We start from the raw sequence: 526,163 nt of genomic DNA, 5'->3' as shown, positions 1-526,163 counted from the left end.
TTTAACTCCAATGTGCCAATAAGAGCAGGAAACTTCTAGAAGTAACTGCAGTTTGCAAATTTTTCCAGTCTGTTTCTGGCAGTTATCGCAAGACCATTTGGCACAGTCTGTGGAGGAATGTGATCTATATCTAAGCACAGTGAAAAGTCATGTGAGATTTTTCTTGAGCTACTGAACAAAGTACTTTTTTTAAAAAAAATTCTTGCCTTCACCTTCACTCCCCACCCCCCCCCCCCCCAGAGGAACCAGTAATTTGCAAATTTTCAGTGTACTTTTCTCCATATTTCTACTTAATGGATCTTTTATTGAAGGAGAATTCAGTGTAGTGAAATGTAGTCTGTTTTATTTGTTATTTTTATAACTTCCTATGAACTGTAAAAAGACATGAAAATTGTACCTGATTCCCCCAACAACAGATAGGATAGTGGTGATTATAAACCAGGACGCCGATTTGTAGTATCTTTTTGTTGGTGCAAATTTCTAGTGTCTGATGTATAATAATCCCAGCAATTACCCATTATAAAACCAGCTACTCACTTTGTATTTGCTATGGAATCTGTGTTCTTTCAGCAACACTGTTGTTCTAATATTGTACTAATCTGCATGGTTGTTCCAGCTTTTTATTCTTTCTTCATCAAAAATAGTTGACAAGTTTTTTTTTTAATTTGGATGAAGAATGTGCCTGATTATCTGCCTTCTCCCTTGATATGGATTACCATGCTTTGGATGGTACCAGGAGTTCAACAGATCACAAGAGATTTTGCAAGAGCCTGGACAATATCAATTGGAATATGACTTTTGCCACCTTTTAAAACTAAGAATCATCTTTTTAAAACACAACTTGATTGTCCATGAATATAGTTGTGACCATCTCCCAGAGGCAGTGAATCAGGTGAAACACTACCTGGAATTCTGAACAGATCATCCCCCACCACTCAATGAGCTACTGCACTACTGCAACTAAAATTGTAGATGCATCTAAACGCACTTGATCTACCCCTTCCCACCCCTGAACCCTATCTTAACAATTTGAGGTATTCTATGCCTAGGAAAAGCTTCCAGGATTGATTTACTGGCCTCTTATGCTGAGGCAAACCAGAGCAGGAAAAATGCACACAAAATATTTTGCTGATCCTCCACTTAGAGGGGGTTTTTGTCCACAAAGGTGGAGCTACCTTATTTAGTTCCAATCCTAGGTATCCTAAGATATCAAAGAAACAAACCAGTGGGAGGTAGCACAGTGCTTAAATGCTTCAATGATAAACTTATGTTTTCTGCAACTTGAGCTGCCAGAAACAACAGCACAGAACTTGCATCATTGAAGATGGGATTTCAAAATTAATAATAGAACTTGAATACATTTTTCTAACCTAGCTTCCGTATCATTCAGCTCAAATATTGGTGAGCAATCCCTTTTTGTCCTGATTGGTTCTCAAGTGATTCTTGACATTTAGTAGGGGATAACCTCATTACAGAAAATGCTGCTGTGCTTTGGGCTGCAATCTGCATTGGAATCTGATGTTTTACTGTGGGGAAAACACAGCTGATTCCAATACCAAAATGTTCTGTGAAACTGACAATAGTCTAGTCCAGCTTCAGTTATTACATTCTCTGCCTTTGCTTTAAAACCTTCTTTAAAATAATTTTAAATTTATTTGAAATGTATGTCTCCATTTTCATAGATCAACAGAAATAACCAATTCAAGGTGCTGTACTTGAGGCTGACATTATCCTCAATACACAGAAAAGAATATGTCCACGTGAATGATTGGGACATTTCAAAAGCCAGGCTGAGCAGTGTATTATTGTGGCTCATGGGAGCCTCAAATCCCTTGCATCTTTCACTGATTCTTATATATGCATAATTTACAGCTCACCAACCTGGTTTTTCTAATTTTTTTTAATAGTTCATAACAAGGAAAAAAAAACTTACTTAAGCTTTCTTCCTGCCCTCCTAATAGTCTTATAGTTCACTTTCTCCATGTGTTTAGCTGTGTAAAATGAAACAGACTTTAGGCACAGCTGTGCTGCTGTTGCTACCTAAATAATGTTGAGGCCAAAAGCAATGTAACACAGTCCAATTATAGGTGTCAAGTTGTGAAAAAAAGTAGGCTTCAGTCTTGTATGTAAATATACTATTAAAGTTCCTGATGCTTCAAAATAATTTAATAAACAGTTGAATAAATCTATTATAAGTCTGTTGTATGATTTCAATAAAACAGTAAAAATAAAACATTGATGCACTGGAAGGGGCACTTCACTCAAGGAGTGCAGAGCCTGCAGTTTAAGAATACACCAGGTTTAGTGGCCCAGCTGACCTCCTCTCCTTCTGTGCTTCCTTGTACCTCAGATCAACAAGGGTCTGCTGAACAACTATTGAAGGACAATATTAGCTGAAACATTAAGCACTAAATCATATTTTTCAGCTGCTGTTTCATTTAGAATGCACAAAACCTCTAAGTAACTTCTATTAAATTATTTGTTCAGATTTAATTTGAAAGTAGTTGTTTACCAAGATTTATTGCAACTCAAACCCATTAGACTAAAGCTTGTATGCTGCAGCTGCAATGTGAGGTGTCCAGGAGGTAAAATACAAGAATGCAAAGGCATGGACTGAGAAAGGTTATTCAGCACAGATAGGCCATCCTTCTATCAAATACAAGTAGACAAACTTATCATGGCTCCTATTCAATTTCGTGTGGGGTTATAATGCATATACTCTGATCTCAAACGAATAATGTAAACCCATATTAATGATCATGTGCACAATTCATTTTCAGACAGCTATGCATCATAAACAATCTCAACAGCACAAGAAATACCATCTTCTGGAATATTTATTCTCAGTCTGTAATTATCCTTTTATAATCCCCAATCTTTTTAAGTAAAGTGCTTTCCCACTCTAACAAGATTAATCAATGCAGTAGTATTATCAGTTTACAGAGGTTTTACTTCAGCAGAGTGATTAAAGCCTGGAACACAGACAAGGGAAGGAAAGAGGAAATATTTACAGACATTTCAAGAATGAAACAAGCCTGTGATTTGTGGTTGCAATGATGATGAAACTGTCAGCATTTACCGTCATTAATCTGTGAAATTACCGGCAACATCTGGCATCCCCACATGCAGAGTTAAACATGGAAATTCATAAGCCTGCTCCACAGAGTGTGTTGTTGGAGTCTCTGTAAAGGCAATCAGCACAGAGTCACTAATTTGACACAAACTTAAATGTTTTATGCAGTATTCAAGTTGTAAAAAACACTCAAAATGTTACACTTTGTCAAATGAGATTTAACTGATTTTAATGGCATATTAAAGTATAATTACTACTGAACAACCTCTCTGGCCCTGAAAATATATCTGGAGACTAATTGCTTCATAATTGTTTGAAAATGCAATGCTTTTCCAAATATTTTTTCAGTTTGATATTTTCTCTTCCACTTTAATCTTGCAATTTTGTGGGTATATCCAAATCCATGTTTTCCGGAGATATAAAAGTTACGACTTGATAAGGTGTTTATCAGAACTTTTCATATATTTGAAATGTTGTCACTAAAATATTTCTTTGGCTGAGAAGTGTTAGGATGACCTGAGATGTAAAAGGGGCCATGTACCTATATTTTTGCTCCCTTTTTTCATGACCTCCCACTCCTAACTTCCATGCACTGACTCCTGTTGGGAAATGCAGGTAAGTACATTGGTGAAAAAAAAATTTGCCACGTGAGGCTTCCACTAACAAATGGAGAGTACCCATAGGGACAAAGTACTGGAGGGATTAATGATACCTACTATATCATGGAAGTCATTGCCTTTAACTGAGGAAGAGAATGTTTTTTCAATTGGGGAAGAGGGGATAAATCAATTTAAAATAATTGTACAAATGGTTGAGGGAAAAGAGTACATAATATCCCTTTTAGAAAAGACACCTGAAATTTAAAGAGCTTTGTATGTATGAGTTGCAGATGCATAATTTGATTTTTCCCACCTATAAAATTTTACACGATGAAATGGAAACTTGTTGAAAAATACTCCATAAAATGTGAGTATTATAATAATACATGCTGACGATGTCCAACAATTCCAAGGGGAGCACTTATTATTTCCAAGAGGCATGCCTGGGACTTGTGCAGACCCAGTATAAATCTAGGACCTACTGAGTGACAGATGGTGCTGCATCTTTCACCATGAGCTGCCACTGAACACCATGTGGAGCCCAGTCTTATTCAGATTGCCTCTCCAATCTTGTACACATTCAGACCTTCCATGAGATCAGACATCCCAATTATTTCAAAGGTGATTCTCAGTGTGGGGATGAGGAGGACAAAGGTAAGTTTTTAATTATTTTGCTTTAGTTTTAATCAACTTTAATTGTTAATTTCTAAATATTTTAATAAACTTTATTTTTAATTTAATTACTTACATCATATGAACAAATGAATTATGAGCAGGAGTGAGGATTCAGCCACTGGAACCTCTTCTAGACTCAGAATCATAAAGTTGTACTACACAGAAGCAGGTCCAACACCTCAGCTAGATTTATTAAATTAGCACAGATTAATTACTGAGTGGTCTAACCAGTGTCAAAAGTTGCAACATAACAGCCTAACTCTTTTATTCTATGCCCTGACCAATGAAGGCAAGCATGCCATGTGCCTTCTTCATCACCCAATCTACCTGTGTTGCACTTTAAGGGAACTATGGACTTGAAGCCCAATGTCCCTTCATTCATCGACATTCCTTAGTGCCCTACCAGTTACTGTATGCCCTGCCACTACGCGACTTCTCAAAATGCATCATCCTATACTCATTGGGATTAAATTCAAACTGCTAATGCTCCACTCAACTTTCCATCTGATCTATAACCTTCCTCACTGTCCACAAATTTACCAATCATATCTCCTACGTTCGCATCCAAATCATTTATATATAATCGCAAGCAACAAATATCCGAGCACCAATTGCTGTAGCACACCACTGGTCACAGACATCCAATCAGAAAAGCACCCTGCCATCTCCACCTTCTGTCTCCTATCATAAAGCTAATTTTGCATCCAATTAGCCAGCTCTCCCTGGATCCCATTTGCTTTAAACTTCTGGACCAGCCCATCATGTAGGACCTTGTCAAATGTCATAGATAACATCTATCATCCTGTCTTCATCAATCATCTCAGTTACCTCCTCAAAATAGTGAGGCAGGATACCGCACCCCCCCCCCCCCCCGCCTACAAAGCCATGCTGACTATCCCTGATCAGCCCCTGCCTTTCCAAATGCACGTAAACACTATTCTTTAGAATTCTCTCCAATAGTTTCCCCATCATTGATGTAAGGCTCACCCGCTTCTGTCACTCAATGATCACAGCTAAACTGATTGTAACCTCAATTTTGCATTCACATGTACTGCAGTAACCTCTCACTCCCTTGTTTGTAATGTGTTTAACTCTGCCTTAAAGATATTCAAAGACTACTCTTCCACAGCCCGTTGAGGAAGGGCTAGCACTTGATACAAAAGGCACACCAATTCTCTCATATGCCATGGATAACCAACAACCAAACTGGCCAATTCCAACACAAACAGTGAAAGGCAGTTAAGTGAAGTTGTTGAATTAACTATCATATTGGGATGTTGCAACGTGTCCAGATGGAAGGCAAGGTGCTGGTCCTTGAGCTGACGTTGGGCCTCATTAGAGCAGTGCAGGAGGCCACTGACAGGATAGGTCAGGATATGAATGCAATGGAGAATAAAGATGACAGACAGCTGGAAGCTCAGAGACACCTCGCGGGCTGAACACAGGTGCTCCACAATATGGTTACCCAATCTATGTTTGATTTCGCCAGCGCTGAGCCCACATTGTGAGCACCCAAAGTGAAAGTGTGATGGAATTGACTGTATGTGGCATATGAGAAAATTGGTGTGCCTGTTGTACTAGAATCCTCAAAATCTTGCTGAAAGATCGAAAGAAAAAGATGTATGGATTCTACAACCAACCACAGATTCCCTAGACTGTTGAGATGAGGATAATCACCAACGACTTTCTATGTTTGTTTAGTTGTTAATATTAAGTAAGAGATAAAACAAAACACCTTGGGTGACCAGGTAGGTGACTTTTCTTAATCTTTCCCTTGATGAGTTTGTGACTCCCCTTTGCACGCTTTCACAAAATCCTATGATATAAATAAGGCCGGGGATGGCCATAAGGCCATTCAAAGCTTCTTTTCCACTTAATAAACTTGATCTATAACCCTAACTTCAGTATCCCATTTAACCATTAAATCGTCTGATTTTCTTTGAGTCTTGATTATACTTTGTAACTGAACATTCATCATCCTAAAATAGAGAATTCCCAAAATATATCACCCTTGTTCTAGACTCTCCAGCTAAAGAAGACAACCTTTTGACATTTTCTGTTTTGTACATCGAAATGAGAGATCACCTCTTATTCTTCTAAACTCTGGTGTGTATAGGCCAACATTAAGAACAGAAAATGCTGGAAAGGGTTTTTGAGTTGAAACGTTAAGTCTGTTTCTCTTTCCACAGATGCTGCCTGATGAGTGTTTTCAGAATTTAATTTCGTATTTCCAGCATCTACAGTTTTATTTGATTTTCAAACTTAAGCTCCCTTCAGATGAAAGTCAAGCAGTGGAGGAGATCTGACATTTCACAGTCTTAAAATAGTTTCTCCTTTTGTTTTCCTGCTGCAACGATCCAAGATAAAACCAGCAATTTGGATTCTCTTGCATTTTAAATGGGAGGTGAGATCCCATCTTATCCCAGACCATAGATCAGGGTGAAGTGCAGATATCCAGCCACAGACAGAAGTGTGGTCAGCTGTACCATTACATTTTGCAACTAATGTTCAAATATCAAGTTACAGGATTTTCAACATTGCAAAATATTCTGTCATCTACGTTTCTGATTGGGCAGTGCTTATTTCCTTTCCAAGTGTCTGCTCTAATTAGAATTAATATAATTATCATGGAGCAGAATTGCAGCTATGTGTTTTCCAGACGCTTGTTCGGAACCATAATTAAAACCTGGGATAGGAAGTTCTGTTATGATTGAATTACTGGGAAACAAATCTTGCAAAGCAGTCATTGGTAATTTGGTATTCAGATGCAATCAGATCACAAACCATCTGTTTAACTATTTTGAGAAGATGTTGTTTCTCCAGTCTGTTTGGTTTTCTTAAAATTTCATCAGATCATTTTGTATTTCATGGACAATTTATGTCAGTGTATTTTATGGCAAAAGTCCTGGTTATAGTAATGAAAATTATTGCACTTTTTAAAAAAAATTCCAACTAGGAGGCACATTTAGGAAGATTTATGTAATAAATATGACACAATGTGACAGAATTAATAATGTATCTTTAAGAAAATAAAATGGCCTGAAGCATGTTATGTTTGTTTCATTTGCATATATCAATAAATTATGCATGAAATGAAATGGAATTTGTAATCATAATCCAAAAGACGTCAGGGAAAATAAATTGTTTAACAGTTGCTGCCTGTTTCATACACATGCTTCTGCTGCAATTTGACAAATATCTTTTGCTCTTCTACCTTGTAAACTGAAAAGTACATTTTGTTTCTGATTAATGTTTATGTAACTGAGATCAAATAATCACATAGATGTAAAATATTTCTTAACTGATTAAATTCTGGTTTTGTCCTCTTTAGAGTAGGAATATCTATAAATACATTTGTTGATTTACAATTATAATCCCTTTTTATAAAAATAAATCTTTTGTCCTTAGGTATTTTCTTTAGCCCAGCAAAGGTGGAGGCAAGCCACAGAACACTTAGAAAATTAAAAAAAATATATATACTCCTGGGGCTAGAAAACCGAAAAAAAAAGTTCTGCAAATGCTCAGCAGTTCAGATAACATCTGTGAAGACAGAAACAGAAGTAACGTGGCAGGTCAATGAATCTTCAGCAGAACTACCCCTCAGCTGAAAGGTTATTGATCTGAAACATTAACTTTCTTTCTCTCTCCAGAACACTAAGGCTGGTTGCAGGGAGGGGAAAGTGGTAGGTTAATGAGCGTAAAATCATACATTTAATTTGAAATGAGGTTTTGTCGGATTATTAGCAAAAATCTTTACATTGACAAATCCAAAACAAATGTTTGCTCCATTTGTCAAGCCTTCATTATATAATATCTTTTCAAAAGTGTTTTTTTGCTGAAAATGGCCACATTGAGGCAGGATAGTGTAGGATCACAAGTACAGCAAAGGAATTCAGGTACCTCTTTATATCATTTCTATTCTGGACATTCAGGAGTCAATTTTGGAAATGACTAGAAACAGTTATTAAAGATTGTCTACAGTCCAATTTTCCTGCCTGTACCTCTGCTTTCTCCTTTTCTTCCTTGGGTATTATTGTACTAAGGGCCTATTTCTCATGTTGCTACATGTTTGTTTTGGACACCTTGTTGAATTTAAAGGAACACTGCCTGAGAAATGATTACATTAAGAAATCACATGAACTACCTGTGGGGGGGGGGGGGGGGGGAGGGAACTCGTGCATTGAAGTTGAGAGTAAGTATTTAGTTTTGGGTATTAAAAAGATTGGGAACATTAGCTGAAAAGGGAGCAGGAAAGAGATGGCTTCTTTGGAGCTGGAGAAAAGTACTATTTACTGAATCTTAGCAGCAACATTCTTGTTGTTTTCTGTCTAAATGGAGGAGAGTGATTGTAGTAGTCCAGACCTGGGAGCAACATTCGGCATTTAGATACTGTGCAGAACTTTGCATAATGGTAAAATGAGAAAATGAGGGGAAACAAGTATTTGGCTCAAAATAAGAAAGAAAACTTATCATTAGCAAGAAACGTAGATCACAGGAAATAATGCAATCAAGGATGTACAAGAATTTAAAAATTAATAATTGAATACTAACTGGTGCCTATCCCATCTCCCAATAAAAACAATAACTGAATATCAAAAAACTGCACTTACTTGAAGTCTGAAATAAAAACAGAAAACGCTGGAAACACTTAGATCAGGCAGCATCTGTGGAAAGAGAAACAGAGTTAATGTGACCCTTCATCAGAATAGGTTATTTTTCAGTAGTAGAGAAAGTGGGGAAAGAATGGGTAGAACAAAGGGAATGTCTTTCATAGGATGAGACCAAATAACTTAATGTAACAGTTAGAGTAGCAGTTGAATTAATACTTCTTTGTCTGTGAAATTTATTAATAGCAAGGCTATGGGACACTCCCAGCAGACTAGACTATACTAGAAGAAACAGATAAACTAAGCCAAAATGATGACTAGGGGAAATGGCCAGTTCTGATACAGATATAATGAAAGAGCGAGTTATCTAAAGTTGCAGAGTTCAATATCGAGTCCAGAAGGCTGCAATGTGTCCTGATCGATGAGGTGTTGTTCCTTAAGCTTGTATGAGGCTTGTGTAACAGTGCAGGAGGCCACAGTGGAAATCCGAGGGGGATTGGGATGGGGAATTAAAGTGACACGCAACTGGAAGCTCAGAGTCACTCCTGCATGCTGAACAGACCTGAATTAATAAAAATGGTACTTTGGTAACTTGGTAAATAAAACCCAAGGTATTAACAATGTATAGATTTAAAGCACTTCTATGTGGTTTAGACACCATAGAATGTACTATAATACAACATAACTGAGCAGCCGACAATTATGGTGAAATTCACTCCAATTTTACAATTGTATATTATAATGTTGGCTGCTATATTAGTTAATTTAACTCTTGAGACGTAGAGTATCTTCTGGCAAGTAATATATTGGCCAGCTGTTGCCTTACTTGACTGTCTCATAACTAATTCTTCATTAGGAATAGTTTGTACATTAAGGCAAGAAAAAAATCCTATCGATCTTTTACAATGTGTTCTGTGAACGGCTCTGGCTAAGAACAGCTATAATAGCAGTTCACTGACAGTAAAGGAGTTTATTGCCTCAAATCTTGCCAAAAGTTGCTTTATGCCATTGATGCTTTCAATAGAATTAATGAGATAAAAAGACACCAACTTCCTGCAGATCTTAGATTTTTTTCAGAGAATACATTGGCACTGCAGGTAGAGCAGAAGTTAGTCCATCTGACTCACAGATGGAGAGCCCTGGGATTCATTCTGGCCTCTGGTGCTGTCTATGTGAAGTTTGCACTTTCTCCTTGTGAATGTGTGGATTTCCCCGGTCTTGATGATTTGCTGCAATTCACATTTCTAACTTCAAGAAAATGGAAATAAATGACTCTTGGATTTGTCCACTTTTTACAAACCAAGATGCTCTTTTGCCTTGAACCCTTCTATCCCAACTCAGAGATGTGGGATGTTCTGCCCTGTTAGAACTTGAAGCCAGGACCAACAGAGAGAAAGTCATAAATGTAGGGTGCAATTTCTGCCAAGGTCTAATGGAACCGCAATTTAGCTGTTACAGTGTCAAGATACAGGTAATTGCTAAACTATGAAGACATAGTGATGAGCTATGATGCACCAGTTTCATCAAACCCTTTACAAGGCCAAGCAGAAAGATTGGTAGGGAGATGGAAAATACACGTTTCTATATAACTGGCAATATCACTGAAGTAGGTGGATATTTATCTGTATAACATTCCGTAGCAGTGTTCTGCATAAGCTTTGAAAACTTAGTAGCAGCAACTAACTTTTCTTTGCTTATTTGCCTGTATTTGTATAAAACCATTAGAGAGAAAAAAAAGAGGAATAAAGTTATTTAGTCCCATGCCTGCTCTGCCATTCATCAAGATCGTGGCTGACCTTTTACCCAAGCAGCACTTTCCCTACACAAAACACTTATTTCTCAATTTCCCCTAACATCTAAAAATCTATCTACCCGTGTCTTGATTACATCCAGCAAATGTTCCACCTCAGGCCTCATGGCTGGAGAGCAGAGAATTCCAAAGAATCACTACCTTCAGGGTGAAGAAATTATCTCAGCTGCTAATGGCAACCCTTTATTCTGAGACCATGACCCCTGCTTCTAGATATCCAAGCCAGGGGAAAACATCATCCCTATATTTATTCTGTTAAACCCCAAAAGAACTTTGTATGTTTCAATGAGATTACCTCTCTTTCTTCTAAACTCATGAATATGATCTCTCAGAACAACCTCTCCCCCAGGAATTAATCAGGTGAACTTTTTTCACCCTATCTAATACAAGTAGAGCCTAAGTATATTGTATGTCGCCTTACTGGCCCATGATAAATTGGGGGAAATCCAACACCGCCCCCCTCCCCCCCCCCTTGATAAGGATGCTCAGCTCTGTAAGGATGCCATGGTTACTTCACAAATTCAACTACCTTACTGCAGTCATAGAAGAAACACTAATACGTTAAGTAAAAATCATAAGCATTTTGTGCCCATTAGACATTGAAAGGCAAAGGACAATAGCTGTTAACTGAAATATTTAGTTTTAAAAAAATTAAATCTTTATGGTTACTGGCATGCCAAAACAGTTGATTGTTGTGTGATTGAATGAAATCATCTATATCAGACAAGCAGAATAATTTGTCTTTAGTATTTATCATTCATTTGAATAGCGACTAACAGGCAGGCATGGATACCATTCAAAGAAAGAAAATCTAATTACCCTGATTGTTCAGTTTGCTTTAAAAGCAATTACATGAGATATTAGGAACAAAAAGGTTCCAAGTTTGATCTTGTGTTTCAGCCAAATGACCCAAGTTTGGACAGGGTTGTTGACGGGACTCTGCAAAAAGGATCAAATGCCCTTGGGCTAAGGCAGGGGGAAAAAACTGCCTTGGTTTCTACTCAGCTGGGGTTGTAAAAGCTGTAAACAGAAGCTGGAGTTGAGAAGGTGGGAAGGTTCCTTGACACAATGAGGAAAGCAGTTAGAGAAGGGTTAAATGTAGGATAAACTATTACTGAACTGTGCCTTTGAAATAATATTTCTTTTACTGGAAATTGGAGTATATGTATCATATGAAGCAAGAATTTTTGGGTGAAATGATCCAAAAACAATATACTTCAAAAGGCCATGAGAAATGATGGGATGAATGTGAAGTTAATCTGTTTTATCATAATCAACGAGTTGAATATTGACTTTGGCACTGGAACTCTCCCTGCTCATTTTCAAATAGGGTTGAGTAATCTTTAGTACCTAGTATGCGAGTTTAATGCCTAATCCAAAGCATAGCCAACAATGCAAAATGGGAAGTCAATCTACAGTTTGTACTTCTAGGTGCAGGTTTTAATGTCCTTTCAATAATGAGCAAATTTTACTTCTAACTATTGTTTAATCACTGCCATGAACAAATTTACAATCTTGTTTTGTTTTAATAATTAAACCCATAATTATATATCCAAATAGATGGTTCAATTACTCGTTATGCCACAGTCCATTCAGGCCATCAAGTCTACACTAGGTCCCAGCTGAACCATCCCGTCAGTCCCATTTGCCATCTCCTTATTTCCCTAGGGCCCTAAACTTATTCTCTTTCACACAGCCAAAGAATCAAAGGGGAATTGATGGTTATTTACCCATACAAAGGGATAATTTATAGTTGCCAATTAACTTACCAGCATATCTTCAGGACTTCTATGGCTATTAACTTACTTTATTTTCATTTTTATATTCCCATTTCTATTTCTCCTCCTCTTTCACACGTGGTCATTAGTCAGAGAAGGTTAAAAGATGAACAAGTACATTTCCACAATGTATTCCCTCTGAGAAATGCCCGATACCAAGAACTCAAGATAAAATCATTAAAATATCCTGGGTTCAAACCATTATGCTATATTTTAAAAATGAGTCAAACATCACTTCAACGTACTACCTCACAAACAAAAGTTTTGGGCAGGAAGGATGGTCTAATTTTCTTTATTTTTTTACAGCTCAGTTAGTTCTCAATGCAAGTGGAGATACGAGAATTCAATATAATGCAGACCAATATCCATGCAAGCATTCAATTTTTAAACAGATTTTTGTTAACCAAGAGTATCAAGGCATATGGGGCAAAGCAAATATTTGGAGTTGGATCATGGATCAACCATGATGTTACTGTAAGGTAGAACAGGATTGAGGGAATACGTAGCCTACTCTTGTTGCAATGGTTCTATAAAACAGAAAATAATTGTTACCTGATAAACATGTGATAGTCAAAAAAATTAGAAATGTTACTGACACATAAAAACATTGTGTTACATAAATCTTCAAAACCAACCATCCTTAAAAGAGGATTGAAACATCTCTGGGAAAACATTTTATTCATGCAAATACTTACTGATTTACATTTTTATTTTCAAGTGTTTAAACCTGGTTTTTATTTGATATCCTGCAACAAGACAATTCACTTTAAAATATAGTTTATTAGCTGTTCATGGAAAGCACACTTAATGAGAGCTTGCAGCTTTCACAAAGTCAGGGAACATTAATAAACCATATGCCCACATGTTCTGAGGACAGTAGTGTATTAATATTCTTTGTTCAAATAATATTCAAACGTTTGCTCCCAGTCAAAATTTCTTCAGAGTGGGGCACTGGTAAAAGGTGCATTTACCAAATAAAACTATAACCACCTTGTTAAACAATAATTAAATTAAGACACAGCACTTAGTCCTTAAATTAATTCAAAATAAAATTAAAATTGCCCCTCACCAAAGTATGCATTTCCTTACATTAAATAAACATATATCAGATAGAGAAAGGAATATTTAAAAACTAAATCTTCACAAGTTTTACAACAAAGGCATTTAGATACTGAGCAACAAGATTCTTTTTTTAAAAAAATGTAAAATGGTTAAAACATCACATTAATGATTCCAAAATCAAGACAAAAGGATCCTTTTTATTAAGCAATACAGGATAGAATACACAGAAAAATTTAGAATCTTTAGAAAGATAACCGCATACCAACAAAAAATTCAAGACAATTGTGTCTCAAAGTCATTTATTTTGTAATCTGAAAATGTAATATAAAACAAATATTTATCAATTCAGATTACATTTATATGAATTACGATGCTGGAAACCAAACATGATCTGTGTCTTTTCAAACCGAGGCATTTATTGCAGAGTTAGAATAAAAGTACTTCACCTTCTGTAATATTGAGAAGCTTTCAACTATGCCATTTGACAAAAAGTGTCACCACTTTTACTGTACACAGTACCCAGAACGCTTGCAATGGATAAATTTCATCAATTTCTTAGTCATACTGCTCACTTAAGCATCCTTATCGCATATTTTTTATATCATTAAATGGCCCCTTAATTATATCCTTGCCTTTCTTCCCCTTATTACTGAATCCCAAATTTAGCAGCACAAATCTGCTATTCAACACAAATTGGAATGTCAAAGTGAAAAATCCCTAAAATGTACATCTTAGAGAAAAAACTAATCATGGTGAACATGCATCTGTATTTTACTTTGCAATATGCTAATAAATTGCTTTCTTTCTCACTTTCAGTTTGAATTATGGATGCTTTCAATGCATTTCCTAATCAATGACTGACAAATGTGTATATTTATACTGGAAGCAGATTTGTACAAGGGAGGAAACCAAATTAGAATCACCTGTGAAAGCAAGAACAAATTAAAAAGTCCATTTCTACACATAGCTAGGACTTTAAAGAAGACTCTTCTGCTTTTAAATTTAAATTACTTCTGAAGCTGGATCAAAAGCAACTATGATAAAATAAACTGGGAACACATTTTATGTTTGAAAGCTTCATTGTGGAAGGAAGCAGAGTTTTGGTTGACAACTCTTGCACATTTAAAAACCTATCATAGTCACATCCCTAAGCTCATCAGGCACCGTGAATAGGAGACCTATCAATTTGCCTACTTTTTTGAATGGTACTAACTGATCTAAATGTTTTCTAATTGTCCAGTTAGCCCATAATAGATATGAATAGTGGTAGATGCTTCTAACCTCCGAGAAGTCAATCAGAAGTCTGTCATGTTTAGTTTTTTTCAAATAAAAATGTGATTACATTAGCTACATTAAGCAGGAAGAGAGTCCAATACTATTGCTGATCCGATAAATTCACAGAAACAAGTCAAAAAACATCAACCAAAACCAGCAGCAATTTTGGAAATAGAAGTCAAAATAATTCACATTATCGTTATTTCCAAATATTCTATAGAACACACCATTTGGATACAAGGCAGAAAATGCCGGCAATAGCCAGACAGACAGCATCTATATAGAGAATAAATAATTACCCTTCTAGGTTGATCTTTCATTGTAATTGTGAAAAGTTCCCCCTTTCTCAGAACCAGTGGGACACAACTTTTTCAGGAATGGCTACACTGAAAATCTGGAACACTTCATGTGATTATAAAGATCCAAAATTCCCAGGTGGTCTGTGCTGCTGTCATTACAATATTGGGCACCCCATAGAGTTCAACGGTAGAGTGCTAACTTCTTTAAGCATTAGGTAGTCCCGAAGTCAGCCTGCTGAATTTGTACCTGGTTACAACTTGCACAGCTCAGCCACTCCATTTATTTCAATGAGGACAAAATAGCTCTTAGGAAGGTGGGTATGTTTCAGGTGACAAATTAATTAAGTTGAAGTTTATTTTTAAAGCTGTAATTATTTGTGAACTATCAAAATTAATATCATTCAAAATTTAAAAATGTCTCAGAAATATTCATCAAAATTCACCTTTGACAGTCAACAAGACTGAGACCTCATCTTAACTGGCTGTCAAAGCTCTGGAGGGCTTCAGTTTTGTGGAACATGTTGTCACTGCAAACATCCTTGGGAAGGAAGGGAAAAATTATTGAAGGGGGATAAACAGAAAAAAAAATCAAACGAGACTTGGCAGAGTTCTCTCCTCAAGATCAATAATTGGTTTCATAAGAGAAACAATTGCAAAATATGCAAGATCATCCATAACCTGTATCAACAAAAGAACAATGATACAGCTGATTGAGGGCACTAGGTTCAGGAAACAGGTTTAAATCCAACTGAGATGAGCATTTCTTCTTTCTGCTGGCTGGGAGATCTGTGGGTAACACAGATATGGGGAGGTTCAACTTAAAAGGCAGAATGCAACTTTTAACCTACATCTGTGACTGGTGAAGTGTGCACCAGCAGCTTGTTGTTCAGAGATGGTCCAGATACAACTGTCTCATGGGCAGTACTGGCTCACAAGCTGCATGTCCTGCACTAGAGCTGTACATCTCAAAACCTATTAATCTGTAACTTTTTCCAGAACTGTTGCAAGGTCATCAATATAATACATTAACACAATTTCTTTCTCCACAGATCCTGTCTCACCCATTGCATATTTCTGGCCTTTTCTGTTTTAATTTCAGATTTCTAGTAATCACATTATTGAATTTTTGAATTAATTAGTTTCTGCTTCATGGGATTGCTTGACTTTTGGCTTAAGATGCAAATACTTTCCAAAAGTCATTTTGCTGTAACAATTACCCTAGCAACATTCATAAATAATAAAAGTGACTTGCTTCAAGGCTGCATACATGGAAACAATAAGTTTTTACTAAACCTTAACATGGAAAGCTGTTAAAAAAAACCCAGTGTCAAAACAAATCTTTTCTATTAGAACATACAAATTCTCAATCTGATTCAAAATTGTTTATGTCGGAGGATGATTCACTACAACTTGCATTTTTATTTTGCACAAAGTAGTATTGGCAATTCAGAAATAAATTCAGAAGTTGCCCATCACAGGTTACAAGCAGTTTTACTTCAAGCTTTTAAAATAACGTAGTCAGCAGGTAAAGATGGCAAGGTCCTTCATGTGGAAGGCTCCAAGGTGTTGAGAATTTTCCCATACGTGAGAACCCATATTTTATTAAACCAGATCACATGCGATTATACAGTTGTGGGCCTTCAACAAACTGGTAAACTGAATAACTAGTCACAAAATAGCATAGCAATATTTTAAAAATTCCTGCATGTCTGTAAGATAAAGATGTAGCCAATGCCATCAATTTAAAAAAAAAAGTCGTTAGGAATCTCCAGGATTCTGCAAATGAATGGATAATATTGCAAAAATAAAGAGTTATAATCTTTCCCAAGCCAATATAACTCAAAAAAAAAGTTTAACACTTTCACTGGTAAACTGCATTTGTAAGAATTATTTTTAAAATAACTATATGGCAGGATTTCAGCAAACAGTATTTTACCAAAATTAGTTCAAACAAAAGCCATCTTTTAGATCCATTTAATGATGTCAATGGATTGGTTTATACACAATCAACAGCTCTATGCTGGTGTTTATTGCCTCACGAGTCTCCTCCCACCCTTCTTCAGATAACTGTCAATATATCAATCAATTCCTTTTTTTCCTTGTGCTTATGCATCTTCTGCTTAAATTTCACTATGCTACTCAATTACTCCTCTCTGTAAAGCATTCCACTTTCTACCCACTTCCTCTAGTTGCAGACTCATCAATTGGTAATATTTTCTCTATGAGCACCCATTAAATCATTACATAATGATATATAAAAAAAATCACAATTAGGTGATCTCCTTTCTTTCTTTCCCAGAGAAAATAGCACCCACCCCCCACCATGACTCTGTTATAATAAGTACATCCACTCACTTTTGATATCATCCTTGTGCATTTTTTACCACGTCTCCAGTCCGCCTATAAAACATGGATTTCCAAATTTGGCCTGCAGGAACTCTTGGCTCGGCCCTTCTAATGACTCCGAGATCCCAAATGGAAAGTGATGCCAAATGATCAAAATAATGTCCTGTTGTTTGATATCACTGGGCATGTTAACTGGCCAATGTCAAGCTCAGCATTAACGTCTGTGGTTCAAATATGCAATGTTTATATGGATTGATGTCTGATCAATAACAGATTTGTGCACTGAGTTTGTAAGCTTTCTAATTATTTTATACATCACTTTAAAAACATTTTAAAATTCATCATTTAAAAACGTTACTAAGACCATGACAAAGCTCTCAAGCTTGATTTATCCTAGGAATATTTAAAATTGATGCTTATTTTCCATCTCTTGAAGGATTCCCTGATCAGTACAATCATCCAAAATGCAGCTCAGCTTTGATATTTGGGATTCAAGAACTATAATTGTTCTTATTGGTTATATCTGCTTATTTAAATACAATTCAAATTTAACTGCTACGAACCAATTTCTAAAGCGGTCCCACTGATATATCTCTTCAACAACTGCCTATCACTGGCTTTCAAGACCCATAAACCCCAAAACATACAGACTGTTTGCCTTAAAAGTTCAGATAAATATGCTCTCCAAAAGATCTCCAAACAAAATAGCTTTGCATTACAGGACACATATAATGAGGAAAAATGAAAATCTGTAAAATATGTCAAATTAGCTTGTCTTGTACAATATATTTTGTTGAAACAGGTAATGTTCAACCATGGAGATTGGTTTATGATATCAGGTTATCTTCAAGAGAGTTTCTGTAATAGGAAAGTATGGCATGAAACCATGGCTTTGGCCAAATTTACCACACCAATCTGAGATGCATTCGTATATGGTCTAACAATACTTTTCTTGCAGCAAATTAAATTTATCAGATTATGCATAAATTAAGAATCAAGCTCAACAAATCAACAGACAATGTTGTTTTTATTACAATTTTATGATATGAAATGAAAATTGTGTGGCTTACAAGTCGTTAAAATGGACAGCTACAAGAAAATTTAGGGGAAACAGCAAGAATCCAACATTTATTTATTCACCAGTTCCATTCACCGGTTATGTCCTAATTTCACTTCATTGTACTTGCAGAATCTTTTCAATCCACTAATTGCTGTTTGATTTTACTTTAGTTGTTTTTTCTTTACCCCTTCCCTGCTCACTTCAGTTTCCAAGCTCTCTTAGGCTTATCATTTTACCTTATTCTAATATTCGATGCGAATCTCACGTGCTTTCTCACTGGTAAACAGGGATACTCAACTGGTTTTTTTGGAAATGAAGTGGGGGCAAAAGTAAATTTCTACAATAGTCCAATTAGAGATGTTTAAAACATTATTCCTGTTGCTTGCATTATGATCTACACTAGAAACCAGAAGAAAGTGGAATAGAAAGTTTGAATGTAAGCAGAATAATTCCAACCCTCTAGGTTAGCACACAGATTTTTTCATGACATGGGTTGTCAGGTTATTAAACATACTGGCCCCATTTATCAAACTTGTGGTCTAAATGATTTATCTATGCTGCTAAAAATCAGGTCAGGCCACAATTGTACACAGAAAATAACTTCAGTACATGTAAAAAGGACAATACCTAGGGATGTCCCTATCAGAATGAAAGCACTCAAGTGCAATCTGCCTAACCATTATAATTTCCTCAACCAGAAACATTTTATTTTAAAAATAATTGAGAATTAAAGACCGTAGCAGCAACTTGGCAAAACTTGTTTACACTATCAGATAGAGCACCTATTACACTTGATGTGCAGCCTTTTTCTCAGTAATAATTTTGTGAAGCTCGTCCGCATCCTGAGTAGTTTTCACACGGATCAAAATTGGCATAGCAGTATCAGGATTTTTCTCATCAATGGGAGGATTGGGAACACAGACGAGAAGAATGTTGTTTTTTCCTGTTCTTGTACAAGGCAGTGATGGATGAAGCATAATGTTCAGTAAAATATTACCTGGTCAAGAAAACAAAAGTTGGAAGCCTTTAAACTCTTGCAATTTCCCATAATCCTATTCTCATGTACAAGGACATTTTCAAGATGCATCTCCTCTTGAAAATAAATTAGAGATTCTCCTTCCATTAAATTTTATTCAATGCCATCTTTTTAATGACTTATCAACTGATGGAAATAGTTTTCCACCATCTGTATTCATAGATTACTCTTAATTTAAAAGGCAACTTACTTACTCAAACTCAGTAAAAAATCTTTCAGCTGAAACAAAGCATTAGATTTATAAATGGACCACAGGTTCTCTTGGTTTACTCCCTTAAATAGTTTGTATTTTATGCTGGACAAGATATATTCTATTGCCAATTTTCAGTTAATAAATCTATGTATAATATCAATTACAGAATAATGCATAAAAGGAGGCCAATCAGCCAAATGACCCCTGAATGGCTTTTCCAAAAAGCAATCCACCTAGTAATATGTAACTATTGCTAATGAAATATATTGAATCTCATCTTAAATTGTTTAGATTTCCTCCCTCCCTCATATGATTTCCAAAGGCTTTTAAGCATTGTACCAAGGTAACTTTTTAATCATACATGAGTAAGGTGTTCCTCGGCTGGTTCTGGGTCCTCCCTATAAAATCCTCATGCACAGCCAAGAGTGTCAAACCCACAGTATGCTGCCTGCAAGGTGGCCTGGTGTGGATGAGACCATCACACATCTTCTGGAGTGTGCGTTTGCCAAGAAGATTTGGGAAGGGAAGCAGTGGTCTTTGTGCTGTTTTTTTTCTGATCAGTTGCATAACACAGGACAAAATGCTCATTGGGCCGTTCCAGGGACATATATTGAGACAAACATCAAGTGCTGCTGGAATATCATTTGACTCAATAAAAGATGTACTTGGGTCTGTCTGAAAGCTGCTGGTCTTCTAGTGCAAGGAGCAATCCAAAATTGAATGCTGCAGACTAGAACATTCCAGACTGCAGGACTATGTGCTGAGGGACAAACTGAAGCTTCCATAGCAGAGAGCCCTCATGTCACTGGGCCCTTCATAAAATCCTCTCAAACCTATTGCTGATGGAAAGTTTGGGAAAGAATAATTGATACCATATTGACCTGATGTAAATAAAAGTAAATGTAATAATATGCTCAGAACACTGAATAGTCCCATAAAGGAATGTCCTGCATTATATAAATAGAAGTATATTTTTGAAAATAAATTGAAACATAGAGGTTTTAGAGAACAGACGAGTTAAGATGCAGCAACTCCATAAAATACAATGAATTCATGCTAGTGGACATCAAGCAGCACCCAAAGGGCCTTGTATTGCTAACACGAGAACTACAGTGGAATTTGCTGGTTTTCCAATTTGGTTTACAAGTGAAGGGTGGTGGGGAAAAGCAAAGGGATTTTATTCTTTTGCTCATGGGACCTGGGCATCACTGTCATTGCTAATTGTTCTCGAGATGATAGTGCCATGTTGACACCCGAACCTTCTATAGCTTGTCTGTTAAAGACACTGCCACAAACCTGTTAGGGAAGAGAACTCTAAGATTTTGACCCAGCAAGTGAAGGGCTTGTGACACATCTGCAGATTGGGATGGCTGGCAACTTGGCCTTTTAAGTAGTACAGAAAAGTTTGGGAGATGCTGTCAAAGGTTTGGAGAGTTGCAGCAGTACATCTCGTACATCTCTAGTGAAGGCAGTAAAGTTTTAACATGGTGCCAATCATGTGGGCTCATCTGCTCTGATGGCATTGACCTTTATTGTTGTTGGTAAGTGCACAGTATTCCATTACTCCGTTGACTGCTGCCTTATTTGAGTTGGAAAACCTTTGGTGAATCAGAAGATGAGACACTCAATGCAGTCAAGCTATTTATATGACTGGTCAAGTTAAGATAGGTCAATGGAGTTCCACAAGATGCTGATTTTGGGAAGTCCCCTATGTCAAAAACATTGAAAGGAGATGGTTAGTTATTGTCTTAGACGGCTATACCTGGCATTTGATTATCACGTTTAAGATGCAAAATCTTCCATTGCTGGAGCTGCCTACTAGATTTTGTATAAAGTATTACTGCTACATAATTAATTTATTGATGTGAATCATAGATGCTAATTAACTCACCTAGATTAGTATCTGCTCGTACCAACAACTGAAATTTTTGATCTGCCACAGGTTTTAAATGGATTGTACCAATTCCTTTATCTTTGAAATCCCCATCCTTCTTGTAGAACATTTTACACCTGGAAAAGCAAAATTTAATATTTCAGCTTAATAATATTGAGCACAATCCTACAAGATACACTCATTCTGAGCTTCACAATTTAAGACTGAAATTCTATTTTCAGACACGCAAGAACTTTATAAAATTCCCATATTCATTCCCAGATTTTTGAATGACACCCATTTTATATTCCCATTTAAAATGGGTGTCTTTCAAAAATTTGCTTCAGGACATGTGCATTGTGAGTAAGACCTGTATTTATTATGATATCGATGGTCTCCCCAAGAAGGTACTGGTGGGTGCTCCTCTTAAACTGTTTGTAGCTGTCTAATACAAACTAACAGCTTGTTGGATCAATTCAGAGAATACCCCAGTGCTCAAAAGCTGGGTTTGAGACCCAGAAGAATTTGTTTTGACAATTAATAATCAATTCAGAAGTCCACTATTAGTTCCAAAGAGTTTCGGATGCCCTATGATTGTGAAAAGTAACATTTAAATGAACGTTTTTTCTTCAAGGGGGGTGAAAAATATTGCAAAGAAAAACAGCACAGACAGTGAAATATTTTTTCAAAATAAATTTAAAGTGAAAATTGACCTGGAATGTCAAAGTAAAAAGAATTGTCAACGTGTAGGCAACGATTAAGTATTTTTGATAGCTTTTGAGAGTCAAAGAATTATACTTCCGCCCATCAAATCAGGGTGAACTATTTTGCCCACCTACCCTCATTAAGACCATATCCCTATGCCTTGCCTATTTAAGTACCTGTCTAAATGCCTCCTAAACGTAGTAATTGTATCTGATTCCACCAACTCCTTTGGCAGTGTGTTCCAATGTCAACCATTCCCTATGTTAAAAAAAACTTGCCACTCTGATCCCCTTTAAATATCCTACCTCTCGCCTAAGCCTATGTCCTCTCGTTTTTGATACCCCCACCATGGGGTTAAGAGATTTTGACCATCTATCCTATCTATGCCTCTTATAATCTTAGATACTTCTATCAGGTCACCCCTCAGCTTCCTTTGCTGCAGGGTAAATAAGCCCACCCTATCCACTCTCTCCCCATAATGAAAGTCTCCAATCCAGGCAACATCCTAGTGAATCTTCTCTGCACTCTCTCCAGCGCAATCACAACTTTCCTATAGTATGGCAACCAGAACTGCAATCCAAGTGTGGCCTGATCAGCATTTTGTAAAACTGCAACATCATGTCTCAATTCTTATATTCTATGGCACAACCTATGAGGCAAGCATGCCAAATGCTTCCTTCACCACTCCATCAACCCATGTTGCCACATTTAGGGAACTACGGACTTGGACCCCCGAGTCTCTCTGTTCGTCAACCTTCCTTAATGCCCTACCATTTACTGTCCCATCCCTATTTGATTTCCCAAAATATATCACCTACACTTATTGGGATTAAATTCCATCTGCCAACACGCTGCTCTACTGTAGTCCTTGACAATGTTTCTTGCTATCCACAACACCACCATTTTTTATGTTGTCTGCAAACTTGTCAATTATTCTTCTTCATTAGTTCACATCCAAGTTGTTAATATGAGTCACAAACTGTCAAAGTCCCAGTCCCTGTGGTATGTACCACTAATCCAGACTTCCAATCAGAAAGACTTCCACCATTATCCTAAGGCACTTATCCCCAAGCCAATTTTGGATCCCATGTGCCTTAACATTTGGACCAGCCCACTAGGCAGGGAAAGAGATTGGAAAGGAATGCAAGTGATGAAATACTTGAGAATGAGTTGAGTTACATTATGAATAATTTTTTTGTACACTGGTTAGTTCAGCTAAAGGAATATTAATTGTGAGAATCTTACAAAACACATCCTAGGAGCCAAAGGGAGATCAGGAGGAAATTGCAGAGCCCTCTGAATATTTCAGGGCCTTACTGTAATTGTGTGTCAAAGGTCTGGAAAGTGGACATTGAAGCATCCATTCTTATAAAGGGGGAAAGAGTAATCACGCCTCAATTAGCTTAACATTCATGGTTGAGGAAATTTCAGTGTCTTCAATTAAGGGTGAAATTATCACATATTTAAATAAAGAGAAAATGGTGAGAATTAATCTACACCAAAAGGACAATTCTCTTTATAAATAGTGAAGAATTCTGAGAAAAACTTGTAAGATGGGATAAAGGTAGTGGATGTATTGTGCATGGACCTGCAGAAAATTTTTGACAAATTCCAATACATGAGATTATCACAGGGAAATTTGTAAGCAGGTGAGCGTGACAGAAACAGAAAATGCTAGAACACAGCAGGTCAGGCAACATCTATGGAAAGAGAAACAGTTAATATTTCAGTTCATGAGTTTAATAAGGCATCAATAAAAGCTACAGCAGTACAATGGCATTGCAGTTAATGCTACTACCTCACAGCTCTAACAGCCTTGGTTTGATCCCGACCTCCAGCAGTCTGTGTGGTGTTTGCAGGTTCTCCACATGACTCTGTGGGTTTCCCCTGGGTGTCTGATTTTCTCCCATTCCAAAGATGTGCTGGCAGGTTAATTGGCCACTATTAATTACCCCTAGTGTAGGACAGTGGCAAAAGAGTCAAAGGAGAGTTGGTGGGCAAGTGAGAGAAAGTTGCAGGGCTGGAAGGAAACGAGACAACAGAAAATGGGATTGATGGGATTGCACTGCTGAGAGCTGCATGAATCAGATGGGCCAAATGATCTTCATTTGTGTTGTAAAAAGAATTTTAAGCTTTACATCAACAAAGTAATAGAATATAGAGAGCAACAAGGGGAACATGCCTTTGCAAAAACTTGACCAGAGTATGCTGTTCTTTGATTAAAACCGTGCAAATTATGAACTAATATTACGAAGGCAGATAGAGGCTGACCATTTCCAGTAGGGTTCAAATACAATACTTAAAGATTTAGAACAGAGACCAGGAGGTTCAGGAGAACAGAGGAGATACAGGAGCCCAAAGACCCATACTCAACAATTCAGGAACAGCTCTGCCATCAGATTTCTGAACAGTCCATAAACCCATGAACACAACCTCGTTATTCCTTTTTTTTGCACTATTTATTTTCTTAATTTATAGATTTTTATGTCTTTGCACTGCACTGTTGCAGCAAAACAACAAGTTTCACGTCATACAGTGGCATGCAAAAGTTTGGGCACCCCTGGTCAAAATCTGTGTTACTGTGAATAGCTAAACGAGTAAAAGATGACCTGATTTCCAAAAGGCATAAAGTTAAATATTTTAAGCAAGATTACTTTTTTATTTCCGTCTTTTACAGTTTCAAAATAACAAAAAAGGAAAAGGGCCCGAAACAAAAGTTTGGACACCCTGCATGGTCAGTACTTAGTAACACCCCCTTTGGCAAGTATCACAGCTTGTAAATGCTTTCTGTAGCCAGCTGAGAGTCTTTCAATTCTTGTTTGGGGGATTTTTGCCCATTCTTCCTTGCAAAAGGCTTCTCATTCTGTGAGATTCTTGGGCCATCTTGCATGCACTGCTCTTTTGAGGTCTATCCACAGATTTTCGATGATGTTTAGGTCAGGGGACTGTGAGGGCCATGGCATAACCTTCAGCTTGTGCCTCTTGAGGTAGTCCATTGTGGATTTTGAGGTGTGTTTAGGATCGTTATCCTGTTGTAGAAGCCATCCTGTTTTCATCTTCAGTATTTTTTTTAAACAGATGGTGTGATGTTTGCTTCCAGAATTTGCTGGTATTTAATTGAATTCATTCTTCCCTCTACCAGTGAAATGTTCCCTGTGCCACTGGCTGCGACACAAGCCCAAAGCATGATCGATCCACCTCCGTGCTTAACAGTGGGAGAGGTGTTCTTTTCATGAAATTCTGCACCCTTTTTTCTCCAAACATACCTTTGCTCATTGCGGCCAAAAAGTTCTATTTTAACTTCATCGGTCCACAGGACTTGTTTCCAAAATGCATCAGGCTTGTTTAGATGTTCCTTTGCAAACTTCTGACGTTGAATTTTGTGGTGAGGACGCAGTAAAGGTTTTCTTCTGATGACTCTTCCATGAAGGTCATATTTGTGCAGGTATCACTGCACAGTAGAGCAGTGCACCACCACTCAAGAGTCTGCTAAATCTTCCCGAAGGTCTTTTGCAGTCAAACAGGGGTTTTGATTTGCCTTTCTAACAATCCTACGAGCAGTTCTCTCGGAAAGTTTTCTTGCTCTACCAGACCTCAACTTGACCTCCACCATTCCTGTTAACTGCCATTCCTTAATTACATTATGAACTGAGGAAACAGCTACCTGAAAATGCTTTGCTATCTTCTTATAGCCTTCTCCTGCTTTGTGGGAATCTTTTATTTTAATTTTCAGAGTGCTAGGCAGCTGCTTAGAGGATCCCATGGCTGCTGATTGTTGGGACAAGGTTTGAGGAGTCAGGGTATTTATAAAGCTTTGAAATTTGCATCACCTGGCCTTTCTTAACGATGACTGTGAACAAGCCATAGCCCTAACAAGCTAATGAAGGTCTGAGACCGTGGTAAAAGTTATCTGAGAGCTCAAATCTCTTGGAGTGCCCAAACTTTTGCATGGTGCTCCTTTCCTTTTTTCACTCTAAAATTGTACAAAATAAAAATAATACACTAATCTTGCTTAAAATGTTGAAAAGAATGTTTCATCTTTAATTTTATGACTTTTGGAGATCAGTTCATCTTCTACTCACTTAACTATTCACAGTAACAGAAATTTTGACCAGGGGTGCTCAAACTTATGCATACCACCATATATCAGTGATAATAGATCTGATTCTGATACACCATTTTGTACATAGTTCTATGGAAGTGGAATTTATTTCCAGGAATAGCAAGACAGAATCCATCATGATAGGCAGGTGGATCAAAGAAAAGGGGTTAAACTGATCAAGGATAAATGCTTGCATGCAGGACAAATGCAAACATATTTAAAATGGTTTCCCACTATAGACCCCAAATCCATTTAAAAATACTCAAGCTCCAAAAGATAATCAAAACCAGATATGTTACTTTATTACCTAGGGCATAGATCTAAATCAAGTAGGTACCATTCACAAAAACAATTATGACATACTTCAAATAACTTTACATACTTCTTTGAAAAGATTGCATCTTCTTCCTTGATTTCATTTACAACTGGTTTAGGAGGCTCTTCACTCTCTTCTTCATTTTCATCTACAAATTGGAATAAGCAGCAAGGTCTTAAAAATGTGACAACAATGGATACAAAAACTAAGAAAAATGACTAAGTCAATAAGCATGAGCAAAATGGACAAAATAACCTTCTCCTTGCTACAAGAAAAATGTGCAAAATTGGGCTGTATTACAATATTATTAATGGTGAAACACACTTATATGAATTTTTAATCACTCTATTGTAAACAATTAGCACATTTACGATCCTCTATGCATTTTGCTTTTAAGATCATAATTTAAAATTATATATTTAAAAATGGACTACCAGTGCCAATTTCAAAAGTGGAGTACGCCTGGGTTCTTGTACATTCATGCAATGTGGGTGTTCCCAGCAAATCCATCAGTTATTCCCACCCCATAAAATCTGTGAATTAATAACATTTAAATCTAAAACTTCATTATTCTTAATAACAATCTGAAATGAAATAACAATAAATACAATCTTCCTTTTCCTTGTAGTGCAGAAAAGGGATCCAAGGTAGGGTTCTGAACCCCTGGAATGCTCTTCCTTAGAGGGTTATGTAGGCTGGATCATTGGGGGCATTTAAAGGAGGACACAAGTACATCTTTGAAAGATCAGAGTAATGAGGGCAATAGGAAACAGGCACAAATGAGGCCTGGGGAAGATCATATTGAATGGTGGGGCATGCTTGAGGGATTGAGTGGTATATTCCTGCTCCTGTTTCTTATGTTCATGGATAATAAGCAGATAAAAGCTGAAGCCAACAAGGATACAGGCTGGTGAAGTGGGTAACATGTGGTTGATGGGACAAGTAAAACATTAGGACAGAACACCAGGCTCGAGTGTGTGGCCAGAATAAGCACTTGCACAGAGTACAAGGAACAAATGAGGGATCTGCAGGTACAAATTCAGTTTGGTAGTCATGCAAGATAGTAAGTTCTGGGAACAAAATAAACCTGGTTACAATTCAGCAGCAAAGATAAGGATGTAGCCCTAATGATAAATAATAAAATCACTTTAATGGCAAGAGATGATATAACTGGGAGCATACAGGAATTGGCAACTTTAAAGGAAAGAACAAAAAAGTTAAGAGTGGTTGTTGTGTATTGGGTTCCTGATGGCAACTGCATAGTGGCAGAATGCATTAATACGGAAAGTAGATCATATAGCAAAATGCATGATGATTTTCATGGGGTATTTTATCTTACACATTGATTGGCAAAAGCAGACAAGCTTATGTCTGGAAAAACTGAACTGCCATGGCACAATTAGGATAGCTTTTCTTGCAGCAGCAGACGACCATTATTAGCTATAATAACAGACAGATGTAGCGAGCCTAAATGAGTGAACCTTTATCATTGATCAAGTTTACCAGGTAATATTATTAGGGCAGATTGAAGCACACCATCTCTCCAATAGTTGAAAGATCCAGATTATAATAATTTAAGGTTTTGAACAGAGGCCTGAAAACATCTTTCTGTACAAAAATTGTATGGAAGTGGAATTTATTTCCACGGTTAGCAGATCAGAAAGGTAGTAAGGTAACAAGATTAGGCAGGTGGATGAATAAAGTTGAGTTGATATGGGATCATAGGTAAATGCTTGGATGATGGACAAAAGCAGATATTGACATCTATTCATTTCCAGTTCTAGGGAAAAAGTAGCAAAAATGACTCTCAGGGAGATTAAAAATGACAAGAATGGCAGAAATGTATTTACATTTATAATAATGGGCCAGATTTAGTTAACTGAACCATGTATAAAGCTTCATTTAACAAGGATATAATCAATTTGAAAGGGAGAAATGAGAAAACAGCTACTAAGAATTTAGATTTGAGCACAGCTGACTCTCACATAATGGAATAGTGATTATTTGAAGTAAACTGGGCACACGTGTGAATAAGCCAAGAGGGATTTTAGGGCAGCTGATTTAATTCCCCACACAGAAAGGCTCATGTTTGCCAAAACAAAAAGCCATGCACAACACAAGAGGTTAACAAAACGTTAAACTAAAAGAAGTAGAATACGAAAAAGGTAAAAAAAAATGCAGATTTAAGCAAACGGAAAAGATACAAGGTGACTAAACAGATACAGCAACAAAAAGTATGAAATAAAACTGGCAAAGGATTTCAAAATCAAACACATTTTTAAAATAAATCCAGGGAAAAAGAAAATGATTGAGAGTGAAGTGAGAGAATCAAAACTGGATAAATGGCAATACTGTAAATAAAAATAAGGAAGTGACAGACATGGTGAATAATTGCTTTGTATTAAAGGGGACAGCAACAGAAAGTTCCTGGGTACATTGATAAAAACATGGACTGGGTCTTGCCAAAATTAAAACAAGACAAGTAAACATAATGAAGCAAATAATGGCATTAAGGAATGACAAATCTAAAGGACCTTCTACTTTTCATCCCTGATCTTGAAGTAGGTGAGATTCTTAGAAGATTATATAGTTAAGGTAGTTGCAAAGTTTTATACAGGAACTATCCACTCAGCTGGGAAAACTCCACATTACAATCCAATAAGGAAAAAAGTAGACCAGGGAATTAAAAATCAGAAAGTGTAACAGTGGTTTCCCCATGCAATTGCAGGAAATACAAAGCCTGTCTTGTTCACTTCCTGTTGTTCAGAGCCTCAAACACTCTTCAAGCAAAGCAACAATTTACTTGCTGCACTTCCACTGCAGATATTAGGGAAATTACTCAAGTTTATAACTACCTTGAAATCTACCTTGAGCACCTTGAAAATGTTCAGTTGATCAGTGGGCCAGCATGGGCTATGTAAGAGGTATGACAAAATTGAACTTTTTTGAAGAACTATTAAAAAATAACTAACAGGAAATATCTTTGGATATTTATATAGATCAAGAAGAGATTTGACAGAACCCCTTCTAAGCAACTTTAGCTAAAGTTTAAGGAACAAGGGCAAATTATTTTGAAGAAAGTGCATAACAAGGGACCAAAAATTATGCTATTGCTTTAAAAAAGCCTGGAGGAATTCTAGAGTGCACACATTACAAGGCATGCTTTAGCCTTGGGATCAAGTGAATGTTAAGTAGATTTACAAGAATCAAAAGGTATATGGAATAGAGGAAGAGCAGGCCATATTGCACTTTAGCCTGTTTAATTAGTTAACTATCTTACATGGTCAACCAACACCAATAAAAAAACTGACCACATTTTCAATCCCAGCATGCCATTAGAAATCAAGGGACTTTAAAACATGTTTAAACCAGACTGCAAGCTGAGGAATCTACAAAAGGACTCGATCATATACAAAGACCAACCCAAGGGTACAATATACTTGTTTTCTCAAAAGCAGTTTTTTTGTGTTACTATTGCCCTACAGAAATTTCAAGAGCTTAAGGTGATGATAACCTCAGGAGTTCTTCCTCGTCAAAATAACTTTTGTGTGAAAAATGATGACATACCAATTATATCAAACAGTGCATGGATTTGGAGAAAAGACTGAATACAGATCGTACAACCATGACGGAGGGATTTACCAAATGTCAGCGGTAGAATTTTTGTATTATGAGAGAAGCTGCTTGGAAGCAAGCTTTGGGCACCTTGCAAGAGACTGAGACAGAATTGATTGTCAGTAAAGGTGGTAGTAGGCTCCAGCAACCATCATTGATGTTGTATTCAAAAAACAGAGGGTTATACGCTAGCTGAAGACAATTGCATTTAAGAGTTAAAGTAGTGCAAGGTTATTGGAGTGCAAAGATCATATTAGCATTCCCTATTTTGTAGTAATTTCTAATTAAATAATTTCTTTGTAGTTTCTTGCAATATTTTATATTTATAGTACTACATACATTATATTAGTTGTGGTATTTAATCAGTTATAATTTAAAACAAAAAGAGCTCTGGATTGTGCTGCCGAGTCTCAACTTGTTTTATCCCTACCCAGATTGGTTTAAAAACTCAATGGCTGAACTGATCATTGGCTTTAACTTCACTTTCCTGCAGATCACGATAATACTTGTTTAACCTGTAGCTCAAAATTCTCTCAGATTTGATTATACTTAATGACTCAGCATAATCTTTTCTTTTTCTCTCTTAGGCAATCCCAAGGGATTCAGATGATTTTCTTCTACTTCATTTGTAGGATCTGTGGGGCTGATAAGGCAAAAGTGATCCTTGATATCCACAGCTCTCTTGTGTACAGAATTCCAATGAATCACAACCCTCAGAAGAAATTACTTCTCATCTCAGTCTTAAATGGGCATCCCTGTCTCAGATTATGTTCTTTGGTTCTTAATTCCCCATCAGGGAAACACCCTCACAGCATTTACCTTATCAAACCCATTCACCACATTTTCCACATGAATCAATTCAGTAAAACTTCACTGCACTGCTGTCCACTGCCTCTAAGGCAAGTATATCCTCACATAAATAAGGAGTCTTAAAACTGCATATGCTAATCCATGTGCGGTCATAAGACTCCCTTACTCTTTTACTCTGTCCTTTGTGCAATAATCAGCATTCCATTTGCATTGCACAAGATTTGCTGGACTATACGTGCACAATAATTTTGTTTTCTGTACAAGTGTCACACTATTTAAATAGTATGCTGTTTTCCTGTTCCTCCCACCAAAATGGATAACTGCACATTTCCCCACATTACAGATCGCCTGCCATAATTTTGCCCACTCACTGAACCTGCATATATTGCTTTGCAAGTTTGTGCCCACCTCGCAACTTGCTTTCTCACTGGCGTTGTTAGCAAACTCGTATTCAATAAACTCAATCCCTTCATCAAAAATCCCCAGATTCCAGCATCTGCAGTCTCGTGTCCCCAGCACTGATCGGTATGACACACCACTAATTCCAGCCTAAAAATGACCTAGTTATCGTAACTGTTTTCTTTACCACATTATTACCCTCATGCCATGAGACCTTATTTTGCAGTAATTTTTATCATCTACCACTTTAGTGAATCTCTTTTGGAAATTCAAATACACAATACCCTTTGCTTACTTGCTGGTTATATGTTCAAAGATTTCAAATAAATTTATTAAGCATCTTTTCCATTTCACAAATCAATGACTGGTATTATGCAAACCAGCCTATAATTCCCTGCCTTCTCTCTCTCTTTTCTTGAACAGAGATGTTGGATTTGTGGTTTTTCAATCCACTGGGACCTTTCCAGGATCACTCCCTCTGTAGCCACTCCTTTTTGGCCTGCATCCTAGAGTTCATCAATTCCAAGGGATCTGTCAGTTTTCAGTACTGTTAGTTTATCCAATACTTTTTCTCCAAATTTCTCTCTTCTTTGGCCCTGTATTTTCCCCCTATTTTTAGTACAATACCTAGACTTCAAGAGTAAAATTATCAGGCGAGTACACAGAAGAGGGTGGTTTTTCCTGAAAATTAGATGGTAATGGAGTGAGGGGAACCAATGAAGTAGGTGGAAGAAACAATGGAATAGATGGCTGAGCAATTTAGAAGACAGGAGCAGAGTTCAAACATTAAAAGCCAAGCCACTCATGTGTGAAGTTGGCAAGGACTTCTACACAGTGGTGCAAATTTGGAAGTCTTTGCATCAAATGACAACTGATATTAGATTAATTATTAATAGTAAAATCAAAACTGGCTTTTGATTTTTAATTCTATTTCTGTACTCTAACCTAATTCTCTACCTTTAATTCTTTTTTGCTTGAAAGAACTATTTCCTTAACCTTTGTTGTTATTTTAGTGATGTCTATTCATACTTCCAAAACCCTCTCCCTTTACCCCATTTATATTCTTATTGACTTTCGCATTCTGCTATTAAAATGAATCACCTCAACCAGATCTGTTTGGAGGCTCATTTGTGAATTAAAAATACACGAGATAGTGTCATCCGGTATTGTTGTAGTTCTCCTTTCCACTCACTATATTACATCCCTCACACCACAGATCCTAGTGAAACTGGTAAATTAAATTGGAAAATTGCTTTATTATTGTCACATGTACCAAGGTACAGTGAAAAACTGTTTTGCAGGCCATCCATACAGATCATTTCATTACAACAGTGCATTGAGGTAGTACAAGGGAAAGCAACAACAGAATGCAGAATAAAGTGTTACAGTTACAGAGAAAATGCAGTGCAGGCAGACAATAAGGTGCAAGGCCATAATGAGGCAGATTGTGAGGTCAAGAGTCCATTTTATCGTACTAGGGGACCGTTCAATGGTCTTATAACAGCGGGATAGAAGCTGTCCTTGAGCCTGGTGGTTCATATTTTCAGGCTTTTTTCATCTTCTGCCCAATGGGTACTTATACTGTTTATAGCCAGTTTCTATGATTTCAGTATGTTCCTACCTTAGTCACAGTTCTGATTAAGCATAGCATTATGCTTGACTGGAGTAGAAAATTTAGAGCAAATTTCAAAGCACTTAGTATAAATAATCTGTGAAACCTATTGGTGTTTTATCAAGCAGTGAACTACATCAAGACCAGAATATTCAAAATATTCAGGAAGTTATAGACATATTTAAATTTCTGGCTATATTTGTCACATTCTTTAGTACAGAATTGTCCATTCTTTTTTGTACCTGATTAATCCACTTACTAGGATGCAGTTTTTTTCCCGTAAAAATTATATAATAGACATACATATGTATCATATTTTCCATTACAAAAATAGCCTGATGCCTGGATATGACATTTTCAAAATCTTTGGTTCTACCTTTTGATAGCAAATTTTTTGGCTCCATACCAGAATTGCAAAACATAGGGAATTAGAAAATTATAAACCTTGGCTACCAAAATGTGTGAATACTAAGTGTGAATACAATTCTTAAAAAAAAGACAAATCCTCACAAGAATTTCAGTTATGTTTATACCAAAATCTCTTCAAAGATAACAAAATGGCAAAATTCAGGCTTCCAAAACCTTAATCTTTTACAGAACATTCAGTGTATTTATTTGGACATTAAAAATTGCCCCTTAAAATTGATAATTGGCTTCATTTACCATGATGAGTCACCAAAGAACCTGGTTGGCCAGTCTCAGTATATCTTCCAAAAGCAGGAGGAAATGGTGTCTTCTTTGAAAAATGTATAAAACAATGGAAACCAGATACCATCTTAATGGTGTGCTCATGAAAATACTACACCTTTCAAACCTCACTTTAAAACAATGTTTTCAGTAAGCATCCATTTCTAGTGAGTTGCTGCAGGAAATCTATTATGCATTTTCTTTCATCATCTCATTAACTTTTAAGAAAATACGAAAGCAAGGAAAAGATGAGGGCTGTAAAGAGATAGGTCTATAAGAGATGTAACAAAAGTGACATTGGTGCAAAGAAAAATAGCAATAACGAGTTGTTTAAAAAAACTAAATATTTGGGAAAATGGTTACAACAACAAGGAAAAGATGGAATTTGTCTAATTCCCATACAGGCAGTTAGTCAATCATCTAACTGCACTTGCTGTTGTTTCAGGTCAGAAAGTGGGAAAATTGGAGGGGTCTTTTAGGAATCACTGAACCACTGATTTCTAACCACCAATTCACCAGGGAAGTAGGTCATCTGTCATCAGTGCCTTGCTATGTTGCTGGGAGACAAATCTCTCAGACCTTGCATTGTTGCATGGTCACCTCTCACAGCAATCCAGACTCCGCTAAAAATTTTCAGCATACCTGAACCACTGAATGGTAAGAGGCATCAGGAAAGATCAAGGTCTCTGAATCAGTCTGGGATGGCAGGGCATGGAGAAAAAGAGGATAGAAGAAAAAGAAGGAACTTTGACAAAACAAGGATATCAAAAGGTGGATAGGAGTTGGTGGTTGAGCAATGAAGTTTGGAGCTATAGCTCTGAATTCCTCAGTGGAAACTTTTATCCATGGACAGAAAACAAATGGAATTGAGGTTGGAAAACAAACGAACAAACAAGGAAAGGTCACTTAACACAATTTGTTTTTAAAAGATAATTGATTTCTTTTATCATTAAAATGAATTTACAAGTTGAATGTACAACCGCTTAATGGAAAACTGTACAAATCATATTTTCAGATAAATATTCTTCATTTGCATGCCCAAAAACAAGGGACAAACTTTCGCTTTTGCAAAAAAATCATGGACCCCAGTTTCAGATCAATGTACCAATGTAGAATTAAAAGACACAAGAGATTGCAGATGCTGAATCTGGAGCAAAAAACTAAAATCAATTCCTCCAGCAGTTTGTTTTTTGCTCCAATTGCAGAATCATGCTGATTGCAACATCAAATACGTATATAATTGAGAACCGATGCCATGACTTCAACCTGGTGAGCTAAAACCAGGAGTGCAGTATACCATAAAGCCAAAGCAGAAACTTTAAATCATAATTGCCATGAGACTGCAAAGACAAATGGAGCAGCTGAAGGAGATTTGATGTAAATCCTGATAAGATATTGCCAAATTCTAAGTAGTCTTCAAAGAGACAAATTTGTTCGAACAAACATGAGGTAAAATTTACCACAAAATTTTAAACTCTGTTTCTTTGTCCTGATGCTCTCTGGTCTGCTATTTTCAGCTCATTGATTTCTTTTGACACAAGAGCAACTTTGCTGTCTGATGAGCACATATAAAACTGGATTTAAGCCGAAATCTCAAGGTGTCAAAAAAATCTGCGAACAGGAAGGAAGAGTACAAGGAAGAGTCTAGTGTTTTTGGATAAATGCCACTGGATCAATTTTTACCACCTCATAATGCAAGCAGATTCTTCCAATGAAGAACATCAGTTTAATTATTCTAAACTAATTGCAAATTGGGTAACCAATCTACACAGAGTTTCTGAAAATAATTGGAATGAGTTGCCCTTGGATTAGTGAAATAAGGCAGGCAATTCAAGGTCCAAGAACCATAATTTAGGAATTTAGCATGAGTGCATCAGAATCAGCTTTCCACTACTATCTTCTTAATCTTGGAAATCAGGGAAATTAAAGAAAGAACTGTACAACTGAGAAACTGCCAGTCCCATCAGCAAAAGGGCTAATAATCATTCATTTATGAAAGGAAATTCTATTAGATAACCCTGTAAACAGGATACTTCTGCACCCATGAATTCTCAAGTGATTGAAAACTGTTCAACTTGCCTTGGATCAAACTTTCAATGTGGAGCTTAAAGCAATTTGTGCAAGGCAGACTTGATTGTAAGTCATTAATTTATGAACATGTACTTCCCTATAGGAACTTTTCAGCTGCATCCAAAAGCCAAGTTATCAATATCAGTTTAGTAGGAAGCTACACCAAAATCTTTAAACTATACTGAAATCTTGGCACCAAAACTTTGTTCTCAGTAAAAAAATCCTCTCTGGGAATCCTGATTAGCATAAGCAAAGTAGACACCTCTTTCATAGCAGAAACATTGCAACATGGAACGATCTCTCTTTTGTACTTGACTAAATGCATTAAAGATGATATCAAACTTAAAGAAAATGCATATAATTGTGCAAAGATAGATGAGAGTTTAGAAGATTAGGCAGAATATATGACAGCAAAAATGACTAAGAGATTATAAGGAAGGAAAAGTTAAAATATGAGACAAAGCTAGCTATAAAATTTAAAAAAAATATTAAGTTTCTGTAGATATCTAACAAGAGCTAACAAAATGAGACTGGAGAAATAAGGAAATGGCAGATAAAAATCAATCAGGTACTTTGCATCAGTCTTTGCTACAAAAAATAGCTGTAAACTGGGTTTTAGAAGGAAAGAAGGAAAACTACAATTGCCAGGGAAGTAATATTAGCCAAAAGTTGGGGCTGCAGGCTGATAAGTCCTCTGGTTCTGATGCAGTTCATCCTGGGTCCTAAAAGAAGTGGCTGGTGAGATTGTTGATGTGTTGGTTTTGATTTTCCAGAATTCCCTAGATTTGGGAAGGCTCCATTAGATCGTAAAATAACAAATGTAACTCCTTTATTTGCAAAGGGAGTGAGACAGAAAACAGGAAACTACAGGCCAATTAGCTTACCATCTGTCACGGAAAAACACTAGAGGCTATCATTAAAGATATTCTATAAGGTCACTTAGAAAAATTCACGATAATCAAGCAGCATTAACATGGTTTTAAGAAAAAGTCGTCATGTTTTATCAACTTATGAGAGTTTTTCAATAAAGTAATGTTTGCCATGGATAAAAGGGAACAATGAATGTACCACGATTCCCAGAACCATTTTGACAAGGTGCCGCATCAAAGGTTATTGTGGAAAATAAAAGTTCACAGTATAGGAGGTAACATATTAGTGGAACAGAAATAGAGTATGCATTAATTTTTTCTGTTTGGCAATGTGTAATAAATGACTGGGACAAAGACACCAAAAGTCGGTTGCTAAATTTTCCAATGAAATAAAATCGATAGTATGTGAAAAGGTCATAGAGGTCACAAAGAGATATAGGCAGATTAAGTGGGCAAAGATCTGGCACATGAACTATAATGATGAAAATATGAAGATTTTAGTAGGAAAAATAAAACAAAACTAGTGAGAGTGCAGAACTCTGAAATGCAGAGGGAACTCTGCATGATGCAAGAAAGCTAGAATGTAGATCCAGCAAATAATCAGGGATGCAAAGAGAAATGAATACAGAAGTTGGGAGGTTATGCTTCAATCGGCTACTGGTGAGACAACATCTAGAGGACTGTATACAATATTGATCTCCTTATTTAAAGGCTGCAAATGCATTCAGAGGAGGTTTACCAAACTTTTATTTGGAATTGAGGGTTGTCTTGTGGGGGAAAGCTTGGATAGATTTGGCTTCTATCTGCTGAGAGAGGACCTGATTGAAACACTAGATCCTGAAGGGTCTTGACAGGGTGGACTTGGAGAGGATGTTTCCTCTTGTGGGACACTTTTGAACTGGGGATCACTGTTTAAAAAATAAGGGGTCACCTATTTAGAGTTAAAGTGAATTTTCTTTTCTCATAGGATCATGGGTCTTTGGACTCTCTTCCTCAAAGATGGGTGAAAGCAAAGTCTTTGAGGGAGATCAATTCTTGATAAGCAAGGCAATGAAATGTTACCTGGGGTAATTAGGAACACAGGTGCAGAGGTTACAGTCAGACCATGGTGGAGCAGGCTAGAGGAGCCAAGTGGCCTAACCCTGCTCCTAATTAGTATGCTGAAATGTATAAAAACTAAATATAAGAGCAGGTTCAACTAAAGGAATCCCCTGATCTGTCAGATTCTTTTGTATGACAAAAATGGTACTGCCATCACTGAACTTTCAGGTGGCATTATTTCATGATCTTTGATGGCTGTTCAACATACAAAGAGCTAAGGTAAGCATGGGCAAGTTTTTTTGTGTTTAGAAGAGAATACATTAAAAAAAACCATACTTTAGTTTTAAAAGATATTTTGCCTGGGTGACAATGCAACAGTGTCTCTAAAATTATTTAAGATGACTACTCAATTAGCTTTTTGACAGAAGTGTCTGTCAGTGCTTTGCACTAAGATCTGACTTGGCCTATGATCACAAGGTCATATAAAAATCCCAGAGTGAAAGTCACGCTGAGTAGATAGGTCCTATTGAGGTAGCATTGAGGTTTAGGTGGTAGATTAAAAAGCAGTACCTTAACATTAATAAATCACCATCGGAACTAACAACCAACTGGCACAGAACCAAAAGACGAAGAGAATTAATATATGGCTGAAGACTAGGAAGGGAATGATGAGCTCTTTCTTGTGGGGTAGAACGGAGCTGGACCGATGGGATGGGCTCTAGCTGAACTGAAATAGAAAGGGTTAATTGGGAGATGACGAAGGTTTTAAACTGCTAAGAAAGTTTGGGGAAAACTAAGAAATGAAAAAAGCCTAAATATAAATAAAACTGTGTAAAAAACATAACCACCTAAACTGAGGGAGGACATAAAATAGCAAGAAACAGAGTTATAGGACAGGAGAATGAGATGTTAGAATTCATCTGAGAGGAACTGCTATTAAAAATGAGATGAACTGTCTGTAAAGCAATATATAGTGTCTGTAATAAAACAGGGCAATTACAGCAATGACATGTAGTGAGGAAGTAGATAGAAGAGATCAGCTCAGCACAGGAACAGGCCTTTCAGCCCACTATGTTGTGCGGAACTAATTAAAAGCCTAACTGTACTAGTCCCTTCTGCCCACACAAGCCCACATCCCTCTATTCCCTGCATATTTATCTGCCTATTTAAGAGCTTCTTAAACACCTCTATCGTTTTTGTCTCCATTACCACCCCGGCAACACATTCCATGCACCCACCAATCTGTAAAAAAAAAACTTGCCCTGCATATCTCCTTTGAACTTACCCCCTCTCACCTTAAATGCATGCCCTCTAGTTTTAGACATTTTGACCCTGCGAAAAAGATACTGGCTGTCTACTGTATCTATGCCCCTCATAGCTTTATACAGATCAGATTAATGAGACTTGGCTGCAAGAAAATCAGGACTGGAATATAAATATTGCAGTTTCATGTAAAGAAAAATGTGGAAGTGGATTTCAAGATAACACTGTAAAACAAACTATCCCAAAATTATTTGGCCAGAAGTGCTAGGGAATGGGTAAACGGAAATGGAGCATGTCTCCTTTTTAACCCAGTATGTCAGTATGGAGACAAGAGAAAATGTGCTACTCAATGGAACAGAGCAGACCAGAGAAGTACCTTAGACAATATTAATCATAACACAATAGACTTTAAGATAATAATTGAGAATAACACAAGTTTGATGAAGATTAGGATTAAAGAATGGAGAAAATTTAATTGAGATGCTGGAACAACTGGGAAAATAAAATTCGACAACAATTTTGGCAAAATATTATGATAAGCACCAGGGTACATCTTAATCAACGTTCAATAGAATCCACAAACATGCTTTCTGCTTTAAAAACTAAAAATAACCACTGATGTGACATCATGGATGGATAAAAAGGTCCAAGAGAAAAAAAAATGAGGATAAGAGGCAGACGTTAAGTACTTGGGAGCAACTAAAGAGCACACCAGGGCAAATATAGAGATAATAAGAAATTTCAACTTAAAAAAAAGAGAAAGAAGAGCAACTGTTAAGTTATCTAGCCCATTAAAAATAGACCACTAGCACACAAGTGAAAATGGAAATCTGAAACAGTCAATAGGGATGGACAGGATAAAAATCACAAACAAGCAAATCACGTCCCAAACATCACAAGAGAATAATATTCATAACAAACTAATGAGTGAAAATGAAAACATCTGCCATATGATAGGAAAAGCTAAACAACAATTTTACAACATTATATTCTGTACAACAGATGCGAGGACATCAGATTATATATTGTGCTTTTTAGGATAGCAAAACTTCCATTAAATGAACACCAATATCAATCAGAATTTTTCTGGACTACTAGCTCCTGTGAAGTTTTACCACTGTGCCACTTCTTTCTGAGGAGCTCCTGACTTGACATATACCATCCTCAGAGCCCAGGAAAATTATGTTCAAAACTGTATCTTTACCTTTCTATGCCCACTGTGATGTAGAAACGTATCAGGATATTAAATTTTGAAAACTTAAAATCTATTAATTTCCATGGGAAACTGGGAGGAAAGTGTTGAGTCTTAGGGCTGGTAGCAAAGATTCTATTGTACACCAATATTTTAGGACCTTAAACTTAAATTTAAAACATATTTAATGTAATTATTCAATACCCGTACCTTTATGCTCACTACCTTTCACTTCTTCTGTTTTTTCTACAGATGCTGTGAAGGAAAAAGTTGGAGCAACAGTCTTCTCCTGGTTCAGATCTTTTCCAAATAATGAGCCTGAAGTTCCACCACCGAAAGAAAAGCCAGCTAAAGGAGAGCTTTCCATTTTTTTCCCAAAGAGCAAGTTGATATTCCCACTATTTCCTATTGCAGTCTCAGAATTTTTTTCTGAAGTGAATGGAATAATATCCTTGTTTTTGACAGATGAGAATAAAGATGATGGGGTTGCTCCCTGTGGTGTTTTGCAAACACCAAATGTGTTAACAGATTGCATTTCTGGCCTCTTGCTGCTTGTGTCACTCTCTGAGCCACTGTCAGAGCTGCTACCATATTTCTGTTCAATGCTTGTCAAATGCTTCTCGTAGTCTCTGAAGATTGGGGTCAAATCACAGAGTGGGTTCTCATTGACATGTTTGGTGATCCAGTCTCGGACCGAACAATTCAGTGCTGCTAGTTGTCTGTTGTACTCACTGGAGCCCACTTTATCCCCCGAGTTAATCTGATTAACACCATTTGTTTTCGTACCTATTTCACCTTTTGCCAAGGGGTTTGGTGGAGGGCCATTAGATAGAAAAGAACCTATGAAATGGAACAAGTTAAATGTTTAATTAAGTTCAGTGAAACAAAACCTATTAAATTGTTTGGAGTTCTCAGCAGTCTTCAAAGACAGATGAGGAATTCCTCTGACAGCAGGAGCCCATCTAAAAATACAGATGGGACACAGTTTCCGTCATACACAATAAATATAGCAGTATAAAATTTGTTTAAACAAGCACAAAATACCTCACATATACCAGATCAATTCAAACTGTACTTTTGCATTTTCCACTCTTCAAAATACATGGCATGAAACAATGAAAGATTCCAGAATTATTGAGCTATATTCAGAAGACTGCATCCTTTACCATTAATCGTCTTACTGTATTCAAATAATGCCGTAAATAATGATATGAAAAGAATTTAACCATTTAAAAGGAATCCAGGCACAATGTGGTTTACATTAGAAGACATTACAGGCATTGCATAAAATCAATAATTTATGTACAGGCCTCAAGTGTGCCAAAATTTGAATAAGATTCCAAAATAGCATTACCTCCTATCTTTTCGAAATAAAAGACAACCAGAGAGATGGTAAAATGGGGAAAACAGACTAATAGTTAACAGATTGAATTTAACATCAGTGTATGAGGTTAAAAAAAACAAATATGAACATTAATATTCTGAATAGCTTCAATAACAGAGAGCACATAACATTTGCAGCACCTCAGGTTGATATAGCCATTTTTAAAAATAAAACACTAATATCATTGTAGATGTTTACTCAAAAAAGGTATAGAATGATGAACCTGTGCTATATCTGAAATGGTGGGAAGTACAAGGACTTTCTGCAGTGTAGTGTTCAACACTCCAGTAAGGGCATTGAAATTTTCAAGAGGGTACAATGCAGATTCATCAGGATGCTGCACATGTATATAAAACTTTAAAAACTGGGTCTTTCCACAAATCATATTATAGAAGAGTCTAAAAATTAAAGATTTGAGAGCTGATAGTTACTACAATGAATTTAAGGGGTTAAAAATAGAAAACCTTTTGACATGGGACTGTGTGGATATAGATTTCAGTTCCAAACTTAGCAACTGAGGTGGAAACAACATTATTGTTGCTGATTGGACTTCACAGCAAACAAATAGAAAGGGGTTGAAATGATAAGAGAGTATAGTAGATACTGTATCTGAACCATATGCTTACATTAGACCTGTTCATAAACCAATTAAGTCAATGGTCAGCTTTCATGTGGTAGATTTGCTCAATTTGTCCAAAGTACACGAATTAAGTGGAAACAGAAATGTTAAAACATTTGAGCATCATATAATAATCCTCAACTTTTCAAATCTGTTCAGCCCAAAAACTGGCCATCTCTGAATCAGCTGTCAAACATCTTGTGCTGCGATTGTGACTATACTTCAAAGCACTTTGCTGACAAAAGCCACGGGATGGCCTAAGATCAGGAAAGGTGTATTATGACAAGTATGTACCTTCAGTAGAGAGAACAGTGTAGTTAGAATCATTCCTCTTAAAAGAAAACAAAGGTGAGATTTAATAAAAGTTTCCAAGTTTATGAAAGGTTATAACAGGAAGAAACAATTTATACTGGTAGAAGTGCTGGTAATTAGAAAACATTGAGTTAAGAGTATAGAAAACTATGCAATGAGTGATTATGATCTAGAATACATTGCCTGAAAAGGTGGTAGAATCACATTCAATATGAACTTTCAAAAGGAAACTGGATAAATAGTTAAAAGTTTGAATTTTCAGGGCCAAGAGGTGTAGTAAGTGCAAAAATGGCTTTAATTTTGTTGTTCAAGGACCTGGCACAGCTGCAATGGGCTGAATAACATTCTTCTGTGTACAAGATCCTATCACCGCTCTAGGAGTCCAATTGGTTAAGAAACTAACTAAAGATCTCCATTGTGGTGGGAGGGCAGGAGGGAGAATAAAAACACTGTACGTTGAGAACACTTTAAAATTAATAGATGTAGCAGTTACGATATTTTATTCTACTTACCCAAAGGATTATTTACATCTGTAGCACTATTATGGGATGGCTTTGAAGAAGACGATGAATTATTTCCATTGGACAGCCCGTGTAAAGGCTTGAAACCAGAACCATTGCCAAATGCTCCAAACCCAGTATTTCCAGTTGATGATACGAGACCAGAAAACCCTTTGAAAATTCCTCCACCTTCAGGCTGGAAAATTTTGAAAACAAAATTGGTTAGTATACTTTTTAAATAAGAATACAAGATTCAAAAGCAACTTCTATTTATGTCCATATTTTACATGTGGAATGACTTAAAAGCCTCCTAATGCATTAAAATCAGTACCAAAATATTAGAATCATACAGCACAGAAACAGGCCTTATCAGCTACCAAGTCTGTGCTGACCATCAAGCACCTGCATATACCAAGCCCACTTTATTCAACCTGAATGTCATCAAATCTCCCCAGATTTTATCATTCATCTGCACAATTTACATGGCCAACCAACCTACCAACCAGCAAGAGGGAACCCAGATGCTGAAATGAAGAACGTGCAAACTCCAAGGTTAGAGTTGAACTTGGGTCACTGGAGCTGTGAGGCAGCTGCATCACCATCCTACTTGCAGTAGGATGAAATCACTTATTTATTCCTTGTTGTTCTCATTATTCTTAATCAAACTATTTATGGCCTTAAAGTATGCAGCTAATTAAAGCTACAAAAATATTTGAGTAGTCATAAAATAATGAAATTGCAAGAAATTTCAGTAAGTTTTTTTTTAAAGTATTACATACATACAAGTTATTGAACAACAAAGTTCCAATTTACAATACTTTAGATGGTGAATCTCAAGTAGTCCATAGGGAAAACAGATGCCAGGGGTGGAAATTAGGATAAAAACTAATACAAACTGAAAAAGTGCAAAATTGGAAAAATCCAAAACAGATCCTGCAGCTCAAAACTGGACACCTATGAGATACTCTGGGCCAGCAGTGGCAGCAACAGAATTATATTACACCATTAGCTGTATTCCCATGGCCTGATACATCCCATCATTACAATGCAATCCAGGGGTCAATTTTGATTCAGTGACAGAAGCAGCACCAGACTCAACTAATTAATGAAGAGGATATCAAGCAAAACTACAAAGGACTCTAATCATGCTAAACAACAAGAACCGCAGACTGTGAACAGAGATAAGCAATTCCATAATCAACAGATCAAAGCTCTGCACACATTATTCCATTGTGAATGATGGTGGACAATTAAACTGGGTAGGGAGGCTCCACAAAACCCATCCTCAGTGATAGCAAATCCTATTGTTAGTGGAAAAGACAAAGGCAAATCATTTGCAGTCATCTTCAGCCACAAATGACAAGTGGTTGATCTATCTCAGCAGCCTGCTATGAACACGCTAACACAGAAGCCAGTTTTTGGTCAATTTGATTCATTCCACATGCATCAATTATAGTAAAAGGAATGGGCCCTGACCACATGCTAGCTAATGGCCATGAAGGCTTCTGCTCCAAAACAAGAAATCTGATCCACCTCAGCTACAAAAGCAGCCACCTGACAAAGTGGAAAATTACCCAAGTTTGTCTTGTCCACAAACAGTGGAACAAATCCAATTCATTAATTTCTAGTCCATCATTTACTGCCCCATTAATCTTTTTTCATCCACAAAGTGATGGAAAGGTCTGTCAACAGCACTGTAGCAACAATTACTCACCAATAACTCACTCATCAATGCTCAGTGTAGACAGGGATACATAGTTCTAGAATTTATTTGGGTCTTGATCCAAACAACCAAGAACTGAATTTCAGGGTTGTGGCGAGAATACTATTGTTGAAATCATTCTAATTGTGGCATCAAACTGCAAAACCCACCGAAGCCTTGAGTTATAACTGGCACATAACAAGATGATTAGCCTTCAACAACCATAGCCATCTCAGTCTTAGGCCAAGATCCTCAAGGCAGCATCTTAAGTTGCTTCCTCCCCAAACTAGAGATGGCAATGTTTGGTAGTATTTGCAGCTTTTAAGATAGTGCAATTATGGCATTATCCCAGCAGGATTTGGACAATATTTAAGCTTGGACTGATGGTCCAATAATGAGACAAAGATCATCTCTTACTTATAAAAACTGAAGCAAAAACACATCAAGGATGAAGATAACAAAGGAATTAAGCAATTCAAGACTCTATAATATCATGGCTGTTTCTCACCATTGGTCTCGAGGAAAAGGTGAAAATCCATTCCTCAATTTTGCAAAACTGTTAAATGACTTGACAATTGAGTTTCATAATGCCAGTTAGAATTTGTTCATACAAAATTTCTTCTTTTCTACATCCACTGTCATCTTGCTTTCAAAATTAACTCTAAATCCATTCATAATTTGAAGTTTTAAGTTTCAACTATCAAGAGATCCTTTAGAGCTACAACAAGGGCACAAAATCATTAACAGTTTGACCACTATATCTTTGTAGAAATTAACCAGTGTGAAATAGACTGGTTTGAAAATTAATCCTTCTTCCTCTGCAACCTGCTTACTTAATTACATACAGGTCTGTGCTGTGGAATCACACACCATTCAGAACAGCTGACATTCAAATTTAAAAATCTGAATTAAATCCCATATTAAACAATTAAATAGAAACACCAAGTTCAAAACTATATTTGCATAATACTACATGAAAAAATCTAACAGCTGCATAACCATTCAAATGAATATTGTGGCATCTGATTCATCATGGCCCAGATTTTTTAGTCCCTGGCAAACAGATGAGGCTTGTATTTATCTTGCTGCTGGGTGCTCACAAAAGTTTTGTGTGGCTTAAGTAACTTATGATCTGATCCAACATTCTGCATTCTACAGGGCAAATAAGAACATAACAAAAAATAGCAAGGATGTTCAATCAGATTGAATAATCCCTGTTGAGACATGCAGTGTCTGTAACTGGAAACATTACATAGGAACTAAAAATTAGATTTTAAATCATGTCCTGAAGAATTTTAAAGCAAAATCTGGACTTTTGCATTAACGAAGAAATGAAATGCCACACTTGCAAAATTTATTTTTCAGCACCAGACAGGATGGTTGGCATTAATTAGTCTCATCATTGCTTCAATTACAAAATCACGTCAATGATTTGAATTACAATGTGACTCATACACGCCACAGATTTTTTTATAAACACAGAGTGCTTGGAATGCACTGCTGGAGACGTGGTGGAAGCAGCTATGATGGCAATGTTTAAGGGGCATTTAGAAAGGCACATGAACAGGCTGGGAATGGAGGGATGCAGACCATGTGCAGGCAGACGGGATTAGTTTAATCTGGCATCATGGTCAGCACCGATATCATGGGCCAAAAGGCCTGTTCCGCGCTCTACTGTATCACATACTATGTAAAATCTTTTCCAACTAGAAATCCAAACAAAGAAAACTATGGAAGTATTTAATCCATCATAAAAAATAACTGCAAACCTACCTTCAAAAGAATTAATGACACTTTGTTTAAATATCAAATAAACCTAAAACAATCCATATGTTTAAATATCTGTGCACTGTTATTGTTTTTGTAATTTGACTTCCTGCTGTTATGTTTATGTTAGCCTCCCCCACCCATTATTAGTTCACATGAATTCACTCATTTGTTCACATTTATAATGGCTTCACTCATTACTGGGCAATCTGGCTACTGAGATTTCACAAATCAATTAATTGTTTTTTTTTCCCTACACCAATTTTCACCTCTGGCAATTCGAATTTTCAAACAAAAAGTAAGCAATATTTAAAAATTCATGATGCATTAACATGACTGAAATGTATCCATTCAGTTTTTGTTTGTACCTTGCAATAACTTAATTTTTACTTGCAGATCCCAGTTTTTTTCTTAAAATCTGAGCTGTGAAATGTTTGCATTATTCGATGAATCTGAACTATGCTTCCAAACAAATATGCTACACCTGGTTTCCGGAGATGCATCAGCTTCATTGAAATAGCCATATGGATAGATATTTTTCTGTACTTCCTAATATACTTTTGTCAGTAAAGTTTATTCAAAGGGTGATTTTGAAAAATAAATGTCAAATTTTAATAAGAAAGATGTTGTCCGTTTAAAAGTATGGAAAAGAGATTTAAAATGAGCAACATTTTTAATATTGCACCAATTTTCAATATAATACATACTAGCTGATATTTGAAGCAGGCCAAATATCCATTTGTGTTTTACTCACAGAAAAATTCAACAGCTATCACACTAACCTTGAAGATTCCAATTCCTATCAAGGTCTCTCTCTCTCTCTCCCCCCCCCCCCCCCCCCATTGACAGAATACATTCTTTTTCTTAAAGCAAACAAAGTCTCTGAAGGATGCAAGGAAGAAACTACTTGAGAGCAAGCTAACACTTGTCATTAAGAACATGTACGGCAAGGTTAGGAAATATGTTGAGCAGATTGTGGACAAAGGGGAGATGATGGCATTAACACATTTGTTTAATTACAGAGTGTTAGGGTGATCGTTCAATGAAATGAAAGAATTGGAGTAAGTGTGTGTACAGCAATATGATAGGGGTAGTCATAGAAAACAGATGTTTCCGACTTATGGAGATAGTGGCTTACAGACAGTTCTCAGGAATGGAACCCTTACGGAACCTGGGGACTGTCTATACCTTCACCAGGACTGGAGTGGTTTTTGAGGAGGTGGCTCACCACCACTTTCCTAATAGCAAGTTGCCAGAGATGCCAACGTCCAAAAAGTGAATAAGTTATAAATAACACTGCCTTTGGGCTCATGCAATACAGTAGTGCAAGCATGCTCACTTGAAGATAATTTCAATGTCAACTACATAGTAAATACATAAGAAATTTAAATCTTACAAGCTAGCACAAAAAGATAAAGTGCATTACTGATCCCTACCAAGGCCCACTGGAGAATGTACAGATTTAAACACTTGGGACATGAGGAATAAAGTGTAGATAGTTTATTCAATTAAATATTGGAACTTTCATTAAGCACTGCTACAACCTAGCAAATTGTCACATCATACAGTCCTTAAAAGGCTGCAGCCTTATTTATCACTGATTACAACCAGTATTTCACATACTACATAAAATTCATAATCTGTAAAATGAGGGCATGCAGATAATGAAAAAAGTGCAGGAGATTCAAAGTTAGATTGAGGTGGAGGAAGTGAAACAGTCTATTATCTCTCAATGTGGAAATTAAAAACATGTGTCTGCAAAAATGAAAGGAACATTAATGAAGTGTTGGGCCAGAGCTGATGCACAACAGCTAGTTATGTACAAAAAATTAAGTAGTGCAGATGTCAGAGGCAGCTAAAACAATCTGGGTCAGATTGCCACATCTATGACCTAAAAAATATTACATGGCAGCAGGTAAGAGACTCACTCCTTGCAAAATCAAAATATTATAACTTAATATACATAACTTAAAAAGATTGCATCAAATATGATGTGTATATTTCAGCATCTCACCCAATCACTTTTCAGTAGATTGCTATCCTTTAGAACTGAACAATATGCCCATGTACAAGTTTCAGCCAAAACACAAGATCATTGAGTCAAAGGACAAATTTACAACAAACTGAAAATTAGATCCTGTGCATTTCTTAAAATATAATACAAGATATCTTTATTAGTCACATGTACATTGAAACACACAGTGAAATACATTGTTTGCGTCGGGTGTTCTGGGGGCAGCCCGCAAGTGTCGCCACTCTTCCATCGCCAACGTAGCATGCCCACAACTTCCTAACCCATACATCTATGGAATGTGGGAGGAAACCGAAGCACTTGGAGGAAACCCACGCAGACACAGGGAAAACATACAAACTCCTTACAGACAGTGGCCAGAATTGAACCCAGGTCGCTGGCGCTGTAATAGCATTACGCTAACTGCTACAGCTACACTATATCTCAAGCCTCACAAGATGTGAAGGTTCATTTCCATGTGATGTGTGAGGAAAACTTCTGAGATGATGATGAAAGTTGGCTTCAATTGTACTTGTACTGCCATGCAAAATGCATTTTTTGCAGTGAGGCACAATTTCTTGCTCATATAAAAAAATGAACACCATAATGTTTTGAAATTCTGAAAGATAAACCCAAATTCTCAGGACCACACGCCTTGGAACAAACCTATCAATCCATCACCATCAAAACAATTAAAATGCTAACTGCATTGAATAATCAATGTTGTGCTGCAAATGGCAGAAGTAAACAAATAGTACCCAGTGAAAGCTTTTAATGACTAGCAAATACATCATCTGACCAAATAACATTCAATTTATTTTAAAAATCAATGCAGTCATAGTCTTCTGACATAGTTTCCATTTTCTTCTCATTTGATGTACAAGTAGAGAAAACGTGCAGGTACCATGCTGGTAGTTTCCATCACACTTATTCATGCTGAAACAAGCCCTGAACACGTGCACGCACATACAATGAAAATTGAAATGTCAGGACTTGCTGTCAGATTTGGAGGGCCCACTCTGTTAGTTTTCCACTCCCACATCAGTGTTGCTTGGATGCCTTGGCATTACAGTGGAGAAACAGCCATTCAGATCTAGTGTCAGACCTGACTTTAATGGGGCTTCAAGAGCACAGCAAGGCACTTTTGCTTTAGTTTTATTATTTCTAAATATTTTCCTGTTTTTTCCCCCAGCTTATTATTTATTTAATTAATTCAAATATTTTAACAATTATTTTAATTTCTGACAAATGTAACTCCATTGCAGTTATACACTGATAATCCACTGGCTGATCATTTGGAAATGTCAATTGTTCGGCATCTGGTTCACAAGATAATGTTTTCCGCACTCCCTATTCATTTGCCGAGGCCCCTGTCCCCACACTCCCTACTTTCTGAGGACCTAGTTTCTGCACTCCCTTTAAACTCACATAGTTCTGTTGGCTGCATTCCCTTCTGGTCACCCTGCTATAGGAAAGATGCCATTAAGCTGGAAAGAGTGCAGAGGAGATTCATAAGGATGTTGCCAGGACTCGAGGGACTGAGTTACGGAGAGCAGTTGAGTAGGCTGGGACTTTATTCATTGGAGTGCAGGAGAATGAGGGGTGGTCTTATAGAGGTGTATAAAATCGTGAGGGGCACAGATAGGGTGAATGCATACAGTCTTTTTCTCAGGGTTGGGAAATCAAGAACTAGATAGCATAGGTTGAAGGTGAGAGGGGAAAGATTTAATAGGAACCTTGAGGGGCAACTTTTTCACCCAGAGGGTGGGCAGTATATGGAATGAGCTGCTAGAGGAAGTGCTTGAGGCAGGTACATTAACAACATTTAAAAGGTACTTGGAGAGGTATATGAATAGGAAAGCTTTAGATGGATATGGGCCAAACACAGGCAAATGGGACGAGCTCAGATGGGAATCTTGGTCAGCATGGACCAGATGGGCCAAAAGTTCTCTCCCTTAATAACACTTTATGAATAATGAAATAAAAGTGTATTGGGATATTAATAAAATAACATCTGGAATAACATCTGGAAAATCTGCTAGTCCAGCACCAAAGTCTCGAGCAAATGGATTAATGGAGGTTTGCTTTATTCAAAAAGCAACAGAAACCAGGAAACTATAGGCTAGTAAGCTTAATACCTGTCATGGGGAAATTGTCAACAGAATTTTGTAAAAGAGAAATCATCTTTGATCAATATAGTTCTTTTAAGAAGTAACATGGAATTCAGATCAAGGTGAACCAAGATTTCTAGAAGCCAGTTGATAAGGCAGTGCAAAGAACGTTATTGAACAAAATAAAAGCTCACAGCCTGGTCTTATTAGGTAGCCAAGAGTCTGTACTGGGTGTCCAATCTAAAAAGAAGGGATGTGAAATCTGCTGCCAGTCTAAATCAGATCTTGTGCTGAATAATGTAATTCTTTCAGGAAAATGGGTTGAGTGTTGTTGTCCATTGGGCTCGGCTTGTGTTTTAATTTTATACCTTTGCAGTCCTGTCAACTTTTTGTATGACCAGTTAGGCGTCCAGATCAAGGACACTCCAAAATCAAGCTTGGCTATCTCATATGGACACCCTACTGAATAACAATGGAAGTCAATTGTGCAAAGATGAGCACCATCTTATGATCTCTACAACAAATCCAATGTTAATCTCCTAATAATACAGTACATAAATCTTTTCATGCTTAAATAAACCCAATGCATCTAATTAGAAGATTTCCGGTCAAAATAAATAATTGGGAGCTCAAAATGGCTTTGAGAAAAAGATAATTTGAACAGAACAATGATTGCCACATGACAACCACATGTGGACTTGCAATTAAAAGATTTATATAAAAATAACTTCCAAATTAAATATCCGTCAACTTCTGTAACACTGATCAAAACATTTTCCCAAACTGCAGATTCTTGGTTCCCAGGATTCAGAGAGAAGTTCAGCAAGTCCCCATCTCTATGGATCAGACAAAAAACAAAGTGCTAGAAAGTAGCCTTAATTCATTTCACTAATTAAAGCTGGATGAATCAGGTGTCACTCATTTTCAGATGTCAATGATGCAAGTTAAGTTGTATGGAGGTAAGAGAGATGGAAAATGGAGAATGAAATGACATGCTACTGCTGAAAGCCATTATTACAGAAAATTGTAATATGCATCAACTTTTGAAAGTTACACATGCAAGTCCTATTATTCTGTATTTTAGGGTACTAAATTAGTTCCTTATATTGTCATAAAATCATGAATTATTAAATTGAAGATCAGTTTTCAAGTTTACAGATTTATCATTCTAATCACTAAAACTATAACCACAGGTTATCCATAAAATTCCAAAACAGTTTTAGCTGGGGATATCCACACATACTGATGGAATCAGAGATTAATTTTCAGTTTATGCTTGTCTGTCTGATCCGTGAACAATGGGATTTTCTCAAATTTCCCTCTGAATTCTTGGAGTAAGTCCTAGCTGCCAGTGTTGCAATGACATTTAATAAGTGTCTGGAAGGACAAAGCACCACACAACACACCAAAAAATGTAATTAAAAATTTGATTGTATGACTTACCTCAGAGACTATGTTCCTGCGTTTTGCTTTTTTGATAGCTCTGTTTTTCAGCACATCTTCGCTTGCAACCGAGAAAGTTCCTGCCTAAAAAGCAAAGTACTCCATGGTAAAACAACGATAACAAGTAATTCAATACCCTGCTTTTCCTGGAAAAGTTTAATATTAAAGTTGCAATAAAACATCAATGCAACTCATTGCACTTTCACACTGGAGCCAGTAAATCAGGCAAACACAAGAGACATCCAAAGGAAATTTTCTGTCCTTTTTCTCCCCCAAGACACCACCTCCTCCAAAAGTTGGGTGATGATCATGGTATCATCTCATCTATTATTTGTAAGATATTTCTATACCTTATTTACCTGTTGCAGTTGCGCACAACGGTGAATATACTAAATACATTTCACAGAGATGATCAAAGGATATGCTATAAATTAACTCCTGTCAGACTTCAGATTATTGTAAGTCACAGCAAAGAGATCTGCTAATTACATTAGGCAAATCCAAATGTTATTTCTACTTCATCTGAGGATGTTACCGAGATACATAATGCAATTACTGCAAAACCATCTTCCATTGTGCCTCATGAGTATTGTGGTTGTTGGTGTGCTAGATCTAACACTGTGAACATGATAGCTGACAAAAACTCAACGCAAGGCAAAAAACTACAGATTTGAGAACGTAATCCAGTTGAGTATTTTACATGAGCTTTCAACAATATTCTGGCCAATACTCCTTCCTCAAAAGATATTACTGAAGCAGATTATTAAGCTAATATTACATTGCTAATTTGGGAACTTGCTGTGTGAAAATTGGCTGCTTCATTAATACAAACTAGAGAAGAAGTATTTCATTGATTAAAGAATTTTGGGATATCCCAAAGGTATACAAGACTTGCAGTGGTTAAAGTTGAGATTGCATCCCAAGGTTTAAAGTGGGTCTGCAGAAATAGTGAACATATTAAATATCTTCTAGCATGTCCTAGATTCCTGGAGTAGTCCCAGCAAATCGAAGGTAGCAAACGTAACATCGCAATTTAAAAAGGAGGTAACAACTATAGACCAATTAGCTAGCAAAATTCTGTATACCCTGATTAAGAGCATGATAACAGAGCAGAGTCAACAGTTTTATAAAGCGAAAGTCATGCTTGACAAATCCAGTAAGAGTTCCTTTTTAAGGATACAACTAGAAGGGGAGACAAGGGTTTGGGGTGGTGTGGGAAATATGGTATTTCTGGACTTCCAAAATTCATTTTATAAGGTAATATAAAATGTGAGCTCTTGGGATATTGCATATTTAGCTTTTAACCAACTTTCTATTCACAATCTTTTCGAAGATTTTATTTGAGAAATCATTTAAGATAAGATTTCTTTATTAGTCACATATACATCGAAACACACAGTGAAATGCATCTTTTGCGTAGAGTGTTCTGGGGGTAGCCCGCAAGTGTCACCATGCTTCCGGCGCCAACATAGCATGCCCACAATTTCCTAACCCGTACATCTTTGGAACGTGGGAGGAAACCGGAGCACCTGGAGGAAACCCACGCAGACACAGGAAGAACATACAAACTCCTTACAGACAGCAGTCGGAATTGAACCCGGGTCGCTGGTGCTGTAATAGCATTACGCTAACCGCTATACTACCGTGCCTGCCAACTGTTTTAATGTGTTTTAGAAATAACAGTTTATTAAACGTAAATGTAATTTTAACATTAATTTAGTTTTTCCAATGTCTCTAAATGCCAACCATTTAAAATATAAAGTATTCCACAGCTTTGACAGAACCCAGTCTTCTGCCCCCACCTTTGTCTTTTGTCAGACTGTAGGAGCATTCCAGGTATAGGCAGGGCCTCATCAATAAGCCACTCAATTTCTACTTGTCTAGACCCCACTTCCTGATTCTAAGCTTGGGGTGGAGGAGGGAGGGTCAGCAAGATTGGTCCTCTGCATCCAATCCACCTCCATGTGGGCAAGCTGCAACTCTGGATGATGGGCTGGGTCCAGTCTATTGAGAGACAAGATTTTGAAAGGGATGCCAAGAAGCTGTAAATTTGGATGAAGGGCCAGCCATCTAAAGACAGAGATGAGAAACTGCTCAACAAAGCTAGTTGTAAGTATTTGAAATTCTCTCCCTCAGACGGAAGTAAATGTTCAGATGTTAAATATATGCATGACTGATCTTGAAGGTCAGGGAACAAGACAATAAAGTGGATAAATAAAAGCAATAAAGTATATAATCAGCCTTTCAAATGACTGAACTTGCTTGGACAATATTGTCTACTCCTATTTGTATTTTTTGTTACCAGCAAAATGGTGACACAAATCAATGCAGGATGGCAATTAGTGCTAGCAAGGCCATTCATTGAACTCTACATTTCAGGCAACTTCTTACCTTAATCTTGCATAGCTGAACATGACAGTAAAAGGAATGAAAACTTGCAAATACTTATGATCCTTTTTGAATAACACTGAACTATGTACTAGTTACTGACTTACTGTTTCTAACTACAAATGAAATTGTATGTATATATTTTTGGAGCTTTCTTTACTTGGATAAATATGAATAGCCAAAATAAGTTGTCTGAATGTTGCTGTTTTTTTCATCATTTAAAAATCTCCTGAAACAGGTAGCTTCCAGAAAGGGTAGGCCCAGTTAAACTTCTTTGAACTAAAGATAACAGGACGAATGGGCGAGAAAGAAATAGAAGGGTATGGTGGTGGGTTTAAAGGTTAGGAAGAGGATTGTATGGAGAACACAACATTGGTTGAATATCCCATTTCTGTGTTGTAAATATCATGCAATACCATGCAGTCGCTGCAACCAAAATGTTTTTGAAGAATAATAATCCAATTAAAGCAAGACTGGATAAAAGTTAAAAATATCCTTCAAAATTTAGAGTCAATAAAGCTATTACTCAAAATATATTGCTCAGATTATTTCAACTCTCCAAAAACAATTAAGATGATCAAAGCAATTTGAGCCAATTATTCTTGAAAATATTACAATTATATCTTGATGACATTGCATTTTACAGGGGGAGAGAAAAGAGACGACAGCTTGAATATTAAATTCACGTTTTTTTTTCTTTAGAGCAGTGGCCTCAAGAACTTATTGGATGCCAAATAATTTTTGCAACTGAGCAAGAGTTACAACCTCATGCATCTAGTTCATATCTTTAAGCAGTACTACAAAGGCAATTGACATTTAGCACAAATTTATTCAGTGAGTAACTGATTCCCATAAACCATGAATTTTCTAGGTTTAATCCACAGTCTCTACTGTTTGTCAACATTACAGGTACTGAACATGGGTTTAAAAGCCTCACCAGGAGGAAAGAAAATTGAAGAATTCCATATCATGATCTAACAATTTTCACTTTAAGATGTCAGCTATAAATCAGTACAAATTGTGATTGTCACTCTACGCACTTGAGCACATCTAGAATTACATTCTAGAATGGTACTGAAGGAGCACTGTACCAGAGTTGGTGGATTTTAAATGGACATTAAATTAATGTCCTCAAAAAGATCTAATAACTTTATTTCAAAGTGCAGTCAAGTTCTCCCGTTATGATCAATATTTATTCCTCAGCTGACAGATAAACAGCAACAGTTTATCCGGTTTAGTCACAAAAATAAATTGAAAAGCAGTTTGGGACATTTGAGATCATGAAAGGTGCTACATAAATGCAAGTTCTTACATGTGGAGCAGGGATGGTGACCCATGATCAAAGAACTTCTGACATTCAATGTTCTTGTAAGAATTATTAATAGGCCAAGAACAACTAGCCTGAAGAACCACACACCTACCAGCAGTCAATTACCTCTAGAAAGGATAAAGCCAGTGAAAAGAAATAATTTAGGAGGCTAAAGATGTGTCACCGTAAGCCTTTTGGGTTGTTTTTGTGGCTACTAAGATATTAGGTATCGAAAGATTATATTTAAGTTAGAGGTATGGAATGATCAATACTTTTACAACAAAATGACTGAATCAAAAGGTAACAGTGCACTCCTCAGGAAACATAGTAACACACATAGTATGATTCTCACATCTGATATAATTTTAAGTCACAAATGGCAACAACTTAGTTTTCAATTTTTAAAATTGGGACATCTGTTTGTTCATTGAATGTTAACACATAACGATATTAGCAATCAAAACTATGGTATTCAGTCTAATGTAGCTTAATGCAAACTCTGAGGACATTTAAAAAGTATGGAAGAGCAGCAGGAGTGGACTCCTTAATATCCTGGTATTTTAATTGGTTTTATTCCACATAACATTATCTCCTGCTCAAGCAACCCATTTCTGTGATATTCCCTCCACATCATAAAGTACACTATAGATAAATCCCAATCTTTACCCCTTACCTCACAACTGCAACATAGCATTTAGTTTGGGGTATGTTTGTCTAAATCTATGCCATTTCTTTGCACTTTTTGTTTATATCTCACTGTATTATGCACTATGTCCCTAACTAAATTACCACGCTACAAGAGCTTTTACATACGTTTTATTGAATTTAGATTGTATTAGTCACTATATAGTTATGTGTGAGCACTTGAGCTTTAAGAGCAAGTGTACCATTCCACTAAATGGACTTTATGCAGCTATGTCCCAACCGTGGTTTAAAAGTTTGTAGAACTGATACCAGAAGCTGTAAAAAGATGATCTGTTGCAGAACTGAAGAGCTGAGTATGAAAATTTCATTATTTAATATTCCTTTCAGCATTTAAAAAGTTCTACTGCACAACAGTTCAACTGCACAACAGTTCAACAACACAATGTATGTCAACCATTCATTACTCATCTTTCAGCACAGATTAGGTTCAGTGATAAAAAATGGAAATAGCAGCTTCCTCGCTGTTGTTTTCCCTAAACCAAATTCACTAGATATACACCTGGCAATCAGCTTAAAGACTTAGGTTCATTTTGTTTTCCTACCAACATCGCCCATTGACATTTAACATTTTACAGTACTGCAAAGAATTGCTATTACTTTCTTTATCCCCATGCCTCACCCTGAAAAGCTGCACTTTATATTAGAAATGAAAGTTGTCAATCTCATAAAATGTTTGTGCGCACACACCTCTTCAGATTCTTCTTCCTGATCCCAATTTCGGTCAGTTAGTTCCTTGTCTGCAGTCCTCTTTGCCATTATGTTGTTACTAAAACAAAATAGACAAGATTATTCTCTTGTTATAACTGGATGAAACGCCTAGAACTAAAAAGAAAAATAGTATGAGACTACTCTAAACACAAAAACAAAAAACATCAAAATTTGCTTTGGCATCTTTTACTTTGTTAGAGGTCATCTTTGGTTTAAAAACAAATATAAACTTTGAAAGATTAATTTATGAGGCAAAGAGCCATCGAAGACAGATGAAAGAATGAAAAATGATGAAATAGTGTGGAAAAGAAGAACAACAGAGTAAACCACACAATGTATTTACAAACAGGAGAGGAGGGCAGGTTGGATAAGTGTATGTTAAAGGCTTGAGAATGAGAGGGCAAACCATATTAAACTTTTCACACAAACGTGACAATTGCTCTGTATAACCAGACTTCAGTCACCATTATTAAGATACTAAAATCTAATTTAAGTAACAAATTGCCACACAAGAAAAATAATTAATGACAAGTTAATTTTTGTGTTGTAGCTGGTTGAGGGAAAAGTAGTGGTCAGGACATTACAGGAACCTACAGTGTTTCTAATCGCGTTAAGGGAATTTGTCTCAGCAGACAAATAAGACAATCTCACAGAGCACCTGAAAGAGAGCATCATCAACAATGGGCCAAATAAAGCAAGACTGTCCCACTGCTCACCCTTAGTTGGTCGGATGTGGATAAAAATTATGAAAGGATTTAAAATTAAAAATTATTTCAAAACATTAAACATATCAAGAAATAATTAAAAACATTAAGATAAAAATAATAAAATCAAATAATTTGCCCTCTTCCTCCTAATTTCCAGAATGCGAACCCCAAATTGAATTGAACAGGGTCTCTGATCCTCTGTTACATCTCACTGACATAGGAAAAGAGGCAGATTACCCAGCATTATGCTGCCAATGAACTGTGCAGAGTCCAGTGACAGGGCAGACTGACTTATTTATTTCAGAGAGGCTGAATGCTGACCACATGCACCCAATAGTTAAAGTGAGATGTAAAGTCAGACTTAAAATCAAGTCCATAACTGGGCTTTAACCTTAAATATTCTGATTCCAAAGTGAGTGCTATCAACTGAACAAAGAATTATATTTCATCCCTTCAGATGAATATCTTGCCAATAATCTGGACAACATATTAATAATGGTGAAAACAACCCATCACTCCCAGATGAGCTCATGGCCTTTTATGCATGCTTTGATAGGGAGAACTATGATATACCCACACGAGCCACCACATCTCTAGATGACCCTGTAATTTCAGTCTCTGAGGCCGACTTCCGGGCATCTTTCAAGAGGGTGAATCCATAAAGGGCATCTGGTCCAGACTACTATCTGGCCGAGTACTAAAGATCTGTGCACCAACCAATTTGCCTACCACCACAAAAGGTCAACAGAAGATGCGATTTCTCTGGCTCTTCATTCTGTTCATATGGACAACAAGAGTTCATCCGACTACAGCTCAGCATTCAACACAATCATCCCATCCAAGCTCATCATCAAGCTTCAAGACCTGGGCCTCTGAACCTCCCTCTGCAACTGAATACACAACTTCCTCATCGGCAGACCTCAGTGAGGATTGGTAACAACATCTCCTCTTCAATGATGATCAACCCAGGTGCACCTCAAAGCTGCATACTTAGCCCCCTGCTCTAGTCTCTATACACACGACTGTGTGGCTAAGCACAGCTCCAATGCCATCTTCAAATTTGCCGACAACACTACTGTTGTTGGACGAATCACAGGTGGCAACGAGTCAGCTTACCAGAGCACGATAGGACACCAGGTTGAGTGGTGCCGCAACAACAACCTCTCGGTCAACATGAGCAGAACTATAGAGTTGATTGTAGACTTCAAGAAGGGGAGGAGGGCGAACATGTCCAGTCTACATTGGGGGGGAAAATCGGCGGTGGGAAGAGTCAGCAGCTTTAAATTCTTGGGTGTTAACATATCAGATGACCTGTCCTGGGACCAGTACATAGATCATAAGGAAAACGCACCAGAATCTTTACTTTCTTAGGAGGTTCGTCTTGTCACTGAACACTAACAAACTTCTGTACATGTACTGTTGAAAGTATCTTGACTGGTTTGGCTTGTCATCGAACACTCCAACAAACTTCTATAGATGTACTGTTGAAAGTATCCTGACTGGTTGCAACATAGTCTGGTACAGCAATTCGAATGCACAGGAACGCAAGAAGCTACAAAAAGTAGTGGATTCTGCCCAATACATCACGAGCACATCCCTACCCACCATCAGTAGTATCTATGGGAGGCACTGTTTCAAGAAGGCAACATCGATCAAAAATCCCCACCATCTGGGCCATACCACCTTTTCACAGCTACCACTGGGCAGGAGGTACAGAAGCCTTAAGTCCCACACCACGAGGTTCAAGAACAGTTACTTCCCTTCAACCATTTGGTTCTTGATCCAACTGGCAGAACTCTAATCACCACTACAATTTAGCAACACTATGACCACTCTGATCAGCTTGACTAAAATGGACTTGGTTTTTTTTTGTTCTAATTGTGTTTTTTTCTTGTAAAAATTGTGTATAATTTATGTGTACTTTATGTTTTACTTGTGAATGTTGCTTACATCATGCTATGTGCCTGTGATGCTGGTGCAAGTAAGCTTTTCATTGTACCTGTGCATACATGTACTTGTGCATATGAAAGTAAACTCAACTTTGACTTTGATTGTTTGTACACTGTGATAATTGAAAGGACAAAAAATATTTGACCAAGCACACAAGAGGAGATTTTCATCTTCGCAATCTTGGCTGAATTTTAATTCTGGTTCTGAATATAAGATATCTGTGTCTAAACCACAGTGCAAGCCAATCTTTCCCAAAAATGTTATTAACAGTGGAATTATAAATACTACCTATTAGGTCATAATAGCTTTTGTAATACAAAGAACAATTCCTCACCCTATTAAATCCCATAGGAAGTTAGGCTGTTAATAACTGCATTAAGTCCTTATAAGAAGCAAATCTGACCATATTACACAAAATAAGAGTTTAAATTCAGCACTCACCTTCTTAAGGAAATACTAAGAACATGAAGGAGCCAATCTAAAGGATAAAGGAAAAAAGAATATTGGCTTGGTAATTCCTTCACCAAGATGGGTCCTCCAGACAGTTTTCACCAGATGTACAAAAGCTAAATTTCAGAAAATCAAGTTTACAAAACACCTAAATATTTGGGTTGATTAACTCCTCTCAGAGAGCTGGCCATCTCCCCTTTCAGTCCTGATGTAGGTTTCAGATGCATGACAGCTGTGGCAGGGTTTGCATGCCATTGCCGCCTATAAGGTGAAACGTAACGGCATAAATGGCAAATGATGCTTCGCTCCCCAGACAGCCCAATGCCTTTTATGCACACTTTGAAAGAGAGAATAACACTACACCTGTGTGAATCCTCACAGCATCTAGTGACCCTGTGATCTCTATCTCTGAGGCCGAAGTCAGAACATCCTTCAAGAGGTTGAACCTTCACAAGGCATCAGGCCCCGGCGGTATACTTGGACGGGTTCTGAAAACCTGTGCCAACCAACTGACTGGAGTGTTCAAGGACATCTTCAACCTCTCACTGCTGTGGTCTGAGGTTCCCACCTGTTTCAAAAGAGCAGCAATCATACCTGTGCCTAAAATGAGCAGGGTGTCTCAACGACTATCACCCGGTAGCACTCACATACACTGTAATGAAGTGCTTCGAGAGGTTGGTTATGGCTCAAATTAATTCCTGCCTGAGCAAGGACCTGACCCACTTCAATTTGCCTCCTGCCACAACAGGTCTACAGCAGACACAACCTCACTGGCTCTCCACTCTACTTTGGAGCACCTTGACAACTGCAAAACATATGTCAGGCTGCTGTTTATTGATTACAGCTCGGGTTCAAAACAATTACCACTAATCACCAAGCTTCAAAACCTGGGCCTCTGTACCTCTCTCTGCAACTGGATGGATCCTCAACTTCTTCATCAGGAGACCATAGTCAGTGTGGATTGGTAATTAACATCTCCTGACTGATGATCAACATACACGCACCTCAAGGATGCATGCTTAGCCCACTGCTCTACTCTCTGCACTCAAGACTGTCTGGCTCAGCACAGCTCAAATGTCATGTATAAATTCGATGACACCATTATTGTTGGTAGAATCTCAGTTGGCGACAAGGTGGTGGACAGGAATGAGACAGATCAGCTGGTTGAGTAGTGTCACAACAACAATCTTGCACTCAACATCAGCAAAACCAAGGAATTGATTGTGGACTTCAGGAAGGGGAAGTCGGGAGAACATACACCAGTCCTCATTGAAGGGTCAGCAGTGGAAAGGGTGAGCAGCTTCAAGTTCCCGAGTGTCAACATCTTGGAGGATCTATCCTGGGCCCCAACACATTGATGCAATCATGAAGAAGGCGCGCCAGCGGCTCTACTTTGTTACTAGCTTGAGGAGATTCAATGTGTCACCAAAGACTCTTACAAATTTCTATAGATGTACGGTGGAGAGCATTCTGACTGGTTGCATCACAGCCTGGTCTTAGCTACTGAGGGCATCTTTAAGTGGCAGTGCCAGAAGAAGGTGGCATGCATCACTAAAAATCCTCACCATCCGGGACATGCCCTCTTCTCATTACTAGGAGGGACAGAAGCCTGAAGCCCACACTCAATGATTCAGAAACAGCTTAGATTTCTGAACGGTTCATGAATACTACATTGTTATTCCTTTTTCTTTGCAATGTATAGTAATTTTATGTCTTTGCACTGCACTGCTGCCACAGAACAACAACTTTCATGTAATCTAAGTCAGTGATAATAAATCGATTCTAATTCCGATTCAAATCATCAACAATCCCCCCCTCCTCCCCATCCACCCCACAGATGCTGCTCAACCTGCTAAGTTCCTCCAGCAGATTGTTTGTTGCTCCAAGTCCATTCATTTGATTCTCAACCTACAGGTCCTCAAACAGCATACATGAGGAGCCCAAATGCTTCTCAGTGTTGAAGCTTTGGACTACTTGGAGGATGATCAGAATGCAACAAACAAGAAAAGCTCATTCAGTGGAATCTACCTTCAGGTAACAGTTTCAAACAAAAGATATAAAATAATTTAAGTTTTCTTCTTGGAATTTTTAACATTATTGTTGAAGAGATTATTGGCTCAATCATTTGAAATGCATTATTTTCTGCACCCTTTCACTTTTCTACAATAATCATAAAGTTATAATGCATTATTTTAATTAATACATGCAGGAATTATAAATTATAATTTACTATATTAAATAAAGAACGGGATTGGAATAAGAATGCTTTCTGAAATAATTTTATCAGAGAATCAATGACTGTTGGTGAATCACACAAGCTTTGCTTGCAAAACCTAACACTATATGATAACTTCAATTTGTTACTAATTTATAATGCAATTCATGATGTCTTGGTTATTATCATTCATACAAAACCTAGTGAATTAATTTATCCTGTTTAACTCCTTAGCACCCAAACCCATTTTCAAAAAAACTTAATTTTAAACCCGTGACAAATAATTTACATTATACAATTATACTTTACAAAATGTAATGAATATTAAAAAAACTCGTGTTTGTGATAAAATATTTACAACACAGATTAACTTTAGCAACGAAATGCTGGTAATCGCAGAACAGAATCCATATTAATTAAAGGGGAAATGTAAATGAAAACGAAACTTGATCAGATCGATCCTGAAAGTCACTAAACAGTTCCAAACAGCAAAGTGATTTGGTCAATTGTATCAGAAAGTACAAGCAGTGACCTTCTCTACTTCCGTATTAATTTATCAGGGAATCAAACGTAACCCAAATTAAAAGTGGCACAAATACAAGTAATTGTACAGGACTCTAATCCGACCAACTCCACGTGTTTCGTGTCAAGTAATTACATACTCCCAGTAGGGGTCGCTGGGCAGCGATAAGGACCAACCCGTTTTTTTTATTCTTAATTACTCGTAATATGACATCTTAACTCAGATCTATACGTCTGTCAGAGATCAGAAATCAAACCTGCAATCTCCATGGTCTGTACAATTCACTGATCTATAAAGGTCAGATTATATTATGAAAAACAATATTATGAAAAAACAGCTTGGAAATATTTGGGATCCAATGTAAACTCGCCAATGTACCTGCTTAAACAACTGCTTTACTGATCATTTTCACCATTCCTAACCTGGTTAGTTGTCTTCAGGAAGAATGATATTTCCTCCACAAGCTGAAGAAATTTTAACTTCGTCTTTTTAAAGAAAGACTTTCAAATAGAGGTTTTTTTTTCAGCAATGATCGATTTCTTTCATCACGGCAATACCTCCCAAGACACAGTCCTCCCAGGGCAAGTCGCATGTGGGCAAAGCTGACAGCAACCTAACTTTACGTTGACAGCCGGCTCTGATCGACAGCCCAGCTAACCAATCAGATTGCGGGCTTGAGCCAGCGCCATCCACGATGGGGGGGGAGGGGGCAAGGGGGGGAAGGACCGGAGTCATCAAGTTGGGCTGACTCACACTCACATAAAATGAACGTGCGTTTTGAAAGAAAACAACGAGCGGCCAATAACTGCCGTAACTACCGTCCGGTGGCTCCGTCAATTTTACAAATGTCAGAGACAGCAGTAAGCGGTGTTGGGTGAAAGAGGCGGTGGAAGTCATCCTGGGACAGGGTCAGGGCTGAGGCCTACATGCTCTTCGGCGAAAGGCCGTTCACCTTTTTATTTTAAATACGCCCCCCCAAAGCTATCTGTGTCTATGAAAGCGGGGCGATTGTGAAATACAGTCGTGTTGTGTCTCCAGACAGGGCAATGCATCCAGCAACGTTGTACGTCCGCGGCTTTTGTGCTGAGGCGGCGCAAACGACGGTTATTATTTGAATTACTGCGTGCGAGGCAGGACTAGGATAGGAAACCTTGGCTCACCTGCGATAGGTGATTCTGTGTTTGTCCGAACGCTCTGCCCCGGTAAGGCCTTTGACAAGTAATGATGTTAATGTTCGCCCTACCCTGTGTTAACACTGTATTCGGTTGTTCGGCACTCTTTCCCCTGAAACCCTCTCCCGACTGTTCAGTTATGTGGGAAGGCCGCCATTTTGTCGTGAAGAGGCGGGCCCCGCGCATGCTCCCCGGGCGGAGCTTTTATAATTCGGTGCGGAGACCAAACTCTCCCAATACAAAACTTATCAATGGAACCAAAGTTAGAGCCGAATGGCAAGTGATATTTGAGCATAGAACAGTACAGCACGGAACAGGTCCCTCGGCCCACAATGTTGTGCGGATCTAATTAAATTAGTAATCAAATGCCCAACTAAACTAATCCCTTCTGCCTAAATATCCATATTCTTACATTTCCCACACATTCCTGTGTCTAACAAAGAGCCTCTTGAATACCCCTATTATATTTGCTTCCGCCGCCACCCCAGGCAGCGCATTCCAGGCACCCACGACTCTCTGTAAAAAAAAAAACTTGACCTGCACATCTCCTTTGAACGTACCCCCTCTCACCTTAAATGCATGCCCTCTGGTATTAGACATTTCAACCCTGGGAAAAAGATACTGGTTGTCTACTCTGTCTATGCCTCTCATAATCTTATAAACCTCTATCAGATCTCCTCTCAGCCTCCGCCGCTGCAGAGAAAACAACCCAAGTTTGTCCAACCTCTCCTTATAGCACATGCCCTCTCATCCAGGCAGCATGCTGGTAAACCTCTTCTGCACCCTCTCCAAAGCCTCGACATCCTTCCTATAATGGGATGACCAGAACTGAATGCAATACTCCAGATGCGGCCTAACCAGAGTTTTATAAAGCTGCAGCATAACTTCCTGACTCCTGAACTCAGTGCCTCAATTAACGAAGGCAAGCATGCCATATTGCCTCCTTTACCACCCTGTCAACCTGTTGTAGCCACCTTCAGGGAGCTATGAACGTGGACCCGAAGATCGCTCTGCTCATCTACACTGTTAAGGGTCTTGCCATTTACAGTGTACTGTTTCTTTACATCTGATCTCCCAAAGTGCAGCACTTCGCATTTGGCTGAGTTAAACTCCATCTGTCATTTCTCTGCCCATATCTGCAACTGATCTATATCCCGCTGTATCCTTTGCCAGTCTTCTATTGCTACCCACAACACCACCAATCTTCATATCATCTGCAATCTTACTAACTCACCCATGTATATTTTCATCCAGGTCATTTATATACATCACAAACAGCAGAGGTCCCAGAACGGATCTCTGCGGAACACCACTAGTCACAGACCTACAGTTAGAATAAGTCCCATTGACCACTACCCTCTGTCTTCTATGGGAAAGCCAATTCTGAATCCAATGTCCAACTCACCATGGATCCCATGCATCTTAATCTTCTGGATGAGCCTCCCATGGAGGACGTTGTCAAACGCCTTACTAAAATCCATGTAGATAACAGCCACAGCTCTACCTTCATCAATCACCCTCGTCACCTCCTCAAAAAACTCAATCAAGTTAGTAAGACACGACTTGCCCCATACAAAGCCATGCTGACTGTTCCTAATTAGGCCATGGTTTTCCAAATGCTCATAAATCCTATACCAAAGAATCCTCTCCAGTAACTTCCCTATCACTGATATGAGACTCACTGGTCTAAAGTTTCCAGATTACCCTGTTTCCCTTCTTGAATAATGGGACAACATTAGCTACTCACCAGTCCCCTGGGACCTCTCCTGTGGCTAGAAAGGACACGAAGATCTTGGTCAAGGCCCCAGCAATTTCATCTCTTGCCTCTCTTAATAACCTGGAGTATATCCCATCAGGCCCTGGGGACTTATCCACCTTAATGCTCTTTAAGAGACCCAACACTACCTCCTCCTTTATCTCGAAATGCCCTAGCATATAAGCATGCTCCACACTGATCTCCCTATCCTCCACGTCGTTCTCCTTGGTAAATACTTGAAAGTATAAAAATTCACCAGATTATAATTGTAGAACGACATCGAAGTACAAATGACTGGTGTCAAAGCAGCTGGGAAACCCTCACCAGCACCTTTCCCAGAAAAGTCATTCATACTAATTTTGTTTTCTTAAGAGATTTTGGTATAATGTTCTGACGGATGAAGTATTTATATGTCAGATGTTACATTTAATAGTGATTGCGTTTCGATAACCTTGTAAGCAACACGTTGTCTAACTGCATTCTACCTAATGTGCCCCAAAATCAAATAAACCTGTCAACACAATTTCTGCTGCACAGTGCTGCATATTTAAAGGAATATGGATATCTTGGAAAATATTTTCTTTACTCTGTTCCAAAACATGCCATTTATCATGTCCATGCACTGTGCCTGCCAACCCCATCCAACATCCAACCAAAGAAACAAGGTCAATTGTGGCACAATATTTCTCATCCAATTTCCAATAACCACATCCAACCAGTATGCAATTACATAGTGCCTTCACTTATGCTGAATGATTCCCCACCAATACTGCCTGACCTGCTGAGTTTCCAACATTTTTGGCTCTTTGGTTTTTTGTTTCAATGCATATAACAGGTAGAGCTAACAGAACATCTTTTACTGAAGGTAATAACCTCTTGATTATGGCAGTAATTATACAACAATGTATCAGAAATCATGTACATTGTTATTAAAGGCACACCTTACTTCCAAATGTTACACTGTTTTCCATTTTAAAACATTAACCGTTATAAACTATCAACTATTTACATATATAGTATTATAGAGTCAGTTAACTATTAATATCAAAAAAAATCTATTGGTCTATGGACAGCAGTGATCCCAATATTCCATATGCTTCTGGGATATGGACCATCTATATCAAAGCACTGGACAGGTTGAAGCAATCCTCATCAGCTCCACTGCAATGCTGCTGAGGCATCATGAGCCATACCTTGAACACCACACCCACTCTCGGAGAGAGAGCTGCCTATATTTACTGCAAATTTACAGTATGTTAGTTTTCTTATCCTGTCGGTGGATTTAGATCATTTTGGGATTTTGCAGTGAAAACATTGATGGTACCTCTCCAGTGCTTTGAGATCCCTTCTGTGGGTCATTCATGTTTATAAAATCATGCGGGGTATAGATAAGGTGAATAGCCACAGTCTTTTCCCCAGGGTGGTGGAGTCCAAAATTAGAGGGCATAGGTTTAAAATGAGAGGTGAAGGATTTATAAGGGACCTGAGGGGCAACTTTTTCATACAGAGAGTGGTGCGTATATGGAACGAGCTGCCAGAGGAAGTGATAGAGGCAGGTACAATTACGACAGTTAAAAGCCATTTGGACAGGTACATGAGCTGAAAAGTTAAGAGAGATATGGGCCAAATGCAGTCAACTTAGTTGGCATGAACGAGTTGGGCCAAAGAGCCTGCTTTTCATGCTGTTTTGCTCTATGACTCAGAAACATACAGGAGAGTGGAGATCACTACTGCCCAGTGAACCATGAGCATTGTGCTGGGTTTGAGATCTTGATCTTCAAACATTATTTTCCTTAGACAGCCAAAGTCTCTGATGATGCACTGAAGGTGATGGTGAATTTTATCATCAATCTGTCTTCTTGGAGAGGTGGCTCCCGAGGTATGGAAAGTAGTCCATGTTTTCTAGGGTCACATTGAGGACATTTACTACAGGAGAATCGTGTTGTGTAGCATGGTTTGCAGAGGACCTTTGGTTTGCAGATGACCTTTGGTTTGCAGACATTTAGGGTAAGGATCATTCTCTTGTATATTTTGGTGAATAAGTTGGCGATGACTTGCAGTTCTGTCTCCAAATATATGTATACGCACTTGTCATCTGCAGACTGCAGCTCAATGACAAATTAAGTGGCTATGTAGTAGCCAACAAACTATTGTTTTCTATAATTAGTTAATTGGAGCTGACCCTGAAACCCTTGGCTTCTAATGCCTTTGAGCTGAAGACATTTTAGTACTTCTCAGGCTCACGCAGTGATCTGATTGTAAAGGCCGATACACCATAAAATATGATTGTCTCCCAGACCCTTTTGCTGTCCAATGCTATAATCCTTTAAAAAACATAATCTCTCAATCTGTGACTTAATCTAATCTGTGCTCAAAATCACTAGTGCATGCCCATGGCCTCCAAATATGAGAGGGAATTGGACACAATTGTCTTCACTGGCAACCCAACAGTTCACCTCCCTCATAACTTGAACTGTCCATCTTCTATATGTTTTGCACCATCTTTGTGTTCCACAGTTTTGCATCATCTCAGCGAAAAGTGGTTGATGTATTTCACATACACATCTTGGCTTACGATAGACTGACTTGCGACAATATTGATGCGCAACTTATTCTTACCTCTTCAATCAAAAAGATGGCCTTAAATGTGCTGATCTTCCTATCCTCCTCAGGTATCCAATAGCTATTCAAACTCATGTTCCGATTCTATCATCTATACAGTATGCCAGCAGGAAATGTTTATGCCAAACAGAGACTACCATCTTTGGTGGCAATTAGTTTCCATAGGGATTAGCACACTCGTGCAGTATGCCCCAGCTGGTGAAAATTACAGAACTCGGACAACCTGAATGGGTATTCCGAGGTCAGGTGGCTCCCAGAAAATCAAGGTAACCCTCTCAGTTTCTGCACCAACATGATTTGTAGCCTTCCTGTCCTTTGGCATCTTGTGAGCTATTGGTTTCCCAAAGATCCCACTTGTAGTGCCATGTGACATGACTGTGAAAATGAGGACCATGCAACCATGGCCATTTCTTTTGGCTTGTCTTCTTTTTGAACCTTGGTATCAGGCTCTGAGCAAAAATGTCTCAGTTTTTTATGTGTTGTGTCCATACAGAAATCTAAATGGGATACTCCCTCTTACATCCCATCAATCCTCTCATTTGCCAGTTTGTGCTTTGAGTGATCTCACAATATGAGATATAAAAAGTTCTGAAAATTGCCCTTCATCAGATTGGCCACTTACTTATCAATTATTTCCTCTGATTTCTAGTTATATATACTCAAATTTTAGCTCCAGGAATTCTCTGATTCTGCCAGATTAAAATATCCTTTTAAGACTTTTACCACATACTAAACTTAGTCTTTACTTCATGATGCTAGCAGACTCACTGATGCTCCTTCATTTTGCTCTGGTCCTACCACTAGCAACAATGGTCTACTTCTTGCATATCATTATGTTTCTGTTCTATGTTCCTCCCTGGACCTCAATTATATTGTTCATCATTAGCAATATTTCCAATTTTCCTGATATTGAGCAACTGCTAAGTCAGTTCATATTTAAAGAGAGCACTGAGATGTTCACTGTGTGCCATCATCACACAGTGAACATGTCAGTGCACCCACTGAATATGAACTGACTTAGCAGTTAATGGGTGATGAGAAAGGAAAGCAGAGTTTTAGAGGAGCTCAAGTTTACATAGGATGCAAGTTTGGAACCTAATTATAACAGTGAAGTACCAAAGGCATGGATGAAGGTTTCAGTAGAAGATAACCTGAGGCAGAGGCAGCAACAGGGACAGGCATAACTTTGTGCAAAACTTTCCTCAGCTCATCACTTCCCATCCAAATGACTAACTTCAAATTGACTCCCCATCCTACCATTCACGATGAACATAATTTAACAAATCTGAATCTCGTCTTTTCTCATCTTTCTCCCCTTCCTTGCCTACACAACACTTTGGCTATTTGGGTGCAATAGTCAACACTGGTCTTTTCCCCTATATTCAGTTCCCATACTACTGAGCAGCATCTTTTTAAACCTTTTCCAGTGTTCATCCTTCACTCAAAAATGTTTTCTGCTTGCCTTTTCTGTGTCCATTTTATTGCTCCTGCTCTCTTTATCCTATCCTCCTTTTCCATATTCTGCACCCTTACACCACCTACACTCTACAGCCTTATTCTTCCCTTTGTACCATCCTTCAATGTATCTATAACTCTCTGTCCTCCATTCTTCTCCTTTCCCTGGCCACTGCCTAATTTCCTTCCCTATATTTGAAAAAAAAATCACTACGCACAAGATGTATTTCACTGTGTGTTTTGATGTACATGTGACTAATAAAGATCTTATCTTGAACTTCAGCACTCATGATTTACAGACAAGAGATTATTAGTAATGTGCTAAAAATGGTGAATAGTCTCACCCATTGTATCCTGCTCTTACATCTTGCCTGTATCACACCTGTGCTGGAAGTGGTTCTCTGAATTGCCTAAGCTGTCTTAGAGCTTGTTTGAGGCAAATTGCAAGTCAGCTGATTTTGCCACATGACATTTTCCACATCATTGATCTACAGGTCATTTCCAATCTTTGAATCTCCAGTTTATTAAAACAAATGTAATAATTATCCTTTCTACATCTGTGCTTATATGCACAATATACTTTATAGTCATAAACATAGAAACATGGGAAATAGGAGTAGACCATTCAGCCCCTTATGCCTGGTCCACCATTCAGTACAATCAATGCTGATCATCTATCTTAGTACCATAATCCCAATTGGTCCACATGTCCAATCATGTCTTTGGTGTCAAGAAATTTATCTGTCTCATTCTTAAAAATATTCGGCAACTTGGTCTCTACAGCCTCTGTAATAGTAAACTCCTCAAGTTCCCCTGAGTGAAGAAATTTCTCCTCATCTCAGTCCTAAATCTTGAGTGCTGTAACCTGAGACTGTGATGCCCCATTCTGGATACTCCAACCAAGGGAAACAGTTCTCCACATCAAGTCTGCCTAATCCTGTTGGAATTTTGCAAAATTCAATTAGATCCCCTCTCATTTTTCTAAGCTCTAGTGAATATGAACTTAGTTGATTTAATCTCTCCTCAAGCTGCAGTCCTGCCATCTCAGGAATCAGTCTGAACCTTCACAGCACTCCCTCTATAGCAAGTATTATCCTTTCTTAGGTAAGAAGACAAAAACTGTATGCAGTACTACAGGTGTGGTTTCCACAAAGGACCCATATAATTACAGTAAAACGTCCCTGCTCCTGTACTCAAATTCTCCTGCCATGAAGACCAACATACCACTTGCCTTCTTAATTGCTTGCTGCACCTATATGTTTGCTTTCAGTGACTGGTGTAAAGGGACACACAGATCTCTTTGTACATCAACATTTTCCAATCTAACACCACTTATGTAATACACTGGCACATGTGTCTACATTATACTGCATCTGTTATGTTATTGCCCACCAGCTCAGTCTAAGTCACCATGAAACCTCTTTGCACCTTCCTCGCAATTCATAATTCCACTGTTTATTGTCATTGTCAGACTTCAAAATATTACATTTGGTTTCTCAACAAATCATTGAAATACAATATGAATAGCTGAGGCTAAAGAACCAATCCCGCTGGTACTACACTTGTTACTATCTGTCACCCCAAGAAAGACTCATTTATTCCTACTGTTTCCTGTGAGCCAATTTTCAATTCATGCTTGTAAATTACCCCTAATTCCATGTAATTAATTTTGCACACTGACTTTTCATGTGGAATTTCATCAAAAACTTCCTGAAAGTCCAAGGACACCCCTTTTACTGGTTCTTCCTTATCTGTTCTACCAATTATATGCTCAAAATCTAGTGCTTGTCAAACATGGTTTCCCTTTCAGAAATCCAGATGGACTTTATCTAATCCTGTTGTTTTTTTCTAAATTTCCTGCTAATCTTTACAAAGGGAATGAAGCATATATCCTTGCTTTAATAAGGAGACCAAAATTGCACTCATTACCACCAGTGTGGTCTCACCAAGCACCTGTATAATTGCAGCAAGGTATCACTGCTCCTTTACTCAAATCCTCTGGCTATGAAGGTGAGCATATTATTTCCCTTTTTAACTGCTTTATAACCTTTGTAATAACCTCCAGCACTTTCCCCACTGATGTTAGGCTAACCAGTCTGTAATTTCCTGTTTTCTCTCCCCATCTCTTTTTTTAATAGTGGGATTACATTTACCACCTCTAATCTGCAGTAACTATTCCATAATCTATAGAATTCTGGAAAATGATAATCAGTGCCTATAATAAGCCAATAAAGTATATTTGGCTTATTGTATCCTGGAGGAAAGAGTAATATTTATCCATATTTTACTTGGAATATATTTATGTAATCATTGTCTTTGTGTGGAGGATAATTTAGTATTTTTATGTTAATGCATTTATGTAGGAGTAGTACATTTATCCTTTTATGATATTCATGATACTTTATGATATGAATGATACTTGAACATTTTGTTATTGGCTCCTGTACTTATCACCTTCACACCTTGAGACTACACTAGATCTTAAGCAACAAACAATCTGCTGGAGGAACTCAGGGGGTTGAGCAGCATCTGTGGGAGGAAAGAAATTGTCAACATTTCGGGTCGAAACCCTGCATCAGGACTGAGAGTGGAGAGGCGAGATGGCCAACATAGTGAGGAGAAGGGGAGTGGCGGCATTACCTGCCTGTCATCTTACACCCCTCCTCAGTCCACCAATCACCTCGGAATCCTTTCTTGCCACTCCCCGTCTCCTCTCGATGCTAGCCATCTCGCCTCTCCACTCTCAGTCCTGATACAGGGCTTTGACCTGAAATGTCAACAATTTTTTTTCTTCCACAGATGCTGCTCGACCTGCGGAGTTCCTCCAGCAATTGTTTGTTGCTCCAGATTCCAGCATCTGCAGTCTCTTGTGTTGACACTAGATCTTAGCTCCCCGTGTGCACATGTGCGCCAGCATGAGATTGACAGGTGTATATATAATCCAAAGTGAACTTATTTCTCAATATTTTAACCCATTTTTAAATTGAATTTTCTTGTGTGCATTTACATTATACAAAGCTTTTTATTTTCATTGATGTTAACATTGGAAAAATAATAGTAATCTGACACCTCACATCCAAAAATGCAGCATTTCTAAACCGTGAGTAAAATATTTAGTGTTCTTTGTCAATGGAGCTGATTTTGGTTCCCTGTAACTGGAAAAAGCATGTGTTTGTGGGGCAGGTGGTGCAATGTAAGAGAGGACAGTGGGGAATAGGAAGGGTTGTCCCACAGAATATTTGGGTGTCCCATTCCATTTTCTTGGCCTTCTAATGTGGATTTGATGAACAAGCTGTCAGCACATAACAGATTTTCCTTATGAGCTTGCTTATTAGAAGCTGAGGAAACAGCTTCCTATGCAGGTTCTGAAGGCCTTTAGAGTATCTTAAAAGGAAGACCAACTTGCCAAACAAAATGGGCACACTGCGACCGAAAGGTATCTGGGCTAGATGAGTTCCTGATCAACAGTTCAGATAAAGGGGCTTTGACCTGAAATGTTTCTCCTTCCTCAGATTCATTTTCTATTTTTATTTCAGATTTCTAGTAACTGCAGTTTTTTTATTTTCATTTACCTCTAGAATATGTTAAAATGTGAGAAAATAATGAGGAGAGCGAAAGAAGTGAACAGGTTTCGGAGTTATTCGTGGTAGCAAGATGTATATAAAGCCAGAAATGCCTTGGGTGAAGTTATTGTTCCGTGTTCCCCCTTGCTACATGAATAGAGCATTATTGATTAGTGCTCGATGGATTGGAAGATTAGTGAGAATTTTAAAATTTAATTACGAACAATTAAGGGTAGAGTAATGTAATCATTGAATCATAAGTGAGAAATCAGAAAGAGGTTTCTTTATCTTTAAGTATTCAAAAATGCCCAAGTTGTGAATATGTAGTTGTGCAGGATTAGAATTTGGTTTTATCTCTTATGATTAAGGGTTTTGCAATTTTTGTGTTACTTAAAAGTTGTTGTATTCTGGGATGCTTTAGAGCTTGATGTGTCAGGAGATGATTTTGCTGATATTATGGTTTGGTGTTTGCTGAGCCAACAGGAATCGTGCATTTTGTTTTACAATGCAAACCTCTTAGCTGGATAATGGTAAGACAGGATGAAAAACATGTTACATTTGTTGTTTGGAATAAAATTGAGATGCTGTATATAATATCATTATACACCATCAGACATGTTTTTGTAATAAAGAGTGTAAAAATCAAACTCCTCTGACACTGTTCTCCAATCTGACAGTACATCTTGGCCCTCGGTCCTATCTCCCTCCTAACTGTGTTTGAGAAATTCCCCTGTACATCAAATAATCTTTTCGTCATGTAATGGATCTCACCCAGATAAACCTAAGGTTGATCTCATTGAAATAACATGCCCTTCTTTACTGCCTCTTTGTAACTCTTTGAAAGGATATGGTGTAGCAGCCCGGACCTGCAAGACTTGAACCGTCATCGGCGGCCGCGGGTGCATGCGCGGGAGCGCGGCGCGGACTAATCACGGGGTGGGCCTTCCGGCGGGGACCGCACGTCACATCCGCCGGAGAGGCTCTCAGTTACTTCAGCGAGCGCGCGCGCGCCTTGTTCGAGTCAATAAAGTGTGCTCCAGTCCAGCCGCCGTGTCTCTGCATTTCCTTTCCCGCCACGCGCTGCGTTCGGCTACATTTGGTGACCTTGACGCTCCCAGACAGCATCTGGAACCCGCGACATGAATCCCAACGACTCGCACAACGCAGTCTCACTCAAGCTCCTGACTTTCTGGGCTGCTCAGCCCCACGTTTGGTTCGAGCAGGCTGAGGCCCAGTTCAGCATCAGAGGCATTACAGCCAATGCCACGCGGTACTACTACGTGGTCAGCGCGCTCGACCAGGACGTGGCAGCGTGGATCATCGACTTCCTGCACCATCCACCTACGGAGGATAGGTACATTAAAATCAAGGCACTCCTCCTCTGCACTTTTGGACTCTCCTGCCGCGAGCGAGCCACGTGGCTCCTGCGCATGGACGGCCTGGGCGACCGCAAGCCATCCAAGCTGATGGATGACATGCTGGCACTCATGGATGGCCATAAACCCTGCCTCCTTTTCGAGCAGCTGTTCCTCGAGCAACTGCCAGAAGACATTCGCCTCCTCCTCGCGGGTGAAGGTTTCAGCGACCCGTGCAGCCTTGCAGCCAGGGCGGACATTTTGTGGCAGAGTAAGCAGCGGGGAGCTGCTTCCGTCTGCCTAACCACGACCACGCAGCCTAAGGCCAAGACCCCACAACTGAAACCGCCGAGACCCACGGGGGACAAAGATGAGGGTTCGGACCAATGGTGTTTTTACCATCAGAGGTGGGGGTCAAACGCGTGCCGCTGCCATCCACTGTGTGCCTTCCCAGGAAACGCCGGGGCCGGCCGTCGCTAGTGGCTTCGACGGCTGGCCATCGCGACAGCCTCCTGTTCCTCTGGGACCGACACTCCGGGCGGCGTTTCCTGGTGGACACTGGGGCCGAGATCAGCGTCCTTCCCCCCTCAAACATGGACACCCGTACCGCGGCCCCAGGCCCCAACCTCACTGTCGCAAACAGCACCACCATCCGGACGTACGGCTCGTGTACCATCCCGCTGTGTTTCGGCTCCAGCTGTTTTACCTGGACCTTCGCGGTAGCAGCGGTGTCGCGGCCATTACTAGGGGCGGATTTCCTACTGGCTAACCGCTTTCTGGTCAACCTGAAAGGCCGGCGTTTGGTCCACGCCGAGACGTTCCAAACCTTCCAGCTCGGGGAAGCCCAGTTCCCGGCCCTAGACTCCGTCACGCTCTCGGGTGACGAGTTCACCAGGGTGCTGGCGGATTTCCCCTGCATCATCACCCCACAGTTCTCCACTACTGGCCCCAGGCACGGCGTACAGCACCACATTCCCACACAAGGACCACTGCTGCACGCCCGGGCCTGTAGGCTGCCACCCGACAAGCTTCGGCTCGCCAAGGAGGAGTTCTGTAAAATGGAGGAGATGGGGATCATCCACCGCTCGGTCAGTCCTTGGGCATTGCCGCTGCACATGTTGCCCAAGTCCGCAGGAGGTTGGAGGCCCTGTGGGGACTACAGGAGACTTAACAATGCCACAACCACCGACAGATATCCGGTGCCCCACATCCAGGACTTCACGGCCAACCTCCACGGGGTGACCATCTTTTCAAAAATCGACCTGGTCCGAGGTTATCATCAGGTCCTCATGCACCCCGACGATGCGCCCAAGACAGCTCTCATCACCCCTTTTGGGCTGTTTGAATTCCTAAGGATGCCTTTCGGCCTCAAGAATGCCGCTCAGACTTTCCAGAGGCTAAAGGACTTGATTGGGCGAGGCCTGGATTTCGTTTTCATCTACCCTGACGACATCCTGGTGGCCAGCAAGTCACGCAAGGAGCATGTGGCACATTTGCGCCAGCTCTGCCAGCGCCTGAGCGACCACGGACTGGCAATCAACCCAGCGAAGTGCCAGTTCGGGCTGCCGGAAATCGACTTCTTGGGCCACAGGGTCAACCAGCATGGCGCCGCCCCTCTGCTGGACAAAATTCAGGCCATCCACCAGTTTCCCAAACCCAGCACGGTCAAGGGCCTGCAAGAGTTCGTGGGGATGGTGAATTTCTACCACCGGTTCGTGCCGGCGGCAGCGCACATCATGAAACCCCTGTTCGGTCTGATGGCTGGCAAGGCCAAGGAGGTGGAATGGGACGCGGAATCCACGGAAGCCTTCGAGCAGACCAAAGAGGCGTTGGCGAAGGTGGCCCTCCTAGTACACCCGAGAGTTGATGTACCCACGGCGCTCGCAGTCAACGCTTCCAACATGGTGGTCAGCGGAGTCCTGGAGCAGCTCGTCGAGGGCCAGTGGTGACCGCTTGCCTTTTTCAGCCGACACCTGTGACCGCCGGAGGTAAAGTACAGTGCTTTCGACAGGGAGTTGCTAGCTCTCTACCTAGCCATCCGGCACTTCCGGTATTTCCTCGAAGGACGGGATTTCACTGCGTATACAGACCACAAGCCCCTCACCTTCGCCCTCGCAAAGGTACCGGACCCATGGTCGGCTCGGCAGCAGAGGCATCTCTCATTTATCTTGGAGTTTACCACCGACATTCGCCACATCATGGGGAAGAACAACGTGGTCGCCGACACGCTGTCTCGTCCCCACATCTACTCAGTGACCACCTCAGCCCCAGGGGTTGACTACACAGCTCTGGCGCAGGCACAACAAGCGGACACCGAGATCCCGGCCTATCGCACCGCCGTTTCAGGACTCTGGCTGGAGGATGTCCCCGTTGGCCCTACAGCGGTTCGGCTCCTGTGCGACACGTCGACTGGCAGACCTCGGCCCGTGTTACCAACAACATGGAGGCGTCGGGTATTCGACACGCTACACGGCCTGGCCCACCCGTCCATCTGGGCATCCATCAAATTGGTCTCAGACAAATTCGTCTGGCACGGTCTGCGCAAGCAGGTCGGACACTGGGCCAGGATCTGCGTACACTACCAGACCGCCAAAGTCCAGCGGCACGTGAAGGCTCCCCTCCAACAGTTCCAACTGATGCTCGGCAGGTTTCAGCACATCCACGTGGACATCGTTGGCCCCCTGCCCGTCTCCCGGGGCGCCAGGTGTATCTTCACCATGGTTGACAGGTTCACTAGATGGCCGGAGGCCATGCCGCTAGTGGACACATCCACGGAGTCCTGCTCCAGGACGCTCATCGCGAACTGGATCGCCAGGTTCGGACTTCCAGCGGACATCACCTCCGACAGAGGGGCACAGTTCACATCAGGGTTGTGGACAGCACTGGCACAGCTCCTGGGCACCCGTTTACACCACACCACGGCGTACCACCCACAGGCCAACGGTTTGGTTGAGCGTTTCCACAGGCACCTCAAGTCAGCCCTGATGGCGCGCCTCAGAGGGCCCAACTGGGCAGATGAACTTCCCTGGGTTCTACTGGGCATCCGCACGGCTCCCAAGGAGGACCTGGGCACCTCCTCGGTGGAGTTGGTTTACGGCACCCCCCTGACGGTCCCAGGCGAGGTCGTGCCAGAGGCCCAAGTTCCAGCAGGACGCCGGTGGAAGTGCTGACGAAGCTGCGGAACAAGGTGGGGAGCCTGGCACCAGTTCCAACCTCCAGACGTGGCACTACACCGACTTTTGTTCCTAGGGATCTCAGGGACTGTGAGTACGTTATCATTCGCAGGGGCATGCACAAGTCCCCTCTGCAGAGGCCGTACGAAGGACCCTTCAAGGTGATCCGGCACAACGGATCTACGTGTGTCGTGGAGGTGGAGGGCTGCCAAGAGACCTTCACAGTGGACCGCCTCAAATCGGCGCATTTGGACATCGGACAGCCCATGAAGGTGCCCTCACTGTGCCGGCGGGGCAGGCCACCCAAGGCGGACACACAGACTGGGGATCCCACGCCCCCGATGGGCGATTCTGGGGGGTGATGGTGTAGCGGCCCAGACCCGCAAGACTCGAACCGCCATCGGCGGGCGCATGCGCGGGAGCGCGATGTGGACTGACTGCAACGCGGACTAACCACAGGGCCGGCCTTCCAGCGGGGACTGCACATCACATCCGCCAGAGAGGCTCTCGGTTACTTTAGCGAGCGCGCGCGCTTTGTTTGAGTCAGTAAAATGTGCTCCAATCCAGCCTTCGTGTTTCTGCGTTTTCTTTCCTGCCACGCGCTGCGTTCGGCTACAATGGTATCTTTTGAAAGTAACGCATAATTGCATTCAAGCCTTCCGCCACTGCCATCTGTCAGTTAACTAATGCTCCAAATACTGCTTTTTCCAGACACTTCTGGCTTTTTACAGACAAATCTACCAATTTAAGTAGTCTTAGTTCTCTCCTTGCCCATCTCATTACGGAATCATCAGTTGATATTAAAACAAACTCACCTCACAAATTATTAGGGGTTAAATTATGGACCATGTTGGTAACTGTAAATCCCAGCACAGGCACAATCACAAGATTAATTCCCTTTAAAAATCAGGGACATGATTCTTTCCTGATCATTACTGATATTGCATGCACTGTTTGTTTTATCATTTACTAACTGCTTAGTAAATCAAAAGCTATCTTCATTCGCTTGTTAGGTTTGTAGATTTCTTTACTGTTTTTCCTTCTAGTGTCTGTATTAAAATATTTCTGTGGCACTTCCCCTCATTTTCTCTATAGTCTTTGCTGCTCACTTCAAAATTTGTTTTTAAATGTTATGGTTTTCACTTTATTAAAAATGTTTATTAAACTATTAAGAGATGAACATATGAAGACAATTTACTGTCTTGCTCTTGTTACACTCATGTCTATCAATAAGCAGCACTGAATCACTCAGAATACTATATTTCACACAGCACCTGTCCCTCTTGTAAGTAATTGCATGCTAAGGGCTTAATATAAACCACTTGCTATGTTATGTCACAGATTAACTCCATTAAGAATCAGTGTTTGGTTTGTGTCTGTCTGCAGTTTCATGATGTAGGCCACTGGAAAACACTTTAGAGTACGAGTTTAAGGTTCTAAGGCCTTTTCAGCACTAATTCATGGTGGTTTCCTGACATTGCAGCTTTTCTTTTTAACTTAAATTAAAATACAGGGTTAAAACTTTTTTTCTTTTTAAAAAAATGACACGTTTCCCTTCAAATTTAACTTAACAATTTCTGTGATTATCCTGCAGATCCTGTCATCCATGCATCTAGTGTGCAATCACGAATTCCTGCTCCCATCATTTATTGTGTCAGTGGATACCTGGGCCTCTCCATGTAGCTGTATCTGTTAATGGCTTCTCAAGTTCTTTAGCAGCTTAAAACAACCTATCTTTCAGGTAGTCTTTTTTGTTCTGCTTCTCTGTTGCCACATAGCCAGTCTTCCTGATTTTGTTTTTCTACTCCTCTGCATGTTTACTCTTTCAATCATCCTTACTAAAAAGCTTTGATGGAATAAAATAGAGTAAAAATTCTCTCTCTTCATCTTTTCCTCTCTTTCATCTGCCCAAATCCCTGTCTCCCATCTTTTCCATCTTCCCCTGCCTCCATTGCTTCTCAACCTTCATCTGTTTCACATCTCCCTCCATATTTCACCTTTCACTGGCCCCTTTCTTTCTTCTTCTACCCTTCTTCTCTTGCCTCTTCTTGTCTCTCTCAAACTTTCTGTTCTCTCTCTCTCCCTGTCTGTTTGCTTCACTGTGCCCTTTCTGAGTCCATTAGACTTATGGACTGTAGCTTATTTTTACTTGTTGGTGTTGAAACACCAACTATGGTTGCTGGGAACCACTTTTGTGCAGAATTACAATGGTCAGTGATCTCAAACAGCTCTGGTTCATGTAGCAGAACACCATCAATGTTACTTCTGAAAGATCATTATTCTACTTTCCATTTTATATCTAATAATAGGCTTGTTGCTTCTATTTTTCTGGCTGCTTTGCATTTGGAGGGATCATTATTGTACAGATAATAAAATTAAAGAAAACTTAAACCCAAAAGATGCCTTTCTGCTGTTGTAAAATAAAAGCAGCATAATAACGTGAGTTAGTTATGAAAGTCTGCTAATGCTCTCTCTAAAGCTTAGAAATAAGAAAGGGGCAAACTCTTTGATGGGGTTGTACTATAGATCCCTAGTCAGTGGAAGTTAGAAGACCAGATATGCAAGCAAATCGCAGTAGGGTATAAAAACAATAGAGCTGTGGTAATGGGGGATTTTAACTTTCTCAATGGTGACTGGGATTACCTTAGTGTCAGGGGTTAGATGGGGTGGAATTTGTAAAATGCATTCATGAGGCTTCCTACGAGGGAAGGGACTATACTCAATCTTAGACTTATAGTCAAACAATCATACAGCATGGAAACAGGCAATATCTTAGGAATGAGAATGGACAAGTGGTGGAAATTTCTGTGGAGGAACCATTTTGAAACAGTAACCATGCAGTAAGTTTCAAGGTAGTCATGGAAAAAGATAAGATTGGTCCCTGAGTTAAGAGCTCAAATTGGAGGCAGGCTGGCAAAAGCAGATTGAGAGCAGCCGCTAGAAAAACAACCTCTGATAAGTGGGGGATGTTTAAAGGCAGGGTAGTAAGAGCTCAGAGTCAGCAGTAAGAATAAGAAGCAAAGATGGTACAATGGGGGAACCTTGATTTATAAGTGAATTTGAAAGTTTGATCAGAAGTAAGAAGAAAGCATATCTCAGGTATAGGCATTTAGTTTGAGTGAACGCTTTGAGGTTTATAGGGACGTAGGAGTAAACTTAAGAAAGAAATTAGGAGGGCAAAATAGAGGACATTAGGAAGAGAAATTAGAAAGACAAAGAAGTTACCTTGGCAAGCAGGATTAAGGACAATCCCAGAACATTTTCGAATAATATTAGAAGCTAGAGGGTAGCTAGGGAAAGAGTAGGTCCCCTCATGGACCAAAGTAAATCTATGTGTGGAACCAAGGGATATGAGCAGGATCCTAAATGAATACTTCCTTGTGAATGCTGAGGAGAAGAAGAATGTGGAAGATGGAGAGTTAGGGGAGGGGTACACTGATATTCTGACAACACAGGTAGATAGGGTGCTGAAGAAGTTGTGTGGTATACAGTACTTGCCTTCATCATTCGGGGTGTTGAGTATAAAAGTTGGGAAGTCATGTTCAGGTTGTATAAAACTTTGGTTAGATCACATTTGGAGTATTGTGTGCCATTCTCATCGCATTACAGGAAGGATGTGGAGGCTTTGGAGAGGGTGCTGAAGAGGTTCACTAGGATGTTGCCTGAATTAGAGAGTTTTAACTATAAGGAGAGGTTGGACAAACTTGGATAGTTTTCTCTGGAGCATCAAAGGCTGAGGGGGTGACCTGGTAGAAGTATATAAAATTATGAGTGGCATAGATAGGGTAGATAGTCTTTTTCACAATGTCAAATACTAGAGGGCATTGCTTTAAGGTGAGATGGGGAAACTTTAAAGGAGATTTACAAGGTAAGTCTTTTACACAGAGAGTGGTAGCTGCCTGGAATATGCTGCCAGGGGAAATGGTGGAAGCAGATACAGTAGCAACATTTAAGAGGCATTTAGTTAGGCACATGAACAGGCAGGAAATGGAGGGATGAAGACCATGTGCAAGCAAGTGGGATTAGTTTTGATGGGCATCATGGTCGGCACAGACATCATCAGCTAAAGGGCCTATTCCTGTGCTGAGCTGTTCTATGTCCTATGTCTGTGTCAGAAAAGAGAACATATTAGAGACAGTGGCATACATTAAGGTGGATAAATCCCCAGGGCCTGATGGGATCTATCCCAGGATGCTATGGGAAGCAAGAGATAAGATAGCTGGGGCTCCAGTGGAGATTTTTGAATCTTTGTCAGCCACAGGTGAAGTAAGAGAAGATTGGAGGATATCTGATGTTCGCAGCAAACAATCTACTGGAGGAACTCAGGGGGTCGAGCAGCATCTGTCGGAGGAAAGGAATTGTCAACGTTTCGGGTTGAAACCCTGCATCAAGACCCAGGTGAGTCTGCGTTAAGAAAGTTTTAAAAATAAATTGATGCTAGGAATCCTGTAAACTGGAGCATTCTTGTGCATTGCACAGGAGCTATTTAGAAATGTTGGACCTCACATGAAGATATCTGTCCGTCTTTAAACGATCACCTTTTAACAATATTGCTAGGTAACTAAATGTGACAAAACCTTTACTGCATTATGATCATATTTTTAGCAACAACACACATTCAAATATTCTTTATTTTAAAAAAATACACACAGGCAGGTAATATATATCCTTGAGAAATTTAGGAAGCAACTAATGCATTCTCATTTGTTCCTACTTGCCTCACTGAGTGACAATTCGAATTTTTATTACAGATAGGTCCAAATAATGCAATGCTACATAAATGCTAATCATCCCTACACAAATGCCACCATCCCAGTTGAAGAAGTAAATGTAATTAACAAATGTGTTGAAATTTTACTTTCACTTATAATGTATATAGATAGCCCAGATGGCCATTTTAAGTAATATGGCAGTTATTTCTGTGTGATTCCCGGTGAGAGGAAAGCTAGTAACAAATGCAGTGTGGCAATGAAGGTTTTTCAAACAATATATTATAACAATAGATTTATTGTAAAGTTATTTTCAAATTTTAATTTTTTAAAATATTTTAAAGCATTACCATGTTGACACAAACACTGGAAATATAGACAAGACTGTATTTTCTTAATATTCATCTTTCTTTACTGATTTTGACTATGATCCTGCCCGCTGCTTCTAGTCTCAGAATTACCAAAGGAGACACAATGATCTAAATTACGTTAATCAGGTACAACATCTGATCTAAATTGTGTTCACCAGGCAGAATATCCAGATAATTAAATATACTTTCTTTTTCGATGTGCTTTCTGAAATTTATGGAACACAAGCAAAACTGGAACAGGTATATCATCAGTATACTGTCAGTTGTCTCCACAGGCTCACAGAAAAATGTCTATTTAAGAAAAGTACACTCAATATAAACTTTACTTGCAAAAGCTTTGGAAACTTGTCCAACATTTCTTCAAATAATTTGGAAATATAACTCATATGATAAATGTTTTTGATTTGGAACATTTTTGTCTCTTTAAAAATGGACACCTTTAATTTTGTTTTTTTTGGTAACAAGAGAGTTGGGGAAGGGTCTCATCCAAATTGGCGGATGGAAAGACTAAAAATTGCTATAACTAAAGTAAAATATTTTACTAATCCAACTGACTGAACATTGCTGATGTATCCTTGGAAAATATCATAAATCTGGGTAACAATAACAATAAGTTCAAATCCAATTTTTCAGGTGTAAAAACTATAATGCACGAAAAGCATATAGATCAGTAAAGAGATTTGGCATTTGTCGATACCTATTTTCAAGTTAACTTATGGACATGAACAAATTAATAACAGCAGTACCCAATGATCAGATTGTGGTATTACAAAATGAGCTTACACAGGTGTTTTCCATTAATAACACAAACAAATAAATTGATAATGGTATAAGTTGACCATTATGATTAAAAATGACAACCATACGTAACGTTGTGCAAGTAGAAAATCTGGAGAACTGCAATATTTTAATTAAAATATTATCTATCTCATCAAATCTGCAGACCATGCTCCATTAGCCCTACCCTCCAACCCTGTTTCATCTGTACTGCTTGTGTACAATACCAAGTACTATAATATAATTCATACTTACATCACGCACTTCCTTTGTCCGTCCTTGTTCATGTGTGATGATGTTTGAATAATATTTTCACACCAACATTAATACAGCGGAAATCTCTTAACGGCACACCTGATATCAACATTTGCCTTTCACAAAGCACTGATAGGCTCTGGAAATGTTATGCTGTTGCATCCAGCTGTTAGGTGCCCCAAGTTCTTCCTTAGCAGATCTTAGAACCTAACGCCACCAATGTCTGAGGAATCTAAAACAATACACATCCTTTTTTGTTAGATGGATTGATTTATTTGAATTTTTTTACTTTAGTGGATCTTGTACAAAATAAGCATACTCTCCTGCCTACTCGGGCCCTGGCCCGAGCTGACCAACATGTTGCACTTTGATCCCTTGCCTAATGCCTGACTACCATGCTCCCCATTTGGACCAAAACGCTCTCTGAAATTTCCCACTGACCATCTCTAGTTTAAATCAGATCACTTTCCAATTTTAAGGTGCTATTAAAATTCTCACATATGGTGCATATTTCCAACTTACATTAAACTAACTTTGGATGTCTTTATTAGGCTAACAATTTTATTGGGAGGCTTTCAGTGTTTAATTGTGTTTTAGGCACAATTATACAAACTCTTGCTTCAAGAATTGTCCTCTTGGATTTGAAAATTGATAATGCCATGCAACCATTTCCAAAGTGTGAAGGAGAGAAACCAATTTATTCTAACATCTAATTTGGGGTTGCATCATTAGGGACACAGTGACATGAGCATGAACAAATATAAACTGATCAGAGAGAGCCAGCGTGGACTTTTATAATGGCTGCAGTTTTTGAGTAGCTCACTACATGATGTCTCTGAAACTTATTTATATGGACTGGAAGATATTTAGGAGCATCTATTTTAAAGTGCTGACATGATAAGATAACATAGTAAATAGTGTTATATGGGAACAAAAAGTTGCAAAAATTTATTGAAGTTTAGATTTTGTAAACAGGCCAAACTGTGGCAGTTGAAATTTTGGTGGGGGTATCATCCATTACGTATTGAACAGTATGGCGTTGATCTACTGAATTTACTTCAATCCTTTCTAATATTTTACATTTTTACTTAAGTCTCGCATACCCAGAGCCAAGGCAATAACCAGATATTTTTCTCTCAAATATACCAGAAGTTGTAATCGTACTTTTACAGGCACCCAGTAATTGGAGTAGACCCTGATATCTGAAAGTGCATTGTAGTTTCACATGCATGGCCTGTCCCCAAAGTCCTCTGATATTTTTCAACCTGCCCCTTTGTCCCTTTTAAAATCTAATTATTTTCACCCGTGTTTTTGGTTGAATATTCTACGACCTAGTAACCAGCTGTGTTTTTATTTTCAAACTCTCTAATCTCTCGTTTTGTTCTCAGTTAATGGCTTTTGGTTATCAACTTCTCAAATAATGGCTGCCAGTTACCAACTCAATCAGTGGAAGTGCTTTTTTATCAAAGCCTCTCAACCGCATCTTTAAATTTTGAGTGTTACAATATGCAATACTTTCAGTGTGCATCAATTGGTTTCTATGTGATCCATTGTAAAAGATTTCAAAAATATGTTTCAACACACCCCATTAAACCACCTAATTCCTGTTGAAAATTCAGTCTTAAATTCATCCCAATGTTAAGTCTGGCATCTCCTTTTCCCAGACTAAAGAACTGTCCTTTTGCCTTCCCACATCAACCTTCATCCCCCTCCCACACCCACCACCACAGTTCAATCGGTCCTTTTACGATCACCTTGAACTGTTCCCATTATCTTTAGCATTTCCAATTTTGGACCTAGTGTTATCCCGCAAGGTCAACAATTTTTGGCAATGTAGATGAAGCCAATGGGCCAATGGATGTTACAGGCAAGATGACATTCAATAAAGCAAGTTAAGGCAATGGCACCCAACCTAGATCAATCCCAGTTGTGCTATATCCTAGGCCATTTCCAAATACTGGCAAACCCTCAGCAATGTCCACCACATACACTTTGCCCTCACCCCAAGTATATCCACCAAAAGTTTCCATATCCAGGAGTCCCATACTTAGAATGATGATGTAACAGGCGCAGTAGTGTAGCTGTTAGCATAATGCTATTACAGCGCCAGTGACCCGGGTTCAATTCCGGCTGCTGTCTGTAAGGAGTTTGTATGTTCTCCCCATGTATCTGCGTGGGTTTCCTCCGGGTGCTCCAGTTGCCTCCCACATTCTAAAGACGTATTGGTTAGTAGTTGTGGGCATGCTATGTTGGCACCGGAAGCATGGCGACACTTGCGGGCTGCCCCCAGAACATTCTACACAAAATATGTATTTCACTGTGTGTTTCGACGTACATGTGACTAATAGAGATATCTTATTTTAAAATGTACCTTGCCTGTAGGATAAAGAAGAAAGTTTTTAATATAGCACCTTTCACCTCCTGTCTGTGCAAAAAAGCTTAGAAATCTAAGACTATTAACTGTGAAGTTGGCAAAAAGATTCCCACAATAGAAATAAAATGAAAGATCAGTGTATTGTGAAGGGTCATGGCTGTCACGTGACACCATTGACCACCTGGTCGAAAGTCACATCACTGTTAATCAAGGTCTGGCTCCACCCATCCATTAGTCCACACTGACCATTGGCCTCTGTAAACACCTTTGTACCTGGCCCTGAGCCATTGGCTTGTTTGAATTACCTGGGCTGGACCACCCAGGCCTCCAGCACTATAAAGAATGCCACACATGCGTAACTTGCTCTCTTTTGATTGCTCCAGGAATCGTGAAACAATGCTGAAGAGACCATTGGTAAGAGTGTGCACTTCCACAAGTGTTAGGAGCGTCCTAAGTAGATTCCCGGGAGCGTAGAGCCGATGCTTGCACTGTGTCAAGGGGTGGCAGGCACCGTATTGTTCCTTCCTTGACTTGTTTGTACCCAGTTTAGTGTGTGTGTGTGTGTGTGTGTGTGTGTGTGTGTGTGTGTGCATCTCACCCTTGTTGCAATTTCCCCCACGTTCGCGATCACCCGTGTGCGTGTGTGTAAGTGTGCGTTTCTTCCTGTTCATCTTGTCCCGCGTTTGTCTTTGTGAATAAATAATTTTAACTCCAAAGACTGTGTCCAGAGTCCTTGCCCTTTGAGACCTTACGAATTTGTCTTACAACATTTGGCGTTGCGTGCAGGGTCTTGAAGGTCTTGGCTGGACACAGACACAGGGAAGGATGTTTTGGAACAGGGGAAGAAGGCCAGTGCAGGCACTGAGGATAGGATTCCCGGGTGGATCGATGAGAGTGAGGGATTTGGGAGCTTTGCCAGCATGCTGGCAGACCACGGAAGCCAGTGGACTGGGCTGAGCAGTTGGACCCCCGTGGTGAGAAACTGGGGCACCACGTGGTCGCCCTCCTCCAGAAGTCAGGATTTTCCAGGGCCAAAGGGAGTCAAAGGGGTGCTTTCTGGCTACTTGTGTCCCTCCTGAGACGCCAGGTTGGGATTACTAGCCAGTTGCAGAATACATGTCTCCAGAAGGAAAGGGAGATAGAGTTGCTCCAGCAGCAGTGCTGTACGCTGCAGGAGGCAGCTCAGACTGCACAGACCCGACCCAACAACCTCGAGGCCAGGGGTACTGAGGTGCCAGCAAGCACAGGCAGCCCACTGGTCTGGCTGGCAGCCAGACCCTTTCAAAATCCAAGCCTTGGTCTGGCACGGTGACAAGCTGGACGCATGGCTGGAGGATAGGGACATTTGGATGGATAATGATGAGCAGGGGGTACCCAAAGAGCCTGAGTCTCCTCACACCTGCCCTCCCCCCTATGCACCTGAACTCCTGCATGCTTGACCCATCGTCATGCGGTCCCAGGTCCGCCACAGAAGGGAGGGGAGTCAGGAAGGGGCCTCCACAGGGGAAAGTGCCTGTGGTCCCTCCAAGACCACAGAGGCCCAGGATTTCTCCGTCAAGGAGCTTACCCAGTTGGCAGATTGGTACTGCCAGCGGTCAGGCGAACAGCTGGCCACCTGGCTGCTCCGATTGCAGGATGAGGGGGCCCCCAATGTGAGCCTCTCACCAGGAATCGAGTGCCCTAGGGAGCTTGTCTGATCAACAGAGCATTAATAACGCCCTGCGGGCGCCACCAGGAGGGATCGGGGACACCGGTATCCTGTGGGATCGGGTAGTGACCGCCGTGAGGGTCCAGTACCCTACCCTCCTCAAGTGGGATTTATATGGGCGACCACAGTGGAGCACGGTCAGTGAGGGCACCAGTGTCATCAGGGAATGGGCGCTGGTGATCAGCATTTATGAGGGGACCGGCGACCTCAAGCTTTTGGAGAACACCAGGGCGACCAGCATGCTAGCGGGATATCTGGTCACCACCGCGCGCCCCAACTTGAGGCCAGTGGTCCTGCCTCTCATGGGATCGGCTAGTGGGAAGACCATACGGGAAGCCATCACTTTCCTGGAAGGGCTAGAGTACATGCAATGGGGGGTGGGGGCACCCACCCAGGTCCGTAGAGCGGAGATGAGGGCTGGAGACACGACCCCTTGTCTCACGCGCAAACAGTTATACCTGGACCTGTTGCGCGCAGGGGTGGACCGCGCCAGCATAGACGGCGTCCTGACCTCCGCCCTCTACGTGCAGTGGAAAGAGCTCTGCGGGGGGAAGTCTGGCTGGGGGAAGATCCACAGCCACCCCCAGGACCAAGCCCGACACGGGGCGCCCCCAACCGCTGGACCACGTGGGCTGCCCCTGCAGACAATGATAATACCTCTTCCCCTCCCCCACTTGAAACAGTCTCCCCTGTCCTCAGGGCTCAGCTCCAGGACCTGCTGTGACAGGAAATGTCCCATTTCCGCCAGCAGGAACCCTCACCCACGGGGTGGCAGACCTCCACCCCCCTCCCATGGAATGAAGGCCAGGGTCCCTAGCGCGTTTGCTCCGTCACCCTCCCACGCCCAGGGGAGCTGAGGCCACGTATACCCGTAGTGGTACATTGGGGAAAGGGGAATGTGCAGAGCTGGATGGCACTTGTCGACATGGGTGCCTAACACACCATTGTCCCGGGGAACCCTGCTGCGTGGAAGGGGGCACAGATGCAGATAGAGGGGTTCCCTTTTGCCCATGAGGGAAGTCAAGGTCCACATGGCCATCGGGAACCGTCGAACTGTAACTGTTTTAATAGCAGCCTCGCCTGAGTGCATAGGGGGGATCAATGTCTTAAAGGGACAGTCCCTACACACCAACTGGGGCAAATTCACTTTTGGAGTTGCCCGGGCTATGTGGTAGTTGGGGCAGCCAAGTGGGAACCGGTTATTGTTCCCGCCCCCCCCCCCCCCCAAGGTCGTCTGCAGTTGACAGTACAGGGTGCCAGGGGGACACCAAGACATCACTGAGGCCGTCCAAGTCCTGCTGCGGGAGGGAGTCATCCAACCCGCAGCCTCCCCCTTCAATAGCCCCGTCTGACCCGTCCGCAAAAAGAATGGGACGTGGCGCATGACGGTGGACTACAGACACCTTAACAAGGCTGCCACCCCCCCCTCGCTGCCGCCATACCTGACATAGTCACCCTGGTCGAGGATATTTCAGGGCACCCAGACAAACCATGGTATGCCGTTGTGGATTTGGCCAATGCATTATTTTCCATCCCCTTCCATCACACCTCCTAGGGCCAATTTGCATTCACCTGGGATGGGAGACAATATACCTTCCAACGTCTACCACAAGGATACATTCATAATCCAACAATATGCCATGGGTTAATCTCTCGAGATTAATTTCCCCCAGGGGTGTCAACCGCCCATTACATTGACGACATCCTCATACAAGGGCCATCTGAGGCCATTGTCTCAGAGGCTCTTGATATGCTAATTTCCTCCCTTAGAGAACGGGGCTGGGTCATTAACATGGAAAAGGTGCAAGGTCCAGCCCAGAATGTATTGCTTCTCAGGATCCAGTGGCATGCAGGCAAACGAGATATTCCCGAAACGGCCTGAAACAAGATTTTAAATTTTGCCGTCCCCTCCAACAAAACTGACACCCAGAGGTTCGTGGGTCTCCTCAGCTATTGGTTGCAGCATATACCTCACCTCACCATGCTCCTGAGACCCCTCTATAGGGTCTGTCGAAAGAAGGCCACCTTTTCCCGGGGACCTGAACAGCAGGCTGCCTTTGAGGCAGCGAAGCAAGCTGTGGAGCAAGCCCTGCCACTTGCCCCCTGCCAGGAAGGGGTGCCCTTCGAGTCACAGGTCTCCGCTAGTGAGTCGGTTGCTGAACGGAGCCTCTGGCGGAAGGTCCAGGGGCACAGAGTCCCACTCGGCTTCTGGACCAAATCATTGCCTGAGGCTGCCACTTGCTACAGCCCTTTCGAGTGCCAGCTGCTTGCCTGCTACCTAGCGCTCCTCGCCACCGAGCACCAAACCGGCACCGACCCTGTGGTCCTTTGCCCCCACCTGCTCATAATGCGTTGCGTCAAGTGCCCTGACTCCACACACAAAGAGGGCCGAGCCCAGAGGTCCTCAATAGTGAAGTGGATGTGGTACATCTCGGACCGGAAGGGGTCAGCCGCCTCCACAAACAGGTCATATCCTTCCCCCAGTCCCAGGACCCACCCCCAGGCATACCTGAGATCCTGCCCTCCCCCATGTCCTGGGCTCACCCTTCGACTCCCTCGAGCTGAACAAAAACTGCACGCCTTGTTCACAGACGGCTCCAGCCGCTGGAAAAGGGGGAAACAATATTGGAAGGCGGCGGCACTTCATCCTGCCACCGGTAAAAATTGACCAAAGAGGGAGCAGGTGGATCTAGCCAAGTGGCCGAACTGGTGGCAGTAGCACTCACCCTACAGAACACCACTGGGCCGGTCCACATCTATACCGACTCTTGGGCAGTGGCCAAGGGTATGGCTGTGTGGATGGCACAGTGGCTCGAAACGGGGTGGGAAATTCATGGATCAGGCTGCCCAAAGACAGATTTCGGTCCACCACGTGGATGCTCATACCCACAGAAATACACAGGAGGCCATACATAATGCTGCTGTGGACCAGGCTGCCCAGATATGCTGTGCTACTGCCTCCCCAGAAGAACCTGACCTCAGCGCTTTAGCTGCATGGGCACACCGCAAGAGCAGTCACCTAGGCACCAATGGCACATGGCGTTGGGCAGAGCAGTTTGGGGTCGCCCTCACAGTGGATCAGTGCAAGACCACTGTCGTTAACTGTCTCATCTGCCAACAAGTGAAACCACAAGGCTGGCTGGCAGGGCCACCGGGTCACATTTGCCACGGCACGGGAGCGGGTCGCATATGGCAGATAGGCTATATCGGACCGCTCCCATGCCACAATAAAAAGCAATAGGCCCTGATGATGGTGGACAGGTGTCCTGGTGGTGGTGCCCTGTGAGAGGGCCGACCAGAATAGCACCATCAAAGGATTGCAGTACCGCTCCTCCATCTATTGAGTCCCATGGGAGGTACAATGCGATTAGGGCTCACAATTTGCGGGGGCTAAAGTCTAGAAATGGGCAGCTGAGGCGGGGATCTCGTGGCTGTTCCATATCCCCTACCATCCACAGGCATCGGGCCTGATAGAAAGAATTAATGGCCTACTGAAAGAAACAATATAAACGCTAACACCTTCCTGCACACTGCAGGGGTGGTCGAGCGTGCTACAGCGGGCCGTCAACCAGCTGAATACACGGCCCACTGGCCAAGGGGGGGGGGGTCCCCATTATTCTGCCATCTGGCACACTCCCCACCTCCCGACTTGCAAGACTCCGATCCCCCCGAGACCAAAGACTGAGGGAGAGTGTGGGTCTGACAGCCACAGGGACCCCCTCAGAAGGGAGAGGTCATTGCACGTGGTCCCGGGGACACCCATTGGTTTGCGATTCCGGGTCACACTAACCTATCCTGTCTTCATACCCAACACCTGACCCGCTGAAAATGAGTCTGTTCCTCAACCCCAACCTCTACAGGATAAATGCACTACCCCAGTCACTCCTTCTGCTCACTGCGATGATCGGCATTGGAACGTCTGCTAACACCTTCCTCAGAATCGCCTACGAATTCGCCAACACCTCCAACAAATCAAACTGCTGGATTTGCATCTGAACCCCAGCACACGCCGGTGAAGCTCTACCACTTATAGCGATCCCCCGGATGATCTTCAAATTAACTGCTTACATAGACTGTTCGCACCTGTCAGGTTTGGTATGTCTGTTTTGGTGGGGGGGGGGGGTGGCCAGATGGCTGTTCCCCACCACTCCCCTCACCACTACAGGACATCCCTTCCAGCAATTCCCGTGTTTCAGGAACTGGTATTTTCCTCCCTACAATTTGACCTCCACCCGAGTCCTGACCCTCCGAGTCATTCCACAGCCACTGACCAAGCCTGGGGAATGCTGGTGCAGACTCCCGAAGGAGCACAGTTCCACCCTTTCAGTTGGCCACAGTGACTGCGAGCGAAACTGGTATTCAGGTGCATCAGTGACCACTGCTGATGGTGCTGTTAAGCTGAGGGCTCCCTGGACTTTGAATGGGACACACTGGATTTGTGGCCACTGTGCCTACCTGTGGCTCCCCACAAGCTGGTACGGTTGCTGCTTTCCAGCATTTGTGGTGCCCTATATCCACGTTCTCGATGACCTTGGGGAGCACCTGGCAAGAGGGCTATCACGGAGGCGGAGAGGTTCTTAATGATAGCCTTTCTCACATATGGCCCAGCCCGACTGTCCCATGAGGTCATCCAGATGACCAGCGTGCTCCAGACACTAGCTAACGAAACGACAGTGGCACTGCAACACACCGAGGATGCCCTGGCAAGGACGGCAGCTGAGTTGACTGCCGTCAGGATGGTAGCCCTGCAAAATCGAATGGCCCTGGATTACCTACTCGCTGCGGATAGTGGAACCTGTGCAGTGATTGGTAAGGAGTGCTGCACCTTTATCCCTGATGAGTCCAACAACATCACCAACCTGGCTGCTCACATTCGGGACTCAATGGCCAAAATTCAAAATGCAAGGGACAAGCTCCTCCAGCACAACACCTCATGGGGAAACTGGTGGCCGTTTGGGTCTCTGGGGGGGGGATGGTGGGCAACTGTTGTCCACTGGGCCACCGCCCTCATTCTAATTGTCGTAGCTATCTGTATCTTGTGCTGTGCTTGTCAGATTATTAGGACCACTTCTCCCTTTCTTTAATACTGCACACTGACGCATATTTCTAAGCTTAGTGATAGTTATCCCCATGATTGGCGAGTGGTGTGACTTTCGAGGGGTGGATTGTATTGTGAAGGCTGTCATATGACACCATTGACCACCTGGTCGAAAATCACATCACTGTCAATCAAGGTTTGGCTCCACCCACCCATTAGTCCACACTTGACCATTGGCCTCTGTAAACACCTTTGTACCTGGCCCTGAGCCATTGGCTTGTTTCAATTACCTGGGCTGGACCACCCAGCCCTCCAGCACTATAAAGAATGCCACATGTGCATGGTTCGCTCTCTTTTGATTGCTCTAGGAATTGTGAAACAATGCTGAAGAGACCATTGGTAAGAGTGTGCACTTCCACAAGGGTTAGGAGCATCCTAACTAGATTCCCGGGAGCGCAGAGCCGATGCTTGCACTGAGTCAAGGGGTGGCAGGCACTGTATTGTTCCTTCCTTGACTTGCTTGTACCTAGTTTGTTTTGTGTGTGTGTGTGCGCGTGTGCGCACGCGTGCATCTCACCCTTGTTGTGATTTCCCCCAAGTTCGCAATCACCTGTGTGCGTGTAAGTGTGCGTTCCTTCCCGTTCATCCTGTCCCATGTTTGTCTTTGTGAATAAATCATTTTAACTCCAAAGACCGTGTCCGGAGTCCTTGTCCTTTGAGACCTTACGAACTTGTCTTACAACAATCAGTTTATTTGTTTTGGTATTAATGGTTGAGGTATAAACATTATTGGTAGAATTGGAAGGATTCCCTGCTTCTTATGCTAACAGGTATGGCTTGCTAATAGCTTAATATCCATTGAGAGAGACATCTGATGGTGGGCATGAGCGCACCACTTACCACTGCCAATTATCATAAAACCTATAAAACTCCACTGTGTGCGGGACTAAATTTCCTTCTGGCTGGTGTAAAGATAATTATGGCAACAGAAGGAAGAAAGGAGGCTTCACAATGTGGCTTGTCAAACTGCTTAGTCTCAAAGCTTGAAATTTAGATAACTGTAGATGCTAGTAATCTGAAATTAACTCAGAAAATGCTGGAAACACTTAGCAGGTCAAGCAGCATCAGTGGAAAGAAAAACAACATTAACTTTGCCTTTTTCAAGTCTTTGACCTGAAATGTTAACTCTTTTTCTCTTTCCACAGAACTTGCCTGACCAGCTAAGTGATCCCAGCATCTTCTGTTTTTAAATCCACCTCAGAATCCTTCATCAACAGTGTGGTCACCAAAGGAAGAGTGCAGTGGAACAAGAAGAAACACTTTTTTGTTTCTGACACACAAGCAATGGAAATAGATTTTACCCACTTCATATCAAAAAGTCGTAGCTCTAGTGGACTTCCTGTCAACAAGGGGCAAAAAATTACCTGGGGTAGCTGAGAATATGGTGTTGAATTACAATCAGACCAGCCATGATTTTATTGAATGGCAGAGTAAACTCAAGTGGCCAATTGTCCTCTTCATACTCCTTCTTCACACATATGTTTGTGTTCTTTGTTTTAACAAGAATAAATTATTTTTCTCTTCTCATAAGTAAATCTTGTCAACTTTTGTATCATCTTAGTGAATTTCTTCTGTATCTGTTTCATGATCTTTAATATTCTGTAAGCCTACCAATTATTTCTGAAGTTTAACATTATTTGTTTTTATACTGTAATTTATAGAATATAGGATCCTTTTAAGTTTTCCTTTATCATAAAACAACCTTTGTTAATTTTTAAAGACATGTCTATCCTTCTTAAACTTTCATTATGTCACGTAAATATTTTCTCCTCACTGTTTCTAAGATGCATCGTCTCGCCTCAATTTGCACCACGTTTAATTTTATCAGACATCTATTCATGTCAGTTTCCGTTTTCCTACAATCACTTACATTCTTCACAGTTACCAAAGCTTCCAAGTTGTGTGCAGATATTGATATTTTGGCCTGTGGATCCAAGCCTATATCAAAATAGATTGAAAATGGAGGCAGCCAGTTTCAAAAAACAACCATTAATTATGTTTCCTGCCCTTCTTACCTAAGTTGGCATTGTACTTCAAATATTAGACATTTTAATTGTCAACAATCTTACTCTGTGATACCACATCAAATATTTTTCTCAAATCCACACACACATATCATTTACTTTGTCAAGACACAATTACTTCCTTTTAAAAAAAAACTAATTTTTTTCTATATTATGGCTTCTTTTCATTGATTTGTTAATTAAAATGTGAAATGACCCTGGGCAAGTCCATCTCTTTGTCCTACCACACAATAATACAGACCAGCAACTGAGTGTTTTGGTCTCTAAGGAATGTGATGTGATCTCAGCCAGGATAGGACCTGGTACATTACTGCCGGACTTATCACAGATTGCTTGCAGTCACTTTGCTGGAAAATGCTAACATTTGCATATCAAGAACTAGGCAACATGAGTAGGCCATTTAGCATTTAAAGCAAATTTCCACATTCAGCGTCATGACTTATTAGTACCTTAATTCCTCTTATCCTTAACTTTCCTTCACATGCCTTGCCTGAAAAAAAAACATTAACATTTTGAAATCTTTCTGTTGAGCTACCTTTAACATCACTTTGGGGAACAGTTTTCAATGTTCTACAATCTTCTTGGTTGAGAACAGGTTCAAATTTACCCTGTTGTGAAGAAAGCCCACCGAGATTAGGTCTCAGCTCAAACATTAAAAATGAGGTACTGAAGGCTGCTGGCATTTGTGAAATCTTGCCCAAGTATGAAGTCACATCCCTGGGGGAGGAGAGGACAAAACTGGGGTCGGAAATGACAGATGATCTAAAATATCAACAAAATACAAGGCACGTAGAAAGGTCAAGTAGCAGATCTGAAGAGAGAAATAGAGTTAATGTTTCAACAGAATTGGAAACAATGTTAGGATGCTGAGAAAGTGGGGATGGAAGGATATAACAAATGTAATGTCCATAATAGGATGGAAGACAGGAAAGATAAATGACAGAGGTTTTTATGGTAATGTGACAAGTAAAGAAATAAATGATGAGACCAGAAGAGATAAAAACAGGAATAGTAGAATGTTTATCTAAAACTGTTGAACTCAGTGTTGAGTCTAGAGTGCTGAATGTATCTTGTCAAAAACTAAAGTATGTTCCTAGAGAGTTCACACTGCACTTTATTGGAACAGCATGGGAGGCCAAAGACAGAGGCAGTGAGGCAGAGAATTAAAGTGACAGGTGACTGGATGCTCAGGCTCATGGTTATGGATTGAACAGAGGCAATACATAAACTGATCACCTCATCTATCTTTGTTTTTCCTAATACAAGGGACAGTGTAGTGAATAATGAACGTAGTATGTCAAATTAAAATTAGTACAATTAACTTGCTCTTTCATCTGGAAATTATGTTAGGTCATTGAGGAGGGAGGAGGTTAAAGAGCAAGCATTTCAACTGCGCTTGCATGGGAAGTGTGGAAAGGGGATGGAGTGAAGATTGAACTATTGAAGAGTGAAGTATTGTTGGAAGGGACCCTTCTGAATGTGGAAGGGAAGGGGAAGATATGTTTGGTGGTAGCATCACGCCAGAACTGCTGGAAATAGTGGGGGATGATCCACTGAATGTATAGAGTAAGGCAAACAGAAAGGAAACCAGTCATGGATTTGGGATGGGTGGTAAAAGGGTTAAATCAGCAGAGCAGGGAATAGAATGGACACAGTAAGAGGGCCTGAGGAGTACAGAGGAAGGGATTTCTTGTTTTTTTGGAAGAAGTAAGATATGTTGGAAGTACTGGCATGGAAGGCATTATCATCAGAATGTGTGCAATGGAGAAATTGGGAGAATAGAATGGTGTCTTGCAGGAAGCAGGCTGGGAGAAACTAAAATCAAGATAGCTGCAGGCTTCTTCAGAAGGTCAGAGGCCAAGGGATCCAAGGAAGCTTGGCTGTGTAGATTAGGAATAGGCTTGCATGTAGAAAGCAGAGGGTTGTGGTGGAAGGAGTGCCCTCAGATTGGAAGGCAGTGACTAGTGGTGTCCCGCAGGGATCGTTTCTGGGACCTCTACTTTTTGTGATATTTATAGATGACTTAGATGAGGGGGTGGAGGGCTGGGTTAGTAAGTTTGCGGACAACACTAAGATAGGCGGTGTTGTGGATAGTGTGGAGGGCTGTCGGAGCTTACAGAGGGATATTGATAGGATGCAGAGCTGGGCTGACAAGTGGCAGATGGAGTTCAATCCGGAGAAGTGTGAGGTGGTACACTTTGGAAGGACAAACTCCAGGGCAGAGTACTGGGTGAATGGCAAGGTACTTGGCAGTGTAGAGGAGCAGAGGGATCTGGGGGTTCATATTTACAGTTCATTGAAAGTTGCCTCACAGGTGGAAAGAGCAGTTAAGAAGGCCAATGGGATGTTGGCTTTCATAAGTCGCGGGATTGAGTTTAAGAGCCGCGAGGTGATGATGCAGCTTTACAAAACTCTAGTTAGGCCACACTTAGAGTACTGTGTTCAGTTCTGGTCGCCTCATTATAGGAAGGATGTGGAGGCATTGGAGAGGGTGCAGAGGAGATTTACCAGGATGCTGCCTGGATTGGAGAGTATTGAATATGAGGAGAGGCTTAAGGTGCTAGGGCTTTATTCACTGGAAAGGAGGAGGATGAGAGGAGACATGACAGAGGTATATAAAATATTGAGAGGAATAGATAGAGTAGACAGTCAGCGCCTCCTTCCCAGGGCACCAACGAGAGGTCATGGCTTTAAGGTTATGGGTGGGAGGTTCAGGGGAGATGTCAGAGGGAGGTTTTTCACCCAGAGAGTGGTTGGTGCATGGAATGCACTGCCTGGGGTGGTGGTGGAGGCAGATACATTGAACAGGTTCAAGAGCTTGTTGGATAGGCATATGGAGGAATGTGAGATAGAGGGATATGCGGGAGGAAGGGGTTAGGTAGTGTGAGGGTGGTCTGATGGACGGCACAACATGGTGGGCCGAAGGGCCTGTTTTGTGCTCTATGGTTCTATGTTGTTCACTAGCCTGTCTTGAGAAATTGTGATTTCTTTTCAATTATAACAAATTTATTTGTGATTTCAATTATCATGCAGGGCTTATGACCCCAGACTACAAAGAGGTTCTCTTAAATGTCTTCTGAAATAGCCCAGCAAATCCCAGTCACACAGCTGTTGTGACAATTAATTTCAGCTTTAACATTGAAGACACATCCCATTGTATTATGTGGTACTACTACTTTGTTAAGTGCAACAGTCTTAAAACAGATCTAGTATCCATGAAGTGTTTGGTCCACTAGCAACAGCAGAGTTCTATTCCATCACAATCTATAACCTTCTCCCTTGGCATATTAATCAGTCTACCATCACTGTTAAGACAGGAAAGCAAGTCTGATTCACTGAGGAATGTAAAAGAGCATGCCACGACCAGCATTAAAAAGCTGCCATCCTAGTAAAGCTACAGCACAGGACAGCGTGTAAGCAGTATGTTATCCACAAAGTGATTCCCCCAACCATTTTAGGTAATTAGCATTCAATTAGTCTATTCTCAATCATCAGAAAAGTGGTAGAAGTGGTTGTGCTATCAAATGCCATTTACTCACCAATGTTTTGCTAATATATTTTGAAAAGCAAGAATGATCCTTCAAAGCAAAGCATGATCCTTCATCAGAATGAAACATTAATTATGTTCCACTCTTCACTGATGCTGCCTGACCTGCTGAGTATACCCAGCATTTTCTGTTTTTGTTGCCTACTTATTTATATTCAGTTTGAGTTCTGTGAAGCTATGGACCAAAAATAGGCAAAAGAATTGCATTCCAAAGTCAGATGAGAATGATTGCATTGGAAATTAAAGTAGCAATTCATAGTGTGTGGCATCACAATATATGAATAAAGTTGAAATCAATGGGAATCAGGGACAACGTTTTCTACTGGCTGGATTTTTATATGGTATTAAGGATGATGGTTTTGTCATTGGAAGTTAATTATCTCAGCTCCAATAGATCAAAATAATAATTCCTTATATTGTTTCATAGGACCAAACATCTTTAGTTTAATCAACGACTCTTCCTCTATCATGAAGTTAGGTGGGGGTGTCTGATGATGACAGCACACTGTTCAATTTCATTTGCAATAAATCAGATAACAAAATGAACTATGCCTACCTTCATCAAGCTCTGGATGACATTCATGCTTGAGTTGAAAATTGGCAAGAGATTTTGTCCTCACATGAGCCAGGCAATGAACAGCTGCAACAATGGAAAGGCTAACAACTTGCTCTGGATGTTCAACAGCATCACCATCCTCAAATTCCCCCACTATTAACATTCTGGAGGTCATCATTGACCACAAACATTTCTGAAGAAAGCAATTAAGTAGGTAAATGGCATTTTGGCCATTTGAAGGAAATCAGTACCGGAGTAAAGATCACTAACTGCATATATGTGGCCTTAGTGAGACCACACCTGGAGATTTGTGCATAGTTTTGGCCTCATTACCCAAAAAAATTATATACCGCCACAAAGGGCACGTATTCACCAAACAGGTTGCTGGAATAGCAAGAGAGATTAAGCAGACCATGTATTATCTGGAGTTTAGAAGAATGAAGGGTGGAGGTCATAGTATTAGAAGATGGGGTAGGCTATTTACGTTTGTGGTGAAGAGAAATGTCTTCGCTCAGAGGGTGCTGAATCTTTGGAATTCTCTACCCTGGATTGCTGATTGCATTCAAAACAGAGATCAATAGATTTCTAGATTGTCAAGCTATGGAGACGGGGTAGGAAAATGGCATCGAAGATCAGTCATGACTTTGTTGAATGGCAAAATGGCAGAGGTGGCTATTTCTGTTTTTCAATTTTTTGTTTTTGTTATAGGAAACATTCCCCCTCTCTGTGACAAGCACAATATGGCTACAGGACATATATCTACACCATGCACTGCAGCAACTCACTTCATTAACAGCACTTCCCAGCCCTATGTTCTTTACCATCTGGAAGGACAAGAGCAACAGAGGCGTGGAGGTGCCAGCACCTGGAAGTCTGCCTCCAAATTATCCTGACTTGTAGATATGTTGATGTTCCTTCACTGTCAGTAAATATAGGTACTCCTCGTCTAATAGCTGCATGACATGGAATGCAGAAGGTGACTCATTTTAGAAGCAAGTGGGGAAGGGGCATTAAATGCCAGTGTTGCCATGGTGCTCATATTGCAAAGAGAACAGAAGAAAAAAAATCACTTGTACATTTAATTTATCCCAGTCAAACTGACTGGAAATAAATAAAAATGAATGGCCAGGATAGATGCATAGAAACTGGACATGGAGCTTTAAGTCTTGGTGATTAGATCTCTGGACTAATAAAAGTAAAATTTATCATCCACGTTAGATCAGGCAAAAGGTCAGTTAAATAAGAGATCTTTATCATAAATTATTACAGTAGGACAGAAGATTCCCTAGCTTTACTGTGATCACAGACTTAATTGTTTCACCTTTGACTGATTAGTAACTAGGGACAAGCCCCTGGCATAAACTGGGAGAGAAAAAAATCCATAAGAGGGAGAAATTGATATTGTTAACCTGGAACACTCAAGAGGTTTGTTATATTTAGTTTCAAATTTAACCAAGTTTAAATGTAAAAAGTGGAATATTTGTGAATAGTAGTGTTGTTCTTCTTGGGCAATTCCTTGGTGTTGGGGATGACATGCTTTTACTCTAGTCCTGTGGATTCTGAGAATGCTGATGGGACCAATGTTGGATTCACAGGTGGGGCAGGAGGTGCTTGATATAGTTTGATGGCAGGTGGTGCACACTTTCTGCATTTTCGCATGGCTTCCATGTGCTACAGGGGAGATTAACTTCTCAGCACCATCCTAGATGTGTTTTCTCCAGTTTGATCAGTCATGCACCAAGGATTCCCATGAGTTGGTGAGGATGTTACATTTTTTCACTACTTGAAAACGTCTTTGAAGTGTTTCCTGTTTAGGGAGTCTGATGTGAAACATGCAAATGATATGGCTTCTCATTGGAGTTGGCTAAGTGTAATTAGAGTCTTCACACTGGCTTAGAGAGGACACTGGCAGTGTTTTGTTTATCCTGCCAGTGGATCTGGAGGGTTTTAGGAAGGTACCATTGCTTTGAGGTTTCTGCTGCTGGTAGTCAGCATCTCTTAAATGTGCAGGAGAGATGAGGATTGGTGGACCACAAGTTTTGTGTTGGGTTTAAACAACGGAAGGGAATATCATCTCAGGGACCCATATGAGTCCCTGGCAGGGGACCATAGGTGACCAGGAGGTCCGATACTTTTAAGGATCATTTCTATAATTTGTGACTAGAGAGCTTAACCTGCTGATCTAGGGGTAGATCCTACTGCTGATTTGGAAACTAATCTAACACGCTTTTCCAGCAAATTACCTGCTATCAGCTCCATCAGGATGGCTGCAGCGATGAGTGCCTCGGGAGGAGGACATGGGACCTGAAACACTGTCAGCATGGCAGTGAAAGATATCAGCAAGGGAAATCCTTTCACCAGGGACCTCTTCATCAAGAAAGTCCTACTGGAGTGCTGCAAGTTCAAGGAGAAGGACACCTACTGCCTCCAGGACTTCCCAGGTAACGGGTACTTTGACGTTCCTTCAAGTACCCGGTGGGATGGCAGAAGATGCTACAGGACTTTCGGGAGAGGGGGAATGCAGCTCCGCTGTCATTGCTGAAGGAATGAGAGATAACAGTGCACATGTTCAATCCACGTGTGCCCGTTGTGGATGTTCTCACCTTCCTGGCCCATTACATCAAAGGAGCAGGAAGCAACATGGATATTAAAAACCTGTTTGGGATCTGGACCAGCAAGCACCAGGTGAAGGTCAAGCTAAGGGTGGATGCTAATGGTGCTATCATCCACCCTCCCTCAGTGTTTGCTATTTGAGGAAACTGCGGTTACATGGTAGATGCAGGACAACCCAGACTGTTGTAACTGTAACAAGTCTGGACTTGTGGCAGCCCAGTGCAGTGATCTGCAAGAACTGCAAGCAGGAAGACCACCAGACCAAGGAATGCAGAGAAAGTTAAAGTAGCAACCTGTGTGGGGAGGCAGGCAGTGCACAGGCAATAAGAGGGGGAGCTGGCACCAACAACCCCCGGAGGAATGCTGACACCCCCCACTATCAGTGCAGAAGCCCCAGCAAAGACTGAGACCAGGGTTGAGGAAAAGCCAACTGGCTTGAGCTCCAAACTCCAGCCACAAACCTCCAGGCTCCTCCCCAAGAGGAGGAGTCAATGGAAGAGGGGAGGGCAGAGGGACAAGAAGGGGAATAGCAGTGGTGAAAAGAAAAAAATTCCCAGAAGATACCACCCAAGAGACAACGGGCTGCAGAAAGTAAAAGTAATGGGAAGAAAAGGTCAATGCAACCGACAGATGCCAGCAACCTCTCCTCATCGGAGGATGAAGCAAATATGGGAAATCGTCGACGCAGGCAGAGGGAGCACCAAAATGGACGGGACAAGGAGGAGGGGAGTCCACAGACAAATAAGGCTGAGGAAGAAATTCAGCCTGCTACACCCCAACTCTAGAAGACCGGGAGCAGCACAGTGTCCAGTGCACCCCAGCTCTGGGAGACCGGGAGTTGCACAGAGGCCAATGGCCCCCAGCTCCGGGAGACTGGGAGCAGCACAGAAACCGTCAGCCCCCAGCTCCGGGAGACCGGGAGCAGCATGACGTCCGGTGCATCCCAGCTCCGAGAGATGGAGGGTACAGAACAAACAGAGCCAGAGGGCAAAACAGGAACAGAGACTAATCTCCTCCCAGTGATTAGTTCCACCAGCATTGCCACACCCTGGGGAGGACCATTCCCAGTACCTGAGCCCAAAAACAGTGCTGCAGTTCACCAAGGCTGTCAGCATGAGGGCTCAGGCTGATTGACAATGGTCAGTATTTGTGATCCCCGAACTCAAGTAACTATAGAAATAAAACTGGCATCTCTAAACATACACAGTGTTAAGAGCACTGTGTGATGTGTGAACACCTTGGCAAGGTCAAGGCTGATGTAACCTTTTTACAGGAGTGTGGGCTGCCACACCTCTGGAACTATCAGAGGTGGTCGCGATGGTGGTCCCAGGGATTGTCTATATGGTCAGGGGGGAATGATAGTTGCGCATCCGGCTTGGGGATTCTCTATCACTGAAGTCAAAGAGGTGGTGGGGGTGGTGGGGGGGGTGGTGGCTCCTTGTGGCTGATGTAAAGTACCATAACAATCTGCTCTGGCTAATCAATGTTTACACCACGCCCGTGTTGAGTGAGCGGCTAGCTGTCCTCAAGCAGCTCCCACTGCTGCTGGCAATGTCCCTACCAGTCGTTCTGACCAGTGACTTCAACTGCATCATTGACGCAGCTGGACATTCCGGCAGTGCTGACAGGAGACTGGACAGCTGCTCCAGACTCCTGATGGGAACAGTTAAAGATGCAAAGTCAAGCAACGCCTTCAGCACCCCTGCAGGTAGAGCACAGCCACAATACACTTGGACCGTTTCGGATAGCTCATTACGGTCCAGGATAGACTTCCTCTTCACATTGAAGGCAGTCATGGTCGGATCCACTGACGTCACGCCGGTGTTCTTCCCTGACCACTGCCTCCTTCGAGCCTTCTGTCTCCTACAAGAGGACCTGAAGGCAGGCAAGGGGATGTGGAAGTTGAATGTCAAGCTGCTGACCCCAAAGAACATTGAGGGACTAAAGGAGGATTACACAGGTTGGAGAGCCATGAAGCGTCTCTTTGACTCCCTGATTCACTTGTGGGAAGTAACCAAGGAAAACATCAAGTGGTTCTTCATCCTCAAAGATGTTCAGAAAGCTAGACAGAGTCAGAGGGAACTGCGCCAACTCCAGATAGACTTGCAGCAACTTCTCCTTCTGCAGTCGATGGAGGGGTGGATGTGAGAGAGAAACTACGAGAAGTGAAGAGTCGGCAGGCTGTGCTCTTTGCCTCTGAATCCTCAAAGATCATCTTCAGCTCCAGAGTCCGCTTTGTGGAACAGCATGAGACGTGCTCACGCTTCTTCTTCCGAAAGGTTCACAGGGGGAGCTTTGTGATCCACAGCCTTAAGGAAGAGGATGGCTCAGTAACATCCTCACAGAGAGACACGCTGAGGATCTGCAGATCCTTCTATGCCAGTCTGTATGACAGTAAGTAAGACCACAGATAGCACAGCCTCCCAAAATTTCCTGTCCTCTGTCACAGAGGTGCTAGACAACAGCACGTGTGAGGGTCAGGATCAGCCATTCTCTCTGGAGAAGCTGACTGGCTCCATCCATTCCCTTGGCATGAATAAAACTCCTAGAAGCGACGGCTTACTGGCAGAGTGGTACTTGGCTCTGTGGGACTGGATGGGCCCGGACCTGCTGGAAGTGTACAACGCTATGCTTCTGGCTGGCAGCATGTCAGACTCCATGAGGAAGGGCACCATTACCCTCATTACAAGCAGAAGGGGGAGACGGAGGACATCAGGAATTGGAGACCCATTTCACTGTTGAATGTGGATTATAAGATCCTGTCCAAGGCCTTCGGCAACTAGGTTGTCTGCTCTGGGATGGGTGATCCACCCAGACCAAACCTGTGCTGTACCTGGCAGGAAAATCTCTGATAGCCTTGTGCTGCTCAGGGATACCATCGCCTACGTGCAGGACAGAGGGGTGGATGCCTGCTTGGTCAACTTAGACCAGGAGAAGGCCTTTGACAGGATATCACACATGTAAATGTTGGACATGCTCTCCAAAATAGGTTTTGGGGAGGGAATCAGAAATTGGATCCAACTGCTCTACACAGATATCCGTAGTACAGTTCAAATCAAATGGCAGGAGACAGATAGTTTCCCCATCAAGTCTGGAGTAAGGCAGGGTTGTCCACTCTCCCCTATCCTGTTTGTGTGTTGCATAGAATCCTTTGTCAAATCCATCAGGAAAGATGAGAGCATAAGAGGGGTGATGTTGCCAGGCAGTGGAGGTACACAAGTCAAAACCTTCCTGTACATGGACGATGTCGCCGTCTTCTGCTCAGATTCACGGTCAGTTCGCAGATTGATTAGCATCTGCGACCAGTTTGAGTTGACATCGGGGGCCAGAGTCAACCGCAGGAAGAGCAAGGCCATGCTCTTCGTCAACTGGCCTGACCAATCCAATGTCCCCTTCACCGTCAGGTCTGACTACCTGAAGGTGCTGGGGCTCTGGTTCGGAGGGGGTGAGGCGTGTAACAAGAATTGGCTGGAGTGGATTGGGAGGGTCAAACAAAAATTGGGATTGTGGAAAAGGCGTTCTCTGTCAATAACTTGGAAGAACTTGGTCTTCAGGTGCGATATGCTTTCAGGGCTGCTGTACTTGGTGCAGGTGTAGCCTGTTCCTCGCTCCTTTGCCTCAGCGTTCACCTGAGACATCTTCCAGTTTATCTGGGGGTCCAAGATGGAGCGAGTCCAACGGGTCTCGCTGCACGTCCCCTCAGAATGGGGGCAAAAGTGTACCCGATGTTGCCCTCATCCTGATGACCACCTTCGTGTGTGGCTGTTGTCACGAACCAGCAACAAAAGAAACACACTGAGCATGATTCAGTGTTAAAAACTATTTTATTAATCACTACTATTGATAATATGTAAAATAAAAGTAAAAATGTTAGTATGTTAGAATTCAAAAATGTTAAACCTCGAACGTTAACCCCAAAACTAAACTCGTCGTGTGTGTGTGTGACAAAGTCCAAAACTCCCAGTTCCGGAATGGTTCTTAAAGTTCAGTTCCGCAAGCCATAAGGTGAAACATGAGCAAGGGCTTCTTCAACAACCACCATTGTCTGAAGATAAGATGTAGATGTAGAAAAACAGAGAGAGAGTAAATACGAAATCCAAATGTTCCACGATGGAACCCAAACGACACTTCAGTGTTTACTCGGTAGTGACTTCCTCACCCCGAAAAGCATCCGAACCGTGGTCGTCCACACACAAATACCTGTTTCCTTCTACAGGTCAGCAACAAAGTGAACTCCACCGGATTACTTCCAACTTCCATACATGGATTTCAGTGGCAAACACAGTTATTGTTTCTCATCCCTCGATAGAGAAAACAAGCAGGCTGGTGTCTCTCTCCCTTCTCTCTCTCTCTTTCTTCTAACCTCTTCAACAACGTCATTACGTCCTTTATCTTCTATTGACGTAAGCACGCCCCACACACACATACACACACACTCTCTATCTTAAAGGGACTTTCACTGAGTCCGTAACACCTCCCACCTAAAAAAAAATTTTCCCAAGAAAATTTTAACCGCGCATACAGTTAGTAATGTTAATAATTATCATGCTACACAACTACAGACTATCAGATTAGTACAGATACATGTTTCCCATTTAACATCGGGAAAGACAATCAGCAATCACATTATCTTTGCCTTTAATGTGAGTTATCATGAGATCAAACTCTTGCAAAATTAAACTCCAGTTTAACAGCCTTCTGTTCTTGTTTTTGACTCGGCTCAGAAACACCAATGGGTTATGATCTGTATACACAGTCAATGGTTTCTGAGCGGTGCAAACATATACACTGAAATGTTGCAAGGCTAAAACAAGCGACAGTAATTCTTTCTCTATGGTGGAATAATTCTTTTGATGCTCATTAAATTTCTTTGAAAAGTAAGCTACAGGATGGTCAATATCATCAAGGTCACCCTTCTGCAACAACACAGCTCCTGCAGCTTCATCACTGGCATCTACTGCTAATGAAAATGGCTTTTCAAAGTCAGGTGTTCTGAGCACAGGATGGTAGCATAAAATGGCTTTCAGCTTCTCAAATGCTTCTTGACAAGAATCTGTCCAAACAAACTTTACTCCCTTCTTCTGAAGATTAGTTAGGGGAAGAGCAATATCAGCAAAATTTTTACAAAATTTTCGGTAATATCCAACCATTCCCAAAAATCTTCTAACAGTCCTCGTACCTGTGGGAATAGGGAACTCAGATATTGCTTGAACTTTTGCCTGAACAGGAGCTTGCTTGCCTTGACCTACAACATAACCAAGATACGTCACAGTGGCATGGCCAAATTCACTTTTAGCCAAGTTAACTGTAAGGTTAGCCTTGGAAAGTCTTTCAAACAACCTTTCTAACGCAGAGATGTGATCTTCCCAAGTATCATTCCCAGTCACTAAGTCGTCAATGTAGGCATCTGTATGTTTTAACCCATGAATCACTGAATTAATCATTCTTTGAAATGTTGCCGGAGCATTTTTCATTCCAAATGGCAAAACATTGTATTCATACAATCCAGAAGGGGTTACAAAGGCTGAAATTTCCCTTCCTCTTTCTGTTAATGGAACACACCAGTACCCTTTTAATAGGTCAATCTTTGTAAGAAATTTTGCCTTTCCCACTCTGTCTATGCAATCATCCACTCTAGGAATAGGGTAAGCATCTGACTTTGTTACAGCATTCACTTTCCTGTAATCTGTGCAAAATCTAACAGTTCCATCAGGTTTAGGTACAATAACACAGGGCGAACTCCAATTTGAAGTAGAATGTCTAATAATATCATTTTCCAACATGTATTTTATTTCCTGATCAACAAGTTTACTTTTTTCCACATTCATTCGATATGGGTGTTGTTTGATTGGTTTTGCATCCCCAACATCAACATCATGGGTAATTATCGATGTTCTGTTTGGAACATCTGGGAACAGATTTTTAAATTTTAAAATTAATTCTCTCATCTGTTGTTTTTGTGAAACTTGTAAATGGTCCAACTTCGTTTCAAGGTTCTCCAGGATATTTTGGTTTTTTAGTTTCGATGGAACAATATTTGGTCTAAATTGGCCTTCCTCAACATCAACATCAGGCATTCTAGAAACAACCTTTTCACCATCCACCAAGGCCACAACTGAATCCCTCTCATAATAAGGTTTTAGCATGTTTACATGACAGAGTTGTGTTTTCTTGCGTCTATCTGGTGTTTTGATTATATATGTTAGATCAGTCACTCGAGATTCAATAACATAGGGTCCAGAAAAACGAGCTTGCAAGGGATTATTTTGGCTAGGGAAAAACACCAACACCTTTTGCCCCACTGCGAATGTCCTAGGCCGAGCACGTCTATCAAAATATGTCTTCATTCTTATCTGGCTGGTTTTCAAATTCTCTCTCGCTAGCTGGCAGACTCTCTCCAACCGAGTTTTAAATTTTTAGACATAGTCCAACAGACTCAAGTGAACTTCCTCATTAACCCATTGCTCTCTTAACAACTCCATTTTTGACATAATATCCAATTGGCACTTTTTCAATCTCCTCACATGAGAGAGCTTTTTCTTTCAATTCTGTCAACTCAGGGTCCTTTGTCTGTTCCACCATAAAATCCTTCCTCGACAAAGACAAATCTTTAAATTCAGGCTCACTGTAAGGATGTTGATCCTCCAGTGAAGACAGAAAAGTCTCAGATAAGGCATCAAAATTTTCTTCCTGTTTAGGACTGTCACAAGGAACCACATCAGACTGCACCGGACTGTCTGTCTTGGCTAATTCTTTAGCTCTAGCTCGAGTCACCGCACATGATGGGTAAACATCTGGATCATCCTCAGACTCATCAATCCTTGGTTTGGTTGTTAACCGTACCACAGGATCACTTTCTCCATTTGCAAGGTCATTTCCCAATAACAAAGAAACTCCTTCCACTGGCAAACTAGGTCTTATCCCTATCTCGACTGGTCCTTCTACGAACTTTGACTTTAAAATCACCCTGTGAAAAGGGACAGACATGGTCTCACCTGTAACGCCTCGTACTAGATTTACTTCACCAGTGTCACTTTCTTCACCAAAATTTAAAACACTGTCCAGCAAGAGAGATTGACTAGCCCCAGTATCTCTAAGAATTTTCACTGGCACCTGGGGTGACTCATCATTCAGTGAAACAAAACCCTCTGATACATACGAACGGAATTCTTTTCTCACCTCCTCCAACTTTTCCGCTTTTCCCTCTTGCAAGGACTGATCTTTAACAGCATCTCCTAAACCTTTTTGATTTTTAATTGCCTGAAAGCAAGCATTGGGCCCAGCTTCCTTCTTTTTCTTCAAAAGGGCACAATTAGATATCACGTGGCCAGGTTTCCTACAGTAATAACAAGTACGCTCAACAGGTTTCTCCAGCCCTGGCTTCTTTTCATCTTTTCCTTTTTGATTACCTCCCAATTTAATCTCCGGTTTACCTGGATTGTCTTTGTAACTCTTTTGAAAGGTTTTAGGTTGTCCCCATTTGGATTTATGGGTTAAAGCATAATCATCTGCCAACCTAGCAGTTTCTTGTAAAGTTTCCACTGCCTTTTCATTTAAATATGTTGTTAATTCAGCTGGAACACATCTTTTAAAGTCTTCCACCAGTATCAATTCTGTCAATTTATCATAATCCCCATCTACATTTTTAGCCAGGCACCATCGTTCAAAACATATTCCCTTTCCATTGGCAAATTCCATATAAGTCTGATCTGCAGATTTCCTCAAGTCTCTGAATTTTTGTCTATAAGCCTCAGGGACCAATTCATAGGCCTTCAAAATAGCTTGTTTTACCTTGGTATAATCAGCTGCATCCTCAACAGACAAAGCAGAATAAGCTTTTTGAGCTTTACCTTTAATCACACTCTGTACCATAAGAGCCCATCCTTTCCTTGGCCAGTTTGAACTCACAGCAACCTTTTCAAAATGTTGGAAATACTGATCAACCTGATCTTCTTCAAACGGAGGGACTAATCGAACCTCCCTGCTGGCTGAAAAACCATCATCAGAATCAGATTCCGAACTCCTACGCTTCATTTGTAACTCATGCTGCCTCTTTTTCTCCTCGTTATCCAGCTCCATCTTCTTCAATTCCATCTGCTTCATTGCTAGATCAGCCTCTATCTTCATCTGAGTTAGCTTTTGTTCAGTCTCTAATTTCTTTTGTTCGGCCTCTAATCTCTTTTGCTCTCGTTCAGCTTCTATCTTTAACTGGGTTTGCTCGCGTTCAGCTTCTATCTTTAACTGGGTTTGCTCTCGTTCAGCCTCTATCTTTGCCAGCTGCACCTGTGCCTCAGAAATTGCTATTTCACTGCCAGGAAACTGTTTTAACACTTCCTTCTCAAACACCTTCTTTTCCACATAATGGCCAGCTATCAATCTCTGAATATCTGCCTTTCTCATAGACTGCTTTACTTCTGTAAGGTTTTGCCTTGTAGCAATCTTTATCAAATCATCCTTTTTCGCCACCTCCAATCCCTTTTGGGTTGGTGACTCCAAAAATGCCTTAATATCCATTGCTGCTGGTTTCCACACACACAAGCCAATTAAAAAGAATTTATCAGACCTCCCTCAAAAATCTTTGGATTGAATCTCGAACAAATCTCGTCAATCTGGGGTACAATCCCAGACGACACTCGTTAACCTTGGGAACTATCCCGGACGAGCCCCCAATTTTGTCACGAACCAGCAACAAAAGAAACACACTGAGCATGATTCAGTGTTAAAAACTATTTTATTAATCACTACTATTGATAATATGTAAAATAAAAGTAAAAATGTTAGTATGTTAGAATTCAAAAATGTTAAACCTCGAACGTTAACCCCAAAACTAAACTCGTCGTGTGTGTGTGTGACAAAGTCCAAAACTCCCAGTTCCGGAATGGTTCTTAAAGTTCAGTTCCGCAAGCCATAAGGTGAAACATGAGCAAGGGCTTCTTCAACAACCACCATTGTCTGAAGATAAGATGTAGATGTAGAAAAACAGAGAGAGAGTAAATACGAAATCCAAATGTTCCACGATGGAACCCAAACGACACTTCAGTGTTTACTCGGTAGTGACTTCCTCACCCCGAAAAGCATCCGAACCGTGGTCGTCCACACACAAATACCTGTTTCCTTCTACAGGTCAGCAACAAAGTGAACTCCACCGGATTACTTCCAACTTCCATACATGGATTTCAGTGGCAAACACAGTTATTGTTTCTCATCCCTCAATAGAGAAAACAAGCAGGCTGGTGTCTCTCTCCCTTCCTCTATCTCTCTTTCTTCTAACCTCTTCAACAACGTCATTACGTCCTTTATCTTCTATTGACGTAAGCACGCCCCACACACACATACACACACACTCTCTATCTTAAAGGGACTTTCACTGAGTCCGTAACACTGTATCAGTTGGTATGTGGACCCCAAGTATGTGGGCACCAAGTGTCACTATGTGTTGAGGTGCTACCTGTCCTTGGTGTTGTGGAAGATAGGCCTGGCCCCTCTGCCGCGCAACGCCCCAATCAGCTGGATGTTACCGCACTACCTGTCCTTTGTGGAAGAGTTCTTCCAAGTAAACACCTTTGATCACAAGTCCATCAGGCAGTGGTCAGCACGGAATGTACTGCAGACACTGCAGGATGGGGACATTATCGATTCTGTGGGTTTGTTCCTGGTACAAACGGTCCAAACCATACGGCTGCAGTGAGGAAGAAACGGTCACCCACCTTTTTGCAGACTGTGGATTTGCTAAGAGGGTGTCGAGACGATGCAAGGGTCTGTGTCCCGGTTCTCCCTCAGCAGCTGTGTAACAAAGGACTCTCTGATCTACAGGCTGTTCCTGGGTCACACACTGAGACAGACATCAAGTGCTGCTGGAAAGTCATCAACTTGGTGAAGAATGCCCTTTGGTCTGCCCGAAACTTGTTGGTCTTCCAGCACAGTGAGATGTCTGTAAGGGAATGCTGCAGACTAGCACAGTCCACGCTGCAAGAGTACATGCTGAGGGACGCACTGAAGCTCGGTGCAGCCAATGCTAAGGCTCTGTGGAGAAGGACCACAGTCTTGGCTCCTCCCGCTACCGCACATGGAGGGGGAGAGTTGGGTGGGGAAGCCCCTTGAACAATGAAAGGGGTATCACCTCAGGGAGCCACATAAGTGGCAACGGTGCTATGTTTATTTGGTTTCTTTTCTTTACACTACTGAATGTAACAACCGTGAATGTTAGATTTTTGTATTTTGCACTGCTCTTCCTTTGTATATATTTTTCATTATGAATAAAGTTTATCTTTGAAATAAAAAAATGAGTAGCAATGGTGCTATGTAAAAAAAATAGTGCTAACACTAAATGTGTTGACCAAATGACACTAAGAATATAAAAAGCTTTGCATTGTGTTTATTCTTTTGTATGTATTTTTTAGTATGAATAAAATTTATTTTTGAAATAAAAAAAGTCTTAAACATCAGCAACTTGGTGGAAGACACACTTTGGTCTACCCAAATTTTGTTGGTCTTCCACTTTAAGGAGAAAGATGTCCACAAGTGAATGCTGCTGACTACACATTCCAAGGTATAGAGTATGTGTAGAGCAATGCACTGAAGCTCAGTGCAGCCACCACAAAGGCTTTGTGGAGAAGGACCACAGTCTTGGATCCTGCTGCCTCTGGGTCCTATGTAACAGTCTGTCAAACACTTCACGAGTACTTTGGTTAACGAGGAAATGTGAGTGGTGTTGACCTATTGTAAGAGGTGTATAAAATTGATGGTAAAATGAATGTAGAGAAGGGCATCTATTGATTGATTTATTGTGTATATATGATGAATAAAGTATATTTTGTTGTGACTGACTAAACTGAGCCTCACGGAAGCTGTAACTGGGAGCTATAGAAGTCTTTATTTAACGCAGCATATCTTCTGGAGAGAATCTCGTTCTTCTCTCCCAACATAATGTTTTATACATTTTGAACACAAATAGAACAATAAATGATTAACTACAGTTTCAATGGCTATAATCACCTACCAAAGTTTAACATTTGGAGTACAGACAGGTAATTTTGCAGAATTACATATTTACAATGGTAACACATCCCAACTAGCAGAACTCCTTTGAATATTCAATACTGGTGGCTGGTCTGAGAGCTTCTGATCACAAACTCCAGACTCCCAAAACATACCTCTTTTATTACAGCATTAAGGGATGGCTCCCTGAATATACAACTGGCCAGGATATTAGCTGACAAAACAGACCTGTCCTGAACTTTGCATTGTAGCAGGGATATAGAACATAGAACATTACAGCACGATACAGGCCCTTCGGCCCACAATATTGTGCAGTAATGTACCTGGAGCACCCCGGCATTTGGAGGCCGAGAGCACTGACAAAGACAAGAAGCAGATGGAGGCAACAACAGTGATGCAGAACCAGGCTGGTCTTCCCCAGCAACATCATCAGTTTCACCATAGTGGAACCCACCCCTGGAGGAGATAAGAACCTATATCTCAGCCTGGAACAAGTGATAAAGTTTCTGCAAGCCTTGGGCATGCTGGCTCAGAGCAAATGACTTTGGTAATGTGACTTTGGACTTTAATTCTAAAAAATTATGTGCGTAAAAATTTCATCAATCAACATGTTCAACATGAAAAGTGCTACATGATGTGGTTATCACCTTAGGATACCTTGTCCAGGTCAAGGCCACTCTGCTGTTTCTGCAGGTATGGCCTACTGCACTTCTCCAACGATTGGCAGTGATCACAGTGGTGGTCACATGGGCCAGCAGTGTGGTTGTGGGGTCAACAACTGTTGCTCCTCTGGCCTAGGTGTCCTGCTGCAGGAAGGCAACTTCCCTATCACTGAAGTCAGAGAGGTGGTTGCTGGTTGCCTCTTCATGGCAGATGCAACCTACAGAACACTCCACTCCATCTAATCATTGAGATGTGCTCATGTTACTTCTTCCAAAAGGTTCAGGGAGAGCTCTGTGATCTATATTCTTGGGGAGGAGAATGTCTCAGTAACATCCTCTCAGCTGGACATATTGAGAATCCTACTGTATGATGGAAAGGCCACAAAGAGCACATCCTTCCCGAACTTTCTGTCCTGTGTCTCAGAGGATTTAGACAACAGCAAGCAGAGTCTGGACCAGCCAGTAGTCCTAGAGGAGCGGAAGCGACAGTTTACAAGCTGAGTTGTACTTAGATTTGTGGGACTGGAGGGGCCCAGATCCACTTGAGACGTACAACATTATGCTTCTAGCTGGTAGCATATCAGATCCATGAGGAAATGAATCATCACCCTCATCTACAAGCAGAAGGGGGAGAGGGAGGACATCAGGAATTGGAGACACATATCACTGTTGAACGTGGATTACAAGATTCTGTCAAAGGCCATTGCCAATCGAGTAAAGTTTGCTCTAGGGCAGGTGATGATGATAATATCTTTATTTGTCACATGTACATCGAAACACACAGTGAAATGCATCTTTGCATAGAATGTTCTGGGGGCAGCCCACAAGTGTTGTCACGTTTCCGACACCAACATAGCATGCCCACAACTTCTAACCCGTACGTCTTTGGAATGTGGGAGGAAACTGGAGCACCAGGAGGAAACCCACGCAGACACACAGGGAGGACGTACAAACTCCTCACAGACAGCGGCCAGAATTTAACCTGGATCACTGGTGCTGTAATAGCATTGCGCTAATTGCTACACTACCGTGCCTGCCTGTGATGTCACCTGTGATGCTGCTGCAAGTAAGTTTTTCATAACACTTGTGCATACATGTACTTGTACGTATGACAATAAACTCCACTTTGACTTTGATGTATGCACATAGATAAGCAGCATCAGATAAGCAGCATTCACAAGAAAAACATAAATTAGACACTATTTTTACAAGAAAGAAAACAATGTCTTGATCTCCAAACATTTCCTCAGATGCCTAGAAGCTGTGTTTGCACACTGGAAATGGTGGTGAATTTCATCATCACTATCTGCCTCCACAGAGAAGTATCTCCCAATAGGTCAGAAGTGATTTTCATTTTTGTGGGGTGTTAGTATTGGTATCGGTACTGGTTTATTATTGTCACTTGTACCGAGGTACAGTGAAAAGCTTGTCTTACAAACCGATCAAACAGGTCAATTCATTACACAGTGCAGTTACATTGAATTAGTACAAAGTGCATTGATGTAGTACGGGTAAAAACAGTAACAGTACAGGTAATATGTCACAGCTACAGAGAAAGTGCAGTGCAATAAGGTGCAAGGTCACAACAAGGTAGATCGTGAGGTCATAGTCAATCTCATTGTATAAGGGAACTGTTCAATAGTCTTATCACTGTGGGGTAGAAGCTGTCCTTAAGTCTGGTGGTACGTGCCCTCAGGCACCTGTATCTTCTACCCAATGGAAGAGAAGAGAGAATGTCCCGGGTGGGTGGGGTCTTTGATTATGCTGGCTGCTACACCAAGACAACGAGAGGTAAAGACAGAGTACAAGAAGGGGAGGCTAGTGACCATGATGCGCTGGGCCATGTCCACAACTCTCTGCAGTTTCTTGCGGTCCTGGGCAGAGCAGTTGCCGTACCAAGCCGTGATACATCCAGATAGGATGCTTTCTATGGTGCATCGGTAAAAGTTGGTGAGAGTCAAAGGGGACAAACCAAATTTCTTTAGCCTCCTGAGGAAGTAGAGGCGCTGGTGAGCTTTCTTGGCCATGGCATCTATGTGATTTGACCAGGACAGGCTGTTGGTGATGTTCACTCCCAGGAACTTGAAGCTCTCAACCCTCTCGACCTCAGCACCATTGACGTAGACAGGTGCATGTACACAGCCCCCTTTCCTGAAGTCAATGACCAGCTCTTTTGTTTTGTTGACATTGAGGGAAAGGTTGTTGTCATGACACCAATCCACTAAGCTCTCTATCTCCTTCCTGTACTCTGACTCATCACTGTTTGAGATATGGCCTACAACGGTGGTATCATCTGCAAACTTGTAGATGGAGTTAGAGCAGAATCTGGCCACACAGTCATATATCTTGATTATTGTGGGTGTTGTTGTGCACTTTTGCGGATTCTACCACCAATTTCAGGAAAATCAATCGGAAGAATGCCACTAACGAATGTGTGCAGCCTGGCTTTGTGGTACCATGGTTGCCTGTCAGTCGAATGGGCATTGTTCTAGGCCAATTTCTCATTGCAATACTGAAGGAGCACACTATCACAGGCACTGCCTTTTAGATTAAACATTAAGCTAAAACGATGCCTTTTCTGTAAGATGCATGCAAAAGATCCCATGGCACTATTTGAAGAACAGAGGAATTATTCTCAGTGACCTAGTTAATATTTATACTGTAGTCAACATAACTAAAAGCATGTTCTGATGAGAGGCCATTGACCTGCAACATTTATTCAGTATCTCTCTGTCGCTGCTGACTAACCAGCTGAGTACTGCCAATACTTTCTGTGTTTGTTATCACCAGAAGCAAGTAACACTTGTTAGTGGGACACAACACTGTCTGCCAAATTTCCAACAATAGTGCTCATATTTAAGTAGCTGAAAACATGTTAGGAGGTTGTGAAAGGAAGACATAAGGAGGTTGTGAAAGGAGCTATAACACTGGAAGATATTCTTTTCTTTTTTCTTTGACCAGGGCTACATTGTGATTGTTAATTGGAACATAAGACATTTTGAATAATGATGTGCTGTAATTACCGGTTAATAACTTTAACGTCCAGAACAGCTTTCTCTATGAAAAATACTTATTAATGTTATCAATAACTAGTAAAGATTGGCAATTGGGAATATTCTACACAGATCTGGAATTTGATTAATTTTTTTAGCCTCACTCTTGCTTGTAAAACAATTTATAGATATTACAATACATATCTGAAAACCCAGTTCTCCAAACCTAGCATTATTGATATGGCTGGAACAAAGCCAAAAACAAAATCAACAGATGTTAAAGTAGTTTGAGCAGCTAAAGATCATCAGAGAGGATATGAATGGCTTAAAATATTCTATTATATTTGAAATGTCAATGAACTTGGAATCATGCCAATTTCTAAAAAATATTCATTGACCCCCCAAATTTCAATGAAGAAAACAATTAAATATGCTGCTTTACTCAAGTTCAAAATGTGATCCATATCAGATGCAGCTTTCTGTCACCTGACTGCAGCACTTTGATGAGTGGAGACAACAAAATAAGAATAGCCAAAAAGATAATATTCCACGAGGAAATGTAATATTGGCATGAAGATCAGTGTTAAATGTGTGAACTTTAGGTCCAAGAAAAACAATTCTGATAATTTTATTGGTATCAGTATTGGTTTATTATTGTCACTTGTACCGAGGTACAGTGAAAAACTTGTCTTGCATACCGTTCGTACAGATCAATTCATTACACAGTGCATGGAGGTAGTACGGGGTAAAAACAATAACAGAATACAGGACAAAGTGTCACAGCTACAGAGAAGGTGCAGTGCAGGTGGACAATAAGGTGCAAGGTCATAACAAGGTAGATTATGAGGTCAAGAGTCCATCTCATCATATAAGGGAACTGTTCAATAGTCTTATTACCATGGGATAGAAGCTGTCCTTGATCCTGGTGGTATGAGCCCTCAGGCTCCTGTAACTTCTGCCTGATGGGAGAGGGGAGAAGAGAGAATGACCCGGGTGGGTGGGGTCTTTGATTATGCTGGCTGCTTCACCAAGGCAGCGTCCATAGAGAGGAGGCTGGTTTCCGTGATGTGCTGGGCCATGTCCACAACTCTCTGCAGTTTCTTGCAGTCCCAGGCAGAGCAGTTGTCATACCAAGCCATGATGTATCCAGATAGGATGCTTTCTGTTGTGCATCGATAAAAGTTGGTGAGTGGCAGAGGGGACATGCCAAATTTCTTTAGCCTCCTGAGGAAGTAGAGGCGCTGGTGAGCTTTCTTGGCTGTGGCATCTACGTGGTTGGACCAGGACAGACTACTGGTGATGTTCACTCCGAGGAACTTGAAGCTCTGAACCCTCCCGACCTGAGCACCATTGATGTGGACAGGTGCATGTATACTGCCCCCTTTCCTGAAGTCAACGACCAGCTCTCTTGTTTTGCTGACTTTGAGGGAAAGGTTGTTATCCTGACACCACATCACTAAGCTCTCTATCTCCTTTCTGTACTCCGACTCATCGTTATTTGAGATACGGCCTACTACAGTGGTATCACCTGCAAACTTGGAGATGGAGTTAGAGCAGAATCTGGCCACACAGTCATGAGTGTGTAGAGAGTAGAATAGATTTTATAATGATGCAGGACTGGAAACTTTGCAAGAGTAAAAGATTTTGAGTACTTAGTGATACAGATCCCTAAAATCTAATTCATACTTTAAAGAGGTTATCACAAAAGTGGACTATTGTATTTTTTTCCCCAGGGGGTGTTGGGGGGTGGGGGGGAAGAATATGACTCAGTTTGACAATCTTTATAGGCCATTTGTAGTGCTATATTCAGTTTTCAGCTGAATATCTCAGCAAAAGGGAAGAAAAGAGGAGGAAAGAGTTATTGAGTGACAGTGGGGAATCATTTAAAGAAGCATCTAGCAAAAAGTTTGAGAGCAGCACTGGTTGGTACCGAGCCCCTCCCACCCAACATTCCCCATCTCGAGGTTATACCCACTGTACCTTTAACAAACCAATCAAACCACACCTTTGCCTAACAAAATACATAGAGATCATTACACAAAACATAAGAGGATAGAAAAGAAATCAGAAAAGACAGACTTAAGCAAAGTAATGCTGGGTTACAAACCAAAAACAATACAAAGTCAGAAAAAGAAACAGCAACATTGGTATTGGTATTGGTTTATTATTGTCACTTGTACTGAACCTGTCTTGCATACCATTCCCACAGATCAATTCATTACACAGTGCATTGAGGTAGTACAGGGTAAAACCAATAACAGTGCAGAGCGAAGTGTCACAGCTACAGAGGAAGTGCAGTGCATGAATGAAGTACAAGATAATGAAGGAACACATTTTGAGACTTGGGGAACATGTCATGAGAGCCACTAAGATATTTTAATGGAAATACTAACAAAGGGAGGTGTTTATACCAATAATGCACAACGTTGAAGTGCAACTGTGTCCTCCCTGTGTACAGAGAATGATCTGAGATTTCATTTATTAAACAATCACTACAAGTCACCTACATAATAAGTGACTGCACTTACAAAAATAATTTATTGGTTTGAAGGCACTGAGGCATCCTGAAAATGCTGTAAGGCATGATATATATTCACTTCATTTTTATGTCAACTTTAGGCTACAGCTGAAGAGCACTGCAAGATTTTTTCCACACTATAACAAAGTCTGATACCCATATATGAACTTTTAAATTGCCATTATATTGTTGGAATAATGGCTTTTTATAATCATTCCCCCCCCCCGCAACGTTTTAGGTGCAGCTTTGAAAACTGATTTTAAATGTGGTCCTAATTTGGTTTGCATATGCAGAAAGATCTGGTATCTATTCCCAACTTGTGAATCTCAACACTGTAGCAGAAAGCATCATAGTTTACAAACAAATGAGAGAAGATTTTTAGACCAGATAAACTGCAGAAAAGTAATTATTTTCTGCTCAGTTTCTAGTTTTGCAACGGATGAAAATTTGCCACAAATGCATTGACATCTCGAACAATCTCCTGATGGTCAATCAGTATAAACTGATGAATGTAAACTAAATATTAAAATACTGAAATAAGCCTTTTGTAGTACTTAAGTGTTGTAGGGTACTAAAATATATACAGTCTCCTTTTGAATTAGAAATACTATTTTGAGTGCAAATTGAGGTATTTGTATTTAGTTCACCACAAAGCCCTTTTGGAGAGGGGGAGGGGATGGCGTTCTCCCTTCAAGTTAGGTTTGATACTACCCTTTATGTGCATGTAATGGCGTTTACTTACGCAACCAGACAGAGACAATAAAAAAGCCTGCAATATTGACTTTGCCGTTTAAATGTGCTGAAAGTCGATGGAGTTCAAAGGTAAAAGTAAAATGGGCGTTAAAGCGAGGAGCTCCAGAGTTTCACCATCTAGCCATACAATGAAAAGTAACAGTAACTGAACAAGAACAGAAGCACTGTCGATCCAAGGTTAGGTGGGGGATGGGAGATGAAATCATATTCATTTCCATGTGCCATGAATAATTCCATAAACCTTTAAAATTGATTCAAAATGTTTTAGCATTTTAACAAAGGATCTGCACCACGTTACTTTTAAGGTAATCAACACGTCATTTAACAGACTGTACGTAGATTCTAAATCTATATTCGTGTTGTATCTTTCCACGCCCTCAACATTAATATGCTTTAGACTTAGAGATCCAATAACTACTAAAGGTAGACAATTTTTATAACGACAGTTACGTCAGCTCGTTTTAAGTAAGGGAATCATCCTTCGTGCGGATTTTCAAACACATTTTTACTTGTGTGAGACTACGTGGCTTTCTAAATCGAGCTGTTGCACCTTTTAGTTAGGTTGCTAACGCGCCAGCACTTCCATCAAATTGTACGATGTTGGAGAGTAAGATTCATTTGTGCTGAAAAGTGAAATAGCTTCTTTTCCCCTCATCAGAAATGTTCGGTCTTGCATTAGTAATTGGGGAATGCAAGTTTCTTATCATCAGTATAACCATTTTTATGGTTTGGCTCATTTCCATCGAATAAGCAGAGAGCTGGAAAAGCAATCGCTTTCGTACATAATTTCTCTTTCTCGCAACTCTGTACTTTACTTAACGCCAAGTCCCGCCTTCGCGCCGCGTTGATTGGCGCAGTGACGTCACACAACACTCCATTTCTGAACGTTCCCGAGCTGCGGCGCAACTTGTGATTGGCTGCGAGCGGTGCCCTTGCTCAGCCCTCACTCACTCTCTGTCATTCTAATTATTTTTTTGTTCTTTAACTGCAACCTACCTCTTCGTTAAACTGCAACTAATGAATCAAACTTGAAAGACAGACCAAAAATGCCAAAGCGTTGGCAATCTAGTCACAAGAATTCTTGTCTGCAAACTAAACATTGAAACACTACAACTTGTTCTTTATTTTCGTTCTTTATTGAAAAAAATGGGTGCGTAACAATGTAATTAAAAGGGACGCGCTTGCGCACACCCGCGATTCAATCAGCCGAAAGAACAGTCACCCGCCTTCAGAAGACGCTGGCGGATTCTGATTGAACAGACGAGCTGTCCATCAAGCGTAGGACGAGATTAAAATACTGAAGTGTTAATTAAGTTGTCTTTATGCAAATTCTCCAGTTCTGCTCTATAAATTTAAATGAGTAAGAATAGATGACGTAATAAATCTGGAAAAACTCATTTCATTTCTCACAGTTTGCTCTCTAAAATATAGTCCATTCACTCCCTCCTCTCCAGTCCGTTGAAAATTCTCCACCATTGTACAACAAAATTCTGTAGGTCAATTTACAAGAAGAATGAAAAGTGCAGTGGATAAACAACACCTCCCTGAACTAGTTACATTGCCTGCATGCTTACCTGCTGGTTAAAACTTTGAAACATTTGAATCAAATTTACACCACAAAGGATTTACTGCATTAAGACTATGAAATACACTTTTGGCACAAATTACAGCCTAATGTGAATAAAGCAAAGAGCTATTACCTTCGGATTATTTGTAAGCACAATTACCAAATTTAAAATAAAACTTTTAAAACGGTCTGAGGGAAAGTACACATTTAGACTCTTAAACACAGAGAATGTCGGGCCAGAAGCAACGTCTAAAGTTAGTTCTAATTTTGTGCAGCTGGTGTAGGATGGTGGCAGTGCGCCTGCGCGGCGCCGTTCCCTGGCAGGGTTCCATTGTTCCATCCGGGTCCTCGGTATTAGCATCGGCAGCCGAGGCACAACTTTTCCTCGAGGCAAAGTGAAATCCAGGCGCGCTCTCGCACCCGCGCAATATAGTCCCCGGCTCTCGCCGTCCGCCCGTTAACGGGGAATTGGCGGCGCCCACGGCGGCGGCTCGGTCGTCGGAGGTCGGGCAGCCCGGTGCTCGGCGCCACGGGCGCGCTCGGCCGTTGGGCTCTTTCCCCCTTCTCTGGGAGAGTTTTGTAAAAAATGGCGTAAAGTGAGTGATGAGTCCTGTGTCCGTACTAGCAAGAGAGGCGAGAACTTGCTTTGCAGACTGTGTATACTTGTTCTTTCGATTGTTTATTGCTGGCTTATTTATTTTTTATATACAGAAATCTGTTTGAGTTTTTAATTATCGCAGACGCGCTCATTCCCTTTCACGCCGACACACGCACACACACACACACAAACAACTAACTTCATTTCGTTTGGATTCAAAGTGTCTGAAAAAGTGCTTTTGAAGTACAGCCATGGAGATGCAAAGCCTTCAAGAGGCACTGAAAGTAGAAATCCAGTGTCACCAGGTAAAAAAAAATCTTTTTACCCTTTATGGTCTTGTGTGTGTGTGTGAGAGAGAGAGGGGGGAGAGAGCGAATCAAACCCGTAGAAAGCTGTGCATTTCTTAACGGTGCTTTGGATTTGAGGGTCAAGCAATGGCAATAACTGCCTTCCGATGTTGTTTGCGTCCAAGATCTTTAACTTTGGGGCGAGTTTTTGGTGGTGGTCGAGTTCAGAGCAACAAGGATTTGGAGTAATATTGCGGTTGGGTTGTGTGTGTGTGTGTGTGTTGAGGAGATTAGTACGAGACTTGAATATTTATGAGATGCTCGAACTGACTCAGTGTTTGCGTGCCTCTTTGTTCCTCCCAATCATGACAACTTGTATTGCTCTTTGACCTTTTTATATTTAGTAAAAAATCATCATAAACATTCTTTCTTTTATCAGAAACTAGTTGCACAGATGAAGCAAGATCCACAGGTAAAATATCAAAATCCTTAAATAATTCTTGTACAATGTGTTCGGGAAGACGATCAGAAACTTTATCAGTGTAGATCTCATTTGGTAGTCAGCATAACTGTAGTGTGTTCTGCATTGTTCAGTAACTGTAAGACTTCATCATGCTAAAACGAGCATTATACTAATTATTTTAGCTTGTATTTACTAATAACATACGCCAATATTTAAAATAAATTATATTTTTCCAGAACGGAGAACTTAAGAAACAGCTGCACGAAAGACAATCCCGAATAACATCTCTTAGTGAGAAACAAGTAAGAAATTGGTTCAGTTCTTGCCCGCTCATTAACGTGTATAGTCATTTAAAATTTGCCGTGACTTTCACTTAAAGTAATCGTGGGGGAAGGGAGGATAGATGGGGCGGGGGGTGTTAACAATGAATATGTAATCTTTCAAGGTAAAACGATTGAATGCCGAAAGCTATATGTATAAAGAATAACTACTTAAGTTAAAATGTTGTTTGGTATGCTGAAATGAGTTTGCTTCTAAATGAAGTTAAGTTGTGGCGTGCGTTTAAGTTGGCAAATTCTGAGGCGTCCATTTTGGATAGGTCGACATATTTTCCAAGTCTAGAAAGAGAAGGGAGATCTGGCAACTATATTGAACATTGTTTACAGCGCCGATTTTTAACGTCAAGTTGCTTATTCAATTCTTGTTGGAACGCTAAAATAATTTGTTTTTGAATTGATATGCTCTTGTTCTGATTGATGTGTGAACGGTCAATTTGGGGCCAGCATCACTTTCATTTTTCTAATCTGTGAATTTAATGAGGGAGGTATTTGCTCGGACTGATTATTTTGGGAGGGATTTAAAAATACCGTAGTGCGTGAATATTGGTATTCGCGAAGGCCGACTTTGTATACTTGGAGTAGTTGATGGAGCTTGGCTTCTAGCGGAGAACCTTGATTATTACAATAGAGAAAAAAATTTCAGCACCACGAACAGATGCCATTGAATGCACAGCTTGCTATGGTTCTGTTCAGCACTCAACTTCTCTGCTTTTTTCTGTATTTTTGCAATAAGATTTTTAAATTCTTCGTTATTGGCCAAAAAACAAACTTTAATTGTCATGAAGAATTTAAAAATATGGACTCTTACTGAGTTTTTGTGAACTCCATTGATTTTGTTTCTTTTGGCATGCAGCATCAAGTTAACACTGCATCTTTAATGTTATTAGAGATCGAGGGGTGCTATATACGGACCATTGGTAGTCCTGTCCGTCGGTTTATTGATTGCTAATTTCAAGTACGACTTTTTTTGTGCCGGGGGGGGGGGGAATGGGTGGTCAGTGGGCAGAGATGAAGCTGGTATATGTGACCCCAGCCATTTATTTATTTATTTATTTATTTTGCCGGTACATTCAATTTCTTAGTGGAAGCTTCCATTTTGTAAGTAAGGGGTGTTGTGTGTTTTCCTAACATGGAGAAAACTATGCAAAGAAGAAATCGCAGTCTGTAGTGGGAGGGGGAAGGGGGACTCATTCATGCTGAACATTCCCATTTTGATCGCTTTGATATTTTGTGGAAGTGGGGGCGAGGGCGGAGGGAGCGTTTAGACTACTGTTTATAATCACCATGTGTGTCAAATCAGTCGTTTGAATTTGCCAAAAATGTCTCCCTCCCCCCAATGGTGAAGGAAGGTATTTTTGTTTTTGATCACTCAGCATTTTTCATGCTGTGGTTAAAATAAGGTATCAAAAGCTCCGTTGTTTCTCCTTTATTCACCACATCATCAAACTTTTTTGTCTAGGTGGAAAGTGTTGAATTATTTGACCAAATACTTATGCTCGTATTTGGAGTTAACTATTTGGATAATAAAAGTGTATGTTGTCACAATAAAATTTATAGTTAACTGTTAAGCACTTTTTGGCACTTAAAACTACTTTTGATGAAGGTGCTAATGATCTCATCGTTTTCTTCACATTGAATCCTGATAAGTATTTGGAAGCTTGGAAAAAGCAAGTCCTAGTAAAGCTTCAGAATTATGATTCATTCAGTTTAAGTTGTTTTTCTGCGCACTGAACATTATTCTGACATTTTGATACCTTGTCTTAAGACTCAGTAAATACACATTTTCATGTATCTCTGTGCTAGAGATTTTACTTAGTTTTAAATATTATAGATCTATTACAAACTAATTTAACACTTGAGTTTCAAGTTTCAGATTTGGTTTAATTGGCTATTTAAAATGTGGCTATCATATTGTTACGAAAAGGCTTATTATGGTTTTTTTCATTTCCCTTTTTTTGAATACATAGAGGTGAAAGATTTTGTGATTTGAATATGATCGGATTTAATTTTAAATTGTGGTGACAGCTTATTGTAATCAAGTATGATAAATTTTGATGCATATGAAAGTGTAGTCAAATGAGAAAGAAAATAGATTTTGATTTAAGGTACAGAAGATAAATAACTGATCAGTTTTTTGCATATGAATATGACTGATGTGAGATGAAATTCTCTCACTTGCTCTCTTGCCCTGCAATCCAGTATTGTAATACAATAGAAATGTAATGGTACATAGTCTGTTGTATTGAATAAAATCAGCTTTTGAATATGTAGAGATCTAGTGTCAGGGTTGTGGTAGGAATGACTATTACAGTAGGCAGAATGTTTGTTTTGGTTAAAATGTAACTTTAACTTGTAGGATTTCTTACACAGCTGCGTGTACAAACAACCTAAGCCATGAAGATCAATGGTGTGCAAAACTGAACAAAATTGAAATTGGGGGACTACAAAATGGGGGTTTGAAGCAGTCAACAAAGTGTAGTTAGCCAAGTTATCACAGTTATACATTTATCTTGCCAGAAAATTAGTGATAATGCAGTCACTGATTTATCACTGTGGACCTAATGGGTTTAAAATAATTTAGTATGTGATTTCCAATCAACACCTGGTCACTGAAATCCTGGGCCTGTATATAATGGTTTAATATAATGAAGCAGCATGATAATGCTGCTTGGTGTCACTGGACTGAGTAGAACATTATTCTTTACGTTGCCTGTTCAGAGCCTGTGTGTGTCTATGTATATAAAAGTAAAATTACTTGTGTTGCACTAGCCTTTGGGACGTATACTGAAGAATGTGATATTTCAACTTTTATAAATATTAGATTTCACATGCAATGAAATGCTGCCAATGTTTCAGTTTTTTCATGACTGCATTTAAGCCACAAGGCTGTTGTAACCTTTCTAGCTGAAAATATTTGCATAATTCTGTGGGTTCACCTACTCCTATTTGGATGAGTATTTGATTTCTATCTTGTATGAAACATTTTTAAAAACCATTTAAAAAAAAATGTTGGTTTAAGCAATATAAATATTTATATTGCTTAAACAAACAAGTGTTAGTAATAATTGACTTCAGTTGACTTAAAATTGCTTTCCAAACTAGAATGGTATAATGTCATTTATTGTACATTTCTTGCCGTAAAAGTATCTTGGCAAGGAGTGCAGTGAAAGCCAAAAGGTGGGGTAACTGCTTTTCCTTGGTCTTTTTCTTGGCAAAATTTCTTAATTGGGTACCTTTCAAGTGCCTGTGGCCAACCTACTATAATTGCCCTTCATTTGTGTGGCTCTTGTTGGGAATTGTCAGGAGGATACACAATGGTCGAGTCTGAAAGTTTTTTTCTAATTGATGTCTGTGTGTTCACTTTCCAGCAGGGGTCACTGGAAAGCAGTTGGAATTGCAACCAACAGAAGTTTCTGTTTTGTTTGCTCAGATGCTGTGTTCAATTTTAATATGGTTAATATTATCTTGTAACAACCATCCGATTTTGCATCGATCAGGCATTTACAAGCAACACTATTTTTCTGCTGAACTAGGATTAGGGATCATCTTAGACCATGAGCACTTTCAGCATTTTATTTAGTTTCGAGCTTGTCTTTTGCTTTAATCAAATGGCAGGAACAGGGATTATTACTCGCAAGTTAAAAGATACTGAAAAGCTTTTCAGGTGATGAAATCTGACCATCCTTTGCTGACTTCTGTATCAGCTGCTTACTTTTGTAAAATAGTAATTTCTAGTATGTTGTATAAAACTGCTGAGGCAGTATAGTTCTGACTGTAACCTTTGACAGCAGCAATGTGAAGAAATATGGTATAAAGCATGCTTTTGTTTAGGTTATATGAAAATATTATGCTAATGAGTGGCATCGGGTTCCCAATGAAATATTTGGTAATTACAGTAAAACAATTTTAGAAAATTATGTAAGTATATGTGTGACTACTGAGCGATACCAATAGATTTTCCCTAATTATTTTCTCAATTAATGGAAAGCTGATAAAATTTAACTATTTTATATGGCTATTTTATTTTCTACCTGTTATTGGGGGGAAAAGTGGCAAATCTAAGTCCAACAAACTTGAATCGTTTTCATTTCTAACAAATATCCTGAACTGCAGAACTTGAATATTATTTATATCCTTAATTACACATGATTATATAACTTAAAAGACCACTTGTACCTGTTGTGAAATAATTCAATTGTGGTCATGTGAACTTTGCGTTTTGGTTAAGGATGCTAAGAATGAAGACTAAGAGGGTTAAGAATGATGAAGAATTAATATTTTTTTAGTAAGTACTTTTCAAAAGTATGTTTCTGATATAGCCTTGCAACTGTCTCTCCTTTCCTTTCATACCCATCCCCAACAAATCTGAGTGCTCAACAGCCAGATGGCAGTTAAGTATATTTTTTTGTTTTTGTCTGCTAGTGCATATGTGTGCTTTATAGTTTCATTTTACAGATAAATTTTTAATTGATTTGAAGACCATGTTTCATTATCCCCATTAAATATAAAAATCACTGAAAGATGAATGATACTTCCACTGGCACTGCAGTGACTAACCAAGTTTTGACAGCACCTCAAATGCACTATGTCTACCACCAAGAAAGGTAAGGGCAGCTGGTACTTGGGAGCATTACTGTTTGCAGTTTCCCCTTAAAGATGCACACCATCCTGAGTTGGAAATATATTGTTATTTTTTCATTGTCATTTGGTCTCTATCCTGGAACTTACTACACATCAAGACTGAGTACATTCTACAGTACCTTGAGAGCAGGGAGCTTGTAGAGGAAATGATGAGAGAGGATTGCAGATAGAAGTGGGAGAAAACTTGGCAGAGTTGGAGAGAGTGGGAGATTTGAGGCTGATAAAATGGGTAATAGGTTGTACTTGGGACCAAACTACAGAATGGGGCATTGTAAGATGGTAATCTCTGGGTTTTTTCCTCAGCAACGTGTATGGTGGCATGGGATATGCAGATTGGGGAGTTGAACATGTGGCTGAAGCAACAATGTGTTTCTATTTTCTGTGACATTTGCTCTTTAAATTTTTTTGTGAAGAAGCTGCCCCATTGGGATAGTCAACATGAACATGGCTGGGACTAGTGTTCTAGTAGAAAGGATAAATTTTGCAGTTGTGAAGGCAAGTAATGAGGGAGTGGGAGTGTGGTGCTTGGGTGAAGAAGCATTTGTAATGAGAGATTTAAATGTGTTTGCTCTAATAGCCATTATAGAGATGTGCTGCAAGATTAACCAAGACTGGTAACTTTATATTCCAGGGTAACTTGGTGGTGTAGAAAGGTAGAAAATGAAACATCTTGGGTGGAGATTAGAAAGCACGATGCAGGGAAATCATTGATGCACCTATAAGTGGCTCTAGGTTTGATAGCATATCAAGAAATGAAGATATGTACCAAAGGTAATGCAGTAGTCATGGGTTCTTAAATATCCACAAATTAGCTAACTCACATTACCAAATATAGTTCTGATGACTGCTTTCAAGACAGACAGTTTCTCAGAATGATATCAAAGGGACATGTTATTTAGATCTGGTCATGTATGATAAAATGGGATTATTTTGTATTTTCAATTGTAAAGGGATCCATTGGGTAAGAATGACTATAACATGATAGAATTTTCCTGTTTTGTTTGAGAGTGACAAACCAAGTATGAAACTAGGATTTTACACTTAAAGGCAGTTATGCAGTCTAATGGGAGAATTGGTTGAGATAGATCAGAAAATTGGGTTAAAGGAAATGATGGTAAATAGTGTCAGATATTGGAAGAATTCTTTCATTATTCTGAACAAAGATTCCACTGTCATAATAAAAAGGCTCCATGGGTAAGGGAATTCATTTGCAGTTAGAGATGTTTCTAAAAAGACTGCCATTAGGCACAAAGAGAAGGCTTGTAAAGTTGTGAAGAATGGTAGACCTGAGGATTTGGAGAATTTTAGAAACAAACCAAGGATGACTAAAATAATTGAGGAAGAATACAGAATATAAGTGTAAAGTCGCAAGAAATAAAAAAACATTGTATGAGCTACAAGTTTGTGAAAAGAAACAATAGCAAAACTAAAGTTTGGTCACTCAGCTGAATTGGAGGAATTAATAATGGGACAAGAAAATAGTGGTTAAACAAATATTTTGCGTCTTACTACACAAAGGAAGCCATTAAAAGTATACAAAAAGTAATAGAGAATGATAGGGAAAAAGGGAGGAACTTAAAAACCATTGTCACTGGAGAAAATACTACTGGCTAAATCTAATTAATGGGGGGAAAGACTGACAAATCCTCTGGATCTTTATGGCTTGAATCCTTTTGGTTCTGAAAGAAGATGCATTGGTTCCGATCTTCCAAGATTCTCCTGTTTAGGAAGTGTCCTGGCAGATTGAAAAATGGCAAATGTAATATCACCATTTTAAAGAAAAGAGAAAATGGGGAAATACAGAGCAGTAAACCACTATTTTCTTATTCCCATTACCAGAATCATTTATTATCACTTGTCATGAAATTTGTTGTTTTGCCGTAGCAGTCCAGTGCAAGCCATTAAAAAAACCAAGTTTAAAAAAAAAAGTGCAAAGGAGAAACAACCAGTTAGAGTTCATGCAGCGTTCAGAAGTCTGATGATGGAGGGGAAGAAGCTGTTTTTAAAATGTTGAGTATGGGTCTTCAGGCTCCTGTACCTCCTCCCCAATGGTAGTAATAAGAAGAGGGCATGTCCCAGATGGTGAAGGTCCTTAATGATGGATGCTGGCTTCTTTAGGCATCACTTCTTGAAGATGTTCTCGATGGGGAGGGTTGTTCCCGTGATGGAGCTGGCTCAATCTACAACCCTCTTTCGATCCTGCACATTGGAGCCTCCATACCAGGTGGCGTTGCAACCAGTCAGAATGCTCTCCACTGTACACCTGTAGAAATTTGTAAGAGTCTTTGGTGACGTACCAAATCTCCTCAAACTCCTAATGAAGTAGAGCCGCATTAATGTCAACAACAATAGATCCTTTGAGATGTTGACACCCAGGAACTTGAATCTTCTCACCCTTTCCACTGCTGACCCCTCAATGAGGAATGGTGTGTGTTCTCCCGACTTCCCCTTTCTGAAGTCCACAATCAATTCCTTGGTCTTGCTGACATTGAGTGCAAGGTTGTTGTTGTGACACCACTCAACCAACTGATCTATCTCACTCCTGTACGTTTCCTCGTTGCCTCCTGAGATTCTGCCAACAACAGTGGTGTCATTGGTGAATTTATAGATCGCATTTGAGCTGTGCCTAGTCACAGTCATGAGTGTAGCGGGAGTAGAGCAGTGGACTAAACATGCATCCTTGAGGTGTGACTGTGTTGATTGTCAGTGACAAGAAGATGTTATTACCAATCTGCACTGACTGGTCTCCTGATAAGGAAGTCAAGGATCCAGTTGCAGAGGGAGGTACGGAGGCCCAGGTTTTGAAGTTTGTTGATTAGTACTGAGGGGATGATGGTGTTGAATGCTGAGCTGTAATCGATAAACAGCAGCCTGATGTATGTTTTTCTGTCGTCTAGGTGCTCTAAAGCCAAGTGGAGAGCCAGTGAGATTGCATCCGCTGTAGACCTGCTGTGGCAGTAGGCAAATTGCAGTGGATCTAGGTCCTTGCTCAGGCAGGAGTTAATTCTAGCCATGACCAATCTCTCAAAGCACTTTGTCACAGTAGATGTGAGTGCTACTGGGTGATAGTCGTTGAGGCAGCTCACCCTACTCTTCTTGGGCACTGGTATGATTTTGAAGCAGGTGGGAACCTCTGACTGCAGCAGTGACAGGTTGAGGATGTCCTTGAACATTCCAGCCAGTTGGTCGGCACTGATTTTCAGTACCTGGCCAGGTACATCATCAGGGCCTGATGCCCTGCAAGGGTTCACCCTCTTGATTTACTAACTTGATTGGTGTGATTTGTTTTGAATTTTCTGAGGAGGTAATCAAGGTTATTGAGGGTAGAGCTATGGATGTTGTCTGTATGGATTTTACTAAGGTGTTATACAAGGTCCCGCATGGTAGGCTCATCCAGAAGATTGAGCTGCATGGGATCCATGGTCACTTGACCGTTTGGTTCTGAATTGGCTAGCCCATAGTAGATAGAGGGCAGAGGTTGCTGGGACTTATTGTGGCTGGAGGTCCATGACTAGTGGTGTTCTGCAGGGATCCATACTGAGACCTCGGCTGTTTGTAATATATATAAAATGTATATTATACATATGACTTGAATGAAAATGTGGATGGGTGGGTTAGTAAGTTTGCAGATGATACAAAAATTGATGGCATTGTAGATATGGGTAGAGAAATGGCAGATGGAGTTTAATCCAGTCAAGTATGAGGTGTTAGACTTTAGGAGATCCAGTTTAAAGGGACAGGTCACAGTTAATGGCAGGACCCTTAAGTGTTTTTGTGGAGAGGGATCTGGGGTACAAGTCCATAGCTCCCTGAAAGTGGCTGCATAATTTGATAGGGTAGTAAAGAAGGCATATGGCATGCTTGCCTTTATTAGTTGAGGCATTGAGTTCAAGAGTCAGGAAGCTATGCTGCAGCTTTATAAAACTCTGGTTAGGCTGCATCAGGAATATTGCATTCATTTCTGGTTGCTCCATTATAGGAAGGATGTGGAGGCTTTGGAGACGGTGTAGAAGAGGTTTGCTGAGATGCTGTCTGGACTAGAGGGCATGTGCTATGAGGAGAGGTTGGACAAACTTGGGTTGTTTTCTCTGGAGTGGCGATGGCTGAGGGGAGACCTGATCAAAGTTTATAAGGTTGAGGGGCATAGAGAGTCCCATACTAGAGGGCATATATTTAAAGTGTGAGGGGATAAGTTCAAAGGAGATGTGCAGGGTAAGTTTTTTTTACACAGTGGTGGGTACCTGGAATGTGCTGCCAGGAGTGGTAGTGGAGGCAAAAATGATAGAGGTTTTTAAGAGACTCTTAAATAGGCAGATAAATATGCAGAGAATAGAGGGATTATGGGCTTGTGTGGGCACAAGGAACTAGTACAGTTAGGCTTTTAATTAGTTCAGCAGAACATTGTGGGCTGAAGGGCCTGTTCCTCTACTGTTCTGTCCCATATAAATGTAATGTCTTATTGGCAAAATGCTGGGGTGTTTTATTAAGAAGGAACAGTACTTAAAATCACAATATAGTAGTGCAGAGTCAAAGTGGTTTTATGAAAGGGCAGTAGTGTTTGACAAACTTAGTAGCGTTCTTTAAGATGTAATTAGCAGGGCGGATAAAGCGGAACCAGTAGGTGTAGTGTATTGGATTTCCAAAACACATTTGATAAGGTGTCCATAAAAGTTTACTCCACAAAATAAAGGCATGTGTACTTGAGGCTAATATTTTAGCATGCATAGATGATTGGATGACTGATAAAAGAGAATTGCAATATATGGGTCATTTTCAGGTTGGCATACTGTTACTAGTGGGTTGCCTCAGTGCTAAGGTGTATTCCACTTACAATTCATATTAATGATTTTAGTGAAAAGGTTTAGTATAATTATCCGTGTTTGCTGACAAATCAATGATAGATGGCTAATTTGAGCAGTGAGGAGAACGGAGGCCATTGGTAGAGAGAGATGTTGAAGAAAGACGTCATATTGAGAATGAGATTTTTTTTGAGTGGAAGAGAAAAATGGGGTGAAACTAATGAGTGCTGATGTTGCGAGATCTGTGTGAACTCAGAAGAAACTTACTGTGCAGGTACGTCAAGTAATTAGGAAGGTGAATTGAATGCTTACTTTTTTGGAAGGGGAATGGAGTATGAAAGTAGGTAAGTCTTGCTTTGACTGTTCTGCACTTTGAGACAACACCTGGAGTAATGTATACAATTTTGCATTTTCTATTTAAAGATGGGTTTACTTGGAGACTGCAGAGAAAGTTTGCTGGATTGATTCCTTGTATGCTAAGTTGTCTTATTAGGAAAGATAGGAGTTTGGAGGATGAGATTTTCTTATTGAAACGTTCAAGATTTTGAAGGGACTCAACAGGGTAAGTACTGTGAAGATTCCCTTCAAGGTGGTGGGGGGGGGGTGTAAAGGGGAAGGAAAATCCAGAATTAAGAGCTGAGTTCAAGGACAGTTTGCCCATTTAACGTGAGAAGAGGAGTTTCTTTAGAGAATGTGAATGTTTGAAATTCAGTATCCCAGAAGACGCTGAATGCTGAATTAATATGTATTCGAGGCAAAGAAAGATTTCTTTGACTATCGAAAATCATGGATTATGGGGATTGGGCATGAAAATGGAGTTGAAGCCAACAAGAGATCAAACGTGATCTTAATCTCAAACTCTGATATTTTAGCTTGTATTTTAAGAAAGGTTCTGATATATTTACTCTTCTCAATTGTCAAAATTTGTTTTGCAGTTTGTCCTTTGAAATTTGGTTGGATATGATTTGTTTCTCTCTGTTCTTTCCCAACTCTTATTCGTAAAAGCATTTATGAAGTTGTCCTGTTTCTCTGTTATGGTATTGTTAACTTACCAGTCAACTTCCCATTCAACCTGCATTTTATCAATATCCTTTATTAAAAGATGAGTGCAAAAGCATTCTTCCATCTGCGATCTTCTGAGGTTTCATTGCAACATTTTGACTTTTTCTGTTCTTTTCCTACACAACGCTATGTTCGTCAGATTTATGGCCTTGTCCACTTGCTGTGTTGCTTTTCATACAAACCTGAACTCTTCAAGCCCCTTCCAGCTCCATTCCTAAGGATCTCATCATCATGCAATCTCTTTTTTTTTCTCCTCCAAACCAATCAATAGAAGCAGCGGGAGGCCATATGAATATTGAGCCTGCTGCATCATTCAGTGGTATTCCTACCTGGTCCTGCTGAGTCCCCTTATCCTCCAATTCCCATAATGTTCAACAAAAATATTACCAGTGTCAGCCTTGAATATACTTGGATAAGCAACCAATGCCCTCTGAGGTAGAAAATTCCAAAGCTCTACAACCCTCTGAGTCAAGATGTTATTCATCTCATTTTTAAATGGCTGACTCCTTGTGCATTGACTATGCCCATAAGTTTTATACTCAGCAACTAGAGGAGATATCCTCTCGGCACCTACCCTATTCTTTCCTCTCATGGTCTTGCAGGATTCAATGATGTATACTCTTGGTCTTCTAAACTCCAGTCAGTGTAGGCCAGTCTTACTCAATCTCTCTTTATTGGACAAGCCATTCATTCACCGAATCAATCTAATGAACCTACGCTGTTTTGGTTTCTAACAATTTAAAATTTTCTATTTTTTCTGTGATATCAACTCGCTCACCTATCTATATCCCTTTTTGTAGATTTTTTTTTTGTTTTGTTCTCACAAGCTTGCTTTCCCACCGAAGCCTTGTATCGTTACCACACTTTATTGTAGGAATTCTATTACCACAGGGATGTCTATGGCTCAAGATCTTCAAAAGTAATTAGTGAAGGACAACAAATGTTGGCCTTGCCAGTGACATATTGTAAATGAACAAAATAACTGTATCCATGATGGCATTAGTTAAATTTATTCACGAACAGTAGATAGGGAATTAATTGCAATCTTTTGTAGTTTCTATTTGAATTTAGGCTTTTGCTTTTTGAGTGTTTCAGAAACAACAAATGTCCACATTGAGACATGTCGAATCTTAAATTAAATGAGTTATCCCCATTTGGAAGTGATTTTGTTTGAAATTCAGTTTTATCTCCATTACAAGCCATTTATTGTAAGGATGGTATAAAACATCCTGACAGAAAATTGTACATGGTCAGTATTGCTAAATGCACAACAGTACCATTTTGTATTTCTGCATTTTGGAAATTTGCTTACACTTAAAGTCAATCGTATTGAATTTTGGGAGTATTTTCTGCCACTTGAGCACACATGAGCAGGAAAAAAATTAACCCTCTTTGTTTTGCCATCAAACTACAAATCTCAGATAATTATTTGGTGCTATTTATTTGCTTTGGAAAAAGTTAGTCTTGTGAGTGTTTTTGCTCAGTAGTTTGTTTATTGGAGTTGATAAGAACTTCAGACATTCAATGGATTTGAAATATGAATAGAAATAAAAATAGGCAGTTTTGTTTAATCCCTGTTAATGAACTACTTTAGCAGTTTGTATCAAAGTAACACATTTTAATGACATTGTAGGAGGTTCAGTTTTAAAGAGAACTCTGAAGTCTCTTGTTTTCCTCTTTTTCCTATCATTGCATGTTTTAGCAACTCGAGAATACACTAACTACTTGGACATTTTACCAATAAATCCTGATTTTGTTAAAATGGAGCTCATTGATATAAAAAAAACAATGTAAAGTTAAAACTCTCTTGGCTTGAATCATGAAAATTGCACTAAGAACTTATCATCTTCTTCCTTTGTTTTTCATATGTTAAAATACAACAGGAATTTATGTTTGTAAGCTTAAAAATTTAACAAGGAGATTGTTTTTGGGGGAAAAATAATTTGCTTTCTGATTTTGCATACATTAAAAAAAAAATTGGTAGTCTTGTTTGAAAAATCTGGTTTAGGAAGTGGTGTTAGGTTCATGCCTTTTGAGAATGGGCATTTAACTTACCCTATGGTATAATCAAAAGAATATATCTGTACTGGGACCTCTGCTGTTTGTGATGTATATAAATGACCTGGATGAAAATGTACCTGGATGGTTTAGTAAGTTTGCAGATGATACGAAGATTGGTGTGGATAGCGTAGAAGACTAGCAAAGGATACAGCAGGATGTAGGTCTGTTGCAGATATAGGTGGAGAAATGACAGATGGAGTTCAACCTGGCCAAATGTGAAGTGTTGCACCTTGGGAGATGAAATGTAAAGAGACAGTACACAGTTAATGGCAAGACCCTTAACAGTGTTGATGAGCAGAGGGATCTTGGGGTCCCAAGTTCATAGCTCTCTGAAAGTGGCTACACAGATTGATAGGGCGGATTAGAGGGCATGCGCTATGAGGATAGATTGGACAAACTTGGGTTGTTCTCTCTGGAGCAGTGGAGGCTGAGGGGAGATCTGACTGAGATTTATAAGATTGAGAGGCATAGAGTAGACAGCCAGTATCTTTTTCCCAGGGTTGAAATGTCCAATACCAGAGGGCATGCATTTAAGGAGTAAGTTCAAAGGAGATGTGCGGGGCAAGTTTTTATTTTACACAGGATGGTGGTGGGTGCCTGGAATGCACTGCCTGGGGTAGTGGTGGAGGTAAATACAATGGGGGTGTTTAAGAAGTTCTTAGTAGGATATGGACATTGTGTAGGCAGAAGGGATTAGTTTAGTTGGGCATTTTATTACTAATGTAATTGGTTCGGCACAATGTTGTGGGCCGAAGGGCCTTTTCCTGTGCTGTACTGTTCAATACAGTGTATATGTTCTATACAGTGTTCACAAAAAATGCATGTTATTCAAACAAATGTGGAAGCAAATGTGAAAAATCTGTAATGCTCTAATCTATATCTATCCTGTCAACTGGAAAGTTCAGGCATCGGCAGCTTAAACCTAAGGAAAACAAAACATTGAAATGGGGATAGAGGTTGAAGAAATAATTAATTCAAATCATGCAATCAAATTAAAAAGTAAAAAACATTAACATATTATAAATACTTTGAATAAATACTTATGAAGGGTCAATAATACCAATACCATGTTCCACCCAAATTGACAAAGTTTTTTTAACGTGGTCATTCTACTTTGCTTATTGTAATAGGATGTAACTGGTTCAATTATTGATTCTATGTTTTGTAATCTTGTGTGGGATAATAGGCCATCCATGGGGGGAAAAAAACAATAAGTGAAATAATGCAGAAGCTACAAGTTTGATAGCAAAGTGAATGCAGGAAGCAGTTATTTTGCAAGGCCAAGTCTATCTGCTGTTGGGAAAAGTTGAGTGTTGCATAATGCAAGTTGTTGATAAAACTAGTTGTCTGTTCCTTTATGTACATGCATGTTCCATTCCGGGCTGATTGCTCAATGAAGGATTCTAGGAGCTTAGCAGGTTTGTGGACTTTTCCCTCTTAAGATGATATTTGGCTCTTCCAGTATTTTTACAATATACTGAGTGTGTCATAAAACTGTAAGATTCTACTTTTGATCCTCAGTATCTTGTATGGGCTGAATCTTACTGACCTGAACCCACTTTGAAGCTTTACTTCCTGCAGTTTCCTCATGTTACTGTACCTTGTTTAGAGGGCCTATCTTGCCAGCCAAAAACATTCTTGTTGTCAGTGCATGGTCTAAGCAGTTTCAGGGCTTCATCTGCTACACTGAGTAAGTCCTTCCCCTGAAATACCATGAAAGCTTTGACAGTTGGCAAATCCCTGCCATTGGGTTTACAAGTGGCCAAAACAAGAATTTTTAATGGTTCCATAAATGCATCAAAAATTCAGATGTTTAAAAACTATTAAAATTGAACAATTATATTCTAAAATTATTTTTTATAAAATGCACCAAGAACAATAAAAAATATTGAAGAGAATAAAGGAACTTGCCTTCCCCTTTGTTTTATAATTTTAGCTGTTGAGCGATTAAAATGGGTCAGATATGAGGAAGGATTCCCCATGTTTTTGAAATACTGCCATAGGATCTGTGAACTGCAACCCTGTAATAGCCATTGATATTTATTGGGTCTTGGCAATTCCATTAGCATTGATGCTGGAGAATCTCATCAAGAACAGGGATCTGCTGTTGGACACTTTGTGGAGGCCAGTGAAAGTATATTGATAGATGTGGCGCCATCTATTGTTCAATAATTCTAGGGCACAGAGTCCCAGACTGGCTGCCATTTAAAGGGGCTAAATGTCAACTGTTCTGTTTGGAACTGCCAGCATTTGTTGGCCCTTTGAGGGGTGTTTAAAATTACATTTGCGTTTCATTTAAAGAAAAATTAAACTCATCTTATTTTCTAGCTATTGCTCCTAAGCTTTGTATTTTCATATCTCAATTCTTAGCCATTTTGTTTCTTAAAAGATGCTGTGATGACTGCTTTAATTTAAATACTGTGACAAAGCAATTCATGCTCCATGTAAGTAGATCTTTTTTTGTAACTGATCCTCTATTGTAGTAGCAACATTTTTGAAATAGCTTCATAAAGCTTATTTAATTTCTCTTTGGATTTCCGTTCTAATGGTTTTGTGTCTCATAACACTAAAAAATGGGAAACAATATTTGTTCTGGTGAATCAAATTTTACATTCTCAATGGCTTTGTCCTTCCAATAATGACTAAGTAATATTTTACATAACTCTCTGAACTATAACATAATCAATGTCTTGTATTACTACTTTATGGCTTGCATTTAGGAACTTAAAACAAATTACTATTTGTACATTCAAACGATAAACCCTATCCTTCATCATTTTCCATAGAGGCTCTTCCCAAGAGGCTCTTCCCAAAATGACAACCTAAAACATCAAATTTTTCAGCATTAAGTACTATTTATCAACTGTTTACCAGCTCTGACCTCTGATCTACTTTGCAGTTTACAAAAACTCCCACTTTTGTTCAGATTGTGTTTCGGATAGTCAAATTCAAATAATTACTATGGATTAAATTGGATCTGACATTAGATCTTGGATTGGATCTTAGTATGTTCTGAATAATGCGCGATATTTCCGATTTGTAGAATTTTCTCTTGTACGTGAAGCTTTCTAGCAAGCACTTTGTGAAACACCTTTTGATATAGAGTCTTTAAAATAAACTTGCCAAATAAGAGTAATTATTAAGATATTTCTAAATTTTCACATTCTATTTCAAATTTTCCATTTTTGTATTGCATGAGGACCCCTTTCATTAAACCCACTGTAGCTGAAGCCTTTTGAATTTTCACCAATTTTTGAATGCACCAATTCTCATTCTGTCCCTAAGACTTTATTTTACCAATGTCTTCATTGCATATTCTGTAATTGCCTATTCTAATTTTTGCCTGTTCCAAAATGCCAAATCTTTTGGAAAAAATGACTTGTTTGAGTTGGCTAGTTTTAAATTTTCAGCTCCTCTATATTGCAAAGTGCAAACAGTTACAGGAAAAATTACTGAAATGTTAATAGGCTTGATTATTGTAATTTCAAAAATACCATTTTAATTGCGCCATAGATTTGCGGTATTTAACATTTAAGTCATTATCAGGATTAGATGTCACTGGCAAGGACAACATTTATTGCCCTTGAGAGTAGTGGTGAGCAATTGCTTTGAACACTGTAGTTCTTCTGGAGAAGGTACTCCCACAGTTCTGTTCAGTAGAGAGCTCCAGGATTTAGATACACCAATAATGAGGGGGCAGTGATATATTTCCTTGTTATAATGGTGTGAGACTTGGAGGGGAACCTGAAAGGGGTAGTGTTCCCTTGTGTCTCCTACCCTTGTCCTTGGTGATAATGGGTTTGGGAGGTGCTTTTGAAATAGCCTAGGCAAATAACTTAATTTTATGGATGGTGCATACTGCAGCCACTGCTGGCGGACGAAATGAATAGTTAGAATCGTTGATGGCGTGGCAGTCAAATAAGGTGCTTAGTCCTGGATGGCACTGGGCTTGAGAATCGTTGGAGCTGCACTCATCCAGACAAATGGAGGGCATTCCATCATGGTCCAGACTCGTGCTCTGTAGATGGTGGCAAGGCTTTGGAGTGTCTGTAGTGAGTCGCTGTTGGATAAGTGGCCTCTGTTGTTTTTCTAGCTATGGTATTTATGTTATAGGTCATGGTGATCCCAAGGTTGTTGATGCTAGGGGTCTTGGAGGTGGTAATGCCATATAAGTTCTTAGATGGTAAGATTCTCTTGTTGACTGGCACTTTTGTGGCATGTATATTACTTATCACTTATTGGCACATGACTGAATGTTGTCTACGTCTTGCTGTATGCAGGCATTGAATTGCTTCATTTTCTGAGAATTGAACATTGTGCAAAAGAATTGCACAATGTTCAATTCCATTGTGCAGTCATCATTGAGTAACAACACTTCTAACTGATGGATGGAAGGACCTTTGAAGCAGCTGAAGATGGTTAGGCTTGGGACACTGCCTTGAAGAACTCTTGCAATGATATCCTGGAGCTGAATGGTTGACCTCCAACAACCATAACAATTTTCCTTTGTGTAAGGTTTTCCTTTTGATGCCTATTGGCTTTAGTTTTACCTGGAATTCTTGATGCCACACTGGTCAGTTTATCCGATCTATTTTCTGCATCTGATTTTAATACAGTGTTACTTTTTTTTGTGCTGCTTGGATTTCATCCCCCACTTTGGAGGTGTAAAACTACTGTGCTCAACCAAAACAAAGCTTTGAGGATGCTGTAAGTCTGTCAGAAAGCATCAGTGTTTTACATGGTAGTATCAGCCATATCCAATAGTCTTAAAGTGAAGAACTGCTCGCAAACTAGCTGTTCTTGGAGGGGAAAGTATGTGCACAATGAAGGATCTTTCTGAGGACCACTTTGCATTTTATGAAATTGCTGCATTGGTTCTGATACTTAAAAGTTGCATCTTTATTACTTCACATTTGAATTGTATTATGTTCTTGTTTTCCCAAGCACTTAATTGTTAAGCTGCTCTCCAGTTAGTTCTTGCGGTTATTTTAAGTAAACACAATGGATCAATAGGCTCTTTTGGGAATTGTACCTCAATGTTAGTCCCAAGTGTCGCTCAAAAATAACAAGGTTATGTTAGGAGCGCCTTCCACCGTGCATCACCAAGAAGAAAAAATGGTATAAATGTTGTGTGAACTTTATCTCCATGTCCCACACCATCTTGAGAAGGGTTTGCATTGTTTTTCCTTCCACCTTGTGAGATCAATAATCTGATATTCACTACCTAACACTTATGGGAGCAGGATAACCACATGCAGACTACAGGCGATTCAAGAAAGCAGTCCACTATCATCATTTTAGGGCAATGAAAGGTAGACAATTAGTAGTAGTTTTGTTATGTAGTTTTCTATAATGAAATATTTAACATAACATTACCTCAAAGTGTATTCAAATAGTTATCAGCTTTCCGGTTGATTACTTAAAAATTTTAAAAGTTCAACTATCATAAATTTGTTGTAAAGTTTTTGAAATTTAGCTCGGTAACGTGACTGATTCTTGCTGCCCTAGAAGAACTGATGAAGTTGAATATCTTACTTGAGAAGAGACACTACAAATGTGGACCCTTCAACAGAGGTGTATAATATTTGAAGAGTTAAGAGAAAATAAACTTAGCATAGCACTTTAATAGAACAGAACAAGAAGGATGAATGGGATATGTGGGAGTACAAGGATGGTCAAAAAAGTTGAATGACAGAACAATGAGATGTGACAGTAAGGGATGCTTTTATTGCTGATATTCTTCAAAGCCATTTTTTTATCTGCTTTGTTTTCAAAATTTTTTAATTATTTGTTTTTCAGGTATGGATGTCACACATGAAACTTTTATTTCGCAAAATCCTGAATGCATCTGAGTCCAGCCAAGTGTATGCATTCTCCTATGGCAAGGCAAAATATAGTCGCTTGACTATATTCTGTTCCCGTGTAGGATGAGATGGATTATGACCTCACGATCTACCTTGTTGTGACCTTGCACCTTATTGCACCGCACTTTTTCTCTGTAGCTGTGACACTTTACTCTGTACTGTTAATGTTTTTACCTGTACTACATCAATGTACTCTGTACTAACCCAATGTAACTGCACTGTGTAATGAATTGACCTGTACGATTGGTATGCAAGACAAGTTTTTCCACTGTACCTTGGTACAAGTGACAATAATAAACCAATACCAAGAAGGTGCCAATTAAGTACAAACAATGACAGAAATGTCAAGTGACTATACTTTGACTTGCCATAGAAGATGCATACACTTGGCTGGATTCAGATACATTCAGGATTTTGCAAAATAAAAGTTTCATGTGTGACATCCATACCTGAAAAACAAATAATTAAAAAAAATTGAAAACATAAAGCAGATTTTAAAAAAAAGATGGCTTTGAAGAATATCAGCAATAAAAGCATCCCTTACTGTCACACCCCATTGTTCTGTCATTCAGCTTTTTTGACCATCCTTGTACTCCCACATATCCCATTCATTCTTGTGGACGAGATGAATGTCAAATGTTCCCTGCAATAGATCCTAAATTTAATGCATTTAATGATCAGGCATGCTTTAAAAATTATAATGGTAACTTCAGTCCAAAGTCTGTGGTTTCCTATTCCCTCACCAATTCACTGTAACTTATTCTCCCATCAGCTCACTTTCTCATCAGCTTCACCGCCCCCCCACCCCCCCCAAGATTTTACCATTTTCCTATACTCTGGAGATGATTTAGAGTAGCCAGCTAACCTACGAACTTGCACTTATTTGGGATGTGGGAGGAAACCCTAGCGGCCACAGGGAGAACGGGCAAACTCCACACAGACAGCATAAGAGGTCAAAATTGAACCTTGACCACTAGCAGTGTGAGACAGCTGCTTGTGTAGCTGTGCTGCCTTGAGGTATTAACAAGTTGGCATAAATTTAAAATGATTAAAGGTGAGGTTAAAAATATACTTGTAAATCATATTAATATGAAATTTTCTGCCATCTAATGTTTTTGAAAATACATTCTTTGAAAAAAAATCCGGTAAATACTTGAAAATGATAAATATTGAGGGCTGCATTATTCCAAGTGACTTGCTTCAAGTTTTTTTTTCCCCCAGACTAAACAAAGCTAGTGTGTGACCAACTATTATCTACATAATGGCATGGCCTTTGGAGCACCATTCCTGTACAACTAAGGCTCTATTTATTGCATTACACCAATCTCCCTTAATTGAGTTTTCTCTGCTGAAACCAAATTTAACCAGTGTTCCACTGGATAAACTGAAATTGTTTGAGATGTTTAGTAACTGTAAGCTGTTTCTTTTTTGTGTGTTTCCTTTAATGGCAGGCAATTTTTGAGAGCATTCCAATCAATTATTGATTAAACAATTTTAAAAGACTTGTAAACTACAAGCCACGATCCTTGGAAGAACTTTGCAGAACACATTAATGATCAAGTTAATACTCCTTGGAATGTTGTATAATGTGCTTTAGATTGACTAGATGGAATTATTTTCAGTTTATTTATGTCTATTTTAGTAATAGTGTTAGTATTTTAGGAAACAATGTACAATTTCATGCTGACATTATACAGCTAAGAAATTATGCAAATATGGAATATATGGTCAGTTCATAACTTTAATCTTGCTTTAAGAAGTGAAAATCTGTCATGATACTTTACTGTTGTGCTTAATATCTTAAAATTAATGCTAAACTATCCAGATATGAAATTGGGAGGAGCAATTTGTACACAAACTAGTGAAAATATGGAATTCTCTCTCTCCTATTCTTCCCTCCTATTACAACCTATGATTACTGGGTCAGTTGAAGTTTTCAAGGATGAGATTGAGATTGACTTTCTTTTAACCAGACGAGAGTAATAGCAATAGATTAAAGTAATTAAAGCTGAGGTACTGATCAGCCCATATGTTATTGGATGGTGACTTAGGTTAGGGAGCTGAGAGGCTGGCTCATACACCTATCTTCCTATTAATGAAGAGTAAGCTAACTAATGTTGAAGGTGATGGTTCAGTTTAGGGAGAAGTGTGGTTTTTAATGTGTGCAAGTGTTTGTTTTGAGGAGAGAAATAATATGCAAGTAATAGGTGTTGTGACTGGATTTCTCCTAAAATCTGCTGCATCTATACTTGAACAAGGTCACTATGAATGTGAAAAATTACTTTGCTGTTCTAATTTTTCTTTTAAAAAAAAGCAGTCCAACTAGTTAACAAGATCAAGCAATTAAAAAAAATGTGTAAAGATATTGCTAGTCCAAAGTACAGGAATTTAATTGTCAATCTATTTTTACATCGATAAAATAGAATATCTGACACATGTTAAACTGATGTAAAAATCTACACTTCCCTGAAATTTCATTGCTGCATGGTCATTGCATAGTGAAATCCAGGACCTACTACTGGCATCATAAGTCTGTAGCTATGAGCAAATAAAGACAGGAATAAACTGGGATCTCATTATTCCCATACCTATCAGTTTTGGAGATACTGTAAGTATATCCACTTGTGGAATGTAGATAATGAAGCCTTAAAGTTATTGCAAAACTATAAATGAAGCACTTGATTTGTAATACTGCAACTATGAAATGCCAGTAGATGGCATTGTTTGTACAGGTTTAGATTAAATATGTCGGGTATAATTGTGCTTCGGATATAACTGCTTTGAAATGGTTTTCCTGAGTACCAGTGGTTTGTGTTTGATATAAGGAAAAGAAACTTGCATGGATAACTTTGTATCTTGGGGATGTTATGTAGAGAAATTAAATTAAAAAGGCCTTGGGTGGCATCAGTCGTAGTTATGAGACAATTTCTGGTATTGGAATTCAATTGAAGAAGAATGGAAAGTAGCCTCTTGGTTACTTTTGACCTTTCAACATTTTGTTACAACTTCTAATGGTGAGTTTGTGTACATTGCTTACTACATAAGCATTCAGTTTTATATTGTTGCATGTCAAAACATGAGATTACATTCTTTTTCTGTTAATACACTGCACAGATTCTAAAGGTAGTTTGATTTTTATACAGCTGAGTTGTGTATCCTGATTGATTAACAGTATGGTAGTGGTGCTTATTAAAGTCATAAATATTGCCAAAATATTTTTATTGCTTGAGTGTCTATCTATAATGGATGTTTTGCTGCTACAAATAATGCATTAAAGTCATGCAGGCTAAAGAGATTAATGTGTATCAACATGAACTATTTTAAATGTGTTTTCTGACAATATTTTTCTGTTTGTAATGTTAGTTACTGTAAATTTTTCAGTAATTTTAATGTGGGATTTCTCCCAAAATTGGTAACTTTACAAGTGTTTGTATGTGTGAACCAACTTGGACCTGCAGTCACCATTCTTTGCTTCTTGCAAACGTGCCTGATGACATAAAAATTGGTATCGGTTTATTGTCATATGTACCGAGAGTGAAAAGCTTTCAGTTGCTTACCGTCCAGTCAAATCATGGATCTTTTCCTTCAAGGAAGCAGGATTAATGTGATTGTCAATTTGCTGAACAATTTGTAGATGTTCTTGTATTTGATGACTAATTTGTCAGTATATTGAATATTAGTCTACCAAATTGTCCCATAATTGGAGCTTTCACCTAGTCTTTTTTTAAATGTACTTGAGCCTTTGGTTGCCAGTCAAGGTTAAACAGAAGTTATTTTGTGGATCTACTTGATAGTTAGCAGGTTAAGAGGTCAAAAAGCCAAGCCACATGTACTAGAAGGTTATCTAAGTTGGCTTTGCGTTTATGGAAACTGGAATTTGATTAGTGAAGAAAAATCATGCACTTTTTTTAATAATATGCTGTCATATTTCAAAATGTAATTTGAGTTCAGGTGTTGAATCGGATGCAATTTAGAAATAAGAATGTATTGTTAAAAATAAGGTTCATTTTGATTTATGGCTAGCTTCAAGTATAAACTATAAAATTGCAACATGACCAAATAATTAAGAGGACATTGGATTACATCTCACTGTAGGGTATCTCACTGCTACCTTACCGAAAGGATAGAAGTGATCTTGGAACCACTCCCAGATTTTTTTTCTGTGGAGGATTAATTGAAGCTTCTCACCTTGGTGTAAACTTGCCCTTGTACTCTTTTTTTTAAATCATCACATACCAGCTCTGGCTCAACCTCTTCCGAGACCTCACGTGAATTTTCTAACATTTCTGTCATCTTTTTGATACTGGTGGTGTTGATGTAATACTCTAGTGTCTTTTGCAATTAATATTGGAAAGCATAAACTGTCATAGAGCCAGAGTAGTTAATCTTTTCATCTAATTAAACGGTGATTCTCTTAACTTGTGCAAAATTACTTTGATCTAACTTCATAGAACTCACTTGCAGAATGCCCACTTGAATGTATAATTTCCTTGCTGAGGCAACGGTGTTAGTTTGTTTACTGTGGGGCCAACCTTCCTTGTAATTCCTTTTAATACTTGTTACAGAGGGTTGTAAAGGAGGGGAGTATCCTAGTTGTAAAAAGTTGATAACTTTATGCTGAGTACCATATTTAAAGGAAAATCTCAGTACTATGGAGAGAGGGCTGGGAGTGGGAAGAACCGATTGCTCTTGCAAAGAACTGGCAATGGCTGGGTTGAGTGGTCTCCTACACTAACTTATCTGTGATAAATAATCAGTCAAAGACATTTTTTTTATAATGTTGGAACTTTAATGTAAAACATATCCCCATCAAATTATTTCACATGAATTTTAACATTATGGAGTTTCAACCTGAGCTTATTTTTAAAAGCTGTCAAAAGGCCTTTGCATATTTTGGAAAGATTCAGGATCTGCCATCTGAGGCCGAGTCATAGCAGGTAAACTCTTGAGTGTCAATATATTGTTGAGTCAGGTTAGTGTGGCTTGGTAATGTGGGTGGCGAGTTCAGGCAGCAGCCTAGATCATACATGATCTGGCTGTTTATTTCTAAATTGTTATCTTTTACTGAGTGAGCAAAGGCAAATGGAAGTACAGTATCCATTTTACAGGTTGAACTGCAAATACTTGAGCTACCTATACTGTACATACTGGAATAGTATTCATCATAAAAAATTTAAAAGTCTGGTTTGAACATTAGGAATCAGTAACAAAATGGCAAAAATTTATAAATATGGGTAGTGCTACTGACAATTGGGTTGACATTTAATCTACGTATTTGCCCACTTCAACCAACACTGTTTATATCATGCTGCAATATTTCACTGTCCTCTTCACAGTTAACAATATTGCCAAGTTTGTGTCATCTGCAAATCTGGAAACTTTGGCTTACCAACCCCCAGGTCAAGGTCATTAATGTATATCAGTGAAAGAAGTGCTCCAACACTGAACCCTGGCAGACACCATTCATGTTCTTTCAGTCCAATTTAAAGAAAAAACAGCCCTTCACCATGACTATTTGGCGAGGCTACAGATCTAGTTGGGCTACATGTGTCAACCAAGGGAAAGAGAATTTTCTTTTGCTAAATATTTAGATTTACTGCATTGTGCAGTTATAAAATTTCATAGTCTGGGTATTGTTCTGCTCAAGTTTTGAGAAATCTTAATTCTAGTTTGGGATCTGAAGTTTGAACTTACTTAAAGTTTGTACTTCAGTATTTAGAGTTCTGTCAATCTTAATATTGAAAGATCAGTTTGATATAGATTAGTAAGAGCAGAGAATGTTACTAAACTAAATTCTAAAAATACAGCAGTATTTGTTTTTTATTGCAAATGTACTTTGTGCCAATCAATTAAAATTCTATTAAATGCCCCAAAACACTAATTAGTGTTGTGTGCATTAGAATTTATAGAATCTAATTTTAAAAAGTTATGATAAAGTTAATGTACGTGCGCCATTTTGGGGAAAATGCCAAGAAATGATCCACAACAAAAAAAAACACATTTAATAAAAGTTATAAATATGTGTCTTTTCACATTTCCAAAGCATTTTAGTACCCTACAGCTGATTAATTACTTTTAAAATTATAGTCACAATGTTGCCAGATTCAGGAATCAAATAGAATACAAATAGACAAATTAGGTGTGGAAGCAGGAGTTGGCCACTCAGCCCACTGAACCTTCTCTGCCATTTAGTAAGATTGATTGATCATTACCCCAGAAATGGCAAGAAGATATCTAGCCAAAAGACGGATTAATTGAAGGTCAGCATATCATCACCACTAAAAACACACTGATTCTCAATTCAGTTTTGAAGTTCCAGATCCCATTTTATACAATACATTTGGAGTTCAAAATTGCTGCAGCTGTAACTCTCAGAAACCACTTTATATCTTAAGCATCACTTTTAAGCCTTGCTGTGCTATTTTCTTGCAGATCTGGTCTGCAAGGTTAGTATATGTCTAGTTGACTGTTTCTGGCAACTATCAGACTGAACATCCAAGCAAGTGTATTGATTCTATTAATCCCATTCTTTGTCCAGAAAAACTTGAGCTTCCAGTGGAATGTTTGATATTGATTTGTATCTCAAAAGCTTGTACGGTTATACGAGTTTATAAAAATGTAAAATGCAGTTAAAGCTTGAAATGCTTCCAGGTGTGCTTTTCTTCAATTTTGTGTATTTCTCTGGTTACTTTAATCATTTGCTCTGCAACTTATCCATTGGACAACAAGAATTTTCATGTCAGGTTACTGTTCACCGACTACAGCTCAGTGTTCAACAGTCACCCCATCCAAACTCATTATCAAGCTTCAAGACCTGGGGCTCTGTACCTCCCTCTGCAACTAGATTCTTGACTTCCTGATTGGCAGACCTCAATCAGTGAAGATTGGTAACAACATCTCCTTGCTGACCATCAACACAGGTGCACCTCAAGGCTGCATGCTTAGTTTCCTGCTCTACTCTCTATTCGCACATGACTGTGTGGCTAAGCACGGCTCCAATGCCACCTTCAAATTTGCCGATCATAGCACAGTTGTTGGATGAATCACAGGTTATGATAAGTCACAGTACAGGAGCGAGAGTACTGGTTGAGTGCTGTAGAAACAACCTCTCACTCAACGTCAGTTAACCGAAAGAGCTGATTGTTGACTTCAGGAAGAGGAAGGAGGGCGAACATGCGCCAGTCTACATTGGGGGAATCAGCGGTGGACCGAGTCGGCAGCTTTAAATTCCTGCCTGTTAACGTATCAGATGACATGTCCTGAGCCGAGCACATAAATGCAATCACGAGGAAGGCGTGCTAGCATCTTTATTATTATCAGAAGGTTAAGCAGGTTCAGCATGTTACTGAACACTAACCTACTTCTACAGATGTACTGTTGAAAGTATCCTGACTCGTTGCATCCTGGTCTGGTACAGCAATTCGAATGTGCAGGAATGTAAGAAGCTGCAGAGAGTAGTGGATTCAGCCCAATACATCACGGGCACATCCCTCCCAACCATTGGTAGTATTTACATCAAACATTGCCTCCAGAAGGCAACATCTATCATCAAAGACCCCTACCATATAGGCCATGCATCTTCTCACAGCTACCACAGGGCAGAAGGTACAAACCCTGAAGTCTCTCATCACCAGATTCAAGAACAGCTACTTACTTTTAACCATTTGATTCTTGAACCAACCAGCACAACCCCAATCACTACAGTACAGCAACTCGATGACCACTTTGCTCTGCAATGGAGTTTTTTTTGTTCTAATTGTGCTTTTTGTAAAAATGTGTATTAACTAATTTGTTTTTCTTGTGAATAGTTCTTGTCTAATGCTATGTGGTTGTGATACTGCTGCAAGTAAGTTTTTCATTGCAGCTGTACATGCACGTACTCATGTATATGACAATAAACTCAACTTCAATTTATCTAAGGTACTTTAACCACACTGCCTTTGTCTAAAGAATTTTTGTACAGTACCATTTTGTTTACTCTTGCAGAATAATCCTTTTACAGCAAGTTGAAAAGGATAATTTTGGTAATGGCCTGCACCATTTTTAAAAAAAAATTTATGGCTGTGACTATCACTGGTAAAGCCAACCCGAATTGTAAAGCTTGGTATATGCTGTCTAGAATCCTCCCAATCCTGGTGCTGCAACTAGATTTTGACCCACAACCTTAAGGGCTGGCAATAGACGAGTCAATTAATAGATGTTAACAAGATCTCAAAGTGAAGAGCAAAAAAAACAGATGCTGGAAATCCAAAATAAAAACAGAAAATGCTGAAAATATTCTGCTGGTCAGGCCACATCTGTGGGAAGAGAAACCAGATCAGTGCTTTGGATCGGAGACACTGTGTCAGAACTTCATGAGTCTCTCAGCCTCGGATATTGAACATTCACGCTAAGCCCCCAGTTTGCCCAAGTTCCTACTTCTGGACTCCTGACCCCAAGATAGCTTGTGTTCTCTTGGATGTGTTTGAAGACACATCCTGTCATTGAACAGCAGGGTTGAGTTTGCTGTTTGCAGCCTGGGCACGGCAACTCTCTGACTCCCTGCTACTCATTCTCCTCGTCATTGATTCGTCCAGCTCTCTGGCTCACACTTTACCTCTCCTGAACTCCATTTTTCTTTTACTTTGCTATTTCTGACCTCCCTTTTGACCACCCTGCCAACTCAATTTCTGTGATGTAATTTTGTTGGATGCAAATGCTATCTTCATACAGTCACGGGCATTTTACACCAACAGTAAGAACATAAGAAATAAAAGTAGGAGTAGGCCTTTTGGCCCCTCATGCATGTTCTACCATTCCATAAGGTCATGGTCTTGGTGCCAATTTCCTGCACTAACCTTTTATTCTTTTCGTATCTGATAATCTATTGACCTCTATCTTGATGTAGTCCACAGCCTTCATGAGCAGTGAATCGCACAGTGCAACATTTTTTCTTATCTCTGATCTGAATGGCTGAACCCTTTTATTTTGAGCTTGTGACTTCTGAAAACTGAATTGGGTTTGTCAAGGTTTTTCCAAAAGCTACTAAAAATGTTGTTGAAACTGGTAACACCTGCCAGATTTCTACCTGCCAAAGATCCTAGGAATCTTTGAACCAAAAGTGAAGAGTTCTCCACGCATGCTGGTCAAAATGGCATTTTAACCATTCATCTGATCTGCTTTTTGTGATATTTTGGGTTGGAAATAATTGGTACATTTGCCCACAATGTAGCAGTTTGAGGAGTTGTTAATGTGATATGCTAAATGAATCTTTTTCTTTGCTTCCGGACAGTTATTCATTAGCTGCTGAACACTAACTTACTGTGGCCTACTTGGTGACAATTGCTGCTTAGTTAATCCTGGAAAAAAAAGTATTTTCTATTGCAGTGTTTTCTCCATTGTCCCAGGACCAGTTTACTACTGGGTTTAATGCTTTTCCCATGTGCTCATTGAAGAATACTCTTACCTGCAGAATTATAACAAACTGCATCACTCTGGTAACACCTTTTCAATTATTCCATGGTACATGAATATTAGTGTTTATTACTGCAATTAAATAATATGTCATGCCATTAGCTTTTTAACTATTCATGTTTAGGATGCTGCATTTCTTGGCTTAAAGAAATGTATATCCATTGCTCATCTGTGTACAGGATATGGCAATATTAAATAATTTACCTGGGGTATATTGTCTGATGTGTGAACATGCTTATAAAATGGAACTAAAGTAAATCATTCCTGCCACATCTTTATTTCTAGTCTTTAAATGATTTATAGCAGGACAGATTTGTTAGCCTTTGGGTGAAAATAGATCCTTTGAACTTTTGTTTAAGGCTTGACTAGAACAGCAAAGAGCCTAAAATGTCAGAATAAACTGGCAATGTATTGCATATATTTATTTCCTGCAATGTTACTTAAATGATCATTCTGCTGCTTTGAATGTGCTGCTCAACTTCCCATGGAGGGACTTGCTAATCAGAAATTCTGTAGTTAAGTACCAGACTGCCACTCTAATTCATACTCAGAATAACTTGACACAAAATAGTGTTCCTTTTGAGTTGAATTACCTAAAACAGTTAACATTTCAGGTCAATTGCTCATGAAAAGTCATTGTCCTGAAACATTGATTCTGCTCCATGGCTTTTGTTTGTGTGTGTGTGTGTGTGTATCATCTGCCTTGATTATCTTTTTGGTCTGTCAGACTTTGTTTGATTATGTCTCTGTCAAATACCATGGCACATTTTGCTAACTATATAGTTAGTGGTGGAATAAATTTAGGTATGGATTTATTCATTTGTATTGGGAACAAGGCATAAATGGGTTGTTTACTGTTTGGCACGATGCAGCAAGTGGTATGCCATAAGTATTGATGTTAGGGCCTCAAATTTTCACCATTTGTATAAAATTATCTGGATGAAGGCACAGGCAGTATGTTTGCACAATATGCTAATGACATAAAGATAGGAAAGTAAGTTGCCACAAAGGGACATAAATAGTGTGTAAAGATCTGGCAAATGAAGTGGACTGTGGAAAGCCTTTTAAAAAAAGATCTGGCTATCCTCATAAATGATTTGCAAAAGCCTGTTATGCAGGTACAGCAAGTAATTAGGAAAGTTAACAGAATATTGAAAGAGTTGTACAGTGCAGAAATGGGCCGTTGAGCCCCAACGTCAGTGTCGACCTTTTTGCCCATTTACACTAATGCCAAATGCACACATTAGGATCATACCCTTCAATGCCTTGCTTATTTAAGTGTCAGTGTAACTGCCCTTTGAACACAGTTATTGGATCTGATTCCACCACCTCTGGCAGCAAATTCCAGATATCAACCAGTCTTAGTGTAAGGGGGAAAAAAAAACCTTGCCCCTCAGATCCCCTCTTGTAATGATATATTCTATTAGGTCACTCTTCAGCCTCTTCTCTCCAGGGAAAACGAGCCCAGCCTATCCAATCCCTCCCCATAACTAAAGTGCTCCAATCCAGACAACATCCTGCTGAATCTCCGCTGCACTTTGTCCACTGCAATCTCATCCTTCCTATAATGTTGTGACCAGAACTGCACACAGTACTCCAAGTGCAGCCTAAACAATGTTTTGTAAAGTTGTGTCATGTCATCCCAATTCTTATATGGCTTGACCTGTTTAGGCAAACATGCCATATGCTTTTTTTCACAACCATATTAACCTGTGTTGCCACTTTTGGGGAACTATGGACTTGGATCCATAGGTATCTCTATTCATCAACATTTTTTAGTGCATACTGTATATGTCTTACTCCATTTGACTTCCCAAAATACATCACCTTGCACTTATTGGGATTAAATTCCATCTGCCAATGCTCCACCCAATTTTCCATCTGATATTATTGATTATTGTGAGGGTATTTCAATATGTAAGCAGTAAGGTTATGTCAGTTATATAGGGAACTGTATGTACTATTAGTCTCCTGATTTAAGGATATAAAGGTATTGGAAACAGTTCATAGAAGGTTTACTAGGTAAATACCTGGAATGGGCAGATTGATGAGTAAGGAAAGTTTGGACGGGCTAGATTTGTCTGCCAAAGTTTAGAAAGGTGAGAGGGGGCATGATTGAGGTATACATAATTCTGTACGGTCTAGATAGAATGAATGTGGGGAGGAAGTTTCCTCTTGTTAGAGAATCCAGAACTAAGGATTGCTGTTTTAAAGCTAAATGGTCAGCTGTTTAAGATAGGTGAGATAGTTTTTTGAGGGTTATGTGTCTTCCTCAAAGTGCAAGTCTTTGATTATTGTTATGGGGGTGGGAAATAGTTGATAAGCAAAAGGATGAAAGATTACTTGGGTGGGGGGCGAGGAGGTAAAGGTAGACAGGAATGCAGAGCTGAGATTGCAATTAGAACAGCCATGATCTTGTTGAACAGCAAAGTAGGCTTGAAGGGTTGAGTGGCTTACTCCTTGTTTGTGTTTATTGATTTGTTTAACTGCACCGAACGGCTCTGTTGGTGGCAAGCACAAATTCCCATGGATTCCAGAGTAGAGGGAAAAACACCCTAATGGTAATCAAAATATTGTTGAGCCTTGAGACAAATGTACAGGATTGAAGGAGATGTTGCTACTTTTTTGCACTGAAGGGAATTTGAGCATTCAATGCTTATGAAATCCAAATGTGGAAACTCCTTGTCCAGAGTTTGTGAGTGATTTGGTGGTACAGGTTAGCAGTCTAGACATTCTAAGTACAGAAATACTTCAGCTTGAAATTGTTTCATAACATTGAGGTAATGAAGATATTTCCAGGATGATACACATTTCCCAGCAAAGTTGCACGTTTTTTCCAGAAATGTCTTTTTTATTCTCCAGTATTTCCAAAATTCTGTTTGCTAAGTTAACGTGGGTGAAGAACGCAATCTAACTTTGTGAGATGAGTTATGACTTCATTCCCAAAAAAGCAGTGCTTTGCCATTTTAACAGTATGATTGTGATACTCCTCAAAACCAGCAGTAAAAGTCTTAGCTCTTCAGAAACATATTGTTTATAAATTTGTTTTTACTTTAAATGAATTTATACTTGATGAAGAAGACTTGTGTGGTGTCAATTTTCAGTGTCATACAATTATATAGAAGAAAATAATTTTAAAATGTCTTCACTTATATAGATGTACTGAAATTTTGCATGCTGTTTTTAGAACAGCCAAGTGTCAAAGGACAACTTGGGAGCATCCTTGTGGACCCCTTCGGTGACCCTATTGCAACCAGCATTTTTAGTCTGGTGTACACTCTCCTAAGGTTTTACAGTTATGTTCTAGTTTCTAATTATGGACCAATCTATATAATTCTGATTCAGCAGTCACTCAAGCTCTTAGATAAGGCTGTCCTCGTTAAAAATAGGAGCCATTCTGAATTTGGCTCAATCCTCTCAATCTCTTGCTTCATATCAATGCAACTTAAAATTTCAGGTGAATGACTTAATAACAAATTGATTTATGCAGCATTCTCTGTGCATTTTTGGTGATTCTTAATGTATAAAATGGGTAAAGAAAGCATTTTATAAATAAAGGAACCAATTGGATATGAGAGGCAGGAGATTTTGAGAAGATCTGTTAAAAGAACAAGGATCAGTTTGTTTAGGATTTGACTTTCAGTGAATCTGGGGTAGTGATTGTATGTCAAAATTAATAGATGAAATTAAAGTGAATTGTATATAATTTTAATGCAAGCTATAAAACTGTGTCTGTGTGGAGAATGGTCTAATGAGAAAGGAAAACTATAGTACTCCTCTTTTGTTTGAAGTTAAATATCTTCACATTAATGAGCATCATATGAGAGTTGAAAGGTTTGTTTCTACGCCAGCCTGTCAGAGTATTTGATGTTGAATAACAGTTGCAGTAAAAGTAATTAATGCTATAGTAATTATTAGTGATACACTGATTGGAAATGAATGAAAATAATTATAGCTAGGATGACCATTTAACATATTTATTTCTCCATTCCAGCATACATTTGTTTCTACATTGACTACAGTGTTTTCACTTCCAAAGTGTCTCAGTCTATTTTGTGCATTGATCATTTAATTTAAAGTAAGGTTTAAAGGAAACTGGGCCCTTTATTAAAAATTTGATTCCTTGAGCCTATTCTCTAATTTTCACTTAATTAAGTGGAAAAGATAAGCTTTTATTATCTTTTCATTTTAGAAAGGTCAAAAAGATGACCTATAAATGCCACCTTACTGGCACGAGCTGATCAAGTTTTTCGAGTTTCTAATGAACTCAGACCTCAATACAAGAGTGGAGTGCTTGTTTTTCCTCAAAGCCACATTTCCTCACATTGAACTCCATTTGTTTTTCTCTGATCTATCAGAGTTCCCAAGTAAATTCCTGCTCCCATTGATTTCATTTATAAACTAGGTATGACAACTCTGGTTTCTTTTGCTGGTACAGTCAGAAAGTAGTGCATACTGTGGTATGTGAATTGGTGTAAAATAGAAACGGCATCCTTGCCTAATAACAAATAGGTGCTTTATTTGCAAAATGTATTTTGAATATTTCTTTTGAATGGTTAGGAAAGTAATAATGGAAAAGCAAAGGGATTGGAATGTTGCTAAACACAAATCACTAAAAACCAATGCAAATCATATTAAGCACAAAACAAGGTTATATATTAAGATTTTTTTTTCTTAGCAAGTCCTTAACGTGTGGGAATATTTATGATTCCAGCAGATTGCAGATTCACTGCAAGCACAAGTATCTTCAACCAGGTTGGATATGACTTTTCCAAAAGCAACTTTTATGCTAATAGCAAAAAAAAACAAACTGCTGGAGGGACTCAGTGGGTCGAGCAGCATCTGTGTCTAACTTGCAGCCCACTGTCAAATTAATTTGGGCTATTTCTGACGCCCCTCTCCACTTTCTTGATCTCTGTCTCCATCTCAGGAGACAAACCATCCAATGACATTTACTAAAGACCCACTGACTCCCATAGCTACCTAGACGACACCCTGTCTCTTGTAAGGATGCCATTCTGGGCTCTCAGTTTCTCCATGTCTGCCGCATCTGTTATTAAGATGAGGCTTTCTGTTTTAGGACGTCTGAAATGTCCTCCTTTTTCAGGAAACCTAGCTTTCCCTCTTCTGTGGTTGGTGGAGCCCTTGCCTGCATCTTTTCCATTTCCTGAACTTCTACTCTCACCCCACCTACGCCCAGCAGAACAGAGGTAGAATCCCTTGGACCTTACCTTTCACCCTGCCAGCCTGATTTGATTGATTGCAAGTCTGAAATTCTCGAGTTCGAACTGTCTAGTCCCTAACCCCCTTTTTCCCTATTGACACATTTGTTCTTAATATGTGACTTTCTGACAAATTATAGGAATAGGCATATTAAATGGCAGAGCAGACTTGAAGCTGTATATCCTACTAGTGCTTCTATTTCCATGGTTTTTATTATGAAGGTAAGGTATCTAAACTTGGTTTGTATTCCTTTTAGTTTGGAAAACTGAGGGGTGATTTATGAAGGTATTTAAAATATAGAATATATTTAGAGAGACCATTCCCTCTGGTTGCCATCCAAATCAAGAGACCCAATCTTAAAATTACAGCTAAACCATGTTGGAATGATATTAGAAACCATTTGTTCTCATAAAGGATGAGGAATTTTTTTTGTGCTTTCTCCCAAAAGGTAGTCTCAATTGAAAATTTAAGACTGAACATAATTCTCTTTATCTTGAGTGTGTATGGAGGAATGTAGAGGACATGCCAATTAAACAACTTTGAAGTACAGATTATTCATGACCTAACAGAATGGCAGAACAGTCTCTGGGACTGGCCGGGTCTGGGTTTTATTCCTATGGATACTTCATTTTAATATACTTCTATTTAATGGCTTTGTATTTCAGTGGATTTGTCAAGTGATTACTTTTAATTTAAACCTACATTAAGTAAGTTTATCCACATACTTAACAATGATTTTCTATACTTGAACAACATATAGTCAAAATTCATAGAATATCAGCCTCAACATGATACCCAACTCAATCAAGTAAAATGAAAAATATTTTCACTCATCTGCTGGAATGATTAAGAATTTTATTTGGGGTGAGGGGTGAGAGATGCTTTGCAGGGAGTTTGTATGCTAAAAGAAAAATTTATATTTGTTGCTAAATTCAAATTTAAAATTGAACTGATTGCAAAGCAATAAGAATTAATCCATTTTTCAAATAAAAGCACACTATAAACTATATTTTAAAATATAATTTTTTGAAAATTCATGGGAAGTTTCCTTGATTTGTATTTTTAAAAAAACTGATTTCATTAAATGAATTGGTAAAGCATACTAATCAGAAGCTTTAGTCTTTCCTAAAGAACAAGAGACTTTGTTCTTTGCTAAAGAACTAGCATGTATACATTGCTCTATTCCTGTAATATTATGTGTTGAAAATGAAACTTGCTTTCTTTTCAGAGGGACCTGGTTCCATGAGGGGCAGCTTAAGTTGTGTTATAGATAGAAACAAAGGCTGCTAATTGATGTTCTTTAATGTGTTTCTGCAATTTAACTTCCCCACAGCCTTGCCAAGGTGTTTGAGAGGGGGGAAAAAACTTTTTATTCTGAAAACTTAAAATTGCTATCAAATCACCCTAACTTTCCATATTGCAAAGAATAGACAAGTATTGAAGCCTCTAACATTGTAATCACTGGAGCCACAGTAACATTCTGGGGCATTTGCATTGCATTCCTTACAAGGTGAAATGTTTTCTTTCTTGGGTGCAGTGCTCAGCTTTATTGCAAAGTCTGACCAGGACTTTCTATATTTATTGTTCAACTTCCTTTTAGATTCTAGTCCTTCTGTTAAACAAGCTAGGAGGTTGGTTAATCATTTTAATTTTTGTTTGAATCACTGCTGCATATTATAATCTGTTTTCATATATTTTATTCTCCTATTTCCATATGACATAGGAAGCCTTTTGATCCAATGAGTCTGTGGTGGCTCTGAGCATTCCCATCAGCCCCATTCTCCCACTAATTTCCTATCAATGTGTTTTTTCCCATTGTATGCCTCTCAAATCCCTCCGATTCTTCTATCATCCACCTACACTAGGAGCAATTTACAGTAGTCTTTTAACTTACCAGTTTATCTTTGGGGAATATGAGGAGAAAGCCAGAGTATCCAGATGAATCCCATGTGATCATGGGGGACATGCAAGCTCTACAAGGATTTCACCGGAGGTCAGGATCAAGTGCTAGTCACTGTGCCACCTGTATATCATTTGGACCTCTATTAATGTCAAGTACTGTCTGTTATTATATTTTTCATTTTCTATCCCTATAGCTGAGTGAAGACTGATTGGGCTCTAAATGTGTCCCTTTATTTTGGTGGCATTAAGTTAACTGTATTGTCTTGGTCAAATTTCTGCAATAAGTCTTCTTTAAAAAAAAAGTTCTATTGTTCCTTTTATTTGGCTGTAATAAATCCAGAAGAGAGATTTTGTGTAACCTTAGTAAAATTCATGTAAACTAATGTAAACGTTTTTCCTTTATTTTCATTTGTTGAATGTACATAATTGAATTTTAAAAAAACTGAAACTTTGTTCTTTTTCAGAAGCTTGCAGTGAGAAGTTGTTCTGTTGGGAGTACCAAACCTATTTCACTCATTAAGGCACCTAACCAGAGCATAGCAATTTCAGTGGTGCCATCGAAGAATCCCATCACCATGGTTACTGCACACATTAATGGACAGAAGACAGCTAGTACAGATCCTCCACAGATGGCCCCTATCAACCTCCAAACAACAAGTAAACTGGCAGGGAGCAATTTGAATTCCACTGGAAGGAGGGTTCCAGAAACATCAAACTCACAGGTAGATGCTGATAGGCACTGAACAGTTAAATGTGTGCTCAAAATACTTGTGCAGAAGTAGTGCAAGATATCTAGGTTGGTTGTAAAAGTGATGATTTAAAGCATCAGGTCAATTTTTATAAAGATATAGTTTGTGATACACAGATAAATCGATTCTATGTTTAAAAACTTTTAATTCTCTATAGTCTTCTGTGTCTTATGAAAGTTTTTCCATTACACATTCAGAAGGGCTATACAATTTTTAATGAAGCCTTTTTTCTTAAATAAGATGTCATGTATAAGAAACTTGGGTAGTGCCTTGTAAACTATTCCATTTAATCCTCTCAGCACAGTCTTGAAGCATTTTTAAAAAAAATCTTTGTTAAACAGCTGTTTCATCCCATTTTCAAGTCTTGTTTGTGCTGGATTTGCGCTTTATGAAACGGGATACGTAGATTATATTTTGACTTTATGTAGAAGATAAAACAAAATGTGAGGCAAGTTTTTTTTTACACAGAGAATGATAGGTGCCTGTAATATGTTGTTGGGGTGGTGGTAGAATTGGATACAATAGCAATGTTTAAGAGTGTGGCGACTCACCGTCTAGTCGGGCGAACCGGCGTCGGAGCGACGAGGCCCAAGATGGCGGCGGGCCTCGTCTTTCCGAGCGACGGGGAGAACCCGCGCGCGGGAAAGTCCTGATGACGTAGGACTTATGTCATTGCCGGTTTTTTGGGCGGGAGTTTTCTCCCTTAAAGGGCCCGCGCAAGGCGGGGAAAAAAACCAGTTCTGTTTGGCAATCCTCCGAGTGAGTCTTGTTTTATTCCGCGGTAGCAACCGCTACATTGGTGACCCCGACGGTCCAAACGGCTTTTGGACCTGCGAAATGGACGACAGCGCAGCAGCCAACGCAGTGGCCCTCAAGCTGCCCACCTTTTGGACACTTCGGCCCAGCGTCTGGTTTGACCAGGCCGAAGCGCAATTCCACCTTCGGCAGATCACCTCCGACTCCACGAAGTACTACCATGTGGTTAGCTCTCTGGACCAGGAGACAGCCGCCCAGGTTGGAGACTTCATTCAGTCGCCTCCGGAGGAAGATAAGTACCCGGCTTTCAAAGACCTTTTGATCCGGACCTTCGGCCTCTCCCGTCGTGAGCGCGCCGCCCGCCTGCTTCATCTGGATGGCCTGGGGGACAGATCCCCATCCGCCCTAATGAATGAGATGCTGGCATTGGCCGAGGGACACAAGCCATGCCTGATGTTCGAACAGGCCTTCCTCGAACAGCTCCCCGATGACATCCACTTGTTGTTAGCTGACGCCGACTTCAGCAACCCCCGTGAGGTGGCCGCCCGGGCAGATGTCCTGTGGAGGGCCAAGCGCGAGAGCGGTTCGTCCGTCAGTCAAATCACCAGGCCGCGAGCCCAACGCTCGCCTCGCCCAGCCCCAGCAACGGAGCAGCCACGCCCCAGGAACGCAGACGACGACACGGGTGACTAGCTGTGCTTCTACCATCAGAGGTGGGGTGCGGAGGCCCGTCGATGCCGCCCACCCTGCAAGTTTCAGGGAAACGCCAGGGCCAGCCGCCGCTGATGGCTACGGCGGCTGGCCGCCGACAGAGCCTCCTCTTCGTTCAGGACAAGAAATCTGGACAGCATTTCCTCGTTGATACTGGAGCGGAGGTCAGTATTTTGCCCCCGACAGGCCGCGACACTCGTGACAGGCCACCAGGTCCTCTACTCAATGCCGCCAACGGTACAACGATACGGTCTTTTGGCACCCGTACCCTTCAATTACACTTTGGCGGCAGCCGTTTTACCTGGACCTTTACCCTTGCCACCGTCGCCCGACCACTCCTAGGAGCCGATTTCCTTCGGGCCCACAACCTGTTAGTCGACCTGCGAAGGAAGCGGTTAGTTCACTCTAGCACTCTCCGGACCTATCCCCTGGGAGAAATCAGCCCCGCGCCTGGACTCCATTTCCCTTTCTGGCGACGATTTCACCAAGCTCCTAGCCGAATTCCCATCGATTTTGGCACCTTTGTTTACAAATTCTAGGCCCACACATGGGGTACGACACCACATCATTACCACAGGGCCACCCCTTCATGCCCGAGCACGGCGATTACCTCCAGACAAGCTCTGCCTGGCAAAGGAAGAGTTCCGTCACATGGAGGAGCTGGGGATTGTTCGCAGGTCAGACAGCCCCTGGGCCTCCCCCCTGCACATGGTCCCCAAAGCCACCGGAGGGTGGAGGCCCTGCGGCGACTACCGCAGGCTGAATGACGCCACCACCCCGGACCGCTATCCCATCCCTCACATCCAGGACTTCGCAGCGAACTTACACGGGGCCCGCATCTTTTCCAAAGTGGACCTCGTTAGGGGATACAACCAAATCCCGGTCCATCCGGATGACGTCCCCAAAACTGCGATTATCACCCCATTCGGCCTGTTCGAATTCCTTCGGATGCCGTTCGGCCTTAAGAACGCCGCGCAGACCTTCCAGCGGCTGATGGACGCGGTAGGCCGAGACCTGGACTTCGTGTTCATTTACTTGGACGACATACTGATCGCCAGCCGTAACCGCCAGGAACACCTTTCCCACCTCCGCCAGCTGTATTCCCGCCTCTGCGATTTCGGCCTCACGATTAACCCGTCCAAGTGCCAATTCGGACTTGACTCTATCAATTTCCTTGGCCACAAAATCACCAGCGACGGGGCAACACCCCTACCCGCCAAGGTGGATGCTATCCGCCATTTTGCCCGCCCCAACACAGTCAAAGGCCTACAGGAATTCCTTGGGATGGTCAACTTTTACCATCGTTTCATCCCTGCAGCAGCCCGTATCATGCGCCCTCTGTTCTCGCTGCTGGCTGGTAAGGGCAAGGACATCATCTGGACTGACGAGGCTGCGGCTGCTTTCGTTAAGGCCAAAGACGCCCTGGCAGACGCCACGATGCTGGTACACCCCAGGACTGACGTCCTGACTGCCCTCACGGTAGACACGTCCAACACCGCGGTGGGTGGAGTACTGGAACAGCTACTCGAAGGCCACTGGCAACCCTTGGCATTTTTCAGCAAACACCTTAGACCGCCCGAACTGAAGTACAGCGCTTTTGATCGGGAACTTCTAGCGCTGTATCTGGCGGTCCGGCATTTCCGATACTTTCTAGAAGGCAGGCCTTTCACCGCTTTCACCGATCATAAGCCTCTGTCCTTTGCCTTCTCCAAAGTCTCCGATCCCTGGTCAGCTCGTCAGCAGAGACAATTATCCTACATTTCCGAGTTCACAACTGACATCCAACATGTCTCCGGAAAGGATAATGTTGATGCTGATGCACTTTCCAGACCAACCATCCACAACCTATCCTTGGGTGTCGACTACACGGCCCTGGCTGACGCACAGCAAGCCGACGACGAACTGCCCAGCTACAGAACCGCAGTCTCGGGTCTACAGCTCCGAGATTTCTTGGTTGGTCCAGGTCAGCGGACCCTACTTTGCGACGTTGCGACTGGTCAGCCCCGCCCTATAGTCCCTGCAGCCTGGCGGAGACGCGTTTTTGACTCGGTACATGGGTTGGCGCACCCGTCCATCAGATCTACTGTCCGACTGGTCGCCAGCAAGTTTGTCTGGCATGGCCTACGCAAACAGGTCAGTGAGTGGGCCAGGACTTGTCCGCACTGCCAGATGTCAAAAATCCAGCGACACACCAAGGTCCCACCACAGCAGTTCGAGCCTACCCGTAGGAGGTTCGACCACATACACGTCGACCTCGTGGGCCCTCTGCCGGTTTCAAGAGGAGCCCGGTATCTCCTTACTATCGTGGACCGGTTCACGAGGTGGCCTGAGGCAACCCCCCGACTGACATCACAACTGATTCCTGCGCCCGAGCCCTGCTCACAACTTGGGTCTCACGTTTTGGCGTTCCGGCCCACATCACTTCAGACAGAGGCACCCAATTCACTTCCAGTCTCTGGGCTGCATTAGCGAACCTGCTAGGGACGCAGCTGCACACCACCACGGCCTACCATTCTCAATCAAACGGGTTGGTGGAACGTTTTCACCGCCATCTAAAATCGGCCTTGATGGCCCGCCTGAAGGGTCCTAACTGGGTTGACGAGCTGCCTTGGGTCCTGCTCGGCATACGCACTGCCCCCAAAGAAGGCTCCGGCAGTCGGGTCGCGCGGTGGCGGAGCGACGAGGCCCAAGATGGCGGCGGGCCTCGTCTTTCCGAGCGACGGGGAGAACCCGCGCGCGGGAAAGTCCTGATGACGTAGGACTTACGTCATTGCCGGTTTTTTGGGCGGGAGTTTTCTCCCTTAAAGGGCCCGCGCAAGGCGGGAAAAAAAACCAGTTCTGTTTGGCAATCCTCCGAGTAGAGTCTTGTTTTATTCCGCGGTAGCAACCGCTACAAGAGGCATTTAAACGGATACATGAACAGCAGGAAATGGAGCGATACACACCATGTGCTGGCCAATGGGATTACTTTAGATTGGCTTCATGGTCGGTGCAGGAATGGCGTGCCAAAGGGTCTGATCCTTTGTATTGTTCTCTGTTCTGTTCAGACAAACTTTGTATCTGAAAGAGTCACTATTACCAATGAGATATTGTTGCTGCAATGAAGTCACTTGTTTTAGCAAGAGAATGAAGTATATTACATTATTCCAAAGGTAAAACAATGTGTTGATTCATAAAAACGAGTGAGGGGGAGGAGTAGACCAGTGTATTATTTGTTTTTATCTTTCTTATTTTAAAACTTAGGAAGTGATTGTCCAAGAAATAACAGTTGTAGCTTGTATTCAGAGGCACTTTTTAATTATAGGAAAACAGAAACTTCAAAATGAAGAGGGATAGAACACACCAAGATCAGATGAGAAAGATTTATTTTATCCACTTTTTAGAATGTGGATGCTGCTGGCAAAGCCCATCCCCACTTTCCCATGACGAGGTGGTGATAGTGGTGGTGAGCCTTCACTTTGAACTGCTTCAGTTATTTTGGTGAAGGTACTTGCCCGGTGCTGTTAGAGGAAGTTCCAAAATTTAGACTCTATCAATGAAGGAGTGGTGTATGACTTGGAGGGAAAAGTGTAAGGTGATGGGGGTGGGGTGGGAAGAGGGGTGCTGGTTATGTAGACTGCATTGTCTTGGGTATTGTCAAGCTTGTTGATAGAGTTGCACTTGTCGCAGCAAGTGGAGAATATTTCATCAGACTCCTGATGTGTAGATGGAGAAACAGCTTTGGTGTGTCAGGAAGCGAGTTACTTGCTGTGGAATACCTAGCCTATGACCTGCTTTAATATCTATGGTATTATGTGTCCTTGAAGTCCAACTTGGCTGATACCTGTAAGAGACTCTTGTCAAGAAGAACCAGGACAGATTTAATAGAATGTCCAATGGATCAAGGATATAATCAATCACAAGCATATTGGATTGGAAACTCCAGCTTTCCTCAAGGGAAAAGAAACAGCTTTAGAGGCACCTTCAGGCAGAGGTCCAATGGAAGATCTGGAATTAAAGAGCTGATGTTGGATTGAAAGAGCACAAGAGGATCAGCAACTTGCTGTCAGCCATGGGTTATTAAGTGCTACGAAAACCATTTTGGCTCAAGACTGCATTTGACTGAGACCCAGGAATGGGAGTGAATTCATTAAGGGCACAGGCGCCCAACGCCTGCTGGAAGGAATACTCCAAAGACCTCTTCAACTATGACTATTACTAGTTAAGAGCACTTTTTGTTTCTTTTATATTTTTTAAAAAAAAGGCAAATAAGGGAATTAGGTAAATAAGTTGCGTTCTATGCACACGGGAAAGATAGCATCACCTGTGAAGTGCTTGGGTGGGGATCGAGCTAAAGTCAGTTTTGCAGAAGTGATGTGCACAGGTTACAAATGAAGCTATTGGAGAGTAATCAGATAAAAAAACTTTGGAAAGATGTGTAGATTAAGAAGAGTTTGGGAAATAACAGAGAGGAATGGAATGGCAGATAGCTGGCAAGATAATTTCAATAGTCAGGGAATCCATGAAAGAAAGTTGTTGGGGTAAAAAGGATTCCTACTGCTGTTAGTTTTCAGCTGATAATGTCCCATTGATGCAGTGTTGTTCTGAAAATCAGAAATGCTTTTCTGTGCCTGGGGATTCTATCCTCAACATGCTATTAAGAGTATGAATTTGGAGCATGGAGATGGCCTCTGCAAATAGAAATGCAGAGACTTTACTTTTCTCAGTCGCAAGGGCTGGCATAAAGGAATTGAAGTAGGTGGACAAGAGGCCAAAGAATGTCCAAAATCAGAATTGGGTAGCTAACCCCAGCAATAATTGAAGGCTGTACAAGTTAATGTATAGGATTCTTTTTCAAAAACTTGAATGGAGTAGTTTCAAAGTTATATATTGATTGAAAATGCTACCAGAAATCATGCCAATCGGAAATATCACTTGTGATCGAATGTGTGTGAATAGTTGAGATCTTTTTAATGAGTGAATATGTATTTATGGGTTGACGTTTCCATCAGTTTTGCTGGTTTAAGTTAAAAGTATGTATCAGTCTACAATTTTTTTTCAAAAGAATAGCTTTAAGTTCAAGAATGGGTTATTTGAAATTCACCTTTTGGTGTGTCGTAGAGTTGTACAGCATAGAGACATGGCCTTCGGCTCACTGTCTATTCTGACCATCATTTTATCTATACTAATCCCACTTGCCTACATTAATTCTATATCTCTCTATGCCTTGCTTATTCAGGTATCTGTCCAGATGCCTCTTAAATGTGGTTACTGTTTTTGCCTCCACCACCTCCTCTGCCAGGTCATTCCAGATAACAACTACTCAGTGTGAAAAATTTACCCCTCAGATTCAATTTAAACCTCCTCTTCACCTTAAACCTATGCCCTCTAATTTTAGAAACCCCTACCATGGGAAACAGACTCTAGCTACCTACCTTATGCCCCTCAGTTTTATATTTCTCTATCATGTGATCTCTGAGCCGCCTTTGCTCTAGCCTATCCATTCTCTCCTTTAACTCGAGCCCTCCAGTCCAGGCAACATCCTCTTGAATCTCTTTTGCACTCTTCCTAGCGCTACCACACTTTTTCTATAGTAAGTAGCAACTGTAACTGCACACAATATTCCAAGCAGGGCCTAACCAATTCTTTGTACAACTGTAACAAAGTCCCAACTCTTGTAGTCTGTCAGAAATTATTCAGTGAAGCCAGATGACAGTGATTGGGTCTATGCTCTCTGGACACTTTCTGCTTTTATCAGATTTCCAGCATTCATGATTTTCATTTGCTATAGTGTGTGCTGGAATTTAGGAGAAAGAGAAGGGACTTGAGTGAAACATCAAAGATTCCGGGGGGGTTCTCCACAGGGTGAATGTGAAGAGGAGATTTGTTCTTTTGGGAGTATCTAGGAAAATAAAAAGTCACCCTTGAAACTATCTTCCTCCAAAGAGTGGTGAAAGCAGCCTTTAAAAAGGTTTACGGCCGAGGTTGTTAGTTAGTTGATGATGTAGTGGAGTGAAATTTTACAGTGGGAAGATGGTAATGCTGAGTCAGATCAGCTAGTGGTCTATTCCTGCTTCTAATTTGTATGTTAAATATCCCCAAAGTATGAGCCTCCACGGTTCTCTTGGGTAGAGAATTCTCAAGGTTCACTTCACTCTGCGTGAGGTAATTACTTGTTGCCTCACTCCTGAATGGTCTCCCTTTTAATTTTGAGACTGTAACCCCTGGTTTGAGGCATCCTGGTCAAGTTAAACCTTGTCCCTACCTCTACATGGTCAAGGCCATAAGAATTTTGGGTTTTAATAACATCATCACTTATTCTTTTAAACTCTAAAGAGCATGGACTCAGTCACTTCATCTGGCCTTATTGAGTAATTCACCCCCATCCCAGGAACCATTCTGGTTAATCTACTTTGCACTCCTATTGCAAGCATGTCATTCTGTGGGAAGGGAGACTAGAAGTGCGCAATATTCTAAGGGCCCTTTATACTTTCAATAAGATGTTTTTATTCTTTGTGCTTAAAACCCTCTAGTCATAAAGGCCAGCATACCACTTGCAATCCTAACCATTGCTGATAACTTGAATTCCTCATGACTTGTGGCATTATGGCCCCTCTGAATGTGAACACCTCTCAATCTCTCGTTTGAGAAAAAACCTCATTTTCTATTTTTTCCAGCGAAGTATCCAACTAAACTTTTTTTTGCATTATATTCCACATTGTTGTCATCCATCCATGTCCTCCTGCAAACTGTTTGCTGTATCCTCACGGCGAGCACTGCCACCCAGCTTTGTATCATCAGCAAAATTGGATTTATTACTCTTGGTCCCCTCATCCAAATCATTGATTGTGATTAGCTGGGGCTCCAGCACTTACCCTTGCAGCAATCTACTAATCACAGCCTCTCAACCAAAAAGACGACCTTATTCTTACATTCTGTCTGTTGTCTGATAACCAATCCTCAATCCATGTCAGTGTTTTATCCCCAATCACATGTGCTCTATTTTTGTTTAACAGCCTCTTGTATGGCACATTTTATTGAAAGCCTTCTGACAATTGAAATAAATCACATCCATTAGTTCCTCCTTACCTATTCTGATAGTTAACATCCCATCTGTGGTTATCATTATGGGATTTTGGAATTTGAGGACTGTCCCCATTTTATATTTAATTTACTTTTGGATTTCCAGAGTTGTCAGTGTTTTGCTTGTATATCATCAGAATAATACCTTTAATAAATTCTAAGAAAAAATCATTCAAGCAAGGATGACGTTACCTGGGTTTTGAAGGATTGAGAGTTGATTTGATTGAAGTTTGCAAGAAAATGGCTTCTTTCCACCTATCCTAGATCAACTGCTTGGGGACTCTCAGGGCTGACTATTAGAGCCAAACCTTTTTGAAATGAGATTAGGAAACACTTCAACATACTCAGAGCAAGTAGTGATTACTGCTGGTTAGTTGTTGTTTTGGTATTTGGAAATACTTTTTTGTTAACCAGAGAGAGTGACTAGATTTTGTTTACAATGACATCAGAGTCGTTGGCATTTGCTGTCATAATTCCATGAAAAGATACAATTTTCAAGATTTTTGCTGGTATGCAGTGCAACAAGAAATTCTCAGTTTCTTAGTTCCCTTAGTTCCCCTTTAATCCCACATGCTCTCATTTTCTGAATGTACTTATGGTATTTTTTAATCAGAATGCCTTTTGGATGTTCATATAAACAAATCTCAAATAGCATCACAATCCTGTTACTCTTGTAAATACCTCAGTCACATTATTTGGGTATTGTTTTCCTTCAAAAGAACTATGCTGACTAGAACAGAACCGTACAGCACAGGAGGAGGCCTTTTGGCCCAAGATGTGCCGAACTAATTAAACTAGATGCCAAACTAAACTATTCTTTTCTGCCTACACGATATCCAAAATCCTCCATTCTTTGCATATTCATGTGCTTATTTAAGAGCCTCTTAAACATCTCAATTGCACTTGTCTCCACTACACCCCCTGGCAGCACATTCCAGGCACCCACCACGCTTTGTGTATCTAAAGAAACTTGCCCCCCACAGCTCCTTTGAACTTACCCCTCTGAACTTAAATGCATGCCCTCTAGTATTTGACATTTCAACCCAAGGAAAAAGATACTGGCTGTCTATCTATGCCTCTCAATCTTATAAACTTCTATCAGGTCTCCCCTCAGCTTTAGCTGGTTCAGAGAAAATAACCCAAGTTTGTCCAACCTCCTTATAGCACATGCCCTCCAATCCAGGCAGCATCCTGGTAAACCTCTTCTGCACCCTCTCCAAAGCCTCCACATCCTTCCAATAATGGGGCAACCAGAATTGAATGCAATAGTCCAGATGTGGCCTAACCAGAGTTTTATAAAGCTGCAACACAACTTCCTGACTCTTGAACTCATTGTCTTGACTTAAAACAAAAGGCAAGCATGCCAGTGCTGCCTTTACCACCCTATCAACCTGTGCAGCCAGTTTCAGGGAGCTATGGACTTGGACCCCAAGATCCCTCTGCTCATCAACACTGTTAAGGGTCATGCCATTAACTGTGTATTTTCCCTTTTACATTTGATCTCCCAAAGTGCAACACCCCTCACACCTGGTTGAATTAAACTCCATCTGCCATTTCTCTGCCCATATCTGCAGCTGATCTATATCCCACTGTGTCCTTTGGCAATCTTCTACACTATTCACAATGCCACCAATTTTTGTATCACCTGCAAACATTAACCCAACCATCCATGTTTTCATCCAAATCATATATCACAAACAGCAGAGGTCCCAGTATGGATTCCTGCAGAACCTCACTACTCATGGACCTCTAGCCAGAATAAGTCCCATCGAACACTACTCTCTGCCTTCTATGGGCCAATTCTGAATCCAAGCATCCAAGTCACTGTGGATCCCATGTATCTCAATCTTCTGGTTGAACATACTATGAGGGACCTTGTCAACTGCTTTACTAAAATCCATGTAGACAACATCACAGCTGTACCTTCATCGATCACCTCACAAAACTTGATCTATTCCTCACAAGTCAAGTTACTCGAGCAGGGAATAAATTTGATGCTCACTTGCTTCATTGGGGGGGGGAGGGGTGGGTAGTGAATAAAGCTGGTAACAAGTTGGCAATAAAGGCATTTGTCCTTTAGCTTCTGGTACTGAAGGGTTGTTTCAGAGCTTCTGCTGTTGTTATCCTTGTCTCCTTCAGGATGGTGGGCTAAATCATATCTGCTGCAGTATGATTATGTGAATTTCCACTATAAATTGTGGGAGGAATTGTTGCAATATTGGATTCCCTTACTGTATTTGAGCAGTCCAATATTAGAGTGCAGTCAGGAAGCTAACTATAAACAGCTGGATGCAACTTTGGGATTTCGATGCACATGTGCATAAATGGCATTGCAGAAGTGCCTCTTAGAGTAATATCAATGAATACCAGCAGTTTTACATGAGACTTTGGAAAATTCTGGACTGCTATAACTGTAGTATGGCATCTACAGACCCTGCAGGAATTAAAAGCATAATGGAACTTGGTTTGTGAGGTTTCTGAAGCAGCAGAATGCTTTGGAGCAGGAGTCACGGAAAAGCTATTGAAACCTGCTCACTGCAGTGATGCAACATGAGTAACTGCTTGCTCACTACTAGTTTTAAACAACATTGATTGTAGAGTTTAAGGAATATTTATTTTCAGAATGCAGTTACTTACAGTACCTAGATCATGCAGTTCATAGATGACTCAGTTCCTTGTAGTGACACCTGTACATTTAAAGAAAAATAAATGGATCATGATCCACCAAATTATTCTGAAAAGATGGTTACACAACTACTTTCCTCTTATTAACAAATAATCCAAATTGGCCTTGCCATTCCTTTCCTTGGCTCTTTACTAGTTTATGAAAGAATTTTGTTTCCTCTTGCTACCTCCTAATCTTTTCTCGTACTGTCATTCTCTTACAGTTCAAGAAACCTGGTGAAAATATATTATACCTGACAATTGTGAGGCACCCTTTTGAGTTTACTGTTAATTTCTCTCTTAACCTCTGTTGGTCAGCCATGAAGGTCTTAAGATTCCCAGTCTGGATCTAGGAATGCTGCTTGCCTCTGAAGAAAGTCTTTCTGTAGGCATTTTAGGAATTCTTTACCCTTGCTCATTCTTTTAACTCTGCCATCTTAGAGTAACTGATGTCTTCTACTATCATTCTATTTTTTATTTCTTGAAATTTCTCCTCCACTTTGAACCACTAGCTCCTTTTGTCCTTTTAACAGCTCAATTTACTATCCTTAAATCAAGCAATATCACAGTTTAGTTTGGGCCTTTATGGCAGATTTGGGTTAAATATTGTCACATCTTTAGCAGATTTGAAGAGCATAATAATTCTTGCTGAAGTATTCTTTCCTGAAAAACTAGATTTGAATTTTGTGTAAAATTGCCTGTGATTTGTAAAACATTTGAATTGTTTAAAGTATCCCTCAGTGAATTATGCATTGCTATAAAAATCTGCTTCATCCTGAAAATATTCTGTACATTTCTGTTGCGTGTGCTTTTGTGCATCATTGGTTTGAGCCCTGACCACATTAACAAGAAATTTCAAACCCCATTCTTGCATGAATTGGCTTAACTCAAAAGGAATTTGGTTGTTTGATTCCAGCTGCCAGACTCTTCATTCTGCATCCTCAGATATGGTTTTTCACATCACCAGTTTACGCTTTCCACAAACTAATGAATTTGATCCATCATTATACTGAAATCTATCGCAATTTATATTTTATACCAAGAAGGATTCTAGCAATGTATTTTTTCCTCATCCATTGAACTTCATGGTGAATAAACTGTAAATGATGATCAGTCAGTTTGGAAGTGAAACCATGTGATGCAAATGATGTATTTAAATTCCACAAGATGCAATAAGTTCCAGCTCCCATCAGCGAGCATTAGCCCAATCACTTTGAGCAAAATACCTTTATTTTTGCTGGGACCTTTTCTGTAGACGAGAACACAGTTGCCTCCAGTCAAAGTGCTGCCCTGCTGCTGGAGGAAGGGTTCTTCTGTCTGTCTGGGCAGCTGTACCTGTGGATGGATTAGATGGCGGAGGAGTTGGCTTGATGACACCAAGACTTGTGTGCGTTCTGACGGCACGTCCCAAACTACCAAGAAGGACAAGAGCTTCAGGCACATGGGAACACCATAACCGCAAGTTCTCCACATTGCACACCATTTTTGGATGTGTATCCTTCATTCTTGCTGGGTTTAAATCCTGGAACTCCATCTCTGACAGTACTGTGAGAGTACCTTTGCGAGAAGGATTACAGTAGTGCGAGAAGGATTACAGTAGTTCAAGAAAGTGGCTCAGCGTCATGCAACGTAGACCCTGATTCCCTGATCACTTTTTTAACTAGCTACACTCAGTCCTTCCCATAGCTCCAGTTCTCTGCCACTTACTTCTCTACCTTGACATGTAGATTCCTGAAAGTGAATAAATAAAAAGAAACTTGCTTCAGTAATATGGGGGAAATGTAAAACTTTCTTGGACCTATGTCATTGCAATTAAGATGCAGTGAAAATTATTAAAAACCTGAGGGTATTACACCATTTGGAGTTTTCACATTTGAAGGGAATCGATATAGTAGATTCAAAGTGCCTGTAAACTAGGTCATTCTCAAGGTCAGACACTAAGTTGAAGGGAACCTGTCATTCCATTAAATAAGTGTTTTCCCAAGGTTAACAGAAAAGTCCAGAATAAATGTAACTTTAGAAGACTGCAGTTATGAAGCAAACAGTTTGGAAATTGAGCTAATTTTTTTTTAGTGCACAATTTCATTTTCCCTAGCACTATTATTAATAATGCTAGGGAAAATGACTAATGATAAATTGACATGGATTTTTCTTTCTTTTATTGCGACATGTTATAAAACAAATTTTGAAATTTATTAAAATCTTGTTCTGCTTTGGTTCCAGTTTTGGTCCAGAGATAATCACTGACCAATGCTGTAAGGAAGAAGATGTTTGAGGATAGAGATAAAAGTAGTCTGGGACTGGGGTTATTTGAAAGGGAGGTGAGGGGATAGAAATGTTAGAGTCGGGCTGGATTGGAGGCGTAGGATAGAGTGGGACAATGCCAGGAATGTTAAGGGTTGGGACTCGGGCCTTTTGTCATTTGGCAGCAGGATCACGGTGCCGGGGCTGTACTGAAGTGGTGAGTTGTTTATAAGGGTCTCTATCCAATCCGTTTTTGTGTAGGGGTTGTTACAGGAGTGTCCAATCTGGGACAACTTTGCCTAATTTCTTTCTTTGCCCGCATAAATACATTGAGTCATAATTGCAGGGGTGGAGCAGGCTTGAAGAGACGAATGGTTTACCCTTTTTCTAAGTTTCTAAAGGAGTGTTGTACTTGATTATCTAGGAAATTATGCCAACATGAAATGGTGAATCACTTCAGGAAGTTCCTAGTCCAGGTTGTAAAATGTTGAGATCTGGAAATCTTCTTACAGTCATATAGCACAGAATCAGCCCTTTCATACCACCACGTCCATGCTGACCGTCAAGTACCTATTTATACTAATTCCATTTACCAGGATTTAGTCTATCTTTCTGGAGGTGTGTCAAAAACGGGTTGATAGAAAGAGTTAATGATATTCAAACAACCACAGTGCTGCGACTGGAGCAACTGATTAAAACTGAACATCTTAACCCAGTGGTGCAATTGCAAACTTGCTGATTCAGGGTGGGAATTGATATAAAGAGACATGCTGCACAAGCAGTATTTCTGCACACACTGTAGCAACTGAATGGGAGAACAGTCTGTCTGTCACAGTTCACAATCCTATCCCATGGAAGTTCCCAACGTCAGTCAGCACTATCCCTGAGAGCAGCACAACTGGCAAAGCCATGTCTGGCTAGTCAGGGATCTGTTGTAATTGTTAAGGTTTGGGTATATGGAAAGAAAGGTTTGAGGGAATGTTTGGTCAGAATCTTAATTTTGCCTTCACACTCGCAGTTTTCCATTGTTATGTTAATCTGCTGAGGCTCCAAACAGCTTATTTGATCAATGAACAGCACTAAAATATCTTTGCTGTCTTGGCGAAGGGATAGGTATCTTCCTCTACCTGTGGCAATCTATTCCTGCAGTTAAATTACTGTTGACCTTTACTTGAGCATGATCAATTTGCAGTTTGCCAAAGAAGAGTTGTGCGTGATTGAATTTATAGATTATTGTTATTTGCTATCCATGATAGTAAAAATGAGTGCAGTAGCTGGAATAAGAGGAAAAAAAACCTTTTTATATTAAATTGTGCAAAGCTGTGGCTAGATGATTGGATGTTTTTCCACTTAGAACCGAACAGTACAGCCAGGAGCAGGCCCTTTGGCCCGTGATATCTGTGCTGACCATGATGCCAATTGAAACTAGCCCATCTGCCTGCACAGGATTGATATCCTTCCATTCCCTTCATGTTCATGTGTTTGTCTAAATGCCTCTTAAATGCTATTATTGTATCTGCTTCCACCACCATTCCTGGCTGTCCATTCCAGGCACCTACCACTCTCTATGTGTGGGGGAAAAAAACTTGCCCCGCACATCTCCCTCCACATTTCTACCCTGAGAGAGACTCTGACTATCTACTCTATCTATGCCTCTCATAATATTATAAACTTCTATCAGGTCTCTCCTCGGCCTCTGATAATCCAGAGAAGAAAAAACCCAAGTCTGTCCAACCTCTTCTTAAAGCTCATACTTTAATGTAGGCAGCATCCCAGTGAATGTCCTGTACTCTTAGACGAGCTTTTTCATATGTTGTTATAAGTTTTTAGGTTGATATACAATGAAGATTATATATTTCATGATCTGATACAAATAAAATTCTTTTTTAAGTCATTATCATTGTAATTTAGGAAGCATACAGCTGCAAGGAACTTTGGTAATATATTTTTTAATGACGTTACTTGAAGGTAAATGACTACAATGGCAGTAACTCTGCTGTTTAAAGTATTGTGGAATTTTTTTTGATGTCCACTTGAGTTTTTGTTTTGCATCGTGTTGTGAAAATATCACCTTATGTCTAGCATACCTTGAATGCTGTACTGAAGGGACAGAGTAAATTGCTTGTATGTCTTAGGAGGGGTCAAACTAACAGCTTTCTGGCCCTGAGGTCAGAGTGCTAGCACTGAGTCAAGACTGTCTTTACCTTTCGTTGTCTTGGTGAAGTAGCCAGCATAATCAAAGACCCCACCCACCCGGGACATTCTCTCTTCTCTCCCCTTCCATCGGGTAGAAGATACAGGAGCCTGAAGGCACGTACCACCAGAGTTAAGGACAGCTTCTATCCCACTGTGATAAGACTATTGAACGGTTCCCTTGTACAATGAGATGGACTATGACCTCACGATCTACCTTGTTGTGACCTTGCACCTTATTGCACTGCACTTTCTCTGTAGCTGTGACACTTTACTCTACTGTTATTGTTTTTACCTGTACTACATCAATGCACTCTGTACTAACTCAATGTAACTGCACTGTGTAATGAATTGACCTGTATGATCGGTTTGTGAGACAAGCTTTTCATTGTACCTCGGTACAAGTGATAATAATAAACCAATGCCGATACCAAGACTGATGTCAAGGTTAATGAAAGATACATTCCCAATTTGAATCAGATTTGCAGAAAGGTTCAAATTTGGCAGAGGACAAAGGTGACTTGTTGCTTTGAAGTGCTGTTCAACTTCTGATGATAGAGATCATGGCTATCACTTTAGCATTCATTGATGAAATATTTAAATAAATTGGATACTGCGTAAACTTTTTATTCCACCTTGTTCAAAATGCTCTTATGTCAAGTACACTTACTGTACCAGCCATTTTTTTTCTTGCTGATATGAATGAAAATACCATCTGGCAGTGAATTAGATTTATGGCTATTCAAATTACCAATTAGTGCTAACTTCAGAACAGATCTTACAGATAAGTGGGAGCCTTGGAAATGCGGGATACCAACTAATCCTCCTGAATTAACTGTCCATTTAATCCATGTTGACAAATAACTACAATGTACATTTTGCAATATCTAAGGATGAATATATTTAAAGCTTTTTGGCAGTGAAAATTCCTGTGGAATGAAATATTCATATTTTGTGTTTTTTTTAAATGTAATATTTCCCTTTGTTTCTTGAATAAGATTTATTTTCCCCCATGTAAGATCATTAATGGTTGAATTGTTGATGTACCATGTTTTATTGTGTCGTAATTCAGATTCTGTCAAAATTTGTTTTGCATATTTGGAAGGCAACCTGCAAACAAATACTGATCTTAAGGAGAAGTTATATTATGATTTTTTTTTCCTTCTACAGACACTGGGAACTATTACTGCAGTGCCCATCAAGGTCCCCCAGGTCAGCTCATTGCAGAGGTTGGCAGGCCAAGGACCAGCAGTGCTACCTCAGGTAAATAGTGTAATATTTTTGAATGCTGAATGATAATTCCCTTTTTGCTGATACCGTCAGTGTTCTTGGGTGTTCCTTGGGGATCAAGGATGACTTGCTTCCACTTTAGTTTTATGGGTCCCTACGTCTGTCATAGGTGAGCCAGGAGATGCTTGAAGGCTAGGTAGATGACATTTATTCAGTTTTCTGAATCTGGATGTTATTGGCAAGGTCAGCATTAATTACCTATCCCTAATTGCACTTAAGAAGGTGGTGGTGAGCCACTACCTTGAACCACTGGTGAAAGTTCTCCCACATTGCGGTTGGGTAAGGAGTTCCAGGATGTGGATCTAGTGATATATTTCCAAATCAGGATGAATTATATTCAAGGAGTTACTTAATCCTGGATGACATTGAGCTGCTTGAGTTGTTGCAGCAACATTCATCCAGAATGTTGGAGAGTATTCAGTCATGCTTGTGATTTGTGCATTGTAGATGGTGGAAAGGCTTTGGGATGTCAGGAGATGAGTTACTTGCATTCCCACCCCGTCACTTGTAAGGATGCTATTCCCTTCTTGGTTCCTCTGCCTCCACTGCATCTGCTCTCACGATGAGGCTTTCCATTCCAGGATATCTGAGATGTCCTTTTTTTTTCAGTAAACGGGGTTTCCCTTCCACTTTCAAAGCAGCCCTCAACCTCATCTCCTCCATTTCCCGTACATCTGTGCGGTCAGTGCAGCCTCCTACATTGGTGGTCCCGACGCAGATTGTATGACCACTTTGTCAAGCACCTTTGCTCCATCCGCTGCAACAGTCAGGATCTCCCGGTGGCCAGCCACTTCAATTCCACTTTCCATTCCCATGCTGACATGTCTATCCATAGCTTCCTCTACTGCCACTTTGAGGCCACACGCAGGTTGGAGGAGCAATACCTCATGTTCTGTCTCGGTAGTCTTCAACCTGACAGCATCAATACCGATTTTTCTCTAACTTCTGGTAACCGCTCCCTTCTGTTTTTCTCCCCATCCTTTTTAACACTACTTTGTTTTCCCTCATTCCTGTGGCCTCTTCACACCTTCTCTTTCCCCCTCCCTCTCCTTAACGACCTGCCCATCACCTCTGTCTGGTTCCCCACCTCCTTCCCTTTTATTCCATGGTCTACTGTCTTCTCTTATTCGATTCCTTCTTTGGCTCTTCACATATCACCTCCTAGCTTCTCACATCATTCTCTTTCATCTTCCCCTTCTCACCTGGACTCGCCCATCACCTGCCAGCTTGTGCTCCTCCCTCTCCCCACACTTTTTTATTCTGGCTTCTGCCCTCTTCCTTTCTAGTCCTGACGAAGGGTCTCAACCCAAAACATCAGTTATTTATTTCCCTCCTTAGATGCTGCTTAACCTTCTGAGTTCCTCCAGCATTTTGTGTGAGTTACTTGCATTTGTGTTTCTGGTCAGTGGAGATCCTGAGGATTTTGATGATGGGGGACTTAGTACTGGTAATATCATTGAATGACAAAGTAGGTGGTTGCACTCTCTTGTTGGTGATTTGTCATTGCCTGCCACTCTTTTAGTGCAAATGCTACTTGTCAGGTATTACCCATGCTTCAGTGTTCAATACATCTTCATGCATGCAGGTATGGAGTGCTTCATTTGCTGAGGAATTCAATGGAACTGAACATTGTGCAATCACTGAATATCCCTTCTTCTGACCTTACAATGGAAGAAAGGTCGTTGGTAAAGCAGCTGGAGATGGTTGGGCTTAGGACGGTGCCTTGATGAGCTCCTGAAGTAATAGCCAGGGGCTGAGATGATTGACCTTCAGCAACAGCAAAAATCTTTGGGTGTGGTATTACTCTAGTCACGAGTGTTTTTCCTCTTTATGACCATGAATTAAACTTATACCAGGGCTTCTTGATGCCATACTCAGACAAATGTTGTCTTGATGTCAAGAGCAGTCAGTTGCTCTTCCCTCTGGAATTCAGCACGTCCATGTTTTGGCCAGGGGTGTGAGTTCTGGAGCCAAGTGTCCCGATGAAACTTGAACTGTGCATTGGTGAGCAAGTTATAGGTGAGCATGTGCCACTTGGTAGCACTGTTGATGACACCTTTCATCACATGCTGATTGAGAGTAGACTGATTAGGGTGGCAGTTTGCCATCTTAGTTTTCTTTTGCTCTTTGTGGACATGACGTATGTGGGAAATTTTTCACAATGTTGTGAAGGTGCTAGTGTTGTAATCATATAGGAACAGCTTGGCTAGAGTTGTAACTGGTTCTGGAGCTCAGGTCTTCAGTACCAAGCTAGGGCATTTTCTGGTCTCAGGGCCTATACTGTGTCCAGCTGTTTCTCAGCTTTGTGTGAAGTGAATCAAGTTGGCTGGAAACTGATTTTCAATGATAGCGTGGATCTCAAGGAACATGAAATGGATCATCTATTCAACATTTACGGCTTTTTTTTAGCCTGCATGTAACTCTGAGTTGCACCTTATATTTTGGTATGCCTTCAGTACGTATTGAAGCAAGGTTGATCCCCTGGCTTGATAGTGATGGGTGAAGAATATTTTAGTTCATGAGGTTACATATGCATATTTTTACTGCCAAATCCTTTTGAGTTTATCCCATTTAACACAATTGCAGTGCTAAATAAGACAGTGGAGGATGTCATCATTGTGAAGATACGATTTTTTATCTGCAAGAACTGTGTGGTGGTCACGTGTCATTGCTACCATGTCAAGGTACATCAACTATTTGCGTGTGAAACCCTTTCAATGCAAATAAGTTGGTGGTGACTTAAACTGTGACCTTTGCAGGTGCATGTACTCTGGTACTGCAACTTGATGATTGAGGTTGGAGTTGATCTAAGTTCTGGATTGGAGGCAATATGAGTTGAATGATTTCTAATTTCTCCCGTAAACAGCACAACTCCTGCAGGAAAACTATTGGAAGTGAGGTGCAGCAATGCGACAAGAAAGATTGAGAAAGTGCTTGGGCTGATGATGCAGCCTTGCGTGACATTACACTGCCCTGATTTTGGGTCTGTTGTGGACCTGTTAGTTAGGGTCACGCTTTCATGTCATCAGGTAGCAGATGTAAGATGGAGACACATTTCTGCAGACACAACCATTTTCGAGAAGGATACTCCACAGTCCCTTTTTGACAGTCGAAGGCTTTTTTGAAGTAAAGAAGGCCAAGTACAGTAGATGATGGAGTTCCTTGAATTTCTTTCGGAGTTGTTACATGGTGAAGATCATGTGCATGGTACCTCTAGATAGACAGAATTCAGACTACATTTCAGGAATTCTCTGCTTTCATTTTAGATTTATAGCATTTACATTTTTTTTGACTTTCATTTAGGAAGACCTCAATGTAGTATATGCATTTGGATTTGTCTTCTTTCTTGAAGATGCTCATGATAATGGAGTCTCTGAGGTCCCCTGGCAAGTCCTCCTCTTCCCATTTGTAGCAGTTTTGTGACTGACGTTGGGCTCCACCTAGTTTTAGAACATTTTCTGGTACACAATCTGCTCCTGAGGCCTTGTGATTTTTCAGCTGGCATATGGCCTTTTTGATGACTTGTTGGTGAGAGAAGACATCGAGACTGGACCAGATAGTTTTCTCCAGGATGGAATTAAGGGGACTCATGTCAAGGACAGAATCACAGTTGAGTTCTTCGAAGTGCTCCTGTGAGCAGGTGCCAACTGTATCTCTGTCTTTAAGTTCACCGAATGTTTCTGGCTCTTAGCTGGGTGGGCCCCTGGGTGTTTGGGCTTGCCAATGATGAAGAATCCACACAAGCCTTGATTGTCTGCAGGTGATTTTTGATTATGAGCTATCTTTGCCACAAGAGAATCAGTTTTGAAGAACCTGCAAAGTTTCTGGGGCTAGACTGATGGAGACACCACAGTCAGTGATACCTATTATAGTTGATGTAGACATCATTGCAGTGTCGCACTTGATTATTGGCATAACATAAGAGATTGTCTTGTGCTTGTTCCTTTGACAAAACTGTGATTATCTTTTCAGATGATGGTCTTTTCTGACCCTGGCATTGAAGTCACCCAGGATGATCAGTTTGTCTCTTTCTGGGAGGCAGACTGGATTTTATTCCAGAGTAGAAATGTGCCTTGGCCTCAAAGTTAGGCATGTGCACTGATGATCTCGGTGCTAGTTCAGTGTTGTTTTGAGTTGGAGGGTCATGAGGTGTTCATTTATCCTGTGGGCTGAACTGCTGATATGACAAAGCTCATTCTTGACAACAAAACCCACCCATGGAAACAGTATTCCTCTTGAGGATCTTGCCTTTCCAGGAGAAGGTATACGTACTTCATAATTCATGGAAATGGCCATCTCCTTGTCATGTCTCACTTAATGTTAATGACAAAATGTCTGAAATTCTAGGCTGTGATGCCGGAGTGACATTCAGCTCCAGCACTGCTGGGGGTGTCCATGAATGTCCTGACAGTTCAATTTTTGAACTTTATATTGAGCAGTACACGTTCTTATGTGCATGATATCTTTTAATATGGTATTATCAATGCACACTAGCTACTACGTTGGCTTGAAAGAGTGTCTTTTATCTTGGTCCAGTTGCAAGTAGGTACAAGACAACTAGAGACTCTTCTTTCTCTACCCCCCCCCCCCCCCCACCGATATTATTCTTGAATTGGTGTAAACTCCGTCTTTCTGAGAGGGCAGAAGCCAGAATAAGAAGGTGGGGGGAAAGCCACACACAGGTGATAGGTGAGTTCAGGTGATCAAAAGCTCTGGAACCTGACAGTATCTCTGCTGTTATGCTGAATGAAGATGTGCTCCAGAACTAGCCATGTGTTCAGCCAGGCAATCTATGTGACATACTCCATAAACTCAAGGCATTTTAGGCACTTCACTAATGTGCAACTTCAATTAAAGGGGTGAAGGTAACAATGCTTTCTCTTGCAAGTTCCATTTCAGGTTTTACATTATCCAGGCAGAGTTGTAGTATAGTTCCTTCACAGTTGCTGAACCTAAATCTTTGATATTTCTATCTAATAGTAATGGGAGTTCCTTTACCAGAATGACCTTAGCAATTTCAGAAGACAGCTTGCCGCCACCTTCTGAAGGCCATTAGGGATGGCATTAGATGCATGCCTTGCCATCAATATTCACATCCTATATAAAATAAATAAAAAGGATTCAATATTCATTTAGGAAGCTTAACTGTCGGAATGTTCATATAAATTTCCTGAGTAAATTATGTGCAGGCAATGTAGCTGTCAATGTTCTTTTTTGAAACTCCAGTTGGCTCTGTAAGGGTTCTTTAATTTGATTGATTGAACAGATGTTATTATTTGCCCTCTTCGTGCAGAGCTGGTCTCGGATTGCTTTTCAAAGTTCTGATCATACACTGCCTCACTAACTCATGACAAGTTGGTAGATATAAGCATAATGAAAGGGGCATGTGTCTATTTGACACAATAGAATCTTGGCCAATATTTTCTTATTGTTTGCTGACTTGTTTCGTTTTGTTAATGTTGCAGCATATAATACATCCACAATTTGTTCATCTCCCAACCACAGATTCTGTGTACTATTGAATGAATAATAGATTCATGTGCATGTCACACTGATGCAGAAAATTATAGTCAGCAGCTGCAGTTTCAAGTACCAACGTTTTAAATCGACCAAATGTAAGGCAATATTAAATCACATGGCGGAGCTGTGCTAGTGAAATGAAAGGAAGAAAGTATTAGTCCAAGAATGTAAACCTTGATTTGTCAAGTTATAACAACTATGTTTTGCTCATATTTTTGATTTGACACCTTTAAGGCTAGATGCAGACACATAAGAGGATTAGAGACACTTTTCAGAAACTGCTGAATGAGAGCAATAACTTGGTTACACATCAAAACTACCTAATGGTAGAGCGAGAATCATTCCTTGATTGCTGTGTGCTCAAGTTGATTGTCCTGCACAGATCCAGTTTCCATATGTGTAGTAGCTTACATATGTCACAGGGTGGCACATGAGACAAAATTTACTTACTTAAATCCAGTGGCAAACGAGTCTTTTACTGATCCTCTTATCCAGTTAATCACTCAAAGTAGTTAATTTTCTTTTATCTAACTTAATAAATGTAGGTCTACATTATTGCAATGGAGTAACTATAGGCATTTGGTAAGGTTTCTGTTGATATTTCCACATAAAATATGACTATGGATAAGACATAAAGACCTAATGGCGTAATTCTTTCCCCCTCCTGAATGCTACCAAACCTTAAGGCCTCCAGTAAATAGGACATCACTAAAATCATGCTAATTCTGAACATCAATAAATTTGTCTCAATTCCCATCCAATTTGTGCAACCAGATCTAAAGCTCTGGCCCTCCCCCATGCTGGCTAACTCAGAACTATCCTCAGTTCCTACAATTGCTCTCCAAACTTAATAGTGCTGTATCTTGGTGCCCTTTTATCAGATGAATTTCAGCATTTTCCCAGCAACTAATGTCAGGTTAATTAGTCAATTATTCCCTACGTGTTCCCTCTTATTCTTGAATAATGGTATAAAATTTCCTAAATTCCAATTTGCTGCATCTGCTCTAGAATTAAGGGAATTTTGTTAGATCAGCACTGCTATATCTGCTGTCTTTACAACTATCTTTTGGAAACTTGGGGTGCAGGCTTTTATGTTTAGGGGATTTATCAAATTTTAGTCTAAATTTCTCCAGTACTTTATGTTTAGTAACTTCAATTGTGTTAAGTATCTCACCATTAGTTGAGCCTTGAACCCCACAATTTCTGGTATGCTTATTGCATGATCATGACGAAGAAAAATATCTTTTTAATTTCTCCACAACTTCTGAATTCCTCTCATTTCCTCTAAGGGAATTGCACCTTTGTTGCTCTTTTTTTTACATTGCAAAAGAAACTTCGTTTTTTTAAAAAAATTTCTTGCTAATTTACTTTGTATTCTATCTTCTCCCTCATTATCAATTTTTGCCCATCCATATCTGGTTGTTGGAAAGGACTTCTAATCCTTTAGTTTGATATTGTTCTCTAGCATTATAAGCTCTTTAAATCTAATAGTATGCATAACCCCCTCTAGTTAGTCACAGATGAATTACTGTTCTTGTGAAGTTTTTGTTTCCCGTAATGGAAAGTTGAGAATTATGAAATATTTCTTGAAGTATTTGCATTGATTATCCACTGGCAGATCTTTTGATGTAATTTTCCATGAACCTTGACCAATATGCTCCTCACACCTATGTAATTGGCTATATTTAAGTTTAAGACTGGTTTTTGATTGAATTGTGTTCTTCTCGAGCTGAATATAAAATAGTATATGTAGCGACTCACCGTCCGAGCAAGCGAACCGGCTCGGCGGTCGGGTCGCGCGTCGTTGAAGTGGCGAGGCCCAAGATGGCGGTGGGCCTTCGTCTTCCCCGAGCGACAGGGAGAACCTGCGCACGGGAAGGGTTTGATGACGTGGCGTATACGTCATTGCCATTTTGAGTGGACGGGAACAGGCTCTCTTAAAAGGCCCGCGCAAGGCGGGAAAATAAACAGTTCTGTTCTGAAACTCTACGACTAGTGTCTTGTGTTCATTCCGCGGTAGCAACTGCTACACATATCAATTTTCTCTAGAAAATCCTTTAAAATAAGATTACTAATTAACCCTATTGAACAGGACAAGGAAATCCCATTATGATTAGCCTTCTGTGGCTGATTGTGGTAATGTATGAGCCTCTGTAACAGCACTGCATTATCCATCTTGTTATCCTTCTCCAGCTTCTCGAGTATTTGACATGGTTTACTGTACCATCCTTTTATGACATATTTTTCTGCCACTTCCCAGTTCAGCACCATTCTTCTCACTTGATTCCATTCTTAAGCTGAAATCAGATACATACTTCCAGCTATTGATCTACTTCCTGCCTGTAGGCAGTAATATTAGAATTATCATTGAATTCTTCCATTTTCTCATATATATTCTGCTTATTTGGTGACACTGCACAATTAATCAGCCTTCACACTTAATTTGACAACACCCAGCTCCACATGAAGGATAATTTTTCTCCATTTAAAATGTGGGAAGACAAACCACATTTGAATCTGATAATCAGTTTGATTTTTGGATAATGATGGGCTGGTCCATGCTAAGTGACTTTATATTCGCTCCATTATACTGTTTGATATAATCAACAATTGAAAAAGCAACATATATTTGCATTGCCTGTAGCCTGAAATGGAACTAAAACAAATCTATGATTGATCACTAGGCATATAAATCACTTGAATAGAAAATGTCCATTTTTTAAGTTCATGATGAAATTCTAAACACATCTGCTAACAACAAATGTAGAATTACGTATAGGTAATGTGCGTCAAATTTCATCGTAGGTACTTTCTTGAGCCTGATACATTTTGGAGTTCTAGATTTAGTCAGTATATAAAATTGCCAGGACATTACCAATGATTTTAATGTCTTTTGAGCTGAGACAGATTAAATAACCTAGAGTTCCTACTCCTGATCTTTACGTATTGAACACCTTGCTAGAATGTCTTTGTTTGTATTCAGCTATGATATCTTCTACTTTAAAGCTACTTGTTAGTATTCTTGTGAAAGTTCATTCACAGTCAAACACTAACTTGTGTTTGTAACACACAAATACAAACAGCATGGATGTGGTGGGCTGAAGGGTCTGTTTCTGTGCTTTGGTGAATTCCCTAACTACAGATTTACTACTTGACTACTCATCCAAAAATGTGGGCACTTACTGGAAGCATTGGTTATGCTGCTGAGTACTCATTTAGAATAGATAATCCTTTAGTAAAGCTTAGTGAAATATCTAAACACCTGATCAAAGATATTTGTTTAAAATCTCATGTAAAAAATTTTATGGTATACTTGCTTCTTCAGGTTAGGCCAAAGACCCTAGTTCCAGACAGCCTCTCAGTCACTCTGTGTCGTGACCAGACTTCCAGTCAGTCTCAGTCTCTTCAAAAAAGCACCATCGTCAGCATCAAGAACCCAAGTCCTGCTCTTCCTACTGCCAACAACACCGTCAATCATGTGCAGACATCGACTAGCCAAACACAAAACTTTGCAGAATCGCCATTGGTTACCACACCAATTAGCAGTGCTGGCGTGGCTTTTGCTATCATCTCTGCTTCCCCCAACAATGGCAGTTCCATGAGCAGCAGTACAGTCTCCCTGACCAGTGACACCATCAGCGTCCAACCTCTTCTGCTCAGCACAGATAAGGTAAAGAAAATTTGAAGAAAATGTTTGATAAGGTAAACAAAACATAATTATAATATAGTTTATTTTAACACTGCGACAGATGAAACCAGTTCTTGTATAATGAATCATTACATTCCCCTGTTTATTTTGAGTCAGCCACATTGTTTCCTAGTGCCAATCAGACAAAAATTTTAAATCCTGATACATTTCCAAATGCAGAAGCATTATCTTTATTTTGGTGATAATACTCTATTAGAAGTTTTCCATGACAGTAAAAACATCACTTTAAATGCAGTAGAAGTTCCCAAGATACTTTGAAGCATTATTAAAGACAATGGGATTGATCCCTTTAAGCTTCAGATGATGAAAAGCTTATTCAAGGACATACGCTTTAGTGAGCATTATAAACTATGATAGATAAGCGGAGAGGTCGAAGGTGGGAATTCTAGAGCTGTGACAAGTAGGCAGTTACTGTAGCACTGAAAATTAACAACATGCGAGAGACCAGGTTTAGAAGAGTGTAGGGATTTCAAAGGGGTTTGGAACTGGGGTAAGTTTGAGATGTTTTTGGGGTGGGGGGGGGTGGATGTGGAAATGAGACACAAGAAGGATTTGAAAATTAGAACAAAAGTTTTAAAATTGAGTTGTTGCTAGTCTAGGAATCAATGAAGATTAATGCACACATGACTGATAAAAAGTTTGAGGCATGTCAGCAGCAGAGTTTTGGTTATCTCAAGTTTATGAATGGCCCAATGTATAAATTTAGCAGTAGTAAAACAGCAAGTTTCCAAAAACAGATTTGTATTGGTATGTTATTCTCACATGTACTGAGATACAGTGAAAAGCTTTGTTTTGCGTGCCATCCAGACAGGTCATACCATACATAATTGCTTCGAGGTAGTAAAAAGAAAACAGATTGCAGAATGTAGTATTATAGTTATAGAGAAAGTTCATTGCAGGTTGACAAATAAAATGCAAGGGCTGTGACAAGGTAAATTGGGAGATCAAGAGTTCATCTTTTAGCCCATGAGGGCCAGATGAGCCAAAGTAGGGGCAGGAATGGGGGAAAGTGAGAGTGAGCAGGCTTCGGAATAGAGTGGACACAGGCTGGAAACTCATTTTAGAGTAATTTATGACATCGGGATTATGGATGGTCTGGAGCAACAAAAGTCTGCTGGAGGAACTCAGTGGGTTGAGCAGCATCTTTGGGAAGAAAGGAATTGTTGACATTTTGGGTTGAAACCCTGCATCAGTACCATATGGTGTGGTTCAGCTTCAGATATTATCCACGGAGAGGGATGATCAGTGGCTATGGAACTGAAGATGGTGGCTGCAGTTTTTTCCCAGTATTTTGATGGAGAAAACATTTTAGGATGATTCATAAGCTGTGCATCTCATTCCATCTGTGGTGCTGCTTTCCCTAAAATCTGTAATGGTGTTCATTTAGACTCATGGCTACAATGATGTGAGAGTTTTTTTAATGATGTGAGAGTCTGCCCTAGCACATCTTAAAGTCAAAAGGAGGATAGACCAAGGCTATGATGACTAATTGTGGACAATGTTTTCAGTGGTGAAATTTGATTTGGAAGTTTACTCCTTGGTATCCAGGCGCTCTAGAAATACTTTGGGAGTCAAATTAGGTAACTGAAATCAAAAAAAAAATGTTTACAGTGAAAGTCCGATAATCTGTTACCTTTGGCACTTTGGTGCTGGACTGGCAGATTTCCTGGACTTGTTGGATGCTGTCACTATTAATACAACCACAAAACTTTAATTTATCCTTTTTCCAGTGAACCAGGTGAGTTTAAAGGGAGCGTGGAAAACTGAGTTCCGGTGAGTTTAAAAGAGCAGGAACAGGCACAGGTGGTTTTAAAGGGACACAGGAATGGTGCCCTGGTGAGTTTGAAGGGAATACAGGAATGAGACTTCAGTGAGTATAAGGAGGGTGGGGAATGGGACCCCAGTGAGTTTAAAGGGAGTGTGGGAACAGAGTCTGGATGAGTTTTAAAGGGAGCCATGGAAGGAGACCCCTGTGACTATAAAGGGAGTATGGGAAGGAGGCCTCAATTTAAAAGAAGGGTACACAATAGGAACCAGATAAGTTTAAAAGGAGCATGAGAATGTAGCTCGGGAGCTTCAATGGAGCGTGGGAACAGGGCACCAGTGAGTTTAAAAGGAGCGCAGGAATGGAACCTGGTGAGTTTAAAAGTAGTGTAGAAACGGGCTGGGTGGCTTTAAAAGGAGCATGGGAATGGAGTTTAATGGGAGTGAATGGAAAGCTGCAGGGAAATGATGGACACTGAGGGAATAGGTAAATAACAGTGAGTGTCGGAATGGGAATAAGTAATGGAAGGGAATAAGCATTCAGAGTGCAAATAATAAAAAGTGAAGTCAAAAGGTACTGTAAGAGAACAAAAGGGCATGAGTGCTTGAAGGTGTTGGAGAAATTGTTTAAACTGAGATGGGTGGTGAGAGGACATTGGAGAGAGTATCAAGTGGCAATGCTATTTGGTTGGGAAACTCAGTTATTTGTGGATGTGTTAAGATTAATTCAGCCTTAAGTAGTAAATTAGCAATAACGTATCTCAATGTTCTGGAAGATGTTTCTACATGTTAATATTCCACACCCTTGGCTGAAGAAGCAAAGATGGTAAGATTAGGAAACCTTGATTAATAAAGGAAATTGAGGATTTGATCAGGAAAAAGAAGGAAGCGTATGGCAGCTATAGGAAATTGTCATCAAGTGAGTCATTTGAAGTTTATGGAGGATATTGAAAAGATCTTAAAGCACTTAGAAGGACAAGAAGGGGAAATGAAATGGGCCTGGCCAACAGAATTAAAGAGAATTCCAAAACTGTGTGTGTATATGGAAGGTTAAGGGAGGTGCACGCTGACGGTCTAGAACATCTTCATATCGGGAAAAGTGTTTCAGATTTTGTCGCTCATTAAGGTGGGCAAATCCACAGGGCCTGATATAATCTACCCCAGGGTTTAATGGGAAGCAAAGGAGGAGTTTGCTGGGGCTATGACAGAGAATTTTGCATCATCTTTAGGCACAGATGAGGTACTAGAAGACTAGAGGATAGCTCATGTTGGTCCAATATTCAAGAAGAGCAGTTGGGATAAGGCAGGAAACTACATGCTTGTGAGTCTTGTGTCAGTAGTAGGGAAACTATTAGAAAAAGTTCTTGGGGATAAGATTTATGATTACTTGGAAAGCCAGGGACTGATTGGGGGAGTCAGCATGGTTTTGTTTGTGGGAAATGCTGAGCTTTTGAAAAGGTTACTAAGAAAATTGAAGGCAAGAAGGTGGACATGGTATACATGGACTTTAGCAAAGCTTTTGATAAGTTCCTGCATGGTAGGCTAATGCAGAAAGTTAGGGCATATGGGATCCAAGGTGCTTTGGCAAACGATCTAAAATTGGCTTGGTAATAGGAGGCAGAAGCTAGCGAATGAGGGTGGTTTTTCTGACCAGAACTGCAGGGATTAGTGCTGAGACCTATAAAATATCTTTGGTCTGATATGCAAGTTTGCTGCTTTCACAAAAATTGGTGGAGTTGTAGGTAGTGAACATAGTTTTCTAAGGATACAGAATACAGCAGGACATAAATCAGCTGATAAGATGGGCGGAGCAGTGGCAGATGGAATTTAATTTGGATAAGTGTCTAGTACTGGCTGGACATGTACAGTAAATGGCAGGGACTTTGGAAGTGTTGATGTACAGAGAAACCTTGAGGTGCAAGTTCGTAACTCCCTGAAAAAGGGCGACACAGGTGAATAGGGTAGTGAAGAAGGTGTTTAACTTGCCTTCAAATGCAGGGATATTGAATATATGCGTTGGGACTTCATGTTGCAGCTATACAACACATTGGTTAGGCCACACTTTGGAATCTTGTTTGCAGTTCTGGTCACCACACTATAGAAAAAATGTGGTAGCGCTACAAAGAATGCAGAAGTGATTTGCCAGGATGTTGCCTGGAATGGAGGGCTTTGGTTACAAAGAGTGGTTAGGCTGGGATTGTTCTCAGTGGAGCATTGGAGGCTAAGGGATGACTTTCTAGAGGTTTATAAAACTGAGGGGTATAGATAGGTTAGATAGTCTTTTTCCATGGGTTGGGGAGTCTGAAACTAGAAGACATAGATTTAAGGTGAGGGGAAATATTTAGCAGAAGTTTGAGTGGCAAGTTGGGCATCTTGGTAGGCATGGACGAGTTTGGCCAAAGAGCCTATTTCCGTGCTCTGTGACTCTACAATCTCCCCTTACCCCTCCCACCACCAGATGCAGTTTTCATGACTTCTTCCCTACTTAAGAGTATTATTTTGTCTAAGTTAAAAAGGAATTTTGTCACTCATTTAATATTTTATTTTAGGTATTAATCATTCAACCACAAAGTCAGACGCAAACAGAACATCTGACAGAAAAAAGAAAAACTTCAGTAGAACAACCACAGGGCCATCTTTTGGCAAAGTCAAAGAGAGAAGAAAATCCTGAGGTAAAGTATGCTGCTAAGGTTAAATAAAAATGAAAACCACCAAGGTACTTAAAAGATTAGCAGCACTCAAAAGTAGAATAGTGGTCCAATCCAAATGGCACAGATCCCAGATTTTTGATCAAACTGAAGGTGGGATTTGCAGAAGCTCTAACCACATTCTTATAACGAGATATAGAAATGTTTCAAGAAGACTGGAGGATTTCAAATGTCACACCCCTGTTCAAAAGAGAAGGATAAACATAGTACCCGCAGGCCAGTGATCGAAGCATAGTCCTGGTCAAAGTTAATTCACTCTTATCAATAAATGAAAAGCAGTATAGATTTATTAAAGGCAAGTCATGTTCTATCAACTTGCTTAAGTTCTTAAATTATATAATGTTGAGGATTGCTGAGGGTAAGAGCCACATAGTAGAACTTGTTATCAAAATTGTCCATGCCATTAATGGAGCAGTGGTAGTGTGGATACGAAATTGTCCACTAAATGAAAATCAGATTTAATGTGAACAGTTGATTTTCAGGTAAGAGGTAGGTATGCAGTGGTGTTTCCTAAAGGCTGATTTTGTTACCTCTCCCCATTTAATGTATATTAATGATCTGGTCTTGGGCAGAATTTCAAAGTTTGTAGGTGATATGAAAGCCAAATGTATAAATAAAAAAATGAGCAATGGAGCAGACCCAAGGAAGTCAGACATTGTTCCAGTAATGCTCAAAAAAAAGGATAAATATGGTTATTGTCACCTGAAATTTAGCATTTCTTGAAGGTGGTTCAGTGTGATAGATATTTGAATGAAGAGCACATAAATGATACAATTTTGAAGATTTGAGTGGTGGAGCTGAAGGAACAGGAAGACCCTGGGATATATTTGCAAAAACCTTTTAAAAGTGACTGGACAAGTTAAGACTTAAGTTATCTCAATTGTATTTGTCTTGGATAGTGATGACAAAATGGGCCAAGTAAGCACTTTCTGGTCTGTATCATTCACTGATATCTTCTGGGGAAAAGTGAAACACCTGAAAAATTCCATACCAGCCTGTTAGACCATCAGCAAGACTCTATTGGCAATAATTTGCCAGAAACCAGCTAGACTCTCTTTTCAGCACTCACTGTGTTAGCCAGGAACTAAGGCTAATTTGTCCAAATCACTTCTTTTGATATGGATTATGTTAATTGAAATATACTTGCCACAAATATATTTGTGTTGGGAGAAATGTATGTTTCTATAGCTTAAAAGTCAAAAAGCAAAATAATGCAACAGCTAGAAATTTGAAATGAAAACATAATGCCAGACAACTCTATAGGTCAGACAGCATCTGTAAAAAGAGAAACAGTTGATGTTTTAGGTCGATGACCTCTCCTCAAAACTCCAAGAAAGTTAGAAGGTTTAAGGAAAGTTTCAAGGCATATTGAAAGGGAGAGGGACAGGAAGAACATAAGGTCTGTGATAGGGTGGAGATCAGTAGAGATTGAATAACACAAGTGATGATGGTGCTATCTGCTGAAAAAGGACAGTAAAGGCTAATGAGGAATGTGTGGAATGTGTAAATGTCCACCTTGGATAATATTGTGACCTCTCACCTTTTTATTTCGGTGATCTAGACCATAGATATATAGGCCATAATTTTAATGTTTGCAAGTGACATGAATGAGAATAAAAATAACTTTGTTTCTGTCTTTAGTGCTGTTTACTACACTTGATTTTCATGTCATCTGGTAAATGAATTCTGAAATTACTAAATGATGAATGAGAATAAAAACTCAGCATTGAAAATTGAGATAGAAGTTTGGAATAGCTAATTACTTGAAGAAGAATCCAACTTTGATTCCAGAAGTCAGTAATGTGTCTAGTGGGAAGATGTGCTGTACCTCAGGCTTACATTGAGCTTTGTTGGAACAATGTAGGAAACCAAAGACATGGGCCAGAGTGGGATGGAGAATTAATGACAGGAAACTGGCAGCTTGGTGATTATCCTTGTGAACTGAACAGAGTTGTTCAACAAAGTGGTCACTTTGTCTGCCTTTAGTTTCCACTGTGTAGGGGAGACCACATCATAAGCATCAAATGCAGAGCAAGATAATTTCAGCTCTTGGAACTGAAAATGGGTAAAGTAAAATATTTTCCCAGTTCTGATGAGAGTCTCATTATTAATTGCTAAGAACACAGTTAACTAGAAAGAAGCCTCTGTGTACCGACAACTGCAACTGGTGAGAGTTGGGGAATGGTAAATGGTATTCCATGTTTGTGGGGCAAGTCATATTTTATTAACGTGATTGAGTTTTTTGAGGGGGTAATGAAGGTGATTCATGAGGGTAGAGCTCTGGATATTGTCTATGTGGATTTTAGTAAGGCATTTCACAAGGTCCCACATGGTAGGCTTATCCAGAAGATTGAAATACATGGGATCCACGGTGACTTGGCCACTTGGATTTGGAATTGGCTTGCACATAGAAGATAGAGGATAATAGTCGATGGGACTTATTCTGGCTGAAGGTCCATGACTACTGGTGCTCTGCAGGGACCTGTTCTGGGACCTCTGCTGTTTGTGATATATATAAATGACTTGTATGAAAACGTAGATGGGTTAGTAAGTTTGCAGACGATACAAAGATTGGTGGCACTGTGGATAGTGTAGAAGATTGCCAAAGGATACAGTGGGATCTAGATCAGTTGCAGATATGTGTGGAGAAATGGCAGATGGAATTTAATTTGGCCAAATGTGAGGTGTTGCACTTTGAGAGATCAAATGTAAAGGGACGGTACGCAGTTAATGGTAGGACCTTTAACATTGTTGATGTACAGAGGGATATTGGGGTCCAAGTCCATAGCTCCCTGAAAGTGGCTGCACCAGTTGATAGGGTGTTAAAGAAAGCATATGGTATGCTTGCCTTTATTAGTTGAGGCATAGAGTTCAAGAGTCAGGAAGTTATGTTGCAGCTTTATAAAACTCTGGTTAGGCTGCATCTGGACTATTACATTCATTTGTGGTTACCCCATTATTAGAAGGATATGGAGGCTTTGGTGCAGAAGAGGTTTGCTAGGATGCCTGTGCTATAAGGAGAGGTTGGACAAATTTGGGTTGTTTTTTCTGGAGCAGCAGCAGGCTGAGGGGAGACCTGATAGAAGTTTTAAAGATTGAGGGGCATAGAGTGGACAGCTGGCATCTTTTTCCCAGGGTTGAAATGTCAAATACTAGAGGGCATGCATTTAAGGTGGGAGGGAGTAAGTTCAAAGGAGATGTTTGGGGCAAGTTTCTTTACTCAAAGTGGTGGGTGCCTGGAATGCGCTGCCAGCGGTAGTGGAGGAGGCAAATACGATAGAGACATTTAAGAGGCTCTTAGATAGGCACATGAATATGCAGAAAATAAAGGGTTATGGACTTATGTAGGCAGAAGCGACTCGCTTAGTAGGTCTTTAATTACTAGTTTAATTAGTTCAGCACAACATTGTAGGCTGAAGGGCCTGTTCCTGTGCTGTGCTATACTGTTCTGTGCTTAACTTGTTGAGTCAACTGTGTGAGAAACCTGCAAAATGTACATGCGGGTGACATGGGAAGGAATGACTTCTAAAGCTGGGACTTGACATAGAAGAAACCTGCATGTCAAAAACGTGTCATCAGTAAAATGGGAGGTAGTAGCCATATTGAAAAGGTGAAATCAGATGAAGGGGACAGTGAGAAAGGTTGTCATATGATTATAGCAGGATATAGATCAGCTGGAAATTTGGGCAGAGAAATGGTTGATGGGTTTTAGTCCAGACAAAGATAAAATGTTGCATTTTGGGAGGTCAAATGCAAGAGGAAAAGGTTATAAAAAGGGAAACTGGAAGATGTAATATATTTGAATTTCCTGAAAGCATTTGGTAAGGTGTCATGTAACAGGATGCTGCACAAGGAAGGAACTCATGGTAGTGATGGTAATATATTGGCATGGATAGAGGATTTTCTAACAAAAGAAAAGTCAGGGTGGATGAATCACTTTTAAGTTGGCAACCTGTAATTAGTGTGGTGCCAAAAGGAGTCGGTGCTAGTGCCTCAACCATTTGCTGTCTATATTAGATGAAGACATTGAGTGTACTGTAGCCATTTTTGTTGACAATATAAAAGTAGTTGGGAATGCAAGTTGTGGGAGGATGCATCGAGTCTGCAAAGATACATAAATGAGTTAAGTCAATGGACAATAGAATCTAAATTGTGGAAATGTGAGGTTTTCAATTCAGTAGGAAGAATAGAAAAATGGTATTTAAATGGAGAAAGACTATGGATGCCATGGTGCAACAGGATTTGGGTGGCTTTGTATATGAAATACAGGAAGTTGGCTTGGAAGTAAATGGAATGTTTGCTTTTATTATAAACAAAATGGAAAAAGTAAGGAACTTAATACATAGGGCATTGGAAACAGCATACTCAGGGTACTTGAGGAGAGCAGTACTTTGGAGGCAGTTCAACGAAGGTTCATTAGGTTGATTCCTGAGACAGAGAGGCTGGCTTATGAGGAAAGTTTGAGCCCTTGGCCTGGTTACTACTGAACATTCTTATTGAGAAACAAGAGATGGGATCTTATTGAAATTTTTATTATCTTGAACGAGCTTATTAATGGAAATGCTGAAAGAATATTTGGTCTTTTTGGGGAAATCTGGAACTCTGATACATAGTTTAAGAATAAGAGGTTGCCTGATTGAAAAATGAGAAAACTAGTGTGTTTTAAGTTGCAGAAGAGCGGTGGGGACCATGGTTATCTGAATGACCCAATGCTTCCAGAAGTGGTTAATAGATGAATGGGGTCAGTTAGAGAATAAAAAGTGTGCTGGAAATAAGAGAGGCACGACATAGCAGCTGCTGGAAATGTCACAGATAAGGCAGCATCTGTGGTAAGAGAAAAAAAAAATTAAGGGCATCACTTTCATCAGAACTAGGCACGAGGAGGCTTGAGCAGCCATACACCATTCTGCTGCTCCTGTTTCTTATGTTCTTACATTATGTTTGTTTAGAATTATCAACGCTTGGTGATACTGGCTTCATGGAGACTGCCTATAACCTATACTCTTAAATTTTGCAGAAACTTGCCTTTATGGTGTCCCTTGGCCTGGTTACTACTGAGCATTTGGAAGGTAAGTCAAATATGAAATTCTTGAATCAGTGTTTTTTTAAGTAGAAGTTAGCAGGTAATGGATGAGTGAGGGCATTTAAAGAGAGAATTTAAAAAAAACAAAAGAACACAGTTGAACTATAGAAGGCAGAAATTTTGGCATTTATACACCAAGTATTTCTGATCTTTTAAACAGAACAAGTTAAATTTTCAAATGTTGATCATTTTGATCTATATATTTTTTTGGTTCAAAGGTTCAAAATTTCACCTTTTTTCTGATATGAATCAATTTCATGTAAAATGAAACGGGAAAGCCATTAGCTATTAATGTACTGCTTTGTTCTTTCCTAGTTAAGTCAACAAATTATTTTTAAGTTGTCAGTGGTTTTTTATGGTGATATTAATATTTGCCAAATAGTCAAGAAACTCAAGAGTTCAATAAAGTCTTAGAATGAAATGTTGGGGCAGGTGGGTTCCACTGGATGCACATCCTCTATCATGTGCAAACTGCAGAATACTGTGTGTGATCTGGAAAAGTACATATGCAGGAAGTGCCACTAACTGTGTAAGTTCAGAGTTTTGAAACTTGAGGCACAGCTGGATAACAATACATATGCAAAGTTAGGAGTAGTAGGAGGGACATTTTAAGAGATGCCTATCCCACCACATACAAAAAGAGCTCAGGAAGTGAGCAAGTGGGTGACCTCCAGGCAGAATTGGAGGAGCCAGCAGAGAGACCCATATTCCCCTGAGAGTGTGGCACTCAAAGTGTATTCATTGTTGAATTCCATAGAGGAGATGACAGCAGCAAATCCATGGGACCATGTGAGACTTGGCTGTACATGAAATTGCATGAAAAACTATAAAAGTGGAGTTGTTGCAGGAAAGAGAATTAATAGCTTATGCAAATGCTGATTATGACACTAAATGAAGTTTCTCCCCCTGTGGTGTCAGTGTAAAAGATATCACATATGAGTCAGAAGGTTGAAGAGGAGCAGCCGGAAAATGTGGTCTACTTTATAAGCAATGGCATAGTTTGGAAAACATTGACTATCTTCAGAGCTTCAGGAAAATTATCCAAGAAAAAGGCATCAAAGGTGGTAATATCTAGATTACTTCCATTGTCCAGAGGGAGCAATAACGAGATGATAGTGCATGACCAGGCAAGTGGTGCAGGAGGATCAACTTCAATTCATGGGACATTGGGAACAGTTCTTGGACAATGGGGAATGCAACTTATAGCAGAAAAGGGAGAACCAATGGGTGTTGAATATGTGGATTTTTGAAAGATATGGTGCCACAAAGTTGTTACACAGAGAGGTTTATGGGGTTGTGATAATTGATGGATTATATTGTAACCATGGGGCCATTCGTCTTTAGAAAGATAAATGGCTTGTTTTCTTTTATTCAAACATTAATCTTAATTAGAATGTTTATTAGTCAATCTAATTTATTTTTTAACCTTAAATTTCTTTCAGCTACTTATAAATGTTTGATCATCACAAACATTTGGAAATGGTCAAGGTTCCTTTTGATAACATGAGCTGTCAGAAAGCCGCCAGGGTGATGTGTGCGTAGTGCCTCTTTTGACTTGCTCAAGACCAAGGCTCAGCTCCTAACGCCCATGCTTTGTGAGCGAAAGCAGTGGTGGGGCCTTGCCACTGGCAACCATTCACCCACAGGTGGTGAGTTTGGCTGCAGGAGGTGACCATGAATTGCAAGCCAGGTGCAGTGTGATCCAGCCTAATATGTTAACGGAAGGCAACATCATATTAAGCAGGATGTCATAAAGATCAAGCTCAGAGCTTTAGCATTTATACAACCTGTATTCATGGCTTTGTTGAAGGGCAGAGTACACTGTATCTGGTTTAGTTACAATACAATGCTATGTGAGAAATTAAACTGAGTAGAGGACACAGAGCCTGCAAGGATTTGTAGTCAGTTTAAATAAGACTGCATCAAAGTGCAGGTTGGATATATTCTAGGGGAAGTGCACATTTTGGAATAAAAGTGTAAGGAAGTCTTCCTGGAATTGAACAAGAATGTAGAATCATGGGAAAAGATTTGGGGAACCTTAATCAGAATATAATTAGGTTTACTTACAGGAAAGGGCAAAGAGAAAACAATGGTAAAACACTCAAGTGGAATTTTAAGTAACTTCAGAAAGGATCTAGCATATGTGGGCTAGAAAAAGGTTCGGCAGAGAAATAGCTGACTAATTGCAGCCCTTCAAGGCAGACCCTCATTCTTTGGATGTGGACACTACTGGCCATCAATTAGGGCCCATTGCTAATTGGCTGTGAATGCTGTTGAGCTCCTGCCTTCAACTCCTGCAGCCTGTAGGATTAGGTTATTCCTACACTGCTGATAAGGAGTTCCAGGTTTAGTCCAGCAAGAACGGCACTATATTTCTAAAGTTGGTTACAAACTTGCAGGTAGTGGCATTTTTATGTACCGGTCGCAATTTGAAGCAGGCTTGGAGAGTGCCGCACTCATTCGGGCAAATGGAGAGTTTTTATTACATTGTGCATGTTGTGAACACTTTGCGTGTTCAGACAGGAGTCATTTATAATCGAACACCAAACCTGCTCTCATACCCACACTTCTCACAGAGTTGCTCCAGTTAAATTTTTGATCATTGGTGATGGTGAATTAATTAAAGATTCAGATTAAATGTTTTTTTTAAATTATGAAAAATGGTAAGTATAGAACCCTGTGAAAAATCATGTCCTATTCCTGGCTGCACTCTGGTTTCATGCTTGGCACTGCTCCTGGCCGTACCTAGAGATTTAGGCGTGTTGTACCCAACTGTTTGCTGAGACACAATTCAGAGAAGCAGATGATCAAGACTGGATAGCAATGGTAATTTTTCCACCAGTGTCCCCGCTGAAGTTCTAAATCTTGCCAGTGAGCGACTTCAAATATTTAGCATCTACATTTGATTTGCGGGAAAAGTGAAACAATGCACATGGGGAGTAATAAATAACATTGGGAGGTAGTATAATCCAAATGCTGCTATCTGGAGGGGAATGCAAGAGGCAGAGACCTAAGGGTGTACATTCACCCATCTTTAAAGTTGATTAGGCAGTTGGAAAAATGTATGAAATATTTGGCTTTCTAATAGAAGTAATAGCTACCAAAAAAGATGTACTAAATTTTACAGTTCTTTGGTTAGTTCTCCACTAGAATGTAATGCACTATTAGAGAAGCTTACATTGTTCTCCTTAAGGCAGAGGCAGTAAAGTTGTAATAGAGATATTCAGGATTGTGACAAGTTTTGTAAGATCCAGTAGGATGAAATTGTTTCTTCTGACAAGTGAATTGGTACTAAATTTTAACTAATTGGTAAAAGAGTAAGAGGAGAAATTATTTCACTAAGATGTTACGAGATTAAGAGTTGTTAGGAGTTGTCTTAAGATGTTAAGAGTCTCTTCAGAGATCAGATTTCAGAGGAGCTTTCAAAAGGCAATGAATCATGTCTTTGGAAAATATTAATATGCAGGGTTATTTAGAAAAGGGCAGGGGGGAGGTGGGGGGTGTGAGATCAACTGTTGAACTCTTTTAAAGAGCTGGCACCAGCATAACCGGCTGGATAGGTCACGCTTGAGCTGTCGGGTCTGTCATTTTATAATCCAACAGACTGCAAATCACAATGGCCTTAAATCTGGAACTAGTTTGGGGCATCTTTATAACAGGATGATAATTCCCCTCATCTCTGGATACTTGCTAGTGTAAAGTCAAATGTTTACATCTCTAAATGATTTTTTCACTGGCTTTTGAAGAAAATTTGCTGAGATGGATCTATTAACTTTTTATTTGTCCCTTGGGAGCCTGCATTGTTCAACTTGAAAATTATCTGCAAACTGCATACTCTTAATTTATAATTTCACCCACACGTCTTGCTTATTGTGCTTTTCTTGGAACTCTTTATGGCTGTGTAGGTATACGTCAAATTTAATTGGGGCTATTCATTATTTTCTTGCATTATTCCCAGTTAGAAATGTGATTTTCTTTTTCTCTCTGTCCAAATTATTTCTGCTGTCCTGCTTACTAATTTTTTTATATAAGAACCATAAATAAAACCAATTATGCTTTCTTTTGGAGATCCAGCCTGTCCACATTACATGCTTTTTAAAATGAAGCAAATCTTCCACTTGTGTATATTATAGTTATTGTGAATTGATTGCTGATAACATTAAAATATTTTGCATGCTACTGTAGCTAACCATAATAAGAACTGCCCAAAAAGAGTGAATATAGCATTTAGAGTAACTTTTATTTAGTTTCAGTTTAAAGCCAAAAACTTGGTAATAATGGAAATGCTCTCATGGTTACAGAAATCCAAAGCAGACGCCAGGAAAGAAAGAGAAGAAGCACAGCCAATCCGACGTACAGCGGATTGTTTGAACCAGAGGTAAATGTTATCTGTGTATTTGGATAACATGATACTTCTCTGAATCAGTTGAGTGCTATTGGCTAAACATGGGCCCAGCGCCCCTTTGTAAAGATGTATTCGGAAGTTAATTCTTCTTTGCGATCCTAATGCTTACACTGAATAATATGTACATTTACCACAGATCGCAAGTTATTTTTGTTTTCTGTAGGTTACTACCATGATTACTATTTTACCTGTTAAGTTGTATCAGTAGTTGATTTTAAAGAAGTAACTGTTTTAACAGTGGTTTGAACAAACTTTTAAGTTAAGCTATCCTGTGATTGTTTTGTTTTGGTAGTTTAAACTTGCTGCTTTATTTTGTATTTGGGTTTTAACATTGAGATCCAGCATCAGTTATGTAAAATCTTGGTATATAACCAATCATTAAGGAAAGTATTCCCAGAAAAAGCACCGACTGAATTTGTATTGAAGTTACACCTGAGAGTCCTCTTAAATTATAGAGATTTAATTCAGGTAAATTGGCTATTCACAATGGCATCAGAATAGCAACTTCTTTCCTAAAAATCTCAGAACTACTGCTTCGTGCTCCAATCTTAACCTTGCAGTTCTTTGAGCAGTTGTTCTATTGGGGACAGAATAGTTATATTTGTTAATTTTGAATGATAAACCCAATGATTAGTGCATTAAGTTTGATTGCGATTGACCCTATATATTATATCAGTAAACTGTAGTCTACAGAGTACAGCAAAGCGGGAACAATCAACAGGTAGCATCTGTTGTTCTCTCCAGACAGACCTGTTGAGCATTTTCAGCATCCTTGTGTATAATGAAACTTTTTGTTTGTCATTCAATTCGTTACATCAGGAAAGCAAACATTTCCAGTAGACATAAAAGAGCTTAGTGCTGAATAATCATTTTTCAGTATTCCTTTACAAGCCATTTTGACCCCTCATCCACTTCGTTAACATCACAGAATGAAGTCTTTAGCTCAGTGTGTTCTTGGCTAGATATCCAATATTAATGTCAACACCTTGCACGCTTGTAGCCTATCAGTCTTGAAATATTTCCAACTATTCCTTTTTTAAAAAAAAAATCTTTCTTGCTACTCGCTTCTGTAAAATATTGCATACCATGATAATCTCAAAGAAATTTCTCCTGACGTCTCAACACTCTGAGAAATAAAACGTAATATTATACAAGGTTGGATGGTATTTTCGGTTAGACAAAGGCCTTTCACCTCTGACCTGAATTAAAGTAGGATGAAACATTGAAAAAAGGGAAGACAAATGGAAGGTCAAGGACGTTTAAATGTAAAGGATTAAGGTATGAGACTTGTTTTAGGATAAATTAAGTCCTTTGAGATAACTGAAATGCAGATTGTTTTTTTGGTATGCTGTAATAATGTTTAGATATTTCTCAAAAAATCTACCCCTTTTGACCAAGTAGGTAACTAATTTTTCTTTCAAGTTATGGATAACTCTAACTCAGAATGGGAAAACTGAAGCCATTATCATTTGTCCCTACCAGTGTCGTCTTATTCATTGAGACCGTTCTCTAAAAGTAGGATGTACAGCTGCTGCAGTTATGCCACCTGGATTTTTGTTTTCAGCCTTTTAAGTCCTCTACATTTTTTTTAGAAAAAGTCTTTTTCAGAAGTCACCTTAAAGTTTTGTACCTCATCTAACCTCTTGGAATTGGAAGCTGTAAAATACTTTACATTGAAAAGGTTATGTTACATAGAAAATGTATGACCGGATTAGCCTCTAATACACTGTATGTATTATGATAAAAGTATTTGATTACATGTGGCAGATGAGCAAAAGTGCCTGATTCAGTTGGTAGCATTCTTGCTCTTTGCCCCACACCAGACGCTTTCACACATAATAGATTGACATTGTAGTCCATTACTGTGAGATTGCACTTGTAAAATGAGTCATTCAGTAAAGATCTGATCACGTCAAGGTTCAGAGGAGTGAGGATATTGTCCAAGTGACTTACAAAAATTGTTCCCATTTGGACCACTTTAAAACTGATCTAGTGAAAAGAGGAGCCTCCTGGATCTGAATGGTTATCATTTTGCCAACTTAAAGGCACTTTAAAATATTTGTCACAATGTAGCATGCAAATGCAAAAGTTTTTATTCATTACCAAAGCTAGTGTTTATTTTAAAAACATCTTGTCTTAATGGTCTCTTTTTGGTTAATATTTCCCCCAGCGTAAACGAATTGCAACAAGCTACCTAAATGGCTCTTTGTATATTTCAACAAGAGGTATGTATTTCTAAGTTCATCCAATCCTTCCATTTAATAGTTTCATGTAATAATGCAGATGAATAGTATAATGGGAAGAGTGTGAATATAAGGTGCAGGGAATTGAACAGTGATTTTATTTTTAGGCAAGCATTTAATAAAAACTTACTACTTGCATTTTAAGATATTAAGTCATGTCAAAACATACTTGTATATCTGGCACTGTAATTACTACTACTGCCACACAGGTCCAAGGACCCAGATTCAGTCCTCGTATTGAGAGCAGTCTGTGCGGAGTTTGCACATTCTCTCTCTAACCATGTGGGTCTCCTCTGGATACTCTGGATTCCTCCCACATCACAAAGGAATATCCTTAGGTTAATTGACAACTACGAATTGCCCTTATTTTAGGTTAATGGTGACGGGAGCCAAATAAGGAGTTGATGAGCAGGAGTGGAAGTGAATAAGTTGCAGGGGTACAGGGAAAAAAGATGAAGAGAATGGTACTAATGGAATTACTCCCCTAGGAGTCGCTGTGGACCTGAAGAGCTACTATGTTATTAACATGCTACTATTACAAGTATAGAGTGTTGAGAGAAGTATATAATATTCTAATCACTACAGTTGTGAGGCTAGCTTTGTTGATCTGTCTTAATCTACATTAATAGGCTGGCATGGTATTATGCCTTCACAGGTTGAGAATCTGCAGGTATGTATTCCTTATATGATATGCAGGTCTTAATATGATTGCTATTTTCCCTCAGCTAACACTAGGTTTAGTTGGGTCTGGATTTTGATGAAATTTTTTCTTATGACATAAGAAATAGTACAGGAGCCATTTGGTCCCATTATTCTGCTCCACTGTACAAAAATAACAGGTTTGATTCTGTACCTTTAGTCTACTCTTCTGACCAAACCACTTGTGTCCTGAATGAAGTCAATATCAATCTTGAACGTCCTTAACGACTGAGCATCCACAGCCTTCCATGATAGAGAGCTCCAAAAATTTATAGTTTTTTGAGTAAAAGAAACTTCTCCTTGTCTCGGTTCTGAATGAACACCCTTACTAGAGTGGCAACACAGTGGTATACAGACAGCAAGGAATTGCCCTTGAAATCTTATGCATCAGGTCATGACATCAGATCCACCCTCCTCCAGATTACCAAACGACTGTGGACTAAAAAGAATCAATGCTCCTTCATATTGCACATCGCTTTGAAGAAGTAAGGGCACAGAATGTTCTTTAAGTGGGGAAGTCCAGTATTCATTACCAAGAGTGGCTTTGTAGCAGCAATATTGATTAAGCTGGCTGAATCCTGAAGGACACAGCTGCCAAATTGGGTCTGCAGCAAGTAGTAGATAAACCAACATGAGGGATAAACCTACCTAATCTCATCCTGCCAGTTTACCTGTGTGGGATGCATCTGTCCATAACAGCATTGGCATCTGTTTTTGGCAAACTATCTAGTTCAAAAATGTTAAACTCTTTAGTAGTTCCCCTTTCACTCTTGTTTAACCTATCCAATGTTTCGTACTCATCCATTTTAACTAACGTAGCATTTGTAGCAATAACATTCCTTGATAAATAACAAGTATAACTGTCATTGAAAAACAAAAAAAACCTTAATTTTGAAAACCTAAAATAAGAACACAATGCTGGAGATGGTAAGCAAGTCAGGCACCATCTGTAGAGGGAGAAGCTGTTAATATTTCAGGTCAATGACCTTTCATCAGATAACATTTCAGATGCTGCCTGAAATGCTGAATATCTCCAGCACTTTTAATTTTGAAAAAGCTTCATTTTTAAATGTAGAGTACTAGGTCAAAATACAAGAGATTAGAATATCCATGCTAATGTAGAATATAATGTAGCATAAAGCAAGATCATTCAATCCAGTTAATCTATGCCAATCTTTATGCTCTGTAAGCATCTTCATAACTCTTTTTGTCTAACCCTGATGGCATATTTTTCTGTCTCTTTCCTTTTGTTTGCCTAACTTTCCCTTTTAAAGCTCCTATGCTGTTCATGTCACTAAAACACCTATTTGCTATTTCAGTCACCTCTTCAAAATAAATTCAGTTAGGTTACTTGGGTTTGTCTTGCATTGGCAACTTGCCTTCCTTGAAGGACGTCAGCAAAGTATAGTAGTTGGATTTTAAAATTGGCAGGTTCTGTGATTATTTTCTGGTGCTTGTCTGTCATGATGACCTGATTTTTCTCATGCATTTTCAAAATATGGTTTATTTGAAATAGTGCCATTAAATCCAGCACTCGACAACAAAATAGTTCCCCTAACTTTTACTTCCCATCCAAGATATTTTCGGTGGAGCAAATGGCCTGTTCCATGCAGCATATTTCCTCTTCTTTGGTTTAAGGTATCCCATGTAATTTCTATCTCGTAAGTGAGCAACAGGAAAGTAAACTGACTTGTTTCTATTGCTGGCCGGTAATTCCGATGCTTTGTAGTGGGAAATGCATGGGAAAGTGATGCTGACATGAAATAACATTTGATTGCTAAACAGCAGAAAGAAAGCACATGTTGGGCGCCTCATCCCTTTAATAATAGGTTTAAAGCTTCAGACCCGAATGAAAGTTAATATGAAACCTTTACCATAAATGTACGCAAATTCTGCAACATATGCTGCGTAGCCAGAAGGTTTCCAGCTTTCACCATCTTTCATCTATTTTTGAGTCTGGGGTCGTTCACTATGTGAGTAACTGTTATTTATAGTTGTTAGTACCTTTTGACAACATCTTCCTGGTTAGATTAGTTGCTTAAGAAAAAGAAAGAAGATAAGTACATAAGAAATTTAAACAGGAGTCTGCTACTTGACTCCTTGTGCCTGTTCCACCATTCACTAAGATCATTGCTGATATTTTACCTCTGCACCATTTCCCTCCAGTAATTTCATATTCCCCTGATTCCCTTAATAGCCATAAATCTATTAATCTGTGTCTTGAATATGGTGAGTGACTGAAGTTCCACAGCCTTCCAAAGATCCTCTACCCTCTGGGTGATAAGATTTCCTCTCATTTCAGTCCCAAATAGCCAGCCCCATATTTTAGGGCTGTAACTCCTGATTCTAGATACTCTAGCCAGGGGAAATGGGGTAGATGATAAGGGCATCTACCCCATCAAAACCCCCCCTCAAAAATTGTTAAACCAATAAGGTTACAGCTCATTCTTCTAAACATAGGCACAGAATACTTGATCACTCCAAAGAGATCAGTCTCCCCGTACTCAGGATGAATATGGAGACTTTGTTGCACTCCCTCTACAGAAGTATATGGGAGACCAGACCTGCACACAGTATTCCAGGTATAGTCTTGCCAGGGCCCTTTTGCATTAGGGTTTGTTTGTCTTCCTAATTGCTTGATCTACCTGCATTTATCTTTTTGTGATTTGTATTCTAGGTCCCACCTTTCTCTCACCATTTAAAACAAAATAACTTGTTTTTAATAAAGTGAATGACATCCCATATTATGTTTCTTTTTTACATGTCACAGTCAGCCCAAGGGGTCCATGTTGGCTCCTTGCGGAGAAATCCCATCGGCTCCATTTCCCCTCCTATTTCCCTGAATCCCTGCAACTTATACTCTCTGTCATATCATGCCATGTCCTTGCCCATTAATTTAGCCTGTATCTATTCCTCTGAAGCTTCTCACAGTCACTCAACTTTGTATCCTCAGTAAACGAATATAATATGCTTGGTCCCCTCATTCACATCATGAACAGCTGGGGCCACACTTCCACACCTTGAAGCACCGCACTCATCACAGCCTTCCAATCCATAATAATGCATTTATTCCTACTGTTTTCTGTCTGTTGTCTAATTTCAGTCCATGACGGTATCTTATCCCTAGTCTTGTGCTCTTACTATATTTAATAATCTCTTCGGCAGCAGCTTTTGAAGACCTTTAGAAAGTCCAGGTACACATCTACTAGTGACAAACTCAAAAAAAAATCCAACATTTACAAATTATGATTTTTTTCATAAATCCACACCTTCTCTGCTCCTTCCTATTAATTACCAAGTGCCCTGTTGTATATTAATGGATTCTAGCATTTTCCTAACCACTGATGTCAGGTTTGCAAGTCTATGGTTCTTGAATACCTTCCATTCTTTGGTAACTAGAACTTTGAATTTTGGAAGATGACAACTGGTGTTTCCACTTTCTCCATATCCACCACCTTCAAAAACTTGGTATATAGATCATCAGATCTTTGGGATTGAGCTGGTTTCAGTCCCACTAATTTCTCCAATACTTATTTTTAAATTTGTCCTAACTTATTATAGCTCCTCATTTTAGACCCATTGTTCACAATTTTGGGAAGCTTTGTGTGTCTTCTGTGATGGACTCTAAATATTTGTATAATTTCTTTATCCTTTGCATATTTCTCAGTATAATTTCTCCTGTATCAATCTGTAAGGGCCTACATTAAATTTTCCTGTTTTTTTTTGTTTTTGTTTTTTACATACTCCTTCTGTTTTCCCTTTCCCTATCAATGTCTTAGTTTTCCTTTGCTGAATTTGGAAATCTTCCTAATCCCCAGGCTTGCTGATCATTTTGGTGGTAAGGGAAAGAAAGGGAATGGAGAAAAGGAAAGCTAGGATATCATTCAATTTCATCACTGTAGTTTTAAATATTACTGAATAATTCATCCTAACAGGTATTTCAATTTTGTTCCAATGCAAAACAAGCCATTTGGATGCATTTGTATTTTCTATATACTGTAACTTGGGCAGAGAAAATGCTTTGCAGATTGACCTGTGTTACATAATTTTGTATCTGTTCTTATATTATTTGGTGCAGATTTTAAGAGAATTTGCCTATTTTTAATTTTACCCATGTGTGAAGGTCTCTTTATTAAATTTTAGTTGTGGGTCACTTTTGTTTTTTTCCCACTTGCCCATTGATTCCACAGTTCAGTGGCACCTCTCAATCAATGTCCTGGCTTAATCCATTCATTTGAATTTTGGATGGTATCTTTTATCAGAGTATCACAGGCTACAGCGTGGAAGGAGGCCATTCGGTCCATCAAGCACCATCTCTATCCAGGAGCAATCCAACTCTTCCTACTTCCTGGCCATTTTTTCAAAGCCCTGGAAATGTTTTTCCTTTTGGGTGCTCAACCAGATTTCTTTTGAATATGATTGAATCTCCTTCCCTATCTGATTTTTCAAATAATGAATTCCAGAGCCTACCCACTAGCTGCATATAAAGTGTAGTATGTAAGGAATCGGCATGATGTGGCTGATAGTCCTTCCAGTTTTGGCTTGCTACACATTCCATCCAAAGTGTTCATGACAACAAGAGAATGTTCAGAATGTATATGGCTAATTGCTACCACATATGTTTTTCTGCTCTATTTGTCTGGCATTTCAATACAATTTTTTTAAAAAAAAGGCAAAGAAGTAACTGAGAAATTGTTAGGTAACCAACATGTGATGCACTTAATGATAATCAAAGCAGTTTTATTAAGGAAAAATATATCCAGTTTTTGACTTGTATATTTCTATGTTCAATTTTTCACCTACTTTGTGAAGCTAAATATTTAGATCAGTGAGTTAGGGAATTTTAATTGTTTGAAACTGGTGCATCCGTAGATGAAGCACCAGCTACTTTTTTCTAGCAAATAAGTAAGTTTTATCTCCTCCTCTTCCATTTATCCCAGCCTATGAAGGTATTAATCTATGGGGCTCCTGTAGTGTGATGTGATTTGATTGTTCAAGGTGGCTCCAACCACTAATGGTAGAAAACAATGTCAATTGAGTTATTTTAAAACGAGTTTTTAAGACTAGGAAGTATTGATGTTCAAAGGTAACTGGGGTGTCCTTGAACACTAGTCACTGAAAGCCAACTTGCAGGTACAGCAGGCAGTTAGGTAGGCAAGTGGGGTGTTGGCCTTCATTGCTGGAGGATTTGAGTACAAGAATACTTATTACAATTCTATAAGAACTATAAGACCACATCTGGAATATTGTTTAAAATTTACAAAGAATGGATATATTTGTGATAGAGGGACTGCAGCAAAGATTCACCAGAAGAAACTTGTGCTCATTTCAGTCCTTAATGGATTACTCCTTATTTTGGAAATGTGATCGAGCCAGGGAAGCATCATTACCGTATCTGCCTCGTCATAATGAGAATCTCAGGTTCGTGCAATGGGGGTGGAGGTTGTGTCATAAAAGGAGAGATTGAGTACACTAGATCTTTATTTTCCAGAGTGTAGAAGAACAAGAGATGACCTTATTGAAATGTACAAAATTAGAGACAGAGTTATACAGCATGGAAACAGGCCCTTCAGCCCAACTGGTCCATGCTGATCAAGATGCCCCACCCAAGCTAGTCCTGTTTGCCAGTCCACAGCCTTCTAAACCTTTCCAATCCATGTATCTGTCCAACTGTCTTTTAAAAGTTGTTATTGTACCTGTCTCAACTACTTCCCCTGGCTGCTGATTCCACATAGATACCACCCTTTGTATAGATAAAAAAAAGATGTTGCCCCTCAAATTCCTCTTAAATCTTTCGCCTCTCACCTTAAACCTATGCCCTCTAATTCTTAGAGCATTCAACCAGGAGAAAATGGGGGTGATGTTTTCCTGACTTGGGAGTCCAGAACTGGGAGTCACATTCTCAAAATAAGGAGTAGATCATTTAGGACTGAAATAATAAGAAATTTCTTCAGTCAGTAATGAATCTTTGGAATTCTCATTGATTGGATTTATAACTGAAATTGATTATTTTTTAGCTAGGTGAATCAAGGGATATGGGGAAAGGACAAGAAATGGTGCTGAGGTACCTTGTTAAATAGCAGAGAAGGCTCAAAAGAGGCCCAATTGTCAAGTCATGCTCTCATTTCTTATGTTCTTCTGTTACTTAGTCTAATCTCTAAATCTGTGCTACTGATCTGGTTTATATTCTGTAAACCAGCTCTTTCTAACGTGTTTTCACCTTTTTCCTTGACACGCAAGCCAATGAGGAACTTTGTTGGAAGGTATGTCGTCTCCATTCTGTGGTGTTTTTATCTGTGTAAATCTCTTGATGTTCAAAGCAAAGAGATTTTTATTATGCCCAATATGAGAAGTACAGTACCAATCCTGTCAATTTATCTAAGGATGACTGCGTTTTATTTTTTTTAAAAAGTTGTTGCTTGTAAGATGTTACCCATATTAGTGATGCGATCCATTTGGGGCAATGTCCAAGTGAGATTGCAGCTACCTGAATGGAGCAGTAAATTATTAGAGAATCATATCTTTTCTGAAGAGCATATTTTGAAATGTGGATGTGAAGATGTAAAACTTGAAATGGTTGCTATAATTGACAGTATTGAGCTCCAGCGTTATTTAATTTTATAATTTGAAGAAGAAGCTGTGCCTTTTTGTAGCTTTTTTAATCTAGGAATTATCAAAGAGGAATTCAGTTGTACAGCCCAGAAACAGGCCCCTCAGCACACTGCATCCATTCTGATCTTTTTGCCCATCTACACTAATCTCGTTTGGCCAAATTAGATTCTTCTATGCTGTGCCCATTCAAGTGTCTGAGTGTTACTTAAATGTAGTGATTGTATCCTATTCCTCCTCCACCTCTGGCAGTGAGTTCCAGATATCAACCACTCGTGTGTGTGTGTGTGTGTGTGTGTGTGTGTATACACATTTTAAAAAAAAACTTTCCCTCAAATCCCTTTTAAAACTGCTTTGTCTCACCTCAAACCTATATCTGGTCACCTCTCAGCCTCCTTCGCTCCAGGGAAATCAAGTGCAGCTTATCCAATCTCTTCCCATAATTAATGTCTACCATTCCAGGCAACGTCCTGGCGAATGTCTTCAGCACTGTCTCCAGTGCAGCTACATCCTACCAAAAGTGTGGTGAACCGGAACTGCACACGATACTCCAAGTACAGTCTAACCTGTCTTTTGTAAAGTTGCAGTGTACCGTCCCAACTCTTATATTCTATGCCCCGACTTATGAAAGCAAGCATGCTATATGCCTTCTTCGCCACCCTATGCACCCGTGTTGCCACTTTCAGAAAACAATGGACTTGAACCCCAAGGTCCCTCTGTCCACTAACATTCCTTAGTGCCCTACCATTCGCTGTACCTGTCCTATTCCAAAATGCATCACCTTGCACTCGTAGGGATTAAATTCCATCTGACAACTCTCCACCCAACTTGTCATCTGATCTATATCCTGCTGTATTCTTAGACAACCTTCCTTGCTATCTCTCAGACTGTCTACATTCACAACTGAGTAATTAAAATATATCATAAACAACAAGGGTCCCAGCACCGAGCCCCGTGGTACACCACTGTCATAGACATCTAATCAGAAAAGCATCTTTCAACCACTACTCTCTGCCTCCTACCACCAAGCCAATTTTGGATCTAATTAGCTGGCTCACTGTTGATCCTGTATGCCTGAATCTTCTGGATCAGCCTACCATGCAGGACCTTTTCAAATTTCTTATTAGACAACTGCCTTTCGTCAACCTTCTTAATTACATCCTCAAAAAAAAACTTGATCAAATTAGTGAGGCAGGATTCCCCTTGCACCATGCTGTTCCTCATCAGCTCCTGTCTTTCCAAATGTACGTAAATCCTAATCCTTAGGGAAATTATTGGAGAAAATCCTATCACTCCTGTAAGGCTCACTGGACTGTAGTTACCTGGCTTATCCTTGTTGACCTCCTTCAATAAAGGAACAGCATTAGCTGTCCTCTAGTCTTCTGGCACCTCACTTGTGGCTAACAATGCTACATATATCTCCCTCAGGGCCCCAGTTATCTCCTCCCATACTTCCCATAGTTACCTGGGATAGATCTTGCTGGGGATTTATCAACCTTATGCATACCATGACATCTAATACCGCAACCTTCTAAATTCTTACCTGCTCCAGATTATCCACGTAGCCTGTTGTGAACACACTATCTTCCACATCCTTATCTTTGGTGAATACAAATGAGAAGCATCTGCATTGCTGTGATTGAGAAGTGTCTGTGTCTATGTTGTGTTTGAACATGAATATGTTGAGTACTAAAGAAGGCTTTTTTCCCTCCCTAAACTTTAATTTGTCCAAACTATTTAACAAATGGCTGTTTTAACATAATTGAAACTGGTTATTCATTAGAATATTTTCAGTCATTTGTATTGTGCCTTTCAAACATTTATAATTGTGGGGAATCGTATGTCCTAATTCTGATACTGGGAAATGTACATTTAGACATTAGGTAATTTTGTCATGGGTTTAATATTAACCTAATGCAGTTTAATTTGACCTGCAACTGAAATTATTAAAATATAACCAGTTACTACTTTATGATCACTGATTCTGGTTAGTTGCTTATTTGGTTAAGACTTAATGGCTGGAAAATTCAGTGGAGGCATATAAATGGATTTTCTTGTTATAGTTGCATCAAAATAATACCATAGAAGTGGGTACTGTTCCATTGATATTCCAGTCCTATAAAATAGGCCTATATATCATGCAGCGCCAGGTTTTGATTTCCAGCTTATTTTTTAATAGAAAAAAATGGAAATGCACAGTAGGCCATGCAGCAGTTTGTCAGAGCTGTAAAATATTATTGACATTTCAAAAACATGCAAAGATGGGCAGTAAAGGAAAAAAACAAAAGGGTTGGTCTTTCATAGTATTGAAGGTAGGTGTGATTGAATCATGAAAAGGGTGATGATACAAAACATACCCAGCTACATATGTTTTTGGGAATCAGAACATGAAAGGGAAGAAGACTTAAATGATGTAGTGTCTTTCATGGCTTCAGGTTGTACTGAAGAATTTTACAACCAGAAGTACTTTCTGAAGTTTAGTCACTGTCATAATGTACAAAACCTAATAGCTAATTTACCTGTAACAAACTTCCAGCGCATTGATGTGATTCTGACCGTATCTGTTTTTGTTGATTAAGGATTAAATATTGGTCTAATCTGGCTGCTGAGAGTAACTACCTTTCTATTCAAAATGGTGTCATGGGACCTTTTATGTCCATTTATGAAAGCAGACAGGGTTTCAATTTAGCATCTCATGAGAAAGATGGCATTCTGATACTGCAGTGAAGTATCAGCCTAGAATTTTGTGCTGTAGCCTCGTGGCTGAGAGTAGTTCTAAATGGCCATAGAAGAACCTTTATTACCATCCACTGTTCTTTTTAAAAAAAAGAGAGTAGTCGTTATGAACTAAAATAATTAAATTCTGCTGAGGCTGGAGGGTGGTAAAGTGTCTAACCTTGAACCTCTGTCCTCCAGTTTTAGACTCTTCTACCCCTTGGAAAAAGACTATCTACCCTATCTATGCCCCTCACAATGTTATAAATCTCTGCAGGTCACCTCTTGGCCTTCTGCACTCCATTGAGAACAATCCTAGCCTATCCAATCTTTCCTTGTAACTAAAGCACTCCATTCTAGGCAACACCCTGGTGAATCTCATGCATTTTTTTCTAGCACTACATATCCTTTCTATTAGTGTGGTGACCAAAACTGCACATAGTATTCCAAGTGTGGCCTAACCAATGCCTTCTACAGCTGCAGTGTGATGTCCCAACTTATTTAATTGATCACCCTGTTTATGAAGGCAAGCACACTAAGCACCTTCACTATCCTATCCATGTGTGTTGCCATTTTCAGGGAGCTGTGAGCTTGCAAGATCTCTCTGTTCATCAATGCTTCTTAGGATGTCATTTTGTCATGCCACTGGAAACCTTGTAGTTTTGGTATGGAGCAGAAGAGTTGAAGGTAGAAGTAGGGCTATGCTTGATGTCTTTATCAATCATGGTGAAGAGCAATCTTGTTTGAAGGAAAATAAATAGCAATCCCAGTCATGGAAGGTGGCATTGCCACAATGTATGTGGTTGGGTTGGAGAATCTGGGAGAATAGAATGGAGAACTGGTAGAGAGTTGGGTGGAAGAAAGTGTGATCACATTTGTGAGAGTCCAGTAGCTAAAAGTAATCTAGGTGGACAGTCCATCTCAGGTGAAGATGAACCATGTGAAGGCAAGGCATGTGATGACTTGGAAGTAAATGTGATAAGTTTCCAATTTGGTGCAAGTGCAGGGAGTGGCATGAATACAATCATTAATTCACCAGTAAACAATGGTGAGACAGGGTTAATCTAGAATAAAAATTGTCCTTTACCACCACCTTTTCACTATGGACTCCCATTTCCTGATGCATCCTCCACCAGGATGCTTGTGCACCCTTTGAATGGAGGGCTCATCCACTCCAGAGGGCAGTGGCTGCTCAGTTGTTGAATGTATTCTGAGATGAATAGTTATTTTGAATCATTGGGAATCCAAAGGATTTTGTTGTTGATTGGGCATGAAAATATGATGAAAGATCACCTGTGAACTTGGCTGATTGTAGTTCAGGCATTAAAGGCCATATGGTGCTTCTGCCTTTTTCTTGTGTTCTTTTGTAATCAGCACTCCTCTCTATTCCTTCATGTAAAGACGTTATGAGAACCTATATTGGTCCTGATTGTGTCGACTGTTGCAAGAAAAGAGGAAAAGCTTCTCTGAGCCAACTTTGCTCCCTTTATTTCTATCTCTGTATTAGCTTAAAACCTATTATTCCTGTAACATTTTCCTGTTCTGATGAAAGATTTTTGAATTGAAACCTAATTCTGTTTTTCTCTAGGAATGCTACCTCATCTGTGTATTTACAACACTTTCTGTTGGGATTTCAGATGTCCATCATTTATATTACATTTCTGTTTCAATCTGATGCTGCATTAGAAACATTACAGTTGATCCAGGCTAAGGAGGGGAGCTGGGAGTAATGTTCAAACAGGTTTCCCTCTCCTGATTGCTGTTCCTCTACTGCTCCCTTGTAGAAGGTGGTTTTGGATGAGAGGAATTGAATTCATTTCCAGTGTACTATATGGTTGCCTCCAGTCTTGAAAGTATGAATGTTTTCCTATTTGGAATCTTGTTGCTTTTGAATGAAAGGCTCGGGGAGTAGCTGCAGCTGTGATTTAGATATTTGCAGCAGCTTAAAGAGCAGGTAGCTTTCATGATAGTCACTTCTGCCTACTAATAAAATCAAAAACAAACTGCAGACATTGGAAATCTGAGGTGTGGCATTACGTGTCAACTTTTTCTTTTTGATTTGACTATTTCACTCCTCAGAGTGGAAGTTGAAGCATTTTGTGATCCTGCAGCATTACCAAAGCGCTAATGATCAAAGCAGAAGCCCACAATATATGACAATTATTAAACATTACTGCACTAAAGAAACTTTAAAAATAAGTTCTAAAATTAAAAATCCAGGCCTAAATGGATGGTCACCAAGTCTTAGTGGAATGCATCTCAAGTTGTTGAATGAAGTCAGCAAAGAGAGAGATTAGTTCCAATGGTGAATCTAATATAGGTTCAAAAGGGAGAGGACAACAAGCTAGATAACGGTAAACAAGGTGATGTAGTGTCACATCTGGACAGACTTTCAGAATCCATAATTTGAGTTTAATTTAGTGAGTATTTATAAATAATTGAAGTAAACCAGCATGGTTCAAGACAAGTTCGGCTTGATTAAATGTAACTTCGTTAGAAGTGTTCAAGTTGTCTGCAAAGGGGATAAAAAGGTAATGTATATAGATATTTTAAAGAAGTTTGATTAAGATATCACATGAGTCAGTGACTAAAATTTAGGCTTATAGTATGAGATAATGCAGCAATTTGTTTTACTTGCTGCAAAGTGTCAGGTTACAAATACATACTGTAAAATGATGTGGTTCCTAAGTTGTCATTACAAGAACAGGAATAATTAGTCCAAAGTACTGGTTAAGACTTTAGTCATACTGTTGTGCACAGTTTTAGACATTTTCTTTATCAAAGAGGCTTTTAAGTTAAAGGATATGTACAGAATAGAATCAGGGATAATGCTTCTAGACATGAGGGAGTTGACGTTTCAGAATTATTTTAGCAGGATTGGAGAGGACAGTTGGGGTTCTAATTTGGGTTGCCCTTGATTGGACTGCTTACCTGGGTTGGTGTCAACAGGTCACCATTTCAAAATCTCACTAAGTTAGGGGAAATTCAATTTGTCAGGGTAGTAACTGAAGTGAAAACCATTGCCTTTTAAAGAAAAAAAAATAGAACATGTGAAATTGAGAAAGATACAATTTTGGGGAGAGGGCAGGGCAGCCAAATTAGTTTGGGATTATTTCAGCAGAGAGTTGGCATTGACGGGAGATGAATGGCCTCCTTTATTCCACGGTTCTATTGTCTTGTTCTATAATAGCCAACATTATAAAGTGACATCCAACAGAAGATGTGACATGAGCAAAAATGGGCAGGAATGCATTATAACTCTGATCCCTATCCAGTGTTCTTCAGCTGTGCACCTTGGTAAAGAATGAGGGTCTTTCTTTAAATTCATTTGATGTATGTGGATGTCTGGCAAGACCAGCATTTTTCATCCAAACTTGAGAACGTAGTAATACTAGCTGCAATTTGAACAGCAGCAGTCCATCTGATGAAGATACTCCACTGTACTGCTGGGTAGGAAACCTCAGGACTTGGATGCAGTGATGATGAAGTGCCACAAATATATTTCTAAGTCAGAATGGTGTATGGCTTGGAAGGGAAGTTGCAGGTGGTGCCATTCTCTTGCACTTGTTCTCCACATTCTTAGAGATGGTAATAGTCATAGGTCTGTGTTCAGCGGAAAAAGAAAAAGGGAAGATTATTTAATTGGTTGCAGTTTTTGTTTATACTGCAGTTGAAGTGCAGAGTTCAATTTCAGTTCAATGTAAGTTCAACCAATTGTATTAATTAACCAGAAAACAATTCTTAAATTGACACTCTAGGTTATGTCACTTTAAATACACTAGATATGTACTCTATGTTGAAATTAAGGGCAGGTGAAGTAGGATTGCAAGGGCATGAGTTGTTTGACAATATGTTAATGTGTTGTGAAGGGATTTAAATTTTACGTGCATCTTTCCTCGAAGTATTTAACATTTCTTTGGCCCATGCCACTTGTGATATTTGTTAAAACTTAAACTAATCTGGATTTGCCTTTGCTTTATATTATAGGATGACATTCATGAAGATTACTGTACAGTGTGCAAACGTAGTGGTCAACTACTTTTATGTGACACTTGTTCTCGCGTTTATCATCTGGAATGCTTGGAACCTCCCCTTAAGACAATTCCCAAGGGGGTATGGGTCTGCCCCAGATGCCAAGAAAAGGTACAGGTCCCATCTTTTCTAATTCAGCAGATTTGTTTGCACCATTAAAAGTGTAATATTTTGTAAAGAAAATAAAGCCATTATGCTGAGCTGATCATAAAATAATCTCAGGTATGCAAACTTAGATGGTATGGGAATTAATTTATGTTGAGTTAGCTGATCTTAGCTGAAATATCATTATCAGTCTTAGACCTATTTTAGTGAGGACTGACCAGATTGACTTCCCAGATTTAGGAATATCATCTCAGCAATCTTTTCCATTTAGGTAACTTTATAATCCTTTCCAAAACATTTTTCAAACATCCAAAATTATGTTATTCCTCATCCTATCCTGTTCTGTCCTTGCTGCCAATCCTGAAGTACCTTAAATTTAAAATTCTTAATGTCATTGACTTTGTAGTTCAATTAGTTCATCCTTCTGTTAACTCCTTTTCTTCATTTATGCTTAAAACCATGATCTTTGACTTAGGTTCTTATTTGGTTGTGCTCCTTTGACACAATTTATTTTGATATACCTCTGGACCTTCTGTGCATTTAAAACACCTTAGCAAGTTGTGCTTAAAAAAAACATTTAAACCTACATATCACCCCCCAATGCTCCTTTTAACTTGGATCCTATTTCAAATCTTCTGCTGATTTACTCCACACTGGCAGCTATCCTTCATTGCAAACCTGCAAAATGTGTCTGTAGTATTGTTTACCAGTCATCAGTACAAAAGATTTTTTTTATTTCCCAGTTGACCGTATCAACTAGTTCAGAACTATACACCCATTAGCAGTCCTAGAAACCACCTGAACCAATTTTGAGCAATATAGAGCCATGTATTTCTATAAAATCAAAAATGAGAGTATCCACTTAATGACAATTTAGATTCCATTTATAAGAAAATCTTGATCTATGATAATCGAAAGGAGGCCAGATTAACGTGGGAGATACCAGGTTTGTATCTAGCAGTACAGCTGAATATTGGAGACTTCAACCATTTGCTTATTTATTTATTTATCCATCCATCCATCCATCCATCCATCCATCCAAGTTTTTCTTAAATTTAGAACAAAAACAGAAAATGATGATAACACAACAGGCCAGTTAGCATTTATAGAGAGCAGAACAAGCTGGTGCTTTCAGTGTGATCCTCCATCAGAGGCGGAAAAATTAAAAAGCAATGAAACAGATTTATGAGTGCTTGGTGGAAAAATAACACGTTAAAGGCATAGTTGGATATTTCCACCAGTTGATGGGAAGAAGTGTGTAACACATTGAGAAATAATGTGTGAAAAGATGAGCAATGGGAACTAAAAGGTGAGTAAACAAGTGAAGCTGAGATGGTTCTTTACTCATTTTTTGATATATGGGTGTTGCTGGCCAAGGTCTTGAATAGCTGCTGTACCTCTAGGGAAGGTACTCCCATGGTGCCGATGGAGAAAAGATTCCAGGATTTGGATGCAGAGATGATGAAGAAACTGAAAGATATTTCCAAGTCAGGATGCTGTGTGACTTGGAGAAGAACATTCAGATAATGGTGTTCCCATAAACCAGAAGCCTTTTGTCCCCCTTGGTGGCAGAGGTTACAGGTTTAGGAGGTACTGTTAGAGTAGCCTAGGCGAGTAACTACAGCGCATTTTGTAGGTGGTACACTCTGCAGGCACTGCACTAACGGTGGAAGAAATGAATGTTTATGGTTGTTAATGGAGTTCTAATCAAGTGGGCTGCATTGACCTAGATGGTGTGAAGCTGCTTCAAAGTTGTTGTTATTGGAGCTGCACTTATCCAGGCAAGTGGACTCTCCAGTGTGGAAAGTTAAGTAGAAAAAGTTCAGATGAATTATTACCTTGTTGAAAAAAGTGTTTTGGCTTCTGGATAATGATAAAGCAGGAGGAGAAAGAGGAGGTTAATGGATAGATGTCACATCTGCTCTACTGCTTCATACATTATAGGCCATGCGTCAAACACTTCTGGAGAGAGAAATTTACATGAGTTGCATTTTCTGCTCTCAGTTCCAACTATCAAAGTGTAAAATGAAATGTAGAGAAATCACTCAACAAGCTGTCACATCTGACCTGACACAAAACCTCAATATGGCTAAAATAGCTGGATTTCTTCTGAAGTACAACCTGTCATCTATATTTAAACCTTAAGGTGCCAGTGAAGGACCTCCCTTTTGAAATCTTGTTTAAAAATGGTTAAGGCATTGTGGGGGAAACCATTGCAAGAAATCCATGTACTGAATTAATCAAGAAAAACTTTTCAAGTCTGATGTTGATTTCTGCTCTGGCTAACACTTCCCACGGAGCTTATACAATGGGAATTGAAAGAATCAAGGCCTCATAACAATGGTTCATTATGTGAATCTCCTCAAAGATTCTTCTTATGTCCTGACTACCATGTTTCTCTCTCATTGAACATCATTGAAATTAAATAGCTAAGTTCTTTGACTCCACCACAAGAATCAATACTTACTGTAATGTTTTTGACAGATTTAAAAAATGCACTATAAAAGTCATTTTCTTTTATTTAAACGTGTATAACTATTACAGTTTAGGGCCAACTGAATAAATTTTTTAATTCAATCAGTAATCCCAGAGCCACTATTTAAGAGAGATTAGTGAATATTTTTTCTCTGGTAAATGTCTTTTTTTTTGCCTGTACAGGTATTAAAGAAAGAAGATAATGTATCATGGCCTGGGACTCTGGCTATTGTCCATTCCTATCTTGCACATAAAGCAGGTATGAAAATGTAGTGTATGTTGGATGGTGACTGTAGCAAGTAGCACAGGACAATTGCAGGTTCAAATTCAGGATCTTACTGATATTTACACTGTCCTTCCAGGGAGTGTGTGTAGATTTCAGTTTGTAACTGAAGCTTAAAACTCAAAACATTGGTAACTCTTATAGTTACCCCATTTCTATTTAAATTTTTGCAAGCATTTCTTTAACGTACCAATCCTGAACAATAGCTTTACAACAGTAAGAATTTCTGTTCATGTAGAACTTTTAGCATAGCAAAACACAAGGCACTATGTAGAATCTGACATAGGGTGATATTAGGCCAAATGATCAAAGACTTGGTTAAAGAGGTAGATCTTAGGGGGCATTTTAGAGAAGGAGAGAGAGTTAGAAAGACAGAATCAGGGAGTGAATTACAGAATTTTGTGTCTTGGCAGCTGAAGGCACAGCTGCCAGTCATGAAATAATTATGTTCATGAATGTGCAAAAGGTCGTAATTACAGGAACGCAAATGCCTCTGAGAATGAAAGGTTGGAGGATATGACTGAGATTAGAGAGATTTGAAAGATTGCTTGAGAGTTTTAATATCTCAGCATTGCTTAACCAGGTGTTACTGTAGGTTGGCAAGGAGAAGGGTGAAATGTAAATAGGACAAGGTGTGAGTTAGGATGTGGTCAGAAGAGTTTCAGCTGGCCTGAAGTTTACGATGGATATTAAAAGAAGGCTAAGGCTGGACAGGAGAAACTTGGAACAGTCAATTGTGATGATGACAAAGACAGTGAGGTTTTCAGTGGCAGATAAACTGAGGCAGGATTAAAGTTGGGCACTATTACAGAGGAACTAGGTGGTCTTAGTAATACTGTTAGGTGATATGAATTTCATCTTGGAATCAATTTGACATCAAGGGTGGATGGAAACAGTCAGATTCAGAGAGGGGTGAAGTTGCGGCTAAATGGAATTTGTGGAAGGGACAAAATTTTAATCAAAGTTTCTGTTCACCCAGTACTGGATGTCGCACTTTAACAATTTAGAGACATTGGAAGGGTCAGAGATATGGTGCTAAATTGCGGTATATGTGGAATCTAGTGCTGTCATTCCTCTGCAGAATGTTGAAAACATGTAAAGTGTTGTTTCTCACGCTTCGGAAAGGACAGTTTTGGTAGCATACGAAAACCTGTGAGGAATCTTTTCCCATTAGAAGATTTCACATCTAAGTAATCTGGCTGTATTATGAATGAGGACATCACAGTAATCAGAGGAACCCTGGGTGAAACGGCAAGGGTGAAGCGAAACGAGGAGAGAAACGACACAAACTTGCAGAAGCATTTTGATAGAAGAAATTGACCAGTGGTTGGATTTTCATCCATTGTGTATCTTTTACTGTTTCCTTTTATCATTACTTCCAGAAAAACTGATCAATCTAGGCTGTGTCTAGCTTCATAATCTCATTTATTGTCATTTTATATTGGGAAATATCTATGAATGCTGATATTTCATTTCAGTTCCTTCTTGGAGTAATAAGTCCACTGTCTCATGATGCTGTCTTGCAGAAAAGTAAGATCTGTTAAACAGAAGGCAAATCAGCTTGAATATCTGTAGATATGGAATATGAATTTGGGTGGAAGCTGCCTAGAGTAGGTTCTGAACTTGTGGGTATAAAGGAGTTTAATTAATATATACACCTGAAATCAGGACAGTGTGGGCTTAATTAACCTCTGCTGTTTTAATACAAGTTGGCTTCTTCCCACAGTTAAGTCTGGATAAATCCCTCAGGTTAGGGCCTCAATAATGTAATCGCTATTCACTTTTAATCAAACATTTGCAAACATTAATAGAAATATGTGGAATAACAATATAATGCTTATAATTTTTGTTATTGCTTTTTAATGTAAATGAGATGCTCTTGGTTATTCAGAATCTCTGAATTTTGACATACTGATTAAAGATAAAGTAATTCAGCTGAGAAATCAAAATTGTTAAGAACAAAACCACTTTGTAAGACTTTCATTTGATTGTTCTGTAGATTTCTGTGTGCCACTCCAGAGAGAACAGCAGTAAAGTAAATGCTTGTAATTGCATGTGCCTGCTGTGAAATACACACAGGTGTTAAAATGATTAGGTTTAGAAACCAATATTATTTTATAAGTAATTGTTATTTCAACAGTGAAGGAAGAAGAGAAAAGGAAACTGTTAAAGCGAGGTACCGAGTTAAAGAGTGAACATGAACAGCTGGAGGAGAAGGACAGATTGCTCAGTAATGCTGTCACGGTGAGATTGTATACCTCTGACAGTCTTAGTTACTGGTTGGGGTCAAATGACTAAAATCTATTATGAACCTTTATTCCCTTTCCACTTCATTTATGTGCACAAATCTTATCGGTTACTGCATAAAGTAAGAAGTGTGTATTTGTATTATGGGATGCCAGCTGTATTTCCTTTTTACTTCAGACTCCTAGTTAAAAAAAAGTACAAGTGGCATCCCAATATACAAATACACACTTTGCTTTTGCATGCAGTCACCTAGAAGTGCAGTAGCATCATGCTTATAGTCTGTAACAGTTGGAAGTTCAGACTGACTTATTGGATCTTGAACATGGTTTTTTATAACACTAATCAACTTGGGGTTTTTATTATTCATGGATGGCAAACTTTGAAAAATTAATACAACAGGGCTGAATTAGTTTATTCGCTTGCATGAGCTGAATTTTCACTACGTGCACACGTGCGGTTCCAGACCAGATGCTGAGTAAAAGAAACTTGTATATTGCAACATATTTTCTTTAACAAATAATGTGATTGTGTTCTTTAATATTCTAATTACAAAGATTTTGAATGTGTCTCTGCCCAGTTTGTATTCCATTGGGATGAGTTACTGTGAAGGTTAGGTGTGGAGCAAACTAATTTTTAAAAATTGCTGGTTATGTTGCCTAAATAATTCCAAATATGGCATAAATTTTAAGTACAAACCAAAGATTTCATAAAATTAAAACATTTTTTTAAAATACAGAAATAACAAAACAAAATGTAATTTGGGCAGCAGCTGCAAAGAGAGTAATGGGGTTCAGGTTGATGACCTTTCATCAAAACTCTTTCTTTCGCTAGAGATATTGCCTGACCTGCTAAGTATTTCCAACAGTTTTGTTTTTGTTTCAGATTTCCATTTGCAGTATTTTGTAGACCTATTTCTGTCTTCCAAATATGTGTAATAGAAGACAATAACAGTAGAGTACTGATTTGAGGGTTATAATACTGACTGAAAGCATGTTTAAATAATATTGGTGCATAACAAAAGCATTTTGAGACACAATACATATGCTACAGATCAATAGTGTGGAATATCCATTAAATCATGGCAGCATACAGTCCTGTCTATAACACTTGCATATTCCCACATTATTTTGTTATACTCTTCTGTACATAAAATGTAAATTCCCTTTACCATAATTTCCATTCAATTTTAACTATTAGCTTTTGCCATTAAGATCTGATGATCATGCAAAATAATTTAAAAATTACTTCACAGTAAAACCTTTCAAATTCATTTTATTTTATACTGTTACCAAAGGTTTAGTCATCCTAATGAAATTGGATCTTGAGTTTTATTTTGGTGGGGGCATGTGGGCAAAAATGTAAAATCAATGAAGTAATGTTTACAAGATATTTGCAGTTGGAATGCTGGGTGCAATTATTTGTTGTAAAGAAAAATATTAACATCATAGAAAGGAAATAGTAAATAGATTATCAACCATGTATGAGAGACCTTGTACTTCAGGAAAGTCTTGGAATTTTTTAGTTTTGAGTGTTGTGAGTGAGCTAAGTAGTGAAATATTAGTCTTGACATTTGGCAAGTTAGGAAGAAGGAGAGCCTAAACTCAGGATCACCACTGGGGAAATGAAGGGTAGTGTTAAAATAATTTCATTTGCAATGAAGGACCGGACATGCTTTACCAGGAGTAACTATTGAGACAAAGATCACAGTTTGATTTAAAAGGAAATTGGATGGGTTTTCAAAAGAATAGAGTAGGGGAGGTGGGGGTGTGTGATTGTATTTTGAGTAGTCACTTGATTAGATGTGATGGATTGAACAGCCTTATTCTATAATTAGATTAAAATGTCTAGGTGAGAATACAGACTCAAGCAGTGATTTGTTCAGGTTCTGTACAGCTCACCATCAATCACTCAGATATGCCAACTGAAGAACTTAAGTTGTCTAACCTTTTATTTATTTAACAGAAATGTCTAGAATTGAAAACAAGTCTCATAGCTAAACAGAAAGGAACTCGGGCCTCCCTGGAACGTGTGAAAACTCTGATTAGACTGATGCAGAGTGAACAAGTGATCCAGGTTACAATGATGACAACCACAGCCACCTCTCGAGCATCCCCATTGGTTTCTCTCCCCTGGATCAAGCCTTCAGCTGCGGCAGGGACCCCTCCAGCCCCCTTGAAGCAGCAGTCACAAGGAAAGAACTAAAGGAACTGGGCAAATCCAGATTTAATTATTGTTGTTTGGGAATATTTACACATTTTTATGTGCAGAAACTGAGGGGTGTGATAACTGATCAATGCAGTACACTATGCAGACAATGTTGGAGCAGACATGCACCATGCAGGTAGTTTGTACTGTGATTGCAGTCCTTTAAGCCACTACTTTGGAAGCTAAAGAGATTTTAATTTTTTTATTTTTTTATGTTGGCCTTAACTTAGATTCTGGAACCAGAAAATGGCCGATTTTAAAAAAAAAAACCACACACAAAACATTTTTTCACTTCTCCACAGCAGGTGTTTTGAACACTAGTTTGCCTCATGGGAGAGGGAAGGAAACAAAACCATAAGCATTGGAATGCACTGCAGTAGACTGACAATTACCGCAACAAAGCTGTAACATATAAAGCATTTTCCAGTGAAATGGGAACCTGTTTTTAGGACTGTACATTACTGTAACTAAGTTCAAACATGCAAATACTCGGTTAAGACAATGTCTGACATATTTATTCAGGTGACGCGCAAAAAACGGTTTTATTGTGTATGTATGGGTCTTCAGAGCATTCAAACAAAGTTTAATTTTTTCAGTATTAATATAGGTAAGAAACATATAAAATAAAGTATGAGGTTAGTATTTAAAGTGGGACAATAAGTACAGTATTTTCCTGCTGATGCCTATGAAACATGTTTATCAAGTATTTAAAGGGTACAACTGCAAAACTTATTTTGCAACTTATCTTACTGTTGACATTTTTGTGCAGACCAATCTTTAAAAAGTATAGTGGGTATTTTAGGAACGCTGTGTTTTCTTTCTTTGCTTTTTTTTTTGAAGTACTGTATTTGTTTGCCAGATTTATATTTAAAAATAATGCCAAAAATGTGTTTCCTCCTCCAGTACTGTATTTGTATCACAGAAAAGTGACAATTTAAAGAAAGCCTGGGATAGTGATAAAGTTGAGGGGTGTTGGGGAAGGAGGGGAAATATCTGCTTCTTGGTACATGTAACTGCCTCAGACTCGTAACAAGTAATTGGCACTGAAAATGTTGATGCTGGAGTCAAGTATCACAAATTATAAAAAGGTTTACCACTTTTTGTAGACCTCCTGAACTATTTATTAAATAATACTCCAAGAGCATTGACTAATTTAGACAGCTACTTGATTCACTAGCTAGTCTTCCTGATATTTAAAAAAAAGGGTCTGCACCTTGGGAGGCCGCAGCAGTTTGGCATGGGAAGCTTTAGGCCTGCTCTGGCAGTGCATGGTCCCTTCAACCATTTTCACAATTCCGGGAAAAACTGTGCAGTACAATGCAAATCTATTTTATTACAGTCAACACTTCAATGAACAAGATTTTATATTCTTTTACTGGTGAACAAAAAAGAAAACCACAAAATGCTACTGGTGTAATGCCAATGTGCATTTTGATGTGGCTTGCAATGTAAATGTTTCAGGTTAAATGTTTTTTGATGACTAAAGAGAAAAACAATTCGTTCAGTTATAAAATATTAAGCAGTTGAATTTTTTTTTTGAAGGGTGGAATGGTGGTTGGTGAAGAAGTCTTGGCCTGCTAGTTTAGTTCAAAAAGACTGTCCAGTGGATAGTGTGCATCAAAGTGAATTAATCTTAATTCTGCCAATGTAGTTCTTTTTTAAAAAAAATTAAAACTGAATTGTGAAATCTGCTTGTACATGCTTTATGAAACCATTTTCTATCAAGTAACCACATCCCATACTTCAGTAAAAGGGATGTGTTAACTTTCACAATGTGGCTTCAAAGCATATCTAATCAATCAGTCACTTAACATTCTTTTTGCATATCCTGATTTTCTGAATCTGCTTTCTAATTATTCATTGTAGTATTACACAAAAGGTGTACACTTGAACATAAAATATTAAGTATCTATAAAGGAAGAAACTTAAAAAAAAAACTTCCTCTGCTGACTCCTTTAACACTGTATGGAATCTGCAAATAAAATGTTTGGTGTGCTATCTCTACTTATGGAAAGCTTCATGTTGTCCCAAATGAAGGCAAAATAAAATGTGTGGTTGTAGGACAAATTAACCCCATGTAGAATTCTTTTGGCCCCAATAAATTGACACTTGGAAATCACACATTGCTTTTTAGTGTGTTTTAGGTGTGAACCACAGCAAGAATTTCTTTTCATCATTCTGAGAATTCAAGATTTTGGATCCACCTCAATAATTATACAGAAATCTTATTAAAATATAAATAGTAAAGCTGCATTATTTTCAGAGTGAAGTGCAAACAGGGACCATGGGGACAAAGTGTCTCTTCTGTGGGTTAGATTTTTAATCCTCTCTTTTTGGAATATCTGACCACAAGTGGAAAAGCCAAAAATTATTCAACTTGCTCACTTCTTAAAAATCTGGATATCTTCTGCATTGGAGGGCCATGCCCATGTCCTCTTGTTTTAGAAATCAGAAACATTTCTCAGGTAGAGGCGAACCAAAACACATGATCGGAGTGCATGGTTGGTTTAGGCCCCAACGCTAATGTGGAGTTGTACTTTTTAAAACAAAAAAAATGTAGTATTCCTTTTTATGACTATTTCAAGGAAAACTTTAAAGGAACAGTAAGTGTAATTGTATTCCAAACAGTTGTGATTTGACAGTAGCTCTCTAGCAAGTGCCACTTTAATTTTATTAGTTTTACTGTATAGCTTTTATTTTTAAGTGGATGTCTACTATGGAGGAACTGGGTGGAAAAGTAGATTTGTGATTTTTTTTTATTATTATGTGCAGAAATCTGATGCACAAGTAATGTGATTGGATTCTAAATTATCACAGGGTGTGGTTGAGTGGATAATTGAAATGCTTAAGTGTAGTTAAGGTTTTGAAGTCTTTAATTTTTAGAATGTTCCTTAAGGAAGATTTGCTAAGATAATAAATCAATTACAGATATAAAGTAGAAAAAAAAGGAATTCTGTTGCATGATTTTTCTAACATGGTGCAAGCATGCACAAAAAAAACACTCAGGCTTCTCAAAAGCACATTGCGTTCAGTGCAAAGGTTTTGACAGCATTCCAAATGTGTTGTAGTGTATTGAATGCGTGATCTGTTACCACAGCAGTGGAATAATCTTGCACTAACTATCCTTAGGTGCCATACATATAAGAGCCTTAAGTAACAAATTTATTTTGCAGTTATTTTAAAATCTCATTACTTATTCATGTATATTCATGAACGATGGGCAAGGATATCATCTGAAATATTATTTTATTCATGCTTTCTATTATGTTGCTAAACAAAAAGACTATACAGAGAAATACACTGGAAGGAACAATTTGTATTCATCGTTCATTTATTGTCTTCATGGTATATTCACTCTTCTGCCACAAATACTATTTCGTAGTATATAATCTGGTTTTGTTTCATGGATAAGTGATTTACTTGAGTAAGTAATCCACAACTTATGCAGATATTATATATGGACAACAGATTTATTTTGAGATGCAAAATAATAAACTGTATTTCATTTGTGTTGTAGATATATTTGTTGTTTTTTCCCTTCTACATGGGCCTTTTTAAATCCCTTAGCCAACAAGCATGCAGAGTGCCTTTAAAGGCAGAATTTTAAAAAGGGGAAAAAGCACAGCCAAATCACCTCTACTATCTTTCAATTTTTACTTAATATCAAATCATTGTGCATTGTAAATACACCTACAAATACATGGTAGAATTTGTGATAACATTACACTGGAATGGGTGACTAGGTTAATTGGTGTACAATCGAGAGTAGGGTGCCTGCTCTTCAAATTTAAGAAGCTTCACTTGCCAGAGCAGAATTGAGCAGATTAAAATGGAATTGAGAAATGTTGTCGCAATTGTTTGTGTAAAAGATGTTTTAAACACTAAAAGAAAAAAAAATTAAAAAGTGTTGTATCATTGTACAATTGGTCTTTTTATTTAATCTATTTTCACTGAGTTTCTTCAAACATTTGTTGGATGAGTTTTATTCTGGTAGTTCAAGGTACTAGAAGTTCTAACCTGGGCAACATATTGTATCCCTTTATAGTTTTATGCAGATTTCTAATACCATCCTCCTCTCAATCCTCTATATTGTACAAACAGCCTGAAGATAACTTAAGTCCAAGATAACATACTTTACCACCATTTTCTAGCACCCTCTCAAATAATAATCATTTTGAGCCAGGCTGTGACACCTTTGTGGTTTTGCTTGTTTTTTTTGTTTATTTGTTTCGGTCTGTTCTAACTACCCAAAATGGAAGTTCAGCTATGAAAATTTTGCTTGTTGCTTGTATGTGTGGAAGATTTAGATGGTTGTTGTGCTTTACTTTTTCCTCTAGAAAATACAACATGGTTGCACACTAATCACTGGATGGGTGATTTAGTTAAAGCAAAAAGTTTTCAAAATCTAGATTTCAGTAATCACTATTGAATGAATATACAGTTAGATATTTGTAAGAAAATTAATCAGTATTATGCTGTTCTTCTACTTTGATATTTATGTGGCTCTGCCCATGGTATGTGGAAGGTAAAAGTACAAATATGTCAAATGGATTTGTGAGCATTTTGTTATAAGATATGGTACCGCAAGCAATAAAAAAATTAAAAAAAAACATTTTTTAAAAAGCCTACCACCAGATGCAGAAAGTGTTCAGATGACAGATTTGTAAATAAATTACATTTCTTATTGCAACATCCATGTATTTATAAATGCTTCATGTTATGGCAAAAATATTCAAATGAAAAATATGCTGTTTGTTGACATTGGTGCTTTTTTTCCCCTCTTCTGATTTATTTCTTTTAGCCTATCACCCAAAGCTTCATGTTTATTATACAGGTATTTCTGGCCTATTATCATTGTACAATATAATTCATCCTATCCCTTCTTCCAATTGTTTTTCTCTTCTCTACTGGTACTACTTCCCCCTGCCTCTCCCCCACCTTCAATTTGTTGCTTGTTACCTATTGCCCATTCTCTTAACCTGTAGTGCAGATGTTTTTGCTTGTGGAATTTGGTTTGCCAGTCACCAGCATCCACACTTCCTACTGGACCTATTTTGCACAATGTCTGCATTCTCATTTTCCCAATCAAGAGTGCCTCTCTTGGATCATTATTTGACACTTATAATAAGCACTGAGTAAGAGCAATCTGCATATCACCTGTCAAGTCAATGAACAACTAGAGTGTAGTTATGGATGTTTAGCAGATAGAACAACCATTCTGCACCAGCAATATCCCACAGAAGAAATAATACCATTGTGTTTTGGTAATGTTTGAGGGCAGAATCCATGCTCTTCATCCACTGTTAATGTGCATAGCTTGGTTGAAAATCTTAACTGAAGGAAGATGCCTATGAAATTGCAATGCCACTCCAGGACTGTTTGAACATAAGTTTAGATTGTAACATCCTAATGCAGGGGGAAGCTTGATATTTCATGTCCAGAAAAGAGCAGCCTAATCCCAGGACTTCTCTCATATCCTGGTTGGGAGTCGTTAATATTAATTGTTTGAATTATAGGATTACCATATCCCATATCATAATTTAGCAAAAAGTCTGAATTTGTCTTTCTTAGCATGTCATTCACTTTAATAAAAATTATTTAATTTCAAAACCCAGTCTGATGTGTAGTTTTTGTCTCTATGTATAGGAGTCCAAGTTAATTTTGTCTTTCATATTTCCCTGTAGCCTAGTCCCTCGTGCCCATGAACTTCTCTTATTACCTACATGTGTAGCTAATTAACCAGACAACCAGCATGTTTTTGGGATGTGGGAGAAAACTGGACCATGTGGGGGAAGCTCACATGGTCACGGAGAATATACAATCTCCACACATACACACCACTGGAGGTCAGAATCAACCATGGTAGCTGGAGCTGTGAGACAGCTGCACTATCTATAGTGCCACTGTGCCACCCTGTGGATCAAATATATTCAATGTTATAAAGCAGTGGTATCTAATATTTATGATCTTTCCTGGGCCACTTGTGAAATGGAAATATTTTACAGGTTGGATGCTCCTATAACTGTTACCATAATTGTACCAGCTGCTTGGTTAATCAAATACTGGGAAAGAGTTTTGCCACATCTACCTGACTGCTCTACATCCAGCCAGAACCAAATCGCCAGTCTCTGCTTGATGGGACTGTCTGGTATGTGAATCAAACTTGTACCTTTTGATTGCGAGGCAGAGCTGAAACCAAAGGTTTACTCCTTGATGAAGCATGGGATTTAAAATTGGTCCTACTGCAAGTGGTTATACAATGTACATTATGATTTAACTTATTTGTGCAAAGAAACTCCACATGTGTACCCTAATGATGATTGGAACTACTTGGCCTATTGCTTCCGTGGAACAACTGTGGGAGTAAATGCAAAAATATTTGGAAAGTTAAGCAATCCCTTAGTGAAGGCCAACATCAGCTGTCCAGCACAAATCCAGATTGTGTAAGGACTGCACTTTCAAAAACCCAGTGCCAGTTGAACAGTATTTTTCTCCCAATGTTGGAGGGAGTACCAAGTAGACTTGCAGCTCAAGGGTGATTCTAAGAGTCCATGGCTGGAAAATTTGTGAATGGTAGTTGTACAGTTGCCATGCAAGAGGTGTTTGATAACATGCATGGGTCTTCAGTAGCAGAAGCCTTGATCAGATTTTGAACACTATTTTGAATACTGGAATGGTAGCTTCAGAAGCATGCTTATTCCCCATTATGCTGTCTTTTTATGTCTCAGCATACTTGGAGGAGCTGGACTTTAGCCAGAGGTTTACTTCCTACACAGTTGCATGACTATTGATAGAGTGGCTAAGAGCAAGTTTGATCAAATGAGGCAGCTGACATAGTAATAAGATGTCTTTACACATTCCCAGATATTTCAATGGGTAAGCATTTTGACAACAGTGATCACATTTCCTGAAGTTTTAAGATAGTTATGGATAAGGACAAGACTAGTTCTCAGGTGCTAAATTGGGGGAAGGTTAAATTACAACACTGTTAGGCAGGAACTGGGGAAAGTCGATGGAGAGTGGCTGATTGGGGGTAAATCCAAATGACATGTCAGAGTCCTTTAAGGGCCAGCTGATTAAAGTTCAGGACCTGCACATTTCTGCAAGAATGAAAGATGAGGATGGCAAGGTTTGGGAATCCTGGATGACAAGTGATATTGTAAATATAGTCAAAGGAAAAGGAAGCATATGTAAGGTTTAGTAAACTGAAATTAGACAAGGCCCTTGAGAAATACAATGGAAGTGGGAATCTTAAACAAGGAATTAGGAAGGTTTAAAGGGGCCATTAAATGATTTGGCAAGTAGGATTAAGGAGAATCCCAGGCATTTTAGATATACAGGAGGAGCAAGTGGGTAGCCAGGGAAAGGATAGGTCCACTCAAGGATGAAGGGGATTTATGCCTGGAGCCAGAGAAAGTGGGCAAGATCCTTAATGAATACTTCACATCAGTATTCATCAAGGAGATGGACATGAGATCAGGGGGTTGACGTTCTAGGGCACATCAATATTAGGAAGGAGGTGTTGGGTCTCTTGTATATAAAAAAAATTAAGGTGGATAAATCCTGAGCCTGATGGGATCTATCCCAAGATACTGAGAAAGGCAAGGGAGGAGATTGCTGGAGCCTTGACCAAGCATGTAAAATTGTTAAATTTCATCATCAGCAAACAAAAGCTTTTGCTTCAAGGAATTCACTGATTAATGTCGGGACTTTTTATTGAGGCCCATAGCTGATGGGGAAAGAGTCCAAGGATGAGCAACATTTACAACAGCTTCTGTCACGAGATACCATGGAGAAAGATGAGATGTGGTGACTAAATGAGAAGCAACTCCAAATATTTAGAATGTATGATCTCTTACCCACCATATTCAGCAATGTACTTCTGCCCAGATTTGAAAAGAACTTCCTTGTTTCATAATTTACACATGAACCAAGTTCCTTATTAGAGGAAAAACAAAATCACCCAGTTTTGTAACTTACAGTTTAAATTGTGAATCAGTTTATTGAGAGTATAGAAAACACTAAGACAGTAGTAGAGACCAGTCAAGCAGACTGAACTTCATTACAGAACCTCATCGAATACAAAGAATGACATGCTCATAAACATTAACATGGAGCTTTAAAAAGATAGTAAACTACAGAATCCATGAGCTTAGTAATCATTTAAACATCTTAAATATAAATAGAGAAAATCAAAATTCCTTTTAGGATTTGGCACGTTTCTTTTTTTCCCAATGACAAAAAGCCTCATGTCACTTGGTGTTAGTTTATACAGCATTTAATTCTTTCCAAATATGAGCCACATGCTCATTAAATTTAACATGGAAATAATGTCATGAGGATTTTAGTTATACATTGGACATCAGCCACTAGTTCAAGTTATCTTTGTCACTGCAATCTAACATTTATCTGCTCTCCTGGGGAAAAGGGACTTGAAGACCTCCTTGACAGTATCTTGGCTAGCTATCATAATTTTTTTTCATCTTGTGATGGTGCAAATTGTATTTTAAACAATAATGCTAAATAACATAAGTATAAATTGCTACTGTTTGTAACGGCAGCAAAATGAACTCAGCATGTCCCAACCAGAAAAACATCCAAAGCATCTATATTTATTTTCTTGAATAAAATAATTGTTTGTTGAAATTCAGAAAACCAGGCATGCCTTAGTTTAAAGTAGTATATGCCATATTTTGTTTTTTAAAAGATGGATGAAAAATACAAAACTCCTTTCCCTATTATTACACACAAATTGCAAAATTTATGATTCAAGTTGGCTGGTTTCCCTTCACCACTAGCACTTAAAATTGAACCAAGCCCAGTATGTTGAATTGAAAGTCTTCCCTCTGACACCTGCAATAATCCAAAGTGAAAGAAAAATGGGTAATCCCACCAAATGCCAATGATTCTAGGATCATAAAATTAAATCTTTCAGTATTGATGGCAGAAAGCCCAAAAGCAGACTATGTGCAAAATATAACACAAAACAGTGGAGGAGGAAGTTTGATTGCTTTAAGTTATTCAGAAAATTGGAAGATTTTTTTTACTGAATTTACAAGAAGTATTATCATTGCTCATCCAAAATTCAAAGTATTTCCATTAGACACCCTTAGTAACAAGTGACTTGCACTTGGGGCTTCTTAATTCCGATCGGCTCTCCCTCTCTCAGTGGCTAAAGAAACATCATACTCATACAATTAAGACATCCCACAGCATCATTGTACAAAAACAAAAAAGTAAGATACAACTACAACATAATCCTGATACCATGATACCAGTATCCATAATCCTAAAATACTATGTGCACCATAAACCAAATAAATTGACCTTGAGGATTTTTCATTGTGGTACCAAATTTTTAAGTAATCATTTTCTTATTTTTCAGTCTTTTTACCATATGCACCAAATGGTGCTGGAGGAAAACCAGTCCGATCTTCAGTTTGTACCTCTCCTATTACATCATCAGAACCAGAACTTGGCAAATAAGAAGCAGGCATCTTATAGTCTGATCTTTCTATTCAATGCCACCAACGTTGTAAAATCAAATAATGTCTTTCTGCAACAGATTCCTTGTTTTATAAGTGTGAAGTATGAGGAGGAATTAGGTTACATTTAAATACTTGATTAAAACTGATCCCTTTCTCATCATCTGCTCCACCTTTGCATCAGCAAGTGACAAGTGAAGTTCAACGCTATGAGAGATATCCATTCAAAAGGTATTTGGACTAAAAGTAGTACAAAACCACCCATGGATTTAGTTTTTCTAACAGTACTTTATACCTGTACATAGTTCAGTTCACTTACCAAAGTTATTTGCAGTTTTTGAAGTGCATTTATGGTAACACCTCATTGGGCAGAATCCTGGAGCTGAAAACTTGGCCATAGTACTCAATAAGTAGCTCAGTAAACATGTTTATTGGGGGAAGGGCATGCAGTGTTGCAGGTCCTTTTGGGGGCCAGATAAGGTTCACTCCAAAGACACATGCCAGGTTTGAGGGGTTCATTTTATTAAAAATGCTCTCTTGGGATACCTAACAGAAAATAAACACAAATTAGATTTTAACAATATGCAAAACATGTTAGGTTATCAGTCAAATTAAAAAAAGAGTTGACTATCTAGAGCAAGTTAAAAGTTTCCATCTCCAAGTTAATCTGGTCATCACACTGATGTGGAACACAGACTAAAGACCATCACTGAGCTCAATGTACGTTAACCTTGGTCAGACTTTCAATCCAGTTTGGGACTCAGCCCATCGCTTATCCTAGTGAAATGGCACTCTTGCCTGGGAGTGGAATTCAGCACTTTTTTTTTTAAAAAGAAAATTCCAAACACACATACAAAGTTTCATTTTCATTCAGTGATCTGAACTGTACTAGATACTTATTCCTGTTATGCACATGTTTATGGTGGCATCTAAATGCCCATAACATAATCATCCTGAGGTATAAAAGTTTTCTACAACTAAAATTGTAATTATTTTTATTTTACAAATAAAGCACAGGGAAATAAGGTTATTAAATCATATTGACACTTCTCTGTGATTACTTGCAGTAAGTGAACATCATCTTCCAATGATTTGTAAAAGGCCCCACCAATAGTCCGCTCATTACATCTGGCCAACCAGAAAAAGATCTATTTATGCCTGCTTTTATTTCCTGTTAGTCAGCCAACATTTAACCATGCCAACTCTTTCTACACCAAGCTTTTATTTTCCATAATAACTTTTGAGGTAGCTCCCTATCAAATCCAAGTACAGTACAGCCACTAGTTCCACCTTATCCACACTACATTTCTTCAAAGTGTACTTTCCAATCTTCAAGGAACGTTCTTTGAATCTTGGGAATTTTGGAAAATTAAAATCAATGCATAAACTATCACTTCTTTTAGGGCCCTACAATAAGTCCACCAGACCCTAAGATTTGTCAGCTCGCACCTTCAACACTATTTAGACTATGCCTGAATGTTGCCTAGATCTTATTGCATGTAGGCGTGGACTGCTTCTTTATCTAAGGGGTTGCGTACAGAATAAAAACCTGTGCAATCACTAGCAAAGTCCAAACTTCTGACCTTGTGGTGGAAGGAAGGTGCTGAAGATGGTTGGGCCTCAGACATTGTGTGAGGTACTGTGGCCCAGAACATTACCTCCTTATGGTAGAATGTTTCTGTTTTACATCTTTTCCCCCCATTAGATTTCTGTTTATAAAACAAAAGCCTGTCACCACAATTATGAATCTTTGCTAAAATGAGAATTAATTAATTCCTTCTGGGCTTTTTTGTGCAGAACTAATAATCATCTCCAGTGAGTATTCTAGTTCAGTGAACTACTGACCATTAACATTAGGGAACTAATTAATCTACGGTGGATATTCCATTATCTACATTGCACATCAGCCTCTCACATTTACTATCAGATTTCTGTGGGACCAAACCTCGGTATAAACACATTACTTTGCCATGTGGCCTATTAGTATCTTGTATGTGTGATCAGAATTCATCTGCCTTTCTTGAATAAAGCTATATAATGGTCCTGTTATTTTTTATTCCCTCCAGTAGGCTATTAAATTTATCCATAAATTTCTCTTGTCCATCGTAATGGGATAGAAAAAAATAGGAATAAACATTCTTCCGTTATAGTTGAAACAGTGATTATTTGGTACTATCTTCTTGGAGGAGATAACGAACATCTTGATGAGAAGTTTAAAAAATAGGGAATTATTAGTCCATTTACCATTAATTCAAGTTATTATATTCACTTAACTTCCTCTGTGTACATCATAATCCCATATATTATGAGATCAGTGGCATAATAGTATTTATAATAATTTCAACTCGATTCTCAGTTTCAAATGTTATTAATATCAAATAAATTTCAGTATAGAACCAACCCAAAGATTCCAAGTTCGATCGCTAATTGTGCTGAATTTACATCTGCCTATTAGAATAGATCAGACATTTCCATGGTGGGGAGGAAAGAATGCAGTCACGACACAGTCTTCTAGTCATCATCTTGTGACCTCTGCTGGGATCTCCAGAGTGGAGACGCGTCTGTGATTCCCTCAATGTTTGAATGGTCACTGACGTCCATCATCCAGGTCTATTTGGACAAGGGCCGAGAGTCACCAATTTCACAGGAACTACAGTGGGGAAAAGGAAGCTCCTCCAGGACAGGAATCTTGAATTAATAAAGGGCAATTAATCTGTCCTTTTCTTCCAACAGATTCCAGTGCATTTACAAAACACATACATGTAACTGACAATATATTGCACTCCGTAAATACAAAGCTTAACCAAAATCCTTCTTCAAAACTCACCATGTTAAGAAAGCACATCAAGTACTTCACAACAATGTAGTTATGTTCTGGAAGTTTCTGCATTATTTGCTTGCAGCGAGTTACACGCAGACTGCTTTCAACAGCTATGAGTAAAAGTACATATCTGTCAGATTTTACTTAAATCCATTATTTTTTTGTCAGGTAGTTTAAGATGAAAACCACTTCTTTCTCACTTACTTCAACACTGATGAAAAAAAATGGCTATTTATAACTTGTTTTCTCCCTGCCTGCATTAGGAGTCTAAAAGCTCTTCAGTGAAGAACTATCAACATTATTTCTTTAGAAAGTTGATTCCATTATCCTAGATCACTCACCCTATTTGGCATGCGGAACCTGGCATTCTCAGGTATACTATCTTTGATTTCTTATCTCTCTGCACAGCAAAGCTCTTCTTTAACATCTCTAGATATTCTCCTCAGAAATATTTTTGGCAAACACACTTGTTATTGAAATGTAACATCATTTCATTCTCACCAGCACAGAGCTCTCTCCCTGCATTTGCCACATTCACAATATGATGAAATATTTCTGGACAGTATGCAATTTTGAATGATGCAAAGCAACCTTACGGACCCATCTCCTTAGCAAGACACTGAATTTATATAACACAATTCAGGACCTCAGAATAATCCTTCCAGCCAATGATGTAACGTTGCAATGTAGGAAATGTGATAATCAAATTGTTAGGAGCAATCTCCTATAGACAGCAAAGTGATAATGACTAGGTTTTTAGTTTTCCTCTATTGACTGGAGATAAGTACAGGCCAAGGCACAAGAGAGAACTGCCTTTCTTTCCTTTGAAGTAGCCCCAGCTGAGAGGAAATGTGGCCTCAATTTGAGCTACCACTTTTCCGTTGGACCTCAGACTCATTCAGTGCTGCATCAAAATGCCATCCTAGGTTTATAGCTCGTCTTATAACAGGCCATTCAACATAAAGCTAATCTTGTAGATGGAAACCAAATGAACATTATCTTACAAACGTCTGGGCACTTAGTGTTTAAATTAAAAAGAAATTGCCATAACAAGTCTCCGACTTTGTTTTATTCCCCTGGGTCTGTAGTTTCATTATAGAGCAATTTTGCTGGAGATGTATTGCAGATTGTTTAATAAAAATCTGAATAGAGAAGGGGGTGCAGAAAATGGATCTTTGAATCAAAGCATTTTATCCTCTCTCAGAGTTTCTGCAGATCACATCGTCTAGCCTTTTTTTAAAAAATAATTTTCAAAAACTTAAAACATTTTAAAGCTTTAATTTTGTCTGTTGAAGCTTTTTTTTCCTCCACTTTATTTACTCCCTCTCCTTGTAAGCAACAGTAAATTTAAGTTTCTCACTTGGATACCCATCCTGGATGGCTGAGCTGAGAGTGAACTATGTCTAACAAGGATCACTGAATACAATTACAGAAAGCAACTTCATCCTTCTGAACTCGAGTTCAAATGTTATTATGTTACCATTGTCCTAGATGAAGTATCAAACCTAGCTGCCTTAACATGTTGAAATAACAGAGTTTTAAACAAGTTTCTGGTAAATTCTTGGAAGAATCAACCCCAGACAAAATCCACTGCAGAATAAAATAAAATAAAACTTAAATCCAAAACTGCCCTGAGTAACCCAAGGGCGAATGTACAGGGAATTTCAGGGTATTATGGGTGAGGACCACCATGGTTTTCTCATTCAAAAATATCAAAGTACACTTTTTAAAGACATATCTCTTTATATGCAATTATATGGAAGTGCTTGCATTAAAGATTTCTAAATATATGCTGCTAATGTACTTTTCCTAGAATTCTGTAGAAAGCTAATGTTTACACAAGTGCACATAGCAAGTGCAACATGCTACAAGCAAAATGCAAATGTTCACTGGCTTACGGAATCAGTTACGTTTCCAGGGCTGGGAGATGATCCATAATTTCATCGATGCCAGGAAAACGAGAGAAAAAAAAGCTAAAGGTTAAATTGCTTTTTTTTGGACAGACCTCATCTCCTGATCCTCCATCTGTTAGCAGAAGCTGGAGTACCACTCCAGACAATGATTAACTGGAAGATCAGGCATGCCAACAATAACCTTCAAACATTTTAATTTAGAAACACACTAGGCTCATTTCTTGGATTACATCACAGCAGAGTGAATCTGTTCTGCTTTCTGTGGCTAGGGTGAAAGGCAATCTTCTCCATCCTTTCGTCATAAAAAAAAGTCATGCAACAACCATACACTTTCAGGATCTCACTGTGGATCTATGGATAAAAGCACACACATTCCAGGAGGCAACAGTGTGGGGAAAAATACTGTTAATTCTTGTGTCCCAATTCATACCACCTCTCCTGACGGCAATGCCTCCAGATGGATACAGATCCACAACCATCTTCAGGCTCTCACTGTTCCTCCAAATAAACACATTGCCTGCTAATCAGAATGAAGGGCAATCGTTCAACACCGGAAAATTAACATGTGGAAAGTGGGGTAGCATGCAGTTGTCATGGGTCCTGCAGGAATTATGACACAAGTTTATGCTAAGGGAAATTGCAGAATGAGAGTACAAGTTAAAATAGGGACCTCAGACGGAAATCATCTCTGGATATCTACCTGCCCCACAGAACAATTGACAAAAGGATACAAAAAATTAGTTGAGACAAAATAAAAATGCTGATGTGTGACTCAAAGAATGGTGTGCAAGCCATGCCTTGCAACCCATGGGTCGCCGGCAAGATTACAGGAAACAACTGGAGTTGTTCCATTGGGTGCGACTCCAGTTCAGCTGAGACCAACATCCTGGTGAATCAAATAATTAAGACTGTGCAGGACTTTAAACAACGAGACAGTTCAGTTACGGGTAATCATATAAGTTTGAAAGATTAGTCATAGAACAGAGAACCAATTTGAAAAAAATAAAAGAGATTTTGTCAGGAATAGACAGCAAGTTTAATAATGGTATGAGGGCATTAGGGACCAAGGACCCATCAGGGGAGGAAAAAAAGTAAAAGGTTAAAATAAAAGCCACTGTCCAGATGCACAAAGAAATACAATAAGACAGATGAATTAACAGAAAATGGTTTAATATATTGGCCTTTCCCCAGATACAGATGCAGGAATGCAAGGTTGGGAACTTATTAACACAGAGTGCTTGGAAAAAGGAAAACAGCTGTGAATTTGCAGTTAAAACTATGAGATTAGATAGGAGGGGGTTAAAAAAAAAGCATCATAATCCAGAAAAAGCACAATGCAGAATCAGCATGAGTTGGGTACAGAAATCACAAAATGGCTGAAACCACCAGAGGGACCAACTCTCGGTATGCTGACATCAAGCTCAGTGTTGGAGTAGACAGCAGAAAACTGTAGAAGCTTGTTTCAAAGATACTTCAGTGATAAGTGTGAGCTTATATTACTCTAGACTGGGAAAGTCAAATAGGCAATAATAAAATAAAGAACTGCGTTTAGATTGCATCTTTCAAAACATCAGGACATCCAAAATTACTGAAACCACTGAAACACCCACTTGAAGTGTAATCACTGTTGTAATCTAAAAAACGTGGCAACCAACCTGTATTCAGCAAGTTCCCACAAATAACAATTGGACAATGATCAAATAATTTCTTTTTACTGCTGCCTATTGGGCAGGACACCAAGCTTCACTCCCCTGCTCTACTTGAAGACAGGGCCATGTTTTTGTTTATCTTGAAGTCAGGAGGGCAGGAAGGGCCTTAGTTTAATGTCTCAACCAAATGACAGCACTTCCTCAGCACTGCACCTGAGTTTTTGTTTCCAGGACTCTGGAGTAGGACTTGAACACATACTTGCTGGCAGTGTCATGTATGAATCAGATAATTAAGCCACAGCTGAAACACTTGAGGACAAGTTTAATGGAATTCAATCAGGGCAGTTTTATTGAATAATGTGTCAAAAACACAACACAAGAATAAGCTACTTTAGGAGCTAGTATTGTACAAGACAGGGTTAGTTAGACATTTTATAGAAAAATATTTGGAAAAATAATCATAATATGATAGAAGTTCATACATGAGAATAATGTTTAAATTTAAGGCTCAAGACTTAGGCAACCACAAAGAAAATTACAAGGGTATGAGGGGCGAATTGGTAAACAGATTAGAAAATTAGATTAAAAGATGACCACAGTAAGTAAGTAAATAGTTCATTATTCACATATTTCTCATGGAAAAAAATAACTTGACCAAAAACATTGCCCAGCTGTGGCTAACAACAGAAGATTGGTATTAAAGGCAGAAATGTTCCTCCCCTCCAAAAAAAAGGATAATCTTAAGAACTGGAAGGGTTTATAAATGAGGGATACAACAGATTGTAAGTAAACTTGCAAAAAATGTAAAATTACACATTTATTTTTGATAAGTATGAAAATTGGATAATAAAAGCAAAAGCAAATATGCAGAAGAAATTATAGTAAGAAAAAGAAAAATATTTTATATTTGTTTTCACAGTAAAGAGACAAAAGACCCAATGCTGCAATGAGAGTGAAGAACTTAAAGTAGTTAATAATAAAAAGTATTGGAGAACAGCAAGTGTAAAAGCCAATAAATAGCCTGGATCTGATGGCCTACAACCTGTGCTTTGAAGAGGTGGTGCAGAAATAGTGGATGCATTTCACCATCCCTGGATAGTAGAAAGGTCCCCATAGATTAGAAGGTAATGTAATCCAGAGTATTTAAAACAAAAGAGAGAAAATAAAGGCCTGGCATCAATAGGGAAATTGCTGAAATGACTATGATTTTGTGAACAGGGCACTTGTGGGGGAAAAAACAAATCACAATACGATTAGGCATTCAATACAGTTTTATGAAAGGGAAATAATGTTTGACAGATTTATTAAGAGTTCTTTACATTGTGGTGATAAGGCACGTGGAATTAGCCATTACATATTAGCAAAGAATGAGCTTTGTTTAACAGATTAGGAATAAATGGGTCAGTTGAGGATGGAAGGTTGAAGTGCCACTGTGCTTGAGCTATAGTATTTACGATGTCATTGACTTGTATGAAGGAGCAATATATCCGAGTCTGTTGTGGATACAGGTAGGAGGGAAAATAAGCTGCAAAGATGATGCCAACTGGCTATAAACAGGCCAGTTAAGTGAATGGAAAAGAAAAAGAACGGGTGGCACATATTAGGAAGAAGTGGGAAATTAGCCACCAGTAGGAAGAATGGAAAAGGAGATTAAAAAAATAGAGCAAGAACCTGGATGGTATTGGTACACAGAGGGATTGAAGGTTTTTGTTCACAAATCAAAGAAACAGAACATACAGGCAAGGCAAGTAATCAGACAGACAAATGAGAGTTTAGCCTTTATTGTAAAGGTGCTGTAATCCAAGAAAGTATATCATTGACTTGAAGGGGGTGAACAAAGGTTCATGAGATTGATTCTTCGGATAGGAGTCTTCACAGAGAAGAAATCCATCCTTTTTTCACGATTTACAGTCGTAGAGTCATACAACACTAGACAGCGCAATACTGGATCTCCTCTGAGGGAACGAGATGGCAGATGACAGAAGTGTGCGTAGGGGAACACTTTGGATCTAGTGATCATAATTCCATTCGTTTCAAGATAATTGTGGAGAAGGATAGGACTGGTCCTTGGGTTGAGATTCTAAATTTAAGTAAGGCCAATTTTGGTGGCATCAGAAGGGATCTGGTAGGCGTGAATTGGGATAGGCTATATTTGCTTGGTAAGTGGAAGGCTTTCAGAAGTGAAATATTGAGAGTACAGAATCTGTATGTTCCTGTTAATAAAAAGGCAAAGCTAACAAGTTTAGGGAACCTTGGCTATTGAGGGATATTGAGGCCCTGGTAAAGAGAAAGAAGGCGGCGCATACCAGGTATAGGCAGTTAGGATCAAATGAGGTGCTTGAGGTGCAAGAAATGCAAGAGAGCACTTGAGAGAGAAACCAGGAGGGCAGAAAGAGGACACGAGGTTGCTCTGGCAGACAGGGTGAAAGAGAATCCCAAGGGTTTCTATAGCTATATTAAGAGCAAAAGGGTAGCAAGGGACAAAATTGGTCCTCTTGAAGATCAGTGCAGTCATCCATCCATGGAGCCGAAAGAGATGGGGGAGATCTTAATTAAATTTCTTGCATCCGTATTTACTCTGGAGATAGACACAGAGACTATAGAAATGAGGCAAAAAGAGTAATGAGGTCATGGTCCATATCCAGATTACGGAAGAGGAGGTGCTGGCTATCTCGAGGTGAATGAATTTGATAAGTCCCCAGACACAGGCGACGTGTCCCCTCAGACCTTGTGAGAGGCTAGTGCAGACATTGCAGGGGCCCTGGCAGAGATATTTAAAATGTCCTTAGCCACGGGTGAGGTGCTGGAGGACTGGAGGATACCTAATGTTGTTCCATTGTTCAAGATTGTTCTAAGAATAAGCCAGGAAGTTATAGGCTGGTGAGCTTGACGTCAGTCGTGGGTAAATTATTGGAAGGTATTCAAAGGGACAGGATATACAAGTATTTGGATAGACAGGGCCTAGTTAGGGATAGTCAACATGGCTTTGTGCATGGTAGGTCATGTCTAATCGATCTTATAGAGTTTTTTTGAGGAGGTTTCCAAGAAAGTCGATGAAGGAAAAGTGGTGGACATTGTAGTCCATGTAGACAAAGTCCCGCATGGGAGGCTGCTCCAGAAGGTTGAGTCGCTTGGCACTCAGGATGAAGTAGCCAACTGGATTCAACATTGGCTTAGCCGGAGAAGCCAGAGAGTGATAGTAGATGGTTCTCTCTCTGACTGGAGGCCTGTGACTAGTGGTGTGGTGCAAGGATCAGTGCTGGGTCCACTGTTGTTTATCATCTATATTAACGATTTAGATGATAATGTGGTAAACTGGATCAGCAAATTTGTGGATGACACCAAGATTGGTGGCATAGTGGACAGTGAGAAAGGCTATCAAAGCTTGCAGCGTGATCTTGAGCAGCTAGGTAAATGGGTTGAAAAAATGGCAGATGGAATTTAATACAGACAAGTGTGAGGTGTTGCACTTTGGGAGGACAAACCAGGGTAAGACTTGCACAGTGAATGGCAGGGCTCTGAGGTGTGCGATAGAACGAAGGGACCTGGGAATACAGATCCATAGTTCCTTGAAAGTGGCGTCACAGGTAGATTGGGTTGTAAAGAGAGCTTTTTGCACTATGGCCTTCATAAATCAGGGCATTGAGTACAGGAGTTGGGATGTTATGTTGAAGTTTAACAAGACACGTAGATGCCACAGCCGAGAAAGCTCACCAGTGCCTCTACTTCCTCAGGAGGCCAAAGGAATTTGGTTTGTCCCCTTTGACTCTCACCAACTTTTACCGATACACCATAGAAAGCATCCTATCTGGATGTATCACGGCTTGGTACGGCAACTGCTCTGCCCAGGACCACAAGAAACTGCAGAGAGTTGTGGACACAGCCCAGCGCAGCACAGACACCAGCCTCCCCTCCTTGGACTCTGTCTTTACCTCTCGTTGTCTTGGTGAAGCAGCCAGCATAATCAAAGACCCCACCCACCCGGGACATTCTCTCTTCTCTCCTCTTCCATCAGGTAGAAGATACAGGAGCCTGAGGGCACGTACCATTAGACTTAAGGACAGCTTCTACCCCACTGTGATAAGACTATTGAATGGTTTCCTTATACAATGAGATGGACTATGACCTCACGATCTACCTTGCTGTGACCTTGCACCTTATTGTACTGCACTTTCTCTGTAGCTGTGACACTTTACTCTGTACTGTTATTGCTTTTACCTGTACTACATCAATGCACTCTGTACTAACTCTATGTAACTGCACCGTGTAATGAATTGACCTGTATGATCAGTTTGTAAGACAAGCTTTTCACTGTACCTCGGTACAAGTGACAATAATAAACCAATACATCGGTGAGGCCGAATTTAGAGTATTGTGTGCAATTCTGGTCACCTACCTACAGGAAAGATATCAATAAGCTTGAAAGAAAGCAGAGAAAATTTACAAGGATGTTGCCGGGACTTGAGAACCTGAGTTATAGGGCAAGGTTGAATAGGTTAGGACTTTATTCCCTGGAGCAGAGGAGAATGAGGGGAGATCTTATAGAGGTATACAAAATTACGAGGGGTATAGATAGGGGAAAAAGCATGTATACATTCACCTTAAGGTTGGGTGAGACTAGAACTAGAGGACATAAGTTTAGGGTGAAATATACAAGAGGAACCTGAGGGGAAACTTCTTCACTCAGAGGGCGGTGCGAGTGTGGAATTAGCTATCAGTGGAAGTGGTTCAATTGTAACACTTAAGAGAAGTTTGGATAGATACATGGATGGGAGGGGTTTGGAGGGATACGGTCCGGGTGCAGGTAGATGGGACTAGCCAGAAGATCAGTTCGGCATAGACTAGATAGGACAAAGGGAGTGTTTCTGTGTTGTGGTACTATGTGACTCTAATAATTAAACATACAGAATGATAACATGATTCAGGGCAGCAGAGTAGCAAAGCTGGTAGAGCTACTGCCTCACAGCTCCAGTAACTCTGGTTGAATCCTCACCTCTGGCATTGTCTGTGTGGAGTACGTGTTCTCCCTGTAACTGCTTGGTTTCCTCATATGCCCCAAAGATGTGGTGGTTGGTAGGTTAAATGAACACTGTAAATTGCTAGTAGTGTCGGTGAGTGGTAGAATCCGAGGGGAGCTGATGGGAATGTGGGCAGAATGGGACTGGTGTAGGATTAGTAAAAATATTTGATGGTCGGCATGGATTCTGTGGGCCATAGGGCCTGTTTACATCCAGCACCACCTTCCACCACTCCACCATAATCACCTTGCACTGAAGCCAAGCAACCATTCTCCATTTGGTGACAGAAGAGACTATAGATGCTGGAAATCTGAAGCAACACACTCAAAATGCTGGAGGAACTCAGCAGGTCAGGCAGCATCCATGGAGGGAAATGGACAGTAGACATTTCGGGCAGAGACCCTTCATCAGGACTGGAAAGAAAGAGGGCAGAAGCCAGAATAAAAAGTGGGGGGGGGGTGGAAAAGATGGGGAGGAGCACAGGCTGGCGGGTGATGGGTAAATCCAGGTGAAAGGGGGAAGGAAGGTAGGTGGGGAGGGGTGGAAGTGGGAGGTGAGGAGCTTCGTCAAGCACCTTCGCTCCATCCACCAATGACAGCCAGGATCTCCCGGTGGCCAGCCATTTTAGTTCCACTTCCGGTTCCCACACTGACATTTCTGTCCATGGCCTCCTCTACTGCCAAGTTGAGGCTAGACGCAGATTAGAGGAACAGCACCTCATATTCTGCCTTGGTAGTCTCCAACCTGACAGCGTCGACATAGATTTCTCCAGCTTCTAGTACTGCTCTCCTCTGTTCCCCCCACCCTTTGTTTTCCCTTATCCCTCTGGCTCCATTATCCCTTCTCTCTTTCTCCTCCCCCTACCCTCACGACCTGCCCATCACCCACACTTTCCTCCCTCTGGTTTCCCACCTCTGGATTCCATGGTCCACTGTCCTCTCCTATCAGATTTCATCTTGTTCAGCCCTTTGCCTCTTCCACCTATCACCTCCCAGCTTCTCACATCATTCCCACTTCTCGCCCTCCCCCACCCCTCTGGATTCACCCATCACCTGCCACCCTGTGCTCCTCCCCCTCCCCCATCCTTTTATTCTGGCTTCTTCCCTCTTTCTTTCCAGTCCTGATGAAGGGTCTCGGCCCAAAATCTTGACTGTCCATTTCCCTCCATAGATGCTGCCTGACCTGCTGAGTTCCTCCAGCAATTTTTGTGGATTCTCCATTTGGTACACAATTTCAATTGAGCCAGGGATTCCACTGATCTGTACAGCTCAGCTGTTCACTGCCTTAATTACGTGGGTTACTAGGGAAACCATTTGCTTGGAGGTAAACTGAAGCAACAAAACCTGTGCCAGAAATGTTTTATCTTCCTGGCCTGAAGCAGACTAAGATGATATTCTTGTCCCACCTCAACTTAGTTGGCTAGGTTGTAGCCATTCTAAACCTTCGAACTGGTACATATCTGAAAAACACAAAGCATGCCCATTCATTCATATCAATGCTCCACAGCTCAGGAAGAAATTGAGGCATTAATGTATGTTATAAGATGGTGCTGAAATTCACAGCCCTGTGATGCATAGGTAGGTTTTGGTTTATTAATCAGATATGGTCGGGAAATAATGGAGATTAGAACATCACAGGGTGCATAGGTTCCTCGGTTTTAATGCTTACTTGGCATCATACTGAAGGAGGCAACAATAGGAGATCTCAGATGGTGAACCACATCCTTGCTCTTACATCTCCACAGTTCCAATCAATTGCATCAACATCTGTAGTCACTGGTGCTTTGTACATACGACGTATTACATAGATTGTATTAGAACACACTACAAATGAATTGACTTGACAACACTATGAATGTATAAACTGGATGACACTATGAATGTAAAGAAAGCCATGTGCTGTTTTGCATTTCTTATATATATTTTTTATGAATAAACATCTGCAGTCATTCAATAGATGGAGAAAACACAGCATTCCCTTCTCCAGTTTGCACACTTGCATTAGGGCACAAGCAGTGTTAGAGGGGCGGGGATGTAGAAAAAAAAGGAAATAAAACTTTTACTCACTTGCAATGCTTTGGACCTGATCATAAATCTGAGCGGTTAGAAGTGGCTGTGGAAGCTCCCGGAGGAAAGTTTTTAAGATAACAGCAGGAATGTGCTCATCGCCATATTCTTCAAATGTGATGGGTTTTCCTAAATTTGGAGTTAAAGATATTATTACTCTCCACAGGATATATCAAAATTCTTGTATATGAAACATACATTCTGCTGCAAATATAGTCCCATATAATCACACCAGCAGCAAATGCCCTGATCTTCCCTACAGGTGTTAAATAATTTCAGGATTTTGCAACAAGCACTGCCACTTACTCTTGCTCTCTTTTCTACTGCACGGTCCCAGCCCATGACTTTCAACATGACCTGCCACAATTGGCCCATTCTCAATAAAAAAAAACTTCAACACTGCTTTTCCCAATAGAAACACACTCATCTTCAAAGGCTCCCACACAATGCTACTCAACTCAGATACTCCTCAATCTATATCCCAACACCCTCTTCCTGTCTTACCAGAGTATACTTACATTCCTCATAATACTCCCAAACATCGGAATCATCTTTCCAGATCCTAGTGCTGGCACGGGCTCAATGGGCAGATTTCCTAGCCTCAGAGCTGGGAAGTCTGTGGAAGTTTGCTCAGCCCATTGGACTCAGTAGCAAGTCAACTGGTGCAGTATGGGGGCAGCCAGCAGGACTGGAACCAGAGTGGAAATGTCACTGCTAGCTTAAGTCAGTGCCATCACCACACAACAGACCTTCACAGAGAATTGTGAGCATTGGCACCTGCATCGAAGATGTGCCCCATTACAAAATCCTTTTTTCACCAACATCAACAGCTCAAATACAAAATGAACTGAAATATTACTGGACTGCAATTTATCACCAGCACTGGTTAATTATCAATGCGTCTGGCACCTAAAGAAAAGGCTCATCACAGAATGCAGGATACCAATTATTGTTTATTTCTTTATTACCACATGATAACCAAGTGGTTTGATGACTAAATTGGTCAGGCAGACACTTACCCAGATTATATTGTTTCTGGATTTCCTTTATGATCTGAACGTTTGCTGATCGTCTAAATATTCCTTCAGTTTGAAGTGCTGTAAACAAAAGAACATTTAAAGTTTCAGCAAGCTGTTCTCACTTACAATGACGTCATGCCTCTGCTGTGCTCTGAAACTGCTAAATGGAAGTCAAGGTATCTTAACCAACAGGACAATCTTGGAAGAGCCCACAAACAAGGATCTCTTGATTGCACACCACAACTTTTCATCCATTCATCTTAAGAGACTTTTTTTTGTTCTAATTGTTCTTTCTTGTAAAAATTGTGTACAATTTATGTTTAATTCATGGTTTTCTAGTGAATGCTGCTAATATGATGCTATGTGCCTGTGATGTTGCTGCAAGCAAGTTCTTCATTACACCCGTGTACACATGTACTTGTGCATATGACAATAAACTTGACTTTGACTTTAGAGTTAGAAAATCATGGATAACAGATACTCAGTTTTCTAATACCATAAACTTAAAACATTATACTCGACATTTCATGCTTGGCAGCAAGTTCAAAAGCCTAGGGACTGAAATCACAGATTGTTAGACATTTACTGGATGATACATTTTAATGACACAGGATTCATTGTGCCAACAACAGAGTATAAGTGCTTAACAAAATACTTTTTGTTAAAGCCAGTACTCTTTCAAAAAAGAACAATGGATACAAGAGAAAAATAAAAATCACAAAGAAAAAATATCAACCATGACAGACTTAAAATGCTGAAAAAATGTCATCTGATTTTAAAAATTTGGAGAGATTATATCGCTGAAAACATTGAGAGCAGCACTTCTCTGTACAGTTCACTGTATGAACTTGCAGGCATAGCGAGTGAGTTTGTGAACACAGGACTAGAAATTCATCTTTGGTTACTAGAGCCAAATACAATAATAGCAGCTTGCCATTGTAATCCCCTTAAATATATGGTTCCACTGAAATTGATGGAATCGTGTTCTGGAATGGGGGTACAATGGGCCTTATAGAACTCCAGTAAAGATCAATATCTACCCTGGTATCTTTATACGAACTACGAGGGGCAGGGGGTAAGCTACTTTGTCCCTGAAGCCTGCTTTGCCAGTTAATAGCATCATGGTTGACCGGAATGTAATCTCAACCTCAAGTTCCTGTCTACCCATGGCAAGATTTCACTTCATTGCTCATTAAGAATCCATCAACCCACTTTTCCATCGCACTTTGAGGAAGAAAGTTCCAAAGACACATGATTTTCAGAAAAATGCCCAATGTCTGTTTTATATGGGTGACCTTTTAGTTTTAAACAGTGACCCAGAGTTTGGATTCTCCAACAAGAGGAAACATAACATCCACACGGTTAAGATACCTCAGGATCCTGTAGCTTTTAATCAAACTTCCTCTACTGGTGGATACAAGCCTAGCCTGTCCAACCATTCCTCACAGGATAACCTCTCATTCAAGCTATTAGAAATTGGATAGGAAGAGTTGTACAGCACAGCTGTTCTGATGAAGTTTAAACAATTTGCTCCAATTGTTTAAACTTCAAACCTGTGATGAACACAAAGCCAACAACAAAGTCATCAACAAGAATCCAAAGTAATATGAAGAAAGAATAGAAGGAAGAAAAGATTTAAGGGGGGTAAGAAGCTTCACACATTTGAGGTGTTAGAACAGAAAATTAAGCCATGAAACCTGTGTTCAATAAAATAATTGAGAGAGGAACAAGACTACTTTATTTGGTGTAGAAGAAACAACAGATCAAGGTACAGAGGTACAACACCCACTGTGTTGTCAATAAACCTGAGAAAAGGATGGCAACTAGGTGCAAGAGAGACAACTACCCATCAGATGATGAGCTTTCTTCTGCAATACATTTATCAATGTTGCAACCTCCCCAGATGTAGGTATATGCATGTGCTTACTTTTTACTGAAGATATACTGAGGTTAAGGAAACCAAGGTTCATAGCTGGAGTAAAGGAGAATATACAAATTCCATGTGAGACCAGGGGAGATAAGGTCAAGAAAATTTATGAATCAAGGATAAAATATGGGGCCAATGAGCTGGAAGCTATTGTTCAGAATCAGAAAAGCACTAAGTAGATTTTTTCAATCAGAAGCCAATATTCTTAACGCAAAAAGAATAATACAACATACCATTTTGTTTCAGGAACTGCACTGTCTGCCTCATTACCAGAGGAATAAGTTCTCCATTTCCTTTGTCTCGGAGACTAGTATTTAAAAAAAAATACATTTAGACAAATCAGGAGCTTTCATGCACAGAAATCACTTTTATGAAAATATTAAGTAAAAGCCACATCATCTTTCATTTTGTAAAATATCCCAAGGTACTTTGCAAGAGTGTTTTCAAGCACTGACATCAAACCAACAAGCAGATATTTGATGAACAAAATATTTGTCAAAGGAGTAGGCAGGTTTTAAAATGCTGTTAATAACAAGAGAATGAGATGGAGGGGTTTTGGGAGGTGAATTTTATTTTAGTTCATGCACGAGTGTGTTGCTGGCAAGTCCAACAATTACTGTCTATTCCTTAAAGGTGTCAGCAATGAGAATCTACCTTAAACCACTGGAATTAGTGCAGAGATAGAGGAAAGTTTGGCTTATCTGCAGCTGGATGTTAAACAAGTCTGGCAACATAGCAGGGGAGTCAGGAGAGGTGGCGAGATAGAACTGGGTACCTCTCTGACTAATCGTAAAATCCTCTTTGTCATAAAGGACAACATGTAAATGAGAAATGAGGCCAGAATCTTGGAGCAGGATACGAGAAAGGAGGAATGGGATCAAAAGCCATTCAAAGATACAGTGGCCCTGCCTTAAAGTGAAACAGGATCTTTTATGGGTTTTCTTTTCTTAAAAGAATATTTCAGTATCTGTAGAGCTATTGAAATAATGGCTCCAATGTGACAGGCACTCATTTGCCTAAGAGTTCTGTCAGCTTTAAAACTTACACATCAACCACATTCTGAAAGCAGGTAAACTTTCTGCTATTAAGGGTTATTACACTGCATTGAATGTACATGGAGTGCTGAAAAATAAAACATATTTTCATGGAATAAAATTCCAAAAGAGGAATCTTTTGCTGAAATGCCTTTGAATTTGAAGCAACCAAAAGAGATGCAGGCATACACAGAAACAAGAACAACACAGAAACAGTAATGCATCATAGAGAACTGCTGCCTCACACCTCTGAGTTCAGTCCTGACGTCTAGAGCTCTCTGTATGGAGTCTGCACATTCTCTGCTTGACTGCATGGGTTTCCTTCCACATCCCAAGGAGAGGCTGGCAGGTTAATAGGATTTTGAAAAGCGTGCGTAGTGTACGTGGGAGATTGGGGAACCAGGGAGAAGTTAGTGGACGTTTAAAATAAAATAGATTATAGGGAAATAGGTGCGGGGGGGGTGGTGGGGGAGCGGGATAGATGGGATTGCTCAGAGAGAGCTGGCATGGGCCAAGTTGTAAGGAAATGTGAGAAATACAAGGAACAAATCATCATGGTATTGACCACATTGTCATTTCACAAGTGTGTTGATGGGAGGGTTGCAGTTCAGGATTACTGGTCATGGTAATTCATGTGCATTAGTTAATTGTCATTTCTGTACCCTACATAACAACGTTCCTTTAAACAACCATTCCAAAAGGACAAAAATGATATTGTGCGCCCTTTTGGAACTGAAGAAGTTATCAAATAATCCAACCATCAGTCTCAGATCTGTACTGAAGTAGCCAATTAAGGAGATATAAATATACTATGCACCTTGCATTAGAGAGAATCATGGCCAGCTACCACATCCCCAAGCAAATTAGTGACCAATGATACATTTGAGAGGAGAATGGGATCGTGGTCCATTTACACTCAATATACAAGAACTTGAATATACAAGAACAAGAATGATCATCCATGGAACTAAAGCTGGGAAAGGGTATACCTCTGTATTGAATTCTCAAAGGTCAAAGAGTTAAAATATGAAATCATAGAGTGATAGAGTTGTTGAATTGTACAAACAGAGCAACAGGCCCTTGGGCTCACCACATGTATGCTAACCATCATGTCTATTGATACCAATCCCACTTGCCTGCAGTAGTTCCCATAATCCTTTATGCCTTGCTCATTGAGGTACCACTCAAAGTACTTTTTAAAAATGTTGTTACTGCCTCCACCACCTCATTCCAGATACCAACTGAAAAAATTTACCCCTCAGATCCCCTTTAAACCTTTCATCTTAAACCTATGCCCTCAAGTTTTAGACACCCCTACCATGGGAAACAAACATTGGCCATCTACCCTATCTATGCCTCCCATAATTTTAAATACCTCCATCATGTCACCTTTTAGCCTCCTTTGCTCCAGGGTAAACAGACCCAGCCTATCCAATCTCTCCTGATAACTCAACCCTCCAATCCAGGCAACATCCTTGTGAATCTATTCTGCATCCTCTCTTGCATAATCACGACCTTTCTAAAGTGTGATGACCAGAACTGCACTCAATACTCCAAGTGTGGCCTAACCAATGCTTTGTACAGCTGTAACATGATGTCCCAACTCTTATGCTCAATGCCTCAGCCAATGAGGCCAAGCATACCATACGCCTTTCCTGCCAACCTGTCTACCTGTGCTTCCATTTTCTTGGACTATGTACTAGTACCCTCAATGTCTCCCTGTTCAGGAATACTCCCCAGGGCCCTGCCATTCACTGTGTATGTCCTGCTTTGCTTAAACTTCTGGAAAAGCACCACTTCGCACTTGTCCAAGTTAAATTACATCTGCCGCTTCTTTGCCCACTTTCCCAATATCCTGCTGTAACCTTAGACAACATTCTTCACTGTCCAGTATAGCACCAAATTTGGTGTCAACTGCAAAATTATAGCTGAACTCCAAGGTGGCATGCACATGGCTACTGTCACTTTTACGGCAGGTAACAGAGGAACTGAGTGTTTCAATACAGGACACTTATTAACCTATACAAACACTCACAGGTGCAGTTGGGCTAACTTGAAATTCTTAATTGGGCTAGCTTAAACAAAAATCAACTCAGAAATTTATCCAAGCTACTTCTTGTTTAGATTCATAATTTATTTTAAAATACAAGATTACAAAAAAGTAAATCATAATAAATTTAGGATGAAACCCATAAATACTTACTACTGCAGACTAACTCCAAACTGCTGCTGCGGAAGGGGAGGTCGGGGTGGGGGAGTCCTTGTTGGTTGGGGCACTCCTCCCTTTTGGGAAGCTCTCAATTTTTCATCATATCTGAGGGAAAGATACAGGATGTAATTATCACATTAAGACAGTGTGAAATATGCTGTCTATCCTCTCTTCAAGTTCCCAAAGTCCCATACTTAGTAGAGGCAGGCACCATATTTCACACTATGCCACTCTATCAATGCATGCCCTCAAAGAACAGTGTGTCCCTATGGTCAATGGGCTTCTATGGTGATGGAGAGCACCAATCTGCTACCATGAAACCATCATCTATAGCTTTAAAATTATAGAAGTGTTCATCGCATTGGTTCTGCGTTCAAATAAAGTCAGCATTGGGATTTAAAAAATAAATCACAATGTCAGAACAAGCCTGCAGAATATTTCATGTGTAGAATTTAATCTAAATTTTTTTCCAATGAACTGTATTCTCGAAAAGTGAATAAAATGCATAAAGAAGGCAACATTCTGGGAACTGCTAAGCAATGTAATATACAAAAATAACAGATTGTGAGCACAGACCTGTAGCCTTAGGAAGCATTGCAAAGCACAGTGGCTACACTAAATACAGTAAATTATTCTCCTATTGCACAGCTGTGGGAAAAGAAATAGTGCTGGAAGACAAAAAGGCATATGATATGACAGGACTTCATTCTCTGGAATGGATTTTCATTTTGCTTTTGTTTAAAGTGGTAGGAAATTGCTAGAATCATAAAGCTCATCATGCTTGTGGCAATGCTAACTCAACTGGAGCAATTTAACAGGGTGGCTATTAACAACTTGAATGATTATTTAGAGGCAAGCCAGGCTTAGAGAAAAGAGTCGATTGTATACCAAACAAAGTCAATTTACTCAGAAAAGAATATTCAGAGGAAACAGAACTACAGTAAAAAATAACTGCAACGTCTCTAAATAAAAGCAATCCACTTTTAGCAGAAAACCACTGTAAATGGAGAATAGTTGCAGACAAACTATGTGCATAAATCTAAACCCAGTTGCCAGAACAATGCAAAATTATTCAATCATCCCTACCCTTTGAGAACAACCTTTTACTGTATCCAGCCTCGCACTCATTCTATTGTCCTATCCATGTTTCTTTGTATTCTTTCTAAATGGAAATAGGTACACACTTGAAATGTTATAATGTCTGCTTGAACTTATAGTAAAGTATTTCATGTTCAATGTACCGTGTGTGATGGGGGAAGCTCTGCTGACTTCCTGCTGGATTTTTCAAGTGATACCTATGTTTTAATAATTTTCTTTAGTCTACACTTTCATACAAGGATTGGCCAACCAGTGGAAATGATTGTTTTTAACACTTTCTCCCTGATCTCCTCTGCTTCAGTGGAAAAAAAGTAGATTATTTCAAATTTCCTTGTAACTATAAGGGCCCATTTCTATGCTGTATCACTCTGTGATTCTATAAGCCCTCCTTCCCTGCAAATTTTTCCTGCATTGCTTCCACAGCACCAGTAACATTCCTGCTGGGTGCCCAGGACCTTTCCCAGTTCTCCAAACCTGTCTATTAATGCTTTGTACAAATTGAATATCGCCACCCTTGTATTTAAGGCCTCCTTGTATGGAATCTACTTTGCCTTTTTAATCATCCCCTGAACATATAATCTTATCGTTAACACATCTATATATTTGTATTTCTGAACTTTTGCTCTTGTACTCTTTGAATCTTCAATTCTCTTCCTCTCTCAAAAGGTGCACATCTCTGCATTGCCACAATCACCCACCACGCACCCACCGTCTACCCTCCAATTTTGCTATAATCTTAATGGCTTGTTTCACATCTATTGCTCACTGATTGGGTAACAGTCAGTGAGTAGTGTGCTGTTGGCAGCATCCAAAACAGTAAAAAGTTCAAAATGTTGTAAATGAGAGAGATCTTCACAGATGAAGGAGGAAACAGAACCGCTCTCTACCACATTTCCAACTCTCACATGGCCTCAGAACAAGAACCATGCAAAGAAAATTAGACGTCAAAGCCAGCAGGATTATTTTATGTGCATACCTCCTTCCTGAATAGTTAAAATATAAAATTCTATCCAACAGGCACTAAAACTGATGCATTCCCAAGCAATGCTTTATTTAATAAAAGCATCAAACCAAAGAACAATACCACAGCCATGTGTTAAAGCTGTATTTTGACTATACAGATGGTAGCTTCGACAACCATCTCCAAAAGCACTCTAATTTTAAAATGTGGGCATGTATTTCAACAGCAGTCCCATCGAGAACTGTGATCAGAAGTAATTTGTGTAATGTGACCATGTGGCTCCTCTACATTAATGGTTATGGAATTAAAGATTAAGACTTCATTATTCCAAAATTCAGTACCATCAAGAGCAACCATCGTTTCTATTTGTGCATAAAATATATTATTGCCTTTTGCTCCTTATTTCACAAGTAGAAGCAATAAAATTCAATGCAAGTTTGGTAGATATATTTTGTTAGCGCTTGTCATCTCCCATAATAAAAGTCATCAATTCAAAGTGTTTCCACATTGTTTGGAAATGTTTATCGTTATGTATGCCAGTTCCTGCTGCACCTATTACTTTATACAAGGTTCAGATAGTTTCAGGAAGAGCACACAGAAGCAAATTTAAATCAAAATATTATATTCAATCACTTTTCAATAGTCTGAACATTTACAAGACAGTGTACGTCACAGACTCGTCCAGCAGAAGAGATGGCCATTTAGTTTATTGTGCTTAGGCTGCTCTATGAATGAGAGATACAATTAGTTCCACTCATCTGTTGTTTGCACTAAGCCCTGGACTTTTTTTCCCCTTTGCAAGTGTTTATCCAATTCATTTTCAAAAGTTACTTCCACCTCTCCTTCGGGCAGTACATACCAGTCATAATTTGCTAGTTAGAGAAAGAAATGTTCTCATCAGCTCTTTACTTTCTTTTGCCAATCAATTAAATTTATGTGATCCTATTACTGACCCTTCAACCATTCTATCAAAACCTTCATAATTTTGAACATGTCATTAAAAGTTCCTTTAACCTTATTTATTTAACTCTAAAGATAACGATCTCAGTTTTCCCTAATCTGTCCAAATAACTCAAGTTGCCAATACTTGGTACTATTATAGACAATACTTCAAGCAGAAGCCTAATTTATAAAGATTTGGCATACATCTTTTGCATGAAATGCCTTGTTTACAAAGCCAAGACATAGGCAGGAAGAGAGAGGAGGTCCTGCAAAGTAAATATAGGGAGTTAGACAGAAGATTAACAAGAGGGTCCTGTGTCTTGGGCTAGAAGGGTTAGGAATAGGAGGCTAAGGCAAATTAATATCTGGCTGAAGAGTAGGTGCAGGCAGGAGGACTTCAGTCACTGGGCCTGAAGCGACCTGTATAAGAGGGATCTCTTTCGGGCCAGAGGCGACCTTTACAAGAGGGACAGGTTGCATCTAAACCGGTTGCGGGGGGAGGGGGGCACGCGGGGGAGTGCTAATATCCTTGCAGAGATGTTTTCTGGTGCTACACAGGAGGGTTAAAACTAGTTGGCACGGAATGGGACCCAAAGTGATAGTGCATCAGATGAGAAAGATGAAGCAAATATAGAGGCTAAAGCAAGCGAGTCCTGTAGGCAGGTCCGGGAGGAGCAGGAAAGGCACCATGGAAGGTCTGATAGGCTGAACTATATTTAATTTGAGAAGCCTCACAGGTCAGGCTGATGAACTCAGACCATGGACTGGCACATGGGATTGTTAGTTATTACGGAAACGTGATTGGAGGGTTGAGCAGGACTGGCAGCACAATGTTCTGGGGTACTGATGCTTCCAGCATGACAGAGGTGGAGGTAAGAGAGGAGGGGAGCTGTACTATTGACTAGCAAGAATACCACAGTAGTAGTTACAGAGGATGTCCTGGGGGGATCATCCAGCGAGGCCGTATGAGTAGAACTTAGAAATAAAAAGGGTGGGATCACTTTGGTGGAATTATACTGTAGGCCTCCCAACAGTCACAAGGAATTAGAGTATGTACATAAGGAAATCAATGATAGATATCGGAATAATAGGGTTGTAATAGTAAATGATTTTAATTGCCCTAATTTGACTGGGACTGCCTTTGTGTGAAGGGCTTAGGTGGGACAGAATTTGTTTGGTGTGTGCAGGAAATTTTTTTGCCTTACTGGAGAAGGGGGTAACACTCGACCTTCGCTTAGGAAATGAGGCTGAGTGTGCTGATGGGGGAGCACTTTGGGACCAATGATTATAATCCTATTAGTTTCAAGATATTCATCCAAAAAAAAAGGACTGGTCCTCAGGCTAATTTCAATGGCATTAGAGAAGAACTCTCAAAAGTTGATTGGAAGAGGCTGTTTGTAGGTAAAGGGATGTCAAGCAAGTGGAAGCTTTTAAAAAGGGAGATCAGAAGAGTTCAGGGCCAAATGTTCCTGTTAGAGTGAAGGGCAAGGCTGGTAAGATTAGGGAAAGTTGGTTTGACAAGGGATATGGAGGATCAGGTCAGGAAAAAGAAGGCATATGTCAGGTATAGGCAGCTGGGATCAATTGAGTCCCTTCAAGAGTACAGGGGATGTAGGAGCATACTTAAGAAGGAAATTAGGAGGGCAAAAAAAGGGGCCAGGAAAGATCTTTAGTAGATGAGATGAAGGAAAATCTTAAAAGATTCTAGAAGTACATTACAGTAAGTCATTTATTGAGCAGAAGGACTTGGAAGCTAGTGAGTTCAGGGGAGGGGATGGTGATATTCTGGAGCACATCAACATTACAAAGAAGGTGATATTGCAGGTCCCGAAAAGCATAAAGCCTCTGGGGTCTGACCGGTGTATGCTAGTGTGTTTATAGGAAGCAAGGGAAGATATTGCTAGGACCCCAGCAGAGATTTTTGAAACTTCATCAGCCACAGATGAGGTACCAGAAGACTGGAGGAGAGCTACACAAGGAGTAGTTGGTGTCTGGAATGAGCTGCTAGAGGAGGTAGAACAGTAACAACATTTAAGAGGCACCTTGACAGCTACTTGAATGAGTAAGGCATAGAGGGATATGGAATTAAGGCAGCCAAATAGCATTAGTATAGACAGGTGTGATGGTCAGTATAGAATCAGTGGGTTGAAGGGCCGGTTTCTATGCTATACAACTTTATAACTCTAAGAGTTACAAATGCATGGGATCCTTGTGAGAGGTGCAGTGGGGGGGGGGGGGGAGGGGGGGGCAGGAAGAGGGTTAAGGGCCACGTGCTGTTGCAAGATTGAGAACATTAAGAATCTGCAATTATCTCACCACATTATAGTTAATCACAGGATAAATAAGGGTGTTTCAGATGACCTGAAGCAGTGACCTGGACAATACAGTCTGCTTGAAGGGGAATGAAAACACTATGAAGGAAAGGTCATAGAAATTAAAGTGTACAGGAATTAGTTTACTATTGGAGAGCTCTGAAGAAGTGACCTGGACAATATAGTGAGCTTCAAGAGAAATACGGAAACAATGAAGGAAAGGCCATGGTAATTAAATATGTACAGGAATTAGTTTACCATTAGGGAACATTGATGGCGCACTGGTGCAGCTAGTAGAGACTCAGGCTCAATTCTGACCACAGATGCTGTCTGTGTGAAGTTTGCACATTATCCCTGTGACTGTGTGCGTTTCCTCCAGCTGCTCCCGTTTCCTCCCACATGCCAAAGATGTGCAGGTCAGTAGGTTAATTGGCTGCTGTAAATTGTCCCTAGTGTGCAGGTGAGGGGAAGAAGTTAGTGTGTGTGGGTGTGGGGTGGGAGTTGATAGAATGTAGGAAGAATGGGATTAATATACGATTAGTGTAAATGGGTGGTTCATGATCAGCACGCATTTGGTGGACCAAAGAACCTGTTATCGTGCTGCATTCTTCTATGATTCTAGAAGAAAATTGCTAGAATGATGTTGTTTTACTGCATTTCATTATGTAATAAGTTTGCACATCAGTGAGCCAGTTGCTCCAGGAAGCAGTGCAGGTTGAGAAGCTCATCACTTTGAATGCAGCCACCTAAGACTTCAGTTCAACATTAACCAAATTGCCCCCAGCAACTGAATGCTTCACTTCCAATGAACAGGTGACAGCAGCGTGGAGAAGTCTATGATTAAACCCTTCCTTCAATAGAGTTTCTGACTGCCTAACATGCAACTACCATGACAAAAAGCTCATTATGCCACATAAGATATACAAGAGAAAAAACTAAAAGACTCCTGCAATACAGTAAAAGAAAATAATGAATAGTTAAAAATAATTTCAAAACATACCTGATCACTTCTGGGGCAATGATGAGTTGATCATAATTGAGATGTTCTCTTAGTTCACTTAAGTAATTTACATAAATAACCTTCTTTCCAAATTTATGGCTGAAAGAAAATTCAACAATGGATAAGTTTAAAAAAGCCCTTTTGGCAAGATTACAGATTATTTCCAAATCAATAAAACATACTTATTTCCAATGATCAACTCTGGGAAGAAGGCTTTTATTGATAGGGGTCATCTTACTCTTAAGAAAAACACAAGTGCCAATTTTTGCAGCGAATACACTTCAGAATTGGCTGGGACATGGAACCAATGTGCCAAATAAGGAAGGGATATATTTAAAAAAGCAAAAATAGTCAGAATTGGGAAGGAAAAAGAGACAAATGCTTTCAAAACCACAAAGGGGCTTAGGAGGTACAGGGAACATCCAGAAATCAGGAATAGGGCATTAGAGAAAAATGAAACATCTCAAAAATAAGTTGTAACAAAACTAATGGGGAGAGCTATCCGTACCAGTGCAATTGGATGATTCTGTTATTGTTGATCACTCTGAGCAAATCCAGAATGTTTGTGCTATTTCTCCTGCTACCAAGAACTCTTATTAATAACTAACTTACTGTTAAAGACAAACCTGTATCAACAATGCAGCTACTTAAAATCTTCCATTTATTTTTCCAACCACAACTGCTGCGTGATCCCATTCCAAAAATGACTGAGAGAAGCACAAGACAGTATTTATAGCAGTGATCAATAGAAGGGATCAATTTGCTTCAATAATCTAAAGCAAGTAGACACCTGCCATTTCCTTGGATGGAAGGGAGTGCACATCCTTGAGTGGTAGTGGTCAAGATTTCTAAACCAAATTAAATCACTGTTTTCTTCCACATTTTGCTCTTATGACTTTGATCAATGTAATTACAAGCCATTTCACAAAACTTACCTTATAAGTGGCTTAAAAATATTCCAGAGAACTCGGATAAAGTTTGTTGGATGTACAACATAAAGAGCTTTGAGATTTTTCTTGTACCTAGGAATAAAAAACATTTTTGAAGCAAAGATGTTGAAAATCCCCATTGTAGTTCAACTTACAAATTGCTTCTTATAGAACACACTTTCCAGGTAATGCAGTGATTTACTTGTACTTCTTTAAACTTAGTGTACTGCATTTGCAATTTACAGTGTGGCCTCCTCAGCAACAGGGAAACCAAATGCAGACCGAGGCACACTATGGGCCACAGACAACACAATCTTATGCACACCCTTTTCTGTTGCCCATTTTCTTGAACCACCACCTTGATCACCTCCCTTCTTCAGTTCCCTTTCCTCTAAATGCCTCCCTCATTCTCCCTCTCCATTCCCCATTCACTTTCTTTCCCCCTCAATCCACCTGCTCTCTCCTTCTCTCCAAGAGTGAAGTCACCCACCAAACGCTGTTGTGCAGCCTCTTCAGGGTTACCCCCCAGTTGCTGATCACCATTCTCCACACCAGTCCCAGCAGCCCAAAGCCAATGGTTGAGCCCAGAAACTCCAGGAAAGCAGGAGAATCTTCAGGCACCAGCTTGTGGATTTTGGTCTCTGTGCTCTTGTTAATGGGCCCCAGTTTGTGAATTCCTGGCTGAGAGAGGCAGATTCATCCTGTGGGAGTGGGAGTCTTTCACTTGGCCACTGTTATCATTTAGAACATAAAATGATCCTAAATTCAGGGACCTCCATTGCCCAAGATGCCGCTAAACTCTTAGGGCTTCTGTCTCCCAAGCACTGCGATTCAACTATGACATTGCTATGTTGACAGACTACATGGAAACAGAACAGTGTTTCAGTACAGTCAGGAACTGACCACTGAAGTGCTCATTCACCTGGTTACACATTTTAAAACAGCCTTGAAGTGAATCTATAAACATTGCTATAAGCCCACTTAAACTGAGCGTAATGCCCGAAAACTTGGTACGAAATCTAGATGAGGCCTGTCACCATTCAGCTGACAATTACTGGTGACTGGATTCCTCCACGATTGCAGGTTGTAATTGTTTGAAATACCAGACTCCAGACGAGAAAGGGAAAATTAAGCACTCAACGCAGCACATTTCTGCTTTCTGAAACAGTAACAAAGCCAAGCATGTACCCTGGAGGCCCAGTGCTGATAAATGAACCCCAGATTAAATTAACATTTCTGAATCAAATATGGGAATATTTACTGAAGTGTTAACTTTTGGGTTCATCAGGTAAGGAAAATTAATATTTTGGGTTGAGGATGCTCATTTTAAATGTTCCAAGTTAAAGTTTGGCTTTGTAACGGGACATCTGCACAAACCAAAAGGTTTGGCATTTAAAAACTTATTCCAGAAACCAAGGACATATCCTAGGCTGCCATTTCTTGCTGTAAGAAGACTGTGCTAGACCTGAATACACATAGTCAGGTTGTTACTTCTAGCAGATGCAGTCATTTGTGTTGGAACTGCTGACCTTCAGGTGAAACATTAAACGCATGTCCTATCTGACTACCCCAGGCTGTCAGGATAATCCTACTCAAGGGAGGGCGCAAGAGTTCCCTCACCATTTATTCCCCAGTCAACACCCCCAAAAATGGATGAGTCATTTAATGTAGATTGCAGGATCCTGTCCAAGCAAACCGTCTGCCTGCAAAATAACAGTCCCTTGAAGCAAAAGCATTTCTGATGGAAGGTCATCAACCCAAAACATTATTTCTCTTTTCACAGATCCTGCCTGACCTGCTGAATCTTTCCTGCATTTACTCTTTTCATTTGAGATGTCTTGGTAATGAGAATGAATATATACACATGCTTATTCCATTTCATTTTTCTCTTTAATGATATTGATCAAAGCGTTTTAAAATGCAGTTTAATCAACACTAATGGCTTGGGATATTTGTATAATCAGTAAGATACTATTACTCTGTAAATGCAGCCACCAACAAAAGTGTTTCCACTGACTGTATTTGTTAAAAATAATATCCTAACCCACCTGTTCCAAAAACCATGAAAATTGCATTTCCGTCCCCCCCCCCACAAGCCTTGTGATCTGCAATGACTTTGTTTCACAACTGAAACTATCACACAAGTTTAATGTGACAATGTGCTTGTGTTGACAAAGCAGCATTCCTACATCAATGTACTCAACTATGGCAGTATTAATTTCTAAGAAAAATCCAGCAAAAGAGGTTAAAACCCACTACTGAAATGCTCACCAACAGCCTCATACTGAGACTAAAATGAGCCAAGAATATGAACATGGGAGAAAGTTGCCAAGTGCTTGCTCTCTCAAAATATCCAGTCATCCTCTTCATCAGAGCAAATGGTGTATATTTCGAATGTACAGAAAAATAAATTGGATCCTTAACACCGAGGCACCTGCTAGTGAGCATAGGTTGAGCAACTTGGAAGGAACAGTCTTACTTTCTGTCAAATTCCTTGTAGGCATTCTGCAACCAGCTTAAAGATGGCTTGTTGCTGCTTTTCAGGCCATAGTGAAAGTAAACTAGAATGTAATCACTCTCAACATACTGATCCAGTGTGTACTTCAGGTATCTAGACAGGGCAGAGAAAGCAAAGTAAATTACTTTAAAAGTACTTACTGCAATGCTGGCTAATTACTGAAACACAAGTTTATCCTGTCTAAGCCTATTATGACCAGTGCCAGAAACAGATATTAATCATTTCAGCAGACATTAACAAAGATTAACCTCAATAACATATGGCAGCTTTCTGAGAGTCAACTTAGAAGAAATTCACCTATGGAAGTGTGGGTTGGGGGTGGGGGGTGGGAGGAACTGGTAAGGTTTCAATCACAGTTGGATAAACTGGGAATAGTTAAGCAGTGAGAGGGCCCAACCTAAACACATCGCACGAACCTCTGATACTTATTGTTGGCAATAATCTTACAGAACTCCAATTTCTTTTCTCTCCTGACTGTGATGACAGATGTTGGGGGATACAGTTTTTAGTCCTAAACCTTGAGCCTAAACACCAAGTCTTTAAGCAGATGTTTGCCTGCAAGGAGCAAGGTGAAGCAGGTTTATTGCTGCCCTAAAGCTTCTCTTCATTCAATAGCTGCAGATCATTAAAGATCACCCAAAAATTGCTGAGGTGCACAGCCTGGCCAGCTTCTACCCCACCCACTCCAAACACCTCCATCTGCCAATTTTAACAAAAAGCCATAGAGAATCACTGAATGAAGTTTCAAATAATGCATACGTCAAGACCTTCGATTTAAAAGCAAAATCTGTAAAATGCCGCTGATTTCCCCCAGTGCTATATGTGGCAAAGCTGGAAGATGTTCTACATGAACAAATGCAGGGAACCCACTTTTGAGCCAAGTTAATCGATCTCTGGAAGTAAACTGTAGTGATCTATTGATTGAACATGCAAGCCACAATTAAGTCTGAGGGAAAAAGAATTGTACCTTAGGCAGAGTTATTATTTCTGTGAAGCATTTATAATACAGATCACCCAATAAGAAGGCACATGGAAATTTATTTTCCTTGCACAACAAACAAGTAACCGTAGCCACACAAAGTCTGAGTGAAACAACAACCTATACACCAAAATGTGCACTGACTACAGAGGATGGTTGAGTTAAGTTGAGAAAAAATATACTACATAGTGGATAAAAGAAAACTATCCCATATGTTACATACCACAAGATGGCGCTGCCAGACCAGTCTTTAACCTCAGTAACCAATGAGAACTTGCATTTGGAGGAACCCAATTTGTCAATTCACCCATGGTTGCCACAAAGTAATAATCACGTGCATCAGTGCACTTGTGTGTTCAAGACTGTGTAGGAATTTAAATTTGACAGCTTTTGCAGGTGTGCACATGCACTTTTAATGTTATGGAGTGAACATGTGCAGACACATCCATAACTTCACCATATTTTTTTTGAATGATTATTTTGAGAGAGGGGAGGAGAAAGGAGGAATTGGAGCATACAGAGTGAATGGCTTCTCCATGTAGCTCATATTCCTGTTTTATAGCAGGTTCTACCTTGGCTGGGGTTGTTTTAGTTTAAGCAAGTACAAATTATTTAACACATTTATTTCACAAAATTATTATTCTTTAAGTTTATTTCAGAAACATTTCATATTTTATCAAATATGCATAACATCTTTTCTTTGATCTTATGTGAAATTAATTGTAGAAGGTTAAAATGTCATGTTTCAATTCAGAGTAAACAAATTCTCTCAACAAGACTGAGTGTTACCAGGAATGGGACAGAATAGGGAGGAGGGTGCAGAAATGTCATCGTGATTCTTGCAATAGCCTATGAAAAATATTGTTAAAGAAAATGAACTTACTCTAGCAACTTCCGGTGGTTGAGTTGATGGGAAGGAGGCATTCGACAGCAGCTAAAAATAACAAGTTTCCTTCCATAATTATCATCACCTGATTGGAAAGATAAAACTTAATTTTCATGTTAAAAATAAACGGAAGATATACACCCTAACAAGTACCATGAAGGTGGATATCTAGCTCACATACATACGGTCATCAGGATACAGCCATTAAAATTCCTGAGCTGAAAAGAACTTTGCCCTAACAATGTTGAGGATGGAAACATGGAACAAATGATTTGGTGCTGTGACATGTAGGCACTTGGCAGGGTCAAGTTGAAATTGCAACACTGGGAAGCAAGTACAAGTAAAAGTCATAGTTTCTGAATAATAAATAAATTGATTGTTTTACTGACCATCAACAGATCCTGGTCTCAACGACAAACAAAAACAAAATTTTAATGCAATTAATTAGACAGGTACTTCTGTGGTAGTGATGGTCGTGGTAGTAGCAGCTATAAATAGAAAAGGAATGATGCTCCTGGTAGTCTTTGTGCTTTATGATGACTGTCAAAATGTACAAAAAAAACCACACTTACGTCCAGCATGGGGTGAAATGAGGAAGAATTCCCACTATAAACATCCAATCAAAAACCCTAAAATCACACACCCCATTCTCCAGTACACTAAACCGATAATTGATAAGGGCGCTCTTCGGCCTTTCATTACCACATTTCGTTCACGTAGCTTAAAACAAAATAAATGACTCACTGATACAAGAGACAGGAGTATAAATTCCTAATTTCAATGCTGCCAATTTTAATAGAATAAAGCAAAGGCGTGTAACCACCACATAATGAAATGTTCTTGCTCTTCAGGAGGCTTCAAAAGTAAAACATATCCAGACTTTCTAAACCGATTAGCACAGAAAACAGAGAAACTTCCAATAAGCAGCGCTCGGCAGGCAAGTTCCTTATAGTATTATTCCAAGAGCAATCACGATAATCATATCCTCTTAGAAAAGTTTCTCGTCAGAAGTTCCTATCCTTGGGCTTCAGTCAATTCCACAGGGGAAATCAGATCCCAAAAGAGGGAATGACTGCACATTTAAATGAATATAAAAATCTGAATAATTAAAAAATAAAAACCTGAAAACTTGGCTTCAGTCATTATCTGTGCTGCATGCTGTGCGCGTTCTGGAGCTACTCTAAATGTCCTTGCACCACCTGTTAGGTCAGCATTGACCAAAATGTTTCTCTTACATTAGTATTAAGCAATGGAAGGCTGGATGTGGATTGTGTGTGACCGCTCCATAAATATGTATTTAGTGCCCAGTCAGACAAAAGGACAGCTAATTATTAATCATTTTCTCTATATGTTAATTGAGGGATAAATATTGGAATAACACAGCTCCCCAGTTCTTTTCAACGTGATGCCATAAGATCTATTACCTCCATTTGACAGAGTAGATTGGTTTAATGTCTGATCTAAAGGCTGGCATCTCAAGTAGCGTAGCACTTCCTCAGTACTGCAACAAAGTGCCAGTCTAAAGTTCTGTGCTCAAGTCTGTGGAGGAAGCCTTGAACCCAAGAACTTCCAATCCCAAGACAAGGCAATAACCTGAACCATGGCAGATATACATGACAACAGTAAATACATTTGACGCTAAAGCATTTTGTGACAACTGAAGTTATTGAAAAGCTCCACAGAATTTCAATTCTTCCTTCAATTTTAATTATTAATTTCTCTTCACCGGTATGGTTTAAGAATGGATAAGAATCCAAGAACCCAATTGCTATTCAATCATTTAACTTTATGTATTAAGATAAACGGGCAATAGAATAATTTCAGCTGATATCTACAATGGTAGAACAATTTGTTTCAGGTAAAAAAAAATTAAGCAACTCACATAAATGGTCTCAATTAAAACATTTTTCTGCAGATCATAAAAGTGCAAAGAATTTTTGATTGTAAATATAAATAGATCTAAAGTTAACTGCACCATCACAATACAAAAATATAAGATCAAGCATCAGTGATATTTTAATAATGGAAATATGGCTTCTCCACAATTTTCAAACATTTGTTTGAACCCAATACTTTGGTGGATCTACCTTTGACAAGACTGAGTGAAGATTGTTGGATTGGGCATCTGTATCCCTTTCAGGATCCAAAGTTCTTTGGTTGAGTAGTCACTGCTACGTTCTAAGCAACACAGCAACCAATTTGTAAGCAGCAAGTGCACCTACACAGCACTATGACCTTCGTAGTTAAGAGGCAAATGTCTCTTTTGATTTGGCATCACAACACAAGGGAGGCTTGGTCTTTTGGTAGAATTTTCCTTCTCTCACATTTCCAACTCTCCATTATAACTCATTCCAAATATTCATCTATCTACTAGTTCAAGAAACAGAAATTAACCACATGGAATGCATGTGCAAGTGTTCCCATGTGGTCTACAGTCTTACGAATTTCTTGGAATGTTGCACTGTGACATAGGAAACTTTAGTGATATGTCTCTGCTGGTTTAAATTCCTTTACAATTTAAATTCAATTACTAGCTGACATTACATATACAGCATCAAGTGTAGCTTTTAGAGGATGGAGGTTAGTTGAACTAGACAACTCGGAACTAATTCAATCACTGACCCAAAAAACTGCCACAAAAATAACAGTAAGGTTAATAGCATTATTATTCATGTACAAATGCTGATGAGCAAGACACAGAGCCTGGGTGACACTACAGTCTAATTCTGAGGAATTTAAGATGAGATTCTGAATCAAGACCTTGCCTGTTCTTCCAGGTGGGTATAGCAGGTTCCGCGGCATTATTCAGTAGAAGAGATGTATCCCAGATGTCTTGCCCAATACTCATCTTCCAACCAATTTCAAAACAGACTATATATGATATGATCATTTATATTGCTGTCTGCTGATGCTTGCAGTGCACAAGCAAGCTGTTGCTTTTTTCTACAATGCAAAATTGGCTTCAGTTCAGAAGTACTTCATTAGCTGTAAAGCGCTTCAGGATATCCTGAAAAGGGATGTAATTGCACTTTACAAGTGTTCCTTCTTTTCTTCTATCCTCAATGTTGAAGCTCAAAATTTGCTGTCAGGAATCTGCCACTCTGCTGTTCGCTGTGCAAAAATATCATCTCACTGTCTAGCTCCAAATGCTTTGACCAATGTGGTTACTAGTTTCTGTCTTCAGCACAAATAAAGTTGCCACGCAAGTCATAGAATCATAAAATTGTACAGCCCAGAAACAGGCCCTTTCAGCCCACCATGTCCATGCCAACCATGATGCCTATCTACGCTAATCCCATTTGCCCACATTAGGTCCATATCCTTTTACTCAAAGGCAATGCCTATTATAAATATTAACGAGGAATTCATAATGGATGAAGCTGACAGGAAATGCTCAAAGATACACAAGTTAACATGTTATATTCCGCAGTGAAGTAATCAAAACCAAGGGAAAGTTTTGGGTCAAAATAGTGGATATAGACATAGTTGGACCAAGATGAAAGAGCAGAGAGAAGGGAGGGCAAGAGCAGAGCCAATAGGATATCATATCATCAGCTTATGTTTTATTAACCACCAAAATGAGCTGATAACTTGTCACCTTTGAGATTATTTTTACTTATAGTGAGAGGACCAACTATTTGCCCATGGTCCGGGTCATGTGATAGAGTGAGGCTTTATGTTCTCCAAACTGTTTCAATTCAACTGGCTGGTTCAACAGCAGACAAGCAGTTTGTGGTGGCCTCTTTTTTTTAAATATAAAGAGTTAATTGAGCTCCAGCTCCCATGAGAAGCTTTACAGGTTGCTCTTTAATAAGTCTTTTGACTTTTTTCAAGATCATGCATCACGCTGATTTTTAATCAGGAAACACTTGTACATCTTTTCTTAAACAAAAAATCGAATTTGTTGGGGACTTTTTTCACTTATTTAAAGGAATGGTGTTCATTAGCTAATTCCCCTCATGAGATTCTAAAGATCAGTTCATTATTTTTTAATTTGTTGTGGATGTTACTACAAAGTATTGCAATTTGTCTCAGTCACCTACAAATGTAACGATGGCAGTGAAACTGGCTGCATTTGCTGTCATTACCCTGAAAAACTGGCAGCAACACTTGTGCATGTGTTCACCAACAAGTCCAGAAGTTGCCCTTAGCGATTCATTGCCTAGTAGCAGGCTCACTGGTCACCTCAAAGTGTGCTTTTTTGCAAGGTATTTCTCATGTTATCCAACTGTTAGCTTACAGCACAGCACAGGAACAGGCCTTTGGCCCACAATGTCTGCACCAAACATGATGCCAAATTAAATTAATGCTCTTCTGCCTGCATATGATCCATATCCCTCCATTCCCTGCACATTCATGTGTCTAACAGCCTCTTAAACAGCACTGTTGTATCTGCTTCCACCACCACCCCTGGCAGCCTGTTCCAGGCACTGACCACTCTCTGTGTAAAAACTTGCCCCACACATCTCCTTTAAACTTTCTCCCTCTCACTTTAAATGCATGTCCTCTAGTACTTGACATTTCTACCCTGGGAAAAAGATTCTGACTGTCTATCTATTCCTCTTATAATTTTATAAACTTCTATTAGGTCTCCCATCAGCCTCTGAAGCTCCAGAGGAACACAACCTAAGTTTGTCCAACCTCTCCTTACAGATCATACCCTCTAATCCAGACAGCATCCTGGTAAACCTCTTCTGTACCCTCTCCAAAGCCTCCACATCCTCCCTGTAATTGGGTGACCAGAATTGCACACAATACTCCAAATGCTGCCTAACCAAAGTCTTTTTTATAGCTGCAGCAAGACTTCCTGACTGTTCGACTCAATGCCCCAACCAATGAAAGCAAGCATGCCATGCACCTTTTCCACCCTATCTACTGGAGTGGTCACTTTCAAGGAGCTATGGACTTGGGCCCCAGGGTCCCTCTGTACATCAATGCTGTTAAAGGTCCTGCCATTAAACTGTATACTTTCCACTTAAATTTGATCTCCCAAAGTTCAACACCTCAAATTTGCCCGGATTAAGTTCCATCTGTCATTTCTCCACCCATATCTGTAACTGATCTATATCCTTCTGTATCCTTTGACAGCCCTCTACACAGTCCACAACTCCACCAATCTTTGTGTCATCTGCAAACTTACAAACCCACCCACCTACATCCAAGTCATTTGTATATATCACAAACAACAGAGTCCCTGGCACTGATCCCTGCGGAACACCACTGGTCATGGATCTCCAGCCAGAATAACACCCTTCCAGTACTACCTTCTATGGGCAAAACAATTCTGAATCCAAACCACCAAGTCACCATGGATCTTAATCTTCCAAGTACCATAAGGGACCTTGGCAAACGCCTCACTAAAATCCACGTAGACAACATCCATTGCCCTACCCTCATTAATCACCTTCGTCACTTCCTCAAATAACTCGATAAAGTTAGTGAGACATGACCTGCCCTATACAAAGCTATACTGACTGTCCCTAATCAGGCCATGTCTTTCCAAATCCACTTAAATTCTCTCCAATAGCTTCCCTACCCCTACCACTGATGCCAGGCTCACTGACCTATAATTTCCTGGATTATCCCCATTTCTCATCTTGAAAAAAGGAACAACATTGGCTACGCTCCAGTCCTCCAGGACCTCACCTGTTGCTAGTGAGGATACAAAGATTTTCATCAAAGTCCCAGCAATCTCCTCTCTTGCCTCTTTCAATAACCTGGGATATATCGCATCAGGCCGTGGGGACTTATCCACGTTGATGTTCAAAAGACCCAGCGCCATCTCCTTCTTGATCTTGAAGTGTCCTAGCCCATTAGCATGCCCCACACTAATCTCATTATCCTCCAGGTCCTTGGTAAAGTATTCATTTAGTACTTCACCCACATCCTCTGTCTCCAAGCATAGATTCCTCCTTTATCCTTGAGTGGTCCTACCCTCTCCCTAGTTATCCTCTTATTCTTAATGCGAATATAAAATGCCTTGCAATTCTCTTTAACCCTACTTACCAAGGACATTTCATGGCTCCCTTTGGTCTTTCTAATCCCCTATTTGAGCTCTTTCCAGCTATTGTTATATTCCTCAAGGGCCCTGTCTGAGTTTAGGTTCCTAAACTCTCATCAACCAAGATTCCCTTACCTTGCCATCCTTGTCCTTCCTCCTTACTGGAACATACCTGTCCTGAGCTCTGATCAGCTGGTCTTTAAACAACTCCCACATGTCAGATGAGGACTTCCCCGATAACAGCTGCTCCCAATTAACTCCACCAGCTCCTATCTAATAATGTCATAATTTGCCCTCCCCACAATTTAGTACTTTCCCTCAAGTTCCAGACTTATCTTTATTCATAACTATCTTAAAACTTAAGGAGTTGTGATCACAGTTTCCAAAATGCTCTCCCACTGAAAGGCCATTCACCTGGCCAGGCTCATTTCCCAAAACAAGGTCCAGTATGGTCCTTCCTCTAGTTGGACTATCCACGTACTGTTTCAAAAAACCCTCTTGAATGCACTGGAAAAAATTCTGCCCCATCTAAGCCTCTTGAATTAAGGAAGTCCCAGTCAATATTGGGGAAGTTAAAGTCACCCACTACGACAACACTGTTGCTTTTACATCTTTCCATAATCTGTCTACATTTCTGTTCCTCTATCTCCCGGTGGCTATTAGGTTATACTATAGGCCTCCCAATCAGAGCAATCGCACTTTTCTTATTTTTGAGCTTTACACATATCGTCTCAGTAGATGAGCCCTCCAGAATGTCCTCTGAGTGTAGTTGTGATATTGTCCATGATTAGAAATGCAACTCCTCCATCTCTTTTACCTCCTTTATCTCATCTATAACATCAGAATCCAGGAATTTTGAGCTTCCAGTCCTGTCCCTCTCACAACCAAGTCTCCGTAACGGCCACAACATCATAGCTCCATCTACTGATCCAGGATCTAAGTTCATCCACTTTACCTGTAATACTCCTTGCATTAAAATAAACATACTTCAGCCCATCAGTCCCACTGTGTTCATTAACCTGTCCCTGGCTGTTCTTCCTTTCAGACTTGCCTTCTCCTCAACCCTCCACTTGCTGCCCTTGCTCCCACTTCCTTGCCACTCTGGTTTAAATCCTCCCAAGTAGTACTAGCGAACCTCCCTGCAAGGATATTGGTTCCCCTCCAGTTCAGGTACAATCCGTCCCTCTTGTACAAGTCCCACCTGCCCTGGAAGAGAGCCCAGTGACCCATATATCTGCAGACCTCCCCCCAGCACCAGCTCCTTAGCCACATATTGAACTGTACTCTCTTCCAATTTCTTGCTTCACTAGCATGTGGCAAAGGTAGCAATCCTAAGATTACAACCCTGGAAGTCCTGCTTTTTAACTTACTACCTAGCTCCCTAAAATCATCATGCAGGACCTCATCTCCCTTCCTGCCCACGTCAACGATACCAATATGGACCAAGACCTCTGGCTGCTCACATTCCCTTCTCAGAAACATCCTTGACCCTGGCACCAGGGAGGCAACACACAATGCTGGAGTCTCACTTGAGGACACAGAAACACATACTGGTACCCCTAACTATTGAGTCTCCCATCACTATCACTCTGCTTGACTTCACCCTTCCCTACTGAGCCTCAGAGCTGGTCATGGTGCCACTGACCTGGCTGCTGCTGCTACCTTCTGAAAGGTCACCCTCCTCAACAGTATCCAAAGAGGTGCAGAGGGGAATGGCCACAGGGGAACCCTGCACTGTTTGCCTACTCCCTTTACCCTTCCTGGTGGTTTCTGAACTACCTACAGCCTTAGGCGTGACCACCTCATTAAAACTCTTATCTATGATGCTCTCAGCAACTCAGATGGTCCTGAGTGCGTCCAGCTCCAGCTCCAGCTGGTCATGGTGCCACTGACCTGGCTGCTGCTGCTACCTTCTGAAAGGTCACCCTCCTCAACAGTATCCAAAGAGGTGCAGAGGGGAATGGCCACAGGGGAACCCTGCACTGTTTGCCTACTCCCTTTACCCTTCCTGGTGGTTTCTGAACTACCTACAGCCTTAGGCGTGACCACCTCATTAAAACTCTTATCTATGATGCTCTCAGCAACTCAGATGGTCCTGAGTGCGTCCAGCTCCAGCTCCAGCTCCCAGACACGGTCAGCCAGGAGCTGCAGCTGGGCTCACTTCCCATAGGCGCAGTCATCAGGGACACTGGAAGTACAAGGATGAAAAGATCTTTCCTGTACCTCTGCTCTGCCTCTTCACCGAAGTTTCACGAGCCAAAGCCTTAGCACTTGCCCTCAAACACAGCCACTCCCAAAAACAGCTGCTCCACTAGTGGTTTCCTCCTTTTTATTTGCTGGTTTGCCTCACAATTAGCCAGTCAGAATTTCTTCCATGGCCCTGGTTCTAACAAAAAAAAATGGCTCTGCTCCTCCTGCTGGCTGTAAACACAGCAGTCAGCTGTTCCTACTGCTCTTTTTTAATATACATATGCATGTTCAAGAAAGATTAAGAGGAGTCTGCAATGGTCATTTCTAGAAAACAATGTGAATAAAGGAGTAGGGACAGTTAACTTTTATTTTCTCACCTGCTACCACAGTTAACTTTTATTTTCTCACCTGCTACCTGGACTATTCCATGTCTTGCCACATCATAAAATGGGTGATTGAGATCCAGAGGAGCTTCTCCAGCTAATGGAGCAAACACAAAGACAGAACTTACATCATTCAAAATCCTCTCTCTCTTTCCTCACACTTACAGCACATACGGCACAGGCTTTCCAGGGAATATGGCAACAGTTTTCTTCTCCTTTAATCCCACGCACACTCCACACTTTTTCTGCTTTTGAAAAGTTTCTGCTGCAACTCCCAGTCTATCAGAATGATAAAACTTTATATTTTAAAAGTGCACTAGCATGTTATTTCTGTTGCTACACAGTAGCACACATTTACTTCAAAGACAGAACCATTTCACTTATGGAAATTAGGACAGGAGACCAAGAATTTTTTTTCTCCCAAACTGAAACTAAATTTATAAAATTAGTAAACCTAATATATAGATATGCATCAGAACAACAATTTAAGGCACCTAGATTTAAGGTGTTTAAATAAAAGATTTAAGTTAACAACAATTTAAGGCAAATGCTTCCATCCTATAGCACTGAGCTTTCTCTTACATCATTTACGGGTTGGATGGTGGGGGAGTGGAAACAATTAAGTTAAATGAGTAAATTCATCTTGTGCACAGCCTTGTACCTCTTAGTCTGACATTAACAGAATCCCAGGGAAGAGGACTTAATACTTCAGTGAAAAGGACTGCATTATTTTATAAAATATATTATAAACAGTCAGCTTATTCAGGAGGCTCTGTCATTCATTACCCAATGTTAACTTCTGGCAAAATTGCTAGTTCCCAACATGTTTAACTGTTTCACAACTTTCACATTTACAGGAAAATTTTCTCACATTCCTGTCAAATTCCAACAACTGAACTCGATCACAGTTGGACACTGGTCTCAAAATGTACATTTTTATAAATTTCAAAAATAAACTTTATTCATTATATATATTACATAAAAATGAAAATGCATTGCAAAAACATTTTACATTCTCAGTGTCATTTGATCAATACATTCAGTTGTTTGAACACTTTTATTTTAAAAAACATAGCACCTCAAAATGTACATTTACCTTGCTCAGCTAACTGCTCTAAGTTCATGTCGTCTCCTTGGAACCACACTTTTGGCTAAATTAGAATCTGAAACAAAATATAATTTTTCTTAATTAGTATCAGCAGTGATTTTCCACCTCACCGACAATACAAGCCATCCCCAGGTAATGAACAGGTTCCATTTTTATAGACGTTAAGTCAATTTTGTACGTAAATTGGAAAATAGGAATTATACCTCCACAGGATTGTAATGAATGAGATTACAAACACACAAGACCTATAAGAACAATGACTAAAAGTGGAAAGAGGGGACGCTTGTGCTGTTTGTAGGAACAAATGTATGTATGTATGTCAGAGTTTTGAATAATAATATTATGGGATCTCATTCATATGTATGGGTGTCTGTAAGTTGGGTGTTCATTACCCGGGGATGGCTTGTAGACCCATGCTGAGTCACAATTCATGCGAGCTTGACTCACAAATAAGTTAGTGAGTCATTTGCAACAAACTCATTTAGTTTCATCATTGATTCCTTTTTCACCTTGGTCCTGTTCATAACATAAAACACAAGAAAATAGGAGTACAAGTTGCTCCCATGGGAAGCAATGGAGGAAACTGCTGGGGCCCTGACAGATTTTTTTTAAAAACAGGCAAGGTGCCACATGACCAGAGGACAACAAATATGGTACTTTTATTCAAGAAAGGCAGCATGGATAAACCAGGTAATTATTGGTCCGCAAGTCTAATATCAGTGGTAAGGAGGTTACTGGAAAAAATGCTGAAATTTGGGGTTAATCTACACTTGGAAAGGCAGGGATTAATCAAGATCAGTCAACATGGTTTTATTAGGGGAAAATTCTGTCTGACCAATGTGGCTGAATGTTTTGAAAAGCTAATGGATTATATTGGTAAGGGCAGTGTGGTTGACGTAGCTTACGCAGACTTCAGTAAGGCCTTTGACAAGGTCACACACGGAAACCCTTTTGGACCAGTTAGAGGCTATGGGATCCAAGGCAACTTGGATTCAAAATTGTCTCAATAATTGGAGGCAGAGAGTCATGGTGGAGGGTTGTTTGTTTGATTATAATCTTGTGATCAGTGGTGTACCACAGGGATTGGTGCTGGAACCCTCAGTGTTACCTACATTAATGACTCAGGTGTAAATGTAGGAAGTACAGTTAGTATGAAGATGACATAAAAATTGGTAGTGTTGCCAATTGTAAGGATAAAAGTAGGCTAAAAATAACATTGATTAGCTGGTAACATGGGCAGAAAAATAGCAGATGGAATTAATCCTGGTAAGTGTGAGGGGATGTACTTGAGGGGAGGACTAACAAGGCTAGGAGCACAGGTAGATAAGGTAGTGAAGAAGGCCTATAGAATGCTTGTCTTCATTAGCCAGGGCATAAAATATAAGAGCAGGGAGGTTAAGGAATAACTTTTTAAAACATTGGTTAGGCCAAAGCTAGAGAGTTGTTTACAGTTTTGGTCACCTCACTATAGAAAGCACGTGATTACACTGGAGATGGTGCAGAGGAGAATCATCAGGATGTTGCCTGGGATGGAACGTAGCACTATGAGCAGAGACTAGATAGGGTGGGTTTATTTTCCATGGAACTAGAGGAGACTGAGAGGGGACCCAATAAATGATTATCAAATTATGAGGGACATAAAAAGGGTAGATAGCAGGAAACTTTTCCCAACAGCAGACTGTCTAAAACTAGAGGGTTAGAAGATTCTTCTCATCTCATTCCTGAATGACACACAATGTCTGTAGTTTAGACCCCAGTTTAACAGACGAGAAAAATTTCAAGACTCAGAATTTGTAACGATGTGTTTCCTTGGTGTCTCCACAAATTCCCTTACACTGCAATTATAACCTGCCAGATGCATCATGCCATAAGAAACACAAATAGACAAGTTTTAAGATTTGAGATTGCCAATCCTTCAAAGTATTTTAGCAGCTCACTTTAACATTGATTTTAGTCCACGATGGCTCTGGTGAAGAGGCCATTTATGGTCCTGCTGCTTTCTATAGGCAAAATAATACTGGCAATATCTCATTGGTACACTCAAAGTTCAGCAAAATATTTGCTACTTGTTTTAGTCATCCTTATTTTAACTACTGCTTTGCACTGGAGGAATCATCCATGCACGAATCCTCTTTTGGTCTCTTAAATGCAGTAGAAACCAACTGGATTATCATCGGCTCCATTTTCCTACAGATTATAGCCAGTGAAGAAATCAAATGCATCTCACTCACATATCCCATCAATATGCATGGAAAATACCTTCACTGCCTGCACATAAGATTTCTGCTATCTGTTCATAGCTCTTTGGAAAAATGGAGCTTTGAGATCTAGACGTCCAAGTTCTTCAACCAAAGCCAGATATTTCTCTACCCTCTGTGGATGGAATGGTGTTCTCCATCTCTACCACTCTGTGTACCTCTTGCTCACCACCACTTTGTGTGTCTCGTTCAATGAGAATCTTTCTGACACAGATCTTATCTGTTTCTTCCTGTCTTTGTGCAGGTATTGCACAGGTCTGAAAATGACAAAATTGCAGAAGCAGGAATTTTGGATATGGTGGCATATTCTCCATTATAAGTGTTTGTGAGCTCATGTCTATGATCAGCATAATCCTGCAAAGTTATTGTTATGGTACAAAATACAGACATTCCCCCTTGGGAAAGTGCAATTGGAATCACTTCTGGTGAGAAGTTCATGGAGGTTACTAAACTCTTTCTGCCACCCTTCCTTCCACAAGCCATTTTCTGTCTGCTCCAACTTTAGCCCCATTGGTACTCACAACCCTTAGCACCACTATTCCTCCTCAGGCTGCATTTTTGTAATGCTGGTTCTAGACGACTTTTCATTGGGGAAGAAATCAATACTCATGGCAGGAGATGGGCACAAACCCCCCCCCCCCTTCCTCTGTACCCCCTCCCCCACTCCAGTCAACCCCACCACACCATTCTTCTCTTGAAATCAAAAACACTTGAACACCAGCAGTAGCTCTGTCCCAGGTAATGAGAGTTGTTCAGTTCCTTTAAGCAGAGAAGTTGTTTAAATATTTGCTGAAGTTGTCTCTTTCATAAGTGATTTCCCACACACCCAGATACTGAATGTAAAAAATATGAAAGAAGAGCAACCATCTGAAGACTCATTAAGCAATAGGGAATGTTTACTGGCAACAGTCCCTTGACATATCTGGAGCATTCTTGTGGATTACTCAACCTGCTCTTGCACAATGGCTGGAAAGTATAGGTTGCACCGTTTGCTCATTCCAAACAGGTTGCACTGCCCAGTGCCCATCAACCTGCATTTTGAGAGCCTTGTTTCAGTAATTCATCAAAAAGCCACTTAAAATATTTTCTTTCCCATTCTTACTCAGTCAAGATTGCCTTTAATTCTCTCCTGCCTCTGAACAGCAGCCCTAACCTCCTAACTCAAGGATAATCTTATGAAGAACATACAACCGCAAAGTGACTACCTGGATGTCAGTAGTGCAGTGGCAGAATTATTTAGGCAATATTCCAGCTCCAAAACAACAGACCACTGGGAGGAAAACCGAGCTCTCTGACTGCAACTAGTTCAACTACATTACTACAGTGACTACACTTCAAAGAAAAACCATATAATTGGCTGTAAATAATAATAGTAAAGGTAACAATGAACTCTGATATCAACCCTTGATATTGGGCAAGTAATAAAAATAATCAAAATAGCAGCAAGTTTATTATAGAATCCCCATGATTTGACAGAACAAAAGAAAACATGGTCTGGTATGTGAGACATGTAAAACAATATTAAAAATATCCAGTAAGTTGAAGCCCGGAGAATATTTTACCCCAACAGACATGGAGAATTGATTGCCTTTCAGAATTTTCTGTTACTTGGTGATAATGCTACATTTCACTTATGATATACGTACCAGATCATAAGCCTTTCATTAAATTATCTTGCCTGAACAGAATGAAAATGAAATGTACTGCACAGTGTGTCTTCTTCCACAGCACTGAGCCTCTTTTGATATTTAAATTGAAGGATTTCTTTTAAAACTCTGTTGCCAGAGAGATAAAATGTAGTTAGCTTGCAATTTGATTGCTCCCTAAATGAATTTTATGAAACACAATAGAAGATAAATAAATTGCCTACCACTAAATATGGGGGAAAAAAAAACAAGCATTAATATTTCAATGGCAAATCATAAAGTAGTACTCAACTGTCTGGCATAAAGTAAGTGCACTGGAAATAAATTTGCAATTTTTTAAAACAATTTTTACAACTATGCGACTACTCAATTTTTGTTAACAATACAGAATGCAGAGTAAAGTGTCAGTGCTAGTAGACAATAAAGGTGCAAAATCATAATGAGGTAGATTCTGAGGTCAAGAGTCCATCTTATCGTACTAGGGAACCATTCAAGTGTCTTATAACAGCAGGATAGAAACTGTCCTTGAGCCTGGTGGTACGTGCTTTCAGGCTTTTGTATCTTCTGCCCAATGGTAGAGGGGAGAAGAGAGAATGTCCCAGGTGGGTGGGGTCTTTGATTGTGCTGACTGCTTTACCGAGGCAATGAGAAGTATAGACAGAGTCTATGGAGTTTGCATTATTTACAATAAAAACCCATGAAAAAACATAAAAATCAGTGGTAATTGGCTCAAAATTGGCCATCAGATGCAATTCTCCTCTTCCTGTCCTACCTGAATCATTTCAAAAAATATTATTTCAAACTTGGTCTTCCTTTAAACTTGAAGATTTTATTATTCCAGCAGCTGTATATACATACAGTATTGACTAAAGTGTAAAACCACAGATTTCTACCAACTTATGTAATAGCGAACCCCAGAAGGAAGCTTCCAGAAATCAGTGGCTCATGGTGTGTATCATCTATGAATGGTCACTGATTTCAAACATTATTTCTGTTTCCCTCTGCATAGTTGTTGCCTGACACAAGTATTTCCAGCGTATCTTGATTTTATAACACCTGCCCTACAAATGTTCACTCACTCTTTTGCCCTGCTAAAATACAGACATTTCATTTTGTAAAACCTGCCCTATAAGAGAGCTTTCTGCTCTTATTGTGCCTTGTGACTTCTGTCAAATTCTTATTTTTTATTGAACCTACAGTTCACTGTAAGAATGAGAGTGATGCGTCACAAACAGTCCCTGGAAGGTTGGACACTACAGCTCAATTTCATGCACTTCATAACTCCACTGATATTCTGATCTAATCAGCCATGCCCATAAATCTACCAGCTTCATTTTACCCATTTCATAACAAGTAAAAGCTTTTACATATTCAAAAAATGAGGCATCATTCAAGTCCTGCCATTTATTTTTTTTAAGATATGAGCAATGTTACTAATTCCCAGATATTACAATGGTATCATTCAATGAAACATTGAGCAGAAATGACTTGAAACACAGAACAATCATCGTGAGGTCAATAGCCATAAGGAGCAGCCACCTGTGTCAGACTTGGTACCACACCAGATGGACTTTAATGCAGGCATCCCACTTCTCCAAAGCTCCACCAGACATATTGTGTCAACAAGAATGGTCACTCAGGTCAAGGCCAGGACCCCAGCTCACTCTTCTGAACTCCAGCAGATGCAAACCCAGCCTGTCTGACATTTCCTCAAAAGGCAATCCACCCATTCCAGGTATTAGTCTAGTAAACTTCTGCAAATTGTTTCCATTAAGGCTATGAAAAAGGAGACCAATTCTGGACACAGTATTCAAAATGAAGACTCTTCAATGCCCTATATTTGTAGCAGAATCTCGCTCTGTTATAGTCAATTCCCCTAGCAACAGACAATAACATTGTTAGCTTTTTTTAAAATTACTTGCTGTATCTGCATTCTAGACTTTTGTGAACCATGCAATAGAACAGCATGATTGCTCTGCATTTTAGAGTTCTCATTTATTTGCAATCTCTATTTAAATATATTTTAAAAATTGTGCAAGGTCATCATGTTGGTTCTAGATCCTGTTTACCACAGCGGATGAGAGAAAACCAAAAGTGGACGTTTCTGCACAACTAACAGCAACAGAAAATGTACTTAAATCTAACACAGTTGAGACTAGGAACATTGCCACACCAGCAAAGCTGCCAACAACTGTCTGAAGTCCTAGTCAAGATACAGCAAAAGGAGCACAAACACTTGCACTGAGTACTGTCACTTTCACAAAAGAAAAGCACCCCAACCTGCAACACAAGGAACCAGGATGAATGAGATCTGACCAGATGACAAAAGGATTGGTTGTAATGGCCAAATGAGCAACATTTTAAAGAGGTAATTTCTTAATTACTTTGACTGTAACTTCAGCAAATATAGTGGCTATTTATATTCAATGATCATCATCAATGGGAGAATTCAACTATTTGCTTCGACGCTCATCATTTACACCAACATAAAAACAGTGCCACTCTGAAACCAACTTTTTAAAACCAGTACAACTTTCCCATATACAGCTCCTTAGCACAATATTGGGAGTCATCGTTGATCAGAACTGCACCAGCTATATAAAATCTGTGGCAACCCAAGATCAGAGATTGTCTATTCAGTACGGAGAGACTCTCCTTGCGACCTCCCAAAGCTTTTCCACCACTTCTAAGGCACAAATCAGGAATGTACTGAAATACTCTCCATTTGTTTGTACAAGTACATCCGATAAAATTCCAGGAAGTTAATTTCATCCAAGAGAAATCAGCCCCCTTGATATGTAGCCTTCACCCTTCTTCAACATTCACTCTCACTGCACTGCAGCAACTCTTCCAGACACCACCTCGCAAACCCTGTGACCTCCTCTATCTGGAAAGATCAAGTGCAAGGGAACATTACCAAGTTCAAGTCACACACTGTTCTAACCTGGCAAATTGGTGCCTCTTCATTGTTGTTATGTTAACATCCTGGCAGTTCCTAACAGCACTGTGCAAGTTACTACTTAGATTGCAAAAGTTCATGAAAATAACACAACACCATTTTCTCATTTAAACACCAGCCTCAGCAGCAAAAGCTTACATCCCATGAGTGAATGAAGGAAAACAAAATGATCAAATGGATGCAACATGAAAGATCAGTCAATCAGATGCAACGGCTGACTGAGGAATGTTAGCAGACAGAATCTTGGCTTTTGATCACTGGATCAAAGTTCCTGAAGACAACTGGCACCCATAAAACTATAATATCCTTACTAAGACAAGGCAGTTGCCCCACGCGCAATAATGAAATGCAATCTAAGAAACTCACATTGGGCAGGCACGGTAGTGTAGTGGTTAGCGTAACGCTATTACAACACCAGTGACCCAGGTTCAATTCTGTCTGCTGTTTGTAAGTTCTCCCCGTGACTGCATGGGTTTCCTCCCACATTCCAAAGATATATGGGTTAGGAAGTTGTGGGCATGCTATGTTGGCACCGGAAGCATGGCGACACTTGCGGGCTGCCCCAGAACACTCTACCCAAAAGGTGCATTTCACTGTGTGTTTCGATGCATAAAGATATCCTAAAACAAGTATTGCCAGACTATCACCAACCATCCTGAAGACTGAGACATAGCAAAAGCAGCTCAGTTGATTATTCCTCTATATATTAGCATGGGAACACTTGCACAAGAATGATTAAACTAAACTGAACACAGTTACTGGGTTTTACTGAGGGGTGGAGGTGTGGGGGAAGGGATGATTAGTAATTCTAAACAATATGTTTGCTCCTAGGCAACACATACACTGAACTAGATCAGTCAGAGCACTGCAAAAACGGGAAACTGGGACACCTACAATTTAGAATAATTATGATTTTGTGGCAATAATGGGAGTGTGGTGATGCAGGGGATAGATTTTAGACAGCTAGCCAAAGCTAAACATCTAGATGGCTTTATGCTGTAGCATATATGACACCATCTATACCTTGCCTCATTTATGTAAAATAGCAAATGGGTCAACGTATCACCTTTAACACATCAAGATGTCCCACAGTACTTCACAAGTTGGATATTTAAAAAAAATTGACACAGACACACCAGGAAAAACTTGGGGCAAGGGAGGGTGACAGAGTTTAGTCAAAGAGATAGACATCACAGATAGTAAGGCAGAGAAGTTCAGAGGGAGAACTCCAGTGCTCTCACCATTAGCAGCTGAAGGCGAGGCCTCCAATAACAGGGCAATTAAATTCGGGAATGATCAGAGGTCAGAACTGGTTGAGTCTGATGACATGCAAGGTGGCATAGCCAGAAGAGACTACAGAAACAGGAGGTGGGAGGCCATGGAGAAATTTGGAGATGAGCATGAACATTTTGAAACCAAGGTGCTGCTTAAAGGAGAGCCAATGTTGGTCAGCAAAGGAGTGAGGGAAGTGTTGTGAAATGCAAGTTACAATACGGGCAGCAGACTTCTGGATCATACATCCATAATGGTAGAACGAGAGGCCAGCTACAAGTGCACTTGAATAATCAAGCCATGGTGAAACAAGTGCACAGATGAGAATTTAAATAGATGAACTGAAGCAGGAACAGCGTAAGTAATGTTACAAGATCACAAAGTCATACAGAATAGAAACAGGTTCTTCGGTACCAAGCCAGTGCCAACCATCAAACACTCATTTACACTAATCCATTATTTCTATTAATCTCCCCACATTCCCATCAACTCCCCAGATTCTACCACTCAATTCTCAACGGCCAGTTAGCCTACCGACCCACACACCTTTGGATCTGGGTGGGAACCAGAGCACCGGGGGACACAAGGAGAACGTGCAAACTCCACACAACACCCAAGGTCAGGCTTGAACCTGGGTCACTGGAGCTGTGCCATTGTGTCACACCCACCCCCAAGTTACTTAGTGACGATCCATATGCATATTATTGTTATGCATATACATGTTATTGTTTTTACCTGCACTACATCAATGCACTCTGTACTAACTCAATGTAACTGCACTGTGTAATGAATTGACCTGTACGATCGGTTTGTAAGACAAGCTTTTCACTGTACCTCGGTACAAGTGACAATAATAAACCAATACAAATATGGTCCAAATACAACATTAGGCTGGTTCCATGGCTGAGGAATAAAGCTTCATGACAGGGACCAAAGTCACGTCAGTCATCCCAATATTCAATTGGAGGAAAGTTCTGCTCATCCAGTGCTGTACATTGGACAAGCACTGGGCAGTTCAGAGGTTCAAGGAAGATGGTGGTTAGGTAAAGTTGGGTGCCTTTAACGTATCTGTGGAAAAAGACAACATGTTTCCGCATAACGTTGGATCAAGGATATATTAGTGGGGGTGTGGGGTGGGATGGGAGAAGGGGGGGGGCATCAGAGCAATTTGTGTAGGCACAGAAAGCAAAAGCACTGGCTATGTCTGGATAGATATGAATGGAACCATATCAACTGGAGGATTCCCACCCTTCCAACTATGCCATCCTATGAGATAAGAGAGCACATCAAAAGCCGCAGACAGGTCGAGAGGTACAAGAAGAAACAGAATACCTTCATCACAATCATAATGAATGTTAATGGAGATTCTGATAATCGTTTCAGGACTGGAGCAGGGCCAAGAATCCGACAGGAGGGATTGAATGGAGTTCTGGGAAAGTTGAAGAAAATCTTGGGAGGTTGCAGCAAGTGCAAGGACCCTAGAGAGGGAGGCTGAAGATGGGGGAGATGTTTGCAAAGATGGAGAGTCAAGGGTTGTTTTTCCAGGAGGGGTGGTGATGGCAGATTTGTAGCAGAGCAGAGGAAAGAACTATTAACAGTATTACAGGGCCAGGAAGGGAAGGAGGAGCTGAGTTATACATACAAAATGAGTGTGAGGACAGTGGAAAAGTAGAGATAAATGAGAGTTTAGAGCAAAAACAGGGGGGGGGGGGGCGGAGCAAGTATTATGAAGTCACACAGCACAGAAATAGGCCATTTGGCCCAATATTCCTGTGACCATCCTAATCCCATACTAATCCAATTTATCAGCTGCAGCTTTCTATGCCATGGCAATTCTAGTGCTCATTAAGATATTTTTAAATATTGTGAAAGTACCTGCTTCCACCACGTTCTCAGGCAGTGTGTTCTGGATTACATCCATCCTCTGAGTGAAAGATTTCTTCCTCAAATTTCCTGTGAAATCTTTCACTCAGAGGATGGGGAGTTGGGGGGGGGGGGTGGTCCAGTTGCTGCTTCCTCCCTTTCCCTATCCTATTTGACCAAATTGCTAAAGAATAGGGCAAGGGAAAGCAGCTTACAGGGAATGGTTTTGTAGACAATAAAGACCATGAGCTCCTCGCACTTGTTGCTGGAGGTTAGGAGGAGAGAAGGGCTTGGTTTCTTTGTTATCCACAAACTTGTTGGAACTTGCAATGCCTCTACCAACCAACAACATTAATTAAATCTGGCAAAATGATGTCATTGCCATCTAATTTTTATTTTCAAAACATTTTAATGATAGCAGTGTCACCAATATCATCCTGACTAATGGAAATCATTTAGCCATTGCAAAAATTTACTTGAAAATTATTACCAACTCTGCTTCCACAAATTACCATAAAAAATACATGCTTGTTCCTATACACTAGAAAATGCAAACATTGGTAGGGCTGCAATTTCCCATCAGTCATTTTGGCTGCTGTCACTCACTGCAAGTATCTTCTGCACAGAAGAGGAAGGAAGGATATTCCTACTGCACAATAAGCACCAACTCTTAATTCTAGAAGAGAATCATAGATTAAAACCTAGCATTTCAAAACATAATACACATCCTATCAAGGTACTGATAATTTGCTTTATCACCTTATTAGTGGGATCCAAATCCCATCACACCCATTGTAGAATTATTTTACTGAAAAATAGTTCACAAACTTTATTTTCCATAAATGGATTTAAAATGTCAAATGTTTTTGAAGATATTGGTGGGGCTGGGGAGTGTAGAATAATATCTTTCCTTGTTCAATTTAAATAACTTCACCAGTCTGAACAAAATGTCTAGACAGATAGTAGTATACAGACTGCCAGTGACAGAGTAGATCAGGTGCAGGATACTGATCACCATGCATCTCAGAAATTCCACAGATATGTGTCACCAGACTGGTTTAGCACAGACTTTTCACATGGAGTACCAAGTTGAATCCACGTCATTGTCACTGAACCTCACCCTCCTCTCAACCGAGATCCACACAGGCACTTAACAGCAATACACACTACACAGTAATCACTGCAGGAACCTGCTGACATCAGAGACATCGACAGCAACCAGAACCTCCCCAACCTGTACGAAACCACACAAGGTTTATCCACTGCACCACAGACCTCCACAACTATTCCATTTTCGTAATGTTAATATTTTGTGCCTGACTTTCAAAGTTTTCCTGTAATCAGAAATAAACCTGCCATGCTTACCATTAAAGTATAATTCTGTTTGAAGACTTTGTTTCAAAGTCTGCAATTGATTTCACTAATTCCATTTTAAGTCAATACATTGGCTGGGGAATAGCCCAGGGAGATCGGAGAGAGGACGTGAAGTGGGATCACAATTCATCAACTACTGAGTTACCTAGAGGTCGTTACACAAGTGATGGAAATTTACGACATAGAATGTGGTCAGAAGGCCACTTAGAATAATTACTATTTCCCAGATCTTAAGTCTACAACCACGTAGGGTTCAGGGGTTCATCCGGATGCTTTTGGAACATGTGCCGAGGGTTCTCCAATGCATCAGCCTGCCCATCCAGACACATCCCAGCACCCTCGAAGGGCGGAAACAAAATCTCTGTTTAGTCTGTGACTGCAAAATTGTGCCCCAGAATTGTAACCACGTCTGTTGGGGCAAACAGACAATCCCTCCCCGCCCCCTCCGGGCCTCTCACCGTTCGAATGCTGGAAACCCGAAATAAAAGAAAATGCTGGAACGTCCAGCAAGTCCGACAGCACCTGTGGAGGGAGGGAGGGTGAGAGACCGAGGGAACATTTCAAATCGATGACCTTTCGTCAGTACGCCCCTCAATCCAAGTTCCTGCTTTGATACTGCCCTTTACCAGCAACGGCAGAGACCTCGACACCCTGAACTTGCTGCAAACAACCCGAGTTCAGGTCACTTTAACCATTCCAAGAAACCTCCTCCGACTTCCCGACAAAGAGTACCTTTCCTTACCCTCTGTAAAGAAGGGGACTCTGCTCTTGGAACCGGTCAGGCGTTAGGAAGTACTTCCATTCCTTATCCGGATTCTCTCTCCAGGTGACTTTCCTTCCCAAGCTCGACACAAACTTCTGATAAAAGGAGTTCCTTGGACAACGCATGCGCGTTGTTTTTCTTTCAGATTGTTTTTGGCTTCACGAATGAACTTATTCAGCACAATGTCTAGTTAAATGAAGGCACTCTCCGAGGAAAGCGAGTAAACTGAGCCGCAGCAAGTGCAGCGGGTCAGAAGGCGGCCCGGGAGCTCCTTCCGTCGGCAAGGAAACTGCTCGCGAGCTGATCCAACTTTTGAGGCGCAAAACGACAACTTCGCCCAGACCACAAACCGGCTCTGTCCACGAGAGTTTTCCTCACTCCAGCAGTACTGAGCTGACCGCCTTCTTGTGCAGTTCCCACCCCTACTGCAAAACAAAATCCCCCAACTTTCCTTCAGGGAAGATTCTTTTTGTCCGACTTGAAGTACTTTTCCACTCAGGTAAGTATATCGAGGGGGAGAGGGAACTTTACTGATTTACTGCCTTTTCAGTATCAAATTATAAATAAGAAACTCAGCACCTTTCAGAGTTTTCTCCCCCCCGGACCACCATGCATAAAAGTCATAAACAATTGAGCAAAGTACCAGTTTAAAAACTAAATAATGGATAAATGAGCAATAAAGGTTACTTATTTCTATTACGTATTAAGCAGTATGAACTCGTCATTAAAAACGATGAAGCGTATTGCTTTTGCCTGTCGACGTGTAACAAAGTTAATTATTCTGAAGTGGATTTTTACACAGTTTCTTATGACATTATTACTGATGTTTTAAAAAAAAGATTTTGTGATGCAGATTTGGTGGATGGAAATAATAGACCAGCATGTGTACAAGTAATTAAGTTCCTATTTCTGTCTTTTATTTCTACACTAAAGTATTAGATACAACTATGCAGAATCAACTTGGGAAGTAGAATTAGCTGGCACATACGAATTTCTCTGAAATACAAGCTGAAGGTACAAAACAGTCATGAATATTTTGCACTTGAACACCATAAAATACAAACCTAGTTAAATAAGAGGCCATTTTGACATCTCATCTGGTACACAAAATATCATTTTAGTCTATTAATGAGTTTAATAATTTTATTTTTAAAAATACTGAATTAAGTATTGAACTGGTTCTTAATTAATTTTAATTTTGCTCTTCAATGTGTGTGAGATTAGAGAATATATGTGGATTATTGTGAATTATCTGCCTGTGGAGCGGTTATGTCTCCAGCTGGCTTGGAAATTGAATCTTTAATTCCATGCAAACCATGTCAGGAAGGTGAAACACGGGCAATCTCAGGGCCAGTTTGCCTCACTATTGCCTTTGCATGAGGAAGTGTGTGTGTGTCTAAATCCCACTCCATGGTTTGTAATCCAGGATAATAAACCTGAGTAGACAACAAGTGCTGTACCTTGCTTCAGTTGTTAAATTGAATTCCCACAAGTGGTTGCTAAATATTCTATGCTGCTCTTGAAAGGTGACTCTGGTGTATGTGTACACATCGGTCACTTAACCTATTGGATATTCATGCAGCCAGAGCCAGGGGTTGGGAGCATCGGTTGTGCGTGGCTAGAGCTGGGGATTGGGAATGTGAGTTGAGTGGGCAGCAGGTGTGGGAAGGTCAGGAACGTGAGTAGGTTTGCAGCCACGAATGGGGCTGGCTATGTGGCTGGGACCTAGTGATTGAGATGGGAGGAGGCGGCAGTGGGCAAAGGCTGCTCTGCCGGAGCCCATGTGCGTGCGTACGTGGGTCGGTGCTCGCTTTGCCCTTACAACCACTAAATATCACAACCCCTTAAATATTTTAAATACGGGATTGGGGTCGCCCCCACGAGTGGCATCGGTGCTGTGTTTTTTATATTAAAAGGTAACACTAATGATGGATCCATGCACGAATGCAAAGGTTTGCACTGTTTTATTGTTGTATATAGTTTGTTTTTATAATGAATAAAGATTATTTTGGAATAAAAAAAACCCTCCTTTATGTGTGAGCCAGTCTTCAGTTGCCTTGAACCCCTTGCCACTGGATCAAGACCTTGCTCTGTGACTGTGAAGCCCCTGTGGCAGTTGATGTGCAACAACCACCCAACATTGAAAGAAACTCACAACTTCTCCTCGATATGAAGATTGGGATCTGAATGTCATGAGAGCCCTAAATGCTGCTCCACTGTCATAGCTTGGGACCTTGGATACTGTGTGATCAATGTGGCCGCAGTGAGTGAGACACATAGAGCAGGAGAGATCTGGAAGAGAAATTGTCACCTTCATAGTGTGAACTTTGCCATCAAGTCTGAGCTAGTCTAGTGTCTCAGTGACCTTCCCTGTGGAATTAACAAATGCTTGTGATCCCTCTGCTCATTCTGATGTGGAAACAATACTCTATGGTCAACAGTGCATACAGCTCAAATGAGAACAGGAAGGACTTCTGCTCTGACACTAGAAAAAATACTGGTCTGAATCCCAGAGGGAGATGAATTGATCCTCCTGGGAACTTCAACATTAGGATGGGATGGGAAGGGAGACAACCCTTTGGCAAATTGTGATTGACAAGGAAGGAGAAGGTGAACTCCAGTGGTGTCCTTCTCTTGACAAAATACTTAGAGAATGGTCTCATCATAATGAATATCTTGTTTCATCAGAGGGACAAGTACAATGCATCATGACAATACCCCTGGTCCTAGTACCAGCACAAAGGAAATGTCTGTGATAGGGTGGAGCTCAGGAGAGGCTGAGGGACACTAGTGCTGGTTGAGAGAGGGTGGTGAAGGCCTGTTAATTACAGCTGTCTGCCTAGAAGGAGAATGAAAAGAGGACCATTTTCCATATCTCAGGAGCCACTTTTATGCAAAGGCAGACATTAATGATGAAATTTACCATCAGCTTTAGTGTGTGACGAAAACAGTATTCAAGACCAAGGTTTTGGAACCAAACATCATATGGCACAAAACTCATGGTCTTCCATGCAGCACTGATCACAATTTGGGGAGCCCCTTTCTGGCTGCACAATCCTAAAACAGACATTTAGATTGTCCTTTCAATGAACACCATCTCGATAGCTGACACCACAGCAGTCTAGCACCTTCCTTGCCACAGCAATCTTCTTGACTCCAAGAAAAGAATTAAAGCAAATACCAAATTAAGAATCCAAACCAGCCATGATTTTGCTCTTGTGAATTCTTACGGTATCTACCTTCTGCATGCCTTTGCCCCTCTTATTCTTCCTGCACAATGTTCCACCAGTGGCTACAGTGTCTGCAGGAAGGCTGCTGACTGTCAATGTGAAACAAGCTCAGGAAGTTCTGGGACGAGAAGCCCTGGCTTTGGACACATTTTGTGGGTATGAATGGCAGCAGTCCTGGTTAGCAGGTGTGAGAGGGCAGCAGATTCATTCGGTACAAGAGGCAGTGCCAGTATTTCTGGGCTGGCCTCTCAACAATCATAGTAATCATTGGAGTGCATTCTACTGGAGTAGCATAACACTGTGCAAGTCCCTGTGAGAACAGATATCCAGAGCCGTGGTGGTAGCAGTTGGAGCTTGCTTGACGATAAAGCTAATTTTACATGGCTTCAAGCTGAATTTGCGTGAGAGAAGTTTGACTACCTCTGTATTCTTCAGGCCCTTGTGCTGTAAAGGAAACCGACAGATCAGTCATGAGATGCTACATAACATTTAAATCTGTCAGTGGACTAAATGGAATTGGCCATCAATTCCCTGCTGAAAAGGATGATTGTCAAACTCTGTGCAAATTCTAATGTAAGGCTATTGCTTGGCTTTCCCTTGTTGCTTGCTGTTGCACATGTGCTTTCTGACAACATGAAAAGAATTTCATTGTGCATTCCCATCAGCTTTCTCATGTAACAGCTTACAAATTCAGTGGTCTCAGCTCTGCCTCTACCCAGTGGTCAGAGACACTATTGGTCATTTCAGTTATGGCCAGCTTCCTTTCCACTGGGAGCGAAGGGGTAAAGATGCTGCAGGCACCTATTTTCTTTTGGTTCATTGCCTCCAGAGCTGAATCTGCCCTGTTCTGAGAACAAAAGGAGAGAACAAAGTGTGTCATTGAGTATTATGCAATATGCATGATGTGACTGCCTTGGCTGATCGGTTGGTTATGTGAGCAAGCAAGATGCAAGTAATGATAGTGCTGAAAGTGCCATGGGCAAAATGAAAGTTGTGTCCCTGTCCTGATTGATACTGATTGTTAGTAACTGAGCAATAGTACGGTGTCCTGAGCACAGTGTGAAGCCAGTAACAGCTGGAGATGGTTGTGGTTTTTAGAGATAGGAGAGCCATTGATTAATGTTTCAGGGAAGAACTAATCCTACCCTAGCCCATTTTATTCTTCCCACACTCCCATCAACTCCCTTCAGATTCTATCACTCACCAACACACTAGGGGAAATTTACACTGGCCAATTAATCTGACAACCTGATCTAACAATCTTTGTGTGAGGAAACTAGAGTACTCTATGGAAGACCCACACAACCACAGGGAGAACATGCAAACTCCACACAGACAGCACCCAAGGTCAGGATCGAACCCAGGCTGCTGGAGCTGAGACAGCGACTCTACCAACTGCACCACTGTTCTGCTCCTGGTCCCCCTTTGGGGAGAGGTTCTGCAAAGTGGTCTCCCAATGTGTGATGTACTGGAAGCCACATTATGAGTACCCAATGCAGTGCAATAAATTGGAAAGACAAATGAATTGGTGTTTCATTCAGAAGGTCTTTGGACCCCTGGATGAAGGGAAGGGAAGAAGTAAGACAAAAGGTGTTGCCTCTCTTATGGGAGTTGCTGTGAGAAGAGGAATGTGTATCTGTGGGAGATCGTTGTGTTAAGCTTAATTCCATTTGTGAACTAGGTTAGAAAATGGACAGTAGGGAATGGAGACACAAGAGACTGCATGTGCTGGAATCTGGAGCAAAAAACAAACTGCTGGAGGAACTCAGTGGGTTGAGCAGCATCTGGTGGGGCAGGTGGGAGGAATTGACGATGTTTCTGGTCAATATCCGCACTGATGGGTAAAGCAAATTAGTATTGCTTCTTTGAGAGGCTGATGGGGCAAGAAAAGTTGTTATTTGGTGGTGTTTTTAAACTTGGCACAACAATGTGTTCCAACCTGCTTCTGTCTCTTCTCCCTATATCTACAAGACTAAGTCTGCCTTTAAAAGTGATGTCAGAACATTCCAAAGTGCTGTACTCAGTGAAATGCTTTTGTTTAGAAGTGTATTGCCAATGGAATGCAGTAGACACTGCATTCAGTTTACACACAGGAAAACCCACAAATAGTGATGTGATAATACCCAAATAATTTCTTTTACCGATGTTCATTGAGGGATAGATATTTGACAGGACACTGAGGTTAACTCCTTGCTCCTCCTGTCTTTTACAGCCACCTTAGAAAACAGAGAGCTCCTTTTAAACTCTCATTCAAGGGGTAGCAGCATCAACAAATGGTAAAGAAGGCATTCAGCATACTTGACTTCATCGGTCGGGGTGTTGAGTATAAGAGTCGTGAAGTCATATTACAGCTGTGTATGTGTGTGTATATATTGTATAAGAAAACAGTTTGGTCAGGCCACATTTGGAATATTGTTTGCCGCATTTTGGAGAGGGTACAGAAGAAGTTCACCAGGATGTTGTGTGATTTAGAGAGTATTAGCTATAAGGAAAGGTTGGACAAACTTGGATTGTCTTCTCTGGAGCGTCGGATGCTGAGGGGCGACCTGATTGAAGTATATAAAATAGTGAAAGGCATAAACGGGAGAAAGAGTCTTTTTCCAAGAATGGAAATCTCAATACCATTTACCTGCTAGACTGGACTCAGAAAGTGATGGGCTGTTGCTCCTGGTATAAGTGCTGGGATGTACACATGCTGATTGCTTGTGACAATACTAACAAAGTCTGTTGACTTAGTCAGGGTGGGCATTGATGTATAGTGCATGACTGCTACAACATCAATGGTGCTGGGTTCTGACTAGAAGTGCTCAGCCCCTCCCTATGAAGGCTGCCTTTATAAGGACCAAATGCATCCATCCAAAGGACCCTGGGTCACAACTGAACACCAAGTCATGGGTGCTGATATCACTGAATGAAACCACACCTCTACCACTGGGAAAACAGTCACGCACAGGAAATGTTACTTCCCTTGAGTAAATATAAACTCCAACATATGATGTCTGGAAAGTTAATGGGTTTGTAATAGGTTTCCCACCATTTACTTCATTGGTTGCTGGTTCTTTTCTGATCATAGAAGAAAGGGTTTTTAATTTGTTAAGCAAGGAAATGACTTTGGCCTAAATCAAAATATTGTTTTTATCCTTGATTTGTTTTTCCTTAAAGGCTGTAATTCCTGCTGGAGAAGATGTGGACTCTCATTAATCTTTTCATCTGAGCCTGGGACTTGATTGTGGAAGAGCCATGGAAATCCTGCTTTTAAAATAAAGGTGAAGGAAGCATTTACACTATTGAGTTTGGTAACCTCTTGCAACCAATGTATCCTTATAATGCTGTTGCTTTTGGAAGCATTTTAATTGCACATTGGAATTAAGGGAGTTGCTGGAAGCAGAAATTCTCCTTTGTATTAAAGGGGAAAGATCTCACTTAATGTAATATGCAAAATACTTGTTGATGTAGGAAATATACTGTAGCCTTCCTTGGAAATGAAAGGACAGGCTCATTGCTTGTCAAAATTAATCACAATCACAACTATTTTATTTCTAGCACTGGGAATATACTGTAGTTTAATATTCTCCTAGTCCAGATCATTTGATTATTGCAGTGTAATTCATTCCATACACTTTGGGGGAAACAATCAGGTTAGAGCAAATTTTCCTTCAGGCTACATCAGAGCAAATATTTACAAACTGCTTTTAGACCACTGTTAATGTTATTTTGTTTGGAGCAACTGCAAATGATGCAATTTTAATTACCGTATTTACGCAGGCAAAACTTTGAGTTTCACTGGATGCAAAACCTGTTTTAAAAAAAATATTTGATCTACCTTTTGTGATGTAATTCAAAAAACAGACTTGAGCCTCATTTTAAAATTCTAAATTGTGGTTTACAGGTATGGCTATTGGAGTTAGGCCAATTGTGGTAACTACAGAGGGGTCTTCCTACTGCTCAACCACCTCTTCCTAGCGGCTGGAGAGCTGCTCTCTGTGTATTCTTTCCATCCTGGAGGCACGGTGGATGTAATCTTCACTGTGCAATAAACTCCATGAAAAAGGCAGGGAGCAATGTGACCCACTATACCTGTCGTTCAACCTCATTAAAGCCTATGACTTCATCTTCAGGAGGGACTGTGGAACATCCTCCATAACTTCAGATGCCCACAGAAATTCATCTCCATGTTATGTTTGCTTCATTTTGGCACGCAAGTCACAAGTAGTAAACAACAGGTCGACAAGAGAATGAATCTCATTGAAGACTACTGTCAAACAAGGCTGCTTCATTGCTCCAGCCCATATCACAATCTTTCGTGCCGCAATGTTGCACCTCACCTCCTACAAACATCCTGTGGGAGTGGAGCTAAGCTTCAGAACTAATGGAAATCTGTTCATAGTGACTATGCTCCAGAACCAAGGTCAAATTGAGTTACAGTATGCAGACAATGTTTGTGTTTGAACATGCCAAGTTCCAAGACGTTGTTGACTTGTTCAATGAAGTACACAAGAGAATGTGCCTTGCTCTCAACATCCACAAGGCAAAGGTCCTCTCCCAACCTTCCCATCCCCTGCACCACACTGACCTTCAGTGATAAAGGTTCATGCTGAAACTTTGAAAAAATGTGGGCCACTTTCCATTATCTCAGGGGCCACCTCTTGGTGAAGAGAGACATCAGTGTTGATATTTACCACCACCTTCAATGTGCCAGCACAGCCTTTGATCAATTGAAGAGAAGGTTATTTGAAGGTCAAGACCAGCGACCTGGCAGTGGTGATCCCTTCCCACCTACATGCATCTGAGACCTGGGCTACTACAATGGGTATCTCAATGCATGAGAAAAAAACCACCAATATTGTCTCCACTAGATCCTCCGAGTTCACCAATGTCAGTGTCTTTTCCCAAATGAAAATCCCCTTTGGGGACGTAGTTATTCTCAGACCGTGTGAGGCAGGCCATGTCATTTGCATGCGTGACGCTAGACACCTAAAACCGACACTCTATTCCAAGCCCTGACGTGGCTGAAGGTTACCAAGTGGAGAGAAGAAGAAATCAAATATATGATCATGGTTTCCCTAAAGGAGTGTAATATCCCCATTGATTGTTGGAAAGCCCTAGCCCTTGACCATTTAAAGTGGAGAAGGAGCGTTTGGGATGGTATTGAGAACCTTGGGCCAAACATTGAGAATACAGAAGCCCTGGGTGAGCAGCGGATGGAGTGTATCATCTTACAAGCTACCTACGCACCCACCCACCCACCGTGTCAACCACCTTCTGCCCCATCACACCTCAGAACCTGGAAAACCAGAGTGGAAGCAATCGCAATCCTCCATCCCAAGGGAATGATGAAGAAGAAGGCAATTCTAATATGAAAAAAGTTGAAACCATCATGGTGGACAACTGCTGAATGTACAGAAAAGTATACAAAGGTGGGTAAAACACTATTGGAACTTAACAGTATCAGAATAAAACAAATCTGAATAAATGGATAGAGGGAGAGAGTTCCACTCTCCAAAGCTTTAGAAGTATCATAAATAAGAAACATCAGATTGGTTAAGATAGTGAATGATAATTGAAAGAGTAATTAAATGGATGATCAATAACTTCAGCAAAGAAATGGGACAGAAACAATAGAAATACATCTAAGCGGAGAGCACACATGAAGAGTCATTGTTTAACAGGGAGCATTAGAGAGAAGCTAAATCCAAAAGGAGAACTTGAGAGAAATATGTGATCAAAGAGGACAGTCCAAGGTAAGACAAAGTTAAGGGGGAAAAAAAGCTCTGGAGAGAAATAAAACAAAATATGGAGAACATCAGATTTTTTTTTAAAGTTAGACTATTAAAGGCAATAGAGAAGACTGAAAGGAAAAAGTAGAGGTATAATGATGGATGCTGTAAGGTGTGTTGACCATAGGATGTTTGCAAATAAGCATAATTGGGTATAATGGATAGTGAAGAGAAATAATAAAAAGAAATGTTCTGATCAGTCTGAAGTGGGACTTGTGGATTTACAGTACAATAGTACAGACACCTAAAAGTTCAAACAAAGGGAAGAAACATCACTGGCAAATGGATAGAGAAGTGAGTCATTGTCAGTCAGTAAAGTTGTCTGGCTAATGCTTTATCTGGAATCATCAAAGTACGTTCAGATCATTACTGAACGTCATTAATGCCATTCCATAGCCCCAAACCACAGGATGTTTATCTTAAAGCTGCCAAACTCCAGGTCACCTGTCAATCCTGGTAAAAATCCAGGATGGTTCTATAGCAACACTTTATCTGCTAATGAAAAATAAAAAGTGAAGTGTCTGATTTTGCAGTGAGCAGTGAATGAAATGCATTGGCCATGCACTATAGTTATTTGCCCAAAGACTTTCTGGGGCCTTAATTAACTTTAGTCTCACTGATCAATTAGACTGATGAATAATCTGTTCAAAGTCTGAACCAGGGACTGTTAGAATATTTAATTCAATTGTCAAATCATGTACAGAAAGCAAAATCCAGAGTCAAAGGAGGAATGGACAAAGAGATTAAAAAAGACAAATACAATGTTTTCTTTTATATCTTCACTAATAATCAGAAGGAATGAGACTTCACAGCTGTTAAATTAAATTTTCATTACTAAATAGGTTGCTTGGTGATGATTAAGAATTATCACACCCTTAAAAGTGTATTTTCACTAAAATGGCAAGCCCCAATTTTTTTTTGTGCAGGCATAAGCAGACATGCTGATCAACAGAAGATGTCCTCTAAACCAAGTGAGGCAAAATTTGATGCTAGAAATCTTGTAAGTGCCTATAGTGGCTGACTTGCACCAGTGTTACAAAAAGATATAAATGCAGAAAAAAATAGATGTTGCTTCAAAAATTATTTCACAAGTGTAATTGATATTCAACGGGAGTGCCACTTATTTTTGGAAATGTGAAACTAGGATTTTTACGTTATCAGTGGATTTAGAATGAAGATTAGTAAGGATTAGAGGAGACATGAAGAAATACATTTTCACCCAGTGGGTGGTGAGAGCTTGGAACTTGCTGCCTGAGAGGTGCTTGAGGCAAAAACTCTCATCGTGTTTAAAATGTGCTTGGTTGTGTAGTTGAAGACCTGTGATTAGCTAAGCTACAGACCTCATGCTGGATGGTGGGGTTAGGTTGGATAGCTCCCCCCCCCCCCCCCCCCCCAAACTAACACTGACATGCAAATTGGCTGAATAGTTTCCTCCTTTTGGTTCTATGATTCTGCAGTTGAGATAAAGATCTGACTGAATGGTGAAACAAGTTCAAGGGGCCGTATGATCCGCTCCTGAAGCCATTTTATGAGCATTTCTTGAAGGCCAGGGAAAATTTTCTTCAGAGGACACGCATGACAATTGTTCTGTCACGCTGGCTGATGTCAAACCAGTCTCTCTAGGTCTGTACCCAGAGAATGGTATATTGAACAGTACCGCACAGGAACAGGCCCTCTGGCCAACAATGTCTGTGCCGAACACGATGCCAAATGAAAGTAATTCTCTTCTGCCTGTACGTAATCTGTATCCCTCCATTCCCTGTGTATTCATGTGTCTTTCCAACAGCCTCTAAAACATCACTATTGTGTCTGCTTCCACCACTCCCCCTGCAGTCCATTCCAGGCACCTACCACTCTGTGTAAAAAGAAACTTGGCCCGCACATCTCCTTTAAACATTCCCCCTCTCACCTTAAATACATGTCCCCTGGAAAAAAGGTTCTGACTATCTATCCTATCTTTGCCTCTCATAATCTTATAAACTTCTATCACGTCTCCCCTCAGCCTCTGATGGTCCAGAGAAAACAACCCGACTCCCTTTCTAAAGTATCCACATCTTTCTTGTAGTGCCGTGACTAGGATTTCACACAATACTCAAAGTGTGGCCTAACCAGAGTTTAATATAGCTGCAACATGACTTCCTAACTCTTATACTCAATGCCCTTACCAATGAAGGCAAGCATGCCATATGCCTTCTTTACCATCCTATCTACTTGCCACCTTCAGGGAGCTATGGACTTGTATCCCAAGACGTTTATTTACTCTCAATGTCATCAAATGACTAACTTTTTGTGGTTAAACAATGTAGATTTTTCACTTTTCAAAATTAGGCTTAAGCTGTTACACACAGGAAATGTTTATTGAGTTATTCTCTAGGTCCAATAAAAAGTCCAGAAATTGTTGTTTAACAGCATGCAGAAAGCCAATATTTATTTAGCTGGATTATCAAAGCTAGCCAAAGAAAACAATCATTTTAACATGAACAGAACCTAACACTTAAAACATTTAATTGTTTATGCTGCTCTAAATTTCCTGATTAGATTTCCTGATCATTTTTATACATCAAGTCGGCACCAGATTTTTTTTTAAAAAAAGGGAGAATATATGATACCAAATTTCTTTCTACTTCAAATTGCATTATCCAATCATTTGGTCTAGCTTTGTTTTGATATGGAAACAAGGCTTGGAAACTGTTATTAAATTTCCTTAGTTTCTGCCAACACAACGTTCAATTTTCTACCTTCACATGTAAACTGGCTGCTATTGATTTGCGTCCTCTTTCCACTTAGTTGTTTGGGAACTGTTGTACCAAGTGTTTTGGCATTTCTGTTATTTGATACATCTGTGAAATTTGGAAAAGGGGTTTCCCAATGGCAATCACAATTTACTCATGTATTCTGGAGAAAGGAGAGGGGTCATGGCTGGCGGATCAGGCTAGACTGCACTAATGAATATCCTCCCACCATTATTTGTGGGTAGGAATGTGCTTCCCTGCCTTGGTTGGTGAGATGCAGAGCTACGGCATTTGGTACAAGAATGCCAGCAGCTAACTTGCAGCAGCAGCAATAACAGCCAGTTCTCTCTCATCCACTGTCCGGAGTCCTGGAGCAACAGTGAGGGAAAACCATCTCAAGTTGGAGCCCTGGTAATACTGCTTCTGGAATATTGTGTATTAACAAAGGCTCACCAGACTGATTCCTGGGATGGTAAGTTTGTTGAAAGAGGAGAGATTATGCAGACTGGGCTTACACTCAAACACAGAATGCTGGGAACACTCAGCAGACCGGGCAGCATCAGTGGAAAGAAAAACGAGGTTGATGTTTCAGGACTGAGATCCTTTGTCAGATTTGGAAAATTTAAGAAAACAAGTTAGTTTTAAATTAAAGGGGGGTTAGGGGAGGAATCATAAGGAAAAGGGTTGGGTGGGGGGCGGTGGGGGGTTGGGGAGTGAGGCCAGGGTTACTGTGGTGATAAACTGGTTGCCTGGTTGATGGAAAAATGAGGGCAGTTAAAGAGAACATAAAGGAACATGTATAAGCTCTGAATGCAGGTCAGAACTGGAGGAAATACCCAACTGATTAGGCAGTATTAGTGGAAAGACAAAAACAGTTAATATTGAAAATGGAAAAACCTACAGCAGAACTGACCACTTCTGAAACAGAATGTGAGTAACCTGAATTTGTTGGATTTGGTACTAACTTCAGATGGCTGTAATTTGGGATGAAGTGCTGTTCCTCAGGCTGCGTTGGGTCTTGTTATTGCAGTGCAAAAGGCCACAGATAGATCAAAGTGGTAGTGGGATGGAAAATTACCTCAGGGGTTGCTCTTGCAGACTGAATGCGGATGCTCTACAAAGATGTCATCTAATCTGTGGCTCCTTCAGTGTAGAGGAGACCGTATTGAGAACAGCTAATGAAATACACTAGATTTGAAGAGGTGCAAGTGAATCATTGCTTCACTTGGGCCTATTTTCTCTTGTGTTTAAAAGAGTGAGAGGTGACGTCATTGAAACAAAGTTTTTACAGGGCTTAACAGAGTAGACGTAGAAATGATGTTTCATTTGGCTGGCAATTTAGAACCAGTGGTCACTGTCTTAGAAGAAGAGGTCAGCTGTTCAGGACAGGGGTGAAAAGAAATTTCTTCACTCAGAGGCTAGTACGTTTTTTGAATTCTCTACCCAAGAGGAGGCTCAGTCGCTGAATATACTTAAGACATGGATTGATAGATTTTAAAATATTAAATATATCAGGGGATACTGCCAAACCTGACGGGGGCCAATATCCTTGCAGCCAGGTTTGCTAGGGTGGTTCGGGAGGGTTTAAACTAGTTTGCGAGGAGGATGGGAACCGGAGGAGTAGGTAAGAGGAGGAACGGAATGAGGAAAAGTCAGATCTAACAGGTAGAGAGGAAGGAGAAGCAGAGTCAGGCTATAAAAGTAGTAAGGCAGATGGGCTAAAGTGCATTTATTTAAATGCAAGAAGCATCAGGAATAAGGGAGATGAACTGAGAGCTTGGATAAGTACATGGGACTACGATATTGTGGCTATCACAGAGACATGGCTGACATCAGGGCAGGAATGGATATTGAATATTCCTGGTTTTCAGTGTTATAAAAGGGATAGGGAGGGGGGGGAGAAGAGGAGGAGGGGTGGCGATACTGGTCAGGGACACTATTACAGCTGCAGAAAGGGTGGATAATGTAGAAGGATCCTCTCTAGAGTCAGTATGGGTGGAAGCTAGGAACAAGAAAGAAGCAGTTACTCTATTGGGAGTATTCTATAGGCCCCCCAGTAGCAGCAGGGATACTGAGGAGCAGATTGGGAGGCAGATTTTAGAAAGGTGCAAAAATAACAGGGTTATTATAGTAGGAGACTTCAACTTTCCAAATATTGATTGGCACCTCCTTGGTGCCAAAGGTTTAGACGGGGCGGAGTTTGTTAAGTGTGTGCAGGACTGATTCCTGTCACAGTATGTTGACAGGCCGACTAGAGGAAATACCATATTAGATCTAGTTTTAGGTAATGAACCGGGTCAGGTGACAGATCTATCGGTGGGTGAGCATTTGGGGGACAGTGACCACTGCTCCATAACCTTTAGGATTGTCATGGACAGGGATAGGAGCAAAGAGGACAGGAAGATATTTAATTGGGGAAAGGCAAATTATGAGGCTATAAGGCGAGAACTTGAGAGTGTAAATTGGGATGACATTTTTGAAGGGAAATGTACTATAGAGATGCGGTCGATGTTCAGGGATCTCTTGCAGGATGTTAGGGATAAATTTGTCCCGGTGAGGCAGAGAAGGAATGGCAGGGTGAAGGAACCGTGGGTGACGAGAGGTGGAAAAACTGGTTGGGAAGAAGAAGGCAGCTTACATAAGGTGTAAGCAGCAAGGATCAGACAGTGCTCTTGAAGGATACAGAGTAGCAAAGAGGGAACTTAAGAAGGGGCTGAGGAGAGCGAGAAGGGGACATGAAAAGGCTTTGGCGAGTAGGGTTAAGGAGAATCCCAAGGCTTTTTACTCGTACGTGAAGAGCAGAAGGATGGCTAGAGTAAAGGTAGGTCCGATTAAAGACAAAGGTGGGAAGCTGTGGAAGTGGGTGAGGTTCTCAATGAATACTCCTACACTTTATTGTATAATGGGAATAAATAGATTTTACAGCACAGAAACAGCCACTCGATGGCAGAATTTATGGTCTATGAGCTTCATCTGTTTTGGGACCCCTGCTCTTTGTGATTTTTATAAATGACTTAGATGAGGGTGTGGAAGGATGGGTTAGTAACTTTGCTGATGACATGAGGATTGGTGGTGTTGTGGATAGTGTAGAAGGTTGCTGTAGGTTACAACAGGACGTTGATAGGATGCAGAGCTGGGCTGAGAAGTGGCAGATGGAGTTCAACCCAGAAAAGTGTGAAGTGATACACTTTGGAAGATCGAATTTGAAGGCACAATACAAGGTTAATGGCAGGACTCTTAGCAGCATGGAGGAACAGAGGGATCTTGAGGGTCTAAGAGGGATCTTAGACGAGCTTTTCACTGTACCTCGATACGTGACAATAATAAACCAATACCAATGCCACAGATCCCTCAAGGTTGCCGCACAGGTTGATAGGGTTGTTAAGAAGGCGACTGGTGTGTTAGGCTTCGTAAGTCAGGGTATTGAGTTCAAGAGCCGCGAGGTAATGTTGCAGCTCTATAGAACTCTGGTTAGACCACACTTGGGGTATTGTGTTCAGTTCTGCTCGCCTCATTGTGGAAGGATGTGGAAGCTTTAGAGAGGGTGCAGAGGAGATTTGCCAGGATGCTGCTTGGATTGGAGAGCTGAGCTAGGGCTTTTCTCTTTGGAGAGAAGGAGGATGAGAGGTGACTTGATAGAGGTGTACAAGATGCTAAGAGGCATAGATCAAGTAGACAGAGACTTTGTCCCAGATGAAAATGGCTAACATGGGGGGCATAATTTTAAGGTGATTGGAGGAAGGTATAGGGGGGATGACAGAGGTAAGTTTTTTACACAGAGAGTGGTGGGTGCGCGGAACGCACTGCTGGCAGAGGTTGTGGGGGCAGATACATTAGAGACATTTAAGAGACTCTTAGCCACATGAATGGTAGAAAAATGGAGGGCTATGTGGGAGCGAACGGTTAGATAGAGCAGGATAAAATGTCGGCACAACATCGTGGGCTGAAGGGCCTGTACTGTGCTGTAATGTTCTAAGAATACTTCTCTTCAGTATTCACCAAGGAGCGGGGTCTTGATGATGCTGAGGACAATGTTGGTAAGGGTAATGTTCTAGAGTATGTAGCTATCAAGAGAGAGGATGTGTTGGAGCTGTTAGAAAATATTAGGACAGACAAGTCCCCGGGGCCTGACGGAATATTCCCCAAGCTGCTTCGTGAGGCTAGGGATGAGATTGCTGAACCGTTGGCTAGGATATTTGAGTCCTCGTTGTCCACGGAGATGGTACCGGAGGATTGGAGGGTGGCGAATGTTGTCCCCTTATTCAAAAAAGGTAGTAGGGATGGTCCAGGGAATTACAGACCCGTGAGCCTTATGACTGTGGTGGGTAAACTGCTAGAAAGGATTCTAAGAGGTAGGATCTATGATCATTTAGAGAATCATGGACTGATTAGGGACAGCCAGCATGGATTTGTGAAGGGAAGATCCTGCCTCACTAGCCTGATAGGGTTCTTTGAGGAGGTGAACATGGATTTTAGTAAGGCATTTGACAAGGTTCCGCATGGTAGGCTTCTTCAGAAGGTCAGAGGACAAGGGATCCAGGGAGGCTTGGCCGTGTGGATTCAGAATTAGCTTGCCTGTAGAAAGCAGAGGGTTGTGGTGGAGGGAGTGCATTCGGATTGGAGGGCTGTGACTAGTGGTGTCCCACAAGGATTGGTTCTGGGACCTTTACTTTTTGTGATATTTATTAATGTCTTAGATGAGGGGGTGGAAGGGTGGGTTAGCAAGTTTGCTGATGACACAAAGATCGTTGGTGTTGTGGATAGTGTGGAGGGCTGTCGAAGCTTACAGAGGGATATTGATAGGATGCAGAGCTGGGCTGACAAGTGGCAGATGGAGTTCAATCTGGAGAAGTGTGAAGTGGTACACTTTGGAAGGACAAACTCCAAGGCGGAATACAAGGTAAATGGCAGGATTCTGGGCAGTGTAGAGGAGCAGAGGGATCTGGGGGTTCATATCCACAGATCACTGAAAGTTGCCACACAGGTGGATAGGGTAGTTAAGAAAGCTTATGGGATGTTAGCTTTCATAAGTCGTGGGATCGAGTTTAAGAGCCGCGAAGTAATGATGCAGCTTTACGAAACTCTGGTTAGACCACACTTAGAGTACTGTGTCCAGTTCTGGTCGTCTCATTATAGGAAGGATGTGGAGGCATTGGAAAGGGTGCAGAGGAGATTTACCAGGATGCTGCCTGGATTAGAGAGTATGGATTATGAGGAGAGACTAAGGGAGCTAGGGCTTTACACATTGGAGAGAGGGAGGATGAGGGGAGACATGATAGAGGTGTGCAAAATATTAAGAGGAATAGATAGAGTGGACAGCCAGTGCCTCTTTCCCAGGGCACCAATGTTCAATACAAGAGGGCATGGCTTTAAAGTAATGGGTGGGAAGTTCAAGGGAGATGTCAGAGGGAGGTTTCTCACCCAGAGAGTGGTTGGTGCATGGAATGCGCTGCCTGGGGTGGTGGTGGAGGCTGATATGTTGGTCAAGTTCAAGAGATTGTTAGATAAGCATATGGAGGAATTTGAGACAGAGGGATATATGGGAGGAAGGGGTTAGATAGTCTTACGAGTGGTTTGAAGGGCGGCACAACATGGTGGGCCGAAGGGCCTGTATTGTGCTGTGCATCTAAATATGAGTCAGTGACTTGAAGTGATGCTGAGGCGAAAGATCAGCCATGATCTTACTGAATGTGCCAAAATCCACGATGTGCCAAAATACCTACTCTTGCTTTTAGTTCTTGTGTCTTGATGTAGCAGTGGAATGAATTGGTATGCAATGCACAGTGGTGTTGCTACTGCAATGCAGGAGCAAGGTTCAATGACTGGGCAACAATATTGTGCCTGTTGTATTCTGCCTCTTCAAATTCCTTCCATTGAGAGCACTGGTATCAATTCATGGTAGTGATATGCATGAAGAAATGTTCAGTTCTGGCTCCATATTAAGTTATTTCTAACAAAAGTTAATTTCTGAAAAAAACTGCTGGCAATGCTTAGTTTGGACTGTAGGAAGAACTGATTAAACCCCAGAGCCGGCCAATTTCCCAAAAGTTGGCTTCTTCCGGAAAATTAGCACCTCTGGGTGGGCCAGTCAGCATTTGCTTAGTAAGGTTGGTCCACAGGTAGGAAAATCTTTCTGGGACCGGATGTCCTGGAACAGAAGCATCCTGGGTTATTTTTGTGGATTCTTGAGAAGCCCAGCCCTAGAAATAATTACCACGTAGTCTACTCTTCAGTTGAATGGCCAGTCGATGCTCCATCTGGATGTGGTCCAAGCTGGGAATTAGAGGACCCGATTGCATGTTAAAATGTTTTTTACGGTTGGTGATGGGTGCTCTGACTGCCCAGCAGTAAGACATTGGGAAGATGGATTTGCTAGATTATTGGTGGGAAAGCAGAAATCTCCCCTTGTACTTCTGACAGCCCACCACCACGTTACATTGGGCAGAGACATCAAAGCTGCCTTTAGAATGTAGGCCCTGAAACTCTGCAAGCATCTTAGCTGAGAAATATGAACAACCATTTGGAGAATACCATAACTTTTGATTAAAACCTCACTGTTAAGTAGCTTTTAATCTTTTTTTGTTTATGGTTTCTCCCCTTCTTTCCCAAAGATGCCAACTCTGGCTCACTGAAGTGGTCATCCGACAGCTATCAAACGTGGTGAGAGTTGGTAGCATTTTCAGTTCTGGCTGAGCAAACAGTCCTTCCAGATACACTCATCCTTACGCAGCCTCCAGCTCTGGACACCAGGGATCCAAGCAAGAAAGTGAGCCCTAACTGAGCATAGTTAAATGGTACAAGGCAGCACAGTGGCACAGTTAGTGGAGCTGCAGCCTCACAGATCCAGTGACCCAGGTTTAGTCCTGACCTTTGCTCTCGGTGTGGAATTTGCACAATCTCCCTGTGACCACATAGGTTTCCACCAGCTATTCCAATTGCATCCCGCATTCCAAAGTTGTGTGGGTTGGTAGGTTAATTTGCCACTGTAAATTCACACTAGTGTGCAGGTGAGTGTTAGAATCTGGAGGGAGTTGTGGGGAGAAGAGATTGCAGGAAAAATTAGTGGGGAATGGAACTGCTCTGTGAGCAGCATAGCCTGGATGGACTGAAGTGGCTTCTACCTTGTAAGTGAATATGATTTCCCCCTTTACCAGTCCGAAGGGACTGAGGACATTTTCATAAACTGAAATTTTACCCCAGTTAAAATCAGCAACCAAGCCTTGCTTTAAAAATTAGTCCTGGGAATTTATGGTCCACGGACTTATCCACTCACCAAGCGAGGTACCAAATCAACTTGAGATGTATCACGGCCCGTAGGTGAAAGTCTCAAGTTACTTGAAGTCAATGTCTGGGAGAATCTTAGTTTTATTCAAAGCAAATTTTGTTTATTGTTTAGCTCCTGCGCTGCAGGAAGTGTAGAGTCAAGCAGTGCACATGCCCATCAAGCATCTTTTTATTTGTAGAAACATTAAGACAATTTTAATGATGTCTAGAAACATTCTGATTAAGTATTCATGGAGTAAAATATTTGAGCAGTTAGCTATTGGCGCACTTCCCAGAATGTAATTGCAGTCCCAGTTACGCATTCATTTTAACTCATGGTCTGTTACATTGCAACGCTGACTCAAGTTAGTGTGTATTTATCAGGCATCGTAATGAGATGCCATAAATATGTTCTTTTGTTTTGTGTGCAAAGTAATGCACACTGCTTCTTGCCTTGGGAACAAGTCTCTTAAAAAATAAATAGTTTACGACAAGAGTAGACTTCAATTTGGAAGTGCTTAAAACATGAGCATTCTTTTTATTCTTCCCAATTTTCTCCTCCTCTGTCAGGAAATCACAGCTGGGGGTATGGTTTCCATGGGCACCAGCAGGCAAGTTGTTATTCTTCCCGTTGAAGTTCAGACAGTCAGCATCTGCAGGCTGCAATTTATGACCAAAACCTAATCTTGTCTTTCGTCCATTTCCCTGACCTCAGCACATCATTTTTCAGCACAGCAATCAGAAACAGAAACACTGGCAGATTGATTTTTCCACTCCTTGAACCTGGAGCCCCACTGTAACCCCAGCTACAAACCGGGAAAGAAGCCTGGAACCTCTGTGTTCACAGTATCCTCTCCAGCCCTACACACCCCCATCTTCATTAAACATTGTTTCCGAACACACAGGATGAACAAACTGCCTCTGAGTCTTTACCATTTCTGATCCGTAAATGTAGCTGCAGAATGTGATTCCAGCTCAGCAGGCTGGACCCTGGCTTTTTGTGCTGGATGTGACCTACATTTGAAATGCAAGAGAGTGCCATTCATTTGACTGGGAATAATTTCCAACTGATTGAAAATCAGAACCATTCATCTCTAAGGCATCTTCTTGCCTCTAAAGAGCCATTCTACCTGTTAACCACAACAGTGAGCTAAAGCCTGAGCCCTCTTGGGATTTTGGATTGATGATTTTCATTCTGTTTATGGAACTGCTTATAAAAGGAGCATGATTTTATTTCAAACATTCATATTTTATTTGATATTTAAACATCTCGCTCTCTCTCTTTTCCCTCCCTCCCTCCTGCTCCCACCCCCAAGAACTGGCATTTGCATCTGTTACCCCATGATAGGATAAGGAAATGAAGTTCTTTCCCTTATTAATAGCATTCAGCTTTCTTCAAATGTGAGTACAGTGTGCTGCTGAGCTAGAATCACAGAACATCATGGGGTGTGAGATTATATACTGTATAGGCTCAGATGATCATGATTTGGATTTGTTTAACATAATCCTGTGTGTTGAGTTTTAATCTGGTGTTAAATTACTAGTCACAATGTGCTTGATGTCGTTAAATTATTTGGTTCATAATGCTTTGTAATTGAAGTTCCTCACTCAGATTAGGTAGAAATAAGAAAAGTGATAGCAATTGATGTGATTGTAATACAGTTCAGTAGTCAGAGTGCATGAGTATTAATCAAGCGCAGCGTATAAAGCATCATAAAAGTGGATTTTGTTCTAAGTGAAATCATCCATTTCAACATATTGCATATTTATATAGAATTCACAGCACAAAATAGGCCATCCAGTTTGTAATTTATTCTGATGTTAATATTCCATAAAAACCACTTCACACTAATTACCTTTAGCTTTGTTTCCCATTAAATGTGCCAGTACTTTTCCCTTCAACCACACTAGAAGATGGTGATAATGGTGAGTGTGTGAACTCACGACAGTTCTGAGAAAAGTTTCTTACAGAGTTCTTTATTTGATCTATCATTGGCTTGTTTGTATTTATTGTTCTGGACTTGGCCTCTATTTCTCCAAATCTGCCTTTAATAATTTTAAAAATGTTTCCTTTTGTAGAGGGTAAAACACAGCCTGCTCATTACTTCTCTTCGGTTCCAGTGCCTTTGTAAATCTTTTCCATGCTTTCTCCAGTACTTTGTAGTATAGATACCAAGGCTTAGAAAATTTTCAATAAAAATAGAAAATGCTGGTAACACTAAGCAGGCCAGAATTAACACTTAAGGTCAAAGACTCTGTCAGAATTGAGAGGAAAAAGAAAGCAGATTTCTGGTATCTGCATTTTGATTTTCATCCACCTTCAGAAATCCTTTAATGCTCTACAAGGCACATTAGTTGAGCGAGTGTTGGGTCATTGAAGGTTGGAGTACTGAGGGAAGAGGCTTCATGGGTCGGGGCATTTGGAGTAAGGACACAGTCGAGTGGTTGTGGGGTAGATGTTGTCAGAGGCACAATCAGGCTTGGGCAGTGGTGGGGGGAAAATTGCATGGACAAAGTGGTTGGGGAAGGGCATGAATAATTTCAGCAATGATTTGTGTTTGAGTTCTTTAGCATAGCATGATTTTGAACACTAGATAATTTCTGCTCCTAGAGTCATACACTTCACTTCAACCTGTAGTCAGTTCCTTCACTAAAGCACATTTTTAACTTGTTACACTGCACTCTTTTTATTTGATGTTAGCACAGCTGGCAGGATTCTTCACTAACATTAATATTGGAACAAGATTTAGGTGGGTGTGAGTGAACTCCTGTTTATTCTTTCCAATAAATATTGTACTGGGAAGAAGACCATGTGGGAGTTATCAGAGTAACTATGATATCTGCTTGCAAACTCAGTCTGTAGCCAGAGCTCAGTTTCTAGCATTAAACAGGAGCATTCTGTCTATGGAAGATAATTAAATTCAAAATAACCTCTTGCATCAAAATTTCAAACAAATCTTTGGCTTCAGTCAATTTTTTGTTTTATGAAACAGTATCTTGCTAACTCATTCATTTCAAACTCACTTACTATAAACCTCGACTAGATAGGAAGTCCATTTCACTATAAACAGTGTAACTCCCTTTTAACGCTTGTTCTTGCTGATCAAAGAATAACAGATAGTGATACATAGATTGAAGGTTTGAATATGTTCAGAATATTCAAAGTCACTCTGATATTAGCAATCCCCATGTGTATTTCTGGCAGTCATTTACTTGACAATGATGAATAATCACAGTTGTTGGAAAATAGGTACTTGTGTTGCAGTGATCTCAGACTGTGGTTTTACCCGGTTCCTCCTCGGACAGCAAGGTCAACTAAAAATTAGTGGGTGCTCTTAAGGATGCATCAGTTAGATGGTTCTTGTGGCCCAGTGAGGATTTTCTTCAAGAGGGGTGGCACAGCTAGTGAGTTGCTGTCTCACAGCTCTAGAGACCCAGCTTCAATCCTGACCTCCAGTGCTGTCTGTTTAGGGTTTATGTGTTCTCCCTGTGATGACATGTGTTTCCATTTCCTCCCACATCCCAACAATTTCAAGTTGGTAGGTTAACTGACCACTTGGTATATAGGTGCATGGTAGAATCTAGGGGGAATTGATGGGAATGTGGGAAGAATAAAATGGGATTAGTGTAAATGCATGCTTGATGATTGGTGTGGACTGTTGATTTGTTTCTGTGCTCGATGGCTCTTTGACTGTGTGGCCTGATGCTGGAAGATTCATCAGCTCCAAGGTGTTGTGAACAAATCTGGCACACTCCAGTCCTATCCTTCACGTTTTCCACTAATGTGGGAGCTAGGTAATCCTGGGGCTGGAGAAGGGCCAGAGTGTTACAAGCTGGAGAGACCTAGGAGTCAGTGGGGTTTGGGGTGGATTGATGGGCCAGGGTGAGGACTAGTTGGAATTGGCTCACCTTGGTATTGGGGGCAGACAAAATTTGTAATTGGGATTAGACTTCATAATAGATGAGTATGCTAAGGAGCTGGGGAAGAGATTGGTGGGTGCTAAGAACACAGATAATGACTTTGTATAACTCCTTCCATCCCCGATTTCCAATCATGATTATCTGCCATTGAAATTGGATTGAGTTACCTCACTAAATCTGTATCAGAGGACAGATAGAGGGCTGGTGGGCTTCAAATAGAAAAAGGCTGCAATGAAATTGAGCTTTTCTTGCTCTTTCAAAGCACTTTACAGACATCAGTAACTTCTGAAATGGACCCATTGTTGGGAGTGTCAGAAACTCAGCAGCCAGTTTGTGGACAATGAGCTCTTGCAAACAGGATGAGATGAGGCTAGATAATCTGTCTCTTTGGTGACATGATTGCCAGATGAGTTTTGGCTGGGATGTGCTGCTCTTTTGAAAAGTGGTATAAGGCCTGTAACACCCGAGAAACCAGATGGGTATTGGCTTAATGCCTCATCAGAGAGAAGGCATGTCCAATGGTGGTATTAACCCCCCAGTAAGTACTGAAATGTTAAGTCCAGGTCCTTTCTTCGAGGTTACAGTGCTACCAACTGAGCCACAAGTGATGGTGGCAGCAGGATGTAATGTCTTATACAGTCATTGAGCAACACAGCAGGGATGCAGGCCCTTTGGCCTAATCAGTCCATGCTGACCATGGTGCCCACCCAGCTAGTCCTAATTTCCTGCATTCAGCCCATATCCCTCCTAAGCCCCCCCCTCTCTATGTACCTATCCAAGTGCTTCTTAAATTATACAATGATATCTGCCTCAACCACTTCCTCTGGCAGCTCACTCCATATATTAAACTACCTTGTCGGTTTAGGAGGAGTACACTTACTATGATTGTCCTGTAAAGTGAATACTGAAAGCTCTGCTTTTATTGTGAGCACCTTCTTTTTAAAGGTCATTGATTAATCTTTGGTACCTAAGGTCTGTATTCGGGATCATACAACTGGTGCAGTTTGTATCTTCAATAGACATTAAATATTTCAGACAGGAGTTAGAGGCGACTAAAGTCAATGTGGTGTCTAGACCACTCCTAACACAGGAAGTGAAATTGAGCAGTCTTTGCCAGTTCTATATAGGGAGAGACAGCCATGATTTGAATGTCTCATCAATAAAACCAGTAAGGTTTAAACTGGAAATTGTTGTACCTTGATACTTTGGAGTAGTTTTATCATGCCAGAACAGAGGGACTGTGTTGGGGCTGGACAGGTGAAGGTTGAATTTTTAAAGATTGTAAGTTGACCACTAGCTTGTGCATTTCTCATTTACCTGGCCCAGGTTTGTGGTCAGCCAAGTAACGTTGCTCAAGAGGTGGTTTAGTGGTTATAATATTTAAATAAGACTCAATGGCTTCGGAACCAGTTTAGGCAACCCAGCATGTAAAGGAAGGCAGGAGCTGCCAGAGGCAGCAGGTACTTGCCTTTCGGCACTGCTGGAGGGTAGGCGGATCAGGGTGATCTCCCACCTGACTCTTGGAACAAGCCTGTGCTCAGCTGACTGTCCTGCTGCCTTGGCCAGCTTCCTTCTATGATTCCCAGAAACCAAAATCCTGAGTTCTCCACACCCTCCTCCCGAATTTCCCTTGCCTCCCTCCTTGTGCGTAGGCCAATCAAGCCTGCTTTGCCATTCAATAAGATCATGGCTAATCTGATCTTGACCTCAACACCCACTTTCCAGTGGGCTGCTTTAACATGTTTAATGGAGGATTCTGGTGCCATATGACTCTGTTGTAGTTTAAGTATCTATCAACTGCTGGCTTTAATGTATCCAATGACTCCACAGTTCCCTGACGTGGAGAATTCCAAAGATTCATTACATTCTGAGGAAAGAAATTCCTTCCCACCCCCATCTAAAATGGGTGACCCTTTATTCTGAAACTTTGCCCTTTGGTTCCACTTACCCTACTAGGGGAAACATTCTCCTAGCACCCACCCTGTCTACCCCCTTCAGAATCTTGTGTGTGTTTCAATTAGATCATAACTCATTCTTCTAAACTCCGAGTATAGGTCCAATCATGTCAACTCTTCATTTGTCAACCCCTTCATTCTGAGAATCAACCTTTTGAATGTTCTCTGCATAGCCTCCAATGCAGGTCTATCCTTCCCTAAATATAGAGACCAAAACTGTGTGTGTGTTCCTCACCTACACCCTATAATTTTGCATCAAAACTTCCCTACTTTCATATTGTTTACCAGCCGTAATAAAGGCCAATGTTCCACTTGCTTTCCTAGTTACTTGCTACCTGACTGCTAACTTGTTGTGTTTCATGCACTAGGAGCCTTGAACCCATTGTACGAGAAAGTTTGCAGTCTCTGCCCTCCCTGCATGGGATCCAATCTCCATCACTTTCCACCATGGTCCTTGCTCATTGCCCTGCCCAATAGCTCCACCCTACCACCCCAAAACCTCTTGATGACTGGGACATCCTCATTGACCCCCCAGTGGCTGCTTTGTACCACTGTTTTTTCTACGCACAAGTCAGACAGCCTTCAATCTGGTTACCCACCGGGCAGGAAGCAGAATGCAAATATTATGATGAGGTCCTGCCATTTAGTTCAGCAAGCCCTCTGTGTTCCCAACACTCTGGGTTTCCCAACACCTGACAGCATCCATGCTCACATCCGCCTTCCCGCAAAATCAGGGTCATTAGAAATGTCCTCATAATACCAGTAATATACAATCAGAGCAAGGTCTCTTTAATATCGATACATTAAACAACCAAAAAGGTTCATTTTCTTAAAATCATTGCTCTAATTCCCAAAATAAAGATCAGAAATCAGATACTGTAACGAAAGATTTTAGCAAATGCAACTAGCCTGGCTACAAGTCTTAAATATCTCTTTCTGCGGCCACTTATAGACCAGTGCACATCTATAACATAAAGCTGGCAGGAATCAGCTTCAAGCTCTCAGTCTAGTAATCAAGAGGGAGTATTACTAGGTCGCTGGTAGGTCATGCATTAATGATTAACAATTCTACAAATGCAACCTTTGCAATGACATCAGTGCTGTGTAAGTTGCTGAGAAAGAATGGGAAATGTTGGGAAAACATTCCAATATTTCATGTCATTAATTATCTTTAATGTCAATGTTTTACAAATATTAATTATCAAAAATTGTAGCTGAAGATGAAGTAGCTTTCAAAAATCCAATGGGCTGCTTTAACATGTTTAATATAGAATTATGGTACCATGTGATCTTAGATCTACTCTGGCTATCATGAAACAAATTCTGTACTTCATTATATTCAAAGTATTTATTCTTGATCTGTACCTTCCACTGAAGCTCCCTCCTTCTCTTTTAATAGCCAAAACATTCCAACTGCTAATAAATTAAAATAACTTCTACCTTGGTTGATTGATGTACAGTTGAGTGAGCAGCCAAAAGTACCATGTCTTCATTGGTTGAGCATCATGTGGATGAGTGCTGTTCTCCACTGTTTCTCTTAGTGCAAGGTCCAATATCAGTCTCTTCACTTCCTGATTCAGTGATATGGGATTCTTGATGCAGCAAGCTTTTAAGAACTGCTTTACTGGTCAAAGTACAACTTAATTTTATGGAGAACAGTTCTTTTATAACTCAATTAGACAAATTTCAATTGATGTTTTCTCCTTTCACACGCTATTTATTCTTTTGCTATTTGATCAATACTAATTATTTCCCAGGTTATGTTACAAGTAGATTCTGCAAAGAGTACGGATATTTTATCACAGTTCCATTGCATTCACAAATTAGTTGGACTTACTACAATGTTTGTTTAACTTTAAAGTGTATTTGGATCAACAGCATCTATTTCTGATTTAAAGTCTAAGTTTTCTTATGCATTGATTACCAATATGAATATTTTCTACAAGCATCAAATTAAATGTTTGTCTAATTTGTATACTGATTTTTCAAAGGTCCTGGGAATCTGATGTTATGAGTTGTCCATTTTTACAGATTGCACATACTTATATTTTTGAAATATCTTTTGTAGTTATGTTCACCTCTCTGAGATATGGTGGAATATTTCCCAGATGGCCTGCCTGATTTGGTCCTAAGTCTATGGAATATTGTCTTATATCACAAACAAAATAAAGTTAGTACATCGGTTCCATGCCTGATGGCTTTCTGACAGCATTGTTGTAAATAATTCTAGCAAACCAAAAATATTTAATTATAACAAACAACCTGCTGGAAGAACTTGGCAGGTTGAGCAGCATCGAGTTGGGGGGAGGGGAGGAATTGTCAACTTTCTGGGTCGAAATCTTGCATCAGGACCAAGTGGAGAGGTGAGATGGCCAGTATAATGAGGAGAGGGGGAGCGGTGAGATGGCCAGTATAATGAGGAGAGGGAGAGCGGTGAGATGGCCAGTATAATGAGGAGAGGGGGAGCGGTGAGATGGCCAGTATAATGAGGAGAGGGGGAGCGGTGAGATGGCCAGTATAATGAGGAGAGGGGGAGCGGTGAGATGGCCAGTATAATGAGGAGAGGGGGAGCGGTGAGATGGCCAGTATAATGAGGAGAGGGGGAGCGGTGAGATGGCCAGTATAATGAGGAGAGGGGGAGCGGTGAGACAGAAACCCGAGGTGATTGGTGGACTGGGGGTGAAAGCTGATGGGCAGGTTGCACCAGGTAGGGGAGGGGAGAGGGGAGACAGGGATAGGTTGATGATAGATGGAGGCAGACAAAGAAGGGAAAAATGGGAGGCAGATGGTGGGGGGGGGGAGTGTGAAGGTTGGAGACAACTGCTGGAGGGTGATAAGCAGGAATACAAAGGGTGACCAGTGCTGAAATCTGATGATGAGGTGGTAACGGGAACCATTAGGGGAGAGGTGAACAACAGATAGTACCAGAACCAGATGAGGTGTGGGGGAGGGGGTGAACTGTGGGGGTGGGAAAAGAGACGTTGCATGCCCTTTCAAGTTCTTCTCATTCCCACACTGACCTGCCTATCCTTGGCCTTCTCCGCCGCCAGGGTGAGGCCCAAAGCAAACTAGTGGAACAGAACCTCGCATTCCACCTGGGTAGTCCCCCTTCCCCCTCCCCCCCCCCCACTCATCCCATTTTTCTCCCTTTTCCCATTTCCCCCCCCACCCCTCCCCACTGGTTCCACTCACCCAAAACACACACAATTCACCCACATGCCCCCCCCCCACACCAAAATCTTGCTCTAGTTACATTTGTTGTTCACCTCTCCCCTAATGGTTCCTGTTATCACCTCTTTTACTTATCAGATTCCAGTACTGGTTGCCCTTTGTGTTCCTGCTCATCACCGTCCAGCAGCTGTTTCCAAAGTTCACCCTCCCCACCCCAATCTCGCTCTCGTTCTTTTTTCCTCTGTCTGCCTCCCATCTATCATCCACCTGCCACTATCTCCCCACTCCACCTCCCCTCCTCTCCCTTACCTGGTGCAACCTGCCCATCATCTTTCACTCCAGTCCACTGATCACCTCGGGCTCCTGTCTCATCACTTCCCTTCTCTGTACTGGCCATCTCTGCTCTCCACTCTCAGTCCTGATGCAGGGTTTCAACCCGAACTGTCGAGAGTTCCTTCCCCCGCCCCACAGATGCTGCTCGACCTGCTGAGCTCTTCCAGCAGATTGTTTGTTGCTCCAGATTCCAGCATCTGTAGTCTCTTGTATCTCTAATGATTAATTATAGTCTGCTGTGTCATCAGGATTTGGTGAACAGAACAGCAAATAACAGAACAGTACCTTTCACGTGGATGAATGTGACTTGTGTTTCTCTCAGTTGGTCTAGAAATGCAGTTTCCTCTACTATTCAAAGCACTGTTCCTTATTACATTTTCTAAGACTAAATCTGCTTTCACATTCTCTGTGTTCTCAACCTTTCAAGTCCTGACATGAGTAAAAGTTGCCAAGTTTTGGAATGCTGTGCAGTTGTTAGCGATAGATGGTAAAATGGGAAGATGTTAAATCACTGTCCAAAAACAAAAAAAAATTACAGATGCTGGAGATCTGAAGTAAAAATGGAAAATACTGGAGATACCCAGCAGTCCAGGCAGTCTCTGTGAAGAGAGAAACAGAGTTGACAAGTTGATGACCTTCCATTTGATGAAAGATCATTGGCCTAAAACATTAATTTGGTTATTTGTTATCCATTCACTATTCTGGACAGAGAATCAAGTCGTAAGGCCTTTGAACAAAGTTCTATTGAAAGAATCTAGCCTGTTGCAAACCTCCTTCATACACAAGTCCCTTTTAATTTTAACACTTGGGTACAAATAATTCACAGATGTCAAAGATTAACTGGAATCAGTTGAAGCATCCAGAATATTTCAATTCAGAGTAAGGGTATAGTATGCCTTTGGAGTGCATTATATACCTCTGCGACCATAATTATTTATCTCTAGTGGAATTCCCATTGTAGAACCTGATGCAGTTATGGGAGAAATGTAGTCAAATAAAAAGCACAATCTTTAATGTAATTACAAAACTGGGCACAAACACTATAATGGGTGAGCCTCGTGTCATTAACTGTTCTAAATGACATTAACGTTTGAACACCAGCCTTCGACTATACAAGTAAGCTACTGAGTGAATGACTTAACAGTTTCTCTTCCAAAGTCATTGAAGAGGAAATGAGAGCTTGAAATCCTGAATTAACCTTTCTGCTTTCACTAAATTTCTTCTTCCTTCAGCAAGCTAACATTCTCAACCTAGCCCTGAATTTACATCATTCTCTGCACTTTCATCAGTCTCCCTCATTCACACCAATTGTATCCATGAGACCCTATTTTTTTTACAAAGCTAATGATCACTCAGCTTCCGTTCCTGGCCCCATGATGATACTGTGAATGGGTCCACCTGTCCTTCTCAGGTCCAATCCACCTCTTGTTCAAGTCTGCTGTCATCACACCATCCTCACAAAGAAAAAGTTACTTTGATGCCTTTGCCCTTGCAATGTACAGGCTTTCTCCAGCTTCCCTTTCCAATTATGTGGAAGGTTTGTCCCTTCCCAGATCTGTGCCCATGTTTCTTGTACCTGCACATTTCAACCTCTCCTGTCTGATTTACAGACTTTCTTTACCATCAGAACAGATCTAATCAAAACCACAATGATCTCCTCGGTGATAGGTGCATGTGTTGCTTCTAGTCCTTTCAAATGCTTTCCATCTTGATTGATGTGATATTGTCTTTCTCCAGCATCTATTTTCCTTTGTCCATCTGAATGGGATTTCCACTGGTTGGAGTCCCCCAAGGATTTATCCTTTTCTTCCTCTTATTTCTCATTTACATGTTTATTTTTGGTGGCATTATTCAAAAAGACAGTGCTAAGATGTTAGTGCGCACTATGACACATGGCTTTATCTCCCCTACCACCTCATTCATTGCCTTAGTCATTGTCAGAATAATTTGTCTGAGATCCAATTATGGAAGAGCATTCAGTGTTTAATCTTTCCATTAAACACTGGGTGGTCTGAACCCATTGATTTTGGCCTCTCTCGCAATATCTGTTCCATCATCACTGCTGCATCCTCTGTCCTGGTCACCTTTTTAAGATGACCAGTATTCCTGTACTTTTAGACCTGAACTGAGCTTTTTGACCTTACAAAAAAATCTACTTCCACCTCCATAAAATTCTGTCTCTCTGTCCCAGTTCTACTGCTGAAGAAACCATCACCCATACTTTAGTCAGCTTCAGATTTGACTATTACAGTTGCTCTCCATCTTTGATCTTTCATAAATCTGAGCTCATCTAAAATTTGTTTCCTGTACTCTAATCTGCACTAATTCGGCATGCCTATCAATTGTGCACCCTAACTTCCTTTAGCTCCCAAACCATCAATTTTCATTTTATTAGGGAGGCTTGGATTTTTTTAGATTCTAATAGGCTTTATCTGGAGGTGTGGCAAACTTAATTTTCTCATCCTTGGGTTCAAATCCCTCCAGTGTACTCGCTCTGTACTTCAGTTACCTTCTCCAGCTCTATAATATTCCAAAAATTCTGTAGTGCTCCAGCTCCAGTCTCTTGCACATCCACCACTTGTCTGCCATTGATGGCCATGTCTTCAGCCTTATAGGCCCAAACATTGGATTCTCTCCCTCGATCTCTCCACCTCTCTTCCTCCCTCCCTTTCTTCTTTTAAGGTCTGCCTTGAAACTCACCATTTTGATGAAGTGTTTAAAGTCCATCTTTCTTTGCTCATAGGCAAATTGTGTCTATTATAGTGAATCTCCTTGGGGACCATTTTCTGCATTAAAGCCACATAATTGGAATCTGTTCCTTATTAGCATATTTAGGATAAACTTATTACCTTGTTAATATTAATCTGTAAGAATACTTGTGACACAGGTAGACGTTATTAAAATAATATCTAAATCTGTATGATCAATTCAATTGTATCATAACCACAGCTAAGGTCTACTTTATGTGACATGTCTCATCTGTCAACAAGATCAATCTTGTTGACAGATGAGACATGTCACATAAAGTAGACCTTAGAATAAGCTCTACAAATCAGCCAACCAATATGTTAATTCTGGGTAGTTCAATTCATTACTGATTAACTCACTTTAGCAAAGGTGGCAAAAGTGGGGTTGACAATTTTGCTTCATAAGGAGATGTTTACATCTGCTTCCAGTGAATTTCCTTCTGTCACCGTAAGAAATCCTTCAGTACTTAGTCTTTTGTGGCTGTGCAAACTTAGCTCTGTACTCAAAAATGTAGTTTTGATGAGCTGAATTATCTCTGGTTACTGATATCTGTAAGTCTCTGAACTCCTTTAGCCTCTGTTGTCTGGAAATTCATCCCCAGTTGGCTGTGTTAAATGTGCTTTACAAGTAGAGGCAGTGGAATGAATTTTAAAGGCAGAGTACAGTGTGATGCCTTCAGCCTTTTAGGCCAATATGATTATGTATCATGTTTTGGATTAGCAACTGGAGATGAATTTTTAAGGATATCTTACTCAAATGCTTTCTATTCATCTTCTCCCAGGATTCAACATCTACAGTAGCATTAAAAACATTGGCATGCACTTTGCTGCGGCAGTAAAGACATAGGTGCAACACCTGCCCCTACATCACCTCCATCCAGGGATCCAAACAGTCCTTTCAGGTGAGACAGAGATTCACCTGCAGCTCCCTTAATATCATCTGCTGCATTTGGTGCTCCAAGTGTGGCCTCCTCTACATTGGTGAGACCAAACGCAGACTAGGTGACTGTTTCGCACAACACCTGCGCTCTGTCCGTAACTGTGATCTGCATCTCCCCGTTGCCAGTCACTTCAACTCCCCCTCCCACACTCTCACTGATATGTCAGTCCTCAGCCTCCTCCACTGCCAGGAGAATTCCAAGTGCAAACTGGAGGAACAGCACCTCATTTTCTGTCTTGGAACCTTGCAGCCTAACGGCATGAACATTGAATTCTTCCACTTGAAGTAATCCCTATACCCCACCACCCCCCCCCCCTCACAACACCCTCCCTCCCACCGCACCATGCTTCTCTTCTTTCCTAGCCTCCCTCTCTCTTTTTTATTCTCCTCTCTCCCCTTACCTTTGACTTATCCCCCGGTGGATCTGCTCTCCCCTCCTCCCCTGCACCTGCCTATCACTATCTCTTACCTGCATCTACCTATCACCACCCTGTGCCCACCTGACCTCCCCTCTTTTGTCCACCTATCACTGCTCTGCTTTTCCCTCCAAAATATTGGGCTTCCCCTTTTCCTATCTGCAGTCCTGAAGAAGGGTCCTGACCTGAAACGTTGACCGCCTGCTTTTCTCCATGGATGCTGCCTGGCCTCCAGCATCATAGTGTTTTTCATCTAGATTCCAGCATCTGCAGTCCTTTGTTTCTCAAGGTATAGTGTTCACTGCTCACCCTATCCATGAGGTCAATTGATCTCTCTGGTGTGAATACCCATTTCTGATGGCGGTGGTTGTTGGGTGCCAGTTTAAAAGGGCTCCTGATATCCATCAGGTGTGATGTTCTCAATCTGTCTCATGAATCCAGTCACAATGAAGAATTGTCATAGACAGCAAGCCAGAAAGGAAATTTCCAACATTTTTTTTAGCAAGTGTGAAATGGAGACATAGGCATCGCTTGTTAAAAGCTGAATAGATTTTAAAACATTTTAATAATTTTATTTTGAAATATTTCTGATTAAAATACATAAAATTCACTTTTAGGACCAGAATATTTGCTGTAGTTATGCCTTATTCCACCATGAAAGATGCAAGCAGGCCTTGGATGACAAAATGTAATAGTTTCAATAGAGTTTTAGAGTGAGAGTAATTTGCAAATACATCAAGTTTATGTCAGTTCAAGTGTTTTCTCTAGATTCCTTCGGGGAAGGCAGCAAACAGTGCAGTCTGTGGAGGTGTGCTGAATCTCTGACAGCAGCCTTGAGATTTGAGAATTAAACTAATGCCACAGTGTGTTGGAGGTCTGGAACTCATTCCAGAGACACAACCCCTCATCACACTCACTTGGTCTGCTGCAGTCTACAAGGATATGGATTGAAAGCTGGAAAGTAGGATTAGTTACTTGCTGTACAAACTTGATTGAGTTTTTTTGAGGAGGTGACAAAGGTGCTTGATGAGAGTAAGGCAGTGGACATTATCTACATGGACTAGGTAAGGCATTTGATAAAGTCCCTCATGGTAGGTTGATTCAGAAGATAAAGATGCATGGGATCCAGGGTGAATTGCAGGTTTGGATTCAGAACTGACTTGCCCATAGAAGACAGAGAGTAGGGGTGAAAGGCTGTTATTCTGGCTGGAGGTCCATGACTAGTGGTGTTCCACAAGGATCGGTGTTGGGACCTCTGTTGTTTGTAATATATATCAATGGTTTGGATGAAAGTGTAGATGGGTGGATTAGCAAGTTTGCAGATGACACGAAGGTTGGTGGAGTTGTGGACAGTGTAAAGGACTATCGAAGAATACAGCAGGATATAGATCAGTTACAGATGTGGGCAGAGAGGTGGTAGATGGAGTTTAATCTGGGCAAGTGTAAGGTGTGCACTTTGGGAGGTCAAATGAAAGGAGAAAGTTATACAGTTAATGGTAGGTCCCTTAATAGCACTGAGGTACAGAGGGATCTTGGGGTCCAGGTCCATAGTTCACTGAAAGTGGCTATATAAGTAGATAAAGTAGTAAAGAAGGCGTATGGATTGTTTGCCTTCATTGGTAGGGGTGTTGCGGATAAGAGTAAGGAAGTGGTGCTGCAGCTATATAAAACCTTAGTCAGAGTGCACTTGGAGTAGTGTGCAGTTCTGGTCTCCCCATTATAGGAAGGATATGGAGATTGTGGAAAGGATGCAGAAGAGGTTTACCAGGATGCAGAAGAGGTTTACCAGGATGCTGCTTGGATTAGAGAGTATAAACTATAAAGAGAGGTTGGACAAACTTGGGTTGTTCTCCTCAGAGCGTTGGAGGATGAAGGGAGACCTGATGGATGTTTTAAAAATTATGAGTGGGTAGACAGTCAGAGTCTTTCCCCAGGGTAGAAATGTCAAGAGGACATGCTTTTAAGGTTGGTGGGGGGGGGGGGGGGGGGAGTTTAAAGGTGATGTCAGAGGCCTGTTTTTTTTACGCAGAGAGAGGTAGGTGCCTGGAATGGGTTACCGGGACAATAGTGGAAGCAGGCAGTCTGGTGGAGTTTAAGAGGCTTTTAGAAAGACAGATGAATATGAAGGGATTGGAGGGATATTGGTAAAGGTTATGAGAATTCTTATTTTCCCAAAGATGTAAATCGTTGTCCCAGATAGTTGGACCATTGTGAGTACTTCTTGATTAATAAAACATTAAACCACCTTTGAACCTTGATCAGTCTTTAATGGAGAGTATTTGCCAAATCATATTTTCTGGAAGTATTGCTTAGAAATTCGTAATTTTTTTTCTCTGCAGGCCCCGCTATTCCTGCCCACAGAGTTCAGCTGTATTTCTGAAAGCAGTCTAAACCCAGCTTTTGATCAGCGTGGGACCACATGACTGCCAATCCTTTAACATTAAATTAGCTGTTTAATTCAGTCTATCCAAAAAGTTATTGTGAAAAATGATCAAAAGAGAGTTGGTTAAAATCCAGAGTTGAGCAGAGCAGTGAATCTATATATGCTGCTCTTATACCAACATGATGTGAAAAATTGGTGCTGGCAACTGATGACAACAACAAATATTTTCACTCTCTTGGAAGAAAGCCTTTCCCACAAAAAATAAATCAAAGTTGGTGTTGCAGGAGGCCAGAAGAATTATAGGTCCCAAAGTCCTCCAATTCATGAATGCTGTTAATAGCTTAGCTTCTACTAACAATTGCAAACCTTTTGTAACCAGTGCTTGATGGAAATGCTTTGTCTTGTACAGGCTTGCCAATTTAATCATTTTCAAGTTTTATACCTCCAACTGATGTTACCATTATTCTTTGCTAAATTGTCTAATTACATAGTACAAAAAGCCCATAGGGGAATACATTGGAAACTAAGTGCATCCAATAACGATAGCTTCATCATCGAATTCCAACCTGGCGGATTTCATTTAATTGCAGACACTGGCTCTCGTGAAAATGATCTCCCTTCTGTAAAAGCAATTGTAGAAGACAGTAAACTCTTCCACTCGCTATTCTGGCAGTTGTCATTGAATAAGAAGCACAGTGGTCTCCCACAGAATGCATTGTCAGCTATCTTTCACAGTACCCCAGATTTCCTCGACATAATCCTTACTTTCAACCAAATTTAAAGAGAGTCCAAAATCTCAGCAGCATAATCTTCCTGCAACCAAACCCTTGATTTTCCTTTTTTTTGTCTTTGTAAAACGAAATCCCTCCTATCTCAGGTGTTTGAGGTTTTGAGGAAAATAAAGTGAATATTGGATGCTTCTGCTTGTTCCAGTTTAAAAATTATTTTATGCTGTGCTCCATTGCTAAGCAAACAAAGTGGAGCCAGAACCTGCTTCTGGGTCTGTGCCTATGGCAATGTTCTTTGAGTGACTACCACTGAGTGTAAAATCATCTTGGACTTGTTTCCCACAATCTGCTAGTGGATGGCTGCAAGGGCAATTTTTCTGGATTTCCTCCCCACCCTTGGGGAAAGTGGCTCTGTACAAGTGACTGGACTTGGGACTTTCTGTGTGTGGTGTTAAGGGAACATGAGCTTCTTGAACCACTTCCATTAAATCATAGCTGATCTGCATCTCCACACTACATACCAGCCCTAGTTCCACACTCCTTAACACCCTGTATAATTACACTTAGCTCTCTCCACAGATGCTGCCTTTTCTGTTTTATTTCAGATTTCTGGCAACAGCAGTATTTTGCTTTTGAATAACCTAACAATCTCTACTTTGTATTTGTTAAATGATCTCGCTTCAACTATTTTTTTGGCAGAGGGAGACCTATGTTTCTATCACTCTTTGAGAAAAGTACTTCCTGATATCAGCGTGAATAACCTACTCTATTTTTTAGCTTATTCTCATATCCAAGGCTCCTCCATCAATGGAAATAGTTATTCTCTCTTTATCCTATCAAATTATTTTATAACCTTGAGCACTTATAAGTAAGTCCCATTACTGTTGCTGTATTCTGGTGAATTCCCACTGCATCCTCACCAAGGCCAGTGTTTGGTGCAGTATCCAGAGCTGATTGCAACAATGCAAATGTGGCCAAACCCGACCTTTATTCAAGTGTGGTTAAACCTCTAGTCCCGTTGTTATGAGGGCAAACATTCCACTGGTTCCCCTAAGTTATATTTTGTACTTGATCAATAACTTTGAATGATGGACAATGTCCTCAAATCCTCCTCACCATTCCTGGCTTCTATTGAAAGTCATAAACGTCACACTTCCTTGCACTGAATTCCATCTGTTGCAGTGTCATTCACTCACAATCAAAGCAACTTTGCACTTTTCTACATTACTTAATGTGACAACTAACTTTCTGTCATCAGCAACCCTGGATATACAGTGATTCCTTATTGACAAACATGATCATACAGTTCCCTAGGAGACACCACCAGATATGATCCCTATTCTTTTCTAACTTCCCAATCAATTTCTATACGTATCCAATATTAATGATTGTTTACTTCACCTGTGGTGGTAGCATGCACATTATAATTGGGTCAGGCTAATAGAGAGAAAAGAAAGCGGCCAGGGTATGTAAAATGCACACCTGTGGATAACACGTCAGTGTACGTAGATCAGCATGGACATGGCGCTGATGTCCTTCCCGTTGAATTGGCTGCCAACACTAATGATGAAGGTTGACACATGACTAATGAGTGTTTCAGTAAGGTGCCAGAGGATGTCCAAAGAGCACGGAACACTCATTGTGCGACTGATGACTTTGAGGCAGAGGTGGGAAGCAGAATGGCGAAGGCTTAGTGGAGAAGTAATAATTCTTTTTCAAAATAGGATCTTTTCCATTGAACTCAGATGACAACACTAATGTTGAACACTAGGTGTCAGACCTTGCCATCATTTATTTTGTCATGTTGTGGTGGAAATGAATTTGATCAGCGCTAGATGGCCTTCAAAGCCTAAACATCCTCCAGCCCATGGAGAAACTCACGCTGACAGTGGCAATTACACATCTCATGCACCTACTTGAATATTATTATTTTTGGAACCAACAGAGTACAGAATTAGAGCAAGATGATGCATTTCTTATTTCAATGAAGCCTATTTTTTAATTATGTTTGTGCATTAATAAGGATCAGACCAGCCTTGGGTGTGATGTAGGACTTGGTCTTTGATGTATCCCCTTAAAGAATTTGCCGATCCTCATAGTGGAGGATCAGTGAAAGGAACTGAGCTGGGAGATGTACTGGGAGCTATCATGTGGTTGGGATTGTATTTTATCACGAATTAGTGGACTGAGAACTGCAAGGGGGAGAGTTTAAGAGCACACACTGAATACAAAGCTCAGAAACTGGTAGCTTAAATTGAATTGGTGAAGTTGGGCTCTTACAAAAAGCAATGATTGTGGTTTCCTGCAGTAAGCTGAGAATAATGATAATGACATTAAGACTTGAGGTTTATAGATATAATCTGCATTTTAAGCATAGGGGAATTCAACATCTTGCAAATACTTTTAAGTTTGTAGATGTGGTGTTATGAGTTTGTTAACCCCTATCTTCCCAGTTGGCAGTTTCAGAAGTTTCCAGGGGTTTTGCATTAAGTGTGTAAATGACTATGTGATTGGGATTCCAACATCTGTTGGATGTAGTGGAAGGATGATTATATTTGATACCAAAAACAGCAATGTAGGAATGATGCTGGATCTTGACCCAAAACGTCAACTTGCATCCTTATCTCCACAGATGCTGGTTAACCTGCTGATTCTTCCAGCATTTTCTTTTTTGTTTGATTCCAGCATCTGTAGTCTCTTTTGTCTTCGGTCTGTGGGAGACGCTGGCAGTCTCCTCAACTAAACCCAGGCAATGCTGCACAATATGGCCCTCCACAGCTATTTTTCATGTTTGGAGTTTTAGTGTTATAGAGGTTGGAAAGATCTACTCTTGGTGCTATTGCCTCATCGATAAATTAAGATATAAAGATCTGTTAAATATCGGCACTAAGATTTTTTTTGTAGATTTCAGGATCCATATGTTGGTTTGCAAAAATAAATACACGTATATTGTGCAATGGTTATAGGCAGCAGTTACAAGACTGGAATGTGACTGGGGATTTGGATGATTCTGAATATGTCATTGGCCTGACTTGCTAACTTTGTTTCTGTCACTGCAGCTGTTGCATGAATTTCCACCGTTTTCTGATGGTTGGTACATTTAATTGCTGTGTTCATGGTGAACGCTTGTTTTCAGAGGAGGGCTTCTTAACTCCTTTTTCTTTTGTGCGCTTCACTTTAAATTTTGTTCCATTACCACTCTTTATGGTCCTTCCAGTTACTTTCAACTGCTCCAACTGCCTTCTGTCTCAACCAATTACAACTGCTCCTCTGATTCCCTCTCAATTTGCGTCCAGCATTAAGACCCTCCTGAATGGACCATCCTATCCACTTGTTCCAATCTCTGCATCACTCCCAAGGTTATGGCTGCTGGTTTTTCCAGAGCAGTAGTTCACATGAGAGATTCTGCAGATGCTGGAATCTGGAGCAACACACACAAAATGCTGCAGGAACTCAGCAGATCAGGCAGCATCTATGGAGGGAAATAAACAGACGACATTTTAGCCTGAGACCCTTTGTCAGGACTGGAAAGGAAGAGGGCAGAAGCCAGAATAAGAAGGTGGGGGGGAGGGAGAGGAGCACAAGCTGGTAGGTGATAGGTGAGGGGGGAAGGTGGGTGGGGGAGGGGGGATGAAAGGGAGTGATGTGAGAAACTGGGCTGTGATAGGTGGAAGAAGCACTAACAAGGAATCTGATGGGAGAGGAGAGTAGACCAATGGAATAGAGGTGGGGAACCAGAGGGAGGTGAAGGGCTGGTCATGAGGGTGGAGGAGGGGAAAGAGAAGGGGTGAGGGGGCCACGAGAATGAGGGAAAACAAAGGGGGGGGGGAGGAGGGGGCGAAAGGGAAAACACAGGAGGATTTACCGGAAGTTAGAGAAATCGATGTTGAGGCTGTCAAGTTGGAGACTTCCGAGGCGGAATATGAGGTGTTGTTCCTCCAACCTGCACCTGGCCTCAAAGTGGCACTAGAGCAGGCCGTGGACAGACACGTCAGTATGGGAATGGGAAATGGAATTGAAGTGGGTGGCCTCCAGGAGGTTCTGGCTGTTGCAGCGGATGGAGCGAAGCTGCTCAACAAAGTGGTCACCCAATCTGCACCGGGCCTCACCGGATGCAATAAATGACACCCTCGGATTCACAGGTGAAGCGCTGCCTCATCTGGAAGGACTGTCTAAGGCCCTGAATGGTGGTGAGGGAGGTGTAGGGGCAGGTGTAACACAGTGGTTGCAGGGATAAGTGCCAGGAGGGTCATCAGTGGGGAGGGAAGAGTAGATAAGGGAGTCACGGAGACAGCTATCCCTACAGAAAGCGGTGGGGGAGGGAGGAAGGGGAAGATGTACCTGGTGGTGGGATTCCGTTGGAGGTGGCGGAAGTTGCGGAGAATGATGTGTCAGATGTGGAGCCTCCTGGGGTGTTAGGTGAGGACAAGGAGAACCCGTCTCTGTTAAGTCAGGGGGTGGGGGGATGGGGTGAGGGCAGATGTATGAGAAATGGAGGAGATGCTGGTGAGGGCTGCATTGATAGTAGTGGAAGGGAAACCCTGGAATGGAAAGCCTCATCATGGGAAGAAATGAGGCAGAGGAATTGGGAGAAGGGAATAGCATCCTTACAAGTGACAGGGTGGGAAGAGGTGTAGTCAAGGTAACTGTGGGAGTCAGTGGGTCTGTAAAAGATGACGGTGGATAATACATCTCCAGAGATGGAAACCGAGAGATGAAGAAAGGGGAGAGTGGTGTTGGAAATGGGCCAAGTGAATTTAAGGGCAGGGTAGAAGTTGGGGGCAAAGTTGATGAAATTGAGGAGTTTAGCACGGGTGCAGGAAGTGGCCCCAATGCAGTCGTCAACGTAGCGGAGAAAGAGTTGGGGACCATTACCGGTGTAGGCTTGGAACATGGACTGTTCCACGTAGCTGACGGAAAGGCGGGCATAGCTGGAGTCACGGCTGCACTTTTAGTTTGGAGAAAGTGGGAGGAATCTTGCACTCCTTTTGAATCATTTCTGCCAGTCTTCCAAAATGTTCATAACTGCTTCTTGTCTGTCAAAACATTTGCTTCCTTTTGTAAACAAATGATGGCACTTAAACCAAATTAAGTAATATCCTGGCCTGAAATTCAGCTCACTGATGGTAAGACTATCTGACAAGTCATTTAATCCTGTCATTTGCCTCTCTGGCATTGAGAGTGGCAAGGCCCTGATGCCAGAAGGGCAAGCAGGGGTTATGGGTTTGGAGTTATAAAAGGGGAAAATGTTGAATAGTCTGAATTAGTTAAATCAAATAAAATGAGAGCAGGTTGTCTCCATTAGCTAGATAACAATTCTTTATTTTCTAGGGATTCTGCTTAGCATCTAGATTTACAAACTTCATTGGTTTATGTTGTGCCTGTGCAAAATGCAGCTTTGAAACATTGGGAAGTCTAAAACATCTGGGAAATTAGACTTGAAAATTTGCCCAATCTGTTCCCCGTTTTCATGATATAGTGCTCAGGCTTTCTAAACATCACTTTGGAACAGGTCCATATTTAAAATGGGTCTGGATCAGGACCTAGGGAAAGCAACAAACTCAAGTATAAAAAATGTACGTTCTTAACACATTTAACAATCATTCATATACATTAGCTATAGCATGATTAAGAACCTACAGTCAGTGAAATAGAAAATAAAGTACAGCTGCAGGTAAGGATGATTTTTTAAAAATCAAGTTTCCATACCCAACTCTACCTCCTAGACCTAAATTGTATATATCAGCCAATTTAAAATAATTTAATGCTCATTAGAAGAACTACGGTATTTCTTGTACAGTATATACAGTATAGACTTGTGATTAAACTATGCAATTGGACTGTATGATATAGTGCACTGCTGTCTGTTTTGCCCAACCACAATTTATTTTTCATTAATATCACTTTGCTTGTGACGGTGGAAATTTGTTTGGTATGTCGTGAAGCAGGCCATGTAACAGCCGCATGCAGAGATGAGTCTTTGTAGCAACTTCAATATTATGAATGATTTTGATGGAGTGAGAAATTATTTGAATTGTCAGGAGAGGTGGTAACTAGAGGACCCAGATTAAGGTGAAACAGATTCAACGATAACTTTCAGAATGGAGTTACATAATGAAAAGGAACATGTTACAATCTTGTAGGAAAACAGCAGCGGAAGGGAACTAATCTGATTGTTCTTTCAAGAGGTGACACATGCACAGTGCACCAAATGACCTGCTCCTATGGTGTAAGATGCATCATTTTATTCCAAGAAATTAGTGTTAATAGGTGAGTTTTCAAAGTGATGCAAACTGAAAGTTAGATCAAGAGGAACTACAGCAGAATTCAGAGTTGGATTGGTAGTCAGGAGTGCGAGGTTCGTAGTTCAGGGGATATTGAGGTTGGTCATTCGAACTAGTTTGGTGGGGTTGGCCAAGGTCCTGAGAGCCAACACTGTCAATTTCCATTTTTTTAGAATACACCCCACACCTCAGGGTTGGGGAGTGCGGACTGCATTCCAAGAAAATGCGAAACCTGTAAAAAGCTAGTGAACTGCCAATCTTAAGGGGACTTGCCTAAGCTAGTGAGGAAATACCCAATACAATGCAGCATTCCTGGGTGCAATGGGAATTATCAGAGTGACATCCATAGAACAATACAGCACAATACAGGCCATTCGGCCCACCATGCTGTGCCGCCCTTCAAACCACACCTAAGACTATCTAACCCCGTCCTCCCACATATCCCTCTATCTTAAATTCCTCCATATGCTTATCTAACAATCTCTTGAACTTGTCTAATGTATCAGCATCCTCCACCACCCCAGGCAGTGCATTCGATTGAAGCCTGCATTGTGTATCGCTGACATCACTGAGCATGTCTAGGTCTTCAATGCATTCATCCCTCAGATGCAAGGTGGATGCAGAAGGGAAGTCTCAAACTTTGGGCAACTTGCATTAATTCCCTAACTTTTCATTTAAGTACTATATACTGTACTATATGGTCAAAGCATTTCAATAGTGTTTTAATAATAGATGGTCTTTTAACTGATTAACTGCTCCCCCCTATAATCACATTTTCCAGGCTATTCATCAATATTCACTAAATTAAAAATTGAAATCAACAAAACATATATTAAGTGGGAGAAGTTACCAAGAATTCTTGGAGTGTTTAATTAACACCTTCTCTGTCATACTGATGCATTAATTGATTCCAGTTCCCTTGAGCTCAGGAGAGAAATGTTCAGACTGTTTCCACTCCTCATTGCTATGTTGTTTGTCTATACCTATTGTGTTTCCATTGGTTGGGCAGGTTAGGACCAGCACAGTCTTTAAAAAATTAGAACCAGGCCTTTCAGAGGTGAAGTTAAGAAATAATTCCTAATGTAAAGTGTGGTAAATTTTGAAACACTCTTCTGCAAGTAGTAAAATGATACCAGATCAAGTAGTAACTGTCAATTATGATGTGTAAATTATAAATTGAATGTTAGGTCATTGCATAGATTTGAGAATGAAATTGATGAATTGTTTGGACTCCAGGCCCGTTGAGTGTATGAGGACTGAACATCAAAGTGACATTGTGGAAGATCAGCCTTGATCTTGTCAAATGGAACTGTGAGGGCACGGGTCCTTCTATTATTACTTGTTATTGTTATTGCCGTACAAGAACCAATGCAGGAAATTCTGCGCAAGCATTAGGATTCACTTAATGTAAAACTGCACAATCCTCTGAAGAATTATCATTTAAATAAATGGCAGAGTAACAGTTGCCCACAGAAATGTACACTGTAACATGAACCACGACAAAGAGGATAAAAATTGACATGACAACAGTAAATTAGTACAGTGATCAGTGCAGGCATTGTTAAATAAAAAAAATCATGAACTGGAACAACCCTAAACAAGCTTTCATTCTTGCTTGATGAAATATAAATAATGCAGGTAGATTTCCATTGCAAGTTTGTGATCATTTTTTTTAAACAATGCATTTAATCAACTAGACAATTCTTAAATGAATGCCATTAAGCTTTACTGTTCATTAATTTTCACTAGTCATATGTGGTACCAATTTTGCAGAATAGTTTACAATTGTAAATAGATGTCAGTCACATAAGAGTACATTCATAGTAAGGAAAGCAGACACACCGCAGACCCCAGGATTCTATTAAGCAAATAGTGTAGCCTGTAATGTAACGTGTATAGTTCTTCTTTAAACTAAGTGTCTGCTGACTCATCTCTACTCCCTTTATTTATTGCAATATATTTCAACCGTACTTGGCACATGATAGGTCATGCATCTTTAATGCAGTAGTACAAAATGTTGACAATTTAAAAAAAAAGTCACAGCATCCAAGTGTACACTCGTACAATTTGTGCTCAACAGTGACGTCAATGTTTTGTGGCCAGCTTCACCTATGGGAAGTTCAGCCAGTCAGCAGCTGAACCATACACATTTGTCTCGGGTTTGAACTCAACTGCACTGTGTTAATCAAAGCTATGGTGAGGTTACTATAATTGGGTTTAGCAGCTCTAGCATCTGATTGCCACCGATTCCTGGGAAAGGTATCGTTGGAGTTGGTAGGAATGTCTCTGTAGTCAAATGGCCTAAAATGAATTAGTTGTCTGAGATGCTTGGTACTTTGATCAACACCTTCACAGAGGGCAGCACAAAAGAGATGAACATAGAATAAAACTGTTGATACAAACATGAATACACTGTTTTAGAGATTTCAGTGTATATCCTTTCCAACAAAAGTGACGATGAAGCTTGCTTCATCACAATAATTTTGAATACAGAACCTTCACGGAAGGTTGCTTCATCTGTGAAGAAGGTAAACATCATCTCTCCCTGTGTAGAATCCACAGAATTGGTTATTGTTTTAATAACTGCTTATTGTCATAGAGCCAAACAGCACAGAACCAGGCCCTTTGGCCCACTATATCTGTACTAATTGGTCTGCAGCATAATATGCATTGACAATGCCAGTGCTTGTCCAATGTTTCTGAAATGTTGTGAGAGTACCTGCCTCCACCACCACCACCTCCTCCCCACCCTCCCAGATCCCCTTTAAACCACCTATTCCTCACCTTAAACCTATGCCCTCATGTCTTGGACACTGCTGCCATGAGGAAACATTTTGTACTATCTATGCTGCTTATAATTTCATATACCTCAGATTCTGCCTCAACCTACTCTGTTCCAAGGAAGACAAACCCAGCCCATCTTCATACCTGAAATTTTCCATGCTAGGAAACATTTTCCTCTGCACCCTCTCCAGTGCAGTCATATCCTTTCTATAGTGTTACAACCAGAACGGCACACAATATTCCAGCTGTGGCCTAACCAATGGTTTATATAGTTGTACCAAGACCTCCTTTCTCTATATTCAATGCCTAACTATTAAAGGTAAAGATATCTTGTGCCTATCTTACTGTGCTACTACCATCAGGAATCTTGGACTTGTACACAGAGGTCCCTTTGTTTCCCTAATACTTCCTCGGCCCCTACCATTCATGGTCTGTCCTGCCCTTGTTTGACTCCCCCTCCCCAAAATGCATCACCTCACACTGATCAGGATTACGTTCCATCTGCCACTGCCTGCCCAATTTACCAGCTGAGCTTTATTGTGAAGCCTATTGTACACCCTCCTCACTATCAACAGCACCATCAATTTTCATGTCATATGCAAACATACTAATCATACTTCCTATATTCACAATTAAGTACAAAACAAACAGCAAGAGTCCCAGCACAGATCCTTGTTGTACATCACTGGTCACTGGCTATCACAAAAACAGCCCTCCATCATCACCCTCTGTCACTTACTACCAAGGCAATTTCGAATCTAATTTGCCAACTTGCTAAGCTCTAACCTTTTTAGACCAGCATTTCCATGTGGGATCTTGTCAAAGGCCTTATTAAAGTTCATGTAACCATACTGCCCTCATCAATATATTTAGTTACCTCATCAAAAGAAAACTCAATTAAATTAGTTGAACAGGATCTTCCACCAACAAATCCATATTGACTATCCTTGATCAATCTCTGCCTTTTTAAGTGTAGATTAATCCTCTCATTTTAATTTTTTTCCAATAATTTCCCAACCACTGACATTGGACTAACAGGCCTGTAATTACCTGGTTTATCCCTGCTGCCATTCTTAAACAAAGGTACACAGATTCTATTTTGACTGTGTTTTCAGGTTTTCTGCTTTGTATTGGGTATTAGAGGAGCAAGACATCAATTTCATTGTCTGGGCTGACCCATGTTTAATTTTTTTGAGAAGTTCTTTAGGGAAAATCGGTGTCAAGATTCACCATCTTTCTTTACCGACCCTTGTGTTACACATAAATGACAAAATGCAATCCTCATCTAGGTATTTTATAAAGGATCCCACAGCACTGACAGAAAATATTGTGCATACCTATCAGGCAGCATTGAAGAAAGCAATTCTATTGATTTCTTTTTTACAGGGTAATTTCTGTGCACATGCCAACATCCTTCACTTGTTCTTGTTACTGAATGGCTAGTTGAGTCTTGGAGCAATTATTTTATCTGGAATTCTTTGTATAGAACTTCTGTTGGGTCCCATTCTCAAGTAATGAAATAGAAATCATGATACTCTCCTAAGCTGCCACAAATTGGCAGTTCAATAGATTTTATTACAAGCTCAAATTACTCTTTTTAATAGATAAATTATATGTGCGAGGCTATGCTTGTGAATCAGGAGAAATTTTAAAAATTTACAAACCTTAGACCTGATGAGTTATCCAGCTGTGTGAAATGATTGATAAATGTGTGCAATAGGTAAAGGAAGGTGATTTGTGAATGCATTTTATTCGATACATGTCAAAATTTATCTGGCTTTTTAAATCAAAAGGTAGGCTTGATGTATTGCTCAACATTGCTATCAATTATTGTGGACTTAAAAAATAATCACATTGAATCCTAATTTCTTTAAAAAGTACTTCATTAAAATAATCTCTTTCTGGCACTTAAAGTTCTTACAACTCTGCCATCAGCTGGAATTGCAGCAAGATGCAAATCTAGTGCAAGTATTAACTCCAAATGAACTCACACAATACTGTTAGAGTTGTACACTACAGAAATGCACCCGCAGTCCTCATTGATTAGCTTGTCTTCACTGCAAGGACAGATTAATGGGGCAGGAAGAAAGCAAGACATTTGAAAATGAGGGCTTTGTCTCCCATCTTCACTCAGGCTGGAGATGGTGATGGTGTTCAGTAATATACATAACAACACAGAGCCTCAGGCCCAGATGAATTTGTTGCAGGCATCACGTGTCACCAGTGTTAACAATGGATTCTAGGTGTCATACTTCAATTTCAGATCAACTATCACAAGTGTTCTTTCTCTTCGGTTTAATGAATTGAAAAACGCTTGCCCATTAACCGGCAGTGCAACAGCAACAATTTGACTGCAGTTGTGGGTTCTTTGTTTATTGCATTATTACGTTACTGGCTTTGTCATTCTTAATATCACACCACACTTTGTCTGCTCATCTCTCTGCTGTACGTCGGTGTCTCTGAACACCTGTGACCAAAGTCAAGAAAAATCCCCTCTGATTCCAAAATGTTGTCCACTGTGCTTTCAGGACTGGATGATGTTGCTGGTATCAGTGAGGGGCTATTTGACAACTTAAAGGCATTATCTTGGGCATCTCTTGGATCCTCAATATGGAACACAGTCTGCTGTTGGCTGATAATGGGTTCACTCAAAGTCTTGCACTGGAGAAGTTCACTTATGGCTGTTATGCTGGTCCGCTCTTGCTCTCCTGGAGAGTGATTTCTTGTTGCTGTGGCAGTCATAATGGACATGGGATCTAAAGTGGGGCTTGTAACACACGGACTACAATTTAAGTAGCCTTCAGACTCATTGCAAGTGGTCATTTCTGATACAGAGTGCCTTCTGATGCTAGTGCCATTTATGAGGCTTCCTTCACTTTCATATTCTGCGACAGGTGTTAGCATTGGATTGTTGTAGCTCTTTGAGCGCACCACTGGGTTCTTGGTCAAAAGTTCATTTGATTTGGAACAACGTGGAAAGAACTTTTTTTCTGTTAAAAGAAAAACATGCAATTGTTTCTTGTAACAAAATGGAACAATCAGTAATGTCAAAACAAGGCCACTGCTAAGACTGAGGTTTAGGAATGTTTCTGAACTACCTCCATTGTATTAACATCCAACATTATGCAAGGAGACGAATAATGTAAGCAGAATTCTGGATGACATTTTACCACTGGTCTAAAAACTGAAGCATGTCCTCCCTACTTTTGTATTCAATTCCCTCACTATGAACAATAACATTGATAGCTTTCCTAATTACTTGCTGCATCTGTGTAACTAGTCTGCACAGTTTACACTAAGACATTCAGATCCCTCTGCATCTCAGAGCTCTGCAGTCTCTTAGTTAATATGCTGCTTTTTTCACATTTTTCCTACCAAAATGGGCAATTCTGCTTTTTCACACATTATATGCTTGTCAGAATCCTGCCCACTTAATTAACCTAGCTATATATGCTTTTGTAGCCTCCTTTTTAAAACTACGTTGATTTTGCCTGATTACCTTGAATTTTCTAAGTGCTCTTCTATAACGTTGTTAATAATAACGTCTGTCAGAAGGATAATGTCAGAGGCTAACTTAACTGGGCCTGTAGATTACTGTTTTCTGTCTTCTTCCCTTTTTGAATAAAGGAAATACACTTACTATTTTCCAATCTAACAAAACTTTACACAAATCTAGGGAATTTTGGTAAATTAAGAAAAAATCCATTCAGTATCTCACTAGCCACTTTTTTTTTAAAAAGACTCCAGGTTGATCACCAAAATTATCCAGAGTCTTATCAGCAAGCAAGTCCAATGATTTGCTCAATCCCACTTCCCTGGTGAGTGTAATTTTCTTGAGTTCCTCCTTCCCCTTCCTGATTTATAGATGTACCCTCTGGAGATGGATGGAAAATACTTACTTGTTAATTACCTTTGCCTTGATTAATTTACCAAACACACTCACATGATTTAAAATGGATGAGAGTTAACACATATCAGAAGTTAGTGCTTTTCAGGTTTCAGTAAAATATTTTAATTCAAATGATGTTTGCAAGTTACTGATGCAGTGACATAGCTTTGCCTATTGGAACATTAGCTTGTTTTTGCGCTCTTTTCGTAAAACTGGACAATTCCATTTTATTTGCATAAATGGTAAGTGTTTTTCTCAACAGAACTGTCCCCACTTTGGTTTCTGTTGGGTTTTTAAGTTGGAGATAAATGTCCTCTTGAACCCCATACAAAATTTATCTTGCACTCCACAAGGAATAGTAGAATTGCCCTGAGCAAAAATATACCATGGGTTCTCCATGAGTCACTGTCGAATTCTGCTATTCAGTTCAATTTCTATAACCTTCAGTAACATCTTCACCTGTCAACTTTAATTAATGGACCTTGCTTTAGGTGCTGTTTGTTGATCTGCCTCCACTGAAAAGTGATGTTTGTTTTCCAAACTCCCCCATGATATGCTTCCCTTAAACTTGTGGGAAAATAGCTCTAGATGCAGCAAGAGAGTTGGAATTTACAAGGGAATTCTTGTCCTGGAGGATGGAGTGGTGCAGCCACTGAGAGGGAAAAGGTAAGGTCAGGGAGTCTGAGAGAATGAAAATCTAAACATTGCAGATGCTGAAAATCTGAAATAAAAACAGATGTCAGAAGCCCTCAACGGGTCAGACAGCATCTTTGGAAAGATGAACAGTTAATGTTTCAGGTCAGAAGACCTTTGACAGAATGGAAAGGAGACAAAATAAGTTGGAGTTAAGTTGCAAGGAGGGTAGGAGAGGGATGGATAGGACAAAAGGAATGCATCTGATAGGGTGAGGTCAGAGTTGTCTTGGGAATGATGTGTATATGAGGTTATCTGATCAATGGGTTAATGGGAGTAGCCGTGGAGAGAGAACATGTTGTTTGTCCATAAAAGCTATGGAATTAGGGCAGTTAGTGAGTGAGAACAGAGAAAGAATTCAAAAGCTGCAAAATGTAGGGCTGTAGGACATACTCAACAGGTCAATGTGTGCTAATGGAAAGAGTAAAATGAAGCAAATATCACAGATGGATGCCTTACAGTGGAAATGGTCGATTCTGATACAGACTGAGTGTGACTTATCTTGCGTGATTGAATTCAATAGAGAGTCCAGTAGGCCCAGGTGAAAGGCGAGGTGCTGTTTTTCAAGCTTATATTGAGCCTCATTGCACAGTGCAGGAGGCCACAGACTGATAGGCCGGAGTGGGATGGAGAATTAAATTGACACGCAGCAGGGAACTCAGGGTCATCACAGCTGTAGACCAAACACAGATGGTCCTCAAAGTGGTCACCTGATCCGCGTTTAGTTTCTCCAGTGTAGAGTTCATTTTGAACACTGAATGTGGTATACTAGATTGAAGGAAGTGCAAGTGAGTTGCTGCTTCACCTGGATAGACTGGACGGTGGGAGGGGAAGAGGTGAGAGAATGGGTGTTGCATCTCCTGCAGTTGCATGGGAAGTCTAAGAGAATATCCCAGGAGAGAGAAAAGTCCAAAAGCCAGCAGTGTAGCTGGGTAATCCAAATATTTAAATGTCTAGAAATAGAAGCTGCCAAATGTAATAGCAACCATGAAACTACAGAATTATCATAAGAACAAGTGTCCTTTAGGGAAGGAAATCCGCTTTCCTTATCTAGTCTCCAAACCGAAGTCTAACAGATGGAATTCAAACCAGAGTCTCATTCCAGAGTACGTTTTCCTTCCTATAAAATGAAAACAAAATCCCTCTTTTCTGGCTGTGTTATGACCACACACAAAAAAACATCTCCTGTAACACCTGCAAATTTGATTCATGGTCATTTCTGAACCTCAAACTGCATACATTGCTAATCTAACACACTGGGGGGAAACTCAGTCAAGGAGGGGTTCAGGCCCTTTTAAACAGTTAAGTTTAATGCATAAGGAAAATAGATGGTGCTTGGAAGTCAGTGTAACAGGAGATGAAACAAAGCCTTTGCTTTGAAGGAAATCAGAGGGCCAGATAATGGTTTGCTTTCATAAACTGCCAAGCACAACATCTTGCTGTGATAATACTGTTACATCTGTTAGTACAACCAATGGCTTACACAAAGTCAAAGGCAACTTACCCTACCATTAAAAAGAGCCATTAATGCAGTTCAGCTGGTGAACAACCTTGCATATATTTAGGATCTTTTTCAAAATTTTACCACTTCCAATGGCATTTAACACAACCTTTCCTCGATGATTTAGTTGATGATTGAGACCTGGTTATTTACGTTCTTACCTAGAAAACATGCCGAGTGTGTAACTTGTTCATTTCCCATGTGTAGACCGTATGTTCCCAGGTATGGAGACACCACCTTCTGTAATCAGCAACTCCAACCGCAGGTAATCCCCTGACAACCCCCTTGGATTCATGAACTCCCTGGAATTTTAAACAGAAGTCAGTTCACTGTCCTGGTCATGGTTGGGACAGCAACCAGAGTTTTGAAACAGAAGATTGTTATTTGAATATTAGGCCTTACAATGATCATAACTAAGTTGACTTTATTGTCGAGACTGAATCATTCACTTTTGAAGACCAGTGTCTTTCTGCACAATGACCTGGGTCACTGTTCCATTCCAAATCATTGACACCATTCTCACAAAGGAAGCTCTCAACTTCACCCTAGTTTCTCTGTCGCATTACAGACACACAAGGTGTACAATGGAATCTGGTTTGTGGAGTTCATGAACGTTTCAAGTGCAAACTTGGATTATTTTCACCCAAGGACAATGTGGTCTAGAGTGACTGGAATGGATAAAACAACACTAATTGCAAAAAAAAAACAGCTTGAGAAGGGGTTGGCTTAGATCAGCTCTTTTCAATGCCTGTGCACACTGTCAGGACAATAGACACACTATTCACTATTGACTGTATGCTTATGTCCATGAATAATCTAAAAGATTAGGTGGTTTGCAATAGAGAAAAATTTATATTCTCAGCATTCTAGAGAGCATGCATGAAGTCATGAAGTTATCTACAGTATACAACTGCTATGAAATATTAGAATGCCACTGAAAAGCCAAATTCCTTTCATCACCACAGCAACAACCACAATGGGGTACAGACACTTCTAGCAGCACAAAAATCCCGAATGCCACAGTATCTTCCAGTTTTGTAATAATTCCATTGGAGTCCACTGGGTCAGAATATGGTTTTCACTTTGGATTTAATAACCATTGTCCATTGTTTAAAGCATTCATGTACATTTGAAAGAACTTATCCTCTCTATCCCTATCTTTTGTCATATGATACTTGTAATGAGAAACTACATTTTTCAATGTTTAAGCTAGGTTATTTTTGTTTACTCCCATCAATGTTTCCCAGCTTCAAAACAATGAAGCACATTGCACTCACTTTGTGATTCATCCTTCAGCATTGTAACATCATGTACGTGCTGAAGAGAGCAGACACTGGGTTACAAGCAGATTATAAATGTGTAGAAAAGTGTATACATTTGGAACCTCTCATGAGCAACCTGAATGGAAGCCGGAACTGTTGACTGCTTACTCAGTTATAAAGGACTACACAGGATTGTATGCATAGAAACAAGCCATTTGGCCCAACCCGTCCATGCTAGTTTATGCTCCAGACTTGCTTCCTCCCATCTTTTCCTCATAAATCTACCAGCATAACTCTATTTCCTTCTTCACATGCCTGTACCATTCCTTTAAATGTACCTCTATCAATCTGCATCAAACATACTCTAGAAAATAGTTGGCAATGTATTGAACTTAAGTGAAAGAACAGCTGAAAAACACACAGCTGTAAAGTTGTCCCTCAAGGCCTGCATCAGATTCAGTGGTGGTCTGCTAATGTTTTACAATACTTTCTATGCTTAGTTTCTATTTGTGAAACATCTCTCCTTTATTTCAGAGCAGATCAGGTACATTTTTGAATGAAACTTGGGCAGTTCTCACTGACAAGTCACGTCCCCAGATATGGACGTACAGTGTAATGTTTCCATCAAAGACCAACTGTTGGGTATAGCTCTGTGGTTTGAAGAATATCACCACTGAACCATGAGGAACTTTCACTGTGGACTTCAGCTCCTCGGGACCATTCAAACTGGAAAATTAATTTCCCATGAAACTTTAGGTGGATTGATTTCCATCTCAGTCACACAGCTATGACCCCAGTTCCTCACAGCACACTTTTTTCCAATTGGCCAAACACCTGCTCAAAGAATATGTGAACGAACTATCGCCTCAAAGTGTGCAGGTGAGGGGTGACATTGTGCATCTCAGTCCTCTCAACTTCCATCCATCCAGGGCCTCATATATCTGCAACATAGATGATGTACAGCACGAGTATTTTTAAGTTAGTTTTTCTCAAATCATCCTGATTCCATAAACGTTGAAAGAATCTAGCTGCAAAAACACAGAAGTTCAAATCTACTTTGGCAGTGTTTAGAATAAAAATATAGTACATGATATGTAGCAAAGTCACACAGAGCAAAACAATTCTCAGTAGATTTTTGTAATCAATGACAAATGAAAAGATATTGCAAAATGTGAAAGAATGTTAACTGTTCACTAGAACCTCAAGCACTTGCTATGTGCTTACTACCCAAGACTAATGCTACTTTTCCACTTGTGCATTGCATTTGCAAGTGGCTACATAACTAGATTCCAAACTTCCAACACCAGATCATTTTGTGATCATCAAGTTCAAATGACAGATGAATGAAAGAACAGTACATCAATTACATTAGCAACAAGCTGCAATGCTCAAATTCACTGGTGTTTTAAAGGATGGTGCAAGTGCACTGAAATATTGCAATTTATTTTATTCCATTTAATTTGTTAAATATGAGCGCAATGACAATATTTGCAATAACTTACAGTAATTAAAATAGGAAATGGCCCCTTATAGATCTAAAATAAAGTGATTTTGTGATATACTGTGGTCTATACAGCCAGAATGAAATAGCTGAAATCTTGGAACTTTGAAATGGGAGGAAGAATATTTGACTTTCACAATATTATAAGCAAAACTATAAAAAAAAGGTGTCTTGAAAACAGTGGAAATAGTTTAACCATATGTTTTTAGGTACTGGATATCCTAACAAAATAGCTGCCTTTGTGCAGAGCAAGAGGATATTTACTGAATGTAGGCATTATTTAAGGGATATCCTGGAAGTATTTGGGACCGTGCACTATGAGAATTAATTCACAAAGATTTCTAAAATTTTATAGCCAGGAAGGATTTTGAATTGAATTCAAGTATAAAATGAGAGCTGCTGCTTACCTTATCGTGGCTCTACAACTGGTATCTTTGACTACACTCTAAAAGTGCTTTATCACAAACTTTGTGATGCTTCATAAAATAATATTCACTCAGCTATGTTATTGGTTTGTTTAATATTCTATGATTAGTGATAACATAGTTTAACCACTTTATTGATAAACTTTTACTTAATCCAAGCTATTAATAATAAATAATGCAAATAGTCTGTTTAATTTTTCTATTAATTTATCATTTTTGGCTCCTCTAGCAGTTTAGTAAATGAATTCAGCATGAAATTTGGTCATATGGAGCAAAGAAGCACCAGCCTTCAATGAATCACCATGACTGAGGAAGTGGAGTTAGCCTTGGAAGCCATGTTTCGGGAAAGAATCCTGTTCAAGAACCTATGGCAGGAAGAGGTAGTGGGACTTCACAAGTTCAGGAACCTTTATTGAGATACATGGATGTTGAGTGAGGACAATAAGATAATGACTTTTTTCTATTTTGTGGCTGTCCCCTTTCTATACCTCCCAATCATCCAGGCTGGGAAGTTGGGATCCTGTAGCATCTACCACATTATAGCCTTCAATTTGAATTTGAATACAAAACACTTAACAATCCCCACTTTTTCCAAATATCCATTGGGTCTTTATCTCAGACCTTAACTTGCTGTGCAGCTTTTCCCCTGCTCTGTATTTCTACAATTTTTCACTATTTTTAAAATGTTTTTCTAATAATTTTAGTCATGATGCAGACAGATAAAGCAAAGATTGTTTACTTTTTTGTCATTTGACGGAATAAAAAGGGGCAGTGGGCAGTTGCCACAAGAGCATAGTAAGTATCCCAGCATAGCTGCATAGTAAATATCCCAGCATAGCTGCAAATAGATCTGGAAAGAACAGCCAAGAGGGGAACACTGCCATGGAAGACTTCAAGAGAAATGTAACTGCACAATGAGTCAACATACCAATGAATAGGAAGTGGCAAGATGCTTTGTTTCTTGTGCAAGACATTGACTTTTTAAATTGAATGTAACCTTGCAGAGCAAAACCAGTGGAAGGAGATTTGCCCAAAACATTTGAATGTGGTTAATGTCATTGAATTAGGTTTTACTCTCAAGCATATACACTAATTGCATGACTAATACAAGGTCAGTCTGATAAGTCACTGCATTAAAACCAAAGCTTGTTTCTCTCTGTCCAAAATGTATTTTTTGCTGCTTTTTTTTAAATCAAAAAACCTATACACTTCTCCCTGCCACTACCAGACCTACCTGAGCATGTTTTGATCCTTACAGTCAATCAGAGGAGACCATCTCCACTCTGTTAATGTTTCAGTTCAATGACCAGTTTGCATGAGTGCTTGCTTTCTATTTTGCAATAAGAAACAAAAATATCATCATGGTGCCACATTCTAGTGAACAATTTAGCCACTCCACTCCACATGTACAGTGCTGTTTCAAGACAACCTGTATTGCTCTCAGGCGACCCTTTTTCCATCATCTTTCTCTCTCTCTCTCTCACACACACACACACACACACACACACACACAGACTTTCAGTTGGGCAGGAAGAGTGCAGTTATACAAAAACGGAACCAAAATTTCCGTTCAGGGGTTTCCATTAGTTTCAAAAATTAAGTAAATGTTTTTACAGAATTCTCACAGCAATGATATCCTGAAATTCTCTGAAACGACTTCCCTTCCGCTGCACATCATGTCAGAGGAGGGTTTCCCACTATCCAGCTGTCACAATTGCAGGCTGCTTTATTCCCAATCTTGACAAGAGTTGGTCATTCTGGTAACATCAGCTGTCTGATCCTTTGTGCTATTTCCTTTGGGTGATCTCCCCTGTATTCCTACAGATCATACATATTCAACTTGCCCAACAAGATTCTAGCAGATTAACAACTGGATCCCTAAAGCAAAGTTTCTAAATGCAATTAATGTGCTTCTGTCCCTCTAACAGCTTTCCCACAATTATGGGATTGATTCCCATGAACCCTCAGCAGAGGATGTTTCCTGTATATTCGGTATGGCTGTGCTATATTAATATAATCTAATGTATAATATATTATACAATGTATAATATTATACATTATAATTAATATATATAATTATATACATTAATGTATATAATTATATATCCAATGTGCAGGCCTACCTACTCCATTCCTCCTCAACCCTCCCAGGCAGACAGGAGGAAGTCCATACTTCAACATTCTCGTGAGAAGTTAAAACCTGAGACCTGTGACCTACCCCACAGATCCCCAGGTTGGCTGGATTGGGAGATAAATGCTCAGAACAGAGAAAGGTTAAACAAAATTTCCTCTAATTTTTCCCAGTTCTGATGACGTCCAATAAACCAAAACTTTAACTTTATTTTTCTCTCCACCGATACTGCCTGATCTGTTGAGTATTTCCTGAATTTTGCTTTTATTTCAGATTTCCAGTATCTGCTTTCCAACTTTACATATTTACAAATGCTTTGCTTGCTATCCTGTCTCAATTAAACAAATGCTAAACATGATGACAGAAAATGAAAGGAATTAAGAAATACATTGAGTAAATTAATCTGCTTCTTCCTAACAAATGATAAAGTCACCACAGATTTGAGATGGTGATATGCACTGTCCTGCCTTTGATCACGTGATGCTGGTGTTGTGAGAAGTACAATTACTCTGCATTGAAATCAAATAGATATTCAGTGCTCATGGCCTTTAAAACCTCATTCCGTCCAATAAAGACAATTTCACCATAGAAACTGTACCAAACCCTATTCTATTGGGGGAAGGCTTTGTACATAAAGAATAAAAAAACTGAGCTGGAGAGAGGAAGAAGCATTAAAAAGCCTAATTTCCCCAGCTACACAATATGATCCTTGTATGAAAGAACAGCCAGGAGCCTGAAAACATTCCTTCAACCTCTGTCAAAGCTCTGCTGAGACTGGTTGTTAGGGAACAAAATGAAGTGTAGCTTATAGATATTGGTAAAGGTTACCTCTTTTGTCTGCTTCACTCTTATTGTATACTGCAGCTGTGCTCAGCACTCTGCTGACCAGGGAGGGGCATCAGAATCCAAATGTGAACAGCATGGCTGGCATTTAAAACCAGTTCCCGCAGCTCTTAGTGCAAATTAACAAACTGTGCCTGCAGATCAATGAAGTGAATCATACAATCTATGCAAAAATTAGGCAGAAAAAAAAGTACTACCTTCACTTGAAGCTAATGAAAACTCCTGAATGGGAGTGCTATTTGAAGTTTGGTTCCATTTTGTGTTTCTGCACTCTTGCAACCCAGCTTGGACGGCAAGGACATGTGCAAGAAAACAATGATGGAAGGTTCTCCTGAGAACAATGCAAGTTTTAATCAAACAATACTGTACAGGCAAAGGTGGAGTGGCTAAATTCTTCAGTAGAACAAGATAACACTGTACTCTGGTTGCCACATACAAACAGAGTTTGCTAATAATTTGCTCTCAATCTGCTGCCAGTGGTACACCTGATGAGATTTTGAGCACATCTTGCCATAGTCAGCAGTAGATCCAACAGTGTCTTATTAAATAACCCCTCTAATCCCATTGTCAGAAAGCTTGTCTCAGGCCCAGGGCTATCCACATGATCATAACCTCTTGAAGTTTTTTGGAACTGCTTCCATTCCCCTTTATGTAATGGCAGACGATCATTTCCCATTAACAAGTCCTGCTGTCATAACTCTAGGCTGCTTTATTGCCAATGTCAGCAGTCTGGGATTCACTCCGACAATTGGGTCATTGTGGTAACATTGTCTGCCTGTTTCTGTCTGCTTATTTCCACCGATTAGAGTCATTTGACTGCTTATTCCTTATAGATCATAAATATTCAAATTGCCCAGTAAGATCCCAGCAGGGTACAACAGGATCCCTGAGATGAGCAGATCTCCCTATCTTTAGAGATTTAGATGCCCCCGTCCCATCCGTAGTCTTACCAAGTTTTCCCACAGTTATGGCATGGCTTCCCATGCAGAGACAAGGTTCCCTGTTAGATTACATTAACATCGCACAGCCATAGTTAATGTACATGCCCACCTGCTCAATCCTCCCCTCCCCACCTTCTCCCCCCCCCCCCCCCCCCCTCAGCCTGAAGAAGACCAGATTTCAACATTCTGTCAGAGGTTAAAACTCCTGCCTGGCATCCATGGCCTATCCCATAGATCCTCAGTTGGCTGGGATTTGGAGACAGGCTTTATCGGTTTCTTTTGAATTGGTACTTCTGTTTTAGAAAAAAATACAAAATTGCATAATGGATTTCTACCTAAACAGCAGGTCAAGGTACACAGTGTTGGGATGAATTCATAGACTTTCGCAGAGGATTTGGTGTAATTAAATATACACACACACACACAAACACAGATATATGCGCCATTCAGACAAGAGAAAGAATTTAAACAGTAACATCAGAAAGGAAGAAATCTACAATTTGAAGATTTTTTATATTCCACTGCTCCAAAATCAGAATATATTTGCAAGACTGATTAGTCAAAGATAAATAAATTCTTCATGACATGCACAACTGTAGAGATTTATCTTGCTCAGTGAGAAGAGAAAATTAACAAGTTTTTATTAAAGATGCAATAATTAAATGAAACTCTTGCCATAATCAGTGTCTTTCATTAAATGATGCCCAACAGTGATGGGAAATTAAACATTAATCTCACTTCCCCTTTTGTTTGAGGAAGTAATCCTGCACCCAAACAATTCAGTGAGTAAATTCACATGGATTAGTATGGAGTTATCCAGTGCAGAAGAACACCAGAGTTGATCTGTTTTCAGTAGATAGATCCTTACAGCATGGAAACAAATCTTTCAACCCACCAGGTCCACACCATCAAGCACCCACCTATATTAACCCTACTTTATTCTCCCCATATTCCCATCAATTCCACCCAGACTCTACCATTCACCTACACACTGGAAGCAATTTACAGAGTCCAATTTACCTAAAAAACCACATCTTTGTAATGTGGGAGGAAATCCACGTGATCACATGGAGAATGTGAGAACTCCACACAGACAGCACCAGAGGTAGCCTCAGAGTCTCAATGTGGGTTTGGAAGAGGGAAGCTTGGGGGCCAGGGGAAAAAATACACACATAATTAAAAATCAGCATTCATTGGGTGATGACATGATTGGGCTCATGTCAGGCTCATTACAGCTCAATAAAAGTGTAAAATATGCATCCATATTAATAAATAATTAATGACCAGATAGCATTGAACTAGGTTGCTTGTAAAGCCAATGGTATCAACTTGACTACAATCATAGTTACGTTGATACCACAGACTATTAAACTACTGCCTTAATTTTAACTAAGTAAAAAATCCGTATGTGCCGGATCTGCTGGCTTTTGGACTCTTAATCAGTTACTGCCTTACATTTAATCTGCTTCTCCTCAGATCAAGATGAGAATGCTCGGAAAAAGAATAAAACATCACCTAGAAGTAAATCATCACAGTCTTTTCATTTGTGGAAATGTTAATCTTGATTGTGTGCAATGTAAAAATGCAACAGTAAGGCAATAAATGCCTACAACCTGAACTAAGCACATTGTTATCAACATGGTGGGTGTAAAATGTAGCCCACAACAAAAGCTATTAAATTCATTCTTTTTCAATTCATTGCTTTATGTTGATTTTTAGAACTGAAAATTTATGCTACTATCTGCATAGTTATATATGTGGGTGTATATGTCAAGTGGTGTAACTGTGCTAACTTTACACAAGGGATTCCAATAATAATAGGAAGTGTTTCTCTGTGTGTAACTACTACCTTTGAAGTAGACTTGTGTGGCATCGAGCAGAGCAGTTAATTCAATGTGCTTTCAAAGCAGAAGCAGAATTATTTATAAAGCCTTTAGATTCACTTCCAAAGTGAAAGCAGAGTTTGCAATCGGTGACTAAGCAATTAGGCTGAACAGTATCAATACAGGTGTGCACGTCAATTATTAATGCCCCATGGTAACTGGAGAAGGTTTCCTGAAGAAACTACATTTTTTCCAGTATGTCTATTGACAAGACCGTGGTGACCGATGAGTTGTATTGTGCCAGTCAATGGGTGGGTGATGTGGCAGGACTTGCAAGAAACTCTGCGCTGGAAATTAGATCGAGTAGCAGTGTTTATTTCATGCACCTACTGCAAAATGGAACATGATAATGACCACTTCTGGGTCATTTTGTGTCACTTTGGAAATTCCGCTGGGCGCTTCCAGATAATGAATTGTGTTTCTTATGTCTGATACATTTCAAATAATGTTATTCCACATTCAATGCTCATTTTGGAGTACCGAAGCAGAAATCCAAAAACATTGCTCATTCCTAGGACAACTGGGTATTTAACAGCACAGTGCTGGACTGGAACCAGATCCCCTTCTCTCCCTGCTAACTAAGGTGGGCCCCATACTTTATCTTTTACCCTTTGGGTGCCCTACCTTATCCAGTGATTTCCCTCACCTATTCATCTCCCCAAACCTTCATTCTCCCCAATGTTTACCCTACCCCCACTTGATACTCACCCCAAATCTTTCAGCCCACCCCTTCTTCATCACACCATCAGCACTACTCAGGCTACTTATAGCCAAAAGCACTCACTCTTAGAATCATAGAAATATACAGCACAGAAACAGGCCCCTTTGGCCTACCTTGTCCATGCTGACTGATGCCTCTCTATGCCTACCATGCTGCCTTCACCAATTTTTTTGTGTCCTCTGCAAACTTACTAATCAGACCACCTACTCTCTCCCTCTCTCTTCTCTCTTTCCACTGAACTATCCCAGGCGACTACTGGGTCTAAGTCTGCTGGTCCCCTCTGCCCTTTGGCCTCAGTCCTGAGAAGAGAGTGAGATAGAGAGCGATATATATGTGTGTATATATATTATACACAAACACACACAAAAACACTGTGCTGCCCTTTTGGTCCTGAGCTGCATTTATTCAGTGGGCACTGAAGTGTGCAGTGAGCTGCCCAGGACCAAAAGGACAGCACAATGGTACTGCAGGCAGTGCAGTTAACTTACAGCTCTAGAGACCCAGGTTCAATTCTGACTTCCTCTGCTGTCTGTGTGGAGTTTATATGTTTCCCAGTTACCGTATAGATTTCTTCTGGGTGCACCGGTTTCCTCCCCATCGCAAAGATATGCTGCTTAGATGGATTAATTGGCCACTGTAAATTACCCCAAGCTCCTGGGAGAATAAGGGGAAGGTTAATGAACTTGCATGAAAGTGGCGAAATGGGATTGCTTTGAGAACTGGCATAGATTAGATGGGCTGAATGGCTTCCATATATGTCCTTAGGAAATTTGGAAAGAATTGACAATGTGCCATATGATGACCATCCAGCACATGCATAAGAATCTCAGTCAAAGTGTGATGAAACAGCCCACAACATCGAACAGTCTGTACACAGCATTTGAATCTCCATCAGCCATAGCAACAAGAACTCTGACCAAAACTGCAGCACATTTCCTGTTAAAAGCTGGGCATTGAGTGGAGAAGCAAATTTTGTATGAAAACGAATCCCTGTCACTGCACTGGAGTGTCCCCAGGCATATTCAATGAGACATTTACCTAATCATCTTAATTCTGGCTGGGAATCAAGTTGCCATTATACACAACCCATTATTCCTTACCCTTACAGTTTTAGTCCCTTCTCCTAAAAGTTCAGATCTGTGCTTCACAGGGTGTTCAACTGTGGTTCATGCATAGAATTTCATCCAAATGATAATTTTTAACCTAGAAAATCAGCACTGATTTGCTATTTAATCCAAAAGAACATAACAGCACAGTACAGGCCCTTTGGCCCACAATGTTGTGCTGACATTTTATCCTGCTCTAAGATCGATCTAACCCTTCCCTCCCACATAGCCCTCCATTTCTCTATCATTCATGTGTCTATCTAAGAGTCTCTCAAATGTCCCTAATGCATCTGCTCCCACAATCTCTGCCGGCAGTGCGTTCCACGCACCCACCACTCTGTGTAAAAAAATTTACCCCTGACATCTCCCTTATACCTTCCTCCAATCACCTTAAAATTATGCCCCTTCATGTTAGCCATTGTCACCCTGGGAAAAAGTCTCTGACTGTCCACTTGATCTATGCCTCTTAGCATCTTGTACACCTCTATCGTCACCTCTCATCCTCCTTCTCTCCAAAGAGAAAAGCCCTAGCTCACTCCACCTATCCTCATGAGACATGCTCTCCAATCCAGGCAGGATCCTGGTAAATCTCCTCTGCACCCTCTCTAAAGCTTCCACATCCTTCCTATAATGAGGTTACCAGAACTGAACACAATACTCCAAGTGTGGTCTAACAAGGGTTCTATAGAGATGCAACATTACCTTGCAGCTCTTGAGCTGAATACCCCGACTAATGAAGGTCAACACACCATATGCCTTCTTAACAACCCTACCGACCTACGTGGCAATCTTGAGGGATCTACGGACGTGGACCCCAAGATCCCTCTGTTCATCCACACTGCTAAGAGTCCTGCCATTAACCTTGTATTCTGTCTTCAAATGCAATCTCCTGAAGTGTATCACTTCACACTTTTCCGGGTTGAACTCCATTTGCCACTTCTCAGTCCAGCTCTGCATTCTATCTATATCCTGTTGTAATCTACAACAACCGTCTACACTATCCACAACACCACCAACCTTTGTATCATCAAACTTACTAACACACCCTTCCACATCCTCATCCAAGTCATTTATAAAAATCACAAAGAGCAGGGGGCCCAGAACAGCTCCCTGCAGAACACCACTGGTCACCAACCTCCAGGCAGAATATACTCCATCTACCACCACCCTGTGTCTTCTATGAGCGAGCCAATTCCGAATCCACACAGCCAAGTTTCCCTGCATCTCATATCTCCTGACCTTCTGAATGAGCCTTCCATGAGGAATCTTATCAAATGCCTTACTAAAATCCATGTACACCACATCCACTGCTCTACCTTCATCAATATGCTTTGTCACATCCTCAAAGAATTCAATCAGACTCATGAGGCACAACCTTCACAAACCCATGCTGACTGTCCCTTATCAGCCTGAAGTCATGAAGAATATCATAGTTGTTCATTTAACATCGACATGCAGGAGATGGACCCTGCCTAAATTTGTTCTCTACTGTGGGGTAATCAATGCAACATTTTGACTGACTAACTGAAATATTAAGCTACTTCAACACACACACACACACACACACACACACACACCCACCCACCCACCCTCATCTGGGGATTTTCCCTATCTATATGGCTTATGAACACAATGCAACACTGCCTTAATCATGGAAACACAAGCAGCTTAATATGCAAACTTGAAGTGATTTAAACCAATAATGAGGCAAATAAAGTGGTCAATGCTTGATAAATTAATTCAATGTGCTCAAAAACTACAGTGCAATCCTAATTAATGGAGTTCCTTCCCCTGAAATCATGCTTCATTTTCTAATGCTGCAGCCAGACTGTCACTGGAACACTAACATACAAATCTGACAGGCAACACAGATAAGAATAAAGAGATGGATTTTTCTGCGTTAAAAGAATTGGCTAATAGGAATGATTCAGTACATGTCACTTCATACTCAAACTGCAGTGTGGCAAATAGGGACTTGATCGGGAAAGAAACTCTGGAACAAATACGATGGATATTTGTTGTGAAAGTTTAGGATTATTGTCAAGAATCTTTTTTAGAATCAAGTGATCAATAAGAGCAACAAAAACAGAATCCAAATCATCAGACGAATCCAGATGAAAATAGGTACCATCTGTAGAGATGGCCAAATGGGCTCCCCTTGCCTATGCACTCTGATGATGGAAATGCAGAATCTGATCAATTTCTGTAAGATACTTCTATGCTTGACCTAGTCCTTTTTGGTACAGATTACACGATTCTTCCCCTCAGCAGTGAGACAGTGCTTGGTGTGGCTGGCACCAGAGAAGGCCGCAGCGCCAGTGGTGAGGACTGCGAAGGTATGGTCAAGAGAGGAGGAGGTGTGATTACTGGACTGCTTTGAATCAATGGACTGGACCATATTCGGGGATTTAACTTTGGATCTGAATGAATATGCCACGACCATCACTGACTTCATCGTGGATGAGTGTGTGCCATCGAGAACATACTGAGTTTTCCCAAACTAGAAGCCCCGGATGAACCAGAAGATTCGCAGTCTGCTGAGGGCTAGATCTGTGGCGTTCAAGACCGGTGATCCAGTACCCTACAAGAAGTCCAGGTACGACCTACGGAAGGACATTGTGAGAGCGAAAAGGCAATTCCTTGTGAGGTGAGAGACATAATTGGATGCACAACAGCTGTGGCAGGGTCTGCATGCCATTACTTCCTACAAGGTGAAACCTACCAGCATAAATGGCAGTGATGCTTCACTCCCTGATGAGCTCAACACCCTATATGCACACTTTGAAAGGGAGAATAACACTACACCTGTGCAAATCTCCACAGCATCAGGTGACCCTGTGATCTGTGTCACAGAGTCCGACATCAGAACATCCTTCAAGAGGGTGAATATTTGCAAGGTGTCAGGCCCCAACAGTGTACCTGGCTGGGTGCTGAAAATCTGTGCCGACCAACTGGCTAGAGTGTTCAAAGACATCTTCAACCTGTCACTGCTGAAGTTGGAGGTCCCACCTGCTTCAAGAGGGCATCAAATCATACCGGTGCCCAAGAAGAGCAGAGTGAGCTGCCTCAACAACTATCACCCGGTAGCACTCACATCTACTATGATGAAGTGCTTTGAGAGGTTGATCATGGCTAGACTTAACTTTTGCCTGAGCAAGGATCTGGACCCACTGCAATTTGCCAAGTGCTGCAACAGGTCTACAGCAGACGCAATCTCACTGGCTCTCCACTCGGCTTTGGAGACCCTAAACAACAGCAAAACATACGTCAGGCTGCTGTTTATCAATTACAGCTCAGCGTTCAACACCATCAGCCCCTCAGTACTGATCAACAAGCTTCAAAACCTGGGCCTCTGTACCTCCCTCTGCAACTGGATCCTCGATTTCCTTATAGGGAGACCACAGTCAGTGAGTATCAATAGTAACACCTCCTCCTCACCGACAATCAACATAGGTGCGCCTCAAGGATGCATGCTTAGCCCACTGCTCTACTCCCACTACACTCATGATTGTGTGGCTAGGCACAGCTCAAACGCCATCTACGAGTTTGCCAATGACACCACTGTTGTTAGCATAATCTCAGATGACAATGAGGAGGCATAGAGGAGTGAGATAGATTAGTTGGTTGATGTGACAACAACAACCTTGCACTCAACGTCAGCAAGACTAAGGAACTGATTGTGGACATCAGGAAGAGGAATTCGGGAGAACACAGACCAGTCCTCGTTGAGGGGTTAGTGGTGGAAAGGGTGAGCAGCTTCAAGTTCCTGGTCATCAACATCTCAGAGGAGTTATCTTGGGTCCAACACATTGATGCAACCACGAAGAAGGCACACCAGCAGCTCTACTTCATTAGGAGTTTCAGAAGATTTGGTACGTCACCAAAGACTCTTGCAAATTTCTACAGATGTACAGTGGAGAGCATTCTGACTGGTTGCATCACTGCCTGGTATGGAGGCTTCAATGTGCAGGATCGAAAGAGGCTGCAGAGGGTTGTAGATTCAGCCAGCTTCATCACGAACACAACCCTCTGTGCCATCTAGGACATCTTCAAGAGGCGGTGTCTCAAGGAGGCAGCATCCATCATTAAGGACCCTCACCACCCAGGACATGCCCTCTTCACGTTACTACCATCAGGGAGGAGGTAAAGGAGCCAGAAGACTCACACTCAATGTTTCAGGAACAGCTTCTTCCCCTCTGCCATCAGATTTCTGAACAGTCCATGAACACCAGTTCATTATTCCTCTTTTGCACTATTTATTTATTTTTGTAACTTACAGTAATTTTGATGTCTTTATGTCTAGCACTGTACTGCTGCCGCAAAACAACAAATTTCACGACATATGTCACTCATAATAAACCTGATTCTGATCCTGAGTGGTGAGATAGTTTCAGCACAGCATTTGGTGACATCATGGAAGTGGCATCATGTGTGCTTGAAGCATATTTATGTGATGGTGAAATGGGGTTGGTGAATAGTTGAAGTTGGTTGAACTTTTCCAACATTCTGATTGAAGAAATAGCAAGGTGGACTACAGTTCTGTTCAGCAAGGTAATTCAGCAGAAAAAAAGATGCTGTTAACAACAAAAGTGAAAATCTGTTAGGCCACAGTCAGTGGCTTCAATTGTTCGGGACCAAGGAAGTGAAAATGATGAGTTCCTCAGGAAGGGGTTCTGTATCTGCTCGTCCTGAATGACTCAAAGCTTTGCAATACATAATATTCAGAAGGCAGCAGAAGGAAAGTTAAAATTTACATCGTCTGTGCCAGGTCTATTAAATTTCAAATCCAAATAACTGCAAGAAGGTCTTTCTAACTGCAAAGATTTTAAAAAATAACGTTACAATTTTTTCATTCTATTTTTAAACTCCAAGCCCGCAGTACCCTCACCACTGCCACCACAACTACTTTTGTTTTTGCACTGCTCCATTTCTAGTTTTGCTAACACACCCAATGATTATTTCCACTTTTCCTACGTCTCACAAAGAGTACAATCATGCCTTTTCAAAATTAAAATCCTTGGTTAATGTTTAAAGATGTAGGGTTTTAGCTCATTAAAAGAAAGAATCTGACCACCAAGTGCTAGCAATAATTAAAAGCAATCCTGGCATAGCTTTGTCTGTGGGCTTGAGTGCATTATTTATGTGAGTGTAAAAACGAGCAAACAATACAAAATTTCCACAAAAGCCTTAGACTCTGTGTGTGTTGTGCAGGCAGCATCCTCATTGTAGACACAGTGGGGGTGAGGGGGTCAAGTCAGAGAGCTGTAACAGTGATTCAAGGGACAGGAGTAGCTTGCTGCCAGGGTAGGGACAATGGGTAGATCCAGTAGCAGCTCCCTAGAGGACAACCTTGCTGTTCGCTGCCTTATTCTCTCAGCTGGGAATCCAACTGTAAGTAGCTACCACCACAAAGATAGCCTGCACTTCTAAGAAGCGATCTGCAGTTACAACAGGTGCCGGCAGGGTCCCTGGAACCGCAGCTGACTGGGGAAAGTAAAGAACGTCACAACAAAGAGAGCCATCTCCCTGGTTTACCATGCTGCACCTGAAGCCCTGGTGGAGGTGGTGGAAAATTGGCAAACAGGCCTATTTCAACAGGTAGCCAACAGATCCTCCAAACACAAATAGCATAGACAATGGCATTCAGTGGTGGGAGAAGAGCAGTAATCTGAATGAATTGACAGATATTCAATGACTGCATTTCCCTGGTCAAGGTCAGTGAAGCATCTCCAAACACCGTGTCCAACCATCCACTCCATTAGCCTTACAAACTGTTCAATGCATCTCCACCCCATCACTCACCTTCCTCAAGTTTTCACCATTCAGGGCTACTGGGACAAGCAGGTAGGATGCTGTGGTCAGCGTGGACCAGTTGGGCTGAAGGGCCTGTTTCCGTGCTGCATTACTCTATGACTCTAAAGATGCATGGCACTCACAACACAATCCCTTCTCTCACAGGAAATAGTGTAAAATCACAAACATCAGCTAACTGGGGAGAATAGGTGTAGATTCATCACTTTCCTCCTACAGAGCAAACACCACCTGCTATAACTTGAACTACTGTTACCAGGCCCATTGCCGACAGCAGGGCTGAAACCTTGAAAAATTCTTGCATCTTCTACCTAATCTGACATTGCACATGCCCCTCTTTCCAAAATCCCTTCTGATTTACAAGGTGATGCTAGCAAGCATCTGTTACCCCCTCCCAAATCCCACCCTTGTCATGGCACCATTGAGTCAAATGGCACGAAAACAAGCCCTACCCGAGCTAGTCCCATTTGACTGCGTGTATCCTCTAAACCTTTCCTATCCATGTACCTATCCAAATGTCTTCTAAATGTTCTAATTGTACCCACATTTACCACTCCTTCTGGCAGCTCGTTCCAAATACCCACCACCCTCTGCGTGGGAAAAGTTGCGCCTCAGGTCTGCTTTAAATCCTTCCCCTCTCACCTTAAATCTCTGCCATCTAGTTTAGACTCCCCAATCCTGGCAAAAAGACTGTGACCATTCACCTAATTTACATCCTCCACGATTTTATATACCTCTACAAGGTCACCCCTCAGCCTCCTATGCTCCAGGGAAAAAAGCCCCAGTCAATCAAGCCTCTCCTTATAACTCAAGCCCTCCAGTCCTGGTAACATCCTTGTGAACCTTGTGTACACCCTTTCCAGCTTGCTGTGCCTTCACTCCCTCCAAATATCAAAGAAATAGAAGCTTGCCAAGCAACCATAAAGGAGCAGGATAAGTGTGAAGATGAAGGCATTCAGTAACTTGAATTAAAATACCCCCTGCCACCAGCTCTGACATTGCACATAATTTAGAGTTTAGCTAACAGACAGGACCTGTATGTGGTGATTGAAGAATCAGGAGCCATCTGCTACCAGGGAGAAAGGACAGAGCAGGTATCAGCTCCCCAGAGGATAGGGTGGTGCACAGCACCTTACAACAGCACGGCTTTGGTTACTGGAATGACACTATGTGAGACCTCTTGTTAAAGGAAAGACCAAGACAGGACTGGAACCAAGAAAACACACTAGGGTGTTTAGACAACATTTATTAAACATTGGGCACACTTTGATATATAAACTTGGTTTTGACTCTTTAATTGGTGTTGGCGTTTATTTCTGCTGTGATGATCAGTGACTGAAGGAAGCTGAGATGTGGGAATACTGATGAATAGGGGTTGTGTTAACTGGTATCAAACTCAGATTGGATATTCGGGGCTTATAGCTTTCTTCCTCCCTTCCCCATCCTCTTCCTCAATTGTTAGCTCTATTAGCTGGCAATTGAAGAGTCCTCACATTTACAACAAATAACATCACTAGAAATCATGAGACCTGCTCTGCCAAGTACAGCAGAGCTCTTTCACTGCAATCTAGGCTACAAAAATTGTTGTTTCAATAACCCAATTGTCTGCTCTAGCACATTTTGTGGGGCAACATAATATTGCCACAGACTCAAAAGAGGCGTACTGTCAGTGAATAGCCTATGTGACTTGTAGCTGGCTTTGATTTGTTGTCGTGGTTCCATTGATGGCTGCCAAAATTCTGGACGTTGGACCCATGGTATCTGGTTACATTCTAACTGGACAGTGGGAGACCAGAACCCTTGTGAATCTCAGAGTTGACTTTCTATATTCACAAAGCCACACAGGGGAATACTCTGGGGAAGCCAGCAATCCTCCAACAGCAAGCCAAGAATGAAGTGTACACAGAGCAGAAGGTATCAGTAACATCTCCATTACAGGAGTGGACAACTGAGAGATGTTGCCGATTTCCACACCGGCCAATGGAAAGCTTACAGCCACACTAACCTGGTCAGCCAGTGGCTCATGGTTCTGGCACTTTGCTGAGACTGGAGTTGTGACCGGAATTGATGGCAGGTCTTTGCAAGGGTAAATAATAAAAGAATTGCAGGAAATTTGAAAAAGATCAAAAAATGCTGCCGATACTAAGCACATCAGGCAACATTTGTGGAGACAGAAACAGAGTCAATGTTCTAGGTAAATGACCATTGGAAATGTTAGCCCTTTCTCTCTCCCTCCCTTTCCCTTCTCTGCCTGACCTGTTGAGTATCCCCAGCATTCTGTGTTTTTATTTCAGCACGGATGTCCTGACTGAGTGCACACATTGGGATACTGAACCTCAGCAAAGAACGAATTCCTGAGTGGGTACAGCTTCCTTCGAGAAGCCTTCCTCCCAACTCCTCGCAACGTGACCCACTTTTAGCACTGTCCTACTCTCTCAATCGCTTACAGAATCCTTGAACTAAAGACCAGGACAACCCGTAGAGATTTTGTACAACTTCAAAAGAATTTCCAAAAGCACCAAACACCAGCAGAAATTTATCAGCAAATGGTCCAAAGATTCTTTTGAATAACATTAGTGCAAATCTTTCCTGCCACTGTGCAAGGTTAAGTGAGGACACAAGCTGGAGGATTTGAAGCTCTAAAATAGTCTTGGTGGCATCCAATTAGCAACACATCCTAATTTACATTTTAATCTGCCAACTCTGCAACCCAGCATTAAGTTTAGCTACACACCCAAAACCACCCGTCAATGTTATGGCAAGGCTTAACTCGTGGCACAGATGTCCATGTGTATTGATCACCATCTTGGAACAGATTCATCACCAGTACTTGCCCCAGTGATAGGTGCGACTGAGCCGCATTTTGCTGTCAGAGTCTGAAGGTACAGCTGTTGTTACATTTTGGAGAGTCTTGAGTCTAGTCATCACTCCATATTGTTATTTTGTTTTAAGCATCAGAACAGTGCTGTGGGTCGATCTAATGCTGGGAGTAAAAGTCACAAAGAGTGAGAAGTGTGAGGTTCATGAAGCAGCGGTGCTGGGTTTCCTTCTGTAGTGCTGCACTGAAACTGACATTGTTGATTCCAGCACATAGATACCAACTGATGTGTTACAGATACATGCACTTCTCACCATGCAGCACTTTAGATATAATCTCCATAGGCAGTATGTAAGTGGACATACCACAATGCAAGCAGCACTCTTCTGGCTCCATATAGTGCTGCAACGTTTATTCATTCAGCGGCAAAGATACAGAAGGGAGAATAGGAGAGCCCTCATTAGCAGTTAAAGGAGCAAGGACAGACTGCTGCAGTATAGTGCCCACAGCAGGCATGTTCTTTGTGCGAGGGGATCAAGATGATCCTCTAGGGTGACATCCTGTCATTTCTGGTAGGAAGTGCCAGGGTGATCTCTGTAAGCCTGCAAAGCACATCATCCTGCCCTCTCCGGGTATTCTGTGGGCTGAAGGCTGTGGGTAGATAAAGCCTTCTCTCCTGAAGTATGGAGTCTGAGTGACCTCTCTAATGCAGTCATGCTGAAGTGATAGAGATCGGCAGTGGCAGCCTGGAATGATTCTGAGAGCAGGAATCAGACGTGTAATGGTGACTCTGATCTCCAAGGGCAAAGCAGACAATGCACTTGCAAAGCTGCATTTGAGGTCGTGGGAGGTCAGAGATTTCAGTGATGAAGGTGGCTCCAGAGTCTGAAAACCATCATTTAGTCATAGAACAACCAGGTTTTACTAAACTATTTTCCCCTGACAACTTGCAGTTTGAAGTGCTAACCCTCAAACTGTATATCGTCTTCACTGAGATCGGTGACCTCCTGCTACCTTAAATACAGTCTCAGATGAAGACACGGGAGACTGCAGATGCTGAGATCTGGAGCAACAAACTACCTGTTCGAAGAACTCAACGGACTCAGCAGTATTTGTGGGGGGAAAGGAATAGTCAACATTTCAGGTCGAAATCCTGCGTCAGGACTGAGTGTGGAGAGGGAAGATAGACAATATAAAGAGGAGAGGGGGAGTGGTGAGACAGGGGCCAGTAGGTGATTGGTGGATTGAGGAAGTGGGAAGGATGATGGGTAGATGGAGCAAGGTAGGGGAGGGGGAGAGGCAGAGTCAGGAGACAAAGGCAGGTGGATGATAGGTGGAGGCAGACAAAACCAAAGGCAGTTCTGGCTTGCTGTTGCTTACTCTCAGCCACTCCTTAGAAAGTGCTGACAAAAGGCCTTCAACCTGAATCATTAGCTCCGTTTCTCTTTCTAGAGATGCTACCTGACTTGCTGAGTGTTTAGAGCATCTACAATATTTTGATTTTCACTTACTATATTCTCTTTGATGTAGAATGTTTGATTCAACTGGAGATAAATGACCACACAAGAGATGGAATCAGTAGCGAAGATATGCAACTTGCAGCAGAGGTCAAAGATGATGCATTTAGTTTTCCCGACATTTAACTGGAGGAAGCATGAGCTCATCCATAAAAAAAAATCTTTGTCAAGCACTTTTGAAACACAGAGGAATGGCAGCAGTGGAGGTAGATAGTAGAGAGATCCATTTATGTTTTAGTTTTTAGAGGACTTGCCCCACGTCTCCAAATGTTACCCTGTATTATCAAGTTTCAAATCCAGACTTGCTTGTCAAAACTATTTTATTCCACTAAATTTGTCCTATTACTTTAATTCTCTGTTCATAGAATCCATGCTTTACTACTCAATTTTTCCCTTAATCCTATTCTCCCTAGAATTTGAGTTTCTGTATTCTTTCTAAACAATTCACTCCCACCACACATCGTATCAATTTTGCTGCCAGCACCTCTTTGGAATTTGGGAAGAAACCAGAGCACCCGGGGGGGGGGGGGACCTCATGCAGTCAGAGGGAAAACATGCGAACTCTGCACAGACAGCACCGGAGATCACTGTTGAACCCAGGTAACTGGAGCTGTACAGCAGCAGCACTAACTGGCAGCCAGCTAACACAGATTTCAATTCTTCCACTAGTTCCTTTTCCTTATCATCTGCCAGTCTTTGTTGACTGGTTTTATTTGCTCGGGAATTAAAACTAGTGTGTGCTCTGTTTGCAAGAGGCTTGCCTCCAAATTTAAATTTTACTTGGAATATCTCCCTGTTTTTGAAGGAGCAGTAAAAGGACTCACAATGAAGAAAACCCATCCCAACAGACTAAAACCTGCTGAAGTACGATTGCATTAAAAGCCATAGTGCCAATAACACATTTCAGGTTCAATGTGTTTACAGTAAATATAAAGAAACAAGTTGGGAACAGCTAGGAAGGCAGGCAGCAGGGTTTCACCTATAGAAGCTGGCTGAAACTGGCTGTGTTCTGGCCTCTTTCCCATCTACACTGAGCAGCTGACAGTTCCACTGGGCTCTGACCCAAATTGCAGTCTTGCTCAAACTCAGCTTAAAAATGTCAATGGGAATTTCCTGCTGAGATGAAGGAAGACAAGCTTGGGCACACAGGAACAGTTCTCACATTGATGAAAGCTATTAATAAATAACAAGGGGCTGTTAGTGTTTTAAAGGTGACTTTACTAGCTGCTACCTTTTCAACTTGAGATTTCTATAAATTTCAACAAAGAAGACACCTGCAGTGTGATTTAGTGAGGGTACAAGGGACAAGACGTATGAAAAAAATGTGCATTTAGACTATGTTTGTTGGAACTTGCATGCAAAATCAGCAGCCTCCTTGCCCATATAACAACAGCATTTATAAATCAAAAGTACCTCACTGCAGGGTGGGATTTTGTGAAGCACTTCAGAAACAGTACTTCGTAAAGGCAAATCTTTCTTTTGTCTCCCTTAAACCTTTGTTTCCTTAACCCCAATAAAATCAGGCTGAACATGGTTAAGTAAAACACTGAAAATGAAGTTAAGTAGTCCCCATAAAATATTCAAGTAGATGATCAGCCTCTTAAGAGCAAACTGGTTGCCTGTCCTGGGTTGAGGGGGGTGGGTTTGGATTACCTTTCCAGGTTTTCAGCTTTTTAATCTTCCACTAAAGCAAAGCCACAAATTTTTGAGGGCCAGAATTACCTCTTGATGTATTTGGCTGCATGCAGTGTTGCACTGAAATGTGCTGCCACACAGTAGTGGGATCTGGTCTGGCATCTAGAAACTGAATTACCTTGGCTGTATCCCAGTGTGGAATTGCAAAGCAGGGGAAAAGCAAGGCCAAATCCTGTCTTCATATATCAAGACCACTGAATTCTGAATGTGACAGGTCAGATGCCTAGTCTCTTGCATTTAAATGGAGTATATGTGAGGGACCACGTGAAGCAAAGGAAAGATAATAACAGAATTCTAAATTGTGATTTAAGTCCACAATCAAGTTTATAAAATGACATAGGATTGAGCAGGTGGAAGAAAAGCAATGAATGAACATTTCTGACATTTTCCAACAGAATCCAAAGGAGTCAACACCAATTAGAGAAATTAAATTTTAAACTTGTCATCTCTTTGTTCAACTGACATTTAATTTTTAATTAAAGTCACTTCCCTTCCAATTTGCCTCCTCAGCTGAAGTCCTACAATCTCTACTAAAATTAATGAGGTCTTGGATCCTGTGCTAGGTCAGACCTGACACCAGACTAAGAGGTGATTTCCCCAGTGAGATCTCAGCAAGAATGAGCTCCTTGTTTGACAGCACACACCGTCAGTCCTGGACTTCCTGTTGCTTTAATGGCTAAATACCATTGGTTCTATTTAGAACGGCTGGTATCAACCAGAAAAATTCAGACCTCAATATCCTAAAAATCGTTCATACACAAATAATTACACATGAAGAAAAGAGGACTGATACTTCATCAGGCATCTTCAAGGAGAAGAGATATCATATATTTTTGGATTCATGACTTTGGTTAGAACACCCTCTAGCTTGAGAAATATTGACTGCCCTTCCATACATTTTGAACAATTAGTGTTTGTATCATTGTAAATGTGTTAATTACTCACTAAAAGTTACAAACTGAACCCAATAGAAGAAATGATATACACAGAAGTTAATGTGACATGCAGCAACTGTCATGGCTAACACAACTAGTTTAAGCATAGCGTGATCTCAAAGTAGTAAACTGAATAACTTGTTATCATGCTTTATTTGTAGTCGAAAAGAGAAAATCGGAGCTAGATGAGGGGAGGGGAGGGGAGGGGAGGGATCAAGAACTGTGTAATGAAATGAGTTTTGGAAGTTTGCTGTGCAACTTCAGAAATATTAATGCACTACAAGTGAATGCAAGGTAGCAACAAGCTTAGAGATGTTCTCCAGGTACGAAAACACAACTAATGAAGTTAAAATGTAGTGCTGATCGTTAAAAATTCTCGAATTCCTCTGAAAAGTCAGATTCTCCCCCAAAGCCTTCCACTAAAGGCTTGAGAGGTTTTAGGTTTTTATTTTTAATTAAATTCACTTGAACCTAGGGGTTCCTTTAATCAGAAACTTAAGGATGGAAGAACTTTAAACCACAACGCTGAATAGCAGGGAGCTGAACTCTTTCCTCATGCGAGAAGCAACCACAAACCCACCCGTACCAAAAATTATCCACGTATGGCGTTTAATGCAGGGACACTTGTATGATAGATGATTGATTTTCAAATTAAAACACTTTTCCTTGAAAACAAACCACCCACTCAGCAGGATCTAACACAGCAACGTACTGCATATTTGCTGCAATCATTTCAGAAACCACAATGTCTGAAGCAATTAAATGATACAATATTCATTTAATCCTCTCGAGGAAATGACTGGAGTTTTAGTTGAGAATTTGCCACTCGCACATCAATGAATATTAAGACACCCAGGTAATATGGTACCAATTTGCACAAATCGTAGAATTATGGCCCAGGAGTGTCCAATAGAACAAACCAGTCAGTCCTATTTCATCCACAGCTCTAAAAAATCATTCTCTCCCAACTGCCTATCCAATTCCCACCTGAATGCCCCAACTGACTGTCACCACCACCCTTACAGGCAGCGAGTTCCAAATGATGAGCAACATTTTTATGCAGAGAGCAGTTAAATTCCCCTTGTATCTTTTGCCCAAAGTTTTACATTTGTGTTCCCTGGTCCTCTACTAAGGATCAAGACACTTGTGCATTGCTGGTGATGTTCCTTGACAACATGACGCAGCCTCATAACTACGCAAGGGGGGATAAAATGCTTTTATATAATGCCTTTCATGAAGTTAAGGCATCCCAACAGTTAATAACCTACTTTATAGTCACTGTTGTACCATGGGAGATGTGGCAGCCAACTTGCATGAAGCAGAGTGTCAGAAAACAAATGTGAGGATGATCAAATCATCTATTTTAGTAATGTTGGTTGAGGGATAAATATTGGCCAGGACACTGGGGAGAACTCCCCTTCAAATGATGAGCAAATCCTCCTTATACCAAATAATCAGCTTTTGTTCTTTGCAGGTGCTGTTAAACTGTTTAACTGTATTTTAAATAAAAAGTCATTACTTTTAGCTAAGAATTATTTTGCATCTTCCTTTCAGGTTTTCTGCCCCCTATCTTCCCACAACATCATGCATAATTTAATGAACTGGGTTTTTGATGAGAAGTGAAAAAAAGCATGGTCTGTCACAACTCCCGGGCACTCAAGTTTTCAGAATACAATACCATACTATAAGATACTATAAAGTGGAAAATTATTATAGCATGAGTGTCAAAAATATTTCAAGTGGCCAATTAAAAATAAACAAGCACAAGCTGAAAAGTCTTAACATTTGATAGTTCAATTTTCCTCAAAACATTCAAGAATTTAACAGGGCTTCACAAAAGGGGTTGAATGAACTTGGGGGTCTGCTGAACGGAAGTCAGGAATCTCAACTGATGGTAATGGAAGTGAAAACAATATTCAGGACACGGATATGTTTATAAAAGCCTTGGGATTTGGCAAGTCATCTGCAGCTGTACAATCTGTGACTTGTGAACCCAAGGCCAGGGTTGTCTATTTATCATCTTCTACCAAACTTCAGCCACTAAATATCCAGGCTTTACTTTGATGTTCTTTCTCTGATAGAAAGTCTGAGCATCTCTGCCATGCAGAAAAACAGACTTTAGCTCTCCAAGACCTTGCAATGAATTTAATAATTAATCGGGGGAAGTTCAAGACGGATTTTCAGTTTACCACTAAGGGCCTAAACACAGTTAGTATTATCAGAGTCCTACACAACCTTTGAAACAGATAGAATGTACTTGACTTGCTATAAATTTTTATCAGTGAGCTCTAGGCCATTATAATAAAAGAATAAATGTAAAGTTTATGGTGCAAGTAATATTGTGGGAAATTAGAAATTAACAGGGGAAAGTTCTCTCTCTCTATTGCAGTTCTGTGGGATGGAGGATGATTTTCTTCCACTCTGCTTTTTTAGGTTCTGAGGTGGCTAATAAGACCAATATGCAAACCCACAAGCTCTTCCATAGGTGGGGCAGGAAGTGGCTGACAGGGCGGGTAGTTTGTGAGGTAGCACACTCCTTACACTACCTACGTAGGGCTGCTGTAGGCTCCTAAAGCATCAAGGTTTTCAACATCTTCCCGAGCTCAGAGCAGTTACTTTGAAGCAGTCATGCTGCAGAGGTTCCCAGGAGTCAGAGAGAATGTTGCACTTCAAGACGACTTTAAGGACATCTGTGAATCTCTCTCTCTCTGCCTGGTAAACCTTTCCCATGACAGACCTTGTAATAGAAGGTCCATTTCGGGAGTCTGGGGTCAGGAATGTGGACGAGGTGGCCAGCCCAACATAATCTTCATGGAGTGAGCTTGTCATCAAGACTGAGTTAGTCTGGTATCTATGACTTTCCCTTCAGAATTAGTGGACCCCCTAGGATTGCTTGGCTCATTCTAAATCAGAATCAACACATTGCAGTTATCAGTGCACATGCCCCAATCCCTGGAAGCTTCAGAGGAGGACAAGAAGGACATCAACCTTGGAAAGAAGTAGTCCTGGTTCACATCCCAGAGGGAGACAAATTGATCCTCCTGCGCAGCTTCAACATCAAAGGAAACAACCCTCTGGCAAGATATGATCGGCAAGGAAGGAGCGCAGAAGGCTAACTCCAATTGGGTCCTTCTCTGGACAAAACACTTGGAGCCCTTCCTTGTCATTATAAACACTGTTTTATCAGAAACAAGTAACAGGACATCCTGGCCACACCCTTGATTCAAGCACTGGCATTCTTCAGATTATATCATCACCCTAGGACTACAAAGATATCCACATCACCCATGATTTAACAGGCACTAGTGACTTGTGGACTGAAGCTCCTAATCTGCTCAATTACCTCTATCATCCTGGTTCTGAAACATCAGCATTAACAGAAGCACTGCCACAAGATAATCAATGTCAAAGTTCCTGGGAACTCCATGAAGGCAGCTTTTCCTCAGACAGTGCCTCTCAGATAACCTGTCAATTCTCAACCTACAGGAGCCATAGAGTATCCACAGCTCAGGCGCTGCCCTGAAGTCCATCATAATTAGCATCTGTAAAGAAACTCCTGATTTCTCTAACAAGAAGAACTAGGGCTGAATTAATGAAAATACCCAGGAGATAGAGGAGCTAACAACTGCAAGGCTTTCCTGGACTGGAAGCTCCATCTTTATTCAGGGGGAATGGAACAGTTCTGTAGGCACCTGAAGGCAGAGGTTCAGCAGAAAACTCATGATCAAAAGAACATATGAATGGAGAACAACTCATCAATGGTCATAACATGCAGGGATTCTTCAGCACTGTAAAGTCATCAACTGTCCAAACATTCATGAGGCTACCCCACCGAGAGCCACAAACGAGGATGAACTCATCAGGGATCGAGAGGCAGTCAATACCTGCTGGAAAGAATACTTTGAACACCTCAACCAGGACTCTGTCCTTGATACAAGTGCCTCAGATTCAATCCCACAGCAAATTAGCAACCTAGGATTTGAGGACACAGCCTCAAGAATAAAGGGACATCCCCTTAAAACTGAGATGAGGAGGAATTTCTTCAGCTAGAGGGTGGTGAATCTGTGGAATTCATCGCGACAGAGGGCTGTGGAGGCCAAGTCACTGGGTGTATTTAAGGCAGAGATTGACATGTTCTTGACTGGTAAGGGGGTTAAGGATTACAGGGAGAAGACGGGAGAGTGGGGTCAAAAAAAAATCAGCCATAATTGAATGGCAGAGCAGACTTGAAGGGCTGAATGGCCTAATTATGCTCCTATATCTTATGGTCGAACCTCTTTGGGCTAGCCTTGGCTGACAAAAAGTTGAGAAGGCCATATTTCAAACTCAAAAATGACTAGGCTTTGAGAGCAGAAGACATCCCTGCTCAAATCCTAAAATTTGGCAGTGAAGTTCACAATCTGATTGTCCACATCTAGAAAGTGGCTATATCGGGGTCCTCATTGTGACAATCTTCAAGAAAGAAGACAAGTCCAACTACAAGGAGATGGAAAACCACTCTGTCATACAAAACAGCTGCTTTTTTCATCTGTATAGATCACGTGAAAGCTTCTGACAATCACTGAAAAAACCCAACCGCTTACTTCAGGTTTTGATTCAGCCCATCCTTCAAATTCACACTTCAGCAAAGGCTTAACCCTGACATACCAGTGACTCACAGTTCCAACAATATTTCCAATGGATCATATTGAAAACTAAAAGCTAAACTAAACTGAGCATACATTTTTCAAGGGTTCATCGGTGTTTATGGAAGGGTGAACATAATCATTCATTTATGTGCAATGCAACATGTGCAGAAGAAGGCAGTGTTCTTCCTCTGCATTAGGGTTTTACAACAACCCAAAGCCTGGTAGAAGCCAAGACAGTTTTGTGGTGAGGAGCACATGAACAAAGGCAGCCCCAGAACAATGGAGCACTGATGCCCTACATCTGGAATAGAACTGCCTTCCATGCCAGTGCAACAGGGTTATAAAGCAGCAAATGACGTTTATCGTTTCAAATAGCTCTTACGAAGAGGTGAGAAGCTTGTTAAAGGCCATCTGTTAAATGAATTAAACTTTTCAGACTTTCAAACATTGAATGCATTGAACTCCACTCCACGTTTAGGTTCAACTCAAGTGTCTGGGAATGTTATCAATCACAATGAAAATGTAGGATCTATTTGGACTGTTCTTGGAATGGTTACTGAAACTGAAGAGCGAGTTCCTTTGTATAGTATCAGGTTTTTACCCTTCCCTGCAAAGCAGAAGAACTGCTGAGAATATTCCACCAGGGACAAATATTTATTGGTACCCACATTCAAGTGTGAACTACATGTAATGAATTGAAAACAAACTCAATGGGAGAATCATTGGCAACCAGATTAAGCACACAGCCCTTCGTCTCTGGGACTGGATTTAAATCCAAACCAGGCCGATGAAATGAAATGCATCTTTCAACGCCAGATGAATTCAAGATGAAATTAGTTTGGGCAGCCTAAACCCAATTCTCAGTCGGTATTCTGCAATATGAAATGGCTAACATGGCAACCTCAGAGCTTCAGAAGAAGAAAAAAAATAGAACTGTCATGTTGATGTACCAGGAGACACTTCTGAAGTTATGATCAAAACACAGTGTTACAGCAGAGCACAAGAATCATCATCCTGGATATGACAGTGTTCTACCTGACCTGAAAATGTCTGAGGTGACACTGAATATTTGATTATGGAAACGAGTGCTCCAATCTTTCATTCTTACATCCACTCTCTTTGGATGACTACATACGCAAAAAAAGGCAAAAATAATCTATTCACATATGCAGACTTAAGTTAGGATGTTCACATTATTAGTTCTTCACCAACTGTTTATTATACTCAAATCATGTCCCTGATTTATTGTCAAGATATAACAGCTAGAATCATTAAACCAATATAACTTGTAATGTGAAACGAACCCATTCTGCTCCCAAAATTTTACAGTATCTAAGAGTCAGACATAGACAATAACAAGATAAAAATCTCTCTTCTATTAATCATAATTTCTTTTACAAGACATCATTTAAAAAAAATTAGTACAAACATGGATTCGTAGTTTTAAAAAAAATCCATCCCAACAACCAAAACCTCAGCTGAACGTTTACTGTGTGCTCAATACAGTTTTCCATTTCCCTTTGTTCTAGTTTCATTTTCTTTCTGGATGCTGTTGATATGCAACACCTTCCCATTCTGCTAAAAGGATGAAGTGGCAATAAGTCATCCCCACGATGCCCAAGTGCTGAGCATTTCCAGCACCTTCTATTTCAGACTTCTATTATCCCTAGCATTTTTTACTTTAACTAAACAATGATGAGAAGGGGCATCCCACTGGGTGCTCCTGCTCATCACCATACATTAGTATGCATCCCAAATTGACTGTCATCACTAGATTGTCATTTTGATTACCTCAGTAAATGAGGTCTTGATAAATTTCAGTTGGGTCACTGGTCTGGTGCATTTTGCTCTTCTGGTTTAATTAATTCATAGAATAGGAGTTATTAGAATGCTATAGAGAGGTGTTTTAAGCAACATTAATCACTACAGTCAAACTACATTTCAACAGGTTTGAGGTACAGTGCTGATTTGATATTTCAGATACAGTGTTGCTCTAATTAGATTAGATGTAATGGGGTCATTTCACAGTTACAGAGGTTTGCAATTGAGCATTAGATGTCAAAAATAAATTGAAGAGTATGTTTACTTGGCAGCTTGTTTAAATTATATGCAATGTTTTACAAAGCTAACGCTGTTTCACATTATGATAGATTTGGGTTTGCTTTTAATTCAAAACATTCTGTGTACTGGCTATGTTAGGCCTTACTCTTTCAACACATCTGTAGTTAAAAAAGGAGATTGCACATGACAACCTGAACCACATGTTAATATGCAGAAAATTGCCAAGATCAGATTAAAGACTCTGAGAATAGGTTGCCTCCATTCCCTTTAATGTCGAGTTGCAACCTACCTGTAATATAAGCAGCATCTGAATGATTGAAGGTGGGACCCTTGCACGTGGGCGTGACAGAGCGTCTTCCAGTTTCACATTTAGTGTTATTACATTCCTGAAATGCAGCAGAGCTATTTGCCGGACAGTGGGTTCCTTCCCCTGTGAAAGAAACAATTACAAAGCAAAGGGAAGATCAATTAGATGAAGGAACTTTGGATTAAAGTACAAGAGCAAGCTTTATTGAATCACAAAGAGCATTTACTTCAGATTCTCACAATGAAATGTGCAATGGAATCAAGTATTCTAACGCTCTCCCCCCACCCCCACCCATATGGCCAGCAAATTAAGAAGTCTACAAAGGTCATTGTCACACTCTGAAGAGTAAAACAGCATATTCTGATGAGAAAACAGAGCATGTGATGTGCTACTTCCTGGACACATACACTGCAGTATAGTACTCAAATAATATATACCAAGTTATAATAAAATCATACTGTGGGTTAAGTCCCCTGTGATTATCGAATGGTTCAAACTATAGTGCAACCATGCACCAAATCTACACTGCTGTGAAACACACTTCACCAAGTCCCACAAGAGAAATGATGCAAATCATATAACTATGACTTTCATTGAGTTCCAGGCTACCCATCTCTTATAGCATCTTTTTTATGCGTACATCAGTCGCACTGCATAACTCAACAGGCAAAGGGTATAGCTTTTTAATATTGTGAGATAGATTTCTAATTTTTATCATCTTACATTAATGTCAGGATAGCAAACATTAAGCACCTTAGCCAAAGTCAGAGGATGGAAGAAACCAAGTATGACCATTTAAGACTGCTGACTTTACTATTTAGTACTTAAAAGTTGGCCCCAAAGTGTATTGCTTAGTTTCATTAGAGGCATACACTCAGGCACTGTGTTATGAATAGCTGCTGCACAGCCCACAGTCCATTGGGTTTGTGGAACTGCTACTGCATCATTCAGTAACCTTGGGCACTATTGATTACCCATTGCACGGTTCCTTTACATCAGAAGAGTGATATGTGTCACAAGTGGCATTCACTTTTCAAGAACCTGCACATCAATATCCACTGACCAGAAACTCAATTGGACCAGCCACATAAATACTGTTGTAACAAGAGCAGGACTGAGGCTGGGTATCCTGCAGTCAATGACTCATACTCCAACATTCACAGCCTTTCCACCATCTACAAGGCAGAGGATAGGTGCATGATGGAATACCTTCCACTTGCCTGGATGAGTGCAGCTCCAATGGGACTCAAGAATCCTGACACTATCCAGAACAAAGCAGGCCATTTGACTGGCACCTTAACATTAATTCCTTCCACCACCAGCACACAGTGACTGTAGTGTGTACCATCAACAAAATGCACTGCATTCCCTCACCTAGGCAACTTCAACAGCACAGACCAAACCCATGTCTCCGTCATTAAGGACAAGGGCCGAGTTGTATGGGGTCACCACTACTAGCAGGGACCTCTCCAGGTCACACACATTGCTGACTTGGAATAAAGTGCCGGTCCTTCATCATCTTTGGGCTTCACTAACGGAAATTCTTAACCAACAGCACAGTGGGATTATCTTCACTACAGAGGTTTATGGACAATAAATGCTGGCTTTGCTAATGATGCATAGTTTCTGAAAAAAAATGAACAACTAAAAACGTCGCAGAGCAAGTAAAAGAAAACATGGCTGGTACCAGGCCAGGTTTAGGGGAAGAGAGGTATGACAGTCAGGAACTTGGACATGTGGGGAAACTATTGGATGTGAATGGTAGATGAGGAGGTGGGGAGAGCCTGCAAGAAGAGAAAGTATTAAAATAATTAAAAGGTATCCTACCTGGATTGGGTTCCCAATTCTGGGCTGGGACATGCTCAGAGAGCCCACGTTAAAAGTGATATGACAGCATGGCTGTTCCAGGAATGACCAATAATGGGAAATTCTTGGAACAATGTGACCTAATCTTCCGCCCCAGAGTGAATCATGACCATAAGTGCTCGCTTCCAAAGGGGCATGACTCAGCCCAGAACTGGGTACAATCACATTCAACTTCAGAAATGTGTGTTTTGCAGAACCTTCGCACTGACAAAAGTTCCACATGCTCAGATTTCTAGGTTGACAATCTGAATTTCTAAATTAACATTCACCAGTATTGTAAAAATAATTTTAGTCACAATGGATATGTAAAAATTTCTACTGATTAATGATGGAGTTGTAAAGTACTCTGCATAGCCAAAACAGCTGTGGCCTCTCCAAACAAGAGTTGTGTCTAAAAAGTGAAAGTAATGGCAAGTGAAGTATTAATTGTCAAATGAAGACTGGCCTGTCACTGGTGACAGGAACAATCTGAGGTAGTACAGTAAAAGCATCTGGAATTTACATTAAAACTCTGTTAGAATACACATTTATTCACAGAATACTGCCCACTGAGTTAATGAATTATCAAAGCAAAGAAAACAAATTCTGCATATTATAACTAAGCAGAAAATATTGGAAACAATCACAGGTTAGGTAGCATCTAAAGATAGAAACAGAATTAATACTTCAGGTTAACGACCTTCCATCAGAAAAGAATGATTTTTTTTAAGTAAACATAAGTTCTGAGAATGGTCACCGACCTGAAGCATTAACTATGCTTCTCTCTACAGATGCTGACTGACCTCTGAGCAGCTACAGTACTTTCTGCTTGTGTGACAGAAAACATCGTATTCAAATCTTAGAATACATTTGCAGGTTACAATTCTAGAACTGTACTCCCTGCCACTTCCAGCTGCTTTCCTCTCACTTATGATGCTTTAAGTACTTTTGCTCACTTTCTCCCCTCTGTGAATGCCTGAAGTGCCACAACAAAGGTTATTAGAAAATTAAAGCTCACTTGGTGCAGATTGGTGAACCAATAGGAAACAGTAGGCATAAATGGGTCTCTTCTGCTTGACAAGATGTAACCAGCGACACATCAGTGATCAGCGCTAGAGCCTTGACTTTTTACAATTTATATAAATGGTTTGGATGATGGTAAGCAAGTTGTGAAGAGTCCACAAAGAGGCTACTGACGGACATGAATAAGCTAAGTATGTTGGCAAAGATCTGGCAAATGGTGTATTATATGGGAACTATGAAATCGTTCATTATGATAGGAAATATTAAAAAAAAAGCAGCATACTATCTAAATGGTGAGACTGCAGAGCTCGGAGATGCAGAAGGATCTCTGTGACCTAGTGCACAATTCACAAAAGGTTGGTATGTAGATACTGCAAGTAATTTGGGAAGCCCACAGAATGTTAAGGACGATATACTTCAGTTATACAGGTCATTGGTGAGACCACATATGGAGTACTGTGTACAGTATTTGTTTCCTTATTAAGGATAGGATGTTAATGCATTAGAAGTTCAGAGAATTTACAGCAACACACAAAATGCTGGAGGAACTCAGAAGGCCTTGCAGCGTCTATTGAGGGAAATGAACAGTCGATCCAATCCAGATGAAGGGTCTAAACACGAAATGTCAACTGTCCATTTCCCGCCATAGAAGCTGCCAGACCTGCTGAGTTCCTCCAGTGTTTTGTGTGTTGCCCCAGGTTCCAGCATCTGCATACTCTTGCATCTTCAAAGAATTTTTACCTGACTGATATTGGAGCGGGCAGATTGCCTTATGAGGAAAGATTAGACAGGATAGGCTTGTATCCACTGGGTAGAGTGAGACAGAACTTGATCGAAGCATTTAAGATCCTGAGGACCTTGAGAGGCTAGATGTCCAAAGGACATTTTCTCGTAGGAAAAACTAGGGGTCACTGTTTAAACCTAGAGGCCGCCCCCACTTAAGACAAGAATAAAGTTTCTTTTCCTCTCAGAGGGTCATGTGTCTTTGGAACCCTCTCTCAAAGGGCAGCCGAAGTGAATGTTTGAGTATTTTTAAGGCAGATGGATACTTGATAGCAAGCAGGTGCAAGGTTTATCATAGGTGCACAGGAACATGGAGTTGAGGTTTCAATCTGTTCAGCTGTAATCTTAACAAATGGTAGAACAGGCTTGAGGGGCCAAGTGGCCCACTTCTGCTTCAAAATCATGTGCCTGTAGGACCTACTAAAATGACGATCTCAACCGGAGCTCCAGTGCTCTCATCTCACCCAAAGAAGTTGCCAGTGGAAACTAAAAGAAGCATTAATAACACTGCAACAACAACAAACCTCTTCAGACAGCACCAGGAGACAACAACAGTAACTGATGATATGTCCATCATCTGGATCTCTGAAGAACATTCTCTTAGACTTGAAAGGAATATTCTGCATAAATCCCATGCAAGGTACAGCAGTAACCTCCTGGGTGCACTGCAAAACACAGCTTTGCAACAGAGAGGTTCAGAACCTAATGCCGGAAACTCCACAGCACAATTGCAACTTGTGCACAGCAGGATTCAGGCACCCTTGCCCCAGTCTCAATTTCCACAACAAGCCCAGCCAGTTTGAGGGTTAAAACTCTCCTCCAAGTTCTGGTACTTTCTACATATGAAGTAACTATCTCAAAAACGTCCTATTCCTGGACCTTCTTGTCAGGGCAATACTTGTCAAGGTCACAGATTTTCAGGGTGTTAATGATTTGTAAGTGTAAATGACAGGATCAATGCATAAATAAAAAACAGAAAATTCAGAAAGCTGTTGTGTTTAAACTTGCAGGGAAGGGGAAAAAGCTGATGATAGGGTGGAGACCAAGAGAAAATAGGTGACATGGATTAGGGATGACGGAGAGGCTTCTGAGTTGGTCTGTCTGGAGGAGGTTTAAGTAGACGGGAACAGAGGAAAGAAAAAAAATCTGCTGTAAGTGTGAGATGCAGAACACAGCAACTGCTGAATATCTGAAACGAAGGAGGATCCTGGAAAGTCCAGCAGGTCAGGGGGTGTCCGTGGAGAGAGAAACTGAGGTATGTCAGAAAAACTGAGATATGTCAGAACTGGTCAGGAATTGAAAGACAGAAAACTGAAGACACTAAATACATTAAGCAGGAAAAGACAGAAACACTCAGTAGTCTAGGTAGCATCTGCAGAGACAGAAACAGAGCTAGGTTCCAAGTCAACAATCCACCTCCATGAGCATCAACCTGAAGAGCAACCCTGTACTCCTGCCCCACCCAGACACTGCCTGTCTCACCAAGCACCCACAGCATTCCTTGCTCTTACATCAGATCCCAACAGTTCTAACACAAACTGGAAACTCTGGTTATCTGCAACTGACAAACTCAATAGCGAGTCTCAAGGGCTGTATCGTGCCTAGAGAGAAGATGACATTTTGCACCTTGAGCTTACATTGGGCCCAATGTAAGCTCAAGGTGCAAAATGTCACATTTAATAGTGGCTAAATTCCAGAATTACCTGGGTCAAAGAAACAAAGGCCAAGGGGCATCTCCAAGCAGTTCATCAACAGAACCACTGAGTCATCTGTTGTTGGAACCAATGCATACATTCACAAATTGATTTGATCAAGATGACTTCACGACAAGGACAAATCCCCGTCTGAAATGTTTATGTATCAAAAGATAACATAGAATGGAGGGAGAGATTAATCCATATTCTGTAACTGATTCTGAAGGAGCATCAACAGTAATAAGTACAACACAAAAGTCAATTTACCATAAATTCTGTGCAGAGCTGCTCAAGCTCATCTCTGTTTACCTCACTCTCATGATATTGGTTTAGATCTAAAGATATATTTAAGTGTTGTGCCAATGGACGAGAGTAAGAGAAATGTTTAAATATTATACTTAATTATTTGCATTGAACAGTACTGATTTCATATAATATTTGGCTTAACCAAAATCTTTAGTATGTGTACTGTTTGGGGTGTAGTATTTACAATGTGAATCTGATTAATAACACTCCATAGTTGGTTGATAAATGGGGGAGGGGGAGGTGAAATTAAAATCAGTGGATGAAAATCCAGCAATTTCTACAGAGGGAGGGCAGGTTGCTCCAGTAATTTATTGACAAGGCGATATATTTACTCCTTGGTTTAAATAAAAGATTGCCTCTGTGCAGTGAGTAGTAGCAAAAATGCAAGAAGGAAATGCAAATGAAAACCATATCTTATGCTTCTGCCACCCTTGCTCATCCAGACCAGAATAGCTTACTAACAATATAACATTCTTCCCACATGCACTCCCCTACCCCTTCATGATTAGTATAGGGTAAAAGTTGGATTTCTAATATAATGAAAATACTAAATGAATGTGGAAACAAAAAATATTAAGCCAAACTCTGTTTCTTATGTGGCTTAGCTACCACAGTGCTCACATACAAAAAGACACTGCCAAGTCTCTAACCTAGAGGGCAGGTTGGAACAGTACTTAAAAAATGCTTACATATAATAGAACCAAAATGAAAAGGGCCCACATACCTGCTTCAGGAATGGCAAGAACTTACACACAAGGACAAGTTGATCAGAATTAAAGTCAGAGGCATCAATCATCCCGTATTTAGTAGACTTCTTCATGGACTGAACAGAGCCCCATTTTCACAGACCTACTTGACCCTAGTTGGCTAATGAAAGAAATAGAATCCAAGTGCATCCAACTCCTTCTTTCATTCTAAGGTTAATCTGACCCCAGAATCAATTAATTTTCTTTGCAATCACACTTTGGGCTTGACAATACTCTTCCAACTGACTATATTCCAATGTTTAGAGCAGAGATATCCTCCCTCCCTTGTAGATTTAGGGTCTCAGGTATCCTAATTTCCTGGAAAGAAAACATTTACTTTCGAGCAGCAATGCCCTGAGATTTACCATCCTGCATGGGAAAGTAAGCATGCCTCCGGGACTGGGCATCAAGCAGTCTGCCTGGGCCATTGAGGTCATGACAAAGAACTGGTATCAAATCATTCTCAGCACTTTAAATAGGCTACTGAGAGAAATGCAACTGCAGCCAACAGTGTCAGCTCGGATCCACTGGCAGAGAGAAAGTTGAAACTTCCAAGTTGTACAGCAGGACCGGAGTACATGCTAAACTGAGAGTCTGCTGTAATAATGAAGGATTAAGTCATTTTCAGATGAGAGCGCCTTTCAATGAGACAATAAACCATGGCCTGCCCAGAGGGACTTTTATGACCCTATGATACTTCGAGGAGTTGGGAATGCTCCCTGTATCCTCGACAATACTGCTTCCTCACATAGCACCACCAGAAACAAGTCAACTAGTGATTCATCTCATTGTTTTTTTGTGGGATCTTGTTGCTCTGAGTGGCAGTGGTTGTTTCACACAAAGGAAACAACTGCATTTTCAATTTGAACCAGTGACAAGTTTCCAGGAAATGAGTGATAAATGCAAATGCCCTTTTCTACTCATTTTTTATTTTATTTGGTTTTCCCTGCTTTTCCATCCCATGAATGTAACAAATATCTGGCCAGATGCTTAAACCTAATGGGATGCCAACACTTGAGAGCAAATACTGCACCGGGGGTAATTATAGTTTCATTGGTATTTGTAGGCTGCAGGGATTGCTAATGCAAAACAAAGTGAACAAAAGCCCAAAAGTAGCTGCATGCAATGGAGTCTGTGGTCAAGTGACCAAGGAGTCGTGCACCCAACTTCTTTGATCCCTGGGAAAATGGATGCCCTTTGCTCATGGTAGATGCAAGAAGAACAGACACATTTGACATGTCTGTGTTAATGGGAGTGGGTGGTTCGACTCAGTGTGTTCAATTAAGTCATTAGCCTCAGAGTATTGAGCACTGTGTGCTACCGCTTGGAAAATATTCTACAGCCCATCAAGTTAATAGGGAAGACTTTTACTTTCAAAGTAACAATGCTCCCCAAAAGTTACTGCCCACTGTCATGCCCAGGAAAGCAGCAATTACTCATGCCTGATGACTCTGGTATGCAAACATCATGGGCACGGCATGATGGAGCAAAGCAGGTGATAGCTAACCAGCAAATTGTTTAAAACTCTCCCAATTTGCATTGCACTATTACACAAAGTTGAGATCTACTCCAGTGGCTTTACCAACTTAATAGTTGCGAAACAAAGCCTGTGTCGCTCAATTCCATGCTCACAAGTGCTAATTCCTGGGATGGGATAATTGTCCAATTAGATCTACATTCTTTGGAATTTAGGAGGATGAACGGTGATCTTAGTGAAACATACAAGATCATTGGGGTAGATGTCCAGAGGTTTCTACTGGTAAAAGAATCTTGAGCAAGGGAACATAGTTACGAGATTAGGGTGGTCATTTAAAACCGAGATACCTAGGAATAACTTCTGGCAGATTGTGGTAAATCTCTGGAATTCTTTATGCCATAGCATTGTGGAGGCTACATCATTGGGGATATTTAAAGAGGAAGATGATATATATTTGAAAAAAAAATCAGGGAATTGAGGATTATGGGAAACTTGCCTGGGGCAGATCAACCACAATCATCTTGAATCACGGGACAAGCTTGAGGGCAAGTGGCCTTACTCTTGCTCCTTTTTTCTTGTGTTCTTATGCAAGTAGCTAACTGATTGAATTGGCATGGGGTATCTTGATGCGGACAGATGACACAGACACATTGGATGTAATAGTTATATTCATATCCAAGGAAAGAATACTACTCATGGTGTAAGTTTATGAAGGTCAGACTCCATTGTCCTTTCCAGAGAAAGTGTCAAGAATAAATTAAATTGATTTTCCAAAGAAAAGTTGTGTGTAATGTGGAGGTACATAATACATAAAAACAAACTCCAATACCTGACAGGTTTGGAAAGAAACGAAAATGAACACAGATGTACTGAATACTTCAAATTAATAGAGCTTAGGCAAAAACTTCAACAACAATTCCCTGCAGCTGTTATAAAATAATGTCTTACCAACATTTTAAATATTAAAATAACTACTTCTTGTTCTCACAGGTGACTTTAGTTTTATTTTTAGAAGCAGCCTATTGTCCTGAGGTGCTGCCAACCCAAAGTGAATTCTAAGAAGGGTTCTCTTCACTCCCTATGAACGCAACTTTTGTTTCAAACAGAACCATTTCTCATCACTTATTCTCAATGACATCAAATTATTTATTTGCCACAACAGCGATATGCTTAATGTAGTATAAAGCAAAAGTATCTGTTACCAGGGTTTCTGTTAATTGCATTTTAGTTTTGATTTTCACCTCAGAGCCTTTCACAGAGTTATGTTGTTAGTTGCTGAGTATGATCATTTTCTGTTGAGCAATAATATCGATCGACATCAGAAAAGAACCATGATTTCACTTTTCCTTTTCAGAGAAAAACATTCCTTTATTTCAATATACAGGATCACACCACTGTTTTGGAAATGAGTATAACAGGAGGAAAGGTTGCTTCAATTAGACAGTACACAAACAGCCTACCTGGACAGGGTAAAATATTGCCTGGAGCATCGGAAGGATGTCACAAAAGAAAAAGTCCCAAACTTCAGCCACCGTGTCAAGTAATTTCTGTCCTATATAAAATAAATGCATACTTTATGAGAAAGGAAGGGCTGTAATCGTACAACAGATTCAAACTGATGTCTTTCATCAGTTAACACTTGCTATATTTTTCATTTTTTATGTAATGTATGATAACATGGAAGGTGCTCATTCAGCCCATTGAGTCTATGTCGGTTGTCTGAGAATTCACGTCAATCCGATTCTCCCACTTATTTCCTTGTAACCTATTCTCTCACATATTAACAGCCCCAAATCTCCCATCTACATTCGGAGTAACCCATGATGCGTAATTAACCTACCAAACAGCAGGTTTTTGGGATGTGTAAGGAAACTGGAGGATCTGGGGGAAACCCGGGTGGTCACATGGAGAACATGCAAACTCCAGACAGACAGCACCGGAGGCTGGGATTGAAGAAGCTGGAGCTGTGAGACAGCTACACTACCTGCAGCACCACTGTACCACCCACTATGTGGTACTATTCTGCATTATTAGCTGGTAATTATGGTAACCAACACCTGTTTACATGTGGCATTTTCATGGATTTTTAGTTACATTCTTGCATTACTTCATCTTAACTTTTGGTACCAATGTAATTTCAATTTCTTTGTTAGGAGGTTCATTCGGCACAGCATTAAGATGTTCCAGCTTTAAGTTTCAGATCAATAAGTGCCCAAAGGGGGAATTATGTCAAAGAACTTTCAGTCAATTTTATCACAAAACATTAATAGGCAGAAAATATCATCCAATAAAGAAAATCTCTCTTTCCACCCTGGTGTACTTTGCTTCTCACCATTTGAGATTCTCCCTAGTTTAGGTAGACTATCAATGGAATGGGCATGAATTTCAACTCACTCTGGTGATAGACCAAGGACTCTCTCATCAAACAACTTGCAAGTGAAGTATGAAGGAGGAGTAAAACTAGAAAGATCAGCGCTAATCCACAGTGCTCGTGTTCAAACCAGCCAGTCAATGATAGGATGCCATTAATAGCTGCTATGGAAGAGCCGATAACCAATCTACCATCATTCAGATTTTAGAGGAGTTGCAATGTACGTCAGTAAACTCAGCTGGAGCAACAAGATTAACATGCTTATCCAATTAGATGTTTCAGTCAACATCAGAAGCCAACCATCAAATTGCCTTAGGAGCCTTTTCATGCTGTGATATTACCTAAAACAGTGATATTTGCAAGTAAGGTGAATAGGATGAAAATCTAGTATGATGAATCTACTGTGGGGTGAGAAGTGTTTTCTCCAAATCTCAGGCAAGGTTATCATTGAAATAAGGCCTGTGATTCATCATACATCACTTAGGGCTGCAATTAAACTTTAAGCAATTTATTTTAGTAAAATATACTTGAGCATTTAAAAAGATATCACTGGCACTGAAAAGTTTAAATTTAAAAAAAATCTATTTTCTATCTCCTGCCATTTAATGCAGTCACAGAAATGGTGATTATACAGTACATTAGTTGAGGAGGCACATTCTGGAGCAGGTCTCAGTCAACAATAGTTCTGTGAAACACAAGCATCATCACAACTGTGATTTATGCTGAACCACACTCAAATTCACAAAACTGTTTCCTTACCTTCATAAAATCGTATTTTGTCCCTCAAAATCACCATGCCTTTAGTCAGTAGTTGGTTCTATCGGTGGAAACAAAAACAAAAAAAAATCAATATTCAACACATTTATGAACATTCTGATTCGTACATTCAGTTTGGAACGTACAAGGGAGGAAACATTCATTCCTTTTAAAGACCAGAATCAGGATTTACTTAATTGAGTATATACCCTATTTGTAAGTAAAGGCACTAATTGCAATCATTAAGCGCAATAGCAAAATTCCTTTTCCACTGCAATCCTCATGAAAACAATGTTTCGGAGTTATAAAGCTGTAGCATTCATCTTAAACAGAAAACATTGATAATGCTGATCATATTATTAAAGGAGCAGTATAATCAAGAGCAAAGCACACTTTTAATCAGCTTGTATAGGAGGACATTTTCTAATTAAAGCTTCTAAAATAGTCAGAATCATTGCTTGGAAGAGGTCTATTCACTCTATTGTGTCTTTGAACAGTTAAGTAGAATTCAAATCGAGCAAGCTTTGTGAAGAGTTCAAACGGGAATGGGTTTGCTGAAGTTCCAGAGCCAAGGCAACCATAATGCTTTACAAAAAAAAAATGAAGGTTTATCAGCATAGCAAATCCTCTTGCTCGATCTGCTTAGCAGACATTTGCAAGATAGTCTAAAAGACACGAAGCATATAGGACACTCCCAAACTTGTCCTCTCAACTACTCATGACAGAACGATGAGCTGTTCTAGATGTAATGTTTTTATGTTAAGCATGTGACAGTTTAGCACTTAGTATTCTCAGAATAAGAAAGTAGACAAAAAAAATTAGTAAATAGCAGAACATTAACCTTCAGAAATCTTTGATCCTGCCACAGTGCAGAACATTTTCATTGTATAAATTTTAGCAAGTCCTCTGAATGACAATGATATCAGAGGCTCACAATTGAGCCACAATTTGGAGGAACATCAGTAAATGCTAATCGATTTCACAGGTGAAAAATAACATTAGACAGCCAATCACCCTAGGACTGCTCCTTCACACCTCTTAAATGTATCTGGGCTTCAGAACTCAAATTGATTTTTGTGCACCCTTTCCTATTTTTAACAATCCCAAATACTCCAACTTCTTTCAGAAAACGTGTATTTTAAAAGAAAAGGAGTTGCTGCATAATTATGTTCCTGAAATGCAGAGTTAATCAGTCTTCTGGAGGCAGAGGAAGTTCTTTTGCTAAGGGTGCATCTTCAAAAGCAGCTAACTAGAACTATACTGGCCTGTGCACAGCACAGCATGAGTTGGTACATAAGATATTTATTTATTAGTCACATGTACATCAAAACACACAGTGAAATGAGTCTTTTTTTTAATGTTACTGAGAATGTGCTGGAGGCAGCCCGCAAGTGTTGCCACTCTTCCGGCGCCAACCTAGCATGCCCACAGCTCCTAACCTGTACGTCTTTGAAATATGGGAGGAAACCAGAGCACCTGGAGGAAACCCACGCAGACACGGGGAGAACGTACACACTCCTTACAGACAGCGGCACAATTGAACCCAGGTTGCTGGCGCTGCAATAGTGTTACACTAACTGCTACGCTACCATGCCGCCGACATTGTGCAAGGAATAATGGAAATAACTTGACAAATCAGCTTTTTTTTAATTGAAGAATGACAGTCTCTTATTATTGCTAAATTTTCTGGATATTTTAATTTAAACAGTATGAGATCATGGGCAGGGAAACGTTGAGAATGGAGAGGTTAACAAGTCACATGATGGTGCAGAATCAATATGACATTAATCTGGGATCGTTCACTACAATTGATGCAAATTTAAAGCAATTGCTGTTGAAGCAGGCCATAATTTGATATCCCCCCCCCCCCCCTACTGTTTATGACTGTGATGGAACAGGAAATAGAACCATTTATGGTACTGATGGCCAAGGAACCCAATCAGACTCCAGAAAGCTGCTAATCAAAAGTAATAATCAGGAAGTGATTATTATTATTTTCTCATTGTCCTGTTACTTATTCCTGATTAAACAGTATCAGTATTTGCTTTTACTTCTAATGTTGAAACTTCGAAAAATGGATTCAGATCAGCTGATTCTACTGGGAAGGGCGGGTGAGTTGGAAGGGTGGATGAAATGAAAAATCAGAGTAGCAGTTAGAACAATGGGGATCGTGGGACACCTGATGAGAGGCTGGTCAGTGCAGTGCAGTACCGCTCCACCACCTCCACCCCGACCAGGAACGAAAGGAAGTTTATCACTTTCCCCCAGCCCAGCACAACACTAGAAGACCACACTGACCAGGAGTACAGATGATGGCCACTGCCTGGACATTGTGGCTCAAGTTCCTCAGCAATACTCCTGAAGAAGTGCTGCCCGAGAGAAGATCAGCCCAAATTTCCAGTGACACAAAATAACCTGGAAATATTCATTAGCATGTTCCATTCCAGAGAGAGAAAAACACAAACAGATTTTCAGTTGCATAACACTGAAGGAGGAAAGGAAAGCAGCAGCAAGTCATCAAATTTCTGACCAGTAGCATTTAGCAACAGCCTGGATGATATGATTGTTACACTTCTGGTGCAAATATTGAACCTGCAAGATGCAGATAATGGAGCACAAACTAATCAGGGAAACATCTGTGCTGCTATTGATTGACTCAATTCTCCCCTATCAGTAACCATGGGTACATTTTATTATTATCTGCCCCAGAAACTGAGAAAGGCTGTTAATACGTTTTACAAAGATAAAACTCCTCCTTTTAACAACATTCTAATTTCAGGAATCTTGTGGATAAGTTGTGGTTTGCTGTTCTTCCATTAGCTATGTCTATGATTCAGGGTGGAAGAAGGGCATTTTACAGTTGAGCTAAGTCCTGGTTAACTCCGAGTCAGCAATTTCTTCAGCAAGTGCTAGACTTAAATTAGTGCAGTGTTGGTGTTGATCTAAGGAAATTCACTCTCCTAATTTAAAAGTAATCCAAAAGATGCTCCTGTAGTTTTTAATGCACAGATATTTTTTTCTCAACATTTTTGTACTATTCATTGTTTGTATCTAGTGTCGTTTAGCAACAGCACACATTAGAAATGTAGTGAGCTTGGTGCCTTCAGGAACAGCCCTACCTTTTAGTTGTTATATCTAAGCAGTTTTGAAGGTTAGATTTAGTGGCTATCAGAAGTGACTTGGATTGCCAATCTAACTCTCCCCATAAAAGATTTGTGTACCACTAATCCATTAAATGATGGGCACAGGGAATGGAGTTGGAGCAAGGGATTAAAGGTAATGTTTACAAAAGCTCCTAAGCAAATGAGAAGGAAGGATATTACTTGGAAATTATACTTCATGCAGAGGGTAAATTAAAAACTGTAAGTAATTAAACTGTGAGCAAAATATCAATTCAGAAGATACTTGTTGGGATTTGTTGCCCAAGTAAGCATTCACTTTCAATTGTCAGTCAAAAAGTGTTACAGAATATGGCCATAAATGGACATGTGGAGTTAGGTCACTGATCAAATCAGATCTCACCAAATGTGGCAGTAGAGGCTCGAAGGGCTCTGGCCGTGAATATATTTGAGACATGAAATGGTAGTTTAAAATGCAAGTTATTTTTACCTCAAGTGTAATAAGTAGGAAGCATTCTTACTGAAAATTTATTACATCACCATATACATGTGGTTATAGACCAGCTTCATTCAAAGAACTTGTGCATTAGTTTAGCTGAATAGAACTGTTGCAACAATAGCTTAATTTGTCAGAGGTTTGTATCCAAGGCCAACCATTCAATTCAAATAGAAAAACCTTTGGGATTTGTTCCAAAACTTGTTCATTAGCAGTTTATTTTTAAAAGCAAATACTTAAATCAACTTGGTACTGATCAACCACGTTTAAATTTGAGTGTTGAGGAGGGGGCAGGAGACAGAGAGAGGCAGAGGCAGAGAACATGATTCACATTAAGGTTTAGCATACCAGCCGCAAATGGTTCATTATTTTAAACTAGCTGAGCAGCTAGGCAAGTTTCAGTCATTATGTTATCATCATTATTTGCTTGTTGATTTATAAATTATTAAATTTGCTTGTCAGTTAAAGAAACTCAAAGATACCCTGATATGTTCTGCTACTCTTGGAAAACTAGGATGATCACGTGAATTCTAGGATCGAAACAGGAGATAAAACAACAGAACAAGACCTGCTATTCATCTGGCATAAGATGGCATGGGGTAGGATTGGGAGATTTATTGTTGAAAAATAAATCACTAATTTTAATAAATTGAGAAGATTTTGGATGCATTTTTGCAAAAACCTTTTAGTCTTATTCAGTGAAGACAGTAACTTTTCACATTATTTAGATTAGAGAGTAATTTTTCATCAACAGTAAAGTAGATCTCCCAACCGCAGCCAGTGAGACACCTGTCACTCTCTTGCCTTGCAAAAAGGTGGCAGCACTCAGGCCACAAATAATGAAACAGAAAGAGACCACAAATGTTCCTCGAGCCACATTCTTGTATAGAATTCACACTCATTTCTTTTCAGCATCTCTTTGCTCTTAGACTCGAGATACTTTTGATGACTTTTTCCCAGAGATAGAGTTTGCACTTGTCTGGACGCCCTACGCCAGATGAATAGCAGCTCTTACAGACAAGAAGCTGGAGGAATTCAGTGGGTCAGGCAGCACCTGTGGAGGGAAAGGGACAACTAATGTTTTGGGTTGAGACCCTTCATCTGGACTGAAAGACAGAAGGGAGATAACCAGTATAAAAAGGTGAGGGGAAGGGGTGTAGCAAGAACTGGTCCAAACTCCACAGATGCTGCTTGGCCTACTGAGTTTCTCCAGCTTCTTGTCTGTTGCTCCAGATTCTGACATCTGCAGTCTCTTGTGTCTCTGAATAGCAGGTTTTGTTCTGTTTGGCACACTTCCTGTTTTGATCATCCTTGTTTTCCCCAAGGGTGACAACCCTTAGTGGCCATCAATGATGAACACTCCCAGGTTGCCAGAGCTTGAATTCAAAATTATCTTGTGGTTTATTTTAATGCTTGTGAAAGCTATTATGCCCATACAGGTAGAAAGCTGCACCCTTGTATCCCAGGAAAAACAAAAAGGCTTCCACAACAGCAGCAATAACAACTTGGTGATAAACATGACTAGCACCAAAGCAAGGCATGAGTACAACAATTCAAAAGTAACCCATACCTATTGCTTCTAATGCAGGACACATCCCAATATTCGGTACAAACAGCCTCAGAAAGGTTGGGGGGGGGGGGAGGGAAGGTTGGGTTTTAGGGCAACCAAAGTGACTACTCCTCAGAGAGTGACGTCACTGCAAAGGATTCAGATTGGGATTGAAAGGGCAGGCTTCAGAATATGAAAATATAAAAAAGCTGCAGATGATCAAATTTGAAACAAAACCAGAAAATGCTGGTAACATTCGGTTTGTGGGGAAGGAAACAGCTTTAATGCTTCAGGGCCAAGACCTTTTGTCAAAAGTAGGAAAAAGAAAACAAATTAGTTTTCAGTAGCAGAGAAGGTAGGAGGGGATATGGGCAGATCAATGGGAATATGTCTGATAGGATGAGACCAAATGGGTTAAGGTGTCACTGAGAAGCAGTTATGTTTCTTTGTCTGTGTTGTGTTTTGCTAATAGTAGAGCTAAAAATAAAAATCACACTTGGATAACTGGCAGAAATGGCCAGTGCTGATACAGACAGACAGAAAGTTAGCCAAAGCTGGAGAATTCAATGCAGAGTCCCAAAGGCTACAGTGCGAGGACAGACAGAAGATGAGGTGTTGTTCCTAAAGCTCCCATTGGGACTTGTTGGAATAATGCAGAAGGCCATAGACAGCTTGGTCAGAGTGGAGCGGGATGGGGAACTAGTGTGGCAGGTAACCAGAAGCTCAGAGTCACTCTTGTGGAATGAATGCAGGTGCTCTGCAAAGCAATCACCCAACGTGCATTTGTTTTCTCCAACACAGAGGAGGCCGCAATGTGAACACTAGACTGGAAAAAGTGCAAGTGAACCCTGCTTCACCTGGAAAGCCTTTTTGGGTTCCTGGATGGTGGGAAGGAAAGAGGTGAAAGGATAGGTGTTGCGATCGAGGTTGTATGGAAAAGTGCCAGAAGATAGAGTGGCAGATAGGGATGGAAGAGTGAACCACGGCTCGATAAAGGAGCAATCCCTGAAAAATGCCAAAAGCTGTAGAAGAATAAATGTCTGGAAGTGGAATCCTGTTGGAGCTGTATAAATTGTGGAGCTTGATCCATTCAATGTGGAGGCTGGTGGGATGGAAAGTGGGAACCCAGAGAGGGGGTGTGAGCAGGAAATAGATGAGTTCAAAGAATCTGTCCAATTTGGTAGAGGATAAGCTACATTTCAGCAATGAGGAAAACATTTCAGAGGCACCTGTGCAGAGAGTTTCATCATCAGAGCTGGGAGAAAGGAAGGGAGTCCTAACAGGGTAGGATGGAAGAAAGTATAGTCAAGATTGTAGTGGGAGTCTGTGGGCTTGCAGTGGAAGTTCGTTGCTAGCCTCTCCCTGAGATGGAGATGGACAGATCCAGGAAGTGAAGGGAAGGAAAGGAGGAGATGGACCATATATGAGGGTGAAAATTAGCAGCATTAGTAACAAAATTTGAGTATTGTACGAGTGCAGGAAGCAGCACCACAGCAGTTGTCAAAGTACCAGAGGGAATGGGTCTAAGTAGGACTGATAAAAAGACTGTTGCACATATTCTTCGAAAAGACTGGCATAGCTTGGGTCCCATGCTAGTGCAGATGGCTCCATCTTTGATCTGGAGAAAGTGAGTGGAGTTGAAAGAGAAGTTGTCCAATGCGAGTTGAGACTACTGCAATGTTAACTTTCTGTAAACTCAGACTGCTTTCATCACAGCTGTCTGGGGCCTACAGTATATCACAGCAATCTGTCTTTTAGCTGGGATAGGAATGACTGGGGCTATGTTCCAGGGAACGATGTGACATTGTGGAACATGAGCCTCCTGTTCCTCCTTAGGATGATGGCATTTAGACTCTGACTAGTTCCTTTGATGTTCCTGTCACCCTACCAGCCTTGTCCAGAACAGTGCCTTCTTGGATTGCAGCTGTTTGAGGTCTCCTTCCACAGGCAGCAAGCTGCAACGTGGTATGTATAATTCAAGCTCTAGCCTAGAATCACGACTCTGCTCCTCTTGACTGCCACTGTCAAAGCAGTCCTTTCTCTGCTAGAGGATGCAGCTGTAGATCCAGTGAAGATGACTTTCAATGGGGTGCAAATGTCCTGTGTTTGTTTCTTGCTGAGGCTTAAGTAAGAGAATTGGCCTCCTGCTGAGAACCATTTCCCCCTCTTCTTTCAGTAGCTTGTCCTGCTTTGCATCCTTCTGTTTATTCCCCTGGTCAATACAGAGCATTTTGGTCTCTGCACCACCTCAGGTGGCAAAATGTTTGCCAATAGAGAGCCCGAAGTGAATTGTAAAGATAGAATGGAGCAAGGCCATACAATGATTTACAGATCAGGCTTCTGTCTGATTTATTGTGATCTCATTCAATACAAGGCAGTAAGATCAGAGAATAATGGATCAGTGGGACGTGCAGGAAACATGATATGTAGGGTGCTTTGGATGAGATAAGAGTTTATCAAAGGTGGGGAATGGAGAGCAAAGGGGGTCTTTTAACACTTAAATCTGGAAGCAGCAGAGGGAATCAGAATGCTCAGGAGTTGTGCGAGGAGGAGATGGAAGACAGGAGGGAATCTTATTCATGTGACAAGTTAGAAATGAGATCGACAAGGCATTACAGAAATGGAAATCCTATGGCAGAGCAGGTAAGATACCAGAAAAGGCAAGTGTGGTAGACAGAACTGATGCCTCCAACAAAACCATGTTTAAAATAGACACCTCCTGTAGTAACCACCCCATGGGATAAATCTGAAACCAGCTCACTTAGCAGTAATATCCATATTTCAGCTCCCCAAGTTGAAGAATTTCTGATAATGGGACTTGCAGAATACACTGCACAAGAGTGACATTCTTTGACAAGATATTCAGTATTGTGGAAAATATATCCTCCTGGACAATTCCTACTGGCTAGATGGGAACTGATGAAAAACTAACAAAAAGCAAAGTAAATTGTAGAATGCTGCTTCTCTCACAAAATATCATCAATTAGAGGAATGTCCAGTTCCTGTCAGAATTTCCATCTATGTTGAGGCTTACTGGAGAATATACTTCCTCCCACATCCCCAGGGTGTTTCACTTCTCCTTCATTCTAATTTTATATGCAGAAATCCATAATATGTACAAAATAGGACAATGATGACACATCACATTGTTAAATGTACAACTCAATATTAACAAATGTACATCCAGTCTCACTGAAGCCACATGAAGGTTCTTGATACACGATAGCTTCAACACAAGTCTTCTTCAAAATTGAAAGACCTGCTCAATGTTATTGGTTCATTGCTCGAACTTTGCATCAACAAAGTCCATCAACTCCCACCTACTTCCTCCTCATCGTCAGACAGAAGCACAGGTATACCATTTCCCATGGCAGAAATCAAAAATTCAAATGCAAAAAAAAATTCCAATTCCAAAATTCCAAAAAATTCCAAACTTGCGCAATAGCATTTCAGAGGAGTGACTGAGGAACAAATGATACTGACCTGAAGATACTCTGTGAAGAAAGATCCAAGCTCAGTTTTCAACAACTGCCTGCAGGAAGAAGTGAAAAAGAGAAAAATAATTTAGACTAGAGAACCAGAGCTATCTTAAGGTCACTAGCTGGGATGAATCCACAGCACAAAACTGTCCTTAATCAGCAAGGCCATAGAAGAACCATGTGAGAAATACATAGTACAATAAGCAGTACTTTTGAGTTTGGGAGCAGCACATTGTTTGTACGCTAGAGTAAACTTTAACCCAGAAGTAGTGACAACGGTGACATCAAGGGATCAACTTAAATACATTGATGATCAAAATTGAGTGCTGTGGATAACTAGCATTGTACTTGATCCTGTCAGGCTCCCAACAGATGGGTTAGATTTAAACCGAATATCCCTGCCCCACAACCAATGATCTGAAATGGAACTAATTGAGGGCTGGAAGGGCCTGTTACCATGCTTTATAAATGAAGTAAAATAATGTTTTCTTTTTAACATACTGGTAGTAAGCAAAATTATATGATTTATTTGTAATCTGCAAGTATTTACTTTTCCATGGGGTATAAAATGTATAAATGCAAGTCCATCTATTCAATAGAACAGACAATGCTGCTTTGACCTAAAACATTAACTTCACTTCTCTTCTGTGGCCTGATCAGCAGCGCAATGGGACCACAAAGGTTTACTGTTCCTCCCCTGATCACTATCTCGTAATCATTGCTGTAAATGGGCTGTGGGTGGCAGAGGACAGAATTAAGCCGTGTTCAGATGGGCCACAAGTTTTTAAAAGGTCATTAATACACAGCACCAAACTTGAATTTTATTAAGTTGTCATTTAGTTGAAATGCTGAGGTGTTACAGACATTCTCAGTGTCAGGGAAAACCAGGAGTAAAGAAGCCTGTCAGGCTGCAGGAGATCTTAGAAATTTAATGCTGTGAAGTGTCCACAAGCTGAGAGTTCACAATTCCAAACAGGAGACAATGGTGATCAGTGCTTACAGTCAGGGATACACAGAAAAGGCTTGAAAATATTGGCCAGTCAAAGCCTGGGAAATAGTTGTAAGAGCCAGATTTACTATTTTCCCACATGCCATATATAAATTTGCCGACAGCACCACTGTTGCTGGACAAGTCACAGATGGTGATGAATCAGCATACAGGAATGAGACAGGGCACCTGGTTGACTGGTGCCACAACAACGATGTCTCTCTCACTCAACGTCGGCAAAACTAAAGAACTGATTGTTGACTTCAATAAGGGGAAGGAGGGTGAAGATGTCAGTCTGCATTGGTTGATCAGTGCAGGAGAGGGTCAGCAGCTCTAAGTTCTTGGGTGTTAACATATCAGATGATCTGTTCTGGGCCCAGCACATAGATGCAATCACATGGAAGGTGTGCCAGTGAAACAAAGGACTGCAGACACTGGAATCTAGATGAAAAACATTATGATGCTGGAGGAACTCAGCAAGCCAAGCAGCATCCATGGAGAAAAGCAGGCGGTCAATGTTTCAGGTCAGGACCCTTCTTCAGGACCCAGTGCCAGTGTCTTTACTTTCTTAGGTGGTTAAGGAGGTTGGGCATGTCACAGAACATTCTCTACAGATGTACTGTTGAAAGTATCCTGACTGATCGTATCATGGTCTGGTACGGCAATTCAAATGCATAGGAATGCAAGAGGCTGCAGAAAGTCGTGGACTCAGCCCAATAGATCACAGGCACATCCCTCCCCACCATCGAAAGTATCTACACAAAGCGCTGCCTCGAGAAGGTAATACCTATCATCAAAGATCCCCACCATCTGGGCCATGCCATCTTCTCGCAGCTACCATCGGGCAGGAGGTGCAGAAGCTTGAAGTCCCACACCACCAGATTCAAGAACAACTACTTTCCTTCAACCATTTGGTTCTTGAACCAACCTGCACAACCCTAACACTATGACTACCTTGCACTACAATGGACTTTGTATTTTTTGTTCTAATTGTGTTCTTTCTTGTATTATTTTGTGTAATTTATGGGTTTTTTTGTGAATGATGTCTCTCTGATGTTACATGCTTGTGATGCTGCTGCAAATAAGTTTTTCATTGCACCTGTGCATAATTCATTTGTACATATGACAATAAACTTGACTTTGAGTATGATGTTACTGAAACCATGTTACCCCTTCTGTAAATTTATTTTTTAACCATTCATTTTTAAAATTCAAAAGTAATCTGTACATCCAGTCACTCATGGGAATAGTGTGCTGAGCCCTTCTTAATTCAGGCATGCTCAATTGAATGATTTCAACAATGAGGGACTCTTGTCCTGCTTACCTGACCCCCTCGTTGAGATTATAAAGTTCATTATCAGGTAAACCTTTCCGCTGGAAAACAGCGATCACAGCATTCTGTATGCTGGAAAATAAAGAGAGGAATTTGTTCAACATTTGTATAGATCAGAACCAATTTGATACACTCACTTGATCACATTGGTAAACTGTCTGATGGTCTCTCTGATGTTTGCATATCAAGTCGGTAGCACTCTTATTTGGATTAAATTTCACATGCTCATAAATTATTTGCCTTCTTTTGATTTTAATTAAATTAATCTTGTAGTGAATCTAGGAGGTGGCACAGCAGCTGCCAGCTCTGTGTTAAAGCACAGGTAATTTTGTTTATCAATAACTATATGGCAGGTTCCAAGGGATGACTAAGTATTACTGTTAAGACTGGCACAACTAGATTTACATTGACACACAAGATGTTTAACTGATTAGCCAAGACTATTCAACCAACACACCATTTTCTTCGGAGGGCTTTGAACATCCCTCACAAACATCTGTGGCTGTGAAGAGGTTTGTCACTACCTTTTCTTTAAATGTGCAATTTTTAAAACATAGAATTAATAATAAATACTTGCTTTCCACGGCAGATGTCAGAGTTGAATAAAATTCGTCTCAAAATGAAGCTAATCTCAAAGCAGCCATCTGGGGAAACTCACTGTCTTTGGCTTTTTCCTTGAGTCTCACTGTTAAAATCCACATGAAGAGCTCTACTGGACAAGTTTCAACAATAGGTGTTGACAAAGTTGTACCCTGTTTTATGGACTATTATTTGATACATACTTGTATTAATCATTTTCTATTTAGACATGTAAGCGGGTTAAAACTTTGTTGCGTACAAGCATAACAAAATTCAGATACTCCTTTGCAGCTGTTTCTCAATAGATAACCAGTAATACTGACACTTGACGACCACCACCCCCTTCACTAACTGCTACCCTCCTAGGGCGAGGAAGGTCCACCGCCATCCAGTGAACCAAACCACGTTCAGACTGAAAGACCAGGAACGTTAACCACTGAGGACAGGCAGGCAATCCACACACCCATGGGGAGGCGGGGGTTAGGGTTTACGAATGGGGCTGAATTTCCACGTGTTTGGGGCCGAGTTGTACAACATTCAGGGGATGGGTTGGTGGGGGTTAGTCTGTATCTGGAGGATCGGGTGGTCTGACATCCCGATCGATGTGGCTCTCCGGTGACTCGGAGAGCAGCGCTGTCGTCGATCCCGTCGGGCGAGTGAGGGTAGAGCAGCCCCCCGCCCCCGTCAGGTCGCAGCCCGAATGGGAGAGACGGAGCCGCGTGGCGCGGAGCTCGACTTGAACGTGCACCGAGGTGAGACGCCGAAATGCAAAACAAACCGCGTCGGTCCCGGGGGCGGCGGCGCGCAGCCCTATCTCTACCTGTTCCAGGTGGCGTTGGAGCCGGCGCGTCTCTGCTGGGTCCCCCGCTCCTCCAAGGCCGCCTGCTCGCTCTTGCCCAGCTCGCAGAGGCTGGGCGAACTCATGAACTTCGGCCTGCGGAAATTCCTCATGGTTAGTGCAGAGCCCAGACTCGGCGGCAGCGGAGGGAGAGGGAGAAGGAGAGGGAGAGGGTGAGGGTTTTGTTTTAAGGGGTTGGGGTGGGGGAACCTTTCGATGCCAGAATTAACTTCGTCCCACGAAAAGTGACGCTCTCATACTAAACCAGCCGCTCAGCAGTGGTGAAGATTTCATCAGAATTTGTGTAATTAAAATAAAACTAATCTCAAAGGCTACTTGTAGCTGGATTACACATTCCAGTGACTCCGGCAACTCAGCATCAACCTAGAGCGGGGCGGAGGGAGAGTTACACGTAACAACTGCACGTCCTCTCCCTTCACACACTCCCTCCCGACACACTGGGCTCCGGATCCGGCGACGTGAGCAAATCCCCGCCGCCTTCAGGAAGATTACTTTGTGAGGGGCGAGTCTAAAAACACACTAGCAACAGGTTTAAGCAAAAGAAAAACTTCAATTTAGAACCAAGAGGTTTCCACCAGGTCCAATATGCAGGCAGTAAGTGTGAAACGCAACAGGGTATAAGTGTTCCTGTCGTGGTTTCCTTAAAAAGAACAGAAAGAAAATGTTCCAGGAGTTAATGTTGCACCTTGCACTGAACATAGTTTAGAGAACAGTTCACTTCCTGTTACGGAACAGATTGATCACACGGTTTGAACTAATTACTCAAAATAGAATCTTCAAATTTCTTCCACTGACCCTTAAAGCCACATTTTAAGTATTAAGCTATTTTAATTCATTCTGGGTAAACTAAACGCTCCATCACTTCAACAACTTCCAGTTCCCCAGCCCTGACCCCCTCATTTCCCCTATCAAGAAGGCCTTAAGGTTCTCTGTTTCTTTCTCCACAACAGACCCAACCAGTTCCCTTCCTCTGTCTGGCAGAACTGGTACTCACCCTTAAAAACTTCTCTTTCGGCTCTTCCCACTTTCTCCAAACCAAAGGTATAGCCATGGGCCCCAGCTATCCCTGCCTCTTTGTCGGCTACGTGGAACACTCTATGTTCCAAGCCTACACCAGCTCTTTCTCCGCTACATTGACGACTGCATTCCGGCTGCTTCCTGCACCCATGCTGAGCTAGTCAATTGTATCAACTTTGCCTCCAACTTCCACCCTGCCCTCAGATTCACTTGGTCCATCTCCGACACCTCTCTCTCCTTTCTGGATCTCTCTGTCTCCATCTCCGGAGACAGATTAACCACCAACATCTACAAACCCACTGGCTCCCACAGTTACCTTGACTACACCTCTTCCCACCCTGTCACTTGTAAATACGCCGAGCCCTTCGCCCAGTTCCCCCACCTCTGCCCCATCTGTTCCCATGATGAGGCTTTCTATTCTAGGCCAGCAGAGACGTCCTCCTTTTTCTGTACCCAGGGTTTCCCTTCCATCACCATCAATGCTGCCCTTACCCATATCTCTTCCACTTCCCATATGTCTGTCCTCACCCCTCCCGACATAACAGAGACAGATTCCCCTTGTTCTCGCCTACCACCCCATGAGCCTCCGTATCCAACACATCATTCTCTGCAACTTCCGCCATCTCCAACGGGATCCGTACCACCAGGCACATCTTCCTCTCAACCCCTCTCTCTGCTTTCCGCAGGGACTGCTCTCTCCACGACTCCCTTGTCCACTCGTCCCTCCCCACTGATAACCCCCCGGTACTTATCCCTGCAACCGCACCAAGTGCTGCACGTGGTCCTACACCTCCTCCCTCACCACCATTCAGGGTCCCAGACGATTCTTCCAGGTGAGGCAGCGCTTCACCTGTGAGTCCGAGGGTGTCATTTATTGCATCTGGTGCTCCCGGTGCGGCCTCCTGTACGTCAGTGAGACCTGACGCAGATTGGGTGACCACTTCGTCAAGCACTTTCGCTCCGTCCACCGCAACAGCCAGGACCTCCCCGTGGCCACCCACTTCAATTCCACACACTGACATGTCTACCCATGGCCTCCTCTACTGCCACATTGAGGCCAGGCGCAGGTTGGAGGAACAACACCCCATGTTTCACCTTGGGAGTCTCCAACCTGATGCCCTCAACGTCAATTTCTCTAACTTCTGGTAACCCCATTCCCACACCTTTGTCTTCCCTTATTTCTATGGCTCCCTTCCCCTACCTTGATGACCTGCCCATCTCCTCTCCTCCCCTCCCCCTCCTTTATTCCATGGTCCACTGCCCTCTCCTGGATTCCTCCTTCTTCAGCCCTTTGCCTCTTCTACCCATCACCTGTCAGCTTACTACATCTTTCATCCCACCTACCTGCCCCCTCTCACCTGGACTCACCTATCACCTGAACTGACCTATAATCTGCCTGCGTGTGCCCTCCCCCTCCTCCTCCTCCTCCTCCTCCTCCTCCCCCCCCCACCTTCTTATTCTGGCTTCTGCCGTCGTTCTTTCCAGTCCAGATGAAGGGTCTCAGCCCGAAACATTGACTGTTTAGCTCCCTCCATGGATGCTGCCTGACCTGCTGAGTTCCTCCAGCACTTTTTGTGTATTGCTCCAGATTCCAGCATCAGCAGAATTTCTTGTGGCACGTGTTTGGAGCATTTCAATTGGAAACCTTGCATTACTGTTATTTTTGCATAAATTAAAATAATTAATGATTCAGATGAAGGCTAGAGTTCAAATTGCATTAAAGCCATTTTCCACTCACTCGGCTCGGGTCTGGCACACTGAATCAGACAATTGTTATTTAATTCTTAATACTTAACACTTAACCACTTAATACTTAACCACAGGAATTTAATAACTGGTTTTTATACCCTGAGCAAATTTTGTTGACTCCCATTTCTCTACTCGGGTGAATTAAAAATGTCCTGTGCTATAATATGTGCTATAATAGGTATGTGATTTTTTTTCCTCCCCAGCATCCTGGTCAACATTTATTCTTCAACAAGCCAGATAAAATGTAGATTACCCAGTCACCTTATCATTATTATATTAAAACGATTAGCCTCTAGAAGTACTTTGACATATTCTACAATTGAAAGGCAATGTTTCAATGCAAATTTACTTTTTCCTTAATTTACTACTTTGATAAAATGTAACAAGGTATGAAATTAATATAGGATGTTTGGTAATGAGAAGGAAAATCTTTCCTGACCATAAGATAAATTAAGTGCTGGAAACTGCTGTTTGGAAGGTTATCACATAAAACATAATATCCTGATTGTTCTCTTTTAAAAATATACTTTATCCATTTTAATAATAGACCAAGACTCATAATAAAATATGAATGTCAGTTAAAATATATGTTAAATTATCATGCTTGTACCACTGAAAGTAATGAAGACCAAAGTTGAAAATTTAAACTAACAACCTTTCTTTGCTGTTTGTTTAAATTCACTATCCTGGGAAGACGCATGCTTCATGGGCGGTGACCAAAAATGATTGACATCGCAAAAGTAGACAAATATAATACCAATCCATTTCACCTTCTGCACTGTTTTTCTGATGAATTTATATCCCTTTTATCATCAATGTAGTGCCCCTCTAATGCCATGCTTCCTTATGAAGAGATTAGGATGAATGTCCTTGCATCACTTTCTGACCTTGCATCACAACGATCAGTTACGTTGTGTTCTTGTTCAAAGCAAATTCCCAAAAATGGGTATAGACTACTTTCAAGAAATGTTGAATTGACACCTGGAAGAGGTAGAACAGATAACGGAAACTACAATTTTAACAATTTAATGCACAAGAACTGTAGGGATCACTGAACTTTAGATAGGTCACATAGATCTATATTCTTAGGAGTTTAGGAGAGTGCGGGGTGATCTTATTGAAATATATAAGATCCTTAGGGGGCAGGATAGACCAGATGCCAAGATATTTCTATAAGTGGGAGAATCCCAAATGAGGGACATGTTAGAAGATTAGAGGGTAGTCATTTAAAACTGGGGTGCTTAGGAACTTCTTGTACAGGGAGGTGAATCTCTGGAATTCACTCTGGGATGATGGAGGCAACATTTCAGAAGTATTTAGAAGAGAACCTGAAATGTCATGACATAGAAGATTACAGGAATGAGTGCTGGAAGATAGGATTAGTATAGATAGGGGCTTGATAGCTAGCACAGATACGGAGGGCTGGAGGGTCTGTTTCCATACTGTAAATGCATGTGACTCTTAAGGGAATGTACATGCACAGAAGAATTGATGACTCGTGAACCAAATGCAAATTTAGGGATAAATGTTTTTCTTGGATTGACAGGATCTGGGATTTTTTAACTATACTGGAGGCACAGAAGAAAATAGGATTACAGATACAAATGTTTCCAAAGTTGGGAATGTTAGTTTAAAAAGAGCTCTAAAAAGACAGTCAAATTCTGGACATTAAATATAAAGGAGGTGGTGCTTTTTAATATTACAGTTGGATTATAGACATTACAGTGGTTAGGGTAATGGAAATTCACCCTTACAGAATTTGCAAATCACTCCCAAAATACCTAGGATGAGGAATGAAAATTTGCTCTATGAAATGTATGTGGGGAGGGGTGGGGGGAAAGAAAAGTAAATAAATAAACAATTTTTTTTCAACTTGCATTAATTCATGCATGCACATGGGTTACGGAAAATCACGACCATTTTATAGGAACGCAAACCCCCACCCCTGCCAAAGTGGGGGTCACCTGTATTGTCTGCAGTTCAGTGGAACTCATTTAGAAATGTCAGTAGTGCCATGAAGAAGGAACAATAAAGATTCATTGGAATGAAACCAGGAATGAGAAATTGGAACCTGAATCCCACATAATGATTATTGATATAGGAAAAAATAAGGATGGAATCTGTAAAAGATTTTCAGAATTGTTCAGCTGGTTGAGAGTAATAAAGTGAACAACTGTTTCCATTAGCTCACAGATTGCTATCAAAGAAACAGAATTTAAATAATCAGAGCTGGACAAAGAAAGAAGTTAGCAGATTTTCCTACACATTCTTAGAATATATTTTGCACACAATTGAGGGGAAGAAACTGACAGGGTCCAACAGCAGTTGAAATGTCGAGGAAAAATTTTGGAAAGAATCTGTACATAGGATTGGAGTATATCATCTTGTCTTGACCTCAGGTGCTATCTGTGCAGAGTTTGCATGTTGCTTCTATAATTGGATGTTTCTTCTAAGTGCTCTCATTTCCTCCCACAGCCCAAGGATAAGTGGGTTGGTAAATTAATTGGCTACTGTAAATTGCCTGTAATAGTTAAGTGAGTGATAAAAATCTGAGTCAGGTTGATGGGAGTGTGGGGAGAATAAAATGGGATTAGTTTAAATGGATGCTCGATACAGGCTCAGAGGGCTGAAGGGCCTGATTCTGTGCTGTATGACTAATCCTGCCTATGTGTTTTGGTTTAAATGAGTCACTTTAAATCAGACTGTAAGATTACTGGTTATCTATGTATAAAAGTGCCTGTTATCATTGGTCTGCAAATGCCAGATCCCATCTGATATGGAATGTAAGGCAAAAGGCCTGGTTAGTACTTGAATGAGAGGCAACCTAGGGAAACCTGGTGCAGTAGATTTATCTGGAGAAGAGATTGGAGCTACAAGATCACTCTTCCTGATAATCACCTGTGATACAAAGCATGTTGTAGCACCAAAGGAGCCCCAGTGGCTTCGTGACTGACTTCGACTTCTGAAGTGTATAGCTATTGTATTGGTATTGGTTTATTATTGTCACTTGTACCGAGGTACAGTGAAAAACTTGTCTTACAAACCGACCTTACAGGTCAATTCATTACACAGTGCAGTTCCATTAAGTTAGTACAGAGTGCATTGATGTAGTACAGGTAAAAAAAAACAATAACAGTACAGAGTAAAGTGTCATAGCTACAGAGAAAGTGCAGTGCAATAAGGTGCGAGGTCACAACAAGGTAGATCGTGAGGTCATCGTCCATCTCACTGTATAAGGGAACCGTTCAATAGTCTTATCACTGTGGGGTAGAAGCTGTCCTTAAGACTGGTGGTACGTGCCCTCAGGCTCCTGTATCTTCTACCCGATGGAAGAGTAGAAAAGAGAGAATGTCCCGGGTGGGTGGGGTCTTTGACTATGCTGGTTGCTACACCAAGACAACGAGAGGTAAAGACAGAGTCCAAGGAGGGGAGACTGGTGTCCGTAATGCGCTGGGCTGTGTCCACAACTCTCTGCAGCTTCTTGCGGTCTTGGGCAGAGCAGTTGCCGTACCAAGCCGTGATACATCCTGATAAGATGCTTTCTATGGTGCATCGGTAAAAGTTGGTGAGAGTCAAAGGGGAGAAACCAAATTTCTTTAGCCTCCTGAGGAAGCAGAGGCGCTGGTGAGCTTTCTTGGCCGTGGCATCCACGTGGTTTGTCCAGGACAGGTTGTTGGTGATGTTAACTCCCAGGAACTTGAAGCTGTCAACCCTCTCGACCTCAGTACCATTGATGTAGACAGGTGTATGTACACCGCCCCCTTTCCTGAAGTCAATGATCAACTCTTTAGTTTTGTTGACATTGAGGGAAAGGTTGTTGTCATGACACCATTCCACTAAGCTCTCTGTCTCCTTCCTGTACTCCGATTCATCACTGTTTGAGATATGGCCTACAACAGTGGTATCATCTGCAAACTTGTAGATGGAGTTAGAGCAGAATCTGGCCACACAATCATGAGTGTATAGGGAGTAGAGTAGAGGGCTGAGGATGCAGCCTTGTGGGGCACCAGTGTTGAGAATAATCGTGCTGGAGGAATTGCTGCCTATCCTTACTGATTGCGGTCTGTTTGTTAGAAAGTCAAGGATCCAGTTACAGAGGGAGGTGTTGAGTCCTAGGTCTCCGAGTTTGGTGACAAGCTTGCTTTTCATACTTAGTGAGCTTTTCATACTTAGTACAGAAATTCCAGATGCCGAGTTCACAATGTTGCACAAATAACTGGATATGTTTTCTTTTTTTCTGCTGCGAACCTGTTGTCTTTTGTTTATTATTTGAAACCATGTGAATCTTTATATGCCAATGTGCCGATTTCTTTTGTAGTTTTGCAAAAAGCACAAAGTGTGGTCCCTCCCACTCTTACCTCTTTGGACCTGTGCTGTTCCATGGTTCTACATTAATGTGATAACTTTGGACATTTGTTTTGCCAATAGGAAATGGAACAAAATAATTTCAGATAAGTAAATAAGTTATATATTTGATGGTATATTGCTTGCAGGTGTATTTGTAGATTTAAAAATTGAAGTCAGACAGATTCAGACCTAAATTCAGCTAAAACAAATATATCTGCTGCCACCTGTAAGTGACTGTTCTTCTGTGTCTCATTAACAAACTGGTAATTCTAAGCATTCGGTAATTCTAAGCATTCAGTAATTCTGATATGCACAGAGAACCAGTGTCACTTTAAGGCAAGCTGTTTAATTAGGAAATGAGCACAGATTATGTAATCCTACCAGAGTATTTTTAAAAGGGGAGAAATCCATTATGTATTTATTAACTGACTATCAAATAGTGTCAGAATGTGAATTTTAGATTAAACACCTGTGTTTTTGTTGTGAAACAATTGAAAATAAATAAATTGAATGTTCTGTAATACTTGCCCTTGTTAAATTAGGTGCCTTCTGTTGGTAGCATTAGGGAAGCAATGAAGGATGACGCAACAAAAATAAAGATTATTGCTGATTTGTCTCCATATTACTATTTAATTTCATTGGAACAGTTTGTAGAACTGTAAATGTTTACGGCACAGGAGGAGGCCATTTGGAACATTGAATTACTGCCAGATTTTAGCTAGAGTGAAACTAATTTTCTTGCCCAGTTCTCACCAGGGAGCTCTACTTCAAAGATTTATTCAATTTTACTTTAAAGATAAAATGGTTTCAACCTCAACTACTCTTTGTATTAAGCATTCAATGATTACAATCATCTTAGCAAAGAAATTTCTTGCACCCTTTCTGCTAACTCTTACTGCTAATTTGAAATTGATGGCCTCTTGCCACTGACTCCCTGGCCTGAGGAAATGGTCTTTCCCTATTCATTTAAGAAAACAATGCATAATTTTAAGGATTTTCCTTTTGTTGGGTTCAATAGAACTAGACTTACTATCTGAAGTCTTTTTCAATGACTCAAGATTTCCTGTGCCAGACGTAATTCCGATGAATCTATGCTATATAATCCATGCATCTGGCCTGCACATTGTTTTACATTAATTTATCATCACTACTTTGTTTTTGTATTTTTATTTTGACTCCATTTGTAAAATCCAAATCCTTGTAGCCTTTCTTTCTCTACCTGTAATTGTACTTTCAGGGAATTGAAGCTCCAGATCACTCTGCTTATTCAAATCAGTATTTTGCACTAAGAGAACATCAGTGTACTCAGCCACTTTTTAGTTTATTTTTAAGCCCTGGGCTTCAATGGCAAGGTCAGCATTTATTACGAATCCCTAACTGCCCTTGCGAAAGAAGTGATGAGCAACGTAAGAACTGCAGCAGTTCTTCCGGTAAAGGCCACTCTCGTGGTGCTGATGGGGAGGAAGTTCCAGAATTTAGACCCAATATCACTGAAGGACCAATATGTTTCCAATTCAGTGTGGTGGGTAACTTGGAGATGTGGTTTTCCCATGCTCCTACTGCCCATATTGTTTTTGGTGGTGGAAGTTGTGGGTTTGGGAGGTGCTGCTGAATTAAGAATGTAAGAAACTGAGCAATGCACTTTTTATCCTCTCATGCCTGTTCTGCCATTCAATAAGATTGTGGCTGATCTTCTACATGGGTGCAGTTTTCGTGCATTAATCCCAGGTCTCTTAAGTCCCTCAATACATAAAACTCTACTGATCTCTGTCGGCCTACCAAGTCCATGCCGACCATCAAGCACTCATTTACACTAATCCTGTTTTTTGTTCTCCCCACATTCCCATCAACTTTCCCCAGGTTCTACCACTCACCTACACACTAGGGGCAATCTACAGTGGTCAATTAACCTAGCAACCTGCAGGTCTTTGGGATGTGGCAGGAAACTGGAGCACCTAGGGGAAAGCCATGTGGTCATAGGGAAAATGTATAAATTCCATGCAGATATTACTGGAAATCAGGATTGAATCCAGGTCACTGGAGTTGAGGCCGCAGGTCAACCAGTTACACCTCTGTGCCACCCTCTATCTTGAACATACTCGGCAACTGAGCATCCCCAGCCTCCTGAGGTAGAGAATTCCAAAGAATCTCTACCCTCTGGATGAAGAAGCTCCTTCTCATTCAAGTACTGAGTGGCCAACCCCTTATTTTCAAACTGTTTTAGGTACCGTACACGGGGAAACATTATATCTGCATCGATCCTATCAAGCCCTGCAAGAATTTTGAATGGTCCAATGAGATCATCTCTTATTCTTCTAAACTCTAGAGAGTAAAGTCTCAGTCTGCTTAATCATAAGACAAACGTGTTCAATCCTGATATTATTTTCAAGTGTCTTTACATGGCAATTACAAGGCTGGCAATTGTGAGTCCATCAGAAGTGCTAGTATCTGGAGCAGAAGTTAATGTAACAACATAGCATGATTAGGGAAAGCGTCTAATTGTGTAACAGACACATACAAACCAGCAGCTGGCTCTGAACAGGCAAGTTCTTGTTTGTGAAATTTAAATGTATCACTATAGTGAGAAGGAAGCCCCAATGGAGAGATGGTTAAACAGCACAGAAATTGTTGATAGTGTCATGGGACTATGCTGCCTCAAGTTGGTGTGAGGATCAAGAGGAGGTCCAGATGAGAAAATTCACAAGGCAGGAGTAGAAGAACCAACATTCAATATAGACACACCATGTATTTCTGCTGGATTGTTGATAATGTGGCAGATAACTAAGCCAGATGTACTGGCTGAACTTCCTTAACATTAAGTGCTTTGTAGATGAGTGTGCTGTCAGAAGAAAGCAAACCACAATTGTACAGTTATTTGTGAAGTGACTAAGCATTACATTATATAGTTGATATAGTGCTCCAATTTCAGTCATATGTTTTTCATTAATTGTTTTATTGTCTTTATGTGAGGCTTCAGTTAAATTGCTTACTTGAATTATCCAATTATTTGTTGAGCCAAAAAAAGGGCTTTAAATGAAGAGTAGCCACCATTAGTTCTTAGCAGGTACCAGAGCTAACCATGTACCACTGCATAGCATAACTGCAAAGATCAGGCAGCTGAAAATCCCAAGCTTCTCAGCGGAATAGATATTCCACAGGAACTTAAACCTGAGACTACCCTTGGTCTCTTAATGATTGTTGGTTGATACATGGCAGTGACAGGAGATAAATAAATTTAAACTTTCTTTCGATTTCAACAATTCCTATTCTAACTATATCATTTCAGCAAATATTCTGAGTGAATACAAGTCATATTGTCAGGAATTTATGACCTGAATAGTTAGAAATGTGTATGTATAGGAAAGTAATCTATTTAGCACTCTGAATTAATTGTATAGTTGTTTTCATTAAAAAAAAACCCTTTCATTTACAAATTAAATTCAGCTGACATTCAGAAAAAGGCATTAATGTCTTAATTTTCTTTTTGAAATAGAGACCTGCATTTATGTAGCATCATATCCTAGTCAGCAATGTATCCAAGCACTGAACAGTCTCTAACTAATGTAGAAAAATTAAAGACTGAGACTGCACACAGACAGATTCAACCAACCAAATTGGGATAAATGACCAGTTTGTCTCCTTCTGATAATATTCACTGATGGATATTAGTCATGAAAAATTCCTGATATTCTTTGAATACTGCCATGGAACTTTTAATCTCTGGACACAAAAAGGGATCTTTAGTTTATAATCATCCAAACCTATGGTACTAGAGCACCGGAACAAAAATAAAAGGAAATTTAATATTACAAATTAAGTGACTTTCATTGCCTCTGGTCTGAGGCATGAACTTATTATACACACCATCTGTGATAAATAGTATTCCTGGGGTTGATTGTCCTTACACCAGTAAATTATTTACTCATAAAGAAAAGAACCAATGATGTTTGTGTTGTCAGTTGAGAGAATAAACACAGTATAAAATCTGTGTTAGTAATAAACCCAAATTGTAAATTATATGCAAGTAAAACATTAAACAGTGACAAGATGTTGGAGAAGTTTACACCTTGTAATACTTTTACTTCATTGACCTAGTGGGAGTGAACCTGACAAATCCTATAATTTCAGACTTGTATGTGAAATTGAACCCACTGCAATAGGCTTTCAGATTTCCAACCCTTTCTATTGGGCATCATTGAAACAGGAACAATGTTGCATGGAGAACAGAGATGTTAGTGTAGACAGATTGAATAATGGAATAACCATGGACCAGAAATAAGCAAATATATGCTGCTCCACGTAGTGTGTCATTGCAAGCAGATGAAGCACCAAGCCACATTATGGATGGAGAGCAAAAGTGGGGCGAGTCCAGTCCATTTTGTTGCATGAAACATCTTCAACACTGCTGTTCAAAATATTAGTTGTTGCTGTGGGACAGATGCCCAGAAATTGAAATAAGCAGGCTGTGTCTGAGAAACTTATGCCAGAATTCACATTTTGAGGAAAATGAAAAATTACAAAATTTTGTACTGGTGGCAAATGTGTGATTGCACGTATAGTAATGTTAATGCAACTCCTTAAATTTGAGCAGGTATTCTCCATATCCCACCAATAAAATCTTTAATGCATAGCACAGTTTTAGCCATGGGTAACTGTGTAGCACTCTCCCCTCTCACTCAGGAGGTTTATGGGTTCATATCTCACTCCTAGACTTTAATGCACAAATCTTGGCAAAGCATTCAGTATAATACCAACAGAGCTGTTGAAAGTGCAGTCTTTCACATGAGATGTTATCCTCTCCTGTGGAAAACAAATCCCATGGCATTATTTTGTGGGAGGGGAATTACACCTAGTGTCCTGGCCAATATAGAATCCTAGATCAGAAATAAATTATTCATTGTTCAATTGGTATTTGCGGGAGCTTGCTTTGCATTAATTTCCCACATTACTGTAACTATATTTCAAACCAAACCCTCAATCCTTTACAAATGCAATATTTCTATTTTTGTATATTGACAAAGATATATTTTTAAAAAATCACAAAGATTTATTAAAAGTAGTCAAAACTCTTGATTTTTTAAATGTGATCCTGATGGTCAAATGAGTATAACAACACAAACAATTTTGCACAGTGTGTTACTCTTGCTAATGTTGTAAAGATAATGAAGATTTTCATGGTTAACATATTTCCTGTGGTTATGGTTCTCATGTGTGCTGAAGCATTGGCTATTTTTCCATTGCTGAGGGAAATGTTTCACCAACCAAGTGCACACTAAGGGTTCTACATTTGGTCTCCAATATTTGCTTTTTCACCAGATCAAAGTCTTTGAATATGAACAAACATTTCTTTCATTTTGGTTTAGTCATTGGATTCTGAGAGGACCAGCTGTGAGGAATTTTGTTATGGATAACAAAAGCATCAGCAAGTAAGCATTGCACCGTCTGTGCCTCAGTGGTCTCATTCATTTTGGATTTGGCCATTTGGAAACTGAGTGAGATTACACATTCAATGTGTTGAAATAGCATGATTCTCACCAAAGCACTGAAAAACTTCATTGTACATTTTAAAACTCACGCTTTGGAGAAAACAGCCCACAGGACACTAGCACAGGATGAAATTTGTATATTTCTGTAAACAGTTTTCCATCCTGAGAAACTGTAGGCCAATTACACAGATGTCAGCTGTAGGAAAAATGTTGCAATTTATTACTAAGGGACTGGTAATGGGGGACTTTGAAATAATTTTAGGATTGGATACAGTCCAGACTGTTAGTTTGTTGGGGTTATAACTGGCAGAGTATATCAGAGGAACTAATAAATGTGATGTATTTTGGCTTATCAGTGGTCTTCACTAGGGTGCCACTTAAGAGGTTAATGACCAAAGTTAGAACACATGGAATTGGGGGTGGTGGGGTAATGGAACGAGGATTGGTTAACATGCAAAATAAATGGGACATTATCAGGTTGGGAGGCTGTTACTAGCTGGGTGCTATGGGGATCAGTGCTGGGGCCCTAGTTGTTTATCTATTTAAATGATTTGGATGAGGTGTCCAGATGTAACATATTCAGGTTTCTTGAAAATACAAAGCTGAGTTGCTGTTTGCGTTTTGGGGAAGATTCAGGGGAATATGAACAAGCTAGGTGAGTAAGCAGAGACATGGCAGGTGATAAGTAACAGAAAAATGAGATCATCTATGTTGATAGAAAAATGTGTTATTTTTTTAAATGGTGAGAGATGGAAGAGCGTTATTATTCAAAGCGTCCTTAATCAAGAATTAAAAATTAATGTGAAAATACTGCATAGAAGGCAAATGGAATGTTGGCCTTTATTGCAAGAGAATTTGAGTACAAAATAAAGATATCTTACTAAAATTATATAGGCCCCTCGTGAGACCCCATCTACAATATTATGTATCAATCTGAGCTCCCTGTACAAGGAATGATTTACTTGTGGTGGAGGGAGTGTCGTGTAGAATCACTAAATTGATTCCTGGGTAGGATTGTTTTTCCTTGAGGACAGATTAAGCAGATTGAACCTATAATCTCTTGGAGTTCAGAGGAATGAGTGTGACCTCAGTGAAACATTTAAGATTCGTATGGGACTTGGCAGGCTACATGTGTGGGTGATGGTTCCTATGTGAGATGTCTGGAATCAGAGGAGACAGTCTCAGAATAAGGGGTTAGCTAAATGGCACTGAGATGAGAAAAAAATCTTTGGAATTCTCTACCAAAGGGGTTCATGGAGACTCAGACCCTGAGTAGATTTAAGACTGAGTTTGATAGATTTTTGCAAATTAGTGGAATCAAGGGATATAAAATTAGTACAGGGAAGTGCTGCTGAGAGAATACATCAGCCATGATCTAATTGAATGGCAGAGGCACAACGATGGGCTGATTGGCTGGCTCCTGGTTCTGTTTGTTATGTTCTTATGGTCATTTTCGCTCATTTCAAAGTATCTGTCATTTAGAGTACTTTGTTGTTGGCTGACTAAAAATATCTCAAATTGGCAATTTCTTCTCTAATTAAAGGATAAATGCACAACGATGCTGATAAACTACTATAAAGAAGATCTCTTTGGTTCATTGTCCTTTAATGAGTTTGTGTAAAAGTATGTTACAACAATTCTCTTTTAATTAACAACTAAAAGGCAATTGTCATTGAGAGAAGTGCTTTCTTTATATGAATGCTCTAATGTGGTGAGAATGTGAATGGACATCTGTAGGTGTGTGCTAAGTCCATGCAGCAGAACATCTTGGACCACCTTGCTATTGGACCTGTTACGGATTAGGTTACTATTTGGTGAATGTCCCTTTAAGACATAGTATAGTTGTATGTGTGTGTGTGTATGGGGTGTTATTATGACAACAACAGGACATAACGATGTGCTAACGTTTTGGTTCAGTCAGAAAAGAGAGAGAGGAAGAGAGAGACACTGCCTGCTGGTCTCTGTATCGATGGATGAAAAATAACTGTGTCTGTCACTGCAATCGACGTATGGATTTGTGGAGTAATCCAGTAGAGTCCACTTTGTCGTTAACCTGTAGAAGGAAACAGGTATTTGTGTGGATGGCCACGATTCGAATGCCTTTCGGGGTGGCAGATACTCCAGAACAAAGCAGTGGAGATCATCAGTGACTGAGGTGTCGGATGGGTTCCATTGTGGAACATTTGGATTTGGTAATTTCTCCATTTTCTATCTCTCCATTTCCTCTTCAGTTTTGTAACAGCCTTTGCTCACGTTTCACCTTATGGCTTGCTGAACTGAACTTTGAGAACTATTCCTGGATTTGGAGTTTAGGAATTTGCCGCACACACACTTCGGGTTTAGTTTTGGGGTTAATGTTTAATATCTAACATTTTTACTTTTAACATTCTAAAATCTTTACTTTTATTTTTCTTATTATCATAAGTAGTTATTAATAAAATAGTTTCTAACACTTATACATGACTCGGTGTGTTTCTTTTGTTGCTGGTACGTAACAGACCAAGACCTCGCTCTGTCAAGACCCTCGTGTAGCTGGTGTGCAACAGCTATTCCATGTTAAGAGAAATCACACACAAGCACTTTGCAGAACCAAGTCATTCTTGACCCCCCCCCCCCCCAAAGGACTGCTGAAGAAGAGTAAGAAGGATAAACCATAGTGGTGCTTTCATGCATGGTGCTGACTCTGTAAGTTCTCTGTTAATGTATAGCTTCTAAAGCTCATTGCTCATAATATGCTGCTGGTATAACCATCTGCATATTGCATCTACAGCCTCCTGATTGTAAGGAATAAGGTTCTCCAGCCTAATACATATAACATCTAATCTCTTTAAATCATCCTTCAACTGCAGGTAGTCTTTCACTTCTGTTGAAACAGCATGGTTCTCATTGAAGCACTGATAAGTAACAAAGTAGATTACAAAACTGGTGCTTTGGAAAAAACATACTGTAATACTCTTGTTGGCTCTAACCATGTGTTAAGAGTACATCAGCATGGGGCAAAAACTCCAGCATATATTTTTATTAAAAAATACAGTATTATGATCATCAACTCAAGTCAAGTTTGCTCAATAGAATGAAAAAAAAGCCTTGGAACAGCTCACAGGCAATAGGTTAATTTTTTCAAACCACAAATGTTTCCACCATGAATAAAGTAAACACATACAAAAATAGAAGTCAAAATAGAGTGTTAGCTCTCTGCGTGATATTCTGAGAACACATTTGATGGTTGTAAAATGAGGCAGCAAAGGGTCAAAGTTGGCTGACTATTATTTATTGGAAGTAGCATCCTTAAAGTCATAAAGCACAGAAACAGGCCCTTTGGCCCATGAGTCAATGCTAACCATCAAACACTCATTTCCATTAATTGCAGTTTATTCCCTCCACATTCCTAACAACACTGCCCAGATCCTACATATGAGGGGCAACTTACAGTGGTCAATTAATCAACCAACCTGCATACCTGGGATGTGGAAGGAAACCAGAGCACTTTGAAGAAATCCATGTGGTCATGCAGAGAAGATGCATACTCCACACAGGCAGCACCGGAAGCCAGGACTGAATCCAGGTCACTGGAGCTGTAAGGCAGCAGCTCTACTAGCTGTGCCACCCGTTAATGAAGACGTGACAATGGTACCATTTTGAAGCTCGGATCTTATTAACAATCTGGTACTTTGGTTGACAGTCACTTGGCATATGCTCTGCTGAAGCTGGGGAAAAGGGGTGGTGCAAAGAATCTGGTGCAGTTGAAGGATCTTTTAGGAGGCACTGATTGGGATGCTTAATGCCTGGTACAAATGGAAACCAACTTTGTAAGCTCTGCTTATTTGTATCTGATAATGCAATTAGAATCCTAACCCTATATTTTCATACTTAAACAGGCAATCATCTTTGGGCTGAGTGACCATTTACAAGCCCAATTTATAATTGTAGATACTGAGTGCCGGTGGTTGAGGTGCCCTCCAGCACCCGCAACTCCCACCCCATCCTGTCACTACTATCAGTTTTAAGAAGGAAACTGCAATGTGCAGTTGAGAATCATCTGAACTGTCACATAAACGTAATGTTTTATCAAACAAAAATCGGTACATTTGATCTGCTGGTCTTTGTTTTATAGTTTTATTCTTCAGCAGCATTGTCAGAAGATGATGTTCAGGGACTGATGAAGAAAAATGCAGTCTACATGCTGGTACTTTTTTTAAAAACGGGAGTGGAGAGTGGGAGGAAGTGGAGATGGGTCAAATTCTCTACAATGCATTAGTTTCCTGCTTGGACATGAACAATGGCTCTAAAGAGTAAAAGGTGAGGTGGGTGGCAGTTAACACTTGTTGGTGTGTCAATTTTTCCAGGTATTTTCTAGTTAAGCTTTCTGCTTTTATTTTGCTGGTCCCTGTGTATTTGTTCAGCTTGCCACCAATTAAAGTAAATTACAGATAATTTAGTGCATCCACACTCAAGATGGTGAAAAGTGTTGCATATTAAGCAGCTCATTTAGTGTGGAGCGACTGTATTTTGACCTGTTAACTAACTCAGAGGTTCAGTGAGGACTTCTGCCGCTAACTTCACTCTGCTCAAAGCATTAATTTAGATTGTGTGTACAGATTTAACAGAAAAAAATTGTATTAATAATCTCAGGAGGAGGAAATGAGTAAGACATAGATACAGGCAGGTTAGAATCCTTTAGACTGTGGCTTCATAGAAGGTGTCTTTCTTTTTTTGGTCTGACTTGCACATTTCTGGCCATTATTGCCCCAGAAGATATTCATGAGAAATGTCAACTGCTCACTGTAGTCCCACTTTCATTATTTCTACCAGTCAATGTTACCATTGCCTTAAAGCTTTGTTGTGGATCCTTTAGGTGACCTTTACCACATTAGTCAGTCAGTCAGTCAGTTGATCATTATTTCTCACAGGTCCAAAGAGCAACTGTTTGAACAAATGAGGTACTAAAAGTCCCGTATAACGATCTCTTCAGTTTTATGATTATGTTTTTCATTCTTTTAAAGTTCAGGTTTTTTCATAACCATCATCTTATCAAGCATGCTAATTTTTATGAAAATTGCTATGACATTGACATTATGCAGCAATGCACCATGCCAGTCTGATGGCCCAGAATAGTGAACTGATGACTTTCATGAGCTATCACAGACTTAGGACTACAGCAAACACGAAGAGAGCCACATCACTACAAGAAACATCAGAGAGCAGGCCAGAGAAATTCTCGTCATCCTTTTGGTGCATGGGCAGATGAGGCAGAATATTGGAACCACAGAAATTTACAACACAAGAGGAGGCTATTTGGTCCCCAGTGCTAACGTAAGCCATAAATGAACTTCAGATTTAACCACTTTCCTCCTTGGTCCATGGTCCTGCAAGTTACAGTTCAAATGCTCTCCAGGTACTATGTAAACATGGGAGGGTTTTTGCCTCCACCACACTTCTTTTCTAATCCCCTCTCTAATTCTCCCACCAATTAAGTTAAATCTATGCCTCCTTTTTACTGACCTCTCTAGTAAAAGAAACAGTTACTAATATAATATTGGAAATTTTAGCAAACAAATTGTGCAGAGCAAACTTCGATAAATGGAAGCGAAATAGTGATCAAATCATTATTCCTCATTCTGCATAACTAAAAATAAGTATAAGTGAAGACAGAAGGGGGGTGTCTCCTGCTATTCTTTGAAATAGTGGCACAAGTTCTTTTACATCAACCTGAAGGCTTAGGGTTTGGCATCTCGAGGACAATATTTCAGAAACCAATGTACTGTACTGAAATATTAGCCTAGATTTGTGTTAAAGACTCTGGAGTGAGGTTTGAATTGACAACCTTCTGACATGGTGGCAAGCATATTATCACTGAGCTATGGCAGACACAGGAAGGAAGAGGTACAATAAGTCATTCTTATTAAATCAAATAGGACTGAAAAGGTGTAACATTTGATCACCAGCCATTGACCAATGGTCCACCACAGGGATTGGTACTGGGACCCTTGCTGTTTGTTATATGCATTTAAAGATTTAAATGTGAATATAAGAGGTATGATTTATTAAGTTTGCCGATGCCACATAAATTATTGGTGTTGTTAATAGTGGGGAGTGTAGTCTTAGGCTACAGAATGATTTTGATCGGCTCATAAGTTGGGCAATGGCAGGTGGAATTTAATCCACAAAATATCACTGGCAGATATGATTAAGGAAAATCCCAAGGTGTTTTCTAAGTATATTAAGAGCAAGAGGGTAACTAGGGAAAGAGTGAGGGCCGTTAGATATCAAAGAGGCAATTGACGCATGGAGCTAGAGGATTTTGGCAAGATCTTAGTGAATGCAGATGAAAAGTATTCATTTAAGGATAAAGACAGTATAGTTGGAGTGAAATTCCTGAATACATTAGGAAGTATTAGATGTTTTTACAAACATAAAGGTGGATAACTTTCCTGGGGCCTGATGATATGTATTCCCGGCTACAATGGGAGAAGATTGCTGGTGTCTGGACAGAGATGTTTAAATCTTCATTGGTTACAGGTGAGGTCCCAGATGACTGGAAGACAGCAACTGTGATATCTTTATTCAAGAAGAGCAGCAGAGAGAAGTCAGTTAATTAAAGGCCAGTTAGTCTAACAGCAGTGGTAGGGAAATTATTGGAAAAAATTCTGAGGGGCAAGATTAATCTACACTTGGATAGGCAGGGACTGATAAGGGATACTAATACTTATACCATGTATGGTACGGCACTGGGGAGTGTAATGGAACAGAGGGGCGAGGGGCCCAGAAGTACAAGTGCATAATTCGTTGAAAGTGGCATCACAGGTAGACAGGGTGGTGAAAAAGGTGTTTAGCATGCTGGTCTTCAGTCAGGGCACTGTGTATAGGACTTGGGACATTATGTTGCAGTTGTGTAAGTCGGTGGTGAGGCCTCATGGAGTACTGTGTACAGTTTTGGTCACCCTGTTATAGGAAAGACGTGGTCAAACTGGAAAGAGCGCAGAAAAGATTTACAAGGACGTTGCCAGGACTAGAGGGCCTGAGTTATAGGGAGAGGTTGGCCAGGCTGGGTCTTTATTCCTTGGAACATAGGAGAATGAAAGGCAAATTTATAGATATGTTTAAAATTATGAGAGGTATAGATATGGTGAATGGTAACAGTCTTTTCCCCAGGGTAGAGGAGCCCAAAACTAGGGGGCATCAATTTAGGTGAGAGGGGAAAGATTTAAAAGGGACCTGAGGGGTAACTTTTTCACACAGAGGGTGGTGAGTATATGGAACGAGCTGCCAGAGGAAGTGGTTGAGGCAGGTACAATAGTATTATTTAAGAAGCACTTAGATAGGTACATGGAGGGGCAGGGCTTAGAGGGATATGGGGTGAATGCAGGGAATTGGGACTAGCTGGATGGGCACCATGGTCGGCATGGACTGGTTGGGCTGAAGGGCCTGTATCTGTGCTGTATTGTTCTACAATTCTACAAATAGTCAGCATAGACTTGGTTATAAGGAGAGACTGGATAAATTGTGCTTGTATTCGTTGGAGTAGAGGAGACTTGAGGGATGATGATGGAAGTATACATAGATTGGGTAGATAGTAAGAAACTTTTCTCCATTGCATGGGTGTCTAAGACTAGAGGGCATAGGTTTAAGGTGAGGAGTAAGAGGTTCAGAAGGAATCTGAGGAAGAATTTCTTCACCCAGAGGGTGGTTGCAACCTGGAACACACTGCCTGAAAAGGCGGTGGAGGCAGATACCCTCACAACATTTAAGAAGCATCTGGATGTGCACCCGAATCACCAAGTCATAGTAGGCTGCAGACCAAATGCTGGTAAATGGGATTAGAATTGATAACTCCTTGATGACCAGCATAGGCATGGTGGGCCATCAAGTACTTATCTATACTAATCCCATTTATCAGGGCCTGATTTGGTGCTGTATGATTCTATGAGCATTATTGAGCTGTCACAAGACATTCCCATTTGAATATGCTTCAGTACAATATTTATCAATTCAACTTAGAAAACCTAGAGGCAGAAAGAAGATTCTGCAGTCAAATATTAATTTGTACCATGATTACAGTTTAAAAAAATAAAAGCAACTGCTAAGCTTAAATATTTAACACCAACTTTTTTTTCAACTGAATTCATTCTAAAAGAAATTATTTTGGACAGTCACTCTACTCTCGGGTACTGCAAATCCATGGCACAGCAACACGTGTTCTTTTATTTTTATATATAATAAAAATATATATATAAATTTATATGAGAACACCATGAGAACACATTGTTTCATTGCCAAACAGTGGTAACTTTTCACTGTGATAAGTGGGATACGTTACACTGCAGTTTCAAAGAATATTTTTGTTTAATGGAATCCACTGCAGAAAAACTGTAGGAGCAGAATTTCTGCAGAGTTCTTCCAATTTTCCTGTATTTCTCCAGGGACTTTATAGACGAAGATTGTGAGAACACCAATGGAAATTCAAGGCAATACACTGCAGAGGAAATCGAATAAGTTTTAAAGTTTTCTGATGGAATGAACTTTCCAAAATAGTTTCAGCACTTCATAGTTTGTAGCTTACTCACTTCTAATTTATCTTGAATTCATTGCTGAATGTATTGTACAACAAATTTAGGTCACCTTTTCAGTTCGTATCAAGATACAAAGAGGAACTTGTGACTTCAAATTGCAATAAACAGTTTCCTTTCAATTTGCCAACACTATCACTATTTTGTTTATGAAAGCACCATCTTTCTCTTTCAGTTGACATATCCTGCTTAACATAAACACTGAGAATGCCATTTCAATTTAGATTCACTACAAAATTATTACAGATGCTGAAATCTGAAACAAAAAGTTACAATGTGCCTGAAACATTATTTCTGACAGTATCGGTAAAACTGAGAAGAAAGTCAAGATTTCAAACATAATCCTGTGAAAGTACACCTCAGTTTTTAAGAAATTTTCCCTTTCTTTACAAATGCTACCTGATCAGCTAAATTATACCAAAACTTTTCTTGCTTTAGCGAGAATATGTACTAAAAATAGCATTTCCAGTTATTTATGGATATAAACTCAAATGAGATTGTATTTAACTTTCCTTGTGAAAATATTTCTAAAGACAAATATTACAAGATCATTAGGTTGCTTTCCAAAACCATTTTTTTCAAATCTGCCATTAGTTGTGTGATGGTTTTACTCAATTTTCCATAAACCGAACATCCACAAACATAATGCTTTATAATTCCATTCCTTATTCCCTAACACCTCCCAACACCAAGATGTCAATATCAAGATAATCCCTTCACCTTAAAATTATTTGAAAAATAGGTTACCTTAGAGAAATAGGTACATTGACTGACTTGGAAATATATTGCTGTTCCATTGTCACCACAGGGTTTAAATAGTGCAATACTCTAACTTACAACACTGGGGAAGTGTCTTCATCAGAAGAACTGCAGCCAAACTCACCACCTTCTCAAGGGCAATTAAAGTTGATCAATAAATGCTGGTTTTTTTCCACTGACACCCACATCCCATAAAACAAATTGTCAAAAATCCATAAATAACATCAGCACACCCCCAACAGAGCTTCATCCATTCCAAAAGAGCAATTCACAAAGTTATGTACAGTCTAAACCCACCAGACAATGAGTCATCGGCAAGTTCAGCAGAACATCCTGCCATTAGTAACTATGCAGACAAATAAAGTCTCCAAAACTATTTGCAAGCTACATTATTAGATTCAATTGCTGTCACACTGGACTTAATTTCTCCTATTGCAATGGACTTTTATTCATTACATTAAGTAAAACACTAGTTGTCTTAAAAACCATATTGTTCTTGTGAGTGCTAATAAAAAAGAACACATTTAAAGGCCAGTTATTGCCACTTTAATGATGTAATGCCTGGTGTCAAATTAGATATGCTCCAGGATTAACAGTCCATGTTGGACATCTGGAAGATTTATCAAATGTCCTCCTGCCATTAACTGCCTTCTCATGTCCTTGTGTTGATCAGCCAACATGTGATGGTGGACTACTTTCCTTCTCAAACAAATCTACTTTTCACCCAATGGTTGATTCTCCATTGCCAGTCAAACAGTTTTTTTTCCTCAGGTCAGATATTTTCAGCTTTTAGAGAAAAAAAACGCATAAATTCATTGGTACCGCTGTGATTGTTCCCCTGGACTGGTTGCAGCAGTGCCCTGCAGATTAGACTGCAATTCCAACGGCAATTCTGATATATCTGTACTGATATCCTTTATGTGTTAATTTGCATCAGCTTTCAAAACAATGTAATTTGCAATTCTAATGTTGAAAATTATTCCAAGGCATTAAGGATGAAGGCAATAAATTCCAACCATTTTTCTTGACCTTGACTTCTAACCTAAGGTGAGGAACTAAGCAATGCAGGAAAATTCCAACAGCAAGAGCAATTACCACTTCCCAGCACAAAACAGTGACCTTAAAAGCCGAGATATGGAATTAAACACTGCAGTCACATTCCAAATAAGAAATGTCACAGATCAGCTGGCATAATATTAATATTTTCACAGCTTTTAACAAGATGCTTTCTGTGAAGACAAAGAATATTGCTGAAGAATGTATACTTACGTAAGAAGTTCAGAATTACAATGGCCCTAATAATACATGAATTAAAACTGTTTAAAATGTTTGTCAAGTCACGTACACTTTGAAAATCAGGCAAATTAACATCCAATGATGCTTTCTATAAATGTCTCAAAACTGTTAATAAAATTAGTATTTTACTCATTAAAATGAAAATTAGTACCTGATTCTCCCATTTAGTTTCGAATTTTAAATTATGTTTGTTGAAAGTGAAGCTGCCTGGGATTATATCCTCCATCTTCCAGATATTTTGGCATTACATAAATATGGATGAAGGAACTAGTTTGGGCCATATTCAATATCTGAGCACAATCACTTGTGAACTTGCTGCATTTAAGTAAATAGATTTGAAGTGTTGATCTTCAAGTTTGCACTATTTTAATAAGGGACCAGATGCCCCTAGCTGCCATTAACTCTCAGTAAATCATGGTAGACCAAGTTATCGTTTCCATTAAGGAAAAGGCATAGAGAATGATCTAGTCTGTTACTTATAAAATACTGTCTCAGTCATACTGAAAAAGGGTAACTATTTTCTATTTTACATAGCGAGCACATGAAATAGTTTAGTATGAAGTGTTCTGATGCAGGGTCTCAACCCAAAACATTGACAATTCCTTCCCCCCCCCCCCCCCCCCCTCCACAGATGCTACTCAACTCACTGAGTTCCTCCAGCAGATTGTTTGTTGTTCTATGAAATAGTTTAGGTCAGAGTATCCCAGATGAAATACAACACATAATATCTTCTGGTATAATTTCGGTTCAAATCTAAGTTTGGCTGTCTCAATATATAAACTAAATAATAAAATGAGCTATCATGGGTAAGTCACTTAATTATAAATGATATATTTGGATCTCTTCCTACTGAGCAGACAGTTTAACTTCTGTGTACTTATTAAGTGTGTACAGATTTCAACATATCATGAATGGTTTCCATTCATCATAAACAATTGTATGTTTTATGGCCAGCAATTCGTTTGACGATAGAATAAAAGTTTATACGATGCTTTAAGTTTTAAATTCCAAGATTGAAGGTGGAAGGCTCGGGAGGTCATGATGGGAAAACTGACAGTTTTTATTTATTCACAGTCTAAATCCCATTGGATACCTTCTGTTGACACAAGAAACTGTGGATGCTGGAATCTGAAGCAACAAGCAATCTGCTGAAGGATCTCAGCAGGTTGAGCAGCATCTGTGGGGGGAAGGAATTGTCCACATTTCGTACAAGAGAAAAATGTCAAAATATAAACAACTCCTTTTCTCCCACAGACGCTGCTTGACCCGCTGAGTTCCTCCAGCAGACTGTTTGTTGTTCTAGATATCTTCTGTTACTTGGAGTACTAATAAAGAACCGTCATCTGCCACGGTTTCATCAGGTGTGGCATAAGTTCCAGTGTGCAAAGCTCAATCGCTTTGGTACTCAGCCTAAGCCCTGTCCTGCTAAGGAACAATCCTGGCCCTGACAACACACAAGTACTGAAAAAAATGCACAAAACTGTACAAGTACTTAGATTTATATATCTACAAATAATGTAAACTGCATAAATCAAGAAAGCATGTCAATTAACTATTTATAAATAACTTATATATAAAATACATAAAACAACTTTAATTTACACACCTCCAAACATTTCAGCGGAGTATTATATGTATAAACCTTTAACTAAATTATGCAGTTTTTATTTATTGTGCATTCCATTTACTTTGGAGCAATTCCAGTATTTAGAAATGGTGTGAACACAGCAAAAATGTACTGCATCACTAAATGAAAATTCTACTGGAAAACTAACAGATGTTCTTTTGATTCCTGTATGTCTATGGACCTCTGAAAACTTTAAAATTATTTGGTTCATTTGGATGTAAAGGGCAGTTTTACACATAATTGAAAACCCAAGCTATACAAATTGTTTTGGTCATGCTTGCTTAAGTATTAATCCTGTATGGTAGCACTAAGTGCTCCATGTGGTAGTATTAATATGATGTACACTGCCTTTGTGATCAATTCCAATGAATTTCAAGATAAATTTTGAAAATTCTGAAATGCATCAGTTTGTTCTGAAGGTAAAATACCTTCAGAACAAACTGATGCATTTCAGAAATCCTAATAAATATTTTGACACACACCCCAACTTAACTTTTTTTTCTATTTGGAGTGTTTTTTTAAAAAGTCCACAAAAGGATCTTTAATTAGAAATACTGACTGGATAGTGACTGTTTCAGAACTTTTTTCTTAATATGGCGGAGCAAGGTATAACGTAAATTATATTATTCTGCAGTAATGTGTACATTGGTCTATTGCTTTAAGATCACAAGATTAAGGTGCTGTAAATATGTGCATTTTTAGAATAGATGAATTTAGTATTCTTTCTGATATAGAGACTGATTATTTCCTTTTTGACAGGAAGCCATTAAAATATATGGTTTTCTTATATAATTCAAAAAAATTATACACCAACTCTGTAAATACCAGCAGTTTTTCTTTTGGTTGCTTATGTTAAGGCAATGATGTGTATGTTAAATCATGTTGAATTTCATTCATAACTCCTTCTTAAAGAAAATAGCTGATAGCAATACAGACAAGAAACTAGATAAAATCCTAGCTTGGGCAAGTATATGGCAGGTAACATTCATGCCAATATGTGCCAGGCAATGAATGAATCTTCAGCATGGAAAAGACCAGTCAACTCTTGGGACCTTTATTTGCACCACAGTCCCACATCATCAAATGTGATTTGCAACAAACATACTAACACTTCATGTACAAGAGCAGGAAAGACTATGCAATAATGGTTTACCTGCTGAGTTTTCAAAAGCTCCTCACAATCTACAAGTCTCAAGTTAGGAGTACAGTGGAGTTCTCAACTTCAGCTGAGGGTTGAAGTACATCCACACTCAAAGAATTAGAACCATCCAGAAAAACATTGTGATCAATCAATTATCCATTCCCACACACTGCATGCTGTAATACTATTGATTATTCCAGAGTTACACAGGATAAAGTGAGATCTCCAGAATTTATCCAGTTCGGTGAGTCAGAAATTCCCTTCAGCTGCCAGCAGTATGAGAGATAATTGTGGAAACAAAAAAATCAAGTATCGCTATTCTAAGTGCTAAAGAAATGTGATATAAATATTTTCTTCATTCATTCATTCATTCAATGGTGTGAAAGCCTGCAATTATTTCCCATTCTTATTTGGCCTTGAAAAGGTGCAGTCCCTGTGGAGAAAATACTCCATCATTTTGTTAGGTAGGGAATTCAAGGATTTTGTTCCAGTGAAAATGAAGGAGGGGCAATATATTTCCAATTAGATTATGCATGACTTGGAGGGCCAGTGATGTTGTTCTCTATTGCTTGTTGCCCTTGTCCTTCTTGGTCATGGGTTTGGAGGTGTTGTCAAAGAAATCTTGGTAAATTGCTGCAATGCAGCCAAACTATGGGATTAGGGGTGGGGGAGAAGTATTAAGAGTGGTGGATAGGGTTCCAGTAAAACATCCACTTTGTCCTTGATAGTGGTTGAGCATTGTTGGAGCCTCAATGATCCAGGGAAGCGGAGAGTATATGATCACACTCTTGTACTTCCAAATGGAAGTGCTATCAGGAATCAGGATGGTGACAAATGCAACTGAACACTGTGAGTTAAATGTAATTGGTCCACATAAGTTTCTTCTCAATGGTAATTCAAAAATGGTAATGCAGTTGAATGCCAAGGAGAGGTAGTTAGGCTCTTTTATTGGAGAGGGCCTTACCTCTATGTCACATGAATCTTACTTGCTCTTTATCAGCCATGTCTGAATTCTGATTGCTGTCCTGATCTTGTGGGCACAGGCTATTTCATTATCTAAGGAGTTGTGAATGAAATTGAATGCGTAATCATTAATGAACAGCCACATTTCTGAGCTTATAAAAGAAGGAATGTCATTGATGAAGTAGCTAAAGAAAAATGTAATCATCCCAACTTTAAGGTTTATAAATTAAATGAAGCTGTTAACCATTGTTTGGCCTCTCAGTCAGTTGATTATGGGTTCAAGATCACATGATTTTATAAAATGTTTACTTTAATTTTCAGAGTGGTTTCAGTGGAGATTTGGAAGAAGAAGTGCCTTTTACAGGATCATCTTCAGGAATAAAATAGCTACAGCAATGAAAAACTTGGTCTCAGTACCTGATGCAGGGTTTCGACCCGAAATGTCAACAATTCCTTCCCCTCCACAGATGCTGCTCGACCTGCTGAACTCCTCCAGCAGTTTGTTTTTTGTCTCTGTTCTCCTGGTTTGTTGTAGAACAAAGCAATATGCAGAATAAATTGAGAGATGATATATGCTGACATTCATCTCCCATATTGCCTTACATTAATTTTATTTTGATATGACATTATTTATAAATCTTTCATTAATAGAGAAACTACATTAATCATCTTTGCAACTCGCCTCACTCATCAGAACAATCTGATGAATGATGAGTGCAATAAAATGCACACTAATTATACTTACCACATTTAAAACTATATGAAGACCTATTCTGGCATACCCATACCCTCATAATCTTTCTCATGGCTCACATGCAACCTTAGGCATAAAATTTGCAAACAGTTTCTAATTTTGAAGACAGAGCCACCTCAGGTCAAATAATATATGCTAAACAAATCAATACATTTTACATTTTACCAGTTCTGAGGAACTCATCAATGACAGCTGGAAAGAGGAAGGGCATGAGACACACACACACACCAGACAGAGAGAATATTTGCTGAACAATACATGGGAATCACTCTGTAAACAATCTTCCCTTGCTCTTTATAAGGTTTTAAAGGCTGCTTTTTGATGAACGTCATTACTGTGCAATGCTGATCTATGGGTGCCTCACCTACACCATGAATGTGCTGTGAACCCAGATCTGCCTGTTATCGGTTCAACGAACCCCAATTCAATTCTCCACCGCATCCCACCCCACCTCACCCTCCCACAACTCTGCAAATTCCCTAAATTTTACTTAATGGTTAAAGACTAAATCTGTACAACATTTATTTATTCCTCTCAATCTTACTAGAGCATGCACCGTTCTCAGTCAGGAAGTTAGTCTCTAAAATCTAGATGTGTATGTGCCCACCAAGAAAATGATCTGAAGCTCCTAAAGTGGTATGATTGCAAGGAAGACTCAGTGTGGGCCTTTTCTTATTCTGCAAACAGAGCTCCAAAGAGAACCCGAAACTTATAAAAATAAGTCTCCCTTACTGGAAGCATGAGTTTACCTTTGTTGCAAATTACAAAAAATGATGCAGAAGCATACTTGGATTTCAAATCTGGATATGCAGCACCAAGTTCAAGAAACCATTTGTAAGGGCTAATTTTTTATGCTTTGGGGAAATTACTCAGGTATTTTCAGCCTAGCTATATCATAGTGGCTTAGTTCCTGAATTTCCATGTGATTATCACAATCTTAACATATTGTTTGTGCCTTTATAATTTCATTAATTTGTTTTCTTTACAGTGGCATAAATGCTTTATACAGTCATATTTTTCTGCTAGCACAAAACACATTAACTTCCTCTGTTTAGCTTTAGAAGCTAACATCAGTATAAATTTGTATATATTTGAACCATTTGGCATAAATATCATAGTGCCTGAATGAATTCCACAAACAGAAGTTTTCACTGGAGTATAAAGCTAAGAGATTTATGAATTGTCCAGGGCAGAATTCCAGACCTTAAATGCTTGTATATTTCTGAAATATACAATGACTAACTGTGATTATTTTGGAGGCAGGACAACAAGATTTCATAAACAGCAAAGGGATGAATAACCTGTAAATCTATTCTTGCTGCTGTTGGTCAATGCAAGAAAGTAAGCAGTATGTCAGAAGACCTTCATGCTCTTTGAAATCTAAATTAAAGCACACAGTCAGTGATGTAGAAAGCTCTGCACTGTTTATTCTCTTGACATGGCTGGGAAGAGGTATATTTGGTTGCTAATGATGCCAAAATAGGTACTTTTGAAACATCCGAGCTCAGTTATTCAGTCTAACACCTGAAATTCACTACCAGTTTAATATTCAACCAATAATGACATTTATTTTGCTATTACGGAACAAAAAAACCCTTATATTTATGTAGTCATTTTCAGGACATCCCTATACTCTGTGCAAACATAGAAATATTTCTCAGGTGTAGGATATAATTCTGCCAATTTCCACACAGCATATCCCAAAAAGAGCAATGAGGTTATAACCATTTAATTTATTTTAATAATATTTGTTGAGAGCTCATTATTGCCCAGGACACTAAAAAGACCATAACTCTTAAAAATAGTGCAACGGGATCTTTAACATCCACCTCAAGGGAAAGGTCAGGTTTCCATTTAATGTCTCTTCTGACAGAGCAGCACCCATTGCACCAGACTGCCAGACAGCATGTAATATTGTGGGACCGAAGATACAGAATTGGATTTGAGAATAAACAAGGAACAATTTTCTAATTCAGTCCGCCTTCACTAAGTATCCATTCAAATGCTTTATTTGGGATGTCAAAAGTCAATTGTCAGTGTTAAGAAATGTGTGTTATAATGTAGTGTCAATGGGAAGTACTCTTAGGTAAAGTTCATTTCAGCACTGTGCGAAATAAGATTCTGTGGGTAGAAGCTTACCTGTGGTCACTAGCACTAAATGTGTGCTGCCGACTGTACTCAGTCCCCATGAAGGACAAATTTCCTACCCCTTCCCAACAAAACATCTCACCTGCGCCCCCCCCCCCCCCCCCACACACACACACACACACACACACACACACACACACAAAATCTGAGCACAGTGCCCCCTGCTGCATTCGCCTGACACTGTGCCACAGCAGCTCCCTGAATTGCTATCGGTGTTCACTGCAGAGCCCGGGGACACACCAAGACCTGGGTGCCCATTGACCCAACCTCACTTCCATTTTACTCCTCACAGCCGGCAAGGGGAAAAAAAGAACTCACCGATGAGAAATCAGATGTTAACCTGCTGTGCCTGTCGTACAGCTAATCACAATTAGTCATTGAACTACAAAACGTGATCTGATTCCACAAAACTTTGTGAAAAGCGCCGTGCTGCAACATTTCAATTTCACGTTTAAAAAGGTCCATAGACTTTTCAATCGCTGCAGAGTCTGCATCCAAGGGTGGGAATAACATCAGTTTAACTGAGACTTTTCCGCCAGCCGTAAAGCAGGTAAACTGCACTCACGTTATGCTCAATTGAACTGAAGACGTTTTTATTTCGACACACTCCTCAATAGCAAAAAGAGACATCAAAGTCACCCTTCCAAGTTTGCATTAAAAAATCTCGTTCCCCAGATCGCTGCTGTAAACTCGGCCAAGATATGGCTCCCCGGGGCTTGGGAGACGAGCAAATCTGCACCTATTTTACAAGACAATCCTACTCCCAGCTCTCACCGTTAGACTCCCTGCTATCCACCTACTGCCAGACTTGTCTTCATTATCCAAAGCAGCAATTAAAATAAAACGTCTTTTTTTGCAGGGAAGGTACAGATTCCTTTTCACCTACCGTGACTTAGAGCCGCTGCTGACAGCGACAGTGAGAAGTGCCAACAGCAACAGTCATCAGCGGTTCCTGCAGCCAACTGTAAATATTTTATTCATCAAACGTTGCAATCCACAAACTCGTCAGTTTTACCACATCGAGGGAGCAAACCCATCCGAGGTCTCGACATAGAGAAGGGTCCCTTCTGCCACTGAAGATGCATTGAGTGAAAATGATCCTTCTCCTGGGCTGTCTTAGAATGTGATCATTATTTTACTTCGCCTTTCTTCGTGCCTATATTGCAGCCGTCCAGCTGTGTAAGATGTTTGGGGGAGGAAATGCACAATGTGCTTGCTGCAAATTAAACTGGATTTCAGCCAGAAGGGACTTCAAGGCAACATCCGCCCCAAACCACAGCAACACAAACAAAAATGGTACGTCAGAAGCAAAGGCTAAGATATGAATAAGTGATTGGTTTTCTGCTGGTTCCCTTTTCTCCCTCTTGCCTTTTAATTAGGTAACAGACTGTGCCATAACAACATCTTTTTTGTTTTCCTGCAGGGCCACTCTGAATAACGTGGGATTCGTGAATTTGCCCAGTGCAGCATTTTTGTAATCTAATTGTGTTTGCACAGAGAGAATAGACCTGTGTCATCTTGCAACAACTTCAATAACAATTTGCAATTATTCATCTCCTTTATGGTAAAACAAAACCCACCTCAAACCGCTGTTCAGGATTGACACAGATGAAATTTGACGGGGAGACAAGAAGGCTGGGGGAGGTGGGGGAGGGGAGCAATGGCTTTGCCGAAGAGGATGGGGTTCAGTCATCTCAGAGGAGAGAAAGAGAGACTGAGAGGTCGAGGGAAGGAACTGAAAGAACTTTGGATCTAGACAGCTGATTGCACAGCCCCAATGGTGGGCTGAAGGTAGAGGCTGGTGTAGAAAGTTTATTCATTTGCAGACAGAATGAGGAAGAATGTTGCACTGTGGTCATTTCAGTAAATGGTTGGACATGTTTTGGCAGAGAAAAAATTAGGGATTGTCAGGCATGCAGATGATTGTGGGGAAGATGGGCGTGGGTTTGGGAGTGAACAACATGTTCAAGAGCTTGTGATTAAAGAAAGACTGTGGACAGGGCAATGGTTTGCAAGAACAATGGGATCAAGGGTGATTGTTGGATGAAGGTGATAGATTTGAAATGAGGGGCAGTACCAAAGTCGGCTAATATGGAGGCCAGAGAGTGAAGATAGGGAGACAGGACTTCAGGGCTTGGCTTGTAAGAGCAGGAGCTGGATCTCATGGATAAGGTGAGCTAAGGAAGTGCATGAAGGGAGCTATGAAAAAAACAGCTTAGGGTTCTGGCATGGGAAGGATGCAATTCGCCTGAGGTAACTGTGTGTTAGTGACAAAGAGGTTTACGAACTACTTGCATTTATTGGTGGAGGTGAGGGTGCGGGTGGAAAAGGAGAGGTATTTAAGGAAATGAGCAACACACAGCACCTGCAGTCTCTTGTGTCTCTATTTAAGAAAATGGTTGGTAGTGGAAAGAAAAGTTGATGGCTATTCTTTGCTCTCCAGGGTGATCATGGAATAGTGAGCAGTTCTGGCTGGGGATGGCAAGGCCTAATAATGCTTGATGGAGTCCAGCCAGATTTGGTGATGAATGGCTGGATTATATCTGGAAAGGAAGTTACGCACAGTGCCAGGAATAAGAAGCTGCGGCATTACAGAGCGGCAGTACTGATTGCAGAACTGACAGTGGTGTGTACATAAAATTTAACAAAAAAATAAAGTGGAAGATCCACAAAGAGTGCCAGAACCATGCCTCCAAAGTCTCGATCCCCCTCCATTTGATAGCAGCTTCAAGTTGTTGATCCTTTTAAATTATCTTTCAAAATAGCTATTTCCCAGTATGCATCATCCATAATATGTTGCTGAGAGCAGAAACTAGAGTTACCCAGATGGGCAATGACTAAAATAGCTTTGGGAGGTAACAACTGTGAATCTCATGCAATCAAATGTTTGTTGAACTCCTACAAAAATAAAAAGAGATGCTCTTGACTGGCCTTGTGAAAGTCAACTTATGTAAGCATTTAGTAAAGTTAACTTGTATCCTTCATCACATAAAAATGCCTACAGTTTAGTCAGTTCCCTTGAATACTATTGACAGTAACCTTTACGCAACTGCTTCAGGGCAATCTACACTTTAAAAAAAAAGATGCTTTTAAATTATGATTTGATGTGATTAATTTTTTCATTGGATTTAAATCTTCCAAGATTTCCCCTAGTATTCATTATGTCACCTGTATCCAAAATGGTGAGAAGCACAGGAGATAATTTGACACACAAAAAAGGAGGAAAAGGTACAAATGGATCATTAACCACATTTGTATTCTGGGATAATTCTCCAGAATATTCAAAAACTGCTCTGTTCTCAACAGCAGGGTAATAGGGGAGCCAAACAGCACTGTCCACAGTTGTTGACCTTCATCTGGATGTATTCGTGAGGTCACCAAGATGCGGGCCCTCCTGAAAGTTATAATACAAGTCAATGCAACAGTAATTCAGCATTAGAAGTGGGCACTGCTGTTTGGTTCTCTTTTTGTTCTTGAATATAGAACCATAGAACAATACAGCACAATACAGGCCCTTCGGCCCACCATGTTGTGCCGACCTTTAAACCACGCCTAAGACTATCTAACCCCTTCCTCCCACATATCCCCCTATTTTAAATTCCTCCATATGCTTATCTAACAATCTTTTGAACTTGACCAATGTATCTGCCTCCACCACTACCCCAGGCAGCACATTCCATGCCCCAACCACTCTCTGGGTGAAAAACCTTCCTCTGATATCTCCCTTGAACTTCCCACCCATTACTTTAAAGCCATGCCCTCTTGTATTGAGCATTGGTGCCCTGGGAAAGAGGCGCTGGCTGTCCACTCTATCTATTCCTCTTAATATTTTGTACACCTCTATCATGTCTCCTCTCATCCTCCTTCTCTCCAAAGAGTAAAACCCAAGCTCCCTTAGTCTCTCATCATAATCCATACTCTCCAATCCAGGCAGCATCCTGGGAAATCTCCTCTGCACCCTTTCCAACACTTCCACGTCCTTCCTATAATGAAGCGACCAGAACTGGACACAGTACTCCAAGTGTGGTCTAACCAGAGTTTTGTAGAGCTGCATCATTACCTCGCGGCTCTTAAACTCGATCCCACGACTTATGAAAGCTAATATCCCATAAGCTTTCTTAACCACCCTATCCACTTGTGAGGCAACTTTCAGTGATCTGTGGATATGAACCCCCAGATCCCTCTGCTCCTCCACACTGCCCAGAAATCCTGCCATTAACCTTGTATTCCGCCTTGGAGTTTGTCCTTCCAAAGTGTACCACCTCACACTTCTCCGGATTGAACTCCATCTGCCACCTCTCAGCCCAGCTCTGCATCCCATCAATATCCCTCTGCAAGCTTCGACAGTCCTCCACACTATAGTAGTGTCCCACAAGGATCGGTTCTGGGACCTCTACTTTTCGTGATATTTATTAATGACTTGGATGGGGGGTAGAAAGGTGGGTTAGCAAGTTTGCAGATGACAAAAAGGTTGGTGCCATTAACCTTGTACTCCGCCTTGGAGTTTGTCCTTCCAAAGTGTACCACCTCACACTTCTCCAGATTGAACTCCATCTGCCACCTCTCAGCCCAGCTCTGCATCCTATCAATATCCCTCTGCAAGCTTCGACAGTCCTCCACACTGTCCACAACACCACCGATCTTTGTGTCATCTGCAAATTTGCTAACCCACCCTTCCACCCCCTCATCCAAGTCATTAATAAATATCACAAAAAGTAGAGGTCCCAGAACCGATCCTTGTAGGATACCACTAGTCACAGCCCTCCAATCTGAATGCAATCCCTCCACCACAACCCTCTGCTTTCTACAGGCAAGCCAATTCTGAATCCACACGGCCAAGCCTCCCTGGATCCCATGCCCTCTTGACTTTCTGAAGAAGCCTACCATGTGGAACCTTGTCAAACGCCTTACTAAAATCCATGTAGAACACATCTACTGCACTACCCTCATCAACCTTCCTGGTCACCTCCTCAAAGAACCCTATCAGGTTTGTGAGACATGATCTTCCCTTCACAAAGACATGCTGGTGGTGCCTAATCAGTCCACGATTCTCTAAATGGTCATAGATCCTATCTCTAAGAATCCTTTCCAACAGCTTTCCCACCACAGACGTAAGGCTCACTGGTCTATAATTCCCTGGACTATCCCTACTACCTTTTTTGAATAAGGGGACAACATTTGCCACCCTCCAATCCTCCGGTACCATTCCCGTGGACAACGAGGACTCAAAGATCCTAGCCAATGGTTCAGCAATCTCCTCCCTTGCGGAGCAGCCTGGGGAATATTCTGTCAGGCCTCGGGGACGTATCTGTCCTAATATTTTCTAACAGCTCCAACGCATCCTCTCTCTTGATATCTACATGCTCTAGAACATTAACCGTACCAACACTGTCCTCAGCGTCATCAAGGCCACTTTCCTTGGTGATTACTGAAGAGAAGTATTCATTGAGAATCTCACCCACTTCCACAGCTTCCAGGCACATCTTCCCACCTTTGTCTCTAATCGGTCCTACCTTTACTCTCGTCATCCTTCTGCTCTTCACATACGTGAAAAAAGCCTTGGGATTCTCCTTAACCCTACTCGCCAAAGCCTTTTCATGTCCCCTTCTTGCTCTCCTCAGCCCCTTCTTGTTCCTACCTTGCTACCCTATATTCCTCATGAGCCCTATCTGATCCTTGCTGCTTACACCTTATGTATGCTGCCTTCTTCTTCCTAACTAGATATTCCACCTCTCTTGTCACTCACGGTTCCTTCACCCTGCCATTCTTTCTCTGCCTCACCGGGACAAATTTATCCCTAACATCCTGCAAGAGATCCCTGAACATCGACCGCATCTCCATAGTACATTTCCCTTCAAAAATGTCATCCCAATTTACTCTCTCAAGTTCTAGCCTTATAGCCTCATAATTCGCCCTTCCCCAATTAAATATCTTCCCGTCCTCTTTGCTCCTATCCTTGTCCATGATGATGCTAAAGGTTAGGGAGCGGTGGTCACTGTCCCCCAAATGCTCACCCACCGAGAGATCTGTCACCTGACCCGGTTCATTACCTAATACTAGATCTAATATGGCATTCCCTCTAGTCGGCCTGTCAACATACTGTTGACAGGCTAACTAGAGGGAATGCCAGGAATCTGTCCTGGACACACTTAACAAACTCTGCTCTGTCTAAACCTTTGGCACTAAGCAGGTGCCAATCAATATTTGGGAAGTTGAAGTCTCCCATGATAACAACCCTGTTATTCTTGCACCTTTCCAAAATCTGCCTCCCAATCTGCTCCTCAGTATCCCTGCTGCTACTGGGGGGCCTATAGAATACTCCCAATAGAGTAACTGCTTCTTTCTTGTTCCTAGCTTCCACCCATACTGACTCTAGAGAGGATCCTTCTACATTATCCACCCTTTCTGCAGCTGTAACAGTGTCCCTGACCAGTATCGCCACCCCTCCTCCTCTTCTTCCCCCCCCAATCCCTTTTGAAACACTGAAAACCAGGAATATTCAATATCCATTCCTGCCCTGGTGACAGCCAAGTCTCTGCAAGAGCCACAATATTGTAATCCCATGTACTTATCTAAGCTCTCAGTTCATCTCCCTTATTCCTGATACTTCTTGCATTTAAGTAAATGCACTTTAGCCCATCCACCTTTCCACTTTTATACCCTGTACTCTGCTCCTCCTTCCTCAAAGCCTCTCTACCTGTTAGATCTGACTTTTCCACATCTACTTCTTCCTCTGACCTACCCCTCTGGTTCCCATCCCCCTCGCAAACTAGTTTAAACCCCCCTGAACCACCCTAGCAAACCTGCCTGCAAGGATATTGGCCCCCCTCAGGTTCAGGTGTAACCCGTCCTCACTGTACAGGTCCCACCTTCCCCAGAAGAGATCTCAATGATCCAAAAATCTAAAACCTTCCCTCCTGCACCAACTTCTCAGCCACATATTCATCTGCCATCTCCTCCTATTCCTACCTTCACTATCACATGGCACTAGCAGCAATCCTGAGATTGCTACCCTTGAGGTCCTGTTCTTCAGCCTTCTACCTAGCTCCCTAAACTCACTTTTCAGGACCTCATCCCTCTTCCTACCTATATCGTTGGTACCAACATGTACCACGACTTCTGGCTGTTCTCCCTCCCACTCAAGAATACTGTGGACTCGATCAGAGACATCCCGGACCCTGGCACCTGGGAGGCAACATACCATCCGGGATTCATGCTCATTGCCACAGAACCTCCTATCTGTTTCCCTGACTATCGAGTCTCCTATCACTACTGCCCTCCTCTTCTCCTCCCTTCCCTTCTGAGCAGCAGGACCGGTCCCAGTGCCAGAGACCTGGCTACTGCTGCTTGATCCCTGCAGGTCATCCCCCTCAACAGCTTCCAAAGGGGAACAGCCTCCGGGGTCCTCTGCACTTTCTGCCTGTTCTCTCTCTTTTTCCTTTTCTCTCCCCTGACAGTCAAGAGCATCTTTTAATTTTTTTTGTAAATGTTAATTAACATTTGAGTTTGTGGGATTCACGGTTACAATTCTTTGTCTTCGGTCTGTTTTCTCATGTGTAGTGAAATTTTGTACACAAGTTGTATCTTCACACCCACTTCAAATTTCTTCTAGTTCTGATGAATTTATCAAAGCAAGATATAAAGGCATTATCCAAATTGTAATCGTAAAAGGGGGAATCGCATGGCTTACACTGGAACCACCTTTCTTGTAAGATATTTTAAATGATCAAAGAGTGTCCAGAATCCAGGATTTACACATTATAGATTACTCACATGAAACTTTATGAAATACCTCGTACGTAAAAGGAGTATTCAGTGGAACTAGGCCTCATTGATCTTGTGAAGTTTGTTTATCACAGAATCTTTTCCGCCTATTTAATTTCCTCAATAAACAAACACTACATGATTCTCAACATAATCAAGTAAAATATGGAGACACAAGAGAGACTGCAGATGCTGGAAATCTGGAGCAACACACACAAAATGCTGGAGGAGCTCAGCAGGTCAGGCAGCATCTATGGAATGGTGTTGAGAAGCTTGACTCCATTCATTGAGGTCCAGCATAAGTGGCAAGAGGAATGTACCATATCTCAAACTACCCAACTTCCCACTGTGTCAGATACATCCTGCCCCATCGGTGGCAGAATCAGTAGGTCCCTCATTGGCTTTATCAGCCACCTCAGCATGCACAAAACTGGATGCAAATCATCCTCAACCCCAATGGACGAAGGTAGAGAGCTGCTGCAGAAATATGTGCAGCCTGAGTGTAATTTGGTGGAATCTGGAGCAAAGGATAAATTGCTGGAAGAGCTCAGCAGATCAAGCAGCATCTGTGGAGGCAAAAGGACGATCAACACTTCAGGTCGAGACCCTGCCATCAGTATTGAGATTGTATAGGGAAGACAGCCTCTATATAGAAGTGATATGGGTGAGACAGAGGCTGATAGTTGATAGATGGAACTAGATGTGGGTTTGTGGGGGGCGGGGGGGGGCGGTGGAGAAGAAGGGGATGACAGACATATGGAGCTGAGGGGGAGGGGGAGGATGTGTGTTGAGACAGAGGCTGATGCGTGATATGTGGAACCAGATAAGGGAGGGATATAGAGCAGATGGTACCAGTTGGGGGAGAGTGATGAGACTTAAGTAACTGGTGTGGAGGGAAGGAAAAGGCGAACAAAGGGAAAGAGACCCTGGGTGGACTGGTGGGAGTGGGAAAGGAACAGGGGGAGTGCATTATCTGAAATTGCAGAATTCAGTGTTCATACACCTGAAATTGGAAAATTCAGTGCCTGAAGGTTTATCCCACTTTTAGACCAAAAATTCTCATCTTGGCAAAGCAGCTGAAGCCTATGCCAGGAAAGACACTCTGGAGGATCTTTAAGGAAATGTTTTCCCCTTACCAATCCCTTTAGCACCCATTAAAGAGTCTGCAAGGCATTTTCCTAAATCCTCTCATAATAGTCATCAGCTTTTGAAAGTAAACGGAGCATTGGGGTAGATTTCAAGTACCACTGAAATGTATAGACTCATCAGTTCATGTTTCTTGCTCTGGAGCTATGAAGAGGACCTGTAGAGCACACTCACTGTAAAGATTTCACTAAGACTTGAGCAGAATTTATTTCAGAGAGGACATTGTATAAAAAGAGTAGGTGCTGTGTGACTTTACCTTATTGAACACTACAGGTGCCACTAAGGGAAAAACAATGTTTATTGATCTTGTTATTGACCCACCAACATCCAAACCAGTTACTTGGGAGAGATGAGGAAAGGTAGAACACTACCAGTTGCTGCAGGAGAGGTGGACAGGGCAAGAGAAGGCCATTTCCATCCACCTCCACAATTTACCCCACCCTTTCATTCCAGATAGGGTATTACTCGTCCTCCGGACGTCCTTGTCCAAGACCTCCTGTGAGCCTCTCCCTCCATCCTGAAACTATCCTGTTATGCATCTATAAATGCAAGCCAGAATGCTCTTATACCACTGTTGATAGTGTGAGGAGCCCATGTATACTGTTTTATGAAAATTTGGTCTAACCAGCAATCAATGCTAAATTTGCAGCTTTCAGGTTTTGTATCTCCAGGCAAATTCTGATATTAGACATCATTAATTAGGACCAAAGTTGTCTACTAGTTGCAGACCTTCTCACTAGCACGGCATCTATTTTGTCCTTTAACCAAATAACCCTTAGTTATTAGAGAACATGATAAGAATTCTATCTAAGTAGATCTAGAGATAGAATCTATTTCACAATCTGTATAAAATTTTCCATTTGAAATATTTTTAAAGTGAATTTATAGATGGCACTCTGGACAAAATAAAGAAATACAACAAACACTGGTTGTGATGTATGAAGTAATTTTACCATGCCTGGCTAAGTGAACAAACCAAATTCTGATGAAGTGCAGACAAAGCACCAGATGATAAAAATGCTGAATTTACACCTAAAGAACCAAGGAAGTGGATCCACCAATAAGCTTTTTTTTGAGAACATTTATTATTCACCTTGAATAAAAGAAACAGATGTTAAACCACTTTATGGTCATAACGATGCTTCTCTGGTTGATGGATGATAATAAGTGCCTAAATGCATTAAATAGCCTGCTGGGTTCAGAGAGAGAGAAAGCACATACGCTTAAGATAACAATTTTTGTAACCTTGCAAATCTACAAGTTAAAAATTATTATGTAAGTGAGGCCCATAAAGTAATAATTGTGTACACAAAACAGGAACACAGATGCATATTCACAAATGAGAAAAGGAGGTGTGAAAACAACTAAAGTGAAGCTTGAAGGGCACGTTCAAACAGAAGGGATGACAACATGCACTGTGGAAAGGACCATTTGACTGATATGTCAGGGAGGTAAATCTCAACAACAGCATAAGCATAAAAGCCAAAGCTCTCCATGGAACCTTTTAATTTTAGCTTTCCATATTTCCTGGTACTTTAATGGTGATTTGTTTTCCTCACATATGTCAACCAGAAAAGCTGATGAACGGCTTTAAAAAAGCTGACAACACAAAAAAATGTACAACTGAAAATAGCCATGATTAAAAGCATACAGCCAAGACTATTGCTTCAAAATATTCATATTGATTAAATGCTCCTCACTACACTACAGTTCAGGGTTTTTAATTACTGTTTGATTTTAGTCAAAACTAAACTCCACAGCTTCATGCATAAAATTTGGGAAGCAAGAATTATAGCAGAGTACATGAATTTGCTCTGGTTTAACATGGAGTTATACCCAATAGTTGTTTTATTGGGGAAAATATAATCAAGAATCCAATTTAAGCAAAAGTAAATAAATAAATTTTTGAAGGGAAAATGAATTTTGGTGTTATCAAATGCATATGGGTTCATGCCCTCGAAAAATGTAGCTTTTGAATTTTTTTGCACATTTCCCTAGATTCTACAACTCATCTGTACACCAGCAGTAATTTACAGATTTACAGCAGCCAACTAAACTACCAAGTCTCAGATCTTTGGAATGTTGGGGGAAACCAGGAAGCCAGAGCACTCGAGGTCAGGATTGAACCTCAGACTCTGGTGCAGCAAGGCAGCAGCTCTACTAGCTGCAACATTGTGCTGTCCTCCATATCTCTTGATATCCAGAGGAGACAAGCCACTTGCACAGAAACATGCTTACACATGATAAATGAAGCCATGTTCATTACCCTTGTTAAAGGATACCTTTCTGAGCAGGTCACAGCCATGGAATCTGGTGCTGTGAACAAGCTTTAGCCAGATTCATTTAGATCATGATAGTCCACTTGGGTGTCCCAGCTTTGGTTCCATTACTGACCTTTCTGCAACTCAGTAGTGTCACTGCCTTCTCTCTCAATCGCTCAGCATTCAATCCTTACTCTGACCCAGGCACAGTGCCAATTATGTCAGACACTCACCAATACCTCGGCATGGCCCTTGAGGAATCAATTAGCTTGCTCCCACTCACTGACCAACTCCCCAAATGTCCCTGAGACCTTTCAGCTGGATCTGTTACTCACCTGTTTTCCTCTGCTCACTTGTAACAGAATAACCAGAGCTTGAGCTTGTTAAAGCAGAAAATGCTGGAAATACTCAGCTTGTTAAGTCTTTGAGCTTGTTAAACATGGAAGGCCTGTTCTAATGTTTCATGTGTAATATTATTTTACAGAAGCAGGCCCTTAGTAAAATCACTGGCCTGCCATGCACCATGCTTTCACTGCACCTTTGCAAGAAATGAAGATTTTCCAGGTATTATTTTAGCATTATCATATTGGTGAAAACTTGCAAATTGGCTGTTGAAGGAGCTCTACAGTTATTAAGCAGGCCTGTGTTGCAGTAGTAGTGAAACACTTTGACCAAAGGTGTGTCTGGTTCTGGAGTACACATTACCAGCACTGAAACAGGATGTTGCCAGAGCCCACATCTATTGTTATAGCCAGAGAACAACCATATCATCACCATCTGATCAAGGGCTTGAAAACTCGTCATCGCACACTGTTCTTTTATGTTTTGAGAGACAGGAGCCACACCCTCATCAGTTTGCTGGTTGCAGAATTTGTTCACACTGCACAATACTGGCAACAGGATATTGAGATGTGGAAGAGGGCATGGACTCTGGAATGACAGGTGCATCCTGTTGTACTGGACTTTACAACTGCTTTGTATTTGTAACTACGCAACTCACGAAAAAAGCCAAGCCTCTCCTCAGCTACTTGCATCCCATGCTATATATGGTCTGACATTCAGGGAATCAAAAGCACAGTGGGGCAAAATTCAAATACATTGCTGGAGTATTAGAGGAGTATGCTTCAGAAAAGTAAATGCAAGGAATCATTTACTGTGTTTAAACTTATACCTTGTAAATCAGAGCAGGAACCACAAAAGGTGCAGTGGTGGATGGACGCCACTCTCCCCTTTATGGTAGGATTAGGGGATCTGCAGGCTTAGTATTTTCAAACCTGTGTACTTACATGACTGTAAAAACTAGTAACATTTTTCATTGCTTTGTGATAGCACTTTGACATCATTCACTCATAGTTTGGTTGACTTTATCGGTGTTTTTTCAAGGCAAGGTGATGGCAACAATTGCAAAGAGGCAAAAACAGAAAATGCTGGAAATGCTCAGCAGGTCAGGCTACATCTGGGTCTCCAACCCAAAATGATGACTCTGTTTCTCTTCCCATAGATGTGGCCTGAACTGCTGAGTATTTCCAGCATTTTCTGCTTTGTTTTAGATTTCCAGCATCTGCAGTTTTTTTGATTTTCAATTGCAAAGAAGCTTTTTTTTGCACCCTACATCATTACGGTGGGCTCCTAGTTTGGATACAGTGTGGATGAAGAACAGGGTGATGCACCCACCACACTGCTACACCTCCCATCTTAGAGCAGGATACACTTGTGTACCTGTTGGGATTTTTCCTTTTCTCACATGAGCATCCTTCAGTGGATGTACCTGCCACTAGTGCAGACCCAACACGTTACCTTAATCTAAGTCGTTTGTCTTCCTTCTTGATAAAAGATTATTATATCCTTTGCATTGAAATTATATGCTTTGCACTGAAATTATCCCAGTGTTCAATGGCTTAAAATCCATTTATTAAATTGATTTTTAATTATAATGATTTTAACTTCCATTTTCTCTTCTCTCCAGAATATACTATCTCTGAGTTTCATCAGCAGCCCCAGTACTTTGCTCTCTCAGTGTATATATTGAGCAGATGCAGACCACTTAACTATAGCAGCATGGCATTGTCCTTTCCAGTAACAGTCACTGTGTAATGAAACCCTGCTGTATTTTCTTTCCTTTGCTCCAGTAATATTGAGTCCCATTACAGAGCCTAAAGAAAGATAGCACAGGCAAAAGAAAGAACAGGTTGGCATAGATAAATGAAAATGGGTCACCAGGAAGGCAAGTGAAAATCAATAAAACTGCAGATGCTGGAAAAGTAAAACAAAAACAGAAAACTCTGGAAATCCTCAGCAGATCAGGCCGTATCTCTGGGAAGAGAAACAGAGCTAATGTTTCAGGTCAAAGACTGAAAAGCAGACAAAAGAAGGTTATGAAGCTTCAGGGAAGGTGGGGGAGAGGGTTGACTCTGATAGGGTTAAACTGGAATGACCATAGGGATAAACTGTAAACAAAATTATCTGGTCAGTGAGTGAATGGGAGGAGTTAGAGAGTGAGAACATACACAAAAGACATAGGAGTGTGGAAGTTGTGAAGTGCAGATCAGGAGGACAAGCCCAGCAGGAAGGCAAGTCTGGACTGAAGCAGGAGGAAGCCAGAGAAAATCAGTCCCTGTTGGTGGAACATTACATAAAGAAAGAAGACAGAAATATTGTGAATTAAAGCTTCATGTAAGTCTTCCAGTTGGGAAGTATTGAGCAGACTCCAAATTTGAGTTTTTTTTGGCTTGAGAAACTGTAAAATGCAAGAAAATCTGTAAAACTCATGATTTTACCATTCCCCAAATACTTTTTTTTAAATTCTAGTATAAAGGAGCATTTCCTATAAACTCGAAACATGATCCTGGCTGACCTTATGCAATTTCAGCATCTGATTTTTCTCTCATTTCTTGGAAAATCACAGGGTGACAAGCACAGAAGTGGAAAATCCTAACCCTTATTCACAAATTATGGGAAAAAACATGCAAGGGCAAAAATTAGATCCCATATAATGCTGATTGGCTCATTAATCTTTTACAGAATACCTTGACTGAAAGTGAGCTGCAAAGCAGCATATCTTTAAAGCACTGTTTGCTCATTGCTTCTCGTTTAGATTATGATTCTGACTGCACATTTTAGCACGAATACCGACTGGAAGTATACAGAATGGACAGTTGGTTGCATCAACCTCATGCAATGCTGGTTTGATATCAGCCTTCTCAATACAGCCATAATAATCCATGTATGAAAATGCTGCTCAGCAACAGAAAGCATACCCCTCCTGCACTATTTAAAGGGATCCTCAATGAATTGTAGGTTGTTTGGCAAGAGAACAGGTCAGTAAATTTGAAAGGACTGTGTCGAGTGAGTGTTCTATGGGGGATAATAATACAAGGCTTCCCTATATGTAGAAGCAATGGATTCTTAGTTGCTGGAAAGGGCCACTGGAAAAGGCCTGATGCTTATTTTGGAACTAATCCTTGCAAAGACAAAATCCCCCTTCACAACCCATTCCTCCTTCCTGTGGTGTTGTTTGCCTCCATTCTTGTACTAAATGAGTGAGATTCAAAACAGATTTGCACCAGGTCAAGTGGATATAGGTTAATCATGTAGTATAATTCCAGCACATATTTCCCAGCGCTACTCTATTTCTCCCCTATTGTTTGATGGGTGAATTTACCTTCTGACATTTATTGGCTCCCAGATAACATTACTTTAAAACTTCTTTTATTGAGCACATTAAGTAATTAAATTTCATAATAGACATTACAAGGTGAAGTTGTCGATAATGCAGTGAATGATGGCCAAAAATATTATTGGAGTCATTTCAATGTATTAATTATGCTATTTTAGAATTGATGTACATCGGTATTTCTAGTGCAAGATAATTGAGAAAAATGAACCACCTTACGGCTTTTTACACTCTATGTTATCACTAAGGTCAGATATACGGACAGGTTAGATGCCGGGCATAGCTCTTATGAATTTACTCAACAATAAACTCAGCTGCTGTCTCACAGCTCCAGTGACCCAGGTTTGATCCTGACCATAGGTGCCTTCTGTGTGGAATTTACGTGTTCCCCCTAGGTCCGTGTGGGTTTTCCTCAGGTTCTTTCTCCCACATTATAAAGATGTGTAGGTTGATTGCTGGTGTAAACTACCCCTAATATATAAGTGTGTGTTAAAATGGAGTTGATGGGAGTTTGATGAGAAGCTGATGGGAAAGTTACTAGAATCGATCCTCAAGGATGAAGTTATGGAATACCTAGAGGTGCAGGGCAAGATAGGTCCAAACCAGCATGGTTTCATGAAGGGAAGGTCCTGCCTGACCAACCTATTGGAGTTTTTTGAGGAAATCTCAGGTAGGGTGGATAAGGGAGAAGCTGTAGATGTTGTGTATTTAGACTTTCAAAAGGCCTTCGACAAGGTGCCGCACAAGAGGCTGATTAATAAGGTGAGAGGTCATGGAATTACATGTAGGATATGGGAATGGGTGGAGCATTGGCTGGTAGGCAGAAAGCAAAGGGTGGGAATAAAAGGGTCCTGTTCTAGTTGGCTACCGGTTACTAGTGGTGTTCCACAAGGGCCGGTGTTGGGGCCGCTTCTTTTTACTTTGTACCTTAACGATTTGGATGATGGAGTAAATGGTTTTGTGGCTAAGTTTGCAGATGACACCAAGATAGGTGGAGGAGTAGGGAGCTTTGAGGAGACAGGAAGGTTGCAGAGAGACCTAGATAGTTTAAGAGAATGGGCAAGGAAATGGCAGATGAGAATCAATGCTGAGAAATGTGCCGTTGTACACTTTGGAAACAGAAATAAGTGGGCAGATTATTATCTAGAAGGGGAGGAAATTCAAAGTACAGAAGTACAAAGGGACTTGGGGGTACTCATGCAGGATACTCTAAAGGTTAAGCACCAGGCCGGATCGGCAGTAAGGAAAGTGAATGCTATGTTGGCATTCATTTCGAGAGGTATAGTGTATAAAAGTAGGGAGGTATTGATGAGGCTCTACGGGGCACTAGTGAGGCCTCATTTGGAATACTGTGTGCAGTTTTGGGCCCCATATCTTAGGAAAGATGTGCTGATGTTGGAGAGGGTTCAGAGGAGATTTACGAGGATGATTCCCGGAATGAAAGGGCTTACATATGACGAGCGTTTGTCGGCTCTTGGACTGTACTCACTGGAGACAGAAGAATGAGAGGGGACCTCATAGAAACATTTAGAATGTTGAAAGGACTGAACAGAGTAGATGTGGCCAAGCTGTTCCCCTTGGTGGGTGAGTCCAGGACCAGAGGGCACAATCTTAGAATTAGAGGGTACAGGTTTAAAACAGAGTTGAGGAGAAATTTCTTTAGCCAGAGGGTAGTGAATTTATGGAATTCTTTGCCACGTACAGCAGTGGAGGCCGGATCATTGGAGATGTTTAAGGGGGAGATAGACAGTTATCTAATTAGTCAAGGTATCAAGGGATATGGGGATAAGGCCGGAAATTGGGGCTAGAAAGGAATAGTTTTGTTTTGCTCATGGAGCATTTTTTTTGCTCATGGACATTCCCCCATTTCTCATTTCTTTTTTCTTTTTCTTTTTCCCTTTCTTTCCTTTGGAGCAGACTCGATGGGCCGAATGGCCTACTTCTGCTCCCTTGTCTTGTGATCTTGTGAATAAAGTAGGATGAGTGTAGGTGGATGATCGATGTAGACTTGGTGAGAAGTCAAAGTGTGCCAGTTTGATCTACCACTTCTATCATCCCACATTAGAAATCCTTATAACCTCTCTGGATGACATTGACAATACAAAATTACTTTACTGTTAAAGTAAAGACAGAAGATGCAGGAATACACAGCAGGTCATGCAGCATCTATGGAGAGAGAAACAAAGTTGACAGGCTGATGACCTTTCATTAGAACTTGGAAAAGTTAGGAACTGCATATATTTAAAATTGCAGAGAAGGATCAGGTGTGGATGAGAACAAAGGAATGTCAGTGATAGAATGGAAACCAAGAGATACTGAATAACATAAGCGGTTATTCTCAACCACTCAACCACGTTAGTGCCATTTCCTGCACTTCTGTCCTCACTTCCCTCCCGCCCATCCAGAATAAGAACACAATTCCCCTTGTCCTCCCCCTTCATCGCCTACCCGCCAGCCCGCATATTCAATGAATCATCTTCCCTAGGACTGCATATTAAATGTGACAATTTCAGGTAACTGGTCTTTCTGTTTCTTTGTCAGAACTGTAACATTAATTCATTTGTCGCTCTCCTGAGATGCTGTCTGGACTGCTGGATACTTCGAGTATTTTCTTTTATTTCTGATTTCCGGCAACTGCAGTGTTCTGCATTTCGCAGTTTCAGATTTTCTTTTCTTTCTCCTCTGTCTTTATTCATCTCCTTCTATTTACATATCCTCCAGGCAGAAAGGCTGTGATTAACCCCCTCTCTCAGCTACCACCACCACCGTTTGTGTCATTGGTCTCCAACCTTGTTCTCTTGAACCCTCCTCCTTCTCTGCATCTTAAAACATGTGCAATTTCTACCTTTTTTGAGCTTTGATGGAAAGTTATTGACTGGAAATGTTAACTCTGTTTCCCTGAGTATTTTTGGTATGTTCTATTTTATTTCAGATTTCTAGCATCTGCAGTTTTTATTTTGATGATTTTGCTTTTGATAAAACTTATACAGTGCAAACTTATCCACACATTTTTGATCTGTTGGCTTCTTTACTGTAGGACCCCTAAAACTGATGAAGAGTTTTATGTGATGGGCTTGGATTTAAACTCAGTTCTCAAGAGGTGTAAGTACTTGCATTTATCTACTGCCTTGACTGCTGAGAAGGTCCAAAACCATTTCATGGCTAATTAATATGTTTTGGACTGAAGTCATTGCTGTTTTGTAGCAGCCAATTTGTGCACAGCAAGATCCCATTAGCAACAGTAAGCAAGATAACCAATTAATCTTATTTGGTCATACAAGGGATAAACATTGGCTGGAAGATTTGCAGAACACACCTACTCTTCTTTGGAAAGTGTCAAAGGCTATCTGGCTTCCAGTGCAAACTTGGCTTTGGTTTAATATAAGCCAATGCTTCCGATGTACTCAGATGAATTGGAGTGTAGGAGACTGAGGGGTGACCTTATTATGGGTGTATAAAATCATGAGGGGCATAGATCGGGTGAATGCACACAGCCTTTTTCCCAAGGAAAGGAAATCATAAACTAGAGGGTATAGGTTTAAAGTGAGAGGGGAGAGATTAAAAGGGATCTGAGGCGCAACCTCTTCACCCAGAGTGTGGTCCGTATATGGAACAAGCTGCCAGTGGAAATGGTTGAGGCGGGTACAATAACAACATTTAAAAGACATTTGGACAGGTACATGGATAGGGCAGTGTAAGAAGGATATGGGCCAAGCACGGGCAAATAGGACTAGCTTAGATGGGCATCCTAGTCAGCATGGACCAGTTGGGCCAAAGGGCCTGTTTCCGTGCTTCAGTACTTTATGACTCCACAATTCTATAAATAGGACTAGGTGGGGGAGGGGAGGGGAGGTTGAAGGATAGAGACAGAGGCTGGTAGGTGATAGGTGGAACAAGGTAGCACATCGAACATAGAACAGTACAGCACAGGAAAAGGCCCTTCAGCCCATGATGTTGTGCTAAACTAATTAAATCAGTAATCAAATGGCCAACTAAACTAAACCCTTATGCCTACTCAATGTTCATTTTCCTCCATTTCTTGCACATTCATGTGCCTATCTAAGAGCTGCTTGAACGCCTCTATCGTATTCGCCTCCACCACCACCCCTGGAAGCGCATTCCAGGCACCCACCATTCTCTGTGTTAAAAATTGCCCCACACATCTCCTCTGAACTTACCCCCTCTCACCTTAAGTGCATACCCTCTGCTATTAGACATTTCAACTGTGGGAAAGAGATACCAGCTGTCTACTCTATCAATGCCTCTCGTAATCTTATAAACCTCTATCAGATCTCCCCTCAGGTTCCACCGCTGCAGAGAAATAGATAAGGGAGGGATGATGGGCAGATGGAAGTAGATGGGGAGGGGACAAGGGAGAAGCTGAACCAAGGGAGAAGAAACCCATGTAATGGGCAAATGGAACCAGGTGGGGGAGGCCGATGAGTCCCAGTAACGAGGGAGGGATGGATAGAAAAGCTCACAGCCGTCAGGTAACCCACCCATTCCCACCAGTCCACCCAGAGTCTCTCTCCCTGTGTTCACTCTTCTCCTTCTCTTCCCCCAGCTGGCTCCATCTGCCTAAAATGTTCCTTTTTTATGCTTCTGCCTATCACCTATCACTATCTCCACACTTCCCACTTCCCCTCCCTCACCAGGCTCCATCTGCCCATCACCACAACCCCCCTCATCTTGTTCCACCTGCTACCTACCAGCCTCTGTCTCACCTCTCCCTCTCACTTCTATAAATTGAACAGTTTCATTGAATTAAAAGCACGTGTTTAACACCCTGTGAAAATCAGGAACAGAATGCTGCCCAAGGAAGGCAGCCTTTAGCTGGACAAATCATCATAGTTAATCTGATATATTATTTAATCAAAAATAAGCAGTGCAATGGCAGGGCATGTCTGTTCTACTCTCAACCATGTAGTTGTGATATTACACTTTACATCACATCACACCATTGTAAAATATACGCCAGTTATGGTTAATGGAGGAAATTGAAAGGGGGAAGTTTATGGCATATATCAAATTTTATTTAATTGGAAGAACTTAATTCTGTTACGTTAATTTCATATGTTCAACCAATTCAACATGATCGCTTGATGGCGCAGAGAGCAATGCAGAAACTAGTAATGGATCAGATTGTGTACTTTGGCATGTGGTTCACTAAACTGGTCCAGTTCACAATTTAATAGGTGAGGAGAACCAATCCATTTCATCATCTTTTTCCGACCTTTTCTTAATCCTTAAGCTTATTCTTCGTGCATTTAGTTAAGTGATTTCTGGAGCAAAGCTGACAAAATTTTATACAGTTTTGGATAGAGAATATAAAGTCACAAGATAGGGCTGCATATTCAAATACAAAGTACTGCAATATTTAGAGATTTCAAAACATTTAATAATGAGGATCTACGAATGGATTTTTCTCTCAAAGAGACCATAAGAGTCATTGGAACAATATGGTGTTATTACACCATGGGCTGGAATACCATAAGGGATAAAGAGCCAAGTAATCACTTATCCCTAGCCCAGAGCCTCACTGAATACTGGCCAGGCAGCTACATGCATGTCAGGAGGAAACTAGAAAAGTGAGTTATCAACGAGCAGCAATTACGTATCTGCAGCTGATTTAGAGTGGTATTGGCATTGATAGTGATACTCTCACCTCCTGTGGTGTAGCTGCATTGAAAATAATTTGAAAGGAATATATTTGATTTATATCCGTCATCCCCAATAAATTAATGAAAGTAGTCATACCTGGAATCATCAACACACTTAATAATCAGTAAAATCTTTCTATGACTGGTGAATGTAAGCATTACCAAGCCAATCATAATTTGTTAATGGAAATCCATCTTCAACCGTGCTTTGCAGACCTGGATTAGTTTGAGAAAACCCTGAAGTAATTATTAAGTCTCTTCTATTTACAGTGTGGCACAGGAGCCTCTGTAGCAGTGGGATGCTGGAAAATTTGTTCTTCCATTCACAGACTACCTAACTATTCTATATCTTGTACTCTTCAGGATTATTCCAGCTTTCATACAGTAAATGGAAAGATGTTATTTAAATAGAAAAGAACCTACTTTGAGAATCTTTATTCTCCTTTTCCAAATAGGGAAATGGCAGGCTTCAACATAGAAATATTCATTGTGGATCCTTGAAATCAGAAGATTTCTGCACAAGGATTCACTGGGTCTGATCCACTGGTGATCCTGTGCTGCAAAGTGCTCCAAAATTTTGTAAATTTTGAAAACTATCACTATATAAAAATGAATTTTATGAATTTGTTTTTATTTTTTTAATAATAATGCAGCTGAAGTAAGAACCAGTTGTTGGGAGTTTCATAGAAAGATTTGTTATAGGTCTGTTTTTTTTATAGTGAGTTTCACCTTTAAACTGCTAAACTCTTAAAGAAAATGGCCCAGGTTTTCCGAACAGTAGGAGGTGACAGTGTTTAGTCTACTAACTAAACTACAAACAAACATCTAGCAATCCTGGTGGCATGGATTTCTCCCTTCCTGATGTTAACTTCATGCTGGGGTCAAAGCTAGAAGACTATGATATCCAGCTACAGTGATGTCTGATAGGCCAAGCAGATAATATTGATATTTTGTCATCAAGAATTCCTTCATCAGGAATCAGTCCTGATGGAGGGTCTCGACCCGAAATGTTGACTGTTTATTTCCCTCCATAGATGCTGCCTGACCTGCTGAGTTCCTCCAACATTTTGTGTGAAATTTTGAAACAATTATGTGAGGGGGTGATTATTCACACATATAATACATTTTTAGGGCCAGAGAGGTTGTCAAGCAGTAACTATTGGTTAACACGCTATTAACATTTTAGTTATACTTCATTCAACAAGGGATAAAATTTTCCTGTTTCTATTAAAGTGAGAATTGTTCATGAATACCTGAACTTCTCATCAGCTCACTGATTAACCTGAGAAGCCTAGTATGGTGTCAGTGGCAGTAGTCTGGATTTCTTCATTTAACTGCACATTTAGTTCTATAGAAGTTGCTGTCAAATCGGTGCCATTATAATGCTAATACCCTTGTCATTATTCGCATTGCAAATTCCCAGCCATAATTATTACAAAACTTACTAAGGTTTGTATTATTTGAGCCACAACACATTGATATAATGATACACTCCCCTCCATCTTCCTGTAGCAGATTCAGTTTAGGCCATTCTTAGATTTCTTTATTAGTCACTCGTACATCGAAACACACAGTGAAATACATCTTTTAGCGTAGTGTTCTGGGGGCAGCCAGCAAGTGTCGCCACGCTTCCGGTGCCAACATAGCATGCCCACAACTTCCTGACCTGTACGTCTTTGGAATATGGGAGGAAACCGGAGCACCCGCTCATTTCCTGCCTTCTATCCTAACGATGGTTTAAAATAAGGCTATTAGTGGGAAAGAAAAATTAAAACACCCACTTCATTTCATTACCAGGAATGTGTATTTGTTTATAACTAGAGCAGTGAGTTAACCATACTGGAATGACCGCAAACATAGACTTATGTTAGACTGTGGGTTGTAATGCTGGTTGGCAAACAGCACGCAGAGTAAACAAATACAACAAATTTGTATTACTCTGCATTGGTAATTAAAGGTTAACATTTGGCTCATGCTGTGAGCATAGAGCAACATAAACAAGACTAACAAACAAGATGAGAAACCAGAATAATTTTGTTCCCAAATCTTCTGAGTCTACGTGTTGATCTATAAACAGACATGAAGGCACAAATCCAACTCACATCAACACTACCTGCAAGGGAATCTTCTCCTTTCCTTATAGTTACTACACTTCTTTTATAGAGATGTTGAAAGGAATGGGGTTCTTTAACTACAATGCTTCAAACATTGAGAGGGACAAAGCTCTTTGCAAGAGGCAGATTATGTACAGTGTTCGTGTGCATTTGCATTTAATCCATCCACTGTAATTAAAGGTTCAGCTTTGGGAATTATATTTAAAATTCTGGATTTCTCTTTGCATGCTTGTGTGAAAAATATTTACCCTGGAATTTATTTTTGAAAAAGGTTCAGAATTAATTTTAATATTGTTAATGATACCAAATAATAGTTCTTTCTTATCAAAAACTAACAAAGTACCATGGATGGTGGAAAGCTGAAGTTAAATAAAAAGAGAAAATGTGAGAAACATTCACCAACCAATATGTGGAGTCAGAGACAGACTTAATGCCCAGTTGTCTGATTGAACACCCTCCTGCGACTCACAGATGGTTTGTGACAGTAAAGTGAGACTCCTACCGTTTACCAATGATACTGATAAACTCCCAATTGAGTTCAACAGACTGACTCTCTGGCAAATTCCACGCCACTTATCAATCCCTGGTATGTGGGGGAGGCAATGTGACCAGCTTCTGTGCGCTGAAAATCTGCATTATTTTATCTTCGTAGACGATTCACAGGGGAAGTTTGCAGATGTACTGAAAGCTCTTGGTGGAGCCTGGATTACTGGGAGGGAAGGCCACCTGCTGACACACAGTCTCGGAGATTTAGCTTCCAGTGTATGATGGGGGACTGGATTTGCCACTGGGCAGAAGGTCAGAAGATCAATGATTAAACTATTGCTGAGGGTCTCTGCTGATCCAATCACCTTCTGACCAGAAACAAATGGAAAGGCTGGCAGGTACTCCCAATATTGTTGATCCAAGGTCTGATAGTTTCATCCAACATTTCGACATAACTGGAAAAAGTTAGTGATAAACATGCTCAGAGATGCAGAGACAGGAGGGTGGAGAGAACAAAAGAGGAAGTGAATGCAGAGTGTATTCATTCTGAGCAATGCACTAACTGTGATAGATAGGAAGAAACGACAAAAACAGCAATGACACAAGGTGAAGGAAGGATAAGCAAAGAAACAAGATTGTTCTGAATGATTCGTTAATGGGAGAAACAGGATCAATATATTGAATTACTAAAGGAAAATATTGTGAATATCAAAAAGTTGTAATAAAAAATACTGGAAATGCTCACCATACGAAAATGTTGAAGTCAGTGTCAAGTCTGTAAGGTTGTAATACCCAGGGTCAAACAATGAGCTGCTGTTCCCCATGCTTACACTGGAGTCATTTGAAGGCTGAAGACAGGCAGCCCAGGCTCAGAGTGGATGGAGAGTTAAAGACCAGGGTCACCCTTGTGGACTGATGGAGAGATTCTGCAAAGTGCATATCCAATCTGCATTTGGTTTCCCCAAAGTAAGAAGGTCACGTTATTGGCACTGGATGTAAGTAAAATGCTGCTTCCCCGGAAGAAGTGATTGAGTACCCTACGGTGGGAGGACAAGACTAAAAGGCTAAATGTAAAAAGTGTAATGGGAGATGGTTACAGGCAACAGTTGGGGAGAGGGGGTGGGTGGGGTGGGAGAGCAGGACTTTGGAGAGCAGAGGATCGGGCAAGGGGAGAGAATATTGGTGGAGATGGAAGAGTGTACTGGAGTGCCATGGTGGGAATAATCCTTTGGAATGCTCAGAGGTGAGGGGAAGAAAATTGCAAATAGTGGAAGAAGGTGTGGAAGAGGATCTGCCTAACCTGATGGTGGAAGGCATAAACTTTGGTTGTGTGAACTGGTCTGGTGACTTATCTGTCAGAGACACAAATGCAGATGTTGAACTTATTTTGATATTGGCATTGAGGGTTGCATTGAACTTCACTAAGACCTAAGTTTGTCTTTAGACCTTTGGGATGATTCTCAATGCTGCCATGAGTGTGACATTAGTTTGTGCAGAACTCCACAACTCAGCTTGGGAGTCAGGTTTGGTTTCTGTGAAGCTTCCTCTGTAGATCCCATTTTCACCTTTGACTCCTGGTCCCATGAAAATAACCAATGAAGGAATATTATGCATAAATTAAGTTACAAGGAAAGATCAAGAGAACCACATAGCTTATTCTGGCTGCTCTGGTGAGGGCATTAAATACCCCACACTACAAATGGAATTAGTCTAAGGTACTATAAGGAGGTGGCATTTGTTCTTCCAGATACAGCCTTGTTATAATACTTCCATCTACATATTATATTCTTGGTAAGTCTCTAGCTCATAGCTTCAGAGAGATTATATCCTTCCTTTTTGTATCTCTGTTGTGAGAACAACCTTATCTCTTTCTTCTTCAACTGGCTGCCACCTTTCTTGTTTCGTTATCTGTATCTTCCTGTGGTTTAAGCAGCAACAGGGTTGCACCTACTGCTATCAGATCCTAGCAATTTTCTATGTTATTTCTAGACTCTACAACCCACCCCTCTCCATTCTTGCCCCTCTCCCCTCCAAATAACTTTTGACTTTCCCTTAGCCTATTTGAACCCTAATTCCTGTCACTGACTTTGTTCTGTCCTGATGTTTCTGAGACAATATTTGCATAGTTTCGTTGTCGGTTGACCATCAAGTCCGATGATCTCATTTGCGCAGTCTTTGTAGGTAAGCTGACGAGACCAGCCCTGAAGGCACACAGTCAGGGACAGTGGGGCCACAGGAAAGACGATGTGGCAAGGGCAGATGCTGAGGCCTTCCTGCATGCTCTGAGTCTGGTGACTTGGTCCTGTTGGCAGCCCCTTTGGTTAAAGCACACCGGCTTGTTCTGTCCTGGGCACAAGACTCCAATTCTCTTGCAGGAATGCCACTGTGTTTGAGGCCATCTTTGATACAATCCTTGTATTGCTTTCTTGGACGTCCCTGGTTCCAGTGGGCCTGTGCAAGCACTCCATAAAGGAGCTGGTGTGGCATTTGGGACCTGTCCATACGGACTACATAGCCTGTTGAGCGTAACTGTGTCCTCAGGATCATGGCCTTGTTGCTGACCAGACCGGCCCTGTCCACAACTTCAAAGTTTGACACCTTATCCTGCCATTTGATGTCCACGAGTGACTGCAGAGATCTCATGTGAAAACATTCGAGCTGTTTGATGTGTTTCCTGTAAAGCATCCAAGTCTCTTAGCCATACAAAAGGCTAGTGAGTATGACTGCTTTGTAGACTTTGATCTTGGTTGACAGCTAGGTGTTTCTGTGGTTCATAGAACTCTGGTTAGGCCGCATTTAGAGTATTGCGTGCAGTTCTGGTCACCTTACTATAGGAAGGATGTTGAGGCTTTAGAGAGGGTGCAGAGGAGGTTTACTAGGATGCTGCCTGGATTAGAGGGCATGTGCTATCAGGAGAGGCTGGATGAACTTGGGCTCTTTTCTCTTGAGCAGCGGAGGCTGAGGGGTGATCTGTTGGAGGTGTATAAAATTATGAGGGGCATAGATAGGGAGGACAAGCAATATCTTTTTCCCATTACTGAGTGATCCAATACCAGAGGGCATGCATTTAAGGTGAGGGGGGTAGGTTCAGAACAGATGTGAGGGGTACGTTTTTTACTGAGAGAGTGGTGGATGCCTGGAATGCGTTGCCTGATAGGGTGGTGGAGGCAAACTCTTTCTTTCTTTTTCAATCTTTTTATTAGTTTTCAAATTAATACAGATTAATATATCAATGTTTATACATGTAATACAAAGAGATCAGGAGAACAACCATGACATGGATAATCATAAAGAACAATAAAGTATAAAAAAAATCTGTAGATCCAACGATCTGTTAGTGAATGAATATAATATAAAAGAAAAAGATTTATTATAAAATATAAAAGAAAGAAAAAAAATCCCCAAAACAATAAGAAAAATTATAAACAATATATCAAACCAAACTAAGCTAAAGAAATTTTTTTTTAAAAAAAGTAAAAAAAACTGGACTAAAATTTCTCAGTAGAAACAGAGCAATATTATGTTGTTAACTCCGTTCCTCTAAATTGAAAGGTTATTATAAGGGGATCTATATCATGTGAAAATATTGAATAAATGGACTCCAAACTTCCTCAAATTTGTGAAGGATCAACAGTACCACTCCTAATTTTTTCCAAGTTTAAACATGATATAGTTTGAGGGAACCATTGAAAAGTAGTAGGGGGTATTGGATCCTTCCATTTAAGCAAAATGGATCGTTTGGCCATTAATGTAACAAAGGCAATCATACGGTTACCATCCTTGGTAAACCAAAAATTGCAGTGATAGGATGAGGTTGTAAATCAATCTTCAATACATTTGAAATAATGTTAAAAATATCTTTCCAATATTTTTCCAAAAGAGGACAGGACCAAAACATATGTGTCAAAGAAGCCACATTCGATTTACATCTGTCACATATAGGATTTATATGTTGATAAAAATGAACTAGCTTATCTTTTGACATATGGGTCCCGTGAACTATCTTAAACTATACCAAAGAATGTCTGGCACACATTGAAGATGTATTAACTAAATGAAGAATTTTCTTCCAAGTCTCTGTAGGTATAGATGTCTGGAGTTCACTTTCCCATTCATTCTTAATTTTGTCCAGTGGTTCTGAACGTATTTTCATAATTAAATCATAAATTATCGCTATCAAGCCCTTCTGACAAGGATTAAAACCAAAAATTTTTTCCGTAATTTCAGTTTTGTAAGGTGTGGGAAAAGAGGGTATAGTAGCTTTAAAAAAAATTCTAATTTGCAAATATCGAAAAAAGTGTGATCTAGGCAAATTGTATTTGTTAGACAATTGTTCAAAAGATGAAAAACAGTTATCAATGAATAAATCACAAAAACATACTATTCTCTTCCTTTTCCATATGGAAAAAACTGAGTCAACTCTGGATGGATGAAAGAAAAAATTAGATTGAATGGGACTTGATAGATTAAATTTATTCAATCCAAAAAAATTTATGAAATTGAAACCATATTCGTATTGTATGTTTAACAATTGGGTTAATCATATGTTTACTTAATTTGGTAAGTGCAAAAGAGAGTGGAGCTCCTAAAATAGAATCTAATGAAAATTCAAGTACTGATTGGGACTCAAGGTGTACCCATTTGGGGCATTGAATTACATCTGAATCTTGTATCCAAAAAATTAAATATCTAATATTGATGGCCCAATAATATAATCTAAAGTTAGGCAAGGCCATACCACCATCCTTTTTTAGTTTTTGTAAATATTTCTTACTTAGCCTTGAGTTTTTTTATTCTGCCAAATATATGAAAGAATTTTAGAATCAATAGTGTCAAAAAAAGATTTCGGAACAAAAGTTGGAATCGCTTGAAATAAATATAAAAATTTTGGTAAAATATTCATCTTAACCACATAATTTGGCCTACCATGATAGAGACAGTGGGGATCATTTAGTAAATAATTGTTTAACATGGTCAATTAAAGGCAGTAGATTAGCTTTAAATAAGTCCTTATGTCTCTTAGTAATTTTAACACCTAAATACATAAAATAGTCAGTTACCAATCTAAAAGGTAATTGGCTATAAATTGGGATTTGCATATTTAATGGAAAAGTTCACTCTTATTAAAATTTAATCTATAGCCAGAAAAAAACACTAAACTGATCTAATAGTGATAGTACTGTGGGGATAGATTCCTCCGGATTAGAAATATAAAGTAACAGGTCATCTGCGTAAAGAGATATCTTATGAATTTTCTGTCCACGAGTAATACCACATATATTTGAACAATCCAGAAGTGCAATAGCCAAAGGTTCTAAAGCAATATCAAATAATAAAGGGCTTAATGGGCAGCCTTGTCTAGTACCTCGAAAAAGCCTAAACAAAGGAGATCTTTGATTATTAGTAAGTATTGAAGCCATAGGTGCATAATAAATCATTTTAATCGCAGATATAAATTTAGGACTAAATTGAATTTTTGAAGTGTACTGAATAGATATTCCCATTTGACTCTGTCAAACGCCTTTTCAGCATCTAGTGAAACAACACATTCTGGAATTTGGGATGAAGGGGTATATATAATATTCATTAATCTCCTAATGTTAAAATGTAGATAACGATTCGGAATAAATCCTGTCTGGTCTTCAGAGATAATTGTGTGAAGAACCTTTTCCAATCTAAAGGCCAATATTTTGGAAAATATTTTGGAATCTACATTTAATAAAGAAAATAGGTCTATAAGATGCACAATCAGTGGGATCTTATCCTTTTAAGAATTAAAGAAATAGTTGCTTCATAGAAAGATTGTGGTAGTTTTACCCACTGATAGGGCATCTTTAAAAATTTGGCTAACCAAGGGAACAAGAAATATCAGAAAAGGATTTTAAAAATTCAGCTGTATATCCATCAGGGCCGGGTGCTTTACCCGAATTCATTGAAAATATTACTTTCTTTATTTCTTCATCCGAAATGGGAGCATCTAATGTAGAGCGTTCATTTAAAGATAATTGGGGAATCTTCAATCTCTTAAAAATTCATGTATTAAGTAGGATCCTCAGGGGATTCTGATTGGTATAAAGAAGAATAAAATTCTTGAAAGGATTCATTAATTTGAACTTGATCTATCGTGTAGGCACCATCTGGTTTACGAATTTTATTAATCTGACGTTTAGATATAGTAGCTTTCAATTGGTTGGCCAATAATTTACCAGATTTGTCACCATGTATATAAAATTGACTTTTATTTTTAAGTAGTAGATTTTCAATTGAAGATGTTAATAATAAACTATGTTGTAGTTGGAGTTCTGTTCTCTTTTCAAAAGGCTCCAGATTAGGAGTAACGCAATATATTTTATCGATTTCTTTGATCTTGTCAGCTAATGTACATATTTCATTATTAGTTCGTTTTTGCAATCCAGCGGAATATGAAATAATTTGACCACGGATGTATGCTTTAAACGTATCCCATATTATCCCACTGGAGATTCTTCAGTCAAATTCGTTAAAAAGAAAAATGAAATCTGTTCTTTAATAAATTGGATGAAATCTAAGTCTTATAATAGTCGAAGGGTTAAATCAGCCATTGTCTGACATCAAGGGATACATCTGGTAATTTAATTGATAATCTCAATGGTGCATGATCAGAAATGGCAATTGCATCGTTATTTGCAGTCCATAGTAAGTGGAGCTAGTCTAGCATCAATAAAGAAGTAATCAATCCTCGAAGTAATTATGGTAGACATGAGAAAAGAATGAAATTCTTTATCAAATGGGTGAAGAAATCTCCAAACATCTAAGATTCTGGATTCAACTAAAAAGGAATTAATAAAGACAGCAGGATTTATTTGGAAGTGTAGGACTTGACTACAGATCTATCCATTGCAAAGGGTTTAGACAGCAGTTAAAATCTCCACCCATAATCACAGTGTATTCACTTAAATTAGGAAATAATGCAAACAAATGTTTAAAAAATTCAGGTTTATCTACATTGGGTGCATAAACATTAACCATAACAACTTTTTTATTATGAAGTAGACCAGTAATTCATAAAAATCTACCATTTGGGTCTGATATTGTCTCATGATGGACAAACGAAATTGAGGAGTCTATAAAAATAGAAACTCCTTTTACCTTTGCTTGTGAATTTCAATGGAACTGTTGACCCCTCCAAAATCTAAAAAAACATTGATTATCTTTCTTTCTGGTGTGAGTGTCCTGAACAAAAATGATTTGAGCATTTAATCTATGAAAAACTTTAAAGATCTTCTTGCGCTTAAGCAAATTGTTTAAGCCATTAACATTCCATGAAATAAAATTAATAGTCTTATCCATTTTAACAGATTAAAAAACATATGGTATGTAAAGGGTTAATCTTGGTATATACGGATCTTACCAACAGGAAGAAGTAAAAAAGTTCAAAGAGGAAATGGATATGACGACAATTTAGGAAAATTTGTAGTTTAGCCCAGAAGAAAAAAAAACTAGAAACAGCCCCAACCCCCTCCCCCAACAGCCCGAAAACTGGCCAACAGACAGCCAGAAAGCTACCCTCTAATTGAATTAACCCCAATTCCATTGGTGGTGGTAGTCCAAATTAACAAGTATATAAACCACTCATGTTTAGACTAAGAATGAACAAGATAACCCAAACAGAGATATCGAAATAACAACAAAGTTATGGAATTAAAACAGAGCCAAAGAGCATTAACAGTCAACATTTAAAGAATACAGTTTAATAATTATTTCAGAAAGAAAGCAAACGATCAGTCATTTGGTTAAATTCTTAATTATAATAAAAACAAAACATTAAAAATATCAAAAGAAGAAAAAAGAGAGGTTTAAATCTAAAAATTAATTAGATAATAAAGCGAGTAAATCAAAGGAAAAACACTGTATCTCTTCCGCATTTCTTAGCTTTTAAAATTAAAAGCTAGTTCAAAAGAAACCGCTCGGCCTCTTGAACAGATTTAAACCATTTACGAGATTTATCAGGTAGTGTAATTCTGAGCCTTGCTGGGAATAATAATGCAGGATGATAATTGATTTGATAGAGACGAGCCATAATTGGTTTATAGGTCAGCCTTTCTTTCATAACTTCTGGGGCATAATCTTCAACTATTCGAAACTTCCATTGTTTAAGTTGAATCATTCCATGACGACGAGCGGTACAAATCAAAAGTTCCTTGACGCTGACAAAATGAAATCTCAAAGTTACTGGCCGAGGTTTTTGATCCGAAGCAGGTTTGAATCATAATGCTCTATGAGCTCTGTCCAGAATGGGGTCAGCAGGGAACATATCAGAGCCGAACACATTGACCAAAAGTTTAGAAAAGAATTCCATGGGATTACCGGTCTCGGTGTCTTCTGGAAAATTGATGATTCTTAAATTTTTCCTCCTGCTGCCTCCTTCCAGGTCGATGATCCTCTATTGTTGCTTTCCAGGCTTTGCTTGGTCATAATTAAAGCTTTTTCAAGTGAATGAAGTTTGGCATCTCTCTCTTTACCAGCTTGGTCGAGTTCAGCAATTAGTTGCCTTTGTTTGGCATTCTCCTGGATAAGAGTATTTTGTTTTCCTTCAAAGTCCTGTAAAATGGACTTCAATTCGGCAAAGCTCTGGTCAAACTTTCTATCCAGATTAGAAATAGCTTCCAAAGTAGATTGGTCTCCGTTACCTTTACCATTAGCTGACGCTTTAGATCTGGTATTCATTTAAGCAGTTAAAAATCAAGATTAAACTTGTGCCAGTATTGTAAAAGACTTATTAAAGAGTGGTAAGTAATAGATTGAAAAGTACTTGGACCAAAGCCAAGTTATGACTTAGTCCATCGAGCACCACCAACAGACTTGAGGCAAACTCATTGGGAGCTTTCAAGAAGGGCTTGGATGGGCACATGAATGAGAGGAAAATAGAGGGATATGGGCATTCTGTAGGCAGGAGGGAATAGCAATGTTGGCACAACATTGTGGGCTGGAGGGCCTGTTCTGTGCTGTACTGTTCTATGTTCTATAACACGAGAGTGCAGGTGACCAAGCGACTGACTGGCCTTGCTGATTCAAGCCGCTATATACGTCGAGAGAGTCGTCAGAAGAGATTACACTTCCCAGGTATCTGAAGTGATCGACTGTCTTCAGCTTGGTACCATTGATGCTGATCCTGAGAGGATACGCCACAGAGCCTGGAGCAGGTTGGTGGAGACTGATTGTAAGATCAAAGAATTGTGAGGCTTCGGCAAACGTCAACGACGACTTGAAGGACAAGTGCCGAAAGTGCCATAAGGGCACAGTCATCAGCAGACAGTGCCTCTAAGATAAGTTTCTCAAGCATCTTGGTCCTTGCCTTCAGTCTCTGGAGGTCAAAGAGCGAGCCATCCCATCTGTATCTCAAGTGTACTCCTCTTTAAAGGTCATGCAGGGCATGGTTCAGTACATGAAAAACAAGTTGAACAGGACTGGAGTGAGTAGACAGGCCTGTCTGATGCCATGGAAATGTCAAATGGCATTGAAGTGGTGACACTTCAGCATAGCTTACATGCCTCTAAATGTGTAACTTGGATGAATCTGCAACACATAATGGCCCTGGCACGACTATCGAGGACAAAATGTGCTATTTGCCTAAGTTCTAATAATAGAAGGCATCATTATTATTCGAGGCCTTGAAAGCAGTAACAACTTTCACTTATATAGCTCTTTTTTAGTATTTCAAAATCATCCTAAAGCTCTCACAGGAGATTATCAAGTAATAAATTGATACTGAGCTATGGAAGATAACCAAAGCTTGGTCAAAGAGGTAGATTTTAAGAATCATCTTACAGGAGGAATAAAAGTAGAGACAAGGAGAGTCAAATATCTGTGCAGCTATAGTTAGGTAAAGCACTGCACTATGTTATGATACTGCTGGTAAGCTCTTGTTTTATTTAAATATCCCACTATGCATGCACTAGGATTTTTGAGCGTCAGATAAATGATGGAAGTGAGAGAGTGGGTATAACACATCTTTACTGATTTCTGTGTCCAGCCAGTGCATCTTGTACTGTTTATTTGCTGAATACTCCAGTTGCTGCAGTTGAATCAAGCCTGCATTTCTTCAGACCAGTCAATCGACAAGTGAAGGTGATGGGGGAGATGGTGCAGAATAGTGAAAACGTGGGTGAGTGGGCTCCTGGGAAGGTGGAAAGGAGGTGAAAAGTTCCACAGGAGCCAGGCAACACCTCAAACATGCCTTAAAAGGCAGTGAGCAATAGTGTCACCAACAATCCTGTATTGAAGGACACTATTTACTTGAATGGGAAAGTGCTGCTGTACATTCTCAGGGTGGGGGTATGCCCTATTTTCCACATGATTCTCCTGACCTATAAGTATCGAGTCCTAGGTCAGACCAGGATGAATAATTGAGAAAGTATTATTCCCCGGGTCACACAAAAGGTTTAACGGTCAGGATTTTGTGACCAGTGGTGAGCTCTGTTGGCAAATCACTGACCTTAGAAAGATATTGAAATTTACCTCACAGCAACTTTCCCACTAGGAAGCACTGGGAGCCAATAGGAGACACTGGAAACCACCGCGAGCCATAGGGAGCTGGTGGAAATCACTGGGAACTACTGGGAGACACCAGGAATCATTGGGAGCCACAGGGAACCACTGAGAACTACCAGGAACCACAGGGAACCACCAGGAGCCATGGAACACCACTGGCATTCACCAAGTAGCAGCAGGAGCCATTGGGAACCACCGGGAACTGTTTGGCGCAGCTAGGAGCAACTCAGAGGAATCTTCTGCACTCAGACCCAAATCCACTCCTCCCATTGCCCCCTGTAAAATACTGCTATTTATTGCTGCTGGGGGGGGGGGGGGTTGGGAGAGAGGGGGACAGAAGTGGGGTGGAGGAGAGGAGGGAGTGAGTAATCAGAGGAGGGAAGAAGGGGAGGAAATGAAAGATGGAGTGAAAGGGATTAGGGGGAGTTAGAAGAGGAGGGGTTGGGGCTCACCATTGTCAGGAGGAGGAGTAGAGGAGATGGGTGAGTATCTCCACCCATATGTGAGGGCAACTGATGTCTGCCAAAGCCCTGAGCACCCACCATGCTGCTCTCTGTAGACTTTCACAGTGAATAACCATTGAGAGCACCAAATGCTTTAGAATTATGTTAACAAACATACAAATTGACCTTGAAGTGGTTGACTATCCCTTCATATAGTATTGGTGAGTGTTCCTCCCTATTGATGAATGCCTGTTCGGGTATGGAAGGTTAAGAAAGGACATTGGCTTGATTTATGTTTCAAAATGGCAGAGATATTGTCGAATTAACATCACAGATGAATCAAAATCATGAAATGTCTAACTGGCATTCCTACAGCAGAGTCATTGAGTATTTACTAATGCACTGCTTAATATGGCCTCCATCACAGTTTGCCCTACAAGTGCATGTACAGGTGGTGAATCACATTCTGAAACTCAAAGGACACTTGTGATGCCCAGAAAATGCATGCTGTTGATCTATTCTTCACCACCCAGTTGAAAATTGAAATCTAGTGAAAATATTTGTCCATCGTTATAATACTGCCATAATCGCCAATGCAACCCACACAAGGGTTTTTGAAATGCAATTACTTTTGTCAAAAAATGGTCAAAATTATATAATTTGATTACCAAATATTAATTCTAATTCCACACATTTTTAAAATTAAAACTAATCCAATCACTGTCACTTGAAAGCAGGTAATTCCCAAAGCACAAGTAAAATCTGGCGAATATTGTGTTTGATTCATCAGTTACTCTTTGTGATTGTTTCTGAACAGTACATTCCATTCCAATGTCACTGCTGTAGTCATTAAATAATTCAAAACTAATGTTCAACACATTCATTTCTCTCTCTGACCAAATGCAAGGGCTGCATCAAAATAATTATAATTAGTCATTATCAAGGAAGTGCATAGTCAATTGCCTAGAAATTAGATTGCCTGGCGTTATTTTTTTAAGTGCCGTGTGCTTGAAAGTTGATTTTATCTGGAAGTAGATTGCACTAGTGAACATTTCTGGGTGAAGTTGCTCCAAGGTAAAATTGGATCAGACATTTTAGGTCGTGGTTCAGGTTTGCGCACCTGACCTTTCCGCAGCATCAGGTTTGCATACAATGACATCATTACAGGCCGCCCCTGGATTAAGAATGTCCGATTTATGGACACCCCCTACATACAGAAAAGCTCCCATAATAGTAAATTCAAAAGTCTGACGTGTGCACATATGCTTGTTCTTACGAACGGCAGAACTGGTTTCCTCTCTCTCTCTCTGCTTTTAGTCATTGTTCTTTCTTATCAGTCTTATGCGCTTTTGATGCCATTCATTTCAATACTGTGGAGGTGTAGTTATCATAATGAGTGATTTTTGTGTATTTTCCGACTTACGGAAAAAATCAATTTATGGACATCTGTAAAAATGGAATCCGTTCATTTCCTGAGAACAGCCTGTTCTCGTATGTAACCTGCACTACAATAAGTGGGAGTTCAAAACTGGGGGCACATCATGCCACGTTCTTTTTTTTCTTGCTACTTAGAGGGCCACTCTACTGGCAATTTGAGACCTGACTGGAGAACTTTTGATCTGACTGCCGTTGACTCAGACACTGTCCAGAGTTCAGAAAGTGTGTTACAACCATCTTTGAGGGCTTTTTTCCATTTCCATTGCTGCTCGGGCATCCCAAAGACATACATGTTAGCCACTGTAAATTGCCCCTACTGAGTAGGTGAGTGGTAGAATCTGGGGGTAGTTGAGAATGTGGGCACAATTTTAAAAAATTGGGATTAATGTAGGATTAGTGTAAATGGGTAGTTAATGGTGGGCTGAAGGGCCAGTTTTTGTGCTGTAAGTCTTTATAACTCAAGATCATCATTCAGTGGATACCTCAGCGGTGAGTTATTGACAGACTTCGAGGTGGATGTGGCAGGCCACACGGGGAGTATCAGAGACCTCAGGTAGGAGACAGCAACGTACCCATTGGAGAAGAGCCTCCTCCCATAGAGACACCAGATCCTATCTGTACCTGTCTGATAGCCAAGGCATTCACAGACTCAGGTTTTCTAAAGTAGTCTTCACAGAGATATGTGACACCCAGGCTCTCTCCTCATAGATCTCATCTATTTTGATGTTGAGGAGGATAAAATGGCATCTCGGGCACTTGGATTTGCCAGTCGTCAACTTCACTCTCTCTGCACTAATAACCTAGAGGTTCTTCAACAGAGAGCATTTCCACTCACTGGTCATAATGGAAAACACAGTCAGTCTCTTGCCTCAGTCTGGGCATTGTCCATTACAAAATGTGCCGGAGCCTGGGGCTGGTGCACTGATCGGGCCCGTGCATTAATTGGGCCTGGTGCCCATGATTGGATTTGTTAAGTGAGTTGGTCCTGTACTGTGATTGGTTTGGTATTGAGATTGGACAGTGCAAAGTTTGTGTGCTGTGCTGTGATCAGGCCCGGGTGCAATGGTCAGTGGTGCCATGTTTGTATTGCTCATTGTGTTCAATGTTCATTGTGACCACTCGTAGCATCCAGTGCACTCATTCTGCAATATTTCTGCCCCCTATTTGCAAAAAAAAGTACTTTAGAATCAAGCTGGTATCACTGACCATCGAACCAGGCCCAATCATAGCACAGTGTCCAAACTCTGAGGAAGTTACAGATGAAGTTGGAATTGGACAGTAGATCATGGCAGGGTTTTACAGTAGGTGATTGGTGTGGAGTTCAATTGATGTAATGATACAAAGAAAGTGTTAATCACACTGTGCACTGTTCCTGTGGGGCTGCCAATGCCTGAACATTTTATGAAAATCAAGAAAACTGCAGGTGCTGGGAATGGGAAACAAACCAGAAAATGCTGTAAACAATCAGCAGGTCAAGCAGCATCTGTGGAAAGAGAAACAGCGTTAACTTTTCAGGTCAAAAACCTTTCATCAGAACTATTCTGACAAGAGGGCTCGGACCTGAAACATTTTACTCTGTTTCTTTTGCTACCTGACCTGCTGAGTGTTTACAGCATTTTCTGGTTTTGTTCCTGAGCCTCCATCAAGTTTGCAGGACTGCCATTGGCCATACTGCTTTAAGACTACAACCACTGAAGTGTGTGATCCCACAGAAATTATGTCAGCAGGATCAACAAGTGAACCAGTATGACTTGCAACAACCCTTGCTTATTAAATCATTACAGTGAGTTAATTCCCTGTTCCTGTTCATCTTCCTTCAGTGAAAACATCAGATACTTAAAGTTGCCATAGGGTGGCGCTCCTAGACCTTGTGTGGTAATACTGGCCACGTATTACCTTGTTTTCCAGTCTAAAACTTTGAATACAAATCACCTCCATCAGCATGCCTTCCCTTTAAAAGCCCTAAGGGTTCAGAATTTTAACATTTCTACATTGGATGTGGATACCGATTAAAAGTCTTTACACCATTCAGAAATACTCCTTTCTCTGAAGTGGCAAATTTTGTTGGTGCCACAGCTGAGATTACTTCATTGTGATCAGTAAGCTGAAGTGGCAATGGTATCTCAGTAATAAATAATGTTTATGTCCAGGTTAGTGGGAAGTTACAGGCTGATACTTGACAATTTATCAACTCAAATGATACTGCTAGTCTAGAGCACAGCTCTGGGAATGACAAACACAACAAGGACTACTATAGTGTACTTCTTAACTGTGTACATTACTCACAAGGTGACTGCTGCAGAACTGCTTGTAATAGAACTTGCATTCCCAACCATCTGGGCAAAGGCTTGTGCTCTACAGTGAATCAGGTTGCCAGTGACACTTTAGATTGTTCCTGTAACTTTCAGTATTGACAATGATCACATGAATTGCAGGTGGGGATATTAACTGTACCTACTCAGCAGAGACCAGATGGTGTGCAGGTAAATTTCAATCATTTGCCTTGGAGATGTTCGGAAATGACTTTCTCCAGCTACAATGAGTATACAGCAAGGTCACTGTACAATAACATACAGAGTTCCCTCTCATAAGAACACTACAGATAGCACCTTTTAATGTAGGAAAATGTCCCAAGATATTTCACTAGAATGATATCAAATGAACTTTGACAAGGTGACATTAGGGTAACAACCAAAAATTTGGTCCAATATTCAGGCTTTAAGGAGCGGGCTGTGGAGGAATGGAACTCCAAGGCTTAGGGCCTTAGTCACTGTGGCTGGAATCAGCATCTTAGCATAAGGGGGCAGGTTGTCATGACAACAGGACGAGGCAATTGGATTGTTTACTGTGAGGCCTGAGTGGGAAATGGCATTTAGTTTGGCTGGTCCTTGTTGGAGAGCAGATCTCAGAAACAAAGCTGGAATTTTAAGAGTTATGTCCTTAAGGGAATGTGAAGAACTGAGACCACTCCTCTGGGCTCAATGAGGGAAGTTTCATCCACCTCTCCTGTTGTCAACACTCTCACTGAGGTTACTATCTGATAGACTAAAATTCTGGCCATCGATTTTCGTCATTATTTGATCCTGAATCATTTGGAACCTTATAATCAATCTCAAGAAGTTACATTTATGTGCAAAACTTTTCAGAACAGACTTTTATTCACAAAGTATCATTCACATCCCTTTCAGCATGTCCCTGCATGCTTTACAGCTTGTGAAGTACTCTTGAAGAGTAGTCGCAGCTGTAATGTAGAAATGTAGCAGCTAATCTGTGCACAGCAAGCTCCCATGAATAATATTTGAGCACAGATTAAATAGGATATAAGATACTTGTTTTACCTCACCAAGAATAGAAAGCAGGTGCCCTTCAAACCCGTTTGAAGGTGAATTCACTTTGTATCTGGCCATTCCCGAGACCTCATGGCCTCCTGGTTACCTGTCACTTCTTATGCATCGATCTGAGGTCCTGCATTATTTCATTAGCACAGTCTTATCTTGCAGCAGGCATTTGGGGCTTCCTTTGTTCCTTTGTGCTGTGCATGAAGGTTATTTATTCATAACAAATGCTACAGAGCTCAATGTAGCTTTGTATTGATTGCAACTTCCTCTGCAGGTCTGACATGCAATGATGAGGATTATGATCCGCACCGTGATCTTTACTAAACCTACAGATTTTGAAATCACTTGTCAGAAAGTTGCATGGCTTATTGTTGTAGGCATTTGATTTCTGTAGATAGAAATCCAAGTATTTATCAAGTTGGGCCAGATGAATTTTAAAAAGTCCCATGTTATAACTTCTACTTTTGGAAGTTGAAAGTTATTCATGGGCTCGGCAGTACCAGATGCCCATGACTAACTCATTTTACTGTGTGTGTGGTAATATTTCCAAAATTCAGCTGCTGCGTGTACTGCAAGGTATCACATTTTCTATTTTCAATCAGCATCTGACACTGTCCCAGCTGTCATATTATATGACCTAATTCAAATGCGTGTTGAGTGGCAATATAATTTCTGCAAAGATATGGTTTACTGAAATGGTTCCAGGGATGACGGATTACAGTTATGTGGTTAGGCTGACTCGATTTGCTTGGAGAAGGTTACGAGGAGATTTGATGGAGGAAAGTTTGGAGAGGGACTGTAAGGAGAAACTGATTCCATTTGCTGGTGGATCAGTAATTAGTGTATAGTTTTGTGATTTACATATGAACCAGAACCAGAGGTGACATAGTGTTATCGACGAGGGGTTTGGATTTAGAATGCACTGGCTGATAGAGTGGAGAAAGCAAATGCCTTAGTGCTCCTCAAAAGGCAATTGAATGTACACCAGAATTTTAAAAAATTATTGGATGGGGGTCGGGGTGGATGGTAGTACCAATTTCCATTTATAGAGCGCCATCAACAGAGCAAAGAATAGATACTTCAAAGGAGAATTATCAAACAGAAAATGCCGGTGTAGAGACACATAAGTAGATACTGGATGTTAAACCATCTCAGAATTTAGACACTGGTGGGGGTGAGCTAACACTTAGTGTACATTTGGAAACTTAGGGTTCATTTTGGATGACATTGCTGGCGGGCAGCACATAGATGAGAAATAGGAAGGCCAAGGATGGAGCCTTGGGGGGCACTGTAGGCAAAGGTGCAGATGTGGGAAGAGAGCCATTACTTTTGGTTCTCTGTTTAAAACCGGAAAGATACAAATGGAGCTCAGAGACTGTGATACCAAGCATCTAAATTCAGCATTGAGAATGAAACTTGAAAGCTGAAGACAAAAGCTCAGATCTTTGGAGACCTGGAATTTTCAAGTAATCCTTGAGTTTAAAAGACACAAAAGCAAATATCAGGCTGAAGGTTGGGTGTAACCAGAGGCAGAAACAAACTTCAGAAAACACCAGCAAATCCACAACCCAGTTTCAAAATCACTTGCAACTCCTCTGCCAATAAGGAGTGCAGCAAGAGGAGCTATACTATAAATCAACAAACTTTAAGGGAAATGGGAATTAGTGATGGTTTTTGAATACGAAACAATAACTCGAGCAGCATGAAATGTCATAGAGCTAGTGTTTCGGTGGAAATTCAGAAGAGGAAGGCTGCGGGTTAGCATGAAACATTTATTACTGATACTACCAATAATCATTCATTGTAGAACAAATTCTGGTGTTTAAATTAATATAAGGAAGGAGTTTATTATTCCAGCAGGTTTCCAAGCCAGAAGGCAAAGAATGAACAGTTAGAACTGTTTGCTTTAGGAGGACTGTGTATTTGTTTATCTTGAGCAGTTTACACAGCATTGAACATTTATATTGCAAAATATGGATTTTGCTTTGATTGGCAGAACACTGCATAAGTGGGACTACTGCCTACCACCTGAGACCAATGCTAAACTGCCAGTTTAACATACTTGTTATGCGTTTGCTGATGTAGTTGGACTGAGTATCTCAATACCTTTGTCGTCTATGGTATTAGCATAACATGAGATCACAAGATCACAAGACAAAGAAGTAGGCCATTCGGCCCATCGAGTCTGCTCCACTACCTCACCATGAGCTAAACTATTCCCATCTAGCCCCATTTCCCAGCCTTTTCCCCATATCCCTTGATACCTTGACTAATTAGATACCTATCAATCTCCTCCTTAAACACCCCCAATGATCGGGCCTCCATGGCTGTACGTGGCAACGAATTCCATAGATCCACGACCCTCTGGCTAAAGAAATTTCTTCTCATTTCTGTTCTAAATGGGTACCCTCTAATTCTAAGCCTGTGCCCTCTAGTCCTGGACTCACCCACCAAGGGAAACAGCTTAGCCACATCTACTCTGTCCAGTAAAATGAGTTCAACAAGTTTTCAGGTGATCATTATATGGATTTTGCTGGGGGGTTGAAGGTAAATGGTATATTTCTACAGGATAAGGGAAGTTATAAAACATTTGATAGAGTTTGGTAAGCAGCATAGCCAAAGCAATTCAATGATTGCAAAAGACTGAGATGGCCAGAAACATATCAACAACTTGATCAGTGGAGATTACAAGAACACTGGTGTATCTCACAAGATGTTGGCTATTCTCTCATGACACAGTGCATTGTTGTTTTACTGACCATACATTTGAAATGTAGTGCTCAAAGCATAAAATGGTACTTAAGCTTGAGTGCAATTCCATACTGCAGCACTCATCAGGGAGCCGTGACCATGGTGTCTCAACAAAGCCTGATCCTCCAGTGTTCTGCAAGAACCTGTTATTGGGCAACAAGGCAAATCAGAACAAGAAAGCAGTCTAACAGGTAGGAATTTCATTGGTCATTGAATAACTTCATAAGCACATCGGAAGCAGAAACAGGAATAAACCAATAGGCCCCTTGTGCTTGCTGCATCATTCAGTAAGATTGTGCCAGATTTTTTTTAAACTCAGTGCCACTCTCCTATACTAACCGCCATTTCTCTGGATTCCCTTAATACCCAAAAATCTATTGATGTCTATCTTGATGGCTGAGTCCTTATTTTGAGACTGTGACCCCTAGTTCTAAACACCCCCGAGCCAGGGGAAACATCAACTCCACATCCACTGTGTCAAGCCCCAGAAGAACTTTGTATGCTTCAATGAGATCATCTGTCATTCTTTTAGACTCTTGATGGTATTTGCTCAATTTCTTAATATCTCCTCATATGACAAACTCGTAACCCCAGAAATAAACCTGGTGAAATTTTGCTGCAGTTACATGCCCAGACTACTCTGATGGGAAACTACCACCAAGGAGGAGATGAGTTGCAGGAACATGGGAACACCACTGCCCACAGGTTCTCCTCCAGATCGCTCACCATCCTGACTTGAAAATATATTGCTGGCCCTTCATTGTCACTAGGTCTAAATTTTGGAACTCCCTGCCCAGCAACACTTTGGTAGTATTTTCTATCAAAAGAACTTCAGCAGTTCAAGAAGGTGGATCACTATCACCTTCTCATGGGGAATTAGGGATGAGCAATAAATACTGACCTTGCCAACAATGCCCATAGCCTGAAAAAAAATTAAAGAACAAGTTAGCCCTGGCCACACACACTTAAAGGAGCAGGCAGCATAAATTTGGGCTGAGCCTGCAATGAAAGTTACCAGCATGGGTTAACTGCACAATGTGATCCTTTGCCTCAATTAAACCCCCACTGTGTTTGAAAATTCTGAATTAAATGGACCATGCATTTGATTATAAGTCTATCAACCTGGCAAAAGCTAAAAGGTTGCACAATAAAAATTCCCCATGCTAGTCTGCAGACACTGAGAGCTGTTCTGTCACAATTTTCACCAACTTCCTTTAGCTGCCTGACTTAGTTTGTTTTAGTAAAGGTGGTTCAGGGCCAAGTGCAGTTTATTCAGGGCACCTGAAAGGTAATGGCAGTTCCTTATTGGAGAGGAAGTGGATCCGTGTCAGAGGCAACTCAAGAAAGGAGGTTTTGTGTCCATTTACACTTCTCTTTGGGTGCATCAGAGGTCGAGTCCTGCCACAGTATGATCTCACGCTGTCCCTTTCTCCTCTCTGATGGCAGGGACATGTGGGATGGGCCAGCTCCCAATTCCACAGATTAGATGGTATGTTTCCAGGCTGCCCAACCTCCTGGGTGGACCTCTTGTGGTGGACCAATGTTCCCTGATATAAACTGGCTTGCTCTTTAACTGAGTTGATGTTTTCATGAAAAGACATCCAACAAGCATTTTTTTATCCACTCACAACAAGCTAAAAAGGGGATAATGGAATCACAGAACTATTGCTGCTCAGAAGGAGACCATTTGACCACTGTCAGTTCCTTGTACAGTAATCCCATCAGTCCCAGGTCCCTGCCCTTTCTTCATAACCTATCCAATTCCTTTCTACTTTTGATTTCCTTGAGACAGCTTCCCTTTATTTACACCATCTAAACCAGTCATCAAACTCTCTCAACCTTCTTTGAACAACTTCTGCTTCTGCAGTCTAACCAACTGGCTGAAATTCTTCCCCCGGAACCATTCTAATAAGTATTTTCTGCATCCTGTCTAGAACCTGCACGTCCTGCCTCTCCAGTGATGTGACCAGACCAGACACAGAGTGAAGCTCCTTCCACACTGTCCCATCACACATTCCCTGGGTTAGACACAAAGTGAAGCTCCCTCCACACTGTCCCATCATGGATACAATAGTCCAGTTGTGGCTAACCAGTGAAGGTTCAGCTTATCATCTATAAGCCAAATACTGCAGATGATGGAAATCTGAAAGACAAAATGCTCTCAGCAAGTCAGACAGCATCTCTGCTATAAGAAATTAAATATCTTTGATTTGAAATGTCAACTTTTTTTCTCTTGCTACAGATGCTGACTGACCAGCTGAATGTTTCCAGCACTTTCTGTTTTTATTTCAACATAACATCCCTGATTTTACGTACAATTAATGCAGCCAAGGAACTCACATGCTTTAATAATCACTCCTTCAATGTGCCCTGCCACGTTCAAGGATTTATGCACATTGACATGCAGACCCCTCTGTTCCTGTGTATCTTTTGGAATGGCATCATTTAGTCTATATTGTCACTCCTATTCTTTCAACTAAAGTGCATCACTTCATACTTATCTATGTTGAATCTCATCTGTCATGTCTGCCCTTTCAGCAAATCTATGTTTGTCTTAATGGTGTTTATTACCATCATCTTAACTGTTTACCACACTTCCAAGCCTTTTATCATTTACAAATTTGATATTTTCCCTGCACACCAATGTCCAAGACTATATCAAAATAGCAGCAGTGCAAGCACTGCCCTTGGGAGCACTATTGTCTAACATGCTCCAGTTTGGAAAATCAACCATTTACCACAACTATCTGCTTTCTGCCTTGAAGTCAAATTTCAACTTTGCTGACCAGCCTTCTGTGTGACACTTTATCAAACACCTTCTGATAATCGATGTGAAATATACCTACTCATTCTCATCATCAACATTCTCCATGAAAAATTTCCATCAGATTGATACAACACAATTTGTCCTTAAAAAATCCCCACTGGCTCTCCAACTCAATCTTCTCCAATTGCAAGTGATTTTGTAACTGACTGGTCTGAGGTTGCTCGGCATGCCTTTATAGTCTGTTTGAAACTGGAATGTTACATCTACGATTTGCCAGCCATGACTAACTGCAACTGCCATCACTAATTTTGGAACAATTAGTTACAGGTAACTCTAGAGTAAGAAGAATGATAGATCACTTTTCTCCCTTTCCAAAAAGTGATTAATTCGATCTCATTAAAATTAATATTTAAATAAATCTTTATTCTGGCAGTGGATTTATTGAAATAGAATCTCCACATTCCTACGTGAATTAGTTGGGCTGGAACCAAAGCTAGACAAATAGTGTTTAATGTATTACCGCCATCAACCAGATCAGTAACCCCATAAGCTCAGCCAGTGACAGAAACACAATATCAGGTGTGATACTTGACTCGATTGCATCACTGTGGAGCAGGAAACTGGAGAGTGAAAGCAGCTGGTGCTGATGCACAGCTGTGTACTAGAGAACACAAAACAGGGAATTAGGTCAAGGCAGCCCACTCTTTAAAGGAAATACACTATCTGAATTGTGACAATTTCTGGATCAGCAGGGTGCTGCAGCAAAGTCTCAACTATTCCTTCACACCATCGTCAACATGCCTGCAGCCTTTGTCAACCACAACATCCTTCTGCTGCCCAGTCCAGTGATAGAGTCCAGATTACTAATTCTGGAGTCACTGAAGGGTCAATTTTTGTCTCCAACACCCCCCCACCCCACCCAAGTGGAGTCAGTGGTGGGTGGGGTTGTGTGCATGGGACAGTGGGTGGAACATGGGGCAGGGGGCCATCACTGTCCCCACCCCACCAATTCTAATATTAAGGTTGGTGGGCCCCTCACAACTGCCGAAAAGCACACACATTGGACCCCTAGAGTAACGTTTGATCAATCCGGCATGAGATGTTAGCTCCCCCACTGCCACTTCCTTACCCACTTGCTGCTCCATGGCACCATCACCATCATGACATTGGGTGCACTGAGATTCCCCACCTCTACCATCTCCAGATTTCAATTCAGTCAAATGTTGCAAAGCTATCATCCTAGGTTCTGTAACATTGTACACACCTCCTACTTCATCCCACTCTCAGAAACTGTTTAAGGCTCAAGCATTTCCGATTCAACCCTGAGCTGTGCCTTTGATGCCCTATCCTTTCCATCACCAAGACCATCTCTTCCACCTCATCAACTTTCTTCCATTCATGCCTCAGCCTAGCTGCAGCTAAAGTCCTTATCCATAAAGTATTCCTACATTCTTCCTACTACTCTCCCCTCTCTATAGACTTGAACTCACCAAAAACTCTGCTCATGGTTCACTCTGTTCCTTATTGACCTATATTGGCTCCTGATCCAAAAACTCTTCGATTCAGGGTCATGTGTAAGGGGAGGGATGGGGTGGGGGGCAGGTGGTGGCTGGCGAGGGAACAGATCCTCCTACCAAAATAATTATCCAAAGATTTATAACCTGAGGTCAACACATGCCGATAAGGATGCATACACGTTCCAGAGGCTGAACAATTAAATTCCTATGCTTGCCCCTGCACTAACTTAAAAATCCCTTCCTCATAATGAATTCCCATCATAGTCTCAAACACATCACTATCACAGTCCTCCTCCATCCTTCCATACCTCTCCCTTCCATTAGTGTAGAAAAGTTAGTATCTGATGAACAGAAGGAGTAAATATGTGCGTTATAAACATTGTCCATCTGCTAGACTCAGCTCAGCTTCTGTTTAAGCTTGCTACTAATAAAAGCTAAGTAATTGTGGTCTGAGCTGATGGCTTATTAATTCAGCATTCAGTTCCAGTCAAAGAAATCAGGAGAGTGCAGTTCTTCCTCATCCTGACTTCAATGCATATCTCCATGCCAAAAGCAGGCATTGTTTGCTCGCTATCTTCATAGGTTGCATGCAAAATTAACTTTAATTCACAGGAAATGCTTTTGTCTTTGCAGCTTTCTGGAGGATGTCCAAATCTTAATTGATGGGAACTAAAACGGAATAAATGTCATCTGCGATCAAAACCAGGCTGTGCAAATTTTAAAATTAAATTATAGAAGCAAACAGCGGTATTAAAGTGATTACCAGGGCTCAGAATAGTATGTTCGCAAGCTAGTATTAATTACACTGACGGCGGAGGGAAATATTAAAGCAAATATGTTGCAGAAATGCTTCCAACTGAAGCTAAGGAACAACATGATCGCAAAGGGCTCAGGACCAATGCAGAGGGTAAATAGGAAGGTTAGTGCTGGCTGTGATCATCACTGCAGATTAAATACTGAGGGAAAAAAACAGCAGGGCAACCAGATGAATGAGAAGTAAAAGGAGAAATACTGATTGGCATAACTGGTCATCAAGAATGAGGATCCAATTGATTTACTTAACTGCAGAATAATTTCACTCTGAAATTAGAAGGAATGACTTTGACCACTTGAGCATTCCAGAATTTAGTCATATGGTTAGACCAGTTAGTCAGAAACTGTGATTTTGAATTCTATCATAGGATGACATAAAATGATCTTGCACTAGAAGTATTTATGCTGACCCATTGGTAGACATACCCATTTAATCCCTCTGCCCTGCTTTTTCCCTTGGTCTAGTAGTAAATTTTGAAATGGAACTCAATAAATCTATTACTCTGTGGTGAGGAACCAAGAAATCCATTCAGTTCAATAATATGTCTCAGAGAAGGGAACCTACCATAAATTTGTTTTTTATGACTCCTGTCCCAGATTCCCAGGGCAGCTAAGGCAGGTCAATAAAGGCTGGCATGTCACATCAAAGTATAATACCTCTATTGTCCTGACATATTGGCCCCAATTTAAAGAAGCAATCTTAATAGCTGTAAATTAGAAATGCAAGAAATGCTAAAACTCTGCAGAATTTAAAGACAGGACCATCTCTGAACACCTTTTCTCTGCTGGCAAGCACCAAGCAAAAGCTGAGAAGCTGGATGGCTGGCCAGAGGGAATTCACATGAGAGAAGGCAGTAAATGAAAATTTTAAAAAACACAGATGCTGGAAATCTGGAATAAAAACAGAAAATGATGGAAACACTCATCAAGTCAGGCAGTAGCTGTGGAAAGAGAAATACTGAACGGTTCAGGTTCAGGTTCTGGTGAAGGGTCCCAACCTGAAGTGTTAACTGTTTCTCTTTAGACAGACGCTGCCTGACCTGCTGAGTGTTTCCATGACTTTTGGTGTTTATTTTATGAGAGAAGGCAGTATCTGTGGAGAAAGGAGGAGGGAAGGAGGAGAAAACTGCAGAGTTTGAGAGATCCTTTCATTTTGTAGGGTACCGTGGTGGGGGGAGAGAGGTTGATGGAGGATTGCAGGGGTGAGAGATGGGAAGCACATTTGTTTGGAGTTTCAGGACCACAAACAATGCTGGATTCCATCTTTCCTGCTGCCATTCAGCTGCCTGGTTTCCTGAGTCCTGGGAAATCCAGACCTCAGTTATAACTGGAGGCACACACAGACTCAATAACATAACCTGCCTTTTTAAGAATAGATTAGTTACCCACCTCACCCATCCCACAGCCCACAACCATATCCTTTCTCGCTGCTGTTAAAACTGAAACATAGATTGGGAGTGGGATTGAAATGTTTTAAATTTTAAACTAGCAACTGCTCCCCCTCCCCGTCCCATTGTGAAGAGTTAAATTCCACCAACTCCTTCCCCTGCCTCACCCACTAGTCCTTCCACTGAGTTTGTTCTTCAAACAGATAAAGAGCAGACCACTAGATGGAAGCATTTCTGTTTCTAGGTAACTGGGTTTTTTTGGCTCATCGATTGCTATGGTAACCTGACTCACTTGCTCTATTCTTGGTAAATGAGATGGAATGTTTTTTTTCGATGACTGGGATCTGAACTTATTGACTTATTGCTCAGGGTTGTGAGGTTGGCAGGGGAGAATTTCTCTCATTTCTTATTACTTCAAACAACATTGTAATATGTGAAGATTTTGTTGTGTTGGAATAATGTCATTTCTGGGAAAGAAAACTCCCTTGTTCCACCTCCATTGCTTTGCTCTGTTTAGCTGCCAGTTAACAGTAAGCAATCTTACTTTGGATTTTCCATAAATTATAACACAAAAATAATTTGCTTTTGGAGCAATTAAGAGAGTCTGAGGGGGGTCAGTGTAAAATCTATCAGTGCAGCACAGCAGCTATTGCAACTTCTTCCCCCACCCCTTAACCATGTCATACCACTTATTCAATGCAACCCAGTCAGTGTACAGCGGCATCTCCAGGGCCATCCAACTGGTACTTTACTTGGGTTGGTCTTTCATCTGGTTTAGACAAAGTCAGTTGTGACAAAGCCCACCGTGCAGAAATCCACGGTTCAATTTGAGTCCAGGGTTCATTCCATATCAATACCAACACAACTTGTGTTTATATAGTGAAACATTCCAATACAGTATCAACTCAAAGTTGACAAAGTTTCAAAGAGCTGAGCTTAAGGAAATCCAGAAGGCTTGCAGACTGGAGGAGGTCACAGAAATTGCAGGGAACAAGGCCATGGAAGGTTTGAATATATTGACATAGCTTTTAAAAAATGGAACAATTAAAGGGGGAACTAGCATAGGTCAGTTAATACCGTTAACACTGATGAAATAGATGAATGGGGCTGGGTGAGTTAAGGTATGGACAGCAGAGTTTAGGTAGTCCAGATGGTATGAGGCTAGCTCAGAGAACAGAGGTAGCAGATTCAACAGCCAGTCCTCATATGTCCTCACAATCCCAAACCAATCATTGTTTAACTGTGCACCCAGTCAATCCATGTCTTCCCATTTATCTGAAAGCAACTGTAAAGTTGAGTTGACACTTGGTAACTTTCTTGTGTTAACCAAAGTAATGCATTTTATTTGATACAATTAATCGATAGAAACCTAATCTACCATCCTGTCAAATATTTGCATGTCTTTGGGGAAAAAACAAAGCCCCACTCTTCCTTTCTCTCCCACTTGTGCACTGTGCAGCTCCTGTGACACTGTCAGAGGCAGGAGCGGACTGCTCAGATCCCTGTTCTGACAACCTGTGGCTGGAGCCTGTGGGGGCACTGGACACGAGGTCACAGGTCAACCCTGGCCGAGGGGGCAAACAGTGGGTGAGAAATGACAGCACATGGAAAGGAGTTTGCATTTCCCTATCCCTTTGCCATCATCCATCTCGTGTGCCAGCAACACTTCACTCCTACCAGTCTGCTGGAGAGCAGCTCCATGCACTGTCAGGCCAAAACTAAGGCATCTGTCATCCTGTTTAAAGCGCCAAATATTGGTCAAAGCCTGCAGAGACTCATTTGATTGCTATAGTTCATGCTTCACTGAGCTGGCTAATTCACCCATGCTTCTCACCATGCTTTGTGACATTAACCCCATCCCGTCTGAACACAAACCACTCTGCTTATGCTGTAGTCAGAAAGAAGAAGTGGCTTCCTTCACATCACGCTATTCATGGCTTCAGATTGTCTCAGCATACTTTGCACTTGAATAAATATTTTGAAGTGGTGTCAATATTGTAGGAAACAAGACAGCCACTTTATGCACAGGAAGATCCCACAAATAGCAATATGATACTGACCTGATAGTCTGACAAACCAGAGAGCAGGCTATGAAAATCAAAATACTGCAGATTCTAGAAATTGGAAATAAAAACAGAAAACGCTGGAAACACTCAGAAATAAAGTTAATGTTTCAGGTCAAAGACCCTTGATCAGAATGAGGAAAATGAGAAAACAAATTAGTTTGAAGTTGCAGAGATGATGGGGGGGAGGACGAATAGCGCAAAGGGAATATCTCTGAGAGGTTAGGGCCATGAATTGCCACGGTGATTAGCTGTTGCTGCAGCCATCTGACTGATAGGTTAATGAGAGCAGGTGGAGAAAGAAAACATAAAAGGGATGTGTAAAAGCTGTGAATGCAGGCTAACACTGTAGCAAATGCCCAGCAGATCAGGCAACGTCAACAGAGAGAGATCAAATGAGTCAATATTATAAATGGATGACTTACAACAGACATGGCCATTTCTGATTTTTAAGTTGTAGAGTGGGTGGCGGAGAGGTGAATTGGACAAAGAGAATCTGTCCTGTTGCCTTATCCACCCCTCCCAATTTTGGGTAACCATCTTCACTGCCCTGCACTTTAATTCTTCATCCCACCCTCATTCTGATCTTTCTGCTTGTGGCTACTATGCATTAGTCCAAAGAGGCCCAACATAAGCTTGAGGAACACTACTTTGTTTTTTGTTTCGGGACAATACAGCCTTCAGGATTTAATATTAAATTCAGCAATGTTAGGCAACTATATCAGACAGATAGAGGTGAGATATTTTGTCAGGGAAGGTTGTGAGTCTTTGGAACACTTTTCCTCAAAGCAAGGAGAGATTTTGAATAGTTTTAAAAAGGAGGTAAATAGATTCCTGATAAACAAGGGGCTGCAAGGTCACCACAGGTAGAGGAGATTGCGGAGATGGACTTAGAGTCAGACCAGCTATGATCTAATCGAATAGTGTCACAGGGTCAAGGGGCCCTGTGGTCCATACCTGCTACAATGTTTGAAAGAAAGACTGGATCAAGAAAGAGAGATGGAAGGGAAATATAGAGAAAAAAAATCTTCTATTTTAAAATCTCATATATCACAAGGTGGCACAGCAGCAGTGAAGTTAGTGCTGCTGCCTCACACAGCTCCAGCAATATGGATTCAATCCTCACCTCCAGAGTTTGCATGTTTTCCCTGTGATTGTGTGGGTTTCTTCCTGGTGTTTTGGTTTCCTCCCACATCTGAAAGACAGGTTAATAATCGGATATTGTATATTGCCCCTTGTGTAGGTGGGTGGCAGGAGAATTGGGAGGGTGGGGGGTGGTGCGTGTGTTTGATGGGCATGTGAGAGATCTGGTTATGGGGAAAGTAAGTGGAGGAGTAGGACCGATGGCAATGCTTTCAGAGTCAGCATAGATTCAATGGGCTGAATGGTCTCCTATGTCACAACAAAATATGTGAAAATAAAAATATGAGAAATCAATTACATTGGGAAGGAATGAGACGGCATATTTGTCATTGCTCATTTCAGAGCCAGGGACGTAGACTGGCAGGAAGTAACAATTATCACATTATTAAAAAGAGAACTTATATTTGAAATGACTTGACTTGATTTTCTGTTGACTTAATATCTTCTGTACAAATACAGCAACTCCACATCATTGAGTGCACTTTGTTTGTGAGGCAAACAGCCAGATGCAATTTTCCTGGCACAGTCTGGACAATAAATTTTGGATATTCATGCTAATCTGCAACTGTGGTTCCTCTGCAATTTCACTTAAATAATGTCAAGCTCCTCTAACCTCGTTATTGTGAAAGCAACATTTTGCCAATTGTATTCTTGCATTATGGTGTATCTCAGTCAACACTGGCCAATAAAAACTGAAAATATTGAGAAAGATTCCGCAGCTCAGGCAACATCAGTGGAAGGAGAAAATGAGTTAATGGTTCAGGTGATGACCTTCATCAGAATGTGTTTCTTGCAATCACATAAAAGAATATTGAATTTATTATTATTGTACGTATTGAATTTCAAGCTAAACTACTTTAGTATATTCCAGATCTTCAGTCAAAGGCACTTTCAACTTTCTGCAAGATTTTTGTTTTTATCTTAAAAATTCTGTTTGTAGCAACAACATTGTGAGAAGATACATATTGCATAAGAACCTGACTTCGTGTTATTTTAAGCTACAGCTTGCTGGCTTCATGGCCTGCTAACTATCACATGGGAATCAGTCAACCTTGCAGTATTCAAAAATGGCTTTACAATAACCAACGGTTGCAGGACACGTTCCCCATTTTCATTCATTTCCAATCTCTTGATTTAGAAACAGCATCAAACTTACATGTACACAGGAAATATGTTAAAAATACTGACTTCTGATTACTAACTGAAGCAGTTCCATAGTTTAGGAAATTACTCTGTAGGCTTTCATTGGAATAATTTAGGCAAATACGCATTCAAGGAACCTTTGTCAGAAGATTGAGCAGGCTAATTTAAATGTATATTGAATGTTGTTTTCCTATTAATTGCCAGAAATTATTTTTGATAAACTTTCAGAAGTTATTCTACAGAAGTCATTCTACAATTGTCTCTGTGTGTTGACAGCAGGCATTCCAAAGGGTAAAACTAACCCGAATCTGATTCAAACTGGCCCTATGAAGTTTGCATTATGAAAAGAGATGGCAGATAGATCAGTGATTTTAAGACTTTAATCACTTACATCACTACTCAGGACATCATGGCAGAATGAAAAAATTGACAAGAGTTCATGGGGGAAATCAGAGGTGATCTCATTGAAACATAGAAAATACCGAAGGGGCTTGACAAGAGATATGCAGAGTTGATGCTTACCCTTACCCTGGCTGGTGCAGCCAGAACCAGAGGTCACCATCTCAAAATAAGGGCTCAGTTATTCAGGACTGAAATATGAAGAAACTTCTTCACCCAGAGGGTAGTGAACCTTTGGAATTTTCTACCCAAGAGATTGTGGAGGTTCAGCTACTGAATATATTCAAGGCAAAGATTGATAACATATTAAGGGAATCAGAGATTTGAGGTTAGTACAGGAAAGAGGAGCTGAAGTGAAAAATCAGCTGCAATTTCAATAGTGCAACAGGTATAAGGGGCCAAATGACCGCTTCCTGTTTCTTTTTCTGTTTCTTATATGAATTTATGAAGATATATATTAGGAGCAGGAGTAGGCCACTCACTCTGTGTAGGCCTGTGCACCAGTCAATAAGATTATAGCTGATCTGTACTCACGTCTTTAGGTCAGGCTTAGACAGTAGTTTGTGTTCTGCATACCGAGCTTTACCTCCCAGGAATAAGTTGTCAGTGCCAATGTGATCCTGAGAACTAATGGCACCTAAATGACTTGGGAGCAGTTTACCCCTGAGTTACACCTAATCTGAGTGTAGATCTCCCTGATGGTCTCTTCCATGATATTAACGTTGCTCTAATCTCTTCAGATATTGTCAGATACAGATGCCAGAAAAGCCATACAACTGCAGCAATATTCATGAACAGTGGAAGATGATTCATGCTCATGTTTTGTGTGTATGTTATTTATTTTTCAGATTCTACCTTGGAGCTAACACCTCAAAATGTGTCCTAAGATTTGTCAAACACTTTTTCATCGAGACAGTGTTCTCTAAATATAATAGAAAGAGCTTGAGGGCAAAGTATATTTTATGCACAATTCCCTTCCTCCAAGCACAAGTTCTAATGCTTTGTGTTGCCTAAACTTCATACATAATGTACATGTCACGTTAGAGGAATTTACTTTCCATTAATGTCCTAACTGATCAAAGTAAACAAAATTCTCAAATGCCATTTACCGGTATTTTCAGATTGAGACACAATCATAAAGAGCTGGGGGCAAAAGATGCCTGTGTGTTGATGCCCTGTCCACTCAATGTACATTAGGCTAGCCACAAGGTTTACTTACCCTCCAGCAATTTGGCCAAATCTAGGTGCTGCCGAGCTAAGAGCAGATCTCCCTTGTCATTTACATTACAGTCACAACATGGAAGATCTCTGCCAAGAAAATGTCATGCAATGTGTTCAAACTATTTCCTGCTGGCATTCAGAAGTGTGCACAGTAAGGAAACATACACTTCCTCAGTCTTGCTTGTTTGCCTTTGGGGTGCTTCACTGGAGCAAAATATTCTGCCCCTTCCTAATTTGTGCTGGGGAGAGACGTGGAGCATCTTTAACCAAAGCTGTTAATCGCACAGGGACCAATTGCAGCAAACTGACCTTGAGACCTCTCCAGCTGGTTGGTCTGATTTACTCTCCTTGCAGACCTGACTACAATGAGCACACACATTGAGCCCTTGGTGCACTATGTCAGTGAGAACAGGTCCTTTGACCTCTGGTGACCTGCAGTTCATTGCAAACTCAGAGGTCCAGAAGCCCAGTACTTGCCATAAATTACTGGAGACTCCAGGTCAACAATGGAGAGCTCCCAGTGGTACTAATCCACAATGCAAATGGCGTCACAAGGCCTGCACCGCATAGACTGCATAGCACAAGCTTAATCTCCCAGAGATGTGATGTTAATGTGGAGTTTATATTATAGAATTGATGGTGCATGAAGTAAATGTTTGGGGATCAGCTGTGGAATCCAGACCATTAGTTCTGTTGAGCAGATTTGACACCACAGTCACCAGTTCAAAAACCTAGATTCACACCGTTGTTTGAAAATCACAAACATAGCTTTGAAGGAGTTCTGTAATTTAAAGGGGCACAGGGTTAATACAAAGGTTTCAGGAAAACAATACTAGCCTCGCTGTTGAAAATATAATGGAACTATGATCTTGGAAGCAAATTTCACATTTGTCTTATATGAATATCGTTATATTGTCAGGATTTGCACAAATAATTTTCCGATGGAATGGTAAATAACTTGGTAACAGAATTAAAGCCACATTCACTTATTTTATTTGTAGGTGATTCGTAGCTTATTGTGAATTGGTTCTTTTGGGCAGACATGGCCTCCTGGACAGCTCAAATTAATTCCACCTGATTGTCCACATGGATCCAAGGCCATCATGGCCGACTTACGATGCATAATCACTGCCCACTCACAGGGAAGCATGTCTTCGCACCACTCCCACCATTTACTCCAGCTGCGCTATTTAGGACTACTTCCTCTGTTGCAATTCACTACAGGGTACTCGAGAATGGCTGGCTGGCTGATTGTGATTTGGAGAGAGGTTCATTTCTCCACCTTTGCCAGGGGTGCTCCTGTGGTGGCCCCACTGGGTGTGATGCTTGAGCTGCAGCAGCAGGACAGGTGTCAAAGAAGGACCAGACGTGCCTGGAGTCATTGAAGGCAGAGGGGAAGAAAGGGTCAAGTCTGCAGATCCTATGCCCCACTGGCATTCAGGGAACCATACCCTGATCCCCAGGTTTCCTAATGCTGCAGCAACAGAGATCTGTGACCTTCCCCAGGCTCAGCTAGAGCCACATCCCTGGTGACTGTAGTTAATCTATTCCTGGTTGCTCTGTACTGCAGCATTAGGAGCACACTGATGCCATCTTTGTGGCCTCGTCCTTAAGCAGAGTCCGTGAGCCTTGAGTGGATATGGAAATTCGAGGAGTGGTGCATGGTTCTTATGGCATGTGGACCTTTGTCAGAATGCAGCGCTCTACATGAGTCATTATGACTGCCATGTGCGGCATGTAGTTGATCTTACAAAACTACGTGTCCTGGTCAAGGCCATGTATCCAGACAGTCTGTGCTGCTATTCATTTCTTGGCTGTCATTCCACTTGTGGGGATGGATTTTGGAGCTAGGCACTCCTTCCTTTGTTTCTGACACCTCTGTGTGTTCCACTAGTGGAGATTTACCTGTTTTTGACAACTGTTAAGGATAGATGAGGAGCCCAGTGGGGAAGGCCCTTGGCATCCTCAAGATGAGATTCTGGTGCCTACTCTTTCCTGGGATATCGTGTTGTATTCTCCAGAGGGGGTGGACACTTCACCACATGCGTGTGTATGTGCATGTGTACGCTCATATGTACATGCATGTTTGTACGTGCATATGCATGCACATGTACATGTTGTTACGGACTAGGTGAATGTTCCTTTAAGATAGAGCATAGTGGTGTGTGTGGCATGCTTACGTCAACAGAAGATAAAGGATGTAATGACGTTGTTGAAGAAGTCAGTTGAAGTCAGTCAGAGGAGAGAGAGAGAGAGAAAAGAGAGAGAGACACCAGCCTGCTAGTTTCTCTATCGATGGATGAGAAACAATAACTGTGTCTGTTACTACAATCCACGTATGGAAATTGGGAGTAATCCGGTGGAGTTCACTTTGTTGTTGACCTGTAGAGGGAAACAGGTATTTGTGTGGACGACCACGATTCGGATGCTTTTCGGGGTGAGGAAGTCACTACCGAGTAAACACTGAGGTGTCATTTGGGTTCCATCATGGAACATTTGGATTTCGTAATTATTCTCTCTTTTCTCTCTACATCTACGTCTTCAGACAACGGTGGTTGTTGAAGAAGCCTTAGCTCATGTTTCACCTTATGGCTTGCTGAACTGAACTTTAAGAACCATTCCTGGACTTGGAGTTTGGGACTTTGCCACACACACACTACGAGTTTAGTTTTGGGGTTAATGTTCAAGGTTTAACATTTTTACTTCTAACATTCTAACAATTTTACTTTTATTTTTCTTATTATCATAAGTAGTTATTAATAAAGTAGTTTTTAACACTTATCACATGACTTGGAATGTTTCTTTTGTTGCTGGTTCGTAACAGTGTATATGTGCATGAAAATTAGAAGAAAACTGCTGATGCAGGAAGTCTGAAATGGAAAATGGTGGAAATATTCAACATCTCTGGAAAGAGAAACAGAGTTAGTTGTTTAAATCAAAGACCTATCAGAACAATGTGCATATGTGTGCGCATGTGTGGGTATGTGTGTGCATGAGTATGTATGTATGTGTATGCACACATGTGTGTGTGCCTATGCATGAAAATGCACTTAAGCTCATTAAAAACATTAAAATCCCTTCTGGCTCCATCCTTGTGCACCCATCACGTCTGTACTCCCTGTCTGCCAATCCTCAATGAAAAATTTCCATCCTCATTTTCAATTTCCTCTACCTCTTTAACATCAGTCACAGCAATTTAAACTGTTCAATTTCCCACCTTCTCTACCTCACCATTGCTGGCAATGCTACCAGCTGTAAAAGCCCAAATGTCTTGAATCCCTCTTAACCTCCACATCTCCTGCTCCCTCTATGAAACAAGGTCACTCATGCTCATAAGTAGTCTTTTGTTTCTGTGTCAAGTTTTAAATGACTGCACTCCTGTGAGGTGCTTTGGAACATTTTCCTCTATTAAGGGCAGTATATAAGAACACGATTGTGTTATCAAAGATTGTTGCTGAGCCAGAGAAGAAGCTGTTGGAAAGGATGACCAAAAGCTTGCTGAAGTAGGTGGCTTTTAAGGAGAGTCTCAGAGGAGGAAAGGGAAGTGGTTCAATGATTGAATTCCAGCAGCCAGGCCAACATGCTCAATTTGCTCTTTTGTAAGTTTGCTCCTTCCAAATAATATAATGAACGTGAAGTGCTGTTTATCTGATACAAAGCCGTTCATTCTGTGCGAAGATGGCCAAGTGTAGTGAGAGTCGTATTTACGTGGCTCAGGGTTTTGTTTTCGTTTTGCAGTTGGTGACTGATTTACATTGTGAGAAGTAGGGGTTGGGGGAGGGGAGTCAGCAGTAAAGGATGAAAGCAGGGGTCCATATAATATCAGGGAGATGATGCAATGACCTTTGCAATAATGACTGGTAATGAAATCTGTCTTACCCTTCACTAAATCACCATGGCAATATCCTGTGATGTATCAGGATGAGACAGCCATACAATTCAAAAGGGAAGCCTCTGCACTCTCACTATTGCTGGCAGGCAATAACTGACAACATTAAGCCTATCCATTTTTAAAATTCTAATTAGACAGCTCTCTATGAACCAGTTTACAGTGTGTTCCCCTATCAATTTCCTTTAAAAATGAGGCAAACACCATCAGTAATGCCTTACTCTTGAATTTTCCTGTTTAACTTCAATATTTCTACCCTCCTCCTCCAGCCCTTCATTACTCGAAGCAAGTCCATTGGGAAATCCAGTGAAGAAATTTTCTTTCTTACTGACAAAAAAAGTCAAGATAAATCTCCAGCTAAGTTTCTGAGTAAGAATCATTCAAGTTACTGCTGGGTAACTGGGTAACATAGATAATAGGAAAAAATGCTGTGGGAGATATTGACCAGCTACCCATGTTTGATATGGCACTCGAATCTCCTATTAGTTTGGAGACCAACAGGCTTTCTGCAGGAGTTTCATGCTGACCTTTATAGACCAGTTTTGTGGGGAGGGGTGGGGGGAACTATACCTGTCTGCTCATTTGACACCATCCCAACACTACTTGAAATCAAGGCCTTATCACTGTCTATAAAGCACAAGTCAGGAGTATGATGGACTACTCTTCACTGGCCTGAATGGGCGCAGCTCCAGCACTAGGAAGTTCGATAATATCAATGATGAAGCAGACCACTTGGCATCCCATCCACGCCTAAACATTCATTCACAACAAAAACAGAAAATGCTGGAACTACTCAGCAGGTCAGGCCATTTCTGTGGGAAGTGAAATGGAGTTGTTGTTTCAGGTTAAAGATATACTTAGTTATTACTTATTAGTTACACGTACATCGAAACACACAGTGAAATGCATCTTTTGCGTAGAGTGTTCTGGGTGCAGCCCGCAAGTGCCGCCATGCTTCCGGCGCCAACATAGCGTGCCCACAGCTCCTAACCTGTACGTCTTTGGAATGTGCGAAGAAACCGGAGCACCTGGAGGAAACCCAAGAAAACACGAGGAGAACGTACAGACTCCTTACAGGCAGCAGTGGGAATTCAACTCAGGTCGCTGGCGCTGTAATAGCGTTACGCTAACTGCTATGCTACCATGCTACTGTTAAGCTGCAGGGAGGGTCGGGGAGGGGGGTGTCGCTGGTAGGGTAAAACTGGAGTGGCCAGAGGGATAAGCTGTAAACAAGGTTATCTGGTCAAAGAATGAATGGGAGCAGTTAGAGAGTGAAAACACAGACAAAATAATATATACAAAAGAATGTAGGAGTGTGAACTGCAGAGCAAGAAGACGTACCTGGCAGGTCAGGCATGTAATCTCCATGCCCAGAGGAAAAAAGGAGAAAAAAAACAAGCTGAGCTGAGATCACAGATGGATGACTGATACAGACAGAAAAATCAAGTTACCCGAAGATGTACAATTCAATGCCTGAAGGCTGAAATATACCCAGATGGAAAATGAGTTGCTATGAGGAAAGGTTTGGAAGGCTATAGGAAAGATGTCAGGGTGTGGAACTGGTGAATTGCTCTGATGGCATGGACATGATTGGCTGAATGGCCTCCTTCATTCACTCATTCCCTCCATCACCAGCACAAAGTGACTGCACTGTGCACCAACTAAAAAGTGTACTGCAGCTACTAGTCTAGGGCACTCCAATAGCAACTTCTAACCCTCGGACCTTTAGCACTGAGAAGGACAAGGGAAGCAGGCATTTGGGAACATAACCATTCCGACTTGGAAATGTATTGGTTTTCTTTCATCATCACTGGATCCAAGCCCTCGAACTTCCTGAACAACAGCATTGTGGGAATACTGTCACCAGCAGCAAATCAGCAAGGATCTCACTGCCACCTACATCAGGGCAATTAGTGCTGGGCAATAAATGCTGGATTTGCCAATTTTTCCCACAACAGGCAAATAAATAAATAAGAACAAAACTCCAGACCTAAGGAAGGATACTAGAAAGGACTGAAGAACCACAGTCCAATAAGGAGTAAATACCTGTCAAAATATTGTTTGAAATCAGACATGCAAGCAAACACATGACAGCAACAAATGTCATAATTTCTAGGATGAATTATCACAAAGTCTAGAAAGAAGTTAAGACACTTGGCACTTCCACTATATGGCTCTGTATTGATCATGCAGAAGGGGGCTGAGACTGATGGAAACCAATTCATACTCCACAGCTTGAGGCCTGGGAGTTTTTAAATTCTGCCCCTAAACTGTGTGACTCCCAGCAGTCTTCTGACCAAGGACACATTTAGGGAAGGGTTACCAGGCTAACAGGTGAAAGCAGGATTTCATGAGGCAGGAGGGAAGCATCAAATCCAAAGGAACAGTTGTCAAGTGGGTGCTAAGACTTGGCAGTTGATCCTCAGGGTCATCGGGAGCCACACCTTAAATGTGGATGGTTAAAATGGTGGTTGGTAGCTGTGCATCAGGAGCATAGCAGAAAGCACTTTGCAGCTATTTAATCCTTTACCCTGCTCCCCCTAACAGAACCCAACCTCACCCCACCCCACCCCACCAAACCCTTGTTTCCCAGGTTAAAATTCAGCCTTTGATCTTGATTTTCATGGTTCCAGTAAGAGAATAAAACACGATTCCACTTATGTCACTTAGTAAGCTTACAATTCCCAGTGCGAGTTCCACTTTCCTTGGAATTCTCATTCTCGATTGAATGACTGTCTTCCTGGGGCATTGTGTAATAAAAATAAATGCAACTCTCTCAGAACATGAAAAGCTTCTAAGATAGAGACAGATGTATGCTCACTTGTAAGCCTCAGAAGATTGTATAAAACATAGCGGAATTAAAGACTCCATGAAGAGCTTCAGGAATTGGGAGGAAAATAGCGTTACCTTGGCAAAACTGATGGTCTACATAAAGAAAGTAGAAGGGGTGTGTACAAGACCACAGGTGCCAGATGCAAAATGAATGGGAAAAATGCTTAGAAAGTTTAACCAACCTACTCTAAGTACACAGGGGAGGAATTTAGGATTGTAAAGCATGATTAAACTTCACCCCACCCCACCCCACAACTCCACACAACATTTGAGGAGGAGGAGAGCATTCCACACTGCACAGGGGCCCAAGAAACCACCCAAGGCTCCACCAAGGGGACAAAGGGAGGATATCAATGCCAGGAGTGAGGCACCAATGGCATGGATGTGGTGCCACAGGAAGTTTGTTTATCTTGCAATAAAAACATCATCAATTCACATCTATCCTTAGCTACTAGCTGCAGCTAGTATATCTTTCTCTCTTCCATTTGACACTTCTGCTCCAACCTTGTGACTTTCCCCTTTCAGATAGCCAAGTACTCTCACCTAGCCAAGTGCTGATTATTGAGCAACCACCTCATCATTCCGTTAGGCACATGCTGACACCACTTTGGAAATGGGCAGGTTGTATTTTGTTGAGGATATCTTGGATTTGGGTCTGCCTGTGATGATTCACTTGTCCTGGAGGCATGATCCTTCAAGGACTTCAATGTGGGCAGTGAAGATGGGTTTGGCCAATGAAAGGCAAGTCAACCAGAAACGCTGCATCTTGTAAGGGTTTTATTAAGAATGTGGAACCCTTTCTTTCCAATATGGAAGAGGCAGGATCTCCATTAGCACAGTTGTGGCCTGAACACAGTGCAGTCTCCGATGGCTTATGTGTAAGCTCCCATTGGAGCACCGCAGAATTCTGTGTGGCAGTAAAAAAACAGTTTTCTGTCAAGCAAACTCAGATTTGTAGCATCATGGCTTGGGATACCAATATCCAAAGATTACTGGAAAGCATTAGGTGACCAGTTCAGCTCCAATTTGTCGGCACCGATAGACATCAAGACCTTCTACAATGCATGCTTATAGTAGGTATTAGCATCCCATCCTAAAGCTCTTATCAGCTTGCACTACAGAGGTGAATGTCTGCTTTGGCCACCATATTCTAATTATTAACATTGGTACTCAAAGAATTGCCCCTGGCTTCACAGTCAAGATTTATTCTCAATAATCTGGTCATAATCACATTGTTTGTTGTGGGAGCTTCCTGTGTGCAAATTGGCAGGCTACACTTCAAAGAAGCTGAATTAGTGGTAGAATATTTTGGGACCTTCCTGCATTCTGAAAGGTGCCATATAAATGCAAGTCTTTTTTAAAATAAAAACTTACATTCATTTTGTTATTTCGTGGTTGATCCCTGGTCCCTTCTTCCTCAGCTGTAACTGGCTTCTCAGCTTTCTTGCTGCCATCTATCAGCAATAAGTAAATGTGCTGTGTAGCACAATGAGAGGTTGCTATTCCACTCCCAGGACAAATCAGATTTAAAGTATTTAGCCCAGTTAGTAAATGTACATGCATCTCACAACTCTCGTAAATTTCTTTATTAACTCCTGCATATGTTAATATATTTGCATAGTTTATTGGAGTTATGTCTTTCACATTATGTTATACATTTAATGATACTGATTTATCATATTTTTATAGCCAGACAATAGTAGAACCCCTATGGATATCCATCCATCAGAATGTCTTCACTCACTTCCACTGTGGGATTTTTGATCTTTACACTTTGGTATTCTGACATTCAGACGAAGCTGAGAGAATGGCAGCATGAGGCCTATTGTGAGCAATATGATGGTGTAAGAGAGGTGGGAGTGAACTTGCAGTTGTGAGGTCAGTGTAATATTGAATCCACATGCTCTCAGACAAATCCATCTACTTTTTAAGTGACAAATGACTACTATCATTACCTGGATTAAAACATCTGATAGAATAATATGTACTATTGTTATACAAGCTCCAGGTGAACCTAGATATGAAATGCTCCAAACTGTATTTTGGCCACGTAGGGTATGTACCTCAATATATCACTGATATGTATTATTGGTAACTGCTTTGGTGTTCAGACAAGACAACATTTTTAAACAGAGAATGGCAGTATCAGCACTGATTAAACAATCAATTCCGATCAAACTGAGGCAGTAGCTTAAACTGATCAATCCTTCAGGTGAGGAAAATATATAGAAAACATAACGGCTCTGCAATGCATTATGTTGACATTTTAACACAATAACATATCTGTCATGCTGGCCGACTAATACAGATAATGATGTGCTGCAATTGACAGTTACGAAGATACCAGTGATGAATTTGAAGGATTGCACACAGAATTGACATAAGATAGCAGCTTTCAGCAAATACGACATTATCATTTTATTCTTGTCATAGCAGAATTCAGAAAAGTGCATCAAAATCATTGACTTCTTTTAAATTGTGGATCTCAAACTAAAACAGTGGCTCCCTTAGGGCTATGATTACTTGAAGTATTACATCGATAGACTTATTGGGGCTGCTGCTTAACAAGGCAATAGTAGAGGTAGAGCAACAGCAGAACATCCTTTATTGAAGGCAGCCAACTTCCAAATAACAGTAGTGATGATACAATATATCAAAAGTCATGCCATATGGCAGACTCAATTCTTAAAAGTACACTATCTCTCATATACACTGCGTAAAGCATAAGCATAGTGTTGCTGCACATGCTTTATTGTATTGTCAGCTCCTAGATCTGGTTCACATATGGAACATTATGATATGTGCCATTGATGTCAGGATACTGAAAATGTAGGACAATGTAGGAGATGGAACATATCCCAACTCTGCCAAGATCCCATTATAGAGTGGGTCACAATAGAATTGTATGGTGCAACCAATCTGTGACGATAAATTATGTTAAAATTGTATCTGGATCACAAAGTGAAGGAGTTGATAATACAGATGACCTTCTATGGAAACCCTAGAAATATAATGTGTTGCAACAGAGTAACCTTTCCAAATCAAAGGGTAGAACTTGATTATAATTCGATCTGTGGCTAGAGATTGAAAGTGACTTTGGTAACAGGTTTTCGGCACCTTAAATACAGTTTGATACAGCTATTGCCAAGTTACTGACATTTCAAATGCAATAAGAGTAATGGGATGTTGCAATCTTCTTTATATAGCATCTGAAACTACAACCACTAACTTTTCAGTTTTTCTACAGAAGTAAATTCCCAAAGCATTTGCAGCTTGACCTTTGTATGGGTAATAAGATAAGATATTTATTTATTAGTCACATGTACATCGAAACACACAGTGAAATGCATCCCTTTGTGTTACTGAGAATGTGCTGGGGGCAACCCGCAAGTGTCGCCACTCTTCTGGCACCAACATAAAATGCCCAGAGTTCCTAACCTGTATGTCTTTTGGAATGTGGGAGGAAACTGGAGCACCCGGAGGAAACCCATGCAGACACGGGGAGAATGTACACAACGGCTGGAACTGAACCTGGATCACTGGCGCTGCAATAGCGTTATGCTAACTGCTACACTACCGTGCCGTCAGCAAAAATTAAACAGAGTCACCTAATGGTTAGCCATGGAATTATTCAAATGTCACTTTCATGAGCTATATTTCTGTGTGTTGAGAAGTGTGGTCTACCTATCTCTCATGGAAGCTGTTCTTCACTTGGGAAGGCCGTTGGTGAGTTTGTGCAAAATTAATGGCAGCTGAAGGTGCACCTCAAAGTCCATAAACCAGTCTTTCTCTCATCCATGATTCTTCAAACATCAAATTTACCATTGGAAACTCTGCACTGAGGTGCTGTACATTCTTAGGTATATTACGTAAAGGATATATACAGTATTTACAGAATGAAAGTATTTATGTACCTGTGAGTTGCTCCTAAGATACAATTAGTCAGTTGCACTGGACCAGAGGAAAATACTCAATTGTTTATAATTACTGAAGTTTCTGTGGGCAGCCACTAGTAATGCTGCCATTTAATTATGGCGTTAAGGGGTCAGTGCATTGAAACAATTGTCACCAGTATTCAATTGTGACTGTCTGACAGGAAGCTGCAATCTTAAAAAGGGCTGAGTTGTTGGCATTGGGTTGTGGTGCAGGGTGGCAATGCCAACCGATACTGTTACTAATAGAGCAGCAGGTAGTGCAAATAGAGAGGAAGGAGGCTGGTGTGGATAGTTACAAGAGGAGTACACTGTTTGGGCTGAATGGACAGATTCTATGAGGTATTTGAACCAAACACACAGAGCAGGAAAATCACAGCGTCAGATGGAACATCAGCTGCTTGTCTTGCTTAATATATATTATGAGAATCAAGGGATATGGGGGTCAATGAAAGAAAGTATTACTAAGATAAAAGATCAGTCATGATTTTAGTGAATAGTGGGGCAGGCATGAGAGGTGTGTGACCTACTCATAGTTCTTTACCTTATTTTCTTATGTAATGTTCTTTCCTATTGAGTTCAGTGGTGTGTAAGATCGGGCAGTGGATTAAGCCAACTTTGTCCCAGATTGCACCAGTTTCCCCACAGAGAGGTTAGATTAAAATTGCCCCCTGTGTAATTCTATGTAAAACTGGACCTGCAGAGAACCTGAATTTGTTGTTACATTCCCCTCACTCTCCCAATTTCACTCTGCAGACTGTAAAAGCTTCTGTATGAATAATGCAACAAGACCTGGGATCACTGTTATTATTTATTAACAAGATGAAAGTGACAGGCACACTGCACAGACACAGCCTGGGATTCCTCTTAGCTCTGAAGATTTGTTAAATCTCTCAGCCTTAAAGCACAGTCTGAAACCAGATGTAGAACAAAAGTTGGATGCTATCAGTGAGAAAGATTCATATAAATGTCCTCATTTATTCAGCACTGTTTAATTAGGATGCGGACTATTTTAAAGATATCAGACTTTTTACTTAACTAATTTAACTAGTTTACTGTTAGAGGATGGTCAAAGGAAAGTAGAAAAACTGCATTTGTGAAACTCCCCAGTTGCTCTGAGTAGACAAAGAGCAAAAAAGACAAAGTCGCCTCAGACAGAAGGTTTATCACTCATACCTTTTAACTGTAGGAGAAACATGAACACTTTCATTTTGCAAAAGCAACCATCAACCCCAGGTGAGGCAATGACATGAAGCAATGCCGCTTCACTCAGATGTTACGAACTGGGTTACTATTGGTGAATGTCCCTTTAAGATAGAGCATAGTGGTGTGTGTGTGTGTGTGTGTGTGTGTGTGTGTGTGTGTGTGTGTGTGTGGCGTGCTTACAACAACAGAAGATAAAGGACGTAATGACGTTTTTGAAGCAGTCAGTCAGAGTCAGTTGGAGAGAGAGAAGAGAGAGAGAGAGAGAGACATCAGCCTGCTAGTCTCTATCGATGGATGAACAACAGTAACTGTGCCTGTCACTACAATCCACGTATGGATTTTTGGAGTAATCTGGTGGAGTCCACTTTGTCATTAACCTGTAGAGGGAAACAGGTATTTGTGTGGACGGCCACGTCTCGGATGCTTTTCGGGGTGGCAGGTACTTCAGAACAAAGCAGTGGAGTTCACTTTGTTGTTGACCTGTAGAAGGAAAGAGGTATTTGTGTGGACAGCCGCGATTTGAGAGCCTTTCGGGGTGAGGAAGATGCAGTGGAATAGTCACTGCTGAGTAGACACTGAGGTGTCTTTTGGGTTCCAAAGTGGAACATTTGGATTTCATAATTACTCTCTATTTTGCCTCTACATCTACATTTTGTCTTCAGTCAACGGTGGTTGTTGAAGAAGCCTTTGATCACGTTTCACCTTATGGCTTGCTGAACTGAACTTTAAGAACCATTCCTGGACTTGGAGTTTGGGAATTTGCTACACACACCCTACGAGTTTAGTTTTTGGGGTTAATGTTTAAGATTTAACATTTTTACTTTTATTTTTCTTATTATCATAAGTAGTTATTAATAAAGTAGTTTTAAACACTTACACATGACTCAGAGTGTTTCTTTTGTTGCTGGTTTGTAACACAGACACTTCTTAACTGAGACCTCAAAGTGCCACTGCGCACATCCAATCCAAGAACAGAGAGTGGTGCTGTGAATTTCAGATGAAACTGGGCATACAGTGCAGGGCTTACTTTGTAACATTACTTCATTTGAAGCTGCTGTACTGCTGTTAGAAACCTAGCTGCTTGTTGGTAGGATACTGGTTCAATTACTGCACTGACAGCCAGTTCTGGACCATTGATCCAGAGACTTGAGTTTGAATCACATCGAGGCAAATTCAATAACTAAGTAAGCCTGAAATTTAAAAAAATAGCTAACCCCAGTAACTTTAACCATGAAATTATTGGTTCACTAACATCATTGAGAGAGGCAGATCTTCTATCTTTACCTTGTCTGGCCTGTGAGTGAGTCTAGACCCACCGATGCGGTTGACTCTTGACTGTCTTCTTGGTCGGGGCAAGTACAGATGGACAATAATTGCTGGTGATGCCAGTAATGTCCACATCCTGTGACTAAATAAAAACAGATCGTTTCCTCCAACAAAGGAACCTGCCTGATTGTGACTCCAGTTCCAGACTATCTGATGGAAGCTTAATGTACACAAGAAAGGGGCAATATGTACTGCCTTATCAGCGCCACACACGTATTGGGTTATCTTTTCTTTTTCTTTTCTTCTTCAGCAGGTCTGACCAATATATCATATGACAAAAATGAGGATCCCTTTTGTTGTAGGGAGTCTCATCTGGAGCAGCCTGTAGATTTGTGCCATTGGGGAGCCCAAACAACTCAGCTGTATTCAAATAAAACAAACTGGAAGACAATCTAATTGTAATGAAGCACAAGTTCCAAGGGTTAATATGAGTTGTTCGTAATGATAAGATTGCAGTTACTTCCTATGTGATCTTTGTCTTCCAGAGGTTTGAAAGGCAAAACTGAGAGCTGGCTGATAAATCGCCCATTGTAATTTAGTGATTTATTTTATTCTTTCAATAGTAAAGTGTTGATATTATCAGATTTTTTTAATAAGTCTGGCAGCAGATGCAACAGTAAGTTGTACATTTACAAATGATCAGTTTGATCAGATAATTTTCTTGTTCTACATTATCTTATTATAATGATATGAGTCACCTTGGCCTCATATTCCCAGAGTCAGGGGTGAGACATGGCGAGGCCTCAACAGTGACTTGGCCTCAGATGATAGAGTACTGAGCAATGAGACTGTCAAAGGTTTTGAACAATGTTTAAGTGCCTCACAGATTTAAATAATTTTTAAAAATTACTTTTCTTTAAAATGTAAAAAAATTAAAAACACATTAAAAAATTAACAAATCATTCAAAGCATTGAAACAAGTCAAGCACATATCCAAACTCACCTGTTCACACAGGGTTCAAATGATTGGGGTCACCATCCATAAGCCAATACTTCCAGGTGTAAAGTCAAGAGTTGGATACAAGGTGCACATTGCTGTCCCACTGCTGGATTCAGTGGTGAGTGCACAGGTGGAGTGGACAGTCAGGTGTACCGCATCTGAGCTCCAGCACGTCTTGGACACCTGTGTTTGACTGCACACGCTGGTGATTCCCTTTGGAAGTGCTGGCTCCCAGTTAACACGATTCTGCCCAGAGCTGTCTTTTTTTTTAACAGGTACATCTACTGAGTCAGTCACTGGAAGCAATCAAAAGGAACAAAATGTTACATTTACACACCACTGTCATTAACTTTCTAGTGGAGAGAGAGTCTAAAAAATTGAACAGTTGGCACTTGTGTAGTTAAGGATCACAGCCTAGAACTAAGATTGCATAGGACGGTTAATTTCAGCATTAACTCTACTTGACACAAAGTGAAATACAATAACAAACACTTCCCAGTTCTTCTGGAGCATTGCTGGGGAAAGTAGTTCATTTTATCTGAGGATAAACCATCGTTGGTCACTCCTAGGACAACCATGCTGGACTCCTACCCCCACGATACCAGCACCACTGCTCTCTAATCTCCTTGTCCTTCCAATTTCAAAGGTCTGACCCTCTGATCATTCTATTTCTCTTCAAGGCCATGACCTCTGATCTCAAAGACTGTCTGGACTCCAAAGGACTCCGGCTCTCCCTCTTTGGTATTGTTATTGGTTTATTATCATCACTTGTACCAAGGTACAGTGAAAAACTTGTCTTGCATACCGTTTGTACAGATCAGTTAATTACGCAGTGCATTGAGATAGTACAGAGTGCGTTGAGTTAGTACAGGGTAAAAACAATAACAGAATACAGAGTAAAGTGTCACAGCTACAGGGAAGTGCATTGCAGGTAGACAATAAGGTGCAAGGTCAAACAAGGTAGATTGTGAGGTCAGGAGTCCATCTCATCGTATAAGGGAACCATTCAATAGTCTTATCACAGTGAGATAGAAGCTGTCCTTGAACCTGGTAGTACGTGCCCTCAGGCTCCTGTATCTTCCGCCTGATGGAAGAGGGAAGGAGAGAGTATGACCCAGGTGGGTGGGGTCTTTGATTATGCTGGCTGCTTCACCAAGGCAACGAGAAGTATAGACAGAGTCCATGGAGGGGAGGCTGGTTTTGTGACGCACTGGGCTGTGTCCACAACTCTCTTCCTTCCAATCTTCCCTCCGACCCTCTGATTCTCTAAGGGTATAAACCTCCTACCTAGCAATCACCCCCAACACTTCGATTGGCCCAGGCCCCAAGTCAATGATCTCCCAAAGCCTCGATCTCCACCAACTCTAAGCATTGATACTGCATGCTGACCCGACCTTACTTATCGAATCACTGACCCAAACCCACTGCCACATCACCCACACCTGAGCTGACCCCAGGCTCTGATTTGTCTAATCACCACCAGCCCTCTGTCCTGCTCCCCTGCTTTCATTCCCTATCATCCTGGATCCAGCCTGGATTCCAGTTGGCACAATTTTGATCCTTAATCCCGGTTCAGAAGTGTTTGAGGCTATCTAGAATGCACTAGACTTTGTGAACCCATGTATGAAAATGCCTGCCATTTCCAAAAAAGACAACACCATATCAAGATTTGAGTTCTCTTGCCATTCACATTATCAGTGCTTTCTGCTGGCTGGACAATTGCGAAACATTCCTGACATTATCAATTGCATTCCGGTTCTGCTTCATAGATATAACACCATCCTATAACTGGCTTACATTGTTCACTCCTTTCATTGCACTGCCCATTCCAGCCTGGCAGTGGTCCAACAGTGCTGGCACTCCACCCCTAGTGTCTGAGAACTATCAACAGTTGGACTGCACCTAATAATATGCTGCTATACACTCACTCTGATAAATGTTTCAGTGCTATTTTAAATTTCCTGATGACACGGCTGTTACATTTACATTAAAACTTCAAATGGCAGAAACAATACCTTCTGATGTCGTAATACCTCACATATCACAACGAGTATAACATCTCTGGTCCTCGAACTTCGAAGTGATCATGGTAAATGTATACTTATGGGGGCATTTGGGTGGGTGTCTTGTATTTTTTTACCCTCTTTTTCTGTTTTGAAACACATGCAGAACCAACAAGTGGGTAAGCCTCTCTGTCATTGCCCAGGGCTCCTAGGCTGGTAGCCAGAAGGTTTTCAGAGGTTGGTTGGGTATGACTGTTCCCTCAGATTTTCCTTTTGCATGCATCCATGGGGCTGAACTCAGGATGCCACCTATAATGGGATCAATCTCATGCCCATTCTTGCTTTATGGCAATATAATGATCTTAAGTGCAGTTCAAGTAAATCAGAAGTGGAATTCATCAGCTCCTCTTGACACAATCCAATGATGGCTACTGGCTTTTCCTCTCTCCAAAGGAAATACAATGTGACTAATGGAGAATGGAGGAGGACGACTTTACCATGTAATCATGCTTATGCAGAAAATAGAACCATAGAACCATACAGCACAATACAGGCCCTTCGGCCCACCATGTTGTGCCGACCTTCAAACCACACCTAAGACTATCTAACCCCTTCCTCCCACATATCCCTCTATCTTAAATTCCTCCATATGCTTATCTAACAACCTCTTGAATTTGACCAACGTATCAGCCTCCACCACCACCCCAGGCTGCGCATTCCATGCACCAACCACTCTCTGGCTGAAAAACCTCCCTCTGACATCTCCCTTGAACTTCCCACCCATTACCTTAAAGCCATGCCCTCTTGTATTGAGCATTGGTGCCCTGGGAAAGAGGCGCTGGCTGTCCACTCTATCTATTCCTCTTAATATCTTGTATACTTCTATCATGTCTCCCCTCATCCTCCTTCTCTCCAATGAATAAAGCCCTAGCTCCTTTAGTATCTCCTCATAATCCATACTCTCTAATCCAGGCAGTATCCTGGTAAATCTCCTCTGGACCCTTTCCAACGCCTCCACATCCTTCCTATAATGAGGCGACCAGAACTGGACACAGTACTCTAAGTGTGGTCTAACCAGAGTTTCATAAAGCTGCATCATTACTTCGCGGCTCTTAAACTCGATCCCACGATTTATGAAAGCTAACACCCCATAAGCTTTCTTAACTACCCTATCCATCTGTGTGGCAACTTTCAGTGATCTGTGGATATGGACCCCCAGATCCCTCTGCTCCTCCACACTGCCCAGAATCCTGCCATTAACCTTGTACTCCGCCTTGGAGTTTGTCCTTCCAAAGTTCACACTTCTCCGGATTGAACTCCATCTGCCACTTGTCAGCCCAGCTCTGCATCCTATCAATATCCCTCTGTAAGCTTCACCAGCCCTCCACACTATCCACAACGCCACCGATCTTTGTGTCACCTGCAAACTTGCTAACCCACCCTTCCACTCCCTCATCTAAGTCATTAATAAATATCACAAAAAGTAGAGGTCCCAGAACCGATCCCTGTGGGACACCACTAGTCACAGCCCTCCAATCCGAACGCACTCTCTCCACCACAACCCTCTGCTTTCTACAGGCAAGCCAATTCTGAATTCACATGGCCAAGCCTGTGACTCAAATGTGACAAGGCTATTTAGCAGCTAGCATGCCTCAAATTAGGTAGAAATTGTGATTAAATGTTTGACAACTGAGTATATTGCCATTGTATAACACATAAGACATGGTGTCTTTGAATAACTAAGCAGGATCAGGTCCTCAACAGTAAAGGGGAATACTGGAAGACACTATGGAAACTAACTTATAAAGCTATTATACCTTTAGTATCTGACACTGGGTCACCCAAAGAATCCGATTAAGAAACCAGGATGCAGAACTCATTCAGCAACTGACATTGGGTCATCCACTGAATTCTAATGGAAAATTGGGATGCAACTTGCACTGCTGTCTGACCTTGACTGTTGTGAGGCAAGAAAGTGGAAATAATATGCCTTTAACAACTGACACTGGCTCAACATTTCAATTCAGATAGTAGATGGTGAAATTCATTTTCCTGATTCACATCAGACAATAAATCAAAACTGAGAGCCTCTCCTGGAGTGACAAGTGTGCAACATTTTGTTGTTTATTCAGCTTTAAACATAATGAATTCTAAAAATTATCTTCACTTACTTATTTAAACACTTACTGACCCATGAAATATTCCTACTTTTCAGTTAAAGGTTTTGAATTTGTCTGCAATCTTTCTTTTCTTAAGACCTGATTTGTTAATGGGATGTGAGTTACCCTCTCTACTGCAATCAGTAAAAGCAGTTTAAAATCATTTTTTTCAATAGGTGTAAGTACACAACGCAAATCTACTTCAAAAAATCATCAATATCCCTCTGCTTAAGGAGACAGCAACTAAAATAAACACTCTGGACTCTCTGACATTATGTCAGGCTACCAGGTCTGATGGTAACCAGGAAACACAAAGAAACACATATGCAGAATGCTCAGCATTTCATATTTCGTATCAACCTAGAAGATAATTTGGTTCATTGAGCCTCTAAAAGTTCTCAATCCCATCAATCCATTCCTCTGCAACCCTCCTCCATCCCTGAATTCCCTGCAACCCATTCTCTCTCAAATGCTTGTCAATTCCCTCTGATTCTCCTACCATTAACGTACTCCAGGGGTATTTTGCAGTAGCCAATTAATCTTAGCACATCATTGAGGTGTAGGAGGAAACTGAAGCACCCAGAAGCAACCCATGTGGTCATGGGATAGCATATGAGTAATATTTAAGAAGTAAACAGACTGAGGGTCCTTCAGCCAATGGATGTTAAGAGGCTGGGTCCGATGTGGAAGCCCCTCAAACAACTGGTTAGTATCACCCCAGGAGGCTACATGAGTGTCAATGACTCTATGTACAAAAAAATGTGCAAACACTAGTAATATATAGAACCAGTGACGCTGTGAATGTATAGACTAAATGATACAATGTAAAGAGCCATGCACTGTGCTTTTTCATTTGTGCATATGTATATTTTTTTTATTATGAATAAAGTTTATTCTTGAAATTAAAATAGGTAAACAGCTGATATTTCACTCAATAAATAAAGGACAAACATAATTCTTGGAGTCTCACTGTGCAACATACTGCTTGAACAGGAATGTTTAATAATTGTGACAAATCATGGATTTCTAAGTACAAATTTTCCAAACTGAGAATCCTCAAGCGATCTCTACTTTGATCTTTAATTCTTATTTTTCTTCTGCTGTGGTGATTTGCATCAGACACAGATTAAAACTACAACCTAGTTTACGTCAGAAAGGGAGGTTAAATAAGAAAAAGATGACAACAGTGGAAATCACCTTTTGAGCCCTTCACCACAAATGCTCAGGCCATGCAGAGTTAAACACCAGAAACATATTATTTTAATTTCCTTATTTTGAATGCAGCTGCCTTATTAATTTCTCTCTTGCTAATTTGAATAACCTTTGAGAGAGCTGTGGGTTTGCCACTTGGCCTTTTATTAGTCTGTTTTGCAATTCAGATTTGATTCACATGAGAGGAAGGTAACCCACGCACTGATTTGCCTAATGACGAATGAAGCTGTATTTAAGCAGCAGCCGTTGCTCTCTGTCTGGGTCTGGTGCTTGTTCCTCCTTTCCAGATTTTCCATTTTTATTAAAAGTATTTGGTAAAATTCCAAAGATTGAAATAGGCAACAGATTTTGGGGGAGAAATCCATATTCCTATACTTGCTTCCTTTTCAGTGTACATTTTGCTATTACTTTGCCTCTCGGTTCCCTATGTCCTTGCACTTTCACCTAGCCCAGCCTCACACTCTCTCAGGTCATCATCAAACTCCACTTATGCTTGATCAGCTGATAGATGCCAATGGTGACAAATGCAATATTACTTCACTTTATAGACTTAGTGTCACAATGTAGGACTCAGTGTCACAATGTAGGACTCCCACATTGGTTGTAGCCAAGGCCTGAAATAAAAGGAAGATCCTTCTCTGCCCTATCCCAAAACTGTGAAGAACATTCCTTATGTCATTGTTAGAAAGACATAACCTCTGATGCCAGAGATTAGCACTGTCTTACTGAGTTTACCACTTCATTGATCGGATTACCAGTTCTTTTCCAAATATTGACCACCAGACCAAGCCACGTGGTACCACTTTGGTGCTGGGGGTACCAATTTGCCAATTGTGGGTGCATATTTTTAGCACAACTCAAGCTACGCAGAAAATTGAAAAATATGTTATTGCACACTGAAGTATGCAGAGTAGGCAGTTAATGATGACAAGGTCTATGCAAAGATGATTTCACACCTGTCGTACCAAATTAGGTCACATCAATCCATTGACTAGGCTGTATTGAGGCAAGTGCAGGAAGCCTAATCTCAGCCGTGGGAAATCCCACCCCTCTCTACCTCTCCACAAAACTCCAACCCCTCCCAACAGCTGTAGTATTCAAAGAAAGGCTCAATGATTTGCAAGTTTATTGGAGTTTGATCTGGAGGTTGACAGTTTTATAAGAAATGTAATTGAAAGCAAAAATTGAAAATGCTTAAACTGTGAAATAAAAGAAACCAGAAAGTGCTGGAGTTACTCAGCAGGTCAGGCAGCATCTGTGGAGTGAGAAACAGAGCCAGTGTTTCAAGTTGTGGACCTATCATCAGAACTCACAAATGAAAAGTCATTGACTTGAAATATTAACTTTTTATCTCTCTCCACAGATGCCACCTGACCTACTGAGTAACTCCAGCATTTTATGCTTTTATTTATAAGAACTGTGCTGAGTATCAGCTTACCTTGAAGGTAAAACATTTGTGGCTGGCATAAGGGTGGCATATGAAGCCTTTCTGAGGCTTGAATGGGGAGTTTAGGGGCCATTCTCCTGGGTATTCCTTGTGACGGAAAGAGCAGGAAAGGATCCTGTAGTGTTGCAGAAGGAGGAAGGAGAGGTGGGTCTGGTTCTGAGGGCTTTTCCTGCTAGAGGGCTCAGTGAACACAGGTCACAGGACTTCCAGGGTTAAGGATCTCCAAAGAGACAGTCACTTGCATCCAAACCAGATTCCCAGTAGCTTCTGGTAATTGGACATGATGGTGAAGCAAACAAAGGATGTGAGAAGGTTATCCTTTCATCATGTGGAATATGACTTTGGTCCAGAATCCACACACCAATGGCCATTATGATGCACATTAGTGGGATCCTTAAACAACATTTCCATTATCTAGACAGCTTTGGACCAGCCCTGTCTTACTCAACTAAATGGGTATCTAAATTTGTGGTAGCATGCTGCATTCTGCACAACCTGATCTTTCTGAGTGAACAGCCTTCACTGCTGGGAGGAAAGTGAGGAGCAGGAGGAGGATGTACAAAAGGAATTGGAGAACCAGGAGGCTACAATGTAGTCAGCCTCTTTCTGCCTGGGCTCTGTAATCCCAAACACCAATAGTCCACACTTTTTATCTTTCATCTACCATGTTACCCTCCTACCATAATAAAATCCATCAGAAAATACAGGTTGCAATCCCACTCCAAATTTATAAATTCACTGATATAATTGTGAAGTGAACTTGGTTGTTGTCTGCTTGTTGAGTGCTTCTCCAATGGCTGTAGTATGGCTGCTGGAAGAGTTGTGGCTCTTGGAGGGGGAGTGCGGGAGATTGCTGATAGCCCTCGGGATAAACAGCTTCAGCGCCCAGGCCTGAGGGGCAGTATCTGGGGCTGGCTGTAGCAAGGACACTGATCAAGTGAGGTCATCCTGAGAGTGGACAAAAGATTCATACTACATGGAATCTCCCAGGGCAGACTGATGGATTGCTGTGAGACCCTGGCACCCCCTTTGTGGAATCAAGGTGCAGAGCTTTGATGGAAGATCCTTGTTCTGCAGTGGAAGCTGATAAATCACACATTGTGATGAAACAGTTAGCGGTGTACTGATGGAGGACCAGATTGGGCTTGAAGCTCTGTACAAAACCATGCACCAAAATGATGCTGGACCCATCCATGCTTCTTGAGTGCCAGTACAGGCTCTTCATTCCAGCAGTACTTGAGGTGTCCACCTGCCAGGCTTTTTCTTGCCCTTTGAAGGACTTGCCCTGCTGTGGGATGACATCCGCTCAATCCATATGCCCTTTCCTGGCTCTAACACATGTCTGGTGTCTCTCAAGTGCTCCCTCTATCTGGACTTTACCTCAAGCAGTGACAAGACTCTGTATCTTCTTCATTTCCTCTTTCTCTACTGACCAGAAGAACTCAGTTTCTGGGGATCTGAAGTGAAAAAGTGACAAAGGTTGAGTTGTAGTGAGGGAATAGGAGGATGAAGGAAGAAGAGCTCACACCATCTACACCTGGAGAGATGGTGGGAAGTTGGAGGATTATGATAAGAGAGAGGTGTTCAGGTGCACAGATACTCTCATCATCATGAGCTTCAACCTCACCAGTGACCAGATGCTCTGCGATGCCTTTTCCTATGACAGTACAATTACTTCCACATGGCTTAAAATGTTCAGGCATGCTTCTCCTTCTCCATTTCTTGCTGCCTACCTGGTGTTGTGTGTCACCTTTTGCTGGCAAGATAAAGGGAGGAGTGTCAGAGAGCACTGGGTAAAATATTTGGGTGATGTGACACTGATGGTTGAGTAGCTGGTGATACATACAAGCTGTGAGTTGAACTGCAAGGCTTGACATGATGCCAAGTGTATGAGGGTGCAATGTAGCACATGCAGTGCAGGGATGTGAATTGATTGATACAGATTGTTGGTAATTGGGCAACAGCAATGTATTGAATTGAGAAATGAATGAAGCAACTGGGGAGCTGGTAGGATAAGCCACCTGAAGGTGAAAATTGTCTTGAAAACCCACATGAGCTAGTAAAAATGATTTCTGCACTCAGTCCATGTTCAGTGCAATGATCTTGCCACCAACCTCTCCAGTTACTCTCACTACTTCTTTAGGGGGTCTCCTGCCCCTCACCTATGGATAGAAAACATCTTTACTTCTTTTCAGAACACTGTCAGAAAGCTCACTCTCTTGTATGTTCAGCTTTGCTAAGTGCACAGATTCCATTTCCAATGACTTCCTCCAGTTCTTCCAGCTTTTAAGAGGTGTGGATTACTTTTAAAGTGCCCTAGCCACTGATGATATCAGGTATCCTGCTGACATGAGCAGCCAGTGAAGAGGGTGGTTGGCGCTAACTGAGCATAGCAATTATGTAAAATAGCAGGTGGTACCAATTTACCACACTGACTGCAACATAATGAACTGGCTTCGCTTAATCATGTAACACAATCAGTGCAGCTGTTAGTTGAGTTTAGCCTTATAGTTTTATTCTTACAGAAGAGTGATGAGGTGGTACTATGACTCCACCCCCTACTACCACACCATGCCATCACTGAACTCCAGTCATCACTCAGTGAATGGTAGAGTCTTTCCAAAAGAAGCAGTTGAAGAATTTAAAAAAGACAGATTTCTTCCAACATTAGTCTTATAGTAACATTAGCTGTAGATTGGCAGTTGCACAACATGAACAGTATTTGGAGATTATCCTGTTGGAACCAAGTGGGGAGACCATGATTACGAAAGAGAAAAAACAGAATTCCCAATTCTAAAAAAAAATTGCCATGCATGATTAATAGCATTTGCTCAATAACTGTAAGTGTTATATAACATTACATCTGTCCAAAACTGTTGATGTGGGTCAACTCAGCCATCTGCCCCATTAAGCTCCACTTAGAATACCAGGTAAGAGTTTGTGGGTCCCATCATGAGCTCATCAGCCACCTCAAGCCACATGGAATTGAGCCTCATATGCAATGGAGTGTTACTGCCCAGGGGCCTTGCTCAAAACTATTGTGTGCCTGCCATCCAGGCTTGCTTGGTTTCAGGTGCATTACAATAATAGGCCCTTATCTTTAAACAAAAGAAATTTGATCATGGTGCAGCCAAAAGATTCAGTAATGTCTCTGCATAGAATATAATTAGAAGCAATAGTAGGCTATATAGCCTCTCAAGCCTGTGCCATGTAATAAGAAAGTGGCTGGTCTGATCTTGACTTCAGTTCTGTTTTCCTGCCTGTTCCCAATAAGCTTTGAGTCTCCTGTAGTCCAAAATTCTGTCTCTCTCACCTTCAATCTCAACCTCTGCAGCTCTCTTAGGTACTGAATTCCAATGATTCATGACCCTCAAAGAGAAGAAATTATTCCCCACCTCCATCTTAAGTGGGAAGCCACTTCTTCTGAAACAAAGCCCTTGTTTCTAGACTCCCCACAAGGGGAAACATCCTCTTGGTATCCACCCTGTCAAGCCCTCTCAGAATCTTAAATGTTTCAATAAGATCACCTTCCATTCTTCTAAATTCTAATGAATATAGGCCCAACATGCAGAATAGTTTCTCATTACACTACCCCTTCACTTGTGGAGTTCATCTTCTCTAAATTGATTCAAAAGTAAGTCTATCTCTCCTTAAAAAAGGAGAACGAGAACAAAATAAACTGTACTTCAGGAGTAATCTAACTACATCCTGTAGAGTTATATCACCATTTGTTCTATCACCAATGTTCTATTTTCCCACCCAGCATGTTAACTTCAGACAGAAACATGCCCTTCAGTCTACTCAGTCTGTGCTGACCACCAAGCACTCATTTCCACTAATCCCATTTTATTCTCCAATATTCTGATCAACTTCCACGAGATTCTCCCACTTAGCTACACACTAGGGGCAATATAAATTTGCTAACTAACTAACTAACCCACACCTCTTTGGGAGGAAATTGGTCTACCTGGAGAAAACTTATGTGGTCATAGGAAAAATGTGGAAACTCCAGACAGCACCAGAAGTCAACTGCAGCTATGAGGCAGTGTTTCATGTATAAGGGCACTCATATTCTTCCATAGAGCAACATTCTAGAGTCTCTTTCTATTTAAACAATATTCTGCTCTTTTATTCTTCATACTGAAGTGGATAATCCACATTTCCCTACATAATAATGCATCTCCTCAACTTTAACCTATGTTTTAGCCTATCTATATCTCTTCATAGATTCTCTGTGTTCTTCTCACTAGCTGTTTTCCCAGTTACCTTTGCATCATCAGCAAATTTGGTTAGCCACACTCTAAAACTTCATCTAAGTATTTAATATAGATTGTGGATGGTTGAGGCCCCAGCACTGAACACTAATAGCATCCTATCTGCCACAGCTTGCCAACCTGAAGATGCGTCCCAACACCTTGCTTCCTGTTAGCCAATCTTCTCTCTGTGCTAATATATTACTCCCATCAGCGTGGTTGGTGGTGGGTGTAGGGGGCAATATTGCTATCGGTTCTCATTTCGGAATTTTAAGAATAAAGTAAATGATGCCTACAAACTGAATCCAGTTTAGAATGTCATGTCCTTCATGGTTTCACTAAAATTGTAGCTGAATAAGCTTTCAGTTGATTGTCACTTAATTATTACAGTAAGTGAAAAGAAAGAGAGATGGACAATAATTTCCCATTAATTTGAATTTTAATGCACACTAGCATTTCATATCCTCAGTGTGTGATGTACTGCAGGCTCATACTTGTCTAGAGACACAGTGGCTTTAGTTTTGAAATGGTTTCTCATTTTCAAATTCTAAGAATAAAAGAAGACTGTGCAGTTCTGTGAAACTCAGGGAGTAATCAGTTCCATTTTCTTTGGTTCTTTGTCAGGCTTCAAAAATCAATTCAAAATCTGGCATTTTTCTAATGCTCTGTCATGAATAATCAGCCTGATAGACTGTGAGATCTTTACTCAGGAACTGAAATAACAAACACCACCTGAGTCCAGGGTTTTCACTTACAAACTCAGCTGTTTAAAATGAAATGGTATACAAAGAAAAAAACATCTAAATTGCCAGAAATATTTCTCGAAATGCTTCCACCAATGGCTGTACCAGATAGCACATTTCCCCGTTTTCATATAAAACCATCTAATGTGCACACAATTTATTGGTACTGTTCCTTCACTTCCAACATACTTCTCTCCTCAAACTACATACCATCAATGAGCTGCCCTTAGTGCTGAAGTTAGCTGTAAGAAGTCATGAAAGAGTGAATTGGAAGGTTCCTGACAGCAACCTCCCCATGTATTTCCCTCACAGTACCAAAACTGGATGGTTACAAATGACCTGGAAAAAAGATGGTTTAAGCTGAGGTTCTCCTAACAAGCTGATAATGCCTTAGCTCATCTCCTGCCAGAGTCCTCACAGCGCTTTTTTCTACGTCTGGATTTGCCTGTTGCTGCAGCTCAGTTTGAAGCTCTTTCACCTCTGAGCAGATCCTGATTCTGATTCTGATTCTGGAGACTTAAGCTGTTGACTTTGCCTGAAGGAAGAGATGCAATTGTCCTTCAGTGCTACTTTAAGAAGAACTGGTGTCCTGGCCAATACTCATTCTTTAACCAGCAACCAAAAGATAATTAATTGGCCATTACTGGGTACTGCTTGTGGCAGCTTTCTCTAGCCCTAATTAGCTCCAATATTTCTTGCACAGTAAAAGCCACAAATGGAACAATTAGGACAGGTAATCAAAAGCATGATCAAAAAGGTAGGTCTAGTGAAACCACCCTAAAAGGAAAGAAATGATTAGAAAAAGAATTCTAAAGCTTAGTGCCTTCATAACTGAAAGCTTGGCCAGCAAAAGCAGGACTATTCAATCTGAGCATGATCAAGAAACCATAATTGGAATACTGCAGATACCTTTAGGGTTAGAGGAGGTTACAGAGGTTGGGAAGGATTTAAAATGATGAGAATTTTGAAATGGAATCATTGCTTAATCAGAAACCAGTGTAAGTTAACACATGGAAAGACAATGTATGATTGGGATTTAGTGCGAGCTGGTACATGGGTTGAAAAGCTATGAATGCCTTCCAGTTCATAGCGTGATGCGTGAAGAATGAAGGAGGCCAGATAGTCAAACTTTGGAATGACATGTCTAGATATAATAAAGTCAAGAACAGTGGTTTTAACAATATTAGAGACACAACCTTCTAAGATATTTGCACCTCCAGCTTGGGCTAACTCAAGTAGCTAATGTTAATTGTTTCACCAATGGCAGCCATTCCTTCAACTGTTGAACCTGAACCCGCGAATTCCACTCCCATACCCCTTGTAACCCTCCCAATATCTCAGCCTACAAATTGATTTGGGACATTTGCAACATTAAGAACACCATATAAATTCAATCTGTTGTTGAAAACCACCTTAAAGAAATCAAATATCTTTGACATTGTCTCCCTATTATCAAATACCATACTTGATCAGGTGCCATGCTATTGAAGTAATTAATTTTTTAATTCATTTTTCAGGATGTGGGTGTTGTTGGCAAGAACAACTTTTATTGCCCACCCATAATTGCCCTTCAGCTGCTTTCTTAAATGACTATAGTCCTTCCGGTGAAGCTGCTCCAACAGTGCTGTTGGGGTAGATGGGACTCACTGTAGTCATGATGTGCCAGTGTTGGAGGGAGTAACTGTTTAGAGTGACGATGGGTGTTAATCAGGTGTTGAGCTTGTTGAGTACTGTTGTTGCTACACTCTTCCAGCAAATGGAGAGTACTTCATCGTGCTTCTCACTTGTGGACATTCTTTGTAGATGGTGTCAGGAGGTGAATCACTTACCACAGGATTACACACTTCTGATTTTTGTAGCTGGTCCTTTGAGTTTCTGATCAACGGTAATCCCAAGATATTGACAGTGAGAAAATCAATGATGGCAATGCCATTGAAAGTCGAGGATAGGTGGCTCGACACACCTTTGTGGAGATGAGCATGGAATGGGGGAAGAACACAGGAGTGGGGCAAAAGCAGGCATGGAGAATGTTGCGGGGGGAGGAGGGCAAGTGTGAGGGAGAAAGGAGGTAAGTGCAAGTGCATATGTAATTTTAATAATGTCCAAAGAGAAGGAAGCAATCACCAAACAGAATTTTTCTGCAGTGAATCTCAGCAGGAAGGCAGGCAAATTCTCACATGATCTTAAGCATACCATCCTTGTCCCTGGATGTCCCATGGCATAACCCATAGCAAACCATTCCAGATATATCATTCTTTCCTACCTCTGCAAAGTTGCAATAAAACTGTCAGCTCACAGAGAACATTTGAAAGGATGCAAAATAGATTTAAGATAACTTGGAAAAAAAAACTCTGCTGATTTGCCTTGGTTTGTGTTATCTAGTCAGGTGGAAAACCCCAAGAAAGCCACTCCCTTTTGCTTCGGTATCTCCTACTGCATAATGCTTATACACATACTTAAGATGAGAACATAGAGCTTAATTAAATAGCTTGCCAGCATTTGTATCCAGTTTTACAAATAAAAACAGCCATTTGCCAAATTTTTAGAAGAGTTTTGGCAATCACAAAAATGTATGCTAGAAAGGTCAATGGGGCTTGGGGTGGGGATAGGGGTGGTGTTGGAAATAAAACACGAACCAAATGAGACTAAATCTATCCTGTTACAATGTCTGTACAAATATTTTTACATTTACTTTTGTAGGTTTAGTGTTAAATATCTGCCCTTTAATATCTGACTTATTTTGTATTCTTGTGAGACCTCTGACCTTCTCTATATAATGTTCCATTAGGTTTATATTGTGCAGCCACATGGAAAAAACATGAGCTTTAATGAAGCATTACATTTACTCTGTGAACTACACAATACAAAAAAGAAATCTATCAAAAAGATTATGGATTTGTAAACATATTTATAACAATATGAATTCCCTGTCTGAAAAGACTTACAATTTTTTCCTATTCTTTTTATTCACAGGATTGGATGACATTCATCTTGTCTTTCACTGCGAGAGAGGATGGGATGCAAACTGAATGAAGAACTATCCCCATTTCCCGTTATGAAAACCACCACTTTGGAACTGCTGACCATATCTGCAGTTAGACCTCTGTCCCTCACTTCTTACAAAGGGATAAATTCTCAGCCTTGTCCTTTCCATTGTTTGATGATAGGTTGCCTTTGAGGGAAGTGGTGCAGGCCAAGGGGCAGCCTGTCTCTGTCTCCTGGGTAGCCAAGATGAATGTCTTATCAAATCATGTGAATAAAAACAAAAGGAAAAAGTTGTAAATCTTTTCAGATAGGGAATACATATTGTTAAAAATTCCATTGTTTTCCCAACATTCACCATCTTGTCCTACAGATGGGGGAAGTGAGGTCACAGAGCAACAAAACATTGGTGCCAATCCACATTGGACAGCAGGATAGGGCACCCATCCCAGTTTTCACTCCCTCCCTATCTTTGTAAGATGCAATTATTCATTGGCAGTAATTCATCAAAACATTAATTTCAGGGATAGAAACAGAAAATGCTGCAAATACTCAACAGATCCTACAGCACCTTCGGGAGAGAAAGAGAGTTTACACTTCTGGTTGATGACCTTTCATCAGTTCCTGAACATTAATTCTGTATCTTTCTCCACTGATGCAACTGAGTCTTTATTGTATTTATTTTTGTATTTATTTCAAACTTGCAGCATTTGCATTTTTTTTTGCTTATTTTCAGAGAGAACCAAGTTAGAATGCCATTGGAGTCTGGGATTCAGCAATAGACCTGCAATTACAAGAATTGTTAGTCAACCCTCCTAATCTTAATCATACCATGCATGGCTACCCAGGAGACAGAGACAAGCTGCCCCTTGGCCTGCACCACTTCCCTCAAAGCCAACCTATCATCAGCAGGCAGGAGGCAAATGTTGACTGTATTTTAATTAAAAGCTTATTAGAAAAGCTTCAGTAAAGGCATGTATGAACACGGCTGTCATATTCTGCTGGCAGCTACAAAGCTGTAGCTTTAGATTTCCAACTGCGCAAATTTGACTGACATTTACCCTTTGATTTTTCCATGGGGAGGGGAGGCATTTAGCCAGCTTTAACCAGAATATCAAAGAACAGCAGGAAAACTGACTAAGGAATGTTGCTTTTTCCTAATAGGTCATTTTGGAAGAAATGCTGAAGCAGTTTATTGAGGCATCTACAAAGGAAGCCAGGCGCCCTTTTGCTCTCCATTGTGAAGAATAATGTGAGTCAGGGGAATAAGAAATGAGACAACATTTTGTAAAAAGCTATTTAAACATTGATTAAGACTTATTGAATATGTAGTTCTACAGTCAGGTCAGATCAATGCGAGAGAGTTGCATCCATATTAACCTGCTATCACGTTTAATCTCTGTGACAAGTTCAATAACAAAGAATGAAAACCTGTTACACTCTTCATGGAAACATGATGTGACTTGGAGTGAAAGTGTAAATGGTTACTCGGATTCTCCTGTCTCCTTAATCAAAGAAAGGTTGATGCAGTCATGGTTTTATAAACATTCTCTGCTGGTCATAAAAATTCAATGGTTGAAACACAACTCTCAAATATGTCTTAATCACACATGGGGTGATAATGAGCGTTGTTAATTGTCAACACTCAAAGATTAACAGCAACTGATGTGAAATCACATTGCATTTTGCTGTGCAATATTTCAAATTTGGACTGTTATATTAGTCCATTATAAGCCACATTTGTTATTTAGGAATTATGAAATGGCATGCGAGGCCTTCTAAAATGATGAAAAAAGTCATTAAAATACACAGGAGGAAACAACAGACCTTTGTGATGCAAAGATGACACATCAAATGTAGCTGCAACATTCAGCTTGAGTTTCATGCGCTATCATTCTTTAGGTGGATACTGATGTATATAGGGATTATTTAGGATTGGCAATGGTATACTCTAAAACTAGTAGTGACTCCAACATTGTTAGCTGTCTCCACATGGACTGTTGTGGTGGACTATGTAAATTTCCCAGTAAAGCTGTTTCAAAAGCATTCTTACTAGATGCATCTGTATCAGGGGAAAGTAACTAAAGGAATCTCCAGGCTAACACTGAAATGTGAACAAGACTACATTTAGTATTTATAAAATGGATAAAAAAAAGGAAGCAAAGAAAATAGAAATTTAGAGGAAGAAATGTTGACAGTTATTGAAAATCAAAACAAAAATTGTAGTTGCTGGAACTAAGAAATAAAGACAAAAATGCTGCAAAATTCTCAGTAGGTTGGCAATATCTGTTGAAAGAAAAACAGAACTAACATTTGAGGCTGAAGATCCTTTGTCAGAAGTGGCAAAGAGAGAAAATAAGTTTGTGTTAAGTTGCAAGGTAACTGGGGAAGGGTTGGATAAAACAAGAGCGTTATCTCTGAAAGGCTGAGGTTCTCTCTAACTGCCCTCATTTCATAGCTTTGTTCCTTTGCTCATGTTTTTTCTCTCTCTTACTGTTCTCATCAACCCATCTACTGAATGATTTCATCTGTAGTTTGTTCCCATACCAACTCTGGCCTGACCTGATGAAAGATATTCTGTTTGTCTTAATCCTCCCTTCCACCCCCTGACCACCCCTCCCCCCCACCCCGAACCCTCTCCATCAACCCATCCAAGATGCAACTTTTAAAATAACTTGTTTTCTCACTTTCCCAGTTCTGATGACGGGGCTCAATGTGAAACATTAATTCTGTTTCACTCTTCACAGATGCTACCTGGCCTGCTGAGTGGTTCCAGCATTTTCTGTTTTTATCTATTTTATACTATTTAGCTATAATAAAACAGCTCAATTTAACTGAAAATAAATCAATGCCAAAGCTATAATAAAACTCATTTCTAAAGGATTCAGTAATTTTACTTAAAAAAGACATTGGACGAGAAGTGAGAGTTTAATCTGCTCTGTAATATTATTATGCTGGTAACTTGACAAAAGTGTGAAGCTGTAATTAACAGGAATGAATAGGTATTCACAAACTCGCCTCTGTGTAGGTATTTGGTTGAATTCCGTCGTGCACATTTTTAGCATCCACACAATGAACTGAGTTAAAAATACTAAAGCAGGTAACACAAGTAAAAAAAAAGTTGTCTAAAAATGGGTAAATTTGTTTGCCAAGCCAGAGATCTGGCAATGTGAGTACAGGAAACTGGTGTAAAACAGCAATATCACACATAATAATAAAGTATCTAATTGTCCATACTCAGGTAAATGAGAAAATGCTTCATGTGTGTATTGTTATCGTCTGGCCACTTAAATTATTTATCACAATGATGATGTAGAGTTTATACATCTAAATTTCATGTTCTGGTTAAGGCTTGTTATTGTAAGCAATGTATGTGACATGATGTACATACTGTAGGACATTCAAATGGCATATACAGAGCCAGCACAGCCACCCTGAGCTGATGGGTGCTGATGATTATTGATCAATAAAACATGTATTGTGAAGTATCAATGAACTAGTTAGTTAGGTTTCTTCTGTCTTTTCATTTATTTCCAGTTGATAATGGTGACAGTCCATGCATGCCTGTTCTGTCACACCACTGCTTGGACAATGCAGTGTATCATCTAAATGTGAGCTTTGCCATCACATGTCAACACTATTTTGATAAGGCCCATCTCCAGCCAGTTATGATAAAGTGAGGCTACATGTCGTGCACTCTAAAAGTGATAAGCAATTTGGGGACAGATGCCAAAAGACAATGCGATGAACATTATATTTGGACAAATGAAGCCCAGCTGTATTAGTGGTACTTATGTCCCAGAAAACAGCCACGATATTTTCAGCCGGCACCAATGTGGTTCAGTTGGGACCATGATTCATGTAAACTGGAATATCTGTAGTTATGGGATAAGAACTATTTTATCTCATGATTTTGTAAGCCTCATGTTATATAAAACATAAATATATCTTAATATATTGTATTTTGCTTCTTTGCTATTCCACGCAACTTTATTATATTCTTGCCTTTAGTTAACTATTATAAACTGTAATTCATTGTAATTATTAAGTAATTCATTCGAAAAATTGTTATAAGATAATAATTGATCCCCACTGTATATATGTTGGTACCGGTGTGTTATATTTTAATTGGGAGATACTTTATTTGTTTTTTTTAGGCCAGCCCAGTTGGTTGTGTATTAAAGTGGAAGTAAAATATTACCTCATTAAATATCCATTAACCATAAAAAATCCATTATTATTTCATCCATAGTTAATGATTCAGATGTAACCCCTTTAAGGAGTAATGTCTAGGAAGGAGCTTATGTTCAACTGTGTTCAACTGCACTTTAGAAAGCCAACAAAAAAAACATTGCATAACAAGTGCCATAAGACTAGCCTTATTTTTAGCATTGTATCCTACTTTAGAAAGTTTTGCAGTTTTGTTTAAATGCAGTTGTCCATGTTCAGCACCAATCACTGCTTTTAGCACATACGGACATGGTATCCTTTTAGTTATGATGCTGGACTTTGTAATATGGAAATCCTGAGTAAAAACTCTAATAAATAATGAAACTGTTTCAAAATTGGTCTGTGTGCCATACTATTCACAACTCACTAGTCTGATGTTAAAACAATTACTTCGCTAAAGCTCTTCAGAGTAGAAAATCTGCCACCCAACTTGATCTGACAGACAGATGGCTCTGGTCCCTCAGAATGAATCAAGATGGACTATTTGATGTGCCAACATTTCCCTCTCACAAACAAATAAGAATAAAATTTCAGGAGTAGGGTAAAACAATTCATTTGTCTGAAATAAAATGGAATGTCTTCAAAAATTTGTTGCTCTCAGACATGGGAGCTTTGGTTATCATTTGTCCGGGAGTGCAGTATGATGGGCTGAGGGAGGAGAAGGCTGCAGAACAGAGCATTAGGAGAAATACAGGGCAAATTTGGGCCCACACCAGGTAGACCTATCCCCTAAGGGTATTCAGGAATCAATTGGGCCTGAGTGCACCTCAACAGGAATCAAATATGAGGTGTTTCAGTAAGGATGTCCTAACAGAAAGATGGTACTTGCTGGAGGTTCAACTACAGCTGCACAGCAGGACTGAGACAGCATTGGTTTTTAAGTTCACAGTAGCCTTCAGCTTCTATGCTTCTGGATCATTCCAGACCAGAATATGGATAACCACCACACTTCACTCTGTAGCACACTGCTTTGTCAGAGACAAGGTGAACATTCTCTACTCCAGGAGAATGGCAGTCAGCAGCATCCAGTAGCAAAACACAGCTTTGTGAAGCTTGGAAACTTCCTAATGGTGCAGGGCACCATTCACCACTCTCATCTCATATTGCCTCATATGAATTCTGAAACATCCTGTAATCAGAAGATCTTTGATTCCCCGAATGGACAATGGGTGTGCCAGCACCATTAGTGCACCATTTTGGTCACTTCCCAGTTTCCAGAAAGCAGTCACCATACCTTCATTCTGCATCAGTCTATGGTGTGGTCCAAATTTAAATGACCACACCAGACCAAAGACCAAGGACTGTCATTTTACAGCAGCTATTTGACATCAAAATGCAAATAGAGGGCTTTTGAGGGTTTTGAATATTGCATAACCATAAACTACCAAGTGTAACCAGTGATCCTCCGCACCCCTGCAAGAAGTACCAACAGGAAGCTTTGAAAGGAAATCCAAGAAAGGAAGTGGTGAGAGATAATAGCCAAAGTCACCAAACCCACAAGCTGGGTGGTCCATTATGGAGAGAGAGAAGTCTAATGGATGGCTAAAGGTAAATCTTGACTCAAAAAGCCTTGAACTAGGTGATCTAGAGAGCACTGAATAGTTGTTGAAACTGCAGTGGTGAACAGGTAGCATAAAATTCATGCACAATCTCAACCAGAAGATCACATGCACAAACCTCATGTCTTTTATCTGCAAACTGTGCTGATTTTAGTTCATCTTTTCTAGCTTCCCTGTAGTTTAAATCCATGTCCCCCTTCATTTACATGTATCAATCATGTCATCTGCTAGTACCTTTAAATGTAGAACAATATTTCATGTCTAATCAGACAATATTGAATGCTGGACGAGCAGATATTAGGATAGTTGGCAGTCACCAAATGTTTATTCAAAGTGATGCCTTTTAAGAAGGTCTCAAAGGAGTAGGAAGTTGAGAAGTAGTAGAGGCTCTTGAAAGATTTCTTTCTAAACTTTATGTACTAAGACATTTTAACATCTTTACTATGACATACCCTGAGTTTATTGCTTTAATCAGATCACTTGATATTTTTATGTAAGTTTAGGCGAACCAGACCTCCGGGCAATCACTAGAGCTGTTGCTCCTTCAGGCTTAATCTGAATTGGTACTTTTAACACCAGTTAATGATTGAGACATCACTTCATAAAAAGCAATGTCCAGAAAGAACTGGAGTGGGGCCACGCTGGCCTGGCATTGTATTCTGTAGGACCCTTCCACATTATCCTAAAATGGATGTTTCTTTGTTAGATTCAGTACTTTTAGTGGTGTCTTCCCTTTAAGGGGAGGCACATATTTGTAACCTGGTCCTGCTTTATTTAGCAACACTGCTTTAGATGAGGAAGAGTGTATAGAAAATTACAACAGACATTGTAGGTTAATCTCAGAGGTGGCGCTCACAAGTTGATTGTCTCCTGGGTTCCAATGACAAAACAAATGCATTTAAACTGATTATGTGCCTGCACCAGATGAATTAGGAAATGAGGAATCGCCTGTGGGGGAGCAGTTGAATTAGAATACCCAACTGACATTTAAAACATAGTGGATGTGTATAAGAAGTTTATAGCAAAACTAATTTATGTTTCCAGATGTTTTTCTGCCACCCTGATCCCCTATCTACACCAGTGGGTCGTCAATTTTCCCAACTCTGTGTAAAACCCAAGGTTTAGTTTTGATCTTGAAGCTGTAACTATTCTATGAGTATTATGTAAGGTTCAGAAAAATTAGTGAAATCACTTAATTTTTTAATGTAATTTTTAAATCTATTGTGAATAAATAATACTCCAGATTGTCTCTAAAAAATTTAGACTGAAACAAATTGATCTAGAAGGATAAAGTTTGATTCTCTTAATGCTTGAAAATCTTGAAAATATTCTAGATGGGGACAAAGTAACAACTCCAAATCTTCATCCACAAGGACAGTGATAATTACCTGCAAATAATCTCATTGATCCAAGCAAAAGGTTTCTACTTTTAATTAGAATGGAAATTATTTGAGGCACTGGACCGACAACTTGTTGATCTCGTTGGGTCAGGGACACCTAAACTTTGCTTATTTTAATTTGTATTACTTCATTAAAACTGTGTGTGATTTTTAATGAAAATGCAGTCTAATAATCCTCATTTTCTTTAATTATCTGCTGAGATGCATTAGTGTCAAAACAAGGTTACTATAAAAATGTCACTAGAAATTAAATAAGTTTGGATGTCTGGAAAGCTTTTTTACAGACAATTTTTTTTTGAGATTGTTACTAGCTTTGAAGAAGCTTTGAGTAAGTTCTTGATTCTAATACTGCAGATTATTTGTTATATTAATGTATGTTGCATTTTATTAGACAATGGCATAAATTTGCAGCACTTTCCTGCTTGCTTTTATCTTCTGTGACTGAACATTGGGCCAGATTGTACCTACCCTTAGCTGAAAGACCATTGGCAATTTCCTTCCTTTTGTTTATTTTTTTAGGACTTAAATGCATTTGAGCAGTTTTCAAAATATCTGTCATGATCAGAGAGATGTAGAAACAATGCAATTAGCTGTTAAAGGCCCTCAGGGAATAATAAAATCCCTTCAGTACTTTATTTATGGCCAATAAGTTACCCAATAGCATTCTGCAATGTTCAATGAAACTGGAGTTAGCCAAGCTAGGGAATGGGTTAAAGTGACACAGGAACAACCCAGTCATTGATGTGTCTGTAAATATTTGTCAAATACTCACACACTTCACTGAACAAAAAGTCAGTTTTCATGTTTTTAAGTAGTAGATGCACTCTGTTGTCTCACTGATAGGAAGCTTGGTTTGTTTATTAGGCATCAGATTGTAGTACAAAGTTCATCACTGTTTTATTTTGTAATTCCTACCTCAGCCTTTAATTGTGAAGCACTTTAACATTGACTCCTGAAACTAAAATTGCCCAATTGAGTTAACTGATTTTTTTATAACCTAAGTTCTCAATTACTTATTTCATTTAGATTATTTGAGTCAAATTATTGCACAAAATTATCATAGAACACAGAACAGTACAGCACAGGAACAGGCCCTTTGGCCCACGATGTTGTGCCGAACTAAACTAGTCCCTTCTGTCTACACGTCCATATCCCTTCATTCTCCGTACATTCATGTGCCTATCTAAGAGCCTCTTAAATGCCTCTATCGTATTTGCCTCTACTACCACCCCTGGCAGTGCATTCAGGCACCCACCACTCTCTGTGTAAAAACTTGCCCTGTACATCTCCTTTGAACTTACCCCCTCTCACCTTAAATGCACGCCCTTTAGTATTAGACATTTTGACCCTGGAGAAAAGATACCAACTACCTACTCTATCTACATGTCTCATAATTTAATAAACCTCTATCTACTAAATTTTTCATAGATCATGGTGTAGAATTTATTGTTGATTCCTCAGATATGCAGTTTCAATCTCTTCAGTATCAAAGTAAGCATGGAAACAGTGAAGAGTAGATGCTTCCCCAGGATAGTGAAGAAGAACCTACACCTCATCTCACCTACCAGTTTATGTCATCAGTTAGTTTGGTCTTGAATGCCAAGAGGATATGTACTAATTCCTGACATGGTAGAAATTTAACACGAACCCACTTAGGGAACTGCGAATTTCAGAATGTTTGGTTATAATCAATAAGTATTTTGTTTAAATGAAGGATGTAGTTAGTCCTATTAAACTATAATGTGCATTAATATTACCCAACTAAGCACCTATTAACTACTTATTATAACATAAGATTCAACTTTGGATTTCTTGTCCAGTTTGGTCAAATTTCAAGAAATGTCTCACAGAAAACTTCAATGATGCCATTATCTGCTTCCCTGTTAAAGTATATGATAATCATGTTTGATCTACTAGTGGAACCATTGCTGCAGTCAGAATAAACATTTAATTTCCAATTCAGCAATTAAGACTTCTGGCTCTAAATCGATTCTGAATTAGGCATTATCATTATGGTGACTTGCTGCATGAGTGGTACATTTGGATATCTGCAGAATGTGTCTGTGGCAAATCTGATGAAACTATGAACCGCTGACAATTTTCCCCTTATACAAATTCAACTGTGACATTCCAGAGATACATTTCCTTTCCTCAGACACAGCAGATTGGTTAACTAACCTTAAAATGGACTTAGAACAAGTGCTTCAGGTCAACCATAGAATGACTGCTTTGCTTACAAGAGAATATTATATGGTCAGACAGAAAACAGCTGTATAGTCAGAAATGTTCTTGAAAGCTTAATATCACTGTAGAACTTTGCTGTTCAAAACAGTGATTCAATGCAGTCAAGCACTTTGGGACACAATGAAGTTAGGAATGACACAATCTAAATGCAAGTCTTCCTTTTACAAAATAAAGTAGGACAGGGAATTCAGTTCACTAGTTTCCCTGCCCTCAATAATGATGTCTGTAAGTATTTCAGAGCTTGAACTCTTCAAGCCATGTTTTATTCCAGTTACTCAAGTACTGCAAATGTTGATAAGGAAAGGTGATCTCACAAAGCATTTACCACCCCAGGAATCTGCACAATACAGGCTCTCTGATAGGTCTCTGGTATTCTGTGTGCTGTTGCAGGTGATGGCACCTGAACAATTCAGCCTCTCACAGGCCATGTTAGGGATGTTGGTGCAAGGGAGTAGATAGGTTGTGTACTAAGGTGCAATCCAATGCCTTATTTTGGCTGCTGTATAATATTCAGTTCTTTTGTTTTTCCTTTGGATTCCCAGAACTTAGTTTTACTTTTATTTTTTACGATGGGCTGGAACATGGTAACAGCCAGCCAGTGGGTCCGGGGGAATCAGCAGGCAGCTATAGTGCACGAGGCTTCGTAATTCAAAGCCTTGTTGCGGTGCAGGTGTTGGTGCATCTGATTTTCTGGTTCCCATTTTGAAAGAGGTCAAGTCGGTTGGGGGAATCTCTGCAATGATCTGTTCCTGGTTCAGGCAGTGGGCCACCAACGGACCTGTCCAAGCTGACTGCCTGCCCCCTTCCAAGGTTACACCCATGCCTGGTGGCCCTGGAGAGGGAGCTGGCTTGCTGGAGGTCCTCCAGGGACTGGAGTAGAATCAGGACAAGGAGGATTGCATTTTAGTTTGAAAACATTGTAAATATGTAAATATGGTTGTGTTTTTAAATAACAAAGAAGAGACGCACAAAATGTACAAACTGAGATCCTGGGGATAAAGGCTATGAGAAAAAAAGGAAGTTAGAGACAGAGCAAAGCTCTTACACTGTCCCATCACACACTCCCAGGGCAAGGAGAGCAATGGGCTAATTGGAAGACTGGTGGATTGGAAGCAGCTAACTGCAGTTAGAGTGCTGGAGAAAAAATAATGGATGGACGTCAGGATCATGTTGGATATCAGATGGGTGCACATCCAAACACCCACTCTGCCCCTGGGCTCACTATGGAGTCTGGGAGAATTCCCCGTTGCTGAGTTGGGGAGTTGGATATCCTTCAAAACTGACCCCTCGGGTTGTCACCAGCTGCATCAGGTATTTGAATGTGGTCACTGGCTTTCATTTAAAGGATAAGTTCTTGTCAAGTGTTTTATTCATTTTTCTTTATTTCAATATATGTTTGCATTTTTAATTAATTGGCAAAAGTTTCATATGTTTAAAATAAATTTTGCATCTTTAACTTGCTTAATTAAATTTAATTTTTTTAATTATTCATTTTTTCCCCAAGTCTGATCATCAGAGACCTTGAGATAGCAGAGGCTGCCAGAAGACCATCTGTGGGCTCAGGGAGCAGGGTCTTGGCTCTTGTCACCTGTGGCTTAATTACTATTCGTGGCCTGCTCCTCTTCATGGGTGGGCTACAGTGGTAATACTAGGAATATATTGGGAGCACCACTGCCACACAGGTTTAGTGCAGCTGTGGTGATGGAAGAGGTGAGGCTAGGATCCCCCCAATCTCATCCTTCTCCCGTTAGATATGGAATCAGAGCCAATAAAATAAAAGATCATGTACAGAGAAAGGAGCATAAAGGTATCACCTGTGCTTTTGAGTGCATTACTGGGTGGTGATGGAGTTTAACATAGAAGAGCACATTGGATGAAAGGGATTATTCTTGGAGAAACATGAGAGGTCCCAGAGCCAGTTCCCACCACCTGACCAGTGTTTATCCCATACAGTTCAGACTGCTTAGGCGGGTTACCCTTTAACTTATATTTATCACTCAGCTGGAGTGCTGGTTCAACACAGATTTAAACTTAATGTAACTTTCATGAGTTCCCTGGTCTTCCTAACACTTAGCAATGAAAGCAAGGGGAGAATACAGTGGCACTTGAGGCCAATTAAAACTCAGGAGATACTGTAATACATTCTCATTCTTGCATTTTTTTTGTTCCCAGTTGGGAGTTTGTTCCCAGCGCTGCTGTTGAGAGTTTACTTTCTATACCATGGAGGTATTCTCAATAGTATCAGGAGGGTTTATGGACCTCAGAAGAGGACAAATAAGAACAGCAGCAGCATCACCAGTATTTTCACCCTGAAAATCCTGCCAATGTGGAGGACAGAGTGGAGCAGCAAAGGAGCACAGTTCACAGGAAGAATTGTGTGAAACACAGGGTGTGTAGTCCAGCAGTGGGGCAAATTGGAGTATTTGAACTCCTCACCCCTGCATCCTTCTCCATTCAGAACAACTGGCCACAGCCAGAAATTTGTGCAATGCTTCAGTATAATTTTAGTCAGTCAGTACATTACAGGGTGTATAGGATAATCATCACATCAGCCTATTCAATAAATTAATTATTGTACAAAACTGTACATTAAAAGTACTTTACTAGAACTGCATATCAGAAATATGTCATATAGCAACAATACACTGTTTATGTAGATATAATATAAATAATTCAGTGCCTTTTAATTGAAGGAGGCACCTAATTTAAAATGAAGTCTATTACTGCAAAGAAAATGGAGTGAGATTTGGTAATTTCTTTCTTTTCTGTCTTTTCCTCTTAATCTATAAACTTCAGGAGAAGAGCAATAAAATGTTCCACATGACATAAAAACATATTTTTGATGCTAAATGACACAATTATGTTCTTGGTGGGATTCTTAAAGTTAAAATGTTTCTCTCACTGTTCATCATTTCAACAGCAACACTGCATTTTCTCTTAATGTGTCTTTAAATAAAATATAATGTTCAGTGCAGAATCTGATGGGCATTTTAAGAAACAATTTGGAGTGTAATCCAATGTTTAGGGTTGTATTAAGTAAGTAGATCTTACAAATAGAAAACATTTTATTCTCTCATACTTAATTATTCTAAGTGCAAAAGAAAAATTGCATGTCTGAACTCAGATGAGAGTTTGTCATTTTTTAATGGTTCTTGGTAGGTGTACATAATATCACCAGTAAAACCATATTCAAATAGTGAATGAAAACTACACTTTTTTCTTTTTCTTCCTGATCAGTTTTCAAGGCCTCCATCTGTACCTAAGGCTGTAATTATACAATGACACCACCACCACCCCATGGTGCTAAACAGTCAAAAAATGGCCCACGATGGGAGTAGAACTGTGGTGAATAATTAATCCACAGGAGAACAAGGCTCAATGAACATTCTGTCTTCAGGGATGGAGGCCAGTATACATGTGCAAACGTTGAGGCTGAAGTGTTTACAACCAACTTTACCTTTGTTTTATTTATCGTGCACTCTTACCAGCCATGGTATTATATAGATTTAATTTTACTTTTACTTCTATAATTATTATCTGCTTAGCTTTCCTACAAACATTTTAAAGTTGGTGGGAAATATATGGATGTTTGAAATAATGATGGAGATTTTAGCACTATGCTGTTGGCTGTTTGCTCCAATTGCTTCCTGTAAGATAACTGTTTATCAGTAATTTATAATTTTGAAAAAAAAATCCTCAATTTGATAATACTTGCAACCTAGATCTTTGAATTGTTCAGAATATTTCACCATTTTTAATACCATTGATTCTTATTTTGGTTTGTTGTTCCTTCTAGAAGTGCCATGATGTAAAATGAGAGAAATCACCTTATTTTTAAAGGAAATAAGCTTCACGTCAATATATGTTTTGATACAAAATCACCTTTCACCAGATATTGAGACAGACTCTGTAAATCTATTTTAACTGTTGATTCATATGGAGGTTTTCTAATAATTGCACTCCTATTTCAATGCTTTTCGATTTAATTAATCAATCATTACCTTTATTACCATAATAGATGCTATTCATGCAGATAAAACTGAGATATACAGTATTTATTTCTCCCTGTCCCTTCAAACACAGCAGAATACACCCGATAACCTTATAATGCAAAATATTGTGTCAATACTTCATGTCCAGTTCAAGCATTCTAACAATTTTCAAGAAATACTGGTCACCGAGATCTGTAAATATGTCTCAATTAAACTCCTATAATTGAACAATGCAACACACAGTATATTACTGTGACAAGGATCATTACAGCTGTGAAACAGCAACATGGTAGTAATGATACCGGACTACGAATCCAGAGGTATGAAAAGATGATCTAGAAACATGGCTTCAAAACAGTCCAATAAGACAGGTTCTAACACCCTCCTTGACATTTATACCTGCATTTCCATTGCCAAAGCCCCTATCATCTACATCCTATGGGTCACCAGTGATCAGAAAATAATGAGATTAGCCACATAACTACTGTGGCTGCAGGACCAAGTCGGAACCTGGCAATTCTCTGGCAAGTAACCTCAACTTTTCTTCATCTCGTAAGATTCTCAGCAGTGTGATGGAACATTCTCCACGTGCCCTGGATGAGTGCAGATCCAACAATACTTAAACAGCTCAACACCGTCGAAAACAAAGCCAGGTTGATTAATACCCCATTATCAATCCAAAACATGTACCTCCTTCACCACCAGAGTAAGATTTGAAAGATGTAATGCCACAATTTATTAAGGCTTCAATTACACTTCCCAAATTCAGCTTATAAAGACAAAGAATCAGAATCAGATTTAATATCAGTCTTACATGACGTGAAATTTGTTGTTTTTCAGCAGCACTACAGTGCAAGACATAAATTACAAAATAAATAAATAGTGCAAAAAAAGGAATAATGAGGTAGTGTTCATGGGTTCATGGACCGTTCAGAAATATGATGGCGGAGGGGAAGAAGCTGTTCCTAAATCATTGAGTGTGGGTCTTCAGGCTCTTGTACCTCCTCCCCGATGGTAGTAATGCAAAGAGGGAATGTCCCAGATGGTGAGGGTCATTAGTGATGGATGTTGCCTTCTTGAGGCACTGCCTCTTTAAGATGTCCTCGATGGTGGGGAGGGTTGTGCCCATGATGGAGCTGGCTGAGTCTGTAACCCTCTGCAGCCTCTTATGATTCTGTGCATCGGAGTCTCCAAACCAGGCTGTGATGCAACCAGCCAGAATGCTCTCCACTGTACATCTATGGAAATTTGCAAGAGTCTTTGGTCACATACCAAATCTCCTCCAACTCCTAACAAGTAGAGTTGCTGGCATGACTTCTTTGTGATTGCATCAGTGTGTTGGGCCCAGGATAGATCCTCCAAGATGTTGACACCCAGGAACTTGAAGCTGCTCACCCTTTCCACTGCTGACCCCTCAATGAGCACTGGTGTGTGTTCTCCCGACTTCCCCTTCCTGAAGTCCACAGTCATTCCTTGGTCTTGTTGATGTTGAGTCCGGGGTTGTTGTTGTGACACCACCTAACAGCCGATCTATCTCACTCCTGTACACCTCCTCGTTGCCATCTGAGATTTTACCAACAACAGTGATGAACAGTGGTTTACCAACAAAGGCAACAGGTGCATCAGAATAATACCTCCAAGATCTTATCCAAATCAGACACCATCCTAATTTGGAAGCACATTTCTATTCCTTCGTTACAGCTGGGTCAAATTCCTGGAACTCCTAATTTCACTGTCCCGTGAGCGTACCCTCACCAGAAGATCTGCAGAGCTTCAGGAAGACATTTCAGCACCAGCTGCTCAAGGGCAAGAGGGCAAGTATGAGGGGCAATGCATACTGGCCTTGCTAGTGATGCCCATGCCCCTGTATGAATCAATAATGAGCCTTACTAATTGCCCAAACCATTTAACTGCACACTGCAACAACTATAACACATAATCAATTAAAGAGAGAGCTTTGCCTTTAAAATTGCTGATCACTGCTAACCATATTAATGTGCCAGTAGAAATAATGGTATAAGAAACATCTCAGCATGGGTCTTGTTTCCCAATTGATATTTGGAGATATTTTCTTATTGGAATTAATTTGTCACTTAATCACGACTGTCCCACCTCCATCTCTTCCACTACACCCTCATCTCAACCATCACCTCCTGGTTTCTCCTTCATTCTATTTTTTGTTTAAATTATGATAGCAGCTAAATTGAATAACACTGGAAAACTAGCATTAGTTTTGCAAGATGCAAGTAATCCATTCCCGTTTTATTTGCTGAAGGCTACATGGAGAACCTTTCATTGGATTATTGTCACCAAGCTAGTGCTTATCACATTGTCTATTAACACAGCACATCACCACAGGGTCCACTTTCATGAGTGTCTAATGACAGTTAAAGGTGTCTAACTCCAATTAAAGTTTGTCTACATTCTTAAAGGGACAGTGTGTTAGGCTGAATCTGGTGATAGACGACATTCCAGAGGTCTTGGCAGCCAGCTGGAAGCTATAACTGAAGCTATAACAGACCAGAGCTGGCACCCAGATTTTCAAAGGTAGCTTGAAGGTCTTGGTAAAGAAGATGGAGAAAAGTAAGTGATCTAGGTGCAAGGTAAAGTTGCAGAGTGAGGAGAAAGACTTTGAGCTCAGTGCCAGGAGTGGATCGTCAAGGAGAAAGAGACAGTGCCAGGGAAAGTTCCATGACCTCACATGAGCTGGCAAGTGAATTTATTCGCCACTAACTACCAGCCTCATTGGCTGCTCAATCTACCACCTCTCCATCACTCACCTCCTCGCAATCACCATCAGTAAAGGCACATCCTTTATATTTCTAGACTTACAGCCTGGCTTGAAAAAGGCTCTCTGCGCTGCTTCCAATTTTCCTCCTTCTCTGGCTCCTGCTTCCTCATTTTCAGCTCAGCAGTGTTGTCAAGGGCTAAGCCCACAGTATTGCCAGAACGTGGAGTTTGCAGTGACAGAAGTTTGGAAACCCGCTATGTGTTGTAAGGTGATACTGGAACAGCGAGGGTAGTATTACTTGAGGATATGAGAATGTGCTGAATGAGATTGCAGGTGGCAGAATGGCCCTCTTTCACTTTCCTCATTAAACAGGACCCAGGTGGTGAGAGGATGGCTTCTGTTTCCAAGCAGCCAGTCATTGGTTTGGCCTGATTATGAACAGTGACATTGAGTGACATAAATGCATCATGATTGCTTCAAGAAAATCGGGAATGACAATCATGACAATCCAAATATCTCCCAAATGCCACCTGAAAACTTGGCACCATTTTCTGTTTTTGTTTAAGGGCAGAACTATGCTTCTATGTGATACCCTCATGGATAAATTGAGCTGAGAGGTGTTCAATTTCACGTAAGAGAAATGGTCATTTGGCTAAGTGTGCAAAGGGCTATGATCCGTAGAACTGTACCTCAACAAAGAGACACCACTTATCCATCAGAATCTCTAAAAGATCAGTTCTGTATCATTACAAATGAAACTTATAATCATTATTTATAAAAGCTAAATGTTTTTTTATTAACTAAACCTTCAGGGAATAGTAGAAAGGATGAATTAACATCATCAATGCCAAGATGCCTTAGCAATCATGTTTCCTCAATTGATGTTTGTTTATTTAGCACCTTTGCATCACCAGAGCAGTAATTCCTCTGGGCCACTGCCTCTGCCTTTGGTAATAACTGCTTTTAATGAAAACTCTTTAAGGGAGAAACAGAAATAGAATTAAAGAAATGGCTATCAAAGCTAAAGTTGTAGCTGAGTTTTAAATGAAAGAAAAATCATTAAGTGGCAGCACTGCATCTCCCCTTAGGATTCAAAAGATTCAATAAAGGATTGTTTGGATCTAAACTCATATATTTGATGACCAGATTACTATTACTTTGGTGCCTGATTAGATTTTTGCAGAATTTAGGACATCCTTGAGAATGTTGCTAGGGTCATCCATCATCCATTGGAAGTAAAATTATAGTTCCACTGAAAATAATAGAAGCAGTTCTTTATATGGTTAGAGAAGCATTCTCTAACTATATAAATGTTGATGAAAAGAGGGACCTTGGGGTTCAAGTCCATAGTCTCCTGAAAGTGGCAATACAGGTGGACAGACTGGTGCAGAAGGCATATGGTTTGCTTGCCTTCATAGGTTGGGACACAGAATTTAAAAGTTGGGACATTATGTTGCAATTTTACACAACACTGGTTAGACCACACTTGGAGTATTGTGTATAGTTTTGGTGACCACACTATAGGAAGGATGTGGTTACACTGGAGAGAGTATAGAGGAGTTTCACCAAGATGCTGCCTGGATTGGGTACCTTGTGGTTGGATATTACTGAGAGTAAAGGGAACACAATACTGAAATAGATAATAATCATTGCATTCCTTTCATGAGCCAAATAAAAATAGAGCACAACCACTCAAATTCTCAACATTGAGTAACTACTGAACTTGTTAATGATCTAATTGATCTACTCGACAAAAGCATGAAGCTTTTTATGCAAAGTCGTGAAAACTCGAAGTAGATCTCACACATGAGCAAAGCGTGTAGTATTCTGCAGAGCTGTGAAAAGTTTTTGTGTTGCAGGACAATGTTAGGCTCTAATAGAACAACCACTCCTTATTCCACACCAGAGGTGGCCATGTCTATAGGTCTCTGGGCCCCAAGCTCTGGAGTTTCCTTGATAAACTTCCCTAATTCTCCATGTTTGTCTAATTCTTTAAGGCCCCCTCTCTAATAAAGTCTCGCATTTTGACCCTTTTGGTCACCCTTGCCAAGAGCTCAGCATTACTTTTTGTCTAAATTAGCTCCTGCAAGGTGGCTTAGGATTTCACCCAGAAATGATGCCCAGCCCAAGCTACTCCGGATAAAATCTACATTGGAACGCATAGGGTCCAAAAGATAACAAGCACTGTGTGATCCAGTTTCTAGGCTTTGGTTCCAAAATCTTTGCTGTCTATCTTCAAAGTCCCTCGATGATGTGTGGGTATGAAATATAAGGCACAAGATGGCACATGATTACTCAAAAGCCTTGTGCCAATCCAGGACCATGGACAGCTCAGCGGAAGGCAGTCGGAAGATTTATTTTCTTCTATCTCTCAACCTTTCTGAGTTGAAATTAAGCAATTATATATAATAAGATCATTTAGACACATATATAAGCACACTATGTCCACAAGTAAGCCTGAATTTTACATCTGCATGAATTCAGTTGTGTTGCGAGCAATTTTAAAATCAGAAGATGAACATGTTACTATTTAGGAGTGCCCATCTAGAGGAAGTCCTGATTTCTCCTATATACTGATGGAAAGTTATTGACCTGAAATGTTAATGGTTTCTGTCTCCATAGCTGCTGCCTGACTTAGTAAGTGATTTCCAGCATTTACAATATTTTAAAATTTATTATCTTTTGTACCTATTCTGAAAATGTTTTATGAGTCACTAAATAGCTAAACGTTTTAAAATGTTGATGGCTCAAAAACCCACAATAAATGTATTAATTTTAATGAGAATATTCCAGCAACCTTTTCCTCCTTTTCTCCTGCAATTTTATCCACCAAGCTTAGCTCTGCTGCATTTTGCTTCAGTCTATCTATTGGCATTGGCTATTAAATCAGATCATGGTTCCACTAGCCTGGGAAATCACACAGGAAGACCACCATCATAATAGGGATGTTGGCAAGCTTTTCAACTGCAGGAAACATCAGTTTAACTGGTTTTGTCCTCAGTCAGTAAATCCAGATTAACAGTAAAGGAATTAGTAGAAACTGAGCAGGTGAAGGAAGTGTAGTTGAGTCATGGATGCATTCCTAACCCTCAATCCCTTGACTGTAAAGTAGTAATCTTTATCAGTTGATTATTAATATTACTCATCAACAAATATTTAGTGAACATATTGTAAATGAATGTACCTATACCTACTTTTTAGATTACAGTGTTTAGTTGATGAAGACTAGGTCCATTATGCAAGACATCATGGTAGCAGTATCTAGTAAAGGTTGGGTAATGGCCAAGGCACAACAGGTATCCATATCAAAAAACCTTTAGAGCATGCAGGGCAACTGAAATGAAGGTTAAAGAGCCACAATTAGGAGGTCCTTTAAGAAGTAATTCAGGAAAAAAATTCCACAAATGCATTCTGATCTTAATATTGAGAAATAATTGTTAAATGTTGTGCTAACTTTAGGTGAAATGTTTGATATTCCAGCTGTCAACTATCATCAGCATTATGTGCTGCTCAGGCGCTGTATCAACATTCAATGTTTTATCATCAGATAGCTTCAAGCCAATGTACATAGAAAGGGCTAGGACATTGGATGATGGATTATCTGTCAATCTTTTGTAGTTCAGCACACCTAGTAATTGCTGGTTTAAGCATTTCATTTGGAACAAGGCACACTTTACAAAATTTCATGCACAAATTTAAAGAACTAAATATTATGCATGCATAAGAAGCTGCAGGATATAATCTCTGCTCTTTCTCCATGCAAATAAATGAAATGGGACTATTCTCACAAGTAACTTCCAATAATTCTGTATATGAAAAGTAAGCAATATTACATTTGCATGTATAGTGAGGGAGAACATTTAGCTTTAAGTTCTAAATTAAAGGTCACTCTCACAAAAGAACAAAAAACTCTTTTTTCGTTATTTCTGCTGAAACATCATTGGCATTCCGTTCTTTGACTGCAGATCAATACTCAAACACTAATGCAATGAAAAGCCACAATGATGCTGACTGATTCCTCTCCAGTAATTTCCAGCACAATGCAGGCAGCATGAAGTGAGGTGTCTGGCCAGACATTGAATTGAGGACTCTTTCTCTCACAAAAAGGTGCCTTACAATGAAGGGTTCAGAGGTGACACATTGATTTGTTTTGTCAAATCCAACAGTGTGCAGCACCAACTTAATGGAATTCTGAGACATCAGAATAAAACACTTGGACATTTTCACTCAATTGTTTAAGGTGCTTCAAATTCCTCTGTGCTTCCAAGAACTTTGATTTGTGCATGCATTATTTGATCAGACTTGTTACCCCGTTCAAAAACACTCCACTAAATGTGTAAGAAAAAGATGAAATGGATGTTGGCAGTTTAGCCAGGCTCTCCAGAGAACCAGCAGCCTGTTTCATGGTGTGTTCTGATGCAGAGAATACACAGTCAGGGGAGGTGGAGAACAAACACAGGACACTGTGCCAAATTAGAGGGTTAGCACACCCAGCATCTTCAGACACTAGTGGTATCTGGAAAGGCTTTGGATTTATGGTTTGGAATGAAAACTGTCTTCATTTTCTGTTGAAATGTTATTGTCTTGTAAGATGAACTCGGTTTCTTCCTACAGAGATGCTCCCTGTATGTTTTTAGTACTTTCAGCTTTTATTTCAGATCCCCAGTGGCCAAAGTTTCTTGCAGTTGCTTCATTTCTCTTATCATTTTCCAATCTTCCCATGGGAATCTACACATTGAAGCCTATATATTTCCTCACCAGACCAATTTTCTCTTACCATTGTAACTATTGTATTCTGCCATACAGTTCGTGTCAGATGCTACAAAGGTGTATGATTTACAAGATTACAACTTAAGACCAGGCCTAATAAGGTTAGCCTACTCAAAGATGACATTTTACTGAAAAGAATAACTACCACTTTGAGATAGGACTGGTGCAACTGCACATCTAATATGGCCTGGAGAGACTCAGGCATTTGAAGATAAAATTTCATTTATTCTGTATGTGCCCTAATGTTATGAGAGAGTACAGTTAAAATGGTGGCAAAGATTCTAATCTACAACAGGGTTCATTATTGAAACAACAAAACCAATATATAAGAGGATATTGGGACCGAGACTATAACCTAACCTTATTGTCTTCCTACACAAGTGTTGCCTGAACAGGAGTTTGTTCGCAGCTTGTTTGTTTTATACAGCACAGCTGTCAGTCAGTATATTTCAGTAGGTTTCCATGAGTCACTGCTCAAGGACAAACTGTACCTATTAGGTATATAATAAGCCATGCCAATAATTTTCAAAGGGACAAAAAGAAACTAACAACATTGGTTCCAACATGTTTTGCCAGTGACAGAACACAATCCTCGTGACATCTCAAACTGAAAATAGCTCAATTGTACAATATGTTATATTTATTAGGCACAATACCTCTGTTAAATATTTACATGGCTGAGATAAGGACTATTAAAATAGTTTATGCTTTGGGCTTATGTATATGTATATAAAAAGGTATATAACAATTATTAGCCAAAGGCTCCAGAATTGCTTGTACCTGCTTGAAAGCGAAAGTGAAATATGTGGCTGATATTCAACTCATATAACTGCTTTCTCTGATTAAAAAGAAAGGTTGTATAACAATAAACATCTAGGAGTTCAGGTCCCAACGTTTGGTTCAGTGGCTTGCCACTATTTTTCAGAATGTGCTCAGTGAACTCTTGGGCCAGTGCACAGGATGGAAGTTGAGGGAAGGGTTGAGAGGGAGGAGACATAGAGTAAGAGACATGAATAAGCAGATGGATAAGTTCTTTGATTATTCTAAATGTAGTAAAAAGCACAAGCTACATTTTGAAGCAAGCAAATATTTGAAGGAGACACAGAAAACCCCTAAGGTGAGGGGAACCAGAGGCAGCAAACGCTAACTGTGGGGCACAAACTAGGCTTCATTACTTTCCTTCACAGTACTTGCCAGAGTTGGAGCAGCCTTTAGACTATGGTGAATGGAACTTATAGAAGATTATCCTCATACCAGACTTTTCTTCTCACCTTACATCGCCCCTCATCCACCATGCCTGTAATTTTGAATTTTGCTTTGGGTTGGCATATGGAAAATTACGGAGTGGGCTGCAGTAAAGGATAGTGCAGGCACCAGCTATCCAGGAGCAAGGTCACACTCGTAGTTTGCTGCAGAGGACTTTGATGGGGCTGAAAGGCTGTTAAGTTGATGCAGAGCTCTAAGAACCTTCTTTCTAGCCTTGGAGTGAAGAGCAAACTTCCATACTGCTGGCTTGAACCACAGTGGGTGCCCTTTGGCCAATGGCTCAGCTTTTGCCTGAGTGCCACAGTGAAAACTCAACCCATGCCAACCCAGACTGCTGCCATTGGCTCTGGATACCAACAATCAAAAGAGCTTGCGGGGTATAAGCAGTCCAACATGTTGCTTAGGATGCTGCGGTACCATTCAGGTGAATGGCAGTGTCTCCATGGAGCAAGACCCGGACATCCTATTTCATTACAACAGCCCTGATGCTCCCACCACTGCTCCTTGGTCAGTGCTCAGACTGCTGCCCATACACACAGCATCATTCCAGAAGGAGGCAAGCTGCAAAAGTCACATGAATGATAGTGACAGCAGAATCTGGATTTGGTGACAGAAAATCCATATTGGGATAACTTTACTGCTAAATTTACTCAAAAAGCAACAAAACTGCTGATCTAGAAATCTGAAATAAGAAAAATAGAAAATACTGGAAATGCTCAACTGGCCAGGCAGCATCTCTAGAGAGATAATCAGTGTTAACATTTCACGCTGATAACCTTTCAGATGACCTTGATTTCTCTTCCCATAGGTACTGGTTCAGTGGATGAGTATTCCCAGCATTTTCTGTTTTTACTGCTGAATTTCTG

The 526,163-nt window shown here is 40.3% G+C and overlaps 4 protein-coding genes and 2 long non-coding RNA genes across 17 annotated transcripts; 3 read left to right on the top strand and 3 right to left on the bottom strand.

The window, feature by feature from the left end:
• Window positions 1-12,834: 12,834 nt before the first annotated feature.
• nup50 (nucleoporin 50) lies at window positions 12,835-64,523 on the bottom strand. 7 transcript variants are annotated; one of them, XM_052030266.1, is made up of 9 exons: window positions 64,332-64,523; window positions 60,425-60,461; window positions 57,306-57,384; window positions 52,217-52,300; window positions 43,195-43,378; window positions 40,578-41,207; window positions 26,876-26,957; window positions 21,705-21,823; window positions 12,835-19,581 (listed from the first exon to the last, which is right to left on the bottom strand). In XM_052030266.1, the coding sequence occupies exons 3-9, from the start codon at window positions 57,372-57,374 to the stop codon at window positions 19,370-19,372; spliced, it is 1,380 nt and encodes a 459-aa protein (XP_051886226.1). In that variant the 5' UTR covers window positions 57,375-57,384; window positions 60,425-60,461; window positions 64,332-64,523; the 3' UTR covers window positions 12,835-19,369. The 7 variants fall into 7 exon arrangements, with proteins under 7 accessions (XP_051886226.1, XP_051886229.1, XP_051886225.1 ...); XM_052030269.1 differs by having other exon boundaries at window positions 64,415-64,491; XM_052030265.1 differs by lacking the exon at window positions 64,332-64,523 and adding an exon at window positions 63,594-63,760.
• A 15,369-nt stretch (window positions 64,524-79,892) lies between these two features.
• LOC127578342 (uncharacterized) lies at window positions 79,893-94,955 on the top strand. The gene is made up of 3 exons (XR_007957512.1): window positions 79,893-80,008; window positions 82,529-82,665; window positions 94,705-94,955. It is a non-coding gene; the product is annotated as an uncharacterized LOC127578342 (long non-coding RNA).
• A 27,220-nt stretch (window positions 94,956-122,175) lies between these two features.
• On the top strand, window positions 122,176-228,507 carry phf21b (PHD finger protein 21B). Of its 2 annotated transcripts, XM_052030789.1 has the most exons (16): window positions 122,176-122,386; window positions 122,610-122,693; window positions 123,115-123,147; window positions 123,375-123,440; window positions 158,946-159,203; window positions 176,031-176,123; window positions 184,996-185,340; window positions 189,693-189,815; window positions 194,869-194,920; window positions 199,236-199,312; window positions 201,510-201,564; window positions 208,522-208,544; window positions 215,593-215,748; window positions 218,401-218,476; window positions 220,641-220,744; window positions 222,710-228,507. In XM_052030789.1, the coding sequence occupies exons 2-16, from the start codon at window positions 122,640-122,642 to the stop codon at window positions 222,947-222,949; spliced, it is 1,755 nt and encodes a 584-aa protein (XP_051886749.1). In that variant the 5' UTR covers window positions 122,176-122,386; window positions 122,610-122,639; the 3' UTR covers window positions 222,950-228,507. The 2 variants fall into 2 exon arrangements, with proteins under 2 accessions (XP_051886749.1, XP_051886750.1); XM_052030790.1 differs by having other exon boundaries at window positions 122,176-122,693.
• Window positions 213,383-311,920, bottom strand: LOC127578619 (rho GTPase-activating protein 8-like). 5 transcript variants are annotated; one of them, XM_052030794.1, is made up of 14 exons: window positions 285,515-285,877; window positions 273,389-273,455; window positions 272,318-272,389; window positions 263,716-263,803; window positions 261,815-261,946; window positions 259,342-259,428; window positions 258,407-258,505; window positions 252,088-252,198; window positions 249,084-249,157; window positions 246,924-247,001; window positions 245,905-246,033; window positions 235,265-235,368; window positions 232,757-232,983; window positions 213,383-215,208 (listed from the first exon to the last, which is right to left on the bottom strand). In XM_052030794.1, exons 2-13 carry the CDS (start codon window positions 273,414-273,416, stop codon window positions 232,786-232,788), a joined length of 1,200 nt encoding a protein of 399 aa, XP_051886754.1. In that variant the 5' UTR covers window positions 273,417-273,455; window positions 285,515-285,877; the 3' UTR covers window positions 213,383-215,208; window positions 232,757-232,785. The 5 variants fall into 5 exon arrangements, with proteins under 5 accessions (XP_051886754.1, XP_051886752.1, XP_051886756.1 ...); XM_052030792.1 differs by lacking the exon at window positions 213,383-215,208 and adding an exon at window positions 230,926-231,805 and having other exon boundaries at window positions 285,515-285,994; XM_052030796.1 differs by lacking the exons at window positions 213,383-215,208; window positions 285,515-285,877 and adding an exon at window positions 311,854-311,920 and having other exon boundaries at window positions 231,308-232,983.
• LOC127578620 (uncharacterized) lies at window positions 285,886-294,167 on the top strand. Its single transcript, XR_007957540.1, has 3 exons — window positions 285,886-286,034; window positions 291,928-292,031; window positions 292,655-294,167. It is a non-coding gene; the product is annotated as an uncharacterized LOC127578620 (long non-coding RNA).
• A 17,032-nt stretch (window positions 311,921-328,952) lies between the features above and the next one.
• On the bottom strand, window positions 328,953-390,759 carry LOC127578618 (proline-rich protein 5-like). The gene is given in 10 exon segments (XM_052030791.1): window positions 328,953-333,189; window positions 336,444-336,525; window positions 336,527-336,553; window positions 336,555-336,584; window positions 366,850-366,990; window positions 376,202-376,293; window positions 377,872-377,929; window positions 386,516-386,564; window positions 388,824-388,904; window positions 390,232-390,759. Coding segments are annotated over 10 exon segments (1,269 nt in total). The 5' UTR covers window positions 390,363-390,759; the 3' UTR covers window positions 328,953-332,611.
• Window positions 390,760-526,163: the final 135,404 nt, after the last annotated feature.

This window comes from Pristis pectinata, chromosome 15, assembly GCF_009764475.1.
Source record: "Pristis pectinata isolate sPriPec2 chromosome 15, sPriPec2.1.pri, whole genome shotgun sequence".
Lineage (NCBI taxonomy): Eukaryota > Metazoa > Chordata > Chondrichthyes > Rhinopristiformes > Pristidae > Pristis > Pristis pectinata.
This window is presented reverse-complemented; position numbering and strand designations above follow the sequence as displayed.

Excerpts from the sequence above, each read along its gene's own strand:
- nup50 (XM_052030266.1), bottom strand. The coding sequence starts at position 57,374 with ATGGCAAAGAGGACTGCAGACAAGGAACTAACTGACCGAAATTGGGAT. Across the intron at positions 43,379-52,216 it reads GCAGGAACATAGTCTCTGAG|CCTGAAGGTGGAGGAATTTT; the intron begins GTAAGTCATACA and ends AAAATTTTCCAG. Across the intron at positions 26,958-40,577 it reads GAAAGGTAGTGAGCATAAAG|ATGAAAATGAAGAAGAGAGT; the intron begins GTACGGGTATTG and ends TCCAATTTGTAG.
- phf21b (XM_052030789.1), top strand. The coding sequence starts at position 122,640 with ATGGAGATGCAAAGCCTTCAAGAGGCACTGAAAGTAGAAATCCAGTGT. Across the intron at positions 194,921-199,235 it reads TACTACTGAGCATTTGGAAG|AAATCCAAAGCAGACGCCAG; the intron begins GTAAGTCAAATA and ends TCATGGTTACAG. Across the intron at positions 218,477-220,640 it reads CTATCTTGCACATAAAGCAG|TGAAGGAAGAAGAGAAAAGG; the intron begins GTATGAAAATGT and ends TTATTTCAACAG.
- LOC127578619 (XM_052030796.1), bottom strand. The coding sequence starts at position 273,416 with ATGAACTTAGAGCAGTTAGCTGAGCAAG. Across the intron at positions 258,506-259,341 it reads ATTTTTAAGCCACTTATAAG|CCATAAATTTGGAAAGAAGG; the intron begins GTAAGTTTTGTG and ends ATTTTCTTTCAG. Across the intron at positions 232,984-235,264 it reads TGATGTGCTTTCTTAACATG|GTATCCCAAGAGAGCATTTT; the intron begins GTGAGTTTTGAA and ends ATTTTCTGTTAG.